Source organism: Tamandua tetradactyla, chromosome 8 (genome assembly GCF_023851605.1).
Source record: "Tamandua tetradactyla isolate mTamTet1 chromosome 8, mTamTet1.pri, whole genome shotgun sequence".
In the NCBI taxonomy this organism is placed as follows: Eukaryota; Metazoa; Chordata; class Mammalia; order Pilosa; family Myrmecophagidae; genus Tamandua; species Tamandua tetradactyla.
The window spans coordinates 85,507,636-86,084,351 of NC_135334.1; the positions used below are offsets into that span (position 1 = coordinate 85,507,636).

General features: G+C 39.0%; 3 protein-coding genes, 2 long non-coding RNA genes, 2 other non-coding genes and 1 pseudogene across 11 annotated transcripts; 4 read left to right on the forward strand and 4 right to left on the reverse strand.

The window, feature by feature from the left end:
* Positions 1-77,225: 77,225 nt before the first annotated feature.
* CTR9 (CTR9 component of Paf1/RNA polymerase II complex) lies at positions 77,226-121,138 on the forward strand. Its single transcript, XM_077113990.1, has 25 exons — positions 77,226-77,477; positions 78,711-78,809; positions 80,886-81,125; positions 82,739-82,856; positions 83,320-83,409; positions 85,159-85,307; positions 103,154-103,261; positions 106,437-106,544; positions 106,660-106,896; positions 107,119-107,208; positions 107,324-107,452; positions 107,566-107,749; positions 109,430-109,518; positions 110,829-111,014; positions 111,098-111,185; positions 111,486-111,634; positions 112,444-112,560; positions 112,741-112,886; positions 114,085-114,156; positions 114,639-114,774; positions 114,920-115,063; positions 115,583-115,740; positions 116,786-116,882; positions 117,101-117,213; positions 120,082-121,138. The coding sequence occupies exons 1-25, from the start codon at positions 77,433-77,435 to the stop codon at positions 120,506-120,508; spliced, it is 3,519 nt and encodes a 1,172-aa protein (XP_076970105.1). The 5' UTR covers positions 77,226-77,432; the 3' UTR covers positions 120,509-121,138.
* LOC143645328 (U1 spliceosomal RNA) lies at positions 94,155-94,300 on the forward strand (annotated as a pseudogene).
* Positions 121,139-144,499: 23,361 nt separating the features above from the next.
* Positions 144,500-156,214, reverse strand: EIF4G2 (eukaryotic translation initiation factor 4 gamma 2). Its single transcript, XM_077114781.1, has 23 exons — positions 155,953-156,214; positions 155,684-155,826; positions 154,131-154,195; positions 153,750-153,815; positions 152,915-153,055; positions 152,277-152,379; positions 151,463-151,594; positions 151,311-151,377; positions 151,068-151,219; positions 150,628-150,738; positions 150,351-150,434; positions 150,159-150,257; positions 149,755-149,896; positions 149,498-149,658; positions 149,009-149,122; positions 148,319-148,444; positions 148,092-148,196; positions 147,774-147,989; positions 147,427-147,685; positions 146,914-147,118; positions 146,589-146,800; positions 146,371-146,492; positions 144,500-145,327 (listed from the first exon to the last, which is right to left on the reverse strand). The coding sequence occupies exons 1-23, from the start codon at positions 156,212-156,214 to the stop codon at positions 145,262-145,264; spliced, it is 3,153 nt and encodes a 1,050-aa protein (XP_076970896.1). The 3' UTR covers positions 144,500-145,261.
* On the reverse strand, positions 148,814-148,956 carry LOC143645429 (small nucleolar RNA SNORD97). The gene has a single exon (XR_013157138.1). It is a non-coding gene; the product is annotated as a small nucleolar RNA SNORD97 (small nucleolar RNA).
* Positions 156,215-171,128: 14,914 nt separating the features above from the next.
* Positions 171,129-267,459, forward strand: LOC143644689 (uncharacterized). Its single transcript, XR_013156819.1, has 7 exons — positions 171,129-172,048; positions 174,748-174,904; positions 180,441-180,597; positions 182,363-182,515; positions 195,086-195,251; positions 251,299-251,336; positions 267,370-267,459. It is a non-coding gene; the product is annotated as an uncharacterized LOC143644689 (long non-coding RNA).
* LOC143645419 (small nucleolar RNA SNORA32) lies at positions 175,526-175,646 on the reverse strand. The gene has a single exon (XR_013157128.1). It is a non-coding gene; the product is annotated as a small nucleolar RNA SNORA32 (small nucleolar RNA).
* On the reverse strand, positions 183,135-188,373 carry ZBED5 (zinc finger BED-type containing 5). 4 transcript variants are annotated; one of them, XM_077113993.1, is made up of 3 exons: positions 188,152-188,373; positions 186,453-186,569; positions 183,135-185,421 (listed from the first exon to the last, which is right to left on the reverse strand). In XM_077113993.1, the coding sequence occupies exon 3, from the start codon at positions 185,283-185,285 to the stop codon at positions 183,201-183,203; it is 2,085 nt and encodes a 694-aa protein (XP_076970108.1). In that variant the 5' UTR covers positions 185,286-185,421; positions 186,453-186,569; positions 188,152-188,373; the 3' UTR covers positions 183,135-183,200. The 4 variants fall into 4 exon arrangements, with proteins under 4 accessions (XP_076970108.1, XP_076970106.1, XP_076970107.1 ...); XM_077113991.1 differs by having other exon boundaries at positions 183,135-185,426; XM_077113992.1 differs by having other exon boundaries at positions 183,135-185,458.
* A 17,625-nt stretch (positions 267,460-285,084) lies between the features above and the next one.
* LOC143643657 (uncharacterized) lies at positions 285,085-387,698 on the forward strand. Of its 2 annotated transcripts, none has more exons than XR_013156310.1 (4): positions 285,085-285,142; positions 311,921-312,045; positions 315,215-315,357; positions 387,464-387,698. It is a non-coding gene; the product is annotated as an uncharacterized LOC143643657 (long non-coding RNA). The 2 variants fall into 2 exon arrangements; XR_013156311.1 differs by lacking the exon at positions 387,464-387,698 and adding an exon at positions 320,371-320,519.
* The last annotated feature ends 189,018 nt before the right edge of the window (positions 387,699-576,716 follow it).

Below are 576,716 nucleotides of genomic sequence, written 5' to 3' on the forward strand. Positions count from 1 at the left end.
GGGAAACCCCAGATCCTATACCAAACATTAGGGACACCCAGGTCAACAGGCCAAGTCCTTGATCTTAAGGATTGTTTTTGTGAAGCTTATGTATGTAGTGGAGAAGTTTAGCCTACCTATAGGTATGCCTAAGAGTCAGCTCCAGAGGCCCTCTTTTGTTGCTCAAATGTGGCCTTTCTGTCTCTAAGCCCAACTCTGCAAGTGAAACCATTGTTCTCCTTCCTACGTGGGACATGACATCCAGGGATGAAATTCTCCTTGGTAGCATGGGAGATGACTCCCAGGGATGAACCTGGCCTGGCACTGTGGGAGCATCAATGCAATACTGACTAAAAGGGGAAAAGAGATGTAACAAATATGGTATTAGTAGCTGAGAGAGTTCAAATAGAGTTGAGAGGCTACACTGGAGGTCACTTATTGTATGCTTCAGTTAGACATTGCTACCTACCATAACTTGCCAAACCCCATCCAAAACCATTCTAGCCAATCCTAAAGAACACCTAGGGCAATATATAAGATTCTCTAAAGGTCCCATGCACTAGGGTGGAACTTTCCAGAAAACTTCAACCTCCACTTGGGTCCCTGGACCAGATAAGTCCTAAAACTAGAGGGTCCAAATTTTCCAGGACATTAGCTAGTCCGACCCCCCTATCCCATATTATTGATAGCACCTTCCATCATGAAAAAATTAGAATGGACATAGCCCAAATATCCCTAAAGAGTGGGAGAAAGATCAAAGTTGGTGGTGGAGTCATACAGAGAAGCTCAGATTTAACAAATGAGTATGAATGCTGAATCATTATATTGACATTTCTTTTAAGTCTCCAGGACCTTAGAGTAGCTAGAAATAAAAATATAAAATTGTGAAATCATAACCCATACCGAACTCTGATATCTGTTCTACAACTAATTGTTATGATGTACTTTGAGATTTATTGCTTTTATGCATCTATGTTATTTAAAGAGAAGGAGAAGTATAACAGAGAAGATGGGATTTAACAAATGAGTATGACTGCTGAATCATTATAGTGATAATTCTGTTGATCTCCAGTGTCTTCGAGCAGCTGGAAGAAAAAATGAAAAATTGGGGAACTGTAATCCATACCAAACTTTAAAATCTGCTCTTTAACTACTTGTTAAAATATACTTAGAAATTCATTGCTTTTTGTATATGTTATATTTCACAATTTAAAAAAAGTTTATATAATATATAATATAAATAATTATTAATAATGTATATATATTAATACCAATTAATGCCTTATTCTTGATTTACCTGGCCAATTAATTCCATTAAGTTAGTAAATTCACCCAACCTGGATTTGGCATGATGGAAGCAGGTTTTTCAAGTAGGTGTCTTGGGACCATGTGAATGGGGAATACCAACCACAACCATATTTCTTCTCCTTCCCTTCTGTGGTATTTGGGGCCCTATACTGTCGTTTATTTTTCATATCATTCTGGTTGTAGTGTTCCAAAGCTTCAGTGCTTCTTTCATTTCAACAATGACAAAAATTGTACAAACAGATATCTAAGCACATGCTCCAAACATGGAGAAGTGTCTGTGTTTCAGAATTAAAAAATGCCCCATCAAAATAATTTGTTTTTGTAACATTGAACTTTTGCACAAAATAAACCATGTAAAAGACAAAGAATTCACTTTGGAGCTGAGCCTTCCTTCTGATCTTCCTTCTTCTGGATTAAAAACAAAAGATATTTCTTAAAGTATCTAGGCTGTTTTGGATTCCTCAAAAACTAGTTTGGAGGGGTGCTATGGGCCCCCTTTATTTTCTTGGGTAGAAAGCATGCCTGTTACCTTTTTCTGAATGTTGAAAGCATCCTGGAATTGGAAAACTTTAAAACTTGATCCTGGCAATAAATCACCTGGGTGTTGTGTTCTCTGAGGGCAGCAAGGGTCTAAGCAAAGTGGGTAACCCCTTCAAAGGTGTATAGCCCTTGACAGCCACCTGGGCTTTTGTATGTGAGTTACCATCCCATGAAACAAAGGGAGACTGCTTGTGCTTTGAATGTGAATGTAGGAGGTTGGGGTGAGGATACAGGTGGGCTAAAAATGTGTTGTGAATCACACAGGCACTGAGAAAAGATAGTGCATGCTATTAAATAAGACACAGCTTAGACTACAAAAGGTGAAGAAGTGAAACTCAAAAAGGCAGAACCAAACTTAATACCAGCTGGTAACTGAGCTCGAAAAAACCAAAGAGCTCATAGTAAAACAGGATGACATTTCAGGGCCTACAGCCAAAGGACTTCCTCAGAAAAGATAGAGTAGGGACTATAGAGTCAGTGGAGGAGAAAAGGGAAGGATTTTACTCTTTCTGAAGTCCAAAGACCATCACAGTCCTTAGGGAAACTTACGCATACTATAGAGAATGACCTTTGTCCAGAGAAGGGACACAGACTACAGCTTAATATCCATGGCATAATGTTCATTTACTTATACATTTATTTGATAAACATGTATTTTTTATCCTAATTCACCTCCTTGACTCTATTCTTGCTTCTGTCCAATCCAATCCCCCCATAGCAGTCATAGAGATACGTCTAAAATGCTATCCTGTCACTTACATCCTCTAGCAGAGGGGGACCAAATACTAGTGACTGAAAGGACTCAGCTCCTTGCATTGAGAGCATCTCTACCTGAGCCCTGCTAAGTCCGTCCTGTGTCTCCTGCTTACAAGGTCAACTGTTGATCTTGTACCCATCTGTACCTTCTATGGTTGTATTAATAAAAATCCCATCACAAAATCCTGGGTGATGTATTGGAAAAAATATTTTAACTCTTGGAATTCCTTCATATATTTTGTGAGTTTTTAGAAGAGGAAAAACAGAGTAGGGTAGAGTAAACGATACTACCTCAACCCCATTTACTGCTTCACTCTACTCCTTAGGCCCCATCATTGAAGCCTTCATATAATATCTCACATGTAGCAGAGGGAATGCTCATGCAAACTTCAAAAACAAATCACACAAATAAATAAGTAAAGAAAACAAATTACGCAACTCTGCTACGGCTAGAGGTAGGAGTAACAAACCACTTGGGGTGATTGTATTTACTATGGGAAAAATCAACTGAGTGACCTCCTTTAGCAAAATACACATTCATGCACAGGAAAAGAAACTCCTGTAACTTAACAAAGGTACCTCTCCCAACCATCCTTGTCTTATAAAACTGTCTACTGGAGTAAATCCACACTGGAGGCAAAGGGATTGAGTCCATGACCTCCTCCTTTTGTAGGAAAATATATTATGAGTCCCAACTGAGGTCTACGGGCATGAAGGGTCATGAAGAACTCCAGAGAGGAACATACCATGAGGGTCTGGGCTGAGGATCTAGGCTACTTATAAAAGTCTAAGTGTTCATGGAACAAGGCTGCTTTGGATGGAGCTGAGGCAGGAGGTCCCTCTGAACCAAGCTGCCCTAGCATTGTGATATGCTTTGGGAATAATGCCTAAGTTGAATATATGAGCTAAAATAACTTTGAAACCTAAATGTGAGGCATTCCCATGACCAAAGAGGTTGTATAAGCCAGCTAGAGAAGATTATGCCACAGTAACAAACAACTCCAAAATATCAGTGACTTACAACAATAAATTCCTTCATATATTTTTTTGAAATACCTTCATATATTTTTTGAGTTTTTAGAAGAAGAAAAACAGAGTGGGGTAGAGTAAACGATACTACCTCAACCCCATTTACTGCTTCACCCTACTCCCTAGGCCCCATCATTGACGTCTTCATATAATATCTCACATGCAGCAGAGGGACTGCTCATGCAAACTCCAAAAACAAATCACACAAGTAAATAAGTAAAGAAAACAAATAACGCAACTCTGCTACGGCTAGAGGTAGGAGTAACAAAACACTTGTGACTTATTTCCTAGTCACATTACATACTGGCTATGGTTTGATAGTGGATCTGCTCCATGAATGCCTCATTCCAGAACTCAAACTGAAGGAGCAACTTGCACATGGAGTATTGCCATTTTTTGTGTCAGAGGGAAAAGACGGAGAGTGATGATCCTTAAACTTAAGATTGGAAGTAGCACATGTTACTATCACTTCCACTTGATTGGTCAAAGTAAGTCATAGCACCAAGCTGTATCAGTGGAGTGAGAAATACAATCCTTTCACAAGGAGAAATCAATAAGAAAATCTACCACAGAGGATTCTAGATCAATTGAGGATTATCATGGTAGTGATCCAAGGCTTCATGGAACCAATTTTCTACTATGGCACTATATATCAGCAGCAGAAATAACAGCAGCAACATATTCAGTGAACCAGTGAGTCTCTAGAGTTCTCTCTGCCTAGCATTTGGCTACAGGACCTTCCCTTTGGACTGAGTAAGGCTGAGGTAAACAGAAAAGTCAAGAGAGGAGATTCCTCCAGTGGGAGACACTGAACTTTCTGCTAAAAAAAAACAAACATGTGAGTGCTTGAGCCACTAGTTGGAAAATTTAAGGGAGATTATTGTCTGCACTGCAAATTGACAAAATATTTCATATCAATTACATATAAAATCAAGAGAGTCAGCTAGGGTTAGAACAGTAAGAGTCAATCAATGATAACTACGCACCAAGCCAGAACTTCTAAGTACTTCATATGAATTACCTTATTTAATCCTCACAAGAATTTATGAATAGGGAGAATTACTAACCCCATTTAACAAAAACCAAGATGTAAAAAGGTTAGGTGACTTTCCAAGGAAATACAGTATGATGGCTAGGTTCATGTGTCATCTTGGCCAGGTGATGGTTGCCCTCTTGTCTGGTCAAGCAAGCACTGGCCTATCTGTTGCTGTGAGGACATTTCATGGACTTAAATGAGCACATTGGTTGCAACCATGGCTGATTATATCTGCAGTTGCCTAAGGGGAGTGTCTTCTGCAATGAGTGACTAATCACATGAAGTCTTTTAAGGAGAATTCAGAAGAGAAAATCCCTCTTTCCACTTCAGCCAGCCAGCCTCTCCTGGGAATTTGTTGAGGAACTTCAATGGAGCTGCCAGCTCGTGGCTTGCCCTACAGATTTTGGACTTTTATGTCCCCATAGTTGTGTGAGACATTTTTATAAATTTCATATTTACAGATATTTCCTGTTGGTTTTATTTCTCTAGAGAACCCTGACTAATACACACAGCTAGTGGGTGGCAGAGTCCTGATTCAAACCCAAACCTACCTAGCTCCATAGTTCTTACAATAAAACACAAAATTTTCTTGCCTCCCTCTCATGCCCTTGCTCTTATTTCACATCGTTGATCTTTTTTCTTCTTCTAACTTGACTCCATTTCCTTTTTCATTTCTGTTCTAGTTTGCTAGCTGCCGGAATGTGACACACCAGAGATGGATTGGCTTTTAATAAAAGGGGATTTATTTCATTAGTTCTTCAGAGGAAAGGCAGCTAACTTTCAACTGAGGTTCTTTCTTATGTGGGAAGGCACAGGGTGATCTCTGCTGGCCTTCTCTTCAGGCCTCTGGGTTCCAACAGCTTTTCCCAGAGTGATTTCTTTTTGCATCTCCAAAGGCCTGGACTGAGCTGCGAGTGCTGAGATGAGGTATGCTGAGCTGCTTGGGCTGTGCTACGTTGAGCTCTCTCATTTAAGCACCAACCAAATAAATCAAACATCATTCATTGCAGCAGGCATGCCTCCTAGCCAACTGCAGATGTAGTGAGCAACAGATAAGGTTCATGTACCATTGGCTCATGTTCACAGCAACAGAAGTAGGCACTTTTACCTGGCCAAGTTGACATCTGAACCTAACTACCACAATTTCTTTGCCAGTTTTCTCTTCCACAAGCCCTCGGCACTGCTGCTTGTTGGGAGACTCCACCAAAGGGAAGAAGGATCTCCCACTCTCCATCTCTACACTCAGAAAGTCAAAGTTTAAAACTGCCCAGTTCTAGCTCCAAGGGTCAATGTTGCTCTGGGGTGGCCTTGATTCCATCCCTCTGCCACCACTGCCCCTGCACCTGCCAAGAATGGCCACTGCTCTGCCTCATGTCTGTCTGGCTGCAAGGTCCCCTCACCCATTCACAGCTTCTAGCTGTGCTGGAAAAGGGGCAAGAGGGGCAGAGCCCCAGAAGCAGACCCTACAGCACATGCACAGCACATCACCAACTTGTCCCAATTTATAAAGAGAAGGCCCCACTTCTGGAAGGAGCAAACCTATTCAGCTAAGAACAACTCAGGGATTTAGAAATACTCTCCAAGTGACAGAGCCTTTCCTTTCCTTTACTGGCTCAAACTGTTAACGTGTTTGTGCAGCCACAAGTTTGTCATTTGGAGAGGAAGGAATTACCGTTCTATCTGAATAAATGGCATCCTAAAAAGTTTAGCCTTAGAAAGTGACCATATGCTCTAAACCAAAAATTAGGACACACAGTTTGGTGAGAGAGATGTCTTTTCTAATGTGTGAATGTACTTAAAGGAAAAGTCTCCTGATGTTACATTTGGTTTTGCATTCGATAAATTCCTTTTATAAACAAAAATAGAAAAATATAATATTGGAGATATCCCCCCAAATTAATCTATCAAGGCAGGGATTAGATATGAATGCCTTCTTCTAAAGTAAGTAGTGTATCCAACATGCAATCATACACAAGAAATGCTTTAAATATAAGTTCCTGGGTTCTACTTCTGATGGGGTGGGGTAGAACATGGAATTTCCAAGTATTTCTTTTTTTACTTTTTTTTTTTTTTTTTTTTGCATGGGCAGGCACCAGGAACCTCTGAGTATTTCTTACACCCACTAAAATTTGAGAATCACCATCTTAACCAGTGAAAGGCAAAAATATATATATATATATATTCAGGTGCTCATGTGAAATGGAAATTTTGGAATCCTCCAAATGCCACTAATTTCTCTCAAAAGATAGACCCTGCAAGTACTCCCAAAAGACTGCTACTGTGCTCTAAACGAGGAAAAAAATGAGGACATTAACTCCTCAAAAAATAAGAATACTTTATTCCAGGACAAAGATGGTTTGTTCTTGGAGCAGAGGTGGGAGGAAAGCTGTTAAGGTGAGAGATGTTCAATTTTACCAGTACCCACTCTGGCTGGCCACTGTGGAATCAGACTGAGTTTGAAATTAGCAACTAGCAGAGCAGCAGGAGTGCTTAAGGGACAACACAGTTTTGCTTGGGAGTCCATCCTCCTCTACACATACTACATCAATAGGGGGAGGTTCCTTTTTAGTTTAACCCAGTCACAGCATCCCATTCCCCTTTCCAGTTATGAGTTTAGGCATGTGACCAAATCTGGCCAAAAAGATGGTGTGATGATTGGGTTCATGTGTCAACTTGGCCAGGTGATTATGCCCAGTTGTCTGGTCAGGCAAGCACTGGCTTAACCTTTACTGCAAGTATCTTTTGTGGCTGCTTGATAAATCTCCCATCAGTCTGGGAGAAAAAACTGATGGCTGTCCTTTTGCCCTGACCTGGCCAGTTGGCAGGGCACATCTGCTTGGATTCTGAATCTGGGATAGAACAAAAAGTTCTGCTAAAACTGTCGAAACCTGCCTGCCATTTCCCATTCCTGATCTCTCAAAGGAAAACCAATAGAACTATCAGGAGACACCCAAAAAACATGTGTAGGGATGACAAAGGACCTCAAAGGGTACAGGAAGGTCATTCTTACAAATGAACACTGGACCTTACAAGGCATAGGAGACCAGGGGAGGAAGCTGTGGCTGTAGAGATCAGGGTGGAGGATGGGGTTTATGATACTTGGACTGCAGCCCCTGAGTACGGGCAAACCTGCAAGACAAGCTAGCCTATGTACTTGCTAATCTAACCAAAAGAACTGAGAATAGACCAGAATGGATGAAGTGTCCAGTCAAAAGCATCCAACTAGGCAGAATCAGTAGCAGAAGTTCTGGCTGCAGGTTACCAGCCTGGAATATCAGCTGTTGTGAACTTGGGCTTCCCTGTCCTTGTGATCACCACCTGAGATACAATACCCATTTACTCTAGTCCCATGCTGTTGAGGGACCTTGGACAATTGTTGTTTTACCCCTCAGTCATGATATTCTCCCATCAGAATCTTCTGTGGGCACCTGCCATTGGGTCATATACTTTAGCACCTACTCATCTGGGGACTGACAGCTCATTCCTTGTTTCCAGCCCCTTCTGCTTATCCTGTTCTAAGAAACCATTCATCCACACTGGCTGCTGACCTATGAAACCTAGCCCTGGTGTCTTAAGTGACACGTTGTCTCTCTACTGGACTACTGCAAAAGCCTCCCATTTGGCTTTCTTGCCTCCAGCCTCTACCACATCAATCCAGTTCATAAGAGACCACCAGATCAGTCTTTTCAAGACACAATTCCAATCAAGTTGCTGACTTGGTCCAAACCTTTTCAATGTCATCCTCATTGCTTGCAGAATAATATTAAATCCCTCAATGAGACACCCAAGATCCTATACAATCCAGGCAAAACTTTCTTTTCTAATTTCATCTTCCAAACCATCCCCACATAAACACCTCCACTCCATGCTCAAGCCACACCTAAATACCTATTCTATGACAATATACATATTTCTACCTTTCTATCTTTTTTTTTAGCTTATTTCTTACCTTCTAAAGCTCTCCTCTCTCTCGGTACTCATTAAAGTCCTATCCATTCTTCATAATTCAAGACAAATACCACCTCCTCGATGAAGGCTTCCAGATCCTTAGTTGGAAGTAATCTCTTTTCTCTTTGCCTTTTAGTACCTTGACATCATCTAGCTCACCATCCTTGTCACTCTGCTTATACCTCAGTGAATTTTTCACTATACCTTTTTTATTCCCACTTGAATATAAATTCTTGAAGGCAGAATCAGTATTATTATATAGCTATAATTTCTAGCAAGGGATGGGTATTCAGTAAATGTTTGTTGAATGTGAGTTGAGCTAGTAATTTCAGGGTAGTTAATAAAGGCAGAATAGAGATCCTGGCCCTGTGTCTTCCACAAAACCAGCCTACCCTCAAGGATAAAAGTGAGAAGGAAGTCACAGCATTCCTTGGCTTGGCACTTCCCCAAGGGCTGACTATTAATACCCAGCTATCTCCAGCCACACAAAGCCGGCTATGATGTTCACAGACAGAGCCTTGACCTGATGAAAAGCAAATCTAACAACTGTCCAAGCTGCAGGCACCTCACTGCTGAGATGCTAAGGCTTTTCATGCCAGACGCAGATGCCCCAGACACTCATGTTACCCACTCCTGGAGAAGAATTTTCCCAACCATGGCTCATTTTGGAGGAGGGAGTTAGGATAATAAATCTTGACATTAAGAACCAAGACGGGTTAGGGTCTGTGTAGAAGTCATAGAGACAATAAATTTCTTCTGTCACACTCTTTACACAGTCCCACACTCATTCCACCCCCCTGTCCCACCCCCACCCACAACTTGCCTTTGGCTTTCTGCTTTCCCACTTCCTTGATGTGTCATATAGAAGGCCTAGTGACCAGCTGCTGGACACTACTTGTAATCCATTCTCCAAGGCAACCCAGAAGAAGGAGGGTAGTAGAAACCCCCTGGAACTGCCATTCTTTCCCCTTCTTGGAGAAAGAATCCCTAGTGATATTGGAAATTGCTGTGAGAGAGGACATTTCTTCATAATAACTTGGTCTGGAGGTGAAGCAGAAGTGAGTAGTCAGGATTTGGCTGTGAGTCCAGGCCCTAGGGATCCAACATGGACACCAGGGTCAGGTGTGGCCTGCTTCATCCCTGGAAGCCCATCACCCAGCACTGTCACCACTACCACTGCCATCACTGTTTGGCAGGGAGTAGCGGAGAGGGGAGGAGAGCCTTTTCAGGATCGACTCCTACAGATGACCTTGGAGGCTTGTGGAGCCACCCATAGGCCTGCCACCACAGTGTGTGACCAATGTATCATGTAACTCTAGTAGAATGCAGTTTACTATGTAAGATTGAACGATCATTTAATTCCACTAAAATCCCATCAAAAACCAGGGCTTTGTAAAAACTCCTGAAAAATAATGATAGCTTATCATTAAAAAAAATTTTCACTATAAATCATGATCATTTATATCAGTTTATTCTTATAACAACCCAATCAGTTAGACAGTTTTTTTTTTCATTCTCAGTTTCCCAACAATTTCCAAACTTTCTAAGGCTCTAAAAAGGTTAAGAAACTTGTCCAAGGTAGTAAGTCACAAAGTTTATATTTGAGTTTTGTCTACCTGACATTTAAACCCCGGCTTTTTTCCTCCACACAACCCATCACTGCCTCAGACAGAAGAAATATCCTTATGAATAATGCTTCCATCATTATCAAATACGCCTGGTAGTTTTAGTCCCAGTGTGGACGTGCTTGACTCACCATTGTTGTCAACACAAACGGGCCTCTTGTGCAGGACAGGCAAGATTTGGCAGCTCCCAGATGGCTGTGCAGGAGCTAGGGTGGCTGACAGGCCAGCAAAGGCTGAAGTTTCGGGCCCAGCAAGAAGGAAGAAGCAGAGGGTGAGCTGAGTCAATCATGGGGCCTAAGAGGCTCAGCTCCAGCTCCAGAGAGTGGGAAGCACTGGTAGCATGAGAAGCCCATGAATATCCAGGGCAGGTGAGAAACAGATAGGTAGTTATGTGGAATTGTGCCTGGGAAGGAATAAGGGCAAGCTAAAAGGGCAGACATGCAGGACTTGGGACCCACAGAGATCAGGGAGACTACAATTCAAGATCAAAGCAGCTCCAGGGCTGGCCAGAGGCAGATACAGAGATGCCACAGAAGCCCCTTAGGGAAGATGTCGCACCAAGGTCAGAAGTAACTGGTCTGTGAAACTGATCCCCTTGGGTTTGACTTTGCAAAGTAGAGAGGAGAAAAGCCTTCTTGGCTAACTGCCAGAGTAGATAAAGCAAGTGGGGAAAATTCCAAGTTAAGGTGGTTCACCCAACCACAGGCATTGAGTTGCACTGAACTGTCATTTGGGGGTTTTCTGCCCCCACTATATGGTTCAAGTCCAAGAGTAATGAAAGTCCTTTAACAATTTCTGGGCAGAATACAACCTCCTCGTTTCTCTTCTGATGCCAGGCCTGTTTTCCTGCACGATAGCATACCAATGAGCCCAGCATATGTGCCTTAGCCGCTTCCTGAGATGTCCCAGCCACTATCAGCCAGCCACCATTGCTTCCCCAAGTGTGTGGGATCTGAGATATGGGGTCACTCACTCAATAAATGAACCAAGACCAGGCTTCAGGAAATTGGTGGCAAGGGATTTTCTTCCCTTCTGAGCCCTGCTCACTTTTCATATTCTTCTAAATACTATTCTTTTCCATTCCTAGGGGGAGACTCTTCTCCCTGGTTCCATGGACAGAATAGGCTTTGGGGTTAGATATGAGTGCAAATATTGGCTCTACCATTTCCAAGCTGTGACATCTTGGGCAAGTGTTTCAATTTGTCTAGGCCTTATATCATAAGGTAATTGTGGGGAAGAAATTATTTGTATTTTTAATTCACTATTTTATTTACATACAGTAATATTCACTCTTTTCAGTGTATAGCTCTGTGAGTTTTGTCAAAGGCTTTGACAAACACAGTCAAGATTCAGAACAGCTCAATCACTGAAAAAAAATTCTCTCATGCTGACCCTTTGTTTTCAATCCCCTGCACCTCAGCTCCTGGCAACCACAGGTAAATTTTCTCTTCACAAAATTTTGACTTTTCCAGAAAATTTATTTTTCCTAATGTTCATAGAATACATAATTGCTGACATTGAAAATGCTTGTCCATCACTTCTGGTCGACCAAGATGGCAGCATAAGATGCCCCAGGGTACTGTTCTCCCAAAGAATTTTTGAACAACTAGCAGAAGCTGGAAGAGCCACCTTCCTCAAAACCCCGGAAAACAGTTAAAGTGTTGCAATAACTGTGTGAGTCCTGAATCAAGAAAGTACAGCTTTTAAAACAGCAGGGGAAGTTTATCATGCCCTTGCTGGCCCTCCCTCCACTCCCTTCCTGGCATGGTATGAAGCCACACTGTGCTGCTCCCTGTTTCAGAGGGAACAGAGTAACCTCTATGCGTATACTGGGGTGCCTGTGTGTCAGTGCCAATCTATCTGACTGAACCAGGAAACTCATCTCTGGTTTGCTCTGCAGACAAAAAAAAAAAAGCTTGTGAACAACTACAGCAGTGTAAGAAACAATAAATTCAAAGCAGTCTGGGACTACTTGCTTTTAGTAATATAACAGAGCATCCTGGGGAGAGAAAGTTTACCTCAGAGGGAATAGAGAATTTCTGAATTCTTGTAGATGGAAAGAAGGGAATTCCTAAGGTCATGAGTGATCACAAGCCCAGGACAAGATCTAGGCTCAGAAAAGATGGAGAGGACCTTGCATTTCACATTCACCTTGGACTGATCTTCTTGATATTTCTTGATAGGAGTGCTAAATTCTGAAAAAGAGCACCAGCCAATGCTGAGCCAATCTGCAAAGACTGAAAGGTGTTTTTTGTATTGATTTGTTTATTTTTGTTAGCTCATGACACTCAAGGAAATCTGTCATATCACTAGCTGGATGCATACTTTAAGGAACTGACAGCTCAGAGACTAAATCTCACTTTAAATATTAAAATGTATAGTGCAGAATAAAAGATTACAAGATAAACAAAGAAATAAGAAATGGCCCATACAAAGGAACAAGACAAAAATACAGAAACCACCAATGAAGAAGACCAGACTGTGGACATACTGGACAAAGATTTTTTTTAAATGATCCTCAATATGCTCAACAAGATAAAGGAAAGCACAAAGAAAGGACTAAAGGATATTAGGAAAACAAAAAATGAACAATATGAGAATCTTAATAAAGAGAGAGAACTTTTAAAAGAAACCAAAAATAAATAACTTGGGTTGAAGACCACAATAACTGAAATGAAAAATTCCCTAGAAAGTTTCAATAGCAGATTGAAGCTGGCAGAATAAAGAAACAATGAACTCAAAGACAAAACAATTCAGGCTGAGGAGCAAAAATAAGTTAAAATGAAAAAAAAAAGTTAACAGAGCCTAAGAGTCCATGTGACACCATCAAACATACCAATATATGTGATATGGGAGTCTCAGAAGGAAAAGAAAGAGAGAAAAGGGCAGAAGAAATATTCAAAGAAATAATGGCAGAAAATTTCCCAAATTTAATGCAAGACGTGAATATGCACATTCAAGAATCCCAACGAATCCCAAGCAGGATAAACTTGAAGAGAACTACTCCCAGATACCTGGTATTCAAACTACCAAATGCCAAGGACAAGGAGAGAGGTCTGAAATCTGCAAGAGAAAATAAATGCTTTATGTACAAGGGAGTCTCAATATGATTAAGTGCCTATTTCTCATCAGAAACTGTAAAGGCAGGAAGGCAGTAGTACAAAATATTTAAAGTGCTAAAAGAAAGCAACTGCCAACCAAGAATTTTATATCCAATGAAACTGTCTTTCAAAAATGAGAGAAAAATTAAGACATTCCCAGACAAACAAAAGATAAGGAAATTTGTCATTACTAGACCTGTCCTCCTGTCCTACAAGCAATGCTAAAAGAGAGTTCTTCAGTCTGAAAGGAAAGAACATTACACCACGGTTTAAAGTAGTATAAAAAATAAAGACATCCAATAAAGTTAACCATTTGGGTAATTATAAATGCCAGTAATATTGTATTGCATATTTTGGTATGTAATTCCACATCAAATTTCCTACAGTTTCTAAAATACAAATGCATAAAAAGTAATGATAAATCTATGGTTCTGGACATACAATGTATAAAAATATATGTAATGTGTTACAAGTACAACAGAAAAGATGAGGGAAGAGAGAGGGATATAGGAACAGTTTATGTGCATGCTATTGAAGTTAAGTTGGTACCAAATCAAACATGATTTTATAGATATAGTATGTTAAATTTAAGTTCCATTGTAACCACAAATAAAATGTATGAAAAATACATACTGAAAGAAATGAGAAGGGACTCAAAATGGTGCAATAAAAAATCATATAAACATGAAATTTAGACATTAGCAGAAGAATTGAGGGACAAAAAAAGTATATGACTTACAAAGATCAAATAACAAAATGGTAGAAGAAAGTCCTGCATTATCAGTAGCTACTTTAAATGCAAATGCTTAACCTCTCCAGTCAAAAGGCAGAGGTTGGCAAAAATGGATAAAAATTATGGTCTAGCACTTCTGCCAACACCTCAGCAGAGGAGCTCAGGTCAATATCAAATTTGAAATATTTAAAGTTGGATACAAAACTGTTTCAGCAATGCAGACAATTAATACATTACTGTGGGTCATGTCACACTGGTAAAACATGTCTCCTGATATCCTATGCAGCAAACAAATTTCCATCTATGTATCGACTGTTTTTGACAACTATGTAGTCACAATTATGATTGGTGAAGAGCCATATACTCTTGGACTTTTTGACACCGCAGGGAAAGAAGAGTATGACAGAGTACATCCGCTGGATTATCTATCCACAAACAGATATATTTCTGTTCTGTTTTTCAGTGGTCTCTCTGTTCTCATCTGAAAATGTGAAAGAAAAGTGGGAAATAACTCACCATTGTCCAATGACTCCTTTCTTGCTTGTTGGGTCCAAAATTGATCTCAGCGATGACCCCTCTGCAATTGAGAAACTTGCCAAGAACAAACAGAAGCCTGTTATTCTGGAGACGGCTGAAAAGCTGGCCCATTACCTGAAGGTTGTCGAATATGTGATGTGTTTTACACTCACACAGAAAATCCTAAAAATGTATTTGATGGAGCAATATTGGCTGCCCTGGAGCCTCCAGAACTGAAGAAGAAGCACAGGTGTGTGCTTCTATGAACATCCCTTCAGAGCCTTCATTGCACAGCTAGCGTCAGTATCATACTAAAAGCCACGCTTAAATCAAACTAAAGATTAAAAATTAAAGTTCATTTTTGCAATAATGACAAATACCCTGCACATACCCACATGCACTTGGGTAAAACAAGGTCCAGAGGTGTGGTCCTCCTGTCCCCTCCCAATACTAGTTAATTTTGAATAATTGTGTACTGTCAAAAAAGTGATCAGTACTAGTTTTTGTTCTGGTTTTTTTTTTTTTTTTTTTTTTTTGGTTAAAGGCAAGGCATTCTTGTGATGACTCTGTAACAGACTAATTTGAATTTTTTCAGTTACTCCCTGGTCCCACTCTGAAGCGTAATCTAAGACATCTTAACATTTTGTTTAGTTTTTTCCTTCTTTCCTTTTTTTTTTTTGGCATGGGGGGAGTTGTTTTTATTTAGTCTTGTTTTTAAATTCATTAACCAGCGGTGGGCAGCCCTTGAGGGAAGGAAAATGGACTGATTTCACATTCCACTTCCTAGATCTAGTTTAGAAAACATGTTCCTCACCTGGTGGTCCTAGGAAGGAGTATAGCAAATGCCTCATTTAATAACATATTCCTTTTTGAAAGTTGCCTTTTCTCTCTACCCTTGAATAGGTTCGGCTTTGATGAAACTCATGAAAGCAGGTGGAACATGTCATGCTTCTCCTCTTTTCTGGGGTGCAGTATATATGTGACAGTGACTTTTAAGGAAATTTGTTTGCCGTCTGCTGAATTTTTTTTTTTTTTGAAGTTAATTTCTAACTTTGGTAACTAATGAATGAAGAAAAGTATTGTACCTTTTGAAATACACCAACCGGATTGAGTTTATAATTGAAAAAAATTGTTTTTCCTTAACATAGATATGCAGCTTAATAGTATATGATATGGTGTTCCTAGAATACAACTGAAGACTGGTATATAGAGGAAATATGGGGAGTGGTGCTAAAAGACAGATATCTATGGAATCATCCACATCATCTTTCAAATGGTGGGAATGGAGGCCACTTCATTAAGAAAGGGGAGTGGAATGGGGAGAACATTTAACAACATGGGGACCAGTCAGGGGAATCCCCTTATTTCTGTTTGTGTATGAGGAATCCTAGAGCAGCTAGTTGAGACTCAAATATAATAAAACTCATGGAAAGAGTCTTATGAAGACTCTTCATAAATATTAGTAGGAATATTATCAGGTTTTTTAGTTGTACTCCCCCCCCCCTTTTTTTTAATCTCTAAGTAATCTTTTCTACCTTCCCCAAATCCTAATTCTTAAAGATTCATTAGTGTTGAGTCAATGCTTTCTCAGAAGGGAAGGCAAATGTATTCAATTTATCATCAAATTCTGACTGTTTGGTAGCGAGTGCCTGGAAGACTATGTTGAGAATGATTCTGAAATATCTGGGTTCAACAAGAAACAGTTCCATGATTAATTAGTGACATTTGCCAAGAGCATGGATGTGGAAAGTAGGGATATAGGTGGAACATATTCGCTATTGCTGCCCTATAAATTTTTCTAGTGTTGGCGTATGCATGCTTTGTTCAATCTCATCGCTTCCATGAGGTGGGAGCTGAGCTTGATACCTGAACCAACACAGCCTCCCTTGAAGCAGAATGTAGCCCAGGGATTGACTCAGAGCAGACAATTTATATGTCGATTTGTCAGACTTGGTGGAGGTCACCTTACACCCCATAAACGCCTCTCTACAACCGTCATATTCTAGAAATGCATACTCTAAACTGGGGTTCCTTTCAATCTCCCCATACAGTGGAACATCATAAGTAGCAGCATAATTCTCACAACCCTTTGGGAAAACAATTTGACAAAAAAAAACAATGTCAAAAGAGCCATAGAGAAATTCCTACCCTTTGACCCAGTGGTTAGCATCCCTGGGATGTTATGCTAAGGAAACACTCCAAAAGATGGGGAATATATTCAGTTATGAAGTTAATAAACTTGCTGAAGATGTGAGGAGCACAGGAAGGGGTCACTTGCAGAGTGCTCATATTCCATTCTGTCAGCAATCTCTAATTTCCCCCATTCTCTCTCTCTCTCTTCTTTTCACTTCACTTCAGGTGGCCTCAGAAGCTCCAAATTTCTACCCCTCTATTACAAAGTGTAATTCAGCTATCCATAACTAGTTCTCCATCACTAGCTCACCCAAACCTATCGAGACGCTCAGCTGAAAAAAAGAGCCTTCCATTTAACACCCTCACTCCCCGCTCCACGATGATTGTTCCCAGCCTAATTTTTTTTCTTCCTTTCACATATACTATGAACTGTCAGACAACTATTAGGGAAAAAATGTGTTGGATCTGTATGTACTGACATGTCCACAATTTATTGTCAAGCAGGAAAAAAGTTGCTGGCAATATATAAAATGTGATATCTGTATATCCATGAAGGTGGACAGGACACCTGCCAAACAGCAGCAGTTACCCATAGGGAGAAAGGGTGTCGGGGGAGTAAGCTGTAGAACAGAAACAAATAGAATTTGTTTTTTCACTCCATATAACTGTTTTGATTGAACTTTTTTTTTAACAATGAGAATGCTTTAATTGTTGAATTTCCTTTCAAAATTTCTATTCTTTAAAAAGATGTAGGATTCCAGCATGGGGAAAGCAGGCCAAGGATTGCCTGAGTTTTCCCCAGACCAGCCATCTTGGGGAAGCAGATTTTTACCCTCTGCCTGATGCCAGCTGCTCATTTATCTCCAGCAGCCTCAATAAACAGAGAAAGGGTGAAGCCTTCTGTTGAAGGCATTTCTTGGATAGCTGAGCTTAATGCTCCTGCACTGCTGGGTAAGGACTCCTCTCTCTGCTGCGTGGGGCAGACTCTTCAGACCACTCCCCTGACACAGTGCACAGGATGGTCCAGGGCCTGGAAGACCCCTCCCTGTCCTGCTCTCAATCCTTTGGCTGAAGCTGTGCCAGGAACCCTGAGTTTTCACCAGTTCCACAACCTTTTCTTCCATAAAGAGAAGTTTGGGGATTCTGCGCTGTGGACATCCTTCTTCACCATCCTCAGCGGGATCAGTTAGACTTAGCCAAACCACAATTAGGAAACCTGAACGAAAACAGGGAACTTCCAACCTCAGTTCTATCCTGTCCGCCTGTAGAAGCCAAGAGTTTAAAGCAAGACCTACAGAATTTGTTGTAAGCTGCTGGCCTCGGGATGGCAGCGGTAAACTGTGGCGATTGTTATGTAGAGCAGTCTGGGAGAAAGAGAATGTTTACCCAAAACAGTTATGTTAAGTATGAAGAACACTGTGAGATAAGAATCTTGCTCCCTCAGGAAATGCCTGCATATCTATTGACATCCTGTGGTATATAACTAAGATCTGGTTGAGAATAAAGTTGTCTGATGTCTGATATAGATTTAAGCTTCAGACCCCCTGAACCCATTTGTGTCTGTCTTTCTTTTCTTCCTTTCTCTCTCTCTCCTTCTCATCATTCCTTAATATCCTTTGAGCTCTGTTTCTACAGAAAGCAACATCCGCCCTCAGTTCCTTCTTTTGTCCACCACACCTCGACTCCCTCATAGGAAACAAAAGAGATGAGTCAACAGGCTGTGGTTTTTAACCACTTTAATGGACTAAGGGAGGCAAGAGACTTGAATGTCCTCCCAGAACAGAGGGGAGAGATTTTTGTCCTGAGGAAGAAAATGCATGACAGGTTAGTCCTGATTGTGAGTAAGAGGTCTCAGTTCCTGGCCACATGGACCTTTCCGTGTTGTTATGCCCCCACAACATGGCAACTGGCTTCCCCCAGAACCATGATCCAAAAGAGAGCAAGCCATGGCTTTTTATTACCTGGTCTCAGAAGTCACGTCACATTCTATTTGTTAGAAGCAAGTCACTAAGTTTGGCCCACACTTACAGGTAGGTAGATGTATTAGCTCCACCTTTTGAAGAGATAAGCAGCAAAGAATTTATGGGCATATTTTAAAACACCACAGTTATTACCTTTCAAAGTTTTATACTAGGTGCTAGAGACATAGAGGTGAGTCATATGAAATTCCTGTCCTCCAGGAACTCTCAGCTTAACAAAGAACTACTCTGGATTACAATAAACTATGGAAAAACAAAGGAATTTTTCTACTGGGGCAGAGGGGCAGTGGGAGAGAAGGCTCAGCGAGGAGCTAAGATTTGATGTAGGCCTTGGTATGTAGGTAGGATTGTGTTAGATAAGGTGAATTGACCCTCAGCACCCATTAGAATCTCCTTCTTATGAGCCTTCCTGAACTGCAGAGGCCGATAAAATAAAATCTACACTTCCCAGACTCCCTTGTAGGCAAGGCTTAGGATAGGATTTAGGATTTCTTCAGTAAAAGGCATTAAAGCAAGTCTTGGAGGGCAGAAGTCAGGCTTTGACCAAACTCCCATCCCTTCTGCTATTTTTGCTGGCAAGCTCCACCCTGGAGGCGTTGAGTTTTTCTGTAGCAGAGGTGGCAGAAGCAGGGTTCACACACTGGCTCTTGGGTGTTCAGAGAAAGGGAGGAACAACCTTCTGCCAGTGAGATTGTGGCCGGTGTTGTGTGTTTCTGGGGTGACAGTTGTACAAATTGGCAGGTGGCTTTCTAAGAGGAGAAAAGACTCAGGCCTTCCAGAGCGTTTCTTAAGTTGAGGTGGAGAGACTTACAGCACATAAGGAGCTTTCCTCAAGCTCCTCTTCCAATTTCTACTCCTCCTGACCACCTCAAATTCAACTTTTTTATCCTTAAATGGATATGCTTCACAAGCACCGTAAGTGATCTTACTTTGTGGAAAGCGTGAGGACCATGGAGCCTCAGCTGCAATGGGAGCAAAAGAGTTCCATTTTAACAATTACCAAAAAACCACATAAAATGCCAACAAAAATGTCTGCCTCACTGAACCCATTCACACACCCAAATGTTAAGCTGTCAGCTAAATAGAAACGCCACTGGATTAATGAAAGAGATCAATGTGAGGAGTTTAGGAAGGTTATGAATTTGGCAGTTATTAGAAACCCAGCTTTGCTTTCCTGATGTTTGCATATGGGTTTCTCGACCAAGATATGCAGGTTAAAACAGAGCTGCAGAGACACTGACTTGTGATACTATTTTTATTGCTCTTGTCATCAATCTTTAGTGCATCAACATCACATGCTAGCTTCTGTAGGGCTCTCACTTTCCCAGCACCATCCCTCACACACACACACACACACACACACACACACATGCATAAACACACATACACACACACAGCCCCAGGCACTCTTTAGAGATGACATCCCCCCACTGACTTAGTAAATATTTACAGCTTAAGAGATGACAGGCTGGAAGGCAATAGTCCTGGATCCCACTGACAGTGGAACTTGCCTGCTATCATCTTGGCTTGTAAACCACCCTGAGTGCAAGGCAAAGTATCCAGGGTGGAAAGGTGATAAGTACGTGCTACTTGGCTGAACCCTTAATTGGCAGAGCATAGAAACCAGAAACTGACTCTCAGTTTCTTGCATGGTCCAGGAGTCTTACACCTCCTTGGGTGCACATCCTTGCTGATAGAAGACAAGCATGAGGACAAGATGGACTCAGCTTTTGAAAGATGACTTTTTTTGCATATCAGTAAAGGAACAATGTTCCGATGCCTAAATAGAGCCCCCTCATGCAGCTTCTTAATTTTTTCTAGGTCCTGGGCCCCTTTGGGAATATAATTTAAAATCTGGGCTCGCTCCTCAAAAATAGGCACACAAACACATACGATACTGTGCATGTAGTAAAGTCAGAGATTGAAAGACGAATTAGACCCAAGTCTCTGACTTCCAGAAGCTGACAGTCTTGCAGAGAAGGTAAAAAAAAAATCATATTACAGATGACAAAATGGCAGTTGCTCTGAAAGACTGCAGAGCTAAAGTATTCTGAGAGATCACGGGGAGAGATCAAGTTGTAAGGTAAAAAACCAAGGAGAACATGAAAGAACCAGTCCTAAGTGCTGTCCATGTGTACACCAGCCCTGGGAGGCCTGCGGGCTGCCTCTGCTCCTCACTATTCAAGTGGTATGGCCCTGGACTTCCGAATCCCATGGGCTGAGGAGTTTCAACACCCGCCCCACTATTTCTGCTAGTTCCTGGTGGGAAACTGTGATCCCCTGATCCCCTTTGCCTCTCAAATGTCTGAATTCTTCACACACCTCTTCTGTCCCCATACTATGACTCTTACTCTTCAACATGAAATTCAGTAATGCTTTGGTTTCCACACACACAAAATTCAATCACACCAGGACTTCACATATTTTACTGAAAATGTTGGGGAAGAGGTCCTTGAAATTGGTCGTGTTATTCAGCATCTGGCCTTCTGCCATCCACTAGGTCCTTCTGCCTTCTCTCCACATGTTTGTCTCCTTTTTCCTCTTTTTCAGGAGCAACTAAAAAAATTTATGAAGCCTCAATGAGAGCTGACACCTAGGCTAGGTAGGGATGCAATGGGGTAGAAAGGGGAGGGCCTTTCCTCTCTCTCCAAGCTTTTATCGAGGCATCCTTGCAAATACAGACAATTCTTTCTCTAAAGAGGAATTCTGCAATTAAAAAAAACTCTCTATCCTATCTGTATTGGTTAGTTGAAGCAAACAAAATCTACTCCGGCTAAATTAAGCAAGAAAGGATTTATGACAGATATTAAATGTCTCATAGGACTACTGGAAGGGATTTAGAAAAGATTTAGGTTCAGTTTTCAGGAAGCCTTTGCAAAGGAGAACTGGGCCACCAAGAGAGCTGCTGGCTCATTTATGATCAAAAAGCTACTCATTCCAGAACCAACTATTCCTACTACAAGGCCACCAGCAAAATGGATGCCCCTCACTTCTCAGTGTCCATGAGGCTAGTAACAGGACACTAAGAAGTCTGCTCATACTACTGAAGAAAACTCAATCCCTCAACTGTGATTGTCAGCAGAAACAGCAGGAGCAGCAAAAGTATGGGCTCTGCCTGGCTTCCACCTAAACTTCTCACAAGTATATCTGGTTGGCAAAGCCTTAGTTACCTCTGGACCTCTGGAACCCTAACTGCACAGTCATCTGGGAAATGTAGTTTTTAGCTTTCTAGGCTCTTCAGGGAAAGACAGTCCACTCACTAGAAGGAAGATGGAATGAAGGTTGACTGACAATCTACTATACATAGTACACCATATTATTTTGAATAAAAGAGAGGGAAGAAAAAGGAACCTTCTTAGGCATCTAGCATATACTACATAATTTACCAGCAGTTAATTTTTTAATTCTTACAGCACATTATGGATAGGTATTATCATCACCTTATTAAAGGTATGGGAACCAAGGCTGACAGAGATTAAGTAACTTGCTGTAGCTCATATCAGGACAGATGCTTCACAAGACAAGAGGAGAATCCTCACCCCAGAGATCATACAAGCTAAAGAAAGGTAAATGGACAGGTTCGTGCATTAGAAATTCCATTCTCCACTTTGACGTTCTCTGTCACAAGTTCCTGTTCTGATCATCATTTGCTTCCACTGATGATCTCAGGAGCCCCCTCATAGGCTAGCTTCTCCTTGGAGCCTTTCACTATTTCTTCTGTCATCAACAATTCTGGAACTTCAGTTGTACCACTACTTTGTAAATCCAATTCCAACCTCAGCTTCTGAGGAGTTGTCCTCATGACCTCATCAATGTCCCCCATTCATTAGTCATCAGAGTATTCTCGTCATTCCCTTTTAAATGGGTGCCTTTGGATTCTGCAGTCTGCTTGTCTACTGGTTATCACCCAGGCTATAGACGGGACTAATAGCTGAGTATCAACCTCACCGACCCCACTTGTGCTTTCTCATAGCACTCAGACTTGTCTTTCTCAGATTTGTGCATATGTGGGCCTCCCAAATGGCCTTTAACTCTTCAGAGAACTTCCTTGATATTTTTTGATGCAAAGAGTAACTTAGGCCCATCGCCTCAAAAACCTGTTGTGAGGATTTCACAGAATAATTATGAGATGCCCCTGACACATGTTTGGATCTCAATAAATCCTAGTTGCTTTCCCCTACTTCCCTTCCTGTGGTAGAGAACTTTTGAAATTTCTAAAATTGTTCCTAATGAACCCTGTATCTGAGTATTTGCACCTTTGGGTAATCCCTTCTGCGCGTGTGTATGTGTGTAGTGTGTAGACTGGACCTGGTGAGCTGCTTCTAATGAATAGAATATGGCAAAAGTTACAGAATGCCACTTCCAAGAATAGACCATACGAGATGTGACTTCCATCTTGCTCACATTTTTTCTCTTGCCTTCTCGGCTTCCTTGCTTTGATGAAACAAGATGCCAAGTTGGAGAGGCCCACATGGCAAGGAATAAGGGCGGTCTACAAAGACCTTACATCAGTGTGTAGGGTGTGGGCATTGTATTGTGTGTGAGTATGTGTGTGATATGTCTGTACATGAGGTGCATGTATATGTGCAATACGAGTGTATGTGACGTGTCTGTGTATTTGTGTGAGATGTATGTATATATGTTTTGGGTGAGAGAGAGAGAGAGTGTGTGTGTGTGTGTATGTGCATATTAGTTTAGAAGATCATATGCCCAGACCATCACTTCTGTTAGGGGCCTTTCACTGTGACCCCAGTTGCTACCACCTGGCTGGCCCCTAGGAGGCATTGTGCTCCCCTTTGACAATAGCCTATGTGTGTGCAAAATCCCTTTACCCCTTGCTGTTCTTTGAAATTTATGGCTTTTTTTGTATATATCTTATTTTTCACAAAAAAAGAAAGAAAAAAGTCAATTTTTTGAGAAAGGGGGAAAATTCATCTTCCCCAAGTTGAGAATTCTTTATATTCTCACAAGTAGTAGAGGCAACCAAAGCAATAGGCTGAGCCCCCAATCTTGGGGTTTGTTCATATGAAACTTAACACTGCAAAAGATAGGCTAAACCTACTTCAAATTACGCCTAAAAGTCACCCCCAAGAGGACCTCTTTTGTTGCTCAGATGTGGCCTCTCTCTCTCTCAGCTAACACGACAAGCAAACTCACTGCCCATCCCTCTCTATGTAGGACATGACTCTCAGGGTGTGGACCTTCCTGGCAACATGGGACAGAAATCCTAGAATGAGCTGGGACTCAGCACCAAATGATTGAGAAAACCTTCTCAACTGAATGGGGTAAGAGAGAAATGAGACAAAATGTCAATGGCTGAAAGATTCCCAACAGAGTTAAGAAGTTATCCTGGAGCTTATTCTTATGCATTGAATAGATATCACTTTTTAGTTAAGGTGTAACAGAGAGGCTGGAGGAAACTGCCTGAAAATGTACAGCTATGTTCCAGTAGCCATGTTTCTTGAAGATGATTGTATAATGATACAGCTTTCACAATGTGACTGTGTGATTGTGAAAAACTTGTGTCTGACGCTTCTTTTATCTACCTTATGAACAGATGAGTATAACATATGGATTAAAAATAAATAAATAATGGGGGAACAAATGTTAAAAAAAAATTATTATTATTTATTTAAGAATTAATCATAGTATAGAATTTGAACCCAGGCCACTAGACAATAGATACTATGCTTTTAATTGCCAAACAAGATAAGATTTGACCCAATTATTTATAACATAGCAATAAATATCACCTTAATGATAAAGATATTGAATTTATTAAAAATCTCAGACAATTTTTAAAAAAGTGTTTAAGCTTTCTAGCCTCCTATATTCCAGAGCAACTAGAAGGAAAAATCTGAAAGGATCAGATGGTAACCCATGACAAACTCTGGGATCTGTCCTGTAACCACTTGTTGAAGAGTGCTTTGAAAACTATTGCTTTTTAATTTCTTTGCTTTGTATGTGTGTTATACTATACAATAAAAATGTTTTAAAAAATCCCTTTGCCCCTAAGCAATAGATGACAGACAGAGGAGTTTAAAAAATCTTTTTTCCAAATAAAAAAAGAACAGAAAGGAAATCAATTCAGAGAACATAAGAAATATACAAAGCTATTTCCTTGAATCAGTAATTCTTATAGTGCTATTTGCCTTTGAGCCTTTCTAGCTCCCTGACAGGCTCTAATTGACAGACACCATCTTATTTTCTGCTTTGCAGAACAGTCTCTGGGAGGCCTGTCCCCTTGCACTCAAGGCCAAAATTCCATTTGTACTCTCCATTCCACCTCAGGGCCCTCCTTCTCCACCCCCATCTCTGCTTCAAGAGACTCTTTAGATCTTTCCAATAAAAGGCCCACAGTAAAGCAGCTACATAATACTCTATTTAAGGGGTAAGTACCAGTACCTCTAAACACAAATAGAAAGCTTGCCTCAAGCTCTCCATGAGTCCACTCTAGACTCCCGCAAAAGACTGGACAGAAAGTTGTCTCCTCCTTCCCAAACTATAGTTTTAGTGTCTGTTCCAGCAATTTCCCTGCTTGTGCTTCCTCTTCCCGCCAAGGTTTCCCTTAGCTCAGGGCCCATTATGTTAAGTGGAATCACAGGCCTGTACAGCCCTCTGCTGCCCTCTGCTGAGGCCTTGCTTACTCAGCCCTGGAGCTCCCCAGCCACAGGGCTATTGTTATTGGTTCCCTTTTGGTCTGGCTACTGGAACACGGCTCACAAATGTTTAAACCTACTCATCCTTACTTGCTTATGCTGATTCTCATGAATGATCACCCAACCCTTCTGAGTCTCAGGTCCTCAATAGTTTAAAAAAAATTAAACTGGCCAAGATGGCGGCTTAGTAAGGTATGTGTGTCTTAGTTCCTCCTCCAAAGCAACTACTAGGTGAACTGAAACAGTGCAGAACAGCTCCCGGGACCACGACAGGGAATGGACACACAGCGTACCCCAGTCTGGACTGGCTAGTCTGACTGCGAGACTCAGCTGTGGTGAGATCCCTGAGTGGCGTGCGATTTCCCAAGCAGCAGCAGCTGTGGCGGCCAGAGCTCCTCCCTCCCTCCTTCCCGGGCCGGCTGAGAGTCTTGGAGAGGCAAGTTTCCCAAGCCGTGGCGGCCGACGCCCCACTTTGGTGGGCGGCTTCCTGGTCCAGCTACGAGTCACAGATCAGAGGGCTACCCAAGCCGCAGTGGCCCTCCCCCGTGGGTGGCTTCCTGGTCCGGTGGGGAATTCCGCAGGCCGCGGCGGCTGGTGACCAACGCCCCTCCCCTGCGGGCGACTTCCTGGTCTGGTGGCGAATTCCCCGGGCCTGCTGCGGCCGGTGACCAGCCACAGGGTCCCCTCAAGCCACGGCGGCTGACGCCCCCACCACGCGCGGCCCCCTGAACCAACGGAGAGAATTGGATCGGAAATCCCCAGGCCACGGAGATCGGTGACCGGGGGGATCCCTTCCAAACACGTGAGACAAACGTGTGCCACGAGCGCCACCTACTGGGCAGGATAAGAAGAACAGAACCCAGAGATTTCACAGAAAAATCTTACAACCTTGTTGGGTCTGACACCCAGGGAAATCTGACTAAATGCCCAGATGCCAGCAGCAGAAGATAACGGTCCACGCTCAGAAGATTGAGAATATGGCCCAGTCAAAGGAACAAACCAATAGTTCAAATGAGATACAAGAGCTGAGACAACTAATGCTGAATATATGAACAGAAATGGAAAACCTCTTCAAAAATGAAATCGATAACTTGAGGGAGGACATGAAGAAGACATGGGCTGAACAAAAAGAAGAAATAGAAAATCTGAAAAAACAAATCACAGAACTTATGGGAGTGAAGGACAAAGTAGAAAAGATGGAAAAAACAATGGATACCTACAATGGTAGATTTAAAGAGACAGAAGCTAGAATTAGTGAACTGGAGGATGGAACATCTGAATTCCAAAAAGAAACAGAAACTATCCGGAAAAGAATGGAAAAATTTGAACAGGGGATCAGGGGACTGAATGACAATATGAAGCACACAAATATACATGTTGTGGGTGTCCCAGAAGGAGAAGAGAAGGGAAAAGGAGGAGAAAAACTAATGGAAGAAATTATCACTGAAAATTTCCCAACTCTTATGAAAGACCTAAAATTACAGATCCAAGAAGTGCAGCGCACCCCAAAGAGATTAGACCCAAATAGGCGTTCTCCAAGACACTTACTAGTTAGAATGTCAGAGGTCAAAGAGAAAGAGAGGATCTTGAAAGCAGCAAGAGAAAAACAATCCATCACATACAAGGGAAACCCAATAAGACTATGTGTAGATTTCTCAGCAGAAACCATGGAAGCTAGAAGACAGTGGGATGATATATTTAAGTTACTAAAAGAGAAAAACTGCCAACCAAGACTCCTATATCCAGCAAAATTGTCCTTCAAAAATGAGGGAGAAATTAAAACATTCTCAGACAAAAAGTCACTGAGAGAATTTGTGACCAAGAGACCAGCTCTGCAAGAAATACTAAAGGGAGCACTAGAGTCAGAACCGAAAAGACAGAAGAGAGAGGTATGGAGAAGAGTGTAGAAAGAAGGAAAGTCAGATATGATATATATAATACAAAAGGCAAAATGGCAGAGGAAAATATTATCCAAACAGTAATAACACTAAATGTTAATGGACTGAATTCCCCAATCAAAAGACATAGATTGGCAGAATGGATTAAAAAACAGGATCCTTCTATATGCTGTCTACAGGAAACACATCTTAGACCCAAAGATAAACATAGGTTGAAAGTGAAAAGTTGGGAAAAGATATTTCATGCAAATAACAACCAGAAAAGAGCAGGAGTGGCTATACTAATATCCAACAAATTAGACTTCAAATGTAAAACAGTTAAAAGAGACAAAGAAGGACACTATATACTAATAAAAGGAACAATTAAACAAGAAGACATAACAATCATAAATATTTACGCACCGAACCAGAATGCCCCAAAATACGTGAGGAATACACTGCAAACACTGAAAAGGGAAATAGACACAAATACCATAATAGTTGGAGACTTCAATTCACCACTCTCATCAATGGACAGAACATCTAGACAGAGGATCAATAAAGAAATAGAGAATCTGAATATTACTATAAATGAGCTAGACTTAACAGACATTTATAGGACATTACATCCCACAACAGCAGGATACACCTTTTTCTCAAGTGCTCATGGATCATTCTCAAAGATAGACCATATGCTGGGTCACAAAGCAAGTCTTAACAAATTTAAAAAGATTGAAATCATACACAACACTTTCTCAGATCATAAAGGAATGAAGTTGGAAATCAATAATAGGCAGAGTGCCAGAAAATTCACAAATACGTGGAGGCTCAACAACACACTCTTAAACAATGAGTGGGTCAAAGAAGAAATTGCTAGAGAAATTAGCAAATACCTTGAGGCGAATGAAAATGAAAACACAACATATCAAAACTTATGGGACGCAGCAAAGGCAGTGCTAAGAGGGAAATGTATTGCCCTAAATGCCTATATCAGAAAAGAAGAAAAGGCAAAAATGCAGGAATTAACTGTCCACTTGGAAGAACTGGAGAAAGAACAGCAAGCTAACCCCAAAGCAAGCAAAAGGAAAGAAATAACAAAGATTAGAGCAGAAATAAATGAAATTGAAAACATGAAAACAATAGAGAAAATCAATAAGGCCAGAAGTTGGTTCTATGAGAAAATCAATAAGATTGATGGGCCCTTAGCAAGATTGGCAAAAAGAAGAAGAGAGAGGATGCAAATAAATAAGATCAGAAATGGAAGAGGAGACATAACTACTGAACTCACAGAAATACAGGAGGTAATAACAGGATACTATGAACAACTTTACGCTAATAAATACAACAATTTAGAGGAAATGGACGGGTTCCTGGAAAGACATGAACAACCAACTTTGACTCAAGAAAACATAGATGACCTCAACAAACCAATCACAAGTAAAGAAATTGAATCACTCATTCAAAAGCTTCCTAAAAAGAAAAGTCCAGGACCAGACGGCTTCACATCTGAATTCTATCAAACATTCCAGAAAGAATTAGTACCAACTCTCCTCAAACTCTTCAAAAAAATCGAAGTGGAGGGAAAACTGCCTAATTCATTCTATGAAGCCAACATCACCCTCATACCAAAACCAGGCAAAGATATTACAAAAAAAGAAAACTACAGACCAATCTCTCTAATGAATACAGATGCAAAAATCCTCAATAAAATTCTAGCAAATCATATCCAACAACACATTAAAAGAATTATACATCATGACCAAGTAGGATTCATCCCAGGTATGCAAGGATGGTTCAACATAAGAAAATCAATTAATGTAATACACCATATCAACAAATCAAAGCAGAAAAATCACATGATCATCTCAATTGATGCAGAGAAGGCATTTGACAAGATTCAACATCCTTTCCTGTTGAAAACACTTCAAAGGATAGGAATACAAGGGAACTTCCTTAAAATGATAGAGGGAATATATGAAAACCCACAGCTAATATCATCCTCAATGGGGAAAAATTGAAAACTTTCCCCCTAAGATCAGGAACAAGACAAGGATGTCCACTATCACCACTATTATTCAACATTGTGTTGGAGGTTCTAGCCAGAGCAATTAGACAAGAAAAAGAAATACAAGGCATCAAAATTGGAAAGAAAGAAGTAAAACTATCACTGTTTGCAGACGATATGATACTTACGTCGAAAACCCGGAAAAATCCACAACAAAACTACTAGAGCTAATAAATGAGTACAGCAAAGTAGCAGGTTACAAGATCAACATTCAAAAATCTGTAGCATTTCTATACACTAGCAATGAACAAGCGGAGGGGGAAATCAAGAAACGAATCCCATTTACAATTGCAACTAAAAGAATAAAATACCTAGGAATAAATTTAACTAAAGAGACAAAAAACCTATATAAAGAAAACTACAAAAAACTGCTAAAAGAAATCACAGAAGACCTAAATAGATGGAAGGGCATACCGTGTTCATGGACTGGAAGACTAAATATAGCTAAGATGTCAATCCTACCTAAATTGATTTACAGATTCAATGCAATACCAATCAAAATCCCAACAACTTATTTTTCAGAAATAGAAAAACCAATAAGCAAATTTATCTGGAAGGGCAGGGTGCCCCGAATTGCTAAAAACATCTTGAGGAAAAAAAACGAAGCTGGAGGTCTCGCACTGCCTGACTTTAAGACATATTATGAAGCCACAGTGGTCAAAACAGCATGGTATTGGCATAAAGATAGATATATCGACCAATGGAATCGAATAGAGTGCTCAGATATAGACCCTCTCATCTATGGACATTTGATCTTTGATAAGGCAGTCAAGCCAACTCACCTGGGACAGAACAGTCTCTTCAATAAATGGTGCCTAGAGAACTGGATATCCATATGCAAAAGAATGAAAGAAGACCCATATCTCACACCCTACACAAAAGTTAACTCAAAATGGATCAAAGATCTAAACATTAGGTCTAAGACCATAAAACAGAGGAAAATGTAGGGAGATATCTTATGAATCTTACAATTGGAGGCAGTTTTATGGACCTTAAACCTAAAGCAAGAGCACTGAAGAAGGAAATAAATAAATGGGAGCTCCTCAAAATTAAACACCTTTGTGCATCAAAGAACTTCATCAAGAAAGTAGAAAGACAGCCTACACAATGGGAAATAATATTTGGAAACGACATATCAGATAAAGGTCTAGTATCCAGAATTTATAAAGAGATTGTTCAACTCAACAACAAAAAGACAGCCAACCCAATTACAAAATGGGAAAAAGACTTGAATAGACACCTCTCAGAGGAGGAAATACAAATGGCCAAAAGGCACATGAAGAGATGCTCAATGTCCCTGGCCATTAGAGAAATGCAAATCAAAACCACAATGAGATATCATCTCACACCCACCAGAATGGCCATTATCAACAAAACAGAAAATGTCAAGTGCTGGAGAGGATGCGGTGAAAGAGGCACACTTATCCACTGTTGGTGGGAATGTCAGATGGTACAACCACTGTGGAAGGCAGTTTGGCGGTTCCTCAAAAAGCTGAATATAGAATTGCCATACGACCCAGCAATACCATTGCTGGGAATCTACTCAAAGGAATTAAGGGCAAAAACTCAAACGGATATTTGCACACCAATGTTTATAGCAGTGTTATTTACAATTGCAAAGAGATGGAAACAGCCAAAATGTCCATCAACAGAAGAGTGGCTAAACAAACTGTGGTATATACATACGATGGAATATTATGCAGCTTTAAGACAGGATAAACTTATGAAGCATGTAATAACATGGATGGACCTAGAGAACATTATGCTGAGTGAGTCTAGCCAAAAACTAAAAGACAAATACTGTATGGTCCCAATGATGTGAATTGACATTCGAGAATAAACTTGGAATATGTCATTGGTAACAGAGTTCAGCAGGTGTTAGAAACAGGGTTAGATAATGGGTAATTGGAGCTGATGGGATACAGACTGTGCAACAGGACTAGATACAAAAACTCAAAAATGGACAGCACAATAATACCTAATTGTAAAGTAATCACGTTAAAACACTGAATGAAGCTGCATCCGAGCTATAGGTTTTTGTTTTGTTTTGTTTTGTTCTTACTATTATTACTTTTATTTTTTTTCTCTATATTAACATTCTATATCTTTTCAGTTGTGTTGCTAGTTCTTCTAAACCGATGCAAATGTACTAAGAAACGATGATCATGCATCTATGTGATGATGTTAAGAATTACTGATTGCATATGTAGAATGGTATGATTTCTAAATGTTGGGTTAATTTCTTTTTTTCCGTTAATTAATAAAAAAAATGCAAAAAAAAAAAAATTAAACTCTCACCTTGCATGAGGAAGACCAGGGATCGATTCCCAGACCATGCACCCCTCCCCCGCCAAAACAATTGAACATTTTGACCCCAAGGACCATGGTGAAGATGAAAAGCTCATTCAATCATTCATGAATGTAATGTTTATTGCATGCCTTATGTTTGCTAAACAGTATGTTGGTGCTAAGGAAATACATGAGATACTGGGATAGAATATAACAAGGGGAACTTACTTGGATGATGAGGCGGCAGTATATGGGGATAATTGGAGTTTACCTGGGGTTGGGGAAGGTTTTCCAAGCATAGAGGCCATGAGACTGTTGTGAAGGCCCTAAAGATAGTAGCTGAGCCTGGGAGTAGTTAAAGCTAACGCAGCAAAAGTAGACATCCACCAGACTACACAGAGCCTTGCAGAGGGTAGTAAGGAATTTTCAGTAAAGTATTTAAAATCATGTCCTCTTGCTCTTCCTGCCATGCCTCTGTCTTCTCTCCAGTTTCGTGCTGTCTCTTTCTTTTCCACCCATCTCTAAATATGGGTGTTCTTCAGGAACTGGTACTGGGCTACAATTTCTTCTCTTTCCAAAATCTCTTCTTCCTCCATCATGTCACCCATTCCTACGATTCTAAATAACATTCATTTTCAGACTGGTGTCTCCACCTTAGACTTCTCCTTCTAGCTCCAGATTCATATATTGAAGTGCCTACTTGCTATGCACTTTCGGATTTCTTAGAATTCTCAGATTTAACATCTCAACCCTGCACTGTTGATAACTCCCTTCACGGCCAAATCTGTTTGTTTTCTAAGTCGTTCCCATTTCAACAAATGGTAACTTCCATCCACGTGCTGAGACTTTATCATGTAAATAAGTCCAGATTTAATATTTTTCAAAGTCCCTCAACCCTCCCCCAACCATTGACAATTTTTCACCTTAAAATGTATGCATAAATAAGGCAGGTCAATTTAAATGGTCCAGAAAGGAACAAAATCAAAAGGGGCTCCTGGGAATCTGCCATGATTCCTTCCTGCCACTCATCATACATATATATAATAAACAAATCCTATTGATTGTAGATCCAGTGTATGTCTCATATTTGTCCATTTCTTTCTATATCTGCCCACACCATAGATTGACCACCACCATCTCTATTTTAGAGCAATACATAGCCTCCTAACTGGCCTCCTCACTGCAATTTTTGCTCTCCTCAAAACCATTTTCAACATAACAGGTGAAGCAATAATTTTACGCCATAGATTGGAGCATGTTCCATTCCTACCTTGAATTCATTAGCTGCTTCCCTTTACACTTAGGACAAAACCAACCTTCTTACTGGTTGGTAAGAAGTCTATGAGACTTACCAGGTCTATGAGAGCTGCAAAATTTGGCCTATCTTTCCAACTCTATCTTATGTCCTTCTCTTTTGTTTGCTCTACTCATCTCATCGTTCATTTTTTATTTCCTTCAAATGTGCCAAGTTTTCTACATCCTGACTCTTGTGCATTCAGCTTCCTACACCTGGAACGCTTCCTGCCCCCATCTCTTTCAAGCTTATTAATTCTTATTCTTCATGTACCAGACTAAATGTCACCTACTCAGCAAGATTTCCTCTGTCCACCCCATCCAAAGTCTGCCCATTTCTAGGCCTAGAAAATATTAAAACATATTTTGAATCTTCAATCAATAAAGCAGTTTGACATGAGAAGAAATAGAGAAAATTAATGGAACAAAAGAAAAGTCAGAAATAGACTCAAATACACAAGGGAATATAGTGGATTTGGATATCCATATTCAAAAGATGAAGGTGAGATTTTAGATCACTGGAAAAAAAGAGATATTAGTAAATAAATGGTTATAGGCCAATTGGTCTGTAAGTATTGAGAAAACAATAAACCTAGATTACTATCTCACTCCTTGCACCCAAATAAATTCCAGATAAATCAAATATTTGAATGAAAAATACAAAATTATGAACTATCTAAAAATATGGGTTAGAATGCTTGCCTGCCATGCAGGAGATGTAGGTTCAATTCCTGGCCCATGTTCCCCCCAACCCAAAAGAATAATTAAAATATGGGCTAATTTATTACCAAAATAAGAGAGCCAAAGGTCTTTCTGAGACTATAAGACCCAGAAGCCATATAAGAAAAAATTAATAAGTTGGCCTAAATAGCAATGTAACCTTGGTATGAAAAAAAGAAGAAAATAAAACTAAATCAAAAGTCTAAGTTCAAAAAACAAGGAAAACATATTCGAAACATATTTATCAAAGTGCTCTTTTCCATAACTTAGATAGAACCAATAAAAATGAATATGAAAAAAGTGAACTTTGTTAGAAAACTGGGTAAAGGATATAAACAATTTTAGAGAAACAAATTCAGAAGACATAAATATATATAAAATGCTCTATTTTATGTATAATTAATGAAGTGCAAATCAAAATAGTGAGAAAACTTTTGTTTTTTCTTTACCAAACTGTCAAAAGGGTTCTCCATGCTAGCAGGAAAAGTGAGGGAACAACTACTCTCATATATTTTTGACAGGAGGGGAGTACAAACTAATGTACTCTTACAGCAGGTATATTTGACAAAATCCATCAAAATTAAAATGGCTCATATCCTGTTGCAGAGCAAAGAATTTAAATGTGTTTACTCCCACAAAAACTGACCCATTTATATGTACAGTATATTGTCTTGGCAGAATTCTTATAAAAGCAAAACCCAAAGTGCTCAAAAAAGAACTGGACAAGCCCACTTCCACTATTGCTATTCAACTAGAACTGGAAGTTCTAGCCATAGCAATTAGAGAAGGAAAAGAATTAAATGCATTCAAATTGCAAAGGAAAAAATAAAACTATCTTTAGACTCATAGATGATATGATCCCATTATCTAGAAAATCTTTTAAAAATCCACAAGAAATCTCCTAGAGCTAAGAAAAGAATTCAACAAATTTGTTAGGTTCAAGATCAATACTCAAAAATCAGATTGGAGACTACTGAGCCTCATCCTTCCACTGCAACCTACTCTGGTTATAAAACATTCAGTCATGGATAAAAATGAGCTGGTGCAGAAAGTCAAACTGGCTGAACAGGCTGAGCAATATGATGACGTGGCAGCCTGTGTGAAGTCTATAACTGAGCAAGTATCTGAATTATCCAATGAGGAGAGGAATCTTCTCTCAGTTGCTTATAAAAATGTTGTAGGAGCTTATAGATCACCATGGAGGGTCGTCTTAAGTATGGAACAAAAGATGGATGGTACTGAGAAAAAACAGCTGATGGCTCAAGAATACGGGGAGAACATTGAGACCAAGTGCAGAGATGTTTGCAACTGTCTCTTTTGTTCTTGATCCCCAGTGCCTCACAAGCAGAGAGTAAAGTCTTCTATTTGAAAATGAAAAGAGACTATCGTGACCTGGCTGAGGTTGCTGCTGGTGATAAGGGATTCTGGGTCAGTCACAACAGCATACCAACAAGTATTTTAAATCAGCAAAAATGAATTGCAACCAACGCATCCTATCAGTTTGGGTCTAGCTCTTAACTTTTCCGTGTTCTATTATGTGATTCTGAATTCCCTGGAGAAAACTGGTTGTCTTGTAAAGATAGCTTTTGATGAAGCTATTGCTACATTAAGTGAAGAGTCATACACAGACAGCATGCTACTTGTTTTCTTTGTATGCTGTATGGCAGGCGTCACATTTCATTCTTTTTCCATGTGAGTATTCCACTATTGTAACACCATTTGTTGAATTTTTGTTCATTTGTTTGTTTCTTTCTTCCTTTGCTTGTTTTTTGTTTTTCGGGAAATGCATTGGCCGGGAATCGAACCTGGATCTTCCGCATGGCAGGCAAGAACTCTACCACTGAACTGCCCTTGTACCCCCTGACAGCATGTCATTAATGTAATACTAAGAGATGACTTGACATTGTAGACATCAGATAACCAAGGAGATGAAACTGAAGCAGGAGGAGGGGAAAATTAAAAGGCCTTCCAACTTTTGTCTGTCTCGTTCTAAAATTTACACAGTAGACCATTTGTCATCCATGCTGTCTCACAGATATTGTTTATGATTTACAATTATATGTTGTAAAGCAATGTGTTTCATTTAAATTTTTGGTATTGAGGTAATTTACAAGTTTAACCTCTATATTATTGTATAACTTTGTGAATTTATCTGTATCACCTCAGTATTATTGTTGTACAACTTCATGAATTATATGTGTATCACTTTATGCATTCATGCATATTACTTGGTATATTTGTGTGCATCACTATAAATTGATGCATTCATAAAGGTATATAATTGCAAGCTTTTTCAAAGGAAGAAAAGCAGAATGTCTGCAGTGCTGTAAATCACGTCCTGTATATATACAACTATACGTTGTAAATATGTTACTTCCCTAATCCTAACCCTAACATATATAAATACGTATACTTCTATTTGAAATACTTCTATTTGAATTTCTATATTTCTCATGTGGTTTTTATGCTTAATATTAGGGGAATAGAACCAGTTAACATTTAGGGAGTTATCTGTTTTCATCTTGAGGTCACCAATATGGGGAGTTTTATGGTGGAGTTTTATACAAGTTTTAAATGTTTAGCATAACCTAATTAATTCAGGTCAATGAACCATTATAAAAGCACACAACCGACTAGCACTATCAATCATAACTATCTCACTGGCTATAAAATTAGGACTATCCCCATTTCACTTTTGACTCCCAGAGGTTTGCCAAGGAGTACCACTCATTCAGGGAATAATCCTACTCACATGACAAAAACTAGCACCAATTACAATTATATATCAAATCTCCCCATACATCAACACCATACTAGTCCTTACTATGGCTATCCTCTCAATCATAATTGGAGGGTGAGGTGGCCTTAATCAAACACAACTTCACAAGATCATAGCTTATTCATCAATTGCACACATAGGATGAATAACCGCAATCATCATATTCAACCCAACTGTCTATAAACCTAGGAATAGCCATCCCACTATGAGCTGGAGCAGTAATCATAGGATTCCGCCACAAAACTAAAGCATCACTAGCACATTTCCTGCCACAAGGAACTCCAATGTCACTGATCCCAATACTAATCATCATCGAAACAATCAGCCTATTTATTCAACCAATTGCCTTAGGAGGCCCAGTAAGTTTGTTGAGCCAATAAACATGATGAGTGAAGTCAATATTAGTGCTCAAGTTCGTCCTTTTGGGTTATGAATCATTATTATTTGTTTTAGTACTAGGTTAGTTAGTCATTGTTGTATGGAGACTATATGGTTGTTAATTAGGCGGTTTGGGGTTGGGAAGAGGATGGTTGGGAATATGATGATTAATATAACAATAGGGAGTCCTATTATTGTAGGAGAGATGAAGGAGGCAAATAAATTTTCGTTCATTTTGTTTCTCAAGGGGTTGATTGTTTAGTTGAACTTGGTGTATCGGGTATTGGTGTCGGGTGAAAATAGTGTTTTGTGAATTTTAGCTGTATTAGGATAAATAGTGTTAGGATTATGGATGTAATTGTGATTAGTCATGTTGATGTGTCTAGTTGTGGCATGTCATTAAGGGGAGGTTATGTCCCAGTCTTTAACTTAAAAGGTTAATGCTGATTTTAGCTTCTTTAATGATCTAGATTAGTGACATAGACCAGGCTTCAAAGTGTTTTAGTGGTACTAGTTTGAGTACAATGGGTATAAAGCTGTGATTAGATCCACAAATTTCTGAACATTGTCCGTAGTAGAGTGCAGGTCGTGTTGCTATTAGTGTGGCTTGGTTTAGGTGTCCTGGGATGGCGTCAGTTTTTAGGCCCAGAGATGGTACTGCTCATGAGTGTAGTACGTCTTCTGATGAGATTAATATGCGGATTGTGAGTTCTATTGGTAGGACAACTCGGTTATCAACTTCTAGTAGTCGTAGCTCACCTGGCTTTAGGTCTGTTGTTGGGATTATGTATGAGTCGAACCCAAGATCTTCGTAGTCGGTGTATTCATAGCTTCAGTACCATTGGTGTCCTATTGTTTTTACAGTTAATAGTGGGTGGTCGATTTCATCTATTATGTATAGGATTCGCAGTGAGGGTAGTGCGATTAGGATAAGAATAATGGCTGGTAAGATGGTTCACACTGTTTCCACTTCTTGAGCGTCTATAGTGCTTGTGTGAGTGAGTTTGGTTGTTAATATTAGTGTGATAATATATAATACTAGCGTACTGATTAGGAATACGATCATTAGTGTGTGGTCGTGGAAATGGAGAAGTTCTTCTATGATTGGGGATGTGGCGTCTTGGAATCCTAGTTGTAGAGGGTAGGCCATAGAGGAGTAAAGGATTTGAGCCTATAATTTAACTTTGACGAAGTTATATAATGTTTTTATTAACTCCTCGTATAAAGAAAGCCACATTGGATGTGAAGTTGGCTTGAAACTTACTTTAGGGGGTTCGATTCCTTCCTTTCTTGGTTAGTTTTTGACAAAGGCAGGTTCTTCGAATGTATGATATGGGGGAGGGCAGCCGTGTAGTCACTCAGCATTAGTTGTTATTAGTTCTACTGTTGAGACTTCACGTTTTGAGGCGAAGGCTTCTCAGATTATGAAGATTATAATGATTACAGCTGTTAGTGAGATGAATGATCCTATTGATGATACTGTATTTCATATAGTATATGCATCTGGGTAGTCAGAGTAACGTCATGGCATACCGGATAAACCTAGAAAATGTTGAGGGAAAAATGTCAGGTTGACTCCTACAAATATGATTACAAAGTGTACTTTTGCTCAGGTGTCATCTAATGTGTAGCCTGAGAATAATGGAAATCAGTGGACAAATCCTCCTATAATCGCGAATACTGCGCCTATTGATAGTACATAGTGAAAGTGGGCTACTACGTAGTATGTGTCGTGTAGTACAATGTCAAGTGAAGAGTTTGCTAGTACAATGCCGGTTAGCCCTCCTACTGTGAATAGGAAAATAAAACCTAGGGCCCACAGTATGGCTGGTGATCATTTAATGTTTCCTCCATGAAGGGTGGCTAGTCAGCTGAATACTTTTACTCCAGTTGGGATTGCGATAATTATTGTTGCTGATGTGAAGTATGCTCGTGTGTCTACATCTATGCCTACTGTAAATATGTGATGTGCTCAAACGATAAAGCCCAAGAATTCAATGGATATTATGGCCCATACTATGCCTATGTATCCAAATGGTTCTTTTTTTCCAGAGTAGTATGTAACGATGTGTGAGATTATTCCAAATCCAGGGAGAATTAGGATATAGACTTCTGGGTGGCCAAAGAATCAGAATAGGTGTTGGTACAAGATTGGGTCTCCACCTCCAGCAGGGTCGAAGAATGTTGTACTTAAGTTGCGGTTTGTTAGAAGTATGGTAATCCCAGCAGCTAGGACAGGGAGTGATAGTAAAAGAAGTACTGCTGTTACTAGCACTGATCATATGAATAGTGGGGTTTGATATTGATTTATTGCGGGGGGTTTTATGTTAATAATAGTGGTGATGAAGTTGATTGCACCCAGGATTGAAGAGACTCCTGCTAGGTGGAGTGAGAAGATGGTTAGATCTACGGATGCTCCTGCATGGGCTAGATTTCCTGCTAGTGGTGGATAGACAGTTCAACCTGTACCTGCTCCTGCCTCTACTATAGAGGATGCCAGTAGTAGGAGGAATGACGGTGGTAGGAGTCAAAAACTTATATTATTTATACGTGGAAAGGCCATATCTGGGGCACCAATTATTAGAGGGATGAGTCAGTTGCTGAATCCTCCAATTATAATAGGTATAACTATAAAGAAGATTATTACAAATGCGTGTGCGGTTACAATAACGTTGTAGATTTGGTCGTCTCCTAGTAGGGTGCCAGGTTGCCCAAGCTCTGCACGAATAAGGATGCTTAGGCCTGTACCAACTATCCCGGCTCAAGCACCAAATAGTAAGTACAGGGTGCCGATATCTTTATGATTTGTTGAGAATAGTCAACGTGAGATGAACATAGGTAAAATGGCTGAGTTAAGGCATTAGACTGTAAATCTAAACACAGAGGCATGACGTCTCTTTTTACCAAGAGCCCTGTGGTGAACAATTCATGCTGAATTGCAAATTCAGAGTAGTAGGTTGGGCCTACAGGGACTTTCTTTTCGTTTAGTGATAAGGTGTGATGGATAGATTGAAGCCAGTTGACTAGGGTATTTAGCTGTTAACTAAAGTTTCGTGGGATTGAAGCCCACCAGTCTAGGGAGGACTTAGCTTAATTAAAGTGCTTGAGTTGCATTCAGGTGATGTGAGATGAGATCTTGCAATCCTTAGTTCAGGGGCTAAGTAATTTAATACTTGCTTAGAACTTTGAAGGTTCTTGGTCTTGGCTAACCTAAGCCTCTAGCCCAGTGTCGTAAGTATTGGTGATATTGGGATAATGAGGATCGATAGAGTAATTAGGGTGGGTATTGTGGGTATAATTATTTGTGGCTTGAGTTGTCATTTTATTTTTGTGCCATTATTTGATGGGAATATTGTTAGGGATGATGAGTAGATTAAGCATATATAGAAGAATAAATTTAGCAGGGCTAGGATTGCTATGAGTGTGGGTATTATTAGAAGATTGTTTTTTGTTATTTCTTGAATAATTATTCATTTTGGTAGAAATCCGGATAGGGGAGGTAGTCCTCCTAATTAATGCTAAACCTAATTTGGTGCATTGTAGCTTCAAAAGGGCCAGTGTTAAAACTGCTTCCATGTCTAAGCAAAGAAAACTGCCTACGTATTGGTTTGCCCTGGTGGGAGATAAAATGGATAATTGGTTCCAGTCACAAGAGTAGTTATTGTGGGTACTTTAAGGTTTGGAGCACTTTCAAGGCTGTGGTAGAAATAGATTTCCCATGTATATTACATGTTGAACCATGTGTATCTTGGTTCAATGAGCTTGTGGAATACACGATCCTAACGTGCACACCTCTGATATAGCTGCAGAAGTGTTATTTTAAACAAAGCTGTAACCCAAATTACTCTGGAGAAGGGCAGAAACAGTTTTCATTCCACTGTTTGTAAAGTTACCTGCTGTTTGCTTTCATTGTTTGTGCTACATTCATTCGTATTTAAATGTTAGGCAACCTAAGAACAAATGTAAAGTAAAGGATGCAGTAAATATGAATTGCTTGATGTCCATTACCTCAAGCAGAGCAATAAAACAAAAAGACCCACGCATTTAACTTTTTGTAGGTTTTTTGCTTTTCTGCTATTTTTTGATAGTTGCTTAATATGCAGTGCTATAAAAATAGTTAATGTGGAAATAACTATTGATGATGGCTAGCTTTGTTTAATGTCTTATGAAATTTTCATGAACAATCCAAGCATAATTTTTAAGAACATGTATATTAAATTGATTTAAGTGAAATAAAAGTTTTATGAATGGATTTTTCAACTTTCTCTAAAGCTTTTCATGTAAATTAATCTTTTGGTTTTGAAACTACTCTAAAATAAATTGTACATTTGTTGTACATGTAAACATATTCCTTATTCCCTTTTGGCATCTGGTGGGCATTCAGCAAGTTTAAATACAAAGTTTTTCAAGATATACTACTCAAATAACTACTATTCTCAACCTTGTCCTTTCCCTTTCCCTCCTTCTCTCCAACCCTGAAAAATGTCCATTTCCATTGGGGGTGGCTGTCAGTTGGATAAAAGCAATGTGTTTCATTTAAATTTTTGGTATTGAGGTAATTTACAAGTTTAACCTCAATATTATTGTATAACTTTGTGAATTTATCTGTATCACCTCAGTATTACTGTTGTATAACTTCATGAATTATATGTGTATCACTTTATGCATTCATGCATATTACTCGGTATATTTGTGTGCATCACTATAAATTGATGCATTCATAAAGGTATATAATTGCAAGCTTTTTCGAAGGAAGAAAAGCAGAATGTCTGCAGTGCTGTAAATCACGTCCTGGCTTACTCAAGCACATCCAAAGATATCAGTGTGCAAACAGGGAGGCTGCCAGGCCTGTTTATTGTCATGTCCAGTAGCTGCCCTTATCTCGGACAAAAGAGTTCAGCTAAGGGCCAGATAGTAACTCCTACCCTGCAAGTTCTGTCTCTGTACTTTTCCAGTGTTTACCACCCATTCCCTTAGTAGCTCCACCTTGCTCACTAGCCTATATAATCTAGAAACAAAGAATCATTGGGGCTCAGACTTTGGATGGAGAGTTCTCTGGGTCTGCCAGCAATAAAGCTTTGGCCACTCCTCAGAGGCTCAGCTGCTTTCTTGGGTGAACGGAGTTTTTCCTACTTCCTTTCTAACTTAGGCATTTTCTGACTTCAGAAGCCACATTCCAAAATGTTCTGGGCCCATCATGATGCTAGTAAGTAACATTACCTATAAGTTTTGTGCTTCATTTTTGGTTTTTAAGAATTTCCTTATACTCTTATAGCCTGCCTTCAGTTTTGATCCTTTAGTCTTTCTATTTGTCAGGTGCCCAGGATTACCTTCTTATTTTTAGCCTTCTTCTGTCTTGTCACCATCCATTCCTACTTGGTTGCTATATACCTGGAAAAAGTCTACATTATCTTTCTCACTCCACTCAATGTCTAAGATACAACACTACACTTCCTTTGCTTGCATCCCACAAACTATTTCCCTCATTCTATTTACTGCAGCAAATCTCTCCCTAGTTGATGAGATTAGTTTATCTCCCCCTAAGCTCTATCTATCTTGAATGGTCTGTCACTGTATGCCTTTAAATTTTTCCTCTATTATCTAAATAATGATGGAGCTAAATTCTCACCCTACAAACTATTTCCTCAGTACCTTGCAGAAAACACCATATTTTTTTTTCTTTTGGAATGTAAGCTCCTCAAGAGCAGGGATAATGTTTTCTGTAGTGCCTAGTACACAGTAAATGCTCAATAAATATTGATGATGGGTCGGGGGGGTGGGAAATCCAATCATGTTGCTATTCACCTGAACAGAACAACATGAACAACTTTGGAGGAAAATCAAGAAAATAATTCCATTTACAATAGCAACTAAAAGATTGAGACATTTAGGAATAAAGTTAACCAAGGATGTAAAGGACTTCATACACAGAAAACTACTAAACGTTGTTGAAAGAAATTAAAGAAGACCCAAATAAATGGAAAGACATTCCATGTTCATGGATTGGAAGAATTGATATTGTTACGATGTCAATACTACATAAAACATTTACATACTCAATGCAATAATGATAAAAGTTCAAGCAACTGTTTTTTGTAGAATTATCAATTTTATCAAATTTATATAGAAATTATATATAAATATATAAAGTATCAAATTTATATAGAAAGGCAAGGAGACTCAAATAGCCAAGCAATCTTCAAAAAGAAGAACCAAGTTGGAGGATGCATACTTCCCTGTTTGAAAACATATTATGAAGCTACAGTATTCAAAACAATTTGGTATCGGCAGAAGGACAGACAGAACAATGGACTAGAATTGAGTGTTCAGAAATAAACCTACACATCTATGGTCAATCGATTTTTAATGCAGTTTTACTGTGATATATTCACATACCCTATAATCATCCAAAGTGTACAATCAGTGGTTCACAATATCATTATATTGTTGTGTTTTCATCACCACAACCACTTTCTGAACATTTTCAACTCTCCAAAAACAATCAAATAAGAATAAAAATAGAAATAAAAATGTAAAAAGAACACCCAAAACATCCCATTCTCCTTATTCCTCCCATGTTATTTATTTATGTTTTTGTCCTTATTCTGTTACTCATCTGTCCATAAGCTAGTTAAAGGGAGTGTCAATCACAACCACATGGTCATACTGTAAAAGTTACAATACAATAGTCTTCAAGAATCAAGGCTACTAGAATACAGTTCAACAGTTTCAGGTATTTCTCTCTAGCTATTCTAATCCACTAAAAACTAAAAAGGGATATCTATATAATGCATAAGAATAACCTCCATAATAACTGCTGTCTACTTGAAATCCCAGCCATTGAAACTTTTTGTTTCATTTGTCTTCCCCCTTTTGATCAACAAAACTTTCTCAGTCTCATGATGCTAAGTCCAGGCTCATACCCAGGAGACATGTCCCATGTTGCCAGGGAGATTTATACTCCTGGGAGTCATGTCCCACATAAGGAAGAAGGCAACGGGTTTACCTGCTGAGTTGGCTTAGAGACAGAGGCCACATCTGAGCAACAAAAGAGGTTCTCTTGGGGGTAACTCTTAGTTATTATTATAAGTAGGCTTAGCTTCTCCTCTGCAGGAGTAAGTTTCATAAGGGAAAAACCTTAGATCGAGAGCTTGGCCTATAAGATTAGTAGTCCCCAAGGTTTATGAGAAAATCAGGGATTCCCCAGCTGGGGAAATGTAATATTTCCACATTTTTCCCTAACGAGAGCTTTGCAAATATTTTTTTTTTATTCTCTGCCCAAAATGTATCGGGGCATTACACCAACCTGTACAAACCAACAAGATCTTGTTCCCCATTAAAGTGTCCATGTAATTATGGTGTTTGAATAAACTGACCATGCAAGTTAAATTAGAGAGTGTGCTATGGAAAATATAAATTTTTCACCAAATAAACATCTCTTCCTTTGGTCTCACATAGAAGTTGAAGTTTTAAAACAGTCATTATATCCTCCTTTACCCTTTAGTCTGATTTACCTTAGTCCTAACCAGATCTGCTTCATTTATATCTCTAGTTGAAGTCTGATCTATTTTTCAGTTGTTTTTTTTTTTTTTTTTTGACAGTTACTATATGGAGTAATGCTGACTTTCAGAGATGTAGAACTCTAGCTCTGAGTCTGTCACATGGATAGCCAAAGTTCCAGGGACTGACCAGATTATATACAAAGAGCTCAGCATCTCAGAATGTTAAAATAATTGTTATTACTCAGGAATAGATGTGACTGCTATAAGAGCTTATGATCTAGGAACCTTTACAATAAGCTTTCCCCTGATAACTTATGCCCTCAGGTTCAATTCTTACTTTACACATTATAGTTAGTCCATATTAGTGAGAATATTATAATGTTTATTTTTTCATATTTGGCTTATTTCACTCAACATACTGTCCTCTAGGTCTATTCACCTAGTTGCATGCCTCACAACTTCATTCCTTCTTGCAGCCATTCAATATTCCATCGTATGTATGAACACAGTTGGTCCTTTCATTCATCAGTAAATGTATCCTCAGGCCACCTCCATCCATTGCAAATTATGAATACTGCTGTATGGCCAATTTTTTTTGCATGCTATATGGCAGGATCACATTTCATTCTTTTTTCCATGTGAGTAATTCCATTACTGCAGCACCATTTTGTTGAATTTTTGCTTGTATTGGCTCTTTGTTTGTGTATTTGTTTGCTTGCTTGCTTGTTTTGGGGGGAAGTGCATGGGCCAAGAATTAAACCCAGGGGCGGGCCGCGGTGGCTCAGCGGGCAAGAGTGCTTGCCTGCCGTGCCGGAGGACCCCGGTTCGATTCCCGGCCCCAGCCCATGTAAAAAACAAACAAACAAACAAAATATAATAAAACAAGAAAATGTTTAAAAAATGTTTCCCTTTCTTCATCCTTCCTTCCTTCTCTGTCTTTCCTTCCTTTCCTCCCTCTCTCTTTAAAAAAAAAAAAAAAAAAAAAAAAGAATTAAACCCAGGTCTCCCACATGGCAGCTGAGAATCCTACCACTGAACTATCCTCACACCCCTCAAATGATTTTTGACAAGAATGCCAAGTCCACTCGATAGGGAAAGAAAATTCTCTTCAACAAATGATGCTGGGGAAACTGGATATACACATGCAAAAGACTGAACTTGGATCCCTACCTCATATCATACACAAAAATTAACTTAAAATGAATCAATGACCTACATATAAAAGCTGAAACCATAAAATTCTTAGAAGAAGTCACAGAATAAAAACTTCAGGACCTTGTATAGTCAATTCTTTTCATATCAAAGAAATAATGGATAAATTGGACTTCATCAAAATTATAAACTTCTGTGCATCAGAGGACATCATCAAGAAAGTAAAAACGCAACCTAAAGAAGTGGGAGAGAATATTTGGAAACCGTATATCTGATAAGGATTATATATCCAGAATATATAAATAACTCCTACAAGTCAGCAATACAAAGACAAACAACCCAATTAAAAACTCTGCAATGAAGTTGCATAGACATTTCACCAAAGAAGATATACAGATGGCCAATAAACACATTAACAGATACTTTACATCATTACTCATTACAGAAATGCAAATCAAAACTAGTGAGCTACCACTTCACACCCACTGGGATGGCTATTATTTTTTAAATAGAAAACATTTTGGTGAGGATGAGGAGAAATAGGAACCCTCATAAATTGTTGGTAGGAATGTAAAATGGTGCAGCCACTCTGGAAAACAGTTTGGTGGTTCCTCAGAAAATTAAGCATAGAATTACAATATGACCTGGCAATTCCACTTCCAGGTATATACCCAAAAGAATTGGAGACAGGGGCTAGAACAGATGTTTGTACTGAATGTTCACAGAAGCGTTGTTCACAATAGTCAAAAATGCAGAAGCAACCCATGGTATAAACATAGAATATTATTCAGCATAGCAAGGAATGCAGTTCTGATACTACAACATAGATGAACCTTGAAAATATCAAGCTGAGTAAAATAATCCAGACACAAAAAGCAAATATTATATGACTTCTCTTATATGAACTACCTAGATTAAGTAAATTCATAGAGACAGAAAGTAGATTACAGGTTACCAGGGGCTGTGGAGGAGGGAAATGGGGAGTTAATGCTTAATGGTCGCAGTGTTTCTGTTTGGGGGAGATGATAAAGTTTTGGTAATAGATATTGGTGATGGTGGCACAATTTTATGAATGTATCATTGAATTGTACACATAAAAGTGGTTAAAATGGGAAATTTTGTGAAGAATGTATGGTACCAAAATAAAAATTTAAAGAAAAAAGAGAGAGAACTGGGTGAATGAATGGCCCATCATCTATATGACACATCACTGACCAAAGATTTAAGAGCATGAGGTAGATCTGGATGTGCTGACGTGGAAAAATTTTTAACACATACTATTAAGAGAAAAAAAAAAGATGCATAGTATAGAGGAAAATGATCCCTTTTGTATAAATGATAACATTTACATATATGTAGGTAAACTTATCCTTTTTTCTGGAAGGTATCACTGAAAACTATAGTTTTACCTTTGGAGGAAGAAAATGGAATTGGATGGAATGGTGTTTCAATTTGCTAAAGCTGCTGGGAAGCAATATACCAGAAATGGATTGGCTTTTTTTTTAATTGGCTTTTATAAAATGACTTATTAAGTTGTAACTTTACAATTCTAAGGCCATGAAAATGTCCAAATTAGGGCAACAACAAGACAATACCTTCTGGAAGGAAAGACAGCTGACATCTGGGGCTTCTCTGTTACATGAGAAGGCACATGGCAATGTCTGCTGTCCTTCTCTCTGGGCTTCTGGTTTCAAATGGCTCTCTCTCTCTCTAAGTATCTGTGGGTCCTCATTTAGCTTCTCCAGGGCAACTGCTGGCTTTCATCTCTTAGATTAGCATCTCTAAAGTCTGTGTCCTGGTTTCATCTTTCTGCTGCACAGGTTCTGACTCTCCTCTTTTTCTTCTGTCTCTCTTTATGAGCTCTTTTAAGGACTCTAGAAAACTAATTAAGACTACCTTGAATGGATGGGGTCACATCTCCATGGAAATAATCTAATCAAAGGCTCCTACACAAACAACAGGTCTGCCCCCACAAGATTGTATTAGGATTAAAAGAACATGGCTTTTCTGGGGTACACAACAGTTTCAAACCGGCACAGACAGGAAGGAATGAGATTCTCCCTTTTCATTTTATGTCTTTCTAGAGTAATTTTGCAGGAGTTTAACTTTTCTAGTTTGGATTTATATTCAAGTTAGTCTTCAGTACTGAAGTCCTTTATTACTTGGAAAATATTTTTTTAACATTTTTTATTGTGAAATATAATATATATACAAAAAAAGCAATAAATTTCCAAGTACCTTGTAGCAAGTAGTTATAGAACAGATTTCAAAGTTTGGTATAGGTTACACTTCCTTCTAGCTTTTCCTTCTCACTGCTCGAAGACTATGGAGACTAGAAAGACATATCAATATAATGATTCAGCAGCCATACTCATTTGTCAGGTTTTTTTGGTTTTTTGTTTGTTTGTTTGTTTTGGTGCATGGTTCAGGAATTGAACCTGGGTCTCCCGTACGGAAGGCAAACATTCTACCACTGAACCACCTATCCTAATGTCTCTATTATTACTCCTTCTTCTCCTTTAATCCTTCTCCCAGTCTTTAGGGATATTTGGGTTATGTCCATTCTAACTTTTTTTCATGTTGGAAAGGGGTGTCAACAATATGGGGTAGGGGATGGAATTGTTTGATATTGTTGGAGAGACTGATACCTCTGGGTTTCAGGACTTATCTTGCCTAGAAACTATTTGAAGGTTTTAAGTTTTTGAAAAATAAACTTGGTGCAGGCAACTTTCGTAGGGTATCAGATAGAGCCCTGGGTGTTCTTTAGGGTTAACAGGACATCATTTTGTCTTACTGCTGCATAATACTCCATCGTATGTATATATACCACATTTTGTGGATCCACTCGTCTGTTGATGGGCATTTGGGTTGTTTCCATCTTTTGGCAATTGTGAATAATCCTGCTATGAACATAGGTGTGCAAATGTCTGTTTGTGTCATTGCTTTCAGCTCTTCTGGGTATATACCAAGTAGTGCTATTGCTGCATCATAGGGCAACTCAATATTTAGTTACCTAAGGAATTGCCAAACAGTCTTCCATAGTGGCTGCACCATTATGCATTCCCACCAGCAGTGTATAAGTGCCCCAGTTTCTCCACATCCTCTCCAACATTTATAGTTTCCTGTTTTTTTAATCTGATAGCTCATTTTTATAACTGTACTATTAATTAAGGTCCTTGGTTGTACACAGGGTTCACTGTGTAATGTAGTCCCATGAGTTAAAAAAAATCATTCTGTTGCCTCATACACAATCTAATATTTCCCTTTTTAATCTTATTCAGATATATATATATATATATATATATATATATATATATATATATCAATGCTATTAATTGTGTTCACAATGTTGTGCTCCCATCACCACCATCTATTACCAAAACATTTCCATCATTCCAAATAGGAAATATACTTAAGCCTTTTCTTCCCATTCCCTCTCCCCACCCTGTCAGCTGATAACCTATATTCTAGATTCTGACTCTATGAGTTTGCTTAGTCTTACTGTTCCAAAGCAATGAGATCATATAGTATTTGTTCTTTTGAGTCTGGCTTACTTCACTCAACATGATGTCTTCACGTTTCATCTATGTTATCAGACATATCAGGACTTCATTCCTTTTTTACTGATGAATAATATTCCATTATATATATATATGTGTGTGTGTCACATTTTGTTTATTTGTTCATCGACTGATGGACACTTAAATTGTTTTCATCTTTTAGCAATTGTGAATAGTGCTGCCATGAACACTGGTGTGCAAACATCTGTTGAGTTCCTGCTTTCAATTCTTTTGAAATACTCCTAGAGGTAGGATTGCCTGGTCATATGGTAGTTGAATACCAAGGAACAGCCAAAATGTCTTCCACAGGAGCTGCACATTTTATATGCCCACAAGCAATGAAAGAATAAGTGTTACTTTTTCTCCGCACCCTCTCCAACACTTGCTGTTAATATTATTATTTTTTTAAAAATTTTTTTATTAATCAAAAAAAGAAAAGAAATTAACACAACATTTAGAAATCATTCCATTCCACAAATGCACTCAGTAATTCTTAGTATCATCACATAGATGTATGATCATCATTTCTTAGTACATTTGCATCGATTTAGGAAAAGAACTAGCAAAATAGCAGAAAAAGATATAGAATGTTAATATAGAGAAGAGAATTAAAATAATAATACTAATAATATATATATATATATATATATAAAGGAAAAAGAAAAAAAACAAAAACAAAAGATACAAACACACAAACAAACAAACAAAAAACCATATTTCAGGTGCAGCTTCATTCAGTGTTCCAACCTAGTTACATTACACTTAGGTATTATTGTGCTGTCCATTTTTGAGTTTTTGTATCTAGTCCTGTTGCACAGTCTGTATCCCTTCAGCTCCAATTACCCATTATCTTACCCTGTTTCTAACTCCTGCTGGTCTCTGTTACCACTGATATATTCCAAGCTGATTCTCGAATGTCGGTTCACATCAGTGGGACCTTAGAGTATTTGTCCTTTAGTTTTGGGCTAGACTCACTCAGCATAATGTTCTCTAGGTCCATCCATGTTATTACATGCTTCATAAGTTTAGTCTGTCTTAAAGCTGCATAATATTCCATCGTAGGTATATGCCACAGTTTGTTTAGCCACTCGTCTGTTGATGAACATTTTGGCTGTTTCCATCTCTTTGCAATTGTAGATAATGCTGCTATAAACACTGGTGTGCAAATGTCTGTCTGTGTCTTTGCCCTTAAGTCCCTTGAGTAGATACCTAGCAGTGGTATTGCTGGGTCGTAATCCATTCTGCCATTCTATGTCTTTTGATTGGGAAATTCAGTCCATTAACTTTTAGTATTATTACTGTTTGGATAATATTTTCCTCTAACATTTTGGCTTTTGTATTATATATATCATATCTGACTTTCCTTCTTTCTACACTCTTCTCCATACCTCTCTCTTCTGTCTTTTTGTATCTGACTCTAGTGCTCCTTTTAGTATTTCTTGCAAAGCTGGTCTCTTGGTCACAAATTCTCTCAGTGACTTTTTGTCTGAGAATGTTTTAATTTCTCCCTCATTTTTGAAGGACAATTTTGCTGGATATAGGAGTCTTGGTTGGCAGTTTTTCTCTTTTAGTAACTTAAATATATCATCCCACTGTCTTCTAGCTTCCATGGTTTCTGCTGAGAAATCTACACATAGTCTTATTGGGTTTCCCTTGTATGTGATGGATTGTTTTTCTCTTGCTGCTTTCAAGATCCTCTCTTTCTCTTTGACCTCTGACATTCTAACTAGTAAGTGTCTTGGAGAACGCCTATTTGGGTCTAATCTCTTTGGGGTGCGCTGCACTTCTTGGATCTGTAATTTTAGGTCTTTCATAAGAGTTGGGAAATTTTCAGTGATAATTTCTTCCATTAGTTTTTCTCCTCCTTTTCCCTTCTCTTCTCCTTCTGGGACACCCACAACACGTATATTTGTGTGCTTCATATTGTCATTCAGTTCCCTGATCCCCTGCTCAAGTTTTTCCATTCTTTTCCCTATAGTTTCTGTTTCTTTTTGGAATTCAGATGTTCCATCCTCCAGTTCACTAATTGTAGCTTCTGTCTCTTTAGATCTACCATTGTAGGTATCCATTGTTTTTTCCATTTTTTCTTCTTTGTCCTTCACTCCCATAAGTTCTGTGATTTGTTTTTTCAGATTTTCTATTTCTTCTTTTTGTTCAGCCCATGTCTTCTTCATGTCCTCCCTCAATTTATTGATTTGGTTTTTGAAGAGTTTTTCCATTTCTGTTCGTATATTCAGCATTAGTTGTCTCAGCTCCTGTATCTCATTTGAACTATTGGTTTGTTCCTTTGACTGGGCCATATCTTCAATTTTCCGAGCGTCATCCATTATTTTCTGCTGGTGTCTGGGCATTTGATCAGATTTCCCTGGGTGTGGGACCCAGCTGGTTGAAAGCTTTTTCTGTGAAATCTCTGGGCTCTGTTTTTCTTTTCCTGCCCAGTAGGTGGCGCTCGTGGCGCTCATCTGTCTGCACGGCAGTCGGCCCGGGAAACCGCGCGTGGAGGCGGGGGTCGCTGGCCGCCGCGGCTTGGGAGAGTGCCAGTCCTAATTGCCCAGCTGGCCCGAAACGCCAAGCGTGACGGGAGGACCCGGCTATCCAACCTTCCCAGTCAGACCGGGGAGACACGTGCGTGGAGGGGACCCCAGTCGCCAGCCGCCCCGGCCGGGAAAACGCGCGCCCCTTGGGTATCTCACCGCAGCAGATTCTCCCTGCCTGTTCAGCTGTTCCAGAACGGGGTACGCTGTCTTTTTGGTCTCTGTCGTGACTCCGGGAGCTGTTTCGTATTGTTTCTGTTTCTTTAGTTGCTTTTCTGGAGGAGGAACTAAGACCCGTGCGTCTTACTAAGCCGCCATCTTCTCCGGAAGTCAATATTATTATTTTTAATAGCAGCATTCTAATGGGTGTAAAATGCTTTCTGTGGTTTTGATTTGCATTTCTCTAATTTAGAATCCCTGTCATTAATTTAGTGGGGAAGACAGACAATTCAACAAGTACTTCCATGGCCAGGGTCAAAATCCCAGTTCTCTAAGAATATTTTTCTATTCTTACTTGCTAAATAAAATATATGGTAAATGTTTTGTAGGAGTCATTCACAACTTCCTCTCAAGAAAAGCCCCTGGTCCATCTTCCAAGATGCTCCTTGATCTCGGAAGGGTATTTTCTCTCCCTGGACCTCAGTCACCTTATTTTAATATGATGTGGATTGAAGCTAGAAGATATCAGTACTCTTAGTTGCTCCAAATAGAACAGTGCTCTCAAAGCTTAGGGAGCACTTAGATCGTCATAAATCTAAGTCATAAATGGTTTCATTTTGTCTTCAGAACAGCGATCCATGGGCAGTAGCAAGGGTATTATCAGAGAAGTATTGTTTCTGGAAGGAAGGCAGGGAGGATGGGATCCACAGTGAATGAACAACTCTGGGAATGCCTTAGGTCTATGGAGCCTGGAGTATTTCCTGGGTGTCTTTGAGATCAGCCAACCAGGCGTGAGTAGCTGTAAGCCTCTATGCTCCTGGGCACTAACTGTCTCTTCCATTCTGGACCATATGCCCATCTTCACTGGAAGCTTAGAACACCACATCCACGTAGCTCTCCAGCCGGGCGTGTGCTCATCTCATTCATTCTGCTTCCCAGGGATGGCTGACAGGGCTGCCATCTCTGAGGGACAAGGCCAACATGCCACCTCTTTCTTCTTTTTTAAATATAGTCATTTAGGGTAATAAATTCCCTCTTAGCACTGCCTTTGGCACATCCCATAAGTTCTGACATGTTGTATTCTCATTTTCATTCATCTCCAGATATCTACCAATTTCTCTCGTGATTTCTTCTTTGACTTACTGATTGTTTAAGGGTGTGCTATTTAACCTCCATATATTTGTGAAAGTTCTGGTTCTTCAGTGGTTATTGATTCACAGCTTCATTCCACTGTGGAAAGAGAAAATACTTTGAATAATTTCAATATTTTTAAGTTTATTAAGATCTGTTTCGTGCCCCAGCATATGATCTATCCTGGAGACCATTCAATGAGCATTAGAGATGAATTCATATCCTGGTGTTCTGAGGTATAATGATCTATATATGTCTGGTAGGTCTAATTCATTTATCACTAATTCATTTATCATGTTTAGGTTCTCTATTTCTTTATTGATCTTCTGTCTCATGTTCTACCTACAGATGAGAGTGGTGTATTGAAGTCTCCCGGTATTAATGTAGAACCATCTATTGTTTCCTTCAGTTTTGCCAATGTCTGCCTCATGTATTTTGGAGCTCCTTGATTGGGGGCATAAAAATTTATGATTATTATTTCTTCTTGGAGAATTGTCCCTTTTATTAATATATTATGTCCTTCCTTGTCTCTTATGACATCTTTACATTTAAAGTCTACTTTGTCTGATATTAGTGTAGCTAGTCCTGCTTTCTGTTGGTTACAGCTTGCATGGAACATCTTTTTCCATCCTTTCACTTTCGATCTATCCTATTTCTTGGGTCTAAGATGAGTCTCTTGTAAGCAGCATATAGATAGACCATATTTTAAAATCTATTCTGCCATTTTGTAATAGTAGAATGTAATCCATTCTGTGTCATTTAATTGGCAAGTCTAGTCCATTAAAATTCAAAGTTATTAGTGGACAGACAGTTCTTGAATCTACCATCTTATCCTTTGGTTTTTATTTCTCAGATATAAATATTCTTTTCCCTCTATCTCTTTTTATCCTTTAAGTTACCCTTACTGATACTCTTCAGTTCTGTGTCCTCAACCTGACCTCTCGCTTCTGTCTTTTTTTTTTCAGCTGACAGAACTCCCTTTAGTACTTCTTGGTCTCTTGCTAACAAATTCTCTCAGTGTTTGTTTGTCTGTGAAGATTTTAATCTCTACCTCAATTTTTTCTTTTTTCTTTTGGCTTCTATAATGGGAATTTATTTAGTCAAAAGTTTACAGTTCCAAGGCTATAAAAATGTCCAAACAAAGGCATCCAGGAAAAGATACCTTAATTCAAGAAAGGCCAATTCATCTGGAATATCTCTGTCAGTTGGGAAGGCACATGGCTGGAGTCTACTGGGGTCTTTGGCTTCTTGTTTCAAACAGCTCCCCCAGGGGTGTTTTCTTTCTTCATCTCCAAAGGTCTCTGGCTGTGTGAGCTCTACTTTGCTTTTGAAGGACAACTTTGCTGTATAGAAAATTCTTGGTCAGATGTCTTTCTCTTCCAGCATCTTAAATGTTTCATACTACTGTCTCCTCACCTTCATGGTGCCTCCTGAGTAGTCCAAATTTAGTCTATGTAGCTTCCTTGTACGTGATGATTCATTTTTCTCTTGCTGCTTTCAGGACTTTCTGCTTCTCTTCAGCATTTGAAAGTCTGATTAATGTATGTCTTGGAGTGGGCCTATTTGGATTTATTCTGTTTGAGGTTCATTGGGATTCCTTTATTTGTATATTTATGTCTTTTATAAGGGTTGGGAAGCTCCCCCCCATTATCTCTTCAACTAATCTTCCCAACCCTTTACTCTTCTCTTCTCCTTCTGGGACACCAGTGTTTCTTATATTTGTGAGCTTTGTATTGTCCATCATTTCCCTGAAGTATAATTTCAATTTTTCCATCTTTTTTTGCTTTTTTTTTTTGTGCATTTGATTTTAGTTGTTCTGTCCTCTATTTCACTTATCCTTTCTTCTGCATCTTCAAATCTGCTGTTGTGTGTCTCTAGTATATTTTTAATTTGGTCTACATTATCTTTCATATCTGTGAGATCCACTATTTTTCTATTTATTCTTTCAAATTCTTCTTTATGCTCTTCTACTATCTTCTTGATATCCTTTATGTCATTAGCCAACCCACTGAATTTATTTAGGAGATTTGTATGACTGTCTTTGATTAGTTGTTCCAAATTCAGTGTCTCCTCCAGTGTTTGAATTTGGTCATTTGGGTGGGCCATATCTGCCTGCATTTTCATGTGCTTTGTTATTTTCTGTTGGCTTTGAGGCACTTTATTATCTTGATAAGTTTTTTCTGAAAGTTGTTTTCCCTCACTCATCGAAGGTTTTGTGTTTGTTTAAGTTTGCATTAAAGGTCTCCTTTTGCTCTTGGTTTGTCAAGTAATTCTCAGCCAAACCAAGGCCTGTACTCATGCAGGAGATACAACTCTACATGAAGATTTATTGAAGGCTAGGCAAATAGGCAGTTTGCCAGATTGCACTTCTGCATCTTGCCAGCAGGATGCACTCTTGGGCCACGTCTTCTCAGGCCCACTTCTCACCTACTGCAGCAGTCATCTGAGCAGGATGGAGACCCACTGCAATTCCAGCCAAGGCCACTGGTTTCGGTGCACACTGAAAGCCACCAATCCCATGCTGGGGGCGGGGGGCAGTGTCCACCTCAGTGGAAACTCTGCTTGTGGGCCCGGCAGGTCTGGTGGTCCACAGGCTCCTGCTTGGAATGACCTTGGGCAGTACTTCTACTGTCCCTGCCCTCAGCCAAACCAGAAAAGCTTGATGGGGTGGCACAGCTCAGTTCACTTCCTTGGCTTCACCTCTTCACCTGTGTGCCTTAGGGTTCCCAGGCACTGCGGGGAAAGGGAAGCAGTAGCAGAACCCAGTGAGTCTCTTTCACCAGCCAATTGTCAGATCTACTCCATTCTGCATCTCCTCCTCCTCGCAAAAGGAAGGTCCCAGTCTCTGCCAAAAACCGGGTAACCACAGTAGCAGCCTGTCTCAGGGGACAAGGGCAGGCACTGTACATTGGCTGGGAGGTCTCTGTACACACAGGCAAACCAAGTCTGCTGGCTTCCAGATTCCCCACAGGAGCTCCCAGCTGTGGGGCTGAGAGAGATCTCTCAAGTTAACTGTAGATGCTGGTGGGAGTGCAGGAGTACTCCACTCCTTCAAAACACCCTTCTTCCTACATGCCGCCACTTGCCCCAGGTGGAGTCACAACTGAGCACACTCACCCCATTCTTTCCATCCCACTTTATCCACTTTTTCATCCACAACCTCCTTATATAGCATAAAAAGTCCACACTGGTCACTCCCACCCTGGAACTGCTGTCCTGGTCATTTTTCTGTCACTTCTCTAGTTGTTCCACAGAGCAGGGGTGAACTCAGCCTATCCTATTCTGCCTATCTTCCTGGAAGTTCTTCAGATTTATATTATTTCTTAACATATTTTTATAAAACGTGGCACCCAATCTTAACCATTATCAATTTATCACCTCTCATCTCTGAATGCACTAGAATTCTTTTAAGCTTTTCTCCTTTAAAGTGAGCTTGATGCTCTGCTTTCTCAGTGGAGGAAGCTGGAGGGACATTGCAGGAGGGGTAGGCTTTCCCACTATTTCCAGCACAGGCTGTGGTGGGTGGATTAAGTATGTAACGGAGCTCTCCCTGGCCACTGGCTGCAAATTGTGCTCTACAGAGAGCACAATCTCTCTGTAACCTTCCATCCTTGGCCTACCAATAACTGTTCCACAGCCCTTCCCACACAAAATAAGAGCCCCCATGCAGCCCATGTGCTCTGAAGTCCTGCTGCCCATGCCAGCACACCAAATTTGTGCTGCACATACATACCACCAGTTACTGATCTCCTGTACCCCCTTCTGTGTTTATGAGGGCAGCCTATTGCTTGTCCAGCAACTCCAGACCAGCACCACCCTGCTCAAACCAAACAGCCTCTCTGCTATCCAGTGGCTGAACCCTGGTCAACCTGTAGGTATTGTAGTGGCTTGGAGAAAAATATGTTCTTAAACTTAATAGATTCCTGTGGATGTGAACTCTTGTAAATTGGGACCTTTTGATAAGGTTACTTCAGTTAAGATGTAGCCCAGCTAAATCAGAAGGAATCTTAATTCTATTACTGAAGCCTTGTAAGGAAGGTCACAGAGAGAGAGAGCAAAGAAAGCTGGAGGTAGAAACCAGAAGCTGAAAGCCAACAGAACACAGAAGAGAAAGAAATCAGGCCAGGAGAAGCCACCATCTGCATTGCCAGGTGATAGAAAAACAAGGACCAAGGAGTGCCAGCATCCAGCCCCAAATTACCAGTCCTCTGGGAAAAAGCATTGCTTTGATGATGATGACGGCTTGATTTTGGATTTCTCCTAGCTTCAAAACCATAAGCCAATAAATTCCTATTGTTCAAGCCAATCTATTGCAGATAGGAAACTGAAACAGGTATACCTTCGCTCCAGCCTAGGTGCCATAGATTTTCCTTAGTTACTTTTTTATTATTGGAGTTCTTTATGTTAAACTTCCCCTTATTGACCCACTGCATATTTTCCCTCTCTTGAGTGGACCCAAATTTCTATACCAATATTTCTTATATTTTATTTCCTTAGCATTTATCCTAATTTTGTAATCTTTTTTTATTTACTTATTGCTTATACATCTCCTGCTAGACTGTATTTCTGTGGTAACAAGGACCATTTTTGTCTTCTGCACCCTTTTTCATTCAGTACATCCTAGATGCTCAATAAATAAATACTTATTGAATGTGTGGAAAGCAGTAAGATGTAATAATGAAGGGTATGGTTTTTAGAGTCATGCCATCTGGATTAGAATACTGGCTCAGCTTAATAACTATGTAACCTTGGACAAGGAACTTCACTGTGACCCAGTTCCCTCAACTGTAAAATGGGAATAATATTAGTACCTACCCCAACGGATTCCTGTGAGGATTAAATGAATTGATATATGTTAAGTATCGAGAAGAGTTCCTGGCCCTTGCTAAGTACTTTGCAAACTACTGGAGTCATTTTCCTAGAGACTGGTGGAATGATCACTGTCTCCAAATATTTGAAGGATGTCATGTACAGAACTCCATCAGGTAAAAAACTATAACAGACGTGGAAAACTATAGGAAGAAAGGTTTGGACTCATTATGAAGACTCTGAAATGTTCTGAGCAATTGTAAACAGCCATCCTGGTTTATTAGGGACTGTCCCGGAAAGTTTTGTGACTGGGAAGCCATTGTTTCAGGCAAACTGGGATGGTTCACCCTGGATGTCCCCCAACAAGGCCTCCTTTCTGAAGTAGTGAGTGCTCGTCCCTGACAGTTTAAGCAGAAGCTGAAAAACCATCAGTTGAGGATGTTCGAGAAGCTACTCGCACCTCATGAAGGAACTTGGGCTAGAGATTAACCTTAATCCAGGAAAAGAATAATATTTTAATGGAAAAAGTATGGATCAGGGCACAGAAAAATCCAGGTTCATATTCTGGCTCTGTTACTTACTAACTGTGTGATCTTGGATAACTGATTTAATTGTCTTTACTTTAGTTCCTTAATCTATAAAATGAAAGAATCATTCCCAATTTGTAAAGTTGTTGTGAGGATTAGACACAATGTATATAAAGTAACTTGCACAGCAAGACACAATGTGAGTATTTTAACTTTTCTTTTCAAATCCCACTCCAAAATTCTTGAATCCCAGCTTCTGTTAAGTAGTGGTTCTCAAAATGTGGTCCTGGATTAGCAGCTGTGGTATCACCTGGGCACTTGTCAGAAATGCGAGTTCTCCATCCCACCCTAGACCTACTAAATTGAAAACAGGGGGTGTAGCCTAGAAATCCAAGTTTTCTCTGGCTCTTTGGGTGATTCTTATAAGAAAGAATTTTTAATTTCTCAAAGTAAAAATTTTATGCACTGCTCTCAGTCCTGTCTCTGAAAAACAAAAATGGAAAATATCTCCAAAACTTGAAAAGGTCTTCCCTTACGCCATCATAAAATAATTTCAAAATGCTAGTAATACCAGAAGAAATTTTTTTGTAAGCAAACCAAAAAGAATTAAAAATTTTAAAAGTGGTGCTACAAATTTGATCACAAGGTTTTTTTTTTTTTTTTTGACAGTTACCTTATAAACAGGCCTCACTTGCATAAGCAGTCTGCATGCTGAAGTACATCAATCAGTATGACCCAGCCTTGGCAGCTCCTCAGCTAAAATTGCATCAATAACTTGGCTAATTTAGGTAATCTGTGAAAACCACTAACTTGACTCATCATAAACTATACTATATAGAGAGAGGTAAGTGAGTAGGATAGTCTGAAAAGAATTTCTTTCTGTATGTTGTAATGTACTTCTTTCAGTATAAAATCACATCAGAGATAAGTAAAAGAATTCTCATTAGAATGCACATTAATTTCATCTCTGCCCTAACAAGACTCAGAACCCAAGGACATGTTTATGATATACATACATATAGACAAAGAATTAATCAGGTAAAAGTAGTTATAAATACTTCTAAATTCATTTTTTGAACAAAGATCTTTTAATATACAGGACCTAAAAGAATTCAATCTAAATAATCTATCTTTTCTTAAAATTGAAATATTTCTCACAATTTTTAGGAATGAATCATCTATTTGAAACAATTTTTATTTTTCAAAGTTCTGAAAATATCTTCAAACTATTTATTTAAATACTTAAGCAAAAAGCCTCATCTTCACAAAGCAATAACATGCAAATTCTATGTGTACTTTTGCTTTTGGAAGCAATATCCTTTTCTGTGCTTCCAATTTTAGTTTTTATAAAGCAATTCAAAATCTACTTATTGAGCACTTAGGTTCCTTACACTGGGAGAGGGGAATATTTGAAAGATATGTAAAAGTATCTCTTGAAGAAAGTCAGAACCTTAGAGGGGAGAAAAGACTACATACAAAAATAATATATATTAAATAGAAAAGGTTAAATATACTGTGATGTATACTATTCTTCCAAACTAAATTTAGTTCAATGCCAAGCTATTTTCAGAGACAATAAGAAAAATAAGTAGGTGAGAGATCCTTGTAGAGGGATGCTGTGGTGGATTGAATTAGGTACCCCAATTTAGATATGTTCTTGGTCTTAGTTGCACTCCTATGAGTATGAACCCACTGTAAATAGTAGGTCTTGAAGATACTATTTTAGTTGTGGTGTGGCCCAGCTGAATGATGTTAGACCTTAATCCAGATTACTGGGGTCCTTTATAAGCAGAAATTTAAGTATATATATAAAAAAAAGCCTCAGGAGGCACGGAACTGGGAAGAGAAAGGAGAGGACTTGGCTATGTGATAGGAAAGCCAAAGAATCAAAGGATTGCTGGTCAGCCAGAACATTACTAACCTCAGGAGGAAGCAAGCCTTCTAGTTTTTGAAATCATAAGCCAATTCATATCTTTTGTTTAAAGTCAAATCAGTTTGCAGTATTTGTGACACAGCTTAGTGAAACTAAGACAGATGCTAACAAGGCAGGCTTTCTGGAGGAGATGGGGCAGAGGATGGATGTTCTAGTTTGCTAGCTGCCAGAATGAAATAGACCAGAAATCAAATGGCCTTTAAAAAGGGGAATTTAATAAGTTGCTAGTTTACAGTTCTAAGGCCATGGAAATGCCCCAAAGCAAGTCTATAGAAATGTCTGATCTAAAGCATCCAGGGAAAGATACCTTGGTTCAAGAAGGCTGATGAATTTCAGGATTTCTCTCTCAATTGGAAAGGCACATGGCAAACAGTCAGGGTTTCTCTCTCACCTGGAAAGTCGCATGGCAAACATGTTGTCATCTGCTAGCTTCCTCTCCAGGCCTCTTGCTTCATGAAGCTCCCCCAGGGGCATTCTCCTTCATCTCCAAAGGTCATTGGCTGGTGGACTCTGCTTCATGGCTCTCATCATTCTGTCATCCTTCTCTGCTCCCTCAGAATTTCCAAAGTTTGCTGTCTGGTGGACTCTGTGGTTCTCTCGGCCTCATGGCTCTGCTTGGCTCTGCTGTGGCTTTCTCATTGTTCTCAAAAGGCATTATTTCCAAAAAAGGTCTCCTCTTTTACATAAGCACAGTAAACTAATCAAGACTCACATAGAATGGGAGGAGACACATCTCCCTGTAATCAAGTTTAATACCCATATTGATTGAGCCACATCTCTGTGGAGATAACCTAACCAAGTTTCCAACCTATACTACTGAATAGGGATTAGAAGAAGCCGTTGCTCCCACAAGATTGATTAGGATTAAAACATGGCTTTTCTAGGGTACATAAACCCTAGATGTCAACAAATAGTTAACCAAAAAAGTGAATTTTATATAATGTGGCAAAGATGTTAAAAAAAAAAAAAACTGTTCCATTTTAATGCTGTGGCATATTCCCTCTTCACTGGTTATTCTTGCCCTTAAGATTTAGTTCATGATATATCCTCTCTGCTTGAATCACTCTTCCCACAATTCTGCATATTCAAATCCTACCCATCTTTCAAGACTCACCTCAAGTTCCATCTTCTTTTGTTCCTTCATTCAACAGGAATTAATAAAAAATCCTTAAGACAAAAAAGAGAACTTGTACTTGTCTTTGGGGATAACAGGAAAAAGAAGAAAAGTTTAAGAGTCTGTGTCCCACTTGTAGTGAAAAAAAACCCAGGCAACACAGTAGATGGTAGCAGTTTACATAGTAGAAATGAAGATCATAAGCATTGACCTAAGACACTACATCTCCTCTTATTTTCACACCAATGCTCTAGATAGCTATGACATCTCCCCACTATACTGACAGATCATGGTATTCACATTGTTGGAGAAGGCATAAAATATCGCTTTTGTTGGAGAAGCCATAAAACATCGCTAACATGGCTGCTGTGGCTGATGCAAGGCAACACAAAATGGCTAACCTGAAATCTGCCCTCTATCCTAGCAACACCGGTGACCAATCCCGGTAATCTGCCCTCCAGCCTAGTAACAACAACCACCAATCCCAGCCCGACACATGTCCCTGCATGCTTCCCAGCCTATATAAGCCTGTGCACTTCCTGAATAAAGCAGATGCCTTCCATTTTCCCCTGAGGGTTGTCTCCTGAGCCGCATGCTGTGTGCTCTGTGTCTGTGTGACTGACTCAGTACGGCCGCTTACCCCCAGCCATCAGCTAACCAGCCATCAGCTACCCCACACACATAATAGTGTTATTCTGAAGATTAAATGAGTTTTGACATGTAAAGTATTCAGACTAGTCCTGACACACAGTCAACATTCATTGCCTGTCAGTTACTATCATTTGTGTCATTATAATTAGGAGAAGTAAGGATTGATCTGAAAGGTTAAGTAACTTCCCCAGGCTTCTTAGGGACACCACAGGCATAGGGATAATTTTATGCTAAGTTGGTACTGTCAACCCACAACCTCAATTGAGCTGCAAACTCGTGGATCTAAGTTCTGAGAGGACAGTCTGTCCAATCACCACCCTCAACTTACATAATCAGAGGCCAGACTGTCATCACCTTTTGGTAGTCAGGAGATTTTATTTTTTGGCCACCCTTTTACTTAGGATGTAGTCTTTTAAGGAATCCAGGTTTGGCCCATATTCTCTGCTTCTGAATTCAAGTGAGCATTAAAATGCAAATCCCTGGGCTTTGGAAAATGACATCCTACTCTTGTCCACCACCATATAGGTAGCCTTAGCATAAGCTAAATGCCATTATTTTGATAATTAGATTACTCAACTATTCATTTAAAAAGATATGCACTATATTTTTTATCCAGCATTTCTAGTTTTTATAGCAGAAGAGTTTTGTGGTTATTCTCATCTGCCAGAAATAAGCTTTCTATCATAGTTTTTCTACTGACAATCAAATTAGGCTTGGTAACCTTTACATTCACAGTTCTTACCTAAGGCAGCACATCATAAGTTTTAAATTTCTGAAAATAAGTTCATTTTTAGAGATTAATATTTGTTGAAACCCATAGGAAGCTATAGTATAGATTTTAAGACAAATGCCCAGACAAGTATAATGATAAACTATATTCTTAATTTTGTTCCTAATGATCATTTATCCTACTTGTATTAGCTAGGGTTCTCTAGAGAAACAGAATCAGCAGGAAATATCTGTAGATATAAAATTTATAAAAGTGTCTCACATAACTGTGGGAATGTAAAGTCCAAAATCCATAGGGCAGGTTGTGAAGCTGACAACTCCAATGAAGGGTCTGGGCAAACTCCACCGAAGAGAGCCTGTCTCTTCTGAATCCTCCTTAAAAGCCTTCCAGTGATTAAATTAAACATCACTCATTGTAGAAGACACTCCCCTTGGCTGATTACAAATGCAATCAGCTGTGGATGCAGCTGAGGAGATCATGATTTAATTCTATGAAATGTCCTCATAGCAACAGACAGGCCAGCACTTGCCCAGACAGACAAACGGGCACCACCACCTGGCCAAGCTGACATATGAACCTGACCATGACACTACTATTTCGGAAACAAGCCTTATTTTAATAATTAACCATTCTAATAATTTACAAGAAAAGGGCAAAGACTTATCCTATTGATAGACTTCCTAGTTTTCCTTAATTTATACAAACTATTAAAAAACACTTCCCTTTGTGTCCTATTTAAAAGATGTCTAATTGAAGATATCAAATATTCTTTACTAAGATAGATAGAATATTCTTTATTTTTTTTAATAATGAGCATATTTTATCAACATATAAAACACCTCACTCTTCTAGCTAGCTACATATGTGTATTCACCAATACAACAACCAGCCACAGTATCAAGAAAAGAAAAAACTAAAGAATCTTACAATATGTATTCAACAAAACCCACTTACCAAATACACGAACTACTTTATCTTTATGCGGTACACCCAGGCCCAACATGGAGTGTGGCATTTTGTGAACACTGCATAATCATGCCATTTGAAATGAAACCTCTGAACTCACTCCAAAACTGTGCCTATAGCTTTAAAACCTTCTAATTTAATCATTACAGTTAGGGAAAAGCAAAAACTGCCTGCAACTACCTATGTCAAGATTTTCAGTTTAACTCCTGATTGTTGCCAGGCCCATGGTAGGTGATTTTCTTACCTTCCAGTCCTCTCTCTGATTCATTTACAGACCCCTCTTCCTCTTCCTGTCCTCAGTATACTAAAATTCCTCAGGGCTTGGTCTTGGGCCCTTCTCTTACCACTCTACATTCTCTCTATATATTATGTCATTAAAATTTCCTCTGTATGCCAGTGGCTCTCACACCCATTTCTCCAGCCCAGAAACTCTTCTGAGCTCCAGATCTGTATATCTAACTGCCTGTCTGATATGTCCACTTGGCTGTCTCAGATAGTGCAAATGAAACATCTCACTAATGTTCTACCCTTTAGCCCAAATGTGCTCCTTTATTAATCTTTCCTGTCTTAGAAAATGACACTTCATTTGCCTAGTCGTTCAAGCCAGAAATCTGGAGTCCTTCTTCATACTTTTTTTTTTATCACCCCCTATATGTATATATATAATCCATTCACTTCTATCCACCTCCACCACCTTAAACTTATTCCTAGTCATTTATAATCTGTCACCAGGACAAGTTTCCTAAGTGATCTGCCCATATACTCTCAAGCACTTTTCAATCCATTCTCCACAATGCAGCCAGAAGGATCTTTTCAAACACAAATGTAATCCTCTCTCATACTCTCGATCACACACACACACATACACCCATACACTCACACATACACATCACTTAAAATTTTTCAATCATATTCCATCTAGAATAAAACCCAAAATCCTACATCAAAAGAAGTTTCAGAGACAAAATCATCCAGAAAAAAAATTTACTTGCAAAAACATAAAAGTTCACAGTGTGTTCAGACTTTAGAAGGACTGGTTCATCAAACACACACACACAATTACCAAGGTTATAAGGTTTACAGGTAGTTGGTTCATGATGGAAAAACAACAATTTTCTTACATGAGTTGCCATATCTCCCTCCCCCAGCCATTGCTTATTTTCAGATTTTACCATTACAAGAGTCAGGGATTAAATTGTTTTTCTTAGGGAGTCTGTAACATGGGGGGTGCTGATGGTTTCACTCACTTTGGAGATTATAACTAGATAGTGTTATAATAAGGTTATCAGATAGTTTTATCTTAGAGTGCCAAGTGTTCTGTTTTCCTAACTGAGAGATACGTACACTTACTCATATTGAAAACAGGATAAAGTGTCAGTTTGGGTTCATATGTTAAAAGCCCAACATAATGAAGACATAAATTAATTCTGATGTCTTCAGCTTCATGCTACCTTCCTCCACATGGTCTTATTCAACAGTCACAAAGCTCTTGCCTTGCCAGCAGGCGGTCCCCGTCTTGTATGCACTCACTCCTCTATGTCCTTTACCTAGCCAAATCTTACTCATCTTTCCAATTCCAACTTAAATGTCACTTCCTCCAAATCTCCATCTAAATTGAGTTCCTCTACTATTTTATCATACTATTCTGCATTAACAAATACAGTAGCCACTACCACATTAAGCACAGTATGTGGTTAATGCAATTGAGGAATTGAATTTTAAAGTTTATTTTTTTTATTAATTAAAGAAAAAAAAGAAATTAACACAACATTCAGAAATCATTCCATTCTACATATGCAACCAGCAATTCTTAACATCATCACATAGATGCATGATCACCACCTCTTAGTACATTTGCATCAATTCAGGAAAAGAATTATTTAAGAATAATTAAAGTTTATTTTAATTAATTTAAATTTAAAAACTGATAATTGGTTCAGTTACTGGAAAACTTTTAATCTTGTTTGGAAAAACTAAAGTGTGTGAGTCTATTTTTAAAACTGTACACTTTATAAAGTCTAAATATAGATCCAATATTTCCAGTGAAAATGTATAAATGTTAACACATATAATGGATGGCCAAAACTCAACATGAAAGAAATGTCAATTATTTCAATAATTTTTATATAGATTGTGTGTTAAAATATTTTGTATATATTGGATTAAATGAAATATATTATCAAAGATACTTTTGTTTTATTTTTTAAATCAACATGTCCACTAGAAAATTTTAAATTACATAGGTAGCTCACATTGCATTTGTATTAGATAGCACTGCTCCAAACACTGAACTAGCTACACAGCATAAATTTAACATATTAAAATTTCCTCTAAAAGCACTTCTTAGAAAAGGAAATACAAATGGCCAAAAGGCACATGAAAAGATGATCAACTTCCCTGGCCATTAGAGAAATGCAAATCAAAACCACAAATCATTTCACACCCACCAGAATGGCCATTATCAATAAAACAGAAAATGACAAGTGCTGGAGAGGATGTGGAGAAAGAGGCACACTTATCCACTGCTGGTGGGAATGTCAAATGGTGCAATCGCTGTGGAAGGCAGTTTGGAGGTTCCTCAAAAAGCTGAATTTAGAATTGCCATATAACCCAGCAATACCATTGCTAGGTATCTACTCAAAGGACATAAGGGCAAGGACACAAATGGACATTTGCACACCAATGTTTATAGCAGCATTATTGACAATTGCAAAGAGATGGAAACAGCCAAAATGTCCATTAACAGACAAGTGGCTAGACAAACTGTAGTATACACATATAATGGAATATTATGCAGTTGTAAAACAGAATAAAGTTATGAAGTATGTAACAACATGGATGGACGTTGAGGACATTATGCTGAGTGAGATTAGCCAACACAAATACTGTATGGTCTCACTGATATGAACTGACATTAGTGAATAAATTTGGAATATTTTGTAGGTAACAGAGACCATCAGGAGATAGAAATAGGGTAAGATTTTGGGTAATTGGAGCTGAAGGGATATAGATTGTGCAACAGGACTGAATAAAAAAACTCAGAAATGGACAGCACAATACTACCTAACTGTAATATAATTATGTTAAAACACTGAATGAAGCTGAATGTGAAAATGATGGAGGGAGGAGGGCTGGGGGCATAAATGAAATCAGAGAGAAAGATAGACGATAAAGATTGAGATCATATAATCTAGGAATGCCTAGAATGTATAATGACTGTGACTAAATGTACAAATTTTAAAAATGTTTTTGCATGATGAAGAACAAAGGAATGCCATTACTGCAGGGTGCTGAAAATAGATGGTAATTAATATTTTAAAATTTCGACTTACAGCCAAAAATGTTTATTTGGTACAAAATTTATATTTTGACTAGTGCATTTCCTAATATAATTTATGTAGGTAGCTTGGTTGAACACCATAAGTACAAGGAACCTTGGGTAGGACATGAGATTTTGTTGGTTTGTCCAGAGTGATGCCCCGATAAATCCCAGAGTGATTTGTACATTGAATAAAAATGTATTTGCAAATTCCCCTTTGGGGAATGGTGAGAACGGGGGAAAATTCAACCTCCCCAAGTTGAATTCTTGATATTCTCACAAGCAGTGTGGACGACCAAAGCTATGGGCTGAGGCCCCAGTCTTGGGGTTTGTTCATGTGAAACTTAACCCTACAAAGGATAGGTCAAGCTTACTTAAAATTAGGCCTAAGAGTCACCCCCAAGAGAACCTCTTTTGTTGCTCAGATGTGGCCTCTCTCTCCAGCCAATACAACAAGCAAACTCATCACCCTCCCCCTGTCTACATGGGAGATGACTCCTAGGGATGTGGACTTCCTGGCAACGTGGGACAGAAATCCGAGAATGTGCTGAGATTCTGCTTCAAGGGATTGAGGAAAACCCTAGAATGAACTGAGACTCAGCATCGAGGGATTGAGAAAACCTTCTCGACCAAAAGGGGGAAGAGTGAAATGAGACAAAGTGTCAATGGCTGAGAGATTCCAAACAGAGTCAAGAGGTTATCCTGGAGGTTATTCTTACGCATTAAGTAGATATCACCTTGACTTCCGGGTCAAGATGGCGGGACTTCCGGGTCAAGATGGCGGCTTAACAACGTGCGCGTTTTAGTTCGTCCTCCAGAACAACTGCTAAATAACCAGAAACAGTACAGAACAGCTCCTGGGGCCACATCAGTGACCAGACACACAGCGTACCCCAGTCTGGACCAGCTGGACCGGCTGCGAGCACCCCCCAAAACCGTGAGTTCCCAAAGCTGCGGCGGCCAGCGCCCCTCCCCCACAAGCCGCTTCCCAGAGGGGAAAGGAAAGGACTTTACCAGCAACAGGACTGGGCACAATCAAACGCCAATTGTGGAACTAATTAACAAATTCTGACTACTAAAAATAGGCCCCCAGCTTAGGTGAACCTGATCAAAGCAGAGGTTGCTCATTTTTGCCCCAGCGCCAAGGGGGCAGGACTGACAGAAAAAGGGGGAAAATAAAGAAGGAAACAGGTTTTTGTGGCTGTGTATCTACAAAGGCTTGACTGCCTCTAGATACAGCGGCAGGACTTTTCAGGCTGCAACTGCCCCAGGCATAGGCAGAAGTGAGCTCTTTTGGGGGCTTATCTGGAGCCTGTGCCTTTCCCAGGGGAGGGGTGAAGGCCCACCCAGGTGGAATCCCTCCATCAAGGAATTCAGACACCAGTGCTTGGTAATTTGAAGCCATTAAAATCAGCCTACAGCCTCTCCTCTGTCTCCAACAAACCCCCAGCCAAAGTTAAAGGTACCGCATCATCTTATGCTGGTGGGACCTGCAGTCAGACAAGCGCCACATACTGGGCAGGATAAGAAAAACAGAGTCCAGAGACTTCACAGGAAAGTCTTTCAACTTGCTGGGTCTCATGCTCAGGGAAAACCAACACAGGTGACTCTTTCCTCCTGATAGGAGGCCAGTTTGGTCTGGGAAAATCTGGCTTGGGTCTATAATATCTAAGCAGACCCTCCTAAGTGTGTGTGTGGGAAAGGTACCACACAAGTAGGGCAAGAAACAAGAAAACAAGAACTGAAAAATTCTCCTCTGTTAAACAAAACCTAAGCTAAAGGTTCAGATAAAGCTGAATAGAATGTCAAAGAACAGATAGACAACAAATTCATCCAGCAAGAAAATCCTAGATAAAAGAAGTGAAAGCAATCTCCAGAATAAACTAATTAAGGTAATTAAATGCCTAGACGCCAGCAAAAAATAACAAATCACACTAAGGAAATTGAAGATATGGCCCAGTCAAAGGAACATACCAACAATTCAAATGACATACAGGAGCTGAAACAACTAATTCAGAATATACGAACAGACATGGAAAACCTCACCAAAAACCAAATCAATGAATTGAGGGAGGATATAAAAAAGGCAAGGAAGGAACAAAAAGAAGAAACTGAAAGTCTGAAAAAACAAATCACAGAACTTATGGGAATGAAAGACACAGTAGAAGAGATGAAAAAAACAATGGAAACCTACAATGGTAGATTTCGAGAGGCAGAACATAGGATTAATGAACCGGAGGACAGAACATCTGAAATCCAACAAGAAACAGAAACCATAGGGAAAAAAATGGAAAAATATGAGCAGGGACTCAGGGAATTGAAAGACAATATGAAGCGCATGAATATACATGTTGTGGGTGTCCCAGAAGGAGAAGAGAATGGAAAAGGAGAAAAACTAATGGAGGAAATTATCACCGAAAATTTCCCAACTCTTATGAAAGACTTAAAATTACAGATCCAAGAAGTGCAGCGTACCCCAAAGAGAACAGATCCAAATAGACATACTCCAAGACATTTAATAATCAGAATGTCCAAGGTCAAAGAGAAAGAGAGGATCTTGAAAGCAGCAAGAGAAAAGCAATCCATCACATACAAGGGAAGCCCAATAAGACTATGTGCAGATCTCTCAGCAGAAACCATGGAGGCGAGAAGACAGTGGGATAATATATTTAAATTATTAAAAGAGAGAAACTGCCAACCAAGAATTCTATATCCAGCAAAATTGTGTGGAGAGCCGCCTCCCAGGTCAGGCCTAGTGGACGCGCTGCAGCCTGCTCTAGAGTTCCCCCCGCCCATCGAGTGAGTCAAGATGGCGCCCGCATCCTGTTTCCGCGTATGACGTACGCGCCCACCAACCCTATCTTCCAATCACCTCTGTATACGTGGCACTAACCTATTGGGTTTGGGCACAGTATATAAGAGGTTACCCGGACAGGGTGGGTGGAGACGACCCACAGGGAGCCGTACCTGACGGCCGCATAGAGGTTGTTCCCCCGCGGGGTATTCTGTCCCGCGTGGAACCTGTAACAGAGAATGCAAGCTTAACTCCAGTAAAGGTCTGTGCTCACAACCGCTGCGTGCCTCGAACCCGTGTTTATCACTCGAGTCGGTTTGCCTGCGTCTGTCTCTTTCTCCCCTCCTGTTCCCTTCGCCGGCCGGGGATCAGAAGCCGAACGAGACGGCTGCGGACAAGTGGTGGCCCGTACGGGGAACCTTCTCTCTCGACACCTCTTCTGCAAGGAGAGCCGTACTGTCTCTTCTTGAACTGAGAAGGACGTGCATCCTGAGCTCGCAGCGGACTTCCCGCGCCTGATCACCGCGAGAAGGTGAGTACTTCTTATTACGTGAGAGTTAAGGCCCGCGGGCTTTCAGGTAGCCCCGGGGACTCGGAAGAGCTCTCCGAGTGATTAAAGTACAGTGCCGACTGCAAGCATGGGGCAGTCAGGAAGTTCACCTTTGTTAGCTCCCTTAAAGACCCTTTTGAAGCAGTGGGGTATCTCGGTTAAGGAGAGTTCCCTCCTGCGGTTCCTTGACGATATTGCTGCTTTTGCCCCTTGGTTCGCCCATTCCGGTAGCCTCAGTTTGCCTTCTTGGCTGAAACTTGGTAATGACATAGAACGGGCGCGCCGGACGGGCCTTTGTATGGACCCGATCCTGGTCCCTATCTGGGAAACCGTCCGTGCTTGCCCTGAGGCAGAGTCTACTTCAGGCCTCAGTCCGTCTTCCGCCCTGCTGCAGGCACGGCACGCGCTCCAAGAAACTCAGTCAGTTTCGTCTGCGGACGGCTCCCGTAAAGGCAAGCCGCCAGAGTCAAGCGATAGTTCAGACACCTCTGACTCAGAGTCAGATGGTGATGAGACCGAGGGTGCAGACGCGCCTCCGCTGATCGATTGGGGGAGGCCCCCTGTCTCACCCACGCAGCCTTCCGCCCCGCCAGCGCCTGCTGCAGGGGCGCAGCGGCTTCCGGTGAATGGTTTTGGTGATCTCGCCAAAAACCCTCACCACGGGCTCCCTCTGGTGGCCGAATTAGGTAATTACAGTGGCCCTCCTTTGCTAGACCCGAAACCCCCAGCAGGCTGGTCAGGGGAGGGGCAGTTACGGCCGTGCCCCCCGCCCGAGTGGAGCAGGCGCTCAGCAGCGCTACTCTGAAAAGAATAAACCCCAGTGAGCCTTTTGAAGCCTGCGTGCTGCCGACAGAGTTACAGCCCACGGCAGTGCTATGGCAGCAAGAACCATTACTCTGGGTTCACCCTGGAGTTTCCCCAAAAAAGGTCCTAGAGCACTATCCTACAGCTGTTGCAGATCTGGCCTTAGAATCAATTAAAAGGGCCATACAACATTTCGGCCAGCAACCTGAAAACCTCAGAGTACCTTACTCTTCCCAGCAACTTGAGATACTCACTGGATGCATAGATCAATGGGCCATTCTCCGATGTACCTTTTTAGGAGGTATTGACAATCAATACCCAAAAGATCCCATCTTACAATTCGTTACCCGACACCCAGTAATCTTTCCTAAAATGACTTCACCTGAGCCACTAGCGAGCGCCCCCACCGTATACACGGACGGCTCCAGCTCCGGTTCGGGAGCATATTATATGGAAGGATGTCCTGTCAGGACAATGGCAAGGCCCTGACCCAGTGCTCAGCTGGGCCAGAGGCTCTGTTTGTGTTTTTCCCCAGGAGCCAGGACGTCAACCTGTGTGGGTTCCAGAAAGACTGGTGAGAACCGTGACGTCGCCCGAGGACGCCAAGGAACTGTTGCCCAGAAAATTGATAAGCCTCCAACCAGAGCCACCAGATCCGGTCTCCAACTCTGCTGATGATGGCGACGACCGAAAAGATGACAACAACAGTGCAAGTGACCCTCCGACCGAGTAGAAGAGAAACTAGCTTTAACCCCACTTTTCCCACTACGAGCTACTGTGGGACCAAGTCACCTCATGGTTCTCTTGGCCCAGGTTGACCACTTGGATTCTTTTAGCAGTGGGACTCTTAGTAACTCTGCTCATTGTTAAATGTTTGTTAGAACGCTTGTTCCAGACGCAGCAACAGCTACGCGTCACCACTATGTTGGCTATGTCACTTGCCCCTGATGCCCCTGGCGACACCCGCACCGTAGCCCTGTCCTCCCCCCCACTGCGTGGCCCGTCACGGCCACTCAAGGCGGGACGCTCGAAAGTAAGGTCTGCTGCAAAGCCCATGGCCGTGTCCCGGGTGTAAAAGGCGGCACCAGAAGTCATAATTTTTGTCTAAAGGATGATCTCTACGGCAGAGTCACGGTCCTGGCCAGACTAGACTCCGGCCATTGCACAGAGACATCTAGTGACACCCTCGACTCTGGTTGCCGCTCTCCTGAGCCCCGCTTAGCCCAGTTGCGAGGCGAAGCACTGCAGGGAGAGTCACGTGGTTTCCAGTTCACGGGCTCTCCGGTCTCTATATGAGGAGTGCACTCTGGTTGGTGCCTAGCAAGCCTAGTCCAGACTCCCCAAAGCACCAAAACAAGTAGTGGGCTAATCAAGCTCACGGGAGCTCACTCATCAATGGAGACACTGGGTCTAAGAAAGGGTCTACGGACCAAAAATAATAAAAAAGGGGGAGATGTGGAGAGCCGCCTCCCGGGTCAGGCCTAGTGGACGCGCTGCAGCCTGCTCTAGAGTTCCCCCCGCCCATCGAGTGAGTCAAGATGGCGCCCGCATCCTGTTTCCGCGTATGACGTATGCGCCCACCAACCCTATCTTCCAATCACCTCTGTATACGTGGCACTAACCTATTGGGTTTGGGCACAGTATATAAGAGGTTACCCGGACAGGGTGGGTGGAGACGACCCACAGGGAGCCGTACCTGACGGCCGCATAGAGGTTGTTCCCCCGCGGGGTATTCTGTCCCGCGTGGAACCTGTAACAGAGAATGCAAGCTTAACTCCAGTAAAGGTCTGTGCTCACAACCGCTGCGTGCCTCGAACCCGTGTTTATCACTCGAGTCGGTTTGCCTGCGTCTGTCTCTTTCTCCCCTCCTGTTCCCTTCGCCGGCCGGGGATCAGAAGCCGAACGAGACGGCTGCGGACAAAATTGTCCTTCAAAAATGAGGGAGAAATGAAAACATTTTCAGACAAAAAATCACTGAGAGAATTTGTGACCAAGAGACCAGCTCTGAAAGAAATACTAAAGGGAACACTAGAGACAGATACAAAGACAGAAGAGAGAGGTGTGGAGAAGAGTGTAGAAAGGAAGACTATGAGTAAAGGTAAAAGGAAGGAAAATTAGATATGACATATAAAATCCAGAAGGCAAAATAGTAGAAGAAAGTACTATCCATACAGTAATAACACTGAATGTTAATGGATTAAACTCTCCAATCAAAAGACGTAGTCTGGCAGAATGGTTTAAAAAACAGGACCCATGTATATGCTGTCTCTACTCAAAGGTCACGAGGGCAAGGACACAAATGGACATTTATATGTTTATAGTAGCATTATTAACAATTACCAAGTGATGGAAACAGCCAAAATGTCCATCAACAGACAGTTGACTAAACAAATTGTGACATTTGCATAAGATGGAATATTATGCAGCTGTAAGACAGAATAACGTTATGAAGTATGTAACAACATGAATGGACCTTAAGGACATTATGCTGAGCGTGATTAGCCAGAAACAAAAGGACGAATACTGTATGGTCTCACTGACATGAACTGACGTTAGTGAATAAACTTAGAATATTTCCTTGGTAACAGAGACCATCAGGAGATAGAAATAGGGTGAGATATTGGGTGATTGGAGCTGAAGGGATATAGATTGTGCAACAGGACTGAATATAAAATCTCAGATATGGACAGCACAATACTACCTAACAGTAATGTAATTATGTTAAAACACTGAATGAACCTGCATGTGAGAATGATAGAGGGAGGACTGGGGACATAAATGAAATCAGAAAGAAAGATAGATGGTAAAGATTGAGATGGTATAATCTAGGAATGCCTAGAGTGTATAATAGTAGTGAAATGTACAATGTACAAATTTAAGAAATGTTTTTGCCTGAGGAAGAACAAAGGAATGTCATTATTGCAGGGTGTTGAAAATAGATGATAATTAATACTTTAAAATGTCACGTTATGTGTGAGACTAAAACAAAAAATGCTTATTTGTTACAAAATTTATATTTTGACTAGAGCATTTACTAATATAACTCATGTAGATAGTTTGAGTGAATGCCATAAGTACTTGGAATCTCAGGTAGCATAGGAGATTTTGTTGGTTTGTCCAGAGTGATGCCCCGATGAATCCCAGAGTGATTTGATCAGTGACTGGAAAAGTATTTGCAAGCCCCCTTCAGGGAATGGTGAGAGTGGGGAGAAATTCAACTTCCCCAAGTTGAATTCTTGATATTCTCACAAGCACTGTGGACAACCAAAGGTATAGGCTGAGCCCCCAGTCTTGGGGTTTGTTCACATGAAACTTAACCCCACAAAGAATAGGTCAAGTCTACTTAAAATTTAGGCCTAAGAGTCACCCCCAAGAGACCCTCTTTTGTTGCTCAGATGTGGCCTCTCTCTCCAGCCAACACAACGAGCAGTCTCACCACCCTTCCCCTCTCTGCATGGGACATGACTCCCAGGGGTGTGGACCTTCCTGGCAACGTGGGACAGAGATCCTGGAATGAGCTGAGACTCAGCATCAAGGGACTGAGAAAAAACCCTAGAATGAGCTGAGAATTAACATCAAGGGATTGAGAGAACCTTCTCGACCAAAGGGGGAAGAGTGAAATGAGACTAAGTGTCAATGGCTGAGAGATTCCAAACAGAGTTGAGAGGTTATCCTGGAGGTTATTCTTATGCATTAAGTAGATATCACCTTGTTGTTCAAGATGTAGTGGAGAGGCTGGAGGGAACTGCCTGAAAATGTAGAGCTGTGTTCCAGTAGCCATGTTTCCTGATGATGATTGAACAATGATAAAGCTTTCACAATGAGACTCTGCGAATGTGAAAACCTTGTGTCTGACGCTCCTTTTAGCTACTATATCAGCAGAAGAGTAGAACATATGGAATAAAAATAAATAATAGGGGGAACAAATGTTAAAATAAATTTAGTTTGAAATGCTAGTGGTAAATGAAAGCGAGGGGTAAGGGGTATGGTATGTATAATCTTCTTTTTTCTCTGTTATCATTTTATTTCTTTTTCTGTTGTCTTTTTATTTCTTTTTCTAAATTGACGCAAATGTTCTAAGAAATGATGAATATGCAACTGTGTGATGATATTAAGAATTACCGATTGTATATGTAGAATGGAATGATCTCTTAATGTTTTGTTTGTTAATTTTTTAATTAATAAAAAAAGTTAAAAATAAATTTTAAAAAAGTGGTAAAAAAAAAGTAGATATCACCTTGTTATTCAAGATGTAATGGAGAGGCTGGAGAGAATAGCCTGAAAATGCATAGCTGTGTTCCAGTAGCCATGTTTCCTGAAGATGATTGTATAATGACATAGCTTTCATAATGTGACTGTGTAATTGTGAAAGCCTTGCATCTGATGCTCCTTTTATCTACCTTGTCAACACACGGGTAGAACATATGGAATAAAAATAAATAATAGGAGGAGCAAATGTTAAAATAAATTTAGTTTGAAATGCTAGTGACCAATGAAAGGGAGGTGTAAGGGGTATGGTATTTATGAATTTTTTTTCTGTTTTCGTTTTATTTCTTTTTCTGAATAGATGCAAATGTTCCAAGAAATGATCATGACGATGAATATGCAACTATGTGATGATCTTGTGAATTACTGATTATATATGTAGAACGGAATGATCAAAATAGGAATGTTTGTAAAAAAAAAAAATTTCCTCTAAAAGGTGTGGAGGAATGCGGAAAGACAAACATCAGTTAGTGTTCTAGTTTGCTAGCTGCCGGAATGCAATATACCAGAATCGGAAAGGCTTTTAAAAACGGGAATTTAATAAGTTGCTAGTTTACAGTTTTAAGGCCAAGAAAATGTCCCAATTAAAACAAGTCTATAGACATGTCCAATCTAAGGCATTCAAGGAAAGATACCTTGGTTCAGGAAGGCCGATGAAGTTCAGGGTTTCTCTCTCAAGTGGAAAGGCACATGGCAAACATGGTCAGGGCTTCTCTCTCATCTGGAAGGGCATACGGTGAACATGGCATCATCTGCTAGCTTCTTCTCCTGGCTTCCTGTTTCATGAAGCTCCCCAGGAGGCATTTTCCCTCTTCATCTCCAAATGTCACTTGCTGGTGGACTCTGCTTCTCATGGCTAGGTCATTCTCTGCTCTCTCAGAAATCTCTCTCTGAATCTCCCAAAACGTTTCCTCTTCTATAGGACTTCAGAAACTAATCAAGACCCACCCAAATGGGTGGAGACATATCTCCCCTAATCCAATTTAACAACCACTCTTGATTGGGTTACATCCCCAGGGAGATGATCTATTTACACACAGTACTGAATAGGGATTATTCTTTTACAAAATGGGATTTAGATAAAACATGCCTTTTCTAGGGGACCTACATCCTTTCAAACCAGCGTAGTTGGTATTGTTCAAAATGTGTAACATGGTTAAAGCCTTTTTGGAGTTTGGGGCAAGAGTGGATGAAGTGTTAGGTCAACCAGAGACTATCCTGGTTTCCTGGGGAGTGGTGATAGAGGTTTGGGCTTGAAAGAAGGTGGTAGAGATGAAAAGAAGGGGATATATCTGAGAAACATTTGAGAGGTAATCAGATTCTTCTCTAATTTAATTTAAAAAAAAACACTGATTGCAACGTAATCACATTCTATTATGTAATCAAAACGCAAAACAGTGTTTAATCAAATTCTAAAATCCAAAGTTAACCCTAATCAAATTCTTGTACAATTTCCTTAAGCCACAAATCTAACACATCCTTATATACTTCAAAGAGCTTTTTTAAATAAAAAATAAAATACATGAATTATCACAATGACTACAAGACTCATTGTTAACATTTACATTTAAACTAGATGTGAAGGCATCACGGGTAAGGCTCTCACGCACGTAATAGGTGCTAAGCGATAAGCCAACGATTGGGCTGAGGAATAAACGTTTGAACCATTCACAATCCTGAAAAGAAAGCAAGGTTCGCCAGGCCCATCCCACAGAGGCCAAATCCAGAGCTCAGAGGCGGGGTCTGGCGCTCAGAATTGCGCGAATGATCAGAGGGCCCAGGTCGGTCAGTGACCAGATCCCCAACTCGCGTCGCGTTCGTCGTCCTGCCCGCTGTAGCGTGCTTTTATGCCGATTTACGGCAATGACTGTAAACAATGCTCTTACACCATACCGCGAAGCAGCACATTGGAGCACATTCCCAAAGTAAGGGAAATATCCGAGCCAGAGGCGGAGCCAGCCAGTTGCACGCACCTTCCGGCGGAGAACCCTTCCGGGGCAGGGGGTGGGGACGCCGGAAGTGTCCGGACACTCTCGGCTTCTCCTTGTTTGAGCGGCTGACGGGAAGGAGAATACCGAGGGCTGGCGGCGCCTCGGGGCGGTGGTTATAATCTCTAAAAGAGCCAAAAGCAAGAGCTACCGGCTGCGGAGGGCCGGGCCAGGGCGCCTGCTCGCCCTTTAATCTCATCATGTCGCGGGGCTCTATCGAAATTCCCCTCCGGGACACTGACGAGGTAAGTGTCAGGTATGGGGGAGGGTGGAAGCCTTGAACTTGAAAGAACACCGCCTTCAGTCAACTTTGTTTCCGCAGCAGAAGGACTGTCCTGCCCCAGGAGCCCAGCCCAGTATTCCCTGCCAAAGCTCTGGTCACTTTTTTTCCCCAGCCCTGCACCCTCCAGACTGACAACACCCAAGTCCCCACAGGCTTGGGGCCACTCCGAAGAGTTCTTGAAAGTTCCCCTCAACCTGTTCGAATTTGACAGTACTCCGTATTTTTCCTAAACTAGGAACCCAGGGGGGTGAGAGTGCCAGATAAACAATGATGTAACAGGTTACAGGGATGGGTGCTAATGCCACCGTGGTCTGTATGCCCGTTAAGCTAGGTACCTTTTCATTGGAATATACAGGATTTCGCCCCTTCTATCCTAGAAAATCTAGTGTGTCGTTGTGCGCTATTTCCACCGTACAGGACACACAGCAAAATAATCTAATGACCTGTGATTTCCACAACGAGATAGGAACCCGAAGATATAGCTTAGACACCCGTGTCTAAGGAGAAGCTGCTACTATACACAGATAAAATTAGTCCTTCTTCCTTCCTAACCACTCATTCGTGGCTGGCCTATGGTTTGTCTAAGTAAAGCTCTGCATTAATGTTAGGTCTTAACTGGATATTAGCAATTCTATTTCTTTCATTCCTTAATTGAAACATAATTCACATATCATAAGATTCATTGGCGTTAGTATGTTCACAAAGCAGTGTAACCATCATCACTATCTAATTCCAGAACATTTTCCTATTATTATTTTTGTGCCCACATTCAAGAGTGTCTGACACCTCCATAAGTGCAGTCAACTTTTCATTGCCTCCCGGGTTGTGCTTTGCAAGCTGTAAAACTTAAGACATCAGAGTCTCTGGTGTACTTACCTTACTTATATATATATGTTAAGCAGGGTTTTTGTTTTGTTAATTTTGAGTATGTGAAGCTTTTGTGGCATTGAGTGGTTCTAGTGCTTTGGAGACAGCTAGCTGGGTCTGTTTGCTTCTCTGTGATTTTACTTTAATATTGTAGTATAATCTATTTATTGTGTGTTCCATTAAACATTTCTTTACATGTAGTAGTTCAGTCCTATTGAAGGTGAACACAAACCCTGTGTGTGCATATGGATGCATATTTAAGAAAAGCAGCAAATGAGAATTGTGAATTTAAAAAAGAAAGAGTTAAAACCTATATTTTGTGTTTTAGGTCATTGAACTTGACTTCGATCAGTTACCGGAGGGAGATGAAGTTATAAGTATTCTGAAACAGGAACACACACAGCTGCACATATGGATTGCTTTAGCGGTCAGTATTCACAAAATTCACAAAACAAATATATTTTTTTAATTTGTTGACTGGAAAAAAAATGTGTCCTTTTGTTTTCAGACATTGTAATAGCCAGCTTGGGTGCATGATAAATAACCATACCATGTCTACGGAAGGTAATTGTCTCACCATTTGTGGAACAGTAAGTCCGGTTTCACAAATGATGTGCTAATTCACATGGTAAATTTGTGTATGTGTTGGTAAAGGCACAATTCATTTAAACTAAAAGACTACTGTATATTGAGTTAGTGAGTATTTGATTATTTAGTTTTTATTTATTGATGACTGGTTTATGGTTTATAGATTAACTGAGAAAAAGCAAGGTACTACAGTGTAAACATTGCTAATAAACATTTGCTTCCGTAATAGTAAAACACTGCCCATAAAATACTCTAGAAAGAGCTTGTGATAAAAACCTTTTGGTGTGGGGTGGGCAATGGTGGCACAGTGGCATAGTTCTCACCTGGCATGCTGGAGACCTGGCTTCGATTCCCAGTGCCTGCCCATGTAAATAAATAAGTAAATAAACCTTTTGGTGTGAAGTTTATCTTGGGCTTAAGGTTTTTGTCTTTGGTCCTCTCCATAACATGAATGGGATGGACGTTCTGAGGAAAATCACTACAAAAGCCTACAATACACATACACTAGCTCCAGCTGTGTCATGTTTTTTCCTTTTTATGGAAATAGGTAAGATAAATACACTAATTATTATTCCTAAGCATGTATGCCACAGCATGAACTTTGATGAAAAGATAGGCTACCTTATATTTTCTTGGAGGACCAGATAAGTAGCCTTGGAGCTAGGCTTATATCCAGTGCTCAAACCTACTCTTAAGAGTTTCTTTCCTTTAGATATGCATTTACAGATGAATATTTTCATGACGAACTATGTCTTCCTGAATTGAAATACCAATTTTTCTTTTTCCATGGAGAATAAGCCATTAATCCTTGTCATACATTTTTTAAAATCAGTAAGGAACTTAGATTTTTTTTTTTGGGGGGTACATATGCTTCCTTTAATGGCACTTATACAAAAGTTGGAATATTGGAGAATTAGCATGGCATCTGTGATAGAATAAATTGATGAAACAATATTAGATATAAGGTGTTAAAGAGGGAAGAATGAAGGCTTTGAATTTAGAAAGACTTTGTTCAACTCCCAGCTTGGCTGTATGATCTTAGGCAAATGATTTAACTTTTTCTGATCCTGTTTCCTTATCTTCTAGAATATAGGGATGTTAGTACCTGCTTCATGAGTGGTTGTACAGCTTAGAGATAATGTATGCAAAGCTCCACATATGTGGCCATAGTATGTGGTCAGTGGATGATGAAATATTCCTTTCATTATTTGAAAATGAAACTGGCCCAGCAAGGTTATTTAGCATGCCCAAAGTGACAGATAATTTTTGATAGCTCCAGAAGGAGAACCCAAGTTTTTTGTCTAGGATTCTTTATACCTCATATTATTGCTACGTCTCATCCTTTTGGGCTCTCCTTGTTTACGATTTAGTTTAAAATCTATTATTGGTAAGGAAGAAGTAAGTTGAGTGCTTTTTTTTTTTTAAGCCGCTTTTGTAAGGTTTAATGGGCCTACAATAAACTGCACATATCTGAGTGTGTCTTTTGATAAACTTTGGCATTCAAAACCGTTGCCACTATCAGGATAATAAATATATGTCAGCACCCAAAATTTCCTCCTGCCTTTCTCCTTGATCCCACTGATCTTCTGGTTCCCACTGATTGCTTTTTGTCACCAAACTTTAATTTTCATGTTCTAGAATTTTATATAAATTGAATCAGCGTGTACTCTTTTGGTCTGAGTTCTTGTGCTTAGCATAATTATTTTGAGATTTAACCATGTTTTAGCATGTATCAATAGTTCTTTTTTATTGCTGAGTAATATCCATAGCATGGCTTCACTACATTTTTTAATCCATTCATCTGTTGATGTACATTTTAATTGTTTCCAGTTTTTGTATGTTGCAAATCAAACTGCTAAAAACATCTATATGGACACATGCATTAGTAATTCTAATTTGATCCTTTTCGTTATAGCTGGAATATTACAAGCAAGGAAAAACAGAAGAGTTTGTAAAGTTGTTGGAAGCAGCACGTATAGATGGCAATTTGGACTATAGAGATCATGAAAAAGATCAGATGACTTGCTTGGATACATTGGCAGCCTACTATGTGCAACAGGCTCGGAAGGAAAAGAATAAGGACAATAAGAAGGATCTTATTACACAGGCAACCCTGTTGTATACGATGGCTGATAAAATTATTATGTATGATCAGGTAACATAAGTCACATTTCTTTGAATTTATGAAAGGGACAAAAAAAAATACCACCTCAGAGCAAAACGTGATGATAGGCAACAAGATTTTTTTAAAATAATTTTCTTGAAATAACGTTGATAAAAATTGTCAAAAAGCAAAAAGACTCCATTAAATTTCCCAGATTACCTCAATAGCTTGAACTGTTGAGGTAATTAGGGAAAATTTAGCATATGAAAGTTTTTATCCTGGTATGTTGAGCAAGTAATAGAAATGTATTGCCAAAGTCCCTTGAGGGATGGGAGAGAAAATATGAAACTATTAAACTTTACCACTGGCGAAACTGCTGATATTGTCTCAAATGTGAGGGACTCCCAAGTCAGTGAGCCAAGGCTTGATCTTGAGGCTTGCTCTTGTGAAGCTTATTTATGTAGCAGCGAACATAAGCCTGTCTATAGTTATGCCTGAGTTACTTTCAGAAGACCTCTTTTGTTGCTCAGATGTGAACTTTCTCTCTAAGCCCAACTTTGTAGGTAAAATCATTACCCTCCCCCTACATGGGACATGACATCCAGGGGTGAAAGTCTCCTTGGTATTGTGGGTTTTGACTTCCAAGGATGAGCCTGGCCCTGGCACCATGGGATCAATAACACCTTCATGACCAAAAGAGGGAAAGGAATTGTAGCACAATAAGGTTTTAGTGGCTGAGAGAGTTCAGATTAGTCGAGAGGCTATTCTGGAGGCTGCTCTTATGCAAGCTTTAGCTAGATATTGCTGTTTACCATGGTGTGCCAACCCCCAACCAAAAGCATTCCTCTAAACCCTAAACCTAGGTCTCTGAGATTCTACAAAACTTGCATGTACTAAGATTATTTCTCAGAAACTTATACAACCTCCAGATGGGTTCCTAGGTCAAGTAAGTCCTGAAACTCAGAGGGGCCAACCTTTCCAGAACATCAACTAGTTCCATCCCCTATCCCGTGTTACTGACAGCCCTTTCCAACATGAAGAAGTTGAAATGGGCATGGCTCAAATACTTCTAAAGACTGGGAGAAAGATCAGAGGAGAAGGGGAGTTACAACAAAGAAGACAGGATTTAACAAATAATATGACTGCTGTATCATATTAATATTTTTTTAGTGTCCAATGTCTTAAAGCAGCTAGAAGGAAACACCTAAAATTGTGGGAGTGTAACTCATACCAAGCTCTGAAATCTGTTCTATAACTAATTGTTGTGGTGTACTTTGAAATTTATTGCTTTTTTGTATATATGCTGTCTTTCATAATAAAAAATTTTTTAAAAATTAAAAATTAATTAATACAGAGAACTTTTTGTCCACATATTGAACCAGCAATTCCAGCATCTCCAGGTGGATTTCAACCAAACTAAGGAATATAGACTTTTCTTGTTGTCATTGTTATTAGCACAGAAGACTTGCTTTTTAGGATAATTTCTCAATTTATCATTAAGAATTGCTAATCGGGAGTTTAAACACATTGCAGTTGATAAAGAAATGTGCATGATGCTCTGTCTCCTTAAACTCTGTGATTTTCATTTTAGTCTGGCACGTTCTTGTTAAATTGTGATTAGTTCTTGGTAAAAGAAAGTCTAAAAGGATCCAGTACTTTTTCAGAACCATTTGTTGGGAAGAGCCTGCTTCTGCCTACTTGAAGGTGACAAAATGGATCAAGCTGATGCACAATTTCATTTTGTACTCAACCAGTCTCCAAATAATATTCCAGCTCTTCTTGGTAAGCAATTTTTGCAACCCTGTTAGTAATCTGTTTTTTTCAAGATAGGCCAGCACTGTATCTCTTTATAATGGTTCATTGAGAACTGAATTTGACAACAAAGTAAAAGAGCTTTGTCATCTTAAAAATGAAATTATCTACAACAGATTTTTATTTCTGTTGAAATTGCAAAAATAAAACTACCAGTTAGGAATAATTTATTTCTAAAGATTGAGTAAACACTCTCTTAGACAATTCCAAGGTATTCCAGTTATTATTTTATAGATACATAAAGACAGAATTATTCTGTTTATTGGCATGAATTAATATATCTTTGTGGAAAACAAGTTTTACCCTGAAATCGTGTCACCATTTTCAAGTATTTCTTATTGAGAGATGTACTTCATTCAAGTAAGTTAGTATAAAGCATATTAGACTTGTGTACTTTAATCAAACAGTGCATGCTTATTTTAAAATATTACAGGTAAAGCTTGCATTTCGTTCAACAAGAAAGATTACAGAGGTGCTCTTGCTTACTATAAGAAAGCCTTGCGTACTAACCCTGGATGTCCAGGTAAGTGAACAACTCTATTTGAAGTCTAAGGTATGTATAAGCTAACATCATCTATCCAATACTGTGAATTTGGCAGTTGTTTATGAAGTTAGCTGTGAAAAGATGCTATAGGATTACTGAAATGGCAGAATTGAGATTTTTATTATGTTTGAATCAAAAGCTGGAGAGCAGGTTGTATTATAATCTTGTACTTCATTATATTTATTTCCTAAATCTTATTTATTTAGCAAATTTTTTCAAGCACCAACTATGAATAAAGGAGAAAAAGTCCCTGCCCTTAATTATTTTCTAATGGAGAAGACTGGCAATAGTCAAGATAAATAAGTAAGATATATATTATGTTAGACATTGGCAAGGGCTAAGAAAAAAAGTAAAACAGGAAGGGATATGAGAAATGCTGGAGGGATACTTAGAAAAGTTAACCAGGGAAAGCATCACCGAGCAGCATCAAAAGTAAATCCTTTGCATAAGTACTTGGAAAAGTGAAGTTACATTTGGAAAATAAGTGCAAGAAAAACTGGTGTTAGACATGAAAAGTTTGATATGCCATGTAGACATATAAGTGGAGGGGTCGGGAAGCTGGAGTTCAGGGAAGATGGCTGAAGTATTTATTTTGGAAATCATCAACATACAAATGGTATGTAAAGCCTTGAGGTTAGCAGGGGAGTGAGTATAGGTAGAAAAGAGGTTATCAGATGAAGCGTTAGGGCCATGACACTTATAGTGTAGGAAAATGAGAAATCAGCAAAGGAGCCTGAGGAGTTGCATCCAGGGAATATGAGGGAGACAAGGTAAGTGCTTTAACCTTGAAGCCAAATGTAAAGTGTTTCCAGAAGGAGAGAGTACCCAACAGTGTCAAATTCTGTTATTTGGCCGAGTAAAATCAAGGCTGAGAATTTGTAATTAGATTTATTTGAGAAAATACAGGGAAAGAAATTGAAAGTAGCAAGTGTAGACAAATCTCTAAGGAGCTGTGTCAAGGAAAACAACAGGAGTAGATTGGCAGCTGAAAAGAGAATTGGAATTAGGAGAGGTTTTTTTTATGTGTGTGTATGTGGAGAATGTTTGTATCTCTATGAGAATGATCCAGTAAAAAAATTTGGTGATTCAGGGAAAATAGGAAGAGTTACTAAAGTAGTGTCCTTGAATAGCTGAGAGGTGATAGGATCTAGTGACCAGTGGAAAGGTTGGCATAGCTAGGAACATGATTATGTTTTGATATGGTTTTGAAATCAGATGCCATCTATAAGCACAGCTCTGAGAGATACGACAGTATGAGCATTTCACAATAGTTAAAGCCTTTAATGGAACTTTTTAGTCTCTGTTTAAAAATTGCTCTTCAAAAATGAGAAGTTGATGGTACAGTTTAAGAAGGGTATTGGAAGACAAGAAAAATGCTAGTATTAGAGTTGTTTTGTCCTATGGTGAGAAAGGAGGGCAGGGTGTGGTATGATATAACCTCCAATAAACTAAGGGGTATAACAGAAGGGCTTTAAAAGTATAGTTTTTTGTTTGTTTTTTTTTTTACATGGGCAGGCACCGGGAATCGAACCCGGGTCCTCTGGCATGGCAGGCAAGCATTCTTGCCTGCTGAGCCACCGTTGCCCGCCCTAAAAGTATAGTTTTACTGTAGGTAGTTCAGGGCTTTTGTGAATCATAGAAAAGGGTTTTTTTTATTGAATTAGAACCCTAAAAGTACCCACGTTTGATAGGTTGAATGTTTTTTTTTTGTTGTTTTTTTTTTTGAAGCGGAAGTTCGTTTAGGAATGGGCCATTGCTTTGTGAAACTTAACAAATTGGAAAAAGCTCGTCTGGCATTCAGCAGAGCCCTAGAACTCAATTCCAAATGTGTGGGAGCATTAGTTGGACTAGCTGTTCTAGAACTCAACAATAAAGAGGTATGTAAATGAAAAGAGTATATAGTTCGTGACTGATTTGTCAGGTCCATAGTACTTTGTCTAAAAGTCTTGAGGCCAGATGTGTTTCAGAAGTCAATATTTTGGATTATAGAAAGGTAATATGAATGTGCTGCCTAAAATGTAACTCCCCAGTGGAATCTAGGGCACTATCCTGAAGTCAAACTAGTATTTCTGGTCAGAATGAATGACTTTTTACACTGATTGGGCTAGCTTTACAGTTCAGGTAGAATTTATTTCACCAAATGAGTTCTTTCTAAGATTACAAAAACAAATAAACCTTAATTTTTAAGGCTTTTTGGATTTCAGAATCTCAGATAAGTATTATAGCCCTATCTAATCTGTGTATGAAATTGAAAGTAACAAAAAACACACTACAGTGACTTAAACCATGAAGACTTTTATTTATTAAATCAGCCATTTAAGGTCTCTGATTTGGAACCTCAGTGTCATCAGGGGCCCAGACTTTTATGTCTGTCTGTCCTCCTTCTTTAGTATGAAGACTTTCTTCCTCGTATCTGTCACCTAACAGTTACAAGATGACTACTGCATCTCCAGGCGTCACATTATTATATGAGCCTTATAAGAAGGGAAGAAAGGAATGATTTGAAGGCTTTCTCTTAGAGAGGCTCTGTCTTATATTGAAAAGGAAGCTCCCCATCATGCTTTTGTATAATTGTCCAGAATCAGATTACCAGGGTTCTTAGCCTTAGCGCTATTGACTTGTTAAAAATTTTATTGTGGCAACATATATACAACATAAAATTTCCCTTTTTAACCACTTTTATATATGCAGTTCAGTGGTATTAAGTACATTCACAGTGTTGTGAAACCATCACCACTGTGTAATTCCAGAACATTTTCATCACCCCAAAAAGAAACCCCATATCTATTAGCATTCATTCCCTATTCCCTCCTTCCCTTAGCCTCTGGCAACCACTAATTTACTTTCTGTCTCTATGAATTTTCCTATTCTGGACACTTCATATAACTGTAATTATACAATATTTGTCCTTTTGTGTCTGGCTTATTTTGTTTTGCATGCTCTCTTCAGGTTCATGCTTGTTGTAGCAGGTATCAGAACTTCATTTATTTTTTCTTGTGGTTGGGTAATGTTTCGTTTTATAAATATGCCATGTTTTGTTTATTCATTCATCTATCAATGGACGCTTGGTTTCACTATTGTGAATAATACTGCTGTGAACATTTGGTGTACAAATATTTTTCCAAGTCCTTGCTTTTAGCTTTTTGAATATATACCTAGAGGTGGAATATGCCAAACTTTTCCACTACATCTGTACCATTTTATATTCCCACCAGCAATATATAGATGTTTATATTTTTCTGCATCCTTGCCAATGCTTGTTATTTTCTTTTATTTTTCTTAATAGTAGCTGTTCTAGTAGGTATGAAGTGATGCCGTTGACGTTCTGGGCTATATAATTTCTGTGTGTTGTAGGTTATAGAATGTTTAGGAGCATCCCTGGCCTCTACACATTAAATGCCGGTAGCATCTCCCCAAGTTGTAATAAATTAAAAAATGATATTGCCTTGTACCTCTCTGCCTTAGAACAATCTCCAGAAAATCGAATAAATTATCTTGACTGGTTTAAATCAATTATGATTCATCCTCTGGAGTTGAGAAGATGGGGTGGAGGGTCTTTCTTTACTAAAATCAAAAGATCTCCACACTCCACAATCTACAAAATCTGGATTTTGTTAACAGGGTAGGAGACTGTTAGATAGTTCAAATATCTGTCACACCAAGAAGATAGCTAGGACAATAAAACCAAAAGTATATTATCAGTTATATATATATTAGTTATTATTATATAAAGTAGTTATTAGTTATTATTAATGTAATACAGAATCTAATAAAGTAGTTCTCTAGTACGAAATGAACAAAATAAAAAGAGAAAAATGGTTACACACACATAACAATCTCAAGGATTAAAAAGGAGGATATAATTACAAATGCTGTATAGATTTTTAAAAATCTTAAGAGTCTTCCAGTTGCTGTCATGATGGTGAAATAGCACAAGCTGCTGTCTGTTTCACTCTACAACCTGGAGCAGAAATGAGAGGAAAGTATGTGAAATTCAAGAATTAAACTACAACCTGTAAGAAGCCCTAGGGAGATATGAGGAAAGGAAAATGTGGAGAAGAGTGCCAGGCATCGTGGTTGTGGGATCGATTTTGAGAGAGACCAATCATCTAGATGTGCATATAGCAACATGGATGTTATCTTTTTTTTTTTTTTTTTGAAAAAGCATTTGCAAAGTTCCTTTGGGGGACTGGAGAGAAAGGAGGAAATATTCAGCTTCCCCATCTGGAGAATTCCTGATATTCTCACAAGCAGTGGGACACCAATTCAATAGGCTGAGCCCTCAATCTTGGGGCTTGCCCTTGTGAAGCTTCTTCCTGAAAAAGAGAAGCTAAGCCTACTGATAATTATGCCTAGGAGTCACCCCCAGAGAACCTCTTTTGTTGTTCAGGTGTGGCCTCTCTCTATAAACCAACTCAGGAGGTGAACTCACTGCTCTCCCTTCTATGTGGGACATGACACCCAGGGGTGTAAATCTCCTTGGCAATGTGGGACCTGACTTCTGGGAATGAGCCAGGAGCTGGCATCATGGGAATGAGAAAGCCTTAACCAAAAGGGGGAAGAGAGAAATGAGACAAAGTCTCAGTGGCTCAGAGATTTCAAGCAGTGTTGAGAGGTTATCCTGGAGGTTATTCTTATGCATTATATAGCTCTCCATTTTTAGTTCATGGTATATTGGAGTGGCTAGAGGGAAGTATTTGAAGCTGTTGAACTGTGTTCCCGTAGCTTTTACAGTGTGACTGTGATTGGGAAAACCTTGTGTCTGATGCTCCTTTTATTCAGGGTGTGGACAAATCAGTAAAAAAAAAAATAAGTAAATAAAAGAATAAAAAATAAATAGAGGGCAGTGCAACGGTGGCTCAGCGGCAGAATTCTTGCCTGCCATGCCGGAGACCCAGGTTTGATTTCCAGTGCCTCCTCATGCAATAAATAAATAAATAATAGAAAGTGATAATGGGTAAAAAGTGGGCAGATTGAAATACTGTGGGTCATTGAGAGGGAGAGGTTGTATAAGTTGGGTTTTTTTCTTTTTATTTCTTTTTCTGGAGTGATGCAAATGTTTTAAAAATCATCATGGTAAAGAATACACAATTATGATGATATTGTGAGCCATTGATTATATAATATGCTTGGATTCTATGTGTGTGGATATTTTTCAGTAAAAATATTAAAAAAAAAAATTATGGGGCAGTGCAAAGGTGGCTCAACAGGCAGAAAACCCGGGTTCAATTCTCGGTGCCTGCCCGTGCCAAAAAAAAAAGTAGATATGTGTGTGTCCGTGACACATATGGCAAAATGTTATTGTATCTAAGTGATATGTACATGACTGTTCATTGTACTTTTTTCTATTTTCTGTGTCTGAAAAATACATAATAAAAATGTCTGTTCTAATGAGAAAGAAGTGTTGAACAGCAAAAGAATGAGATATATAGGACATATTATTTATGTCTGTTTCAAAATGCCTAAGCTACCTATCTCCTACCCTTGAGGAAAATAGCTGGAGGCCCAATCCTTGCCTGGAGGGTGCTGCAGACTTGGGCAGCTAGAGAACTCCTCTGCTGCAGTATACATTGAGCTACATTTTGGCTACTGAAGTGAAGGCACAGGATCCCCTGTTTCAGCCTTGCTAGGTCAAACATGGCTCCAGGAGGCAGACAGCTCTTGAGGACAATTAAGTCACCAAACAGCACCATCTGCAGGCTCACCGGGAAGTGCAGGAGACCCTATCCTAGGCCCCTTGGAGCTGGTTTACATCCCAGGCACAGATACCTAACCCTGTTTTGTCTGAAAAATAAGGATGACCAGCTGTCAAAGAAGTTCCCTACGTCTTGCTGGCCAGTGAAAGGCAGAACACTCCTGGGCTGGCTACTGGCTGGAGAAGTTGAACCTCTCAGTCCCACAGCCTGAGATCTTTCCATACGGGAGCCTGGGAAATACCAGACACATTGTACCCACAGGTGGGGTATCAGCCAAGATGCACAGTGCCCACCACCTAACCCCAGTGTCAGTAGCTTCCAGTACACAAGAAAATCTGCAGCCTTGACTGAATGGTTGCCTGGTTGGGTCCCAGCCAAATGGGCTACCACAGTTGGGGAGAGGCGGGCTTGGGAAGAGGTGTCCCAAGAGTACCATCTGTCAGAAGATAGGGAAAGTGGAATCTAGCAAACTGCTTTTCTGCCCAGCTCCAAACAGACTTCCAAGGAAGATTACATTTCTTGTGTGAGGCACTGGTCCTGGTTTGGCTGGAATTATTGACAAACCAAGTACCAAAGGAAACCTTCAGTGCAAACCTGAGCAACTGCAAAATCTTACGCAAGTGAAGGAAATCAACTTTCAGAATAACCTCGTCAAGATAATCAGATGCCCTGAAGCAAATAGCAAATCACAAAGCACATGAAGATGCAGGCAGATATGGCCTACCCAAATGACCAAATTAAAATACCGAAGGAGACAGAATTTGGAACAACTAATCAGAGATGTTCATATAAATCTAAATAAATTCATTGGGTTTGGTGTTGTCATGAAGGATATCAAGAAGACAGTAGAAGAGCATAAGGAAGAATTTGAAAGAAAAATAGTGATTTCACAGAGCTGGAAGATACTGTAGACCAAATTGGAAATATGGAAGAAAACTACAACAAAAAATTTGAAGACGCAGAAGAAGAAGAAGTGAACTGGAGGACAGCAACTGAATTTCAATACACAAAAGGAAAAATGGCAGAAAAGATGGGAAAATTTGAATTCGATCTCAGGGAATTGGTTGACAATGCAAAATACGCAAATACAAGAATCATTGGTGTCCCGGAAGAAAAGAGTAAAGGGCCAGAAAGATTATTTGAAGAGATATTTTGGAAAAACTGCCCAGCCCTTATCAAAGACATAAATATGCAAATTAAGCCAAATGAACTCTGAATAGGCTAAATCTAAATAGTCTCATTTCAAGACACATACTAATCAGACTATCAAATGCTGAAGAGATGAGAGTCCTGAAAGCAGCAAGAGGAAAGTGAATGCAAATGAATTCAGAAGGAAAGATAGACTATGAAGACTGAGATGATATACTCTAGGAATGCCTGGAGTATACAATGATAGTGACTAAATGTACAAATTTAAAAATGTTTTTGCATGATGAAGAACAAAGGAATGTCAGTATTGCAGGGTGTTGAAGATAGATGGTAATTCATATTTTAAAACAAACGTGTGAGACTAAAGCAAAAAAATGTTTATTTGGTACAAAATTTGTATTTGAATAGTGCATTTCCTAATATAACTTATATGGACCGTTTAACTGAACACCATAAGTACATGTAACCTTGAGTAGGGCATGAGATTTTGTAGGTTTGTCCAGAGTGATGGCCCAATAAATCCCAGAGCGATTTGAACAGTGAATAAAAAAGTATTTGCAGCGTCCCCTTGGGGGAATGGTGAGAATGGGCGAAAATTCAACTTCCCCAAGTGGAGAATTCTTGATATTCTCACAAGCAGTGGGGACAACCAAAGCAATGGTCTAAGCCTCCAATCTTGGGATTTGTTCACATGAAACTTAACCCTGCAAAGGATAGGCTGTGACTACTTAAAATTAGGCCTAAGAGTCACCCCCAAGAGAACCTCTTTTGTTTACTAAGATGTGGCCGCTCTCTCTCAGCCAAGAAGACAAGCAAACTCACTGCCCTCCCTGTCTCTATGTCGGACATGAGTCCCAGGGGTGTGGACCTTCCTGGCAATATGGGACGGAAATTCTAGAATGTGCTGAGACTCAGCATCAAGGGAAGAGACAAATGAGACAAAATAGTGTCAATGGCTGAGAGAGAGATTCCAGAGTCGAGGGGTTATCCTGGAGGTTATTCTTATACATTAAGTAGATATCAGCTGTTCAGTTAAGGTGTAATGGAGAGGCTAGAGGGAACTGCCTGAAAATGTAGAGCTGTGCTCCAACAGACATGTTTCTTGAAGATGATTGTATAATGATACAGTTTTCGAGTGTGACTGTGTGGTTGTGAAAAACTTGTGTATGATGTTCCTTTTATCTACCTTATCGACAGATGAGTAAAACATATGGATTAAAAATAAATAATAGGGGAAACAAATGTTAAATAAATTTAGTAGATTGAAATGCTAGTGATCAATGAAACGGAAGGGTAAGGGGAATGGCATGTATGAACTTTCTTCTGTTTTCTTTTTATTTCTTTTTCTGAATTGATATAAATATTCTAAGAAATTATCATGATGATGAATATACAGCTATCTGATGATATTGTGAATTACTGATTATATATGTAGAATGGAATGATCATATGATAAGAATGTTTGTGTTTGTTGTTATGTTTAAAAATTTTTTTTAATTAATTTAAAGCTAATAAACAAACACAGGCAAGCTGACTTCAGAGTCCTTGCTCTTAAATACTTCTCTGTCTACAGTTCTCTTATTACTATAGAGATTTAGCATCCTTTTATATTTTTATTGGTCTTTTGCATTTGTCTTCTGTGGTTTACTTATTTGTACTTTTGACCATTTTCTATTAGTATTTGTCCTTTTCTTTTTAATGTTCGCTATGTATTCTGAATATATGAAAAAAATACTTAAAAAAAAAACAATAGGCTGAACCCTCAAACTTGGGGTTTGTTCATATGAAACTTATCCCCACAAAGAATAGGCTAAGCCTACTTAAAATTAGGCCTAAGAGTCACCCCCAGAGAACCTCTTTTGTTGCTCAGATGTGGCCTGTCTCTCAGCCAACATGGCAAGCAAACTCACTGCCCTCCCTGTCTCTGTGTGGGACATGACTCCCAGGGTGTAAACCTCCCTGGCAACGTGGGGCAGAAATCCTAGAATGAGCTGGGACTCAGCATCAAGGGATTGAGAAAACCTTCTTGACCAAAAGGGGGAAGAGAGAAATGAAACAAAATAAAGTGAGAGTGGCTGAGAGATTTAAAGCAGAGTTGAAAGGTTATTCTGGAGGTTATTCTTATGCATTTTATAGATATCCCTTTTTTCGTTTAAGGTGTATTAGAAAGGCTAGAGGGAAGTGTCTGAAACTGTAGAGCTGTCTTCCAGTAGCCATGTTTCTTTACGATGATCGTATAATGATATAGCTTCCGCAAAATGACTGTATGATTGTGAAAACCTTGTTCTGATACTCCTTCTATCTACAGTATGGACAGATGAGTAAAAAATATGGATTAAAAATAAATAATAGGGAGAAAAAATGTTAAAATAAATTGAGTAGAGGGAAATATGATCAGTCAGTGAGAGGAAGGTGAAAGGGGTATGATATGTATGAGTTTTTTCTTTTTTGCTTTTTATTTCTTTTTTTGGAATGATATAAATGTTCTGAGAAATGATCATGGTGATGAAATACAACTATGTGATAATATTGTTAACCATTGATTACACGCCAACTATGGAATGTTCATATGTTAAGAATGTTCACTTTGTATGTTGATCAATTTTATTAATAAAAAAAAAGTGTATCACCACATATAAGGGAAACCATATAAGACTAACTGCTGACAGCTTAGCAGGAACCATGAAGGTGATGAGTCAGTGGTACGATGTATTTCAGATTCTGAAAGAATTACTTGCCAGCAGAGTTCTTCAAAAGTGAGGAAAATTTTCACAGATAAATAAATGCTGAGAGAATTTGTTAACAAGAGACCTGCCCTAGATATACTAAAGGGAGTTCTGTCGGCTGAATAAAAAGAGACTGGAGAGAGACGTCTGGAAGGCGCACAAAATTGAAGAATTATCAGTAAAGGTAACTTAACAGACAAAAAGAGAAAGAAAAATAGATCTCACAAATGAAAACCAAAGGCTAAGATGGTTGAATCAAGAACTCCCTTTATAGTAATAACTCTGAATGTTAATGGACTAAACTCATCAAATAAAAGACACAAATTGGCAGAATGGATTTAAAAATATAGTCTATCTATATGCTGCTTGCAAGAGACTCATCTTGGACCCAAGGATGCAAATAGTTTGAAAGGATGGGAAAAGATGTTCCATGCAAGTTGTAACTAAAAGAAAGCTGTACTAGAATAGACAACATAGAATTTAAATGCAAAGATGACATAAAAGACAAGGGAGAACACTATATGTTAATTAAAGGGACAGTTCACCAAGAAGAAATAGCAGTCATAATTGTTTATGCATCCAGTCAGGAAGCTCTAAACTACATGAGGTAAACATTGGCAAAATTGAAGGGAGCTATAGATATTTCTACAATAGTAGTGGGATACTTCAATACAGAACTCTCTTCTGTAGATAAAACATCCAGACAGAGAATCAGTAAGGAAATTGAAATATCATAGAAGACCTAAACAATATCATAAATGAATTAGACCTAACATATTTATAGAAAGTTGCATCCCCACCCAAACACCAAGATACACCTTCTCAAGTGCTCATGGAACATTCTCCAAGATAGATCACATGCTGGGGCACAAAGCAGGTCTTAATGAATTTTAAAAGATTGAAATTATTCAAAGCACTTTCTGTGACCATAATGGAATGAAGCTAGAAATCAATAATCCCCAAAGAACTGGAACTTACCTCAATATATTCTTAAACAATCAGTGGATTAAAGAAGAAATTGCAAGAAAAATTGGTAAATACCTGGAGACAAATGAAAATGAGAATAAAACATATCAAAACATATGGGATCCATGGAGGTGGTGCAGAGAGGGAAATGTATAGGTCTAATTACCTATATTAAAAAGGAAGAAAGATACTTACCTGGCAGGGGAGATACCATGATCACGAAGGTGGTTTTTCCAGGGTGAGGCTTATCAATTGCACTCCAGATTCCCCAAATGTGGGAAACTCGACTGCATTATTTGTGGTAGTGGGGGACTGTATTTGTGCTCTCCCCTGATTAAAAAAAAAAAAATGGAAGAAAGAACTAAAACCAACAACCTAATTGAACTGAAGAAACTAGAGAAAGAGCAGTAAACTAACCCTAAAGCAAGTAGAAGAAAAGAAATAACAGATTAAAGCAGAAATAAATGAGTTGGAGAACAAGAAAAAAATGATAAAATCTATAAAACCAAAAGGTAGTTCTTTGAGAAGACCAACAAGATGGATAAATCCTTAGGTAGACTGACAAATTCAAAGAAGAAGAGCGTTTGCAGGTGAAATCAGAAATGAGAGGGGAGTCATTGCCACTGAACCCGAAGAAATAAAAAGAGAAGATACTGTGAACAACTTTATACCAACAAACTAGACAACTTAGATGAAATGAACGATTTCCTAGAAACACATGAATAACCTATATTAACTGGAGAATAAATAGAAGACCTCAACAATCAATCATGAGTAAAGAGATTCAGTCAGTCATCAGAAATCTTCTGACAAAGAAAAGCCCAGGACCAGTTGACTTCACAGTGGAATTTTATGAAACATTCCCCAAAAACTAACATTGCTTCTCCTCAAACTATTCCGAAACATTGAAGAAAAAGGAACACTACTAACTCATTCTGTGATACAAGCATCACTCTAATACCAAAACCTGACAAAGATGCTACAAAAAAGGAAAACTTCAGGCCAGTCTTCTAATGAATATAGATGCAGAAATCCTCAAAAGAATACTTACAAATCAAATCCAGTGGCACATTAAAAGGATTGTATAGGGCAGTGTGACAGTGGCTCAGTGGCAGAATTCTTGTCTGTCATGCCGGAGACCCGGGTTCAATTCCCAGTGCCTGCCCATGTGGAAAAAAAATAGAATTGTACACTACGACTGAGTGGGGTTTATTCCAGACATGCAAGCGTTCAACACAAGAACATCAATGTAATAGAACACATTAACAAATCAAATGGGAAAAATCACATGATTATCTTGATTGACCGTGAAAAGGCATTTGACAAAATTCAGTGTCATTTTCTGATGAAAACACTTCAAAAGGTAGGAATGGAAGGAAATTTCCTCAGTATGAAGAACCCTCAGCCAGCATCGTATTCAATGGTGAGTGACTGAAAGCTTCCCCCTGAAGTATGGAAATGAGATAAAGATGCTACTGTCACTACTCTTATTCAGCATTATGCTAAGAAGTTCTAGTTAGAGCTATTAGGCAAGAAAAAATAAAAGGCATCCAAATAGGAAAGGAAGAAGTAAAACTCTCATTATTTGCAGATGATATCATCATATATTTGGAAAATCCTGAGGAATCTACAACAAAGTTACTTGAGCTAATAAATACAGCAGAGTGGCAGGATATAAGACTAATGTGCAAAAATCAGTAGTGTTTCTATACACTAGTAATGACCTAACTGAGGAGACAACTAAGAGAAAAATTCCAACCACAGTAGCAACGAAAAGAAAGTCTCTTGTTTGGATAACTCATTTGAATGAGCCAGACTCTTGAGGTCCAGAGTGAGAATGAGGACTTGTAGTTCTATCTAGCTTGGTGAAATGCAGGGACACATCTCAGGCTGTGGTGGGCTGATATTGGGAGGTGAGTCCTTGAGTGTCCAAAGTGGGGGGAAATATATGTAAAAAATGGAACTATTGAACTTTTCCATTTGGGAAGCCCCAGGTACCCTCTCAACCATTGGGAACCCTCAGGAAAATGGACAAGGCCCTTGATTTGGAGGCTTGCCTTTATGAAACTTGTTTCTTATGGGGGGGAAGCTAGGATTACCCATAATGAGGCCTCAAAGTTCTTTACAGATGGCCTCTTTGTTGCCCACATGTGGCCTCTTGATCTCTCAGGGCCCAATGTCATTGCCCTCCCCCACACTGTGTGGGACATGACACTCAGGGGTGAATGTTTTCCTGGAGGCATGGGGCATGGCTCCCTCTGATGTCTGGTCTTGGCACCATGGGATTGACACCTTCTGGACCAAGGGGAAGAAAAGAGACATTTAAAGATGCCTAATAAGGTGAGGCATTGGTGGCCAAGATAGATCAGGTGGAGTCAAGAGGCTGTTCTGGAGGCAACTCTAATGCAAACTTTGTTTAGATAGTGCTGATTGCCATGGTGTCATGGCCAGGTTCATGTGTCAACTTGGCCATGTGGTCAAGCCTTTTTGTCTGGTTGGGCGAGCACTGGCCTGTCTGTTGCTATGAGGATGTTTCATGGATTTTAATAATGACCATGTTGGCAGCATCCACAGCTGATTGCAATTACATTTGCAATCACTTAAGGGGGAGTGTCTTCTGCGTGAATGATGCTTAATCTAATCACCAGAAGGCTTTTAAGGAAGACTCAGAAGAGACGACTCTTCCTGCTTCAGCTAGCCAGCCTCTCCTGAGAGTTGTTGAGGACTTACATCAGAGCTGCCAGCTTGTGGTCTACCCTACAGATCTCGGACTGTACATCCCCACAGTTATGTGAGATACTTTTATAAATTTTATATTTACAGATATCTCCTGCTGATTCTGTTTCTCTAGAGAACCCTAGCTAATACACATGGTTTGTTAAACCCCAACCAGCAACACTCATGTTGACTCTTAAGAACACCTAGGATTTGAACTGAGACTCTATAAAGATTTCAGGCACTGTTTGCTTTCCTGGAAGTTATAATTCCCAGAGGGTTCCTAATTCTGATAAATCTTGAAATCCAGAGGGCCAACCTCTCTAAGTTAACAGTTAATTACATCTGCCTATCCTTTGGTGTCTATACCCTTTTCAACATGAAGAAATCAGATTGGGCATTGCCTAGGGATCCTTGTGGGTTAGGAGAAGTGTCAGGAGGAAGGAGGAGTTATAACAGAGAAAAGGATTTAATAGACAGGTATGATTGCTGAATCACTATATTAATATTCCATTTAGCCTCCAGTGTTTGGGAGCAACTGGAAGGAAAAATCTGAAATCGTGGACTAGTAGCCCATGACAAACTCTGGGATCTGTTCTATAACTGCTTGTTGAAGTGTGCTTTGAAAATTATTGCCTTTCTCTTTGTATATATGTTATATTTTACAATAAAAATATTTTTAAAAAAGAATCAGGTATCTAAACTTAAACAAAGATGTAAAGGACCTGTAAAAAGAAAAGTACAAAACTTTGCTAAAAGGAATCAAAGAAGACCTAAATAGGTGAAAATCCATTCCATGTTCATGGATTGGAAGGCTAAATGTCTTTAAGATGTCAGTTCTACCCAAATTAATTTACAGATTCAAAGCAATACCAATCAAAATTCAAACAACCCACTTTGCAGACTTGGAAAAGCTAGTTATCAAATTTATTTGGGAAGGAAAAGGAACTTGAATAGCCAAAAACATTCTTAAAAAAGAAGATTGAAGTGAAAGTCTTATACTTCCTGACTTTAAAGCTTATTATAAAGCCAAAGTAGTTAAAACAGCATGGTATTGACACAAGGGTAGACATAATGATCAGTGGAATTTAATTGAGAGTATAGAGATCAATCCTTAGATCACTGGTCAGGTGATTATTGACAAGGCCCCTAAATCCACAACAAGAGAACTCTCTTCAATAAATGGGACTGAGAGAACTGGATATCTGTAACCAAAGGAATGAAAGAGGACTCCTACCTCACACCCTAATCAAAAATTAACTCAGAGTGGGTCGAAGACCTAAATATATGAGTCATTAACCATAAAACGCCTGGAAGAAAATATTGGGAAACATCTTCAAGACCTAGTAAAGGAGGTAACGTCTTAGACCTTACAAACCCACAACACAGGCAATGAAAGAAAAAAGTTGTTACATGTGGACTTCTCAAGATTGAACACGTCTATGCTGCAAAGAACTTTGTCAAAAGGGTGAAGAGGCAGCCAACTCAATGGGAGAGAATACTTGGAAACCATACATCTGATAAGGGCTTGATATCCATTATATATAAAGAATCCTTAAAACACAACTGCAGAAGGACAACCAAATTATGAATGGGCAAAAAATAAGAATAAACATTTTTCCAGAGAGGAAATACAAATGGCAGAAAAGCACATGAAGAGACGTTCATCTTCATTAGCTATTAGGAGAATGCAAATCCAAACCACAGTGAGATATTTTCTCATACCTATGAGAATGGCGATTATTAAACAAACAGAAAAGTACAAATGCTGGAGAGGATATGGAGTAATTGGAACACTTACTCAAATCCAGATGGGAATATAAAATGGTACAGCTGCTGTGAAGACATTTTGGCAGTTCTTTAGAAAATTAAATATTGAGTTGGCCTATGACCTGGCAATTCCACAGTTCAATATATACCCAGAAGATCTGAAAGCAGTGACGTTAACAGACGTTTTCTTATCGATCTTCCTAGTAGCAATATTCACAGTTGTCAAAAGATGGAAACAATCCAAGTGCTTAAGAGATGAGTAGATGAACAAAATGTGGTGTTTACGTATGATGAAATATGCCATGATAAGAAGGAATGAGATTCTAAATCAGGTGACAATATGGATGATAAGGAATGAGATTCTGAATCGTGTGACAATATGGATGAATCTTGAGGACATAATGCTGAGTGAAATAAGCCAGACACAAAAGGACAGATAGTGTATGATTTCACTAATATGAACTACTAGAAATTGTGAACTCAGAGTCTTAAAATATAGAATATGGGGGACCTAGAGATAGAAAAGAGATGCAATTACCTAATATGTACAGACTTGTTAATGAGGTTGAACTTAAATGTTTGGGAATGGATAGGGGTGATGTTGGTTTGTTATTGGGACTATAAGTAATAGTGCCATATTATAGGTGAATTTAATTAAAGGGGGTTGTTTAAAGTCTTGCATGTCACCAAGTAATATAAATATGAATAAATTCTTGAATAAAGTACTGCAAATGTATGATGCTTGCACAAAGAATTAATAATAGAGTGGTATATGGGTAAAAATTACCTGTTGCATGTTATGGATCATATTTAACAGTAATACCTTAATATTATTTAATCAACAGTTATATGTACCATACCAGAGGTAAATAATGGGTATAAGGGATATGGCATGTATTGGGTTTTCTTTGTGTGAGTGTGTGTGGTTTTTCCCTTTGAAGATGTGAAAATTGTCTAAAATTGAGTGTGATAATTGCACAACTGAGTGAGTATACTATGAGACATTGAATACTTTGGATAGAATGTATGGTATGTGAATATATCTCAATAGAATCTGTAGATTCAAAAAAAAGTCGCATTAAAAAATAATAATAAGCAGAAAGATACAAGTGCCAGTGAAGATGTGAAGAGAGTGATATACATATTCACTGTTGGTAGGGTAGTAGAATGGTCCACCCTCCCTGGAGGGCAGCATTGTGGTTCCACAGGAGGTTAAATATAGGATTGCTATATGATCCTACAATCCAGTTACTGGGTGTCCACTCATAAGAACTGAAAGCAGAGATGTGAATAGATGTTCGCTTACTGGTGTTTATGGCAGTATTTTATTCATGATTGCCAATGGATGGAGGTGGCTCAAGGGTACATCGACTGATGAATGGAAGTACACACTGTGGTGTATACATGTGATGGAATATTGTGCAGCTACAGAAAGGAATGAAGTCGTGAGGCATGCAACTAGGTGAATGCACCTTGAGGACAATATGTTGAGCAAAATAAGCCAGAAACGAAAGGGCAAGTACTGTATGGTCCTGCTAATATGAACTAATAATAATAAGGAAACTCTGAGAATTAAATTTGAGAGCATTGGTTATCAGGAGATAAAAAATAGAGATTGGGCAGTTGACAATTAGGGAGTACAGAATGTTCTATAGGGTTCGTTGTGAAGCTTTAATGTTCTATAAGGCTAGACTGTAAGCTCTTATAGCAGTCACATTTATTCCTGGGTTTTGACTGTTATCTCTAAATTTGGAGATGCTGTGCTTTTTGTGTATAACCTGGTAGTTCCCTGGAACTTGGCGTATCTGTGTGACGCCTGAAGCTCTTAGAGTTCTGTACTCTGAAAACCAGTATTTCTCCATACAGCAGTGCTTAGAGAAGCTGAAAGAGAGATCAGACTTCAATTAGTGATATGAATGGAGCTTGTTCTGGTTTGCTAGCTGCCGGAATGCAATATACCAGAAACGGAATGGCTTTTAAAAAGGGAAATTTAATGAGTTGCTAGTTTACAGTTCTAAGGCCGAGAAAATGTCTCAATTAAAACAAGTCTAAAGAAATGTCCAATCAAAGGCATCCGGGGAAAGATACCTTGGTTCAAGAAGGCCGATGAAGTTCAGGGTTTCTCTCTCATCTGGAAAGGCACATGGCGAACGCAGTCAGGGCTTCTCTCTCAGCTGGAAGGGCACATGGCAGACACAACATCATCTGCTAGCTTACTCTCCTGGCTTCTGGTTTCATGAAGCTCCCCGGGAGGCATTTCCCTTCTTCATCTCCAAAGGTCGCTGGCTGGTGGACTCTCTGCTTCGTGGTACTGCAGCATTCTCTGCTCTCTCCGAATCTCTCATTCTCCAAAATGTTTCCTCTTTTATAGGACTTCAGAAACTAATCAAGACCCACTCAGATGGGTGGAGACATGTCATCCCCTAATCCAGTTTAACAACCGTTCTTAACCAAATCTCATCAACCAGGGAGATGATCCCATCACAGTCCCAAATACACAGCATTGAATAGAGACTATTCTACCTTTAAGAAATGGGATCCATATTAAAACATGGCTTTTCTTAGGGGGCATACTTCCCTTCAAACCAGCACAGAGCTGTATTCTAAAATAAATCAGAATACAGGTTGAAGTATTTTAAAACTTCAGCTTCTGGGTGAGACCCAAGGAAGAGATGTTTATTTTATCCAAAACTTAAATTTTCTTAGCACACTGCTTAATTTAACCAGTCTAGTCAGTTTGTTTAAACAACCTACTTACATGGAACCTAAAATAGAAAATGAAATTTTCTTATTCTATACAGGTTATTGTAATACCATTAAACATTCCAGAGTATCTTTGCCAAAAATTTTAAAAGTATTTGCAAAGTCCCTTGAGGAACTGGAGAAAAAATCTGGAACTATTAACCTTCCCCACCTGGGGAATTCCTAATATTCTCTCAAGCATTAGGTATTCCCAATTTAACCAGCCAAGCCCTCAGTCTTGCGCTTATGAAACTTATTTTTGTAATGATGAAGCTAAGCCCTCTTATAGTTATGCGTAACTATAAGACCTATAAGTGGACCTCCAGAGGACCACTTTTTTTGCTCAAATGTGGCCTCTCTAAGCCTAATTTTGCAGGTAAACTCGTTACCGCCATGCTCCCCCCCCCGCCCAACATGGGACATAACTCCCAGGAGTCTAAGACTCCCTGACAATGTGGGACATGACTCCTAGGGATGAGCCTGACCCTGGCATCATGAGATTGAGAATGACTTCTTGAGCAAAAGGGGGAAAGAATGAAATAAAATAGTTCCAGTGTCTAAGAGATTTCAGATAGAGTTGAGAGGTCATTGGAAAGGTTACTCTTATGCAGGCTTCAGCCGGATATTGCAAATAGCCACAGTATGCCAACTCCCAACCAACAGTATACCTGAAAACCCTGAAGAATACCCTGGTCTCCATCTAAGATAAAATTTTACCTAATAAATTTATTTTTTCAGAAACTTTGGGTCTCCAGATTGTTCCTATGCCAGATAAGCCATCTAACCCAGAAGTAACAGTCTCTCCAAGAACATCAGCCAGGTTCATTCCTCTCCCCCATTCAAGGTCAATACCCCTTTCCAGCATGAAGAAGTTGAAATAGTCATTGCCCAGATATCCCCGAATCGAGAGAAGGATCAAACGAGAGAGAGGAGGGGTAATTGAGCAACTAGGATTTAGCAAATGATTATGGCTATTGAATCGTTTGGATGTTTCTTTTTAGTTTCTAGTGTATTGGAATAGCCAGAAGGAAGGACTTGAAATTATTGAACTGTAATCCAATAGCCATGTTCTTTGATAATGATTGTAAATTATATAGCTTTTATAATGTGATCATGTAACTATAAAGACCTTGTAATGAACACTCCCTTAATCCAGTATATGGGTAGATGAGTAATAAAATAAAGACATGCATGGAAAAACAGTAATAATAAGTCAGGAATATGGGGGGAAATATCGCTATGTAAACTGTGGACAGTAATCATAGTATCACTTTAATAATCGTTCATCAGTTGTAACAAGTGTAACTACTATTAAAAAATAGAATTACAGACAAAAGTGTTTTCAATTGTTATAAATTTCCCGTACCAGTGCAAGTGATGGTGGGGTGGTGTATGGGAATCCTGTATCTTATGCATGGTGTATTTGTAAACCTACAACTTTACTAATTTAAAAAAAAATAAAATATGTAACGTTGCTTAGGTGTATTTTTTTTTTTTAAAGAGATAAATGGAAGATGACTGCTGGGGGAAACAGGTTTTCTTTGGGGATGAGGAAAGAGTTCTAAAATTAGATTGCACAAAATTCCGTGAATATACAAAAAAATTAAATTATGCATTTTATATAGATAAATAGCATGTGAATTAATTCTCTAAAGCTGTTAGAAAATGTAATCTGTACTTTCTGTTATTTGCCATAGGTCAACAATAAATTATTTAAGAACATGCTATCAAATCTATTTATGTACTCAGTTTCAGAGGACGGAGTTTTTTACATTTGATATGTTTTTAAATTAAGCTTTTAAATGAAACTAAATTCATACAATTTGTTAACTCACTATATGAAGTTTTCATCCTGGTGAAGGTTAACTAAAACAAGAGCTACATTTTGGTATTTGAAAACTGAACTGTGCTAATGAAGTAATGTTTTCATTCGGTAACCCCATCATTGTTTTCTTTTAGGCGGATTCCATCAAAAATGGTGTCCAGCTTCTTTCCAGAGCCTATACTATTGATCCTAGCAACCCTATGGTATTGAACCACTTGGCAAACCACTTTTTCTTCAAAAAGGTAAAAGTCATTCATCTTAAGTTATTTTTTAAAGAAGTTTATTTTTAGTACCTAATTTTTGTTTTTCTGTGTTGCAGTTGATGCTTTTTTTGGAAAAAAATCTGAAAATTTCAGGGTTGTTTTTCAAATTAGCATTCATATTAATTATCCTGGGTGGGTACTTTTGTTTATTCCTTCATTTAGTTAATATGTATTGACCCTTTATACTTAACTTACAAAAAACCATGAGAAGGATTTGGAAGTCAGTAAGACATGATTTCTGCATTCAAGGAATTCACTTTCATAAAAAACGTGTGAAACAATATGAATGTAAAAGAAAAGGCCTCTACCCAGGTGTGGTAGAGAAATAAAGAGGGATTGATTAAAGAAGATTTTCACAGAGAAGGGAAAACTTTTGAACTAGGTTTTTAGGAATGTTAGAGGTCGGTAGGTAGTAGAATAAGAAAGGCACAGATTTATGAAATAGTTTCAGTATGGTCTAGGAAGAGCATCATATGCTTATGGTAGGCAATTCATTGACTCCAGGTAATGGGTACTTGTGTCAGAAAAGAATTCTGGACGTAATTATGTAGGCAACAAGGAGTCATTGGAGTTTTGGTTTGGTTTGTTTATTTTTGGTCATGATGTATTTATAAACTTTCCACAAATTCTGTAGCTACAATGATATTTGAATTTCTTAGAATACTAAACCAAGATTTTGTTGGCAAAGTTTTTATACAACAAACATGAAAGGTTAATCTTCCATATGGAAACCAGGTACTAAATTGTACCAAGAATAGTTAAATTGCAATTTCATTAAAAGCTCACAAAATTGTATCAGTCTTTATTAATAATAGCCACTTTGTTGTTGTTTTTAACGTATCCTGAATGCTTACTAAATGTCAAGCACTGTTAAAAAGTTCATTGTAGGTATTTATTTATATAAGCTTCACAACATTGAGGTCAGGTAATATTATCCTCATTTTGTGGATGAGTAAACTGAGGCAGGGTTAATACCTAAGTTTACACAGATATTGACCTAGATGCTTTACTCCCTCCAGCTATACTAAAGCATACTCTATTTTCATAATGAATTATTGATTAAGCTTTAGTAACTACTAGAGTACTAAACAGCAACTATTTAGGAAGGAGATGGAAATGTATCTTATAGATAAATTAAATATTAATGTTTAAGGTGAAGGTTACACAGGCTAGCTTGATTTTCACTGGAAAAACAAAGGATTGATTCTAAGTATGTATGTGCATATCTAATAATCAATGTTTTCAGCTCCTTGACAGCTTCCTTGAACCAAATGAGAATTACTCCGTTCTCAGTTTCAAAGCTAGTCATATCTACACTGTTGAAGATAAAGACTTGACTTTAAGAACACAACCAATACATACAGAACCCCCATATACATAGCAGGAATCAGTTTGAGCGTTACAAAATACCTGCTTTGTAATTAGTACTGTGCCAGGTGATGTGAAGTTATCTTGCATTGAATATATGTCTCTAAAATTTAGAAAGCATTTGTACACGTTTTCTCAGTTTATCATCACAGCAGCCTTGGAAGTAGGCAGAATCTTTTTATTTCCCTTTTTCTGTAGATAAGAAAATTGAGAGTCAGCAATGTTAAATAACATAATTTGCCTACATTCACTCACCTACCACATAAAGCTCAGATGTGAACTGAAGTTCTCTGCCCACCACCACAATGCCTCCCCTTCAGACAAATAATTTAGCTGGGGAAAAAAAAGAGTATTTTTAACATCCCAGACACTTCAGTAATTGAGTAGTAAAATAGATTTAGAGATTGGGAGCTATGGTGACTAGTGGAGAATGTAGCACAGACCTCCAGAAAGAACTTAAAATCGAGATAGGCTGGATATTGGTTTGCTTACCTTTTCATAGGAAGAAAAGAGCTCAGAATGCATAGTAGATTAAAGACAAAAAACATGGGGGAAAGAAACTTAAAAGGAACTATTAACTGTGCTAAAGAACACGTGAATGAGGATTTTAAAATTGAATCAGTTTCTTTTTCTAATCTTCAATGAGTTAAATGTTAAATTTCAAATAGAATTATTTCATCTCCTAGAATATTTGTCAAGAGTCATGGAGTAATAAAAATAAGAAAATCAAAGTAGATGACAAAGTAAACATTTGATCCTTACTGTCATCCCAGTTAACAATATATAAATTTAACTAAAAGGTTGTATATTATTGTTAAAATGTGCAATTTGAATCATTTGGTTCAAATCAGGCATATTACCACTACATAATTATGTGTCTTTGGTCAAATAACTTCCCTAAACTTTAATTTCTTCCTTTGTGAGACAAATAATACCTTCTTTATGGGATTTGAAGAGTTTAGTTGGGATTAAATATAATATGCACATTAAATACTTAGCCCATGGGTGACACTCAGTTACTGCTAAACCACAGTCACCTACTTACTATTGACCAGCATACTACTACAAACTAGATTTCTAGTGAAATGTATAAAATACATTTCCTGTTAAAACCAGAAAGTTATTTTATAACTTTGATGTATAAACTCTGACTTTTTACTTTTAGGTGATAAACTAGGTGATCCAAATTACCTATATGGGAAGATCATGATCCATAGATCTGGATTAAAATACAAGCATTGGCACTTGCTAAATGGGATGGAACATTTCCTTTCAAGTTGGGGGAAAACTTCGAATTTTTCCACCTTAGACGATAACTTATTTTACTTCTCAGCTTCAGTCTTCCCATTAATAAAATGGTAAAAATGATACTCTATGCAGGATTTTTGGTTAAGATTACGGCTAATGTACATATCATACCAACTGCACTATACTTGGCTCATAATAGTTCTCGATTGCTACCATTACTGTTAACAAGGGACTTAACCTCTCTTAGTTCCACTTTTCTAATCACAAAAATAGGACTAGTTCCTCAAGGGATTGTTTAGGATTAAATGAAGTAATACATGTAATGGTCAGATGTTAAGTGCATTAAATATAGATTCCCATCTCCCCTGAATTTTATCAGCAAAGGGTAATGAGCAAAATGATTTGTAATTCTAAAGACAGTACTGTTATTACTTGTTCATTTAACAAATTTTGTAAATGGAATTGAGAAAGCCCTTATATAACATCTTTTAGAATTTTGTGAATTCATGCAATTGATTTCCTTATCTTCATTGTTCAGGATTATAGTAAAGTACAGCACTTGGCTCTCCATGCATTCCATAATACAGAAGTGGAGGCTATGCAGGCAGAAAGTTGCTATCAGCTAGCTAGATCATTCCATGTCCAGGTAAGATAATTTTATAACTTCCCTAAATGTTTAATAATACTTAAATATATAGTTTTTCAAGTCTTTTAAAAACTTTTGTTTATATTGTTGGTCTTGTTTTATCTTCATTTTTTAGGAAGATTATGACCAAGCTTTCCAGTACTACTATCAAGCCACACAGTTTGCCTCATCCTCTTTTGTGCTGCCATTTTTTGGCTTAGGACAAATGTATATTTATCGAGGTGACAAAGAAAATGCATCTCAGTGCTTTGAGAAAGTTTTAAAAGCTTATCCTAATAATTATGAAACTATGAAAATTCTTGGCTCTCTCTATGCCGCCTCAGAAGATCAAGAAAAACGAGATATTGCCAAGGTAAATTTTGTAAAATTTTTGCTATTTTTTTTTTTTTTTAGCTATCCCTAGGCTCTTTCCCCATTCCTAATGTCTTGTAACTGCTCATAGAGATATACGGAAGCAGTTTTGTTAGCTGATCTTGTTCCAGTTTAAGTAGCAAACAGGTTGAAATAGCCCCCTCTTTTTACTCTGACATCTTATAGTTGGAGTGCTTTACTGTAATGATTCCTTTTATCCCAGGGCCATTTGAAGAAGGTCACAGAACAGTACCCTGATGATGTTGAAGCTTGGATCGAACTGGCACAGATCTTAGAGCAGACTGATATACAGGTATTTTATAATTTAGTAAGGCCTTTCATCTCCCTGATGTTTGTAAGCATGGTGTACTGTTTCACTCTCATTTTCATTTCACGTATGCCTTTTTTTGTTCACCATGAAAATACAGGGTGCCCTTTCAGCCTATGGCACAGCAACACGAATCCTTCAGGAGAAAGTGCAGGCTGATGTCCCACCAGAAATTCTGAATAATGTGGGTGCCCTCCATTTTAGACTTGGAAATCTAGGGGAGGCAAAGGTGAGAAAACAGAAATATTCCTTTCTCTTATACTTGATCAAGTTGAATGCACATCTTTTTTGCACTTATCAACTAAATCTTGTAACAGTGTAATTTTCTTTTCTGCCTTATAGAAATATTTTTTGGCATCATTGGATCGTGCAAAGGCAGAAGCTGAGCATGATGAACATTATTATAATGCCATTTCTGTTACAACATCATACAATTTAGCGAGGCTATATGAGGCGATGTGTGAATTCCATGAAGCAGAAAAACTATATAAAAACATATTACGGGAACATCCGAATTATGTTGACTGTAAGAATTTTAAACTTTTTTTAATGTAATAAAATTCCCACAACAGCATTAAAACTTTAGCCTGAAAAAAAATCTTTCTTAGAATCAGGAGTAAAAAAAAAAAAGTTAACTGTTCTGATGTCTCCATTTCTTCAAGGCAATTCGTAGCTTAAAAAAAACAAAAAAAAGATACAGTGCCACTTACAATTATACTAGAAGCTGAAAGAAACAACCAAAAACCATTTATATGGTATTTCATATACTAGTCTATCTTCAGTGGTCAGGTACCTTTATTGGGCTTTTAAGAACACCTTCACATATTTGATGATGGATTTTATCTTTTATTATTATTTTATCTTTATCCTGTTTTTAAATTCATATTAACATTTTTGCAGTATTTGTAATAGACAGAAAGAACATTGTTTTTCCTTGAAACAGTTATTACGAAAAGTGTGCTAAGCTTGTGTTTTTGCATCCTAAACATTGTAACATATTAGAACATTTTTAATTTAAAAATAATTTACATATTGTACTTTCTTTTTTAAAGTTATGATAATGTTTTGACTCTAGTCAAAACAGGAGCTATTAATTTGGCCTCTCTCATGGTATTATAAATGCAAACTGGTGTTACATGCCAGACTGAATTTGAATTGATTTGATAGGCAGTAGTGAAATCTTGTTGGTCTCTTGAAGAGGACATTTTCTGAAGAAAACAATGTCTTACATTTGTATGGTGCTTTATTGTTATTTAAGTGGAAGAACCAAGGTTAGAGCCCAGGACTTCTGACTTATAAGTCCCTAGTAGTTCATACTTTTACTGTTTTGCCATCTGAGAAACAACTTCTTAAGAAAAAAGAACTTGATGATGGTATTTACATTGGAGAGAAATTGGAAATGGATACCAGTTCTAAGCTTTTTAAATAACTTAGTTTGAGGTAAGGACTTGGACTAGAGTGCTAGCATTGGGAATGAAATAGAAGAGATAAATCTTAGATATCTAGCCACAAAGTACGGTAGTGACATATTACTCTAAGTTAGGCTGTTGAATAGTTATATTGCTTTTTTTTCCATTATGTAAAGATTTTATTAAATGTTAACAACCAGATTAAAAAACATTATGAATATTCACTTCTAGAATAGAGAGCTTCAACTAAATAATGATATTAGGTACACTGTAGAGTCTTAATTATTACTGTCATTTGGTAGACTATCAAATACTTCCTATGGGTTCCTGGGTCAGGACCTGTATCAAGTGTTTGTAATTGCTTAAAAGAAACTTTTAAAAATAATCTTTTTTTAAGTTTTTTTTTTTACTGTGAAATATAGCATATATACAAAAAAGCAATACATTTCCATGTACATTTTAACAAGTGGTTATAGAATGGATTTTAAAATTTGGTGTGGTTTACAGTTCCATGATTTTTCAGTTTTTTTCCTCTAGCTGCTGCAAGACACTGGAGACCAAAAGAAGTAACAGCAGTCATACTCATTTGTTAAATCCTGTCTTCTCTGTTATACCTTCTCTTTTAGTTATATTGATATTTGATATTTTTCTTACCTGCAGGACTTTTCTATTCATTGTGTAGATGTTTTAACCAGAAAAATTATAATTGTTTCAAAAGTATAACATTAAAATTATAACTATTATTTTTAACATAAAACTTTTTTAAAACATAAAAGCTATACAATATGTATTTTCAGGCTATCTGCGCCTCGGAGCCATGGCCAGAGATAAAGGAAACTTTTATGAGGCTTCAGATTGGTTTAAAGAGGCCCTTCAGATTAATCAGGTAATATTAAGCAATGAGGTTTGAGAAATAATTAATTTCACTTTCTTCCCCCAGTAAATCAATTTTTCCTTTTAATAGTTATCATAGTAATCTTATCATCTTCCTGGTTTTGTTTTTTTGTTGTTTGTTTTTCATTTACTTGTTAAAGGTATAGTAGAGGTGTATGGTAGATGGCGGTATTAATCATATAAGAAATAGAAACCGTATGTATTTTTTTATTGTGGCAAACCACATAACACAAAGTTCACCATTTTAACCATTTTAAAGTCTACAATTCAGTGGTATTTAGTATGTTCACAATATTATGCAACCATCACTGCTGTCTTGCTCCAGAACATATTCATCAACCCAAAAGGAAAACCCTTCCCCATTAAATAGTCACTTCCCATATCCCCTTCCCCTTAGTCTCTGACAACCACTGGCTTGCTCTTTGTCTCTGTGGATTTTCCTGTTCTGGATATTACATATAAATGGAATCATACAATATGTGGCCTGACTTCTTTCACATTGCATAGTGCTTTCAAGGTTCATCCATGTTGTAGAATGTATCAGTACTTCATTACTTTTTTTTTTTTTTTGGCATAGTCAGGCACTGGGAATCGAACCCCAGTCTCTGGCATGGCAGGTGAGAACTCTGCCTGCTGAGCCACTATGGCCAACCTACTTCATTGCTTTTTATGGCTAAGTAATAATTCCATTTTACTGATATACCACATGTTGTTTATCCATTCATCAGTTGATGGTCATTTGGGTTGTTTCTGACTTTTCACTATTTTGAATACTAGGAACCATAGTTTTTATATAAATTTCTTCTATTCCCCCTTGTTCCTTCTCTTCTCCAATCATCCCTTTACCTGCACTTCAGCCAAAGCGATCTGACTCATGTTTTTTACCCTCTGTAGTAAAGACTTGGGATTTAGTTAATTCCATATGAGAGAAGTTTATAGAATCACTGTATTTTAGCATTTTGAATGGAACCATAGAAGTCATCTAAACTTTATGATTGCAGCCAACAGTAAGAAATAGATTTTCTGAACAACTGAAATGAAAGTTAGCAAAGCATTATACTCTTACCATGTATGTATTTTTTATGCTTTTCTCCCTTCTCCTCCATTTTTTATGCTCATAACTACACACTAAATTGATTTTACAACTCACTTATGGGTGTCAGCTCTCAGTTTGAAAAACACTTGTTATGTAGAGTGTAAACTTAAAGAGGTTTAAGTAGTCAACTGTCCTGGAAAAAGAATTGATCTCTCTCAATGTAAGGCACAGATTTTGCTTCTTTGTATCCTTAATGTGTGTTTCAGGATCACCCAGATGCTTGGTCTTTAATTGGTAATCTTCATTTGGCTAAACAAGAGTGGGGTCCAGGTCAGAAGAAATTTGAGAGGATATTAAAACAACCATCCACACAGAGTGACACTTATTCTATGCTGGCCCTTGGCAATGTGTGGCTCCAAACTTTGCATCAGCCCACCCGAGACCGAGAAAAGGTAATTGATTTTTGTCTTATTAGACAAAATGGATACTCTGTATTCTTGTTTGAATTTTTAATACTGTTTGTTTCTTTTCATAGGAAAAGCGTCATCAAGATCGTGCTTTGGCCATCTACAAACAGGTACTCAGAAATGATGCAAAGAATCTGTATGCTGCAAATGGCATAGGTAATTATAAGACTTGGATATCCTTAATGATTTGTAAAGTGACCACTTTGGGGGAAATGTTTATAGCTCAGAATTTCTCTGCAAATGTACTGTATGTAGTTGGGGTTTTGTTGTTGTTGTTGTTTTGGCATGGGCAGGCACCTGGAAATGAACACGGGTCTCTGGCATGGCAGGCGAGAACTCTGCTGAGCCACCATGGCCTACCCTATATGTAGTTGTTTTAAAACAGAACTTTTAGTTGTTTTTCTAACTGACTACAATTAGAAAATTCTTAAATATGAATCTTTTTATAACTTGTAGGAGCTGTTTTGGCCCACAAAGGTTATTTCCGTGAAGCTCGTGATGTATTTGCCCAAGTAAGGGAAGCAACAGCAGATATCAGTGATGTGTGGTTGAACTTAGCACACATCTATGTGGAACAAAAGCAGTATATCAGTGCTGTTCAGATGGTAATGTCTTGTCTTTCAAGATATTTTGACATCACATTCATTATTGAGTAAATGTTTTCTTGGCCATTGTGGCCTTGTTATGGGGGTTATGTTATCTCTTTTGATACTGTGTATTTTCAGAGGTTTACAATTATATAAAGTTAAGACCAGACTTTAGTGTCCAAAGATCTGAGTAGATTCTACTACCAGTTGCATTCCTTGAGCAAGGGACATTTTCTTAGACTTTTAAGAATTTTGTGAGGATCCAACATATAAAGTACTTGGCATTAACATCCTAGTATATTAAGAAGTACCCCTTAAATGGTAGGATTGAATATTGGTTTGCTTTCCTGTTTCTCACATGGGAGAACTGAGTTTAAGAACGATTAAATGACTTTTTTAAAAAAAGAAAAAGCTCCATAGTAAAGGGTTTCAAGTCTTACCATATTTTAAGGCTTAACGTATTTGTGAGATTTCTCATTCAAGAAGGATAGTGGTCAATAAACTGATTCTAGTTAGTTAGTACTGCTAAAGATATGAAAAAAGTTTTCCAGTCTATTTACACTTTCAGCATGGATTGTTATAAAATCACAGTGCTGACAGAAACCCAGATTTTAAATGGAAAAACTATTTTATCTCCTTTTTTTAATTATCAGATTTTTATTTTAGGAAAATGTTTCTTGGTGAATATCAAAAGTCATTTCTCAAATTATTTGAAATTAACTAGTCATTCAGGGGGTAAAAAATACCTTTTCACAGTACTTTAAAATTGCTTGAGAAATATCATTTAAACTCAGTTGATTTTAATTAACTTTTTTCTTTTTTTATAGTATGAAAACTGTCTCAGAAAATTCTATAAACACCAGAACACTGAAGTTGTGCTCTATTTGGCCCGGGCTCTGTTCAAGTGTGGCAAGTTACAGGAGTGCAAACAGACTTTGCTGAAGGTAAAAAAGGAGTAGAACTCAGTATTATTCTAATTCAATTCTTTGCTGCATTGTTTCATGAAAAGTATTTTTTATCCTTTTTCATGCATGTTCATATAGCCACTAAAACTGTATTTAACCCAGAATCCTTTTTATGTCATTAGATTATATAAAAATGCTTGTTTTGTTTTTTATTTGCAGGCTAGACATGTGGCACCCAGTGATACAGTTCTTATGTTTAACGTGGCCTTGGTGCTGCAAAGATTAGCTACCTCTGTCCTGAAAGACGAAAAGAGTAATCTGAAAGAAGTACTTAATGCTGTGAAAGAATTGGAACTTGCACATAGGTAAAGATTTTGTAGAAACAGCCTTTGAAATGCTTTGCTTTTTTTTGAACCCATATATCTCAAAAGATGCTGAAAATCACTTCACTCAAAAGATTAAGTGCAAGAATTATTCCGATATTTGAGCCAAAGCAGACAGCTAACACCAGGTGGCGCCACATAGTAGCCAGGAGCCTAACATACTTGGATGGTGTAGCCTAACCTTCCAAAGCAGCTGAATAGCTTTCCAAGTTGTGCCCTGGATTTTTCATTACTCTTACAATATAATATAGCATTTTATACATTGAACATTTTTAGACTCCACTTCAGTTATGCTGGGTTTACTTGTCACATCAGTGTGTCTTTTTATGGGATGTTAATTTTCTTAAATATTGATTACTAGGTTTCCAGCTGAGCTAACACTTTATTTAGCCTTATATTGTATATTTGGCAATTAAGTTAAATGGTAAAATTAAAACTGACATCTTTTCAGGTTTTGTCCAGCCTTATTTGAATTCTTGTTTGAACATTTCTTATTTTTCTTGGTATATTGTAAGTGCTTTAATGGCATAAACCTCCTAACCCCCATGCTGTTATATTTAGCAAATTTAATGTTTAGAAAATCGTCATTGCTTGAATTGAGTTCTAGTTATTAGTGGATTTACTTATAACAACATTAAATATAACTTTGCTTCTTTTGGTTAACTTGTCTTTTATTAAACATTTTTTTTAGTAAGTTTTATTGAGGAGAGTTTGGTTTTTTAAGTGAGTTGCAAGTGTAATTTTCCTGTTGAGATGATAGTTCTTTATACATCAGATATATTCATGTAATTCAGTCAGTATGTTAGCCCATCACAAAATGTTTTAATAGAATAGATTAAAACTTGTTTCCTTTTTTTTTCCCATAACAAAATTTCATAGGAATTTTATGGAGAAAGACTGTAGAGTACAAATTCATATAGAAAGAAACAAATAAGTCAAATCAAGTTTTACGAAAATTAAAGTAACATATATTCACATACATATACATATTATGATGGAAATTACACAAACATTTTAGATTTTGAAAAGAATCATACCACTGGCGTTGTATTACCAAAAAAGTATTCAAAGAAAAGTTTATTAATATATGTAACTTCTACTTTTGACTTACAAGATATAATCTGTTGATGTGTTTTGTTTCATTTTTAAGAAAAGTGTTTTATTTTCTCATTCCTTTTAGATACTTCAGTTACTTGAGTAAAGTGGGAGATAAAATGAGATTTGATTTAGCCCTTGCTGCTACAGAAGCCAGGTATTGTTACTGTTTATGAAAGGGCAACTTTGTTTGAGATGTGGGTAGTGATACTGGTGTGGGCTGGGAGAGTAACACAAAAGTGGATCAGGTATTCCTGGTCTTCCAGGAATCAGTCTTTCACACTCTTCTCCTCTAGGGGACTCCCCAGCCTACATGTAGGCTTTTTTCTGGGGGTCCTTTCAGGAAATGTGGCAAAATTGATTTAGTACAAGTACTTAAGTTGCATGGGAAAATATGAAGATAATGTTGGAAAACTTTTTAGTTGTACTTTGGGAGGAAATTTAAAATTTGGAAACTTAACATAGTTGACAATATTGGTTCATGATAAACTAAGTTAATTTTGCTAATTAAGACTTGACAGAGATACCAACTAATCCTGCTTCAAAATTTTTAATTTTTGTAAGGAAAACAAGTGCTCTAAATTTTTAAGCAAAGTATACGAGCTACATTCATATTTCTTTAAATCTGAAATGTTTTAGGCAATGCTCTGACTTACTGAGTCAGGCCCAGTACCATGTGGCCCGAGCACGCAAACAAGATGAAGAAGAACGTGAGTTGCGGGCCAAACAAGAACAAGAAAAAGAGCTATTAAGACAGAAACTTCTTAAAGAACAGGTATCTGTTATATTTTCCAGTTACATTAGAATTGAAGAATTGTGTTATACATAAACTTTGTTAAGAAAGAAGTCTTTCTGATTGGGATGGGAGCCATGATTTTTTATCATAACGCATTTTGATGTTGTTTTCTACTTTCTTATAGGAAGAGAAACGTCTCCGAGAAAAGGAAGAGCAGAAGAAACTTCTGGAACAGCGGGCCCAATATGTGGAGAAAACCAAAAATATCCTTATGTTTACTGGTGAGACTGAAGCAACAAAAGAGAAGAAAAGAGGTGGTGGTGGACGGGTAAGATATGTTTCCTGCTGACATTGATGACATTTGTGCCTATCCTTTGGCTTTCCAAGATGAAGAGAATTGATTACATTCACTTAATACTTAGCCCTTAATTTTTACTTCCTCCTTTGCTTAGAGGTAGTCTTACAACAATCATTGAATTTTATCAGTGGTATCTGGTATTCAGAAGTGCATTCCTCGTTAACTAAGTATATTTTATTTTGTAATAACTCTTAAGGAAATGATTTTTTCAAAGTTTTAACCATTCAAAACATAACCATGACTTCTTATTCATCCTAATAAGGAATCATTCAAATTTGGGCCTAGCCAAATTTGGGCCTAGCCAAGCACATCTGCCATTTGACTTTGTTTGAGATGTGGGTAGTGATACTTGTACTAGTGATACTTAGTAGAAGATCCTTAGTTTGTAAAGGGGCTGATAGGATGTGGCCTCTTCCTCTATCTTATCATTCAAGCCATATTTATTCCACCAGCAGGAAATAACTGACTGTAGTCTTGTTTGGATTTTAGCGTTCTAAGAAGGGAGGAGAGTTTGATGAATTTGTCAATGATGACACTGATGATGACCTCCCAATGTCCAAAAAGAAGAAGAGGAGGAAGGGCAGTGGTAGTGAACAAGAAGGTGAAGAAGAGGAGGGTGGTGAGAGAAAGAAGAAAAAGAGAAGAAGGTATTTTTATAATTAATGCATTTTAAGTAGCCTTATAAGAGGGGGTAAAAGACTTTTCACCTACTGAATCTTTTTTTTATTTAGAAATTTAGGGACTCCTGATAAACACTTGATCTTCCCAGACATTAAAGCCTTTTGTATCCCCACTTCCCACTGTAATCTTAAGATAGACTCTGTCATAAAATCCTGATTACTTAGAAGCTCCACTGCTTTCCTTCTAACAGCTTTGCATTAGTCATATTGTCTATCTTATATCTTTAAAATTTTAATATTTATTGTAAAATGTATGAGATTTAGAGTGAGGAAATTTGTGCTTGTGTCCACACTAAATGTGCATGTGCAGTCTTGGAAAACTTACTGAGTGTCAGTTTCCTTATTGGTAAAATGGAAATAATGATGCTCAGGTTTTGTCACCCAGTGCCATCTGTTGTTCAGATCAAGGGTGACTTGCCTGTCTCTCACCCGAGCTGTACCTAAGCTATCCTATTGCCTCTCATGTTGTTTCTCTGTCGTGGAGCGCCCATTCAGTTATCTTACCAAGATCTGCTCTTCCTAACCCTCAGTTGATTATATTTGGAAAGAAACTGATGAATTCATTATTCAAACACAAACCCGTGGAATAGAAACTGCGATGCGTAGCATTAACAGCAGGCCTGGAATGAGTAGTTGGGAAGAAAGGAAGAAGGGAAAGTTGTTGAAATCTGAGGCATGGGTCATTTCCAACAGCCTGTATCACTCCACCTGTGTGTAAGATTCAGACTTATCATAGGTTAATAAGAAGGCTAACCAGTGGCTAAACTGACAGACAAAGATTGCATAAATACATGGTTTCTGAAGACTCCTGAGCCATGTGCAGTAATATAAGTTGTGGCCTCTGCCATTAAGGAGTGTATAGTATGTTTGAGAACATACTCAAGGTATGTCCTCACAAAAACCATTCTTAGGCTTTTCACAATGAAAGAATAATATGTTAATAGTCAAGTGGTCTTAGATGTTGTAGACATGAGTGAATATTGAGAAACTCTCTTGGTGTTCACTATTTAAGACCTCCAAAAGGAGAAGAAGGATCTGATGATGATGAAACAGAAAATGGCCCAAAACCAAAAAAACGTCGTCCACCAAAAGCAGAGAAGAAAAAGACTGTAAGTTCATAGTACTGTCTTTCTTTTACCCCTGTAGTCATAAAAAATTGTACTGCATTAGAATACATTCTTTCCCTGCAGCTTCCTTGAGCACAAATGCTTATTTCCAAAGTTAATTGGTTGCTGCTTGATTGTATCATTGTATTGCAAACCCAGTTTAACACGATGTCCTAATGTAAGTCTTGAGTAATATATTCTGTTTGACATTCTTTCTTTAGCCCAAGCCAGAACGTCTGCCTCCTTCAATGAAGGGGAAAATAAAGTCAAAAGCCATAATATCGTCAAGTGATGATTCTTCAGATGAGGATAAACTTAAAATTGCTGATGAAGGGTAAGAATTTTTCCCTTGATAAATTACTTTCTTCTAATGATGTGAGTAAACAAAAAGTCATTAACCAGCCTGTCTGTGCCAGGAAAAACATAGGTTCTTTTTTTCTTAAGAGGGAAAACAGAATTTTAGAAATTGGGGAAGGAAATAGATAATTAGGAGTGATCACTGTTCCAGAATGTCCTCTTCCCAGCTTCTTGGAATCATATAACTGGAAGACACCTTATCAAACATTAGTCCTTCTTTTTCCATTTTGTCCTACTTTATGCTTATCCCGCAAAGAAGAAAACATATTTTGAAATCTCACTTCTTCACTTACATAAACAGAAATTTCTTAGATGACATCATATAAATGTATCATTTTGCTGTGCTACCTTTAAGTGACTAAAAGCATTATGAGTAGTCTCATCTTGCTCACCTGGAGAAAGGTAGTTTTTTTTTTTCTTTCTTTCTCTTTTTTCCTAGTATTTTTATTGATAAATCTTTAGTGTCCATACATGGTGTATAATCAGTGGCTCACAATATCATTACATAGTTGTGTATTCATCAGCATGATCATTTTTAGAACATTTGCATCACTCCAGAAAAAGAAATAAGAAAAAGCTCATATATCCAATATCCCTTATCTCCCCTATTATTTATTTATTCATTTTTTTTTTTTACTTAACTGTGAAAGGTGGTTTCTTGCTAGTTCCCACCTTCTTGGAAAGTAAAGAGTTGTATAGAGGTTGTATCCTACCTAGACTACTTGGGCAGTCTGTCCTTTAGCTCATTTGCACAGCTGGTGGAACAATACTTAATTTTACTTTTCTTAAAATTGCTTGTCAAACTTAAGTTGCCGCCTTTGTTCAGATTTCCTTGGATTAGGTAAACAAATCTAACCAGTGCCATTTTTTATAATATAGACTTTAATTTTATCCTCTCCTTACCTTAGTCTTCATGTACATTTTTTTTACCTGTCTTTATTATAATGCTTTGTGTTTTTCACTGAAGTGTGTGCATCTATTACCTCATTTAGATTCCTAGACCTGGACTTTTTGTATCATACTGTACCCTGTTATTCTGTTGACCATCATTTAACTCATGCATTCAGTAGACATTTGGACATCCATTGTTTGAGGTACAGTGCTAAGTGCTAGGGATAGAAGGAAAAAAACATAGCCTGCACCAATTGGATTTTGTGTCTTGGAGGCAATAGCAAATAAAAAATAGACCAAAAATCACACGGTGTAATAGGATTCATCACTTAAGTTATATATTTATATGTTGAGCTCCAGATCATGGGCAGAAGGCACCTGATCTGGAATGGGTTGGTTTAGGGAGTTGTAAGAGATGTTTTTATTAAAAGAAATGCGGTTTGAGTTGAATCTCAGGAAGAGTAGGTAATCCTGGTTGTTTCAGAGGTGAGAGATTACATGTTGAGAGGGCTAGGGCTAGATCTAAGTGTGTTGGTAGGACTGGCCTCGTAGGGTAAGAGATCCATAGGGAACCATCTATGATGATTCTGCACTTCCCTTTTTCTTTGAAGATACTAGTTGATACAAATTGAATTGCTTTTCCCTAAAGCACTGTTTTGCCCTTGCCAACAGTGCTGCCTCTGCACTGGTTAGAAGTGTGTATAGTCAGTATTACAAAATGTGTGACTGCTAAAATGTGTAGACAGAAAAATCCAATGTGAGAGGCTGAGCTGCTGCTAAACCTATACCTGAGGGCAAAGCCAGATTTATTTAGGCCACTTAACAACAGTTAAACTTTATCCTGACTGTCATGAAGTGTGTTTGCTTATTTGGCCAGATGAAATGAAATGAATTAGATCCTAGGCGACCTGATGGTCCCAGGCAGTTATATATTCCCTTTAATATATATATACAGAATGAATATACAAGTCTACTTCTTAGTCATTCTTCACTATGTTCTCTCAGAGTGTTCTGGGTTACATAATTCTTTCAGATGAAAGCATGAATAGCCTTTCTACAGTTTCTACAGTCTGCAGAAATGTTTTGGTCTCTGAAGAGAATAATTTATTTCACCTCCCTCATTTTTAATCCCTGTAGCGTTTAATATTCCTTTCTGGAATATCCATCATGGAAACCATTCCTGAGGAATTTGCCAGAGTAGAAGTATATGTCTTCTCTCCAAAGTGGGAGGGGGGGATTGGTGAATAGCTGTCACAGTGGTTAAGGGAATGTTCTTTCCTCCAGAGCCTCCAAGCATACGCACAAATTCCCTTTCCATTTAACATATCAACTAACAAGCAGACAAATACTGGAGAGCAAAAATAAACAAGTTGAAAACCCCTTTTAGCCCCAGATTCCTGTCTTTAATAGTCATGGTGCAGTAGCATATCCTAAGATAGATAATAATGACTTCACTCTTCTTAAGGTATCTGTTAACACAGATGGTAATAGAACAGGGATGAGTCCTACTCTTCTAGCTTTGGGAGGGGGTTCATTCTTCAAAGTCTCTATAGCCAAGGGAGATCCTGCATTTCAATTTTTATGCTCTTGATTTTCTTGTAAACATGAACAAATGTTTCTTTTTCTTTTCATAATTTTTTGTATGAGATTAGAAAGTGCTTCATTTTAATGAAAGGTGTCTGATAAAATCCAGTGAGTCATCCTTCACTGTATATATTCTGCCTTTATAGAAAAAGTGTCTTATTTCTTTTCCTTTTTTACATTGTGTAATAATATCATATTTACAGAAAAGTTTACAAAGCAAATATCACAAAGTGGACAACTGTAGACACTGTCCAGCCAGGCCAAGAAATAGAATATTAAATGCCTTTACTTTTTAAAAGCACATTCTTTGCTTATCAAGGCTCCATTCAGTTGTAAACCTCAGTGTGTAACTAATGCATGTCTTTGCCAGACATCCCAGAAACAGCAATAGCAACAGCGATTCAGATGAGGGTGAACCACAGAAGAAACATGCCTCCTCAGAGAGTGATTCCGACGAGAACCAGAATAGGTCTGGCAGTGAGGACAGCAGTCCCCGGAGGCCCCGACGACAACGGTCAGATGAGGATTCAGACAGTGACCAGCCATCCAGAAAGAGAAGGCCCTCAGGTTCTGAACAGTCTGACAATGAATCTGTGCAGTCAGGAAGAAGCCACTCAGGAGGTTCTGAGAATTACTCTCGCCCAGCTTCTCCGAGTGCCGATTCAGATCGGGATTCTGAGAGAGGATCAGATAATGAGGGTTCAGGCCAAGGCTCTGGAAATGAATCAGAACCAGAGGGATCCAATAATGAGGTCTCGGATCGGTGCTCAGAACATGGATCAGATGATAGCGACTAGTTTTGTTTTAAAAATATGTTTCATCCCTGGAGGAAACTTTTTTAATATATGAAAGCTGTGATAAAAAATGTCTCAGATGTTTAGTCAAACAAAAGTGAAATTTTTCCTAAGGCAGATTTCCCCCCAATCTGTTTGTTTATTATTAAGCCCCAAGAGACATTTCCTGTACTAGAGTCTAATATTTGAGCCTCTTATGCAAATGAGACTATTCTTCATTGTGGTACATCTACCTATCATATGTGAAAACTGCAGTAAAAATAAACCCTGATGCTAAATCATTCCTATAAAAATTTGAATGAAGCTGTGGCAGATGTCTCACTTTCTTAGTTAAGCAGCATACTGTATTGATTTTTATTGCAGTCTTGCCAAGTGGTGCAAGAAACTTGGTATTAATGTCTTGTCCCGTTTTGAGTATAGATTGAGACTTTTTATTTTCTGGAGGAAGAGGTATCTACTGTATAATTGTACCAAAGTACAAATGAAGGTTTTCTTTGATAGTGTAATACTTCGGCTATGTAGAGAAAATCACAAATATATAATTTGTTAGGTAGATAAGGTGTGGAAAAAAACTTTTCTGTTAATAGAATGCAAAGACCTACCTAAGCCACATAATAAAATTCTTTTACCAACTCCTGTGGGTTGACTCTGTGTTTTTTTTTCCTCAGAATACATTTGTAAATGAAAAGTTAGCATAAATAACCTCTGCAAATTTTTGGAAGAACCTGCATTAGGCCAAAGGTTGTTTATTCAAGACTTCTGTCATTCGTTGCAGATTTGGGGTGGGGGGAGGGTGTTTGTTTTATTTATTTATTTATTTTACATGGGTAGGCACTAGAAATTGACCCCAGGTCTGGCATGGCAGGAGGGAACTCTGCCACTGAGCCACTGTGGCCCACCCTCTGGGTGTTTTTTAATGGGGTAAAACAGCAAGGTTTTAAATTGTATTTTTACTTTCAATAATTAGGTGATTAGCATTTTAAAAGTAAATTTTTTATGACACTATCAGTTTACAAAGAACTTAATCAGTAAGTATTAAATGCACTGTATTAAGTGTTGAGAATGTGGAGATAAAATGTCTTTCTTGTCCTCAAAAAGCTTGCAATCTAGTGAAGATAAATTTATTGTCCCTATGGTGTTCAAAGTGCTGTGATAATGTTGACAGAGTGTTGTGGGAAGCAGTCATGGCAAGTTTTTTGACGAAATGGGAGATGTGAGATGGCTCTCAAAGGACCAGCGCATTAAAGGAATGGTGTTAGAGGCAGAGGGAGCCATATGTTCACCTCTAGGAACTATAACAACAGTGCAAGAGGCAAGGCAGATATTCCCCCTCTGAAAAGGCAAAAATATGTGATTCAGAAAAAAAGGTGAAGTTTAAACTAGAATCCAGGTTTTCTGTCTCCTCTTCACCTGATTTTTCCAATATGTCTGTCACATACTGCTTTGAGTGAATTGTTGATTCCCAAGGTGACAAAAATCCACTCTAAGTTAAAACATTTCCCAACCGATGACTTACTGACTTCAAGCAATAACTGAGTAAAGAATGTGGACAGTCCCTTGGAGAACTGTTTATGGAGGGATTTAGCTTAATCTATATAGTGATCTCCGTAATGTTTTGCTTCCCTCTGTATATTTTGGGTACAAAGATGCTTTTGAGTGCACTTCTTCATTTGCAGTTTTGGAGCTAGTTACATCTTTGTATGGGTATTTCTGCCGGGATTAGTAGAACAGCAGTATTCTTATCCATGTTGCCCACATCAAAAAACACTAAGGTTCTTCAGGCGCATCTTCCTTCTCTGGCTGCTCTTTGGACCCTGGGTATTACAGAAATGACCAAGGAGTGGGGCATGCCCCACTGTAGAAGGGGAAGGTCCTCCTGAGGAAGGAATCTTGGCTGGCTTGTTACTTCACTTTGTGACACTAATGAGCATGTGACCTTGAGCAATTCACTTTCCCCTCGTTAGGCCATTCTTCCTAAAATGAGGCTTTTTTTTTTTTACACTGTTAGTTTGAAAACCTCAACTGAATCTGTCACACAATTGGAGACTATGATTTCCATTTCCATTAACATTGAGATGTTAATTCAAAACCATACCAGGAACCACAACCATAGAATTAAGAGCTGTTGAACTTCAAAATAACTTTCTCTTCAAATGTAGTCAAGAAAAACCACTTTGTTATTCAGAACTGGAAACTCTTAACTCCCTTTGCCCACTGAAATTACTTTTCAGAAATAAGTGTTCCTAAGCAGCAACCATTCCATTATAAAAGCTAATTCACAAATTATTGTGAAAATTATGAGTTAAGGCCAGTTAAGTGATGAGTGAACACATGGCAGGTTCTCAAAAATATTATCCCTCTGATTGAATCAGTTCTGAATGCCTTGCACTATTCATCGAGCTCAGGAATCCTTGTTTGGACCAAGTGGGGACTTGGTCAATTACTCTTTCATGGTCATCTTTTAAAATTTTCATGCTTCTTCCTAGTTCCCCTCCAGATAAACATTTTTTGATCTCTAGGAAATTTTAATTAATTTTAATCTCCAAGAAAAAAGACTTTCCTGGAGCTTCTGTAAGTATCCCTTGTTTCTATTGAATGAGCACCAATGAGCAATATCTATCCCTGGAAAAATAATCAATAGATACTAGAAAGATCTTTTAAAGGAGAATAATTTCAGCTCCTCAAACTAAAATTTGGATCATGTGATCATTGCAGCTTTTCCCTAAAGGAAGTTTCTAATGCCCTGGTCTTCTGGGGTGTCAAATCAGCATATGTCAATGGTGCTGCTTCCCACACTGGTATTAGGAACACAGGAAAGGGTATATGCTACAGGCAAAATAAGTTCATCTAGATCAGTACATCCTTTGATTTGGGGAGGAGCAAGTCAAAGCCTGTGGTCAGAGATACTCATTTTGCCTTCTAATAAAAAGGCAATTGCGTGGCCTGACATTCATGCAATCTGACAAAATGCTTCACTTTTCAGCCTTCATTATAAATGAGGTGGGGCCGTTCTAAGTTTTAGAATTCCTTTGTCATTGCATAAAATTTTAGAATGTCTCCACTTCAAACACATTAGTAATTTGATGTCTTTCTGTGTCAAGTAATTGAAAACCTTTCCACTATTTCAGACCCAAGTTTTTCATAGTTACAGATAAATTATTTTTTGCTTATAAAATACTGCATGCATTTCGCTTGTTTTTGCTGTTTTCTGCTTACTACAACAAATGTTTTTGTAAATTTTTCCATTTTAAAAATAGAGTTTGGGAAGTTTTCTGAACTTTTTTTAGCCTTGACCTGGCTAATCAATTCTAAATTGCCACGATTATAACATTTTGGGGCCAATATGTATTTGTTCATGCAGCAGTCCATGACTTAATAGTGAAGAGAACACTTGTTAGGTGCAAGCCATGCAGACTGTATTTTCAGGTGTCCTATCCAGAAGTCATTAAATTTGTGAATTAACCTTGTCAATTCCATCTCCTAAACAGGTTTCTAATCCAACGTTGCTCAGAGTTTTTTCCACGAAACACTAGTTTCATAATCTACTCCTTTAAAAGGGATTCCTTAGTCATATAAGTTTGGAAAATGTTGTATTCTCTATCCCTATATAGATTAGGATGCTTATGGTGACAAATCACAGAAAATCCTGATTCAAATGATATAGCAATCAGGAAAGATTATTATGTCCTTAACAGGAAATCTGGGGGAAGTACAATTCAATCAGTGGGTTCAATATTATAAAAAAACCCAGCTTCATTCATTCATCCTTATAATCATGCATGTAAAAGTGCTGTATAAAATGTAAAAATAACCCACCATCCCATGCTGTACCAGAGGCTTCTTGAGTACCCCTCTCCATTCCTACATATGATCCTTCTAAGTGAAGTATTTAAACCTATTTGGGGATTTAACCCTCTTTTGATGATTCAGGTTATAATTATGGAAATAACATTGGTTATTATGTAGATTATAGAGATTGAAGTGTGCAAGGCACCTTGCCATGCGCTAAATGGTCCCAGACAATTGATAGAAATTATCTATTTATATGTCCCCACCATATAAACATGTGGTTTATATGTTTAAGGATTAGGTTACAAGATGGTGGCATAGTGAGGTGTAGTATTTAGTTCATCCTTCAGAGCAGCTACTAAATAGTAACAGCACAGAACAACTGCTGAGGTCACATCAGTGACAGGACACAGTGTATGCCAGACTGGACAAGCTGGACCAGCTGTGCTCCCACCCAGAACCGTGAATCCCCCAAGCCGTGGAGGCCGGCGCCCCTCCTGCACAGGCTCATTCCTGGAGGGGAAAGGAAAGGGACTTTACTAGCAGCAGGGGCTGAGCACAACCAAGCTCCAATTTTGGAAGTAATTAACAAATTCTGACTACTGAAAATAGGCCCCCAGCTCAGATAAACCTCAAATAAGGGCTAAAGTTACTAGTTTTTGCCCTGGTGCAGAGTAGGCAGGACTGATAGGAAAAACAAAACAAAACGAAAAAAATAGGTTTTTTGGAACGGACAGCACAAAATACTTGAAAGGGTCTGGACTGTAAAAAAAAGAGGGTACACATAGGACCTGAAGATACATAGAGCAACTTTCCAACTTAAGCTTTTGATTTACAACTGGGGACGGGGTGGGGGGTTGAAATAATGAATTCAGGATGTTTGAACAGAACAGACATGGAAAATCTCATAAAAAAATCAAATCAATGAATTGATTTGAGGAATTGAGGAAGGATATAAAGAAGGCAATAGGTGAACAAAAAGAAGAAATCGAAAGTCCAAAAAAACAAATCACAGAACTTATGGGAATGAAAGACAGTAGAAGAGATGAAAAAAAAACAATGGAAAACTACAATGTTAAATTTCAAGAGGAAGAAGATAGGATTAGTGAAGTGGAGGACCCGACATCTGAAATCTGACAAGCAAAAGAAAATATAGGGAAAAAAATGGAAAAATATAAGCAGGGACTCAGGGAATTGAATGACAGCATGAAGTACATGAATATGTATGTTGTGAGTGTCCCAGAAGGAGAAAAAGAAGGGAAAAGGAGGAGAAAGACTAATGGAGGAAATTATCACTGGAATTTTCCTAATTCTTATGAAAGACATAAAATTACAGATCCAAGAAGTGCAGCATACCCCAAACAGAATAGCTCCAAATAGACAAACTCCAAGACACTTGCTAATCAGAATGTCAGCTGTCAAAGAGAAAGAGAGAATTTTAAAAGCAGCAAGAGAAAAGCAATCTGTCAAGTATAAGGAAAGCCCAAATAAGATCGTCTAGATTTCTCAGCAGAAACCATGGAGGCAAGAACGCAGTGGTATGATATAGTTAATTCTAAAAGAGAAAAACTGCCAACCAAGAATTCTGTATCCAGCAAAATTGCCCTTCAAAAATGAAGGGGCGCTCCAGGTGTCAAACTTGACAAGATGGCAGCTCAGCGAGGTGTGGGATTTAGTTCATCCTCCAGAGCAGCTAGTAGATAGCCAGGCACAGTACAGAACAACTGCTGGGGCTATGTCAGTGACTAGACACATAGCTAGCCAGACTAACTGGACAGGCTGCAAATCCCCCCAGAATAGTGAGTTCCCCAAGCCATGGCAGCTGGCACCCCTCCCCCACAGGCTGCTTCCCAAAGTGGAAAGGAAAGGGGTTTTACTAGCAGCAGGGGCTGAGTGCAACAAAACTCCAATTGTGGAATTAATTAACAAATTCTGACTACTAAAAATAGACCCCCAGCTCAGCTGAACCTTGAGTAAAAGCGGAGGTCGCTGGTTTTTGCCCCAGCACAGAGGGGGCAGGGCTGACAGAAAAAGAAAAACAAAAACAAAACAGAAGGTCTTTTGGATCTGAGAAGGTCTGGGCCCTGTAGGAAAGGAGGGGGCACATAGGACCTGGAAATACACAGAGCAACATACCAACTTAAGCTCTTGACTTGCAAACCCGAGGAGTGGGGTCCTGCTCTGAAAAGGATTTTTCTTTTTCTATTTCGTGTCTATGTTTCTATGGATTGATTACTCTTTGGATACAGCTGCAGAGCTTCTCAGACTCCACTGCATCAGGCATAGGCAGAATTGGGCTTGTTTGAGAGTTTTTCTGGAAACTGTACCTTCCCCAGGAGAGGTGTGGGGCCCAGCTCAGGTGGAATCCCTCCCTAAAGGAATTCAGACCCCAGGGTATGGAAAAGGGAAGTGATTAAAGCCAGCCTACAGCCTCTCCTCTGTCTCCACCACACCCCAGCAGGGAGAGTCTGCTGGAGTTTAAGGTACCACATCGCCTATGCTGGTGGGACCTGCAGGCAGAAAAGTGCCTCATACTGGGTAGGGCTGGAAATATGGAGAGTCCAGAGGCTTCATAGGAGAGCCTTTCAATCTGCTGGGTCTCACCCTCAGGGAAAACTGATGCAGGTGACTCTTTCCTCCTGAGAGGAGACCAATTTGGTCTGGGAAAATTGACTGGGGTCTATAATACCTAAGTAGACCCTCCTAAGGGGTGGGGGAAAAGGCACCATACAGGCAGGGCAAGAAACAAAAAAAACAAGAACTGAAAAATTTTTATCTATTAAACAAACCCTAACCTTGAGGACTAGCATAAGCTGAACTGAATGTCAAAGAACAGACAGACAACAAAGACATCCAGCAAGAAAATCCTAGGGGGAAAAAAAGTGAAAACAATCTCCAGATAAACTAATTAAGATAATTAAATGCCTAGACACAAGCAAAAAAATGAATCAGAACAACAGAGGAGGGGCCAAGATGGTGGCTTAGCAATGTGCGCATTTTAGTTCGTCCTCCAGAACAACTACTAAATAACCAGAAACAGTTCAGAACAGCTCCTGGGGCCACATAAGTGATCGGACACACAGAATACCCCAGGCTGGACCAGCTGGACCGGCTGCGAGCCTCCCCAGAACCGTGAGTTCCCAAAGCTGTGGCAGCCAGTGCCTGTACCCCCCAGGCTGCTTCCCAGGGGGGAAAGGAAAGAGACTTTAACAGCAGCAGGGGCTGAGCCCAACCAAACATCAATTGTGGCATTAATTAACAAGTTCTGACTACTAAAAATAGGCCCCCAGCTCAGGTGAACCTGGTCAAAGCAGAGGTCACTCATTTGGCTGACAGAAAAAGAAAAAAGCAAAGAAACAGAGGTTTTTGTGGCTGTGTTTCTACAAAGACTTGACTGCATTTCGATACAGTGGCAGGGCTTCTCAGGCTGCAACTGCCCTAGGCGTAGGCAGAAACAAGCCCATTTGAGGGCTTGTCTGGAAGCTGTGGCTTCCCCAGAGAAGGGGTGAAGCCCAACTCAAGTGGAATCCCTCCCTCCCTAAAGGAATTCAGACACCAGGACTTGGTAATTTGAAGCCATTAAAACCAGCCTACAACCTCTCCTCTGTCTCCACCATGCCCCCAGCCAAAGTTAAAGGCACTGCATCATCTTATGCTGGTGGGACCTGCAGGCAGACAAGTGCCATATACAGGGCAGGATAAGAAAAACAGAGTCCAGAGACTTCATAGGAAAGTCTTTCAACCTGCTGGGTCTCACTCTCAGGGAAAACCATCGCAGGTGACTATTTCCCCCTGATAGGAGGCCAGTTTGGTCTGGGAAAATCTGGCTGGGGTCTATAATACCTACATAGACCCACCTAAGGGTTGGGGGTGGGGGGAAAGGCACCATACAAGCAGGGCAAGAAACAAGAACTGAAAAGTTCTCCTATGTTAAACAAAACCTAAGCTAGAGGTCCAGAAAAAGCTGAACTGAATGTCAAAGAACAGACAGACAACAAAGTCATTCAGCAAGAAAACCCTAGGTAAAAGAAGTGAAAGCAATCTCCAGAGTAAACTAATTAAGGTAATTAAATGTCTAGACGCCAGCAGAAAATAACAAATCACACTAGGAAAATTGAAGATATGGCCCAGTCAAAGGAACAAACCCAACAATTCAAATGAGATACAAGAGTTAAAACAATTAATTCAGAATATACGAACAGACATGGAAAACCTCATCAAAAACCAAATCAATGAATTGAGGGAGGATATAAAGAAGGCAAGGAATGAACAAAAAGAAGAAATGGAAAGCCTGAAAAAACAAATCACAGAACTTATGGGAATGAAAGGCACAGTAGAAGAGATGAAAAAACAATGGAAACTTACAATGGTAGATTTCAAGAGGCAGAAGATAGGATTAGTGAACTGGAGGATGGAACATCTGAAATCCAACAAGAAACAGAAACTAGAGGGGGAAAAAATGGAAAAATAAGAGCAGGGACTCAGGGAACTGAATGACAATATGAAGCGCACAGATATATGTGTTGTGGGTGTCCCAGAAGGAGAAGAGAAGGGAAAGGGAGGAGAAAACCTAATGGAGGAAATTATCACTGAAAATTTCCCAACTCTAACGAAAGACTTAATATTACAGATCCAAGAAGTGCAGCACACCCCAAAGAGAATAGATCCAAATAGACATAATCCAAGACACTTACTAATCAGAATGTCAGAGGTCAAAGAGAAAGAGAGAATATTGAAAGCAGCAAGAGAAAAGCAATCCATCACATACAAGGGAAACCCAAAAAGACTATGCATAGATTTCTCAGCAGAAACCATGGAAGTGAGAAGACAGTGGGATGATATATTTAAATTACTAAAAGAGAAAAACTGCCAACCAAGAATTCTATATCCAGCAAAATTGTCCTTCAAAAATGAGGGAGAAATTAAAACATTTTCAGACAAAAAATCACTGAGAGAATTTGTGACCAACAGACCAGCTCTGCAAGAAATACTAAAGGGAGCACTAGAGACAGATATGAAAAGACAGAAGAGAGAGGTGTGGAGAAGAGTGTAGAAAGGAAGACCATGAGTAAAGGTAAAAAGAAGGAAAATTAGATATGACATATAAATCCGAAAGGCAGAATGATAGAAGAAAGTACTACCTGTACAGTAATAACACTAAATGTTAATGGATTAAACTCCCCAATCAAAAGACATAGACTGACAGAATGGATTAAAAAACAGGACCCATCTATATGCTGTCTACAGGAAACACATTTTAGACCCAAAGATAAACATAGTTTGAAAGAGAAAGGTTGGGAAAAGATATTTCATGCAAATAACACTCAGGAAAGAGCTGGAGTAGCTATACTAGCATCCAACAAATTAGACTTCATATGTAAAACAGTTAAAAGAGACAAAGAAGGATACTATGTACTAATAAAAGGAACAATTTAGCACGAAGACATAACAATCATAAATATTTATGCACCGAACCAGAATGCTCCAAAATACATGTGGCAAACACTGAAACACTGAAAAGAGAAATAGACACATCTACCATAATAGTTGGAGACTTTAATTCCGCACTCTCATCATTGGATATGTCATCTAGACAGAGGATCAATAGAGAAACAGAGAATTTGAATAATACAATAAATGAGCTAGACTTAACAGACATTTATAGAACATTAAACCCCACAACAGTAGGATACACCTTTTTCTCAAGTGCTCATGGATCATTCTCGAGGATAGACCATATGCTGGGTCACAAAGCAAGTCTCAATAAATTTAAAAAGATTGAAATCATACAAAACACTTTCTCAGATCATAAAGGAATGAAGTTGGAAATCAATAATAGGCAGAGTGCCAGAAAATTCACAAATATGTGGAGGCTCAACAACACACTCTTAAACAACCAGTGGGTCAAGGAAGAAATTACAAGAGAAATCAGTAAATATCTCAAGGCAAATGAAAATGAAAACACAACATATCAAAACTTATGGGACACAGCAAAGGCAGTGCTAAGAGGGAAATTTATTGCCCTAAATGCCTATATCAAAAAAGAAGAAAGGGCAAAAATCGAGGAATTAACTGTCCACTTGGAAGAACTAGAGAAAGAACAGCAAACTAACTCCAAAGTAAGAAAAAGGAAAGAAATAATGCAGATTAGAGCAGAAATAAATGCAATTGAGAACATGAAAACAATTGAGAAAATCAACAAAACCAGAGCTGGTTTTATGAGAAAATTAATAAGATTGATGGACCCTTAGCAAGACTGACAAAAAGAAGAAGAGAGAGGATGCAAATAAATAAGATCAGAAATGGAAGAGGAGACATAACCACTGACCCCACAGAAATAAAGGAAGTAATGAGAGGATACTATGAACAACTTTATGCTAATAAATACAACAGTGTAGATGAAATGGACAACTTCCTAGAAAGGCATGAACAACCAACTTTGACTCGAGAAGAAACAGATGACCTCAACAAAACAATCACAAGTAAAGAAATTGAATCAGTCGTTAAGAAGCTCCCCAAAAAGAAAAGTCCAGGACCAGATGGCTTCACATGTGAATTCTACCAAACATTCCAGAAAGAATTAGTCCCAATCCTGCTCAAACTCTTCCGAAAAATTGAAGAGGAGGAAAAGTTACCTAATTCATTCTAGGAAGTCAACATCACTCTTATACCAAAGCCAGACAAAGATATTACAAAAAAGAAAGCTACAGACCAATCTCTCTAATGAATATAGATGCAAAAATCCTCAACAAAATTCTAGCAAACTGAATCCAGCAACACATTAAAAGAATTATAGATCATGACCAAGAAGAATTCATCCCAGGTATGCAAGGATGGTTCAACATAAGAAAATCAATTAATGTAATACACCCTATCAACAAATCAAAGTGGAAAAACCACATGATCATCTCGATTGATGCAGAAAAGGCATTTGACAAAATTCAACATCCTCTCCTGTTGAAAACACTTCAAAGGATAGGAATAGAAGGGAACTTCCTTAAAATGTTAAAGGGAATATGTGAAAAATCCACAGTTAATATCATCCTCAATGGGGAAAAACTGAAAACTTTCCCCCTAAGATCAGGAACAAGACAAGGATGTCCGCTATTACCACTGTTATTCAATATTGTATTGGAAGTTCTAGCCAGAGCAATTAGACAAGAAAAAGAAATAAAAGCACCAAAATTGGAAAGGAAGAAGTAAAACTCTCACTGTTTGCAGATGATATGATATTATATGTCAAAACCCCTGAAAAATCCACAGCAAAACTACTAGAGCTAATAAATGAGTACAGCAAAGTGGCAGGCTACAAGATCAACACTCAAAAATCTGTAGTGTTTCTATACACTAGTAATGAACAATCTGAGGGGGAAATCAAGAAATGAATTCCATTTACAATTGCAACCAAAAGAATAAAATATTTAGGAATAAACTTAACAAAAGAGACAGAAGACCTATACAAAGAAAACTACAAGAAATTGTTAAAAGAAATCACAGAAGACCTAAATAGATGGAAGGGCATACCATGTAATGGATTGGAAGACTAACTATAGTTAAGATGTCAATTCTACCTAAATTGATGTACAGATTCAATGCAATACCAATCAAAATCCCAACAACTTAGTTTTCAGAAATAGAAAAACCAATAAGCAAATTTATCTGGAAGGGCAGGGTGCCCCGAATAGCTAAAAGTATCCTGAGGGAAAAAAAAACGAAGTTGGAAGTCTCACACTGCCTGACTTTAAGGCATATAAAGAGATTGTTCGACTCAACAACAAAAAGACAGCCAATCCAATTACAAAATGGGAAAAAGACTTGAACAGACTCTTCTCAGAAGAGGAAATACAAATGGCCAAAAGGCACATGAAGAGATGCTCAACTTCCCTGGCCATTAGAGAAATGCAAATCAAAACCACAATGAGATATCATCTCACACCCACCAGAATGGCCATTATCAATAAAATAGAAAATGGCAAGTGCTGGAGAGGATGTGGAGAAAGAGGCACACTTATCCACTGTTGGTGGGAATGTCAAATGGTGCAACTGCTGTGGAAGGCAGTTTGGTGTTTCCTCAAAAACTGAATACAGAATTGCCATGTGACCTGGCAATACCATTGCTAGGTATCTACTCAAAGGACATAAGGGCAAAGACACAAACAGACATTTGCACTCCAATGTTTATAGCAGTATTACTGACAATTGCAAAGAGATGGAAACAGCCAAAATGTCCATTAACAGATGAGTGGCTAAACAAACTGTAGTATATACATATGATGGAATATTATGCAGCTGTAAGACAGAATAAAGTTATTAAGTATGTAACAACATGGATGGACCTTGAGGACATTATGCTGAGTGAGATTAGCCAAAAACAAAAGGGCAAATACTGTATGGTCTCACTGATATGAACTGACATTAGTGAATACGCTTGGAATATTTTGTTGGTAAGAGTCCACCAGGAGATAGAAATAGGGTAAGACATTGGGTAATTGGAGCTGAAGGAATACAGACTGTGCACCAGGACTGAATATATAAAAACTCAGAAATGGACAGCACAATACTACCTAACTGTAATACAATTATGTTAAAATACTGAATGAAGCTGCATGTGAGAATGATAGAGGGAGGAGGGCTGGGGGAATAAATGAAATCAGAAAGAAAGACAGATGTTAAAGATTGAGATGGTATAATCTAGGAATGCTTAGAGTGTAAAATAATAGTGACTAAATGTACAAATTTTAAAAATATTTGTGCATGAGGAAGAACAAAGGAATGTCATTACTGCAGGGTGCTGAAAATAGATGGTAATTAATATTTTAAAATTTCAACTTATGTGTGAGACGAAAGCAAAACACGTTTATTTGGTACAAAATTTATATTTTGACTAGTGCATTTCCTAATATAACTTATGTAGATAGCTTGATTGAACACCGTAAGTACTTGGAACCTCGGGTAGGACATGAGGTTTTGTTGGTTTGTCCAGAGTGATGCCCTGATAAATCCCAGAGTGATTCGATCAGTGAGTGGAAAAGTATTTACAAAGTCCCCTTCGGGAAATGGGGAGAAATTCAACTTCCCTATGTTAAATTCTTGATATTCTCACAAGCAGTGTGGACAACCAAAGCTATAGGCTGAGCCTCTAGTCTTGGGGTTTGTTCATATGAAACTTAACCCCACAAAGGGTAGGTCAAGTCTACTTAAAATTTAGGCCTAAGAGTCACCCCCAAGAGAGCCTCTTTTGTTGCTCAGATGTGACCTCTCTCTCCAGCCAACATAACAAGCAAACTCACCACCCTTCCCCTGTCTACGTGGGACATGACTCCCAGGGGTGTGGAACTTCCTGGTAAGGTGGGACAGAAATCCTAGAATCAGCTGGGACTCAGCATCAAGGGATTGAGAAAAACTTCTCAACCAAAAGGGGGAAGAGAGTAATGAGACAAAATAAAGTGTCAATGGCTGAGAGATTCCAAACAGAGTTGAGAGGTTATACTGGAGGTTATCTTATGCATTAAATAGATATCACCTGTTTAGTTGAGTTGTAATGGAGAGGCAGGATGGAACTGCCTGAAAATGTGGAGCTGTGCTCCAGTGGCTGTGTTTCTTGAAGATAATTGTATGATGATATATGGCTGTCTCAGTGTGACTGTGTGGTTGTGAGAGCCTTGTGTCTGATGCTCCTTTTGTCTACCTTATCGATGTACAAGTAAAACATATGGATTAAAAATAAATAATAGGGAGAACAAATATTAAAATAAATTTAGTACATTGAAATGTTGGTGTTCAGTGAAGGGGAGGGGTAAGGGATATGGCATGTATGAGTTTTTTCTTTTTTCTTTAACTTGCTGGAGAGATGCAAGTGTTCAAAAAATGATCATAGTGATGAATACAGAACTATGTGATTATATTGTGTCATTGATTGTAACCATGTCAAGAATGTTCATAATTAAAAAATGATTGTATGGGGCAGGCCATGGTGGCTCAGCAGGCAGAGCTCTCTCTTGCCATGCCAGAGACCCGGATTTGTTTCCAGGTGCCTGCCATGCAAAAAAAAAAACAAACAAAAACAAGTGTATGTCAAGCATGTTGGTATGTTCGTTTGTTGTTTATAATAAAAATGTAAAAGAGAAAAAGAAAGGCCACATCATAGATGGGGGGCGGTGCTCTGGAAAAAGAAAAAAAAGGAATAGGGATTTTATCTTTTTCATCTATTTTTTAAATCTATTTTCAAGGGTCAAACATAAGGCTTGCCAAGAAGTAGGTACTAATCTGTATTTTCTTTTAAAACAATTTCTTATTTGTGGGAGAGGATTGGACTCTATGCTCTGTGGTCTCTGGTAGCTCCATCCTTCTCTCTTATCATGTGTTTTAGCAAATTCATTTTGTTGGACCCATGTTTATACCTGGACTGTGAATGGCAGCCACATGGTTTGAGTCCAACTGCCCCTTCACAGACAGGTGGCCATCAGCAAGTAATCTACCAGACTCTCCTGTCATTGCTATTACTCAGAAAAAATTGTAATGGCTCACCAGATTTTGTTCTCATTTTAACAATTGGGAAGGCATTGAGTGTTAGTCAAATGACTGAAAGTTCATTACACTGTGCATGATCCTAATAAATGAATCTGTAAGTTTGATCTTCATTCCTAAACAGGCTGCGTTCATCTAAGTGGGGTGGAGTGTCTATGATAGCATCTCCAGAGAGGGAGCCAATGCCAAAACTTTTGTTGTCTCCTGGACTATTTTGTTCTCTAAAACAATATTGCTTTTATTTCTCCAATGGAAGCTGGTGTTCCAATTTCCTTAACTAGAAAGAAGTGGAGACTTAATTTCCTGCCTCAGTCTGCTGCATTGTCCTGACCTGCATGTGTGCACCCGTGTGCAAATGCCCCTTGCCTATCTCGCCTGTTGCTGTTTCAGCTTGGAGTGGCTGCTAAAGCAATGCAAAGGAGTACCTTGTGTCATGAAGGTAGGAGAACAGAGCACCACCCATATGTATTTACCATGAGTTATTATGTCAGGGACAAATGCTGGGTTGGTTTAATGGATGTTAAAACCTTGCATCAGCAGCTTGCTGCCATTCCCTTGTTGGTTCAAGCCAGAACTTACTAGCATTAGAAGTATGCACATCCTCCTTTTTCGTAGTTCTTAGAAATCAAAGAACTCAGGTTTCCACCATTCCTATCCTGCAAGATGACTCAGGGGCTCTTCCGTTTGGAATCTCACATTTCAAACAACTAATTTTGTTTAAAACTTTTTAAGGCAGCTTTGAAGCTCTCAATTTCCAGAGGAGCTGCCAGTGTGCTCCAGATGACAGCTGTGCTGTGGCCTGTGGGCCCTTTTCCACTGTGCTGAAGGACAGCAGATGCCTTGCATATATTTGTCCCCAAGGAATGGGGACAAACATTAGTAGAGAGTTATGCCTTTGAAAAAAGCTAGAACCCTTTACCATAGTAAAGGGAAGGAAGTCACACATGGGTGCAATTGTTGGGAAGTCAGTAGTTTAGTTGATAAGAAGATTTTGTATATAATTGCTTCTCAATGAAGTAGAAGTTGAGGTTCATGGCTGTTGTACTTAGGAAGTCAGTACAAGTCTGGTGGTCAGCAAGGGGGCCTAGGACAACTGGGTTGTATATCAGTGCTTGTCAACCTCTAATGTGCTAATGAATTGCCTAAGGATTCTGATCAAGTAAGTTCTGAGTGGGACCAGATAATCTACTTTTCTGACAAGCTCCTGGGTACTAATCCAAAGACTGCACATGGAATAGCAAGGTTGTATATCATTGCAAATCCACCCTTGCTGAAGGGACATCCACAGTTTGTTTTCACTGGCACTGAAAGGCCTGGCAAGGCAATTTCATCAGCCAGGTGAGGTACGGACAGACAGAGGTATCTTAAGGAGAATGGGGATGGAGGAGTCAGTGAAGGCTTATGGAGAGAGAAGGTGTGAAATAGTTATTTTGAAGAGTGACAAAGTGGGCGTACCAGGGGAGATAGTAAAGTCTGATGGCACAAACATGAAAGGAACTTGACCTTTTGAAGAAAAGAGGAGAAGTCATTAGAAATCATCCATGAGGAGCACTCCAAGGCCATTGGGCAGGAGAGAAAAGACCACGGGGAACTGGAGACATTAGGAGACAGCTAGATTTCCTTTTGAGCAAGAATGTGACAGTGATGTTCAGAGAGGAGATTGAGGGTGGGGAAACTTTCTGTGATGGGCTGTGGGACCCAGAGGGTCCAGAAGAAGGGTTTGGGAGGGCAGGGGGAGGAGAATTGGGTCAGATGAGCAGATATACATAGAAATGCAGGGGTGACGGTCCAAGGTGGATGACCTGAGAGTCTCAGGCTTTCTGATGGTGACTGAGGTAAGAATGAAGCATGTTGGGAAGCTGGTTTGGACTCATAGAGCGAGGCTGTTGGGGATGCTGTGTCCTGCTCTCCTTTTTTCCTGGGCACACGTGCTGGGAGGAGTTGGGGTGTGGGACTAGAGGCTGGGGTGCTCCTTCTCTAGGGCCCTGTGGCATTGTGGGCCTTGGAGTATGAGGCTGGTGGATGTGACCTTGTCTCTCCATGGCTTGTTGTTATTGATAGTGTCTTTTTTTGAAACAATGTGGTTATATAATGAGTTTGCCACATTACCCTGGTGACTGAATATTTACTGCTCAGCATTTCCAAAGATAAATAATTGTGTTTTGAGCTCTAAATATTGTATAGGCAGGAGTATATGGTAGCATGAATATAATATGACCAATTCCCATGTAAACTTCCTCTCTCCACCAAAAAGTTTTTGGTTAACCTAAATTTATAAAGTTTTGGAATGTGGTATCATTCAACATCTGATAATATTTATTAATATAATTACAATTACACCTTTAAAATCACGTATTACATTAAAAAAACACGGATTAAGATTTAGTGTTTTTTACTATTTGCATTTCACAAAATAATTTTATTCATATTCATTACAACATCTTGGATCAACATCTCAATCTTGAGTCACATTCTGAATCATCTAAACAAGGTTTTTAAGGGAATTCCCTTCTCCTACATTGCATCATTTGAGATCCAAGCTTTGAGAGTCTTTGTGTATGGTGCAGTGGAAATGTTATCCTGAGCTTTAAAAACTCATTTTCATCACATTGGGACAGTTGGCTTTTTCATCTTTTCAGTAGGGAGTGCTTTTTATCTCCATTTAATGGACCACTCTTTTTTTTTTTTTTTTTTTTTGTATGCTCTATGGCGGGGTCACATTTCACTCTTTTTTCCAAGGGGCTATCCCTTTATTGCTGCATGATTCGTTGAGGTGGCAGGGGGAGGCAGTGCATACCAGGAATCAAACCCGGGTCTCCGACATGGCAGGCAAAAATTCTACCACTGAACTACCCTTGCACCAGAAATGGACACTTTTTAAAGAGAACTTTAAAATGCTTCTTTATAACTTTTACTCATACCTGCCACAGTGTGCTCATGCCCCCAGAAATGACTAAATCTGGGCTAAATTTCTTTGTGCTTTTTCTTTTTTGAAACCATGACCATCAGGGAATCTGTCTAAACATTGAAAACTAGGATTGACTGGGAGCTTTTTTGGTTATTATATCATTTCCAAACAGTACATCCTTGTTCTAAAAGAGTGATTGAGAGGGAGGGCTTCTTGTAATTGGAAATAAATTGTTAGTGCTAAAATGGCAGCCCTCTCTCTCCTTTTGGGTAATTGGGGGATGTTAACTAAGTGGGTTTCTATGGTTACAGGTTGCTATGTTTTACAGTTTAATTTTCCCCTCCTCTGAAAATCTCCTCCAATTTTGACCATGTGTGGTAGAAAAAAATATGGGTTTCAGTGTTATTCATACTAAATTCTAGCTCTTCCACTAACAAACTGTATGAATTTGAACTGTGGCTTCATCTTCCTTCATTTCAATTTCCTACTATTTAAATTAGGACATCCCAGCACTGTTTGGAGATTCAAATGCAAGAAATAATGAGTGTTATGGGTCTAGTACCTAGTATGGCCTTAAAAGAAGTTAGCAGTTTTCCTATTGATTTTTAAGTTTTTGGTGCAGTAATAAGAAGCTCTTGGGTTATGGGGAGGAAAAAAGTGGAGAGAATTGGAAGCCAACCTCCACCACCTTGGGAGTGCTGGTGCCTGAGGTGTGGAAGGGAGGAGAGGAGGGAGGTGGGGAGGGTGTGGATTTGAAGGTTGATACCTCCTCACCTCAGGTCATAAGGCTTGGGATTCAGAGTCACCTATACTCCATTGTTCACCCAGCTTGATGACTTATCTCTAGGGATGAGGCATTCATTGCCTCCAGATAGGTCCTTTCCTCTCTTTCCTATTTTTCTGCTTCCCACCTTGCAGTTTGATACAGTGGTTATGAGTATCGGCTCTTGAGTAGCAGAGCCTGGGTTTGAATCCCAATCCTGTGACTTAATAGCTGTGTAACTTTGCACTTCAAAAGTACATGTAGAAGGTGTGCATAACTATTTGTTGAATAAATGAAATGACCTTATCCAAATTGCTTAGCTTCTCTGAGCTGCAGTTTCCTCATCAATAAAATGGAGATAGTAGGAGTGTTGGGAAGATTAAATGGAATAATAAATCTAAGATACCTAGTCTAATCTATCATATATTGAGTGCTCAATACACATAAGCTAGAATATTAGTAATAATATGTCATAGCATTGCACAAGACACAGCATAGGCACTATTAGTCTTAATGAGTGATCATCAACAAATTATAATAATCCTCCCCAAATAGCCCATTCCACTTAGAATAAAAGCAAGTCTTTACTATGTCTCACTAGTTGTGTGTCTTGGTTCTGATACCTCTCTGGCCTCAGACCCCCTTACTCCCTCCTCAGCCACACTCCTGTCAGATTTTCCATGTGTATTTCCATCTCGGGGCCTCTGAATTTGCTTCCCCTCTGCATGGAATGCTCATCTCCAAGATGTCTATACCGTTCTCTCCCTCACTTTGTTTAGATCTTTGCTCAGAGGTCACTTCCTCATAAAACCTTCCCTAAATACCTTTTTTTCAAAGAGAATCCACATCACTCCCTGTCTCTTAATGCTGGTTTATTTCTCTATGTATTGCACTTTTTACTACCAGACAGTATATATTTGCTTATTTATTATCTTTCAGTTACCCAGAATGTTTGCTCCATAAGAATACTTTGTCTCATTCAGTGATATATTCCTAGCACTGGAATAGTGCCTAGGACATAGTAGGCAATCAAAAAATATTTATTGAATGAATGAATTACTGACATCTTGGACAAACCCACACCTGTCCAGAGCTCTTTCTCATCACCTATCTGGCTCCTTCCAACAACCCCTAGGATGCAGGCAAACCAAGGATTACTTCACAGATAAAGCAAATGAGGCTCAGCAAAATAAAGCCATTGACCTAAATTCCCAGAACCAATCAGTGGGGAAGCTGGGATTCAGTTCTGGTCTGTGACTCTGCATGTTCCACAACTGACTGAGCAGTCCTACCAGTCACATTGTAGTTTCAGCCACAGTTGACTGGGGGATCAAGCCAAGGTCAAATTTTCACTCTTCCCTTTTTTTTTTGTATTTTTTATTGTGGTGTGAGAAAGAACAAAATTTGCCATTTTAGTCGGTTTTTAAATATACAGTTCATTGGTCACTTCCTCCTCTTGATGATCATGTCTGATAGGTCTTGGTCTTGCTTTCCGTGGGGATGCATGTAATAGGACACTTGCCAAGGGTGTGTGTGTGTGTTATTTCCTGGAAGGCCAGAAGAGGGCACTAGAGAGACACAGCATTCCTGACTGCCATTGCCATCCGCGGCATGGGGATTTCTCACTGCATCTTTATATTCCATCCTCCTAGACTGAACTTTAGGTAATTATGAGGGTTGGGAAGGGTAGGTAGGTCTCTTGGTCTAGAGAGACTATGTTACTTCATTATCTGCTCTGTGCTCAGGCTTCTCCTTGATTGAAAAAAGCCCTGGATTTTCCTTGGAGGGCTCTCTTGGAAAGCTACCTTGGATGGGTTCTCTAAAGCCAGTAAAACAAGTAGAAAAGCTTTGTATATATCCCTGCCCTCCTGGTCCCAATGGACAATTAATACCCAAAGCTGCTCTGCACTGCCACCTCCAAAAGTAAGTTGAAGGATGTCTCTTCATTCAGAGGTGTTGGATGAAATATACCCTTCTGGTATAAAATAGAGAGGTACTAGCAGAGCAGAAAGGAAAAGCTGGTCAGGGGGAAGAAAAATTCACTTTGTATTTTTCAAGCCTCTGCTGGAAAGCCATGCCCTTGCAGTTACCTGGAAAACTACTCTTTCTTGTAGTCTCAACTTCTCCAGGATGTTTCCTCCTCTCAAGCTCACATGGCACCCATGTTGCTGTAGTGATCTGTTCTATGTACCCCTCTGAACAGTGGGCTCCCCCTCTGGACAGTACATAGGAGGTGTTCAATTTTGAACGCACAAATTTAGTGGTTAGTTGAGAAGGAAGAGTCAGGGTGACTCTCGTTTTCAGCTTGGATGGGGGTGTCATTCAGAGTTAGCAGAGTTAAATGGTGGTGGTGGTGGTGGTGGTGGGGTAGTTTTGTGATGGAATGAATGCTGAGTTTGAAGTGCTTGTGGCACATTCAGATAAAATGTCCGGGAGCTGGTTATATGTGCAAGTTTGAAGTTCTGGAAAGAAGTTTGGACTCAATATATAGATGTCATCAGCATATAGTTTATTTCTTAGAGTTCTCCAGAGAAACAAGGACGGGATATATGCCGTGTATTGTGTGTGCGAATATTAAAGAGATTTATTATAGGAATTATCTCATGTGACCATGGGGAGTGACAAGCCTGAATTCTGTAGGGCAGGCTGCAAATTGATGAAAGTGAAGTTGAATTCCCAAGGGAAAAAAGCTGGATGGTTGAGGGAGAAGCAGAAATTTTTCTGACTACTGAAATCCTCAATTTGACCTTTAAGACCGCTAACTGATTGGATGAAGAGACTACTCTTATTGCTAAAGGCAGTCCTCTTTGTTGAATGCAGCTGTTATCAACAAAGAGGCAATCAACTGACTAATCAAATCCCTCTATGAAATATGCTCACAATAACAATCAGCTCAAGCTTACTTGGCCAAACAACAGGACCATAACCTAACCAAGTTGACTCATGAAATTAACCACCACAGATGGCTATTAGAGCCACAGGAATGAATAGTAGTGTTTAGGGAAGAAAACAGAGCAGCAACATTTACTGGCCAGGCTATAAAAGAGACTCTTAAAAGATTAAGGGAAACAACAAAGTAAGAAAGAGGGAATGAATAGTCAACTGCTTAATGCTTTGATAGGTCAAGTAAGAATGAAAAATACCAGATTTAGCTAGTATCTTGGAAGCTCAGAGGATAGTTTTTATTGGAAGTACTCATGGTATGGCTAGTAAGTCCTTGATACATATTTAAGGACTATGTGCAAGGCTCTTTGCTGATGACTTTAAACATCATCTTATTGAGCCCACATGGCAATGTTTAAGTTATTAACCCGTTTTAAAATAAAGCAAGACTCAGAGAAATGAAATTTTTCCTTAGATCCCACTGCTAAGTGGCAGGGATTAACCCTAGCTCTGTCTAGAGCTCTAGAGTTTTGTTCTTTATATAATTCTAGACCCAGACCCTGCTATGTAGGATAATTTTTTGGTTAATTCATGGTTTGATCCAACAAATATTTGAGTGCCTAGTATATGCTAAGGATACACCAGTGAACAAAAATTTTCTGTTCCTTAATTATGAAGTCAGATACAAATAATTTAATGTTTGATACGATTGACATGGAGATATATAAAGCAGTAAAGAGGGATAGGGAGTGTTTACTTGTTATATTTTAAAATAGGATAGACAGTGGGGGGCCTTACTACTAAAAGTGACCTATGAGCCCAGACCTAAGGTGAGCCAGTCATTCAGTTATCTCTGGGTGGATTAGTAGGAACAGTCTCCAAAGTAAGAGCACGTTTGGCATGTCCCTGGTAGGCCAATTTAACTGAAGCAGAATGAACAAGGACCTATAGTGGGAAATTAGGTCAGAGAAATAGGTGGAACAGGGACAAGCAAGAGGGGGGACTAGATTAGATTTAAGACCACATGGACCAAACCTAGTATTTTTGTCTTGAAATCTAACTGCATGGAAAGTTATTCAGCAAGTTCTAAGCAAAGTGGCTTTTTTTTTTTTTTAATATCCCACTTCCTCTGGCTGCTGTGTTAAGAGACTGGAGAGCAAGGATTAAGCCGAGTCCAATTAAGGCTATCATATGCTATGTGAGAAAGGAAGGTATCAACTGAAGAGGTGAAAGGTTACATTTTTGGGTGTTTTAAAAGCAGAACCAACGGTTTGATATGGATTGGATGTGGGGTTTGACAATAAGTGACTCAGTCTTTTTCCTAAGACCAGAAACAGCCAGTAAGGTGAGATGTCCTCAAAGCAGTCTTAAGGAATAGGCTGTCAAATGCCCACTATAGTAAAATCAAACCCTTCCTACATATAGCACTAAGGTTATTGGAAACCTCAAAAAAAGTTTTATTGTACAGGCGTAGTAGAGTGCAATCTTACTGAAATTGAAAAAAAGTCGTTGGCTAAGTTTTAATAGATAACTCTTTCAAGCAGTAATTCGGGACAGTAAAGGCATGTAATCTTATTTTTAAGACGTCACTGTGTATTTACATACCGATGTTAAGACATATTACAGGGCATTTATACAAGGCATATTGAGGACATACAAATATTGTTACTCCCTAGTATGGTTGGTTTTAAATTACACCGTCTAAAAGTGTTGCATATTCTGTAAGAGGCCCATCAGTTCAGTATCTGAATCATTCTGGAATACATAGGGATGAAAACATGGCCCTCCTGCAACTAAGGTCAAACCACTCGCTGCACAGTAAGTCTAGTGCTAAGGTTTCCTTTAGGCAGATTCCCTAGCCACAAACTGGAATTTCTGGACATGAGCTGAATTCAGTGGCCAAACCCCACTCCCACCACCCAACCATATTAGGCCAGTGGGCCAGGAATAAAGCAATTTTTGGCCTATTTCTTATAGCTTTGTAGTTTTCTGAAATATTTTATCTAAAATTCTACACAAGTCTCTGCATGGCCTTAATTCTTTTACACTTGAGAAACCCTCAGAAACTATATTGATCATTAGAACTCCAAGGAAGGTGACTATAACACAGGATGTAACTTCTCTAACTCAATCAGGAATATTGGTTTTTACCCACCATTCATTCCTCATATGGATGAAGTTACTTTTTCTGACACTGTAGGTTCTAATCAGGTTCAATATTATGGTTTACTACTGTCTACAGTTTCTCCCTCAAACTACCAAGTACAGGGCCTACTTAGGTGCTAAAACAGCAACTGGGACTCCAGTGGCACTTTCTCAAGAGCCCATACCCTAGCCAATGATAGCCGAATAAGCCTATTAACTGCTAGAATGTCCCAGGACTCTGAATCTTATAATGGATAACATGCAGTTCTTTCATGAACTAGAACAAATCTATGACACTATTACATGGAGTTAATAGAGTGATATGGGGGGGGGGGAATGTACCTATTACAAACTATAGACTATAGTTAACAGTAATACCATAACATTGTTTTATCAACAGTAACAAATGTACCACAGCAATACTGGAAAATTAATAATGGGGGAGGGGGATGATAATGGGTATGGGTTTTTTCTTTTCCTGCAGTAGTAAAAATGATCTACAATCAATCATGGTGATGAATGTACAACTATGTAATGATACTGTGAATCACTGACTGTATACTTCAAATGGATTGTATGGTGTGTGAATATATCTCAATAAATTGGATTTTAAAAGTAGCCCCTGTGGGAGATGTTAAATAGGGTAAATGCTTAAGTGCTTTCTCACCATGTGTTTCAGTATGACATGGAAAAATGTAAATTGCTTCTCGTGCACAGCAATGTCCTTCCATATTCATGAGACTTGTGCTATCACAGCACTGCCTGATTTAATGGAATTGTATACACGTTAGTTTCAGCAATCTGATCTAAAGAGAAATAATCTTGAATCTCTTATCTCGTCATCAAGAGAGAATTAGATTCTAAGAATTTAAGGTTCCCTAATCTTCAAACCAATAAAACAGGTCTTCTCCCTCAAAATAAAAGCTGACAATTCTCCACAAATTTGTGGATGCTATTAGATAATATCGTCACAACTACATCAAGTATCACAATGTTTATTGATAGATACAAGTATATAAAATCAGGGCATGAACATGACTTGATAAATTAAGTAGACTTAATTTCAATACTATAATAAGAGGGACCAATTCAAATTCTCACCATTTGTTTCACACCCACAAAAACCACTTCAAGGGCATTAACGATCTCTCAAAACTGATCAGTTTTGTGCAAGTAAACCATGTTTCTTTTAAAAAGACTTGTGCACTTGCCCAGGCTCAAAGATATTAAAATCTAGCACATAAAGCCCATTACTAGAGGTAGAAATACAGGCAATATACTATTACGGCAACAACCATCAATTACAATTAAGAATTTTTTCTGTAACAACCAAATGGATAATCAAATATTGCAACAACTCAAGTATTACTGAGCAAAGTGCATTTCTACAGTATTCAGTGTTGCTATTCAGTTTTCTAACTTAAAACAGCCTATGATAACTGGCAGCAAAGAAGGTCCTTGCAATAGACTGCCTCTGCTCGAGAACTTATGATGTAATTATTGCATGCTGCTAATATACTATCTAAACATTAAAGATACTCCTAAAATATTTGATGGTAGACTATGATTAAGACATTACACTACAAAAAAACCTTATGCAGAAGGAAATCCTATTGACGTGCTTCTGCTTTAAATATTGTGAAAACATTACAGCGGAATGAATTTTCGCAGTGGTTAGGTCAAATGCAGTTATATCATAGCAACAGTATGTTTTGCACAATTTAAGGCTTTGGCTGGTTCTTTAGTCAGCTTCTTCCTCCGATTCTTCTTCTTCAGCAGTTTCTAGCCAGGTTAACCACTGATTCACCTGTAAATTGCATTTGTGATTTAACAAAATAAGTAGTATGTACAGAAGAAGAAAAAAAGCTCAAAGAAGAAGTTTTGATTCAGGGTCTATCCAGCAATTCTCACTACCACCAAGGACATATTTTATAATTGGAAAGTCTTTTAGAAGACGATGCAAGAGTACTATTTCCAAATCAGCTTTAAGTAATGAAAGGGGGGTTTTATTATTTGGATTGGGATAACTTATACAATAGTTTAAATGGCTAAAGAATGATGACACTGCTTATGCTGCAGTTACATTTCAGGACCATTTTGTATAGGACAATGGCTTCTCCCATACCTAAATGTGATAGGAGTACTTTGGAGAGAAGGGGGCAGGTGATGGGGACGTTTTCCTGACTAAGCAGATTTCTAGAATTACTGGATCAGATTCTCTGAAGACAGGGCTCTATCTAGGACAAATGCTGCAAGGATGATTCTTAAGAAGCTAGTTTTTGAACCTTAAGCGTAAAGGCAAGCTACACAGCCCAGTGTTTCTCAAAATCAGACCCCCTGGAATATCAATGAGAATGAACTGGGATGCACACAATAGACCTAATCAATAAGAATCTGTGGGATCAGGCCTTGACCTGCATTCAATTACTCTTCAGGTGATTAATGCACTCTGTGATTCTAGAGTCCCTTAATGTATTAAGTTCTTCCCCTAGGAGTAAAAGTTCACTCAACAAGATTGAAAAAAAAAAAATTGAGGTATTATAATTCAGAAGCAATCTTTTCAGTAGTTACTGGAATTTCTAAAAAAAACCTTAAATACAAATTTCCATAACTCATCATTCTATAGAACAAACGTCACTTCTAAAAATTTTTGTTGATCACCTCAACTCAAACATTTTATGTACCACTAGAATTGAAACATGATTTCATTATATAGTTCAACCTCACTTTGCCACTGCCTACTTAATCAAGCCTTCTAATAGTGCAAAATGGTACATATGAGAAACAGAAGACAACCTACCAGAGCTATCTTAACTATTTCATTAAAACATCTTTTTTTTTTTTTTTTACCTGGAACAAAGCCTTGCCTTTCCCTGGAAACTCTTGGGTTATATCTTCTTTCCAAGCCAAGAAAGCTTCTTCTTCAATAATCTCCATGTCATAGAAGTGAACAAAAAAGCGTAGTAACATGCCTTGTTTAAAAATAAAAAAAGTATTCCCATATTTAGTGTGTGCATCGTTTAAGAACTGCCCCTTTCCCACCACTCTACTGATATTAGTCACCTCACCTTTTGGGAAGTTGCTATTGTAGCAGTGCACCTGAAGAGCATAGAGAGCACTGACTTGTAGATCAACATGATCATGAAGGAATTTCTGCATCACTGGCTTGAAAGAAAGAAGCAATTGTTTTTCCTGCTCTAACTGTTCTTTGGAAGGAGCAGAGGAAGAATCTGTTTCATCACTGGGTGGGTTTACTTCACTAGAAATATACTGTAAGAAGCTAAACAGAAACAAGATGCCCTGTTAGAACCAAAAAGTAAGTTTCCCAGCTAAGGAAACAAAGCTCAGTTCCCTGCCTTGCACTTATTTTTTCTAGTAAATAATCTTTCTTACCTGGTCATCAAGATGTTCACAAATCCTTTATCTACATGAAGTTTGGGAGAGATGTTATCTTTAATCCATTTATAAATGGTTTGAGGGGATGGATCCAACTTGATTTGTTTCAACAGTTCCTTCTCTAGTTTTAGGAGCGGAAATAAGAAACTCAGCCCCTTTCCTTCCAAAATTTCCAACATGCGGTCCTTATTCTGATCAATTTCTGAAGAGACAAAGTCAACTGCAATAGTAAGTTCATTTCACCTAGTTGGCCTTTCACAGCTTTACAAATTATTTCCTAATGTACAATATTCATATAACAGAATTAAAAATCCAGCCCAGCACTCAAACTATAAACATATTAAATAAAGTTCAATAATCTTTTGTTTTTATAAGGTGGCAAAGACTACCCATAGTAATGTTTTATTATCTGGTCAGAATTATCAGACTGTGACATATATCCACGCAAGATATTAGAAATCCCTACATTTAGTGTTAACAAAGTAAACAAATACCCACCAATCCTCTTACCTGGGAGCATTTTCTGCATATTGACCTTGCTTTGCTGAAAAAGTTCTGTTAACCATTCCCGATCTTGTAACTTAGCTAATTGCTGAAGGCAAAGTAAAAAGAGAGGAAAATGGGTGCCACTTTCCAGTGGTTGAGCTAGTTCTGAAATGCTCACCAGCTCTGAAATGATGGCACGAGCTGCAAACTGTGCTAAATATGATTTCACCAAGGGGATGTCAACCTCCAGTTTAGGGCACTGGTCCAATACATTCAAAAAAGCCTGAGAAGGAATACGTAACAGTCAGAATAGTTTTCAAATTTGAATGGGAAGTTATCACAAAACTAGAAAAGTATGAAAAGTGTCCTACCTGCATGAAGTTGTCACTAGTGGCTATACCTTCATGTTTGAGTAAACTGATTAAAGAACTTGCTTTTTCTTTATCTTCATCACTTCTATCTAGTGACAGGATGATCACTTTGCTCAACATCTCAGGAAGAAAGTGTTTAGGAGCCCTCATTTCTCTTACTCCATTCACTGCCTCATTTGCATTTCCACTATTCAGATACTCAGTTACAACAGTTTCCTGAAAAGAAAACAGTCCAAATATCTTTCTTTAGTGCTTTCCCCATCCAAAAGTATTAACTCTGTGAGTTAGAGAATAATTTTGGAAGTATTTGAAACTTACAGTTAATTTAAGCAGTTCTTCCTTTGACGGTGGTGGCTTTTTGCTGGTCTTGGCAGGCTTTTCTTGGATAAGTGGTGGATTAGTTTTGAGACCAAGCTGAGGTGTCTAAAAAAAAGGTAACATAACAGGCATTGAAAGAAATAAAAAAAGAGCTTGTGAAGTCAGACAGAAGAAAAGCTTAGCGCTCAAACAACAGAAAAATGCTGTCATACTACTAAAGTTCATACCTGTCCCAGAGGTGGTGTTTGAGTGCGTGGTGGCTGGGCACTAGGAGGAATCATAGTTATCTGGGGCTGAAGCTTTGGCACTTGGTTTTTATTCATTAGGAAAGACTGAGCAGGCCTCAGGCTAATCTGGAATAGAGAACAAATCAAAACAGACATCAAAGTTAACAACACGCTGTTGACATACTAAATGCTACATTATAACATCCTAATATTAACTCAATATATACAAATATTATAAAACCTAGGGCAGAAACACTTCTCTTAAGAATTGAAAATTAAAGCTCTGACCTACACTAATGAATGATACCATCATAAATTTCACATTTGCACAATTATCTCCTAGGATCAGCATGACTAAAATACTCAAATAAACAGCAAATTTAACTAGAGTTAGAAAATGTCTTGCTTTATTCTTAATTCACTCTGCTTAAAGGAAAACCACAAAGAAAAATCTTGACAACCATTTTCCTTACTCTAACTAAATACTTAAGAAATTTGCCCTCATATCTCATAATCTTCGCTCATAGGACGCTGGACATCCAAAGAAAGAAAAAAGAAAGTATAGAAAGAAAGAAAGGAAGTCAAGAACTCCAGCATAAGTCCTCTTAATAACGCGTCTTTTTATAATCACCGGGCAATAAATTTCTGAATTGACAAACTATGGTATATAAGTAACATAGGCAAATGTACCTCATCTGCATTAAGCTGTCCTTTCTTAGAAAACCGAGGTGGCATATCCTTCGACTGTCCTTGCAGCTGGGATAAGAGTCCCTGACTCTGGTTATGGTAGAGCTGGCTTAGCCCCTATTTCAGAAAGGGAGAAAGAAAGTCTAGATAAAAAGGGGTCCACAAATTATGGTAAGCAAGTACCAAAGGGATTAGCCAAGCCTTGTGGAAAGCGTAACTGAATTTGCCCAGAGACGGTAAAAGATGAAACAGGGAATAAAAGTCTAACCTAACTGTCAAAGTGATATGATTTTACTATTACTTTACTAAATTTAAGGATAAGCATTTCTCCCAGTTTGAAATACCTATCACAGATGAAAATTTAGTTTCAAAAATCACACACACACACACACCTAAAAATATTTGCAATTCTTAGCAAAACCAAAAAAAGTCACATACATTGCAAGTTTAACACTTCTTACCTAGACATTCTTAAAAGAAATGTAGCCTTACCTGACTTTTCATAAACTTGCCTCCCATCTCCCCAAACTGCGATTGTGTGGGAGGCATAATGTGTCCCCCATGGCCATTGAAGAGTTGATTTGAACGATGACGCCCCATGGTGGGTGAAAATCTATCCTGGATAACTCCTGGACCAGTACCAATTCCGCTTCCTTAAAATACATACACGAACAACTCTTAGAACTCTACTATTAAATTGTTAAGTTGATTTTTTAGTTTAACCAGACCACTGTCTTATATGAATTCACCTGGCATTTGTCCAAACATATCAGCTAGTCCTCCAAGTGGGTCCCTATCCATTTTCATCCTGGGTGGCATAAACGGTCCCTCCAGAAAGAAGTCACTTCTCATCCCTTGAGCCATAGGAGCAGGAATAAATACTCCTAAATCCTTTAGAAATAAAGTGAATAAGCAATTTTGCCTTTGGACACCATTTTACTTAAAACTTTAATTCCTAATTACAGGGAAATTATGAGTGAGTGGTTTTATGTTATTTCTGTAAATAACTTCTTCCCAAAGTGGCACACAGGAGAGTGAAACATTAAGCTCCGCCAGTATGATGGGGGACTCAATATTCATGTAAAACTGTTGGTAGTTTCCATGGTATTATGAAAACATTTTAAAATCCAACTGTTAAAAAAAAAATCCTTACTTTTACCGCATCTTGACGGATTTGATTGATCGTCTTTGGTCCATTGTCAAGAAAAGCCTTGCGAGGAACCCAATGGTGTTCTCGCAACTCTACGGTATCCTTCAATTTAAAAAACGGTGTAAGTTTTATTCTACTATTCTTATTTATACACAGAAAAATCAGCTTAATAACATTTAAAGAAACTAATTTTACCTGCAGCAGGAATCGAATCCTTGCTGGCAATTCCTTACTTAACATCAAGGAGCACATTCGGGCAAAGTACTGATCCATTAAGGACTGATAAAGGAAAAAAATATATATATATAACTAGAAGAAACTGCTAAAGCAAATGTGCACTAAGGGCTTTTTCGGCTTCTAGATTACAATCGAGGTAAATGATTAAACATGACAATTGTTCATACAAAAAAGGTAATTTGAATAAAAACCAAAACATATTAGTTATACTGCTTCAACCAAGCAATATACTCACCTTAGCTCGTTCATGGTCTAATCTAGGTCCCACTGTCCTCATTATCTGACAGAGGCACTCCAAATCCTCTCCCATATCTTTGAGTTGGACTCTCTTCTTCTTTTCCAAAAGCTACCAAAAGAAAAGCCACATACCGACAAAATTTTACAGCTTGATCCTGGTTTAGATACACTTTTCCCTTATTTTGAAGAAATCCTTCCAAATTAAGCAACTTTTATGTAGGTACTTAAAACAGTCCTAAGCCTACCATGCCAATCATGCAGCATACTTTCACATTTAAATAAATTTTGCTCTACATGACAGATTTGCTGGCCGTCAAAATATTTACTTATCCTACCACCCTTCTCAGATGGTCTCAAAGACAATGAACTCATTCCCCCCAAATAATAATGCACGTCATGCTTACATTAACCTAAACTTAAATTCCCAGACACACTTACTGTTTTGATGCACTTATGAAGGATAGATTCATGAATAAGATCAAGCTTGCCAAGTTCTCCAATGAATTTGATGTTCCCCAACATCTTGATCTTAGCAATGGCTCTCTGTTCCTCCTCCTCTGGGAGGAGGGGATTTTCACGCTTATCATAGACTGAAAAAGAGAAACACCAAAGGATGAAAGTCAACATTCAGAATTAAACTGAAAACATACAGTACTACAAGTATCAACTATAAATTCTTACCATCAACATTTCTGGTACGGTTTTCAAATTCATCTTGTAATTTGGAAATTAGGAGGCGTCTGAATGTCTATTGAAACAAAAATTATTTGACAGGTTTTTAAACTGAAAATTTTCACATCAATTTTAAGATCTGCAAACAAACTACTACTTACTGTGCTTTGCTTCTGTCCTGGTTGACCCTCTGCTGCTGGGCCATCAAAGTTTGGTGCATCTTCTGCCAATCGCAGACATAGCTGAGCATACAGTGAGCTATACTTTGGCTCTTCTAGGGCTTTGTCCACAATCTATAAATGTCATTTTGCTTTACTACACATGAAAATTTTTTGAGAACCCTGAATAATAATTACTTGCAGATTTAAGCATCCTAAATTTTGCAACAAATCTTATATCAGAATGGACAAATATACTTCTCTAGTCTCAGCTATAATGTGGGAATAACACCTATCTTAGGAAGTTTACTGTGCAAAACGAGATAATGCATGTAAAGTACTCAGAGCAATCTTTTACTGACTGTAATACAATTTATTTTCAAGACCAAACAAAGTTCTTGTTTGGGGAGGGGGGGAAATAGTTTGCTGATAGCCCAGTTTAATTCATCAATTGTAATGTGAATTCAAAATTCACCTCTTAATTTGAGGCCATTAAAAGTTGGATTTGTTATACTAGTGGTAAATGAAAGCGAGGGGTAAGGAGTATGGTATGTATAATATTTTTTTCTCTGTTATCGTTTTATTTCTTTTTCTGTTGTCTTTTTATCTCTTTTTCTAAATCGATGCAAATGTTCTAAGAAATGATGAATATGCAACTATGTGATGATATTAAGAATTACTGATTGTATATGTAGAATGGAATGTCTTAATGTTTTTGTTTGTTAAATTTTAATTAATAAAAAAGTTAAATAAAAAAAAAACTTGGATTTGTTAAACATTTTCCTCTCCCTTTAAGTTAAGTAAACACTTAACTTACCAGCAGTATGACCCCTTTAAGGATAAGTTTAGACTCTACACCCACATTGAGGAGCTCAAGGCATAGCTTGTCAAACTTTTCAGGAGTAAGCTTATTTAGTATGCTGGGGAAAAACAGAATCACATATTAAATGTCAGTCAACACACAAAAAATTCTGAGTTGAAAATTATGCTGTTTTTCTATCATCTCCTTTTAATATCAAGGCTTATCTTCTTACCCACCTAGTCAAAGGGATTTTGAAGTAAGCCTTCAGATTATAACATCCATACCATATTGGGGGTACCCCAGCTATTTGATGAAAATCCTTTCTCAAAGCCCAGGGCACAAGGGCCTGCTTATTATCAAAGCTGGAACCAGGAAGTCCATTATATTCTCTGCTTCACTGGGTTAACATACCAGTGCCATTTCAGTAAAGAAATGGCAGCACAAGAGCTTGTGGGTTTTAACCTAATAGCTGAAAGCAACTGTAGGTTCCAAAATACTGGTCTGCTGCTTTTTAGGTCATTATATAATAGAGAACCCAGGCAAGCTTTTAACAGCCTGTTTTCTAATTCCAATTGTATAGCACACACATGAGATATACAGCTAATCCATTCTTTTTTCCTATTAGTAAAGACAAAATAGTCATATGAACTTACCCTCTTACTTTCCTGAAGATTGCATCATGTCGTTCTTTTTCATTTGCGGAGTTGTTTGCTGCGGAGTTGTCATCTCGTCTAGTGCTTCGTGCAGGAATCCATTTCTGAGCGTTTTGCCCTGGGGTTTTCCCCAGGAACTCGCTGATCACGATAAAATTAAGTTTTATAATTAAGATTATGAAATCTTACAAACATTCCGTCTAGTCACGTGCCAAATGTCACAATGACCAGAAACTCTTCTAAATAAAAAGTTTAGGTCTTCCCCCAATTTTATTCATAACTGAGCAAACCGTGGAGAGACAGTGGTTCTCAAACCGTAGTGTATGTCAGAACCACTTGGAGGGCTCATTAAAACTGACTGCTGGGCCTAACGCCAGAGTTTCTGTAGTATTAAGTATGGGGTACAGCCTGAAACTTTGCATCTCTGTTAAGTCTGGGGTGATGCCAATGCTGCTGGGTCTAAGAGCCATATCCTGAAAAACTCCCTAGATATTTTATAACTATGATCATGTTGCATGCACACTGCTTTATCAATACCAATTAGTACGGGTAATAACTGATTTCAGAAATGATACCTATGAGACAGTTCACAAACAATTTAAGAATATAAATTTTAACAGTTTGAGGATCTCAACTTAACATTAGATGAACAGCTAAGGAATAATCAAAAGTTGAGCTATAAATTTAGTATACTGAGCAAAAACCCTGACCTATAACATTATCTATTTCAGAAGTCCGGGCGTCTGTTGCCATAAACTATATTGCTATACTTGAGAAAGACTTTCACTTAAAATGTTCTATTTTAAAAACTCGTTCACTTTTATGTTTATGATACCTGTTGCCAGCAGTCTTGGGATAGTGCTGAGGTGCACCCCGACTTCCTCCTCCGCCCGAAGAAGCACTATTTAAGAGAAAAAAATGCTTTAAAATCATATCTCAACTAATTATTGGACACAGGATTTATTATTATTTTAGAAATTACACCACAGATGAAGACTGAACTTAGGCCTAAAGGAAAGCCAAAGAATTGTTACAACAACATTCATTCTTCAGATGGCAATTATTAGAAGGTAGCCAGTGAAAATCTAAAGACTTCTTTTAATGTATGTGGCACATTAAAATTTCAGCACATTAAATCAGAATTATTTAGTCTGGCGACTCTTGGTTTTATGACTGGATTTTATAACAGAATTCTTGGAAATAAATTTGCATTTACCTGAAACGAGAAGCACCCCCTTCTGCAATCGCACTCTCCACTTTGGCGGCTTGACAACGAAGAATCTTCAAAAGAATAATATTAATGGATGGGGTGGGGAGGGGAGGGGAAAGGAGAAACGATAAACCTAGAATGAGAAAAAGCACCAAAATTAGATAACTGTTAGAACAGGGATTTAGAAAGCTTCATTCAATTATAATTTCAATTCCTGGCACTGCAGTTGATTGAACTTTCACTGCATTGCAGTTCTCACAAGACTGAAGACTAAAATCAATGTACTCAAAACACAGAAAGACGGTAAAGTTTTATTTTGTTCAACCACCTGGAAATTCTATGGTCCTCAAAGATGTCAAAAACAGCCTTCATAGAAATAAGTTTAATCTCCAAAACCAAGAACCAATATTTAAAAAAAAAACCTCCCCTGAAGCTGAGTAGTAATAGAAAATCTATCTCCATCAACATGGACACAATCTGTGGAAAATACATTTACTGCCTCAACGATGGGTTCAAAAGACTGGATAAAATCTAACTACAGACTGCTTAGCAGTTTTCTTCACTACCCATTCTTTTAAACCTTCCCCCCCCCCCCAAGCATATCTGGAAGAATGCAAGAGAATGGACATGGGTGAACAGTGATTGGCCCTAGGCAAGCAAAGACCAGGGCCACAACATGGCAGTAGTCGGAACCTCCACCCCATTTCCCCCTTCCTGGGAACAAAAGAGCAGTGGAATGCTCCCACCCAGCCTTGACTTCGGGAAGTGCTTCCGATATCCTCCTCGCTGAACTACTGGTCTCTTGACCATACCGGGCCCTCCCCTCGCCCATAGGGGCAAGCATCGGCTGGGAGGGGCGGAGGCCGCCCCCGCCGGCCCAGCGCCCGGCTCTTTGTTCTCCAGGCAGGAAGGCGGCCTTCTTCCCACCCACCGCCTTCAAGCCGGCCCCCTCCCACCCCATAAATCCCCATAGGGCTGACAGCCACCTCTCCACTATCTTCTCAGCTGACAAAAAGGACATAAACCATTATATTCTCTTCCTTTTCAACTCCGGGCGGGGCCCACCCGGGAGGCCCCTCGCTCCCTCCACGAAAAGCAACCCCGCCGCTTCCCCTCCGCCACACACACCTCCACCCCACCGGGAGGCCGGCTCTGTGACTCCTGCGGCTCGGCTGGTCCCGCGCCAACGGCCAGGCCCTCACCGCCGGGTCGCGGCCCTCGTCGCGGCGCGCGCAACCCGTGCCGACCTCATTCTCCGTCCCATCACACCCGTGATTCGGCGCGCGTCGGCCGAGGGAACGACAGGTGACAGCCACGACCAGACGGCGGCCGGGGCCTGTCTAGACTGCCCTTTTCTTTCTAATCCGCCAGCAACCGGGAGGGACAACAGATGCGAAGAATTTCCAGGAGGCCCCAAGCGCGGAGAAACCGCTTAAAAGGGTAGCCCCGCCCGGCCCCGCCTGCGGCCGCCATTTTGTACTACACGAGAAGTAGCCACAGCACGGCGGCCATTTTAGGCCGCTCTACTCAGCAGCAGCGTCGGCGGTGTCTTCACTCACCTTCACCGAGAACTCAGCAGCTGCCACTGCAGCTGCCTCCTCAGAGTTCGGTCGTCGGGGACGGGGAAGGGAGGGGAGAGGGGAACGGAAAACAAAAAGGGGGGAGGGAAGGGGGAGGAAGGAGTCGGGAACGGCTTGAAGCTCTCAGTTCAGAGGAATCGCTGCTGCAGCCACCACCCGGTACCCGACGCCACCTCCATAGAGCTCCAACTCGCTGCTGGCGCTGAGGCGTGTCTGAAGCCGAACTTATCACTCTGGGGCAGCCGAACCCATCAGAGTCGCCCCGAATGGCTCCTTCGCCACCCAATCAGCAGCCTGGTTGGTGTCCGCCACCAATCCAGTCAGGCCGGTGGGGAGGAGCCAAAAGGCCAAGCTCGGTTGAGGCGCAGCCCCGCCGCAGTGCGCAAAGCCATATTCGCGAAGGCTCTGAGGCCAAGACGGTGGCGTAAAGGAAACTGAGCAGTGATGAGATGCAAGTGACTTACGTAAAGTTCGAGAGCCCTCGGATCTGCTTTGGTGTGGCAGCGGCATCTTCCTCCAGTCTCTTTGTTCCCCGAGTCTATACCCCACGCTCGAGTTATACAACGTTCTTTCTTTCCGCCTCGTTTTCTCATCGGGAGCATGGGAAGAAAACTCGTCTTTCTCCTACCCCACACGATTCCTCTCGATGGCGCGTTAGAGCTTTGGTTTTCCTGGAGCCTCCAGCCCCAAGGAGCCGAGATTGCCCTTCGCGGACCTGACCTCCGTGGGAAGGGCTTGCCGGGTTGAGACCTGGCGCCCTCAGGGCGCGGACACGGGAATCCCTGTCCGTCTCCAGGCCCTCAGCTTCGTCAGCTTTAAGGGTAGGGACTTCTGGAAAACAGGTTCAGGAGACAAGAAGGTGCACCCAAATGAGTAAAAGGAGCTGCATTCAACCTTCTGCTAAGCTACGCTCTGAGTAAATGAGAAAAGGATGAAAGGAATGAATTTGTTTTTGTACCTCACATAAGAAGCAAGTTTCCCCAAAGGGATGTCCGGCTAGCGGTCACGGAGGAATAACCAGAATCTGCAACCATCTCTGGAAGGAGTGTTTGTGGAGCGCGGGCGTTCGAGGGATATTTAATTGCTGGCTCCTGTTTTTGTTTTTTGAGGCCGCGTTAAAGACTGTCAGCAGCGTATTTACATTTTGTGTAAGGGCCACTATATAAAATAGGATTAGGCTTTTCAAAACCGGCAGGTTGAACTACTTAGACTTCTCAGGTATTTTAAAGGATGAATACCGTAAAATGAAGTTACATCGTTTGCGACGTTTTAGCCATACAGTCGTGGAGTCATGGCTTTACAAAAATGGAGTCATGTTCCCATGTTTCAACAAATAGAAATTTCTCCATCTTCATTTTGAACATGTCTTGATACAATGTGTAATTTAAAGCAAGAAAGTATGTGTGCGTTTTAACATGCACGACTTTAAAAGAAAGTGTAAAGGGTAGGGTTTTCGAAGACCCAAACTTAATCTGACATGTTAAAACAGCTCTTATTGAAAGCGCCTAGCCCATAATTGAATACAATATTCAGGAGGGTTGCACAGAGTTTTTCCTAGGACATTTAAACCTGATAATAGAAGGGCGTCGCATGGCTCTGAAGGTTTCTAACCCAATTTCAGTACCTATTAGATTTAGATATAATAGGCCGATCATCACACTTTCCTATTATATTACTACAATATTTCTATTAAATCAGTTTCACCCTAACTTTAACAGCTGAAAAAGATATTCTCGCTCTGGGAGTTAGTTACTTTTTTTTTTTTAAAACTCCCGGGGAAAGGTGGAAATTTTGTTTCAAATACAAGAGGTTTCACTTTGTAGTTGTTGGACCCTTCTAGCTTCAAAATAACACCAGCATATAATTGCTGGAGTGCTTTACCATTTGTAAAAATGCTTTCATATATACTATATTTTATTTTTACATAACTGTTTTACGTTGTTAATGACTGATAACGAGTACATTAAATCTAGTGGGAAGAATGGTTTTTAAAAGCGCAGTTTAAGGTGGGTCATGGTGGCTCAGTGGTGGAGTACTTGCCTACCTGGAGACTCGGGTTCAATTCCCTGTGCCTACCCATGTGGAAAAGAAAAAAAAAGTACAGCCTAAACTCCAAATAAAATTAACTTAGTCATAAAACCTTTTTTTAAATAAAAAAATTAACAATAATTTTTATTTTAAAAATTAAGAAACTAATTAAAAATAATACTTAACTTAATGTTTTATTTAATCTTTGCTAATTGTGAACACCTCAGCTATGAGCTTTGCGGGGATTAGTATGTGTGAGAAACTGGACTGAGAGGGAGTACCCAAGGTAGAAACAGTAGAAAATATAGATAAAACAAAATCAGTCTTTTCAGTTACTTTTCAATCATTGGGGAGACAGAGTCACAATTTCTAAATGTTTCTATCACATCGATGTATAATTGTTATTGTCTGGAATTCGGCTTTAAGTTCATAGAAAATTGAATTTTAAACACACATTTCAATCTGCTAGTTTTAACATTTTATGTTTTCTATATGATTGAAAAACTCTTAAGAATCTTGACTGACTTGCTAATGCATATGTTTTCCCAATATTTTAATAATCACGTTAAATGGGGTTATCCTAACACGTGCTTCTCCTGGAGTGTCTGCTGTCCTCTGTGCTTAAGGATTTTCTAATCCTACACTTCCACTCACATCTCTCACTTGAACTCCAATTCTGAATTTCCAACAGCCGATTGACCAGTGGTGCAAACCTGCAGTTGTATTAGTTAGGTTCACACAGTAATTTTAAACATTTGAATTACTGGACATTGAAATGTTAGGCAATTTTGCATGCATATCCAGATTCCCATCTTTTCATTGAAAATCTGGCAGTACTGGGCCTGACATTCCTACATGGCAACATTCAAGGGTAGCTGAGTAGTAACTGCCTCCACTGGATATCTTTTTTCATTTCACCACAGTTAAATCTGACTTGATTTGTTTATGTTCCTACCTGGCCTTTATACCCATTTTGTGTTTTTGAATCATCTCTTCAACAGATTCAGCATGTAACGGATCATCTTTCTATTATAAGGAAAAGGAATCAGATGAGTTGAATCTTCTCTACCACTTACTGTGTAAATTTTGGCAAGTTATTTCATCATTCTCATTCTCAGCTTCTGAATCTGTACAATGGGAATGATAATATTTACAGAGTTGTAAAGATTAAATGAGATAATATATGTAAAGCACATAGCATAGAGCCTCCCCTAGTAATTACTTAATGTTATTTACTATAGTAATAATAATGATGATTAACCAGCTGTTTCCACAACTATTTTAATTTTGTTAAGGACCCCACTGTTCTTCTAAGCTAGAAACCCCTCTACATATTTTCTTTCCTTTTGATCAGGTTTAATATTCAAACAGTTATTGTGTTCAAGTGTTACTACTCTCAAAGTGTTTCTTGCAGTCATCATCTTCCCCATAATTTCACTGCATACATGCTATTCCAGGCCTCAATTCATTATTCTAGTAAGTTACTGAAAAATTCTAGTTGGTCTCCTACAGTCTTTGCTCTCTATTCTGAAGACTTATGTTAGTCTTTAAACACTTTTTTTCAACATAGCATTACCAGGCTTAAGAATCTTCACTATTCTTTCTTTTACATCAGTTGATCACAGCCTTACATATTAGCCTCACTTGGGGTTCTTTTAAAAATTTCAATGTCCAGGGTGCATCTACGATCAGATAAATGTGAATCTCTGGAAATGGGATCCAGGCAATATCTTAAAGCTCTTCAGGTGATTTCAAGTTGCAGTCAAGGTTGAAATGACTGTAGCAAGTTAGAGGATTTCAGAAAATTATAGCATTGACAGCTGAAGAAAATTCTTGAAAGAGGAAACACTATTCTAGAAAAGATGAGGGACTTTCCCCAAGTAGGGAAGCAAACATTAGAACCTAGGGATTCCAGTTCATTTGATTTTGCCTGGCTTTCTTACCCTTCATATACTAGCCCTACCCTACCTCTTAGGTTGGCCGAATTTTTCACCACTCCCAAACACCAATCTTTTCTCATGGAGCCAGTTTGGCTGCTGTTGCTGGGCCTAAAATTTCACTTCTAGTTCTCCATTGTTAGCAATTTTGAGACCACCTGCATTTATTCCTTCCATCAATTCATTCCTGAAGGCATGGATATGAGTCTGCCAGTGTACTGCTCAAAATCTTTGTAGCTCTCACCTGCTAGCAGAATAACATCTGAACTTAGGTTGGCATAAAAGGCCCTTTGTGATCTGGTTTCAGACTATGCCCGCATTCCTCCGTCTAGGCACATCCTTTCTCAATTGCTACAGTCATCCATAATCTAGTTCTGTAGTACTTAAACTTTGCTCCATTTTAATACCAGTGTTCTATTTTATATGACTAAAAATTTGGTGGTCTTTGTCCACTTGGCCAAAAAAAAAAAATAAAGCTAATGCATTAGTATACTAAAAGCTAGGCAAGTAGCTTAGGTTTAATCTCTGTTGTCAAGGAGCTCACAATCTAGACAAGGAAAAGATACATCAATTACATAGAAGGACAGGGAAGCACAGAATTTAATGCTAAACTGAACAGCCAAGAAAAAAATGATTAAATGTTTCATAAAAGGAACAGTAGGAGATAACGCTGTAGCCATTCTTGCTTGAGTGTCAGAATGATGACATAGTACTTGACTACATGGGCATAGATAATTTTGGGGCAAAGACAGTTCTTGAGCTGATTTTAACTGAGCAATGCTGCTTTAAAAAAACTAACCTTGTGGCTTGTGTAGATTAGATAGAAGGACAAACCTGGAGATGAGATCATAAGGCTACATCGTGCATTATTCCTGTGAGATCAGGAACACTTCTATTGTATTACTGTATTTCCAGTAGAATTTTTTGTACACAGGAGGAGCTGAGGAAATGTGCATGAACACTTCTATTGTATTACTGTATTTCCAGTAGAATTTTTTGTACACAGGAGGAGCTGAGGAAATGTGCATGCATGTTATCTTTTTTTTGTTTTTCATGGGCAGGCTCCGGGAATCGAACCCAGGACTTCGGCATGGCGGGCGAGAATTCTGCCGCTGAGCCACTGTTGCACTGCTCTTTTTTGACTTTTAAAAAGGGGAATTTAATAAGTTACAAGTTTACAGTTCTAAGGCCATGAAAATGTCCCAGTTAAAGCAAGTCTATAGAAATGTCTGATCTTAGGCTTCCAGGGAAAGATACGTTGATTCAAGAAGAATGATGAAGTTCAGGGTTTCTCTCTCAAGTGGAAATGTAATGGTGAACACAGTGTCATCTGCTGGCTTTCTTTCCAAGCCTCTTGTTGCATGAGGCTGGCCAGGAGGCATTTTCCTTCTTCATCTCCAAAGGTTGCTGGCTTGTGGACTCTGCTTCTCGTGGCTATGTCGTTCTGTCATCATTCTCTGCTCTCTTAGTGCATCGATCTTAACATTTTATTCATTCATTTTTCTCTTGATTACCATAACTTTACCCTTTCCAGAATTCCCTCTTACCTTATCAGCTGTTTCACGAATTCACATCAGTCTTCTTTATTAGCTTCTCTTCCTCTGTTTGATCTCTAAATATGGAAGTACCCTCAGCATTTATTCTGGGCCTCCCACCCCCCCAATACTTCCATAGATGATTCATCTGGCCTGTGACTTTAAGTCCCATTTTTATGATGATGGTTTTCAAATTCATATCTTCAACTCTGACCTACCTTTCCCACCACGCAAGCTATGAATGCATATCGAATTGCTTCCTGAAATTTCCCCTTTACCAAGTGGGCTTTTCAATCTTAACATGTTTAGAGCAGTTTTTCCTCTGCTGTTCTGCATCTCAATAAATGGCACTGACACCCACCAGTTGCTCAGGCCAAAAACCTATAAATCATTTAAAATTATTTTCTGTCTCTTATCTCCCATATCCAGTCCCCCAGAAATTCTATTGGCTGTATCTCCAAAATATATTTTAACTTGGTCCACTTCTCTTCATCTACATTTTCTATCACTTAATTCAAACACCATTATCTCTAGCTTGGATTATTGCAGTGGACTTTTTTTTTTTTTCAGTTAAAACAATGGGAATTTATTAGCTTATAGTTTTGAATCTAATAGAAAGTCCAAATCAAGGTGTCATCAAGGTGATGCTTTCTCTGGGGTTGGCTGCCAGCAATTCTTGGTCCTTAGTTTGTTACAAGGCAAGGAACAAGGTAGCATCTCCAGGTTCCACTGATGGTCAGCTTCTGCCTGCTCCATCTGTGGCTTTCTCTCTCTCTCTCCATATTTCATTCTCTTTTTATTTATTTATTAAACATAATGATATACAAACACCAACATTCTTACCATCTGATCATTCCATTCTTGATATATCATCAGTAACTCACAATATCATCACATAGTTGTATATTCATCATCATGATCATTTGGTTCTGGGTGGGTTCACAGCTGGTCCAGCTTGTCCAGACTAGGGTATGCATTGTGTCCTGTCACTGAAGTGGCCCCAGCAGTTGTTCTGTACTGTTCCTGGCTATTTACCAGCTGCTCTGGAGGATGAACTAAATCCCACACCTTGCTAAGCCACCATCTTGGCCCCCTCCTTCCGCAGTAGACTCTTAATTGGCCTCTCGACCTATCTCTTGCTCCCCAATACTATTTCAGTAAAGAACCCAATCATCTATTTAAAATGTAGATTAGATAATGACATGCCCATGTTTAAACCCTCTAATCATGTATATTTATTGCAGATATCTGCAATAAAATCCAAACTCTTTATTACGTCTTACATGGCTTTACATGATTAGCTCTTGAACATCACCCTGACCTCATCTGCTATTGTTTTCTTCCTTGACTTCTGTATTTTTCAGACCGCCCTTTACCTTCAGACATGTCAAGCTCATCCAAAGTTTTCCACTCCTCAAACATACAAAGGCTATTGGCTACCTCTTAGTTCTACTGCTCCAAAGCTCTTATTCCAGTTTTTTTACATGGCTGGCTCTTTTTCATAATTTAGGAATAAGCTTGAATGGTTAACTCCTTAGAAAAGTCTTCCTTGATCATGCTATGTAATGTAGTCCCCCTTTCCAGCCACTCTATCACATTGCTCCATTTATATTTTTTCATAGTCCATAACTTATTACTATCTGAAATGATTTTTTTGCATTATTTCTTATGTGTTGTCTGCTCACTGCTTAGTGAGAACAGGAAACTTGTCTCTTGTATTCACCATTATATTTCTTAAAAACAGTGCTTATAACAGTTCCTGGCATATATTAGGCATCAACAAATATTTAATACAGGAATAAACAAATTCTCAATTGAGAATTTGGGGTAGATAGGAAAATGTCATTTCTCCCATTTTAGAGACAGGGAAATTGAAAGTCAGGTGACTTTTCCAATGCTATTCAGTTAGTATGTGACAGAATCTCATACTTTTCGAACTGCAGCATTTGATTAATCATAATGGGGATGTTCCTTTTTACTTTTGCATGCAATGTGTAAAGGTGCTTTTATTTCTTCCCTATGGCTTCAAAAACAAATTACACAAAGAGGGTAGCTTAAAAGAACAGAAATATATTCTCTCACAGTTCTGGAGGCCAGAAGTCCAAAACCAAGGAGTTGGCTAGACCATACTCGCTATGGAGGCTCTAGGGGAAAATTCATTTCTTGCTGCTTATAGCTTCTGGTGGTTGTTGGTGTCCCTTGGCTTGTGGTTGTATCTCTTCTCCATCTTCACATTGCCTTCTCTGTGTGTGTCTCAAAATCCCTCTGCCTGTCTCATAAAAAGTCATCTGATTCCACTTAGTGGCCTCCCAGATAATCTAGGATAAACTCCTCTCAAAGTCCTTAACTTAATCACATCAATAGCCATGTAAGGTACTATTCATTCTTTTTTTTTTCACATGGGCAGGCACCAGGAATCGAACCCTGGTCCTCGGGCATGGCAGGCAAGCACCGTGGCCCGCCCACTATTCATTCTTTTGCCTTATAAGGTAGTATTCACAGATCCTGGAGATTTGGACATGGATATATCTTTGGGGACTACCATTCAGCCCACTACCTTGCTCGTGGCATTTTAGTACAGAACTAAATTCGTTTAACAAATATATTTAGTAAGCACCAAATACTTGCCATGTATAATACTAGAAGTTAGATATATATCAATAAACAATAGTGAGCATTTTATGTTTGGGGTGGAAAAGGGCACTATTAATAATTACATTGGGACAGCAGACATAAACCAGGATTATACCAGGCAAACAAAGACATATGATCACCTTTCTTATGATGAATGAGGCAAAGAGAGGTGAAATAGACAAAGACCTTGCCTGCTTGTATGTTTTGATATTATTAAACAATAAACTGTTATTGTTTTCTCTTCAAAATAATAGGTTTTAAACTCTAATCAGTAAAGAACACTTCTTTCTTGGAGAAATCTCATCAAAATAGTAACCCTTATAAGCATTGCAGCATATAAAATGCTTAAATCATATTTAAGGTGAACACAAAGTCCTCGAACTTCCTTAGGGAACTGTAGGTAGTGAGATTTTAATAGAGAGAGCTTGAGAGCACTGCTAGTTGCCTCCCAGACTTGCAGGTAGCTTTTGTTTTGTTATAAAACATTTAACTGCACTTAAAATATGTGTCATCTCTTTAGCATCATGCTGAAGGTAGGTCAAAAGCAAGTAGTCTATGTTTATTCCTAAACCACTTTTTTTCTGCCATTTCTTTTTTCCAAGTCAAAATAACATCTAGTTTTTTGTTTTTTTAAAAATTTATTTCATTTATTAAATATATCAACCTACAAACACATTCTTACCATATGATCATTCCATTCTACATATATACTCTAACTCATAATACCATCACATAGTTGTATATTCATCATCATGATCATTTCTTAGAACATTTGCATCAATTCAGAAAAAGAAATAAAAGGAAAACAGAAAAAAATTCATATATATCATACCCTTGCCTCTCCCTTCCATTGATCACTAATATTTCAATCTACTAAACTTATTTTAACATTTGTTCTCCCTATTATTTATTTTTAATCCATATGTTTTACTCGTCTTTCAATAAGGTAGATAAAAGGAGCATCAGACACAAGGTTTTCACAATCACACAGTCACATTGCGAAAGCTATATCATTATACAATCATCTTCAAGAAACATGGCTACTGGAACACAGCTCTACATTTTCAGGCAGTTTCCTCCAGCCTCTCCATTATACCTTAACTAAAAAGGTGCTATCTATATTATGCATAAGAATAACCTCCAGGATAACCTCTCAATTCTATTTGGAATCTCTCAGCCACTGACACTTTATTTTGTCTCATTTCGCTCTTCCCCCTTTTGGTCTTTTCTCAATCCCTTGATGCTGAGCCCCAGCTCATTCTAGGATTTCTGTCCCGCACTGCCCTCCACCTCTCTATGTGGAACATCTAGTTTTTAAAGTTCTTGAATGGATAAATAGTACAAGACTGAGAATTCACTATGCTATATCTCCTGGAGGGATGTAAAATTAGTTCATTAACTGTAGTCATGGCCATCATAATTTCGATAATTATGAGGTTTTCAAAACATATGAACACATTCACACCTATTAACCTGTTGAATCCTCATACCAATTCTATGAAGTAGCTAGGGTAGATATTAATGTAACATTTTCAAAAATGAGGGGAATAAATTCAGAGAAGCAACGTACAATTATATAGGGTCACACAGCTAGTAAACTGTAGGGATGGGACTCTGCCCACTATCTTTCTCTGGTGGGTAATACAAATTTAGAAAACATTCCTCCCTGGTTGGATTCCATCAGTACGGAGAGCACTTAAACCTATAGATGTTGGGCTTATAGATTAGACATGGGAGACCCATTTCAGAACAAAATTTTCTGGACTAGACAGGCCAGAGACACTCATTTGGGCCTTAAGTAGAGGAGGACAACTGATGCCTTTCAGTTCACAATATTTCTTAATTTATTTCAGTTAGAAAAACTAAAGTTAGAGAACAGGTGATCATCTGCAGAAAACACTCCTAAAAGGTGAGCAGGATTACTGGCAGCAACTTAGGGAGATAGGTTTAAGTTATATGTAATTTTTGGTATTTTTTCTTTGACACTAATAAAGCATATATGAATGCCTGTTACTGAGAATATTATTATAGGGAGAACATTACATCCACTCTATTTATTAAAAAAAAATAATCTGCAAACTTTGGTAATTTATAATTTATATTAGTGACATAATTATTTACAATATACCTTACACTCAAATGTTACTAATAGTGTGCTAACACAATGCTGTGGAAGAATCAGTGTTCTAGAAAATTCAGATAATTCAACTGAAATAGAGAAACAAATGCAATAAACCAAATATTTCATCATGTTTTGGAAGGTAGAAAGCACACATGTCCAAAGCATAGATTTTATACATTGATAATAATTTGTTAAGTGTTTCAGATTTACACTTCCAAGAATGCTTTCATAGTCAGGAGAAATATTCTTATTCTCATTTTACAGATGAGGAAATTGGAAAAACTAATTTGTGCTTTTTTTTTTCCTTTACTCTTAGTCCAGTGGTCTTTCCTCTACTTTATACTTCATGTCTTAGTAGAATACAGAATGTTCAGAATTAAGTTAATGTATAGTAGTAGCTTAATGCCACATAACCATTTGTCTGAGTCTAAATAATATAAAGTAGCCATTTGGAAAAATATTGCGATCAGATAGAGTTGTATTCTTAGGCTTAAATTAATTTCATTCTCTTATTTTCTTTGGAAGTTGATGGTTACTTTGAAAAGCTAGTAATTTTGAAAGAATGCTTGGTTGTAGGTAATTTTTAAAGTAGAAATACTGGTTTGCAAGACATTTAAACAGTCAGTTACTGGACGGGTGTTTATGGAGCTGGGGATGGATATTTGTGTTATTGCTGTTATAGCCAGTTGTAACAGCATAACACATAAATAATGCTGAACTAGACGATCCAGGGCCAAAATCCAACTTTAGTAGTAGAGTTGGATTTTGGCCCCGGATCATCTACTAATATGTTTGAAAATTTAAACGAGTTACTTATTTTACATTTTGAAATTACAGACATATGCTATATCAATACATACATATCTTTTTATAAATATCTGAATTTTTCTGATTAAAGAAGCATCAATAATGATAAACATTAAAAAGATGATGACATTATAATGATAATTGAAATAATCAGGTTTCAAATCTATGCGGTGCTATTTTTATGAGCAGTCCAAACACTTTCCCATGTCAGCTCTCAGGATCTTTGAGGGGCAACTAGTAGTTTCACAATTCTACAGATGATGAAACTGATGCACACTGAGATCTATATTTAGGTCTTGACCTTGAAGTTGCATAAGACCAGGTCTAAAAACCAGGATATCTAGTTCAGCATTATTTGATTATGTGATTGCTGGGGAAGTGAAAGACAGACAGAATGAAGTACTCTGTCTCTAGCCAGATAATTTCCCTTCTTTTAATTTGTTTACCTCATATGTTTCCTGGACTGGGGATTCAGGAGTCCCAATTCTCTTCCAGATTCAGGTAGTGAACTGGGGTTATATCTGCTATGTGTTTAGATAGTGTATATTTGTAATAGATTTGCCACAGATCACAATATTACCCTAAAGGACCACTTTAATGATTGGGTGAGAATTGAAAAGATTTATAAATATTGTTGAAAATTCCAGCACATCTGGACCTGGATATTCTGCTACTTGTCAGACTCCTAATTTTAGACTGAAAATATCTATGCAAATGGGAAAGATGATGTGAGAAAATGAGAAAAAGGGAAAGTTTTGTAATGCCAGGTGAAGTTTTGTAATGCCAGGCAATTTTCATAGCTTAAACAGCTGTGTTTTTTTAATCTTAAATTTTGGCATTGAAATTGAAATATAGAAGATTGTTTATTTTTCCTCCACTAAGTTGAAAATGCTCTGGTTCATATAAAAATTGACCGAAGTGTAGTCACCCTACCAAAATTTACTAAAATTTACTAAAAATAACATATCATTGGTTGAATAAAGATTTGCTTTTAAAGAAATAGTGAGGCAATTCTAAAAGGGAAAGAAATTTGAAGATAGCATGAGGAAAGAGCTATATATAAAATGAATTTTGGTTGTTATTGCACCAAATGCCTCCTTTTCTTTGACTATAAATACTCTATTCTCGACTGACAGTTACATTTTACTGTGGCTGTTTAGATAAGAGGGTGTGGTTGCCCTTTGTGAGCCACCAAGGGACTCAAAACAGAAAACAATCATAATATGGTGAACCAATGCTGACCCACAGTCACCCAAAACTGTCTCAAAGAGTTTGTGTCTCACAGCACTGTACATTTCCATTTTCACATCTCTACAGCAGAGCTCAGGGCCTATCTATGACTCCTCCCCTCCCTTAAAATAGAAAGTGTCTGCCAAAGTTTATAAACTGTGCTAGTTTGAAACTGTTACGTACCCCAGAAAAGGAATGTTCTTTCTCCTTATTCAATCTTGTGGAGGGCAGACCTATTGTTTAGGGTGGAAACTTTGATTGGATTGTTTCCATGGAGATGTGACATACCCAGTTGTGGGTGTAATCTTTTGATTGATTGTTTCTATAGTGATGTGACACATACAATTATGGGTAAGACATTTGATTAGATTGTCTCCATGGAGATGTAACCCATTCAGTTGTGGGTGTGGCGTTTTGACTAGATGGAGCTGTGACTCGACTCATTTAAGGTGTGCCTTTATTTTTTATTGGAATTCTTTAAAAAGGGAAACATTTTGTAGAAAGCTCAGAGGCAACAGAAATGCAGATATTTTGAGATGCTTGGAGTGCCAAAGGACATTTGGAGATAAGGAGCCTGGCAAATGTTGCCATGTGCCTTCCCATGAGGAGCTAAGCAAGCCAGAAGCCAGAAAGAGCCACAGGGGCTGAGGGAGCTGTTTGAAACCAGAAGCCAGGAGAGGATGCAGATGCCAGCCACATGGCTGCCTTCCCATATGACAGTCATTGGCCTTTCTTTGGAGTCAAGGTATCTTTTTCTGGATGCCTTAGTTTGGACATTTTTGTGGCCTTAGAACTGTAAACTTATAACTTACTAAATCCCCCATATAAAAGCTATTCCATTTCTGGTATAATGCATTCTGGCAGTAGTAGCAAACTAAAAGACAAACCAGCAAAAAAGTCTTGGTTTTGGGTGGAGAATGTAAACCAGAACAAGGGATTGTCCTTTACTTTTGGTGATTTTACTGTGTCCTTTTAAAAAAATTCTTCTTCCTGCTAAAGCATCATTTGTACTAGAACTTCACATTTTGCCTTAGGAAGGGTTTTCAATCTCTTCTGGAGAGAGTCTTTCAAGTTTGTCTCCTTTCTATATTCTGTCACTATGATGAGAAGCCAGAGATGAAACCCAGCTGAATCTGGGAAACAACTGGTGAGAAAGGGATTTAAATAAGCTTTGCCAGCCAAACCCATAAAGTGACTAACCTCTTTAATGGTAAATTCTCTGACGCCTTTCTGATTACAGCTCACATTTCCATATCTCACTATAGCCAAAGGGCAAACACATATATACTGACAAACCACCAAATCAAAGTATGTGTGTGGGTAGGGTGGGAGGTGGTGATGGTAGGGGAGAAGAGTCATTTCAAGGTCCAAAGTTATGATTTCTGAGAAATTGGAGAGCTGAAGATTTGGGAACAACAAAGTACCATTTATTTTTAATTACAAAAGATATTATTTTGAAAATTCCTGGAAAATTTGAAAGAAAGACATAGGGATAATGATCTATGGCTAGAAAATGTGCTTTTGACCTCTTAAGGAAAATAGCTTAACAGAATACAAGGTAATATTAGAAGTAAAAGCGTAATCATTCTTGCATTCAAGAGTCAACAGAAACAACAGCAAAGGGCTATCTATGTAAACACCTACTCCTTTGCCATTATTACTATGTATATACCAAATGCACCTCAATGAGGGTAGCACTGGTTTCTGCTTCATCTTTATGTTATTCCTAGCACAATGTCTGGCCTATTGTGGTCATTCAGTAAAAATCTGCTTAATTGTTGGTGTGGTAGAAGTAACATGGGTCTCTTCCCAAAGAGGTCCTGGATCAAGTCATAATAACTAACAAACACGAAGTATTTCCTAAGTTCCAGACTACATTTGAAGTGGTTTACATGTGTCTGACAACCTGAGGGGGTGGTTGATTCTATTATTATCATCTCTTTTACAGACAAGGAAGCTGGGGCACAGAGAAATAAGTGGCAGAACTGGGATTTGAGTATAGGCAGTATGGCTTCTAGTACCCAAATGCTATGCCACGACCTTGTCTTATACCGCCTCAACACAATCAGGAGAGTCTCAGAGTAATTCCATGATAAATTAAACTAGAGCCAGATACGCACTTGATTCAAGAACCTAGAAGAGGAGGGGTCTCTCTAGGCTGTACAGTAAGTCTTGGGAATGATGAAGAGCTTTTGTTAACTTACAGAATGTGGCAAACATACTACTCATATCCACAGCTTGGTTAACAGAGCACTGGATTTCAGATAGCCTTGCCTACTTGACTGAGTATCTTTATGCTGTGCAGAAATTGCAAAATGAGAGAGAGGGATAATGACCTATGGTTGCAAAATGTGCTTTTGACCTCTTAAAGAAAATAGTGTATCAGAATATAAGGTAATATTAGAAGTCAAAGCATAATCATTCTTTTTTGCATTCAAAAGTCAATAAAGGCAACAGCAATGGGCTATCTATGTAAATAGTTACTACTCTGCCATCATTGCTATGTATATATACAAATGCCCCTCAATGAAGGCAGCACTGGTTTCTGTTTCAGCTCTATTTTCTTCCTAGGAGAGATGGAGAGATGGAGAGATGGAGGGGGGGGGGAGAGAGAGAGAGGGAGGGAGAGAGATATCACAAGCCAAGGTAAATGGTTAGTTTGTAGGGCATATGAATGTATCTCAATAAAATTGAATTAAAGGAACAAAAAAAAAGCCAAGGTAAAAAAACCGTACACACTCAGGAATGGGGGCAGAGAAAAATAGAAGAATTTAGGAGGCCAAGACTCAAGTTGATGTAGTGGCACTATGCCTGAATTGGGGGAGTTTTAAAGTTTCCCCCAACCTACTCCTTAAATCCTGCTCTTAAAGGACCTTTTCCTTTTGATCAGAAGAAGAATATAAGTACTGAAAAAGTAAAAATGAGCATGGCTTTTTAATGAACGATCCCTCTCAAATCAATCCTACAATAGAAAGACTAAAAAGGGAAGTGGTAATATGAAATCTAGATTGGCTTGAATGGAGTTAAAATTTTTTTATTTGGCAAAACAATCTCTCTAAGAGAGACAATTAAGAAGAAATGGTTCTGAGTAGACAAGAGTAAATACAAGCTTTTTTTTTTTTTTTCTCCTCATTGATAGAGGAGGCCTACTATCTGCTGGAGCTTGTTTTGGACAGCATTTAAGAATGTATTTTACATTCCTTGGGGGTTGTAAAAAATAACGAAGAATACATGACAGATATCATATGTGATCCTAGATGCCAGAAATATTTACTATCTAACCCTTTATAGAAAAATTTTCTGACTCCTATTTTGTAGCATTATGTGTTTGCAAACCAGCAACCAATATATAATGCCATTTTCCCCATCGGTACTGTACATTGGTTGGGGAACCCAGGAGGGAGATAGACCCCTCTCAGTACCATACCATAATTAATTGAACTATTCTCCTATTGATGGACATTTTGGTTAATTCCAATTATTTTTGTCAAGGAATTATTGAAAATATAACATTAAGTAATAAGGTAATATATGAAATAAATATACTAAGGATTAAAAAGGCCCTTTACTTACAATTAACCTTAATTTTTAAGATTAGGAGTATTTTGGATCAGCCCCAGAACATCCTCTGAGTAAACATGATTCAAGGTAGACAAAACAAAACAAAAAACACAAGTACATCTGGGCCTAAGTTAGAAACACTGGGTATAGTAAAAATAGGATTAGGAAACATTTTGAGAAAAATATATTGGTCAAAAAAGTTCTTTAGGTCAAGAAAGATCTGTGCTTTCTTTCTAAGTTTTCTAAACAGTGATTCTACTTTTTAGTTTCCATTTTTGTTGAATATTTTTTCTTATATTTAATCCACAGATTACCATGACATGATACTTGATGATTTTCAGGAATGTTTAAAAACTAAATTCATTGGGGCTTCTGAAAGGTTTAGGGGGCAAGAGGGTGAAAAAGAAGAAAAGTAGACCAGGAAATTTAAAGTGAGCGAGTTTATTTCTGCGCTCCCGGGTAGAGCTCACCGCATCCAAGATGGAGAGAGGTGAGTCTGCACGTGGGCTTCAGCGCAGGCAGCTTTTAAGGATGGGGGGTCAGGTACCATCCGGAAGGGGCGGTTCATTAGTTCCGGAAGTCAGGTTGGGAAGGGTGACACAGCTTCTGCAGCTCCAGTTGCAGTGCCTTTCCCCGTTCCCCCGACCTAATAGCTTCCTTATATAATAGTGAAATATCAAAGGGAGGTGAAAAATAATGTAGGTGGTCCTGGATTAGAACCTGAACAGAAAAGGGATATTAGTGGAAAAACTGGTAAAAATCAGAATAAAGTCTGTAATTTGGTTAATGGTATTATACTAAATGTTAATTATTAATTTTGATAATTATACCATGTTTATAAAAGATGCAACATTAGGGGAAGCTAGGTAAAGGGTATTTGTACTATATTTGCAACTTCTTTGTAACTACATTTATTTCAAAATTAAAAACTAAAAAACCCACATAATTATCATGAAAATATACAGAACATATAATTTAGAAATACATAGTATAAAAACAGTAATGAAATCTTAGATGCAACCTGGCAATATAAAATAAGATCCAGTTATATAATGTTTGATCATTCTTATTTTTTGACACAAATTGAATGAAATATAGCTTACAAATTATACTAGTCAATTTCCAGAAATTTTTTATATCATTACATCTAAAATTCTCTCTTGTCTCTGTCTTTGGAATTATAAGATGGTTATTGGAATCTCTAGATATATTTTCCATGTCTCTTAAAACTCTTTTCTTAATATCTTTGTCCTTTTGTGTAGCAATATGTAGTAATTCTTCAGCATACTCTTTCAGCTTCACTAATTAACTCTTCCTCAAAGTCCATTCACTGTTTTGTCCATCTTTAAAAGTTTTAAAAATTTTAACTGGTTGTTTTTCAGAAAAGTTAGTTCTCATTTCTTAGATGCAAGATTCTTTCATATTCCTCTGGGGATATTCTGTATAAGGATTAAATAAAAAAAATACATGTAAGGTGCTTAGAACAATGCCAGACATCTAGTATGCAGTGAATAAATTTTAATAATTATTTCAAAGATACCCCTGTTTGCTCTATTAACATTATTTGTTTGGGTATTGTTGCTGATTGGCATTACCCTTTCATGGTATTGGTCTTCCTTGGGTGTCTGGTGGCTCTTGATTTTATTTTCATCTTGGTATTCCCAGCTCTCTATGCATAAGGCTGTTTCTGTTTATCACAGTTTGCTCTGGAGATCGTTTGGCAGGTTCAAAATATGATCTCGGTTATACCAATGGCTAATATTCTGGGTGTAAAGTGGTACTTCCTTTCCTGGGGCACTGCCTAGCTTATCTGCCCAAGACTCCAGAGTCATTGCACAGCCTAAGGGCACCATCCTAAAGACAAAGTCTGCGTACCCTTGGCATTAAGGAAGAGAATGAATGGGGGAAGTCACCAACCTAAACAGAAGTTTCAAATTACATTCCCCAAACAATTATCCTTTATGGTTGCTCTTGGACACTCACTTTCTCCTCTACCCCAATTCCCTGTATCATTTTCTCTGAGCTTGAAGTTTGACATTTGCTCTGCCAATCTGATCCCATCTGCCTTCTGACTTTCAGGGAGTCCTCAAAATTCCAAATCTGCTGTTAATTTTGGGCTCCAATAATCTCAGGCTTTTGGCCTATTATAATTCCTCATATATGCAAGGCTTTTTTTTTTAACAACTCTGTGCCTTGGTCACCTGGGATTCATGCTTCAAGTTTCAAAATATTGTTTCCTCTTTGAGTCCTTCTTTGACTCATATTTTACCTATAGAATTTGCCACTTTCTTCTCAAAGTTTACATAGCACCTTGTATACACCTTATAAATCTCTTAAATATCTTATGTTCTTCCCCATGTGATCTCAGGGACATGGAGCAGGTCTTATAAATCTCTTAATCTCCATAACCTTGACAGGGTCTTATACAAAGAAAGTGAAATGTTTTTCAGTAAGTTAACAAATTAAAGATATGCTCTCCAAAGCTCTATTAGTAACACTAGTATATTTATCAGAGATTATTTTCCTTAGGCAGTTTAACTCCCATTTGCGTGCTTTTTTAAAAATAAAAATTCTGTTATCATAAAAATTTGGAATTTATCTTATCACAGACCAAGAATGAAAAGAGGTTTACTTTGCCCTATCTATGAAGAAAATGATTAAGATGAACAAGATAGGATGAAGACAGCTTAATCTATCCTAGAGAGCAAACAGATTTTTTAATACTTTAGAATGATTCACTTCTAGACAAGTTTATGCTAACCATAAATCATCCCTATGTATTCATTGGGAGAAAAGTGATAGAAACACCATGGGCCTCTAGTCAGGCCCAGGTTAGATGAAATCTCAGGTTTGCAATTTAATAGCTTTGTGAAACAAAAGAAGCAATTTAACTACTCTTAGCCTGTGGTAGCCTGTCAAAATTGGCTTCCTATAATACCTACTTCCTAGTATTCATGCTCTGTATAATTCCCTCTCCTCGGATGTGGACTGGACCAAATGACTTGCTTCTAATGAACAGTATACAACATAAGTGATAGGATGTCACTTCCAAAATTAGGTTATAAAAGACTGACTTCTTTCTTATGGCACTTTCATACTTGCTCCCTTTGATAAAGCCAGCTGGCAATTTGTGAGCTGTTCTATGGAGAAGTTCATATGTCAAGACACTGAGGCTGGCCTTCATTTCAGTTCAACAGCTTGTGTGAAACTGAATCCTTCCTCAGTTGAGTCTTGAAGTAACTGCAGTCCTGCAGACAAAATTTGACTGCAGCCTTTGGAACACTCTGAAGCAGAGGACCCACCCAGCTAAGCCATGCTAAGATTACTGACCTACAGAAACTGAGAGGTAATAAACGCTATTGTTATAAGCCACTAAGTTTGGGGGTAATTTGTTACATAATGGATAGCTAATATAGAGCCTTAATTTCTTCATCTTTAAAATAGGGTTGTAACCTACCTCACAGGGTTGTTATAATTAAATGAAATAATGTATATAAAGCACCTGGCATCCAACATAGCATTAACTCAAATCCAGTAAGGGTCTTTACCAGGCAATGTTTTGTTATAACTTATTAGTATTAAAATAATACTTTAAAGTAATGCTATAGTATTGTATAGTGATTTTTACATAAATGACCTTATTTGATTCCTGGTCTAGGGCTGTGAAGAGACAAATTCCTCTTTTACAGAGAGAAAAACTGAGAGTCACAAAACTTTAGTGACCTCATCCTTTTCCCATATTACCATGTCGATAGTCAACAATTATTTAATGAACACCTATTAGTGTCAGGTATTATTCTTGGTCCTGGGACTACAGAGGTGCTTATATTCCCTCTTATACTCTATAAAAATTGGAAATAATAAGAATTTATTCATTAAGTAAATCTTTCCTACCTGGCAGTATTTAATTGGCTCAGTATCAAATATGTTCCATACATACACAAGACAATTCATTGATTGAATGACAGAATGTTCCCAGTAGGTTGAATGCTAGCAAGGAAATAGAAAACCTAGTGGGAAGTTTTTTTTTTAATGGCCATCTCCAAAGCAAATCAGAAACTGCATTCTAAAAGCCTTGGTAATGACCATTTTGGTAGCAGGGTTTTTGTCTTGAAATTCAGGACTTTGTTTCAGAAGCCCTGTTCATCTCTCATGTTCTAGCATAAAGTTAAGTTGATCAAAGTCTGTCTTTTTACATGAGCACTATATTAACCAAAAATCAAATAGGTACAGCTTAGTGTATTGCACAATTTAAGAAATGTTGGACTTATTTAATGCTTGCAAAAACTATGTGAGAACTTCCTAACTAGTAGTCAATTTATTGTGAAAATATCAGTAAAACTCAGAACTTAGTATGATTCTAGTCTACAATAGTCTACAATAGACTAGAGTTGTATACTGCATTTGACTGGCTACTGAACCCTTGAGAGTTCCAGGGTTTTCTGTAAGTACACAGTGTTTCCGAAAAGCCTTTCTGAAGGTTGTTGGCTTAGTTCCTGAATGCAACTATCTGGTCCAATTATGGTGCTTTGATAGACCTCATATAGTTAATATGCTGCTCCGGTGGATGTGTTCTAGAGCCATCTTCACTTGGTTGAGAAGAAACCTGTGAATGAATCTGGGAAAATCTTTTAAGGACTCAAAAAAATTAAAAAAAATTTTTTTTTTATTGCTTGGACAATACACTATGACCTTTTATTTCTTATAGTATAAGAGGTGATGTCTAACTATTTCATTTATATATCCTGAATGGTAAAAATTACATTTTTGCATTTCAAAAGCTTTTCTTTAAAAAGCCTAAAGTACTTCATAAATGTTAGGCAATTCTTCCACAGCTGTAAGTTGTATGACCTACTGAAGAATTAATTGCCTTATTAATTCTTTAATTAATTGCCTTTAAAGTGATCTGGAAGTGGACATGCTGAGTGGAGTTTTAAAATGTTTTAGTAGCAAAGAGAAAAAACATGGAATAATTTCATTTTCTTGCCATTTCCAAATCAACTCAGTGCTATATCATTCAGACTAGGGTTCACTGTAGGGCTACTTCTTTATATGCAGTCTTGAAATCATCTGGTGGAAGAATTAAAGAATAATTCCAACAGTGAAATGCCTAAGAGTGAGTCTCCTTTGTTCTACTCACTAAAAATCCTAGGAATCCTCTTCTTAACGGAGAAAGGGCGGGGAGGAGTTGTGGCAGTACAAGGGACATTGTGATGGCAGCCAACTTGAAGTACTACTAGATGAGGCTTGGATACTCAACATTCATCCTTCACTCAAAAATACTGAAAGCCAAAGCATGGGCTTTTGTGATTAATGCACTGCATTACCCTATTACAGAAGGTAACTACCATTAAATGCCTTATGTGAGTCTTAGGTAATGGTCTCTGAAATGATTGCCTTGTTCCATACTATGTAACTTCTCTTTTGCATGCTCCTAAATTTGGATAGTTGTCTAACTTAACAGTGCCAAAAGGAGCCTAGCATGGTACTCTATGGAATGAAGAGGTCCAAAGTATGGTCCCTGCTTTTAAGATGGAGAACCTTTCATTTAAAATATACATTTTTCAAAGTCGGGTCCCCAAAGTTCTGAATGTTCTCAGAAGTCTATGAAGGTCCTAATACCATCCAAACTTTGAACTCTTTAAAAGGGTCCTACATGGGCGAACATTTTAATAACAGGCCTTAAATATCAGTTTTAGTAGCTCCTCCCTCAATGACCTCATACATTTACAATGGAGGTTGCAACCTGACATCCACCCCATCCCCCATTTGAGAACAACAATTTCCTGTTGAATAAAATCTTACATTGGTCTATAAGATCCTAAGTATTCTGGTCCTTTCCTTGCTCTGACAATTTCTACCATGCCCATGGTATTCTCTTTATTCCAATCATATTAGTCTTTTATTCCTCAAATACACCCCTCTCTATCCTGCACTAACTTTCCTTCTACCTGGAGTATTCTTCCGTTAATCTTTGACTAGCTCCTTATACTCAACTGCCACTTTCCTGGAGACTGTCTCAGATTACTCTAATTTGGTTAACACCCTGCATTACTCTTTCTGACATTGTTTTTTTTATAGCACTGAAAACTGCTTACAATTAAATATCACTTATTAGTTTAGTTCCATCTCTTCCACAAAAATATATTATTTGAGAGCAAAGACGTCTTTACTCCCTTTGCTATTTTTTAGTGTTGCCATGGGATTTGTCTGTTTTACATTTCTTTTAACATGTCTATGGGATTTTAGAAGGCAGAGACAAATGAAGACATTTAGATAACTACCTTAAACATGAAGACCCTGCTTGTTTGGGGAAAACTTTAGTTTGCTCAGATTTATGAAGCCATGCTAACTGTATTGTCATATATTTCACCATATCAACACATAATCCTCTGACAAGAAGTTTAAAAAAAAATCCTTCAAAGAATTTATTTAAAACTTTGACAGAAGAACCACTCAAATTATTTCTGGCTGATAATTTCCCCATGCAAAGCATATAACTTATTAAGCTATTTTTAAAAAAATTCTATCATCTTTGTCAAGGTTTTCAAGTTTTAAAGGAAAAGTTCATTTGTTTTCAAGGTTAATTTTAAACTTGAATCATATATCTGAATAATGACTAGCTCAGTCTAAGCTATTAAATAAATAAAATCCATGTCATCAAGTTATCTCACTAAGAGAAATAAAATAGCATATGATGATATATTCAATAATGTCAATATACATGATAAATTAACTTCTGGTCTATATAAAATACCACCAATCTGAGATTTTGAATGGTAACACCACAGTAGATGGCTAAATAAACAAAAGATCAGACTATCTTGGTTTGGAATGGTAGTCTTCTCACCACAGTGGCTAAGTTTACCAATAAATTTTAAAGTTTTATAATTCTTCCTTTTTGGGTCTCTATATTAGTTAAGGTAATCCTGTCTGTGATATCAGAAAATGCCACATAAACTGGCTTAAGCAATAAAGGGCATTATTAGCCTAAGTAATAGAAATATTAAAAGTACAAGGGTACTTGTGATCAAGTGTTGGTTAGGCGTCACTAATTTCTTGGTTCCCACCGTTACATTGGCTTTAGCACCAAGCTGGTAGCTAGAGCTGCAGCAATTGCTGGCCTCACATATACACACAATAACACCTCTTCCTTAAGACTAAGGAAACCCTCTTTTCTGAAAGCCCCCATTATATTGCCCTTGGTTTTCACTGATCTGAATGAACTGGTTCACATGCTATTCTGAGACTATTTCTATGGCCGGATTAGTACCATGCCTCAATTGACTCAGATCCATGTTCCTGAACAATTTTTCTAAGGGTATGACATACTCACCTCTGGTTTTCAAACAGTGGGACATGAGGAAAAGAATGGATTATGAAAATAATACATGGATCTCAACCATCATTAAAAAATTAAACAGGAGATAAATCTTACAAAGAGTTATTTCTTTGTGAAACTGGTATTTACACACATATATACACACATATCTGGATAACAATGTAAAATCTGTTACTTATCGTGGGTTGGAAACAAAAAAGTTTGAAAGCTACTACCTTACAGACAAAACAGATTCACTCTCAAAACTGTAGTGGGGCACCTTTTGCTTATGTACATGGATTATGTTCAGTTAGAATGGACATCTGAAAGAAAATCAGGGTATGATTTGGGAGAATAACATAGATGCTGGGGAGGAGTCAACAATTTTCACTGCAGCCTGCCTGACACTTTAATCTATATTGGATTTCAAAACAATCATAACCAAACATACTTTAAGCTTTTCATCCAATGTTTTCTAAATTTCAAAGTACATTTCCCTTTTAAAAAGTACTTCATTTTTTCCATTTAATAAGTATTCATGATGGGGTAGTTTATACATTTTATCATTTGGTTTGTGAAAAGTATTATACTAAGATTCATTGAAAAAAATCTTGGTTTAAGAAAAAAGAAAAAAACCCCATATTCAAAATAATTGGATCACATCCTATCATTACCCTAATATTTATTTAAATATTATTTAAATATCACTAAGTCTTTAAGGTTTAAAATTTGATCTTATCTGATAAGGACTTTAGAACTCACTGTAGTTCAACCCCTTTTAATAGATGAAGAAACTAAAGCCTAGAGAGCAGGATGAATTTATCTAAGACAGCTAATTAATTGCAGAACAGAGGTCTCTTGATTCCCACTTCAGAAATATTTCCACTGTACTAATTAATAGTGAAGTTTTATACCTTCAAAAAATGAAAGTTAACAAATGCATAAATTTCAGAAGCACCTAGATTTATGTAGCTGATGGGTTCTTTCAAGAGTTGTGAGTTATATTTTGGGGAGTAAACTTGCTCTTTTAAGACAACAGGAGAGAAACTTCAAAAACTGCTGTTTTTGAAGTTTTTGAAAGGCAGAGTAATTACTGCTTTATATCTAAGTGAGGGCAAGGACTTTAAAGCTAATTTTCAAGCTATTATAGTATGAATTATATTTTATTACCTCATTTTTTTTAAAGTCAGGGAATTAAATTCACTGAGCACTTTTCATGATTATATCTCTGCTAAATTCTACGAATGATTTAATAGATGTCCTAGCTACAAAGGGCTTACAACTTACCTGTTTATGGTAAGTTGTAGAGCAAAAATGACATGAAATAATCCTCATTAAGAAATCAAGCCAATTACAATTACTTAAACATAGAAATTAAAAGTAGGAAAGTCTTTTTGGCTTGGGCGAATTTGGGGAATTTTCCTGTTTCATGCAAAGGTAGCAAGGGCAGCTGTCATTTGAGGGTGCCATAAAAACATCACTTAGTTCTCAACTATTTCTTCCATTTGTAAGTGGGACACTACAGTTTCTTTTTGACGTTGTTTTCATGTTGTGTTAAAAGGTTCCCTCAGAGGCTTTCCTCTAGCCTGAGGAGTCTCAGGGATGTTTCGGCAGAAGACAACCAGAGGACTTCGGAAGTATGCAAGAAAGAGATGCTGGCAGTGTTCAAGACTGTTTGCTTCATTTTATTTATGGAATATGGTTAGCCATTCTCAAGGGTAGGTAAAGTTTAAACATAAAAGAAAAATAATCTTCTGGGATTCAGTAATTATTCTGGTAACTATCGATTAGGCTAATCTAGAAATCAGTCTGGAATTAGACTTGTCCATCATCAAGCAGGTACAACATCCACCTTCAGGTGATAAAAGTCCATTATCACTAGCCATGTATGGTATCCACATGATAGATTATATAGAACAGGTGAGCAGTTGGCATCAAGAACCAAGAAAAATTTAGTTAGGGTCACCAACAAGTTCTAGCAGCAGATAACAGGCTCTCAATCAACAGGTTTGGAGTTAAACGCAGGAATCCAGACTCTCTGAGGTTGGGGAAGAGGACTGGAAAGCAGAGTCCTCATTATCTCAAGTGGCTGACATCCTGGTTGGATGACCTAGGATCAGGAATTATGTAAGGAGTCTAATTTTTAGGCTCAAGCTGTAAGTCAGAGAGACACTGTGGCATTGTATGTTTTTCAAACAAGGGTGCATTTTAACTCTGGGATTAACTGTCCAAAAACCTTATATATTTAGACTAAGTGTTGCATGTATGAGAAATTATCAAACACCTTCCTGGAAAATTTTAGCTGATAACAATCTACATTTTTATATTACAATAAGTAGTCATACTTTGAAGTAGACTGCAAATTTTGGATGCATTTATAAGAAAACACAGGATTTCAAAGAAATACCCAGACTTTATAGGGAATCTTTGTACTCCCAAATGCTGTTTTGGAAAGTAATTTTTCCAGACTAATTTTAAGCTAAATTCTGCTATTTATTGTGTGACCCTGGGCAAGACCAACAATTACCTAATCTTATAGGACTGTTGCGAAGACTACCGACAACATACAAAGCAGCTAGTAAGGTGTCTGACAAATAACAAATAGTGCTTAATAGGGCAACAAAGGGGAAAAAATGAGCTAGAATTACTTAATCCTGCTGGTTCATATTAGGACAGATGCTGTGGAGAGCTCATGAAACTCCATAAAGAATAAAAACTCAAATTAGAAGTGTGGAGTGAGGAATCATGTCTAACTTTGACATGGATATGGGAAGTCACTAATACGTGTTGCTTAAATGTTCTTGATCACCCACAGCTACTTTTTTTTTTTTTTTTTTTTTTGGCATGGGCAGGCTCCAGAAATTGAACCTGGGTCTCTGGCATGGCAGGCTAGAATTCTGCCACTGAGCCACTGTTGTACCACCCACTACAGCTATTTTTATAGACATTTTTATTTAATCTTCATAATAACCCTTCAAAAAAGGTATTAATTATAACTTCATAGATAACTGAGGCTTGGAAAAGTTCAAATTGCCCAAGCTTAAACAGCTAGTAAGTAGTAGAGCAGCTACCTGAACCTAGTCACTCTACCATAGTCTGCCTTAATGAAAGGTGTACTAACTCCCCTTAATGACAGGTTTGAATAAGTGAGATTAAATAAGTAATGGCTATCTACAGTAGTTCTTAATTACAGGAGTAACACAATTAAAATATGTAAGAACACTGAGTTGGTGACCTGTGTTGCATGATGTGACATGGGAAGAGGAGCCTAGGGAAAGGAAAGTCAGCAGTCTTTTTATAGTGTTTCAAGAATAAATTGATAAATTTCAATTACTGCAGTGTTAATTATCTTCAAGGGCAGCAAAACCTCAGTAACTGAGACTAAGAATATGGAATTTACAAAAATCTAGGTAGGAATTCTGAAAGGAACAAGAAAATCTCTAAAAATATTTTTCATATTTCCTTACTTTTCCCCCATTGTAGCCCAAATCAAAGCTGTAACATTCGAATTCTGCATAACTGCTACAATGAGTTCTAGCTAACCAAAATAACTGACACACAAACACAAAAGGGAGCATTCTGCAGAGCACACATGCAGAGTATGCAAGTACCAGCCACCATGCCAACCAGTGAATGGTAAGACGCTCCTACTCCAATTTCATTATTTTATCTTTGCCAACATGTATTCTTTATTGAACATTTATTTTAATAAGTCTTGTGCCAGATAATAGCAACAGAGCTGGATAAGACCCTCCAAGAGGGTCAATAACACGGGGATTTGTGATACCACCAAGGAATTTATAATTGAGACAGAAAAAAAAAATACTACTGCACAAAATAGGATTAAAAGAAGTAGAAAATGAAAGAGCCTAGGACTATATAAGTCAAAGGGTTGAAAAGTGAGTAAGAGTTTGTCAGGAAGCAAGATGGAATCGGTTTTTGAGACTGGAAAGTATGAAACAGTGTGCTATGTTTAGGGAATGATAGGAAGTTCCATGTGATTGTAGGGATGAAGTGTAGGCATGGCTAGAAAGATGAGTAGGGATTAGATTCTGAAGAGATATGCTAATGGTACAAACTGGGACTGTTTCCTGTGGATCAGCATTTTCCAGGTATAACCATGAAACTCTTTGAAATTACAATGTAAAGAATACTAACAAGAATATGTTTAAATTTTTGATTCTTTAGCTTTCTTAAAATCTAGTACTAAAAATTGAATCATTTTATTTAAAAAAAACCTCAAAACATCTCAGACTAAGTAAATCATCTTTTATTTTCATCTTACATCTGGTTATCAAGAAACATGCAGTACCCTCTAATTTTAATGGGAACAATGTTTTTGTGTCTTTTTATCACATATCCGCTTAATATTAGGTGTAATATTGCTGAGTCGGATCCGCATATGAGGTGTGGCATCAAGTCTTTTCCTGTATTTTGTTTTTGTTGCAGCATAGTATGAAAACCCTGTTTCACACAGGTGCATTGTAGCAAAAGGAAGAAGTACACGAACTGCACGTCTTGCAATGCCTGGATACTCCTGAATTAGACTACTCCAAAAATCATTTAGTGAAAGTTCACTGAAATTTTGTTTCACTTGAGAATCAGATGTTAAATCAATCAGGCTCTCATAGTCCCGTGCTACTAATGAGGCTGGTTTGACAGTCACTGTAAATGGATTTCTAACCCAAGCATTACTGTCATTTGTAACAGGAAAATATTTTAACAAAGTAGAGCGCAAGCCCCTTAGGTGCTGCACAATGGCACTGCAAATATCTTTATCAACTGTAGAATTAATTTCAGTCAAAAAGTCACTGAGTGTAGGAAAACAATCAAAGTTTTCTTCTTCTACAGATGAAGCCCAAAATTCCAATTTTCTTAACAATGATGACATTTTATCAAATACTGTAAAAACTGTCACATTCTTTCCTTGCATTGACAGATTAACCTCATTTAATTTAGTGAAGATATCTGCGAGATATGCCAGTCTTAGTAGCCAAGATGAATTTGTTAAACAATCAGATAGACGAAAAGCAGAATCCATGAAAACCAAGAGCTCACGACGAAGCTCAAAAAGTCTTACAAGAACTTTACCCCGGGAAAGCCACCTCACCTCTGTATTTAGAAGAAGTGCTGTGTGCTGAGCACCCATTTCTTCACATAAAATTTTTAACAGTCTGGATTGATGTGGTCGAGCTTTAATATAATTGATTATTTGTACTGCCTGATCTAGCACATTTTTCAGAGATGTAGGCATTATTTTAACTGCCAGTGCATGTCTATATAATAGGCAGTGACTACTGGTGCTTTCAGGCGCCACATATTTTATCAGGGTGACAGCATCGGCAATTTTCCCATCCATTACCCTAGAAGCATCACTACAAACATCAACACATTTTTCCCATCTGATTTCATGTTTCTGCATGAAACTGTTAATGCAGTTGAATATTTCTTCACCAGTAGCATTACTTTGCAAAGATTCACATAACAGTAAGTCCTCCTCAATAGATTTGTTAAACCTATAACGGACAAACACAAGTAGCACAGCAAGTCCTGAAACATCAGCAGATTCATCTAGCTGCAGTGAAAACCCATCACAAATCTTCAGTCTGCAAACAAGCTCTTCTTCAATGTCAGCAGCTAGATCCTTAATTCGACGTGCAACAGTACTGTTTGATAGCTGTACTGCATCTATTTTTTTACTATATTGTTCATCAAACATCCGCATCACTACATCTTTTGCACAAGGCTTAATAAGCAATTCTCCAATAGTATGAGCCTCTCCACTCAGTGCTATATGGTAACTTACATTGTATGATGCCTCTGTAGCACTTTCATTGTCTGTATTGACAATTTTAGGTGTTGGGGGTTTACTGTTTTCAGGTGAATCAAGATGTTGCTTGAAAAAGCTTATGTCTTTGTCTTTATATGCAGCATGTTTAGTTTCCAAATGTCTTCGAAGCTTACTAGGGGCTAAAGAGCTATTTGATAAAATTTTCTTACATAGCACACACTGAGCATGAGGAGCATCTCTATTTCCAAAGTAAGTAAATCCAAAAGACAAATAACTTTCATCATATTTTCTTCTTTTTGGTTTCTTACTAAAAGTTCTTATTTTGTTGGGACTGGACATAAATTTCACCCTAGAAAGCTCATCTTCTGTTTTTTTAGAAACTGAAGGCTGCAATTGTTCATCTTCACTTTGTATTATTCCAACCTTTTGATCATTTGATTCAGACACAATTTGATAACAAAAAGATTCCACTTCTTGTTTAAGACTTCCTTCTTTCAGCAATAGATCCATGGGCAATGAGTTTGTGGTACAAAACATGGTTAATTTAGAATAAACATTGAGTATCACAAATGTGTTCAAATTATAAGACAGGATACATAGGAGATGAGCAATCATCAAAGAGATGATATATAGCAACACATCAGTTAATTTGTAAATGTTGCCTATGCATCAATGCGCAGATGGAACATCATATGTTCGTGTATCAGATGATCTCTCATGCGACTTCCTGGTGTTCTCAGGTATGGCACACCTTTTCTTAAAGGTAGATTATCACATAAAAATAAAAGCTATATAAATGAGTTTAGTAGTCTTAAACTTATATTTTAAAATTAACTTTATAAAGAAAACCTATTGTTACCAAAAATCTTTTCTTTAGAACATGTATTTCACTTAGAATATGAATCTTCTATAAAATACAATTTAGGAACCACTGGGCTAAGAAATAATGGATAGTTAGAAGCATATTTCTAAGGAAGGGACCATGAGGAATAGGTCCCAAGCTGAAGGTTGGCAAACTTTTTCTGTAGAGCCAGATAGTAAATATTTTCAGTTTTATGGGTCATATAGTCTGTCCTATTCAACTTGTGTAGTTGTAGTGTGGTGGCAGCCATAGACAACACATAAAAGTATGGGCCTGGCTGTGTTCCAATAGCACTTTATTTACAAAAACAGACAGCATGATCATAGTTTCCTGACCCTGTCCTCCTACAGTTTGTAGTAGCTTTTTGATGCCTACTGCTACTGGACAGCTTAATTGTTGATCCTATTGTACAACTGAAGCCTTTCCTCAGGGTTACCAAAAATTCTGAGATAAGCTATATTTAAAATATACAAAGCTCATAATTTCGCAAGATAGGAATTCTATTATATCCTAAATACTGTATACTAATATTGGAAAATAAACTGTAGACCAAAAGTTAGCTACTATTTCCCTTGAGTTAAAATTACAAAAATGTTTATATTATCCAAATTAAGACTCATTCAAATTCATGTACATTTTTTACTGACTGCTCTGGACCTAAAGAAAACATAAATTCTCCCTTACTCAGTTTATTCTTCATATAATTTTTTTAAAAAGCATAATTAAGAGGAAGGTTACTGCAAATTTAAGGACCTTTGAAGAGTACTATAGCTTTAGAAGTCAAGGCACTCAAATTCACCACCTATCTAAATGTAGCTATTTTTTATTTGTTACGATCTGGCTACAGAGTAGGCTTTGCATTCTTATATTAGATCTTGAATCAAAATGGTTCTCCTATTTACAGGTAGAGGGTAAGATACCTGAAATGAGAAGCACTCCCTCTTGTAATCACACTCTCCACCTTGGCAGCTTGAAATGTAGAATCTTCAAAAGAATAAAATTAAAGGATGGGGTAGAATGGGGAGTAACCAAAAAGCCTAAAATGAGAAAAAGCATTAAAATTAGATACTGGGGTAACCAGCAGAACTACTATAAGCCTATAAGATATCTATCAATATAATTTATTTTAGATCCAGGGAGTAGAAATGACTTCACCGCAATGCAGATCTTGAACTGAAAAAGAAGATGCCTAGCATAGTAAAGATGCTAATACTTTCAACCAATATAATAGTCTGGCAATTTCACCCTTTTGAGATGCTCTTCTCCACCCCCTGACGTCTTAGAAATATATATATTTTAAAAACTAAACCTAATTTTAAAACGTACAACCACATCTTATTGAAAGTAATCTAAAATGGAATTAATCAAGATGGAACTAGTACATGAAATGTGCCTTTTTTCCCATAATCACTTTCCCCCTCAATAATCAATCTTTTACCATTACAATTATTTAGTGAACATTCTTTACCTTGTGCAGGTAACTGTGCTAAGTGCCTCATATTGATTACCTTATTTAATCCTCAAAAGAAACTTAAGTTAGGGACTATTAACCCCATTTAAAGATGAACAAATATATGCAGAGAGGTTAAGTCACTTGCTAACACAGCTTGTAAATGAAGACCCAAGAATAGAATCCAAAATATTCTAATGTAGAACCCATGTGCCTGGCCATTACTTGTGTGTTCTGAATGCTCTTAATTCCCCAAGCACTAAAAACATCTGTTACCAGGATTTGGGCAGTGCAGACAGATAGGATAAACAATAACAATGGTTTACAACTGTCAGAAAGTCAAGCGTATCAACTTGGCAGAAAGTCCTACTTCTCCATTACAGAACAAGGAACTTTTGGAGCTGCTGGTACAACTAAAACGTTAGGATCCCTCTTCCGTGCTGTCAGAGGACACAGCAGGGTAGGAAGCTTTGTTTTCAGGAAAGAGGGCCTCTTTTCCCACCACTTCAGAGGTACCTCCCCCAAATCTTTCGAGGACACGGTCTGAACTCCCTTGAGAGTTAAGTTTCCAGTCCACTCTCTGAAAATGTGCTGTTTTAAACAAACAAACAAAACCCCTCATCGTTGTCTCTCCTTTGGGTAAAACTGACAGCGCAATCTTCCCCCCCCCCCCCCCCCCCCCCCGCCCCTCCACTCTAAGGCAATTCCAGCTTTTGAACGGTACTCTTCGGAGCGCAGGGTAGAAGCGTAGTCCAGCCCTACAGGCTAGGCAGGACGTGGATACGGATACCCCTGTTAGCGAATCATCGCCCTTTTAAACGGACACCCCAATAAGCATCCCGGGCCAGATATCTCTCAACATTTGTCCCAGGTGCGCACTGTCCGCGGGAAGCCACCTCTGGGGGATCGCTTCCTGTCGGAGCCCACCCTCGCCTCAGAATTCTCCCGCGGGCGGACGCCTTATTTAACCCCATGAAAACCTCTCAGCACCCAAAGCTATCTTTTAATGTCATCTGCATCAGCGATGGAGAAAACGATCATCTCTGCGGCTGGGCTGCACAGCAGCGCCGCGGTCCCCAGCTGAGTCTGCGGCCGCCATTTTCAACAGCTCAAGGCAGCGGCCATTTCAGAGCGCACCACTTAGCCGCGGTGGCGGCTCTGCTCCTCACCTTCACCGAGGCCTGAACATGGTCAAGAGCCAGTCGTCGCGGACTGGAGAGTGGGGGGATAAGGAGGAGGAGGGGAATGGAAAACAAAACAGAGGAAAGAAGGATTCGGGTATAGGGTGATGCTCTCAGTTCACGGATAGCTCCTATACCACCTCCATAGAGATCCGATTCGCGGCTGGCGCGGTAGCTAGTCTGAAGATAAATTTAGCACTCTGAAACACCCGAACCCTATAGTTGCCACGAACGATTCCTTTGCTGCCCAATCAGCGCCAGAGTTGCTTCTCGCCACCAATCCGCGCTGAGCAGCGGGGCGGAACAAAAGGAAAGTACCAGGCTCGGTTGAGGCACTGTCCAGCGGTAGCATCCGTGCTCTATTTGCCGGGGCTGTAAGGCTAAGCTTTACCCTGTGTGAGGCGATTGTTCCCAAACTTCCGTAGACCCAAGTCAGCTGGGGCGTTTGTTTAAAGTGCAAGTTCCTGGGTGGTATTCGATATAGTTTGTGATCCTGCAGGTTTGGACAGGAGTCCAGAAAACTGCATTTTCATAACCCCTGGAGCCTTGCACAGGCGGTTGTGATTTGTGAGGAGTCGCAGTTCCCCCAAAGCGTACAGATCCCTTCTGCTTGTGTTTTTACTTCTTTGTTCCCCGAGTTCGCACCCTGGGGCCAGATTACGCAGCTACCACCTCTTTTCCGTGTTTTCCTCCTAGAATCCGGGAAGAAAACCCGCCCTCATTGCTAAACCACTTTCCTGACCAAGGCATACCAGGAGTCCTTGGCGTCCCAAGTGAGCCCGTGGCTGTGCCTGACGCTATCCTGGATGCTACTCCGTCACGGGCCCCATCGCTCCCTCCAGATATCTGCCCTGGGGTGACCCCCAAATGGGGTTGGGGAGCCGCCGTCCAGGAATCTGTGTGGAAGGGAGCGTTTCCGCGGAAAGGTGAAAGAGTCCGCGTTACTTGTCCTTGCACCCTCTCACAAATGACACCCTCACTGAAGGAGCCCGGTCACCTTCTCTGGAATACTCATTTTGCGAGCTGCAGGATCTGGGGTTTTAAAGTCATAGTTCTCCTAATCCCCTTTCCACTCGCTTTTGAAAGTACAGCAAAAGACTGCGGGCTTGAATTTCCATTTCGTATGAGATCCTTCGTAGAGACCGCGAGTCGTTTTTTTTTTTTTTTTCCAAACTGTCATCTGGAGATATTTATATTTATTGATGGGAATTCGTTAAAGTATGGGTAGCATTAAACAGTAGGTCTCATTTTTGCAGTATTTTTGCTGCTCGAGGCCGCATAGGAATAGCTAAACGAAAATTGGATTGTTTTCGCGAGCCACACTGACACAAAATTCCCAACTTGTGATCCAAAGCAAGGAGGGGCGGCTTTTTTTTTTTGTTCTTAAATATGCAAGACTTCAAGATGATGCTTGATGAAGGGCACTTTATCAGAGGCCCATGCTTCTTCCATAGGTAAGCAAATCTCTTAACGTGTTGAAAGAAGCCTGACCCTCAATTTAGCACAGTTTTCAAAACTTCGTAGACTGAAAATCGAAGCCAATGAAGGTTTAGACTCATTTTCGATGTCTCCATGTCTTTGCCCTATAATAAGTTGTCCATATGTCCTCATTATTTTAAAATTATTACTTTTAAATCAGTTTCATTTGAACTTTAACTACAAAGGTGGATATTATTATTTTTGGGATTTGAAGAGCAAAGAATTTCATTTTGTAAATGAATATTCTTAGGAAGCTTTGTTAAGCTTCTTAGGAGTAATATCTCATTTTCATAGTATTTTATATTTCAGAAAAAAATTTACATGTATGGTCCCGATATTATCTTCGTGCAGTGGTTTACATCTTCATGAACTGGGGAAACCCAAAAATGATAGGAAGAATAGTGTTTAAACGTTCAATAAATGTAAAGGGTAGGACTTAACTTAGGTACTAAAATCTGAACTTTTTCTGTAATGGTTTTGACGACAATGTAGAACTCAATCAGACCAATAATGATGATAGCTAGTATTTATTCAATATGTAGTATGGGCTAAGAGCTGTTCTATGCACTTTTTTTTTTTTTTGCATGGATAGGGACCAGGAATTAAACCTGGGTCTTCAGCATGGCAGGCGAGAACTCTGCCTGCTGAGCCACCATGGCCTGACCCTGTTCTATGAGCTTTTAATATTTTAACTCATTTAATACTCACAACAACCCTGTCAGATGATTTTCTCCATTTTATAGAGGAGGAAATAGCATAGAGAGGTTAATAACTTGCCCAAGCTAATTGTGGCAATTGCCCAAAGCTAATTGGTGACAGAGCCTGGATTAGGTTCAATGCTGGTTATGGGGAACTATAAGCCATGTGTGTATCTGTGGCATGTGTGTACAAATGTAGGGATAACCCTCTTATAAAATAAGATTACAGTAATGTAGTGGGTAAGCAGGTAGAGCCTCACCATTGGAAAGGTACCCAGTTTCACTCTGCAAGTGAAATCATTGCCCTCCCCCAATGTGGGACATGACATCCAGGGGTGAAAGCCTCCCTGGCAGATGGGAGATGACTTCCAGGGATGAGTCTGGCCCTGGCACCATGGGATCAACAATGTCATCCTAATCAAAAGGGGAAAAAGAAGAGGAACAAATAAGATATCAGTGGCTGAGAGAGTTCAAATAGAGTCAAGAGGCTATTCTGAAGATCACTTTTATATAAGCTTCAACTAAACATTGCTAACTTTCATAACTTGCTAACTCCAACCAATTTCTCCTAATCCTAAAGCACACTTAGGGTATTATATAAGATTCTACAAAGGTTGCATGCACGAGGCTAAGTTTCCAGAAATATGCAACCTCCCAGTGGGTTCCTGGACCACATGAGTCCAGATAAGTTCTGGTCCAGTCTCTCCAGAACATCAACTAGTTCCATCCCCCCACCCCATATTATCAACTTCCCCTTCCAACACGAGGAAGTTAGATTGGGTGTAGTCTAAATATCCCTAAAGAGTGGGAGAAAGATCAAAGGGGATGCAGAGAAGGTAGAGCTTAACAAACGAGTATGATTGCTGAATCATTATATTGAAATTTATTTCATTCTCCAGTATCTTAGAGCAGTTAGAAGTAAAAACATAAAATTGTAGAATTGTAACTCATAGCAAACTCTGAAATCTATACAACTAATTGTTGTGATGTGCTTTGAAATTTATTGCTAATTTTTCACAAAAAAAGAAAAAAAATTTCTTCTAGCTTGCAGTATTTTGAAGCAACTAGAAGGAAAAATCTGAACTAGTGGCATGGTAACCCATAGCAAACTCTGAAATCTGTTCTGTAACTACTTGTTGAAATATACTTTGAAAATCATTGCTTTCTCTTTCTTTTCTTTGTATATATGTTATATTTAACAATAAAAAACATTTTAAAAAGTGAAAAAAAAAAAAAAAGGTACTCAGTTCACTTGAGGTTCAAGTTAAATCATCCTGGAATTAGTGGCAAGAATTTCCACTGATAGCCCAAATTTGCAGCCTCAGTTGCTGTAGGAGAGCTGAGATGGCAATGCTATTCACCTTAGTTGGGTGAGTTAATTTTTGTTGCAGTTAGGTTTGTCAAAAGCAAATGATGTATTCTGTAGGCATCAGAGTGCCCCACCCTGGCCTTTATACCCTTCCTCACTCAATTAGCACATTGTGGACTGCCCCAGAAAGGGTATGACTGTAGTTGAGAAAGACCTTGAGTAAGCTAACAGCTAGAGTCTGCATGAAGCATCTCCATGTCTGCCACAATTTTTTTTTTTTGCATGGGCAGGCACACTGCCACAATTTTTAACCTTTAATAACAAGTGGAAATTAATAAAGTTTCATTATATTTGTAAAAGTTATAATACAGTTATAGGAAAAAATTTTCTAATCACTTTGTGGTAGTGTGTGCATTGTTAGCTTTTAGGATATATGAAGCATTTAAGAGAATTTTGTGACCACATGTTACATGTTCGAGGTTGATTTATTGGTATTGGATTTGCATGAGTTACATAAGTGCTTATAAAGATTTCACTGACTAGGTGTCAGATATATTGCATCTGTAATGGCAATTTAAAATGTTTAAGAACATTTGATTAAATTTGCAAATGGTGTTAAATATTTAAGGAGTATTTACACAGTGAAACTTGTGAATTAATTAAACAATAGTCAGAGAATAAGTGAAAGTAAGGTCCTTGGTTTTATAAAAAGACTACCAGATTTATCAATAGACTAACAAGATTTTTAATTGAACTTAAAGTCTTAAGAAATACAATATTGTTATTTTAACATATTTTGCTTATTATTAAACTAATCATGTCTAGAAATAGTTTTTATTTGTTAATTTGTATTCACTCTTTGGACTTTCACTATTCTTTCTGTGCTCATTGATTCTCAGAAATATAAACTCAAGCCCTGACTTCCCACTTGAAGTTCAGTTCGAAATGTTCAATAACCTATAGACTTTCTGTTCAAATACATACCAATAGCTCAGGTTCAGAATGTTTAAAACTTAACTATCTCTCCAATACTTTTTCTTTCCCAACGACCAAATTTTGCTGAAGATTTTATTTCTTTTAAGATCTGAAGCTAACAAATTTGGAGTCTGTAGTCACTCTTAACTCACCTTCAGATCCTTTATATACAGGCATCAAATTGTTACTTTCATCTAATGATTCTTATATTCATCCCCTTCCCTCTATTACTCTTGAATCTTCTCCACCCTAGGCCCAAGAAATGTTCCTTCTGAATTACTGTCACAGTCTTGCTAGCCTCCAGTCTTTTTCCATTTAATCAGTTTCCATTTAACCCTTCTACCATATTTTAGAACCTTCAGCAACTTTTCTTCTGTATGTTGGCACAGAATCAGAAAACTTTGAGCTGAAGAGAAAATCTTAGGAAATAATGCAATGTTATCCCCCTTTTCCTCAGCCTTATAGAAGTAAAGAAGGAGTTCCAGAGCTATCATATGACTTTCTTTGATATCACATTGACAATTAGTGACAAAGCTGAAATAGATACCAAAGTGTAGGGAGCATATCTTAGAATTCTTTTTTTCAATCTTCCATTGTTCTGAACATCGAACTGTTCATTTGGGAGGCATATTGCAAATATTTGTTAATATATAAATTAATCTATCTTTGACTTTTCATTAACAAAACCTCATTCTGTTGCAAGTAACAGAAACCCAAATTAAAGAAGTATAAACAATGAAGTGATTTTCTTGGTTCATATTACTAGAAAACCCACAGGTACAGGCATGGGTGGATTCAATGACTCAAATGATTTGTCAGGGCTCTGCCTTATTGTCTATATCTTGGTAAGTCCTCTCAGCTGTACAAGGCCTCTGGCATCCCAAAATTTGTGCAAGAGAGAACATATTCCCCAACAGCAATGGTAAAAATGTTTCCAGAAACGTATTCAGCTCAGTTGGAGTTTTGTCTGGGAGCTAAACACATTGTCCAGGGAAGATGTACTCTGAGAGGCCAGCTTGGGACATATATCTTCTTTACTTTTGATAATATGAGATTACCCTGATTGACCACCAGAATCTCATGGGATAGATGAGGGGCAGTGTCTAAAAGGAAAGGATTCTGAGCAGATAGAAAAGTGGGAGGTATCCACTAAATTTACTTTACTTACCTTTCATATCTTAGCCACCAAGAAATCCTTTGTTATGTATCAATTTATCCACTCATTTCTTTCCAATCCCACTGCCATCAATTTAGTCCCATTTCCTATTATTAATCTCCTAACCAATCTCCTTACTATCACCCAATCTCTATCAAATTTATCCTGCACACAATTAAGCACTCTATCTAAAATATTAAAATCATTCCTCTATGTAAAATACTAGTGGTCAATGAGAGGGAGGGGTAAGTGGTATGGTACGTATGAGAATTTTCTTTTGCCTTTTTACTTCTTCTGGAGTGATGCAGATGTTCTAAAAACTGACCAAGGTGATGAATATACAACTTTGTGATGATATTGTGAGCCAACATGTATGGAATATATGTGTGTGAAGATTTATCAATAAAAATATTTAAAAAATCATTCCCCTATGCAAAGTTATTCCCAGTGATCAATGGCTTGGCTTGGAATTCAAAGTTCTCATTAACTTGGTTTCACGTCTTAGTGGAGGTACTAGGTGGGAAGTGAGGCAGCTAAAAGCTCGATTGTCTGGAGCTCTTTCTCTTCAGTTATCAGTCATGTGATGTCTAGATTAATTGTTCTGGCTTGAAAGCTCAAATTTGGTGTATTCACTTTTTGGTTTTTAATTTTTATCCCAGCAGTACAGGTACAGAGCTTAAAAATTCAAAAAGCACTAGAAGGATTCTAAACAACAGAAAAGAAATTCCAGGGCCTCTTGTTCAGATGCAACCACGTAACTTTTTAGGCTATTTCTTCTGGTATTTACCTCTGTATTTCACACACACACACACACACACACACACACACACACACACACGCATATGACCCATCATCATTCTGCCCCCAAATTAGTTCACTGGCTCAATCTTTCATACCCCAATATCAGAACCCTGAGTGAGTAATCTGATTGCCCCAAGTTATATTTTCTCAGCAGGTCACGGGCCACTGGCCACCCTTCATGTGGGCTGATGTTAAGTCAAGTGCCCACTCTGAACCATTGTTAGAGCTGGAGCAAGATGGGTGGGTGCTCTAAATTGGCTAATATTGTTGTATCTGATTTTAACAAATAGACTTAATGCACTCAAGTCCATTCCAACTCCCTTCTAGCATGCCTTAATCCTTGAGGCTGGAAACACAGAGACTACATTTCCCAGAGGTCCTTACAGTTTGGATTCCACATGAAACCTAGTTTTTGCTAAACTGATGCACCTTAGGGAGATTTGGAAGATACAAGTGAACATTCTAAGACAAAGGTTATATTTCTGTTTTTTTTCCCTCTGGCAGCATGCTTACTGAGGTGTTGGTTTCCCTGAAGCAGCTCTTGGAGAGTTCCCAGCATTCATCCCTAATTTTCTGAGTGATGAGAGATCAGGGAGCAGGGCATCCATTTTGCTGATTCAGACCATGGCAGAGTAAACTGCTAGAGGTGGCTTCCTGATTCCACAATTCTGTAAGTGTTGGCAAAAGCATAGTGCCCATGTTGAACCAGTTCTGTGATGGTGTTCTGGAAATTGTTCCTGCAAGTGCAGCCTCAAATCCTGTTTCTCTGGTCTTTACAGTGATTTTATAAACCTCTAATATTTTTCTAGTAAAACCTTTTCTGTTTCAATTTAACTAGAATGAAATCTGTTATTTACAATTGAATACTGACACAGCTTTCAAAAGTATTTTTTAAATATTTGTTCAACACTTACTTGATTAGATCAGTTGGGGAACTAATTTTCCATCAATTAAAATTATAGTCAGGTAAAGAGTCATTTATGCTTGAATTATACTTACTGAAGCAATGTCAAATTTTTTTCAAATTTCCTAAATATTTATATTTCAATTTTTATGTATTTTATTGAGATATATTCACACATCATACAATCCATTCAAAGTATATAGTCAGTGGTTCATAGTAGCATCACATAGGTGTGCATTCATCACATGAACATTTGCATTCCTCTAGAAAACGAAATTAAAAGAAAAAAGAAAACCCCAAACAGCTCACACCCCTTACTCCTCTCTTTTATTGACCACTAGTATTGCTGTTAACTCAATTTTTAAATTATTATATAATATAACATATATACAAAGCAAAGAAAGAAAGAAGCAATCATTTTCAAAGCCCTCTTCAACAAGTAGTTGCAGGACAGATCCCGGAGTTTGCCATGGGCTACCACACCATTATCTCAGATTTTTAACCCAATTTTAAACTTACAATAGAGGTAGGTTAACTAAAACCATGCAGTATTGACTATATGTATTTATGATTCTATATAGCTATGGAACAAAGCAAAATATCCAGAAGTAGATCCATACAAACATGGGCAACCAACTTTTGTTTTCAGTACAGTTATACAATCATTGTCAAAAGTCAGGGCTATTGGATTGAAGCTCAACAACTTCAGATATTTTCTTCTGGCTATTCTAAAACAGTGGACTCCAAAAAAGAAATATCTGTATAATGAGTGAGTAGTCACAGTCATCGTTAAATCCTAATGTCTCAGTTATACTTCCTTGCTCCCATTTGATCTTTCTCTCAATCTTCAGGGATATTTGGGCAATGACGATTTTAACTTCTTCATGCTGGAAAGTGGTATTGACCTTCTGGGGTAGAGGAGTGAACCTATTTATTGTTCTTAGAGACAGAAGTGTCAATATTTTGAAACAATTTGAAAATATATTTCACAATTTTCTATGTTTTATACACTCTTTTCACTTTTCTATTGCAATTTTTCTGAACCAAACACCTTTGGAGATGTAGTAAAATTCTTAAAATTTATATTCTAAAATAGATAACTAGTTCCTGGACAAAGGCACTGTGCTATGAATTATTTGTTTCAGAATTAGTCTGCCTGCTGAGTTTCACAAATTCAAAAATGCAAGATACAAAAGCATAACCAACTTAGCTAGACTGAGGAGAGTGGTGAGAAATACTGAGTGCAGGCTCTGGAAGAAGACTAGCTTCAAATCATATCTCTACCATCTGCTCCTTGTGCAGTCTTGGGTACATCTCAATTTATTTGCCTGAAAAATAGGTTTAAAAATAATAGCCGTATACAATAGTTTCTAGGGATAAATGAAATAATACATGTAAAACACTTGGTATAGGGCCTGTAATCATAAGCATCCAATAAATGTTAGGTTATTACTCTTGTTCTTAGTTTCCACATCTCTGTGCTGTGTTTCAAGAAGAAGCAACTTTACATTCCTCCATTTATAAGAATTGACATCCAGCAATTTGAGTTAATTGGCTCTATAGTTACTAATTATTCCAGTGATATTTCATTTCAGTATCCCTCAAAGATTAATTAGTTGGATAACTGCCTAACAGCCTACCCCTTCATTCAGTTCTAGCTGTATTTAAGAAAGAGCAGGATCATGTGAGCCTGAAGTTGGGGGCAGTCCACTCAGAAAAGGATTGTGGCAGATACTGAAGTAGGTAACATCTCTAGTACAGTCCTCCTTAATTTATAAAAGGCTTAAATCACTGTCATTTTAAATCATGACATATCGCACAAATGTCACACACACTCCTTTTCTATACACTGCAGTTGAGAGCTATTGGTCCAGAGGAAACAAATTATTGTGCCCAAAATTGAGAGGCTTGAATATAGTAAACCAAATATTTTCTCACATGTTGCAGGCAAGGAGCATACTTGTATCGGGAACTAAGATTTCAGACAATAAAAATTTATCTGGAGTTTCATACTTTACAAAGCAACTTCACAATCTCCTTATTTGAAGCTTGAGACATTACATTTAGTTAAGTAGGGAGGTATTCTTGTTTCCATTTACAGATGAGGAATCTGAAGTTTAGAGAATTTGTTATACTTTTGCATGGTCACACATATAGTTACTGGCAGAAGCGGAACTTGGATCAATTTTCTTGATTTGAATTAGTACCTTTTATGCTTTCTTTCCTTAAGAAAGTTTTCAGAATTAGGATAATGTGGTTATAAAGTACTTCTTCTAAGTTACTGATTTTAAGCTAAATCATGTGATCAGAGCTGTCATTTGTAAAAACACGATGTTCTTCTGGGGTTGTCCTCTTATAGAAGGTGAAAACTAAATCTTTCTCTCTTACTTTCTTTGGAAGGTTGATGTTAAACTTTTAAAAGCCATCTCTTTAAAATGAACACCAGACATAGGCAATTTTTAAAGCCAAAGTGAAGGTTTGTAAGTCATTTAAACACTCAATTATTTGAGGAGAGACTGAAATGCCAGGAGATGGGGTTATTTATGGTGCCACTCTGAGAGCCAGTATATATATTTATTCGTATGAGAGTGGAATTCTGGCTCTGGATCATTTCCTGACTTGTTTGAGAATCTAGGCAAGCCATTAATTATGTCTGTATTTTGGAATTATACCCTTGCCGCAGAGGTGTGCTCTGTGAATAAATGAAATTCTATTTGTAAATCTTGTTTAAATTTCTCTGATGAAAGTCATATTAGTGTTGATAGTTGTGAAGGATAGAAATGCTTGAAATAAAGAGTATGTTATCAGTGCTTTGAATTTATGCAGTATCATACCCCTTAGAAGCTTTGAGCTCCTCCCATGTAACATCTCTTTAAAAAATTTGTCATTGCAAACATTCACAAGAAATAGTTATTTTTGAAATTTTTTGACTACAGAATTTTTAATTTGCTGAGTTGAACAAAAAATATAAGTTCTCATCTTTTCCCATCCTATTTCCCTCACTAAAGTTAATCACAGATAATAATTTTGTGTATATTGTTTCATACTTTAAAAAATTGTTTAGTGTTTTTTTCTTTCCATACTTTTTAATATATATGTGCACACATTCAAGTGCATAGAATTGTTTGATATAAATATTTTATAAAATATTCTGCAACCATTTTGCCCTTATAAAATATGCCTTGAAGAAATTTTCATGTCAGCACATGAAACTGTTTTGTTTCTAATAGTCTCATAGTCTCCCACTTAATCATTCCTTTATAGATAGATTCTTAGATTGTTTTTAATTTTTAAGTATTAGAAACAATACTATAATAAATGTCTTTGTATATACATTTATGTGCATACATGTGTGCACCTCTGTGGGTTAGATTCCTACAGTGGAATTGATGGCTTAAATTTTAAGCCTTATTGAGTAGGTGTTAAGTTGTAAAGAGTGTACTGATTTACACTTCCATAACAGAACATAAGAGGACCTATCTTCCCATACCTTTGCCAGTGTTGTTTTGTATATTATCAATCTTTTAAATTTTTGCAATTTGAGAGATTAAAAAATACTGTTTAATTATATGCATTTTCTTGATTACTATTGAGTTTGAGAATTTAAAAAATATGTTTATCAGCCATTCACATTTATTTTTCTGGAATTGTCTGCTCAGAGGCTTTCCCATTTTCCCTATTGGGTGGTTGTTCTGTTTCTTATTGATTTGTCAAATCTCTTAAAATATTGTGAATATGAGTGCTGTCTTAGTTGTATTTCTCCCAGTTTGCTGTTAATCTTTAAAAAAATTTGTTAATATTGTTTTTTTTTGCTGAGGGGAAGTTTTTAATATTTATGAAATCAATATTTTTCTCTATAGCTTTTGAATTTGAATCTTGCTTAGGAAGGAAAGTTTTCCCCATTCCTACCCTAAGATTATGAAACCAACTATCTTCTTTTATTCTATTCTTTGATAAAGCATCAAAGACTCTTTAATCCTTATGGAGTGTATTATTCTTTTTATCTGTGAATATTTACAACTCTCCCTCATTTTTGAAGGACAGTTTTTTTTTTTTTTGCCAGAAAAGGAATTATTGGCTGACAGTTTTTCCTCTTTCAGTATCTTAAATATATCATATCAATGCCTTCCTGCCTCCATGGTTTCTGATGAGAAATTGGCACTTAGTCTTATTGCATGCCTCTTGTATGTGATGAATCACTTTTCTCTTGCTGCTTTCAGAATTCCCTATCTTTGGCATTTTGATTAGTGTATGTCCTGGTGTAGGTCTATTAGATTTATTCTGTTAGGAGTATGTTGCACTTATTGGATGTGTATATTCGAAGTCTTTGATGAGAGTTGGGAAATTTTCAGTTATTATTTCCTCAAATATTCTTTCTGCCCCCTTTACCTTCTTTTCTCTTTCTGGGACACCCCTGGTGAGTATGTTTGTGTGCTTCATGCTGTAATTCAGTTCCCTGAGATCCTGCTCAATTTTCCCCATTATTTTCTCTCTCTCTGTTCTTCTGTTTATAAGATTTCATATGTTCTATCTTCTAATTGGCTGATCATTTCTTATGCTGTTGTAGGTCTCTAGCATAATCTTTCTTATTTTGCCTTTCATTCCTATAAGTTCTGTTATTTTTCTTTGCATGTTTTCAAATTCTTCTTTATAGTTCCCTAGCATCTTCTTAATATCCTATATCTCTTTAGCCATATTTTCTTTCATCTCCTTGAATTGACTTAGGAGATTTGTTTGAACATTTTTGATTAATTGTTCCAAATTCTGTGTCTCCCCTGACTTTAATTTGTTCCTTTGACTGAGACATATCTTTTTGTTTCTTGGTATGGCTTGTAATTTTTTACTGATCATCTAGTGACCTGATTATCTATTTTTTATGTGTCTCTCTCCATATATGTATTTCATTATCTATACATGCACACATAAAGAGGGAGATATGTGATATGCATATCATAGGGGAATTTGTTCACAATTTTTTTCTTTTTTGAGGGGTGTTGGTGGTGCATGGCCTAGGAATCAAACCTGGATCTCCTGCATGGCAGGTGAGAATTCTACCATTGAACTACCTTTCTATCTGATTATTGCGATGAGTTTACTCTGATGGTCTATTTCTTAGTTTTCAATTAAGTATTAACTCCCTAGTCCCAATCCCCACTTTGGTTCCTGGTAACCTGTATTCTAATTTATGACTCTATGAATTTGCTTATTCTAATTATTTCATACTAATGAGATAATAAAATATTGGTCCTTTTTGTCTCTTTTATTTCATTCAACATGAGGTCTTCAAGATTCATTCTTTTTTAAGGCTGAATAATATTCCATTGTATGTGTATTCCACATTTGTGTATCCATTCATCTGTTGATGGATACTTGGGTTGCTTCCATCTTTTGGCAATTGTGAATAATGCCACCATAAACATTGATGTGCAAATATCTGTTAGAATCCCTGCTTCTATTCCTTAGGGTATAATACCTAGAAGTGGGATTGTGGTGTCATATGGTAATACTAAGCTTGACTTTCTGAGGAACCACCAAAATGTTTTCCACAGTTGGCTGTACCATTTTACATTCTCATCAACAATGAATGAGTGTTCCTATTTCTCCACATCCTTTCCAATATATTACTTTCTGTGTTTTGAATAGTAGCTATTCTAGTGGGTATGAAATGGCATCTCATTGTGGTTTTGATTTACATTTCCCATTGGCAAATGATCTTGGGCATCTTTTCATGTGTTTTTGTCCGTCTGTGTATCTTCTTGGGAGAAATGCCTTTTCAAGTCTTTTGCCCATTAAAAATTTTGTTGTCGTTGTTGAGTTTCTTTAAGTATTCTGGAAATTAAATGCTTATTGGGTATGTGGTTTCCAGGTATTTTCTCTCATTCTGTAGTTTGTCTTTACTTTCATGATGAAATTCTTTGATGTGCAAAAGTTTTAAATTTTGATGAGGTTCCATTTATCTATTATTTATTTTGATGCTCATGCTTTGGGTGTACAGTCTAAAAAACTATTGCCTGAAACAAGGTCCTGAAGATGCTTCCCTATGTTTTAGCAGTTTTATAGTTTTTGTTCTTGTATTTAGGTCTTTGATCTATTTTGAGTTAATGTTTTATATGGTGTGAGGTAGGCATCTGCCTTCATTCTTTTGCATATGGATAACTATTTTTCCTAGCACCATTTGTTAAAGAGATTATTCTTTCTGTATCGACTGGACTTGTACCTGTCAAAAATCAGTTGACCAAAGATGTGAGGGTTTATTTCTGAACTGTTAATTTGATTCAGTTGATCTATATGTTTGTCCTTGTGCCAGTACCATGCTCTTTTGCTTATTGTAGCTTTGTAATAGGGTTTAAGATTGGGAAGTGTGAGTCTTTCAAATTTGTTCTTTTCAAGATAGTTTGGCTATTCAAGGACTCTTACCCTTCCATATAAATTTACTGATTGGCTTTTCTACTTTTGCAAAGAAAGTATTGGAATTTTGATTGAGTTACGTTAAATCTGTAAATTGCTTTGGGTAAAATTGACACCTTTGTGATGTTTAGGCTTCCAATCCATGAACACAGAATATCCTTCCATTTATTTAGGTCCTTTTTTATTTCTTTTAGCAATTAAAAAAAATAATTTTCCATGCACAAGTCCTTTATATCCTTAGTTAAATTTATTCCTAGAATTTTGATTCTTTTAGATGTAATTGTAAATGAAGTTCTTTTCTTACCTTTCTCTTAAGATTGTTCATTACCAATGTATAGAAACACTGCTGGTTGTGGCGTCTCGATCTTGTACCTTGCCACTTTGCTGAATTTTTTATTAGCTCTAGTAGCTTTGTGTGGATTTTCATAGGATTTTCTGCATATAGGATCATGTCATCTGTAAATAGGGAAAGTTTTACTTCTTCCTTTTCAGTTTAGATGACTTTTATTTCTTTTTCTTGCCTAATTTTGTCTGGCTAGAATTTCTGGTACAATGATGAATAACAGTGGGACAGTGGATGTCTTTGCCTTGTTTCTGATCTTTGAGGTAAAGTTTTCTTCTTTCACTATTGGGTATGATGTTAGCTGTGGGTTTTTCATTTATGCCGTTTGTTGTGTTGAGGAAGTTTCCTTTTACTCCCAGTTTTCTGAATGTTTTTTAAAAAATCAGGATCAGTAAAAATGCTTTTATCGTTAAATATAACATATATATAAAGGATAGAAAGAAAAAGCAATGATTTTCAAAGTACACTTCAACAGTAGTTACAGAACAAATTTCAGAGTTTGTTATGGGTTACCACGCCACTATTTTAGATTTTTACCTTGTAAATGCTCCAAAACACTGGAGGCTAGAATAATTTTTTTTTCTTTTTTGTGCAAAATAATGTAGATACAAAAAAGCAATAAATTTCAAAGCACATCGCAACAGTTAGTTGTAGACAGATTTCAGAGTTTGATATGAATTACAATTCCACCATTTCAGGTTTTTACTTCTAGCTACTCTAAGATACTGGAGACTAAAAGAAATATTAATATAATGATCCACCAATCATACTTGTTTGTTAAACTCTACCTTCTCTGTGTAATTCCACCATCACCTTTGATCTTTCTCCCACTCTTTAAGGGTATTTGGGCTATGCCTATTCTAAATTTTTCATGTTGGAAGGGGCTGTTGATAATACGGTGTGGGGGTGATGGAACCAGTTGATGTTCTAGAGAGGCTGTCCCTTCTGCATTTCAGGACTTATCCGGTCCACGGACCCATCTGGAGGTTGAAGGTGTCTGGAAAGTTACCCTATGCATGGAACCTTTGTAGAATCTTATATAATACCCTAAGTGTTCTTTAGGATTAGCAGGAATGGTTTTGGTTGGGGTTTGGCAAGTTATGATAGGTAGCAATGTCTAACTGAAGCTTGCATAAGAGTGGACCTCCAGAGTAGCCTCGCGACTCTATTTGAACTCTCAACCCCTGATTCCTCCTTTGTTACACTTCTTTTCTTCCTTTTGGTCAGGGTGGCCTTGTTGATACCACAGTGCCAGGACCAGACTCATCCCTGGGAGTCATCTTCCATACTGCCAGGGAGGCTTTCACCCTTGGATGTCATGTCCCACATTGGGGGAGGGCAATGATTTCACTTGCAGGGTTAGCATATATATATATATGGCGTCATGTATAATGTCCAAAGTCAACAGTCCATCAACACTCTCAATTTTGGATAATCTCACTGTTCCCAAGAAAAAGATAACCAATAAACACACTATCACACTAGATAGAAAATCTAAACCTCTCCTTAACTTTTGTTCCTCCCTCCATTACTTATATATATATATATATATATATATATATATACAGAGCGAGAGAGAGAGAGAGAAAGAGAGGCCACATCTGAGAAAGTCCTCTGGAAATAACTCTTAGGCATACCTATAGGTAGGCTAAGTTTCCCCACTACATACATAAGCTTCACAAGAGCATGCCAAGGGCTTGGCCTATGGATTTGGGTGTCCCTAATGTTAAGCAGAGTATCCAGGGTTTCTCTGGTGGTAAAATTAATAGTTTCATATTTTTTCTCCCATCACTCAAGGGACTTTGCCAATACTTTTTGATTATCTGCTTAATATACTCTGCAGTGTATCCAGACGTTACATTAAGGTATACAAGATTAATGGCCCTTATTCTTACTCTGGGTTCCCTGTGTTTGGATTGTTTAAATGATCTATCCAGACAGATTAAGTTGGATTATGTGCTACAGAAAAATTAGGTTCTGGACAAAATAAATCTTTCTTCCTTTGGTCTCAAACAGCAGATGAGGCTCTAAAATATAGGCAATATCTTCTTTACCCTTGTATTCTGTATTACCTTAATCATGACCTTCATTCTTACCTCTAAATACCAGGTTATATATATATATAAAACAGCCTCTCAAAATCCAGAAATAATAATTACCACTCCAGACTAAAAGTGACTGCTAAAAGAGCTTACAATCTAGGCCCCTATTTACTTATAAGTATTTTCTAAATGAGACCATACAATAACTGCTATTTTGTTTCTGGCTGATTTTGCCTCAACAAATATCCCACAGGTTCATTCACAATGTTGGATGCCTCACAACTTCATTTCTTTTTGTAGCAGCACAGTATTTGATCTTATGTGTACCCCACTTCTCAGTCAGTACATCCTTCAGCCACCCCATTCCTTAGGCGTCATGCATAATGTCCAAAGTCAACAGTCCATCAACACTCTCAATTTTGGATAATCTCACTGTTCCCAAGAAAAAGATAACCAATAAACACACTATCACACTAGATAGAAAATCTAAACCTCTCCTTAACTTTTGTTCCTCCCCCCATTACTTACCCTTGGTGTTGCTGTGGTACTGTTGATGTTTTCCTGTTGAACAGAGCCCATAGAGTGCAATAGCAGTTTCCTCCCATATCCCAAACTTATACACTCTTTGTATAAGATTCACACCTTTGAAAGTTCATGTAAGAACTTATTTGTATTTCTAGTGTTAATCAGTGGGACACATGGGTCTATAAAACCCTTTTCAATCATGTTCAATTCAATATGGCAATATTACTTATAGACTCACTAGTGAACTGCCTTTATTTCTATCTTTTTCCTTACATTTGAGTTGAGCTCATTAGCTGACCATTCACCCATCTCTAGCTTCTGTGTATCTCTAGCTTCTGTGTATCTCTAGGTCCCCTATATTCTGTATTATAAGCCTCTGATTTTACCTTTACCATGGTCATAAAAGTGGAATCACACAGTATCTAATCTTCTGTGTCTGGTTTATTTAACTCAGCATTATGTCCTCAAGGCTCATCCATCTTGTCATGTGCTTCAGGATGACATTTCGTCTTACTGATGCTGGGTGCTGGTTTTTGTCAAAACCTTTTCTGTATCAACTGAGATTATCATGTGTTGTTTTCTCTTCATTCTGTTATTTTGGTGTATTACATTAATTGATTTTCTTATGTTAAACCACCCTTGTATACCTAGGATAAATCCCACTTGATCATGGTACATAATCCTTTAATGTGCTGTTGGTTTCAGTTTGCTAGTATTTTCTTGAGGATTTTTTGCATCTATATTCATAAGTAATATTGATTTGTAACTTTTGTGTGTGTTACCTTTATCTGACTTTGGGATTAGGGTAATTTTGGCCTTATATATGAAGTTAGGAAGTGTTCCCTCCTCTTCAATTTTTTTAGTAAGAATTTGAGCAGGATTGGTGTTAATTCTTCTCAGAATCTTTGGTAAAATTCCCATATAAAGCTATCTGGTCTTGAGCTTTTTTGGTGAAGGTTTTTGGTGACTGATTCAATCTCTTTACTTGATATTGGTCTGTAAAGACCTTCTATTTCTTCTTTTTTTTTTTTTAAAAAAATTTTTATTAATTAAAAAAAATTACAAGAACGAAACACAAACATTCCCAACACGTATACTCAGCAATTCACAATATCATCACATAGTTGCATATTCATCATCATGATCATTTCGCAGAACATTTGCAGCAATTCAGAAAAAGAAAAAAGATAACAGAAAAATAAAACAAAAACAGAAAAAAAATTTTATATACCATACCCCTTACCCCTTGCTTTCATTGCTCACTAGCATTTCAAACTAAATTTATTTTAACATTTGTTCCCCTTATTATTTATTTTTATTCTGTATGTTCTACTTTTCTGTTGACAAGGTAGATAAAAGGAACATCAGACACAAGGTTTTCACAATCACACAGTCACATTGGAAAGCTATATCATTATACAATCATCATCAAGAAACATGGCTACTGGAACACAGCTCTACATTTTCAGGCAGTTCCCTCCAGCCTTTCCACTACATCTTGGATAACAAGGTGATATCTACTTAATGTGTAAGAATAGCCTCCAGGATAACCTCTTGACTCTGTTTGGAAACTCTCAGCCATTGACACTTTGCCTCATTTCACTCTTCCCCCTTTTGGTGGAGAAGGTTTTCTCAATCCCTTGATGCTGGGTCTCAGCTCATTCTAGAGTTTTTCTCAATCCCTTGATGCTGAATCTAAGCTCATTCTGGGATTTCTGTTCTATGTTGCCAGGAAGGTCCACACCCATGGGAGTCATGTCCCACGTAGACAGGGGGAGGGTGGTGAGTTTGCTTGCTGTGTTGGCTGGAGAGAGAGGCTACATCTGAGCAATAAAAGAGGTTCTCTTGGGGGTGACTCTTAGGCCTAATTTTAAGTAGGCTTGACCTATCCCCTGTGGGGTTAAGTTCCATATGAACAAACCCCAAGACTGGGGGCTCAGCCTATAGTTTTGGTTGTCCACACTTCTTGTGAGAATATCAAGAATTCAACTTGGTGAAGTTGAGTTTTCCCCTGTTCTCACCATTCCCTGAAGGGGATTTTGCAAATACTTTTCCACTCACTGATCAAATCACTCTGGGATTCATCAGGGCATCACCTGGACAAACCAACAAAATCTCATGTCCTATACAAAGTTCTATGTACTTAAAGTGTTCAACCAACTACCTACATAAGTTATATTAGGAGGTGCACTAGTCAAAGTATAAATTTGTACCAAATAAACATTTTTTGCATTAATCTCACACATAAATTGAAATTTAAAAATATTAATTACCATCTATTTTCAGCACCCTGCAGTAATGACATTCTTTTGTTCTTCTCATGCAAAAACATTTTTTAAATTTGTACATTTAGTCACTATCATTATACACTCTAGGCATTCCTAGATTATACCATCTCAATCTTTATCATCTATCTTTCTTCGTGATTTCATTTATGCCCCAGCCCTGCTCCCTCTATCATTCTCATATGCAGCTTCATTCAGTGTTTTAACATAATTGTATTACAGTTAGGTAGTATTGTGCTGTCCATTTCTGAGTTTTTATACTCAGTCCTGTTGCACAATCTGTATCCCTTCATCTCCAATTACCCAATTATCTTACCCTATTTCTATCTGCTGATGGTCTTGTTACCAATGAAATATTCCAATTTTATTCACTAATGTCAGTTCATATCAGTGAGACCATACAGTATTTGTCCTTTTGTTTCTGGGTAATCCCACTCAGCATAATGTCCTTAAGGTCCATTCATGTTGTTACATACTTCATAACTTTATTCTGTCTCATAGCTGCATAATATTCCGCCTTATGTAAATGCCACAGTTTGTTTAGCCAACCGTCTGTTGATGGACATTTTGGCTGCTTCCATCTCTTGGCAATTGTAAATAATGCTGCTATAAACATTGGTGTGTAAATGTCCATTTGTGTCCTTGGCCTTGTGTCCTTTGAGTAGAGACAGCATATAGATAGGTCATGTTTTTTAATCCATTCTGCCAGACTGTGTGTTTTGATTGGAGAGTTTAATCCATTAATATTCAGTGTTATTACTCCATGGGTAGTACTTTCTTCTACTATTTTGCCTTCTGGATTTTATATGTCATATCTAATTTTCCTTCTTTTTACCTTTACTCATAGTCTTCCATTCTACACTCTTCTCCACGCCTCTCTCTCCTGTCTTCATATCTGTCTCTAGTGCTCCCTTTAGTGTTTCTTGCAGAGCTGGTCTCTTGGTCACAAATTCTCTCAGTGATTTTTTGTCTGAAATTGTTTTAATTTCTCCCTCATTTTTGAAGGACAATTTTGCTGGATATAGAATTCTTGGTTGGTGGTTTTTCTGTTTTAATAATTTAAATATATCATCCCACTGTCTTCTTTCCTCCATGGTTTCTGCTGTGAGATCTGCGCATAGTCTTAATGGGCTTCACTTGTGTGTGATGGATTGCTTTTCTCTGGCTGCTTTCAAGATTCTCTCTTTCTCTTTGACTTCTGACATTCTGATTGGGAAATGTCTTGGAGTACATCTATTTGGATCTATTCTCTTTGAGGTACGCTGCACTTCTTGGATCTGTAATTTTAAGTCTTTCATAAGAGTTGGGAGATTTTCAGTGATAATTTCCTCCATTAGTTTTTCTCCTCCTTTTCCCTTATCTTTTCCTTCTGGGATACCCACAACATGTATATTCGTATGCTTCATATTGTCTTTCAATTCCCCGAGTCCCTGCACGTATTTTTCCATTTTTTTGCCTATAGTTTCTGTTTCTTGCCAGATTTCAAATGTTCTGTCCTCCAGTTCACTAATCCTATGTTCTGTCTCTCAAAATCTACCATTGTAGGTTTCCATTGTTTTTTTCATCTCTTCTACCTTGCCTTTCATTCCCATAAGTTCTGTGATTTGTTTTTTCAGACTTTCCATTTCTTCTTTTTGTTCATTCCTTGCCTTCTTTATATCCTCCCTCAATTCATTGATTTGGTTTTTGATGAGGTTTTCCATGTCTGTTCACATATTCTGAATTAATTGTTTCAGCTCCTGTATGTCATTTGAATTGTTGGTTTGTTCCTTTGATTGGACCATATCTTCAATTTTCATAGTGTGGTTGGTTATTTTTTGCTGGTGTCTAGGCATTTAATTACCTTAATTATTTCATTCTGGAGATTGCTTGCACTTCTTTTACCTAGGGTTTTCTTGCTAGATGAATTTGTTGTCTATCTGTTCTTTGACATTCAGTTCAGCTTTATCTGGACCTCTAGCTTAAGTTTTGTTTAACAGAGGGTAATTTTTCAGTTCTTGTTTTCTTGTTTCTTGCCCTGCTTGTATGGTGCTTTTCCCCCTCCACCCTTAGGAGGGTCTACTTAGATATTACAGACCCCAGCCAGATTTTCCCAGACCAAACTGGCCTCCTTTCAGGAGGAAAGAGTCACCTGCATCAGTTTTCCCTGAGGGTGAGACCCAGCAGGTTGAAAGACTTTCCTGTGAAGTCTCTGGACTCTGATTTTCTTATCCTGCCCAGGATGTGGTGCTTACCTGCCTGCAGGTCCCACCAGCATAACATGATGTAGTATATTTAACTTTGGCGGACTCTCCATGCTGGGGGCATGGTGGAGACAAAAGAGAAGTTATAGGCTGGTTTTTTTATTTTATTTTTTTATTTTTTATTTTTTTATTAACGGAAAGAAAAAAAAAGAAATTAACACAACATTTAGAAATCATACCGTTCTACATATGCACTCAGTAATTCTTAACATCATCACATAGATGCATGATCATCGTTTCTTAGTACATTTGCATCGGTTTAGAGGAACTAGCAACACAACAGAAAAAGATATAAAATGTTAATATAAAGAAAAGAAATAAAAGTAGTAATAATAGTAAAAAACAACAACAACAAACAAACCAACAAGCAAACAAAAACAAAAAAAACCCTATAGCTCAGATGCAGCTTCATTCAGTGTTTTAACATGATTACTTTACAATTAGGTATTATTGTGCTGTCCATTTTTGAGTTTTTGTATCTAGTCCTGTTGCACAGTCTGTATCCCTTCAGCTTCAATTACCCATTGTTTTACCCTGTTTCTAACAACTGCTGAACTCTGTTACCAATGACATATTTCAAGTTTATTCTTGAATGTCCGTTCACATCAGTGGGACCATACAGTATTTGTCCTTTAGTTTTTGGCTGGATTCACTCAGCATTATATTCTCTAGGTCCATCCATGTTATTACATGGTTCATAAGTTTATCCTGTCTTAAAGCTGCATAATATTCCATCGTATGTATATACCACAGTTTGTTTAGCCATTCTTCTGTTGATGGACATTTTGGCTGTTTCCATCTCTTTGCAATTGTAAATAACGCTGCTATAAACATTGGTGTGCAAATGTCCGTTTGTGTCTTTGCCCTTAAGTCCTTTGAGTAGATACCTAGCAATGGTATTGCTGGGTCGTATGGCAATTCTATATTCAGCTTTTTGAGGAACCGCCAAACTGCCTTCCACAGTGGTTGCACCATTTGACATTCCCACCAACAGTGGATAAGTGTGCCTCTTTCTCTGCATCCTCTCCAGCACTTGTCATTTTCTGTTTTGTTGATAATGGCCATTCTGGTGGGTGTGAGATGATATCTCATTGTGGTTTTGATTTGCATTTCTCTAATGGCCAGGGACATTGAGCATCTCTTCATGTGCCTCTTGGCCATCCGTATTTCCTCTTCCGGTAGGTGTCTGTTCAAGTCTTTTTCCCATTTTGTAATTGGGTTGGCTGTCTTTTTGTTGTTGAGTTGAACAATCTCTTTATATATTCTGGATACTAGACCTTTATCTGATATGTCATTTCCAAATATTATCTCCCATTGTGTAGGCTGTCTTTCTACTTTCTTGATGAAGTTCTTTGATGCACAAAAGTGTTTAATTTTGAGGAGTTCCCATTTATTTCTTTCTTTCTTCAGTGCTCTTGCTTTGGGTTTAAGGTCCATAAAACCACCTCCAGTTGTAAGATTCATAAGATATCTCCCTACATTTTCCTCTAACTGTTTTATGGTCTTAGACCTAATGTTTAGATCTTTGATCCATTTTGAGTTAATTTTTGTATAAGGTGTGAGATACGGGTCTTCTTTCATTCTTTTACTTATGGATATCCAGTTCTCTAGGCACCATTTATTGAAGAGACTGTTCTGTCCCAGGTGAGTTGGCTTGACTGCCTTATCAAAGATCAAATGTCCATAGATGAGAGGGTCTATATCTGAGCACTCTATTTGATTCCATTGGTTGATATGTCTATCTTTATGCCAATACCATGCTGTTTTGACCACTGTGGCTTCATAATATGCCTTAAAGTCAGGCATCGCGAAACCTCCAGCTTCGTTTTTTTTCCTCAAGATGTTTTTAGCAATTCGGGGCACCCTGCCCTTCCAGATAAATTTGCTTATTGGTTTTTCTATTTCTGAAAAATAAGTTGTTGGGATTTTGATTGGTATTGCATTGAATCTGTAAATCAATTTAGGTAGGATTGACATCTTAACTATATTTAGTCTTCCAATCCATGAACACGGTATGCCCTTCCATCTATTTAGGTCTTCTGTGATTTCTTTTACCAGTTTTTTGTAGTTTTCTTTATATAGGTTTTTTTTCTCTTTGGTTAAATTTATTCCTAGGTATTTTATTCTTTTAGTTGCAGTTGTAAATGGGATTCGTTTCTTGATTTCCACCTCAGCTTGTTCATTACTAGTGTATAGAAAAGCTACAGATTTTTGAATGTTGATCTTGTAGCCTGCTACTTTGCTGTACTCATTTATTAGCTCTAGTAATTTTGTTGTGGATTTTTCTGGGTTTTCTACGTATAGTATCATATCGTCTGCAAACAGTGATAGTTTTACTTCTTCCTTTCCAATTTTGATGCCTTGTATTTCTTTTTCTTGCCTAATTGCTCTGGCTAGAACTTCCAACACAATGTTGAATAATAGTGGTGATAGTGGACATCCTTGTCTTGTTCCTGATCTTAGGGGGAAAGTTTTCAATTTTCCCCATTGAGGATGATATTAGCTGTGGGTTTTTCATATATTCCCTCTATCATTTTAAGGAAGTTCCCTTGTATTCCTATCTTTTGAAGTGTTTTCAGCCGGAAAGGATGTTGAATCTTGTCAAATGCCTTCTCTGCATCAATTGAGATGATCATGTGATTTTTCTGCTTTGATTTGTTGATATGGTGTATTACATTAATTGATTTTCTTATGTTGAACCATCCTTGCATACCTGGGATGAATCCTACTTGGTCATGATGTATAGTTCTTTTAATGTGTTGTTGGATACGATTTGCTAGAATTTTATTGAGGATTTTTGCATCTATATTCATTAGAGAGATTGGTCTGTAGTTTTCTTTTTTTGTAATATCTTTGCCTGGTTTTGGTATGAGGGTGATGTTGGCTTCATAGAATGAATTAGGTAGTTTTCCCTCCACTTCGATTATGTTGAAGAGTTTGAGGAGAGTAGGTACTAATTCTTTCTGGAATGTTTGATAGAATTCACATGTGAAGCCGTCTGGTCCTGGACTTTTCTTTTTAGGGAGCTTTTGAATAACTAATTCAATCTCTTTACTTGTGATTGGTTTGTTGAGGTCGTCTATTTCTTCTTGAGTCAAAGTTGGTTGTTCATGTCTTTCCAGGAACCTGTCCATTTCATCTAAATTGTTGTATTTATTAGCGTAAAGTTGTTCATAGTATCCTGTTATTACCTCCTTTATTTCTGTGAGGTCAGTAGTTATGTCTCCTCTTCCATTTCTAATCTTATTTATTTGCATCTTCTCTCTTCTTCTTTTTGTCAGTCTTGCTAAGGGCCCATCAATCTTGTTGATTTTCTCATAGAACCAACTTCTGGTCTTATTGATTTTCTCTATTGTTTTCATGTTTTCAATTTCATTTATTTCTGCTCTAATCTTTGTTATTTCTTTCCTTTTGCTTGCTTTGGGGTTAGTTTGCTCTTCTTTCTCCAGTTCTTCCAAGTGGACAGTTAATTCCTGAATTTTTGCCTTGTCTTCTTTTCTGATAAAGGCATTTAGGGCAATAAATTTCCCTCTTAGCACTGCCTTTGCTGCGTCCCATAAGTTTTGATATGTTGTGTCTTCATTTTCATTTGCCTCTAGGTATTTACTAATTTCTCTTGCAATTTCTTCTTTGACCCACTTGTTGTTTAAGAGTGTGTTGTTGAGCCTCCACGTATTTATGAATTTTCTGGCACTCCGCCTATTATTGATTTCCAACTTCATTCCTTTATGATCCGAGAAAGTGTTGTGTATGATTTCAATCTTTTTAAATTTGTTAAGACTTGCTTTGTGACCCAGCATATGGTCTATCTTTGAGAATGATCCATGAGCACTTGAAAAAAAGGTTTATCCTGCTGTTGTGGGATGTAATGTCCCATAAATGTCTGTTAAGTCAAGCTCATTTATAGTTATATTCAGATTCTCTATTTCTTTATTGATCCTCTGTCTAGATGTTCTGTCCATTGATGAGAGTGGTGAATTGAAGTCTCTAACTATTATGGTATATGTGTCTATTTCCTTTTTCAGTGTTTGCAGTGTATTCCTCATGTATTTTGGGGCATTCTGGTTCGGTGCATAAATATTTATGATTGTTATGTCTTCTTGCTTAATTGTTCCTTTTAATAGTATATAGTGTCCTTCTTTGTCTCTTTTAACTGTTTTACATTTGAAGTCTAATTTGTTGGATATTAGTATAGCCACTCCTGCTCTTTTCTGGTTGTTATTTGCATGAAATATCTTTTCCCAACCTTTCACTTTAAACCTATATTTATCTTTGGGTCTAAGATGTGTTTCCTGTAGACAGCATATAGAAGGATCCTGTTTTTTAATCCATTCTGCCAGTCTATGTCTTTTGATTGGGGAATTCAGTCCATTAACATTTAGAGTTATTACTGTTTGGATAATATTTTCCTCTACCATTTTGCCTTTTGTATTATATATATCATATCTGACTTTCCTTCTTTCTACACTTTTCTCCATGCCTCTCTCTTCTGTCTTTTTGTATCTGACTCTAGTGCTTCCTTTAGTATTTCTTGCAGAGCTGGTCTCTTGGTCACAAATTCTCTCAGTGACTTTTTGTCTGAGAATGTTTTAATTTCTCCCTCATTTTTGAAGGACAATTTTGCTGGATATAGGAGTCTTGGTTGGCAGTTTTTCTCTTTTAGTAACTTAAATATATCATCCCACTGTCTTCTAGCTTCCATGGTTTCTGCTGAGAAATCTACACATAGTCTTATTGGGTTTCCCTTGTATGTGATGGATTGCTTCTCTCTCACTGCTTTCAAGATCCTCTCTTTCTCTTTGACCTCTGACATTCTAACTAGTAAGTGTCTTGGGGAACGCCTATTTGTGTCTAATCTCTTTGGGGTGTGCTGCACTTCTTGGATCTGCAATTTTAGGTCTTTCACAAGAGTTGGGAAATTTTCAGTGATGATTTCTTCCATTAGTTTTTCTCCTCCTTTTCCCTTCTCTTCTCCTTCTGGGACACCCACTACACGTATATTTGTACGGTTCACATTGTCTTTGAGTTCCCTGATACCTTGTTCAAATTTTTCCATTCTTTTCCGGATAGTTTCTGTTTCTTTTTGGAATTCAGATGTTTCATCCTCCAAATCACTAATTTTATCTTCTGTCTCTTTAAATCTGTCATTGTAGGTATCCATTTTTTTCCCATCTTTTCTACTTTATCTTTCACTTCCGTAAGTTCTGTGATTTGTTTTTTCAGTTTTTCTATTTCTTCTTTATGTTCAGCCCATGTCTTCTTCATGTCCTCCCTCAATTTATCGATTTCGTTTTTGAAGAGGTTTTCCATTTCTGTTCGTATATTCAGCATTAGTTGTTTCAGCTCCTGTATCTCATTTGAACTATTGGTTTGTTCCTTTGACTGGGCCATATGTTCAATTTTCTGAGCGTGATCCGTTATCTTCTGCTGGTGTCTGGGCATTTAGTCAGATTTCCCTGGGTGTTCGACCCCACAGGTTGAAAGATTTTTCTGTGCAATCTCTGGGCTCTGTTTTTCTTATCCTGCCCAGTAGGTGGCACTTGTGGCACACGTTTGTCTACGGGTTCCACCAGTGAAAGTTGCTGTGGGTCCTTTAACTCTGGAAAATTCTCGCCGTAGGGGAGGTTCAGCAGCCGAAGCGTCTTGGAAGAGTGCCAGCCGGCCTGGGGTTCCGAATGCGGGGAGGCTCGCCGGCCGCCGCAGCACGGGAGAGCGTCCGGCCGAATTAGCTAGTCGGCCCGGGGCGCCAAGCGTGGTGGGAGGGCGCCAGCTGTCGCAGCCCGGGAGAGTGCACTGTTCCCAGCCGGACGGGGAAGTCACGTGTTTGGAAGGGATCCCCCGGTCACTGTTCTCCGCAGTCTGCGATTTCCTACCCAACTCTCTCAGTTGGTCCGGGGGGCCTCGTGTGGTGGGGGCACCAGCTGCCGCGGCCTAAGGGGACCGCCTGTCCAATTCTATCAGCTGGCCTGGGAAGGTGGAAGGGAGGGACTCCGGTCGCTTGCCATCCCACCCAGGAAAGCCCGTTCCCCTTGGTGATCTCACCGGAGCTGGTTCTCCCAGATAGCAGCCGTTCCAGGATGGGGTACTCCATCCCTTTGATCTCCCTCATGGCTCCGGGAGCTGCTCTGTATTATCTCCACTCCCCCAGTAGCTGTTCTGGAGGAGGAAAGGTGAGGGTGGCAAGGCTGTCAAGGCTGGTGGCGGAGGAGCCGGTGAAGGTGGAAGAGGGGAGAGGAGGGCAGGCGGGTCCGCTGCTGCGGGGCATGGGCTCCTGTAGGCTGGTTTTAATGGCTTCAAATTACCAAGCCCTGGTGTCTGAATTCCTTGAGGGAGGCATTCCACCTGAGTTGGGCTTCACCTCTCCCCTGGGGAAGGCACAGACTCCAGACAAGCCCCCAAAAGAGCTCACTTCTGCCTATGCCTGGGGCAGTTGCAGCCTGAGAAGTCCTGCCACTAGATCCAAAGTTAGTCAAGCCTTTGTAGAAACACAGCCACAAAAACCTCTGTTTCCTTCTTTTTTTTCCCCCCTTTTTCCATCAGCCTTGCTCCCTTGGCACTGGGGCAAAAATGAGCACTCTCCACTTTGACCAGGTTCACCTAAGCTGGGGGCCTATTTTTAGTAGTTAGAATTTGTTAATTAATTCCACAATTGGCATTTGATTGTGCTCAGTCCCTGCTGCTGGTAAAGTCTGTTTACTTTCCCCTCTGGGAAGCAGCCTGTTGGGGAGGGATGCTTTCCACTGCAGCTTTGGAAACTCACGGTTCTGGGGGTGCTTGCAGGTCGTCCAGCTGGTCCAGACTGGGGTACGCTGCGTGTCTGGTCACTGATGTGGCCCAGGAACTGTTCTGTACTGTTTCTGGTTATTTAGTAGTTGTTCTGGAGGACAAACTAAAATGCACACATTGTTAAGATGCCATCTTGACCCAGAAGCTCCTTCTATTTCTTCTTGAGTCATTGTAGGTTGTTTGCATGTTTCTAGGAATTTTCCCATTTGCCTAAATTACCAGTTTGTTGGCATACAATTGTTCATTGTATCCTCTTATAATCTTTTTGATTTCTGTGAAGTCAGTTGTAATATCCCTTCTTTCATTTCTGTTTTTAGTTATTTGCACATTCTCTTTTTTCTTTTTCTGTCTAAAGGATTTCATTATTCTCTCCATTATGTTATCTCTATTTCACTTATGTCGCTCTTATTTTATTTCCTTCCTTTGCTCATTTTGGGTTTAGTTTGCTTTCCTTTCTTGAGATCCTCCAGTTGTGAGGTTAGGTTTCTGATTTGAGATCTTTCTTCGTTTCTAATGTAAACAGTTTGAGCTATAAATTTCCCTCTTAACCCTACCTTTGCTGCATTCCATAGTTTTGGTATATTGTGTTTTTGTTTTAATTCACCTCAAGATATTTCCTAATTTCCCTTGTGATTTATTCTTTGACCCGTTGGTTGTTTAAGAGCATGCTGTTTAATTTCCACAAATTTGTGAATTTCCCAGTTTTCCCTGTTATTGATTTCTAGCTTCATTCTGTTGTAGTTAGAGAAGAGACATTGTATGATTTCAGTAGTTCTAAATGTATTGTGATTTGTTTTGAGAACTAACTATGATCAGTACTGAAAATGACCCACGTTCACTCTGTTATTTTTGGGTGAAGTGTTCTATACATCGTCTCTTAGGTCTAGTTCACTAATAGTGCCATTCAAATATTCTATTTCCTGATTGATTGTCTGTCTAGATGTTCTATCCATTATTAAAGGGCTCTCTATTTGTCCCTTCAATTCTGTCAGTATTTGTTTCATGTATTTTTGGACCCTGCCATTAAGTGCATATATATTCTTGTTGAATTGATCCCTTTGGCAGCATATAATGACCTTTGTTTCTCATGACAGTTTTTAACTTCAAGTGTACTTTACCTGATATTAGTATACCTATCCCAGCTCTCTTTTGGTTACTGTTTGCATATTATTTGGTATATTTCCCCATCTTTTCATTTTCATTCTCCTTGTTTCTTTGAATTTATGGTGAGTCTCTTGTAAACAGCAAATAGTTGGGTTATGATTTTTTTTATCCATTTTGCCAATTTCTGCCTTTTGACTGGAAAGTTTAATATATTTACATTTAAAATAATGACTGCCATTTTGCCATTTGGTCTTTGTAAGTCTTATACCTCTTTTGTTCCTCAATTCTTTCGTTAATGCCTTCTTTTATATTTATTTATTTATTTTGGTAGTATACCATTTGAGCCCCTTCTCATTTCCTTCAGTATATACTTTTCATACACTTTCTTTGTGGTTACTGTGGGGCCAAAATTTAATATCCTAAATCTGCAACAATCACATTTGATTTGATTCTAAATTAACTTCAATAGAATACACATACACTATTCCTATAGTCCTCCACCCCCCACCTTTTTGTTGTACTTGTTACAAATCATATCTTTATATATAATGTTCTCTGACCATAGATTTCTCATTACTTTTTATGCTATTGCAATACAGAACCTGTAAGAAGTAAAAAGTGGAGTTACATACCAAAAAATACAATACAAAAATACTGGCATTTATAATACCCCTATTGTTACCGTTACTGGAAGTATTTATATCTTTATGCCATCACAGTCCACTGTCTAATGTTCTTTCCTTTCAATCTTAAGGACTTCCTTTACTATTACTTATAGAGCAGGTCTAGTGGTAATGAACTTCCTCAGCTTTTGTTTATCTGGGAATGTCTTAATTTCTCCCTTATTTTTGAAAGATATTCTCATTGGATATAAAATGCTGGGTTGTTAATTGTTTTCTTTCAGCACTTTAAATATTTCATCCCATTACCTTCTTGCCTCCATGGTTTCCAATAAGAAGGGGCACTTAGTCTTATTGGGATTCCTTTGCATATAACTCATTGTATTTCTCTTGCAGCTTCCGGAACTTCTGTAAACCGCTCCAGCTATTGTCACTAGTAGTCCCCTTTATTTCTGTCTCACTCTGCTTCCCTGGGTAAGGAATTACCTGGCAATGTAGGACCACTGGATTTTTAATCCTTCTCTGACACTGTGGAGAGTGTGCAGAAGTGTACCAGCTATATGGCCTTGCTCAGGATGTACTTAAACACCAATGTGAAATTGTTCAGAAAGGAAACAATGGACATAAAAACCGTCATTAACCTATTGTCTTTCAGCTTCAGATCCGCCTTCTGCACTCAACTCAGTAATGCTGTTGCTAATTCTTTGAAAATTCTGTTTTCTGGACTCCTTTTATGCTGGCTTCCTGTCAGTTCTGCCAATAGAAGGTACTAGAGGGAGACTAGGAGGCAGGAGGAGGGGAAAAGGGTCATTCTGTTTCTTGCTGTTCTTGTTCATGTTGCTTGCATTCTGATTGCCCTTGGTAGCACTTCACGTCAGCAGCCTTTTATTACTATTAGAACCAGCCTCATTACAGCGACTCAGAGATTACCAGTAGGAATCAGGTGGTTCCACTCTCCTCCCAGGTTTGAGTCCCAGCTTTTCTCTATTTTGGGATACTAGGTTTAGGTGGTAGCTTCTTCCTGAAGTTATTATTTCTAGTTGATTTCAGCATTTGTGTTTTGCATTTTCAGCACTCCAGTACATCTGTAACCAAATTCTCTATAATAAATTCCTTCTATTGAAATATCTTCTGTGGTTTTGTTTTCCTTATTGGACTCTGACATAATGAGGGCTAGCTGTACTGCCAGCTTGGTACTACTTAATTATGAAACATAGCCATTCATTCTCTTCCTCCAATTTAGGTTTATGGGATTGATTTGTAGACGTCTTTGGCTTTGAATGCAGTGCTTAGCTTCTTGATAATGGGAAATGGGATTCTGGGATTCTTTAGCATATAGTAGGATCATGATTAATTAAAATATCACATGTGGCTGCTTGAGATAAAGTACCTATTGAAGTAGTGGCCTTGGCAGACCAAGTGACTGTTGCATTTTTTAAAAAACATTTTTAAGTTATGAAATATAAGATATATACAAAAAAGCAATAAATTTCAAAGTACATTGTGACAAGTACTTATAGGACAGATTTCAGAGTTTGGTATGGATTATAGTTTCACAATTTTAGATTTTTTCCTTCTAGTTGCCCCAAGATATTGGAGACTAAAAGAAATAGTAATAAAATGATTCAGCAGTCTTACTCATTTGTTAAATCCCATCTTCTCTGTTATAGCTCCTTTTTCTCCTTTGATCCTTCTCCCAATCTTTAGGGGTATTTGGGCTCTGCCCATTCTAACTTTTTCATGTTGGAAAGGGCTGTCAATAATATGGGATGGGGGATGAAACTAGTTGATGTTCTAGAGAGGCTGGCCCCTCTGGGTTTCAGGACTTACCTGACCTTGGAACCCATCTGGAGGTTGTAGGTTTCTGGAAAGTAATCATAGTGCATGAAAGTTTTGTAGAATTTCAGATAGAGACTGTGCTGGTCTGAATCTGTGGTGGACCCCAGAAAAACCATGCCCTTTGATCCTCATTCAATATTGCTGGGTGGGAACATTTTGATTGTTTCCATGAAGATGTGACCCACCCAATTGTGGGTGGTAACTTTTGATTAGATGATTTCCATGGAGGTGTGTCTCCACCCTCTGAAGGTGGAGTTCTTGCTGGAATCCTTTAAAAGAGGAAACATTTTGGAGAGAGCCCTTTTTTGGTAGAGCCACATGAAAGCCAGCAGACGCCACCATGTTCACCATGTGCCCTTCCAGCTGAGAGAGAAACGTTGAACGTTGTTGGCCTGCTTGAACCAAGGTATCTTTCCCTGGATGCCTTAAATTGGACATGTCTATAGACTTGTTTTAATTGGGACATTTTCTCAGTCTTTGAACTGTAAACTAGCAACTCATTAAATTCCCCTTGTTAAAAGTCGTTCCATTTCTGGTATATTGCATTCTGGCAGCTAGCAAGCTAGAACAGAAACCTAGGTGTTCTTTAGGGTTGACAGGAATGTTTCAGTTTGGGGTTTGGGAAACCATGGTAAATAGCAATATCTAGCTGAAGAGTAGTCTCCCGAATAGCTTCTCGACTCTATTTGAACTCTCTCAGCCACTGGTATCTTATTTTGTTTTATTTCTTTCCCCCCACTTGGTCACGAAGTCATTATCGATATCATGGTGCCAGGGCCAGGCTCATCCCTGGGATTCATATCCAACATTGCCAGGGAGACTTTCATCCCTGGATGTCATGTCCTACATAGAGGGGAGGGTAATGATTTTACTTGCAGAGTTGGGCTTAGAGAGAGAGAGGCCACATCAACAAAAGAGGTCCTCTGAAAGTAACTGTTAGCATAACTATGGGTGGACTTAGCTCTCTGCTACAGAAATAAACTTCACAAGACCAAAACTCAAGATCAAGGGCTTGGCCTATTGACTTGGGATTCCCTAATGTTTGATACAGTATCAGGGGTTTCCCTGGTGGTAAATCTTAATAGTTCCATATTTTTCTCCCATCCCCTTGCCAATATTTTAAAATAATCTGCTCAATATACTCTGGGAGGTATCCAGGCATTACATTAAGCTATATAGAATTACAAGCCCTCATTTTTATTCTGACTCCATATATTTGGATTATTTAAACGATCTATCCAGACAGGTAGAGTTAGATTACATGCTACAGGAAACTTAGGTTTTGGACAAAATAAACCTCTCTTACTTTGGTCTCATACAGTAGGTGAAGTTCTAAAATACATCGTCCTCCTTACCCCTGTATTCAGATTTACCTTAGTCCCAACCTGACCAGCTTCATTCTTATCTCTAATTGAAGTCTGATCTCTTTTTCAATTTCTTTAACAGTTGTTCTATGTGGCAATGCTGACTTTCAGAACTGAATAATTCCTCTCTGAGTCTTAGGTGTCACACAGGTAGCCAAAATTCCAGGGAGATACCAGGTTATACATATTTTCCACAGCATCTCAAAATCTAGAAATAAGTTACAGTGCCAGTCTAAATGTGACTACTATAAGAGTTTACAATCTAACCCCAATTTTCTTATAAGTATTTTCTAAAAGAAACTATGCAATATTTGTTCTTTTGTTTCTGGCTTATTTTGCATCACATAAGTTCATTCACCCCCTTGCATACCTCACAACTTCATTCCTTTCTGTAGCCATACAATATTCCATCATATGTATACACCACAATTTGCTGTTCTACTTCCCAGTTAATGTATCCTTCAGCAACCTCCATCATTGGGCATCATGTATAATGTCCAAATCCAACAATTCACATCTCATAGTAGTATCCTCACTTAGTTGTACAATCATCAACGCTCTCATTTTAAGACAATATTTATTGCTCCCAAGAGAAAAATAACTGATAAACACACCCTCACCAAATAGAAAATCTAAACCTCCCCTTAAATCTTGTCCCCTGCCCTACCCCCCCCCCCCCAGTTATTTACCCCTGGTTTTGCTGTGGTACTGTTGATGTCTTCCTATTAAACATAGACCATAGCATGCAATAGTAGTTTTCCCGTATACCCAGATATTATTTACTCTTTATACAAGATTCATACCTTTGAAGTAGTTCATGCAAGAACTTATTTATATTTGTAGCATTAATTGGTGGGATACATGGCTCTGTACAATCCCTTTCAATCATGTTGACCTTCAATATGGCAGTATTACTTAAAGACCCACTAATAAACTGCCTTCACTTATATCCATTCCCTGACATTTAAGTTCAACCTCATTAGCTAACGGTTCACCCATCTCTAGCTTCTGTGTATCTCTCTAAGTACTGTATATTCTATATTATAAGCCTCTGATTTTACTTTTACCAAGGTCATAAAATTGAAATCATACAGTCTCTACCCTTTTGGGTCTGACTTACTTCACTTGGCCTTATGTCCTCAAACTTCATCCCTTTTGTCATATGCTTCAGGACTGCATTGCATTGTATTGTTCCATAATTTTCCATCATATGTATATACCACATTTTGTTTATCCACTCACCTGTTTATGGGCACTTGGATTGTGCCTATCTTTTGGCAATTGTGAATAATGCTTCTGTGAACACAGGTGTACAAATGTCTGTTTGTGTCACTACTTTCAGCTCTTCAGGGTACATACCAAGTAGTGGTATTGCCAGGACATAGGGCAATTCGATATTTAGTTTTCTAAGGAAGTGCTAAGCTGTCTTCCATAGTGGCTGTATCATTATGCATTCCCACTAGCAGTGCATAAGTGTTCCAATTTCTCCACATCTTCTCCAATATTTTTAGCTTCCTGTTTGTTTAATAGTAGCTATTCTTATAGGTATGTGTCATTGTCTTGAACTATATTTCCCTTATATCTCATGAAAATGAACATCTCTTCATGTACTATTTTTTTTTTGCTTTTTTCTTCATGTGCTTTTTAACCATTTGCATTTACTCTTCAGAAAAATGTCTATTCATATAGTTAGCCCACTTTATAATTGGGTTTTTTTTGTTGTTGTTGAGTTGTATGATTTCTTTATGTATATAGGATATCAAACCTTTATCTGCTATGTGTTTTCCAAATATTTTCTCCCATTGAGTTGGCTGTCTCTTCACCTTTTTGACAAAGTTTTTTGAGGCACAGAAGCATTTGATTTTGAGGAGTTCCCTCAAAATCAAAATTAGCTATCTAATTTTTCTTTTTTTGCTTGTGCTTTGGGTGTAAAGTTTAAGAAGCTACTTCCTTTTACTAGGTCTTGAAGGTGTTTCCTGATATGTTCATCTAGGAAATACAGGCTCTTATATTTAGGTCTTTGATCCACTTTGAGTTAATTTTTGTGTAATGTGTATACTGGTTTGAAAGAATTATGTACCCCAGAAAAGCCATGCTTTAATCCTGATCCAATCTTGTGGAAGCAGCTGTTTATTTAAATCCCTATTCAGCACTATAGGTTGGAAACTTGATTAGTTTATCTCCACAGAGATGTGACACACCCAGTTGTGGGTGTGACCTTTGAGTGGGTCTTGACTAGTTTACTGGAAATCTTTAAAAGAGGAAACATTTTGGAAAGAGGCAGAAACAACAAAGCCTAGAGAAATGACAGTAGCCTCAGAGCCGACAGAAACGTCACAGCAGAGCTGACACAGATGTGGACACGTGGAGAACAGAGATAGATGTTTGAAGATGCTTGGAGGCCAGCAGATGTCACCATGACATGCTAAGCAAGCCAGAACTGGAGAGCCAAGGGAAGCCAAGAGATGAAAGCCAGTCCCTGAGAAGCAAAGTGAGGAATGTCCACATGGAAAAAGACTGAAAGAAATGGAGCCCAGGAACAAGGGACCAGTATGCCTTCCCAGCTGACAGAGGTGTTCCTGATGCATTGGCCTTTCTTGAATTAAGGTATCTTTACCTGGATGCCTTAGTTTGGACATTTCCATAGTCTTATAACTGTAAACTTATAACTTATTAAATTCCCATTTTGTAAAAGCCATTCCAGTTCTGGTATATCACCTTCCAGCAGCTAGCAGACTAACATAGTGTGAAAGGTAAGGGTTGTCTTTCATTTTTTTGTCATTGATATCCAGTTCTACCATCTATTTATTTTAATTATTTTTATTGTGTAATATAACATACATACAAAGCAAAGAAAGAAAAATGCAACACTTTCCAAAGCACTATTTGACAAATACAGGACAGATCCATAGTTTGTCATGAGCTACCATACCATCATTTCAGATTATTCCTTCTAGCTGTTCCAGAATATCAGAAGCTAGAAGGAATAAATATATATTTTTTCATCACAGTGGACTTCTTTTTCCTTTCTGTGAAAAATAATATATATATATAACAATAAATTTCAAAGCACAGCACAACAGTTAGTTGTAGAACAGATCTTAGAGTTTGGTATGGGTTATAATTCCACAATTTTAAGTTTTTACTTTCAGCTGCTCTAAGATACTGGAGACTAAAAGAAATACCAATATAATGATTCAGCAATCATATTCATTTGTTAAACCCTACCTTCTACCATCACCTACCATCACCTTTGATCTTTCTCCCATTCTTTAGGAGTATTTGGGATATGGCCATTTTAACTTTTTCATGTTAGAAGGAGCTGTCAATAATGTGAGGTAGAGAGCTGGAACTAGAAGATGTTCTGGAGAACCTGTGCCCTCTAAGTTTCAGGACTTATCTGGTCCAGGGACCCATAAGGAGGTTGTAGGTTTCTGAAAAGTTACCCTAGTACATGGGACCTTTGTAGAATCTTATATATTGCCGTAGGCATTCTTTAGGACTGGCTGGAATGCTTTTGGTTGGGGTTTGGCAAGTTATGATAGGTAGCAATGTGTAACTGAAGCTTGCATAAGAGTTACCTCCAGAGTAGCCTCTCGACTCTATTTGAACTCTCTCAGCCACTGATACTTTATTAGTTACACTTCTCTTCCACCTTTTTGTCAGGATGAAATTGTTGATCCAATGGTGCCAGGGCTGGACTTATTCCTGGGAGTCATCTCCTACTCTGCCAGGGAGACTTTCACCCCTCGGTGTCATGCCCCACATAGTGGAGGAGCCATGCCCATTTATTGAAAAGACTATTCTGTCCCAGTTCAGTGGATTTGGGGATATTGTGAAATATCAGTTGACCATAGATTTGATGGTCTATTTCCACACCCTCAATTCCATTCCATTGTGCAACACTTTTATATTTGTGACAGTACCATGTTGTTTTGGCCACTGTGGCTTTATAATGAACTGTAAAATCAGGAAGTGTTAATTCTCCCACTTTGTTCTTCTTTTCAGGATATTTTAGCTATTCAATGTTTCCTTCCCTTCCAAATGAATTTGGTAACTAGCTTTTCTAAGTCTTCAAAGTAGGTTGTTGGAATTTTGATTGGTACTGCATTGAATCTATGGTTTAATTTAGGTAGAATCGACATCTTAACTACATTTAACCTTTCTCTCCATGAGCAGGGAATGTCTTTCCACATATTTAGAGCTTCTTTGCTTTCTTTTAGCAATGTTATGTTGTTTATGTCTACAGGTCCTGGTTAAATTTATTTCTGGATACTTATATTTTAGTTGCTATTTTGAATGGGATTTTTTCCTTAATTGTCTTCTCAGGTTATTGCTTGTATCTAGAAACACTACTGATTATTGCACATTAATCTTATATCCCTCCACTTTGCTGAATTTGTTTTTAGTTCAGGAAGCTCTGTCATAGATTTCTCAGGATTTTACAAGTACAATATCCTGCCATCTGCAAATAATGAAAGTTTTACTTCTTTCTTTCTGATTTGGATTCCTTTTATTTATTGTTTTTCTTGCCTGATTGCTCTAGCTAGAATTTCTAGTACACTGTTGAATAAAAGTGGTGACAGAGGGCATCCTTGTCTCATTCCTCATCTTACAGGGAAGGCTTTAAGTCTTTCATCATTGAGTATGTGCTGGCCATGGGTTTTTCATATATGCCCTTTATCATATTGAGGAAGTTTCCTTTGATTCCTACCTTTTGAAGTGTTTTTATCGGAAAAGGATGCTGAATTTTGTTGAATGCTTTTTCAGCATCAATCAAGACGATCATGTGCTTTTTCCCTTTCATTTTGTTAATATGCTTATTACATGATTGATTTTCTTGTGTTGAACCACCCTTGTATTCCTGGTATAAAGCCCACTTGTTCATGGTATATGATTCCTTTAATGTGTCGTTGATTTAATTTGCAAGTATTATGTTGAGAATTTTTGCATTATGCAAAATGACTGTGTTTGGTATTAGAGTGATGTTAGTTTCATGAAATGAGTTAGGAAGTATTCCTTTTCCCTCATTTTTTTGGGAAGAATTTGAGTAGGATTGATGTTAATTCTTTTTGGAATGTTTGATAAAATTCCCCTGTGAAGCCATTTGGTCCTGGACTTTTCTTTTTAGGAAGATTTTCTGATGACTGATTGAATCTTTTTACTTGTGATTGGTTTGTTGAGATCTTCTATTTCTTTTTGAGTCAGTGTAACTTCTTCTTGTGTTTCTAGGAATTTGTCCATTTCATCTAAGTCATCTAGTTTGTGGGCATATAGTTGTTCAGAGTGTCCTTTTATGATTTTTTTTGTTTCTCCAGGATTTGTGGTAACGACCCCCATCTCATTTCTCGTTTTATTTGCATCCTATCTCTTTATTTCTTTGACAGCCTACCTAGGGGTCCATCTTTTTATTGATTTTCTCAAAGAACCAACTTTTGTTTTTATTGATTCTTTGTATTGTTCTTTTGTTCTCCAATTCTGCTTTAATCTTTGTTACTTCATCTCTTCTATTTTCTTGCAGTTAGTTCTCTGCTCTTTCTGTAGTTTTTCCAGGTGAGTAGTTTGAAACCTTGATTTTTGCTCTTTCTTTGTTTTATTACAGGCATGTAGGTCAATAAATTTCCCTCTCAGCATTGCCTTTGCTGCATTCTATAAGTTCTGATATGTTATATTCTCATTTTCATTCATCTCCAGATTACTGATTTCTCTAGTAATTACTTCTTTGACCTACCAGTTGTTTAAGAGTGCGTTTTTAAATCTCCATATATTTGTGAAAGTTATGATTCTCTGGCATTCATTGATTTCCGTTGATTCACTTCATTCCATTGTGATCAGAGACATGTTTTGAATAATTTCAAACTTTTAAAATTTATAAATATCTGTTTTGTGCCCTGGCATATGATATGTCTTGGAGAATGTTCCATGAGCACTAGAGAAGAATCTGATGTTTTGAGGTGTAAGGATCTATATATGTCTGTTAGGTCTAATTCATTTATCAAATTGTTTAAGTTCTCTATTTTCTTGTTGATCTTCTGTCTGGCTGTTTATCTATACAGGAAAGTGGCTTACTGAAGTCTCTCACTATTATTGTTGAAATATCTATCACTCCTTTAGTAGTAAGGGTTCTCTAGTGAAACAAAACCAGCAGGAGATATCTGTAAATATGAGATTTATAAAGGTTTCTCATGCAGCCTTGGGAATCGAAGAGTCCAAAATTCACAGGGTAGGTTGTGAAGCTGGTAGCCCTGATGAAATTTCTGGATGAACTCCACAGGAGTGGCTCACTGATAGAAGAAGCAGTGAAAAAGCCTCTCTTCTTCCTCAAAAGCATTCAACTGATTGGATTATCTCAATGGGGGAGACATGCCTTAGTTGACCACAGATATAATCAGGCACAGATGCAATCAACTTACTGTTGATTTAATACACCAGACTTCCAGCTTATCAACCAGCCATGAAATATCCTTGCAGCAACAGTCAGGCCATTGTTTTCTTCACCAGATAACTGGGCATGATCATTTGGCCAAGTTGAAACCAGAACGTAACCATCACAGCTCCCTTCAATGTTTGCCACATGTACTTTGGAGCCAATGTTTGCCACATGTACTTTGGAGCTCCTTGACTGGGACATAAACATTTATAATTGCTATTTCTTCTTGGTGAATTGTTCCTCTTTTTAATATGTAGTGTCCTTCTTTGTCTCTTATGACTTCTTTACATTTAAAGTCTATTTTGTTTGGTATTAGTATACCTGCTTTCTTTTTGTTACACCTTGCATGGAGCATCTTTTCCATCCTCTCACTTTCAATCTATTTGTATCCTTGGGTCTAAGATGAGTCTTTTGTAAGCAGTGTATATATGGAACTTATTTCTTAATCCATTCTGCCAAACTGTATCCTTTAATTGGTGAGTTTAGTTGGTTAACATTCAAAGTTTTTATATAAAGGCATTTCTTGAATATAGTCTACAATCTCATATTTTGGTTTTTATTTGTCAAATCTATATTTTCTTTCTTTTTTAAAAAATATTTTTATTGAGAAATTGTCACACACATACATTCCATACATGGTGTACAATCATCAACTCACAATATCATCACATAATTGTGTATTCATTATCATGACCATTTTTTTCAAGCATTTGCATAAGTTCGGAAAAAGAAATAAAAAGAAAAAAGAAAAAACTCATGATACCATATCCCTTATCCCTCCCTCTTTTTTAACACTACTATTTCCATCTACCCAGTTTATTTTACCCATTGTCCCACCTATTATTATTTTTTTATTTTATTCTTCTTTTTTATTCATCTGTCCATACCCTGGATAAAAGAAGCATCAGACACAAGGTTTTCACAATCACACAGTCACATTGTGAAGGTTCTATCTTTTTACAATCATTCTGGTTTACTAGCTGCCAGAATGCAATATACCAGAAACAGAATGCCTTTATAAAGGGGAATTTATTAAGTTGCAAGTCCACGGTTCTAAGGCAGTGAAAATGTCCCAACTAAAGCAAGGCAATAGAAACATCCAATCTAAGGCATCCAAGGAAAGATACCTTGGTTCAAGAAGGTCAATGACGTTTAGGTTTCTCTCTGTTGGAAAAGCACGTGGTGAACAAGGCAACATCTGCTAGTTTTCTTGCCCAGCTTCTTGTTTCATGAAGCTCTCCTAGGGGCATTTTCCGTCTTCATCTCCAAAGGTGTTTGGCTGCATGGGCTCTGTAGCTCTTTCCAAAATGGTTCCCTTTTAAAGAGCTCCAGTAAGGAACCCCACCTTGAATGGGTGCAGACATGGCTCCATGGAAATCATCTAATCAAAAGTTATCACCCACAATTGGGTGGGTCACATCTCCATGGATAATTTAAAAACTCCCACCCAGCAATACTGAATGAGGATTAAAGGACATGGCTTTTCTGGGGTCCACCACAGATTCAAACTGCCACAACAATCGTCTTCAAGAATCAAGATTACTAAAACACAGCTCAACAGTTGTAGGCCCTTCCCTCTAGACATTCCAATACACCGTAAACTAAAAAAGGGATATCTATATAGTGTATAAAAATAACCTCCAGGATAATCTCTCAACTCTGTTTGAGATTTCTTAGTCACTGAAACTTTATTTTGTTTCATTTCTCTCTACCTCTTTTTGGTTAAGAAGGCTTTCTTAATCCCTTGAGGCCATGTCCTGGCTCATCCCAGGATTTCTGTATTAAGCCAAAGAATTTATACCTCTGGGAGTCATGTCTCATATAGGAGAGAGGGTAGTGAGTTCACCTGCTGAGTTGGCTTAGAGAGAGAGGCCACATCTGAGCAACAAAAGAGGTTCTCTGGTGGTGACTCTTAGGCCTAATTTTAAGTAGGCTTAGTCTATCCTTTGCAGGAATAAGTTTCATGGGGTGATCCCCAAGATAGAGGTCTCTGCCTGTTGATATGGTTGTCCCAATTGCTTGCAAGAATATCAGAAATTCTCCAAATGGGGAAGCTGAATATTTCCTCCTTTCTCCCCATGTCCCCAAGGGGACTTTGAAATACATCTTTATTCACTGCTCAATTTACTTTGGGATCTAACAGGGCATCACAATAACCTTGGCAAATCAACCAAATCTCACCCTAGTCAATAGTCCATGTACATACAATGTTCAACTAAACTGACCATACAAGTTTAATTAGGAAGTGCATTACCCAAAATATAAATTTTGCACCAAGTAAACATCTCTCCCTTTAGTCTCACACAGAAGTTGAAGTTTTAAAATATGGATGATATCATTTTTTACCCCATATTCTGATATATCTTAGTCCTATCCAAATCAGCTTCATTCATATCCCTACTCAAAGTTTGATCACTTTTTCAACTTTTTAAGCAGTCCTGAATGGGGTACTGCTGACTTTCATAGCTTCAAAGCTCTAACTCTGAGCCTCAGGTGTCAGATAAATATCTGAAGTTTCTGGGAATGACCAGGATATAATCAAACGGCTCAGTATCTCAGAACTTAGAAATAACAGTTACAACTCCTGAATATATGTAACTGCTGTAAGAGTTTACAATCTAGGAACTTTTACAATAGGCCCCAACCTGATAGCCCATGTTCTTGACTTTAGTTCACTGAGTTTTTATATTATAATTAGTCCAAATGATTGAGGCATGATAATGTCTGTCTTTTTCTTACTGATATTTCATTCAGTATACAATCCTTAAAGTTCATTCACTTAGGTGCATGCCTCATAACTTCATTCCTTCTTGTACGACCCAGTAATCCTTTTTTTGTATGTACCACAGTTGCTCTTTCCAATCCTCAGTCGTTGTACCCTTAGCCCAACTCCATCCATTGTGGATCATGAACACGCAATAAATACCAGTATGCAAATGCCCATTCGAGTCCCCACACTCAGTTCCTCCTGGGGTTTCAGGATCATATGGCAACCCCACCCCTAGCCTCCTATGGAGCCACCACATCTCCCTCCAAGGGGCTGCACCTCTCCTTTTCCCTACTGACAGTGAATAGGTACATCTCTTTCTCTGCATTTTCTCTAGCACTGGTTTTCCTCTGTTCATCTTTAAACAGTTGTATTTAGGCACCATCAATCCAACCTAACTGTGTAGACATGTTTTCACCACCTTAAACTCTATGAAGTCATTTCCTTTTATTCCACAAAGAATCCATACCCCTTCCCCATGCATCCCCCCCACTGCCTGTTGACATTTAGTTTTGATGTAATGCCTTTGTTACATTCAGTGAAACCATATTACAGTGTTACTGTTGATTATAGACACTAGCTTGCATTGATTGTACGTTTTCTTGTATACCATCTCTTTTCAAGACCCTGCAATATTGAAATTCATTTTTTCACCCTCATGCAAAAATGTTTTTTCATTTGTACACTTAATCACATCATTGTCCACTCTAGACATTCCTAAATTATAACATCTCAGTTTTTATCCTCTATATTTCCATTTGGTTTCATACATACCCCCAGCCCTTCTCCCACTGTCATATTTATATTGGGGTTTGTTCAGTGTACTTACATTATTGTGCTACAATCAGGTAGCATTATGCTATTGATTTCTGAATTTTTGCAATCAGTTCTGTGCACAATCTGTATCCCTTCAGCTCCAGTTACCCAATATCTTACCCTATTTCTATCTCCTGATAACCTGTGTTCATATCAGTGAGATCATACAGTATTTGTCCTTTTGTTTCTGGCTAATCTCACTCAGCATAATGTCCTCAAAGTCCATCCACATTGTTACATGCTTCATGACTTTATTCTGTCTTACAGTTAAATATTCCATAGCATGTATATACCCCAGTTTGTTTAGCCACTCATTTGTTGATGGACATTTAGGCTGTTTCCATCTCTTGGCAGTTGTAAATAATGCTGCTATAAACATTGATGTGAAAATGTCCATTTGTGTCCTTGCCCTCAGGTCCTCTGGACTTATACCTAGTAGTGATATTGCTGGATCATATGGCAATTCTATACTTTGCTTCCTGAAGAACAGCCAAACTACCTTCCAGAGCTGTTGAACCATTTTACATTCTTACCAACAGTGAATAAGTGTGCCTCTTTCTCCACATCCTTTCCAGTACCTGTTGTTATCTGTTTTTTTTTTTTTTGATAATGACCACTCTGGTGGGTATCAGATGATATCTCATTGTAGTTTTGATTTGCATTTCCCTAATAGCCAGTGAAGTTGAACATCTTTACATGTGCCTTTTAGCCATTTGTATTTCCTCTTCTGAGAAGTGTCTGTTCATGTCTTTTGCCTATTTTAAAATTGGGTTGTTTGTCTTTTTGTTGTTGACTTGAAGAATCTCTTTCCATATTACTAATGTAATAGTAAATACTATTTACTATTACTGTAATAAATACTACATTTAGTATCCATTTAGTAATGGATACTAAACTCTTATCTGATACATCATTTCCAAATGTTTTCTCCCATTGTGTAGGCTGCCTTTTTACTTTCTTGACAAAGCTCTCTGATACACAAAAGTGCTTAATTTGGGGGAAGTCCCATTTATCTTTTTTTTTCAACATTTGTTCTTTGGTTGTAAGGTCCAGGAAACCATCTACTATCAAAAGATTTATAAGATATTTCTCTACATTTTCTTCTAAAAGTTTTATGGTCTTAGCTCTAATGTTTAGGTCTTTGATCCATTTTGAGTTAATTTTTGTATAAAGTGTGAGATGTGGATCCTCTTTCATTCGTTTGTATATGGATATCCATTTCTCCAAACATCATTTATTGAAGAGGCTGCTCTGTCCCAGATGGGTTGGCTTGGCTGCCTTATCAAAGATCAATTGTCCATTGAGAAAGGGTCTATATCTCAACCCATCTATTCAATTTCATTGGTCACTATATCTATCTATATGCCAGTATCATGCTGTTTTGACCACTGTAGCTTCATAATATACTTTGAAGTATGGTAGTGTGAGACCTCCCACTTCATTGATTTTCTTATATTGAACCATCCTTGCATACCTGGAATACACTTGGTCATGGTGTATAATTCTTTTAATGTGATTCTGGATTTGATTTGCAAGTATTTTGTTGAGGATTTTGGCATCTATATTCATTGGAGGGCTTGGTCTGTAATTTTTTTTTCTCATTGTATCTTTGTCTGGCTTTGGAATGAGAGTGATGTTGGTTTCATAGAATGAGTTGGGTAGCTTTCCATCCTCTTCAATTTTCTTGAAGATTTGAGTGAGATTGGTACTAACTCTTTCTTGAATGCTTGGTAAATTCACATATCAAGCCATCTGGTCCTGGACTTTTCTTTTTGGGAAACTTCCTGATGACTGATTCAGTCTCTTTACTTGTGATTGTTCTGTTGATGTCATCTATTTTTTTCTCGAGTCAATGTTGGTTGTTTATGACTTTCTAGGAAGTTGTCCATATCATCTACATTGTCTAGTTTATTAGCATATAGTTGCCCATAGTGTCCTCTCATTATGTCCTTTATTTCTGCAGGACCATTTGTTATGTCTCATCTTCCATTTCTGATTTTATTTATTTGCATCATCTCTCTTTTTCTTTTTGTCAACTTAGTTAAGGGTCCATCGATTTTACTGATTTTCTCAAAGAACCAATTTCCGATTTTGTTGATTTTTTTCAATTTTTTAATGTTCTCAATTTCATTTATTTTTGCTCTAGTCTTTGTTATTTCTTTCTTTTTGTTTGCTTTGGGCTTAGTTTACAGTTCTTTCTCTAGTTCATCCAAGTGAACAGTTAATTCCTCATTTTTGCTCTTTTTTCTCTTAGGCATTTAAGGCAATAAATTTCCCTCTTAGCACTGCTTTTGCTCCATCTCACAAATTTTGCTATGTTTGTTTTCATTTTCATTTACCTTGAGGTATTTACTGATTCTTTTGTAATGTTTGTCTTGCCACACCAGTTGTTTAATAGTGTATTGTTGGGCTTCCATCTATTTGTGAATTTTCTGGGCCTCTGTCTGTTATTGATTTCCAATGTCATTACATTATGATCCAAGAAAGTGTTTTGTATGGTTTCAATCTTTTAAAATTTATTGAGACTTGCTTTGTCACCCAGTATGTGGTCTATCCTCGAGAATGATCCATGAGCACTTGAGAAAAATGTCTATTCTGCCGTTGTGGGTGTAATTTTCTGTAAATGTCTGTTTGGTCTAGTTCATTATCATACTTTTCAAATTCTGTGTTTCTTTATTGATCCTCTGTCTAGGTGTTCTATCCATTGATGAGAGTGGGGAATTGAAGTCTCCAACTATTATGGTAGAAGTGTCTATTTCTTCCTTCAAGTGTTGTCAGTGTTTGCCTCATGTACTTTGAAGCTCTCTGGTTCAGTGCATAAATATTTATGATTGTTATGTCTTCTTGTTGAATTGTTCCTTTTATTAATACATAGTGTCCTTCTTTGTCTCTTCTAATTGTTTTTCATTTGAAGTCTAATTTGTTGGATATTAGTATAGCAACTCCTGCTCTTTTTTGATTGTTGTTTTCATGAAATATCTTTTCCCAACTTTTCATTTTCAACCTATTTTTGTCCTTGGATCTAAAAGGAGTTTCTTGTAGACAGCTGGTAGATGGCTCCTATTTTTTAAATCCATTCTGCCTGTCTTTGTATTTTGATTGGTGACTTTAATCCATTAAGATTTAATGTTATTACTGTAAAAGCAATACTTTCTTTGACCATTTTGTCTATTGGATTTTATATGTTGTCCTGGTTTGAAAGGATTTATGTACCCTAGAAAAGCCATGTTTTAATCCTAGTCAGTCTTGTGAGAGCAATGGTTTCTTCTAATGCTATTCAGCACTATAGGTTGGAAACTTGACTAAGTTGTCGCCATGGAGATGTGACTCAATCAGTTGTGGATATTAAACTAAATAGATGGAGACATGTCTCCATCCATTCTATGTGGGTCTTGATTAGTTTACTGAAATCCTATAAAAGAGGAGACATTTCAGAGAGAGTTCCTTTTGAGAATGAGGAGAGAGACACAGAAGCATAACAGAAGGACAAGAGAAACACAGAGACACAAGCCAGTGACCTTTGGAGATGAAGAAGGAAAATGCCTCCTGAGGAGCTTCATGAAGCAAGAGGCCTGGAGAGAAAGCTAGCAGACACTTCCATGTTCACCGTATACCCTTCTATCTGAGAGAGAAACATTGAACATCTTTGGCCTTCTTGAACCAATGTATCTTTCCCTGAATGCCTTAGATCATACAATTCTGTAGATTTATTTTAATTTGGACAATTTCACAGACTTAGAACTGTAAACTAGCAATGTATTAAATTCCCTTTAGAAAGCTGTTCCATTTCTGGAATATTGCATTCTGGCATCTAGCTAACTAGAACGTGTGTCATATCTAATATTTTTTCTCTTTACCTTTACTGATAGTATTCATTTCTACCCTCTTCTCCAGACCTCTCTCTCTTGCCTTTTCATATCTTCCTGTAGTGCTCCCTTTAGTATTTCTTGCAGTGCCCATCTGCCTGTAGTGCTCCCTTTAATATTTCTTGCACAGCCCATCTTTTGGTCACACATTCTCTCAGTAATTGTTTGTCTGAAAATATTTTAATCTCCCCCTTATTTTTGGAGGACAGTTTTGCTGGATATAGAATTCTTGGTTGGCAGTTTTTCTCTTTTAAAATCTTAAATATATCATACTACTGCCTGCTTACTCTTGTGGTTTCTGCTGAGAAACCCACACATGGTCTTATTGAGCTTCCCTTGTTTGTGATGGCTTGCTCTTTTCTTGCTGCTTTCAAAATTGTCTCTTTCTCTTTGACATCTGACAATCTGATTAGTAAATGCCTGAGAATATGTCTATTTGGATCTATTCCTTTTGAGGTACACCACACTTCTTGGATCTGTAATTTTATGTCTTTCATAAGAGATGGGAAATTTTCAGTGATTATTTCCTCCATTGGTCTTTCTGCCCCTTTTCCCTTCTTTTCTCCTTGTGGGACACCCACAACATGTATATTCATACACTTCATGTTGTCATTCAATTTCCTGAGACCCTGCATATATTTTTCCATTACTTTCCCTATGTTTTCTTTTGTGTGTCAGAATTTCAGATATCCAGTCATCTAGTTCACTAATCCTTTCTTCCGCCTCTTCAAATCTATTGTAGGTTTCATTGTTTTTTTTTTCTCATCTCTTCTATTGTACCTTTCACTCCCATAAGTGCTGTGATTTGTATTTTCAAACTTTTGATTTCTTCTTTTTGTTTGCCCAATGTCTTCTTTATATCCTCCCTCAACTCATTAATTTGAGTTTTGATGAGATTTTTCATGTTAAGAAGGAATGTCAACACTAAAGGATAGGGGATGTAATCAATAAATTTGGAGAGGCTGGTCCCTCTGGCTTTCAGGATTTATCTGACCTAGGAAACCTCCAGGAATTATAGACTCCAAGAAAGCAAACTTAGTTCATGAAACCTTTATACAGTCTCAGTTCAAGCCCTAGGTGTTTGTAAAAGTCAACAGGAGTGATGTTGGTTGGGGTTTAGCAAACTATGGCAATTGGCATTATCTAAATGAAGCTTGCATAAGAGTGACCTCAAGAATAGTCTCTTGACTCTATTTAATTTCTCTTGGCCACTGATGCCTTATTTTATTACACTTCTTTTTCATCTTTGGGTCAAGAAGATGTCTGCCCCATAGTGCCAGTGCCAGGCTCATCCCTGAAAGTCACACCCCACGTTGTCAGGGAGATTTTTACATCTGAATATCATGTCCCACCTAGGGGAGAGGGTAATGATTTTCCTTGCAGAGTTGGGCTTAGAGAGAGAGCGAGATCACATCTGAGTAACATAAAAGGTTTCCTGAAAGCAACTCTTAGGTCTCATTATAGGTAGTCTTAACTTCTCCACTATAGAAATAAGTTTAATAAGGGCAAGACTCAAAATCAAGGGTAGGCCTATTTTCTTGGGAATCCCCAAAAGCTAAGAGTGTGCCCAGGGTTTCCAAGATGGGAAGATTTAATGGTGATATATATATATTTTCCCTCCCTCTTTGGGTCCTCAAGGGATTCTACTAATACTTTTTAATTATAAGCCCACCATAATCTGAGAAGTATCCTAGTATTAGATTAAGCCATACAGAATTACAAGGCCCCATTCCCGATCTGGACTCCCAGGAGTTCAAGTTGAACCACTCAATTTTAAAAGAAAATGGGTAAAGTAAGTAATAACACAATTCATTAAACATATATACTGTGCACTGAGACAATATAACAGTAACAATATTATAGCTCAAAGTTCTCTCTGCATTAGGTTGTGATAACTACCTACTCCAGTTTTCCTTCTGCCCCTCTTTCACTAATAGATTCCCAATGTTTAGGTGGGCACATTGCTAAAAACAGCATGTATCTACCCCCCAGCCTTCCTCATAGCAAGATATGGTCATATTTCATTCACCTGTTAAGCGTCTCTCTTTGCCTCTTTTTTTTTTTTTTTTTCAAAAACACACATTATCTTACTTTCCAGGAGCAAATGGAATTGCTAAAGGAAATGAGAGGTGTTTACATTTGAGGGCTCTATTATTTTTGCCACTGACTGCTGCATAACTTTGTGAGCCACTTTAGAGATGGGTGGGGATTTCAAAGATTGCTGAGGATAATAGCAGATCAGGGACCACATCTTCTCAAACCCTAATTTCTAGTTTCAGAAAATAAAAATGAGAATTTGGGGGCAATTATGTAAGACACTAAGGTAGTGTATTATCAGTTAGGTATGCTTACCATTTTTCCTGTTCTCTCTGGACTCCATCAATGATGTGCTTTTTAAAATTTCAAATTAAGTCATAAGGATTGAGATAGGGAAAGCAATTAATTTTATCTCTTTAGCAAAGAAATTGGAATCTTTTGGAAAGCTAAGCCATTTCACTGATAATTCAGGTATGATTTAATATGATTTTTGTGTTTTTTGAATTATTGAAACAATTATTAATTTACCAAAATGGCTTACCTTACACTGATTTAGGAATAATTTGTTTTCTAGACTGAAAAATAATAAGGCCTTTCTAAAAGGAAAGGCTGTCTGAAGTAGAGTGTATCTTGTAGCAGATTCCCATGTATCTAAAATTACTTTGTAAAAAAGTTCAATACCAACTTTTTCTTGGTCATAAATGCACCAAACCATGGTTAATGCACTTAGTTTTTGGCTAATTAAAATAGATGACCAAATGCTGACCAATAGTCATCTAGGACAGTCTGAATTCTGATCAATCCTGAGACTTTGCCTGTGCTTTAAAACTCTTCAAATCACCACTTTCATATTTCTACAGCTGGGCCAGGAGAAAGTGCCTTGCAGTTTATACAAACTCATAGCATGTTTGTCTAAGAATATGAAAGCATAAACCAAAATCAGATAATTTATTTTCTTTTCACTATTGTTTATTCATTTGATACCTCCACTTTTCTTAAATTTGCATGTGGCCAGACCAAGCAGCAACATGTCTGAGTGGAGAGTATGGAATTGCTGAAAGCCTTTCATTTGCTCCCCTAAAGTTGCTTTCAAACTGCCACTTTTCTAGCATTGCTGATGGATCTTAGGGAGTCCATGTTCCCTCAGGACTTCAGTGACATAAAAGGCAAGAAATGATTTGCCAAGTAGCAGATTAAGTTAGAGAGCTGTGATGTGTCATCCTTCCTCCCACTTTTGTTACAGTTGGGACACTATCAGTGATCACTCTTCCACCACTCCATCTCCTTCTTATGGAAGGTAGAACCCAAACTTGGCAAACTTGGGGGTGAATACAGCACAGATTCTCCAAATTTTTTTCACAAGACCCCGAAGAGGTCTTATGAAAGGATACCGAAGAGCATTTGGTGTGAAGATTATCTATTGATAATTTCTGTTAGAAATTAAAGTTAGAGACGTTAAACAAATAATTATTTTCAAATAATAATAAATACACTGCATATTAATGGAAATAGCATATTTTTAATGGAAATTACTATTTTTTCAAAACAAACAAAAAATGAGTGAGAAGAGTAGCATTGTTTTATATTTTTTACAAATCTCTTTAATGATTAACTTAATAGAAGATAGTTGAATTCTCAGATCTGCTTCTGCAATCATTCTGTTGCCATATATTGTTTTGGTTGAAGTATTTGAAGAAAATTCGACATCACACATATGTAATTGGAAAAGGGAGGAATATTTTAATAACCTTTTCAGAAAAAGGTTATTGACAAGTGAAAATTTCTTAAGGAATGGTTTCAATGTAGAATCTGAAACCATATCAATGAAGTTTTTGTATTCTACTACATTAAAATTAGTGTTTTTTTTATATTTTGAAATGTTTGGTTATATGTGATTTGTAATATCACGCTTTTGTCATTTAGAAAATACTGGTTCCTTGAATTATGCAGCTCTTCCAAATACTGAAACATTTCATTATTCAAAATTTAAAAATCACTTCCGTTATATTACCACTGATCTCATTTAAAAAGTCTAAGTATTGGGAAGATGTCAAGCTGATGGTGGCAGATACAATTTTTTCAAAATTCTAATTTCTACTTGTAAGCTAGAATTTTATCATTGGCAACTGTTTTCCTTGTACTAATGGCCTTACTTCATTCATTTGTGAGAAAATGTCTAATAGATACCTAAGTCTGAATCAACATACTTTATCTACTGTTCTTTTAAGAAAAAACAGTGTTTCATGTAAAAAGCAGTTACTTTAGCAGGTAACTCAAACAGTTGGATAAGTGCTTTTTCTCAAGAGAACCCTCATATTTTGGTATTTAGTAGAAGTGCTTTATATACACTTCGCATTTTGTCACACGGAATGCTACAGACTCCAAAATTGAGTTTTAATAATATTAACGATTTTTATTGCTTCATCAAGGACATTCTTATTTAAAACTGCTTTTGTTTTTCCCAATTTTTTCTCTTTTTCTGTCCAATGGTGAAGACTACAATAACTACATTACCAGTTTGGTGCCTAAGGCACCAGCAGTTCCATCCATAATTACTTTTGCATTCTAAGTGCAAATGTCAACACAGTGAAAGAGATAAATAAATTAGTATTGTTTTGAAAAAAAAATATATATATATACATATTTTTGGCATTGGCAGGCACTGGGAACCGAATCTGGGTCTCTGGCATGGCTGGCAAGAAATCTGCCTGCTGAGCTCCTGTGGCCCGCCTCATTTTGAAAATATTTTTGACCTCATAGATCCACAGATAACACATTGAGAGCTATAGATCCAACATATGAGACAGTGACACAATTATAAAATTTAAATCCTTTAATATAAGTCTCTTGAGTTTCTCCAAGTCTATCCTGCTTTATGTCACTGTTGTGCTGAGTTTGTTTTTTCCTAGGGCTAATTTGACAAAACCTGTCCATTTACTTCTCAGTTCCCCTCCTCTTTTGCCTTTGTTGTATTTCAACCTGGCACTAATTGCCTTTTCATCAATTTGATCAATAAGTCAAATATTTATATTTAGGCATAAAATTTAAAACTACCCCAAATTATATTGATCCTATTTGCTTCATATCTTCCAGAAATTCATCAACTTTCTTTTTTGTGGTTGTAGCATTCTTACTGATTTTCCTAAAAATGCTATTTGCTTTTTCATTCTTATACCTTTTCTGTTTCAATGGAATTTTTGGAAGGAGATGTGGAAAGATTTTGATTCAATTTGCCATTTTCTTAGATCCATAGGTATTCCTTGCATTTGGAAGTAGGACTTATGATTTTCCACCAATTAAGATGGATCTTTTCTCCAACTAGGTTGACTTGAAAAGTGAGTTTTGGAGTACTTTATGACTTGGAAATGCACTCTTTACCTCGTTGTCAACTTTGGCTATGCTGCCTCTCTTCTGAGTTCATTCCAAGGGCAAGGAGGTTATCTGAGCCAGAGAATGTCATAGAGTATCAGCTATTCCAATTGGCTGAATCCCAGGGCACTGCTCTGTTCTTATTCCAAACAATTTCCCATTAATTTTGGCAAGAAAGATTAGGTTTGGCTCTCAGTGTCCTGTTTTAAAATGTCTGTTCTTTTCACCAAGTTCTAAATCTAATAAATGGAAATTTGTTGTTGTGCGAAAGAGTTGTAGTATGAGAGAGGGCTATGTGTTATCATCTGACCAAGTAACACAGAATTTAGGATAATGTCATCATTTATAATCAGTTTTTATGGGTGTGAAAATATTAGCACCATATCAGATTTTCAAGGTCAGCAAATTTAGATTCTATATTGTATTTGATATTTTTTACTTTAGCAGATTTGAAGTTCATTGAGATTCCTTCCGAGGGTGGAAATTTTCTACAATAAGTCTAAAATGTACATGTCAGAAGGGATTCTTCTTTTAGGAAGGTTTTTAGAAAAGGTATTTAGTTCAATTTCTGCTTATCATGTCAGATCTACTTTTGGTGCTTTGATAGATCATACAGACATTTTAAAAGTTTCTGTTCAGTACTTGAAAAGAATTGCTATTGAAGCAAAAGTTCTTTCTGAGTTGATAATGCTGCTCAGCTACTTAGTGAGTGAATACTTGCTGACTGAATCTGGGTGAAAAACCTTTGAAGAAAGTCTTAATCACTAATTTCTAATGCAACCAACATGGTTAACAAGAAGTTATTGTTTAGCATTCATGAAAAATAGCACCTATTTTTCAGAGCTCTCTTCCAAGTAGGCTGTGGAAGAGTATTGTTTAGGAAATATTCATTCCTTCACCTCCATGCCTTATGAGAGGGCAAGTATTCTTCCTTTGCCCATGATGTTGGTCTTGGCTATGTGATTTGCTTTTGGCCAATGGGATATGGGCAGAAGAGATAATACGCAAGTTCTGAGCCTACGTCTTAAAAAGGACTGTGTGCATCACCTCAGTGCTATGGGAGCTTTTTTCTTCAGCCATGAGAAGAAAATCCCCAGGGAGCTATAATTGCTATGTATTTGTGATGAATTAGCCCTTAAATTGATATAAAATGTCTTTGTCTCTTGTAACTGTTTTTGACTTCAAGTCTACCTTGTCTGATATTAGTACAGCCATTCCAGTTCTCTTTTGGTTATTATTTGCAAGAAACGTTATTTTCCAACCTTTTACTTTCAACCTATTTGTGCATTTAGATCTGAAATGAATCTTTTGTAGATTATGGTTTTTTTTTTTAAATCTATTGTCAGTCTCTGCCTTTTAATTGGAGAGTTTAATTCATGTACGTTCAATTTAAAATTAATAAGGAAGGACTTCTGTCATTTTACTATTTCCGTTCTATATGTCACATCTTTTTATTCCTCATTCCTTCTATCACTGATTTCTTTTGTGTTTGAGTTTTTTCTCTAGTGTGTCATTTTGATTCTCCTTATTTCTTTTACTGTATGTTTTAAATGATTTCTTATTGTTACCTTGGGGATTACAATGAACATTTTAATTATAACAATATAGTCTGAATTAATACCAACTTAGTTTCAACACTTTGGAAGTTTCAAAACTTTGCTCCTAAAACAATTATATTTTTATACATGTGTGTCTGTTTTAGTTTCCTTGACTGCTAAAGCAAATACTATACGATAGGTTGACTTAAACAATGGGAATTTGTTTGCTCATGGTTTTGAGGTTAGGAAAAATGTTCAAATCAAGGTGTTAGTAAGACTGTGTTTTCTTTCTGAAGACTGTGGCATTCTGGGACTGGCAATTGGTGATCCATACCACATGGCGAGGGAGATGGTGGTGTCTCCTGGACTCTCTCTTTTTTATTTATGTTCAGCTTCTCACTGCTCCCTCTGACTTTCTCTCTCTCTCTCTGTCTGAATTTCGTTTTCTTATGAAAGACTCCAGTAGGAGTAAGACCTATCCTGATTGAGGTGGACAATACCTTAACTGAAGTAACCTCACTAAAAATTCCTACTTACAATGGGTTCACACCCACAGGAATGGATTAGGTTTAGGAACCTATTATTTTTCAGAAGTACATATAACTTCAAATCACAGTGTTTATTAACATAGATTTATAAATATTGTTTTATGTACCAGTCTTTTAAATCATACAGGAAAAAAGAGGAGTGACAAGCCAAAATACAATAAAACTGTCTTTTATATTTACCGAGGTTGTTACCTTTATAGATGTTCTTTCTGTTTTCATATGACTTCAAGTTACTGCTAGTGGCCTTTCATTTCAGCCTAAAGGTCTCCCTTGTTAGTATTTCTTGTAGGATAGGTATACTAGTGATGAATTCCCTCAGTTTTTGTTTTTCTTGGAATGTCTCAATTTCTCCTTCATTTTTGAAAGAGAGTTTGCTAGATATCGAATTCTTGGTTGACAATTTTTTCTTTCATCATCCCATTCTCTTCTGGTCTCCATGGTTTCTGAGGATCTCTTGTTAATCTTATTGAATCTCTTGTACATGATGAATTGCTTTTGTTTGACTGCTTTCAAGATTCTTTTTGTCTTTGTCTTTCGAGCATTTGACAATAAAATGTCTGGGTGTAGATCTTGGAGTTTATCCTTCTTGCAATTCATTAAGCTTCTAGGAAGTACTGATTCATGTTTTTTCATCAAATTTTGTAAGTTTTGAGCTGTTATTTATTTAAAATTTTTTTTCTGCCTGTTTCTCTTTCTCCTCTCTGCTTGTAACTCCCTTTATGTATATGTTAGCATCTTTAATGGTGCCCCACAACTCTTTTAAGTTCTTTTCATTTTTCTCCATTCTTACGTCTTTTTCTTCAGATTGTCAATCTCAGTTGACCTATCTTCAAGTTCACTGATTATTTCTTCTGCCTGCTTAAATATACTGTTAAACCACTTTTGTGATTTTTTAAAAATTAAAGCAGCCATTTATTATATGCAAATTTCTGTTGGTTAGAAATGCACTCAGGGTGCAGTGGGCATGGCTGTCTGCTCCACAATGTTAGGGCCTTGAGCTGGATGCCTTGAAGGTAGGGTCTAAAATCATCAGAAGGCTCACTCACTCACAGGACTGGTTGTTGATATCGACTATTGGCTGGGACCTTAGCCTGAGCTCTCAGACAGAATATCTACACATGGCCTGTCTATGTGGCCCTGGTTTTCTTACACCATGAAGACTGGGTTCTAAGGGAAAGTGACCTGAGAAAGGCAGATGAAAGCCATGTTGCTTGTTTGAACTAGCTTTGGAATTCATGCAGCATCAGTTCTGCCGCATTCATTGAAGAAATATCAAAGCCTTACACAGGTTCAAGGGTAGAGTAATAAACTCCATTTCTTGATGGCAGGGTGGCAAAGTTCTGGAAGAGCATGTCAGCCTGGAAATATTGCTGTAGCCACAATATACTGTGTCATTCCTGGGCATAACATATAAATAAACAAGGAAATTCTGTCCTTGAAGTTAAGGGTTAAGGCAAGGCCTCAGCAACTTTTTACAATTTTTTTTACATACTTTTTACATACTCATGACTTTTTTTCTACTCTCTGTACTCTCTGTAGTCTGGGGAATTTTCTTTGGTTAGAGAAGAATTTTTCATCAGACTGATAGAAATATGTAAATTTGCCCTCTCATTAGCTGAAACTTCTTGGTTTATTTCTGAAACTAATTTTATTTCCAAAATTTCAAGTAAGGGCATTATAGAAAAATCATAAACTCCTTTAAAGATATTCACTTGGGTCACAGTCATTATCCTCTCCTTAAGGATAAGAATTTGCCAGGTCAAAAAGTAGTGGTTTTTGCATGTAACTTGTGCTGTGGAGAAACAGTGCCAGGGAGAGTGCCAATAGGATCTTTTGTTATTAGACTTTTTGTTGTGAACTCTCTGAGTTTGTTTCCCTATGCCTTAGTGGCATTTTAATATTTAAAATATATATTTTAAATTGGGGTGTGTTTCTTTCATTGTTTTTCATTATGGTTTGTATTAATATTTCTGATAAATCTTTTCTTTATTATATTGTATAAGTATGGAAAATCCAGTAGGTATAGAGAAGAAATTAAGGATTCCCTATAGTATTGCCCCTAGAAATAATAATTATTGTTTTAGTTCTTTTATATTTGAATTTTCCCTCATCATTAAATTTCTTTTAATAAAATGATTTTATTACTAAATACTAATCAAAAGTAACAGTTTATTTCAACAGTTCCCTTTATTGGTGGACATTTATTTCCTATTTTCCATATTTTTATTGTACTTATTTCTGAATTGTTAAAATCCTTTTTTTATTTAACATATATATGATAAACATTTTTCCATGTTTATTACAAGGCTTAACAATATTATTTCAATTAAAAATGTAAATTATTTCCTTTTCATAGATTCCAAATAGTGGAATTTGGGGTCATAGAGTATAAACAATTTAAAGTTCTTGCTACATGGTCTGATGTTGACTTATAAAGTTTTCACTATCACTATCAATGTATACATAAATTTAAAAGGAAAATAAGCAGAGAAAATATAAAACCATATTTTAAATTGATTTAATTTAGCTTTGATTTCATACTTGTTTTAGCTTTAAGATGATGTGAAATCTCTTAGCCACTGATACCTTATTTTGTTACATTTCTTTTCCCCTTTCTGGTCAGGTAAGCATTGTTGATCTCATGGTGCCAGGGCCAGGCTCATCCCTGGAAGTCATATCCCACTTTGCCAGGGAGACTTTCACCCCTGGATGTCATATCCCACATAGTGGGAGGGTAATGATTTTTACTTGCAGAGTTGGAGTTAGAAAGAGAGGCCACATTTGAGCAAAAAAGAGGTTCTCTGGAAGTAACTCTTATAAATAATTATAGATAGGCTTAGCTTTTTCATTACAGAAATAAGTTTTATAAGAGCATGCCTTAAGATCAAGGACTTGGCCTATTAACTGGGGAGCCCCTAGTGTTTGACAGAGTATAAGGGATTTTGCAGGTGGGAAAGTTTAAATTTCTTGGTTCCATATTCTGATGCTTCATTTTTTCTCTCTTTATGTGTGTTCTTATTTAATAAAGTGCCTCTACCAACACTGTAGTTATCTCATTCAAGTATGACCTTGTGGTTTCACCAGTGACAATAATTTTTTTCCATATGTTTTCTTTCTTTGAGTCCCATTTATTTTATGCTTAACTGTGGTGTTACTCATTGCCCAGTGTCTCAACTTCCTTTAATTTGTTTATCCTGTATGTCTCCATCTTCTAATGATAATGTTATTACTTTTAGGATCAGTATATATGTATGGTCAATACTTTTAGGATCAATATGTATATATGATTCTTATGTATTTGCTGTCTTCTCACCATCACTGCTATGGTCAATTATGAACCAACCTTCATGTGCATTTCACATGCTTTCCTGTTTAGTTGTGTCTATATATCCTAGAAATTGTATGTTATTACGACTATATTTCTTTTTTTGTATGTACATCTGCTTTCAGTATATTTGACTTATCCAATAGTTTTAATAGTTATATTATATATTTATATATTATAGTTATAGGTCCCATTAACACTGTTTATTCTAATATAGTTGACCACTTAGGATATAAATTTTAAAGCATTCTGTAGTTATGTATAGAATGCTAAATTACATATATGGATTTTATTGTTATTCATGGGTATGATTATAATATTATATAATTCATGATCTTTAAGGACTTTGAAAAAGTAATAGACATGATTTTTATAGTTTTTGTTGTTTACAGATAAATGGAGCAGACAGTACAAAGAGTTCCTTCCAGTCCCTAATCAGTTTCCCTTATTATTAATATCTTGCATTGGTGTAGTACATTTATTAGAATTGATAAACCAATATTGATAACATTTTTAGCAGCTAAAGTACACAGTTTATATCAGGGCTCCCATTTTGTATTGTTTAATACTATAGACTTTGAAGAATGCATAATATCATATATCAGCACCATGTATCATACAGAATAGTTTCACTGCCCTAAAAATCCCATGCTGCCCATTCAGTCATCCTTCCTCTCCTCCTTTGCAATGAACACCTGGCCATACTCATCTTTTTCTGTCTCTATTGTTTTGTCTTTCTAAAATGTCATATAGTTGGAATCAACCTTGTATGTAACTTTGCCAGACTGATTTCTTTCACTTATCAATGTTCATTTAAGTTTACTCCATGACTTTTCATGGCCTGATAGCTCATTTTTAAAAAACTTTTAAAATTATATAATATAACATATATACAAAGCGAAGAAAGAAAAAAGCAATAGTTTTCAAAGCACACTTCAACAAGTAGTTACAGGACAGAGCCCAGAGTTTGTCACGGGATACCATACCATCATCTCAGATTTTTCCTTCTGGTTGCTCCAGAATATAGGGGTCTAGAAGGAATAAATATTTTTTATCATCACAATCAACTTTTTTTTCCTTTTTGGGAAAAATAATATATATACAAAAAAAGCAATAAATTTCAAAGTACAGCACAATAATTAGTCGGAGAACAGATGTCAGAGTTTGGTATGGGTTAGTTACAGTTCCACAATTTTAGGTTTTTACTTCTAGCTTCTCTACGATACTGGGGAATAAAAGAAATAGCAATTTAATGATTCAGCAATCACACTCATTTTTTTTAAAACTTTTTTTATTAATTAAAAAAATTAACAAACAAAACAAGATATCATTCCATTCTACATATACAATCAGTAATTCTTAATATCATCACATAGTTGCATATTCATCATTTCTTAGAACATTTGCATCGATTTAGAGAAAGAAATAAAAAAACAACAGAAAAAGAAATAAAACGATAATAGAGAAAAAAAAGATTATACATACCATACCCCCTACCCCTCGCTTTCATTTACCACTAGCATTTCAAACTAAATTTATTTTAACATTTGTTCCCCCTATTTTTATTTTTATTCCATATGTTCTTCTCTTCTGTTGATATAGTAGCTAAAAGGGCCATCAGACACAAGGTTTTCACATTCACAGAGTCTCATTGTGAAAGCTATATCATTGTTCAATCATCATCAAGAAACATGGGTACTGGAACACAGCTCCACATTTTCAGGCAGTTCCCTCCAGTCTCTCTACTACATCTTGAACAACAAGGTGATATCTACTTAATGCATAAGAATAACCTCCAGGATAACCTCTTGACTCTGTTTGGAATCTCTCAGCCATTGACACTTAGTCTCATTTCACTCTTCCCCCTTTGGTTGAGAAGGTTCTCTTAATCCCTTGATATTAATTCTCAGCTCATTCTAGGGTTTTTCTCAGTCCCTTGATGCTGAGTCTCAGCTCATTCCAGGATCTCTGTCCCATGTTGCCCGGAAGGTCCACACCCCTGGGAGTCAAGTCCCACGCAGAGAGGGGGAGGGTGGTGAGACTGCTCATCATGTTGGCTGGAGAGAGAGGCCACATCTGAGCAACAAAAGAGGCTCTCTTGGGGGTGACTCTTAGGCCTAAATTTTAAGTAGACTTGACCTATCCTTTGTGGGGTTAAGTTTCACATGAACAAACCCCAAGACTGGGGGCCCAGCCTATAACTTTGGTTGTCCACACTGCTTGTGAGAATATCAAAAATTCAACTTGGGGAAGTTAAATTTCTCCCCGTTCTCACTATTCCCCGAAGGGGGCTTGCAAATACTTTTCCAGTCACTGATAAAATCACTCTGGGATTCATCGGGGCATCACTCGGGACAAACCAACAAAATCTTATGTCCTACCTGAGATTCCAAGTACTTATGACATTCAATCAAACTATCTACATGAGTTATATTAGGAAATGCTCTAGTCAAAATATAAATTTTGTAACAAATAAACATTTTTTGCTTTAGTCTCACACATAAGGTGACATTTTAAAGTATTAGTTATCATCTATTTTCCGCACCCTGCAATAATGACATTCCTTTGTTCTTCCTCGTGCAAAAACATTTTTTAAATTTGTGCATTTAGTCACTATGATTATACGCTCTAGGCATTCCTAGATTATACCATCTCGATCTTTAACATCTATCTTTCTTTCTGATTTCATTTATGTCCCCAGCCCTCCTCCCTCTATCATTCTCACATGCAGCTTCATTCAGTGTTTTAACATAATTGTATTACAGTTAGGTAGTATTTTGCTGTCCATTTCTGAGTTTTTGTATCCAGTCCTGTTGCACAGTCTGTATCCCTTCAGCTCCAATTACCCAATATCTTACCCTATTTCTATCTCCTGATAGTCTCTGCTATGAACAAAATATTCCAAGTTTATTCACTAATGTCAATTCATATCAGTGAGACCATACAGTATTTGTCCTTTAGTTTTTGGCTAGTCTCACTCAGCATAATGTTCTCTTTCTCTTTGACCTCTGACATTCTGACTAGTAAGTGTCTTGGAGAACGTCTATTTGGATCTATTCTCTTTGGGGTGCGCTGCACTTCTTGGATCTGTAATTTTAGGTCTTTCCTAAGAGTTGGGAAATTTTCAGTGATAATTTCTTCCATTAGTTTTTCTCCTCCTTTTCCCTTCTCTTCTCCTTCCGGGACACCCACAATACGTATATTTGTGCGCTTCATATTATCATTCAATACCCTGAATCCCTGCTCATATTTTTCCATTCTTTTCCCTATAGTTTCTGTTTCTTTTTGGATTTCAGATGTTCCATCCTCCAGTTCACTAATCCTAACCTCTGTATCTTGAAATCTACCATTGTAGGTTTCCATTGTTTTTTCATCTCTTCTACTGTATCTTTCATTCCCATAAATTCTGTGATTTGTTTTTTCAGACTTCCCATTTCTTTTTTTTTGTTCATGCCTTGCCTTCTTCATATTCTCCCTCAATTCATTGATTTGGTTTTTGATGAGGTTTTCCATTTCTGTTCATATATTCTGAATTAATTGCTTCAGCTCCTGTATCTCATTTGAACTATTGGTTTGTTCCTTTGACTGGGCCATATCTTCAATTTTCCTGGTGTGATTTGTTATTTTTTGCTGGTGTCTGGACATTTAATTACCTTAATTAGTTTATTCTGGAGATTGCTTTCTTATCTGGGCGCCGGCCACTGCGGCTTGGGGAAATCACGGTTCTGGAGACTCGCAGCCGGTCCAGCTGGTCCAGACTGGGGTAAGCTGTGTGTCCAGTCACTATCGTGGCTCCAGGAGCTGTTCTGTACTGTTTCTGGTTGTTTAGTAGTTGTTCTGGAGGACGAACTAAAATGCGCACATTGCTAAGCCGCCATCTTGGCCCCCCATATTCATTTTTTAAAACCCTATCTTTTCTGTATAACCCCACCATCACCTTTGATCTTTCTATTCCATTCTTTATAGGTATTTGGGCCATGGCCATTCTAACTTTTTCATGTTGGAAGTGTCTGTCAATAATATGGGGTAGGGAGGTGGAACTACCTGATGCTCTGCAGAGGCTGGGTCTTTTAGGTCTAGGGACCCATCTGGAGGTTGTAGGTTTCTGGAAAATTACCCTAGTGCATGGAACTTTTGTAGAATCCTATATTGATAGCTCATTTCTTTTTATTACTGAATAATATTCTATTGTATGGATGTACCAAAATTTATTTATCCATTCACCTATTGAAAAACATTTTGGTTGCTTCTAATTTTTGGCAATTATGAATAAAACTGCTATAAATATTCATGTGCAGGTTTTTGTGTGGAAATAAGTTTTCAGCTCATTTGGATAAATAACAAGAGCTGGATTGCCTTTAGTGAATTCTTCATTTAAGTTATTGTGTTATTGTACTTTTCACCTCCAGAAGACTCCCTTTTGTAATATCTATCTCTTTATTGATACCTCTATTTGGTGAGACATTATTCTCCTGGCTATCTTTAGTTCTTTGTCCATGGTTTCCTTTAGTTCTTTGAACATTTTTAAAACAGTTGCTTTAAAGTCTTTTTTTAGTTAGTCCAATGTCTTGGGTTTTCTTCGGGACAGTTTCTACTAATTTCTTTTTTTCCTGTGAGTGGGCCATACTTTCTTGTTTGTTTTCATGCCTCCTAATTTTTTTATTGAAAGCTGGACATTTTGAATATTATGATGTTGCAATTATGGAAATTAGACCCTCCTCCCCAGAGTTTGCTGTTGCTTTTTGCATTTTTGTTTGTCTGTTTAGTGACTTTTCTGAACTAGTTTTGTAAAGTCACTGTTCTTCATTGTGGGTTACTACTGAAGCCTATGCTTTAGTAGCTTAGTTTTTAGGTAGTAATTTGACAGATATTTCCTTTAATGTATGGAGCCCAAACAAAAAACAACAAAAACAAAAACACGAACACCTCCTCTCAGTCTTTTCAGATTGGCACTGTGTTGGGGTGTGCCTTCAGTACTTCTGAGACAGTTTACATCTCTACTTTAGCTTTCTTTTCCTGTTTGTACAAAGACTTAGGTCAGCTAGATGTTGGAGCTTAGGTTATCTCAGGTATTTTTTTCTGAGCATGTATCTAGCCCTGGGTGTATACCTGGCCTTCTGGATTCTCCAAAATATGTGGGAACTATTCAAAGTGCTTATTCCTCCAAGTATCTTCTTCCTTACAACTTCCTTCCTAGGTTTTTAATCTATCTATTGCTCATCCCAACTGTTATTTCTTGCCTAGCATGGTAGTGACTAATATATTTACCTTTAAATGTTTTTGACAAATGCCACTCAGGAAGCCACTTCAGCCTTGGCAAAATTCTGAAGCATGTGAAATATAGGCAAGCCCTTGAGATGATCCTTCAGGGAGCCACTAGACCAGTCAAAACATACAACCACAATTCTTTGAGAATAAAATCTTCTGGTACTAGCAAACTGCCCTAAGAATGCAGCCTGCAAGGCTGCTACAGAGCTGGAGAGTTGGGGTTGGTAAAATTCAGTAGTTTTTTTCTCCCCTCATAAATGTCCTCCTAATTGCTAATTTTTTTTTATTAGATTCCAGATTCCAGAAGAAGTTGATTCTGACATCTTTTGTAAGTATATTTGTTGCTTTTGAGAAGAGCTAGAGATTTGGAGTTCTCTATGCCACCATTTTTGTTGATGTCACTCTGTCAGGCACCTTTACATCAGCAACATAATAAATCACCTTAGAACGGATTTCCTGTATCATGACATGTACCACTTGATTTTCTCCTTTTAACTATGCAAAATGTAGGTGATTTGGCATCCATTGTTCTAAAGGAAGGAAACAGAATTTTAATAACCTGCCAATTCCAGTGACAGAGTTGAATACTGGGGAGGGGATAGATAGATTTGATAATGACCAAGGAGTACCTTGGGAAGGAAGTGGAATGAGACCTTGTCCCTTTCTTTTTTGATAATTAATATTATTAGATCCTTGTAGGGCCTGAGATGGTCTAAACCAAAGTCTGGTGTCAGGAAATGTCATCAAAGACTCCAAAGACATGGAAAGCAGAAATTGTATTTTGACCCAAACATTACAGCAGTGTTTGATATTTGTTGGAGAAAAGGCTGGTTTTTGTGGTTCTGGAGGAGCATATGACTGAGGTTGAAAGCCTTGCTGTACCCAGACAACTTGACAGAATGTCATGATTTAGTGATATTGCAGGACCCCAAAGTGTTCAATACATGTTGTAGATCATTTCAGTACTTCTAAAACCTTAGCATGTATAAGAATCATCTGAAGAATTTGTTAAAACACAGATTCTTGGCCTTCACCCTTAGAAATTCTGATCTAGATGGTATATCATGGGGTTTGAGAATTTTTGTTTCTTGCAAACTTCGAAGTGGTGCTGATATAGCCAGTCCCTGGGGCACACTTTGAGTAGCCCTGATCTATAGAAATGTCCATTCCCTTTCTGCCTTCTGGGAAGCAGTTCCAAATCTGTTTGAAGTCATTATTGATTCTCTGATTCTCCCACTTTCCATATTCAATCTATCAGCATATTCAGCTCACTCTCATTTCAGAATATATATGACCAGTTCTCATCACTCTACTGCTTCCATCCTTGTCTAGGCAATTATTATATTTTGCTTACATTATAGAAATAATTTAACTGGTTTGCCTCCTCTGCCCTAACTCCCTCCTACCAAGCTATTCTCAATACATAACTGCAGTTATATTATTAAAATGTAAGTTAGACCTAAAACTCAGAGTGGGAGTTCTGCAGTTCTGAAGGTCAGCACTGTCACACACAACAACTGTTAAAGAAACTGAAAAAGAGATCAGGCTTCAATTAGAGATAAGAATGAAGCCAATCAGGTTGGGATTAAGGTAATTCAGAATACAGGGGTAAAGAAGACATTGTTTGTATTTTAGAACTTTACCTACACTATGAGACCAAAGGAAGAAAGGTTTATTTTGTCCAAAATGTAAGTTCTCTGTAGCGCATAATCTAACAACCTGTCTGGGTAGATCACTTGAACAACCCAAACACAGGGCATCCGGAATGGGCATGAGGGCCTGTAATCCTGTATAACTTAATGTAATACCTGTATACATCTCAGAGCATGATAAGCAGATAATAAAAAAGTATTGGCAAAGTCCCTTGAGGAATGGGAGGGAAAATATGGAACATTACCACCAGGGAAACCCTTGATACTGTGTCAAACATTAGGGGGCCCAAGTCTCCAGGGGTGAAAGTCACCCTGGCAATGTGGGATATGACTTCCAGGGATGAGCCTGTCCCTGGCACTGTGAAATCGACAAGCCTTCCTGACCAAATGGTGAAAAAAAATTGTAATAAATAAGGTATTAGTGGCTGAGTGTTCAAATAGAGTTGAGAGACTACTTTGGAGGCTACTCTTATACAAGCTTCAGCTAGACATTGCTACCTATCATGGTTTGCCAAATCCCAACCAAAACCTTTCCTGCCAACTCTAAACAACACGTAGGGCTTTATCTGAGATTGCATGAAGGTTGCACTGTGATTACTTTCCAAAAACCTACAACCTCCAGATGGGTTTCTAGGCCAGATAAGTCCTGAAACACAGAGGGGCCAGCCTTTCTAGAACATCAACTAGTTCCATCCCCTTATCCCATATTATTGACAGCATCTTCCGAAAGGAGAAAGTTAGAATGTGCAGAGGGCAAATAATACTAAAGATTGGGAGAAAGATCAAAGGAGATGGTGGAGTTATACAGAGAAGGTAAGGTTTAACAAGTGAGTATGACTGCTGAATCATTATATTGATATTTCTTTTAGTGTACACTGTCTTAGAGCAGCTGGAAGTAAAAACCTAAAATTGTGGAATTGTAACCCTACCAAACTTTGAAATCTGTTCTACAACTAATTGTTATGATGTGTTTTGAAATTTACGGCTTTCTTTGTATATATGTTGTTTTTCACAATAAAAAAAATGTAAGTCAGGGTGGTACAATGGTGGCTCAGTGGCAGAATTCTTGCCTGCCATGTTAGAGACCTGGGTTTGATTCCCAGTGCCTGCCCATGCAAAAAAAGTATGTCAAATTAATGCCACCATGTACATTTCCCAAAAACAAGTGTAGTTCAAGAAATTTAACATTGATACAGAGCTTATAGTCTTTATTACAGTTCTTTCGTATGCCCCCCAAAATGTCCCTTTTCTCCTTTTCTCCTTTCTTGTCATATCGCATCCAGGATCATATAGTGCACTTAATTGTCACTGTTTCTTTAGTTGCTCTTTTTTTTTTTTAATTGGGGGAACATATAAATACAACATAAACTTCCCCATCTCAACCATTTCCAATCATAACATTGAATGTAATTAATCACATACATAATACTGTGGTACCTTCACCATTTTTTAGTACTAAAAATTATCCACCTCCCCAAACAGAAACCCTATACCCATTGTGAATTAACTCTTCATTTCCCCTACCCCCTGCCACTGGCAACCTATACTTTAATTTCTGTCTCTACGAGCTTGCATATTCTCAAATATTCTCTTTGTCATTACCATGGGACTTAATTTTAACATGTTAAATCTGTAAGATATAACAGTCTTATTTGCTTTGATATCAACTTAACTTTGATAATGTACACAAACTATATTCCTATACTCCACCATCCCACCACATGTATGTAGTCCTTATCAAAAATTATTTTTATACTTTATGAGCCCTAAACCACTGATTCTCATTGCATTTATGCATTTGCTTTTTAGATTCTGTAGAATTAAGCAGTGGAGTCACAAACCAAAAATACAAAATCAGTGGTATTTAGATTTTCCTATGTTGTTACCCTTACTAGAAATCCTAATTTCTTCATGTGGCTTATTTAAAAATATATTTTTATTGATAAAACAACATAAAAACATAGAAACATTTTTAATATAAAAAGATTCCATGCATGGTGTACAATCAATGGCTAACAATATCATCACATAGTTGTGTATTCATTGTCATATCGCATCCAGGATCATATAGTGCACTTAATTGTCACTGTTTCTTTAATAATTTTTTTCAACATTTGCAACACCCCAGAAAAAATTAGAAAAAATAAAAAAGAAAAAACTCATATATACCATACCTCTCATGCCTCCCTCTCATTAACTACTAGTATTTCCATCTACCCAATTTATTTTAACCTTTGTTCCCCCTATTATTTGTTTATTTTTTATCCATATTTTTTACTTATCTGTCCATGCCTTAGCTAAAAGAAGAATCAGACACAAGGTTTATACAATCACATAGTCACATTGTAAAAACTATATCATTATACAATCATCTTCAAGAAACAAGGCTACTGGAACACAACTCTACAGTTTCAGGTACTTACCTCCAACCACTCCAATACACCATAAACTGAAAAGGGATATCTGTATAATGCATAAGAATAACCTCCAGGATAACTTCTTGACTCTGTTTGAAATCTCTCATCCACTGACACTTTTCTGTCTTCCCCTTTTTGGTCAAGAAGTTTTTCTCAATCCCTTGATGCTGGGTCCCGTCTCATCCTGGGATTTCTGTCCCATGTTGCCAGAGAGGTTTACACCCCGGGAGTCATGTTCACTTGCTGTGTTGGCTTAGAGAGAGAGGCCACATCTGAGCAACAAAGGCAGTCCTCCAGAAAAACTCTTAGGCATACCTATAGGTAGGCTAAGCTCCTCTACCACCTACATAAGAGTAAGCCTCAAGATCAAGGTTATGGCCTTTGATTTAGGTGTCCCTATAGTTTGACACAGTATCAGGGGATTTCCTGATGGTAAAGTTTAATAATTCCATATTTTTTCTCCCATCTTTTAAGGGACTTTGCCAATACTTCTTGATTATCTGCATAATATACTCGAGGATGTATCCTGGCATTATATTAAGCTATACAGGATTAAAGGACCTCTTTCTTATTCTGGGCTCCCAGTGTTTCAATTGTTCAAATGAGCTTTACAGATAGGTTGAGTTAGATTATGTGCTACAGAAAATTTCAATTCTGTACCAAATAAATTTTTCTTCCTTGGGTCTCAAAGACTATGTTTAGTTCTAAAATACAGACATTGTCTTCCTTACCTCTGTGTTCTGAATTACTTTAACCCCAACCTGATAGACTTTGTTCCTATCTCTGTATATATATATGTGTGTGTGTGTGTGTATATATATATATATATATATAAAACAGCTTCTCAAAACCCAGAATAATTGCCCCATCCAAACTAAATGTGTCTGCTATAGAAGCTTACAGTCTAGGCCCCTGTGTTCTTGTAAGCATTTTCTAAAGGAGACCATACCATTATTGTTCTTTTGTTTCTGGCTTATTTTGCCTCACCAAATGTCTCACACATTCATTCACATCATTGCTTGCCTCATGACTTCATTCCTTTTTGTAGCAGCACAACATTCATTCATAAGTATGCCACATCATTTGCCAATGTACTTCTCTGTTAGTGCATCCTTCAGCCACCTGCATTCATGAGGGATCATGCATAGTGCCCAAAGTCCACAGTCCATCAACACTCAAAATTTTAGATAATTTCATTGTTTCCAAGAGAAAGGAAACCAATAAACATACCCTTGCCAAATAGAAAATCTAAACCTTCTCTTAACTCTTGCTCCTCCCCCCATTATTTATCTCTGCTATTGCTGTGGTAGTGCTGATGTTTTCCTTTTAAACAGCCTATAGCATGCAAAAGCAGTTTTCCCCCTGTACCCTGGACTTAAGCACTCTTTTGAGTAGTTCTTGCAAAAACTAATTTATATTTCTAGTGTTAATCAGTGGGACATGTAGGTCTACACAACCCCTTTCAATCTTGTTCATCTTCAATATAGTAATGTTACTTATAGACCCACTAGAGAACCATCTTCACTTCTATCTATTCTCTTACATTGGAGTTCAACCTCATTAGCTAACTGTTCACCCATCTTTAGCTTCTATGTATCTCTAAGTCCCCTATATTCCATATCATAAGCCTCTGATTTTACCGTTACCATGGTCATAAAAATGGAATCATACAGTATCTATCCTTTTGTGTCTGGCTTATTTCACTCATTTTTATAGCCTCAAGCTTCTTCCATCTTGTCATGTGCTTCAGGACTTCATTTCATTCTCCTGCTGCATAATATTCCATTGTATGTATATACCACATTTTGTTGATCCATTCATCTGTTGATGGGCATTTTGTTTGTTTCCATCTTTTGGTGATTGTGAATAATGCTGCTATGAACATCAGTATGCAAATGTCTGTTTGTGTCATTGTATTCAGCTCTTCTAGTATATACCAAGTGCTATTGCTGGGTCATAGGGCAACTTGATATTTAGTTTCCTAAGAAACCACCGAACAGTCTTCCAAAGTGGCAGTACCATTATACACTCTCACCAGCAATGTATAAGTGTCCTAATTTCTCCACATCCTCTCCAACATTTATAATTTCCTGTTTGTTTGATAGCAGCAATTCTTATAGGTGTGAGGTGGTATCTCATTGTAGTCTTGATCTGCATTTCTCTTATAGCCAATGAAAAGGAACATCTCTTCATGTGCTTTTGAGCCATTGATATTTGCTCATCAGAAAAATGCCTATTCATATCTTTAGCCCACTTTATAATTGAGTTGTTTGTTTTTTTGTTGTTGTTGAGTTGTGTTATTTCTTTGTGTATAGAGATATCAAACCTTTGTCCAATTATGATTTCCAGATATTTTCTCCCATTGAATTGGCTGTCTGTTCGCCTTTTTGACAAAATCTTCTGAGGCGCAGAAGCATTTGATTTTGAGGAGTTCCCATTAATAGATATTTATTAAAAGATAAAAATTATCTATTTTTTCTTTTGTAGCTTGTGCTTGGGTGTAAAGTTTAGGAAGCTACCTCCCATCTCTAGGTCTTGAAGATGTTTCCCTACATTTTCTTCTAGAAGCTTTATGGTACTAGTTCTTATATTTAGGTGTTTGATCCATTTTGAGTTAATTTTTGTATAGGGTGTGAGATAAGGATCCGCTTTCATTCTTTTGGCTATTGATATCTAGTTCTCCCATGCCCATTTATTGAAAAGAGTATTTTGTACCAGTTCAGATAATTTGGGGGCCTCGTCAAAAATCAGTTGACCATAGATTTGGTGGCCTATTTCTGCACTCTTGATTTGATTCCATTGGTCAATGCTTCTATCTTTGTGCCAGTACCATGCTGTTTTGACTACTGTGGCTTTATAATTGGTTTTCAAGTCAGGGAGTGTTAATCTTCCCACTTTGTTCTTCTTTTTTTAGGATGCCTTTAGCTATTTGGGGTCTCTTTCCCTTCCAGATGAATTTGGTAACTAGCTTTTCCAAGTATTTAAAGTAGGTTGTTGGAATTTTGATTAATACTGTGTTGAATCGGTAGATCAATTTGAGTAGAATTGACATTTTAACTGTATTTAGCCTTCCTATCCATGAGCAGGGAATGTCTTTCCACCTATTTAGATCTTTGATTTCTTGTAGCAATGTTATGTAGTTTTCTGTGTACAAGTCTTTTACATCCCTAGTTAAGTTCATTCCTAAGTACTTGATTCTTTTAGTTGTTATTTTGAATGGAATTTTTTCCTTAACTGACTACTCAGTTAGGTCATAGCTTGTGTATAGAAATATTACTGATTTTTGCACATTAATTTTATATCTCACCACCTTGCTGAATTTGTTTATTAGCTCAAGTAACTTTGCTGTAGATTTCTCAGGATCTTCTAAGTATAGTATCATGTCAGGTGCAAATAATGAAAAGTTTTACTTCTTCCTTTACAATTTGGATTCCTTTTATTTCTTTGTGCTGCCTGATTGCTCTAGCTAGAACTTCTAGCACAATGTTGAATAAAACTGGTGACAGTGGGCATCCTTCTCTTGTTCCTGATTTTAGGGGGAAAACTTTCAGTCTCTCTCCATTAAGTACAATGCTGGCTATTGGTTTTTCATAAATTCCCTTTATCATATTGAGGTAGTTACCCTTGATTCCTATGTTTTGGAGTGTTTTTATCAGAAAAGGATGTTGAATTTTGTCAAATGCTTTTTCAGCATCAATCGAGATGAACATGTGATTTTTTCCTTTTGATTTGCTAATGTGCTGTATTACATTAATTAATTTTCTTGTTTTGAACCATCTTTGCATTCCTGGTATAAACCTCACTTGGTTTTGGTGTATAATTCTTTTAATGTGATGTTGGATTCGATTTGCTAATATTTTGTTGAGAATTTTGGCATCTATGTTCATTCGGGAGATTGGCCTGTAGTTTTCCTTTCTTGTAGCATCTTTACCCAGTTTTGGTATTGAAATGATATTAGTTTCATAAAATGAGTTAGGTAGAGTTCCTTTTTCCTCAATTTTTTTGAAGAGTTTGAGCAGGATTGGTGTTAGTTCTTTTTGGAATGTTTGATGAAATTCACCTACGAAGCCATCTGGTCCTGGGTTTTTCTTTGTAGGAAGATTTTTGATGATTGATTGAATCTCTTTACTTGTGATTGGTTTGTTGAGATCTTCTATTTCTTCCTGAGTCAGTGTAGTTTGTTTGTGTGTTTCCAGGAATTTGTCCATTTCATCTAAGTTGTCTAGTTTGTTGGCATATAGTTATTCATAGTATTCTCTTATGATTTCTTCAGGGTCTGAGGTAATAAACCCCTTCTAATTTCTGATTTTGTTTATTTGCATCCTCTTTCTGTTTTTTCATTGTCAGTCTTGCTAGTGGCCCATCAGTTTTATTGATTTTCTCAAGAACCAACTTTTGGTTTTATTGATTCTTTCTATTGTTCTTTTGTTCTCCCATTCATTTAACTGTTTTAGTCTTTGTAATTTCTCTTCTTCTATTTGCTTTGGGGTTAGTTTGCTGTTCTTTCTCAAGTTCCTCCAAGTGAGCAGATAAGTCCTTGATTTTTTCTGCTTCTTGTTTTTTTTTTTCTTTTTTTAAATTTATTTATTTATTAACTAAAAAAATTTAACAAGCTAAAACATTAACACGTGATTATTCTGCTCTACATATATAATCAGTAATTCACAATATCATCACTTAGTTGCATATTCATCATTTCTTAGAACATTTGCATCAATTCAGAAAAAGAAATAAAAAGACAACAGAAAAAGAAATAAAATGAAAGTAGAGAAAAAAATTATACATACCATACCACTTACCCCTCTCTTTCATTGATCACTAGCATTCAAACTAAATTTATTTTAACATTTGTTCTCCCTATTATTTATTTTTATTCCATATGTTCTATTTTTCTGTTGACAAGGTAGATAAAAAAGGAGCATCAGACACAAGGTTTTCACAATCACACAGTCACACTGTGAAAGCTATATCATTATTCAATCATCATCAAGAAACATGGCTACTGGAAAACACTCTACATTTTCAGGCAGTTCCCTCCAGCCTCTCCATTACACCTTGAATAACAAGGTGATATCTACTTAATGCATAAGAATAACTGCCAGGATAACCTCTCGACTCTGTTTGGAATCTCTCAGCCATTGACATTTAGTCTCATTTCACTCTTCCCCCTTTGGTCTAGAAGGTTTTTTCAATCCCTTGATGCTGAGTCTCAGCTCATTCTAGGATTTCTGTCCCACATTGCCAGGAAGGTCCACAACCCTGGGAGTTATGTCCCACATAGACAGGGGGAGGGTGGTGAGTTTGCTTGTTGTGTTGACTGGAGAGAGACGCTACATCTGAGCAACAAAAGAGACTCTCTTGGGGGTGACTCTTAGGCCTAAATTTTTTTTTAATCTTTTTTTTATTAAGTAAAATAACAACAAACAAACAAAACAATAAGATATCATTCCATTCTACATATATAATCAGTAATCCTTAATATCATCACATAGTTGCATATTCATCATTTCTTAGAACATTTGCATCGATTTAGAAAAAGAAATAAAAAGACAACAAAAAAAGAAATAAATGATAATAGAGAAAAAAAGTTATACATACCATACCCCTTATTGCTTGCTTTCATTTACCACTAGCATTTCAAACTAAATTTATTTTAACATTTGTTCCCCCTATTTTTATTTTTATTCCATATGTTCTACTCTTCTGTTGATATAGTAGCTAAAAGGACCATCAGACACAAGGTTTTCACATTCACAGAGTCTCATTGTGAAAGCTATATCATTGTTCAATCATCATCAAGAAACATGGGTACTGGAACACAGCTCTACATTTTCAGGCAGTTCCCTCCAGTCTCTCCACTACATCTTGAACAACAAGGTGATATCTACTTAATGTGTAAGAATAACCTCCAGGATAATTAGGCCTAAATTTTAAGTAGACTTGACTTATCCTTTGTGGGGTTAAGTTTCATATGAACAAACACCAAGACTGGGGGCTCACCCTATAGCTTTGATTGTCTACACTGCTTGTGAGAATATCAAGAATTCAACTTGGGAAAGTTGAATTTCTCCCTGTTCTCACCATTCTCCAAAGGGGAATTTGCAAATACTTTTCCACTCACTGATCAAATCACTCTGGGATTCATCGGGGCATCTCTCTGGACAAGCCAACAAAATCTCATGTCCTACCTGAGTTTCCAAGTATTTATGGTATTCAATCAAGCTATCTACATAAGTTATATTAGGAAATCCATTAGTCAAAATATAAATTTTGTACCAAATAAACATTTTTTGCTTTAGTCTCACACATAAGGTGACATTTTAAAATATTAATTACCATCTATTTTCAGCACCCTTCAGTAATGACATTCCTTTGTTCTTCCTCATGCAAAAACATTTTTTAAATTTGTATATTTAGTCACTATGAGTATATGCTCTAGGCATTCCTAGATTATACCATTTCAATCTTTAACATCTGTCTTTCTTTCTGATGTCATTTATGCCCCCAGCCCTCCTCCCTCTATCATTCTCACATGCAGCTTCATTCAGTGTTTTAACATAATTGTATTACAGTTATGTAGTATTGTGCTGTCCATTTCTGAGATTTTATATTCAGTCCTGTTGCACAATCTGTATCCCTTCAGCTCCAATTACCCAATATCTTACCCTATTTCCATCTCTTGGTGGTCTCTGTTACCAACAAAATATTCCAAGTTTATTCACTAATGTCGGTTCATATCAGTGAGACCATACAGTATTTGTCCTTTTGTTTTTGGCTAATCTCACTCAGCATATGTCTTCAAGGTCCATCCATGTTGTTACATATGTCATAACTTTATTCTGTCTTACAGCTGCATAATATTCCATCTTATGTAAATGCCACAGTTTGTTTAGCCAACCATCTGTTGATGGACATTTTGGCTGTTTCCATCTCTTTGCAATTGTAAACAATGCTGCTATAAACATTGGTGTGCAAATGTCCATTTGTGTCTTTGCCCTTATGTCCTTTGAGTAGATACCTAGCAATGGTATTGCTGGGTCATATGGCAATTCTGTATTCAGCTTTTTGAGGAACCGCCAAACTGCCTTCCACAGCGGTTGCACCATTTGACATTCCCACCAACAGCGAATGAGTGTGCCTCTTTCTCCACATCTTCTCCAGCACTTGTCATTTTCTGTTTTGTTGATAATGGTCATTCTGGTGGGTGTGAGATGATATCTCATTGTGGTTTTGATTTGTATTTCTCTAATGACCAGGGAAGTTGAGCATCTATTCATGTGCCTTTTGGCCATTTGTATTTCCTCTTCTGAGAAGTGTCTATTCAAGTCTTTTTCCCATTTCGTAATTGGATCGGCTCTCTTTTTGTTGTTGAGTTGAACAATCTCTATAAATTCTGGATACTAGACCTTTATCTGATATGTCATTTCCAAATATTGTCTCCCATTGTGTAGGCTGTCTTTTTACTTTCTTGATGAAGTTCTTTGATGTGCAAAAGTGTTTAATTTTGAGGAGTTCCCATTTCTTTCTTTCTTTCTTCAGTGCTCTTGCTTTGGGTGTAAGGTCTATAAAACTTCCTCCAAGTATAAGATTTATAAGATATTTCCCTTAATTTTCTTCTAACTGTTTTATGGTCTTAGACCTAATGTTTAGGTCTTTGATCCATTTTGAGTTAACTTTTGCGTAGGGTGTGAGTTATGGGTCCTCTTTCATTCTTTTGCATATGGATATCCAGTTCTCTAGGCACCATTTATTGAAGAGACTTTTCTGTCCCAGGTGAGTTGGCTTGACTGCCTTATCAAAGATCAATTGTCCATAGATGAGAAGGCTATATCTGAACACTCAATTCGATTCCATTGGTCAATATATCTATCTTTATGCCAGTACCATGCTGTTTTAACCACTGTAGCTTCATAATATGCTTTAAAGTCAGGCAGCGTGAGACCTCCAGCTTCGTTTTTTTCCCTTAAGATACTTTTAGTAATTGAGGGCACCCTGCCCTTCCAGATAAATTTGCTTATTGGTTTTTCTATTTCTGAAAAGTAAGTTGTTGGGATTTTGATTGGTATTACATTGAACCTGTAAATCAGCTTAAGTAGAATTGACATCTTAATTATATTTAGTCTTCCAATCCATGAACACAGTATGCCCTTCCATCTATTTAGGTCTTCTCTGATTTCTTTTGACAATTTCTTGTAGTTTTCTTTGTATAAGTCTTTTGTCTCTTTAGTTAAGTTTATTCCTAAATATTTTATTCTTTTGGTTGCAATTGTAAATGGAATTCATTTCTTGATTTCCCCCTCAGATTGTTCATTACTAGTGTATAGAAACACTACAGATTTTTGAGTGCTTGTAACATGCCACTTTGCTGTACTCATTTATTAGCTCTGCTAGTTTTCAGTGGATTTTTCAAGGTTTTTGACAGATAGTATCATATCATCTGCAAACAGTGATAGTTTTACTTCTTCCTTTCCAATTTTGATGCCTTGTATTTCTTTTTCTTGTCTAATTGCTCTGGCTAGAACGTCCCACACAATGTTGAATAACAGTGGTGATGTTGAACATCCTTGTCTTGTTCTTGATCTTAGGGGGAGTGTTTTCAGTTTTTCACCATTGAGGATGATGTTAGCTGTGGGTTTTTCATATATTCCCTTTATTATGTTGAGGAAGTTCCCTTCTATTCCTATCCTTTGAAGTGTTTTCAACAGGAAAGGATGTTGAATTTTGTCAAATGTCTTTTCTGCATCAATTGAGATGATCATGTGGTTTTTCTGCTTTGATTTATTGATATGGTGTATTACATTAATTGATTTTCTTGTGTTGAACCATCTTTGCATTCTTTGGATGAATCCTACTTGGTCATGGTGTATAATTTTTTAAATGTGCTGCTGGATTCTGTTTGCAAGAATTTTGTTGAGAATTTCTGCATCTATATTCATTAGAAAGATTGGCCTATAGTTTTCTTTTCTTGTAATATCTTTGTCTGGCTTTTGTATGAGGGTGATGTTGGCTTCGTAGTATGAGTTAGGTAGATTTCCCTCCTCTTCAATTTTTTGGAAGAGTTTGAACAGGATTGGTACTAATTCTTTCTTGAGTGTTTGGTAGAATTCACGTGTGAAGCCATCTGGTCCTGGACTTTTCTTTTTGGGGAGCTTCTTAATGAATGATACAATTTCTTTACTTGTGATTGGTTTGTTGAGGTCGTCTATTTCTTCTCGAGTCAAAGTTGGTTGTCCATGCCTTTCTAGGAAGTTGTCCAGTTCATCTACATTGTTGTATTTATTAGCATAAAGTTGTTCATAGTATCCTCTCATTACTTTCTTTATTTCTGTGGGGTCAGTGGTTATGTCTCCTCTTCCATTTCTCTTATTTATTTGCATCCTTTCTCTTCTTCTTTTTGTCCAACTTGCTAAGGATCCATCAATCTTATTGATTTTCTCATAGAACCAGCCTCTGGTTTTATTGATTTTCTCAATTGTTTTCATGTTTTCAATTTCATTTATTTCTGCTCTAATCATTGTTATTTCTTTCCTTTTGCTTGCTTTGGGGTTAATTTGCTGTTCTTTCTCTAGTTCTTCCAAGTGGACAGTTAATTCCTTGATTTTTGCCCTTTCTTCTTTTTTGATATAGGCATTTAGGGTAATAAATTTCCCTCTTAGCACTGCCTTTGCTGTTTTCCATAAGTTTTGATATGTTGTGTTTTCATTTTCATTTGCCTCGAGATATTTACTGATTTCTCTTGTAATTTCTTCCTTGACCCACTGGTTGTTTAAGAGTATGTTGTTGAGCCTCCACATATTTGTGAATTTTCTGGCACTCTGCCTATTATTGATTTCTAACTTCATTCCTTTATGATCTGAGAAAATGTTTTGTATGATTTCAATCTTTTTAAATTTATTGAGACTTGCTTTGTGACACAGCATATGGTGTATCTTTGAGAATGATCCATGAGCACTTGAGAAAAAGGTGTATCTTGCTGTTGTGGGGTGTAATATTCTATAAATGTCTGTTAAGTCTAGCTCATTTGTTGTATTATGCAAATTCTCTGTTTCTTTATTGATCCTCTGTCTAGATGTTCTGTCCATTGATAAGAGTGGGGAATTGAAGTCTCCAACTATTATGGTAGATGTGTCTATTTCTGAGTAATAAGTGTCTTGGAGTACATCATTTGGATCTATCCTGTTTGGGACATGTTGCACTTCTTGAATCTGTAATTTTAAGTCTTTTTAAGAGCTGGGAAATTGTCAGTGATAATTTCCTCCATTAGTTTTTCTCCTCCTTTTCCCTTCTGTTTGCCTTCTTGGACACCACAACATGTATATTCATGAGCTTCATGTTGTCATTCAGTTCCCTGAGTCTCTGCTCATATTTTCCCATCTTTTTCCTATATTTTCTTTTGCTTGTTGGATTTCAGATGTCCCATTCTTCAGTTCACTAATCCTATCTTCTGCCTCTTGAAATTTGACATCGTAGGCTTCCATTGTTTTTTTTTCATCTCTTCTACTGTGCCTTTCATTCCCATAAGTTCTGTGATTTGTTTTTTCAGACTTTCAATTTTTTCTTTTTGTTTATTATTTGCCTTCTTTATATCCTCCCTCAATTCATTGATTTGATTTTTGATGAGGTTTTCCACGTCTGTTCAAACATTCTGAATTAATTGTTTCAACTCCTGTATCTCATTTGAACTGTTGGGTTTGTTCCTTTCACTGGGCCATTTCTTCAATTTTCCTAGTATGATTTGTTATTTTTGGCTGGCATCTAGGCATTTAATTACCTTAATTAATTTACTCTCGAGATTGTTTTCACTTTTTTTCCCCTAGAATTTTCTTGCTGGATGACTTTGTTGTCTATCTGTTCTTTGGCATTTAGTTTGGCTTATTCTAATCCTCTAGCTTAGGTTTTGTTTAATAGATCAGAATTTTTCAGTTCTTGTTTTTTGTTTCTTGCCCTGCCTTTATGTTGCCTGTCCCCCACCTCTTAGGAGGATCTACTTAGGTATTATAGACCCCATTCAGATTTTCCCAGACCAAACTGGTCACCTCACAGGAGGAAAGAGTCATCTGCATCAGTTTTCCCTGAGGGTCAGACCCAGCAGATTAAAATGTATTCCTATGAAGTCTCTGTACTCTGCATTTTTGCTATCCTGTCCAATATGTGGTGCTTTTCTGCCTGCAGGTCCCACCAGCATAAGGTGATGCAGTACCTTTAACTCCAGCAGACTCTCCCTGCTGGGGTGTGGTGGAGACAGAGGAGAGGTTGTAGGCTGGCTTTAATCACTTCCCTTTTCCATACCCTGGGGTCTGAATTCCTTTAGGGAGGGATTCCACCTGACCTGGGCCCCACCCCTCTCTTGGGGAAGGCACAGGCTCCAGAGAAGTTCTCAAACAAGCCTGTTTCTGCCTATGCCTGAGACAGTGGAGCTCAAGAAGCCTTGCAGCTGTATCCAAAGAGTAATCAATCCATAGAAACACAGCCACAAAAGAGAAAAATAAAAATCCTTTTCAGAGCGGGACCCCATTCCTCAGGTTTGCCAATCAAAAGCTTAAGTTGTTACATTGTTCTGTGTATCTCCAGTTCCTTTGTGCCCCTTCCATTCTTGCAGGGCCCAGACCTTTTCAGATCCAAAGAAACCTGTTTTTTTTCTTTTTTCTTTTTCTGTTAGCCCTGTCCCCTCTGCACCAGGGCAAAACCCAGTGACTTCTGCTTTTACTTGAGGTTCAGCTGAGCTGAGGGCCTATTTTCAGTAGTCAGAATTTGTTAATTAATTCCACAATTGGCGTTTGGTTGTGCTTAGCCCCTACTGCTAGTAAAGTCTCTTTCCTTTCCCCTCTGGGAAGCAGCCTGTGGGGGAGGGGCGCTGGCCACCACGGCTTGGAAGACTCACAGTTTTGGGGGAGCTCGCAGCTGGTCCAGATGGTCCAGACCGGGGTGAGCTGTGTGTCCAGTCACTGACATGGCCCCAGCAGTTGTTCTGTAGTGTTCCTGGCTATTTAGTAGCTGTTCTGGGGGACTAACTAAATCCCACACCTTGCTAAGCTGCCATCTTGGCTCTCCCCTATTTCTAAATCCATTTGATAATCTAATAGGGTTATTTTGAAATTTGATTTCCTTTAGTCATGGAAGGTTTTGTATTTGCTTGCATTTGCATTGAAAGACTCCTTGTGCACTTGGTTCATCAATAATTCCCCACCAAACCAAGGCTCAGATCTCATTCAGGGGATGCAACTCTACTTGATGATCTGTTTCAAGCTAGACAGATAGGTATCATAGTACACTTTCTGTTTCTTCCCTGCAGATGATGCTCTTTGGCCTCCTCTCCCCCTCAAGCCTGCCTCTTCTCATCTGTGACAGCTGGTGAGCTGGATGGATACCTGGTACAATTCCATCCAGGTCTGCTGGTCTCAGTGTGGGCCAAAAGCCATAATCCCAGGGCTGGGGGCAGGCAATGTGATCCTCACTGGAGATTCCACTTGTGGGCCCAACGGGACTGGTGGGCCCCAGGCTCCTATTTGGAATAACCTTGGGTGTAGGGGTGGGCCACAGGGCAGGTCTCAGGGTGGGGGTGGGGGGCATGGGTCAAGATGTGGCACTGGGGCCTGGGTGGGTCATGGGGCACACGGATGCTGGGTGGGGCACAAGGTGTACAAAGTGACAGTTGCAGGGTGCTGGGCATGGGGCACAGGGGTGTTTTACCATGGGGCATGGAGCAGCTCGCTTCCTCATCCCCACCTCCCTGTCTGTTCACTCTTAGGGCTCCTGACCTCCATATGGAAAGGGGAATGATTGACTCTGTGCACTAATTGAATGGTTTCTGTGAGGAAGAAAAGCAAGTTTACTGATTTGGGGCTCCCCAAGGGAGCTACAGGCTGTGGAGCTGAGGGCTGTGGAGCTGAGAGTGTTGATATCCAAGGTAGCTGCAGGGGCAGGTACTTTACTAGGCTTGTCCTCTTTTCCACAGTGGAGTCCTGAATGAACCCTCTCACCCTGTTCTCTGTTTCTCAATTCTCAGCTTTTTCATCAAGACTTCCCTATATAATGTAAAAGATTCTCTCAGGTCGCTTGCATACAATAATTGCTGCCCCGATTGTTTCTCTGTCACTTCTTTAGTAGTTCCTTGGAGCAGGGTTGAACTCAGCCTATTCTATTCTGCCATCTTCCTGGAAGTTCTCCCTTTTATTTTTTTGCATGGGCAGGCACTGGGAATTGAACCCCAGTCTCTGGCGTGGCAGGTGAGAACTCTGCCTGCTGAGCCACCATGGCCTGCCCTCCCCCTCATTTTTGAAAGCTACTTTGCTGGACATAGAATTCTTGGATGTCTTGTTTTGTTTCTTTTTTTGCTTTCTTTTTAAGAATATCTCACTGCCTTATGGTTTCTGGTGAGAAACTGGTACTTAATTTTATTGAGGCTTCTTTGTTTGTGACAAGTTTCTTTTCTCTTGTGGCTTTCAGAATTCTCTTTATCTTTGACATTAGACAGTTGATTATAATATACGACAGGGTAGGTCTATTTGGGTTTATCCTATTTGGAGTTTGTTGAGTGCCTTGTATGTTTATATTCATGTTGTCTATTAACTTTGGGAAGCTTTCAGCCATTATTTCTCTGAATATTCTTTCTGCCCCATCTCTCTTTTTTTCTCCTTCTGGGATCCCTACCATGTATATATTGGTACACTTAATGGTGTCCTACATGCTTTTGCCAATTTTCTTCATTCTTTTCTTCTTTCTGCTCATCAGATTTAATGATTTAAATAGTCTTATTTTCAGCTTTTCTGATTGTTTTCTTCTGCCAGCTTCAATCTGCTGTTACAACCATCTAGAGAATTTTAAATTTATGTTAGTGTGGCCTTCAGCTCTGCTTGGTTCCTTTTCATCATTAGCAACTCTCTATCAATATTCTCTTTGTATTTATGTATGGTTTTCCTACTTTCCTTTAGTTATTTTTCATGTATCTTTTAGTTCTTCGAGGATATTTAGAATAATTAAAAAAATGTCTTTGTCTGGTGCTGTAGTTTGCTAGCCGCCAGAATGCAATATACCAGAAACAATTTTTAAAAAGGGGAATTTAGTAAGTTGCTAGTTTACAGTTCTAAGGCCAAGTTAATGTCCCAGTTAAAACAAGTCTATAGATATGTGCAATCTAAGGCATCCAGGTAAAGATATTTTGGTTCAAGAAGGCTGATGAAGTTAGGGGTTTCTCTCTCAAGTGAGAAGGCACATGGCAAACATGGTCAGGGCTTCTCTCTCAACTGGAAGGGCACATGGTAAACATGGCATCATTTGCTAGCTTCCTCTCCTGGCTTCCTGTTTCATGAAGTTCCTGGGGAGGCATTTTCCTTCTTTATCTCCAAAGGTCACTGACTGCTGGACTCTGCTTTTCATGGCTATGTCATTCTGCTCTGATCTCTCTGAATCACTCTCATTCTCCAAAATGTTTCCTCTTTTATAGGACTTCAGAAACTAATCAAGACCCACCCAAATGGGTGTAGACATGCCTTCAGCTAATCCAGTTTAACAACTACTCTTTATTAAATCACATCTCCAGGGAGATGATCTAATTACAGTTTCAAACATACAACACTGAATAGGGATTAGAAGAAACGGCTGCCTTTACAAAGTGGGATTAGGATTAAAACATGGCTTTTCTAGGGTACATACATTCTTTCAAACCAGCACATCTGGTATGTCCCAGGTCTGGTCCTCCTCACTGATAGCTTCTAACGCTTTAATATTCTTCTTTGCCTGGACCATTAGTTCCTGTTTCTTTGTATGTTTTGTAAACTTTTGTCAAAATCTGGATATTTTGATATTTTGATGTGTTATTGTTGGAATTCAGATTCTCCAGAAAAGCCATGTTTTAATCCTGATCCAATCTTGTGGGAGCAGCCATTTCTTTTAATCCTGATTCAGGACTGTAGTTTGGAAACTTGATAAGACTATCTCCACAGCGATATGGCACCCAAATGTGGCTGTGACTTTTGTTTAGATGGAGATGTGACACCACCCATTTCAGGTGGATATTGATTAGTTTACTGGAATCCTATAGAAGAGGAAACATTTTGGAGAGAGTCAGAAACAACAGTAGTGACAGAGCCGACAGAAACTTCAGAGCAGAGCTGACGTAAATGCTGACACTTGCTGAACAGAGATACAGATGTTTGGAGATGCTGGGAGCCCAGCAGATACCACCATGAGATGTTAAGCAAGCCAGAAACTGGAGAGAGCCACAGGAAGCCAAGATATGAAAGACAGCCCTGAAGAAGCAAAGAGAGGAACCCCCCACAGGAACAGAAGCTGAAAGCAATGGAGCCCAGGGCAAGGGACCAGCAGATACCAGCCACATGACTACCCTGCTGACTGAGGTGTTCTTGACCCATCGAGCTTTCTTGAATTAAAGTATCTTTCCCAGGATGCCTTACTTTGGACATTTCTATAGGCTTAGAACTGTAAACTTGTAACTTATTAAATTATCCCTCCCCCCATCCTCTTTTTCTGGCATGAGCAGCCTCCAAGAATCGAACCCGGGTCTCCAGCTCTGCAGGTGAGAATTCTTGCCACTGAGCCACCACATGGTTTTAAAAAAGCCATTCCAGTTCTGACATATTGATTCCAGCGGCTTGCAACCAACACAGGTGCACACGTATAGCCCTGGGGATTCCCCCATTTACACAGTTCTGAATGTTCTATCTTCCCTAGGAAACAGTTTTCTCACAGTTTCAGGCACTGTACTATATATCCTCTAGCCAGAAATCCCTTACCCAGGCAACACAACTTAACTGCTCTTCCACAGTGTTCTATAAGAGAGCTCAGTGAACTGACTTCTATACACAGAAAAAGTTCTGGGATGATAAGTCTCTTAGGCCACCTCCAGACAGATTGGGCCAGACATACATGATACCAGTATGTGCACAAGGGTTACTCTGCTCCCTCCAGGTTCGTGACCAGTGACCCACACTGGTAGTACAGACTGTCCCCATGCTGAGTCAGTGAGAGATGGGGGAGGGGTTAGCCAGGACTCCATGCAATCCTAACACTTTTTTTTTCCGCATCAGCAGGCACCAAGAATTGAACCCAGGTCTCCAGCATGGCAGAAGAGAACTATGGCTGTTGAACCACCATTGCCTGCCCAATCCTAGCACTTTTAAATGGTCTTTTTCTTGATATGGCACTCAACCTATTACTGCAGTCCTTTAATTGTTTTTTGAAGTTTTGAGAAAGATGTTTCTAACAGTTCTTTTTTTTCTTTTAACTTTTTTTATTGTATAGTATAACATATAAACAAAGCAAAGAACTAAAAAATAAATAGTTTTCAAAGCACTCTTCAACAAGTGGTTACAGGACAGATCCCAGAGTTTGTCATGGGCTATCATATGATCCTCTCGTATTTTTCCTTCTAGATGCTCCAGAATATAGGAGGCAAGCAGGCTTAAATACTTTTTTATCATCACAATCAACTTTTTTTCCTTTTTTTTTGTGAACAATAACATATATACAAAAAAGTTATAAATTTCAAAGCACAGCACCACAATTAGTTGTAAAACATATTTCAGACTTTGACATGGGTTGCAATTCCACAATTTTAGGTTTTTACTTATAGCCACTTTAAAACACTGGCGACTAAAAGAGATATCAATTTAATGATTCAGCATTCATATTCATTTGTTAAGTCCTATCTTCTATGTATAATTCCACCATTACCTTTGATCTTTCCATACCTCTCTTTGGGTTTGTTTGGGCTATGGCAATTCTAAATTTTTCATTTGGAAGGGTCTGTCACTAATATGGGGTAGGAAGATGGAACTATCTGATGTTCTGGAGAGGCTGGGCTAGGTTTCAGGACTTATCTGGACCAGGGGCCCATCTGAAGATGGTAGGTTTCTGGAAAGTTACTCTAGTGCCTGGAACCCTTGTGGAATCTTATATATTGCCCTAGGTGTTCTTTAGGATTGGCTGAAATGGTCCTCGTTGGGGGTTGGCAGGTTATGATAGGTAGCAAGGTCTACCTGAAACTTGCATAATACCAACCTCCAGAGTAGCCTCTCGACTCTACTTGAATTCTCTCTGCCACTGGTACTTTATTAATTACGCTTCTTTTTCCCCTTTTGGTCATCATGTAATTGTTGATCCCATGGTGCTAGGTCTGAATTCATCCCTGGGAGTCCTCTCCCTCGTTACCAGGGAGACTTTCATCCCTGGATGTCTTGTCCCATGTAGCTGGGAGGGCAATGATTTCACTTGCAGAGTTGGGCTTAGAGAGACTGAGGCCACATCTGAGCAACAACAGAGGTCCTCCAGAAGTAACTCTAAGGCATGCCTATGGGTAGTCTAATCTTCTCCGCTACCTACATAAGCTTCACAAGAGTAAGCCTCATGATTGAGAGCATGGCCTATTGATTTGGGTGTCCCTAAAGTTTGACACAGTATCAGGGGATTCCCTGATGGTAAGATTTAATAGTTCCATATTTTTCTCCCATCCCTCAGGGGACTGTGCCAATACTTTTTGATTATCTGCTTAATATACTCTAGGATGTTTCTAGGATCTACCAGTTCTTGCTGGTTGTTCAAAGCTTCTGTTGAGGGACAGAGTCCTGAAGCATCTTACTCTGTTGTTTTAATTGGGCATGGCCTGGACTATGTTATAATTTGAAAACATTAGTCAAAATGTCAAGAATAATGTACATTTATTTATTTAGTTTTGGAGTCTCTTAGAAATTGTGAAGGAATATGTGTTTTCTTTTTGACAGTTTTTTATTCATCCCACAGAAGTAGACTTTTTTCATGGCTAGTCAATTTATAAGTTCTGAAAGTTTGTTTAGAAGTGAGATGGGAAAATAGACTCATCAAATATTTTGATTCTAATCCTATTCCATATATTCCAAATGTTTGGGTGCATTTAATGTTCTTCCTAATCTACACGTGGCTGTGAGATTCTGCAAGTATTTCAGAAATCAAAGATCTTTAATGCTCACCTAGTTCAAAATTTTCATTTAGGAGTTGGTTCAGGTTGGGCTTTCTCTGTCCAACACTCCTCCTCCAGGGGAGTGCATGTGACCTCTGGCCAGTCAGAGTACTCCATTTTACCTGCAGGGTGATTGGTTCAGAGATGGTCACCTGATACAAGTTTGAATCATCTGAGTCCTCCATGGAGATTTTGGAAAAACTTGTTTACATTGCAGGGATTTGTTGGGGATTGAATCATGTCCCCCACAAAAGGTATGTTTAGGTCCCAAACTTGTCCTGTGGATGTGAATCCATTTGTAAATAGGAACTTCAAAGATATTATTAGTTAGGTTGTGCCCAAACAGAATCATGGTGGGCTTTAATCCAATATGGCTGAAATCCTTATAAGGAGAGGAAATTGGATCCAGACAGAGAGAGGGCATGGGGAACAGCCAGAAGCTAGAAAACAGTGGCACTCTGAAGAGAAAAGAGAAGACACTTACATATTGCTGTATGTTAGAAAAAACAAGAAACCCCAAAGATTACTGGTCAGGCAAAAGATACCGACCCTAGATGGAAGCAAGCCTTCTAGCTTCTGAAATTGCAAGCTAATAATTTCCTGTTGTTAAACCAACCCATTGTTTGGTATTTGTTTTAGCAGCTGGGAAACTGAAATAGGATTATTATCTCAATGCAACTGCAACCTGAATGTTATAATGCCTAGAATCTAGGCCATGCCACTCTGTAATACCACTCTGTAATTATACAATTAGATAATATTTTCCTTTTATACGCAATTCATTATAGCATAACTTCCACTCTTAATATTGTAGGGAAAATGGTTTCCTGCTGTCCTTGAATTTCCAAGATAATTCCTCATGCTTGTTTTGAAATAAGTCCAGCAGAGTCTTCTGCTCTGGCCTCCTTCATGCTCTAGTGTAAACTTTTCATTTACAGGTAAGCAAACTGAAATCCAGAGAGGAAATATGATTTGCCTAGGTCATAAAGCAAGCCGGGAACAGGACCCACTTTTCCTGGTCTGCATTTGATTAAACCTGTCTCTCAGAAACTCTTTTTGATCTAGAGTGGTGAATGAATAGTCAACCTACCTTACTGCTTTAAGCATATCTTTTTACTTTTTATCTTTTTCCTTTGTTAAAGGAAAAGTCCTTTAACATTTTCTGCTAAAAAAATATGTGAATGAGATTGGCATTTCAAGGGTGGAAATAAGACCAGTGTAGCTGAGCATAGTGGTATGAAGTAGAGTTAAAAAAGGTGGGAAGAAAAAAAAAGGGTGGTGCGATGGTGGCTCAGTGGCAGAGTTCTTGGAGACCTGGGTTCGATTCCCAGAGGGCTTTGTAACCCAGGGTAAGTAAGATGGACTTTCTTCTCAGTGAGATGAAAATTCATTGAGGATTTTAAGCATGCGAGTTACAGTTTTTAAAAGATCACTCTGGGGGACAATATGAAGAACAGGTTATAACCAGGCATAAGTGGAGGGCAGGGAGAGCAATGAGGCTTTTTGCTTGAATTCAGGTAAGAGATGATGATGGTGTGGACCAGAGGGCAATAATGTACGTAGAGAGAAGTATAGAATTTCAAGATATGTTTTGAATGTAGAATGTATAGTACTTCCTGGTGGATTTATAAAGGGAATGGGAGAGAGGACTCAGAAGTAAATCTTAGAATTTTTTTTTTTTCTTGAATACCTAAGAGCTTTTCCTGAGACAAGGGAAAGAGGAGTAGCAGATCTCTTGGTTGTAGTTTGGTTGGTTGCATGGGGAGAAACATAAATCAAGAGTTCTGTTTTGGTCTTGCTAGTTTGAGATGTCTATTTTGGATAACAATGTGAAGTAGCATTTAGAAATAAAGAGGGAACTGAGAGGAAATATGGGGCTGGAGATATAATTTGGGACTTAATCACCAGGTGAGTGTGGTACTCTTGGAGCCAAGAGAAGAAACTATTTAAAGAAAGGAGACATGATCAATTGGTTCAAATGCTGTGAGACATCAAATAAGATGAGGAATAAGAAGTGGCCACTAGATTGGCAATACAGAGATTATTTATGATTTTGAAGAGAGCAGTCTCAGGGGCAGTGGTAGGGAGAAACCTGATTGGAGTGGAGGGAGTAGAGACAGCATAGGTACAGACAACTCTCTCAAGAAGTTTTGCTATGAAGGGGTTGAGAAGCAGTTAGTAGTTGGAGGAGGTTGTGAGGTTTAAAGCAGTTTTTTTTTTCTTTTTACTCGCAAATTATGTATTTATTTATCCATGTTTTCCTTTATCATTGCCATGTATGTACTTATTTTAATGCTAATAAATAACAAGAATCATATTGTGATTCTCCATTTATCTGCCAAAATTTAGTTATTTTCTGATTGACCCCAGTCCCTGTAATTGTTTACAGCTACATAAAAATAGAAAGTGACGAACGTATCAACAGTGACAGAATATTAAAGAAAAAAATGGTTGATTCTTATTCAGCAGATTTATGGTTTTACAAGCCACATGCGTACATAACAGATTTTTGTAAATGACATATAAGGATTTACTGTTGATTCAATATAATCATCAAATATACAGTCAGATTTCATATTTATATAGGAGTTTTTTTTAATATGATAAAATACAATTAACATCTCTGGCCCCAACTAAGACCACAAAGGCTCCCGGTCACTGTGACAACCAAGATGTACCCTCATCTATTTCTGAATTCTTGGAAGGGGCAATCCTGCTCTGTCCCCATCCCCCAAGGACAGCATGTTTGCATAACAATATAAATGATCCAGTAAAAAGAGAGAATGCAGAAAAGAAAAGGAAAAATTGAGGGAATAAAGACCATGAAAATGCAAGAGGGAATGGGATCTGAATAGGTACAGGGATGTTTGTCCATTGTAACAGAAAGGAAGTGAGGAGAATGTCTACTGCTTGAGTAGGTTAGTATTTTGTTGGTGGGAGAATAAGGGAGAGCTGTCTACTTGCTTCCTTTTTAAAAAGTGGGTTATGAAGGGAGATTACCTACTGGGTGTTGAGGTAGAGATACTGGGGCAATGAATTTGAAGACAAGGAGATAGGAAATTGTTATTTTTGAGAATAGAAAGTGAACATTCTAGGGAAGTGTCAAATTAAAAGAGGATTGAGTATCCATTTGAGATTTGACTTTTTTTTTTCTACTATTCAACTTTAAACTCTGTAAATGCAGGCACCATGTCTCTTTTGTTGTGCCACTGTTGATCTGTAGCACCTACCATGGTACCCATTGCCCAATAGATACTCAATAAATATTTAGTCAATGGTTTAATATTGTTTGGCTTCCTGTTGAAAGATGCCAAATAAGATATCTGACCACCAATCTTACCAGTATTCCATATGCCTTGCTTCCTGGGCATCTCTAACTAACTCTTGTTTGTTTGTATATTAAGACTCTGTCTTTCTGCAGGTCCTGAGCTTATCTGGTCATCCAGGTAGCACATCCTGGACAGCACCCCACTTGCTTATCAGCTTGATATCAATGTTTTTCCAGGGGTTCCATTGTGGACCTACTTGTTTTGGTGCCATTGTCATCTTCTCCTTTATACCCATATACTCTCTGAAGAGCCCCTAGCTATTTGTATTATTCCTCATCCCCTACTTCTATCCATGTAGTTCTTCCCAGGTATCAGCTTTTTCCCTTCTCAGGAATCCATAATGTTTACAAGACACACTAGTGTTTGACAACTTTTCTTTTTTTTTTTTTTACAGATAAAATACATGTGTATTGCAGAAAAAATAAAATGTAAAAGATATGATACTATCTTAATACTGAAACTATCTTTCTCAGACACCATTTGACAGATTGTACTATTCTCAGCTATTCATTCCCACCTTTCCAGTATTGGTTTGGGGCATGGCTATATGACTTGCTTTGGCCAATGAAGTGTGAGCAAATACGACATATGCCATGTCTCAACAAAGTTAAATTGATTGCTTGATTTGACTTGGCTGTTTGTGTTTCCATTTTCTGCCATGAGCACAGAATGTCCCAGAAGAAGGCCGTTCCTTCAGTCTGGGGTCCTGGAATGAGAAGTCATGTGCATGTGGAGGAGAACTTACCAACCCTTAGCCTGACCCCCTGTGTGGTAAAAAATATATGTTTGCATTTATAAGCCACTGAAATTTGTGGGTATTTTTTTGTTGTTATTGCAGAAAAAAATGTATACACATTCCTTCCCACAAGAATTATGCTTTGCCTACTCCCATTTACTTCAAAATCATTACTTTAAGGATTTTTGATTACTTTTAGTCTATTTTTGATTGACATCATGTCTATAAAGACACTTTGTGTGGGCATGAATACACAGCTAATGAACTGTCTCAGTTTCCCCAAAGAGCTTATCTTTTGGAGGCCATGTATTGAGCCAAGAGCAAAAATAATAATTGCTTAATCTTTGCTGAGCACTGTCACTAAACATTTTACCTAAGACTAGAAAAAATACATGGGGTAGGTATAATTTCCATTTTGCAAATGAGAAAATTGAGCCCTATATTAAGTAACTTGGTCACGGTCATAGAACTACTGAGAGGGAGGCTTGGAATTTGAACTTCTCTCTAGTAGACTTCAAAGCTCAGTACTCTTAACACTACAATGAGGATGTCATATGTGGTACTAGACCCTCCTCTTGTACCCATTGTTAAGGGTACTCTTTCTCATTGAGTCCAGATATGACCTCACAATTCTTTTGAAACCAATGCTCTGGGGAGGCATTATCAATCAAGCAGAGATGGCTGGTGAGACAAAACCTGTTTGGCATACTTCTACTACATTATTTTGTCTTCTCACTTTATTCATTATTTCTGCTTAGAATAATCCTTCAAAGCAGGAATGCCCTTGGGAATGTCAGTCAGAGCTGCATGAACTCAGAGAACTCATTTTGATTTTTAATGCTACTCAGCAACACACAGCTTTTTAAACTAGAATCTGAACATGGTCTGTTTGACACAAGTGTCCATGTACTTTCCATATGCCCTCAGGGCCTAGGTTTGACTAATGGATTCCACTGACTAGAGTCCTTGGATTTCTTCTCTCTCTGGCCACCAAACTCTTTATTTCCCAGACGCTGGAGATGCTGAAGCTAATGGATCCTTTAGATGCATCCTTCTCCCAAAGAATTGTTATCCGAGTATCCTTATGGGTAAAGAGCTGTGATGGAATTCTATCAGAAAGGAGGTTAGTGGGACTAGGAGAAGACACACCTAGCCCAGAAGTCCATCCTTTTGGCAGATGTAGATTTCTGAATTCCAAACAAAGCAGCACCTTAGGCTTTCCTGAGAAAACTGATGAGGCCAACTATCCTCAGCATGTCACTGAATGCCAATCTGTCCATTAAAAAGGAATGATGGAGGCACCATCAAAATTTGGAAGTGGGGACAAGGTAACTAAGATCTATACTACTAGTTTTCTGAGTGATGGTGAAAAAGGGTTGAGATTCACTGGGGGTATGGTCCATGGTTTTAAATACAAGGTGACACGCCCATGGCATAGCTAGTCATATGATGGGAGTTAAAAACATATAAATAGAATTGCATCCTAAGATTTAGAGGTTTCAAGGGCTATCAGGACAAATGTTCTTCTAAGCATTTACAGCTCTGTGATGAGGTTGCTATTGTCCCTTTATCTGTTTATCCTTCAACTGATGTCATTTTTTGAAGTGGCTATGATTTTGGCCTTGTCATTCCTGCTACTAAGCAGTTTCGAAATTGTCCATTCATGGCAATGTTTAATGTCTTGTCCTCTGTTCTGCTGTCAGGGGCAGCTCATTAGAGCTGCCAAGAGGTCCTACTTTATTGCTCAGCCAGCCAAGGGCTAAGCTGGCTTATGACATTTCAGAGTGAATTGATGATAGAAATTTCAGTTTGTTTCAGAAGAGAGTTGTCATCAGGCCCAGAGCTCAGAAAATGAGTGACCAGCTTTTTGGAAGCATTGGTTTGAGCATACCCAGATGAAGGGCACCCAGAATGTAGTCTCAGCATGCATTCAATCATTAGAACTAAAACTGAGGCTAAGTTAATACCTATATGCTCTCTGAAACTCAAATCCTTGTTTATATCTAGATATTGCTTCTGAAAAATGCTTGGGTAGCCTAGCACTTACTGATGGTTAGGATTCCTTCTTTATCTACTTTATTAAATGTAATGATTGTGTGTTGGTTTTGTCCATTCTTTTGAGGAACTACCCCACTCCCACTCTCAGTTCTTGTGGTTGGATTTAGATCTTGGATTTTAGACCTTTATTCAAGGATTAGGCATGTGACACAGGCCTGTCCAACCAGAAACATGAGTTTGGTTTAGAGGTTGTCATGCTAGTGTGTCAGACAAGATCCTGGAAACAGATGACACTCTCAAATTGAGTTATCAAATAATTTTTCCTCAAAGGGGAGTTTAATAAAGCAACTATTTACAGGGGTATGGACAGGTTGTAGGAAAATAAAAAAGGATAGTGCATTTCCATGCTACTCATGGTGAGGCACTGATACCACTTCTAATTGTAAAGGCAAGCTGTTACTGGAACTCAAAGAGAGAAAGATGTGTGGAGAGAGCTTCAGGGTAGGAGCTATGACTATTGGACAAGAGAGCCATCCAACCCATGGAGACCCTTACAAAGAGAACTGGAAGAAATGAGTATCCTGACTCATTTTTCTTTCCTCTAATCTCTTGCTGGTTTTACCATTGACAGTACCCAAAGGAACAGGTAGGGAAAAAGAGCACATTGGTACATTCATAGAGACCAACCTCACAACTAGAGAGAAGGGAGAAGTGTGGAGAGTGGTTTTGGAGGCCAGATGCTCAGCACACGAGCCAATTCAGGCCAATTGAGAGTCTTTTCTTGGAATTTTGCTGGAATAATTGGGAAGTAGATGCTCTTTTCCCATCGGGATTTCTGTGGAAAATAAATTTGGAGCTTCTGTGGTCACCTTGTCAACACTCTGGAGAGAAGAAAGCAGAGCAAAGAGAAGGTAGATAGATTCCTGATGCCATCATTTAAGCACCTGGATCCACTTGCACTTGAAGGCTACCTCTAGAATTTTTAGCTAGGGCCAATAAATTCCCCTCTGCCTTAGCCAGTCAGGTTTCTGTCACTTGCATCTGAAAGAGACCTGACAAGCATGTAGTCTGTCACCTGCAGAACTCAGCTCTGCAACCACTGAGATGATCTCCTGCCATACCTAGCAATGGTTCCTAACTCATTCATTTCACTAAATCTGGTCTCCTTGGTCTGTGGAGGTGCCAGCCCCTGCCTTTCCATACCTTCTCCAGCTGTAGCCTCAGTTCTTCTCTGTTCCTTAGCATTCCTAAGATAACCTGTGGTCAGTCCAGATGAATTAGAGAGAAGCATCTGGAATTTTATAAATTTAACTTGTTTGGGAGGTATAATATTTCAAAACATGGAAGAAAAATAGTACAAGTTCCCTTTGTTAGGGTAAAATGGCTGAAACTAATATGGTCCAACTTTAATGATTTAGTTGAGACATTGAAACATGGCAAACTTGTAAACATATTGGGCTGGATCAAATAATTCTGTAGGAGATCAATTTTAGCATAATGACAGGCCCAGTCCATGTCTATCTGAACAGAAAGCTGTTCAGAGAGGTATTTAGCCTCAAAGCATATTTTACATGTCCTTAACCAGCATCTTTCTATTTTTTTTCTTCTTCTTCTTTTTTTTTTTTTGTATGGGCAGGCACTGGGAATTGAACCCAGGTCTGTGGCATGGCAGGTGAGAGCTCTGCCTGCTGAACCACCGTGGCCTGCCCATCAGCCAGCGTCTTTGATAGGTGGTGAACCCTTTCCTTGGAACTTGTGTGTGTGTATGTGTGCGCGCGCACACGTACGTGTAAAACAAAGCCACTTTTAATATTATGCTTTTAACCAGCAAGAAAGAGAACGGGAATTGTTTGTGGGCTGAGTGCTAGGAGTGTTCAGTTCTCTTCAGAATAGTTCTGAATTTTGAACTTCTCACTCCACACCCCAGCAATTCATTCATCCATGGGTGTTCCTATAGAGCCCAGGGTGAAAATTTCTATCTGTACATATAGAACTGGAGGATAGGAGAGGGACTGAAACACAATATGGCAGGGCAGAAAGAGCATAAGCTTAGGCTCAGACTAGGTATCCCATTCCTTAGCTGTGTAACCTTGGTTTAATCTCTGAATTCCTGTTTCCTCTTTGTAAAATAGGGTTAATATTAATATCTCCCTCAGAGTATGTGTGAAGGTTAAATGAGACAAGTAAACAAAACTTCTAAAGTACTACTGGGTGAATTTCTTGATAAATGGTCAACAATAACAAAAATGACAACTATGACAAATCTGGGCAGGTCTGATACATAACACATCAGTGATTCAATTTGAAGCCAGCACAGTGCTGGCACTTAAGAGTAAGTGCTAGTTCCTTTCTCCTTCCTGCTTTCTCCAGGAGAGTTCAGTCCCTCAAATGGAATCCTCCATAACTGAGCAGGGATGGGTGAGATGATGAAAGTAATTATATCTTTAAATAATCTTAGTTTACCTCTTTAACCCAGTAATCCCATTTTTGAGAGTTAGCCTAAGAAATCATCTAAAAGAAAGAAAAAGTCACTTGTGCTAAGATATTTTCTACAAAATTATTTATAATAGTAAAAAACTGCTAACTGAATGTTAATACTGTCAGTTCAATTATGATAATTCAACTTAATGAGTTCTAGAGTCCTCAGTATAATTTTAAATATTGTACAGCAACACAGAAACTATCAAATGTCGAGTAAAAAGATACGTACAGAATTGTGTCTACACTATTACATAGTATGACTTGGGCTCGTGTCCACCTGAGGGGCATTGTAGAGAATTTCTGGTATGCTTCATTTTTGTCATCACACTGGGTTTTTGTGTGTTCAGCTGGGGAAATTCTCTAACCTTTCACAATGTAATTTATTTTTTGACCAGGTGTGAATATTTAATGTACATAAATCTTCTCCAAGGCCAGTAGTAGAGAGGACTGAAAAATTTTTTAAAAATTGATTCTTTGAGGTATCTGGAATTGTGATGGTTAAAAACAAATATTGTGTAAAATATAGATAATCTAAAATTTGCATTTTAACCATTTTGAAATACTATTCAATGGCATTAATTACATTCACAATATTGTGTAGCCATCACCACTATCCATTTTCAAAAATTTTCATCACCCCAAACAGAAACTCTACAGCCATTTAACAGTAACTTTTCACTCCCTGCTCCTACAAGCTCTGGTAACCTCTAATCTATTTTCTGTTTCTATAAATTTGCTTATTCTAGATATTTTATGTAAGTGGAGTCATACAATATTTGTCCTTTTGAGTCTCCTTTATTTCACTTAGGATAATGAATAATATTCCGTTGATGTATATGTTTCAGCTTGTTAAACTGCTGGAATGCAATATACCAAAAATGGGCTGGCTTTTACAATGGGGATTCCTAAGGCCATGAAAATGTCCCAGTTGAGGCATCAACAGGACCATATCCTTTCTGGAGAAAGGCTGCTGGCATCTGGGGTTCCACTGTCAGATAGCATGGCACTTGGCTGGCATCTGCTGTTTCTTTGCTTCTGGGTTTTGTTGCTTTTAGGTCCTAGTTCCAGTGGCCTCCTCTCCTTTATAAACTTTTGTGGGTCTTCTCTTAGTATCTCTGGGGCTTTACTCTTCAAGCTTTCTGAGTGTTTCTCTCTGAGGTTTTCTGTCCTTTATTCTCTCATAAAGGATTCCAGTAAAAAGGATTAAGTTCCAGCTTGAATGGGGTGGGTCACATCTCAATTTAAATAACTCAACCAAAAGGAACCACCCTCATAGGTCTACACTCACAGGAGTGGATTAAAATAACATGGGTACAAAACAGCTTCAAACTAACACAGTATATATCCCATGTTGTTTATCCATTCATCTGTTGATGGATACTTGAGTTTCCACTTTTCTGAATAATGCTGCTATAAACATTGGTGTACAAGTGTCTATTTGAATCCCTGTGTTCAATTCTTTTAGTTATATGTCTAAGAGTAGAATTGCTGGGTCATACAGTAATTCTGCATTAACTTTTTGAGGAAAAACCGAACTGTTTTGCACTGTGACTCCACCATTTTACATTCCCACCAACAACATACAAGTGTTCTAATTTCTTCACGTCCTTGCTAACACTTGTTGCTTTCCATTTTTTAGTAATTTCCATTCTTGTGGGTTTGAAGTGATATCCCATTGTGGTTTTGATTTGCATTTCCCTAATGGCTAAGATGTTGTGCATCTTTTAATGTGCTTATTAATTTGTGCATCTTCTTTGGAGAAATGTTTATTCAATGCTGTTGCACATTTTTAATTGGGTTATCTGTCTTTTTTATTGTTACATGCTATCTTAATTGCTACATACTATCTTAATTATTGTAGCCTTGTAGTAGTTTTGAAATTGGGAGGTCCTCCAACTTTGTTCTTCTTTTTCTGGATGGCTTTTATCCATTTGAGCCTTGTAATTCCATATGAATTTGAAGATTGGCTTTTTCATTTCTATGAAAAAGGATGATGGAATTTTGATAGGGAGCAACGCATTTTGATAATGCATTTCAGCTTCTGTTGATGGGATTTATATGATAAACATTAACAATACTTTAAATTAGAATTATGGAATGATCCTTCTGTTCCTGTTTCATTTTGCTTAGGAACAAAATTATTATTGGATGTAAAGTATTTAGAATAAGGTCTGGCATAGAGTGAGTGCTCAGTAAATGAGAGCTTATAGCATCACCACTTATTTTATCATTTTTGCATGAATTCACTCATATAATCTTCACAACAGGGTAGTGAAGTAGGCACTGTTAGGATCTCAATTTTAGAGATGAAGAAACAGGCAGAGAAAAGTTAAACATGTATCTAAGGTTATATAACTAGTAAGTGACAGGGCTGGTATCTGGCAGGGGCCAGGGTCTTGTGCCTAACCATTTTACCATATTGTATGCTCTTTAAGCAAAGCTGCTATTTTCAGTGCTTATGGGAAAGAATAACAAGTAGAATAAGACAATCTTCAGATCCCTCGGCCCCCACAGAAGAGGATAGTGAGGGAAGTGGAAAAGGGAAGCTGGGGCTGGCTCTTACTCTTTTTCTGCCACCTTCTGGAGTGGAGGGAATGGAGACTCTGGGTATGGGAGATTCTAGGGTGACTCATGTGTTCATTGTTGGAGGGGCTGGAGGTGGGACATCCAGGACAGATATGCCACTAAAGTCAGACATAGTGTCTGACAGACAAGGAAGTGTCTGAACCAAATAGAGCCATAGAATTGCCTTGCTCCCAGCCACTGTCATCTTCTAGAATCTTAGAACCAGTATGTGTCTCAGATATCAGCTGAAATAACATACCGTCCTTCCACCCCACACATGCAATTTAAAGAGTACGAAATGAAGGACTGAGAGGGGAAGTGCTTTGCTCAAGGTAACTCAGCAGGTTAGTGGCAGAGCTTTCAGCTGCCCCACTAGCCTTCTCAGAAATAACTCCAAATTCTGAGACAGAAATGTTTCCAGACAGTTGTGAATATCTACCTAGCCTCTGTGCCCCTGAAAATTCTGCCTGAGGCTGTTTTGGCCTTCCCTCCCTGATACCCACTCCCCTCAGAGGCCCTAGAGCCTCCCCAACTCTGATCTCAATGAGTCAGGGGTGCTGGGCCTGGAGTAACTCAGGCAGGACCAGCATGAAATTGGAAGCTGAGCCCAGCCCAGAGCTGTCCCAGGTGAGGGAGGGATTCCAGAGATCAGGGCCTAATTTGGGGTCAGCAGCCAGGGTCACAGTCAGGGAAACCAGATGCTAGAGTTTGAGATCAAAGTAAGGTCAAGGGTGAGAAGCCAGACAAAGACCACAAAATCAGTCCTCTCTCCTTTGCCTCTCCTGGGTGCTATTCTAGCTGAGAGGGTCCCCAGGAGCTGCAGCTGAATCATGGAGTCCTCGCATGGGGCCAAAAGTGTGTTCCAGCATGCGGAAGCCAGTGAGTCAGAAACATGTGAGAAGCTGTGATCTAAAAAGGGAGGTCCAAAGGTTCACCAAAGTGAAGGGGACAGAAGTAGATATGGAAGTTGGGATTTGGAGCCAGGAATCTGAGGACCAAGGAGGTGAGAGCAAAAATAGCAGGTCTTGGATAAACAGGATTGGCCTAGAACAGGTGCTGCTTTGTGGCTCACTCTGGGGGGCCAGATGGGCGTGGTGGGAGTGTGGATTTTTTTAATTTAAAGGGCCAGTACAGACACTAGTGACCAGGAGACAGTGAACCTGTCTCAAAAGTCTCAGAATAGCTCTGGCTGTGGCTAGAAATGGTCTAGGCACAGTTTGCCCTGGTCTTGGAGCTGGTGAACTAGGCTGGATCTGTGGGGGAGGGAAAGACAGTGCTGGAGGACAAAACCTGATAGGTTCTGGGGCTGAGAGACAAGCCTGGCTGCTAGGCCTCAGCACTGTGGGTTCTGCATGCTCAGACCTGCATGAGCATGGAGGGCCCGGGTAGAGAATGGCTGAGTTATGTGTTCCAGGTTCTGAACAGATGCTCCGGGAAGCTTTGGCTTGCTTGTCAACAGATTTGACCACAGTCTGGACCAGCTGTTAGGCTTAGGCCACTGGCCTCATTCCTAACACAGAGAAAGCCTAAGAACTTTCTTCTCTGTAAGCTTTCCCTCTTCAAAATGTCTCATAGCCCCACAGAACCACATTTGGGTGAGCAAATATATTCTCAGAGCCAGGCATCACAAGTTGATTTTATGACGCATCTAGGCAGAAGGTGAAACGCCCCAGTCATTAACTCACTTCCCCTGTGGGCGTATTCTGCAATGAGCTGTTCATTTGAGCTGTGGAACGAGTTTCTCTAGCACACACAGACCTGCCTGTCAGTGTACATTTGGCTGCTCAGATAAATCCTTGGCACCTCAGAGGATGTCCCTGGTTCACCTCTGAGGCCATGTGTTTTCTCTTGCAGTCAACCTTGCTGGCTGCTTCCTGGAACAGGCCAAGACACACAGGGACGGTGTTCTGTGGATAAGGCTGGGCTGGGCCAGGAGAACCCCAGAGCACACATCTGGATGCTTAACCCCTAGCATACCATGGTAGCTAGATGTCTTAATCTGTCCTTTGTGTGTGTATGTTTGTGCGCATGTGCATGTGTATCTGTCCTTTTAAATTCCAGCTTACTCGCTACATGTTTTAGGCCACTTCTGTCCTCTTAAAATAGGGCTCTGACTGTGTCTCCAAAGGAGGGCCCCTGAAGCAAAGTCAGTGGGCTGGATTCCAAGACTGGCAGAATGAGACACAGTACTTGAAATAAATGCAGAGTGTTTGCTTACAGATTTTTCTCTACCACATCATGGGTGAGTCAGATGACTTCTCACCCCAGATTCTGTTTTTACCCATTTTCCTACTCAGAATCAGCAGTGGGAGGATTTTGTAAAGCTTAAAATATATCCCCGAATTACATATTTTTGTCTTTTAAATTTTAATGTACATTCTTTCATACTTTGATGTAGCTAAGTATTATATTTCACATTTTTTAGTTTAATTCATATGTGGCTGTGAAAGAGCACTAGGTAGGGAGTCTAGAGACTTAGGTTCAAGTCTCTGGTCTTCTTAGTTGGCAGTTGTGGGATTTGGAGCAGGTCAGTTTGCCTCTTTGAACTTCGATGTTCTCTTTGACAAAATAGGGTAGGAGTTCACCGAGGAAGCTGTGAGCTTCCCTTGGATAGGGGCAGTTTACCCATCTCTGTAGCCCTGGAATCTGGCCCATGTCTGACTCCCCTGTCCTTCACCTCTCAGGCTTATAATGATAGCAGATTAGACCAATCATGAAAGTGTTTGGAAAATTGAAATGCTACATTACTGTGAAGGATAATTGTTATTATACAATATATACACACAAAAAAATCTGCATCTCTTTTCTTCAGCCTTCTTCATACTCAACTTACTCTTATCTATGGGGGAGGGGGGAGCTCTTTGGTATCCTAGGAAAATCAGTTCTCTCTGGCTCTCAGAGTTGGTCACAGCATGAGAGGAGGGGCCCCACAGTGGGAGGAAGGGCCAGGTGTAAAAATTGCAAGAGCTGTTTGACTACATTTGGTAATTGCATTTAGTTGTTAAGGATTTTAGTCTCTTTTAACATCGTTCCCCCCACCCTGCCCCTTTTAAAAATGACATTTGTACCTAAGGAGACCAGGCTACTTTCAAGTACAGTGTTTTATATTCAGGATTTGTCTTGTCATTTTCTTTTGGTGTCTTTTCACTTTTTCTTTTTTTTGAACATTTTCAGTGAAATGGAAGTTAATTTTAAAGGCTTGGTTAGATTTGGTTAACAATTTGGGTAGGAAGCTCAAACTTTTTTTTTTTAAATATATGAACTTCATGCTGTGCTCCTTAACATCTGCCTTTTAAATCTTGTTTTAGTTTCCTATCTGCTAAAACAAATATCATTCATTCTATTGGCTTAATAATAGGAAGTTAATGGCTCATGATTTCAGAGGTTAGGGATCTGTGCCATCTCTGGCTGGCCAAAAATCAGGTATTCCTGGCTTTTCTGTCATGTGCCAGCGTCTTCTCCTTTTTCTTCAGGTTCTATTGATTTCCGGCTTCTGGCTGGTCCCTGTGGCTTATCTCTCTATCTGAATTTCATTCTGCTCATAAAGGACTTCAGTAATCTGGATTAAAGTTCAACCTGACTCAGATGGACCACACCATAACTGAATAACATCTTCAAGAGATCCTATTTACAAAGGGTCCATATTCACAGAGGTTGAGACCTAAACACACCTTTTGAGGGTATGTGATTCAGTCCCTCCAAATCTTAACACATTCTCTTTCTCCATTTTTCTCTCAAAAAGCTTGGCTTTTTAATTTTTGTGAATTGCAATTCACAAAAATTGCAATTTTTTTCACAGCTATTATTACTGAACTATTTCATGAACCCACTTTGGAAATAAAAAAATATGAGCATTGAGTCTTTCTCTCTATATTTCTACTGTAACAATCCTAATCTTCCTAAGGCTATGGATTCTCTCCTCTGACTGAGGAAAGAATTAGGTACGATGAAATGTAAAAAGGAAAAGCACCTAGATTAATGTTTTGATGATGACTGCACCACACCTCTAAAAACAAGATGAAATTTCTGAAGCAGACGAGAAGTAAGGGGGAATAAAGGTGTAAGAGGAGGCAGAAGCCATGCCCCAGGGGTCTTGCTCCACAGAGCTGGAGGGACACAGTGGGCAGAATCCCAGGGTGCATTCCTGGATCGGCTTCGCCTGAAAACATGGGATTTGAATCCTTTTCCAAAGTCACGTCCCAAGTATAAGGATGATTTTGCACCCTTACATTTATTAGCAGTGCCATCCTCCTTAACATTTTTAATGTTGACCCAGATCTCAGAGAATTGTAGAAAGGTAGGTTGTCTAACTATAAAATTCCTTTTAATTTTGAATAGGATCTTTGAACAGTCTCTATTCTGTTCACATTTCCAATAGTCTTGCAAAATCAGTAGGCAATGGAACAATTGCTCCTTTTCGTAGAAAAAAAGTATCTTAAGCTTTTACTGTTTTTTTTTTTCAGATAAAAAATATTTATTGTACTTATTATACACCAGGAACTGTGTTAGGCTCTGGGAGTACAAAATCAACTTGAGCTCATATGTTGCTTATATTGGGGAAGAAGTTACATAGACAGATACTTTCACTATTAAAAGGCAGAGGTATGTACTAGATATTAAGGGGTCAAAAAATAAAAGGTATAGTTCAAGGAGGAGCTGGAGGCTTAGAAATGAGGACTGAGCTAAAACTTGAAGAGCAAATAAAAGCCAGGTCTCAGTTGGTGAAAAGAGCATTCTTGGCTTGTTCACTGGAGTATTCCTAGAATCTAGCATAAGGCATTATGTATGGTAGATAGTCAAAACAGTAAGTTCATAAAGGAAATCCCAGCAGAGGAAAATGTATAAACAAAGGCATGGAAGCACAAAAAGGGCATGGAAAACTAGAAGTTGTTCAGAATTACCAGAAATTAAATCCTTATCTGTTATGGGGTCATAGAATCCTTTGAAAAACTAATGAAAGTCATGGGACTGTCTTTCTAGTAAAATAAACTTGTATATACACTTAAAATTTATAGATAATTTTTTGGGTATTCAGATATTCTTGAACCCTATCCACATTAAGAAATGACTGTTGTAGTGAATAGGGAACATTGAGGCTTAAAAATATTTTATTTTAAAGCAGGGAAGTGTCAAAATTCAATACTTCAGACGTATTGTGGAAGGTGGTTTAAGAGACTTAGTACTATGTCAGGCAGTTCACTTAAGAGGGGTCGGAAATAAACTATAATGATTTAGTCTTAATTAGGGGCGAGGTCTCAGAAACAGAGAAAAGAGGTGAGGTCAAGCATGCTTTAAGAGGTAAAACTGGGAGCTGTTGGTATTTGGATTTGAGAATAAGCAATATGAAGGAATTAAGGTTGACTTTAAGGTTTTGTGGATAACAGGGTGGATGGTAGTGTTACTAAGTGAGATTGGAAATGCAGGGAAACAGGGCTGAGTTAGGAAGGGGTAATGGAAAGTCTGGTGGTAGGAAAAATAAAGAGTTCAGGTTTGATCATGTTGAGGTTATTCAGAGTAGCCAAATGCCATACAAGAGTGAAATGGAGGGAAAAGTGGGAGTTGCTGTAAACCTTAAAGGAGCAAAAGATTTCATGGGATAATGGAGGTGAGCAGAGTTGGACAGTGAGGAGGACTGATGCCTATTCCCAAGTCTGAAAGGCACTGCCTTCAGGGAAGATCCAATTTTTAGCTCAAGGAGAAAACAGAGGAACATTTTTCAAAGACATGTGGGGGTTTTGTTTGCCACAGGCTGCAAAGGGGACAAGTGAAATGGTTAATGAGGGGACCCTGGTCAGAGAATTGAGAGAAAGGGTGAGCTGACATTCTGGATGGATATGAGAAGCATGGGTGAAGGGGTGGGCGGCTAGCATGAAAAATCGAATGAAGACCCTGTGGTGGGTTAAAACACTCTGCCTAGGGGAGCTTCCCAATGAAATATCTCTGATTGTTATCACTCATTGATGCTAGTTGGATGAAGAGTTGTTTGCTTTTAGCAGATGCTCAGAGGCTATTACTTATCCGCTATGATAGAGTTCTTCTAAAAGTTGCCAATGTTGCTACTGTATTCTTTTTATTTTTTAAATTTTTTTGGCTTTTTATTTCATTTTATTGATCTTTTCAAATAATCAACTTTCAGTTTCATTAATTTTCCTTTTTTTAACTTTTTTTATTGTATAGTATAACATATAAACAAAGCAAAGGAATAAAAAAGAAATAGTTTTCAAACCACTCTTCAACAAGTGGTTACAGAACAGATTCCAGAGTTTGTCATAGGCTACCATACGATCCTCTCACATTTTGCCTTTTAGCTGCTCCAGAATATAGGACGGTAGAGGGCTTAAATATTTTTTTATCATCACAATCAACTTCTTTTCCTTCTTTTTTTGTGAAAAATAACATATATGCAAAAAAAAGCTATAAATTTCAAAGCACAGCACGACAATTAGTTGTAGAACATATTTCAGACTTTGACATGGGTCACAATCTTAGGTTTTTACTTCTAATTCTTCTAAATACTGGAGACTAAAAGAGATATAAATTTAATGATTCAGCATTCATATTCATTTGTTAAATCCTATCTTCTATGTATAACTCCACCATCACCTTTGATCTTTCCATACCTCTCTTTAGGGGTGTTTGGGCTATGGCCATTCTAACTTTTTCATATTGGAAGGGTCTGTCACTAATATGGAATGGGGAGATGGAACTATCTGATGTTTTGAGAGGCTGGGCTAGGTTTCAGGACTTATTTGAACCAGGGATCCATCTGGAGATTGTGGGTTTCTGGAAAGTTACTCTAGTGCCTGGAACCCTTGTGGAATCTTATATATTGCCCTAGGTGTTCTTTAGGATTGGCTGAAATGGTCCTGGTTGGGGGTTGGCAGTTATGATAAGTAGCAAGGTCTACCTGAAGCTTGTGTAAGACCAACCTCCAGAGTAGCCTCTTGACTCTATTTGAACTCTCTCTGCCACTGATACTTAATTAATTACACTTCTTTCCCCTTTTGGTCATAATGTAATTGGTGATCCCATGGTGCCAGGTCTGGATTCATCCTTGGGAGTCATCTCCCTCATCCTGAGAGAGACTTTCACCCCTGGATGTCATGTCCCACATAACGGGGAGGGCAATGACTTCACTTGAAGAGTTGGGCTTAGAGAGACTGAGGCCACATCTGAGCAAGAACAGATGTCCTCCAGAAGTAACTCTTAGGCATGCCTATAGGTAGTCTAAGCTTCTCCGCTACTTATATAAGCTTCACAAGATTAAGCCTCATGAATGAGGCCATGGCCTCTTGATTTGGGTGTCTCAGGGGAGTTTCCCTGATAGTAAGCTTTAATAGTTCCATTATCTCTCTCCCCTCCCTCAGGAAACTTTGCCAGTACTTCTTGATTATGTGCTTTATATACTCCAGGATGTTTCCAGGCATTATAATAATCTATACAGGATTAAAGGACCTCTTTCTTATTCTCTGGGCTCCCTGTGTTTCAGTTGTTCAAATGAGCTATATAGATAGGTTGAATTAGATTAGGCACTACAGAAAATTTCAGTTCTAGATCAAATAAACCTTTCTTCCATTGGTCTCAAAGAATATGTGTGGTTCTAAAATATAGACACTGCCTTCCTCACCCCTATGTTCTGAATTATTTTAACGCCAGCCTGTTCGACTTCATTCTTATCTCTAAATATCAGGTTACTATATAAAACAGCCTCTCAAAATCCAGAAATAATAATCACCACTCCAGACTTAATGTGTCTGCTCTAAAAGCTTACAATCTAGGCTCTTGTTTTTATATAAGCATTTTCTAAAGATGACCATACCATTATTGTTCTTTTGTTTCTGGCTTATTTTGCCTCACCAAATATCCCACATATTCATTCACATCATTGCATGCCTCATGACATTCTTCCTTTTTGTAGCAACACAACCTTCATTCATAAGTATACACCATCGTTCGCCAGTCTACCTCTCTATCAGTGCATCCTTCAGCCATCTGCATTCATCGGGCATCTTGTAGAGGGCCCAAGATCCACAGTCCATCAACATTCTCATTTTAGATAATTTCATTCTTCCCAAGAGACAGAAAACCAATAAACACACCCTCACCAAATAGAAAATCTAAACCTCCTCTTAAGTCTTGTCCCTCACCTCATTATTTACCACTGCTGTTGCTGTGGTAGTGCTGATGTTTTCCTTTTGAACATAGCACATAGCATGCAATAGTTTTCCTCCTGTACCCTGGATTTAAATGTTCTTTATACAACAACCAGATCTTTGAAGTAATTCTTATGAGACTCATTCATATTTCTAGTGTGTATCAGTGGAACACAGGCCTATACAATCTTTCAATCTTGTTCATCTTCAGTATGGTACTATTACTTCTAGACCCACTAAAGAATCACCTTCACTCCTATCTATTCCCTTACATTGGAGTTCAACCTCATTAGCTAATGGTTCACCCATCTCTAGCTTCAATGTATCTCTAGGTCCCCTATATTCTATATTGTCAGCCTCTGATTATACTTTTATGCACGTCATAAAAATGGAATCATACAGTATCTATCCTTTTGTGTCTGGCTTATTTCGCTCAGCGTTATGTCCTCAAGGCTTGTCCATCTTGTCATGTGCTTCAGGATGTCATTTTGTCTTACTGCTGCATAATATTCCATTGTGTGTATATATATATATATATATATATATATATATATATATATATATATAACACATTTTGTTGATCCACTTGTCTGTTGATGGGCATTTGGTCTGTTTCCATCTTTTGGTGATTGTGAATAATGCTGTTATGAACCGATGTTCATAACACCGATGTGTGCAAATGTCTGTTTGTGTCATTGCTTTCAGCTCTTCTGTGTATATACCAAGTATGCTATTGCTGTGTCATAGGGCAACTTGATACTTAGTTTCCTAAGAAACCACCAGACTTCCATAGTGACTGCACTATTATACGTTCCCACTAACAGTGCATAAGTGTCCCAGTTTCTACACATCCTCTCCAACATTTATAGTTTCCTGTTTGTTCAATAGCCGCCATTCTTATAGGTGTGAGGTGGTATCTCTTTGTAGTCTTGATCTGCATTTCCCTTATAGCCAATGAAAATGAGCATCTCTTCATGTAGTTTTGAGCCATCTGTATTTGTTCTTCAGAAAAATGCCTATTCATATCTTTAGCCCATTTTATAATTGGACTGTTTGTTCTTTAGTTGTTGAGTTGTATGATTTCTTTGTATATACAGGAAATCAAACCTTTGTCTGATATGTGATTTCCAAACACTTTCTCACTGTTGTATTCTTTTAATTATTTTCTTCCACTGCTTTTAGCAGACAGGCAGTAGTTGCAGTCTGAGAGACATCCTTCATGTTTTCTTTGAAATTTTGAAGATTTCTTCTATTCCTAAAGAACTCAAAAGTTAAGTCAATGAGTAGATTCATCATGGTTTGGGGAGATCTTCTATCTACAAGGTCCCTTCTTAATGCCCTTAAGAATTCCAAAACAACAGGGTGCAAAATAAAATATGTTAAGTAAAAAGGCTATTAAAATATTTCAAAAACATTTGAATAGGGGTCCCATATTGTTTGCACTTATAGAAAATACTATTCTCTTTGTGCAAGCAACAGAGAAAACTAATACTCTGTATTTCACTTGCTGGGATTCTTTATTATGTAATTTCTTAATTATAGTTCCAGCTGCTTTTATATCACATGTAAGCCATTTTCATGAAGTATTATACAAATATTTTCTGATACATATAGTTTAAAAAAAAGAAACCTTTACATAGGTATATAAGTTTAAACACGGGGTACACAGCTGTACAAGCTTAAATACCTTACAGGTCTGCTCCCTCAGTTTTCTAAGTCCAGGGTAGTAAAGTCTAAATCCCTCACCTGTAATTCTGAAATCCTCAAGTCTCTCAAAAACTTAAGTACTTTCATAACTCCTTTGGAGATGAGACCAGGTTTGAACTCACCTGAGGCTATTTATAATCCTAATTTCCTATTTTGTGTGAGTATTTGTATTTCATTGTAATAATATTAATGGATTTTATTATAGGATGTTGCCTTAAACACCGCTGAAAGTATGATGTTAAATCAAAAATTCTGAATTCTAGAGCTCCTCTGGCTCTTAGAATTTGTGAACCTGTGGCAATTTTTGGATGTCTGCCCCATCTACAATCTTTCTTTTCTGGGAATTATTCTCAGTTTCTTAGAGCTGAACCTGACCCTGCCAGTCTGTTTCCCCCACCCCAGTCATAGGTAATTGGATCAGGCTGGACACTTGACCCAGATTTAAATGACCAAATTGTCTTTGTGGCAATTTAGAATTGGAATTCATAGATAATTGTCTCTCTTGGTTTGCTGGAACTGAGGACATGCAAACTGTGAGAGGCAACCTTCTTTGGCTGTATGCGTGAGAAGCAGAGAAAGCTGATATGGAGAGAAGGAGGGAGGGAGGGAGAGAGGGAGAGAGGAGAGAGGCAGGGAGGGAAAAAGAGAGGGAATTAAAGTGAATGATGCAGATGTAAAGAGAGAGACAGAAATGAGTGTCTATGCAGGCTTAGAGGGTGAGAAGGCAAGTAGGAGTGTGCAATGCAGACCAAGTGTGAAAACAGGCTTCAATCCTAATGGTTTCCTGGTTTCTGGTTCCATTCCCCAGCTGCCCTTTTCTGCCCTTGAGTTCTGTGACATGCAACTACTTTCTTATAATAAATTTTTACATCTCATTAATGCCAGATAAAGTGGGATTCATTTATTTACAATTGAAAAGGCCTCAACTAAGATGCTAAGATAACTTTTTTCTAGTACAATAAAGATTTTAAGGCTCAGGTGAATGGACATGCAAATAAATTTCCCAAGAGAATACTCATTTATTAATTTTAGTGCAGAGTAGCTACCAAAAGGACCAGAATACTAGTGGTCACAGGTCAGTCTGTTCTTTCCCAGTAGGAAAATTTACACAAAAGCAAGTTATAATGACTGCTTGATTAGTGCAGACAGAACCAGATAATTAGGGGATCTGAGCACAAGCTAGGATAGCTGGAGGCACTTTTCTTCACTTATAGGATATGTTGAATCTGCCAAGTGGTATACATATGTGGTTGTGTTATGGCATCCTTGGAAAATAGGCCAACTCATTAAAACCAGTTCACCCATAAGCCAAGTCACCTAATGAGCCATTTACCTAAAATTAGTATATGTCAAAATCTTTCATGTGTAATGGAATGGTTTCACAATCTTGTCATTATTTTTCCCTAAGGTGACTGTTTTGTATTGTAGAGTTCTTTCCTCTCTTTTCTCTTTCTTTCTTTCTTTTTTGGTGAAAAATACGAGCTTTAATTACATCATCTTCTCTAAACATCTCTTATCATACGTACTTAAAGTTTTTTTTTTTATTTTGAAATACTTTCAGACTAATAGGACAGTTATATAAATAATACAAACCCCATACAGAGAACTCCAGCATAGCCTCTACCCCACTCCAGATCCACCAATTTTAACACATAATTCTATCCATTTTTCTATCTGTCCATCTGTCTATCAATATATTTTCTGAACACCTAAGCATAGGCTGTATATACCATATTCCCTTATACCCAACAGTGTCATGCCTGTTTCCCAAGAATGAGGACACTCACTCATGCAATCATCTAAAGTGTAGTTATCAAGTTCAAGACATTTAATATTGATACAAAGTTTACAGTTAATATTACAATTTTTAAAAAATGTCCCAGTAACCTCCGTTTGAGTCTTTTCTCCTCCCTGGTTAGATCCTGTCCAAAATCATGTATTGCATTTATCATTGTCTCTTTAGTTGCTCTTTTTATTCTGGGAACATACATAGTGTCTTTTCCATCTCAACTACTCCCAAGTATATCATTTGGTGGGATTAATCACATTCATGATATTGTAGTACCCTTACCACCTTTCATTATTAAAAATTTCCCATCACCCCAAATAGAAACCCTAACCCCGTTATACATTAACTCCCCATTTCCCTTGCTCCTCACCCCTGGTAATCTGGAGTACTCTCTAATTTTTGTTTCCCTCTCTTTTTTCTTTACTTTTATTTCCATCCTTCCTTTTATCCTCATTTTTTTCTCCCTTTCACCCTCCCTACCTTCTTTCCTTCCTTTCTTCTTTCTATTTTACCCCCATTTCAAAGATGTTTTTGCCCACTGTTCTAAAGTTGTACACCTGTGTTTCCGTGTGCTAAACTGCCGGGATGCAATATACCAGAAATAGGTTGGCTTTTTCAAAGGGAATTTATTAGGTTACAAATATATAGTTCTAAAACCATGAAATGTCCAAACTAAGGCATCAACAAGAGGATACCTTCACTGAAGAAAAGTTGATGGTGTCTGGGTTTCCTCTGTCACATGGGGAAGCACATGGTGATGTCTGTTGGCCCTTCCTTCCTGGGTTGGTTTCAGAGTGGCTCTCTCAGCTCCTGTGGGTCCTTCTGGCTTCTTCTGGGGCATTTTCTTTGTCTTAATTTCTCTCAGCCTTCTTAAAGGACTCCAGTAAGCAGATTAAGACCCACCTTGAATGGGCAGGGTCACATCGCTATGAAAAACAACTTAATCAAAAGTTTCTGCCCAAAATAGGTCTTCCCTCATAAGCTTGGATTAAAAGAACATAGGCTTTTCTGGGTACATAACGATTCAAACCATATGATGGTTAGGTTCATGTGTCAAATTGACCAGGTGATGGTGCCAGGTGTCTGGTCAAGCAAGCACTGGTCTAGCCATTATTGTAAGGACATTTTGTGGTTGGTTAATAAACCACAAGCTGATTTATTAAATCATTAGACAGTTGATTGCATCTATGATCAACTAAGGGAATGTCTTCTGCAATGAGAGAATCCAATCAGTTAAAGACTTTTAAGGGAGAAGAGAGAACTTGTGCTTTTTTCTTTAGCCAGCCAACCTCTCCTGGAAAGTTCATTAACAACCTTCATCAGAGTTGCCAGCTAGCTAATGGCCTGCCCTATGAAATTTGGACTTGTGCATCCCTGCTGTTGCATGAGATACTTTAAAACAATCTCATATTTATAGATATCTCCTGTTGGTTCTTTTTCTCTAGAGAACCCTGACTAGTACAGCCTGCTTCTGGGAGTGGAGTGCTGCTGAGTTTGCAAATACCAAACATGTTGAAGCAGCATTTTAAATGGATAAGGGGAAATTTAATAGGAATTTACTAGAAAAGGAGTTTAATAGGAAAGGCCTAGAATGGTTTGAATAGACTGTTGGTAGAATTGTGGACTCTAAAGGTACTTCTGATGAGGCTGTAGATAGAAATGAGGACTGTGTCATTGCAAATTGAAGAAAGGTGACCCTTGTTTTAAAGTGGCAGAGAATTTGGCAAAATTGAATACTGATGTTGGATTGAAGGTAGACTTTGAAAATGATAAGCTTGGATATCTAGCTGAGGAGATTTCCAAAATAAGGGTGGAAAATACAGTCTGGCTTTTTCTTGCAGCTTATAGTAAAAGGCTGAGAAGTGAACTCTTAGGTAGAAAAAATCCAGAAACTGACAGTTTAGAAAATTCTGAGCCTTTGGAAAATGAAACCCCAATGGAATTTGACCCATGTGAGGATTTAACCAAACATGGAACCAGTCAACCATTTCAGAAAAAGCCAGGATTAGAGATGGAGTTATCCAGAAAGGATTTGTATAAAGTCCTATTGTCTGATGGTTTGACCCCTGCCTGTATGCTGTATGCCAGGTCAACATATTTTTTGCAAGATCTGTATGAATGGAACCACTGCCAGTTTAGACTAAAAGGGACAGAAAAGGGACAGATTGAAGGAAAAATGACTTCAAAGGTAGAAGCATGGAAGATAAGCTCTGGAACCAGGAAATCTGGGCCAGGAGAGTGGATCCACCCATGCATGTGGAGAGGGTGAGTTTGTCCTGGAAGCAGAGGTTGGGCTTTCTGTTTTGTTGCTCAGGAAGACTGTTGCCCCCTCAGGCCTCAGAGAATGTGAAACAAATTCCCTGGGGATTGGGGAGAGTCTGGCTGCCACCCCACAATTCTGAAGGGATTGAGTTGTGTCCTGGAGATGGCAGAGAATACAGGTGGCACACAGGTGCTTGGAGAGGGTGGGGTGAGGAACAAGGTGGTCTCCCCAGTGCTTGGATTTGTCAAAACTTTCACCCCAGTGTTTGAGGAGAGCAAGACCACTGCATTAACCCCTTGGAAAGGGAGGGACTTCTGCTCTCTCAAGCCCCAAGTATAAATGATTCTCAGACCTTAAAATTTAATGTTTTTTGGAACTGTTTGGGTCTGGTGATCCCTGTTTTCCTTCAATTTCTTCCTATGGATAGAAATGTTTATCCTATGACTGTTCCTTCTTTGTATGTTGGAAGCAGATAACTTGCTCTGAGTTTCATAGGCCCACAGCCAGAGAAGAATTTTATCTTAGGACAGACCTGTAACTGACTTTGATGACATTTTGTACTGTTTTTGACTTTGTATCGTTACTGAAATGGTTTAAGGCTTTTGTGATATTATGATGAAATGAATATATTTTGTATATGAAAAGAATATGTCTTTTTGAGTTCCAGAGAGTGGAATGTTCTGATTTGAAACTCCTCTGTATCTCAGAAAAGCCATGCTCTTTTAATCCTAATCCAATTTTATGCAGGCAGATCTATTGTTTGGGTGGGACCTTTTGATTAGGTTGTCTGCATAGAAATGTGACATCACCCACTAAGTCTTAATTAGTTTAGTGGAGTCCTTTAAGAAGAAAACATTTGGAAAAAACTCAGACACATTGACTTGGAGATGCTGAGAGAGCTGTTTGAAGCTACAAGCCCATAGAGAAGGAACACAGACATTGCCTTGTGCCTTCCTGTGTGACAGGGAAACCCTGAACTCTGTCGGCCTTTCTTGAGTGAATGTATCCTCTTCTTGGTGCCTTAATTTGGACATTTTCACGTCCTTAGAATTGCAACCTGTAACTTAATAAATATCCTTTATAAAAGCTAGTCCATTTCTGGAATAGTGCATCCTGGTAGCTTTAGAAAACAAACAAACCAGCACAACCCCATCCTCTTCAACCCCTAGAGGCTAAGACTGGTGGTTGGTACTTGAGAGATGAGAGAGGGGAGCAATAACATCAGAAATAGTGCCAGATGGAGAAAATGAGTGGAGCAAATCTAAATCAAAGTCGGAGATGGGTGGGGTGGGGAAGCCGAAGGCCAGGATGGTCAGCCTGAAATCAAGTCAGGAGTCCTGAATGGACAAGAAACTGGATCAGAGGGAAAACAAGGCTGGAAACAAGTGTGGAGATGGTTATTGTTGCTGTGTATTTTCATTGTACATTATCTATCTCATAGCTTTCAATTTCTCTAAAATTATAGTGTGTACCTTTGGAAATGTGCCAGTTTGAAAGTATTTATGTACCCTAGAAAAGCCGTGTTTTAACCTAATCAGTCTGGTGAGAGCAACAGTTCCCTCTAATCCCTATTCAGTACTATAGGTTCGAAATTCAATTAGGTTATCTTCACTGAAATGTGACTCAATCAATTATGGGTATTAAACTTGGTTAGATGGAGATGTGTCTCCACCCATTCTAAGTGAGTTTTTATTTGTTTACTGGGATTGTATAAAAGAGGAGACTTTTTTTGGAGAGAATGCCTTTTGAAAATGATGAGAAAGCCACAGCAGAGCCAAACAGAGCCCAAGGCCAAGAGATCTACAGAGTCTACCAGCCAGCGACCTTTGGAGATGAGGAGAATGCCCCTGGGGGAGCTTCGTGAAGCAAGAGGCCTGGAAAGGAAGCTAGCATAAGATACTTGTTCACCATGTGCCTTTCCATATGAGAGAGAAACTCTGACTGTATTTGCTATGTGCCTTTCCACTTGAGAGAGAAACCCAACTTCATCGGCCTTCTTGAATCAAGGTATCTTTCTATGGATGCCTTAGATTGGACAGTTCCAGAAACTTGCTTTAATTGGGACATTTTCACAGCCTTAGAATTATAAACTTGTAACTTATTAAATTTCTCTTTATAAAAGACCATTCCATTTCTGGTATATTCCAATCAGCAGCTAGCACACTAGAACAGGGACATATATGTACAATGTCAAATTTGCATAAATCTGGGGTTGCTCAACTCAGAGTGTGCGTTTTACTTATGATTCATCAACTTTATTCCTTTTATTTGGCTTCCTGCTTGTTTGTTTCTCACATTTTTGTGAACTAAATGTTGTTATTATGCAAATTACCCCAAATCCAATGTTTGTTGCACTGTGATGAGGCATGTCTTATTGGCAGTGAGAGTAAAAGGATGGGACACATTCATCAGAAACATATTGGGCTGACTTGAAATATTGTGTACCCCAGGAAAGCCATGTTCTTCTAATCCAGTCTCATGCATACAGATATTGTTGGGTGGGACCTTTTTTTTTTTTAACTTTTTTTTATTGTATAGTATAATGTATATACAAAGCAAAGAAATAAAAAAGCAATAGTTTTCAAAGCACTCTTGAACAAGTGGTTTCAGGACAGATCAAAGAGTTTGTTATGGGCTACCATATGATCCTCTCATATTTTTCCTTCTAGATGCTCCAGAATATAGGAGGCTAGAGGGCTTAAATGCTTTTGTATCATAGCAATCAACTTTTTTTTTCCTTCTTGTTTTGTGAACAATAACATATATACAAAAAAGCTATAATTTTCAAAACACAGCACCACAATTAGTTGTAAAATGTATTTCAGACTTTGACATGGGTTGCAATTCCACAATTTTAGGTTTTTACTTATAGCCACTTTAAAACACTGGAGACTAAAAGAGATATCAATTTAATGATTCAACATTCATATTCATTTGTTAAGTCCTATCTTCTATGTATAATTCCACCATCACCTTTGATCTTTCCATACCTCTCTTTAGGGGTGTTTGGCTATGGCCATTCTAACTTTTTCATATTGGAAGGGTCTGTCACTAATATGGAATGGGGAAGGCTGGGCTAGGTTTCAGGACTTATTTGGACCAGGGATCCATCTGGAGATTGTAGGTTTCTGGAAAGTTACTCTAGTGCCTGGAATCTTATATTCCTTGTGGAATCTTATATATTGCCCTAGGTGTTCTTTAGGATTGGCTGGAATGGTCCTGGTTGGGGGTTGGCAGGTTATGATAGGTAACAAGGTCTACCTGAAGCTTGCAAAGACCAACCTCTTGCAAGCGAGTAGACTCTTGACTCTATGTGAACTCTCTCTGCCACTGATACTTAATTAATTACACTTCTTTCCCCCTTTGGTCAGGATATACTTGGTGATCCCGTGGTGCTAGGTCTGGATTCATCCTTGGAAGTCATCTCCCTCATCCCGAGAGAGACTTTCACCCCTGGATGTCATGTCCAACATAAGGGGGAGGGCAATAATTTCACTTGCAGAGTTGGGCTTAGAGAGACTGAGGCCACATCTGAGCAAGAACAGAGGTCCTCCAGAAGTAACTCTTAGGCATGCCTATAGGTAGTCTAAGCTTCTCCACTACTTACATAAGCTTCACAAGAGTAAGCCTCATAAGCGAGGCCATGGCCTATTGATTTGGGTGTCCCTAAAGTTTGACACTGTATCAGGGATTCCCTGATGGTAAAGTTTAATAGTTCCATAATCTTTCACCCCTCCCTCAGGGGATTATGCTAATACTTCTTGATTATCTACTTAATATACTCCAGGATGTTTCCAGGCATTATAATAATCTATATGGGATTAAAGGACCTCTTTCTTATTTTCTGGGCTCCCTGTGTTTCACTTGTTCAAATGAGCTATACAGATAGGTTGAATTAGATTATGCACTGCAGAAAATTTCAGTTCTAGATCAAATAAACTTTTCTTCCATTGGTCTCAAAGAGTATGTATGGTTCTAAAATACAGACACTGTCTTCCTTACCCCTATGTTCTGAATTATTTTAATGCCTGCCTGTTCGACTTCATTCTTATCTCTAAATATCAGGTTACATATATATAAAAACAGCCTCTCAAAATCCAGAAATAATAATCACTGCTCCGGGCTTCATGTGACTGCTACTTCAATGTCCCACTGATTCACCCTAGAAATATGAATGAGTTCTAGTAAGAATGGCTACAAAGATCTGAATGTTGTATAAAGAGTGTTTAAGTCCAGGGTACAGGGGAAAAACGGCTATGTTCAAAAGGAAACCGTCAGCACTACCACAGCACTAAAAGCTCACAATCTAGGCTCCTGTTTTTTTATTGGCCTTTTCTAAAGGTGACCATACCATTGTTGTTCTTTTGTTTCTGGCTTATTTTATCTCACCAAATGTCCCACATGCTCATTCACATCATTGCATGCCTCATGACATTCTTCCTTTTTGTAGCAACACAACCTTTATTCATATGTATACAACATCGTTCGCCAATCTACTTCTCTATCAGTGCATCCTTCAGCCACCTGCATTTATCGGGCATTATGTATAGGGCCCAAGATCCACAGTCCATCAACATTCTCATTTTAGATAATTTCATTGTTCCCAAGAGACAGAAAACCAATAAACACACCCTCACCAAATAGGAAATCTAAAGCTCCTCATAAGTCTTGTCCCTCACCCCATTATTTACCACTGCTGTTGCTGTGGTAGTGCTGATGGTTTCCTTTTGAACATAGCAGTTTTTCCCCTGTACCCTGGACTTAAACACTCTTTATACAACATTCAGATCTTTGTAGTAATTCTTGCTAGAACTCATTCATATTTCTAGGGTGAATCAGTGGGACATGCAGGTCTATGCAACCCCTTTCAATCTTGTTCATCTTTGATGTGGTAATATTACTTCTAGACCCACTGCAGACTCACCTTCACTCCTATCTATTCCTTTACATTGGAGTTCAACCTCATTAGTTAACGGTTCACTCATCTCTAGTTTGTATATATCTCTAGGTCCTCTATATTCTGTATTACCAACCTCTGATTAAACCTTTATGCAGGTCATGAAAGTGGAATCATACAGTATCTATCCCTTTGTGTGTTGCTAATTTCACTCAGCATTATGTTCTCAAGCTCATCCATCTTGTCATGTGCTCCAGGATGTCATTTTGTCTTACCACTGCATAATATTCCATTGTATGTATATACCCCATTTTGTTGATCCACTTGTCTGTTGATGGGCATTTGGTCTGTTTCCATCTTTTGGTGATTGTGCCTAATGCTGCTATGAACATCAGTGTGAAAATGTCTGTTTGTGTCATTGCTTTCAGCTCTTCTGGGTATATACCACGTAGTGCTATTACTGGTCATAGGGAAACTCAATATTTAGTTTCCTAAGGAGCTGCCAAACTGTCTTCCATAACGGCTGCACTATTATACATTCCCACAAGCAGTGCATAAGTGTCCCAGTTTCTACACATCCTCTCCAATATTTATAGCTTCCTGCTTGTTCAATGGCAGCCATTCTTATAGGTGTGAAGTGGTATCTCATTGTAGTCTTGATCTGCATGTCCCTTATAGCCAATGAAAATGAGCATCTCTTCGTATGCTTTTGATTCATCTGTATTTGCTCTTCAGAAAAATGCCTATTCATATCTTTAGCCCATTTTATAATTGGATTGTTTGTTCTTTAGTTGTTGAGTTGTATGATTTCTTTGTATATACAGGAAATCAAACATTTGTCTGATATGTGATTTCCAAATATTTTCTCCCATTGAGTTGGCTGCCTCTTTATCTTTTTGATGAAGTCTTTTGAAATGCAGAAGCATTTGATTTTGAGGAGTTCTCATTTACCTATTTTTTGTTGTTGTTGTTGCATGTGCTTTGGGTGTAACTTTTAGGAAACTACCTCCTATTACTAGGTCTTGAAGATGTTTCCCTACACTTTCTTCTAGAAGCTTTATGGTGCTATTTCTTAAATCTAGGTGCTTGATCCACCTTAAGTTAATTTTTGTGTAGGGTGTAAGATAGGGGTCCTCTTTGATTCTCTTGGCTATTGATATTCAGTTCTTCCATGCCCAATTATTGAAAAGACTATTTTGTCCCAGTTCAGAGGATATGGGGGCCTTGTCAAAGATCAGCTGCCCATAGATTTGGTGGTCTATTTCTGCACTCTCGATTCGATTCCATTCATCAATGCTTCTATCTTTGTTCAGTACCATGCTGTTTTGAGTACTGTGGCTTTATAATAGGTTTTAAGTTCAGAGAGTATTAATCCTCCCACTTCGTTCTTTTTTAGAATGGTTTTAGCTATATGGGGTCTCTTTCCCTTCCAGATGAATTTGGAAATTAGCTTTTCTAAATCTTCAAAGTAGGTTGTTGGAATTTTTATTGGTATTGTGTTGAATCTGTAGATCAATTTGGGGAGAATTGACATCTTAACTATATTTAGCATTCCTATCCGTGAGCAGGGAATGTCTTCCCACCTATTTAGATCTCCTTTGATGTCTTTTAGCAATGTTATCTAGTTTTCTGTGTACAAGTCTTTTACGTCCCTAGTTAAATTCATTTCTAAGTTTTTTATCCTTTTAGCTGCTATTTTGAATGGAGTTTTTTCCTTAACTGACTCCTCAACTAGGCCATTGCGTGTGCATGGAAATGTTACTGATTTTTGCACATTAATTTTATATCCCACCACCTTGCTGAATTTGTTTATTACCTCAAGTAACTTTGCTGTAGATTTCTCAGGATCTTCCAAGCATAGTATCATATATCCACAAATAATGAGAGTTTTACTTCTTCGTTTCCAATTTGGATGCCTTTTATTTCTTTGTCCTGCCTGAATGCTCTAGCACAATGTTAAATAATAGTGCTGACAGTGGACACCCTTGTCTTGCACCTGATCCTAGGGGGGACATTTTTAGTCTCTTTCCATTGAGTACAATGCTGCCTATCAGTTTTTCATATATTCCCTCTATCATTGAGGGAGTTACCTTTGATTCCTATCTTTTGGAGTGTTTTTGTCTGAAAAGGATGCTGAATTTTTCGAATGCTTTTTCAGCATTAATCGAGATGATCATGTGATTTTTCCCTTTTGATTTGTTAATGTGCTGTATTACATAATTGATTTTCTTATGTTCAACCATCCCTGCATTTCTGGTATAATCCCCACTTGGTCATGGTGTATAATTCTTTTAATGTGCTGTTGAATTCGATTTGCTAATATTTTATTGAGAATTTTGGTGTCTATGTTCATTAGGGAGATTGGCCTGTAGTTTTCTTTTCTTGTAGCATCTTTACCCAGTTTTGGTGTTAAAATGGTATTAGTTTCATGAAATGAGTTTTGCAGAGTTCCTTTTCCCTCAATTTTTTGGAAAAATTTGAGCAGGATTGGTGTTAGTTCTTTCTAACACCAATGTTTGATAAAATTCCCCTGTGAAGCCATCTGGTCCTGGACTTTTCTTTGTAGGAAGATTTTTGATAACTGATTGTATTTCTTTACTTGTGATTAGTTTGTTGAGATCTTCCATTTCTTCCTGAGTCAGTGTAGTTTGTTTGTGCGTCTCCAGGAATTTGTCTGTTTTATCTAAGTTGTCTAGTTTATTTGCATATAGTTGTTCATAGTATCCTCTTATGATTTTTTTATTTCTTCAGGGTCTGTGGTAATGCACCCTTTCTCATTTCTGATTTTGTTTATTTGCATCCTTTCTCTTTTTTCCTTTGTCAGTCTTGCTAGTGGCCCATCAATTTTATTGATTTTTTCAAAGAACCAACTTTTGGTTTTATTGATTCTTTCTAGTGTTCTTTTGTTTTCCCATTCATTTAACTCTGCTTTAATCTTTGCTATTTCTCTTCTCGTATTTGCTTTGGGGTTAGTTTGCTGCTCTTTCTCAAGTTCCTCCAGGTTTGCTATTAAGTCTTTGATTTTTGTTCTTTCTTGTTTTTTAATATAGGCAGTTAGGGCAATAAATTTCCCTCTCAGCATAGCCTTTGCCATATCCCATAAGTTCTGATAGGTTGTATTCTCATTTTCATTCCTGTCCAGATAGCTACTGAGTTCTCTAGTAATATCTTCTTTGACCCACTGGTTGTTTAAGAGTGTGTTATTTAATCTCCATATTTTGTGAATGTTTTCATTCTTTGGTGGTTATTGATATCCAGCTTCAACCCATTGTGATCAGAGAAAGTGCTTTGAATAATTTCAATATTTTTAAATTTATAAAGACCTGTTTTGTGCCCCAGCATATGATCTATCCTGGAGAATGATCCATGAGCACTAGAGAAGAATGTATAACCTTGTCCTTTGGAGTGCAATGACCTATATGTGTCTGTTAGGTCTAATTCATTTATCAACTTATTTAACTTCTCTATTTCCTTGTTGATCTTCTGTCTGGTTGTTCTATCTATTGAGGAGAGTGGTGTATTGAAGTCTCCTACTATTATTGTTGAAACATCTATCACTTCTTTCTGTTTTGCCAATGTCTGTCTCGTGTACTTTGGAGCTCCTTGATTGGGAGCATAAACATTTATGATTGCTATATCTTCTTGGTGAATTGACCCTTTAATTAGTATATAGTGTCCTTCTTTGTCTCTTATGATGTCTTTACGTTTAAAGTTTATTTTGTCCAATATTAGTATAGCTAATCCTGGTTGATTACAACTTGCATGGAAGATCTTTTTCCAACCTTTCATTTTCAATCTATTTGTATCCTTGTGTCTAAGATGAGTCTCTTGTAAGCAGCATATAGCTGGATTATGTTTCCTAATCCATTCTGCCAATCTGTATCTTTTAATTGGAAGGTTTAGTCTGTTAAATTTCAAAGTTATTACTGAAAAGGCATTTCTCGATTTCACCATCTTATCTTTTTTACTTTGTTTGTCAGATCTATATATTCTTTTCATTCTTTCTCTTTGTATTCTTTAAATTACTCTTAGTGGTACTCTTCAATTCTGTGCCATCCTCCAGACCTCCCTCTCCTGTCCTTTTTTTTCAGCTGGCAGAACACCTTTTAGTATTTCTTGTAGGGCCGGTCTGTTGTTGACAAATTCTTTCAGGACTTCTTTGTCTGTGAAAACTTTAATCTCTCCCTCAATTTTTTTTTTAGGGGGTGCATGGTCCGGAAATTGAACCTGGATCTCCTGCATGGAAGGTGGGCATTCTAACCACTGAACTACCCATGTACCACTTTCCCTCAGTTTTGAAGGACAATTTGGTTGGGTACAGAATTCTTGGCTGGAAGTCTTTCTCTTTCAGGATCTTGAATATATCATATCACTGCCTTCTCACCTCCATAGTGCTAGTTGAGTAGTCTGAACTCAGTCTTATTTGATTTCCCTTATATGTCATAAGTTGTTTTTCTCTTGCCACTTTCAGGATTTTCTGCTTTGCTTCAACATTTGATAGACTGATTAGTATGTGCCTTGGGGAAGGCCTATTTGGATTTATTCTGTTTGGAGTTCATTGGGCTTCTTTGACTTGTATATTTATGTCCTTTATGAGAACTGGGAAGTTTCCCCCATTGTATCCTCAGCTACTCTTTCTAGCCTTTTACTCCTCTCTTCTCTTTCTGGGATGCCAATGATTCTTAAATTTGTGCATTTTGTTTTGCTTATCATTTCCCTGAGATCCAATTCAAGGTTTTCCATCTTTTTTGCCATTTTCTGTTTTGAATCTTCGAGGTCAGTTATCCTATCTTCTATATCACTTATTCTTTCTTCTGTCTCTTCAACTCTGGTTTTGTATACCTCTAGTGTGTTTTTTATTTGGTCAACAAAGTCTTTAATCCCTGTGATTTCCACTGTTTTTGTATTTATTCTTTCATATTCCTCTTTGTGCTCTTCTACATCTCCTTTATGTCATTTGCTATCCCACTTATTAAGTAGAGTTATATGAACACCTTTGATTAGTTGTTCTAACATCTGTGTCTCCACTGGTGTTTTAATTTGGTCATTAGGCAGGGCTATATCTGTCTGCATTGTGATATGCTTAGTGGTCTTCTGCTGTCTTTGCAGCATGTAAATACCTTGATTGATTTACTTTGGAAAATGATTTCTTTCGGTAGTCTAAAGCATTGTGTTTGAGGGATGGTTGTACAGCAAGTAGCAGGGCATGGGGTGGAGCACTCAACATGGTGATTTGTTTCAGGGGAAGTATGGGCATAGGTTGGGGATATTACACTGATGCTTGTGAATGTGGGTGCCCAGCAGCCAGGGAGGATGTAGCTCTGCTAGTACACTGGTCTGGGGGGTATAATCCTGGTGTGTGCTGGTCTAAGGCATGGGACCCTTTGTGCGCATGTGTAGAGCTGTAGCAGCAGATTGGCCTTACGCCTTCATGGATTATGGGCAGATGTGACCTGGCTGTGCAGGTTGGCCCTTTCTCAGATCTGGGAAGTGAGGTTGTATGCATGTGTGGTTCTAGGACTGTTGTAAGGTGTGGCTCCCAGAGGTGAATGATGTAATTGGGGGCCCATGGAGTACTGTAAATGGATTTGCTGAGTTCAGGGAGGGTGGGGTGAGGCTGTGTGATACTATGGGCAAGGGAGTGGGGGTAGCCTAGGTATGGAGGTTAGTACCCATAACCTTTAAGCACTGGCAATAGCCTGCAGGGAACAGGGTGGGGGAAGTAGTACTCAGGAGGGGTGCAGGAGAGGTGGGTTGGGCTGCACTTGGGGTGAGGGTGGGGGCAGGTACATGCACTGGGGGCTGGTGGGGCAGGGACACCTGGAGTGTGAGGAATGGGAGCAGGTGACAGGGTTCAGGTGCATGGGGTCTGGGGTGAGCTGCCAGTCAGGGGTTGTGCTGGTGAGGGTAGCATGCCCAAGGAATGTGGCCTGGCTTACTTCCTCATCCCATGCTCCTGTCCAGGCACTCCCACAGATTCCACAACTCTGAGCCTCTGTGCCAGGTTCCAGCTTTCTGCCTCTCAGTTCCTTGACCTCTGCAACCAGAGCTGCCACATGTGGTACAGAAGGTTCTCCTAGGTCAGCTGCATGCCTGCCTCAGTTGCCCTCCCATCCCTTCTCTTAACTTTTCCATGGAGCAGGGCTCATCTCTAGCTACTCTAGTTGGCCATCTTCCCAGAAGTCTGGGTGGGACTTTTTGATTAGTTTTGTTTCCATGGGGATGTGATCCAATTGTGGCTGGGAACTTTTGGTTAAATGGAGATGTGACCCCACCTTTTCAAGGTGGGTCTTAAATTGCTTACGGGAATTCTTTAAGAAAGGGACATTTTGGAGCCAACACAGAGAGCAGAGAGATGAAACCCACACACAGATATTTGAAGATGCCAAGCTAAGAGATGAAATCCAGAGTTTGTCCCATGGAAGCTAAGTGAAGACCAACAGATTCTTGGAGGGGAAACCATTGAAATCAGAAGCCGAGAGAGAAGGGCAGCAGACATCACCATGTGCCTTCCTGTGTAACAGAGAAACCCTGGACACAATTGGCTTTTCTTCGGAATCAAGGTATCTTTCTTTGGATGCCTTAATTTGGACATTTTCATGGCCCTAGGATTGCAAAACTATAATTTAGCAAATTCCCTTTGAAAAAGCCAATCCATTTCTGGTATATTGCATTTGGCAGTTTACCAAACTGAAACACTTATTAAGTTTTGCACTTTGTTTTTTTTATGACACCTAAATAGTGGAAGTAATACTGGTCTACAAATATTAATGCACACATCATTAAAAAAAACTATTTTGACAAAATGAAACCTGTTTTTGCCAGACAAAAAATATAACCATGGTATAAACCACCATAAAAAACTGTTTATACTTGTAATAATTTCCTGTTGCTGCTGTGACAAATTTTCACAAATAGTTTAAAATAACAAACATTATTTTACAGTTCTGGAGGTCAGAAGCCCTAAAATTAGGTGTTGGCAGGACTGTGCTCCTTCTAGAGGCTCTAGGGAAGAATCTGTTTCCTTGTCTTTTCTAGATTGTAGGAGTGCATGGCCCTTCCTCCATCTTCAAAGCCAATAGTGCAGCATCTTCCAATCTCTCTGTCTCTCTGATGACTACTCCCTTTCTTTTGTTGTCACATTGCCTTATGCTCTGGCCCTTCTGCCTCTCTCTTATAAAGAAGGATCTTTGTGATTATATGGGATCCACACAGATAATCCATGATAATTTCATCTCAATATCTTAATGTAATCACATCTGCCAAATCCTGTTTACTACGTGAGGTAATATATTCTCAGATTCTGAGGATTAAGACATGGACATCTTTGGAGGGCCATTATTCAACCTACTATAATTCTCATTAATAGAACATTAATTCAGCCTACTATAATACTGTTCAGGCAAAAAGGAGAAAAGGAGTAATGGTTTTATTACTGAAAGATAAACATATTGAACAGTTTCTTCCATCTTTTTTTCCATCTTTTTAAATGAATGGTTTTTACAGTTATAATCATACTGCATATATAATTTGGAATCCCAATTTTTCACTAAATAGCATATATATTATTTTTTCTGTGTTAGTATATAGTCTGAATAAGTATTTATTGACTACGTAATATTCCATTGAGTGGGTGTACCATATTTTAGGATTTCCTTATTTTTGGAAATTTAAGTTCTTTTATATTTTTAAATATAATAAATAACTTTGTGACATGTTTTTGATTACAAGGAATTTTGTGCATGTTCATCAGTTTTTTCCTGGGATAGATTCCAAGATATGAAATTACAGGATCCAATGCTTTTTAGATCAATGTTTATCAAAGGGTTTATACCAATTTTCAGAACTATAATAAATATTTTAGTGACCATTTTACTACATTCTTACTGGCATCAAATAAGACAACAATAAGTACAATAATAACTTTGCTAATCTGTTAGGTGGTGTTTCAGTTTGCTGAAGCTGCAAAAATGTTATATACCAGAAATGGGCTGGCTTTTACAATGGGGATTCATTAGTTTACAAATTTACAGTTCTAAGGCTATGAAAATACCTAAATTAAGGCATCAAGAGGAATATACCTTCTTTGAGGAAAGGCTGCTGGCATCTGGGACACCTCTGTCACCTGGGAAGGCACATGGCTGGCATCTGCTGATCCTTCACTCCTGAGTTCCATTGCATTCAGCTTCTGATTCTAGTGGCTTTCTCTCTGAGCATCTATGGGTCCTCTCTTAACATCTCTGGAGTGTTTCTCTCTAAGCTCTCTTGGTATTTCTGTCCTTTATCCTCTCATTAAAGACACCAGTAAAGGATAAAGACCCAACTTGAATGGGGTGAGTCACATCTCAATTGGAACAACCTAATCAAAATGTCCTGTCCCCAATAGGTCTGCACCCACAAGAAAGGATGAAAAGAACATGGCCTTTTCTGGGGTACATAACAGCTCCAAACTACTACGGAAGGAATATATATTTTACTTAAAAAATTTGCATTCATTTGTTTACAAGGGCGATCAAACATTTTCCACAGGTTTGTCACTAGCTATAGTCCTTCAATTACATTTTCAATTATATTATATTATCAAATTATCAATTTAGGTCTTTTACTTTTAGGGGTCAAGGTACTTTTTAAATCAATTTGTCTAATACCCATGTATTTTAAGGTTTATTTTATGTTTGTGATATTTGCTATAGTTATTTTCTGTAGTCTCTTGTTGCTATACTTTTTTTTGTTGTTGCTATACTTTTATGTCTAGAAGTTTCAAATTTGTATATATCTAATCTGTACATCCTTTCCTTGTTCTTTGTTGGGTCTTTAAAAAATTCTCTTTCCCCAGTGGTTTGATACATAGTATATTTAATGTTCTTCTGGTTTTTCTTATGATTTAAAAAAGATTTCTTTAATCCTTCTGGAAGTTATATTATTATAAAATCTGTGGTGAGGACCTGAGTACCTGTTTATATTTTACCTAGAAGAAGGACTCCATTTACATTTCTAAGTTCTCTGCATTGAGCTACCTGCCTTCTCCCTCTTCAATGACAAGAAATTAACAAGTGACAGAACAAAAAATGCTGTGATGTTTCCCTAGTCACAGAGAGTAAGTTTCCCTTTTTCTGACTCTGTCTGAAGTTCTCCAAATATTCTCACCTTGTGATTATTATTTTAGCTTAAAATTAAGACAGAAGTAGCCTTAGATAAATGGGCTTAAATGTACTGAAAATGCTCAAAAGTGGAAAAATAGAATACACAAGTTGGTTTAGTTTGCTAATGCTGCTAGGATGCAATATACCAGAAATGGGTTGGCTTTTATAAAGGAGATTTATTAAGTTACAACTTTACATTTCCAAGGCCATAAAAGGTCCAAACTAAGGCATCCAGAAAAAAATACTTTGACTCAAGAAATGCAGATGGTATCTGGAACACCTCGGTTAGCTAGGAAGGCACGTGACTGGCATCTGCTTTTTCTTTGGCTTCGGGTTTCAAACAGCTTCCCCAGGGTGTTTTTTTTTTTTTCCTGCATCTCAAAAGGTCTCTGTCTGTGTTGGCTCTGAGTTTTTCCTAAAATAGTTCCTCTTAAAGGACTCCAGTAAGTGGATTAAGACCCACCTTGAATGGGTGGAGAAACATCTCCATGGAAATACCTAATCAAAAGGTCACACCCACAATTGGGTGGGTCACATCTCCATGGAAACAACTTAATAAAAAAGATCCCACCCAAACAATAGGTCTGTCTCCACAAGACTGGATTAGGAAAAAGAACATCACTTATCTGGGGTACATAACCGTTTCAAGCCAGTACACAAGTCAAACTTTAAAAAAGTTGGAAAATATTCTATCAAATGTAAAGTATCAAAAATTTGATAAATAAATGTGAATTCTGAATGAATTCTTTAGGTAAATTAATCCAGAACTTCAATCTTTCCTCTGAACAATTACCTAGACCAGAGTTTTCCATTAGAAATAAAATGTGAGCCACATATGTAATTTTAAGTTTTCTTGTACCCACATTAATAAAGTTAAAAGGGACAGGTAAAGTTACTTTTAATAATGTATTTTATTTATCACATTGTATCCAAAATATTATTATTTCAGCACATAATCTATATTAAAAATTATTAATGAGAGATAGTTTATATTCTTTTTTTTCATATAAGTCTTTGAAATTCAGTGTTTATGTTACCATTATAGAACTTCTCAATTCAGATTAACCTCGTTTCAAGTGCTTAGTAGCCACTTGTAGCTAGTGGCTGCCTTATTGGACAGAAAAGCTTTAGACACATTGACATATTTTGGCTTCTTTACTCCATTTTTTCCTACATTCCATGCTGAGCCACCTTTTAAATTAATATCTTTCCTCAGGGCCTAATTTAGTTGATTAAATTTTGGGATTGTTTGGTTTTTAAGTATAACTTTTCTTGACAGAACTTGGGTGTTTCCTAATCCCTCCTGTCATGGTTTTCAGACCTATTGGGTCATTGGTATAGATGGTTAATCAATATCTCTATCACTATGTCTATCTGACGCTTTTTGCCTCTGCCTCTCTCCTTCCACTCTTTTCCCTCCATTTTCAGAATAAAAAAAACTTTATGATATTTTTCTGATTAAAAGAGTCATATGTTTATTTTGAAAAAAGAAAAAATATAATAAGGTCCCCAAAAGGAAAAAAGAAGAAAATAAAAATCAACAGTAGCTCATTACACAAAAATAACCAATGGTAGCATCTAGGTGGCTCTTCTGTCGGGTAGCTGATGGCTGGGTAGCTGATGGCTGGGGGTAAGTGGCCGTACTGAGTCAGTCACACAGACACACAGCACACGACTCAGGAGACAACCCTCAGGGGTGAGTGGAAGGTGTCCGATTTATTGAGGAAGTGCACAGGCTTATATGAGCAGGAAGCATGCAGGGACACGTGTCAGGCTGGGATTGGTGGCCATTGTTGCTAGGGTGGAGGGCACAGTTCTGGGATTGGTCACCATTGTTGCTAGGGCGGAGGGCAGATTTAAGGTCAGCCATTTTGTGTTGCCTTGCATCAGCCATGGCAGCCATGTTGGTGATATTTTATGGCTTCTCCAACGCTCTTCTTTCAGACTTGTAAACATACATTTATGAAAAGATAAACATGTAATATATGCTAGTTTTACTTTGTCTTTTACACATAATATATTATGGATATATTTACATTAAAAATTATGGGCTGACTTTATCATTCTGCATGACTGCATAGTATTCCATATATGTACTTATCATGTTTTATATAACCAGCCTCATACTGTTAGAAATTTAAATTATTTCCAATTTTTTGCTCTTATAAACAGTTCATCAATGAACGGCTTTATACACACTTCTTTGCATAAGCATCTCATAAATTTCTAAGAATAAATTCCTAAAATAGATAAAATTTTGATTGATAGAATTAGCTTTCCTTCAGAAAGTTTATCTAATTTACATTCTTTACAATTGTGTATGAAATTGTTTATCATATCTTCATTGACACTGATAGTTTCTTTTCTAATCAAGTTCATTTTATTTGGAATCTTCCTTATATCACTTTTAAAATTCTAGAAGTACCTTACCATTGATTGTAATAGGAAGAGAAGTTCAAAGTTTGGGGGATTAAATTATATACTATATATCTCTAAATGATTTCATGCATGAAAAAGGATCTAACCTGGTGTGTCAAACAGGATGGGCTTGGTTACAGTGAAGTAAGGTCCAATTCAAAATTTGTTTTTTGCTCATGGTTCATATCCATTAAAGTTCAATAGGGTAGCTTTGTTCATCATAAACACTGGGAACTCAAGCTGACAGAGGTTCAATCATGATCCTTGCTACTATAATCACCTCATCAGGAGGAAGAGGACTTTGCAAGTAATGCTCTTGTTCTCTAAGCTTCTACCTCAACAGACACAAGTCACTCTGCTCATATTTCATTTCCCAAAGCAAGCCAAATGAACATACCTAACTTCAAAGGAGATAAGGAAGTATGGATTTACCAGCCTGTGAGGAGAATAGGATTATATGTGAATATTCCGATGACTGTTATGCCCTGGTGGAAAGGAGTAACTATCAGATTCGTATTTTTATTCAAATATCACAGATAAGAAAACTTAGACTTAAAACAGAATTTAATAAATAGTTCAAGTTCACTTAGCCTTGTGTGACAAAGCTAGAATTATAATTTATAAATTATAATTATAAATTATAGAATTATAATTTAGGCCTGACTGACTTTAACTTCATTGTCTTCATACTACATTATCCTCTAGGATCATCTGCTATATCCAAAAGAAATCCAGATTTTCTCTTCTATTCCTGAGTAAATGTGGGTTCCTCAGATTCTCTGGAGCTGTTTCCATGCCCCTTGCTTTATCAGCCAGCACATCAAACACATCACTGTGTCTCATCCTTGGTAAGTGTGCCAGTTTGAAAGGATGTATGTATCTTGGAAAAGCCATGTTTTAAACATAACCCAATTTTGTAAAGGCAGCCATTTCTTCCAATCCATATTCAGTACTGTATGTTGTAAACTTTAATTAGATTATTTCCATGGAGATATGACTTACTCAAGAGTGGATATTAAACTGGATTAGGTGGAGATGTGTCTCTACCCATTCCAGGTGGGTCATGATTACTTTACTGAAATCCTATAAAAAAGGAAACATTTTGAAGAAAACTGGAGATTCAGAGAGAGCAGAGAAGGATGACAGAGCCATGAGAAAGCCACAATAGAAAATGCAGCAGAACCATGAAGCAGAGAGTGTACCAACCAGTAACTTTTGGAGATGAAGAAGGAAAACACCTCCTGGGTTGCTGGAGAGAAAGCTAGCAGATGATACCATGTTTGCCACATGCCCTTCCAGCTAAAAGAGAAACCCTGACCAAGTTTGTCATGTGCCTTTCACTTGAGAGAGAAACACTGAACCCATCAGCCTTTCTTGAGTGAAGATAACCTCTTCTGGGTTAATTTGGACATTTTTATAGCCTTGCTTTAATTGGGACATTTTCTTGGCCTTAGAACTATAAACTAGCAACTTATTAAATTCCCCTTTTCAAAAGCCATTCTGTTTCTGGTATATTGCATTCCAGCAGTTAGCAAATTAGAATAGTAGGCCTTTCTGTTTCCCATGTGACAAACTCTGCCTAAAGTCAATTCTCCTGCAAAAGTGCCCACTATCATGTCTGTCTCATAAGGCACACACTTTGGTTCATCCATTTGTAAGTATCATGGTATCATTGCTTCAGGGATATTTTCTTGCAAATATCCTATTATAAGAACATGTTTCAATTCAAAATATCTAAAGAATGTAATTTTGGACAAATGTGGCTATCTTGACAAGGTTCCTGTCTATGGGATTTTTGTTTTTGATAATGATATTCTAGAACAAGGAAACTAAAATTTGTTGAGTACCTACTGCTAGAAGAAATCAAAGAAAGCCTAAATAAATGTGTTTATGGATTAGAAGACTAAATATCGTTATGATGCCTATTCTACCCAAAGTGATTTAGAGTGTCAACACAATCAATCAAAATTCCAACAACCTTCTTTGCAGAAATGTAGAAGCCAATCATCACATTTATGTGGAAGGCTAAGCGTACCCAAATATCCAAATTAATCTTGAAAACGAAGAAAGAAGTTGGAGGACTCACACTTTCCAGTTTTAGAACTTACGGTAATAAAAAAAACAGTAATAAAAAAGCATGGAACTGGCATAGGGACAGACATATTTAGGGAACTGGATTGAGAATTCAGAAATCAAACCTCACATCTATGATTTTTGACACATGTGCTAAGTCCACTTAATGTGAAAAGAATAGTCTTTTCAACAAAGTGCTAGGAAAACTGAATATCCATATGCAAAAGAATGAAATTGGATCCACATTTTACACTATACACAAAAATTAACTCAAAATGGATCAAGACCTAAATATAGGAACTAGAACTATAAGACTTTTAGAAGAAAACATATAGAAATACCTTCAAGACCTTGTGATAGGCAATTGTTTCTTAGATTTTACACCAAAAGCATGAGCAACAAAAGAAAAAACAGATAAATGAAACTTCATCAAAACGAAAAACTTTGGTGCATCAAAGGACTTCATTATGAAAGTAGAGAGAAAACCTAGACAACATAATGGGAGAAAATTTTCATAAACCGCATATCTGATAGTTGATTAATATTCAAAATAGATAAACAAATCCTACAACTCAGCAACCAAAAGGTAAACAATTGAAAAATGGGCCAAAGACTTGAATAGACATTTCTCCACAGAATATGTACAAATAACTAAAATCACATGAAAATATGCACATCATTAGCCATTAGGGATATGCAAATCAAAACCACAATGTGATACCATTTCATACTGACTAGAGTGGCTATTAAAAAATGGAAAATTATAGGTGTTGAAGAGGATGTAGAGAAATAGGAACACTCATTAATTGCTGCTGGAAATGTAGCCACTGTGGAAGACAATTTGGCAGTTTCTCAGGAAGTTAAGTATAGTATTACCATATGACCCAGCAATTCCACTTCTAGGTATATAACCAGAAAAATTGAAAGCAGGGATTCTAACAGATATTTGCACACTGATGTTCATAACACCATGGTTCATAACTGCTAAAGATGGAAGCAACTGTAGTGTCCACTAACTGATGAATGAATAAACAAATGTGGTATATACACACTGTAGTAGTTTAAGGTGTCAATTTAGCCAGGTGATGGAGCCCAGTTTTCTGTTGCTGTGTGCTTAAATCATCAGTAAATGAAATTCATCCATGGCTGATTGCAGATATAATCTGCATTGACTAAGGGGAGTGCCTTCTAAGGGGAATGCCTTCTGCAATGAATGATGTTAATTTAATTAGCTGGAGGCTTAAAAGGAGAAGTCAGAAGAGAAAGAAGGAGCCCTACATAGCTTAGTACACCTCAGCTCACTGCTCAGAGCTCAGACCCAAGCATTTGGAGATGCAGAAGGGAAACACCCCAGGGAAAGCTGTTTGAACCCAGAAGCCAGGAGAGTGGACCAGTGGACATTGCCATGTGCCTTCCCATGTGACAGAAAGTCCCAGATGAAATCTAGCTGCCTTTCCTCCAAGGAACTGTAAATTGCCACCTAAATAAATCCCCTTTATAAAGTCCAATCCATCTCTGGTGTATTGCATTCCAGCAACCTCAGCAAACTAAAACACATGCAATGGAATATTATTCATCCCTAAACAGAAGTGAAGTTCTGATATATGTAACAACATGGATGAACCTTGAAGATAGCATGTTGAAGGAAATAAGTCAGACACAGAAGGTCAAATATTGCATGATCTCACTGATATGAAATAATTGATGTAAACAAATTCATAGAGTCAGAAACTGGAATATGGGTTACCAGGGGCTGGGGGCAGGGTAGGGGATGAAAGTTAATGCTTCAATTTTACAGAGTTTCTACTGGGATGATGGAAAACTTTTGGTATTGAATGTGGTGATGGTAGTGCAACATTGTGAATGTTAATAGTGGCATTAAATTATTTCTTTGACAGTGGTCAAAGGAGAGATTTTAGGTATATATGTTACTAGAATAAAAATTTTAAAAATACAGTAAAGGATAGTATGATACAATGTAAACCAATGATTATAATTAATAGTACAATTATAATATTCTTTCATCAATTGTTACAAGTATTTCACACTAATGCAAGTTGTTAAATATAGGGGTGGAGGGATGGTGGAATGTGCTTTACTTTGCTAATGCTGTCAGAATGCAATATATCAGAAATGGAATGGTTTTTATGAAGGGGATTTATTAAGTTACAAGCTTGAGGTTCTAAGTTCATAAAAATGTTCAAACCAAGACATCCAGAGAGAGATACCATGACTCTGAAGAGAGGCTGATGTCTATCACATAGGAAGGCACATGGCTGGAATCTATTGGTCCTTGTTCCTGGGTTCCATTGCTTCCAGCTTCTGATTCCAGAGGCTTCCTCTCTAAGCATCTGTGGGATTCTGACTTATCTGCTCTGGGGCAAAACTCTAGATTTTATCTCAGCTTAGCATTTTCTGGGGCCAGAGATATCTTCTTTTCAGGTTCTGGCTATTTCTATGAGTCCTATCCTAGCACCCGGGTTATGTCTAGCTCCAAATGTTTGCATCTCTATCGGCTGTGAAGCAAATGTGCTTTTACAAAATGTCTCCCTTTTTAAAGGACTCCAGTAAACTAATCAAGACTCACCTTAAATGAGTGAGGTCACACCTCCATCTAAGCAAAAGGTCCAACTCACAATTAGGTGTGTCACATCTCCGTGGAAACAATTCAAATAAAAGTCACACCCAAAACTGGATTTGTCACATCTCCTTGGAAACAATCCAATCAAAGTTTCCACCTTAAACAATAGGTCTGTCCCCACAAGTTTGGATCAGGAGAAAGAATATGGCTTTTCTGGAGTACACAACATTTCAAACTAGCTCAGGAGTATATGGGAATTATATGTTTTCTTTGTGATGCTTCTGTAAACCTACAAGTTCTCTAATATAAAAAGAAAAAGTGTGTTTAACTATGTTGTTAGGATTTGGAAATGGGTCTTTAACTTGAGATCATCTTATTTAGATGCAAATAATAGAAAATTCAGCCTATCCTGGCTTAAGCAAAAACAGGGTATTTATTGGTGTAGGCAACTGAAAAGCATAGATATAGACAGAGCTTCAAAAATGGTTTGATTCAGGGGCTCATAAAATGTCACTAGGCCCAAATTTCCCTCTATTTCTTGGCAACAGTTTTCCTTATGTTGGCTTCATCTTCAAGCTCTAAGTGGTGGCAAGAAGGCTCTGGTAGCATCAACCTTTTGTCTACCCAGATTTAAGTTAAAAGATGATATGTTTCTCGGCATTCCCACAGAAGTTTTGTTATATTTCATTGGCTGTGATTGGTCTTTGTCTATCCCATAACTAACTATGGGCTGGGTAATGTGATGCTGCAATTGACCAGGCCTGACTTATTGCCCACCTTTGCAATTAGTGATATGTTGTCCCCTCTCTGCACAAAGACTTCTTGAAAGTGAGTATGGGAATGGTTCTAGAGAAGAAAATTAGGGTGCAATTGCCAGAAGAAAGTTAAATATATGCTGTATAGTGAAAATAACTGATACCCAGTACAAACAGTACTTTCAAATCAACACCTTCTCCCTTTTTCACCCCTTACAATAGTTCACAGTAATTAAAATGTTTAAATGTTACAGAAGCTTAACTCAAAGTTTATATCAGGAATAAAGAAAAATGTTCTTTAGAAGATAAACATTTGCCCAATACTTACTATGAAACATGAAAAGTTTCCATTCTTCCTTAGACGTCAAAAGCTTAAAGCTATATTAATGTTCAATTACAGAGACTTCCTCTTCCCAAAATTTTACTATAGTTTTTTATTTCTACTTTTCTAGTTAACTTAAAAAAAAAAACCTGTACTTAAGACTACAAGAAAAAATACATATGCTTGCAGAAAAAAATGAAGAATACAGACAAACCCAGAGATAATCATCTTGGTATTATTTTTCCTTGTATGTATACAATAAACTTCTTTCATGTGCAAAATGAGGTTAGTATTGGGCACACTATTTGTAAGTCTTTTAATATATAGTGAATATTTTACCATATTTTTAGATATTATACATGATTTTTAATGAGTGCTTGGCATTTCTCCAATGAATATACCACAGTTTATTTACACATCCTTACAATTTTTTTGTTATATAAAATAATATAGCAATGGAAGTTTTTGTGCATTTGTCTTTGTATATAGGTGTAATTAATTTCTTAGGATAAATTTTAGAAGTGGATTTGCTCCCCATAAAGACTATAGCACCATAAACAATCTTTTTTTTTTTCAATTGGGGATAGAGAAATAACAGAAAAAGCAGTAGTGTATCATCACTTTGCACACAGGCACTAATTTGGGGCTTGTTTAAATTTAGTAGTTTCCTGAGAAAGGTCACCTGGTTGACAGTTGAGCTGTCCTTGAAAAGTCATTTGACTCTTCCTATTTTCCATTTACTTTCTCATCTACTGGGCAAAGAACAATGTTTTTTATTCAGATGGCTATTGGTAGCCTGTTTTTTTTGTGTGTGTTAAATTAGGCAATCAATGCCACATGCCAGAGGTTTAGAAGGAACACTCTACCTGGGAAAATACCCTGGATACAAGTCAGGCCACGCCTCCTCCAGGGTTTGGGTTAGGAACTATATCTGGGTAGCATAAAATATGCAGGGGATGAGCAAATTTTATATATTTTGAAGGGGCAAAAACCACTTTGGGTATCTTACCTTAAGCCATTGCAACATAAAATCACTAAAATAGGAAAGTTGAAACCTGTCATCCATCCCACAGCATTCATAATACCATTTCCCCATCAGTGACAATGAAGCTGTTTTTTTTAATTAAAAAAAAAATCTAAAATTTTTTATTGATAAAACAACATACAAACACAAACATTCTTTTTGAATTAATTTTAAAATTAAAAAAATACATAATAAACAAACACAAACGTTCTTAACTTATCATCATTCCATTCTACATATATAATCAGTAGTTCACAATATCATCACATAGTTGCATATTTATCATCATGATCATTTCTTAGAACATTTGCATCAATTCAGAAAAAGAAATCAAAAGAAAACAGAAAAAAATTCATATATATATACATACCCCTTACCCTTTCATTGATCACTAGCATTTCAATCTAAATTTATTTTAACATTTGTTCTCCCTATTATATTTTTATTCCATATGTTTTACTCATCTATTGATAAGGTAGATAAAAGGAGCATCAGACACAAGGTTTTCACAATCACACAGTCACATTGTGAAAGCTATATCATTATACAATCATTGTCAAGAAACATGGCTACTGGAACACAGCTCTACATTTTCAGGCAGTTCCCTCCAGCCTCTCCAATACATCTTGACTAATAAGGTGATATCTATTTAATACATAAAATAACCTCCAGGATAACCTCTCAATTCTGTTTGGAATCTCTCAGCTATTGACACTTTATTTTGTCTCATTTCACTCTTCCCCCTTTTGATTGAGAAGGTTTTCTCAATCCCTTGAGGCTGAGTCTCAACTCACTCTAGGATCTCTGTCCCATGTTACCAGGAAGGTCCACACCCCTGGGAGTCATGTCCCATGTAGACAGGCGGAGGGTGGTGAGTTTGCTTGTTGTGTTGGCTGGAGAGAGAGGCCACATCTGAGCAACAAAAGAGGTTCTCTTGGGGATGACTCTTAGGCCTAATTTTAAGTAGGCCTGACCTATCCTTTGTGGGGTTAAGTTTCATAGGAACAACCCCCAAGATTGGGGGCTCAGCCTATTGCTTTAGTTGTCCACACTGCTTGTGAGAATATGAAGAATTCAACTTGGGGAAGTTGAATTTTCCCCCTGTCTCACCATTCCCCAAAGGAGACTTTGCAAGTACTTTTTTATTCACTGTTCAGATCACTCTGGGATTTATCAGGGCATCACTCTGGACAAACCAACAAAATCTCATGCCCTACTCAAGACTCCATGTATTTATGGTGTTCAATTAAGCTTTCTACATAAGTTGTATTAGGAAATGCACTAGTCAAAATATAAATTTTGTACCAAATAAACATTTTTTGCTTTAGTCTCACACATAAGTTAAAATTAAAAAATATTAATTACCATCTATTGTCAACATGCTACAGTAATGACATTCTTTTGTTCTTCCTCATGCAAAAACATTTTTTAAATTTGCACATTTAATCACTATCATTATATATTCTAGGCATTCCTGGATTATACCATCTCAGTCTTTATCATCTATCTTTCTTTCTAATTTCATTTGTGCCCCCCACCCTCTTCCCTCTATCATTCTCACATTCAGCTTCATTCAGTGTTTTAACATAATTGTATTACAGTTAGGTAGTATTGTGCTATCCATTTCTGAGTTTTTACAGTCAGTCCAGACACAAACATTCTTAACATGCAAACATTCCATGCATGGTGTACAATCAATGGCTAACAATATCATCATATAATTGTGTATTCATCATCATGATCTCTTTAAAAAATTATTTGCTTATTTATTTTTTTTCTCATGGGCAGGTACCAGGAATCAAACCTGGGTCTCTGGCATGGCAGGCAAGAACTCTGCCTGCTGAGCCACCATGGCCCACCCCATCAGGATAATTTTTTAGAGCATTTACATCACTCCAGAAAAGAAATAAAAAGAAAAAAGAAAAAACTCTTATATTTCATACCCCAAACCACTCCCCTTCATTGACTACTAGTATTTCCATCTACCCAATTTATTTTAACCTTTGTTCCCCCTACTATTTATTTTTTATCCATAGTTTTTACTCATCTGTCCATAACCTAGATAAAAGGAGCATCAGACACAAGGACTTTACAATTACACAGTCACATTATGAAAGTTATATCATTATACAATCATCTTCAAGAAACATGGCTACTGGAACACAGCTCTACAGTTTCAGGTACTTCCCCTTAGCCACTCAATACACCATAAACTGAAAAGGGATATCTATATAAAGCATAAAAATAACCTCCAGGATAACCTCTTGACTGTTTGAAATCTATCAGCCACTAACACTTTGTTTTTTCTCATTTCTCTCTTTCCCCTTTTGGTCAAGAAGATTTTCTCAATGCTTTGATGCTGGGTCCCAACTCATCCCGGGATTTCTGTCCCACATTGCTAGGGAGATTTATACTCCTAAGAGTCATGTCCCACGTGGTGGGGGAGGTGAATGGGTTCACTTGCCGTATCAGCTTAGAGAGAGAAGCCACATCTGAGCAACAAAAGAGGTTCTCTGGCAGTGACTCTTAGGCCTAATTTTAAGGAGGTTTAGCCTTTCCTTTGCAAGAATAAGTTTCATAGGGGCAAACTCTGAGATTGAGGGCTTGGCTTACTGATTTGGTTGTCCCCACTGCTTGCAAGAGTATCAGAAGTTCTCCAAATACGGAAGTTGAATCTTCCCCCCTTTCTCCCAATTTCCCTAAGGGAAATTTGCAAATATTTCTTTAAAAAAAATTTTTTTTTATTAATTTTTAAATTTTTAAAAAAAAATTTCAAAAAAGAAACATAAACATTCTTAATATATGATCATTCTGTTCTACATGTGTATCAGTAATTCACAATATCATCACATAGTTGCATAGTCATCATCATGATCATTTCTTAGAACATTTGCATCAATTCAGACAAAGAAATCAAAAGAAAACAGAAAAATAAAATGAAAACAGAAAATAAAAATTATACATACAACACCCCTTACCCCTCCCTTTCATTAATCACTAGCATTTCAAACTAAATTTATTTTAACATTTGTTCCCCCTATTATTTATTTTTATTCCATATGTTCTACTCATCTGTTGACAAGGTAGATAAAAGGAGCATCAGACACAAGGTTTTCACAATCACACAGTCACATTGGGAAAGCTATATGATTATACAATCATCATCAAGAAATATGGCTATGGTAACACAGCTCAACATTTTCAGGCAGTTCCCTCCAGCTTCTCCATTACATCTTGGATAACAAAGTGATATCTACTTAATGTGTAAGAATAACCTCTTGACTCTGTTTGAAATCTCTCAGCCATTGACACTTTGTCTCATTTCATTCTTCCCCCTTTTGGTTGAGAAGGTTTTCTCAATCCCTTGATTTTGGGTCTCAGCTCATTCTAGGGTTTTTATGAATCCCTTGAGGCTCAGTCTCAGCTCACTCTAGTATCTCTGTCCCATGTTGCCAGGAAGGTCCACACCCCTGGGAGTCATGTCCCACGTAGACAGGGAGAGGGTGGTGAGTTTTCTTGTTGTGTTGGCTGGAAAGAGAGGTCACATCTGAGCAACAAAAGAGGTTCTCTTGGGGGTGACTCTTAGGCCTAATTTTAAGTAGGCTTGACCTAGCCTTTGTGGGATTAAGTTTCATATGAACAAACCCCAAGACTGAGGGCTCACCCTATAGCTTTGGTTGTCCACACTGCTTGTGAGAATATCAAGGATTCAACTTGGGGAGGTTGAATTTCTCCCCATTCTCCCCATTCCCTGAAGGGGATTTTGTAAATAGTTTTCCACTCACTGATCAATTCACTCTGGGATTCATCGGGGCATCACTGTGGACAAACCAACAAAATCTCATGTCCTACCCAAAGTTCCGTGTACTTATGTTGTTCAACCAACTATCTACATAAGTTATATTAGGAAATGCACTAGTAAAAATATAAATTTTGTACCAAATAAACATTTTTTGCTTTAGTCTCACACATAAGTTGAAATTTTAAAATATTCCTTGACATCTATTTTCAGCACCCTGCAGTAATGACATTCCTTTGTTCTTCCTCATGCAAAAACATTTTTTAAATTTGTACATTTAGTCACTATCATTATACACTCTACACATTCCTAGATTATACCATCTCAATCTTTATCATCTATCTTTCTTTGTGATTTCATTTATGCCCCCAGCCCTCCTCCCTCTATCATTCTCACATTCAGCTTCATTCAGTGTTTTAACATAATTGTATTACAGTTAGGTAGTATTGTGCTGTCCATTCCTGAGTTTTTATATTCAGTTCTGCTGCACAATCTGTATCCCTTCAGCTCCAATTACCCAATATCTTACCCTTTTTCTATCTCCTGATGGTCTCTGTTACCAACGAAATATTCCAAGTTTATTCACTAATGTCAGTTCATATCAGTGAGACCATACAGTGTTTGTCCTTTCGTTTTTAGCCAATCTCACTCAGCATAATGTCCTTAAGGTCCATCCATGTTGATATATACTTCATAACTTTATTCTATCTTACAGCTGCATAATATTCCATCGTATGTATATGTTTAGCCACCCATCTTTTGATGGACATTTTGGCCATTTCCATCTCCTGGTAATTGTAAATAATGCTTCTATAAGCATTGGCATGCAAATGTCTGTTTGTGTCATTGCCCGCTGTCTTTTGAGTAGAGACAGCATATAAATGGGTCCTGTTTTTTAATCCATTCTGCCAGTCTATGTCTTTTGATTGGGGAGTTTAATCCATTAATATTTAGTGTTATTACTGCACGGGCAGTACCTTCTTCTACCATTTTTCCTTTTGGATTTTATACGTCATGTCTAATTTTCCTTCTTTTTACCTTTACTCATAGCCTTCCTTTCTGCACTCTTCTCCACACCTCTCTCTTCTGTCTTTTCGTGTCTGTCTCTAGTGCTCCCTTTAGTATTTCTTGCAGAGCTGGTCTCTTGGTCACAAATTCTCTCAGTGATTTTTTTTGTCTGAAAATGTTTTAATTTCTCCCTCATTTTTGAAGGACAGTTTTGCTGGATATAGAAATCTTGGTTTGCAGTTTTTCTCTTTTAGTAATTCAAATATATCATCCCACTGTCTTCTCACCTCCATGGTTTCTGCTGAGAAATCTACACATAGTCTTATTGGGCTTCTCTTGTATGTGATGGATTGCTTTTCTCTTGCTGCTTTCAAGATGCCCCCTCTTTGACCTCTGACATTCTGATTGACATTGGAGTACATCTATTTGGATCTATTCTCTTTGAGGTATGCTGCACTTCTTGGATCTGTAATTTTAAGTCTTTCATAAGAGTTGGGAGATTTTCAGTGATAATTTCCTCCATTAGTTTTTCTCCTCCTTTTCCCTTCTCTTCTCCTTCTGGAACACCCACAACACATACATTCATGCACTTCATATTGTCATTCAGTTCCCTGAGTCCCTGCTCATATTTTTCCATTATTTTCCCTATATTCTTTTTCTTGTTGGATTTCAGATGTTTCACCCTCCAGTTCACTAATCCTATGTTCTGCCTCTTGAAATCTACCACTGTAGGTTTCTATTGTTTTTTCATCTCTTCTTCCGTGACTTTCATTCCCATAAGTTCTGTGATTTGTTTTTTCAGACTTTCAATTTTTTCTTTTTGTTCATTCCTTGTCTTCTTTATAACCTCCCTCAATTCATTGATTTGGTTTTTTTTTTTGACTTTTTTTTATTGATTAAAGAAAAAAAAGAAATTAACACAACATTTAGAAATCATTCCATTCTACATATGCAATCAGTAATTCTTAACATCATCACATAGATACATGATCATCATTTCTTAGTACATTTGCATCGATTTAGGAAAATGTCTGTTTGTGTCTTTGCCCTTAAGTCCTTTGAGTAGATACCTGTCAATGGTATTGCTGGGTCATATGGCAATTCTATATTCAGTTTTTTGAGGAACCGTCAAACAGCCTTCCACAGTGGTTGCACCATTTGACATTCCCACCAACAGTGGATAAGTGTGCCTCTTTCTCTGCATCCTCTCCAGCACTTGTCATTTTCTGTTTTGTTGATAATGGCCATTCTGGTGGGTGTGAGATGATATCTCATTGTGGTTTTGATTTGCATTTCTCTAATGGCCAGGGACATTGAGCATCTCTTCATGTGCCTTTTGGCCATTTGTATTTCCTCTTCTGAGGTGTCTGTTCAAGTCTTTTTCCCATTTTGTAATTGGATTGGCTGTCTTTTTGTTGTTGAGTTGAACAATCTCTTTATAAATTCTGGATACTAGACCTTTATCTGATATGTCATTTCCAAATATTGTCTCCCATTGTGTAGGCTGTCTTTCTACTTTCTTGATGAAGTTCTTTGATGCACAAAAGTGTTTAATTTTGAGGAGCTCCCATTTCTTTCTTTCTTTCTTCAGTGCTCTTGCTTTAGGTTTAAGGTCCATAAAACCACCTCCAATTGTAAGTTTCATAAGATATCTCCCTACATTTTCCTCTAACTGTTTTGTGGTCTTAGACTTAATGTTTAGATCTTTGATCCATTTTGAGTTAACTTTTGTATAGGGTGTGAGATATGGGTCCTCTTTCATTCTTTTGCATATGGATATCCAGTTCTCTAGGCACCATTTATTGAAGAGACTGCTCTGTCCCAGGTGAGTTGGCTTGACTGCCTTATCAAAGATCAAATGCCCATAGATGAGAGGGTCTATATCTGAGCACTCTATTCAATTCCATTGGTTGATATATCTATCTTTATGCCAATACCATGCTGTTTTGACCACTGTGTCTTCATAATATGCCTTAAATTCCAGCAGCATGAGACCTCCAGCTTCGTTTTTTTCCCCTCAAGATACTTTATTAATTCGGGGCACCCTGCCCTTCCAGATAAATTTGCTTATTGTTTTTTCTATTTCTGAAAAATAAGTTGTTGGGATTTTGATTGGTATTGCATTGAATCTGTAAATCAGTTTAGGTAGGATTGACATCTTAACTATATTTAGTCTTCCAATCCATGAACATGGTATGCCCTTCCATCTATTTAGGTCTTCTGTGATTTCTTTTAACAGTTTTTTGTAGTTTTCTTTGTATAGGTTTTTTGTCTCTTTAGTTAAATTTATTCCTAGGTATTTTATTCTTTTAGTTGCAATTGTAAGTGGAATTCATTTCTTGATTTCCCCCTCAGATTGTTCATTACTAGTGTATAGAAATGCTACAGATTTTTGAATGTTGATCTTGTAACCTGCTACTTTGCTGTACTCATTTATTAGCTCTAGTAGTTTTGTTGTGGATTTTTCCAGGTTTTCGACGTATAGTATCATATCGTCTGCAAACAGTGATAGTTTTACTTCTTCCTTTCCAATTTTGATGCCTTGTATTTCTTTTTCTTGTCTAATTGCTCTGGCTAGAACCTCCAACATGATGTTGAATAATAGTGGTGATAATGGACATCCTTGTCTTGTTCCTGATCTTAGGGGGAAAGTTTTCAATTTTTCCCCATTGAGGATGATATTAGCTGTGGGTTTTTCATATATTCCCTCTATCATTTTAAGGAAGTTCCCTTGTATTCCTATCCTTTGAAGTGTTTTCAACAGGAAAGGATGTTGAATCTTGTCAAATGCCTTCTCTGCATCAATTGAGATGATCATGTGATTTTTCTGCTTTGATTTGTTGATATGGTGTATTACATTAATTGATTTTCTTATGTTGAAACATCCTTGCATACCTGGGATGAATCCTACTTGGTCATGATGTATAATTCTTTTAATGTGTTGTTGGATTCGATTCACTAGAATTTTGTTGAGGATTTTTGCATCTATATTCATTAGAGAGATTGGTCTGTAGTTTTCTTTTTTTGTAATATCTTTGCCTGGTTTAGGTATGAGGGTGATGTTGGCTTCATAGAATGAATTAGGTAGTTTTCCCTCCACTTTGATTTTTTTGAAGAGTTTGAGAAGAGTTGGTACTAATTCTTTCTGGAATGTTTGGTAGAATTCACATGTGAAGCTGTCTGGTCCTGGAGTTTTCTTTTTAGAAAGCTTTTGAATGACTGATTCAATTTCTTTACTTGTGATTGGTTTGTTGAGGTCATCTATTTCTTCTTGAGTCAAAGTTGGTTGTTCATGTCTTTCCAGGAACCCGTCCATTTCATCTAAATTGTTGTATTTATTAGCGTAAAGTTGTTCATAGTATCCTGTTATTACCTCCTTTATTTCTGTGAGGTCAGTGGTTATGTCTCCTCTTCCATTTCTGATCTTATTTATTTGCATCCTCTCTCTTCTTCTTTTTGCCAATCTTGCTAAGGGCCCATCAATCTTATTGATTTTCTCATAGAACCAACTTCTGGTCTTATTGATTTTCTCAACTGTTTTCATATTTTCAATTTCATTTATTTCTGCTCTAATCTTTGTTATTTCTTTCCTTTTGCTTGCTTTGGGGTTAGTTTGCTCTTCTTTCTCCAGTTCTTCCAAGTGGACAGTTAATTCCTGAATTTTTGCCTTGTCTTCTTTTCTGATATAGGCATTTAGGGCAATAAATTTCCCTCTTAGCACTGCCTTTGCTGCGTCCCATAGGTTTTGATATGTTGTGTTTTTGTTTTCATTTGCCTTGAGATATTTACTAATTTCTCTTGTAATTTCTTCCTTGACCCACTTGTTGTTTAAGAGTGTGTTGTTAAGCCTCCACGTATTTGTGAATTTTCTGGCACTCCGCTTATTATTGATTTCCAACTTCATTCCTTTATGATCTGAGAAAGTGTTGTGTATGATTTCAATCTTTTTAAATTTGTTAAGACTTGCTTTGTGACCCAGCATATGGTCTATCTTTGAGAATTATCCATGAGCACTTGAGAAAAAGATGTATCCTGCTGTTGTGGGATGTAATGTCCTATAAATGTCTGTTAAGTGTAGCTCATTTATAGTAATATTCCAATTCTCTATTTCATTATTGATCCTCTGTCTAGATGTTCTGTCCATTGATGAGAGTGGTGAATTGAAGTCTCCAACTATTATGGTATATGTGTCTATTTCCCTTTTCAGTGTTTGCAGTGTATTCCTCACGTATTTTGGGGCATTCTGGTTCAGTGCATAAATATTTATGATTGTTATGTCTTCTTGTTTAATTGTTCCTTTTATTAGTAGATAGTGTCCTTCTTTGCCTCTTTTAACGGTTTTACATTTGAAGTCTAATTTGTTGGATATTAGTATAGCTACTCCTGCTCTTTTCTGGTTGTTATTTGCATGAAATATCCTTTCCCAACCTTTCACTTTCAACCTATGTTTATCTTTGGGTCTAAGATGTGTTTCCTGTAGACAGCATATAGAAGGATCCTGTTTTTTAATCCATTCTGCCAGTGTATGTCTTTTGATTGGGGAATTCAGTCCATTAACATTTAGTGTTATTACTGTTTGGATAATATTTTCCTCTAACATTTTGCCTTTTGTATTATATATATCATATCTGATTTTCCTTCTTTCTACACTCTTCTCCATACCTCTCTCTTCTGTCTTTTCGTATCTGACTCTAGTGCTCCCTTTAGTATTTCTTGCAGAGCTGGTCTCTTGGTCACAAATTCTCTCAGTGACTTTTTGTCTGAAAATGTTTTAATTTCTCCCTCATTTTTGAGGGACAATTTTGCTGGATATAGAAGTCTTGGTTGGCAGTTTTTCTCTTTTAGTAATTTAAATATATCATCCCACTGTCTTCTAGCTTCCATGGTTTCTGCTGAGAAATCTACACATAGTCTTATTGGGTTTCCCTTGTATGTGATGGATTGTTTTTCTCTTGCTGTTTTCAAGATCCTCTCTTTCTCTTTGACCTCTGACATTCTAACTAGTAAGTTTCTTGGAGAACGCCTATTTGGATCTATTCTCTTTGGGGTGCACTGCACTTCTTGGATCTGTAATTTTAGGTCTTTCCTAAGAGTTGGGAAATTTTCAGTGATAATTTCTTCCATTAGTTTTTCTCCTCCTTTTCCCTTCTCTTCTCCTTCTGGGACACCCACAACACGTATATTTGTGCGGTTCATATTGTCCTTGAGTTCCCTGATACCCTGTTCAAATTTCTCCATTCTTTTCCCTATAGTTTCTGTTTCTTTTTGGAATTCAGATGTTCCATCCTCCAGTTCACTAATTCTAGCTTCTGTCTCTTTAAATCTACCATTGTAGGTATCCATTGTTTTTTCCATCTTTTCTACTTTGTCCTTCACTACCATAAGTTCTGTGATTTGTTTTTTCAGATTTTCTATTTCTTCTTTTTGTTCAGCCCATATCTTCTTCATGTCCTCCCTCAATTTATTGATTTGGTTTTTGAAGAGGTTTTCCATTTCTGTTCGTATATTCAGCATTAGTTGTCTCAGCTCCTGTATCTCATTTGAACTATTGGTTTGTTCCTTTGACTGGGCCATATCTTCAATTTTCCGAGCGTGATCCATTATCTTCTGCTGGCATCTGGGCATTTAATCAGATTTCCCTGGTTGTGGGACCCAGCAGGTTGAAAGGTTTTTCTGTGAAATCTCTGGGCTCTGTTTTTCTTATCCTGCCCAGTAGGTTGCGCTCGTTGCGCTCGTCTGTCTGCGGGTCCCACCAGTAAAAGATGCTGTGGCTCCTTTAACTTTGGAAAACTCTCGCTGTGGGGGGGTGGTCGTCAGCCGAAGCGGCTTGGGGGAGTGCCGATCCAAATCTCCCAGCTGGCCCGGTAATCCACGCGTGGGGCAGGGGGGCCCCGGCAGCTGCGGCTTGGGGGAGTACTGATCCTAATCTCCCAGCTGGCCACGGAATCCGCGCGTGGGGAGGGTCGCCAGCCTCCGCGGCTTGGGGGAGTGCCGGTCCAAATCTCCCAGCCGGCCTGGGACGCCAAGCATGGCGGGGGGGCGCCTGCCGCCGCGGCTTGGGGGAGTGCCTATCCACCATTCCCAGCCGGACCGGGAAGCCATGTGTTTGGAAGGGACCCTGGTCGCCAGTCTCCGTGGTTTGGGGGATCTCTGATCCAATATCCCAGCTGGTCCGGGGGGCCGCGCATGGCCGGGGGGTGGGGCGCCAGCTGTCGCGGCTTGAGGGGATCGCCTGTCCAATTCTCCCAGCCGACCCGGGAAGGAGGGAGGGAGGGACTCTGGCTGCCTGCCGCCCTGGCCCGGGGAAGCGCATGCCCCTCGGCTATCTCACCGCAGTGGGTTCTCCCGGCCAGTCAGCCGTTCCAGAATGGGGTACGCTGTCTTCTTGGTCTCTGTCATGGCTCCAGGAGCTGTTCTGTATCGTTTCTACTTCCCTAGTAGCTGTTCTGGAGGAGGAACTAAGACCCACGCGTCTTACTAAGCCGCCATCTTCTCTGGAAGTCTGATTTGGTTTTTGATGAGGTTTTCCATGTCTGCTCGTATATTCTGAATTAATTGTTTCAGTTCCTGTATCTCATTTGAATTGTTGGTTTCTTCCTTTGACTGGGCCATATCTTCAATTTTCATAGTGTGATTTGTTATTTTTTGCTGGTGTCTAGACATTTAATTACCTTAATTAGTTTATTCTGGAGATTGCTTTCACTTCTACCTAGAGTTTTCTTGCTGGATGAATTTGTTGTCTGTCTGTGCTTTGATATTTAGTTCAGCTTTTTCTGGACCACTAGCTTAGGTTTTGTTTAACAGAGGAGAATTTTTCAGTTCTTGTTTTCTTGTTTCTTGCCCTGCTTTATGGTGCCTTTCCCACCCCCCACCCTTAGGAGGGTCTACTTAGGTATTATGGACCCCAGCCAGATTTTCCCAGACAAAACTGGCCTCCTGTCAGGAGGAAAGAGTCACCTGCATTGGTTTTCCCTGAGGGTGAGACCCAGCAGGTTGAAAGACTTTTCTGTGAAGTCTCTGGACTTTGTTTTTATTATCCTGCCCAGTATGTGGTACTTGTCTGCCTGCAGGTCCCACCAGCATAAGATGATGCAGTACCTTTAACTTTGGCAGACTCTCCCTGCTGGGGGTGTGTTGGAGACAGAGGAGGGGCTGTAGGCTAGTTTTAATGGCTTCAAATTACCAAGTCCTGGGGTCTGAATTCCTTGAGGGAGGGATTCCACCTGAATTGGGCTTCAACCCTCCCCTGGGGAAGGCACAGGCTCCAGACAAACCTTCAAATGAGATTGTTTCTGCCTATGCCTGGGGCAGTTGCAGCCTGAGAAGCCCTGCCACTATATCCAAAGGCAGTCAAGCCTTTGTAGAAACACAGCCACCAAAGCCTCTGTTTCTTTTTTTTTTTCTTTTTCCATCAGCCCTGCCCCCTTGGTGCTGGGGCAAAAATGAGCTACCTCCACTTTGACCAGTTCACCTGAGCTGGGGGCCTGTTTTTAGTTGTCAGAATTTGTTAATTAATGCCACAATTGGCGTTCGGTTGGGCTCAGCCCCTGCTGTGGGTAAAGTCTCTTTCCTTTCCCCTCTGGGAAGCAGCCTGTGGGGGAGGGGCACCGGCTGCCACAGCTTTGGAAACTCACGGTTCTGGGGAGGCTTGCAGCCGGTCCAACTGGTCCAGATTGGGGTACGCTGTGTGTCTGGTCACTGACGTGGCCCCAGGAGCTGTTCTGTACTGTTTCTGGTTATTTAGTAGTTGTTCTGGAGGACGAACTAAAACGCGCACATTGCTAAGCAGCATGCTCTCTTGGCCCACTGCTATGCATATTTCTTTATTCACTGTCCAAATCACTCTGGGATTTATTGGGGCATCACATTAACCTGGACAAACCAATAAAATCTCATGCCCTATTCAAGATTCTCTGTAGTTATGGTGTTCAACTAAACTGATTATACACCTTAAATTAAGAAATGCCCTACCCCAAGTATAAATTTTGTACCAAATAAACATCTCTCCCTTTAGTCTCACACAGAGGTTGAAGTTTGAAGATATGGGTGGTATCATCCTTTACCCAGTCTTCTGATATACCTTAGTCCTATCCAAATGAGCTTCATTCATAGCTCTACTCAATGTCTGATCACTTTTTCAACTTTCTAAACAGTTCCTGTATGGGGTACTGCTGACTTTCATAGCTCCAGGCCTCTGAATCTGAGTCTCAAGTGTCACATAAATACCCAAAGTTTCTGGGAAAGACCATGTTATATACAAACAGCTCAGTGTCTCAGAATTTAGAATTAACAGTTACACTTCCTGAACATATGTGACCGCTTTAAGAGTTTATAATCTAGGACCCTCTACAATAGGCCTCAACTTGATAACCCATGTTCTAGACTTCAGTTCACTAAGTTTTTATATTACAATTAGTCCATATGATTAAGACATGATAATATTTGTCTTTTTATTCCTGACATTTCATTCAAGATACAACTCTTAAGGTTCATTCATCTAGCTGCATGCCTCACAACTTCATTCCTTCTTGAGGCCATCCTGTAGTCCATTGTATGTATACACCATAGTTCCCCCTTCCATTCCTCAGCATTGTGCCCTTAGGCCACATCCATTCATTGCAGATGGAGAACACTGCTGCAAGAAACTCCAGTGTGCAAATGTCCATTTGTGTTCCCGAACTCAGTTCCTCCAGGAATATACTGAGCAACGGGGTTTCAGGATCATATGGCAAACCCACCCCTCACCTGTGGAACCACCACACTGCTCTCCAAGGGCTGGCACCTCTCACTTCCCTACCGACAGAGAATAGGTACATCTCTTTTTCCACATTTTCTTTAGCACTTGTTTCTCTCTGACCATTTTAAAATAGTTTTATTCACACATCATACAATCCAGCCTAAGTGCATAAACATGCCTTCATCACCATACTCTATCTGAAGATATTTCCTTTTCTTCCACGAAGAATCCATACCGCTTTCCCAATCCCACTGCCTGTTGACATTTAGTTTTGGCATAATGCCTTTGTTACATTCAGTGGAAGCATATTACAATGTTACTGTTCACTGTAGACTCTAGCTTACATTGATTGTACTTTTCCCATATATCATCTATTTTCAACACCCTGCCATACTGACATTCCTTTGTTCTTCCTCCTGCAAAAACATTTTTTTTGTTTATATATTTAATCACCATCATTGTACACTCTAGGCATTCCTAAATTATACCATCTCAGTCTTCATCTTCTATTTTACATTCTGATTTCATATGTGCCCCCAGACGTTCTCCCTCAACCATACTCACATTCAGCTTCATTTAGTGTACTTACATTATTGTGCTACAATCAGGTAGTACTGTGCTATCCATATCTGAATTTTTGGAATCAGTCCCGTTGCATAATTTGTATTCCTTCGGCACCAATTGCCCAATGTCTACCCTATTTCTATCTCTTGATAACCTGTGTTCTTAACTTCAATTCTCCAAGTTCACTCATTAATATTAGTTTATATCAGTGAGACATGCAGTATTTGTTGTTTTGTTTCTGGCTAATTTCACTTAGCATAATGTCCTCAAGGTCCATCCATGTTGTTACATGCTTCATGACTTTCTTCTGTCTTACAGCTGTGCAATATTCCATTGTATGTATATACTACAGCTTGCTTAGTCACTTATCTGTTGATGGATATTTGGGCTGTTTCCATCTCTTGGTGATTGTAAATAATGCTGCTATAAACATTGATGTGCAAATGTCCGTTTGTGTCTTTGATCTCAGTTCCTCTGAATAGCTACCTCTCCAGCACTTGCCATTTTCTGTCTTTTTTTTTTTTTTGATAATGACTATTCTAGTGGGTGTGAGAGGATATCTCATTGTGGTTTTTATTTACATTTTCTTAACAGCCAGTGAAGTTGAGCATCTTTTCACGTGCCCATAAGGCTGTTTTGACCAACAAGGACTTATCCTACTAAAATGCCACTGTTTAGAGCCGTGCCAATATCAGGGATTTACCTTCTCTGGGCTAGTCAAACTCAGATTCTTTTTAATAAAGGAATGAGATGGTTATTTTAAGATATCAGGATCTAGATACCAAAGGAATATCCTTCATTTACTTCTATTCTCTATGGAAAGTATTGCCAAGCAACATTCAGATATGACCTGCATTTTATTATGGCCTTTTACCAAAGGTGGGGTTGTTCTGGAAGTGTAAAGAGTTTAGGGCCCCTTAGCTGGAGAGGCTCATTTGGTTTTAATGAGTAAAGATTTGCCTGCTGCAAAAAAAGTTAAGGTCTTTGAGCACCATCGAGCTCCTTTGGTTACAACTTTTGGGGAAGAAATTGGAGTATTCCTCTGTTTGAAGAGGGCATGTCCAATGGGGATTTTCTCTATCCTTAACAAGAATATTTAAAGAACAAGTGAATATAATTTCTGGATGATATAATTTCTGGATGCAAGGGAATTATTACAGAAATCTTGCAACTACTTTATGTTCTATTTGTTGCAAGAGGTATAGTCTTCTTAAGGGTGTACACAAGCTTGGTGTGACGTAAGCACAAGGGTCGGTCATACTTGTCTAATCCCATTAGTTTCTCATGACAGGAAAAAAAAGCATTGTTAACTGTATGGGAAGTGTTAGGGGGCATTTCGGCATATTAAGAGAATTTGTTCCAGAGCCTTCCAGACCTTCTATATCAAATTAAGTTGAAGAAACACCAAATACTTTCATTTGAATTGTGATGGCTCCAGAAATATTGCTACAGATGAATAATTCAAAAATGTAGCCAAAAAGCAATTCTAGACAGATGGAGAAGAGAAGTTTTAGATTACTCCACTTTTGAAGTTTCCTTAGGATAAAATACCTAGCAGGGGATCCACAGCCTGCACTTGGCCCTGTGCTCTGGCTTTTGTGTGACCCAATCTCCAAGAGCCAACTTGTCCAACCCCAGGAACCCCTGCAAAGATGACCCCTGGTGGTAAAAGTAAATGCACTTGGGCTGCAGACTAAGCAGCTTTCAGAAGTCTTTCTTATCTTCAAAGTCCTCATGCTAACAGCTACAGCTCTGTACTATTTATTTCTGAGTCTTCAGCACTTGCTACAGCACCTCGCCCCCAGTAACTATCAGCATCTGCTGGATGAGTGAACAGATGGATGAATGAAGCTTGGCTAGGACCAGTTCCAGCCATCTCCAGTCTGCTTGCCTGGTTTTCATGGGTATGCCATGCTGTATCTCACCAATGAAATCCAATGTGGCAGAGGCTTGGGAGGACTTTGCCATAAAGCACAGAGACTATCAGTTGGGGATTTGGAATCAGACAGATTTGAGCACTAATCCTAGCTCTGCCACTTTTTAGGGTATGACTTTGGACCAGTTACTTTACATTGAACTTATGTTTCCTTACATATGAGATGGCCATAATAAAATCTACCTTATATGGTTTTCAGGAGAATAAAATAAGATAATGCCTATAAAATGCTTGGAAAAAACCTTGGGACATAGTAAGTGCTTAAAAAATTGGTCCATATGGAATTTGCTTGGGAGGAATTCAAACATCACTATTTCTATAGGAAATGGCATTGTGGATTCTGGACCCTGAAGTGTTAGCCAATATAGGGTATCAGCATGCAGCATTATTCTTCCAGGTGTGTTGGCATTTGGCTGTGAGCCATTAGCCATGACTGAAAGGCTCTGAGGTCCCATGTGTGGGGACGAGGTAAGGGTGAGGCTTGTGATAAAGTCACACTGAGCCAGAAGCAGACCTGCTAGGTTCTCAGGATGAGTTATGGCTGAATCAACAGTACATGAGGTACAGAGGGGGAACTTAAGAGTATATGACATACAGAAGGGTCTAATCCAGGCCTTAACTTTGATGGGGCTTCCTTATCAATTAAGGCATATTTCTACTCTGCAGCAATGACTGTCTTGGCCAAGTGCCTTTATGGGGGCCATCATGACTGTTAAACTTGATTCAGGAAAGAAACACTACTGGGCAAGTTTTATTGTGAGTTCTACATGCCAGAAACTCCTATAGTCTGTCATCTGAGAAAGCCCCAGAATGTTGCGACAGGAGCCAAGTTCTTCCCTATCAGCCGGGTAGATGATGACTCTGTTTGTGAAATTTTAATTGCTCAGAAATGACTGATGGTGCTGGGGGTGATTATAGAATTATACCTTTGGTAATGAGTCACTCACTCAATAGACATTTATTGAGTACCTTCTTTGCTTTCCTTTTAGATGAAACCACAGCAGTGAGAGACCATATATCTGAGCCCACGATGTGACAGAACCATGGCATGTTTCTGTGCAGGCTTTTTTTTTTTCCTTCCTCCATTCTATTTGCTTCTACATACAAAATGTTTCCACATATGAATCCTAGGAGGTTTGATGACTCTCTAGTATTTCCCAGAGCTACTTTTTAAAGCAGTAAGGTTACTTGAGTCCCATGATAGAGGCTGAATTCAAGTGTTGAGCATGAACATTTAAGATACACACTGCAGTTATTCAGTTTTCTTGACCATTAACTATTTTCACCATGAGAAAATGGGGTATTTAGATAGCAGCCATTGAAGGAGGCCAAAAGGTTTTAGCAACAGAAGTTTATTGCATGTAAAAGCTTTTGAGCAAGTCACATTCTTCTTCCTGTAGTATATAACTATAGCCACTCAGTTGAGCTCAGGGGAATAAACCCACTTTGAGATCAATTCCCATTACTCCTGGTATACAGGCACAAAGTATCCCAGAGCTGCTCTTTCTCTGTGGAGATATTGTGGTCTGGTGGAGCTGAGCTCTGAACTGGAGTTAGAAAAAGTTTGGGCATTGGGGCTCAAAATCTTGTCTCTGCACTTACCTGCCATGTAACTGTCAGGGCCACTGCTTCCTTGTTTTTAAAACAAGGGATGATCCGAGTTCTTACCAGGTCCAACATTCCAGAAGACTGAGTTAGCTTTGAGAGTCATTCTGAAATTTGGAAACAATGTAATGGCTTTTAAATTGATTTTTTCCTTGGTAACTTTGAGTGGCGACCACAGATATTTGGCTCTGGATAGTGAATTCTCAGCGCTAAGGGATTTCTTTAAGTGTAAGGTCTACAGTCTCCAGAACCACTCACCTGTCAGTAGTTTTTTTTTTCTTTTTACATGAGCAGGCACTGGTAGTTGAACCCGGGTCTCCAGCATGGCAGGTGAGAACTCTGCCACTGAGCCACTGTTGGCCACCCTGTCACTGGCTTTTTAAATTTTATTTATTTTTATTTATATGGGCAGGCACCAGGAACCAAACCCGGGTCTCTGGCATGGTAGGTGAGAACTCTGCCTGCTGAGCCACCATGGCTTGCCCTTCACTAGTTTTTAAGGTAAAAAACTTTGACATGTAATTTCATCATATTGGTGGATAATGATGCTCTTGGAAATCTAGTGGCAAGCTCTGGTCTCCTATTTTTGTTTTGTTTTAAAAATTATTATTAGTAATAATAGTAAAAAAAACAATAGTACCAACTATTTATTCAGTAATTATGATGAGCCAGATACTGTACTAAGCACTCATTAGATCTTCCCAATAATCTTACCCCATTCTACCCATTTTACAGATGAGAAAGTTGAGACTCAAAGAGGTTCAGAGACTTTCTAGGTTATACCATTATTAAATAGATGTACTAGGATTGGCTCTACCCGGTCTGATTTCTGAGTCCATGCTCTTCTCTTATGGCTAGAAGTTTAGTATTTTGTATCACTTATGACCAACATCATTATAATCAACACACATTTGTGAAGTATCTTTAATGTGCAGGGGGCAGGACAGGAGGAATCAGTCATAGTTCTTGCCTTTAAGATTTCTGATCTAGTTACAGGAACAAAGCATATCTGTAAATGACACAACAGCATTAAGCAATAAGTGATAAGCAATGATTGGAAGAACCCGAGGCGTTCAGAGGCAGGAAAAAGTCCTCAGGATTCTGAAAAAGCTTCATCAACAAACTGGGACTTCATGTGGATCCCTAAGAACAGGGGTTGAAAAATCTGAGAAAAGAGAGAGAAGAGGAAAGGCACTGGAGGCAGGGGGAAGAGTCAAGTCAAAGCCCTGGAGATGGGTACTTGGAGTGCTCCAAGAACACTGGGTCTCAGAGCTCGTGACACCAGATTAGGATTTGGGGAGCAAGAGACTATTTCGGAAGGAGGCTTGGAGCTTGTCTGTGAGGCATGGATGGGTGTCCTCTGTGAAGATGGTCTTCTTAGGGTTCATATGTCTTTTTTGGCAAGCAAGAAATAAATGACTTCTAAAGAGAAGTCATTCGATGTATCTTCTACACAGAAAATTAAGACTGAGATGTTTTACTGATGAAGAAACAGCCATTTAGAGTACATTTGTAAATCCCATTAAAAAAACACTAACATTTGCTTGATCATACTAATGGAACACACTTATGGAGCTCCCATATTGCTCATGTTAAGTGCTGATGTATTTACCTACAAGAATTGGGAAGAAACATACAGCAATTTAAAAAGCTATGGTATAATGGATGATTTTTTTTTCTCTTTAAAGCTGACTTTAATATTACCATTACAGACTAACTTGATATTTTTTTTATGAGTCCAATCAAGTTGAGATCCTTGGGGAATTTCTGAGTTGAATATTAACTAAGTTACTTAAAATGTTTAATGACTAGAAATTGATGAACTTTTAAAAAACTGCAATAAAGAAAAAAAATTACAACAAATCAAAGGAAAATGCACACATTATCCCCTTGGTCTGGACTACCTTTCTACTCTTTGGGTAGAACTACTATTCTACCATGAGGAACTACTATTCATCTTTTAAAAAGATCTTATGCTTCACCTTCACTTTAAAACCTTCCCATATTCTCTGTCTGCTGGTACTTTAACAGAATCAGCATTCCATAGTACCTTTATGAATAGGAAGCAGTAGAATCAGCTTTGGAGTCAACTAGGCAGCTCAAGAATCCTAGTTGCACTATTTATTAACTGTGTGTCGCTGAGCCATTAGGCTATTAAAATTACTGAGCCTCAGTCTCCTCAACTATAAAACAGGGATAGTACCTTTAGAGCAAATAACTGAAATGAAATAATATATGTAAAACGCCTCCAGCGGCTATGGCATATAATACGTGCTAAATAAATAAATGGTTCCTTTCGTAATTCCAAATTTCTACGATTGCATTTATCACACTGTATTGTATTTGTTGCTTGTTTTACTCTCCCACCTTCTCCCAGGGAGTAGGGATCACAATTAATTTATCTCCGTACCCAAGGCCTGGCACACATCCGGTTCTCAGTTACGTATTTAGTGAAGGCGGCTCTACCTGAAGGTTTGGCGGATGGGTTCTATCTATTTCGGACCTGTGCAAGTTCTTTGAGTTCGCCCTCTAAGGTCCCTCTGAGCCCAGACATCACCTCCAGGCCTGAGAACTTCTGTCCCGGGAACAATGGCTTCCGCAGGCAGCTCCACTGCTTGCAGAAGCCAAGGAGGTCTGAAACAGTAATTAATTCCCTGCAGAACTCTGCATTTTCGTGTAGACGCCGAATTCGAAGTGGACAGGCCGCAGCGACAGAGCCCGATTTGGGGTCGGGTATCCTAGCACTCATGTGAGGCCATTCCCCGCCCGGCTGGCTGGGAAGGGATCAGGAACCCATTCGGGAGCCTCCGAGAACCAGTTAGACCCCAGAATTCCAAAGTTAGGATGGGCGATGCTGGCAGTTAACCTGGGGCCTAACACTGCTGGTGAAATATGCTCGGGTTGAAAAATTCATCTGGAACTGTGTTTTGGCCACTGTAACGCTGCCAGGGCTGATGCGCGCGGATGGGGAGGCCCCTTCGCCTTTGGGTCGCTTCCAAATTTGACTGGGGCCTTTTCTGCTCAGGCTGGAGGATTTCTGCAAGTTTGTCTGAGGGCAGCAGTGTGGGGGTGGGGGTGTCTGGGCCTGGATTGGAAAAGCCAATTGAGGGTTCCGCTCAAGCAATACTGCAGTTTTTTTTTTTTTTTTTCTTTTTTTCTTTTTCCCCTGACTGCAGGGAGCTAGGAAGGCAGAGCTGAGGGGACAACTTGGGGAAAACAGTCCCCAGCAGAGCCGGGCGAGGTAGCCCTGGGGAGGTGGTGGGGCAGGGTAGTTTGAGGTTAGGAGGCAGTAATGAGGACTCTGAGGAGAGAGGGGCCTGGAGATGCAAGACTTGGAGGAAGGAAAGGGCTCAGAGGCCCCACAGGCCTGGAGGCTCTGACGCAGAGAGGAGGGAGCCAGGGCAGCTAACTGACCTCCTTTGGGGAGTGTGGCAGAGGCCAGGGATTAAATAGTGCTGAATATGGGGAAAGGAGAGGGGCAGGGAGGTGAAGGGGAGGGAGAAGTAAGACAGGCAGATGTTGGGGAGGGAAGGTGTGGGGGAAGAGGGAGAAGCAGAGAGAAGCCAGCAGACAGACAGAGGGGGTAGGATGGGGAGGAGAAAGGAGAGAGAAGTTTGGAATGAGAAAGACTAAAGAGGAGAGAAGGAAGGAGGAAAACCTGGAGAGAAAGTGAGAGGAAGCTAAAGGGGAAAGGAAAGGAGGTAGAAAGAATACCTTGAGGGAAGCAAAAAAGGAGGGATAAAGCCATTGAGCCAGAGAGAAAGAGGGAGGGAGAGCAGCTGTGGGGGAGACTTGGCTTAGCAGGAAGCCCCAAGAAAGAGGAGACTTTGAGAAGGGGATTCTGACAGCTGGGATTCCAACTCCTTCTCTATATTATGGAATTAAAAGTCTCAATAAACATGGAAAGCAAATTCCTGGTGTTTCTGCCACTTAGTTAAGTCGAGAGAGCACACTCAGGTCAGAAGTACAGGGGAGGGCTGTGCTCAACATCTGCTAAATTTTGCTTTGAGGTGACAGGACCTGGAGAAAAGGGGTCCCAGACTTACTGAGGGAGAGAAAGAGGAGGCAGAGGGAGAGGGCAGATTTATTGCCTGAACACTGCTAAGGGTCACAGATGCAAAGAGGCACCATTTGTTTATTCTTTTACTTATTTGACAGATATTTATTAAGCAACGGCAATGTGCTAGGCACTGTTCTGCTCTCAGGGTCACAGGCCCAAACCCAACCCCAGCCCTCAAGTTACTGCATTTTGTTTGGGCAGACAGAAAACAGACTGTTGCCGTCCCAGGTGGTCAGCAATGCACAAGGAAACCACAGAGCTGGGTGGACCCCACGCCATTAAATCTGGTGGGAGGAAAAAGTGGGAGCCCCAGGGGGAGTCTTTTTCCTTTTCAGGAAAAATAAAGGTCATAATTAAGAATTTGAGCTATTGAGTCCAGCTGCCGGTATTCAAATGCAGACTCCACCACATCTCAGCAGTATGACTATTGCTAGTTACTTAGCTGCTCTGTGCCTCAGTTTCCTCCTCTATAAAATGAAGTTCATTATGAAACCTACTCTATTGAGTTGTTGGAAGGATTAAATGAAATCACCTATATAAAGTAAGAGTTGGGTGCTGGGCACAAAACCACCACGCTGAAAGTGTTTACCTATTAGTGCTTGAGCTGCAGGGTCTTGAGGGACAAGGCATTTGCTAACTCTGAGCAGAACGGGAGAAGTCCTCCAGGTAGACGTGGTAAGGAGGGATGATTGCAGGGTTCTGAAGAGTGGTGGATATGTGGATGACCTACAATAACATGGGGGTATAACTGAGAAATTAGGATTTAAGGGATGATTACAGATGCCGAATCATTATGTAGATACTCCTTTTTGCTTTGTGATATATTGGAGTAGACAAAGGGAATACCTGAAATCTTTGAACTGTATTCCAACTCCCTTGTTCTCTGATAATGAGATCTCGTGCCCTTGTGATTGTAAAAGCCTTGTGACTGACACTCATGTGTACCCATTTTATCCAGTTTTTTGACTTTGGAATTTTGTGGCCACTGAAGACAACCCCTAATGTTTATTAATGAAGTGTCATAGGTCAGCCCATTACTAACCCACCGCATGTCCAAAGTTATCTTAATAACAGAAGCTGGAACTAATCAAGATGGGCCCGCCTGACTGTGCAGTAGTTTAGACTTTAACCTATAAATCACCTACCTATACCTTATTATAATACTAAAAGTCACTCCCATCATCAATTTAAGGCCACCATTTTCTTATATACATTCTGTGACTAAGCATGCAATCAATCTTCCTGTGATCAATAATTAAATTACCTCCAATTACATTATCTGGTGACAGTGTGCTCATTATCCTAAAACTTGCCCATCTTTAAATACTATAAAACTATCACAGTTACTGTAGTTCAGGGAGACAGATTTTGGGCTGATAGGCCATCTGATCCCCTGCTTCTTGCCTCACAATAAACTTTTTCTCTTTTTGAAACCTTGGTGTCTCAGGAAATGGTTATCGGGCAGAAGATAACTGCCTGTTACTGTCTTTGTCTGTAACGGGGTGAGGGTGGAGGATTGCCTGCTAAATATTTAGATCCCTGGGTCCCTCCTCAGACCTACTTGGTCTGGGTCTCTGTGGGCAAGGCCTGGAAATCTGTATTTTAACTGCCTCCCCCAGGCAGTTTTGATACAACCTTTCCCTACACTCTATCCCCGGCTCTGTCCTACTCAGGCCTTATTGTATTCAGTTGTGGTACAGTAAACACTTTCTAATGGATTCAGCCCTGCTTTAGGCTCACCCTTGTAATTGGATCTTCCTTCAGTAACTCACCCAAAAGACACCTATTCTGTGAAACCTTTCTTGACTGTCCACGGCAGAGTTAATGATTCACTAAGTCTTAAACATCTTTGTGTTCTGGCACTGAAACTGTCATAGTTGTTGGTTTATGTGTCTGTGATTGTTTCTATTCTCCTCCCACCTACAAAAAGATGATCTTTGAGGGCAGAGGTCGAGTCTGATATTTCATTTATTCTCTGGCCTGACACAGTTTGTTCACTAGAACACTGACTGTCTAGAAGACCCCAGTGAGAGAGAGTCCTCTTAAATACTCTCTGGGGGTTCTGGGCCCTTCTCTTTCTCTTGTTTTCTTTTGTTCTTCAGGACTTACTTGGCAGTCATTTGGCTGCTGTTAGAATAAAATAATTTCCTGCAGAGAGAATTTTCTGGGCAGAGTACATAGCAGTTCTCAGGCAGATATAAGTCAAGTTGCCCTTGAATTGATTTTGAGGACCTAGTGGAGTAATGTGTCCTGGAGAGAGTCCTCAGCTTGTTCCTGCATTTCTAATTCATCTAAACATTGTGTTTTAGATGAAGGTAGTGATAGGTGTTCTCTCCTTCTCTGCATACGAGGAAGCAGGTGCCTGCAGCAGCTGGGAGCCTGGACTAGAGGCATATAGCTTGGCAGTGACTGTGAGGGCAGGGGATTCTATGGCCTGGAAGTCTATTCCTGTTCTGAGATCCCAGTCTTTAAAGATCCACCTGTTAATTCTGCCTTATTTTATGTTTTTTAGCCCTTAGTTAGCTCATAGGTTTTCACATTTTCAGAGATCCTTTTAAAGGGTGGCCTATAGCCTGTGCACTTGTGATGGTTCTAGTTGGGATGCATTTGAAAATGACAGTAACAATTTAATTAGTATTAGGGCTATGTCCAGGCCCTGTGTTATGTGCTTCTACACACCTAGTTTAATTTTCACAACTACCTTATAAAATAAGTAGTATACCCTCCACCTCTCTCACACATTTACAGACAAGGAAACCTACAGAAAGGTTAAGAAACATGTCCAGGATCACATAGCTAGTAAGTAGCAGAGCAAGGTTTTGAATCCCTGCCTGTGTCATTCCAGAAATAGAGCTTATCCTCCATGCCTCCCAAATAATTTCCAAGTAATTTAATGCTCTTTAATTTTATTTCACATTTATTGGGAGTCTGCTATGTGCTATCATTTTAAGGATATTTTCAACAATCTTCAATAAACATGTAAAATGTTGATTGAAAGAAAGGGATGTTCAATAGAGATGCAACTATGGTTGAAATAAAAATAGTCCTGTTAGCATGATTAGGGGTCAGCTTTAGTTTTTTTTTTTTTTTTTTTTTTTTTGTGGGGAGGTGCATGGTCTGGGACTTGAACCCAATTTGGTTATTTTTTTATCCTCAAAAATATCATTATCATTGCCTCATAGTTTTTACAATAACTACCACAAACAGAAAGCCTGGCACGATACTGGGTATGGCCACAAGATGTCCCCCCAGCTTAGTCTAAACCTTCAAGACTTCAAACTTCCAGCAGTTTTCACTTGACGGAGGCACAGGGGCTGAGGGCAGTTTCTAGCCGCTGCGGCCTGAGCACAGGGAACAGATGGACATTTCTCAGGCCAGAAGATAGCGGTTTGTTTGCTTCCAAGGATTTCAGTGGACTGGCCTGCACTTGAAGGTTCATTCTTGAGGACCTTAGGGTTGCCTGAAGGAAGGGAATGAAACATTTTAGATTTGCAGGGTCGGAGGGCAGCTTCCCAATGGTTAGATAATGAGGCAGGGTAAGGGGGATTCTGTAGTGGGGACTGAACAACAGTGGAGGGTCCAGCAGTTTTGTAGAAGGGGGTGAAGGGGCAGTAGTGTGGTTGGAAGAAGGGGTTGTGGACTTGTTTTGAATCTATGTTTACACAGCGAGCACTTAAGTAACACATCAAGAAGTTTTCTGAGAAAATTTACCCCTTTACCTTAACTTCATTTTCTTGTCAATCTAGCCCCCAATTTCTGGTTTGTAATCTTTATACAAATTACTATTTTTTGGATGGCTAGCAAACATTCCACCTTTTTGGTAGCATTTAGATTTTTCTGTAGAACATTGTTTCTCAAACATTGTTACCAAAAAGGCTTGTTAAAACACAGATTGCTGAATCCCATCCCCAGGGTTTCCTATTCAGTAGGTCCTGGATGGAGGTCTGAGAATTTGCAGCAGTTCTCAGATGCTGATCCTACACAAAGACCATATTTTGAGAACTACCAGTGTAGAGAATGACTTCTCAGATTGTCTGCCATTGTATCCTCCATTTTAAAAGCCAAAGCACTCAAATCTTTACACTGGATGCCTAGGTATAGCTAGGCGGTGTACCTTAGCTCCTGTGGGGCTGCTTCTCTCAGGGAGTCTGGAGCAAATGTTGCAAGGCTGAGTTCTATTGGTGGGAGGTCATTAGGGGCAATAGCAGCCTCAAGGCTGATCAGGGTATCAGTGTGTTGCCAGGCTACCTGTTAGGCTATCTTGGTTCTGTCCGGGTCTCAAGCCTAGGGTTCCAACGTTCCTTGATTCTCTGAGCTCTCAATAGCCTTCCAGTAGATTCCATTCTGATTAATCTAGCCAGAGTTGTTTCTGTTGCTTGCTACCACAATCTCCGAATAAACTCCTCTGTATTGCTTCCCACTATAGCAGTGTGGAGTGAAGACAGGCCAGAGTTAGTGGCAGAAATAAGAACTAGAGTCCTGAGTTCCTGTCTCCCAGGCCTGTGTAACCTTCACGTACACAATTCCCACCTCTGGACCTATCACACAGCCTTGCTCAGAAAGGCTTTAGCAGTATTAGTTACTTTAAATCTTTCTGAAATGACAGAGCATCTAAATATATAAATGAAATCAAACTGTATTTGGCAAATTTTTTGGTCCTAAAATGCTATATTTGTATGACAAATGTTTCTTTAAAAGATTTGGCCCTTTTAACAATTACAGGCCACTTAAAAAATATTAGAACTCACACTCAGTTTTTAGATACTTATAGTCAGCTTTTCACCTAATTTACAATTTTGGTTCTTGTTGCTGTGGATGGTGATTTGCTATAAGAATATTGGTGACTGGGGAGCAAAGGTCTCCCAAAAGGAAATGTTCTTATACTCAAGTTGGTCTCTCTGCTCTTCCCTTTAATATAACCCCAAAATCCATAGGAAGAAGGCTTTAGAGGAAAAGAAGGCGCAGCTTCTTAGTAACTACTGATATATTAGCAGTCCACAGCCCTAGAGGGTTGCATACACATAAAGTAGAGTTGTCCATTCTTCCCAGCTTCCCTCAAGTGTCCTCTCCCTTATGCAACAATTCCTGGCCTCTGGGCACCTCTGGTGTGCTAGAGTGGGAGGGGAATTAGACCTAAGTCAGGTAGCATTGAGCTCTGGTTTCAGTTCCTCCATGTACTGTGTAACTTTGGGCATTTTATTCATTTCCTATTGCTGCTCTAACAAATTACCACAAACTTAGTGACTTAAAAGAGCCCAAATTGCTTTCTGCTTAGAGGAGGCTAAGGTGCAACTTTCTTCAACTGTCCCGTGTCTGAGTTCATCTGACACTAGCTACCCAAGTCCACACTGCCCAAGTTCAATCCCAAGGAGAGCAAAGTGATATACCTGAGGTGCACCAGTGGGGAAGTGGGAAGCACATCTGTCCTGACTCCTAAAATCAGCCCCCTTTTTTGTCTCCAAAAGAAGTTGGTAATGATATCTCCAAGACAACTGGTGACATGAAGGGTCTAAGGATAATGGTAAAACTGACCATTCAGAATAGACCGGCCCAGATTGAAGTGGTACCTTCTGCCTCCATTATGATCAATGAAGCCATTAAGGAACCATCCAGAAGTAGAAAGAAACACAAAAACATTAATGCAGTGGAAATATTACTTTTGATGAGATGGCAACGTTGCCTGACAGATGCAGCACTGATATTTAATCAGATAACTCTGACACCATTAAAGAGGTTCTGGGGACCACCCAGTCTGTGGTCTGCAGTGTTGGTAACTGCCATCCTCATGACCACACCAGCATTGCTGCCGTAGAATGCCCAACGAGTTAAGAACTACAAAGGAAAATATTTCTGTAAAGGATCATTTCACAACAACAAGAAACACCACAAATTTATTATATTACAGTTCTGGAGGTTAGAAGTCCAAAATGGGTCTTATAGAGCTACAATCAAAGGCTCCATGCCTTCTGGAAGCTCCAGGGGACAAGATGTTCTTTGCCTTTCCTAGCTTTTAGAGGCTGCTGGTGGTGTTTGGCTCCTAGCTACATCACTCTCATCTCTACTACTGTGGTCACATTTCCTTCCAGGATCCTTCTGCCTCCATCTTATATGTCACCTTGTGATTATACTGGGCCCACCTGGATAATCCAGGATACTCTTCCCGTCTCAAGACCCTTAACCTAATCACGTCTGCAAAGTCTCTTTTGCCATATAAAGTAATATATTCAGAGGTTCTGGATTAAGATATGGATATGGTGTTATTCTGCCTACAACAGCCTTCAAATTCCTCATCTGGGAATATTAAGCACGACTTTCTAGGCAGCTGAGAAAATCAAAGACACTCATATCTGTGAAGAAGGTTTGGTAAACAAAATCTGAACAGTTGATAGTTACTGCTCTTACGACCTGAGCTCACCTGGGTGAGTGGGTAGGGAAAAGGTGCTCATACTCATCACTCAGTCATACTGCTCCTATGCTCCCTGTAACTTGTGCGTGTGAAGTGTGTGTGTGTACATAGTAGGTAAGGTGGGGACAGTTTTCTAAGTAGCAGCTCCCTTCCTTCAGAAAGGCCAACTAAACCCAGGGACAAATACCTAGGACAGTGGTTCTTAACCCTCACGGTGCATCAGCCTCACCTGGTGAACTTTTAAAAACACAGATTCCCTAATCCATCCCCCAGAGGTTCTGATGCAGTTAGTCTGGGATGGAGCCCAGACACCTTGTGTTGCCAAAATTCCCCAGGTGATTCTAATGCAGTCAAGGCTGAAAACCACTGATCTAGGCTAATATATGGGAAACCTGGGGAAAAGATCCCAGCCTCTGAGGAAAGTTGGGATGGATTAATGGCAAAGGCAAATGATAAAGGCAGCTTTGTTTGAGAGGCACTGGAGATTGTTACCTCTGCAATGTGCAGCTTTCTGGCCCCAGTACCAACCCAGAAAAATTGCTTGTAGGAACTGGTTGACGGGCACTGGCTTTAACAAGACAATCATGGGCATTGCTTTGTGCCAACAGATGCTTATCCTCAGCCCACATGAGGCCAAGTTGGATTTCTGAGCAGCACATTCTTGGAGACTTTGGAATTCTGCAATGCACATCTTTCACCATCTCCTCTGTCTTCATTTGTCGGGGAGGGGGTGCAAGCAAGAATCCTCCCTGGCTGCTGTGCCCAGCCCTCACCTCCCAGGAAGTAGGAGGGGAATAATTGGCCTCCTGGGGCAGCAGCCAAGAAGCTCTAATTAGTTGGGGACAATTGAGTGAGACAGTGAGAGGTCATCTTTTCTCCAATGTAGTGTTTTTCCAGGACTGTTTTTAGAATGGACAGCCTCCCTTGACCTGGAGGAGAGGTCTCTTATTTTCTGAATTTTTGGTTATAGACATGGAAGCAGTGCCTTTGGGAGCTCCAGGGCTGCATGGATTGTCAGCTGCCAAATTGGGAGGCTTTAAGACTGACACTGGGTTCTGTTCTACAAACAATACTTATTTCATCCAGAAGCCCTACTTACTTTTCTATAAGAATAATCTATTTATTATATTTATGTTATATCTATAAGGCAGTATACTTATACTTTTCCTATTTACATGCATTATCTTATTTATTCCTCACAACAACCTTGAGAGGCAGGTACTATTATTTTTCTCATTTACAGCATCTTAGTTTGGTTAAACAACTTGCCCAGTGGAACAAAACTGGTGCATGGCAGGGTCAGGATGTGGGCTTCTTTGGTCACTACCCTAGGGGCCTGGAGGAACATGTTTATTTGCACCTGCTCTCCAGCCCTGCCCAGACTCTTACAGGAGCAAGGAAACCACTGGAGACCTTGGCCTACCAGTAGAAGGGTCTAATATTTCACGTGCCTGAGTGTGCTCTGAGTCTCCAGAACCCACTAAGAGAATCTTCTGCCTCTGCCATGTGCCTTGTCCTTTATCATGGGGATTCTTTCGCCTCCCCTTCTCTTTCTCCTTCTCCTTCTTTTCCTCCTTCTTTTTCTTCTCTTCCTCCTCCTTCTTCCCCTCACCCCTCTCCCCTCTTTCCTCCATCTCCTGCTCCTTCTCCTTCTCTCTCTCTCTCTCTCTCTCTCTCTCTTTCATTCAAATAGCATTCAAACACAGGAGGACATTTGCTGGGTGTGGAGGTACCTGGCTGCTCTGATATGTCAGCCTGCGTAGTTGGTTCCTGATATTCTGCCTAGTCTTTGTAGGTTTCCTTCCTTAGCAAGTTTGAACCTATTCTCTCCAGCCCCCCTTGGCAGGACATTATGGAATAGGCTCATTGTTGGTTGCTGGATTCTGTCATGCTGCCCAAAAGGATTCCATGACTTTTGGATATTGTCTTTGGATGGTCCTGCTGACCGTCCCAGTCCTCTGAAATGGTGTGTTTTTCCCTTCGCTGTCCCACTGGGCCACAGATCGTTTTCTTTCCTTCTGTAGGGGAAGCTGTTAGCTTTTGTGCAGTTGCCAAACTGATACCAAGAAAACACTGGCTGCGGACTGATTCTTCAGAGTGAACTAACCCAATTCTCCTGTAATTCAGACATTTTCTCTTGCCCTATCACCCTCATGATTTCTTATTTGTATGAAAAAGGCTTTCTGTTTGAAGACAGAGGGCTGGCTCCTGGGAAGAGAAGAACTGTAGTTTCTTTATTATCTCAAGTCAGAATCTGCATATTAAAATACACACTGTCCTTGGGGGGATTCTTAAATAGTTCTAATGAACCTTCCTGCTGATCTCAAGGGATACCGGCTAAATGGCCATTGATTAATCAAGAATCCAGATTTGGAGTTGATTTTGGCCAGATTTCCTCACATTATAGTCACTGTTAGATATTAAAGTCTCTTTAGACTTTATGGATGAGTAAACTAAGGCCATGATAAGTTTACATTGGCATGACCTAACAGTAGCTTTTGTACATCTCCCCAGTTCAGGAAGCCATTAGGCAGGTTGAGAGTTCTGTCCACAGACTGACTTAACAGGGAAACTATGGGTGAGACAGTGTGTTAAATTAAATAGGGTGTGTAGGGTCTGAGGAAAGAGTGCTTGTGAAAGTGAGGGGCTTGTGCGGGTGAATGTCCCCCTCTCCCACTTTCCCCTTTTCCTTTCCTTTACCCTGTCCCTTTTTCAGTCAAAACTTTAACCTTTTCAGCTTGAGCTCTTGGAATCTTGATTGATTTAAGTGATAAAACCCAAAGTGACTGTTATAGTCACCCTTATGGACTATTACCTCCCCAGTGAGAAGCTAATTGACTCAGTTGTATCTCTACTTGGTAGTCTGTTTGGGTCTCCAATGGAGCAGGAGGGGATGTTTAATGAGAGTGGTGACTTTCAGTGTACTCTGCAATTTCAAGAAGTTGTGCTCTGGTTAATAATACTAGCTCTCTTGGAACTAGGTCTTTGAATGCCAGCCCCCAGTTTGCATTGTCCTTCTGTGGTGAACATTGTGTTTTCTCTTAACATCTAAAACCCACCTTACCCCTTGTGTAAACTCTTTGTGATTTGGGAGGGAATGACCAGTCCCAAATTCCAAATTCCAGGTCTAAACCAATCAGGTATCCCAACTCTTTGCTCAGTTTAGACTAGGTCTAAACCAATCAGCCCATGATTCATCCCTGACCACAGGGGACTTTTTTGTGACTGAAGTCTTCTTTCTTTGGCTGGATATGGACAAAGATGCATATAGTCCTCAATGCTGCTGACAGCCACTCTGTGATCAAGAGGGGAGTGCTAGCCTTAGGATGATACTTTGGTTAGCAGTGTAAAGAGTCAGAAAGATTCCGGGTTCTTGATCATTTTGTTGAGGCGCAGGATCAATCAACATCCTGAAATCTGTTCTATCTCTGGATTTGAATTAAGTGCGCCAGTAAATGCCCTTAATTTTCAAGCTAATTTGAGTTTGTATTTTTCTGTTACATATTGTGTTGTTTTAAAGTTATACCTCCAAATTTTAAAATATTCTAAAATATTCTTCCTTTTAAGTGATGGAACCTAATTCCTTCATCTTTAAGTGTGGACTTTCTTTAGCGATTTGTTTCCAATGCATGGACTGTGGCAGAAGTGACAATGTATGACTTTTGATATTAGTACATAAAAGGTATTGGGGCTTCATCCTTGCTTTCTTTATTGGATCATTCACTTTGGGGGAATCCAGCAGCCATATTGTGACACTCAAGAAACCTGATGGCAGGGTCCATATGGCAAGGAACTGGGGCCTCCTGCCACCAGCCAAGTGAATAAGTCATCTTGAAAGTGGATCCTCTAGGTCCAGTCAAGCCTTCAGATGACTGCAGATGCACTGGACATCTTGACTGCTTCTTTGTGAAAGTCTTTGATCTAGAACTGCAAAGATAAGCCACTCAAAAATTCCTGACATAGTGAAAATGTGCAATAATGTTTGTTGTTTTAAGCCATTAAGTTTTGGAGTAATTTGCTATGTAGCAATAGATGATACATTTTATTTAAAGCATCTTCACTGATGCACCTTCCTACCTATAATCACTGCGGCCAAGTACCAAATCTAACATGATTCATTGTATTGGTGCCATTACATTCATTTCATTCTGGAAACCCAGAGAAGTGGCCAGACCACACAGAAGAAATGACTGGGTTATGTGACTTGGAATCAGGCTTAAGAAAGCCTTACAAAGTCATGGGTGTCGCAGGGTCTTATGCAGTTCCAGAGTTTCCCAGGGCTCAGTATGGTGTGGGAAGAGAAGTATTAATTCCCAGTCACTTAAGAGTGATATGGAAGTGGTTGGGCAAGTCAAACATGAATGGGGCTTTTAAAAGGAAGTAAGAGGTGACAAAAGATCATCTAAGCTTTTATCATTGTGGGTAGATAATAACAGAGGACTAGAATGCCAACCCCATTTCAATGTGATGACCCTCTGTAAAACTCGGGGAAAAGGAGAAGGGAATGTCAGTGTAATGGGCCTCAAAATAAATTGAGTTATAGAAAATTGCATTTGACTTCTTGTGTACTTGAATTGTGACCTTAGATTCATACTCACCATACTAGTATTAAAATGATTTTTATCTTAGCATATCTCCCCACCCCCCACCTCACAACACATGCCCTGTGAAATAACTGAGTGCCCAGATCTCTTCCCCAAGTACCTCCCTTCCTTTGTAGGGTCTTGGAGACTCGTATGAACTACTTTGCAGCATATGGCCTCCTGCTTTCAATACAGTTAGACATCCCCACTAACGAGCCTTCACTGCAGCTATTCTCTGTATTTCATCAGATGTGACCTAACCCTATTTGACCAGTAAAAATTTCCTCTCCATATTGATGGCACCCTTCCAGTCCTCACTGATGGTAAACTATAAACTAGTTCTATCTGTATGGATTCTGATACTGCTGCCTTTCATCCCAACCCCCTGCCATCTTGTTTCTTTGCTCAAATAATTGTTAAGCTGAGGTGGCAGAGTTTCTTTCCTTCATTATTATTTATTATTTTTCTACTATGCTCTACTATGAACTCATTCTCATTAAAAAAAATATAATATAACAATGTAACCAAGTAGGATTTATCCCAGGAATGCAAGGTTGGTTTTAACATTCCCAAATCAATTAATGTAATGCATTAGATCAATAGGGTTAAAAACAAAATCCATGATAATCTGAAAGATGCAGAAAAAGCATTTAATGAAATCCAAAGTAGGAATAGAAGTGAGCTTCCTCAATTTGATAAAAGGCATCTATGAAAAATTGTGGATTGTGGTTGCTGAGTTAGATTTTCCTCAGGTGTTTTAACTGGGAAAGTACACCTTAGGACATGATCCAGTCCAGTTTTGCTGCACATTTGAATTACCTGGAGTGCTTTAAAACTTCTCCATGCCTGTACTACATCCTAGACGGATTAAATCAGAAACCCTGGTGGTGGGACCCAGGCATCAGTATTTTTAAAAGCTTCCCAGCTGATTTCAATGTGCAGCCAAGGTTGAAAGCCACCAGTCTGGTCATGTATACTTTTTTCATCAATCCTTAGTTAGAAGAATCCCAATGTTAGATAATAAAATGATAACAATTCAGAATTAACCCTTAAATAAACATAACTATCTAGGCACAATGTAGAAATTATCTTGTGTTAGATCTCCATTGCCATTAATCAGTACTCTCTGGAATTCTGGTTTTATTTATTCTGCTTTAAGGAAAAACCCTGAACTTTCTCTCACTTTTACTCTTAGTTCTAAAAAGTCATGGGCCAGTTTCTGAGAAGACAGCAAGTGCTGAGGGCTTAGAGGAAAATTCCACCTTTGGAACAGAGGTCAAATTTGAGAAATACTCCTAAAATTTAAAGGAAATATTTTGAGTTGAAAAAGATAGAAAAAGTGATAGAAGATATGAAAACACATCATATATTCCAATATATGAATTACTTCCTGTTTCAAGACTAGGAAGAGGAACAGAAACTGCTAGGAGAAGTATACGAAAGCATTTTACTAATTAAAAAAAATCCTAAAATTAGAAATGATCCATCTTTGGATCATTTAATTCTTTGATTCTCTGAATTGAAGCAAAACTGGTTATCTTTAACACTACCAAAGGGCCGTCATTCAAATTAGATAGACTGGCCTGGGGATTTAGACCTGTTTTGAATGACAGGAACCTACCTCACTCATTTGAACCAAAGGACATCCTGAATTTCCACTGCCTGTTACTTTTTTTAAATTTAATTTTCATTTTATAAATGTGCTATAATATATGGTTTCAAAAGACTCTTATAAAGATTATGATGAAAAGCATCAGTTCTGTACCTCCTACCCCATCCCTATGACTGATTTCTGCCCCCCTAGAGATATATTTATGTCTTTGGCTATTTCCACTGGTATTATCTCCATATTGCTAAATAACATGCTGATATTAATATTTCTCAAACTTTCAATTTTAGCCATTCTTTATTAATTTCCCATTATGGAAGATGGCTTTTAGTTATTTTCCCCTTTACTTCTCTTCCCCTCAAACTTCCTTCCCTCATCATTCACCATAATTTTTAGTTAGATTAACATTCAATATTTACATTTTGACCATTTAATTATATCATATCTGAGCCAAGAAATAACCTATGATTACATTTCCCTTCTTTTATGGCAGTTTGCTTTTCTTGGAGCTAATGAGTGTCTTATTTTCTTAGTTACTAGGGATTTTTATGAACTCATCCCTAATTTTTCCGCAAACTCTTCCACAGAGCTGCAAAGTTTCCTCTCAGTAAAGTCAGGCAAGCACACCAGAGAATTTAGAGTTATATTTTTTTCCCTGGATACATCCCTGCCAAAGACCTTTGTCCTCCTGCTCTGGTTTAGACAGGTTGTCCTTCAGGTTCATAACCTATTGATCTATTGGTTTTAGCCTTTTGAACCCTCTTTTCCTTTCCTCTGTGTTGGATTTCTACTTCCACAATTCAATTTCTTTCTCTCTCTTGTTTTGGTGGATCATGCCCTCCCATTTCTTCTTCAGAAAGGGTACTTGGTAGCTAATTTTTTTGAGAACTTAACATGTCTGAAAATATCTTTCAGTCTGTATCCAATTGAGGGTTTTTCTTCTTGGTATAGAATTCTAGGTGACAGACAATTTTGAATGATAATTTTGCTTCACTGACATTTAGTTTTCAGTATTGCCTTTGAGGTTTGATGCCATTCTGACCCCAGATTCTTTTTATATACAGCATATTTTCTCTCTGGGAACTTTTAGGATTGCGTCTTTATCTTCGATAGTCTAAAATTTGATTCATTTTGTCTTGAAAACTCTGGGAGTCCTTTCAATTTCTATGCACATGTCTTTCAGTTCTGTTCTGGGAATATTTCCTGTAGTATTCTATGACAATGTTTTCTCTCCATTTTCTTAGCGTTCCCTTTTTGGAACACCTTAGAATCAGATGTTGAATTTCCTAGACTACTACTCTAATTTTCTTATTATTTCTGTTCTATTTCCTATCTCTTGTGTTTTTTGTTCTATTTCCTGTGATAGTTATCTTACAACTGTTCTGTGATGTATTTTATTTCTATAATCACTTTTTAATTTCCAAGAGTTTATTCATGTTCCATGAATATTGTTTACAAAATAATATTCTGTTCTTATTTCATATGTTAAATACCTTATTTCTTTTTCTGAGGATATTCATTAGAAGTTTAAAAAACATTCTCTTCTAGGCCCTGGAAGCTGATTTTCTCTCTTCCCTTTAAAAAATTCTCTTGGTTTCTTTTAGTTTCTTTCTCTCCTGCAGGAAGCTTTCCTCAATATTTGGCTATCCCTGGCTGTTTGCTCATATTATGAATGAGGTCTGAGGAACAGAAAGGAAAGGGTATATAGGTTTCTAAGGGTTGTCAACTGATATGGGATCATTAAAAGGTGAGTAGGTGAAGGCTCAGCTCTACTCTTTCACTAGGAAACCCTTCCTGCCTGATTCTGAAGGTTTATGGGGAATTGATATGAAAAACAGAAGCATTTCATTTTGGTGGGAAATAGGCTAGCCAGATAAATTTTTTGACCCAGTGTAAATGAAACTGTGGGGTCCCTTGTTCAAAAAGCAGGAAAAAATGCTGTTGAAGGTACTAAAGATAAAACTTTTCCTCCTTTCTTAATGCTGCTTTCTCTTTATTTGTAGTGTTTTTTTATTTGCTATTTAAGGTTGTCGTAAGAAAGAAAAATTAAAAATTTAAATTGTCATTATGAATTTTACCATTTATGTCTTTATTGTGCAATGCCAGTTTTAAATGCAAATATAAGAGCATTTAGCTCATATACAGAATTATTGAAATTGCACAATTTGTATTTCCTAGTTTTCCCTGGAGGGTGCCTTTATCTAGCTAGAAGAGACAGATAGAAGCCAAATGCAGAAAGATTGGAAAGGGGAAAACAGAGTCCCCCAGGCATGGAGCCAGTGCAGAGGAGTACTGCCTGAAGCATGGGGATACTGGTGGGGTGTTGCAGATGCTCACAGGTGCCCAGGGCCCCACCCTGCAACTCAGGCCTGATGGCTGCCAGGATTCTCCTCCTGCCAGTACTGGATCTAGGGCTGAGGCTTGCTGGGAGTGGGCTCTGGGAAAGTCAAGACCTTCTCACTGGCCCACCACCCCAGTGCAAGGCAGACAGGTGACCTTGAGGATCTTTAAGCCTCTGTGCTGGGGTGGGTGGGGTACCTGGGTGGGTGTGGGTAAGATGCTCTGCCCTGCCTGGGACGAACATGCCCAAATGTGACTCAGCCCCATGCCTATACCCAGGAGAGGAGGAGGAGGCTGTGCAGGACCAGGAGCCAGGGAGAGAGGGGTTTGTGGGGAGGAGGGTGGCCAAGAACTCTGCAGAGGAGGCAGACAGGCAATGGGAGGTGGGCACATAAGCCCAGGCTCCAAGCCTCAGGTTCACGTTCCATGGTCTCATTGGAATTCACTTATAAAACATAAGTTGAAAGATGAAATTATCAAGAATTTCAAGATGGCGATAGCAGCACATTACACTAAGCATGGGACCTGTATTAGTTAGTTAAGCTGCTGGAATACAATATACCAGAAACGGAATGGCTTTTAAAAGGGAAATTTAACGTTACAAGTTTACAGTTCTAATGCCATGAAAGTGTCCAAATTGAGGCACCATTCAAGAGGTTACCTCCACTCAGGAAAGGCTAATGCCATCTGGAACACCTCTGTCAACTGGGAAGGCATGTGGATGGCATCTGTTGGTCCCTTGCTCCTGGGCTCTGTTGCTTTCAGCCTCTGTTCCTGTGGGAATTCCTCACTTTGCTTCCCCAGGGCTGGCGTTCATCTCATGGGAATGCACACAACAATGTCTGCTGGGCTCCAAGCTTCTTCAAACATTTGTGTCTCTGTTCTCTAAAGTAACTTGTTCTCTAAGCATCTGTGGCTGCTCTCTCTGTCAGCTCTGTCAGCTCTATTGTGTCTGAGGTTTCTCCAAAATGCTTTAAAGTAAACTAGTGAAGACCCACCTTGAATGGGTGCAGTCACATCTTCTAATCAAAAGGTCACACCCATGATTGGGCGTGGCACATATCCATGGAGATAGTCTAATAAAAAATTTCTACAGTACAATATTGAATCAGGATTAAAAGAAATAGCTGCCCTCACAAGTTTGACTCTGGATTAAAACATGGCTTCTCTGGGGTACATAATACTTTCAAACTGGTGCAGGGCCCTACTAAGTGTGGGCTGCTGTGTGACTGAAGATGTCACACACCTAAGAAGTCAGCCTAGTGGGAAAAAGAGTAGTTTATACATTAAATCATGTTCCCCAACTGGCCCTATACATCCTGAAGAAAATGAAGAGAACTTTAACTTGTTCCATGTACTAAAATAAATTCCAGATAGGTTAAGGATTTAAATGTGAAAAATAGGCAAAACAGTAACAAAAGAAGAAAATTTAGGGCATACATATAACTTGGTGATGTGGAGATCTTTTAAAATCAAAACAGTGAATGGATACTATAAAGGAAAAGAAAGTCATATATACTAACATAAAAATTAAACAATTTTATAATATTTCATAAACAAAGACAAATATACACTGGGAAAAATTTGCAGCATGTAAAACAGATAAAGAGATAATATTAAAAATTTTTAAAGGCCTCTACAAACTGATAGAGTTAATATTAAAAATATTTTAAGATCTCTACAAACTGATAAAGGAAAAGACCTCCCAGTGGGAAAAGAGGCAAAGGATCTGAAAAGGCAATTCATCCAAGAGGAAATTCAAATACCATGTGAGATGTTTGGAAAATGCAAATCAAAGAAATAATGGGAGAATATTTTTCAAGTATCATACTGGGAAAAATTAAATAAAGGTTACACTTAGTAGAAGATTTTGCTGAGGAAAAGGCACTCTCCTATATTACTGATGGAAACTGAAATTGTTACAGCATTTTGGAAAGAAAGATAAAGAAACACATGCCTATGATATCCCATTTCTGTGGATATTTCTTATAGGAATATCTTATAGGAATTTCTTATAGAAATACCCCATTTCTGTGGATATTTCTTATAGGAATGAAAGAATCAGGAAATAAGGATATGCATGCAAATGTGTTTATTACAGCCTTTTTATTGTGGCATCAGACAAAAAACAGCAATAAAACATAGTTATAAATATGAGTAGCTGAAAGTAACCTAAATATCCATCAACAAAGGGATTGCTGAAAAAAATTATAATGTATTCATAATTTGAATCATTATACAGCCATTCGAAATATTAGATCAATACCAACTGACCTAAAGGGATTTCCAGGTATTTTTAGGTGAGAAAAGCATGTTGTAAAGAAGCCTATACAGTAAAATCATATTTTATTTTGGCAAAATAATGCTAAGCTCCCCAAATTATATGCACATATATGTATATGTTAGTATATATGTTCATATATGTGTGATAATGATAGAGTAAAATGACACACACCATTTTTTTAAATTAGAGAAGTTGTAGGTTATAGAAAAATTATGCATAAAAATACAGAGTTCCCATATATCACCCTATTATTAACATTTTACATTAAACATGGTACATTTGTTAAAAATCCCTGAAAGAACATGTTACACACCAGTTTTTGTACCTTGGTAGACTGGAACTTTGGGGAGGCTAAAGGAAGGCTAGGATGGAGGTTGTCCTGGTGAGAGGAGGTGGGTCTGGACTTCAAATGTGATGCTTAGAGAGGTTTGGTTGCTAAACATTTTTTTGAAAATTTATTCTCATTAGCTGGTCTTTGGCTGTTGCCCTGACTATTGACATTTGGGTTCAGAATCAGTAACATTTGTAGTAAAATTAATTTCAAGGAAGCTAAGTGTCTTACCAGCAAATAACTGAAAAACTAAGGTTACTGTTAAAGGAATTAAAATCTGACTATTAGAGTTCTTCTCTGAACACTAAATTCCAGAAGATAACAGTAAAATGTCTGTAGAAATTTAAGAGGAAAAGGAAGATAGTAGGGAAAATTTCATTCAGCCATGTTTTCATTGATTTAGGACAACAACACTGGCATTCTCTGATTTCCAAACGCTAAGAAAAAGGTACCACCCAAGTAATCTTTTTATAAAATGAGTAAAAAAATTTCTCAAAATTACATGAAAATAGATCAAAATGAGAATTTAGAGATAGGGAATTAGGATTGGAAGGAAGGAGCAATTAGCACTAGAACCAGTAAAAAGATATAAAAAGCTAATAAAAATTTCTAAACACTAATGAGGGTTTGATATATAGAAATGTAAATAACTGCTACCATAGCAACAAATGGAATACAAAAAATATAAAACTTTAAAATTTTACTTTCCTTTTTATTTGTAATAGCCTTTCAGGTTGTAAAAGAACACATGCTTGTTGTAATTAATTTTAAAATGCAGAAAAAATGAGGCAATATTGCTAATGTTTTCATGGAGTTTTCTTTCTCTGCTTCTGTATTTTAAAAGATGGGATTATACTGCAGATATAATATATCTGTTATGGTGTGCTGGTTTGAAAGGAAGTATGCCCCCTAAGAAAAGCCATGTTTTAATATAAATCCCATTTCTTAAAGGTAGAATAATCCCTATTCAATACTGTATATTTGAAACTGTAATGAGATCATCTCTCTGGTTGATGTGATTTAGTCAAGAATGGTTGTTAAACTGGATTAGGGGATGACATGTCTCCACCCATTTGAGTGGGTCTTAATTAGTTTCTGAAGTCCTATAAAAGAGGAAACATTTTGGAGAATGAGAGACTCAGAGATAGAGCAGAGAATGCTGCAGCACCACGAAGCAGAGAGTCCACCAGCCAGCGACCTTTGGAGATGAAGAAGGAAGACGCCTCCTGGGGAGCTTCATGAAACCGGAAGCCAGGAGAGAAAGCTAGCAGATGACACTGTATTCGCCATGTGCCCTTCTAGCCAAGAGAGAAACCCTGACTGTGTTCACCATGTGCCTTTCCAGATGAGAGAGAAACCATGAACTTCATCAGCCTTCTTGAACCAAGGTATCTTTCCCTGGATGCCTTTGATTGGACATTTGTATAGACTTGTTTTAATTGGGACATTTTCTCGGCCTTAGAACTGTAAACCAGCAACTCATTAAATTCCCCATTTTAAAAGCCATTCTGTTTCTGGTATATTGCATTCTGGCAGCTAGCAAACTAGAACATATGGTTTAATATCCTATTTATTTTACTTCACATTATTACATGAGTATTTGCTCAGGTCATAAATATTCTTTGAAAAGTCGGCTTTCAGGAGCTTCATGATATTGTAAGGGACACCATAATTTATTTACTACAATAGTATACAAAAACTATGTTCCCATACCTCTCCATTCCTCTCTTTATGTAGTTCTTGTCACAAATTACATGTTTATACATTATGAATTCAAAATCATTGATTTATCATTAAATTTTATGCATTTGCCTTTTAGATACTGTAGGAAGTAGAAAGTGAAGTTACAAACCAAAAATATAATATTACTAGCATTTATATTTATCCGTATCACTGGAAGTCTTTATTTCTTCATGCAACTTTGATTTGCTGTCCTTTCCTTTCAACCTGCAGACCTCTCTTTAGCATCTCTTGTGGGGCTGGTCTAATGATGATGAATTCCCTCAGCTTTTGTTTATCTGGGAATGTTTTAATCTCTTCCTAATTTTTGAAACAGTTTTGCTGGATATAGAATGCTCAGTTGGTAATTTTTTGCTTTTAGCACTTTATATATGTCATCCCACTGCTTTCTTACCTACATGGTTTCTGACAGGAAATCAACATTCACTCTTTTTTTCGTTAATTTCCTGTTTTTCCTAAAAAAAATTATTCATATACCATACAATCCATCCAAAGTGTACAATCAATGGCTCTTGGTACAATCACAGAGTTTTTGACACAATCTTATTGAGTCTCCCTTGCATGTGACATGTTGCTTCTCTCTTGCCGCTTTCAGAATTCTCTCTTTATGTTTGGCCTTTGACAGTTTGGTTGCAACATGGCTTGGATTTATACTGTTTGGAGATCATTGAGCATCTTGAATGAGTATATTCATGTCTTTTGTTAAATTTGGGAAGTTTTCAGCCATTATTTCTTTGAATATTTTCTCTACCTCTTTCTCTCTTTCTTCTCCTACTGCATATATTGGTACACTTGGTGGTGTCCCACAAGTTCCTCAGGCTCTTGCTGCTTTTCTTCTTTCTGCTTCTCAGACTGAATGATTTCAGTTGTCTTATCTTCAAGTTCTCTGATTCTTTCTTCTGCCAGTTCCAATCTTCTGTTAAATCCCCTAGGGAATTTTTAATTTCTGTTACTCTAGCCTTCAGCTCTATTTGATTCTTTTTCATAATTTCTATCTCACTACTGATATTCTCTTTGTTATGTGTAGTTTCCCTGATTTCCTTTAGTTCTTTGTTCATGTTTTCCTTTAGCTGTTTAAGCTTATTTCAGACCAGTTTTAAAAAGTCTTTGTCTGGTATGCCCCTCGTCTGGTTCCCCTCGTCTGGTTCCCCTCGTTGCTGGTTTCTGATGCTTTACTCTTTTTCTTTGCTTGGGGTGCCACTTCCTGTTTCTTTGTATGTTTTGTAATCTGTTCTTGAAGCCTATGCATTTTGCTATTTTAATGTATCATTGGAATTTAGACTCTGAGGCATCTGTCTCTTAAGCTAGTGTTATAATAGAGCTTTTCTTGAATGCCAAGAGTTAACAAAAAGAAAATGAAGAAGAAAGAAAAAAAGAAAACACACCTTTCCCACTCTTTGCAAATTGGCCTATGCAAGTGCTTTTCTTCAGAGCTTATCCATACAACAAGTTTAGAGAATAGTTTCATGCCAAAACATAAGAGCCTCCCTCATTCTTTTTGCACTTGCGTCTTATCTTAGGCATATGTATTTGGCACTAGGAATTCCCCCATTTACACAGTTCTGAATGTCTGATCTTCCCGAGGAAACAGTTTCTTCATGGTCCTGGGCATTGTACTACATCAATTCCTTGGCCCAGGCAGCACAGCGTGACTGCTCTCCCACAGTATTCTGTAGGAGAGCTCAGTGAGCCCCTTTCTACAGCCAGAACAGATTCTAGGATGGCAAGTCTCTCAGGCCACCACCACATGGATTGGGCCAGACATATAAGTTCCCAATATGTGCATGAGGGTTTCTCTGCTCCCTCTGATACTGGGACCATGGATCTGCACTGAGATCATGGGCCAGCTCTGCTTTGAGCTGGTGAGGGTAGGAAGGGCCTGCCTGGGTGCCATGAAATCCTACAGCTTTTAGATAGCCTTTTTCTTGATATAGTGCTTGCCCTGTTACTACAATCCTTTAACTGTTTTCTGGAGCTCTGAGAAGATGTGTCTGCCAATTCCTGTTGGTTATCCAAGCTTCTGTTGGGGGTCAAAGCTCTGGAACATCTTACTCTGCCATCTTGATTGGGCCAGGACTACCACCATAATGTATTTAACTATTTTTTTTCTATTTTTGGACATTTAGATGGTTCCTAAGTTTTAGGTGTGCTTAAGAACAAATTCTGCTGTATACTACCTTATTCACTATTTTAAAATTGCATCTGATACTTTTTTTTGCATATATCCTGAGAAGTGGAGTTACTGGTTCAAAGGTATAAACATTTTTAAGCCTCTTGCTGCCTGTTGCCAAGTCATTTTCTAGACTATTATTTCCAATTTATTTTCACACTAGCAGTGCATGAGATTGCCCACCTATTATACTATTTAATATTTTACTAAGAAATGAAAACTTTGCCAACTTGATAGGTAAGAGGTACCATTTCTTTTTTAAAATTAAGTAAATTTAGGTTTTCCCCTTTTAAATTCAATATTGTAAAACATTTGGAAAATACAGAAAAGTTCAAGTAAGAAGAAAAAAATCACATGCATTTTACTTTTGAAGATAGCACTTACAAATTGTTCTCACTGAATTCTACAAACGACTGCATGAAGTATAGCTGTTAGTGTCATCACCAGTTAATAGAAAACAGAGATTGGAATGATTAAGTTAATTACCCACATCCACAGTTAGTGAGAGGTGATGCTAGGCATTGAACTCAGGTCCTTTAATATCTAATCACAATTGTTCCTTACTATACTAGGGCTGGGGATATAAGGATGAGTACATCAATATATTGTTGGCTACTTAGAATAAGGTATTTGTTGTTTGGTTCTGAGAGACATACTGGGAAATCTGGAAGCAATGGGAAGAAAACCTGAAACTGGGAGTTAGACCCTGGGCTCCAGTTCCAGATTGCTCACAGATTTAATGTGCGATCTTTGAGAAGTCACATTCCCTCTCTGAATTTGTGTCACAATTTTGTAAATGAGGGTTTTCTTTGGATGGTCTTACAGGATGTGACTCTAGGACACAGAAATGCCAGATTTCTGTTGACTGAGTCTTTGAAATTCAGCTCAACCTGAGCCACCTTCACTATGAAACTCCAGTGGCAGGTTCTTCATTTTGCATTCAGCAGAGAGATGCTGCTTCCTGGACCACATTCAAGGAACCCAAGCACTGAGAACAATAGAACAAAATTCTCTTACATGGAGTAACTCTTAGGTTTGGGAGAGTCACCCACAGGTGGTGCAAGTACACTGGCAGCTTTGTTGATGTGCCATCTGGGATCCTCCCAACTTTGCTTCCAAAATCAAAGTTTGGAAGGACATGGACTATATCACAGTAGAAGCCTGGGTATGAGCATAAGCTTCCTCTATTTTTTATGCTCTTCTGATTTATAACAAAAGTCCCAAGTTTGGAGGTGGAAGCTGGGCCTTCCAAAGACGACTGATATGGGAAGATCTTTGTAATCTGTAGAAAGTGGCCTCGTGCACGTTCCAGATCATGTTGAAGATAGGCCTTGCCTCTTGGCAATTCATCCAGTATTACTTCCACTGGAGGATTTTTCTTCTGTTTGCGCCAAACACACAGCTTTGATTTTCTGGCCTCCTTTAAAATTCTGGGTTCTTGACTCCAGGAGTTGTTAGTCTTTGGCTCTAGTCCTGGATTTTATACTCTTGATAAGAAATGCATCCTCTGCAAATCCTGGACAAGTACTCTTCTGTTGGTTAGGACATCCCTTCTTCCTCTCCTGTTGGAGCCCCCCAATTAGGATAGATTCCCTGGTTTGAGAAAGAAACAGAGACTGGTAGGCCTGAGAATGCCACCTTCTTCTACCTTTGCCAGTTCACATGAGGTCTTGGGGATTTGGATTTTATTTTAGTTTTCCTCTTGTGGTCATGCCTTTAATTTTCAAGAAAGAAGTTCATGATATAAATCCACATAGGACAGTCTCAGCAATGAAATGACCATTTCGGATGGTCTTAGATAAGTACATTTGGGGTTTAGGTTAGACTTGGTATTACATAAAGACAAAGGCATGGAAGCTGTTGGGGTTGGTGTGTTATTATGGTATATTAGGCAGAGATCCAGGAATTCACATATCCTAAGACTTGAAATTCCTAAGGGAACCTGTATGCACAAGACAATACTCTGCAAACATTCATTTGTCAAACATCTATTTATTGAACACCTGTTATGTACCAAATACTTTTCTAGGTGTTGAGATACAAAACAACTTACATTGTAGTGGGAACAGAAATAGGGCATATGGTATGTGGAGTAGCTTATGGCATCAGGAAGTAGCGCAAGGGGTGCAGTTTTGCATTTCACAATTGCAGGAATGACCAGACTGTCTGGTCCTGCTCAGTATCATTTGGAAAGATGGCTGGTGTATTCTCTTCTGAGATTATTCATAATTGTAGCAGCCAGCATTTTAATGAATATATACTATGTGTCAGGCACTTTGCATTGTCTGGGTTCATTTTCATACCAACCTTATATTATTATCCCCATTTTACAGATGAAGAAACTGAAGCACAGTAAGATTAAATAATATGCCCAAAGTCACGCAGGTAGCATGTCTATCTAACTCTAAAGATGTGCTCTGAAACACTACCCTATACTGACTCTACCTATCTTGGAATGGGAGTTGTCAACCCAGGAGGATTGCCACTAGGCCTCCACAGGAAAATGTAGAGCAAAATCAAGCAAAGGAGACCACAGGAGACCAGTTTACAAATCATCCAGTCTAATTTAGCTTACTCTATTCTGCACCAAGGCTACCAAATAGACTGTTTATAAAACAGAAGAATTCTTTTACAGAAGCAGCTGGTGTCAGTGGCAGGTTGCTAGGTGTTGCTAGGGCAACTTAGCTGGGAGTCTGGTAGTAAAATAATTAAGCAGAGTATATAAATTACCTCAGCTGGTTTTCCCAAGAATAGGCAGTTGCCTGCATGAAAGGAGCCAACTAGATGCCTTCTTTCCTCCCAAAGACAAAAACACAGATAGGAAACTTTCTGAACATGGATAGAAAAACATGTCACAGCAGAGGTGGTGGGGTCCTCTCATATTCCACAGACCAGCTGAGTCTAACCATGGTGAGGCAAGGGGTGTTCAGTAGCATGTGTGGCCAGATAGCTGCAAGGGCAGAGCATAGCTGAGGTTTGGGCTGGGAGTGAGGGCAGGAGCCAGAAGTTAGTACCAGAGCTGAAAGAAACCAGGGAAGGATGGACATAATGGCAGAAAAAACCCAGAAGCAAGCCACAGAAAACCAAGCAGCACCAGATGTGAAGAACACCTGAATTTATAATGAGATGGAATGAAGAAACTGTACAGGGATAGGAAGGGATTCTGTTAAGCTCTATGATATGAAGTTTTCTGTTTCTGTTATTAACAGAACAGCAATTTATTAAGGTATCAGGTCCCATATTAAGTGGTTACCTATATTTAATGCAACTCCATTTAAAGTTGTAGTATTATGCTGCCGTTTTATAGAGGAGGAACCCAAGGATGAAAGGTTATTTAACTCATCCAGGGTCAATGAGCTAGTCAACAGTTGGTCTAAAAATCAAACTTTTTATTACGCTCCCAAACCTTTTTCATTCTGCTAATTTGCACTTCTTCTGCTTGTGGGGAAGTTTCCCTCTCCAACTTGCTCTGAAAGCATTGAGGGACCTCTGACACTGCATGTCTTGGTCAGGTTTGGCTCCAGATCTTGGTGTGGGAGTGGACCTGCAGGTGGGAGCACCCGTGGGGTCAGCCACAGGTTTCTGGGGCAGTTAGGGCAGGGCCAACCACACACACAACTGATGATGGTTAAGGGAGAGCTACAGGCTACGCTGAGTTCTGTGAGAGGTGAGACAGTGATTAAAGGTCCCACAGAGGAACGAGGGAGTGAGGCATGCCCTTGCCATTTTTCTTCCATTTCTCTCCAGCACAATGTGCAATTCTCAAAGATTTGGCTAGTTTGTTAAAGGCCTGACCAAGCTCCTACTCCCCTCATGGTCACTTCACAGTAGCATTGGTGCCTTACTGTGGAAGCTATAGTCATCTTGGCCTTTGAATATTTAGGAGAAAAAATTTTTTTTCCATAGATATGGCAATGAGAGTCAAGAGAAGTCACAGTAGGTATTAGGTATCTATTGCTACATGGTAAATTACTCCAACATTTAGCACCTTAAGCCCACAAATATTTATTATATCACACAGTTTCTGTGGATCAGGAATTCAGGATAGCTTAGCTGGGTGGCTCTGACTCAGGGTTGCTCACGAAGAAGCAGCAAGTATTGATTTCAGGCTGCAGTCATCTGCAGGTTCATTGGGGGCTGGGGAATCCACTTTCAAGATGACTTAGTCACACGGCTGTTGGCAGGAGGCTTCAGTTCCTCACTGTGAGGACCTGTCCATAGGACTGCTAAGTGTCCTCAAGAAATGACAACTGTTTTTTCCTGGAGTAAGTGATCCAAGAGAGGAAGCAGGGAGGAAGCTGCAATACCTTTTCTGACCTAATCTCATAAATCACACACTGGCATTTCAACCAAATTATATTTCTTAGAATCAAATCAATAAGTATAAGAGAGAAGAATTAATCCATATCTCTTGAATGGAGGAGTATGAAAAAGTGGGGACCTATTTTAATCCTCCCACTTTCCCCCAATATAAACAATCTGGGTGAAAAAATTATTACACGAGCAAGTACTGGTACAGGGATTGGGCATAAGTTCTCCTGAGATGGTGTTGTGGTCACAGGGGAGAGTGTGCTTGTGCTGATCTCCAATGACTGCTACCATGCAGATGACAATGATTCATTAATTTTTCTCTTTGTCTGGAGAAAAATCTCATTCTATGTAAGCCAAGATGTTTATGGATTTTTCTATTTGCTCACCCATTCACATGGGACCCAGGGCATGATAACAGATATTCAAACTGTGGGATGTTAATTAGATGGAAAAATGTACACATCAGCTATCTCCATTTCAACTGAGAAATCTTGCCGAGGTACATAATTTTCTTTAATGTCATCTGTGTCAGGATTTTGAAAGGGTGGCAATATATCACTGTTAGACAAAAGGCATGGAATAAAAAGAGAAGGAACTATTCATGGCAATATGGGTTTCAGGATATTAATAAGTGCAAATATTTGCTTCTCTATGGAAGCATTAAAGCTCTCTTCTTTTTCCTTGGATCTCATGCCTGAAGTTATTTATTTTTTACCACTGACATTGAAGTGGAATATTAGCTCATCTTTTGGCTCTGAAATGTAGTTTGTACAAGTACAACAATCTTAGTGCTGACTAGGCCCCCACCCCTCAGTCTTGGTTGTGATTCAGGGAGTCACAGTGTAGAGGTGTGGTTGATAGCCAAGACAGATATTAAATAGACTGAGGAGGGAGAGCTTCTAATTGTCTCCACTTTGAACCTACTTCTTTCCTCCTTTCTTCCCTCCATTCTCCCTTCCTCTCTTGCTTCCATGGGAGAGTAGCTGACCCTGCTGAGTAGTCAGTTGCTTTGTGAGCCTTTCTTCTTAGCATAGTTAATCACTGACTTTGCCTTCTTGTACCTGGATCTTAGGGCAGTCTCTATTTTGACCTTAGAATATAGCTCAGACACCTCTGATGTGAAAGAAGACATCACCAAGGAAGTCATAACTGCTTCCCAAATAGAGGAGGTGATGCAAGCTCCCTGCAGAGGGGACAGGAGAGCTGCCCCAAATTTCTGGTGACTTCCAATAAACTGGACGTGCTGAGGGAGTATATATTTCACACGACTAGATTCTGTTTACTGTGTAGATTACTCCCCAGTCATGGGTGGGGTGGGGTGGGCAGAAGCCTCAACTACATTACTTTTTCTAGGTTACAAATATTCTACAAGGAGAATAGTCACATATTTCCCTATTCCTCCCCATTAAGAGGGAAAATACGAACTTAGCATGTGAGAGGAGAATTAGTTTGGGAGAAAATTAATCCTTGGGTGGTTGGATTTTAGGAATTCCAGAGGAGCATCCAGTACAACTGATAGGGGAAGACCTGCCTCTGCTACCCATCATCCCAGAACCAGAACTCATCCTCTCCCTTCTAGAGGAGTTGGTGGCCCCTGTGCAAAACTGATAAGAAAGGGAGTCACAAGCCCAAATTACTTCTCTTTAATTTCCAAAAGCCTTCTTTTAGTGGAATTGCCTTCTTATAGTGGGCTCTTGACCAATACTTATTGAATAAATGAATAAATAAACTCCAAGGTGGTGCAAAGGTATAGCAGTATGATTATAACTATTTCATTGCCATAATCCTCACGTTAAAGCATGAGAGGTCTTGGGTTCTTTCAAAGAACACCATCCTGTCCTTGGTTTCAGTTCCCACTCCAAACCCAGGGAAAACTTAAAAAAATCTTTTAAAATTTTTGTCAGAATATTTGCAGACTCAGCTATTTCTGTGAAGTTTGTTAAGAAAAGCACTCGCCAGTCTCTATATACCCTATTTCCCTTCCACAGAGGCAACCAATTTCACCTTCTCTGGATGCATTTTGGTACTTACTGCCTTATCTCCAACAACATGTTTGAATTGCTACTTCTTGATTTTTGCTTGTTTGCTTGTTTTAGGCATCATCTATTGACTTCCCACTGTGTGAAATGAAGATTTAGCTCCCTTTCTTTTTGTTTCACCAAACACATCATTCTTCCCATCCTTCCATCCTTTCAATATAATTATAATTTTGGTTAGATCAATATTCAGTATTTATAGTGTTTTGACTATGTAAGCTATTCAAGTCTGAGCCATATGGTAAAAATTTTGATTACTTCTTTCTTGAATAACTCTTTTGTTTTCCCTAGAGTTAATAATTGCCTTTTTCTTGTGTGCATGTTGGATTTTCCATGTGCTTATCACTAATTCAACCACAAACTCTCCACTGGTTATCTACATTTCCTGTCATTATGTTCATACACATGATACATTCTATCAGTTTCATCTTCTTCAAGCAGTATTTTCACAGCCTTCCGACCTCACTGTGGACAATTACCTTGTATGTTCGATACAGGGATGTTATCCTGAGATCTCCCTTCATGATCAACTTAGGTATTCCTTTTACTCTTTGCTGTGTTCAGTATCCTGTTTCCTGTATGCCATTTTCTCTTGTTGGCTTATCCATTAATTTGAGTGGAGCACATCCTCAGTAGCTTCCTGAGAAAGGAGGTATGAGATACAAGTCTTTTGAGACTTTGCTCATCTGAAAATGTCTTTTTTGACTCTCCCTCTTGCTCGATAATTTTGACTTTTAGATTGGGAATAATTTTTCCTCAGAATTTTGAAGGCATTATTCTACTGCCTCCAGGCTTCCAAAATTATTTTTGAGAAACTTGAAACCATAGGTCCATGTATGTGACCTATGCTTTTTCTCTCTGTAAACTTATAGTTTCTTCTCTTCACCCCCTGTATTTTCTTTTTTTTTTAAAAACATAGGCAGGCACCAGAAATTGAACCCAGGTCTCTGGCATGGCAGGCGAGAATTCTGCCACTGAGCCACCATCGCACTGCCCTATCCCCTGTATTTTGAAAGTTCACATCAATGTGCCTTGGTTTTGGGTATTTTTTTTTTTTATCAATTTTGTTGTGGTCCTTTCATTCTGGAAATTTATAAACTAGAGATCTGAGGATCTTGAATTGGTGTCAGAGGGTTTTGCATTTTCTGTTTCTGGAATTCCTCTTACTAAGATATTGGATCTAATGGACTCATACTTTAATTCTCCTATTTTTTCTCTTTTTCTATCTTTCTAGGAGCTTTCCACGGCCCTTCAATTCTTTTTTTTTGAGTTTCTTATTTATGCTTTCTTGTTTTAATTTCTAGAAGTCCTTCTTTGATCTCTGAATATCCTGTTCCTCTTTATAGCACCCTATTCTCGTGTCATGGATATAATATCTTTTTTTAATCTAAGAATTTTAAAATAATTTTTAAAATATTGGCTTCCTTGTATAGTTTGCTTTTTTTCAGATTGCTATGCCTTCCTCTCCCCCACCTTTGTTTCTTTTGCTCTCTGTCCTTTGTGTTGGGGACTTCCCTTGGGTTTCTTTCTTTGGATATCTGCTTAAGTTTAGGAGTGGGGGCTTAAAAGCCTGTGCAGCACTTGTGAAATAAGAACTTCTCTATAGTGTGATCCAGCTAGGCCATTTGTTGTGGGCGAAACCCCAATGTCAATTTCTTTAAGTCTTTTCTCTTGGACCTATCAGATCTCTCTTATGGACTCTTCTACTTTCCTCCCTGTAAAGACCTGATTGCTAATATTCTGGGATCCCAGTGCAGGACAAGATAGGATTCTCAATTTTTGCTTGTGTGTTCATTTAATTCAATATAATATCCTGGCTTTCAACTGAGCCTGTTTTCCCTTAGTCCAGGCACCCTCTATTTTGGCCTGCCAAGAGAATAAACTTCTAGGATTTTCTGAAAATAGGGCAGGGAAAGTCACCTGGTGGCATGGAGTTGGTGAGGGGATTTAGGGATCTGTGTCTTAAATAGTTCTTGATCAATCTTCCTTGTTTTAGTCTCCTCCATCCCAAATTCCAGAGGCACCAGTACTGCCAATTTCTGCGCCTATTATTATTATATTAACTTTCAATTTTTTCTACTGTCAATTTTAGGTTTTGATTTCCTCAGATCTGCAAAGCCAGTTACTACTCACTTAATTGCTTTACATTTCCCCAAATTTTGTTATTGTGGTCTTTTCTCTATTTTCCATGTCTGTGTGAGTTTATATCTTATAATGTATTTATTATAGTGATAGTTCAGTTTTGGAAGGAAGTGCAATTAGATGCATGCATTTGCTATATCATGTTTACCCAGAATTTCTGGAAAGACAACTTCAGGCCTGTTTATCTGCCCAAGTGTGAAGCTCATTGGCCATGATGTTTTTGTAGTTACCTTTTCTAAGTAAAACTTAATCCCCTTCCTCTTCAGATCAAGTTTTCCCTTTTATTTCTTCACAACTTGGCTTTCATATCATCTCAGAGAGGTCTGCCCTGTTTACTTTATCCAAAATAGGTCTGCTGGGGAGTCAAGGACACAACAGTGGCCATCTTCTAGCCCCCACCTAGCCCTGCTCTTTTTCCCCCTTCCTTGTCTGTGTACAGGTGTTTGTTATGTTTCCAGTCTTGCTTGTCTGCATGCAGGTGTTTGGGATGTTTCCATTTGTGTTTGTTTGGTATGTTTCTTTTTAGCAAGAGACAACAGACAGCTGGGGGAAGTGTTAAATCTTAACCAGTCACAGCTTCTTGCCAAGGTGCAAAGGATGCTTATTGGCAGAGCATTCTCCCTCTAGAGTGTATAAAAGCTCAGCACTAAGTCAGAACAGCTGTCCCTCATTTCTGGCATGAAGCAGGCATGTGGAGCCACTGATACTCACTAGAGTGGTTGTTCTTCCTGGGAGACTGGCCAAGGTGGGCTCTTTTCCCCTTCTTTTTAGACCCCTAGTACTGTACAAGCAATAAAGTGGTCATTTGCTAGGAACCTCTGTTGCACCTGAGCCTGTGTTCCCATGGCACAGCATATAGCAATTCATTCCATAAGCTCTCCTTCCTCCATATTTTTTCCAAATGCTTATACAATCTGTAATTATTTTATTTACTTGATTTAAAAAAATTATTTTGGCTCTCCCACTAGACTGTGATATCCTTGACAATATGGTCCATGTCACTCTTGCTCATTGTATAACCTCAGTGCCTAGCACTATTTCTGGTATATAGAATATACTAAAAAAATATTGGTTGACTGACTGAATAGGCAGTAAATATTCTACAGTGGACAACAGAGATCTAAATCTCTGTTCCAGTCTACCTGTATCCTTTGAGGGGTGCAATACAGAGTCGTCTATCTTTAAGGCTGCTCTGGTGTTCCCCTATTAGCAAAGTCTTATCTCAGTCTGAAGGGTGACAAACTGTCCTGATTTTCTTGGGACTGATAGGTTTCCTGGGATATAAGGCTTTCAGTGCTAAAATTGAGACAAGTCTAGGAAAATGGTTGGTGTAACCTAGAATTACCTTAGCCCATTAAAGAAATAGACTTGGTGCTAAATTGTATAGGCTTAACTGTGGGTGATTCTGTAGTTTGGAGAAGAATATGGTCATTAAGTTGAGAGTAGATAGAGAAGAGATAGGATTTCAGTTAGGCCTTAAAGAGGGGAATTTTAATCAATATAAAAGAGGGGAGGAGAATAATATAGACAAAGATTTGACAGTGGATACAAGTTTGAACTGTGATGTGTGTATCTGTGTTTGTGTAGTAGAGGAGGTGGTGATGGTGAAGGACATGAGAAAATGTTCTGCCAGAGAATATCAATCCATTCAAATATTTTTTAAGTACCTACCATCACTCACAAAACCTCCCCAGTATATAACTCATACTCTCTCCCACTGCAGTGCAGACAATAAGCCTGACCTTGAAATCACATGTTAAAGCTTTCAGAGCTGCTGCCAAATGACGGTGAGGAGCCAAGCCCTGCCCACCCTAGACCTGGAGAAATGATGAGATATTTGCTGGAATCTGTTACAGCAGTAGGCTTACCCTAATGACTTTATACCTCAACTTCACAGAGTTTTCCTATTTCCTCTCCAAGCCAATTTCTTGTGCTGCCTTGCAGAATAACCACATTCCCATGCACACTCATTTATCCATGCTTTCATGCCCTCTGCCATGTTGCAGGCCCCATGTCCAGTCTGGAGAATCTAGAGATAAATAAGTCAACCATATTTGTGCTTGAATTGCTCACCATCTAGTGGAGGGAGGCCCAAGTCCACTGTCCAGTGGAATGCCCACCAGCGTGGCCTTCAAGATGTGATCCTCCCTTCCCACAAGCACGTACGCCATTACTGAAGAGCATCTATTTTGACTTGGAACACTTTTATTTTGAGCACTCTGCTGATGCATTTCTGGGACCAGTCATCGATGGGAAAACTGTGTCACAGAGGGTGATGTGACCTGCCTAAAGTCATACCTGTCTGTGTTTTCTCACTTCTTGGATATCAGAACTTTTGTTTTTTGGCTTTCATCCTCTGAGCAGACTTAGATTCCAGTCTAGTTTCTGGAAATAATAGCACCTGTGCCACAGGATTGTTGTGAAGAGTAAATGATCTTAAACAAAATAAAAATAGCCAACACTTAACTGCTTATTATGTGCAAACTGGTTGTAAGCACTTTATAATTCATGTAACCATCATAATAACTGTGAAGTATGTCCTTTCATTATCCCCATTTCCTAGATGAGGGTTTAAATAACTTGACTCTGGCCATATAATTAGAAGGTGGTGGAACAGGATTCAAACCTAGGTGGTCTGGTTGGGATCTGTGTTCTTGGCTGCTTTGCTACACCTCCTCCCATTTATAAAAAAAGTGCATGTAGTTACCCAGTGCCTGGCACATGGTAGGTGCCCAATAATTAGTGGTTATTAGTATTATCAAAAGGCCTTCAGAAAAGCAGCTTGATCTTTTTGACCTGGCTCTACCTGGTCTGCCCAGCTCAGCTTCCGCTACTGATAAATGAGAAAATTCAGCCACTGGTCTGGCTTCCAGCTACCAGGGAGCTCTCAGCTGGGCCTGATCCAAGCCTTTGACTGACCTCTGCCCTTTCCTGAAGAGTGAAGCAGTCACAAGTTACTCTCTGCTTTACCAGCACCCAGTAACTTAGCACAGTGAATCTGTGGAATTTCCTGGAAGGCATGATAGAGAGGCTGCAAATGCTCAGCATTTAGGTGGACTGGACCAGGACATGTGACATGGATTAGACATCTCTGAGTTGAATTTGAATTTATTTTGTAAGGAAGCCCAGCAACTCAGAGGAGCTCCCCCATGTCACCTCTGCTAACCTGGGTATTCCTTGGTGAGTGCTCTGTAGTCAAGGGTCTGTTCTTCACCCTTGCAGGTTCAGAATCTCATCTCACCTGTACTTACAGCCAGTTGACTGGGATCTGATCACCCCCACCAACTACATCTTAAGAGGGTGATGTTGTAGGTCAGATACCAGTCTTGTGCCTGATCTGCCATGTCTACTTCTTAAGGCAGGTTGTATAGGAAGTTCTGTGAACTTGTTCCTGAGGTTTGGGAAACAGTCAGAGCTGAGAAGTGAGATGTAAACTGTGAAGGCACAGAGGATCCTCACTGAGAGTCTGATTCCTCCATGTCCACAAAGGGCTGGGCTGTCTTTGGACCAGGGCTGACCTGGAAGCCTCTCTCTCTGTACTGAACTGGGCACTGCCAACATTTGTCTTCACAGCTACTCCAAACCCCTCTGGGTATACATAATCTCTCTCTTGATGAACTCTCTCTGGTGAAAGTCCCATCTTATAACCCTGGAACTGGGTCTGTCCCTTAAGATGACTTTACATATTTGTTCAGTCTGATCCTTTCTGTGCTGAATTAGAGCCAGACTTTCAGAGGACAAGCTTGTTTTGTTCTTAGTAACTTCATGTCCCCTCTCTTTCTCCTCAGTCTTGTTAAGCCTCCCCAATGCCAGAATTTTTGCTCAGTTTATCCTCAGATCGGCCAGATAAGCATGGCTTTTGCAAATGCTGTAAGTACCTATCTCTGATGGGCCTCTTACTGAATGACCAGACTTAGGTGTCATGGACTTGGTCTGAGTCATATAGGAAATGGCCATAGGACTTAGAGGGTACAAGAGAAACCTTGATTTTTCAGAATATTCACATTTAGCAGCTAATTTGCTACTCTGGATGCAGTAGGATGAATGTGAAATTTGGAGTCAGACAGACCTAGATTCAAATTCCACCTTAGGTACCTTCTAGCTGTGTGACCTTGGGCAAATCACTTAACATTTTGAAGCCTCAGTTTCCTTACCTATAAAATGGGTATAATAATAATGATTACCTTCAAGGATTTTCATGGTGATTAAATAAGATAAAATGTCTTAAATGCCCTAAATCAGTAGAGATGAAAAAGGAGGAGGTGGAAGAGGAGAATTCCTTTTGATCAGAAAATGTTAGGCTGGCTGCTACTTGATGTTACCTGATAGGTCAGCCCACCAGAACACCTTGGAATGGTTTCTTAGGACCAGTGAAATAAAAAAGTCATTGAGCCATGTAGCAGCTGCCCTAGTGCTCAGCCCCTTCCTTAGTACTAGTACAGTGATGGTCCTGTCGCTCTCTGCCCTGACCATCATCAGCACCTGCTCCTCAGGCCTCTGCCTGTCTGGGCCTTGGGTACCCTCACCACTCTGGTTGGCAGGCCCTGTGGATTTCTTGGCTTGTGGACTGTGGCTCTGCCACTGGCTTTCAGTGCTTGTGATTCTTGTTTCATATGAGGGCTTGGACACTGGGCTGCAGACCCTCTACTCTGCCATGACTGCTTTTCCTGCTTCCTGCTTACCAGTATCCCAAGAGTGAGGTGTGGAGCTGGTCAGAGCACATTTAACATCTCTGCACAGGAAATTTCAATCGGAACAGTACTGTCCTTAGATGACAGTACAAAAACCAGCTCAGAGATTTAATAGAGGAAGAAGAGATGCTTTCTATCAGGAGATTAAGGGAGGCTATCTTGGAGGAGGTGGCATTTGAGTCAGGAGGTGGCAAGTGAGTAGATCATACAATTGAATTCCAGTTCACATGTTCTATATGTGAGCAGACGTTGGATTAGAGTAGGAAGTTGCCATAGTGTAGAGGTTTAGATAGAGTTGCAGAAAATGGCTGGATTTGAATCCTGGATCCTCCAATTTTACTGACTGTAATTTGCTTAGCTTCTATAAACCCACATTAATAAATGAAGATAATAAGAGCACCTTTCTTAAGCACCTTAATAGGTGGACTAATTAAGAGTAAAAATGCATATAGTTAAGAGACTATAGCATAACAGTAGTATAGATAGAGGCTCAGTACACAGATTCTGAGTCAGATGATCTGGGTTTGAGTCCTGGCTTTGCTACTTAGTAGCTGTGTGAATTTGGGTATATTACTTAACCTCTTGTGCCTCAGTTTACTCACCTGTACAGTAGGCATAATGTATTGTGGGTATTAAGTGATATAATATGATAAAGAACTTAAAACAGTATCTGGCACATAGAAGTCCACAAAAATACTTCTTGAAAGGAATATAGCATGTTAGGAGCATAATCCCTTACCCAGATGGCTGATGTAGGTCCTAAATCTGCAGTTCACAGCCACGTGTCCTTGGTTAAGTTTCTTAGCCTTTCTTTGCCTCAGCTCCTTATGTATTAAATAGAGATAATGCCACCAACTTTTCAAGGTTTAGGGAGGATTAAAGGAGTTAATACATGTAAAGTGTTGATTTTACTATTGTACTAGATTCATCTGATTTTCCTTAGATTGCTTCTTTCCTGGTGCATTCTGCCCATGGAAGATTCTTTCCCCAGAACCTCAGAGTCACGTAAGTAGGATGTCCTGGGGGCATGAATTGAAACCAGGCTAGTACAAAGAGAGAGCACTTTTACCTAGCCCAGGCCACCCTATCCTCTTATGAGAAAACTAAGGAGGAAGAGGAACTTCTGCCAGGGTATTGAGGGAAGCCATCTTGGTGAGGTGGCATTACAGCCAGGTGTTGAATTGCTCATAATCTGTTCTTCTTGTACTTGCATCAAAAGAAGGGGCTAGGAGGAACCCCTGAAGGCACCTGCTCCTGCAGAGACAGGGGATGCTGGATCCTTCTGGAGGTGATGGGTGAGGGAAGCCAGGCTCTTCTGTGGCTGTTGGCTGGAAGGCCTCAGCCCTGAACGTATGTTGCTTCGACCCCAGAATGGTGGCAGTGAGGACAGGAGGCTGCAGAAATACTCAGTGGCCTGATAATGACCATATATTTCTATAATGACAAATCACAGCTGTTTCTCTTGTCATTTTCGAAGGACTGATTTCCCAGGAGGGGCCATGGTTTTTATCCAGGTAAGATTATGGAAATACTCAGTGTGGGGAATGTGAACCTGGCTGGGTGGAACTGTGTTTCTGCACCACTAGCCTCTGGGCATTATGTGGAGAGAAGATCAGCCTCCTGTCACAATATTATCACTGTTAATTCTGTACAAGTATCATGTTGAGATATGTTTAGAGTCTTGCAATTTGTTATTTGACTTCCACCTCTACTATTCTTTAATTTAGACAAAGGACATTGTAAGGTACACACATCAATAGAAATTTTGATATTTCTTAGCTTGAAAAATGCTTAGAGCTCAAAGTGAGGAGGAATATTGGAAGCTTGATTTCAGGCCATTTGCAACTCTGAATCCTGACATTTAGACTGGGATTAAGAAAGCTCCAGAATGTCTGCTTTGGCCTTCAGGAAGTCAAATGTCTGTTCTCCCTTAAAACGTAATTCTCACTGAGAGAGATGCTGGAAGATAACCTGAAACTATCCTTGTCTTAGGACTTCTAGGAGCGCCAGGGTAGGAAGATAAGCCTCTGAATGAGACGGTATCATGTGTCACTTCATCTTTTTGAACATTAGCTTCCTCATCTGTAAAATGGGTTGTTGTGATGATTTATGAATTACTACACAAGGATATTGTGAGGTTTAATGAATTAACACATAAGTAACACTTAGAGTAGTGTTTGATGCATTTATGGATATGGGTAAGTGTTAGCTTTATGATTATGTTTTTCTTTGCTTCTAGAGTTTTAGGCCTTTCTTGCCTGAGAAATACCATGGAGATGAAGATGTAAGCCTCTTAGCGGGGTTGAATCATTTTCAGTGCCTTTTATTTTTTTCTGGAAAGATCTCCCTTCATGCTCCTTCCTGGAAGCTCCTTCCTTCCCAAGCTTAACACAGATGCCTACAGAGAGATCTTTGGCCTGTAGAGTCAGACCTACTCAGTCCCTGAGCTGGTCCTGTCCATGGTCATCCATTCATCCAACAACATTATTAAGCCTCAGTACAGTACCAGGTGCTGTAGACCTAGAGATGAAAGAAATGAGGCCCTTGCCATCAAGGGGCTTATACTCTGGAGGGGAGTTGAACAGGGAAATAGATCCTAGCCATGCAATGTGAAAACTCTGATGTAGATGTGTGGAGTGGGTGACAGGGGAGAATGAAGAAGGGGCCTTGTAGCTGCAGTGGCCAGCTATCCATCAAATGGCAGGCTCCTTCTTCAACTCTCTGGAGCCAGAAAGCAAAAGGACTACATTTCCCAGTTCTCCTTGCATCCAACAATGACCTTCTGACTAGTTCTTACCAATGAAATGTGAGTGGTGGTAGGTGTACCACTTCTGAGCAGAGTTTTTAAGAAGGGGTCTGCTTCTGTCACTCTCCTTATCCCTTCCCCCAGCTGACTGCAGAAGACACAGAGGCCCAAGGGACTTATGGAGACACAAGATAGAAGGAGTCTGCATCCCAAATTTCTACAATAGGAAAAGCTGCTTGGTGACTGGGATCATCTACACCTACACTGGGTGATCGTGGAATGACAAACAATGGCTGAAATGTGGAACTTTCTTATCTTGGGTTGTCTTCACAGATACAAATATCTAATCCAGCTGGTAGCATAAAGGAAAGATCTCAGGAGGAAGTAACATCTGGGTCTTAAAAAATATGTAGGAGCTAGCCAAGCAACTTTCTGGTGGTGGTGGTGTGATGAAGGGTGGGTGGAGTGAGGTGGGAGGATATTTCAGACAGAGCAAGCAAAGCAAAGTGTAGAAGGTGAGTGTGTATGTGTGAGTAGGTGTGTATGGCATGAGCGATAATGGCAGTTTAGTATTGCTGGAGTATAAAGAGTAGGGCAAAGGATGGTAAATGAGGTTGCAGAAATTTGTAGGGAACCATGTAGGGTCTTGTGTGCCAAAGAGTTGTATTTACTCTTGTGGAGAATGGCAGAAGCCCAATGGAATGGTTTAAAATGGACAATATGATCAGATTTGTGATTTATAAAGATCAATTTGCTGCAAATATTTTGAAAGTTTTGGAGGTAGGGAGACCAGAGAGCAGTTAGAGGCCAGATATTGCAATAGTTCAGGGGAAGAATGGTGGTGGCTTGGCTGGGTCAGAGGTAGAGAGGAAGAAAGACTTAGAGATTGATTGGTTTGGGGGTTGGGGTGAGGGACAGACTGAGGATGATGCCTAGGATTCTAAAAACATCAGCAGATTTTACTCATATTATGAGTAGGTAGGAGGGAAATTGCAGTTAATTTTCCATGATAGGCAAGCATGCATTTTAAAAAAATGCTTACTTTTTGAACTCTCATTTTTTAAAGCTAAGCATTATTTAGTATTTAATAGGTGCGAGTCACTTTTCTAAGCCCTTTAAATAGTAACTAATTAATTTTAACAACTTCATGAGGGACATTATTAGCCCCATTTTATAGACAAGGAAACTGAAGCATAAAAGTATAAGTGAGTTGTCTTCATTTACACAGCTATTAAGTGGCAGAGGCAGGATTTGGACTTAGGGAGTCTAGCTCCAAGTCCATAGTCTTAACCACTATTATTTTCTGTTTCTTATTTATAGTAGTGTTTCAGTTAGTGTCTTTTTCCAAACCCAAGGGTCCACGAAGAACTTCTTGACCATTGATGCCAGCCTGAACTGAGCCTGAAGTTTCAGTGATTCTAGTCTGAACACTCAGATTTGGATTCCTGATATCCCCATTCAAGGATCTATTCTGTGATCAGGCTTTGCCTCAATGCCAGGCTTGTACTTTCTCAGTTTCCATTACCCACCCCTCCTTAGTCCCTTCTCATTTCTGAGCCTCAACATGACTTGCAGCTGGGCCCTCATCAATTATAACATTCTTAGGAACCCCCTGAAACTTCAGGACCCTTTCCTAAGGCCATACGAGCAGTAAGTGGTCAGGTTTGAGTTCAAATTCAGGTCTGGCTCCAAAATCACATCCTTTTATTATTCTCCCTGGCCTTCCCACTTTAGTTCCAGAAGTCTACTCTCAGTCCTCAGGACTCCGAGCAGTTCTTCCATTCTCCTGAGCAATACAAAGTAAGACCAGGAACCCCAAATCTGAGCTTCAGTCCAGGCTCCGTCCTTAGGGATGCCTCCATTCTCCTGGCAAGATAGAAGGGAAGCAAAGGTGGGCTGACTATCCAGGTAGGTCCAGTAGGTTGAGCTGCAGCTCATGGGCTCTGATGAATTTGTTATTAATTCCTTAGGACCATAGAACAACCCTAACAAGATGCAAATATCAATGGCTGAGGGAAAGACAAAGAAACTCACTAAACAGAATGAGGGGAAGGGAAGGGAATTAGCTTTTAAAAGGCCTTGACAATTTGGTGTGCAGCCTCTAAAGTGAAGAATAAGTGATTTTATTGCATTGATTCATATTTTCCCAAGTTGGAAAGAGGAGAGAAATAATGGATGGGGGTGAGGGACCTTGTTGGCTTTGCAATGCTAAGATAATTATTGTTCAGTTACAAGGTCTAAGTGACTTTTACTTTTCAGAGGCACAGAGAGAAATTTAGGACTGAAATGGGTTTCCAAGTGAGGGAGTAAGCAGTGAAGGTCAATTAAATGTAATGACATTGGCTGGAAGAAAAAACATCAATTACCCAGAGAACAGCCAGTGCCTTCCTCTCTCCTCTGTGCCTAGTATCGAGCAGAAAGGCTGTGCTAGAGGGAGAGTATAAGGACTGCTGAGGTTTGGGAATGGGCAGGAGAGACTATGAATGTGTGGCCTGTTTGTGTGAGGGCTGAATTGCAAGCTTGAATCTGAGCTGTCAAATTCAGTGCCAAGCCTCATAACAACTATTCCTGAGGTAGTGCCACAGCTACTATCTGGAAGAACAAGCTGGGCTGGTACCACCCTGAAGTTCCCCCCAGGGGCCCTGGGAAGTCAAAGGGTTGCCAGTGACTGGGAGCTTTGGCCTTGGAGCAACATCAAGGAACCTAGAGGCCCTTTGTGATCTGCCTGGCCACGAAGTCCCCTCACCACCCCACCCCTACCCTTATTTGCTATTGCTATTCCCCTATCTCACTCTGCCCCAGACCTGCTGGCCTCTTTGCTGTTTCTCTAACATGGATGGTATCATCTGCTTAGAGCCTTTACTCTACTATTTTCTTTTCCCTATTTGCTCCTTCCCCAGATATTTCTATGGTTTGGTACCTTACGTCCTTCAAGTCTTTGCTCAATATACCTTCTTGATGCAGCCTACTCTGATCATCCTGTTTAAAATGAATACTTAACTCCTGCTCTACTTTTTCTATTTTTCCCATAGCACTTCTAAAGAACTATATTATTTACTTATGTATTTAGTATGTTTATTGTCTGCCTTCCTTCCACTAGAATGTAAGCTCCATTAGGCAAGGGTCATTATCATTCAGTGATGTATTCTTGCCTTCCAGGAAAGTGCTTGGCACATCAAAGACACTTGATAATCATTGGCAGAATGAAGTGGGACCACTTCTCAGAGGTCATACGTTCCAACCTGCTCCTTCACAGTAGAGAGCCAGAGTGGAGGTGTGACTTGCCCAAGGTCAGTCAGCAAATGAGTGGCAGAGCAGAGACTGGACCTGATGTCTTTGAATCCCAATGCAATACTCAATGTTCTCTCTATAGCTTAATGGAGGATAGAGACAGCATTCATGGATGTCTGTTGTTCACCAAGCACATACTGTACCTAGGCCTTCTCATTCCTTATTTACTTGTGAAGTAGCCCAAGGACCTGCCAGATTCCCCTCCTCCTGCTTCTCTTTCCTCTTTCACTATCCTCTGGCTAATTCCTCTTTGCCTTCAGGTCTTAACTTTATGATCACTGCCTGTGAAACATTCTCCCTGATGCTCCAGTCCAGACTAGGTCCCCCTTGCTACTCCCAAAGCACTCAGTATGTCCCCCTCCTCACACTCAGGAAGCATCCTGAAATTACCTGGCTCATTCCCTCTCTTCTCTGTTCTGATGGGGGCTGCTTGAGGACACAATGGTTCACTGCTGTTCATGAGGGGCCTAGAATTGTGAAAGAGACTTAATAAATGTTTGGTGAATGAGTGCCAATGTTATTTTACTTCCCTGCCCCTTAGTTTCATCATCAATAAATGAATTGAGAGGACTATACCTGGCATGTAATAGGTTTTCAATTATCAGCCTTGCAACAATCCTGTGAGTAGATATTATTGTTCCTATTTTATAGTGGGAACTTTGAATCCCCAAAAGCATAAGTGACATGTGCAAGGCCACAGTTGGTGAGTTCCAGGACTTGAACTCAGGTTCACATCATGCCATAAATTGAGCTTCTCCTGTGATGCGTGACTGCCTCCCACTGGCAATCAGGTGGAGCTTATTGGCTCCTGTGGCTTTAACATTAGGCATTGTCAATTTTCTTGTTAGTTTGAGGTCCAAACCTGTCACTGAGAAACTTAGGCCATAATTTAAATATGTAGTCAGCTCTACTGCTCCTTCCTTGTCCATCCTATTAGCTGCTTGGCCTCTCCGACCTGTGAGCCTGGTCAAAGACTTGGCTGTGATTTCTCCCCAAGCTTGTCCTTTACTAGGAACCTCGTATTTATTCCCACATGTGCTCAAGCCCTACCCTTGGAAGCAGAGTTAGCCTCTGGTGTTTGTCCTCCTCCAAACCTCCAACTCAGTGACAATAAGAGGGAGTCAACCAGTGTCTCTCCTGGGTCGTCTTGTAGGAGAAGGCTCATGCCCTCCCACTAGCTCTGAGATTGGCTGTAGAAGCTGCATTCCCAGATTGCTGTGTCCTCATGCCCCAGTGCAGGGTTGGGACTGGAGAGAACCCCCTGCTGTCTGTCTTCCCTCTACCTGGGGCAGCTGGGCTTGATTGGGGTCTTCGGGCAGGAAGTGGAAGGGGCTACAAGGGGCCCTTGTAGTTCAGCCAAATTGTAGTTCACAGGGGAGAGGTGGGTTTCTGATGCCAGAGAGTCCTTGCACAAGGGCAAAGTCCACAGGGCCTGGGGTGATTACCTCACACAATATCCATGATGACCTGGTAGGGTACTGGATGGGTAGTGTGTGGATGAGTTGTGCTGCATTTCTGGGAGAAGTAAAGATTATCTTCTGCTATCCTGCAGCTGGGTCAATCCCAGGGCTTTGCACTTTAGTAGTACCTGTCTATGTTTCCTGGAACCTGGGCCAATCAGAGCCACCAAAATAACCAAGTAGCTCTGTCTTCACACCTTTGCACCACCACATCCACACCAGGGTGCTGAGGCTCAACTGTGTGTGTGTGTGTGTGTGTGTGTGTGTGTGTGAGATGCCCTGGAATGGGAGGCATTAGGATAGATGTAGATTCCAGTCAGTAGATGGGTTATTAATGTTTGATGTTCCACTTTTACTTGATAGAGACCTGTTTATTTCTGAGCCCTCGGCTCTAAAGTCTGTTTTTTCATGGCAAGGCAGAGAGAACACTAAATTGGAAGTGACATGTGAGATCTCATCTTGGGTCTGCCTCTCACTAAATGAGAAGAGTATTTGAAAGGCTAAGGAGAGGCTCTCTCCTTGAGCAGGAAGAAGATTTTTCTCTTTGATCTGGTGACGGATGGGAGGGAAAGGGACTCTGCTTTCTGAGTCTGTCCATGAGTATCATGGTGGCTACTGTATACATTGACTATGTCCTTGTAATTTAGTCTTCTTTAAAGGTATCAAAAAGTACCTTTTATCTAGTAAATTATAAGTTAATTTATTTACTTATCTAGTAATTTATGAAGACAACAAAACATTTAGCAGAACACTGACTCCCCTCCATTTCCTTTGCTCAAAATTTACCCTAATCATAACTGTACTTACACTAGCAGCACACAATAGGAGGCCCCATTTCCACGTGGGCTATGTGCTCACTGCCATGTCCAGCTCCCCAGGGTAACGTTGAACTCCTTGGGTAGAAATGACAACAGGAAACCCGTTGCCTGCCTCACCCTGATTCTGCATGCTCTGCTATACCATTTCTGCTTCCTTTGCCAGTCAGTGACCTCTGCTAACTCCTCACTGTTCATTTCCTTATTCCAGGACTGATAGACCACTTAAGTTCTCAGACATTTCATTTTACGATTAAAATTTAGTTGCCAAATTTTGAGTTTTCATTACTGTGTTTCTGGGTTTCCCACTATTTCTGGGCCTATGTGCTACTGCAGAGATTGATATAATAGGTAAAGATAGGGGTTCATGATAATGGCTGCCACAATGTCAGCTCCACACCGACTTGGGCCCCTAGAGCCCAGTCCACTCCCGACAGACTAGGCACCAGCATTGACAGTGGTTGATTCCAGACATTATTTCATCTTAATGTTTTCCCAGCTGACCCCCACTGCCCAAGAGCTGGGAAGGGATACATCAACTGGGCAGTTGACTTCCTTCCTAAAGTTGACTTTAGATGTACAGACCAAGAGTGGGAGGTCCTTTGGCATTAATCTAGCTTGTTCACTTTATTATTTTATTTTATATTGTTTTATGTGTATAATTTCATTCCATAATTGTTACTGGACAAGGAGGTGGATTCTTTTGTTTCAAATGACCAGTTCCTGAGATACTGGCATTTCAAAGAAAGAAAATGTTTATTGCTAGGCTTGAAGCAGGAGATCAGATGGCCTATCAACCCAAAACCTGTCTCCCTGAACAACTCAAAATCTGTCTCCCTGAGCTGTAGTAATTCTGATAGTTTAATAGCGTTAAAAGATGGGCAGGTTTTAGGATAATGAACACAATGGCCCAGATGATGTAATTAGAAGTGATTTAATTATTGAGATTGCTTACTGCTTAGTTACAGTGTTTGCAAGAAAATGGCAGCCTTCATATGATGATAGTCATGATTTTTAGTATTATAATGGGGTATAGGTGACTTATAGGTTAAAGTTGAAGCTACTGAGCATGGCAGGTGGGCCCATTTTGGTTAGATCAGTTTTGGTTGTCAAGATAACTTTGGACTTGGGGTGGGTTATTTCTGGGCTGACCCAAGACCCTTCATTAGTAAACATTAGGGGCTGTTTTAGTGATTATAAGACTCTAAAGTAAAAAACTGGATAAATTGGTACAAGTGAAGGTTAGTCACAAGGTTTTTATAATCACAGGGGCACAAGATAAAGGCTATACAATCATTATCAGAAACCAAGGCAGCTGGGTTACAGTTTAAAGATTTCAGGTTATTTCCTTTTGTCTATACCAATATACCAGAAAGTAAAAAGGAATATCTATATAATAATTCAGTAATCATAATTATCCCTTAAATCCTAACTTCTCAGTTACATTTTGCTTATGAACTTGTTTATTTTTGCAACTGATCTCCTGCCTCTGAAGTTATTTATTTATTTATTTATTTATTTATTTGCATGGGCAGGCACCAGGAATCGAACCATGGGTCTCCAGCATGACAGATGAGAACTCGACCTGCTGAGCCACTGTGGCCTGCCCTGAAGTTATTCTTGATCACAGCTGTAGTCCCAGAAGGTCTCTTCTCCAGGGGTGTCTGGCAGAAAGGGAAGCCTTTGTCAGGGGGTTAAGGAAACTGGCAGAGACCTTCTCTGTCTAGTTAATGTTTTATCAGAGTACATGTAGCAATGTATATAAAGCAAGTCCCATGGGGGAGAATTCAGAATAAATTATTGCCTCCAATTTCCTGTTTGGCATTGATCTTTTAGATTGGAGACTTGAGATGGGAATGGCCTGGTATTATTATGCCAACGTCAGTGTCAAAAGTCCCTACAAATTCCTCATGAATCCTGCATGACAGAATCATATGACGCCTTAAAGATTTAGTCTAACCTCACATAAGGCTCAGAATCCCAGAATGGGCCAAGGTTATGTGAAAAGAAGGAATGTAATCTTGGTGATGATATTAGCTCAGTTTAAGCATCCTGAGGCACAGATTTAAATAGATGTGAAAGACTGAGGTGGCCAAAGCCTGTTATTTCTTATTGAGAGTCCCCATTAGGGCAACTGCCTTGCATTTACCCTTTATGTTGTTAGGTTATGTGTGTCCATGGCCCAGTCTTGAGGCTTTTTCTGTTCTTAGATTCCTTTGGCAGCTGAAAGGAGTTTTCAACTGCTGAGAGTGGTTATGGGGGCCAGAAAGTGCCCAGAACCTGGAAAAGTCAATTAGTTGGATCTTCAGTTATTTATTTAAATTGAGGTGAAATTCACATAACATAAAATTAACCTTTGTTTTTTTGGTATTTGTATCTTAGATGGTGGGGTCACATTTCATTATTTTTCCATGTGAGTATCCTATTATTGCCACACCATTTTGTTGAATTTTTTGTTTGTTTGCTTGCTTGTTTGTTTTTCGGAAAGTGCATGGACTGGGAATTGAACCTGGGTCTCCTGCATGGCAGGTGAGAATTATACCACTGAACTCCCCTTGCACCCCTAAAATTAACCATTTTAAAGTGAACGATCTGTGGCATTTAGTACCTTCACGGTGTTGTTCAACTACTGCACGCAGTGGTTTGGTGGACCTTTGGTTTTATCCTCTGTTGCATGGGCATGGTAATCCCTGGCCTGCCTCTGCCACATGGGGAAAGAGTCATGTAAAAAAGAGTTTTTTAAATCGAAAGGCCTCTTTGCAACAACAAAGCCAGTAAATGATGAAGCTTAGTGCTAAAAGGATAATCTCCTGAACAAGATGGCCAGCTCACCTCTTGAAACCTACAGCTAAAGAAAGTCTGATCATGCCCCAACCAGGCCCTTTATATTCAGATTCCCAGTGCCACCACTCCCCCGGGAGAGAGAGGTTGCCTTTTAACACGCTGGCCAGATGAATCTCATGGTGCTCAGACCTGTGCATTCCCCTATGCCTACACATTTTCTTTTCATTCTACTGCAAGCTTTCTGGGGCCAGTGATTATGTCCAGTTCTTCTTTTATACCCTTTACACTATATTAGTTATCTATTGCTGTGTAACAACTCACTCAGTTATGTAGCTTAAAACTAACAAAGAAAAAATCATTTTTTTCTCTGTCCCAGTTTCTTTGGGGCAGAAATTCTGGAGTAGCCCGGTTGGGTGGTTTTGGCTCAGGAGCTCTCAAGAGGTTACAGTCAGATGGTATCTGGGGTCACCTAAAGACTTCTTGACTTACGCGTCTAGTGCCTGGGCTAAGATCACTTGGACAGTTAGGGGCTGGAGCAGCTAGAGCTCCTCAGACATCTCTCTCTCCTTATAGTCTCTCAATATGATTTCACCAGCATGGTACCTTCAGAGCAGTCAGACTTCTAACATGTTGGTTAGAAGGGCTCCCCAGACAGGAGCTGTATCCATTTAATCGTCTAATCTCAGATATCATATAGCATCACTTCTGCTACACTCTGTTGGTGAGAAGAGTCACATGTCTAGCCGAGATTCAAGTGTAGGGAACAAAGACACCACCTTTCAGTGACAGAAGGGAAGGTCACATTGTAGGAAGAGCATGTGAGAGGGATATATATATTTACTGGTCATTTTTGGAATATACAATCTGACAAATCTGCTACAGACATGCAACACACTGGGTCCTTGGTGAATGCTTGTCATTCATTTGTTTGGTTTATTGACCTTTAGTGTGATACTAATAATAGTAAAAATAGTAATCACAATAATTACAACTATTTATTAAGGACTTATTACTCTGTGAAGGACTTTTATAATTTCCTTTTTGATTAAGGTGTAACATATGCAGTAAAGTTCACATATATGAAGTATACAGCCTGGTAAATTTTATACAGGTCTGCAGACATGTAGGCAAACTTAGAGCCAGATACAGAATATTTCCAACATGAAATAAGACTTCCTTGTACCCCTTCACAGTCAATCCCTCCTTCTACTCCCAAGTAAACACTATTCTGATTTGTCTTACCATAGACTAGTTTTGCCTTTTCGTGAACTTCATATAAATGGAAAGTAGTGTGTGTATTTGTCTGGCTTCTCTCCTATATGATATGTTTTATATGTGTTATCTCACTTAATTCTCCCAACAATCTTATGAGATAGTAAGTCACATTCTGGCAATATGCTGGTCAAGTGACTTTTGTTTAACTTATGCAGTGTTTTAAAACATTTTGAGTTTAACTACTTTAAGGCTCAGAAGTTGAGTTTAATCCCTACTATGCATTGTTATTTTATACCCAGATGAAGTCGCTTTTTAACTTCAGTTGCCTGGCACCTGTAGGCATTTAGTTTGCATACTCTAAGGCTAGCAGCTGAGCAAACAAAAGTTCATAAAGTGGCTAAATAACTTGCATAAAATTTTATATCAAAGAGATGGCAGTAGTGGAATTTGAATTCAGATCTGTCTTCCTCCAGCACTGTGTTAGAATCGGAAATGACAAATTTGTCCCCAAATTCTACTGTTTCTAATTCTGAAATGCCCCTCGTCTGCAAGCCTTTCTTTGTGGACTCATTGCCTCTGCTTGTTCATGGCCAGTGCTGGGACCATTACAACTAGCTTCATCCTGACCCCATCCTAGCCCCTAATGCTCACCAAAATGCTCTCTAAATTCCCACCTGATCCTGTCAGCTCCAAACACATTTTGAGTTTCTTACTTCTGTCTCCTTGGTCACACTGGTTCTTCCTGACTGGAATGCCCCACCCTGACCTATCTTGCAGTCATCTACCATTGCTTACTTAAAAATGCCATTTTCTGCTCCTCGCTTCCACCTCCCTGGCTTCTCTTTCTTCTTAACACATTAAGACTCTCTTGTTAGAATTGTCAATGCAATTATCAAATGATGTATTAGATTGATCCAGAGTAACTTTAAGAGATGGACCAAAATATCAGTTCCAGAGAAGGTTAAAAAAGGTACCTAACTTCATTTACTTAATCTCTACTAAATGCATTGCTAACTTCTTGATTCTTAAGAAAAAGAGATGAGAGGATATATGTTACTACCCCTGCTGGGTGCCAAATGAATAGTCAGGTGTTTATTACTCCCAGGTATCCCACTTGCTTCCTGGATACCCCACTGGGTTTCTGAATAGCTCTGGGCTTGACTGCACAGCTTGGGAGGAAAAAGGAGAGGTTGCAGCCCTGGGCTGGGGTGAGATAGAAGTTTGATTGGGGGAGCAAGACTCAGCGACAATGGAAGGGCAGAAGAGCAGCTGGTTTGAGGATCATGTGGGGATCTTGTTAGAGTTCAGAGTTCTTGATCCCAGCTCTTTCTTTTCTCTTTGTAGTATCTTGGGCTGGTAATTAACTTCTTTGGAGTTTAAATTACTTATCTGAAAAAATGTACACTCCAGGCAACTTATACATTTTTGGACCTCGGAACAAATATCATTGCCCTCAACTGTATTTTGCTTTTGAACCATTCTTTGAAAATTGGCTCAAAACTACAAAATTGTATTTTCTTATAAGTAGTATCCAGATGGTGAAAGTGATAGAGTATGTCTTTTATTGAACATTTACTATGTACCAGCCCTTTGATAGTTACACCCATTACAGGTATTATCTCATTTCATTCTCCCTACAACTGCTGTCATCTCCATTTGATGGATGAGAATAAAGCCCACAGAGGTAAAGTAACTTCCTTAAAGTCATACAGTTGTGGATTTCTGGAATTTGAACAAATATAGGAATTTGTTACATCTATTTTCTTTTTTTCGTTGGTATCTCTCTCTCTCATCCCCTCATCTTTTGATAACAATCTTGCCTATTTGGCCAAAGTCAAAGTCATCCTTAGTACCTCATGCTGCTGGCCTCAGGATTGGTCCAAGTGGGTGCATAAGGTGTAAACTGGATGAATTAGTCCTTCCCAGGGATTTTCCAAATTTGAATCTAAAGGAGAGCACTCTTCTTTCTTAAATCACGGCGTTGGAAGAATAAGGAGCTGTCAGTAATCATGTTCTAGTCTCACAACTTGGGTGAAAAATAGAGGTGGTAAGAAGGTAAAGAGATAGAGGTAGATAGAAATAGAAGTAGATAGAAGTGGCAGTAGTGGTAAAGGTAGAGGAAGATAGAGACAAAGACAGAGGAGAGACAGAGAGAGAGAGAGAGAGAGAGAGAATGAGAAGATTGATTGAGAAGCCTAATAGTTCTTGGTTCAGCTCCTGCATTGGGCCCTGCTACCCACATCTCTCTCCAGCAATGAAGGACTATTTACCTCAAGCTGCCGGGAGCTGCTATCAGAAAACCCTGCACTGTGTGCCCCCTATAGGGATACCTCAGTGGAAGAGACCTGCCTTGCCTTCTGGGATGGGGTATAAAGGCCTGGCACTTGCTTTCACCCAGGGCAACTGATCAACATGAGATAGAAAGGCTTAGCATCAATGCCCCAACTCTGGAGGATCATCCAGCTTCAGAACTCCCCATGGGGTGGGCTGGGGCCTCTGTCAAGTATCTGAGGTTGGCAGCTCAACTTCTCCCCTGTCCAATTCTTCTTTCCCTTCCATAGGTGCTCCTTAATAAACTTCTTGCCTACTAATCACCATCTAAGAGTCTGCTTCCTGGGGAACCCAGTCTGCAACAGCTACTTTCATTCCTGAATTTCCCCATGCTTCTGTGCTCTTTCTTTAGTTCTATGAGCCACCTCAGTAGCGTGTCAATAAATCCTTATTTTTTGCTTAAGTTCTTTTGAATTTGATTTTTTGGTCACTTCTGAGCAAAAGATTCCTTATTACTCTGATGAGGAAATGGCCTCCTCTCTCATTCGAGAAGAGTGAGTGCTGCAGAGGACAAGTGGAACTGGAGAGAAGGATCAGGAAAACCCTAGTGCTATGAGTGGATTCCATGGCAGCAGTATCAGCAGTAACTGTGGGTGTTGAGCTGCCCCAGAGGCATGGGGTCCTGGGTGACAGCTTCCAGGAATAACACCATTACCTGAACCTCTGTTCCAGCCCGGAGTCCAAATTGCCTCATGTTCTAGTCATCCATTTTCATGCTAATCTCACCCTCCCTTGGCTTTTGGGACACTGCATTCTCTTTGCTCTCTTTCCACTTCTCCAGCTCTTCCCTCTCAGCCTTCTGTTCCTCTGCCCCTTACTCACATGTCAGCGTGCCCTAGGATTTTGACAGCATTTATTTATGTATATATTTATGTATTATTTATTTATTCTCCCTGATGGAACCTTCCAGTGACTTTCAATAGCCCACTTTTTGCTGATGTTCCTAACTCTGTATCTCTAGGCTAAATCTTCCTGAATTCAAGAGCTATACATCCTACTGACTGGAATTGGGCAGTATAATCAAATATACAAACCTTATGGCATTACAGGAAAGTAAAGGGTTATCATTAATTTATTGTGAACATGTTTAATATAATAGTAGAAAAATAATTATAAATGTTTACATATGTGCAGATGTATAATATTTGTGTTGTAATATATTTTAGGAAAAAAATTCCGGACACTAAAAGTTTTTGCTTCGATTTTCTGAATTATTCAAAAACTCTTATTTTAAGTGATTGAATATGTTTATGTGTATCTGTCAATGAACAGTGGTTGTGTGATGAATTTGCATGTGCAATTTTATGCTTTCTCGGTGTTTGCATGCATTTGAACCTGTGAGGAAGGAAGCCTGTGTATGTATGTGTTTTGCATGTTGGAAGTCTCTCTGCATTTATCTGTATTTGTAAATCTTTGTTCATTTCTGTGTAGGTCTACTCCAAAATTTTAGTGAGGACATAAGAATTGGCCTTTCTCAGCACAATGGATGAACATGACAATTTAGTGTATTTTCTCTCATTCCTCCTGGCCACACTACCTGCTTTCTTGCCTTAGGAGTGGCTCTTCCGCACCAGAGGGCAAATCGTTATGAGTCATTACAGGGAGAAACTGAAGAAGCTGGGACTGTGATCGAGCTTTCCAAAGGGAAGTGCTTTTTTACAGCACTACTATGTTGATAAAGGCTTTCCTTTTTATCCATGAGTGCCCACGGAGGCAGAGCCTTCCCTCTGGAACTTAGCACTCTGTGTATGTGTGTAAGTATATAAACCTGAGCTTTGATTGGAGAGTGTGCTAGTAAAGTCTACTCCATCAGGAAGTCTGTCCTAGTTTAGTCCTCAAACTCAGATTAACCTTCCTTTGACTCCCCCTTGATTCCTCTTGCTCTTTTTCTCGCTCATCCAGTTCTATATTCCAAGTGTCTCTTATGTTTGTCTAGGATGATCTCATCATCTCCACTGCCTCTGTCTTAGTGCAGGCTTCATCTTCTCTCCTCTCGATGATTGTAACAGCCTCTTCAGTATCACCTTCCCTTCTGCCTTCAAACTTATTTTACTCTGAGAAAGTGCATGTTTCCTGCATATAAATAGAGCCCCTATTTTATTAACCCCTATTTCACTAACATTCTTTACTGGCTGGGTGTAGAAATTAACCTAGAGGGCAAATGGCTTTCACAAGTGGCATTATTTTAGTGAGCAGAAACTTGCAATTCGTATAATTACATAAGCTACCAATTGAGGAGGGGCAAGGCAACATGATTTGAATCTTGACATGGTGATTAAAGCCTTAATTAATAAGGAGAGGCATCAAGTCTCTTAATCTGGTCTTGTCCCCATTTACTCTCCTGGATGCTGGGGAAGACATTGAAAATTCTGAACTGTAGGATGGCTCTTCTGTGACCAGGGATGGGTCATTTGTGAGATCAGGATTCCCCAACAGAGACTTTTTTTCAGATTGGAACTGGTCTTGGCTTTTCTGGCTTCAAAAGTGAATCTGGAGAGGAGCTTACAGGAAGTTCATCCTCCCAGACTTGAAGGAAGTCACACTGATTTTAATGCTGATTCTAAGTCATTAGAAAGGCTGTTGCCTCCTACCACTTCTGCAAGAGCTTTGCTTCCTCCTTTCCTCTCCTCTATTCCTACCATTTACTTAATTGTGAATTAGCTCCACGAGATTTATCTGTCTGACATAATCTTCACTCTATCTCTGGTGCTAAAAGCTTGGCACAGAATTGACAATATATTTCTTTTAGTCATTGCATGACTATGCCAGGTACTGCGATGATACTGGGAAACAAAGATGAATCAGAATTGGATCCTACCCTTGGGGAGGACAGGAGATAAGAGAGCAACAATTAAAATGTAGCAAGGTAAGGGTAATGTGAAAGGTGAACACAATATAAGGGAGCCTAGAGATGGGAAATCTAACTCTGGCAACAGTCAGAAATTATTTCTTGGAAAAGAGGCAACCAATCTGAGTCTTAAAGATTGTAGGAGTTTTGTAGGTGGAAAGATGGGGAAAGACATTCCTGGCAGGGAGAATAGATTGGACAAGGCATAGAAGTATGAAGTACATTGACGTGTTCAGGGAATTACAAAGTGTTTGGAGTGGCTGTTGCCTAGGAGGTGAGGAGGCAAGTGGTAGACTATAAGGTTGGAGAGCTGGTCACTGAGGCAGGGCTGCCATATATGGCTGTTTAGGCTGTTCATTTTACTAGGATGCCCAGCCAAATGAGTTAGAGGGAAATGAAATATAGCTCTTGCTCCACTTGGTAAGCATGTGCTTATGGCAAACTCCTCCCAGTGAAGGTTTTATTTATAATTCACACACAAGCTGCTGGGGTAAGTCAGGAGGGACTTACAGATCACATTTATGTAGGGTAGTGGTTCTCAAACATTGTGAATGAGAGTCATCGGAGGGCTTGCTAAAATGTATATTGCCGATCTGGGATAGGGACCTTGTTCTAGTTTCCTTGCTGTCAGAATGCAACACACTAGAGATGGATTGTCTTTTAATAAAAGGGGATTTATTTCATTAGTTCTTCAAAGGAAAGGCAGCTAAATTTCAACTGAGGTTATTTCTTACACGGGAAGGCACAGGGTGATCTCTGCTGGCCTTCTCTCCAGGCCTCTGGGTTCCAACAACTTTCCCCAGGCTGATTTCTTTCTGCATCTCCAAAGGCCTGGGCTGAGCTGTGAGTGCTGAGATGAGGTATGCTGAACTGCTTTGGCTGTGCTATGTTGAGCTCTCTCATTTAAGCACCAGCCAATTAAATCAAACATCATTCATTGCAGCAGGCACACTTCCTAGCCGACTACAGATGTAATCAGCAACAGATGAGGTTCACATGCCATTGACTCATGTCTACAGCCATAGAACTGGGCACCTTCACCTAGCCAAGTTGACACCTGAATCTAACTACCACAGACCTGATAATTTTCATTCCTTAAACTTCCCAGATGATGCTCCCATTGCTGGTTTTGGGACCACATTCTGAGAACCACTGGCCTGGGTAACAGTAATCTACTGGAAAGGGTTTGGCAGAAACAGCAGAATTTAGGTACCCAGGTAAAGGGAATCTGTTTTGGGGGGTTGGGATTCCCCGTATCCCTTGTGAGCAAGTTGGGGCAGCTAAATATATTAAGGAGAATGGAAAAATAACACTCTCCATGTTTTTCTGCCAGGTGAAGCTTAATAGCCCTATTTATTCAAGTAGGAATTCTATCCAAGTATCCCCCTGTTTCATCCACAGACAAATTAAGGAGTGACCATATCCTTAAAAGAAGATCATCCCTAGAGCTTTTAAATAGTTAGCTCCCAAATGCTTTAATGTTTGTTAAAACTTTATTAATTACTCCCCAGAGAAGCTTGGGACCAGAGAAACCTAATGTCACCAACTAAATGATGAGTCATACATGGTGATAAAGCGTCTTTAAAAACTTTTAGTTCAATAGATACTTAACTTCAAAATTACCGTGTGTGTATGTATTATTGAGGAGAAGGGGGATGAAGGACATGGAGCCACAGATTGTTAGGCCTTCACACATATTAAATATTTGCTGAATAAAAGTTTGACAAGTAGATAGAACATGGTAATAAAGAATCTGGAGACAATCCGAATGATTGTCAGATATGTCAGGATCTGGGCTTGGGATGGGAAGCTAGATCTTCTAGGAGTTAATCCTTGTGAATAGGAGAGAAGATGACAGTACTCTTTCTCCCTTTGGGATTCAGGGCCAGTCTGCCCTGAGGTTAGGGGCTGGACCTGAGAGGATATGGGAGTGAACGCCCTCCATCTTGATTATCTTGTTTGTTAGAATATAGTCTCCCGAATAAACTAGCTTTGGGATAGGAGTGGGGAGAGTGGGGGCTGGAAAGGATAGCCAACCTGATTATCTTTTGCCTATTTCCAACTTTGGCTCCAGCCTTTTTTGAGAGCTAGGGCAGGACAGGTGCAGTGAGAGCTGTATTACACGCTGATATAGGCTGCCCCTTCAGGAGCCTCGTGCTGGCTAAAGGGCTGCCATCGTCAACTAGCTCAACCATTTTCAATCCAAGCCTGTCAGAAGTATTACTGGGAGAAGGAAAGTCTTGTCAAAGGCAGCAGGATTCTGCCTCTAGGTGTCAAGAAAAAAAAGAGAGGATAGAACAGGGGAGGGGAGACCACTCAGAAGCTACAATCAGGATTAAGGCGTTCTTAATTAAGAAAGCGCCCAGCAGCACATTTCCATAATTCCCCATTAAAGAGGTCTTGATGTCTGAGTCATAGTGGGAGCTATGATTTCCCAAGTCGGCCCTGTTCTGTGTCTGAGGCTCCTCAAATAAAAAGGCCAATTCATTTCAATCACCCAGGCCTTCTCAGCACCTGAGATACATCTGGCCCTGTGGCAGGTGCTATGCCCCAGCCAGAGAGGGATACAGTGATGGATATGGCTTAATTCACTATCCAGGGCAGAAGCCTTAGATAGACCCTGATCTTAGGGGAAGAATGTTGATTCAGGATAACTTGGGTGTGGGGCTATTCCAGGTGGACTCTGGTCCTTCCTATGATGAACAGGAGGCAGTGTGGGACAGAGAAGAAAACTGGGTTTGGAGACAGGAGATAGGATTTTCTCTCATTTAGTAAACTTTGGATTCAGAGATGAATTCAAGACAGAGGCCTCAAAAAACTGGGGCAGGGATAGACATTAAACAAAAAATTGAATTCAGTATGATAGATGCTATTATCTGGTAAGCACAAAGCATTCTGGAAGTACTGAGGAGGGAAAGACTAATTCTGCTCAGTGGAGGTGAGATGGTAGGGTAGTTAGGAAGGTTTATTTCTGGCTTCTTCATTTATAGGGCTATGACCTTGTGCATCATGTAATCTTCAGTGAGCCTCAGTTTCCTTATATATAAAATGGGAGTAATACAACCCATTTCCCAGAGCTGTTATGAAGATTTGTGAGAAGTTTTATGTAAATGTCTTGGTGGTATTTGTTTTGTGCTTGTTCTTACATTTCCATGGTGTCTCTCCTCACTTTTATCTTTAAGTGTGGCATCTTGAGGATAGCGACTAACTGTTAGGTAGCCCCAGCATGTAGCACAGAAGTCTGGGTTTTCTGATAAAAAGCCCCCAGACTGTTCTGGTCCTGGCAGATGTCCCTCTCTCTTTTTTTTTTTTTCGCCCCAGCGTGATCCTTGAGGCTGTCATTGAGACAAGGGAAAATTGTTTTCATTCTTGGTTCTTTTGAGGAAGTAGCCAGGATGGCTTTTATGGTTAAAAAGCATTCTTAAATAAAAACAGAGTCATTACATAATGATAAAACAATAAAGTAAGAAGATAAAACAATTTGTCGGCAGCCTTAAAATATATAAAGCAATTTTGACAGAATTATAGGGCAAAATTGATGTTTGTAATCATAGTGGGAGACTGTATTAGTTAGGGTTCTCTAGAGAAACAGAACCAACAGGGAACACTTGCAAATATAAAATTTATGAAAGTGTCTCACGTGACCGTAGGAACGCAGAGTCCAAAATCCACAGGGCAGGCTGCGAAGCCGATGACTCCAATGGATGGCCTGGACGAACTCCACAGGAGAGGCTCACCAGCCAAAGCAGGAATGGAACCTGTCTCCTCTGAGTCCTCCTTAAAAGGCTTCCCATGATTGGATTTAGCATCACTAATTGCAGAAGACACTCCCCTTTGGCTGATTACAAATGGAATCAGCTGTGGATGTAGCTGACGTGATCATGACCTAATCCTATGAAATGTCCTCATTGCAACAGACAGGCCAGTGCTTGCCCAATCAGATGAACAGGTACCACAACTTGGCCAAGTTGACACCTGTCCCTAACCATGACAGAGACCAACACATCTTTCTCAGTAATTGATAGATCAAATAGGCAAATTTTAATACGGATACAGAGGATCTGAGGAACAAAATTAATGAGTTTAATTCAATGGAAATATAAAGCATCCTACACATAATCATTAGGGAATGCAGTCTTTTTAAGAATGCTTGGAACAGTTTTAAATTTGAACACTCACTGAATCCCAAAAGGAAGATGACTCAATATCAAACAGCTACATTTTCTGTTCCCAATTTAATAAAATTAGACACGATTAATGAAATGATAACCAGCTAATCCTCTGTTCATTTAAGTAAAAATTCTGAATAATTTATTATTTAAAGAAAAACTAATTGTTGAAATGAGAAAATTTTTCTAAGTGAATAACAGCAAAACCCTACATATCTAAATTTATGAACTAAAATAGTATTTAGAGGGAAATTTATAATCTTAGAAGCAAATATTAGAAAAAGAAAGATTGAAAAATAATGAACTAAGTGTGAACTGTAAGAAATTAGAAAAAGAGAAGAATAAATCTGAAGAATGTAGAAAGAAGGTAATGAAAATAAAACTTGAAGATAATAAATTATAAGCAAGCAAGCAAGCAAACCAATACATAATAGGCAATCTATAAAATAAAGTTGAACCTTTGAATAAGGCTAATCAAATAGACAAATCTCTAACAAACTCAATAAAACATGAGATGTCTCAAATATATATTAGAATGGAAATGGAATTTTAATTTAAAAAGTTATGAAGAATACTATTAACAACTTCCTGCTAGTGTGTCAAGTGGTCAAGCAGTTTCTAAGCAGCATTGACTACTAGAGTAGTGAGGTAGGCTTGCCACTCTGTCATAGAAACAATAAGTAAGGACAGAATAAACCCACATAGATGCCTATATAGTCTATGAAAGCAAATCAGCATGTCAGCTTCCCACATCCCCTGTCCTACAGAATGACGCTAAAACAAAAGAGACCAGAAGACAGAGGACTTCAGTGGTGGGTCATTCTGTCATGGGGGAACCAATTCTAGACTATAACTAAGCAGCTTTATAGCTTGAGCTGTACCTTAAGAAGGAGGGTTGAGGGGAGAAATTCTCATGCTTCTCTAGAACCACAGAGGTAGATTAGAAACTATCTCACAGCAACCTCTTGCAAGACAGGAAGCCACCCTCAAGACAGAGAGGTGGATGGGAAATGGCCTTGTGATAGCTCCACATCAAGTTGCCTATCTTGCCTGGTTTTCAGGAGGATCACAGGGTATTCTGCCAAGAGTTAGGTCAGACTCTGGTTGAGCCTATGAGGCTGATGTGAGTATGTGAAAAGTTGTAGCACCATTATTATGGCACCATGGTGGTGCCATTCCCCTGCATAATGCATTTGAAAATTTTGATGAAAGAGACAATTATTTAGAAAAATGCCATACTAAAAATGACTAATAGTCATCAGAATCTTTGACTAAATTGATAACTACTAAATGAAGTAGAATAATAGTTAAAAATCTATTTAATTAAAAAACTATTGGGTCTAGGTGATTTTTATAGGAGGCTTGCAAGAAACCTTCAAAAATCAGATAACACTTTTTAGACTAATTTAGATAATAAGAGGCGAGAACATGATCACTTATGAAAAATTTAGCCAAAATTAGACAAGGATAGCATGAGAAATAGATTGTAGAACAATCTCTCTTATGAACATAGATGTAAGAGTTCTGGGTAAACTAGCTGTTTATTAAGAAAAATAATATAGCCAAGTAGGGCTTACCTCAGGAATTCAAAGATATTTCTATATTAGAGAATCTGTTAGTATAACACATCTCATTAACAAATTAAAAGGAGAAAAGTCAGATGATTTTCTTAATGCAGAAAAATATTCTAAAAATCTATACTCATTTATTTATTATTAAAACATTTAGAAAATTAGTGATAGAAAAAATATTTTAGTGTGATAGAGAGTATCAGAAAAAAACAAAAACAAAACAGAAAATGCATATGGGAGAGTATACCTAAAATAATTTTGAAGAAGAAGCAGGTTTGGAGGGAAGTGGTAGGATACTTACCCTGCCAGATATCCAGACTTTTTATAAAGATAGTGCATTGCTGGGATCAGGATAGACAAGTAGACCAATGGAACAAAATAGTAGAGTCTGTGTGCATATGGAGTCTTGAAATATGGCAGATGTGATATTATAAGATAGGAAGGACTATTCAATCCATATGGAAATATAAAATTATATACCCACCTCCCCACAAATACAAGAATATATTTTAGACAGACTAAAGATCTACATGGGAAAAGCAAAATGATATGTTTTGGAAAAGAATATAAGAGGATATCTTTATGACAATTGGTTAGAAAAGAATGTCCTAAGGAAGTTAATAAAAGCCAAACCAAGAAAAGATTGAAAAATTTGACCACCTTAAAATTGAAAGCCACAACTATAAATCAAATACAATGACATGCCTCAGTCAGGGAGAGGATGATTTTTTTTTCAGTCCAAGGAGAATTAGTATTCAGTATATCTAAAGGACTCCTTTAGATCAGGAAGAAGAGGAACAAGTCTGAAAATTGGGAAAGGAGTATGTGCAGACAATTTACAGAAGAAGAAACCCAAATATCCAATGAATGTGTAAAAAGGTGCTCAGGCTCAGCCTCACTGGTAACAATTATAAAACTAATCAAAGTAAGTGTTGGCGAGAATGTGGGGAGATAGGAACTCATGTACAAAGTTGATGGGAGTGCCAATTAACACAACTACTTTGGAAAGCAATTTACAAAGACTTTGTAAAGCTGAAGATAAAGATTATATCAGCCAGGGTTCTGGTAGGAAACAGGTGGCACACTCAAATGGGATAATCTGAGGAGAGCTTCATAATGGAACTATTTAGAAAGATGTGGACAGAGTTCAGGAAAATCACAAGGGATAGAGCAATGTCCAGGAACTAGTGTTAGTGTTCGTGGGACCTTACCACGCCCAGGCCTGAAGCAGAAAGGTGAGGGAGCAGTTAATGGAACCTGGAGACAGAGAGCTGTGAGGAGAAGGCTGCTGGTGCCCTGAGCCAGCCTGCCCCAATCCTGCAAGGGAACTTGAGAAATAAATGCCCCAATCTCACTTTCTTCCCTCTTCATCTTCCTGTTGGTCTTCTTCATTAGTGAAACACAACTGGAAGCAGAAGGTCAGGGGGCCTTCTGGTTAAAGCATACAGTTCAGCCTCAGTGAGCCCAGAGCAGGATGCAAAAGAGTGGAAAGTAGGATCTAGAAGGGCAAATGGAAGGTAATGAATCACACTTAGGCTCTTTGACCAACAATTCCATTCCTAGGAACAAACCCTAGAGAAACTCATACACTGATGCACAAGTAGATGTGTATAAAGAACTTATTACAGCATATTAATAATAGAAAAAGTAGAAACAACTAAATTGTCCCCATTAGGTTGATAATAAACGATGATTTATTCAGAGTGAATGAACTAGAGCTACATGTATCAATACAGATGGATCTGAAAAACATAATGCTGATAGATACAATGTTACCAAAGGATAGATATAACATGTTAGTACTTATATAATTGTACAATGTATAAATTGTACAAGTGTGTAATAAATTGTGTAAGTATGTAGTAAAAGTACAAAAATGTGAATAGGAAGGAAACACTCCAACCTCAAGATAATGATAACCTCTGTAGATGGAGGGAAGGGAAAGAGATGGAATTAGTTTAGCTGTATTCTTTTTTTTTTTTTTTTAAGTAGAACTGGAACAAATATGGCAAAATGTTAATATCTGTTTAATCTCAGTAGTGGGTCCATGAATGAATTATTTACTATGTAGTCTTATTTTCTGTATGTTTGAGATATCTCATAATTAAAAATTTAAAAACAATAACGAAGAAAAGGTGTTGAATTAGTTGAGAGATATTTATAATATAGGAAAATAACTGCATTTCACTTACCTAGAGCAGGGTTGATAAACTTTTTCTGTAAAAGAAAGGCAAGATAGTAAATATCTTTGGCTTTCTAGGCTATCCATTCTCTGTCGCAACTACTCAACTCTACTATTGTAGCTGGAAAGTAGCCATAGACAATACATATTCAAATGTATGTGACTGTGTTCCAATAAAGTTTTATTTACAGAAACAAGTGACAGGTTCGATTTTGCTTATGAGCCATAGATTGATCTGTTGTGCATACACATCGAAAGAGCTGAAAGTGCTCTTTCTTATTTCTAACTTGAGCTCAGAACAATGAACAAAATAACAAAGCATCAGCAGACATTTATTGCAATATGCAGACCTTATTTGCAGGCCATTGTGACTTTGAAATCTAACAGATGGCCAGGGTTATCTAGTTCATTTATATGCTGGTTTCATTTTATGAGCTTAAATAGAGAAGCAGCTTGTATGGTGGTTAGGGATCTGGACTCTGGGCCTCATAAGAGTATCTATTGCATAAAGAACTTTGCAAAATCTGTTCTAGTTACTCTATCACAGCATAGCAACAGATAAGCAAAACAGTGGCTTATAAAAAAACAACAACACTCATTCATTTTATTCTTGAATTAGGATTTAGCGAGGCAACCTTTGGGATCTCTCATGATGGTCGTAAGGGCTGGGGTAATGATAAAGGCTATCTCAGTCTGTTACCTGGGCTGGGAACATTCAAACAACTGGGGGCTGGAACAATTACATCATCTCTCTCTCTCTCTCTCACTTTCTCTCTCCCTCCATCTCCATATGGTCTCTCTAAAAGGAAGCCTGAGGGTAGTTGTTCTAGTTTTCAAGATGCCAGAATGTGATATACCAGAAGCAGAACAGATTTTAAAAAGGGAAATTTATTAAGTTGAAAGTTTACAGTTCTAAGCCTGTGAAAATGTCCAAATAAAGCAAGGTTATAGACATGTCCAATCTTAGGCATCCAGGGAAAGACATCCTGGCTCAATAAGGCTGATGATGTTCAGGGTTTCTCTCTCAACTGGAAAGGCACATGGTGAGCATGGCGATGCCTGCTAGCTTTCTGTCCAGTCTTCTTGTTTCATGAAGCTCCTCCAAGGACATTTTCCTTCTTCTCTTCAAAGGTCTTTGGCTACATGGGCTTTGTATCTCTCATAGTTCTAAAGCTTTTTCCAAAAGTGTTTCCTCTTTTACAGGATTCTATTAACTAATCAAGACCTACCAGGAATCAAAAACTAATATACACAATTGGGTGTGTCATATCTTTGTGAAGATAATCTAATCAAATTTCCAGCCTACAGGGATTCAAAGAAATGGCTTACTCCACAAGATGGATCAGGATTAAAACATGCTGTTTCTAGGGTACATAATCCCTTCAAACTGGCACATTCTACCCACTGGACTCTATAAAAGACGTATTTTTCCCATACACGAAATACATTTACTCCATCACAATATCAGAAAGCCTTAAACCATTTCAGTAACAATACTGAATACAATACAAGGTTAAAACCAATACAAAGTCTTCCCTAAGTTTGTTATGGGCATGGTCTATTCTAAGGCAAAATTCTCCTTTGGTTCTGGACCTGTAAAACTCAGAACAAGTTATTTGCTACTAACATACAAAGGAGGGACAGTCATAGGATAAACACCCCCATTCCCATAGGGAGAAATTGGAAGGAACACAGGGGTCACCAGACCCAAACAGTTTTTAAAATCTGCAGGGCAGACTCCATTAGATTTCAAAGTCTGAGAGTCATTTATCTTCAGGGCTTTAGAAAGTGGCAGTCCCACCCTTTCCAAGGGCCTATTCAGTGGCCTGCCTCTCTCTGAATGCAACCTTAGGAGTTATTGGGGAAAACACTTTTTTCTCAGCTCCATCCTCTCCAAGCATCAGGGCTGCACCCAGGCTCTCTGCCATCTCCAGGGCACACACTCAAACCCTGCATGTGGTGGCAGCCAGACTATCCCCAATCCCCAAGGAATGTGCTCCACTCTCTCTAAGGCCTGAGGTGGCACAACTCTTCTACTTCAACAAGGTGGAAGGCCCAACCTCTGCCTTCCCAGCAAACTCACCCTCCCCAAGTGCTTGAGTGGGTCTGCTTTCCCTGTCCGTGGTTTCTTGACTTCAGACCTTAGATTCTATAGTTCTGCCTCTGAAGTTATTTTTCCTCCAGTGTGTCCCTTTTCTGTCCTTCTCAGTCCAGACTGGCAGTGGTTCTGTTTATTCAGATCCTGCAACACTTTTGTTGACTTTCTATGCAGTGGGCCCAGATCATGCTCATCAGATAGATAGTTTCCAGAAAGCCTTCCTGGATAACTCCATCTCTAATTCTGGCTCTCTCTGAAATGGCTGACTGGTTCCACATTTGGTTAAATCCTCACATGAAGCCCTATTCTCTGTACTGGAAGCCCAGAAATTTCCAGAACATCAATTTCTGGCTTCTTTATATCCAAGAGTTCAGTTCTCAGCTTATCTCTTTCCTGTTGCAGCTTGCTATAAGCTGTGAGGAGAAACCAGGCTTCGCATTCCACATTTAATTTGGAAATCTCTTCTGCTAAATATCCAAATTCATGGCTTTTAAAATCTGCCTTCAAGTCAAAGCCACTAGTCAATTTTACCAGATTATTTGCCATTTTAAAACAAGGCTCACCTTCCTTCCAGTTTACAATAACACATATCTCATTTCTGTCTAAAGCTTTGTCAGAGGTATCTTTAGAGTTCACATTTCTACCAACAGTCTCTTCAAAGCATTTAAGGCCTTCTCTATCAAGCTCATCACAACTCTTCCAGAATCTTCCTCTTATCCACTTAAAAAGCTGTTCCAATAGGTTTGGTATTTGCAAACCTCAGCAGGACCCCACTTCTGGTACCAAAATTTGTTCTAGTTTGCAAGCTTCCAGATACGATATATCAGAAACAGAGCAGATTTTTAAAAGGGAAATTTAGAAAGTTGCAAATTTACAGTTCTAAGGCTATGAAAATGTCCAAATGAAAGCAAGACTATAGAAATGTCCAACCTAAGGCATATAGAAAAAGATACCTTGGTTCAAGAAGGGCAATGAGGTTCAGGGTTTCTCTCTCAACTGGAAAGGTACATGACGAACACGGTGGCATCTGCTAGCTTTCTCTCCAGGCTTCTTGTTTCATGAAAGGATTGAAAGGATTATGTACCCTAGAAAAACCATGTTTTAATCCTGATCCATCTTGTGGAGGCAGCCACTTCTTTAAATCCCTATCTACACTATAGGTTGGAAATTTGATTAGATTATCTCCACAGAGATCTGACATACCCAATTATAGGTATTAACCTTTGATTCCTGGTGGGTCTTGATTAGTTTACTGGAATCCTTTAAAAGAGGAAACATTTTGGAAAAAGCTTTAGAGCCATGAGAGACACAAAGCCCACTTAACCAGAGATGTTTGAAGGTGAAGAAAGAAAACGCCCCTGGAGGAGCTTCATGAAACAGGAATCCTGGACAGAAAGCTAGTAGGCATCACCATGCTTGCCACATGCCTTTCCAGTTGAGAGAGAAGCTCTGAACATCATCAGCCTTCTTGAGCCAAGATATTTTTTCCTGGATGCCTTAGATTGGACATTTCTATAGCCTTGAAATAGAAGGCTTAGAACTATATACTATTCACACACACACACACATATATATATATATATATATTTTTTTTTTCCCATAGGCTTAGAACTATAAACTTCCAACTTAATATATTCCCTTTTTAAAATCTGTTCCATTTCTGGTATACCACATTCTGGCAGCTTGCAAACTAGGACAGCCACTGAATATTTAGACCATGAACCTCTGCAAGATCATTCTCCCAGACATTCAGCAATCACTGAAGGCACACCTACTATGAGAAGGTCACTGTTAAAGGTTCTAGAGATATAGAGTGAAGATATAATCTGTGTCTTCCTCTAGCATCTATGAAGCTATGGTAAGCCAGCTTGTTAGCTTGCAAGCAGAGAAAATCTCAGACTCTTCATTGTTTTTGACACCATGTGGTGGGCGATATATTATTCCATAAGGATGTACAAGATATGTGATGCTGGTGGAGAGGGAGTAGAAGACTTAGAGAAAGGAGAACCGTATGGTATGAAGATGTGTGTGATGTTTGATGAGGCAGCAATCAAAGGAGGAAACTTAGGAGGGGGTGACATTTGAGTTGGGTCCTGAAAAGTGAGGAGGTAATTTCTAGGAAAACTCAGTATGGAAAAGTATTTCCTACAGAGGAATAGAATAGAATATGCAAAGGAATGTTTGGGAAAAGTAGGCAGTTTATTAAGAGTAAAAAGAATAAAGAGATGCAATTTAATTTCCAAGCTGTTAAATATCATATGATGGGTTGGCTTAACAGCAGGAATTTATTGGCTCACAGTTTCAGATCCTAGAAGACTTGCTTCCTCCTTAGGTAAGTATCTAATAGTTGGCGGCAATCTTTGGGGTTCTTTGGCTATTCTGTCACACGGTGATGCACATGATGGCACCTTCTTCATTCTCTTCCAGGTTCCATTAACTTCCAACTCTCTATGCTCCCTGTGGCATCTTCTATGTTTGAATTTCATTCTGCTTATAAAGGACTCCAGTAATCTGGATTAAAGCCCCAACTGATTTAGTTGGTCATAATTTAACTAAAAATAATATTTATAAAGGTCCTATTTATAGTAGGTTCACATCCACAGGAATGGATTAAGATTACGAACATGTTTTTTTTGGGGGGGCGGGGTTACATGGTCCAAGACACCAGAGACAGCTGCAGGAATCCTTCCCAGAACTCCTAAATTAGATGGTCTTTGGTAATCTCATATGCTGCTATGGAAAGGACTGGAGTTTTTAAGTCAGATGGAGCTGAGTTTGAATCTGTTCAGGCACTTGGGTCCTCTATGGCTTAATCTAAAGCGTTCTGTCTTTCTGAACCCCAATTTTCTCATCTGTAAAATGGGCTATCCCACAGAAGTGGATAGGGATGAAATGAAATAATATATAAGAAAGCCCTTGGCCATGTTCCTGGCATGCCACAGGTACTTGAAAGTGGAAGTTATTACTGTCCTTACGGAGTTTCTCTGAAGTGTGCATGTATGTGCATATACATATATGCCTGACACACAGGCCATAAAAGGAACTTATAAATGGAAATTTCCTTTCCCCTTAGTGTCTAATATTTTCTCCCTGTCACTCATATGGCTTAAATCATAGGGAATTGGAAGACAGATTAATGTAGAAGAAAGACAATCCTGGGCCCCAATTGTAGCTTTGCTACTTACCATCTCTATGACTCTGGCAAATAACATCCCCTCTTTGAACTTCAATTTTATTATGTGTAAAATGGGAGGTGTTAATAACTACTTCACAGGGTTGGTATGAGGGTTAAATGGGGTGATAAATCTAAAGAGCCTGGCATAGCTCTTTGGGGCTCAAAAACCATTATTGTGATATGAAAGTGCATTGTATGGCATAAAACACTGAACAAATGTAAAAGGTTATTATTTTATTAAGGTGAAATTCGTGGTGTAAAGGTTAATGTCTATTTCACAGCAAGGTTTCACTTTTCTGCTGATTCTTCATTATTGGGGATGGAGAGAGGGAAGAAGAAACACCTTCAATTCCTGCTCAATCTGGGGACTATTTTTCCCCATATTCTACAGCAGTTGGTCAGGTCACAAAGCATCCCCTTCCCCACCCAATGTGCCAACAAAATGCTGCAAGGTCATGCCTTGATGTTCTGGGGAAAGGAATATGTTTATAAATATGGGAAATGGGATGAGATATGAAATACAGACAATATGGGAAACAAGATACTTTTAAGTGTGAAACATACATAATGACTCTAAGAGGATTTAAAATTTGAAAAAAATTTTTGGAAACTATCAATTAAGAAAATTATGAGGGGATGCCATGACCAAAAGGATATGGAACCTGCCTAGAAGGAGCCTACAGACAAGTGAGGATGATGGTAGATATGGGCAAACCAACAAGGCCAGGGAACCTTGTTGGGTGGCACTTAATCTAGTTTTTGTTGCTGTTGTTGAGGTGGAGAAGACAGGCAGGGAAGGTTTCGTGATGGAAGTGGTGCCTAATCTGAGATCTGAAGGAGAGTAAGAATATGCTAGAGGATGCCTCTTGTGTCCATTGTATTCTTGGGTCTATCTAGGGGAGAGGAGAGCCCTAGAACCCTGATTGGAACTACTTTTTCTGTACATTGTTGACCCTTCAGCACCATAGTAGTGATGACAAATTGGAGGGTGTCTAGCAGGTACTGATCAGGACAGTGAGAGGACATTTAAAAAAACTGGGGATGAGCTGTGAAATGAAGTGATTGCTACGTGGACAGATTCTGTTATATAAGATTAATGCTACCTATTAATATTAGAAAGTATTAATAGCTGCCTTTATGTTGGGCTTTTAATTTAATAGAATTCATTATCCCCACATCAGTGGAGCATATTAGTATGGGCTGTTGGCCAGGATACAGGAATGGCCTCATTATGTGTGGTCAGCCTCATAATGGTATTCTGCACCAGGATTCTACTGCTATTACAAATTACAGATTGTCATTTGATAAATGCATTACAGCTTATAGGCGGAAAAATGGCTAGAAGCAAACATGTTAAACTCGCCAGTGGTTGGCCCAAATCTGAAGAAGGATGGCTCTTTAGTTATCACTTTCCTTCTCTGTTCCCTTTGGCGGACACTTGGAATGAATGCTAAGCAGAACTGACATTTGTCTTAGCAAAGTAGCTTCAGCAGGCCTGAGCCCAACCTGCCCCTTTCAGAATAGGCAAGTGCTGTCCAACTCAGCACAGTCCTGACCATCTCTGGACTCTGAAGCTGCATATCCTTCACCTTTTACATCACACATACACTTGCATTGTGGCTCCCCTTATGCGAATAATACCTATGTCTTTAGTAACATTGAAAACAAATGAAAGATAGACCAAAAGGGGTTGTGTGTTTCAAGAAAAATGGTAGAAAGCATATTTCCTTGTGGAATTAAAACATATGCCCATGTGTTTAATATACAAACTGAGTGTGTCCATGTCTTAGACCTTGTCCACCTTCTTCATTCATATTCTTTTATTGGGCTTTGTGGGTTTTTGCTTCAGGGTCAGCAGGAGCAGCCCAGGACAGTGTCCAGAGAAGATAATGTTGACTTTGACTGTCACCTGTCTCCTGGGTGGCTTCCCTTTGCCTTGATCCCAGCACTGTCCATAAGCAGTCTGGCCACATTTAATGAGTCATGGATGGGGCTTAAGAGCAAAGCCTTTACATTTCAACAGTTTCTTCTAATGGTATCCTTGCTTTCCTTTATTCATTTAATTCAAGCTGAAATAATGTGATGTTTTATTGGGGTGGCCTTGGTGTATCATTGTCTAAATCAATTATGTCTAAAATAATTTGTTTTCTCTGTGTCCAGTAATCAATCTGTATATTAGCTAGTCTGACTCCAGCTGCCTAGCCCTCATTACTTCACAGCTGGGTCCAACGGATTTTCAGTTACAGGCTCTGTCCTCCCCAGCCTACTTCCCCTAGCCTTTGGAGCCAGCACTGTCTTTAGTGGTGGGTATGGGAGGAGATGAATATACTCCAGGGATGGCATTCCCCGGCCCAGATGTCCTCCTGCCTGGGCTGATCTAATTTATACCCAGATTTCATCCTGCACTTCTACTTTGTTCCTTTCACCAAATGCTAGCCCTTGAGGCCCTATTTTGAAGGCCTTCCAGAACTTTCTATTCTGTTCTGGTTTAGAAGAGTTAATGTGATCAGATGGACAAGCTACCGATGCTTTTGGCATTCTTCAGGGGAATGGATTGTGAACAAGGAGGCCATAAAAAGTCAGGAAGTTAGTCTGACTCTTTTTATAGTCTGACTTATTTATAGAATAAAATATACTAGCCATACCCACTGGCCAGTAGGGGGCAATTCTACTGTAATAGAGAAGTTGGTGATGTATTAAAAAAATAATAGTGCTTCAATCTTGAATTAATGCTGCTGACCTTTATTAAAGGAAACAATGATGAATTATTTGGTCATAACTATACAGAGATATTAAATTAGATATAACCTCCTTAAAACAAAACAACTATATAAATTAAGTATAAACAACAATGTGTAAACATTAAAATTCATATAAACCTTTACAAATTAATGAATTCTATACAAATAACCCCGTAAAGCCAATAAAATTCAGACAAATCTTTCCTTAATGTGATGGATATGATCCTGGCAGCTAAAGCACAAGTTCCCTTGAGTTGGCCATGACTCTGTTGACTATGCTGCATACTGTGTGACAACTCAGCACTTCTGACATGTTCCCTCATTCCAATTATCATGACACTTTTTTTCTATAGGATGTTGTGAGGTCATTTGGCTTTCATTTGACAAGAACATATAATTTATGTTGAATCCATCCCTTTTAATTTTTCATTAGTCTGAGATAGTTAAGGCAGTTCTATTTGGCCCTGATGTAGTCATCAACAAAAGCCTAAATGTGGACGTAGAAATTTTATGGTTATGAGCATGTCATCCAGATAGTTATATTTGTTATTTTTAGATTTTGATCAAAATGAAAACACAAAATTAAAAAGAAATGCCACAGACTCATGAACCCAGGGAAATTGTCATGCTCTATTTTGGGAAATGCTGGCATGAAAAACCCCAAGGCATGGCTGTCTCCTCAGTTTGGGGCAAGAGAGGGAGGGAAGGGCTAGAGGCTTAAATTGCCAGAAGGTGTTCAAACCAGTTTATACGTCCTTCAATGTATTATCTTCTAGTTGGTCTGTTCTCAGATTTGCTGGGATAACTGAGCTGTCCAATTACTCATTTGAGTTCTGATCCTTAACTATTGTTCTGGGGCTGGCTTTGTGCTGCCAGAATTCTCAGGGTGTTCACCTGCCATCCTGCCTGGTGCTAGACATTGGAATTGGGGGTTCATAGAGGGAATTTGGTTACTTATGGTGCAGATGACTGAAAATTCTAGTCTGAAAAGTTTGCATACTGTCTGCATGCTTGAATGTGTATGTTCACCATAAGGAGAACTTCAGATAATAGCTGTTGGGAGGGCCCAAGAGAACTATGTAAATTTCTGGTTCTCAAGGATCTTTTAGGGTAAGGAAGGAATATCAGACAAGGAAATGTTCAAATAATCACTGGGAACTTAAGTGTTTCAGTTTGCTAAAGCTAGTAGAATGCAATGTACCAGAAATGTTTTGACTTTTACAGTGGGAATTTATTAGCTTACAAATTTATAGTTCTAAGGTCATAAAATATCCAAACTAAGGTATCAACAGGATTATACCTTCTCTGAAAAAAAGCGGCTGGCATCTGGAACATCATTGTCTCATGGGAAGGCGCATAGCCAGCGTCTGCTGGTGCTTTGCTCCAGGGTTTCATTGCTTTCAGCTTCTGGCTTCAGTGGCTTCCTCTCAGAGCTTTGGCAGGTCCTTTCTGCACTTCTCTGGGGCTTTTCTCCATGAGCTTCTGGGCCTTTTCTGCCTTTTAACATCTCATAAAGGACTCCAGTAAAAAGATTAAGACCCACTTTGAGTGGGGTGGGTCACATCTCAACTGAAATACCCTAACCAAAAGGTCCTACCTGCAACAAGTCTGCACCCACAGGAAAGGATTAAAAGAACATGACCTTTTCTGGGTATATAACAGCTTCCAACTAACACATTGTGAGTTTGGCTGCCCTTTATAAAATGGATACATAATGTTTTCTAAAAATAATTTGAACTGTTTTGTGACTGCCAGTAGTAACTCCAAACTCAATGAAACATTCTGAGTTGTTCAAACATTTTGTTTTTACCCTTTCAATTGCTGATCACCTTGGGGGGAATCTAAGGCAGCACAACACCTGGTTCATGGGGTCTTTCCCCGAAGCTCTATTGACAAGCTTGGTTCAGATGTAGCTCACCATCTATGGTCTTTGGCTAGCCTATCATCACAACCTAGGTTGGTCTTTCTCCCACCTTTTGGAGCTGCTTGCCCAAACCTCAAGACCTGCTTCAAATTGTTCCCCAAGTAATGATACCAACCTCATCTGAACTAATGATGCACTTAACAATTTGACTTTTTCACCTTTATTTTCCCTGGAACTCAATACTTTCACTGCTTATCTTTTTTTAATAGCTATATTTCTGTAACATAATTAAATATATTTTATAATGGAGTAGAATATGAATGAATGAATTATTGTGCACTCACATATAGTGAGAGTATGTGTAGTAGTTAGAGAACCACTTCTGGCATCAGATAGACCTGGGTTTTAACTTTGTTTTGCCATTTAGAAGCTGCATGATCCTAGAAAAATTGCTCTATAGGACTTAAGTTTTCAAATATGTAAAATAAAGACTATAATATCTGTTACATATGTTGTCAAGGGGACTGAATTAGATAATAGAGTGTCTGTAACATGATAAGTGGTAAATGGTAATCATTATTATTTTTATTCATTGAGCACTTAAATATACAGGCCATTGGGCTAGGGACAAGAGATATAAACGTCTCTATCCTCAAAGAGCTCACAGCAGATCTTAGGTCTTCTCAGGACACAAAGTAGGACCAAGAGTCAGGCTGATCTGATGCCAGATCAACTGAATTTAGGGCCAGAGCAAACAAAATTCATCCCTTTATCCAATCTCAATTAGAAAGGGATTAATTCTAGAGGCTGTGTTCTAGTAATTAAACTGTTTTGAGGATGAGTGTCCAGGTGGAGAAACGGGATGATGGCAAGCCCAGTTTCCATAATTTCAGAGCTCAGACTTCATCTAACTAAGAAAGTCTTGGAAGGGTAGCAGATGAGGCACCTCAGCCCTTGTTGAGAGACAACACTGAAGATGCAGTGAAGCAACTGTGTGCCACCAGTGGGCACTGCACAATGATGCTGGAAGGAACCCCAGGCCATCTTCTCTTCTTAATGACTAGAAACACATGTTTCCAGTAAGACTCATAAAGATATCACTTTATTCTCTGTCTCCTTGTACAGTCAGTATGTAATACTTGATTTCTTGAGCTTCAGGGAAGCCCAGATTGTCACGTTAGCCAGCAAGTAATATCATGTTATGGGATGGCTGTCCATAATGCATTCGAATCCGGATAAAAAATGCCAGAATTTATTGAAAAATCTATCAGTTGGGCTATTTTCTTAATGACAAACAGATGGTTCCTTTGGGTTATTCAGAGGGAGAACATTTTTTCCCTTTTGTTCATCTCAGTTTTTATGGTTTAAAAGAATTAGTGTTTAATCCCAATTCCAAAATTGTTAATTAGTTTGCATTTGCTTCATTAAAGCTGTTGAACAGATTTTTATCATTTCGGCCATATCTCCCTGGCAGCATCTGGTGTCAAGTTTGCAGAAATAATGTTGGTTTTATAGCCAAAAATCAGAGGTTAACCTCCAGGACTACAGATGTGACACCATTAAAAGAAAATTCATCACCCAGAAGCTTTCATTCCCATATATTTTAGAATCACTGCAAACAAAAACCAGTGTTCTTTTTCCCCTTTTGTTCTGAAAGAGTTTTGTGGCTTGGTTCCTTTTTGATTTATGGGTACGGTGGTTGTTGATAAGAAATCCAGGGAAGACCTTAGTCTGCCCTAACCATAACCTTGGAAAAAAGCAGAGGATGTTCATCTTCTTTTTTCATTACAGCAATTGTAGGTTTCCAGAAAAATCATACAGAAGGTGCAAAGTTTCCATATACCCTACTCTCACACACACAGTTTTCCCTATTATTAATCTTTTGCATCAGTGTGGTATTTTTGTTACAATTGATGAAAAATATTACTATAATTATACTATTAACTTTAGCCTACTGTTTACATTAGGGTTCACTCTTTGTGTTGTACATTTCTATGATTTTTTTCATGTGTGTGTTTGTGGTAACTTATATACAACCCCAAATTTCCTTTTATATCACTTTTTAAAGATATAACTCACTGGTGTTAATTACATTCACAAAGTTGTGCCTCCATCATCATCTATTACCAAAAAATTTTCCATCACCCCAGACAGAAATAATGTACAAATTAAACATCAACTCTCCTTTCCCTTAACCTACCAAGGCCCTGGTAGGTTTATGACTTTATGAATTTCCATATTTTGCTTATTTCATACAAGTGAGATCAATAGTATTTGTCTTTTACTGGCTGGCTTATTTCACTCAACATGCTGTCTTCAAGGTTCATCCCAAAGTTTTTACATGCATCAGAACTCCTTTCCTTTTTACAGCTGAATAATATATTCCATTGTATATATGTACCACATTTTATTTATCCATTCATATGTTGATGGACACTTGGGTTGTAGAGATGTTTGGGAAATCATGAGTGATGTTGCTATGAAAAACGGTACAAATAACTGTTCAAGTCCCTGCTTTTGAGTATATACCAAAAAGTGAGATTGTGGGGTCATATGGTAATTTTATGATTCACTTTCTGAGGAACTATTAACCTATTTTGCACAGTGGCTGTACCATTTTACATTCCCACCAATAATGTCAACAACAGGTTCCTATTACTCCATATCTTCTTCAACACTTATTTTCCATTTATTAATAACAGCCATTATAGTGCCTGTGAGATGGCATCTCATTGCAGTTTTGATTTGCATTTCCCTGATGTCTAATAACATTGAATATCTCTACTTGTGTATATTGACTATTTGTATATCTTCTTTGGAGAAATGTGCATTCAAGTGTTTTGCCCCTTTTTAAATTGGGTTGTTTGTCTTATATTACTGAATTGTAGGACTTGCCTTTTGGATATTAAACCTTTATCAGATATATGGTTTACAAATATTTTCTGCTATTCTGTAGGTTGCCTTTTTACTTTTGTGATAAAGTCCTTTGTATAAAAGTTTTAAATTTTGATGAAGTCTTATATATTTTTTCTTTTGTTGTTTGTGCTTTTGGTATAAAAATCTAAGAAAGCCATTGCCTAACACAAAGTCCAGAAGGTGCTTCCCAGCATTTTCTTCTAAGAGTTTTATAGTTTTAGGCCCTTTATCCATTTTGAGTTAATTTTTTAGATGGCATGCGATTGGGGTCTACCTTCATTCTTTTGCATATGTATAGCCCTTTCACTTAGCACCATTAGTTGAAGAGACTATTCTTTCCCCACTGAGTGGACCTGGCACTCTTGTCAAATATTAGTTGGTCAAAGGTGTAAGGTTTATTTCTGAACTCTCAATTAGAATTCATTGGTCTGTATGTGCCAGTACCATGATACTTTGATAGTTGTAGTATGTAATAAGTTTTCAAATCAGGAAGCTTAGTCCTCCAGCTTTGTTCTTTTTCTAGATGGTTGTGGCTATTGGGGGTCCCTTATTCATCCATATGGATTTGATGATTGGCTCTTCGTTTTTGTGAAGAAGTATGTTGGAATTTTGATTGAAATTGTGTTGAATGTGTTTTTATTTGGGGGGGGTGATAGAATCAACATCTTGGTAACATTTAGTCTTCCAATCAGTAAGCATGGAATGTCCTTTGATTTATTCATGTCTTCTTTCATTTCTTTCAGCAACATTTGCAGTTTTCTGTGTACAAGTCCTTTATATCCTTGGTTAAATTTATTCCTTAACACTTAATTCTTTTAGTTGCTATTGTAAAGATATTTTTTCTTGATTTCCTCTTCAGATTGTTTGTTACAAGTGTATATTAAATTTTGCTGATTTTTGAATCTTGATTTTGTACTCTACCGCTTTTTTTTTTTTTTATGTGTTTGTCAGCTCTGGTAGCTTTGTTGTGGATTCTTCAGGACCCTCTATGTATAGGGTCATTTTATCTCCAAATAGGGAGAGTTTACTAGTTGTTTCCTATTTGGATGCCTTTAATTTCTTTTTCTTACCTAATGTCTTGTATCTTTTTTGTCCCTCTTTTCCTTTACTGCAGACTTCTTTTGTGTATTGTTGATCTTTTGTGATGAAACTGATTGATTCCTTTCTCATTTCCATTTCTGATATATTTACATTCTCTCTTTGTGGTTACCCTGGGTATTGCATTAAACAACCTATATCTATAGCCTATTAGTTTAAAAAGATACCAATTTAACCTCAATAGCATACAATATCTCTGCTCCTATACCCATCTGTTTCCCTTTATGTTGTTTTTGTCACATATTACCTCTTTATATCTTGTGTGTCCATAACATGGAAATATGTTTATTATTCAATTGTATTCTAAATCTTCTTAGAAATATAAAGTAGAGTAATAAGGATGCCGTACTATTGAGTTTTGCATTTACCCATAAAATTTTCTGGAAAGCTTCACTTTTTCATACTTGTCCAAGCTACTATCTCTTATCTTTTCCTTTCAACTGGTAGAACTTGCTCTAGCACTCTTATAGGACAGGTCTCTTCTTGGTAACAAACTCTCAAATTTTTTGCTCATCCATGAATGTCTTAAACTTCCCTTTAATTATGAGGGGTAATTTTGCCAGAAAAGGAATTTTGTTTGGCAATTTTTCTATTTCAGTGCTTTAAATATGTCATACAACTACTTTCTTGCCTCCCTGATTTCTGATGAGAAATCAGCACTTAGTTTTGTTTAGGATCCCTTGTTTGTGACAAATTGCTTTTCTCTTGTTGCTTTCAGAATTCTTAGCTTATCTTTTGTGTCTCTTTTAGATTTGATTAAAATATGTCTTGGAGTAGGTCTGTAGAGTTTATGTTGTTCAGAGTTTGTGTTAGTCAGGGTTCTCTAGAGAAACAGAACCAACAGGAGAGATATGTATATATGCGATATATAAAGGTGTCTCATGCAGTTGTGGGAATAGAAGAGTCTAAAATCTGTTGGACAGGCTGTGAACCTGGCGGCTCCTATGAAGGGTCTGGATAAACTCCACAGGAGAAGCTCGCTGGCTAAAGAAGCAGTGAAAGAGTCTCTCTTCCTTAAAAGCTTTCAACTGATTGGATTATCTTGTGGTGGGAGACAATACACCAGCCTTCTGATTTATCCACCAGTCACAAGATATAATTGCAGTAACTATCAGGCCAGTGCTTGCCTGACTAGACAATTGGGTATAATCATTTGGCCAAGTTAACACTAGAACAAAACCATCACAGTCCACCCCTTGGCAGCCATACACATAAACTTGAAACACAATTTCCAAATAGAACGCAGTAACAGACATGTTTTGCCTAACAATATTCAACTGTCCTGCACACAACTGGAAATGCACTACATCTCTCCAGAATAGGGTGCAAATCCTTAGGTAACATTCACTCTTAAACTTCATATACTATGACTTAAATACTATAACATGAACAATACAACTTATGTCATATGATAAAAAGAAAACAAGGTATTTGCTTATGTGTACAAATGTAAACATAAGAAAATAGGGAGGAAATATTCATACAATCACAGTCTTCATTTCATAACTGATCATGTGGTTGTTGTTCATATTTATCACTACCTTCTACTACCCATTCCATGCTCCCTTTACCCTCAGCAAGCACTTCAGCTGGCCATGGTTCTTTGCCAGGTGGGGTGACCCAGATCTTCATTCCTGAAGTTGCTGGGCCATTGGTAGTCTTGCCTGGATTGGGTTGTTGCAGTTTTCCATTGACTTTAATCACAGGGCATGGTAGTACTAAGAGATACCCCGGGGTGGGGAGGTGGGGGGGAATGAAAACAGAGGAAAAAAAAAATAATGAGATGCCCTAAGGGATCATCTATATTCCAGGAAAACTATTCTTTATCTCCATTCTGTTGCATAGTTCCCCTTGATAGTCAGGATCAATCACCCCATACAGAACAGTAATCCCCTTCTGTGCCTGTTGATTCAGTAGCAGGAGAAGCCCAAAGTGGTCAGGTGGCAGTCTTAATTTCCCGTTCAGTGGGATCATTGTGTCTACTGGAAGGAGCACTCTTCCTTTTGGAACTAAGGCCTATAGACCAGCAGAGACTAAGGTTTCTGGGGCCAGAAACAAATTTTTTTCTAGTGGATTCCTAGGGGTGATAGTGAATGGTACCACTCTGATTTCCACCCCTTGATTCATGGACCCCTGAATCCTGGCTATGGAAGAAACAGCACCATACAGTGGATGCTGATTCAGAGCATACATAGTCTCCTGAAGAATACTGCCCCAGCCCTGCAAAGTATTGTCATCTAGTTGGCACCATATTTGGGTCTTCAGAAGGCCATTCCACCATTGTATCAACCCAGCTGCCTCTAGATGATGGGAACATAGTAAGAACAGAGAATTCCATGAGCCATGTACGCATACCTGCACTTTATTTGCTGTGAAGTGGGTTCCTTGATCAGAAGTAATGTGTGGCATACCATGATGGTGGATAAGGCAATCTAAGTCCACATATGGTAGTTTTTGCAGAAGCATTGAGTGTAGGGAATGCAAACCCATATCTGGAGTATGTGTCTATTCCAATGAGAACAAATCACTGCCCTTTCCATGATGGAAGTGGTCCCATATGATAAACCTGCCACCAGGTAGCAGGCTGATCATCTCGGGGAATGGTGCCATATCAGGGACTGAGTGTGGGTCTCTGTTGCTGGCAGATTGGGCATTCAGCAGTGGCCACAGCCAGGTCAGCCTTGGTGAGGGGAAGTTCATATTGCTGAATTCATGTATAACCTCCATCCCTCCCACCATGCCCACTTTGTTCATAAGCCTATTGGGCAATGGCAGGGGTGGCTGAAGAAAGAAGATGACTTGTATCCTCAGGATGGGTTACCTTATCTACTTAACTATTGAAATCTTTCTCTGGTGAACATTCACATGGTACAAAAATATCTTTAAGTTCTTTGCCCATTCAGAAGGGTCTATCCACATACTTCTTCCTCAGATCTCTTTTTCACCAATTGTTCAATCTTGCTCCTTCCCAGTCCCTGATCATCTAGCCAACCCATTAGCAACAGCCCATGAACCAGTATACAAACACAACCTCTGGCCAGTTCTCCTTCCAAGCAAATGAACTACCAGGTACACTACTTGAACTTCCGCCTACTGGGAGAATTTCCTCTCATTGCTGTCCTTTCAGGACACCCCAGAATGGGGTTGTAGTGCTGCAGCTGTCCACTTCCAGGTGGTCCCTGCATATCATGCAGAACCATCTGTAAACCAGGTCTAAATTTTCTCTATCTCAGTCAACTGACTGTTAAGGAACTTTCCAAGAAGCCATAGCTCTGGTCTGGGAAAGAGAAGGTAATGTGACAAGAGTAAGGGCTATGGGCATTTGGGCCACTTCCTCATGTAACTTACTTGTGCCTTCAGGACTTGCTCAAGCCCTATCTTGTATATACCATTTCCATTTTATGATGGAGTGCTGCTGTGCACACCTAACTATATTGCTTGGTAGTTTAGACAATACCCAGCTCAAGATAGGCAACTCAGGTCTCACAGTAACTTGATGGTCCATAGTGGGCAGTCTCTACTAAGGCCCAATAGCAAGCTAAAAGCTGTTTCTCAAAAGGAAAGTAGTTATCTATAGCAGATGGTAAGGCTTTGCTCCAAAATTCTAAGTGTCTGCATTATGATTCTCCTATAGGGGCCTGCCAAAGTCGCTAGACAGCATCTCTATTTGCCACTGACATATCTAGCACTATTGGATCTGCTGGATCATATGGCCCAAGTGGCAGAGCAGCTTGCACAGCAGCCTGGACCTGCACAGAGCCTCCTCTTTTTCTGGTCCCCACTCTAAACTAGCAGCTTTTCTGGTAACTTGCTAAATGGATCCGAGTAGCACATCCAAATGAGGAATATGCTGTCTCCAAAATCCAAAGAGGCCAACAATGTTTTGTACATTTTTTTTGGTCATAGGAGGGGCCAGATGTAACAGCTTATCCTTCACCTTAGAAGGAATATCTTGACATGCCCCACACCACTGGACACCTAGAAATCTTTCTAAGATGGAAGACCCTTGTATTTTTGATGGATTTATCTTCCATTCCCAGACCCACAAATACCTTACCAATAAGTCTAGAATAGTTGCTGTTTCTTGCTCACTAGATACATTCAGCATGATATCATCAATATAATGGACCAGTGTGAGGGCCTGTGGGATGGAGAAATGATCAAGGTCCCTGTTGACAAGGTTTATGACATAGAGCTGGAGAATTGATATACCCTTGAGGCAGGACATTGAAGGTATAGTGCTGGCTTTGCCAGCTGAATGCAAACTGTCTCTGGTGGTCCTTACTGACAGCTGTTGAGAAAAAAACATATGCCCGATCAATAGCTGCATACCAGGTACCAGGCAATGTGTTATTTGCTCCAGCAATGATACCACATCTGGATAGCAGCTGCAATTGGAGTCACCACCTGGTTAAGTTTATGACAATCCACTGTCATCCTCCAAGACCCATCTATTTTCTGCATAGGGCAAATAGGAGAGTTGAATGGGTGTTCTAGTTTGCTAGCTGCCGGAATGCAATATACCAGAAATGGAATGGTTTTTAAAAAGGGGAATTTAATAAGTTGCTAGTTTATAGTTCTAAGGCCAAGAAAATGTCCCATCAAAGGCATCCAGGGGAAGATATCTTGGTTTGCTTCAAGAAGGCTGATGAAGTTCAGGGTCTCTCTCTCTCTCTCAAGTGAGAAGGCACATGGTGAACACAGTCAGGGTTTCTCTCTTGGCTGGAAAGGCACATGGCAAACATGGCCTCATCTGCTAGCTTTCTCTTCTGGCTTCTTGTTTCATGAAGCTCCCTGGGAGGCATTTTCCTTCTTCATCTCCAAAGGTCGCTGGCTGGTAGACTCTGCTGCATGGTGCTACAGCATTCTCTGCTCTCTCCGAATCTCTCACATTCTCCAAAATGTTCCCTCTTTTATAAGACTCCAGAAACTAATCAAGACCCATGCAAATGAGTGGAGATACACCTCCACCTAATCGAGCTTAACAACCACTATTGATTTAATCACACCTCGAGGGAGATGATCTAATTACAGATTCAACCATACAGTATTGAATTAGGATTATTCTGCCTTTATGAAATGGGATTTAGATTAAAAAATGGCTTTTAATCTAAACCCCATTATTTGTATGTTTAATCTAAACATATAAACCAGCACAATGGGGATGTGGTGGGAATCATCACCCCTGCATCCTTCAAGTCCTTAAGAGTGGCACTCATCTATGGACTCCCTCCAGGAATATGATATTCTGACTCACTATTTTGGTAGGTAGGGGCAGTTCTAGTGACATCCACTTGGGCTTTCCTACCATAATAGACCTCACTCCACGAATCAGAGATTCTGCCAGTTGCTGAGTAAGTTGATTCCAATTTTCCATTCTGGAACTGGGGAAATTACGACAGAATGAGTCTGGGAACTCACTGGACCCACTGTGAAATGGACCTGAGCTAAAACTCCATCAACCACCTGATCTCCTTGAGCTCCTACTCTGAATGGTGGACCAGAGTGATGTTTTGGGACTCCTGGAATTGGCGTCACTTCTGAGCCAGTGTCTAATAATCCCCAAAATATCTGATCATTTTCTTTTCCCCAGTATATAGTCACTCTGTTAGAAGGCCATAGATTTTCTTAGGGGAGGCTGGGATGAAGGTTAACAGTGTAAATTTTGGGCAGTGTAAAAGGGTCCTTCCCCAAAGATACCTGGCCGTCCTCTCATTCGAGTCTGTAAACTGTCTCAAGTTTGGGAATTGATTAAGGGCCTGTGATTCTCTGTTTTTGTAATTCAAGTTAGACTTCTCATCACATGACCTAGAACTCCAAATCATCTCCATTGTGTTTAAGAATTCCAGCTCAGTGACAGCAGTGTCCACAGTCATATCTGACCCACAGAGAAGGGTGACTACAGAGCTCTTCAGGAATGATGGAGCTAGTCTCACAAATTGATTTCTTAAGATTCTTGTGGAATATGTGTCCTCTGGACATTCCTGGGGTGTGTGAGCAGGTCTTCCATGATAAATCCACTCTAACATTCCCATTAAGCCTCTGGATCCCCTCATCTACATTATACCAGGGCAGTTCTGGCATTTCAACCTCAGGTAATGTTGGCCACCTTTTGATCCATGTCTCAGCCAATTATCCAAACAATCTGTTAATGCCCTTTCTAATTCCTCAAGCCACATCATTGAATGCAGAATCTCTTCTCTGTGGACCCATATCAACATATTCAGCTTGATCTAACTTTATATTCCTTCCACCATTATCCCACACCCTTAATATCCATTCCCACACATGTTCCCCTGATTTCTGTCTACATAGATTGGAAAACTCATGCAGTTCTTTTGGAGTATAACGTACCTCCTCATGGGTCACACTTTGTACCTCATCTTTCAGAGCCTATTGGGACTTTAGTCTAGTTATAGGTCTTGAAGAAAAGAGGGGTGGGTCATGAAAAGAAATAGAGTGTCTTTCAAGCTAATTACTTTAGAGCATTCCATTGCAGTTTCACCTGGTGAAACAGGATTAGTTACTTCAGACAGTGGAATGGGAGCTGCTCCCCCAGGGTAGGTAGTTACAGAGCTGGCAGTGAAGGGTTAATCTCATTCAGTGGAGGTTGGATGGCAGACACCTCTGAGGAGACCGTAGGCTGGGAAGCTGTTTCCTCAAGGCAGGCTAGAGGTCAGGAAGTGCTTTTCCTAGGGCAGTCCATTACAGATCTATCTAGCAAAGGCTCAGCAGATTTCAGGGATCCCATCTCCCCATCACCATCATCAAGTCAGATATCACTATCCCATGTTTCAGGATCCCATTCTTTTCCAATCAAAGCCCTTGCTTTAAAAGCAGACACCCTGCAAGGTTGGGATTTTAGTTTATGTTGTAAATCTGCTACTTGCGCAACTAGGCTTGTGTCTGGTTTTTAGAGATCTCAAGTCTGCAACCACAGGGACTAAGATTTTCTTTCAGACCGTGCAAGAAAACTTTTTCATCATTCAAAATGTGATGTAGTTTCAAATTTGAGACCTTCAGCTCATCTCTCTCCCTTGTCACTGTATCCAATATATCTAACAACAACCAGCCAACATCATTACACCTCTTAATTCCACAAAACTCCATAAAAATGTCAAAAACATTATCACCCAGAGCCTTGCCTTGCATAAGCATACAATTTGCAGAATCTAATGGTGGTATTTTGAGTATCTCTTTTGCCAACTCCCCCCATGGACTGTCAGTGCCATCTTGTTTATTGTAAACAGAGTTATTAGTGCCTCTGAGTCTACTCAGTAGAAAACCAATTGTAAAAACCCATTTTTAAGATTCTTTTTCTCAAGAACTGCTCCTGGTAACAAGCTGTGTTAGTCAGGGTTCTCTAGAGAAACAGAACGAACAGGAGAGATTAGTAAATATGAGATTTATAAAGGTGTCTTATGCAACTATGGTAATGGAGGTAGTCCAAATCTGTAGAGCAGGCTGTGAAACTGGTGGCTCCAATGAAGGTCTGGATGAACTCCACAGGAGAGGGTCACTTGCTAAAGAAACAGCAAAAGAATTTCTCTTCTTCCTTAAAAACAAAAACAACCCCAACTGATTGGATTATCTCATTGTTGATCACAGATGTAACCAGCCACAGATACAATCAACTGACTGATGATTTAATTACACAGCCTTCTGGTTTATTCACCAGCCATGAGATATCCTGGTGGCAATGGTCAGGCCAGTGGTTGCCATAATCATGAATGATTATGCCCAAGTTGACACCAGAACCTAACCATCACAAGGTTTATTGTACTTCTTGGACATGCGTGTTTATGATTTTGTAAGATTTGGTAAATTTGTGGCCATTATTCCCTCGAATATTCTTTCTTCCCCCTTTACCTTCTTGGACTCCAATAATGTATATGTTGGCATGCTTTACGTTATTCCACAGGTCCCTTAGGCTCTGCTCCTTTTTTCTCATCCTTTTTCCTATCTTTTCTTCTGTCTGTGATTTTGAATATCCTATCTTTTAGTTTGCTTATTCTTTCTTCTGTCTGTTCAAATGTGCTGCTGAATGACTCAAGTATATATATATATATATATATATATATTTTTAATATTTCAGGTGCAGCTTCATTCAGTGTTCCAACATAGTTACATTACACTTAGGTATTATTGTGCTGTCCATTTTTGAGTTTTTGTATCTAGTCCTGTTGCACAGTCTGTATCCCTTCAGCTCCAATTACCCATTATCTTACCCTGTTTCTAAATCCTGCTGGTCTCTGTTACCAATGATATATTCCAAGCTGATTCTCGAATGTTGGTTCACATCAGTGGGACCATACAGTATTTGTCCTTTAGTTTTTGGCTAGACTCACTCAGCATAATGTTCTCTAGGTCCATCCATGTTATTACATGCTTCATAAGTTTAGTCTGTCTTAAAGCTGCATAATATTCCATCGTAGGTATACGCCACAGTTTGTTTAGCCACTCGTCTGTTGATGGACATTTTGGCTGTTTCCATCTCTTTGCAATTGTAGATAATGCTGCTATAAACACTGGTGTGCAAATGTCCGTCTGTGTCTTTGCCCTTAAGTCCTTTGAGTAGATACCTAGCAGTGGTATTGCTGGGTCGTAATCCATTCTGCCAGTCTATGTCTTTTGATTGGAAAATTCAGTCCATTAACTTTTAGTGTTATTACTGTTTGGATAATATTTTCCTCTACCATTTTGGCTTTTGTATTATATATATCATTTCTGATTTTCCTTCTTTCTACACTTTAGCCCATACCTCTCTCTTCTGTCTTTTCGTATCTGACTCTAGTGCTCCCTTTAGTATTTCTTGCAGAGCTGGTCTCTTGGTCACAAATTCTCTCAGTGACTTTTTGTCTATAAATGTTTTAATTTCTCCTTCATTTTTGAAGGACAATTTTGCTGGATATAGAAGTCTTGGTTGGCAGTTTTTCTCTTTTAGTAATTTAAATATATCATCCCACTGTCTTCTAGCTTCCATGGTTTCTGCTGAGAAATCTACACATAGTCTTATTGGGTTTCCCTTGTATGTGACAGATTGTTTTTCTCTTGCTGCTTTCAAGATCCTCTCTTTCTCTTTGACCTCTGACATTCTAACTAGTAAGTGTCTTGGAGAATGCCTATTTGGGTCTATTCTCTTTGGGGTGCACTGCACTTCTTGGATCTGCAAATTTAGGTCTTTCATAAGAGTTGGGAAATTTTCAGTGATAATTTCTTCCATTAGTTTTTCTCCTCCTTTTCCCTTCTCTTCTCCTTCTGGGACACCCACAACACGTATATTTGTGCGCTTCATATTGTCATTCAGTTCCCTGATCCCCTGCTCAAGTTTTTCCATTCTTTTCCCTATAGTTTCTGTTTCTTTTTGGAATTCAGATGTTCCATCCTCCAGTTCACTAATTGTAGCTTCTGTCTCTTTAGATCTACCATTGTAGGTATCCATTGTTTTTTCCATTTTTTCTTCTTTGTCCTTCACTCCCATAAGTTCTGTGATTTGTTTTTTCAGATTTTCTATTTCTTCTTTTTGTTCGGCCTGTATCTTCTTCATGTCCTCCCTCAATTTATTGATTTTGTTTTTGAAGAGTTTTTCCATTTCTGTTCGTATATTCAGCATTAGTTGTCTCAGCTCCTGTATCTCATTTGAAGTATTGGTTTGTTCCTTTGACTGGGCCATATCTTCAATTTTCCGAGCGTCATCCATTATTTTCTGCTGGTGTCTGGGCATTTGATCAGATTTCCCTGGGTGTGGGACCCGGCTTGTTGAAAGGTTTTTCTGTGAAATCTCTGGGCTCTGTTTTTCTTATCCTGCCCAGTAGGTGGCGCTTGTGGCGCTCGTCTGTCTGCGGGGCCCACCAGTAAAAGATGCTGTGGCTCCTTTAACTGCCAATCTGACTCTCGCAGTCGGCCCGGGAAACCGCGCGTGGAGGGGGGGGTTGCCGGCGGCCGCGGCTTGTGGGAGTGCCGTTCCAAATTGCCCAGCTGGCCCGAGACGCCAAGCGTGGCGGGAGGGCCTCACTATCCAACGTTCCCAGTCAGACCGGGGAGCCACGTGCGTGGAGGGGACCCCAGTCGCCAGCCGCCTCGGCCGGGAAAACACGCGCCCCTCGGGTATCTCACCACAGCGGATTCTCCCTGCCGGTTCAGCCATTCCAGAATGGGGTACGCTGTCTTTTTGGTCTCTGTTGTGGCTCTGGGAGCTGTTTCATATTGTTTCTGTTTCTTTAGTTGCTTTTCTGGAGGAGGAACTGAGACCCGCGCGTCTTACTAAGCCGCCATCTTCTCCGGAAGTCTCTCAAGTATATTTTTAATCTTTGTTATTGTATTTTTCATCCCTGTAAGTTTTATGTTCCTATTTATACTAATTCCTTTAGTCCACACACTGTCTTCCTTATATCCTTTAGTTCTATATCCAAATTTAGTTTATTTCTACCCATATTTTCCTTTAGCTCCTTGAATTGATTTAGGAGATTTGATTGAATATCTTCATTTTACTGTCTGTGTTTCTTATGAAGTTTTAATTTTTCCCTTGACTGAACCGCCTCTTTCTATTTCTTTGTATGGCTTGTGATCTTTTGTTGATATTTGAGTGTTTGATTATTTTTATATGCTAACTCTAGAAGTCAGTTACTCACTCTTGCCTAGGATTTTAGTGTAGATTTGTTGTGCATAAAGGCTCTTCTTTAATGCTTGGTCCAGTTTACCCTGAACCTTTAGAGAAGCCTTTGTTTAACAGTTAGGATTTTCTCAGACTTTCTGTACCTGCCTCTTGCCCTGGGCATACATAGTAACTGTTAGATTGCCCCATTGTGTGTGTCTGTTTCCCCTCCAGCAGAGGATGTTCTTTCCTCTGTTCCTCTACCAAGACTCTTGGACTATTCCTTTTGCTATCTCCAAAATTTCCTCCCCAGCAGCTGAGATTTCCTCAAGTCTTCTCCTGCATCCTGGAAATCTTTTCGCTCTAGCTTCCAGCCCACCCTGCCTCATAGCAGTTCAGTTTCCCCCTTTTCTTGTGGCTCTGCTGCCTCTGATAAATTCCACATTAGTGGATCCTAACCTTTGGAGCCAGAATGAGTCAATGTTCAAAAAACTCCATTTTTTTTTTTTTTTCATTTAGATGTGCCAGCCATTAGGGGCCAGGCTGGGGAGTGTGTACAGTTTGCCAGTAGCTCCACCTCAGGTCTCTCTGATTTCCAGAGGATTGCTTCATATGTGCACACATGCTGACCGCTAGAACCCCACCTCGGTACTATGTGTCTTTGGGTGCCCTTTTCTGAAAGTGCATGGGACTTTAAGTTACTGCTGTGGGTGGCTCTGTGGTCAGAGAGCATGGCAGAAAGTGTCCGGGCTGGAGTGCCTCTGTGTCTCTTAAACCACTTTTTCTCCATCTCCCTGCCCCCTTCTCTCTCTTTCTAGTATTTTTTCCCCTCTTTGATTCAGCATTTGTATAGATTTTCCCTAGTCTCTGTTGTCTTCCAGAGTTCCAAGTGAGTTGAATCTTTCCTTTTGCTTTAGCTGTTTCTAAGGGGAAAGATTTCTGGGGATGATATCACTCAGTCCAGAGGATCTTTTTGCTCAATCCCTTTTCCTTTGCTTTCAGGGGCTTCTGTACCAGGAAGTCCATAAATTTAAATGGTAAATGGGTTGTGTAGATAAGAGCTGTATGGATATAAGTTCTGTAACTTCACATACATGTAGGAGGCATAACAGAACAGAGCAGCAAAATTAAATAAGGCAGAGGCTGTTGAAAATGGAGAGTTGTGAACCCAAATCATTGCACTTAGGGAAAGCAATTTAGTGAAAGACAGTAAATAATCATGAAGGCTTGGGCATTTGAATAATAGGGGAAAGCTATTGGACATTAATCAATCTAGGCATCTGTGATAGGCTGAATATGGCTTCCAAAGATACCCATGTCCTAATCCCTAGAGCCTGTGAATGTTCCCTTATGAGGCAAAAGGGATTTTGCTGGTATGATTAGATTAAGGATCTTAAAATGGGAAGATTATCCTGGATTATCAGGTGAGTTCTAAGTTTAATCATGAACATTTTTAAAAGCGGGAGGCAGAGGGAGATTAGACAGAAAAGAAGAGGATGATGTGATGAGGGAAGCAGATATTAGAGGCCACTAGCCAAGGAGTACAGGTAGCAATTAGAAGCTGAAAAAGGCAAGGAAACATTCTCCCTTCAAACCCTCCAGAAGGAACCAGCTTTGCCAACACCTTAACTTTAGCCTGGTGAAACTGATTTTGGACTTCTGATCTCCAAACCTGTAAGAGAACATAGTTATGTTGTTTTAAGCCACCAAGTTTGTGGTAATTTGTTATAGCAGCCATAGGAAATAAATAAAGTATCTCTTCCTTTCATAAGGCCAAGAAGGACTGCAAACATGTTCCATTCCAATTGTCAGAGGAACTTAACAGGGGCAAGGAAAGCTCAAGGGACTCAGCATGGTATATTTGCTTCCTCAAGAGCTCTCCTTTTTGAAGTTCCTCAGCATGGGTATGGGTAGCTACAGCCTAAAGCAGAAATAGAAGTAGCATCTGTGAAGACTCTGGGATTGGGGAAAAACATTTCTGAGCATTAAAGACCAGGGTAGCAGCAGACAGAGAAAGAATTCTCTGCAACTGGCATATTTTCATAAATACGAGAAAGAGGCCATTTATGCATGGAGAGCACAGATTGGAGGAAGGTGGTGAGCATGAATGATCAGGGAAGAGAATCCAGATGGATGAGACAGATAGGCAGTGCTGTGGTAGGGAGGGACTGGCAGTTACCAGCCAAGACTCTGTGGCCTTGCCCTTCAGGTATTAATGCAGAGGCTGGAAGGGGATCTGAGTACATGGAGCTCAGGGTCTATCATCCCTGCTTCACTCACGATAGCTTTGCATTTATTTGCTATACACATTGGGCTTCCGGGTGGGATTTTATATAAGTAAATATTCTACTGGTAGAAAAATTTTTTGATAACTTTTAACTTTGATATAATTTTTAATGTACAGAAAATTGCAATAGTAGAAAGAACTCCCATATACCCATTACCACAATTTGCCAAGAGTTAGACTTTGGTCCCATTTGCATTATCTCTCTCTCCAAATTCAAACATAATTTTTCTGGATCACTTGATAGTAAGTAGGCATCATATCCTTTAATTTTTTTGCATGGGCAGGCACCAGGAATTGAACCCAGGTCTCCGGCGTGGCAGTCAAGAACTCTGCCTGCTGAGCCACTGTGGCCCACCCAGGCATTATATTTTTTTAACTCTATGTTTGTCAGTGTGTATTTTATAAGAACAAGGACATTTTGTTGCATAACTACTGTACTATGATCAAAATTGGGAAATTTGACATTGGCAATTTGCTATTATGTAATCCACAGTCCAAACTCACATTTTACCAATTGTCTATTAACTATTATTTTTTTCTGATCTGGGATCCAATCTGCTATCATGAATTGCATTTAATTGTCTCTTCAGTCTTCTTTAATTTGGAAATTTCCTCAGCTTTTGTCTTACATTATCTTGACGTTTTTAAAGCATATATGTCAGTTATTTTGTAGATTGTCCCTCAATTTGGGTTTGCCTAATGTTTCCATATGATGCGATTTAGATTATGCATTTTTAGCTTGCATGCTACAAAAGTGATGTTATGACCTTCTAAAAACATTGTATTAGAAGGCACATAATGTTGGTTTGTCCAATTATTGATGATTTAACATTGATTACTTGGTTGAATTAGTGTCCTCTAGGTTTCTCCACTGTAAGGTTACTATTTTCCCCTTGTTAGTAAGTAATTTGTGGAACAATACTTTAAAACTATGTAAATATTCTGTTCCTTAGCAAGTGAGTACCTCTAGTTTTCTCAAAGCAATTTTATTACAATAATTCACATACTATACAATCAATCCAAAGTGTACAATCAATGGCTTTAATATAATCACAGAGTTGTACATTCATTACCACAATCAATTTTAGAACACATTCATTACTCCCACAGCCTTGAGCAATTATCTCTCAATCCTTCTATCCTTCCCCAGCCCTATATAACCACTAATCTTTCTGTCTTTATAAATTTATTTATACTTACATTTTATATAAATGGAACCATAGTAATATGTAATATTTTGTTGCTGGTTTCATTCACTTAGCGAAATTTTTTTTAATCATTGTAGCTTTTTTGAATTAGAGAAGTTGAAGAGTTCTAGAAAAGTCACGTAAAAATACATTTCCATATACCCCCTATTGTTGACACTAGTATAATACCTTTGTTACAATTGGTGAAAGGATATTAAAATATTACTGTCAACAATAGTCCATAGTTTACATTAGGTGGTAGTTTTTCCATATATCACCCTATTATTAACAACTTGTAATAGTGTTGTACATGTGTTTTAATTCATGAAAGAAAATTCTTTTATTTGTCCTATTAACCACAGCTCATTTTCCACAACATGGTTGTTCTAGTTTGTTAGCTGCCGCAGTGCAATATACCAGAAACAGAATGGCATTTAAAAAGAAGAATTTAATGAGTTGCTAGGTTACAGTTCTAAGGCCAAGAAAATGTCCCAATTAAAACGAGTCTATAGGAACATCCAATCAAAGGCATCCAGGGAAAGATACATTGGTTCAAGAAAGCCAATGAAGTTCAGGGTTTCTCTCTCACCCAAGAAGGCACATGGTTAACACAGTCACGGTTTCTCCCTCAGCTGGAAGGGCACATGGCAAACACAGCATCATCTGCTAGCTTTCTCTCCTGGTTTCCATTTTGTGAAGCTCCCTAGGAGGCGTTTTCCTTCTTCATCTCCAAAGGTTGCTGGCTGGTGGACTCTACTTCTCGTGGCTATGTCATTCTGTTCTGCTCTCTCTGAATCGCTTTCATTCTCCAAAATGTTCTTCTTTTATAGGACTCCAGAAACTTATCAAGACCCACCCAAATGGGTGGAGACATGTCATCACCTAATCCAGCTTAACAACCACTCTTGATTAAATCACATCTCCAGGAAGATGTTCTGATTACAGTTTCAAACATACAGTATTGAATAGGGATTATTCTGCCTTTATGAAATGGGATTTAGATTAAACCATGACTTTTCTAGGGGACATGCATCCTTTCAAACCAGCACAATGGTTTACTGTGTTGTACAGTCCTATGCTTTGTCTTCAAACTTTCCTTCTAGTAACATACATGACCCAAAACTTCCCCTTTCAATCACATTCACAAACATACTTCAGCAGTGTTAGTTACACTAGCAATAATGAGCTACCATCACCACTATCCATTTCCAAACATTTACAATCAACCTAAATAGAAATTCTGCACAAATGAAGCATCAGCTCCCCATTCTATTCCCTAAAACCTATATTCTAGATTCTGACTCCATGAGATAGCTTATTATAAATAGTTCATATCAGTGAGATCATACAGTATTTGTTCTTTTGTGTATGGCTTATTTCACCCAACATAATGTCCTCAAGGTTTATTCACGTTGTCATACACACCAGGACTTCATTCTTTCTTGCAGGGAATAACATTCCATTATATACACTGCATTTTGTTTATCCATTCATTGGTTGAAGGGAACCTGGGTTGCTTCCATCTTCTGACAATTGTTGGTAATGCTGCTATGAACATCAGTGTGAAGATATCTGTTTGAGTCCTGCTTTCAGTCTTTTGGGCATGTACTTTTTTATTTTTCTATGCTGTATGGTGGAGTCACATTTCGTTCTTTTTTCATGTGGGTATCCTATTATTGCAGCACTATTTTGTTCAATTTTTGTTGTTCGTTTGCTTTCTCCTTCTTTGTGTTGCTTATTTGTTTGTTTTTGGGAAGTGCATGGGTCGGGAATCGAACCCGGGTCTCCTGCATGGCAGGAGAGAATTCTACCACTGAACTACCCTTGCATCCCCTGGGTATGCATTTAGTAGCAGGATTCCTGGATCATATGAATTTCAATACTTAACTTCCTGAGGAACTGCCAAACTGTCTTCCGGAGTGATTGCACCATTTTGCATTCCACCAGCAGTGAATGAGTATTCTTATTTCTCTTTATCCTCTCCAACACTTGTAGTTTTTTCTTTTTTCTTTAATAGTGGCCATTCTAGTAGGTGCAAAATGATATCTCATTGTGGTTTTGATTTGCATTTCCCTAATACCTAGTGATGTTAAACAAGGCAAGGATATGGAAGAACTTGATCACTCATACATAGCTGGTGAGAACATAAAATGGTACAGTCACTGTGGAAAGCATTTTGGCTGTTTCTTAAAAAAACAAAAGAAAATATGCATCTACCACACAGCCTAGCAATCACATTCTTCGGCATGTATCCTAGAGAAGTGAAAACTTATGTTCACACAAAACGTTGTAAAGTGAATATTTATAGAAGCTTTATTTGTAAAAGTCAAAATCTGGAATCTCCCCAAATGTCTTTCAACAAAGTGAGTGGTTAAACAAACTGTAGTGCATCCATATCTTGGAATACTACTTAGCAATAAAAAGAACAAACTATTGATACATACAACAACTTGCATGACTCTACAGGGATTTATGCTGAGTGAAAAAAGCCAATCCCCAAAGTTATATAATGTAAAGTTCCATTTATGTAACATTTTTGAATCATGAAAATTTTAGAAATGGAGGACAGGTTAGTGGTTGCCAGGGTTTAAGTCTGGGTGCTCAGGGAACAGTGGGAGAGAAAGGAGGAGGCAGCAGAGGGAGGTGAATGTGGTGGTTACAGGGAGGGTGGGCCACGGTGGCTCAGCAGGCAGATTTCTCACCTGCCATGCCAGAGACCTGGGTTTGAGTCCTGGTGTCTGCCCATGCAAAAAAAAAAATAAATAAAATAAAAATAATGGCAAGGGAGGGATACTTGTGATGATGGAACTGTACAGTATCTTGACTGTGGTGATAGATACATGGTCATATACAGGAAATAAAGTTGCATGGAACTTAATACACACACACACACACACACACAGAGAGAGAAGTACATGTAAAACTGGGGAGATTTGAATAAAATGAGTGGGTTGTTTCACTGTCAGTATCCTAGTTAAGATATTTACTATAGTTTTGCAAATGCTGCCATTGGGGGAAACTGGGCGAAGTATACAAGGGATCTCTCTGTATTTATTTCTTACTACTGCATGTAAATTTACAATTATATCAACAAAAACTTCATTAAAAAATTAAGCTGAAAGCCATAATCCACAGGTTTTTAGCAAAAAACTTGAGAGAAACTTTAAAGAGCCATTTGAAGAATGTAGAAGCCTGTGTAAACAATTAGCCTTTGTTTAGAACAGTAATTCTCTAATCAGTGCGACATCATTTCCAACAGTGAAAATTGGTTCTGTGTGTGTGGAGGGGGGAGGGGCGGGCAGGGTTGAAAAATTCTTAGAAAAATCCCTCTCCAAAGGGATGCAGTGCTCTCTTGCACTCTCTCACCCTTTCTCTCCCTCCCCCCCTTCCCCATCTCTCTCCTCTCTAACTCCAAATAATAATAGTATCTAAAAATAAATAGCTATCTCTATGTCATTATCAGCAGCATCAACTCTCTCTATCTATACATAGCATATCTGTGGTATTAAAATTTCATAGGATGGAGCTATCAGGCAAAAAGATGTCTAAAAAGCCTCCTTAGGGGGAGTGATAATGAAAAAAAGGTTGAGAAACAGGGGTTTAGAAAAATGATTCTCAAATGGGGTCAGTACCACCCCTCTGGAGAGTGTTTGAAAATATGTGAGAGTGGTTTTAGTTGTCACATTGACTGGGAGAATGCCCTTAATATTTAGTGAATGGGGTGAATAACTTTCAACATCCTGCAATGCCCAGGGCAGCCTCACACAATGAGGCACTGAGAAACCCTGGGTTAGTTGGCTAATCTCTTAGCAGCTATATAGGGTATATATATATATATAGTATATAGGGTATATACGCTGTACCCTAAAATTTAAATTAAATCTATTACTTACTCTATGCCTTGTCATCATAAAGTTGTTTCTGTTTGCTATGATGGGCAAAGAGCTTTCTATAATATTGAAAATTTTTAAGTTTCAAGAATTTTTGTGCTTGAAACTTTGAAAGTTTGTTATAGAAAGCTCTATTTATTAGAATGCATTTTTGTCTTTTTTAGCATGGGCAGGCTCCAGGAATTGAATTGGGGTCTCCAGCATGGCAGGCAAGAATTCTGGCACTGAGCCACTGTTGCAGCCCTGTCTCTTTTTTTTTTTTTCCTTGAAGATGTAAACTGTATTTGCCACAGAAGGCTGACCATACTCGCCTTACCTAATCTTAACCCTTGTGATGGTAAATTTTTAGTAGTTTGAATTATGTGCCCCCTCAAAGGACATGTTTTTAATATTCATCTGTGTCCCTGTGGGTGTGAATTTATTTGTAAATAAGACCTTTCAAAGATGCTATTTTTGGTTAAGTTGTGGCAAACCAAATCAGGGTGCGTCTTCATCAATATTACTGTAGGCCTTATAAAGAGAGAAAACTAGAACCCAGATGTCAGGAAAAAGCCACACGGAGAAACAAGAAGCCGGAAGTCAGGAGAAACCAGAAGAGTAGAAATAAGGTGAAAGCGATATCACCATGTAATCAGAGACAGAGATGCAAGCCAAGGAATCCCACGGATTGCAGCAAACCAGCACCAGAATACCATAGACTTTGAGGAGAAAGTTTTGGCCTCTGAAACCATGAGCCAATATATTCTTATTGTTTAAGCCAACCTACTCTGAGCTATTTGTCATAGCAGCCTGACAAACTAAGGTACTTCTTAAATATGATTTCACTAATATAGTGCTAATTAACTCAATTAGTATAAAAGGACAGTATAGATTCTTTAAAAAGAAGAAATACAGCTATAGATATGCCTCATTTAAAAATTTATTTTATAGGAAATATAGTAAATCTGATTACCTTGAAAATATAGTAATCTTTTTCATGCTATTTCTCACTAAGTTTTTAGCTCTTCTCTTTTAATCATTTTCTTGCTTTTATAAAATGAGTCATTTTAAGGAGGGGAAGATCCAGATGGCTTTTGCAGTCACCATCCTGATGTCTAGATCAAGCAGAAAGGTGTTCCTTTAAAAATGGATCTCAACAAAACCACTCCTTTTGTTCATCCATCTAGATGTATTGGGTGCAGAAACCCATTGTAACAGCATGGGTCTGTTGCTTAGATGTGGGCTGCACAGGATTGAATTATGTGGAGGGAAGCTGTACAGAATTTGGGTTGTATAGAAACACTGGAGAGACAAAGGCTAAACAAACATGGACTGCACAGAAATTGAATTATAGAGACATGGACTTTACAGAGACGAGTTATGAAAGCATTCCATGCAGTCTAGATTGTTTAGATACAGATTGTGCAGACACTGGCTCTGAAGGCATAGGTTGTGTAGATACAGTCTATGTCTATCCTGGCTTTAAGGCATATTGGGCAGCATCAGCCCAGTGATGGCTGTCCAACCATGTGCCAGGAGCGAGACTCTGATGTCTGTGCAGAGGATAAAGGCAGGAGGGTGGCCCTGAGCTTGAACTATTCTGCTACTCTTTGCTTTAAGCACTGGCTTTGGAGAATTCCCATCAATTCCACTTCCACCCTATGGGGACTCAGTAACTAACTTCTGTCTTTTCTTTGATGCCAAGAACAGAGAAAACTGTCCTAGGCACTGCTGCCAACAGGATCCACCAGTTAACTCATTCGTCAAGCATTTACTGATGCCTAAAAAATTTATATCTGTAAGGCATCCAGATATATCCCAGGCTCTAAAGACCTCAGAGTCCGGTAGGGGATACAGGTATGTAGATACTTTTTCTGAAACAAGGTGGGAACAACAGAGAGATATGCTAAAAGCTCAGTTGGGAGCCCATAGAAGGAAACAATTCATTTTCAACTGTGTGGGCAGGGCAGGGAGATTTTTGGAAGGAGAGGTATTTGAGCTTGGTCTTGAAGCATAAATAGAATTGCAAGATTTGAGTTAGGGAAAGGCATTCTAGGAAGAAAGAGCAGCAGAAGCAAAGAACCAGTTCTTGGGCCTGCTTGAGCAGGGAGGTGGATAGGATGAGAAGATTAGCATCAACAAGAATAAGGAGTATGAGGCCTGGGATGGAAATGAAGCTGAAACTTAGGACAGACAGCTTCCTTTTATATATATATATTTCAACATCTTCTTATATTTAACATAGTTAATTGCTATTTTCTTCTAAAATAACATAAATATATTTAACATACATCAAAAGAAAAGAGGAAGTTATTACATCTTCCTTTCCTTTGGACATTCAACTTTTAAAAAACAGAAACAACATTTTGAAAAACATAATTTATAAATTATACAAAATGAGATGCATATGGAAGACTGACACACACTTATTCAGAGGATACTGTCTTTAGCTGTTTTTACATTTACATAAGGCAATGGAAGCAGTCTCTAATACAGATAACCTTCTTTTGAACCTGACTAAAGGACTCGAAGACATTGTGAAACAAGTTCTTGGTGCTAGATTAGTAACTTTGCATGTTTGGGGAGGTCTATTTTACACAAATTTTGGTATCTGGTGTCTTCCTATTTGATCACTCACATACTGGTGCCTGAGTTGATACTAAGGCAGGAGTGTCTTATCTAATATCCTCTTACATCTACATTTTTAATGGATAGGGAATCTCATGGGGAGAAAGGGCAATGCAGAAAGACACATATATTTGGAGATACACATACAGGGGTGGCATGGAAAAAGAGAGAGGAAGACCAAACAAGGCAGACAGTCAGAGAGTCAGAGTGATGGAGAGAGAGAGAGCGAGAGAGTGAGAGCGAGCTAGAATCAGAGAGGGAAGATTACAAGGATGCATATGGCCGTGGATATGGGAAAGGGTGGGCTTCAGCTGGTAGTAGAGGCCACCAGGGATCAGTCTTGGGTCCTACAAGATGAAGCCAAGAAGAATTCTAAGCACTGCTTCTCACCTGAGGACTGTTCAGAGGGATTTATTCTATGTTAATATACTATGGAGTTAGCATAAAATTAGGTAAAATTCTTTACAACAAAGGGCCCCTGAAAGTCAATGAAGCAAAGATTTTAGGAATGACCCATACATCAGGCCTCAGGGCCACAATAAAAAGCAAGTTTAATCACATGGTGATTCTGGGCTTGTGGGGTCCAGATGAATTAATTCACCCCTCAGATGAGGCATCTGCCTGAGCTTGGGAGGGCGACAGTTTGTTGCTGGGCCTGTTTGAGAAGCCTCAGGCCTGAACTAGGTCCAGGGCTGATCTGGATTGGGGTTGCGCAAGGGTGGGTTTCAACTTTGATTCTCAAGTTATTGGCTTTGCTGTGGTGGAGCAGGCTTTGGGACTTGAAGGATGGGTGTTCGAGCCTCTGTCTTGGCCATCCTCATCACTCTAGACCACAGGGTTCACAAGGCCCTATCTCTCTTGTTTGAGTTACATATTCTAGTCCAGTGGAGTCTTGATCAGCAGGTCAGAGGCAGCTCCTTGTGTGGAGTATCCTTTGGAATGTCATCTTCATTTGCTGTGGAGGTCTAGCTCCTGGGATGCTTGCCAAAGGCTATAGGTAACATGAAATAGCACCTGAAACTGCAGATAAGCTCTGACTTGGGCAGGGTCACAGCCTGGGTCAGCTAATGGCACCCTTACTTCCATCACCATTTCTAGATCAGGGAAACATATCTGGGATAAGTGACAGAATGCAGCATTATTTCCTGTGTGTAAAAAAATAAAAATATATACACACACACACACACACACACAAGGTTTCTTCCTTCAGGCAAACAGCCTCCTCTCAGATCACAAATGGTGACAGATTTTTCATGGGAGGCACAAGCTCTGATGGGAACAGAGAGCTCTGGTGTAAACAACCCTCAGAGAAGGAGTAAATCATCTCTTGAAATGTTCTTGGCAGCTGTTCACTCACTAACAAAAAAATACCCTGTTTGACACAGCTGTGATCACTCAAAAACCACTCCAGAAGCTGGTGACTTTCAAGGTACGGCCCTACTCTTGAGGAAGGCCCCAGTAGCTGACAGGAGATGAGGGCATAGTGTACCAGGTCTCCCTGAGGGGTGACATGGGGTGCCCAGAGGAGCTTGGAGCTGAGCTTACGGCTGGAAAATAACAGTCTGAAGATCAACAGTGCCTTGTTCAATTCAACTCCCCAGCAACCAGCTCTGTGGGTCCCTGGCTCAGTGGGTGTTTGTTAAATGGAATTGAATTGATAATGGGGAAGTCCTGGACTGAGGTTCAAAACAACAAATCACCCAAGTGTAGAAAGAGAAAAGCAGGCCTCTCAGAGGCCAACATACAAAGCTCCAGGGAGCTTTAGCTGAGTGAACTCTCATTATGAGCCAGGCATGTGCTATGGCTGTCAGCAAAATGAATGAATCCATCCTAAACTGTGCTACTGTCAGCTTCGATTCCAGATCGAAGCCAGAGATAATCCCTGCAGGCTTTGCTTTGGTCAGTCCATCAGTCCAGATCTGAAAATCTGTGTCTACTCTGGACCTCACATATTTAAGAGGATTTGGGCAGATTGGAACATATTCAGATATGAAAGATGCAAAGATTTGGAACCATGTTGTGTGGACTAATGAAGGGACTGAGACTATTTGGGCTGCAGAACATCAGCCTGGGAGCTAGAGGTTGTTTTTGATCATACAAAGGGCTCTCCATGGTAAGAGAGAATTAGGCATTGTGATTTAAACTGGAGGTGGCAAAGAGTTGAATAGAAGCCATCGGCTTTGGAGCCAGACAAACATGAGTTCACATTCTGATTCTTGTACATTTTATCTGGATGGCAATGGGCCAGGTGACCTCAAGCTTCATATTTAATTGGTAAAATGGAGACAGAAATACCTATGTTTGAGGATGTACTCTGCAAAACAGCTTCCATATAATGGTTACCCAATGAATAGCTTTTCCTTTCCTATACAGAAAAGAGAAGCTTTGCCAAGTAGTATAATTTTAGGAAGTATTGTGTGGGCCCAGGGCAAGATCAACTTTTCTGACAATCACAGATGGCTTCAAAAGCTGTCTTGCTTTTCATGTTCTGTTTTTCTTCTAGAATAATGCTTTCTTTTTTATTCTCTTTCCTTTTGGCTTGCCTTAGCATGTTCCTAAATAAATTATTTAGCTACATTTCATCTATTACTCTTTTAAAAGTTGGAAATAGAACACATAAGTACAAGGTATTTAGTCTTAATGATTGTTTTTCAACTAGGAGCTGCTTGTCTCTGATTAACTCTAAAGAGGCCCATTTAATTCTTAAAATGGACCTTCCATCCTGGATGACCCATCTGGTGCTGGATGACCCAACTGAGCTCAATGGCTACTAAGTGGGATTGCCATCCTATTTCCAAAGCCTCTGTTCTGAGTCCTACAAAAGGTTAGGGGTCAGAAACTCTGCTCTGACCCTCAACAAGACCAGAGTCTCTGTCTTGAAAGGTAACTCAGGGGAGGTGTTAGAACTTGATCTAGCCCCCTCTGACCCTGATTTCAGATGACGGAATTTGTAAATGGAAACCTATTGTCCCTAAATTCCTGACATCTGACAGGCCTCAGTTGATCTTCCCTGTAGACAGAGTATGAGCCTTTCTCTGTTGGACTTTTTGGAAGAAAGCTTTCTTGGAGGCCTATGACTAATATCCCTCAGCAAAAGCAGGACAGTTTTCAGTCTGACTTTCTGCAGTTACCTTAAAGATGGCAGGGCATAGAGAGAGTGGGAGCAGTCAGAAGAGCATGTGGAAGCCTGGATTTTGCTGATGAGACCAGCCAGCTGAGTAGTGAGCTATGGGGTTTGGAGACTAGGGAGCCAGTGCCATTTATAAAAGATAGTCCGAGGCAGCACAGTTGAGGGGGGAACCTGGATGGGGTTGGGGAGCTCAGGGTTTGATGGGAGGGCAGTTTTGAACATCACCTCTGGAGGGATGGATGAAGCCAGAAATAGAACAATGAACAACGATGTTTGTAAGCAGGGGTGGGGGGCAGTAAAGCACAGGATGCAATAATAATAAAAGATCAGGATATGATTCCAGGAGAAGTGGTAAAGGGCAGGAAGGTGTGGTGAGGGGAAGAGATGGTAGATTAAAGGCTCAGGTAAGGAGAATAGTGGCCAAGGCATCTATTTCAGGACTTCCATCCACAAAAACCCTCACTGATCTCCTGGGTCAGGAAAATCCTAGTCTTGGTTGTATACCATAGAGCATAGTCACAGTAAAGTTCTGTCTTTGATTTTCATACCAAGTTAAATCAGGATCCAAATAAAGTTCATACATAGCAATTACTTGATATGTCCCTTAAGTCTCGTAATTCACAGGGTCTCCTACTTATTTTTCCTCAATTGAAGAAACTGAGCCTTTTTATACCGTAGTTTCCCATAGTATGAATTTTGCTGCTTGCCCTCCTATTGTGTCATCATGTTTCCTTGTCATCTGTGCTTATTGTAGATTGGAGGGAGATATAGAAGTTCTGTCAGATTCAGGCTTGATTTTTGGCAAGACTACTCATGGGTGTTCATCAGGAGGATATTAAGTTATCTCTTATTTTGTAATGTTACCACGTGATAATCATTGGCTAGATTCATTAATTAACCAAGGGTGGCAAAATGTTGATATTCGGGCGGGCCGCGGTGGCTCAGCGGGCAAAGTGCTTGCCTGCCATGCCGGAGGACCTCGGTTCGATTCCCGGCCCCAGCCCATGTAAAAAACAAACAAACAAACAAAATACAATAAAACAAGAAAATGTTTAAAGATGTTTCCCTTTCTTCCTCCCTTCCTTCCTTCCATCCTTCCTTCCTTCTCTCTCTGTCTTTCCTTCCCTTCCTCCCTCTCTCTTTAAAAAAAAAAAAAAAAAAAAAAAAAATGTTGATATTCTACCTCTATCATTATTTTTTAGTTGGAAAACTTCTATGAAGAGCAATTTCCCCTCATGAACTGTATACTTATCCTGAAGTACAGTCAGTTCATATAGAAAAGACAAGCAAATGCTCAATTCCTTTATTTACTACTTTGAAATTTGTTAACATATTTAATGTATTTCAGTCCATTGTAGTGGTGATCCTTACTGATACTTGTATCCTCCCATTATTGGTTGATTAGGAGGATTTATTCAAGGGGCCCCTTGAGACCCTTTGACGCAAATCTAGTATAATTTCTTTACTTTCTCATCTGACTAGATGTTTCAGTCTCAACTTGTACATTTTCTGCCCTAACTTGGAATCAACATTGCTTCCTTTTAGTGGGAAATGACTTCCTTTTAGTTTTAAATAACTACAATTTGGGTGCTAAGGCTTTTCAATGAACACTGGATTAATGGTTTTTAGACTTCATGAATGGATGGAACTGGGAAATAAGGATTTATTTTTAAAGATTTTAAAGATCTTTAAAGAGTAAATAGATCATGAGGGTTTTTTTAACTTATAATTCAAGTGCAAAACTATAGGGTTTTTAAATTTCAACAATCATATTTTGGTATCTCCCTTCATCCATATAAAAAATACAGGCTCTCAATGACATCAGTGTAATTCTTATTGCTTTATTTCATATTATACATGGAGCAGCCTCAGAATAGCAATAGCAACCCTAACTAAGACTATTGAAAACAGTTTAAAAAATTTTTTTCTGTTCTTTTTGTTTGTAGGGTTTATTGCCCTACGAATATACAATTTATGTGCTTTAAAGTCACTTGGACTAGTTCTTCTGTGTGTGATTATGCCTCTAACTATATATAGGCTTAGGTTTATTTGCATCATTTTATTTTCAATTTTAGGGATTACTTTTCGAAATTTAATTTTGTTTTATATTTATGTAAAATATTTATATGTATCAAGTCAAATCTAAAATGTAAGATATATTGATAAAACCTACTCCTATTCGTGGTCTTTTCACCTTATTCTTTCCTGTCCCAGTTGATAAGCATTTGAACGTTTTTTTATAGTTTTTTGCCTTACTTTTTTTTACTTCGGGGAACTATTGTTTCCTCCTCTAGCCCAGTGGTTTTAAAACTGCAACATGTAGCATAATGATCTGTAGGGCTTGTTAAAATACTCATTGCTGGGTGGTGCTTGGAAGTGTTCAATTTGTATTTCACTCTGCCACTTTGACAGCAATAACATGATAACAACAACAATAAGCATATATAGTGCTTATTTCATACCAGAAGGTATTATAAGGACTTCAATTATATTAACTAATTTAATCCTTTTATGTATATATTCTTCTTATCCAATTTTTGAGATGAGATAACTGGGGCACAGAAGAAAAGTAACTAGCCTGAGCTAAGAAGTAAAGGTGAGACTTTGAAATCTAACTGGCCTAGAGTCTGGCCTTTGACCCCTTCCTGCTTCTTGCACCAATGACAAAATCACAACAAAGGAAAATTCAGATGAACATTAAAACAGAACAAAACAAAACCTTACTGTCTGTGATTGGGCTGTTTCCAGGTCTTATGGATCAACTGTCCACATCAGTATTAAAGACGGGGATAAATCTGTCAGAAAGCAAAGGGGCAGAATTACAAGCAGGGTGTTGGGAATTTCTTCAGGTAGAAGAGGTTCTGGAATCCCAGCTCTGGGAGTCTGGGGCCCACAGGAGGAATTAGGGAAGGGGAATGGAAGAGGCTGCCCAGTCCCCCAGTGTTTTTTGACTCAACTGCCAGATACCCTCCAACAGGTTTCCCACGGGTCAGCTTTTGACCTGGTAGGATTCAGAGGCAAGGAACCCAATAAATCCCCAAATGATCCTTCCATCTGGCTTATTTTGCCTGAAATCCTGTAACAGACTCTGTCTCTTCCCTCCTCAGAGAGAATACTTTTTTAAAAAATTTTTTAATAAAACCAATCAAATACAATATGAACATTCTTTCTTCATCACATATTGTATATTCATCATCATGATAATTTCTTAGAACATCTGCATCAATTCAGAGAAAGAAATAGAAAGAAAACAGAAACAAAAGTTCGTACATACCATACCCCTTACCCCTCCCATTCATTGATCACTAGCATTTCAATCTACTAAATTTATTTTAACATTTGTCTCCCCTATTATTTATTTATTTTTAATCCATATGTTTTACTCATTTTTCGATAAGGTAGATGAATGAAGCATCAGACACAAGGTTTTCACAATCACACAGTCACATTTCGAAAGCTATATCATTATACAATCATCTTCAAGAAACATGGCTACTGGAACATAGCTCTACATTTTTAAGCAGTTCCCTCCAGCCTTTCTGTTATGCCTTAACTAAAAAGGTGATATCTATTTAATGCGTAAGACTAGCCTCCAGGATAACCTCTTGACTCTGTTTGGAATCTCTCAGCCAATGATGCTTTATTTTGTCTCATTTCTTTCTTTCCCCTTTCAGTCGAGAAGGTTTTCTCAATCCCTTGGTGCTGAGTACCAGCTCATTCTAGGATTTCAGTCCCGCTTTGCCAGGAAGGTCCACACCCCTGGAAGTTATGTCCCATGTAGAGAGGGAGAGGGCAGTGAGTTTGCTTGTCATGTTGGCTGAGAGAGGCCACATCTGAGCAGCAAAAGAGGATCCCTTGGGAGTGACTCTTATGCCTAATTTTAAGCAGGCTTACCCTATCCTTTGTGGGGTTAAGTTTCATAGGAACAACCCCCAAGATTGGGGGCTCAGCCCATTGCTTTGGTTGTCCCCACTGCTTGTGAGAATATTAAGAATTCTCCACTTGGGGAAGTTGAATTTTCCCTCTTTCTCACCATTCCCCCAAGGGGACTTTGCAAATACTTTTTTATTCACTGTTCAAATCCTTCTGGGATTTATCAAGGCATCACTCTGGATAAACCTACAAAATCTCATGTCCTACTCAAGATTCCATGTACCTATGGTGTTCAATTAAGCTGTCCACATAAGTTATACTAGGAAATGCACTAGTCAAAATATAAATTTTGTACCAAATAAACATTTTTTGCTTTAGTCTCTGTGCTGGTTTGAAATGATGTATGTCCCCTAGAAAAGCCGTGTTTTAATCAAAATCCCATTTCATAAAGGTAGAATAATCCCTATTCAATACTGTATGTTTGAAACTGTAATCAGATCATCTCCCTGGATGATGTGATTTAGTCAAGAGTGGTTGTTAAACTGGATTAGGTGATGACATGTCTCTACCCATTTGGGTGGGTCTTGAGAAGTTTCTGGGGTCCTATAAAAGAGGAAACACTTTGGAAAATAGGAGATTCAGAGAAAGCAGAGAGTCCACCAGCCAGTGCTTTGGAGATAAAGGAGGAAAATGCCTTTCAGGGAGCTTCATGAAACAGGAAGCCAGGTGACAAAAATAGCAGATGACGCTGTGCTCGCCATGTGCCCTTCCAGCTGAGGGAGAAACCATGACTGTGTTCACCATGTGCCTTCTCACATGAGAAAGAAACCCTCAACTTCATCAGCCTTCTTGAACCAAGGTATCTTTCCCTGGATGCCGTTGATTGGACATTTCTATAGACTCATTTTAACTGGGACATTTTCTCAGCCTTAGTATTGTAAACTAGCAACTTATTAAATTCCCCTTTTTAAAAGCCATTCTGTTTCTGGTGTATTGCATTCCAGCAGCTAGCAAACTAGAACAGTCTCACACATAAGTTAGAGTTTTAAAATATTAATTACCATCTATTTTCAATACCCTACAGTATTGACATTCCTTTGTTCTTCCTCATGCAAAACATTTTAAAATTTGTACATTTAGTCACTATCATTATATACTTTAGGCATTCCTAGATTATACGATCTCAGTCTTTATCATATATCTTTCCTTCTGATTTCATTTGTGCCCCCAGGCCTCCTCCCTCTATCATTCTCACATTCAGCTTCATTCAGTGTGCTAACATTATTGTTCTGCAATCAGGTAGTGTTGTACTATCTGTTTCTGAATTTTTACAATCAGTCCCATTGCACAATCTGTAGCCCTTTTGTTCCAATTACCCAATATTTACCCTATTTTTATCTCCTGAAGACCTCTGTTCTTAACTGAAATTCTTCAAGTTCATTCATTAATGTTAGTTCATATTGGTGAGACCATACAGTATTTGTCCTTTTGTTTCTGTCTAATCTCACGCAGCATAATGTCCTTAAGGTCCATCCATGTTGTTACATACTTCTTAACTTTATTCAGAGAGAATACTTTTAATGAATATTCCTCTGGGAAGGAAACATATCATTGTGGTTGATTTTCAGTCTCATTACATCCAATGGATCAGATCTACTGCCATGAAAGGGAGGGAGTCAGAGAGCAAGAGGGCCTAGGCTGGACGGACAAGGGGCCCAGAAGAGGGGAAAGACAATAAATACCTTTTGGCAGCACTTTATGATTAACAAAGCACTTTTAAAACTGTTCGATCCTCACAGAAACCTGGTGAGATGAGTATCATCATCCCTATTTGACAGGAAGAATGGAAAGAGATGAACAGAGGGTGGGGCCAGTACATAATACTCCATGCATCTCACACCAAGGCCTATGTTCTTCCTAGCTACTATGGTATGAGGGAGAAAGGGGGCAGGAAAGAGAGGATTGGACCACAATGACGTTTGTTCTGTGGAGTTCCAACCTATTTTCCTTCTGCACATGGACTCATGGTGGCAGCAGGCAAAGGAACCCAATGTTCACAAGGCATCTATGTGCCTCTCTTGGGGAAAGGCACAGCCTGAGGCCTCTCCAGACTTGGGGCTGCTGTGAAGAGGGATGATTAATGGGTGTTTGAGCACATCACCCTAGTTTATTTCTGCAACCAAGATGAGCCCCCATTTCTTGTCTTTCATTTAAAATCTCAACGATATCTGGGCTTTTGCCTCATAGGTTAAGTTCTGACTTCTCTGGCTAGTGGGCTGATGGGGAAGTGATTTGTTCTTAGCTCAGAAGCTGATCTAACCTCTCTGAGGCCTAGAAGCTGGAGAGCAAGCTCTGTCTCTCTGGGAAACAATAAAAAACAAAAGCAATTAAAATAGGCTTTTTATTTGTACAGCAATTTGCAAAAATCTTTCAGATGAGTGGTATTATTTTTGTCTCCTCAACAACCCTGTGAGGGAGAAATAGGCTTTATATTTGTACAGCAGTTTGCAAAAACCTTTCAGCTGAATGGTATTATTTTTGTCTTCTCAACAACCCTGTGAGGGAGGTATTTTTTTTTTGGCATGGGCAGGCTGTGGGAATTGAACCCAGGTCTCCAGCACAGCAGGCATGAATCCTACCACTGAGACACCAGTGCACCACCTGAGGGAGGTATTTGTAACCTGCTTTACCAATGGGGAACCTGAGGTTCAGAGAGGTCAAGTAACTTGCAGTTAGAGAGTGGCAGAGCTGGGCCTCTCATTCGACCTCAAAGCCCTGGCTTTTCCCACTGCATCAGAGAAAATTTGAGTATAAGGGATGCTTCACCATCAAGGCTGCCAAGTGTAAACTTTGAAAGATGGATAATGAGGAAGTCATTTTTTAGGGGATCAATGTAGATGAGAGATTAATTGATGAAACCCTGCCAAAAGGAGGATGCCGCAGAGTCTGGATTATGTTCCAGGAAACTCAGAGCACTGGGGGGAGAGAAAAGATTTTTCTGGAGGAGAAAGATCATGGGAAAAAAAGGAAAGTGGTAATTTTGAACTGAGCACTCAAGGAGCCCTGCCACCTGGCCTCAAGCACTGCTGTTGGATCGCAATGCCCACTGGATATCACCTGGTCTTTTCTGCCCAAGTTATTTTGAGGACCTGGATTTTTTCTGTCTCCCACCTCTCACTTCATCCCTAAGACAGTGGCCTCTGTTGGGAGGCCTGCCTTGTACCTCCCTACTTGGATCCATTTGTTCATGACACTCCTGCTGGCCCAGTCTACTGGGATTGGGCTCTACTCCTGTTCTCTCTGCTTTCTCCTCGGACATGTTTCCTAGGGAGGTTCTGTTACTGTGGAAAGGGTGCAGACCTCAGAGGCAAGCAGAGCAGCACTGAGTGCAGACCCTTTCACTTCTGACACCTTAGACTGGTCACATAACCTCTTTGGAAGACTTTCCTCAACTGTAAAATAAGGATAATAAGCCTGCCAAGAAACCTTGTAGTGAGAATAGAAGTCAGGTCTGGAAAGCTCATAGCCCTGTTCTCCTATTTCCCTTCCAGGTGGCATGAAACTGTTCAACAAGTGGAGGCCATTCAAATTTTGGGGCCTACCTTGGCTCTTCAGAACCCACAGCCCCTTCCCTTTCTTGTGCCCCTCTCCAGGTTGGCCTTTGGGCATTGCTTGATCCTCCCTTTTCCAGGAGAATTGTTACTTTGAACCTAACTTTCCTGTGCTGAGAAGAGGGTAGGCTGGGGGAGAGAGGAAGGGCAGCTTCCTATACAAGCTCTTCCTGGGCCTTCTAACTTCCTGCCCATGCTCCTTTCCTGAGATACATTCTCTCTATAATCCCAGCCAAAGGGAAGTAATACAGCTCCATGTCTATAACCAAGCCCTGGAAGGATCTCCAGTGTTAGAGCCCCAGACTATTCAGGCTGGTGGCCCTGGGCTCCTGTCAGTGGTTTCTGCTATACCACTATAGACCAAGACTGCTACCTCCCCTCAGACCCTAAGGAGAGCCCCACATGCGTCTCTCCTAAGAGTCTATTGGCTTGACCAGTAGAGGCTCCAGGCCCTGGAACCAGGTAGGATGGACTGGTGGGGTGAGCTGGGGTGCTGTCTCAGCTCAAAGATCTACTTCTCCTCCCAGAGGAGCTGGTTCCAATACCAAAACACTTAAGGAGGAAGGAATCTCCTTCCCTGCCTCTCCTTCTTCAGCACAGCATTAGGCCAGCAGGAGTGCTGGCTTGGTAAGAGGACTTTAGAGGCATAGCAGGATCAGGCAAGTGGGCAGGAGAGGTGCCAAGACTGATCAGGGTTGGAGCTTGGAAGCCTTAGGATTGGGCCCTGTGGTGGCTGCCAGATATCCAAATGAAATATTCATGGGGTGTAGAGCACCTCATGTTGCAGGCAGGCAGCACCACCCAAGGTCCTATGAGGAGGACCAGCAGCATCTGATGGAAGCCAGGAAGGATCAGTGAACCTTGCCCAACATCCAGTGCCAGGTGGGTGGCAACAGCAGGTAGTATAGAGAGCACGATCCCCGATACAGAGAAAATCTTGGCAAGGGGCAGGCTAGGAGTCATGCTATAATCTTAGAGATTGGAACTTAGGTCCAAGCCCATCCCAGCAGAGAGACTTGACAGAGAATTGACAAGGGTTGGAATGGAGACAGAAGCCCAGGATTATGACCCAGGATTATGACCTGGGTCAACATGATAGGAGATTGGGGGAGGCTATCAGTCTGTGGGAACATGGGGTACCAGAGCTCTCTCACTGTCCACCTGCAAATGAGACCAAGATTCCCAACTTTCTTTCCATCCTGGTTCAAGAAAAGATCAAGGGCTGAGAGTACAGCTGGTATGCTTGAGTGGCCATAGCCAGAAAGGGTTGGCAAAGGCAGGCTTTCCCACTGGCTGCAATTCACCTTTTCTCTTTCCTATTGGAGGCATTGTGCTTCCTTTGGGTGGGTTCTTCTTGGACTTTTCTTCTTATATTACCAAACTCTTGGCATCTGCAGGCTCTTCCAATTAACACCCACCAGAGAATCTTTCTATGGTGATGATACTCTCAGGGTCAAAAAAAGTTTGCATTTTTTCCAGGTATAAAATGCTTCAAGCTCCTTGATTATCTCTGCCACAGAAATGCTCACCTCCACAGAGGAGTTGAGGTGGCAGAGAGGTAGGGTCTCCTGAAGAAAATGAGAAGAAGTATGCAATCTCCACCCTCCAAGGGGGGCATTGAGTGTGAAGTGAGGCGTGGGGAAATGACTGCACAAAGCTCCAGGGTAATATGCAGGGAGATGAGGAGATGTGTGTGTAGAGCATATCATCTCCCTGAAAAAAGCCATGATTCATTTGTCCACCTGATTAGTGTCTCAGCCATTGTTGAGCACCTACACTGAGCCCAGGGCTGAGTGCTAGGGATATATAAATTAGAGAGGCAGACTCACAAGTGGACAATTTTAGAACAATGGAGAAATTGGGGAATATTATGGGAATGGAGAAGAAGGGACTGTGGCTCAGCCTGGGGTGCACAGTAATGGAAGGCAGGGCAGAGCAGGCTGAGGAGATCAGGGGCTGATTAGTAACAGCTGATCAATAGCTTCCCTGGTTAAGAGGAGAGGAAAGGGTAGTCCAGACAGAGGGGTTCTGCAGGACTAAAAGCTTGGGGCGGGGGGCGGGAATTCAAACAAACACAAGGCATTCAGTATCTTTGAGAATAGAGCAAGAGTAGGAAAGGCAGGGAAGGCATCAGGAGGTTGGTGAAACCAGGGATGGTTTCTCTAACTTTGTTCAGCTCCAACTAAGCCAAAAGTTCTAGAGGAGGCAGGAAGGGTTGGCCAGGCATGGATGAAAGGCTCCTTTTTGGAGGTAACTCAGAATCAGGCAGAATCTAGCCTGTTGGACTAAGATAGTCATGAGTTTAGGTCAGGGGTCAGCAAACTATGACCTGAGGGCCAAATCTGGCTCATGGTCTGTTTTTGTTTACTCATTAACATACTATGTGTGGCTGCGTTCACACTACAACAGCAGCGTTGAGTAGCTGCAATAGGCTGTATGGCCTATGAAGTCTAAAATATTTATTATCAGGCCTGTTCTAGTTTGCTAGCTGCTGGAATGCGATATACCAGAAGCGAATGGCTTTTAAAAGGGAAATTTAATAAGTTGGTAGTGTACAGTTCTAAGGCTGAGAAAATGTCCCAATTAAACAAGTCTATAGAAATGTCCAATCACAGGCATCCAGGGAAAGATACCTTGGTTCAAGAAGGCTGGTGAAGTTCAGGATTTCCTCTCAAGTGGAAGGGCACATGGTGAACACAGTCAGAGTTTCTGTCTCACCTGGAAAGGCACATGGTGAACACAGTGTCATCTGCTAGCTTCTTCTCCTGGCTTCCTGTTTCATGAAGCTCCCCAGGAGGAATTTTCCTTCTTCATCTCCAAAGGTTCCTGGCTGGTGGACTTTGCTTCTCGTGGCTATGTCGTTCTCTGTTTTCTCAGAAATCTCTTTCATTCTCCAAAATGTTTCCTTTTTTATAGGACTTCAGAAACTAATCAAGACCTACCCAAATGGTAGAAACACACCTCCAGCTAATCCAGCTAAACAACCACTCTTAATAAATCATATCTCCAGGGAGATGATGTGATTACAGTTTCAAACAAACAATACTGAATAAGGATTAGAAGAAATAGCTGCCTTTACTAAATGGGATTAGGATTAAGACATGGCTTTTCTAGGGTACATACATTATTTCAAACCAGCACATTCCACCCTCTGGACCCTAAAAAAGACATGTTTTCCCCATATAAAAAATATATTAATTTCATAACACTATCAGAAAACCTTAAAGCATTTCAGTAACAATCAAATGCAATACAGGTTAAAACTAGTACAAAGTCTCATCAAAGTTACGTATAAGCATGTTCTGTGCTCAGGCAAATTCTCCTCTGTCTCTGGACCTTTGAAAACTCATAACAAGTTATTTGCTGCCAACATACAAAGGAGGAGCAGTCATGGGATACATATATGCATTTCCATAGGGAGGAAGGAACACAGGGGTCAGCGGACCCATACAGTTTCGAAAACCTGCAGGGCGAAGTCCATTAGATTTCAAAGTCTGAGAGTCATTTATCTGTGGGGCTTCTAGAAGCGGCATTCCCACCCTTCCCAAGGGCCTATGAAGAGGCCTGCCTCTCTCCAAATGCAACTTTGGGGGACATTGGGGAGACCACCTTTTTCCTGGCTCCATCCTAGCTCTCTGCTATCTCTGGGGCACACGCTCAACCCCTCCATGTGGCGGAAGCCAGGCTCTCCCCAAATCCCAAGGCTGTGCTTCACCCTCTCCAAGGCCTGAGGTGGCATGACTCTTCCACTGCCACGAGGTGAAAGGCCCATCCTCTGCCCTTGGGCCAAACTCACCCTCTCCACGGGTTTGGGTGTGTCCACTCTCCTGGCCCGAGGCTTCTTGACTTCAGACCTCAGTGTCCATGACTTTGCCTCTGAAGTTATTTTACCTTCACAGTGTCCGTTCTCTGAATGCCCCAGTACAGACTGGCAGCCACTCTGTTTATACAGGTCCCACAGCAGTCTCGTTGGTTTTCTATGCAGTAGCCTTGGATTGTGCCTATGATACATAAGGAGTTTCCATACATCTTTCCTGGATAACTCCATGTCCGATCCTGGCTTTCTCTGAAATGGCTGACTGGTTCCACATTTGGCCAAATCTTCACGTGGGGCACTATTCTCTGGGGTTTCCCTTTGTGGGAGCCCAGAATTTTCCAGAGCATCAATTTCTGGTTTCTTTGTACCCAAGAGTTCATTTCTCAGCTTATCTCTTTCCTGTGGCATTTCACTATAAGCTGTGAGGAAAAACCAGGCTGCACTTTCCACATTTAATTTGGAGATCTTTTCTGCTAAATATCCAGGTTCATGGCTTTTAAAATCTGCCTTCCAGCCAAAGCCACTAGTCAATTTTGCCAGATTATCTGCCATTTTAAAACAAAGCTCATCTTCCTTCCAGTCTGTAATAACACATACCTCATTTCTGTCTAAGGCTTTATCAGAAGTGTCTTTAGAGTTCACATTTCTACCAACAGTCTCTTCAAAGCATTCTAGGCCTTCTCTATCAAGCTTCTCACAACTCCTCCAGATTCTTCCTCTTGTCCATTTAAAAAGCCGTTCCCACATGTTTGGTATTTGCAAACTGCAGCAGCACCCCACTCCTGGTGCCAAAATCTGTTCTAGTTTGCTAGCTGCTGGAAAGTAATATACCAGAAATGAATGGCTTTTAAAAAGGGGAATTTAATAAGTTGCTAGTGTATAGTTCAAAGGCCTAGAGAATGTCCCAATTAAATAAGTTTACAGAAATGTCCATCACAGGCATCCAGGGAAACATGGCTTTTCTAGGGTACATACATAATTTCAAACCAGCACAAGGCCCTTCACAGAAAAAGTTTGCTGACTTCTGCTTTAAAGCAAAAACCAGCTTGAAAGGAAGGGTTAGAAGGCAGACATGCAGGTCAGGACATATGTCTTGCACTTGCGTTTATAAGATAGTCTGTGCTCAGTCCAGTGTGATTCAGGCTGGGCTTGGAGTCAGTTAAGCCAAATACTGGTTGAAATGCTGTGTAGCATTCCAGGTTGCTTTTCCCTAAGGGATAGAGACTTTTTAGTCCAGACAATTCAGAGCTACCCAGGTGCCTGTGTCCTTGTGACATAGCACATTTGCCTCTCATTAGAAGATGTTTTCTCCTCTTTAAAGAGTTTTCAGCATAGTGTCTAGATCTAGAGAAAGCAAAGATCTGACCTGAAGAGTTCTCTGGGTTTGGACCCTCAGAGTTGTTATGGCTTTTGGGGGAAGCCCCCCACTAATAGCATGAATCCTGACTTCCTAACAGGCCTAATCCATGGTATGTTTTTCTGAATCACAAAATCTGTACTGGAATAATCTATAGAGCTATCTATTCTTGTTTAGCTACTCTTCCAAAAGCCTTTAAATTTCCCTAGGTTCTGGCCCCATATTATTCCTCCCAAAGGACCATCCAGCCTGACATTTTTCTTGACTTCAGGAACTCACTTTCCCTATAGGCATCCCATTCCACCATTGTGAAGTTCCAGAAACAAAAGTGTGTTTCTCAGTACCTTCTTTTAGATGTCCCAGGTGACATGCAGGAAGTCACATAAAACACATCTCCTTTTCTTCCTGACAACCCTCAGATGTTTGAAAAGAGCAATCTTGGCTCTACTTTTCTCTCCAGTTTAGGCATCTTTAGTTCCTTCAGCTTTCTCTGGTTTCCAGGACTTTCTGGACACATAGCAGCCTGCCAATCTTCTGTTAAATGTTTAACACTCTGAGCTAAAATAATATACGGTGTTCTCACTTGAGTCCATAGGACCAACAGACTTTCTCTGGGGAGCACGTTTTGGTATCTATGACCTGTCTATTTTAGAGAGGATGACTCCTCTCTAAAATCTGACTCAAGGAATTAAGGCCTCACTTTATAATTTGCTATTGGGAAAAAGTCTGCTGCAATTGGAGTCACCACATGATTAAGTTTATAATAATCCACTGTCATCCTCCAAGACCATCTTTTTTTTGCCTAGACCAAAAAGGAGAGTCAAATGGGGACGCAGTAGGAATCACTACACCTATATCCTTCAAGTCCTTGATGGTGGCACTAATCTTTGTAGACCCTCCAGGAATGTAGTATTGTTTTTTTTAAATACAATTTTATTAAGAAATATTCACATACCATGTAATTGTCCAAAGTATACAATCAATGGCTCACAGTATCATCATATAGTTATGCATTCATGACCACAATCCACTGTAGAACATTTTAATTCCTCCCTAAAACATTAAAGTTAAAATTAAAAATAAAATTTTTAACACTCAAACATCCCATACTCCTTATGCCCCTCATTATTTATTTATTTGTCTTTATTTTCTTACTCATCTGCCCATACACTGGATGAAGGGAATGCCAATCACAAGGTTTTCAGATCACATAGTCAGACCATACAAGCTGTATAGTTATACAATCATCATCTAGAATCAAGGCTTGCAATATTGCTTTTGATTTACTATTTTGCTAGGTAGAGGTAGTTCTGGTGGCTTCCATTTGGCCTTTCCTACCATAATAGCCCTCTCTTCACAAGGCAGGGAACCAACATGAGGATTCTGTCACTTGCTAAGTATGTATATTCCAATTATGCATTCTGGAACTTGGAAAATAACCATAAAATGGGTCTGGTGATCCAGTGGACCACTGTGAGATGGACCTGAGCTTAAACTCCACTGATTACCTGACGCCCAAAAGCCCCTTCTGATGGACCAAAGTGACATTTTGGGTCTCCTGGAATTAGTTTCACTTCAAAGCCTGAGTCTAATAATCCTCTAATTCCCAATGCACAGTTACCTTGGTAAAAGACTGAAGGTCTCTTTGGGGAAGACTGGAAGGAAGATTACCAGTATAAATTTTTGACACTGTAGCAGGGTCCTTCCCCAGGGGAACTGGCCTTCTGTTCATTCAAGGGGCTCTTGGTCTATAAACTGTCTCAAGTATGCAGCTGCATAAAATAAGATTTTCTTTCAGGATGCACATAGAAAGTTTGATGCCCTTCATGTGGTCTTATATTGAGAATTTGAAGTCTTGAGTTCAGCTGTTTCTTTTACAACTGTATCTAGCATATTTAGGAACAACCAGACAACAACATTATATCCTGTAACTCCACAAAACTCTGTTAAGCTGTCAAAAATACTCTTAACCCAGATCCTTGCCTCTTATAATCATTTGAGTAGCCATATCCAGTGGTGATAGTTTATGTATCTCTATTGCCAACTCATGCCATGACTATTAGTGCCATCTTGATTGCTGGAAATAGAGTTACTAGTGCCTTTGAATCTAATTAGATTAGATAACCAATTCCACAAACCTCCAAAACAATTCAGATATCTCATCCTTAAGATTCTGTTTCTCATGAACCACTCCTGGTACCAAAGCTGTATGATTAGAATTCTCTAAGGAAACAGAACTGGCAGGAGATATACATAAAAATTATGAGGCTTTTATAAGAATTGTCTCAGGTGACTGTGGGGATGGGCAAGTCCAAATTCCATAAGGTAGGTCACCAACTGGGAATTCCAATGAAGGTTTTCAATGGATTCCCCAGGAGAAGCTGACTGGCTGAAGTAGAGATGAAATTCTTTTCTGATTGCTGAAATCTACTTTTAAAGCCTTTAACTGATTGGATGAGACTTCTCTCATTGTTGAAGGTAATCTTCTCCATTGAATGTAGATGTAATCAGCCACAAATTCAATCAATTTACTGATCACTTAAGTCCATGAAATATCCTCACAGTAGCAATCAGGCCAATGCTCCCGTGACTGAACAACTAGACACCATAGCCTAGTGAAACTGACATATGAACTTAACTGTCACAATGGTGTTGAATTTTGTCTAATACTTTTTCTGTATTGATTGATATGATCATGCAATTTTTCTTTTGTATCTGTTAATATGGTGGATTATATTGGTTGATTTTCTCTTAGAGAAGTTGTATATTTACAGAAAAATCATACATAAAATACAGAGTTCCCATATACACCCTGTTCTACTTTGCTAACTGCTGGAATGTGATATACCAGAAACAGCACTGTGATTTTTATATTTAAAAATATATTAAAAAATATTTTTATTGTAAACCTTAACAAGCAAACATACAAACATTCTTGACATGCAAACATTCTATACATGGGGTACAATGGATGGCTTATAATATCATTGCATAATTGTGTATTCATCACCATGATCTTTTTTTTTTGAACATTTGTATCTCTCCAGCAAAATAAATAAAAAAGAAAAAAAACTCATACATACCATACCCTTTACCCCTTCCTTTCATTGACCATTAGTATTTCAATCTACTCAATTTGTTTTAACTTTGTTCCCCCTATTATTTATTTTTTATCCATATTTTTTACTCATCTGTCCACACCATAGATAAAAGAAGCATCAGACACAAGGTTTTCACAACTACACAGTCACATTGTAAAACTTATATCATTGTACAATCATCTTCAAGAAATATGGCTACAGGAACACAGCTCTACAGTTTCAGGTACTTCCCTCTAGCCACTCTAATACACCATAAGCTAAAAAGAGGATATCTATATAATGCATAGCAATAATCTCCAGGATAAACTTTCAACTGTTTAAAATCTCTCAGCCACTGATACTTTATTTTGTCTCAATTTTCTCTTCCCCCTTTTGATTGAGAAGGTTTTCTCAATCCCTTCATGCTGAGTCCCAGCTCATTCCGGGACTTCTGTCCCACATTGCCAGGGAAGTTCATACCCCTGGGAGTCATGTCCCATATAAAGAGGGGAGGGCAGTGCGTTCACTTGCCTTGTCAATTGAGAGAAAGAGAGGTCACATCTGAGCAACAAAAGAGGTTCTCTGGGGGTAACTCTTAGGCCTAATTTTAAGTAGGCTTAGCCTATCCTTTGCAGGGATAAGTTTCATAGGGGCAAACCCCGAGATCGAGGGCTCAGCCTATTGATTTTATTGTCCCCACTGCTTGCGAGAATATCAGGAATTCTCCAAATGGGGAAGTTGAATATTTCCTCCTTTCTCCCCATTCCCCCAAGGGGACTTTGTAAATACTTCTTTATTCACTGTTCAAATCACTCTGGGATTTATCAGGGCATCACAGTAACCTGGACAAACCAACAAGATCTCATGCCCTATTCAAGGTTCCATGTACTTAGAGTGTTCAATTAAACTGATCGTACATGTTAAATTAGGAAATGCACTAGTCAAAATATAAATTTTGCACCAAATAAACATTTCTCCCATTATTCTCACACAGAAATTGAAGATTTAAAATATGAATGACCATCTATTTTCAACACCCTGCAATACTGACATTCCTTTGTTCTTCCTCATGTAAAAGCATTTTTAAATTTGTACATTTAATCACCATCATTGTACACTCTAGGCACACCTAAGTTATATCATCTCAGACTTTATCATCTACCTTTCCTTCTAGTTTCCCTCTAGACCTGCCCCCAGCCCTTCTCCCTCTATCATTCTCACATTCAGCTTCATTCAGTGTACTTAAATTATTGTGTTGCAATTAGGTGGTATTGTGCTATCCATTTCTGAATTTTTACAATCAGTCCTGCAGAATGGCTTTTTAAAAGGGGAATTTAATAAGTTGCAAGTTTACAGTTCTAAGCCTGTGAAAATGTCCAAATTAAAGCAAAGCTATAGAAATGTCCCACCTAAGACATCAGGGAAAGATACCTTGGTTCAAGAAGGCTAATGACATTCAGGGTTTCTCTCACAACTGGGAAGGCACATGGCAAACATGGTGACATCTGCTAGCTTTGTCTCCAGGCTTCCCGTTTCATGAAGCTCTCCCAGGGGTGTATTCCTTCTTCATCTCCAAAGGTCTCTGGCTACAAGGGCTCTATGGTTCTCGTGGTTCTGTCTCTCGTGGCTCTCTTGTCTTTCTCCCTAACATTTCCTCTTTTAAAGGATTCCAGTAAACTACTCAAGGCCCATATTGAACGGGTGAAGTCACATCTCCATCTAATCAAAAGTTAATACCTACAATTGGGTGTGTCACATCTCCAGGGAGATAATCTAATTAATGCTTCCAACTTGCATTATTGAATCAGGATTAAAGAAACAGCTACTTCCACAAGATTGGATCAGTCTTTAAAACATGGTTTTTCTAAGGTACATAATGCTTTCAAACTAGCATATACCCTATCATTAAATAGATACATTTAACGTGCATTAAATAGGTATATTTACTATCTTGCCTTAAACATGGTACGTTGTTACAATTCATGAAAGAACGTGATACACATCAGTTTTTAGAACTTGGATTAGCTGGAGTTGTGGTGATGTAAGTGGAAGGATAGGATGGAGGGTGTCATGATGAGAGGAGGTAGCAGTAGACGTAGAATGGAAAGTGATGACTGTGATGCAGAAAAGTTTGACTGTGATGTGTCTTGGTATAGATTTATGCTATTTTGGATTTGCTTAGCTTTTTATATATGTACACTTTTTTACAAATTTGGGAAGTTTTCAGCCATTATTTCTTTGAGTACTTTTTCATACCTGCCCTCTATTTCCTCTCCTTCTGGGATTCCAATGACGTGAATGTTAGCTCTTTTGTTATAGCTTCACAGGTTTCTGAGAATTTGTTTGTTTTTTTCCCTTCTTTTTTCTCTCTGTAGTTTTTGTTTTGTAATTTCTATTGCTTTATATTCAAGTTCACTGATTTTTTCCCATCTGTCTATTCATTTCTGCTATGAGCCCATATGCTGAGTTTTTATTTCATTATTATTATTATTATTATTATTATTATTATTAGTTCTAAAACTTCCATCTGGTTCTTTGCTGTATCATCTATATCTTTGCTGAGGTTTTCTACCTTTCTTCATTTGTTTCAAGTATACTTGTAATTTCTCATTGAAACATTTTTATCATGGCTACTTTGAAGTCTTTGTAAGGTAATCCTAATATTTTTGTCATTTGATAATGACATCTTTTGATTGAATTTTTCTTGGATGTTGGTATAACAGAGATTTTCAATTAAAACCTGGCCTTTTGTATTATGTTATGGGACTCTATTCCAAACCTCTGTTTTAGATGGCTTTCTTTGATACAGCTCTTGCTGCCTCCTTACTTCCAGGTGGAGTAGAAGTGCAGGTTCGCATTCATCATCTAGTATCACCAAAGGGGATGACCTTTTTCTGTTGGGTGGTAGTAAAAAGTCCTCATTCTACTAGGCCTTCTTTGACTTATGCCAGAGTGAAGGTCCAGGATCTCCATATAGTCTCCCCTGACACTGCAGATATGAGAGTTGGCTTCGTTACTTTATGTTAAGGATAACAGTCCTTTCTTTTACACATGCAGATGGAGTATAGGAGAGACTGCTATAGCCTTGCAAAAGTGGAAGGTTAGGCTCTCCACTCAGCCTAACTTAATCTAGCTTAAGCTATACAGCGTACAAGCCCTCATTCACATTCTGGGCTCCCTATGTTTGGGTTGTTTAAATGAGCTATCCAGATAGGTTAAGTTAGATTATGTGCTATAGAAATTTAGATTTTGGACAAAATAAAGCTCACTTCCTTTGGTCTCAAAATGCATCCCAGAGTGTGTTGGGCAGTTAATTAAAAAGTATTGGCAAAAAAAAAAAAAAAAAAAAGTATTGGCAAAATCCCTTGAGAGATGTGAGAAAAATATGGAACTATTAAGCTTTACCACCAGGGAAACCCCTGATACTGTTTCAAATATTAGGGACTCCCAAGTTAATAGGCCAAGCCCTTGATATTGAGGCTTGCTTTTGAGAAACTTTTTTTTGTAGTGGAGAACCTAAGCCTACCTACAGTTATGCCTAGGAGTTAAGTTCCAGAAAACCTCTTTTGTTGCTCAGATTTGGTTCTCTCTCTCTACGCCCAGCTCTGCAAGTAAAATCATTACCCTCCCCTCTATGTGGGAGACAACATTCAGGGGTGAAAGTCTCCCTGGCAATGTGGGGCATAACTACTAGAGATGAGCCTGGCCCTGGAAGTGTGGGAGCTACATCTTCCTGACCAAAAGAAATATAACAAAATAAGGTATCAGTGGCTAAGAGATTTCAAATAGAGTCCAGAGGCTATTCTGGAGGCTCCTCTTATGAAGCTTTATCTAGATACTGCTAATTACCATGGTTTGCCAACTCCCAACCAAAACCATTCCTTTTAACCCTAAAGAACACCTAGGCCTCTATCTGAGATTCTACAAAAATTTCACGTATTAAGACTACTTTCCAGAAACCTACAACCTCCAGATGAGTTCCTAGGCTAGATAAGTCCTGTAACCCAGAAGGGCCAACATCTCCCAGAACATTAACTGGTTCTATCCCCCTATCCGATATCATAGATACCTGTTTCCAACATGAAAAAGTTAGAAAGAGCCCAAATACCCTTAAAGATTGAGAGAAGGATCAAAGAAGAAGGAGGAGTTATGACAGAGATGATAGGATTTAACAAATGAATATGATTGCTGAATCATTATATTGATTTTCTTTTAATTTCCAATGTCTTGGAGCAGCTAGAAGGAAAAACCTAAAATTGTGGAACACTAACCCATACCAAACTCTGAAATCTGTTCTATAACTACTTGTTGCAATGTGCTTTGAAATTTGTTGCTTTTTTTGTATATATGTTATGTTTCATAATAAAAAATGTTTTAAAAAATAAAATAAAACACGGATAACTTATTACCATGCCATTCTTTGATTCCAAGGTCCCTTCTTTTCTTCATCTTTCAAATTCTTCTTATGTTTATCTTATATATAAAATCCAGGGTTTTTAGTTGTACTTAGCTGGAGAAATAGGAAAAAGAATGTCTACCATCTTCTCAGAAGCAGTGGTACCCCTCTTTTGGAAAAGACTTTTTTTTGTATGCTGTATGGTGGGGTTCAAATTCTGTTTCCATATGACTATTCTATTATTGCAGTACTATGTGTTGAATTTTTTTATTTTGGGGGAAGTGCATGGGCCGGGAATCAAACCCAGGTCTCCCACATGGCAGGCAAGAATTCTACCACTGAATTACCTTTGCACATGAAGAGACATTTTGATTCAGAAGACATTAATGAAGGGTCCAAATGCAGTGAATAGGTAAGTGGTCACTTCTGAAATGAAACACTCTGATTTCTCTCTTCCGATGTGCAGTCTTGGGACACTTCAATAACCTCACATTTCTGTAGCACAGATAGTGGTCCCTCTTCTTGCCTTTAAGTACAGTATGCTTTTTTATGCGTGGAGGGAAATTTTCAGCTGCAAGCACAGAACTTTTTAGTAGTACTCAGCTATTTTCCCACAGTAAATCCTTCTCTGGAGAATGTGAGTACCCTAACCCTGGAAATATTCTGGCAGAGGCTGGAAGTCCTGAACTGGGAAGGAGATGGAATGAGATAACTTCCAAGGTCTTTCTAATTATAAGATTGAAAAACTGTGAGTTTATTCACTCATTTTTGAATGAGCTACCATGTGTCATTTCCCATTTGCCTGGGAGAGGTCCTCCTACCGGGTTTTGTACAAGGGTGCTGAGTTTATGTCATTAACAAAGTAGAGACTGAGTGACTGAATAAATTAACATTTGAGATAATACAGTGTCTAGCAGGTGTCCACTTAGCAGACTCAAATACTTGGTGGGTAGGTGAGCAGAATTGACTGATGTCCAGATTATTGTGTTTATTCAGGAATGAGTTCAACTCCCTTACTCCCACCCCAACATCAGCAAACGATATAATGTTATGACCCAGTCAGTGCCAGCAAAGAAGGGCTGACTTAAAATTAGCAGTACATCAAATATCCTTACAGAATGTGAAAGCATTTTATCTTGCTTTGGCACTTCATCCTTGGCTCAGGACGGTTGGTCTATTCTAGATCTGCTGACAGTCATAAGGGCCAGACACCCAGAGCTCAGATTTAAATATTTAGAAGTCCATTAGGTAGGGAAAAGAACCAAGTATTTGAAAGAACATGGCTCAATACTTTTCCTCTTCTGAGCTATGCACAGACATCATTAATGAAAGAAACCCAACAGGAAAGGAATTCCTTTCAAGATTATGGAGATCATCTAGGGGAAAAGTTTTATGACTAGGCAAGGACTTCAGGGATCTCTGGGGGAAAATGTCTATTCAAAATGGTATTTTCAAAATAAATAAAGAAGCTGCTAAGTTTCTAGCATTTTTATATATATTATCTCAGTTAAGTCTCATGGCAACAGTGTAAAATAGTCATTATTATCTCAGTTTACAGATGAGGAAACAGGCTTCAAGAGGTTAAGAAACTTCTTTGAAGTCACAGAGATTGAAAGTAGCAGAACTGTGATTTATACCTCAATTTATACTTTCATGCCACCATTCCACCTCTGCCAGGTGGGAAGAAACAAAAGGAAATTTCTTGAATTTGCTTTAGGGCAAGTGAAAGAAGGAAATTAATGTATATTTGTTTAGATTTTTCCACATTTATCACTTTCTTTGGTCATCATTCCTTCTTGCATTTCAGACCTTCCATCTATGATCACGTTTTTACTGTGAAGATTTCCTTTAGAAGCTTTATGGTCTAATCAGGAGAGATAAACCACATAGTAATTTGAGTAGGAAAGCTTAATATAAAGAATTATTGACTATAAAGGGGATTGGAATAATAAAAGATTGTCTAGTAAATAGTAAAGAGAATTCTAAAGAACATAAGGATAGCAGATAAAAGGAATAACTGCCACACCTATGGCTGAGACAAAGCATCCAAGGAAGGAGCTTCTTGCTGAACTACACACTTAGAGGGGGTCTGACAATGCTCACTGAATGGCAGAAAAGTTGCTGTGGTGATGCACTGGTGGAACTTCCTGGAATTCTGTCCTCTAGGTTGCCAGAGAAGACTCTTCATAAGATGTCTCATGGGAAGTACTCTACGATGAAGCTACCCGAGGGAGTTGCTGGGGGAAGCTGCTAGATGGTTCTGACTGTCATGTACGGGAAGATATAGGTGCTGGAGAAACTACATGTGCTTGTAGGACCCTGCTGAAAGGAACAAGCTGGAACCAGGAAGGAAAACCCTATGTCCTGCAATAGTTCACCATTCCCTTCTACTGACGAAGTTAACATCATGCCAGCTGGCAAAGGAAAAAATATTGAAAAAGCCATCTCCATTTCCACAGGCCAGTCAATGAAAGGTAAATTTGTAGAAGAGTGGTCATATTGATAATGGGTACAATGGAGATCTCCTGACAGCTGTCTTCAGCTGTTATTTGTCTGAAGATGTCACCCTCCTTCTTGATAAATGTTTTTTTCTGGGTGTACAATTTAGTTTTTTTTCTCAGCGTATGAAGATATCACCCCACTCTTTTTTGGCTTCCACTTACAAGTCATCTGATAGCTTGATGGTTGCTCATTTGCCTTTTCTTCTCATTATTTTAAAGATTCTTTCTTTGCCTTAGGTGTTTTGCAGAATTCATCATGATGTGTTTAGGAGTAGGTTTTATTTTAATTATTCTGCATGGAATTTGCTGAATCTGAAGATTAATATGTTTTATCAGTCTTGGCAAGGTCCCAGCCATTACTTCTTCAAATATTGCTTCTCCCTGACATCTCTCGTTTCTTCTTTGGAAACTTTGGTAAGATGTTAAGTTAGACCTTCTCATTTTAGCCTCCATGTCTCCTAATGTCTTTCAAATTTTTAAAAATCTTTTTTGTTTTACTTCTATGCTGCGTTTTGAGTAATCTTTTCAGATTTACCTTAAAGTTGATAAAATATCTCTTTATATCTAATAATATATTGAATGCATTTGTTGGCTTTTGATATCAAAATTTATGCTTTTCATTTGAAGATGGTGCATGTAGTTCTTTTCCAAATCTTCATGGTCATGTTTATCATTCTCCCTATTCTCATTTTCAGCCTTCTTTTTATTTCCAAACATGTAAAATATATTTTATATGTCTGATAATTCTAGTATTTGAAGTATTCTTGGGTATGATGAGGCTGATGCTGTTTCTGTTGGCTTTTGCTCATAGTGTCTTATTTCCTTGTGTTTTATGCTTTTTTTTTGAATGCAACAACATATTTCTTGGAACTTTATCTGGAGGAATTATTTGAGGTGTGGGTTGAAATGAGTTTCCCTAGAGAGAATCTGTGTTTGTTTCTCACAGGCTGCTGAAGGCACTATTAACCTGGGACCTCTTTACACTACATTCTTAGCTTAAGGTTTTGTGGCCAATCCAGGTTAAATAAGATTGAGCTTCAAATCCTGATTATGATCTGGGTTTGCAGTTGCAATCCTTGGAAATTTTTGTCCTCTTCACCTAGCTGTCAAGCTTTGAGAGAGTCAATTTTCTTCACTGTCCCCACTGGTGGAGGGATGAGCTGTTATTTCTACTTTACTCTTTGTGTCGGTTTGAATCTGTTTTGTACCCCCAGAAAAATCGTATTCTTTAATTCTCATTCAATATTGCTAGGTGGGATCATCTACTTGGTATGGGTCATAGTCTTTGTTTCTTGTTTCCTGGAAATTGCTGGATCGTGAATACTGAAGCTCAGGGTCACTTGGGTTTGGCAGATGCCCTCAGGAGAAAGTTGGTTTCAGTGTTCTAAGTTTCCCCATTTGTTTAGGTTTTGGCCTCAGAGGTTTTTACCTTTTTCCTAACTTAATACTTTGTTTTTCACAGTGGGGGAGAATTTGTCAGAATATCTATTCCACACCACTGTCAGAAACAGTTTGTGCAGGCTAGATAAAATGTCACATGTAGTTCTCATAATAACCTTCAAATTATTAACTCAACTTTATTTTTCAGCCCAGGAAACTGAGGCTCAAGGAGGTTGCATAGATAGCTAGTGGCAGAACAAGGCTGGGCTTTAGATATACATCTTCTAGTTCTACTTCATCCTTAGTTCCCTCCATCGTGCTATTCTTGTTCCCTGGGTTCTCTCTCCTTCTTTAGTGCAAATTTCAGACCCCTATGGGATTTGGGCTGTTCCTTAAACCTGTAAATACATGAAGACTTCTAGTGAAGTCTTACTTTGATTCTCCTGTCACTTTACCTAACACAGTCTCAGATTTTCCTGAGGGTGCCCATGCTTATGATGGAAGACCCACTTAGTCCTGTGCAACTGACAAAATGAGGCATTATGTTTGAAGTCCACATATCCCTTGAGATCTGTGAGGGATGAGGGAGGGGAATCTCATTTGCAGAGTTTATAGAGTGTACTAAATGATTCTAAAGGGTCTTTGGGTTTAGTATGCTCTGCAGCAAGCAGTCCCTTTGTCTAACAAGGCCCATCTTTCTCTCCTTCCCTCTTTGTCATCATCTTCTACCCAGTCCTCCCTGTTGCGCTCTTACCACGGAGTTCAGAACAAACTCCAGTGATTGCTCAATCCCTTGTGGCAAACAGAATTCAACATTGGAAACATCAGAAACACACATTTTCTACTTCTTCCAGATTTAGAAAGAACTGGGGCCAATTAAAAGTGAACTTTTAAGAGAAATGAACATCTTGCATGCCAGGTTTCAGCTGAATGTCACTGCAATTGCCTAAATTATAACTATCAGAAAAAATGTATTCTAATTATGGAAATGCCATTAGTAGGAGTTTCATTTGGCTGGAATCAGTTTAAAGAACTACTACCGCCCACCCCTACCTCTACCCCATCGCTCAACAGAAATTCTAGATTTCAGAGGGGGAAAAGGGCAATGTGCTATGTGTGAAAAGAGCATTTGTGCCATTCAGAATCTGGAGGTGGATCCCAACTCCATCATTTATTGTTTATGTGACTTTGGGAAAAGCAATTAATCCCTCTGATCCTGATTTCACATATCTATAAAATGAGGACAGTAATACCTACTTCATGAGATTATTGTAATGATTAAATAAGATGGTGTGTATGAATGTATGTAGCATATAGCCTAGCACATAATGGACTGATGAGTAGGAGGGAGGGTGGGTAGATGACAGGGAGAGCATAAGTGAAGGGAGGAAAGAGCTTTGATGTAAAATGTAACTGATACAGTTACTAATTTAAATAGTCATTTCAACACTCTCTGTATTAATTTAAATGTAGGGAGTCACACATTCATTTGCTATTACTCTTTGGTGCCTGCATGTGTGGGTGACAAAGTTTGCATGGGAGGAGATGAAGAACTCTGTAGCCCTTACTACTAAGAACTGTATGTCCTCATGGAATATTGGTTTTTCTGCTTCTAACTCTGGAAGGATTCTCCTTCCCTGATCTTGCTGATATTTGGTTTGGCCTCATGAGGGTGCCAGTGTTTCTCTGCCTTGCAGAGAATGGACTAAGTTACCAAATAATCTGAATTAGTCTTTTCCAATAGGTGGATTCTGGACCCTAATCATTGGGGGAAAGTGTAAATTTATTACAAGTATTTCCACAGATCCATCCATTCAGAAAACATTGCCTGGGGACACATATATCTTGAAATTAAGTATTCAGTTATATTTCAAATGTGTATAGATGCTCTTGTGAAAAAGAAAATGCTTAAAAGCAATAATAAATTCAGAGATGCCTCTTGGAACTGGGTGCTTTAATTGTCAACAATTACTAAAAGTGCAACTGCTTTTATGTATGTGTGGGCAAGGGGAAGGAGATTTGAGAAATTTTTGTATTTCATTTGAAAAGATCAGAGATGACCAGGAATCTCATGAAAAGCTCACATCTTGGTGGGATGACCTCCATCTTTGCATGCTTCCATTTTCCTTAACCTAATGGGCAGGTGTCTAGGAAGGTGTAGGTCCCATCTCCAGCTGCCAGGGAGACACGCTTCTCAAGGACACTTATGGTCCAGCTTTGCCTCCAGCTGCTTCTCTGTGTACCCTGGAGGGCTCAGCTAGATGTTGACTGTTTAGGCCTGTGCACCCTCAGCCTTAGCCCCTGTCTTCTGCTTTTGTATTTGTCGTGTGCTATGAGGCTAGTCAAAGTGGATGTGGAAACTCAGCACGCACTATATCGATACCAGGCAATGGGCAGAGGAAAAAAAAAGTCTAGAGCACAGAGAAGCAAGATGAGGAAGGATGAAGGTTAGACCAGGAGCAAAAATGTGCTATAGAGGGATGGTGATCAAGAGTTCTTATTTAGTAGCTCCTGAGAAAAGAATGTGTAAGAAATTAATAATACTCACTTTATGTTCTCTCCTACTCTATTGAGGTGTGTTCTTCGAAGACTTATTCAGTCAGCTTGACATTGTATTCCTCCTCCTCTCATATCTTCAGGATCCTCACTCTTGAATATCACCAGCCTCTTCCGTATCCTCATTCTCACTTGGTTTTCCCCCCTAAGCATATAACCATCGTGCTCAAGGCTCTCCTTTTCTCAGAAGCTCTGATTGAAAGTCATGCCTTCACCCTATCTTTCTCCTTTCCTTCAAAGCCAAATATCTGGAAACAGTGTTTACTTATTCCCTGTACACTCACCTCCCATATACCCCTCAATTTAGGGAAATGTGTCTTCTAGCCTCAGCCTCTCATTCATCCTATTCCCGGTAAAGCTGCCAATATTCTCCTCACTGTTAGATCCAGTGGAATATTTTTAGTCCTTATCTACTTAGACCTCTCTGGAACATTAAACTATTGACAACCTCGATTTCCTTGTAGTCTCCTAGTCCTCTGACTTTACTGTCTGACCCTTAAGCCTTGGTGGTCTTTAGGGGTCTGAGTTTGCCTTTCCTTTGTTCTTACCCTATTCCATTCTCAGATGATCTGATCCACATTAGTGGTTTTAACTACTGTCTATTACTATTATCTCCAGCTCTGACTTGGAGCTTGAGTTTTGGACCTGCATGTTACCATCATTGTCTGTTGGACCTCTCCTTTCAGGTGTCCCACAGGTACAGCAAACTTAGCCTGCTCCCCTTCCTAGGCTTTGTGTCTATTTGGTGATATTCCCATCCATTCAGTTACCCAAACTATAAGCACTTAAATCATTCCAGAGTCCTCTTTTTTCTCTCTCCCCACAGTTACAAAATTCAGTCAATCCCAATGTCTAAATATTACTTGTTTAAAGTTTTTATTTTTATCAAAGATATATATGACCATAGTTTAAACAGACAATTTTTCAAGTCTGTTTAAAAAATGCAGTCTGCCCCTCCAACCCTGTCAGTTCCCATCTCTTTAGTGGTTATTTCAGTAGTTACCTCTAGCTCTGAATTATAGCCTTATATTGCAAATTCTTTATAGCTCACTTTTAGCCATCATCTGTTGATATCATCTATGATCACTGAGATTTCTCTCTCTTTCACCTCAACCTTCCATGTACATACTTTCCCCAACTCCCCCATTGTCCCTTTAAATTAATATGACAATTTTGGTTTGATCAATATTCAGAACTTTTATGATTGTGACTGTGTACATTTTATTTGCAGCTCAGTCATTACTTGTCCTTTCTTGTACAACATTTTGTTCTCCCTGCAGTTTATAATTATCTTTCATTTAAACTCTTTTTATCCCCCATGCTTTCCTTTGTACTCATCATCATTTCATTTCCCAGAACTTCCCAGAGAAGTCTAAATCTCCTCTCAATATGTCCCAAAAGACCAGGCATTTTATCAATGTTCTCTTGAAACAGTTGCTAGAGAAAGCTTCTGACCAACTTCAATCTGGCCTCATCAACCTCTGGGCTTGCTGCATGGATACTACATTGGGACACTCTCATGAGTATGGTGGGTCCTCTGCCTCTCACTTGTGTCAGATCTCCTGTTTCCTGGGTCTCATGCCATTTTCTTTCTGCATTTACTCTCTAATGTTTAAAACTTTGCAAGTCTCAACCTGCTTTTATCATACTTTAACATCAGTCATATCAATATATTTTGGATGATATATTTCAATATATTTTGAATGAGTGTAGAATTCTGGGTTGACACTTATTTTCCGTCAGGATTTTGAAAGTACTCCATTTTCTTCTAGATTTCAGAGCTGCTTTTCAGAAGTTCCACGACAATCATATTTTGATCCATTATCTGTAATCTTTTCTCCTTCTTTATGCAAGCTTTTGGGATGTTTTCTTTGACCCTAATGTTCTGAAATTTCCCTCCCATGCCTTAGAATGACTTCTGATTTCATGCATTTTGCTGGGAACTCAGTGGGCCTTTCTTTCTTTCCTTTTTTTTTTTTTTTTAAATTTTCTGTCTTTCTTTTTTAAATTTTATTAATAGAACCCATCAACATACAACACGAACATTCTTAACGTATGAACATTCCATACTTGGTGTGCAATCAGTGGCTCACAGTATCATCACATAGCTGTATATTTATCACCATGGTCATTTCTCAGAACATTTATATCATTTCAGGAAAAGAAATAAAGAAAAGAAAAAACTCATACAAATCATACCCTTTACTTCTCCCTCTCACTGACTACAAATATTTTCCTATACCCAATTTATTTTAACATCAGTTCCCCCTATTATTTATTATTTTTAATCCATATTTTTTACTCATCTGTCCATACCATAGATAAAAGGAGCATCAGAACAAGATTTTCACAATCACACAGTCACTTTGCGAAAACTATATCATTATATAATCATCTTAAAGAAACTTGGCTACTGGAACATAGATCTACAGTTTCAGGCACTTCCCTCTAGCCTCTCTAATACACTATAAACTGCAAAGGGGTTATCTATAGAATACGTAAAATATTAAGTATAACCAGGATAACCTCTTGACTCTATTTGAAATCTCTCAGCCACTGATACTTTATTTTGTCTCATTTCTCTCTTTACCCTTTCAGTTGAGGTTTTCTCGATTCCTTGATGCTGAGTCCTAGCTCATTCTAGGATTTCTGTCCCATGTTACCATGGAGGTTTACACCCCTAGGAATTATGTCCCACGTAGAGAGGGGGAGGGCAGTGAGTTTGCTCGTCATGGTGGCTGAGAGAAAGGTCACATCTGAGCCACAAAGAGGTTCTCTGGGGGTGACTCTTAGGCCTAAATTTTTTTTTTTAATTGGATCCTATTCTAGTTTACTGGATTCAAAATCTTCACATGCCTCTCTGGGTTGTAATCAATGATTTTCTGGATGTTTTCTTTTCCCTATATAGTCTGTTTTCCCCAAGTTGTTTTTTTCCCATTTGCTTTAGTCTTTCTCCAGGCTAGGGCATCCCTCACATGTCTGGGCATCCTTGTCTGTCTGCTCTTGTCTGTGTATTCATGGTTGGAACTCATAAACAGTTGACCTCATCATTGGGTAATTGCTGAACTGTTTATTTGGGTTCTTTGATGCCATAACTTTGGGTCCTTTCTCTTGGACTGTTTGGGTTCCCCAGAGAATGATCTTCCAGTCTCCTTCCTGGAAGGTATAAACCTGGTTTAATTGAAATTACTGGAATCCATTTAGAGAAGAGGGCTGGGAGTCTCAATGTTCAGTATATAGATTCCTCACTTGGCTTACCTTAATCCAGAGATCCTAGATGTGCACTGTTCAATACAATAGCCACTAGCCATATGTTTCTATTGAACACTTGACATGTGGCTAGTATGACTAAGGAACTAAATTTCTTACTTTGCTTAATTTTAAGCAATTTAAATTTAAAAACTTGTATTTTTTTCAGTATTGGTAAACTTTCATGTATTTTTAAATAACTTGTCCATGTGGATCTTCTTTTTAAAAAGTAAATTTTATAAAATCTAAATTTAGATCAGGAATTTATGATGAAAACTTAGCATCTACATTGACTTGTAGTGTAAGTATCAAACACTCTCGGTTTTGAAAATAAGAATATAAAACATCTTGTTGATTTTTTAAAGTATAGATTACATATTGAAATGATAATATTTTGCATATATTGGATTAAATAAACTATCTTATTAACATGAACTTCACCTTTTTTCTTTTGATTTTTAAAAATATAGATGCTAGAAAATGTAAAATGATGTATGTGGCTCACCCTATATTTCTATTGGGCAGAGCTGTCCTAGGGGCTAGAGATGATCCCTTAGTGGGGAGCAGTTATCATCTAGCTTAGAGCCAAGTCTCTAACTTCTTCAATAAATCTCACTCATTTTTCCCATTTTAGCCCCTGCTTCACAGTCACATGCAGGGTCCTTGGTGCTGCAATGCCTAGACCCCAGGGTGGTTCTGTGGTGCAAATGAGGTAGTTCATTGGCTTTGCTCACTGCCTGGTTGGGATCCAGTACCTTAGGTTTTTAGTCCATTATGAAGCCACTGTCTACTTTCAGGTATCCAAAGTTTGCTGCTATTGACTCTAAATCTATTCTTTTTGTCCTTGGGGTTTATACCTTTTTAAAAAATCCTTTACTGTTGTTTTAGTGTAGTTTCAGGAGGAAACAGGGGTAAAAATGCCTGTATTCAATTCACTGTCTTTGACTAGAAGTTTTGAGCCCATCCTTTCCTACTTTGCGTCATCATTTCTTAGGAGGAATATTGCATCATCTCTCTCTTAGATGACCCTAGTTCTAGCCTCTCCAGCTCTTTTCTAGTTGTAAATCTGATTATTTTGCTCTTTTATTTAAAACTCTTCACCAGCTTCCAATACTACCAAAACCACTCAAGCTCCTTAGCATGACAAAGATTCCCTGTGAGCTGATGCCTTCGTACCCCTCTGTCTTATCTACCACTCCTCCCCATTCCTAATCCCATTTTCCATCATCCAAAGTTATAGTTCCTCACGTACACAGTGCCACTGGAGGCCTCTGCTTTGCTCCTGTTATTCTCTTATTACCCTCTCCTCCACTTAGCTGATTTCCTCATCCTTTATGATGCAGCTCTCCAAGCCTTCCTCAAACCTTGCCTTTGGTGCTGGTGGGTGAGGGGATGGGGACTGGATAGGGTATTCAGCCTGTAATAATAACAATAATAAGGCTAATACATATAGTATGTAACAGGTGCTCTTTAGGGTCCTTCATATACTTTAAGTCATTACTTTTATCCACATTTTCTAGAAAAGGGAGGCACAGAGAGGGGCAGTGATTTTCTCAAGTGTTGTAATGATTAACAGAATTGAATATTGAACTCTAAGGTTGCTGCCTGTGTGTGTCAAAGACCACCTGTGCTTCCATCATGCTGTAGTTGCAAACTCACCTTCCACTAAACTGTGAAATACCTGAGGTCTTTTTAAGTTCTATATTGCAAATGCCTAATGCAGGGCCTGGGATACACCAGGTACTCAAAATATATTTGTTGAACAGAACTTGCATCACTTAATCATCTTATTATGGTCCCTGACCATTCCTCTCCTCTGTACACTACAGTCCTTGTACAGTTTTTCTGGTCAATTCCCTTTTTATGCTAGTTATTCAGAAAACATGATTGTTAATTCCTATCAGAGTTGAAAGAGGAGAAGGGCCTCTTTCAAAAGACATCTTGAGCAAGTTCTTGGGCATTTGATAAATACATTTTGTGTGCTTTTAGAATGGTACTCATATTACATACCTATACATATACATATATATTTATAAATCCACTGGTTTAAATCATCAGGGAAGCTTAAATGACATGGAAAAGTCTAACGATGCTCCTTTGATGAAAACACTTTTTTTTTTTCAAACTTAACAAAATCTTCCTTTGAATTATGCCAGGGAATCTTAAACCCTTAGCTTTATTTTTTTCTCATTGCAATTATCCTCTTTTTGAATGCTGTGCCAATGAGCTATGGCAAGGAAGGAAGGGAGCTTTTTGTGTGCATAATTGGGGTGGCTCTGCAAGAAGCAAGCTGGATGTAGAGAGCCCCCAGAGCTTGTGAGCTGGTGGGTCTGGAAGAGAATTAGCTAGCAGACACATGGCACAGGCTGGTGAAAGCTGCCCTGGCTGCAGAGAGTGGTCCTAGGGTGGACAGATGTTGGTTTATTGAACATTGGTACTAGGAGGCCAGCTGGTAGGGAGGTTCATGGGGGAGTTGTCCTAACCCAGGATAATGGTGGAGAAATTAGGCCAAGGAAATTCCAGAATTTTCATGTTGAAGCCTTTAGGGGGTGATATGTGGCTGAAACAGGATCGAAGCTTCTCTTGCATAGCAGTTTATATAATACTAAGAAGAGCTTAGTTGCCTCTATTATTTTATGGAGATTGCTGATAGAACTGTACTCTGATCATCCTAACTAAATAGTGTATGCTGTCATTCCTATCCTCTTAACTACTTTTATCTTTCTTCTTAGCCCTTCTGAATGAATTATAGAAGAAATAAAACCTCCTACTACTTCCTCCCCCAGGGGCCACACCTCAGCAATGCTACCAGCCAGGTGGGGTTGCTTCAGGGGTGGTAAGAGAGAGTCATACTTTGAAACATGGGCTCTTGGTGTCAGACAGATCTGAACTCAGGTCCAGGGCCTACCAAGTAATACCTGTGTGACACAGGATTCTACTCCTGGCTTCTCAATCCCTCATCCATGAAAGGTAGATAATACCATTTACCCCTTAGAGTTATTGGAAGGATTAAATGAGATTTTAATGCATTTAGCCTGGCACATGGTAAATCCTCGATACGTGGTAGATGCTCTTATTATTATTCATGTTTTGCTATCATTAATCTATAGGTCTTTCCATTTTCAGAGGGATCCCAGGCAGTACCAGATACCTAGGGAAGGCCCAGGGAGTCTAATAGCCCATAATAGCCTGTGGGGATGTGGCTGTAGCAGTTTGGAGAGTGTTGTGGTTCAGGGAAGGATTGAGGATGGGAGAGAGGTTGGGATACTACAGGGTGAAGGTTGAAAGAAGAGCTTGGAGAGGCCTGCAGGGCTCATCTGATGCTTTCTCAGGTCCTTAATTCCAGACCAAGGATTGAGGAGTTAAAATTACTAGACCTGCCCTGGAGGGACTGCTGTAGGAAACCCAGGTGGGGGACCTTGCTTTTGGGACCCACTCAGGAGTGTACGTAGCAGCAGGAAGTAAGCTGAGACCTTGGAGCACTCTGCCTCTATGCTCCAGATTCTGGTTGTTTTAAGTCCTCCACCTGCTCTTCCACATGAGGGTGGCCACTGTATGTGTATGGGAGGTGGGGTGGCACATGGAGCTGGAAGTAAGGGGGTGGGACAGTGGTGGTGCCAGGACTCCAGGAATCAGGACATAAGGGAAATGGACTGTTCTCTTAGAGTAATTGTAAATTAAACCAGACAGGATCAGAGTTTTGCACAGTCAACTTAGAGAGGCAGCCATCCTGGAGCTTGTAAGCTTCAGGAAGGAGTGGGAACTGTCAGGTCAAAGGGGGACTGGTCAGCCTCAAAAGACAAAGGAACCTCAGGGGCAAAGGTAGCAGGGCTGTACAGGAGAGGGTGCTGGGCCAGGCCTGTGGCTGAGACTGGTCCTCTAACAGATGAGGCATCAGCCCACACCAGCCTGAAACTGTCCAGTCCTTCCCATGTGGCCCTTTCCTGGCTCCGTGCTCACCATGCTGTCTGCTGACAGTTTACCTTTGCAAGAGGCCTGTCTCCAGGGGAACAGGGAGGCGCATATGTCCAGGCTGCTTGGCAAAGTAATATGCTGCAAATTAATATGCTGATGACTAGTTTAGACTTCAGTCCTTGTGAGAGTTGGTATGAGTCAGCTTTCCAGAATCCTCATTTTCTGGAGAACTGAAAATCCTATTTTTGGGCTTGTGAGGCTGAGGGTTGGTCCCTGGACTGGGGAAATTTGCTAAAGAGGTGAAGTCTGTCTTGGGAGGCTTCTGGCAAGCAGTGAGCAGCCTTGCTCCAGTGATGCCCATCTTCATCCTGTGCCTTTCCTCAGATGGAACTGGAATGTGCCTATGGTTATATGTACATGTGAATACACACATGCATGTGCCCTCAGGAAGTATGTGAGGTCCATGTTGGATGGGACACTGGAGCCTGTGCTACTCCCTTGCCCCCACATACATCTCCCCATTCCTCAGGGAATGAGTGTTTCTTAAAAATCACATATTTCGGTTTAGCTGGGATTTAATAGCCTGATGTTAAGGAGTCCTGTAATTCCCACCTTTTTAATAGTATACAGGGAAATAACATGGGCAATGAAGTAAAATAGACCTCGGTTCATAAACTAGATGCGCCATTTGCTGCTTGTATGCTTTTTGAATGAGCTTCTCAAACACTCTAAGCCTCAGTGTCCAAATGGGAATAATAATGTGGTGCTCACACAATTGAAGAGAGGATTAAATGAGATGATGTATGTGGAGCCTTCTAGTACAAAACCACAATCAGGCACAAAGAAAGAGCAGGGTAAAAGGTAGCTTGGATTGCTTGCTAAATTCTTGTCAGGCTCAATAACCAGGGTATAGAAGAAGCAAGCATAGCTGGATGCTTGGTTTAGCAAAACTCACTTTTATTCTCCCAGCAGAAGTCCAGGCTGGTAATCATGAAAGGCTGCATGGAGGAGGACATAGACCTGATTCTATGATGCTGTCATCTGTAAGATGCACCGTGCATTTAATGATAGCACTGTGTGTGTGCGTGTGTGTGTGTGTGCAGTAGGAGGGAGAAAAACAATACATTCAGTATGAACATCTATTACAAGACATGTTCTGATTTTGAAAACATTAAACTGTAGAAAATTGTGCATCTTAGAATTAAGCAATTGCAATACTACTATTAATAGCTTACAGTGATTGGGTGCTTCCTATGTGCCAGGCACTGTGCTAAATTCTTTGCATAAATCTCATTGAATTCTCACAGTATCTCTATGAGACTGGCAGTATATTAGGATCCTCACTTTGCTAATGAGAAAAATGAGGCTCAATAAGGTTAAGTAACTTTTCCAAGGCCATATATCTAGTAAGTGCTAGAATCCAAACCTAAACCCACTTGCTGATGTCAGAATAATTGCTTTTAATCACTATGTGTTTTTGCCCTTCTGACTTAGGATATGAAGTTCAGTTCTGAAATGAACACCCATAGTTATCCTTTCTAGGTCCATTTCTCTTCCTAGGGGCACATATGGCTCCATTAACATATCCATAAGTTTTCCTCTGGTTGTAATACAATATGCTTTCTGGGAAAATCCTATCAATTGTTCACATTTGAGTGTGAATTTTTGTCCCAGACTCATATATGCTTAACGTGGCAGGGGACTTTAAATTTCATCTAGTTTTAATGCCCACCAAACACAGAGATTCTCTGAACAGTGTGATATGACCACCCAGACGGTGCTTTAATATCTCCCCTGGCAGGGAACTCACTGTCTACCATTCCTCTATATCCAGAGTGTTCTAATTGCTAGATTATGTTGAACTAAAATCTGCCTCTCTGCAGCTTTTCACGAGCAGTCCTCTCTCTGCTCTCTGCTCTCTGCAGCAATTACAAAATAAATCTAAATCCTTTTTCCCATGACAACCTTTCAGATTGTGAGACCTCATATCTCTCCTGAGTCTTCTCTTCTAGGCAGAATGCCCCATTTTCTTAATATATTCCTTATAGGACTGGTTTCAGGTCCTCTCACTGTTTTGACTCCCTGGGCTTCAGAACATGTTCCAATTTTAGAAATGCTGCATTGAGCACATCCCATTTGGTGGGGTATGACTACCGATACATTCCTTTTTCTGGAATTGAAACTCAAGCCTGACCTCTCACTGTGGGAGCAGAGGTCTTTGTTCCCTGGGAAAGAAATTTTGGCCACCAACTTACATCTGGGAGAGAAGTTGTGAACAATGTGCCATTTATATATAACCACCTCTGCGTACCCCCATGGCACATTTTTATATGTTTTTCATCTGAGGGGGACCATCTGTGCCCTTGGGCCTTCCCTTTTAGCCTGTAAATTTTTCAAGGGAAGATCTTGAGTCTAACTGTTCCTAGGTACCTTCAAAGCACCTGCTGCAATGGTCTGCTTCCCTTTCGTTGTCGGTAAATGTGGTTTATTGATGGACTCACTGGGGTCTAAGAAGTCATTTTCCGCTCTGTTGCATCTCGGTATCCAGCTGTGTCCAGCTGGAGCCAGCCCTCCTATGCACTCCATTTTCTCTGTGATCATGGACCCAGATCCCATGGCTTGCCCATGCATCACGATAGGATGAATTTCATTTTGGAGCTCTCCTGTCTTCTTCCCCCAATGGAGGGAGAAACCAGAACCCTAAGTGGAATGGCAAATCCCAATCTTCAAAGAGCCCTGAACCCGCCTTCTTATATTTACTTGCCACAGCTCTGGTGATGAAAATCTCCCAGGTATAGGCATATTCCCAGCCTGCGATTTGTTGTGAGGGGTCAATATATTAAGCAGAGCTTTCCAATTGTATCTTTATTGAGGCTTTTGCCTTCGCTGCATCTCTTGTGGGCTCCTCCCTCTTCCTCCGTGATGTTGCCCATAAATCAAGCATCTCTTCTTAAAATTGTAATCACCAAAATAAGGCGGTGATTTATAAGGAATTCAGAAATACCACATAATCAGGAGAACACTTCAATTTAATGGCAGCAATAAGTCAAGTGCTTCCATATTCATCTCAGGAGGAAGAAACACATCAGTCTTGGTTTGAAATGACAAATACTCTTTTGTGAGTTGTAACAAATCAATTATCTATATGTTGAAAACTGAGCAACTCCTTTTCGAGATATACTTTTATGAATATGTTAAAAAAATGTCCTAGAGAAGAAGGGGGCCAGAACTCTTTAGTTGTTTTTCTGGCAAAAGGAAACTGGGGATATAATAGCTCTGAGGCGGAAGCTGTCTGAAATGACATCAATCAGTGATATGGGCTCTTGGTACCCAAGGAAGGTGCACTCGGAATACTTGGGGTCTGTTTCTCATCCAGTCTGAGCAGGTAACAAGGAATCTGCCTGCACCTGCCATGGCATTTTCAACAGAAACTGCCAGCTCCCCAAGGGGCCTTGTGGAGGCGTTCAATCCGTAGGCTCTCCCGGGGTATGTTTGTCTGCCTAGTCTGTCTCATTTCGAGGAGAATTTCTTCTTTTTCTGCTGAGAAAGAAGTCATGCCTCAGCATCTGGCCCTGAGATTGGAACCTGTGTTATCTCGTTATATATGGTCCCATCTGTTTGGACCACCCAGAAAGGCTCACGTACCCATTCCCAGGTGCTATTTTCCTCTCTTCCCTCGTTGCATACATTTGCCACACAATAAAATACAAGAGCATCTGCTGTAACCTTTCCTGTCAAGCAGTCAGGCCCAAAAGCCATCCCAGGCCTTCTCCTAGCTGACTGGCTTGTCAGTTTCAAAGATCTTAGAGAAGGTCAGGGATATCATGATTCTAAGTGTTTTGGTTGTTTTACTGCATCCAGCTTTGATAACATCTGGTGCACTGGGTGGAGTTCTGGGCCACATACTTTAAAGTGGATACTGACAAACTTGAACCCATTGTGGTGATGGATGACCAGATGGTAGGTGATTTGGCTACAGTGTCCCATGAGGAATGATTAAGGAACTATAGATCCTGCGAGTAGAAAAGACTCACTGTGTGGACACTGATGCAGGGAATGAGCCCCCGTTCATTGCTAAAAGTGCTCAGGCAGAAGAGGATCATTGGTAGATAACAGGTGACCCAAGTGGAGCCCTCAGGCCTTGCCTCTTAGGCCAGGCACACACCTTGCAGTGCAGCTGTTGTTCAGCTATTACTCTGTCTCTGTTGTCCACTTTCCTGCTTGGCCTATTCTTTGCCACTTTCCCCCCTACCCTAGTCCCTCTGCTTGGCTTTCCCTAGCAGTCTTTTTTTCCTCCTCCTTTCCTTCTCTCTTAAATCCTTACTTTTCTCAATAACTTTCTTTCCTGAGTTTTCCACCACTATCTCTTATTAAGTAGTCACATTCTCTGGTGAGTAGTCACAGAGTTCTCTGTGGCTTACTGTCTTAAGGTCTACTCATTGGTTCATTCATTCAATTATTGGAAGTGCTTTCTATGTGTTAAATAAATACACAAACAGTTATACTTTGTGATGTCCACTATTGAGGTAAAAGCAAATTTTATGAAAGAAAATAACAAAGACTACACACTTCAGATTGGATAGTTAGGGGATCATTCTCACTTGAGAACTGAAAATTGAGGAGTAATTCAGGTGAAGAGCAAGGCCAAGCATGGTCCAGGTAAAGGAACAGCATTTGCAAAGCTCCTGAGATAGTAAAGAGCTTGGTATGTTCCCGAAACTGGAAGATGATACATATAGGCCTTACTCTTTTCCTGTCTCACAGGATGAGTTCATGCAGGACCCATTTCACTTCAGAACCTTTACCCTTGCTGTTTCTTCCACCTAGGAAGCTCTTACTTAGATGAGCACTTGATTAATTCCTTCTCATTGTTCATATCTCTGCTTAGTTGTCACAGAGTAGGGGAAGGGTGTATATATATATATTTTGTGGTACCTATCACTAAATAAAATTATATTCCTTATTTGGTTACTTTGTACATATGATCTTCCCCCATTAGAATGGAAATGTCACAAAGGCAAATCCTTTATTGAATAATCCACTATATTCCCCGTACCTGGAAAACAACAAGCACTTAATAAATATTTCATGAATTAATGGATGGTGACTGATAGGCTTTAAGAACAGAATGTTCATAAGGAAATATAGTTTCATTATAACTAAACACCCACAGGAAAAATGCTAAAAGGGAAGAGGGAGGATGTGTTAGAGATCCACGCTAGGACATTATTAAAGAGGTAGGAAAAATGTGTAATGAGCTTATTTATTATGTGAATGTAAAGGCTGGTGCTTTAGCTCCTTGCTCCTAAGTGGGCTAACATTTCTTCTGTTTGCATTATGAATTTGCTTAGCAACTCCTGTTGCCTTTATGATAAATACAGACACATTTTCTGTAAAAAGTATTCTCAGTAATTAAGCTGCTGCCAAGCTGCCAATGTAGTGCTTGTCACTGCATACAACAAATGCTCCACCATGAACGACTCTGACATACAAATGTGGACACTCTTTCCATGCCACTCTCTTCTAAAGGAACATATATGGTTGTTTAAGGTTTGTACAGGTAGGAGGAGATGGAAAGGAAAGCTGACCTACAATTAGGTTATTTGTAGCTCTTTGTTGAGCCTTTAAGTAACAATCACTCACGAATTCCCTTTTACTTTTTCTGCTATGACATTCCGGTTGCTGTTCATAAAATAAACATAGTTAAATCCTCAAATCCCATCATAAAACAGAGCAAAACAAAAGATCCAGGTACTTGGAGAAAAATACCAGTTGGAATGCAGAAAGGCTTAATAGGTAGATCTGTTATTATTTATCTATCTATCTATCTACTTACCTACCTATCTATCCACCCACTTATCATCTAATTACCTATACACATAGATACATGTGGTGATTTGAAGCTGTGTGTACCCCAGGAAAACATGTTCTTAAATCTAATCCATTCCTATGGCTGTAAACTCATTGTAAATAGGATCTTCTGATGAGGTTACATCAGATGAGGGATCACCCACCTCATTCAGGATAGGTCTTAATTCTGTTGCTGGAGTCTTTTATTAATGGGATGAATACACAGAGAGAGAAAGCCACAGAAACAAGAGGTTGAAAGCAACAAAACTTGGAAGAGAAGGGAGAGACCAGCAGATGCCACCAGGTGCCTTGCCATGTGGCAGAAGAGCCAAGAATTGCTGGCAGCCGGTCTTCAGAAAGAAAGCATCACCTAGATGATGCCCTGATTTGGACATTTTCTCAGCCTCAGCTGTAAGCTAATAAATTCCCATTGTTTAAGCCAAACCATTTCATGGTATCTGCTTTAAGCAGCCTTAGAAACTAAAACAACAAGGAAATAGATTATATGGATTCAAACTTATGCATTCTGGGAGTTGAGTAAGAAGTTTATGTGTGGCTGATACTTTTGTGTCTGCAGAGCAGGCAGTCAGGAAAGTAAGATGGAGATGAAATGGGGAAGGAGGACAAACTGGAATCTGCAAAGTTGAGTCAGGAGCCGTGAGGATGGACTAGGACCTGCTTTTGTTTCTCATGGCCTCCAAGCTCTCATCTGTAGGAGAAGCTGGTTTTCTCCATCACAAAACTAACATACAACCCTGGCTCAGGAGTCAGAGAAGCTCAAGGGAGAGATCCAGCAGGAGCTGGAGGAGATGCCCGCTTGGCTGTTGCCTAGTACCAGTGAAGTGAGCCTCAGATAAGTGGCAATAGCACCTGCTGCCCTGCAGCAACTTTCTGAGAGTAAAACAAAATGGTTTCTGCTTCACTTCCACCTTCCAAATCTCACATAAAATGTCTCTTGCAGTGCATGCTAACCCAGGACTATGCAGGGAAATGAATTATGGGAAGTGTGGTTCTGGCCCAGGTAAGTTGGAAAAGGACAGATCCTCTGTAATGAGACATGAAGTCCCATGCAGTGGAGGTAAAGCCATAACTGTGGATGAGATGTAACCCATGAAGACTTGAAGGGATTAAACGTGAACTTTTTTACTTGAGTGATCTGATGTGGTGTCCACCCAGATTAAATGCCTCAGAAAATTTCCAAGGTGCCATTTTGATTGGTGGTTTGTGGATTCAGACTTGGGTACACTGCTCGAATGTATTGTATGTTCAGAAGTAATCCAGAGGTCACTCATTTTGGCCTCATCCTCTCAGTTGCAGTGTGGGGAGTATTGACCTGTGCTTTCTGATGAGTCAAAATTTATCCTGAAGCCTTTCCACTTCTCAGAGAGAAACATTTTGAAGAGGTGCTAACCTATTATTACCTTAAATTATCTAGACGTTTGTGTTAATAATTCTATCAGATCGACCAAGGGACACACCAGGATCATCAAATTCCTAAATTGTTTATTGCTATTTGGCTTGGCATTAACTGAGGCTGAGGTGAACAAGTTCAATTCCCATGTGAGCCAGGCAGCCTCACTCCCTTGCAAAGATGCTGTAACTTGATCTATCATTAGTGTGTGCCTTGATCTGAAGGGAGGTAGAGGAGAGGTCCTGGGTGGCTCATTGGCCCTCTCACCCCAGCCACTAGGGAGACGCACTAAGCACACATTTTATTAAGAGTGGCTCAGTCAGTCCCATTTAGATGTATGGGCCATGGCATTGTACTGCTAGGTCCTCAGTGTGCAAGATCTTTCATTGACTAATTTCCTCAACGTGAAAAAGAAAATGAGCAAATGGTGGCATATATTGTCCCTTATGTGGTTAGATAAGTAATTGCACATTTCAAAAGGGTTATTCATCTCTCCAAAGACCTGAATTTGCAATATGAATCCCTCACCAACTGATGGTGGTGTCTTTTTAATCTTGTGGAGTGAAATACCAGGTTCTCTATCTAGGACTGAGAAGGAAATTCCAGACAGGGACCATGACACAAGCATTGTGGAAGGTAGAGGGAGTGGATTAGTTTGGGAAGGAGTTGCCAACCATGGGTGGGGTTAACTGAGAGGGGTGAAGTAAAAGCAAAACTCTTGCTTTTATTTTAAAAATTTCGAAGGGAAGATTGTCAGCCCTGTTTCAAACTCCTAAAACCATGCTGGGGTTTTATTTTGTTGGTCAACAATGGGATTTAGTTATACACAAGGAAAAGAAGAGGGAAAACGAACTCAGTGCATTTTACATTTGTATATCTGACGTTACCAATAGTAATTACAAATATTATGCAAGTGTACAAGTATTATACTGCCTCCTACACCAGTTATGTTTTATGGCTTCTTGTGATTATCTGAAACACGTTTCATAATTCTAATGTTCATAGGCATACATTAAAGGTTTACATTTCAGAGGGATAGAACAGACCTGTCAAAACAATTTGAGATAAAGACAGACCTTATCACGTCTCTGAGAAATTTGTCACTTAAGTGGAGCGTATTCTAGTTTAGTTTTACTGGAGACCTTGTCTCAATCTGATTTGCAAGCAAATAGATTCTTTAACTACCTGGCTTATAAATAATCTTTATCCTCCAGTTTCTCTTGTCAGCGAAGAAAAGCAATTTACAAAATAATGCCTGAATAAACAGAAGTACTCTTAGATCCAAGTGATTTGCTTCGCAGTTTCCCTTCAATTAAAGCCAACTTTCTCCTTAAAAGTGACACATTTCTCATCTCATCTTGAAGAGGGGACTTAATGATTCTGTTTTGTGGAGGTTAGTGTGATTCCCCAAGATCCATATGTAAAATGGCTTTTCACAGCTCATAGGGTAAGGCTTTGATACTTAACGTGGCCTATCAAGCCCTGTTTGGGTAAATTTGTGTATATGTGGTTTCCTCTGCCTGGAACATTCTTCTGTGCTACCTTCCTTCACCAACTAACTCCAACAGCTGTTGTCTCAGAAAAATGTCACTTCCTGGGGAATTTGCTCTGACCTCCGCCCCCACCCTAATATACTCCAGTATCCCCTTGTGCTCCTCTGTTGCAGCGCTTTGCAGGCCCATAACCATTTAATGACTGGTACTAATTTATTTAACATCTGTCTTTCTGCTAGACTGTAAATTCCTTGGGACAGTGACTGTATCTGTTTCTTCACCACTGCACCTCCAGCATGGTGCTTGGAGGCAGCTGATTCAATGTGTTGCTGATTGGGAAAAATATAACTCTTTATAAAAGCAACTAAATGCATTAAAGTGAAAGAACACTATACGCACATTTAAATATTAGCACTAAATACTTTAAATGTATTTAGAAAGAAAGATTTGACTCAATATGCTGTAGACACATTTCAGTATCCCTTTCATTGGTCCTTAACTGTCACACATCATGTTTCTTTCTGATTCATCCTGGAATCTTTATCCTAAAGTCGGAACAATCCTGAGGATGGCATTTTCTTTGTGACTTCAGCTCAGTGATTTCAAGAGACATTGACAACAGATGTCCTTTCGTCTTAGAGCCTTTGGAGGCTTCTGTCTTGGTCATAAGAGGTTTATCATCTGCTTACGGATTTATTTATTTATTTCCTTTTTCTGTTGTTGAATACTGAGATTTTTGCTTTTACCATTTAAAACGTGCAATAAATGATTTCATTACTAAGTCATGGATGTCCACAGATTTAAATTAGACATGGAGATGACCTTAGTTATCTTCCTACCTCCAGCTGGAAAGAAACCCCAAATGGAAATGAATGATGCTTGCAAATAATTTTCCTCAAAACACAAGGAAGAAATTTTTCTTGTAGTGTCTCATTTTGAAGTAGAATGAAATGATTTCTTCCTTATCTTTGCCTTAGCTGGGTGATCCTTGCATGCCCCAATAACCCATGACTTTTATTAAATGGTATCAAGTTCCTTCCCTCAAAGAACTTATCTTTGGTTAGGGATGAAAAGTTAAAAAAGCAATTCAATATGCTTATGAATGTGCTTATGAATGTTTACTTGCCAACAGGCAGTAAGTCCTAGAGTTTAGGATAGGGGCCATTTAAATAGAGCTTATTTTGAACCTTGAAGGAGGAGAGAACTTTGCAGCTCTTCACTTCAATTTTTATATGTCTCGTTATCATTGCACGCAAGTCTTTCAGCTCGGAGATAACTGATTTTGGACTTCTGGACTCCAGAATTTGTGATAATTTGTTACAGCAGACACAGGAAACTAATACAATAAACAAATGTCGCACACCCCGCCCCCCCCCACCCCAACTGCTCCATTTGTATCCTAATGACTGATAACCATTGATAATTTTACTGAGGTTCTAAGGTACAGCAATCAAGTCAATAAATGCAAAGTGAGCAAAATTATAGACCTCAGGGCTCTGGATGCCCCAGGATCCTGAACAGAGATTTCTATATATCCAGCTCTGGTCCACCTCACTTGGAAGACCTTCAAGAACCGACAGGACTGTCTATCCTTGCAGAGCCTTCAGCCTTCTTGACTGCAGGCAGCCCTATGACTCTAGACTGAGCTGAACTTGTGTGTCCTGTTCAGATTGGATACTCCAGCTGGAGACAGGAATTTCCCTATTGGCCCCCCAAAAGCCATTCATTGTCTTGTAAGGTTTGTCCTGGACTGCCACCCTTCATCGTACATAGTCTTCCCATCTTCTAAGCACTTTGTACCTCTTCCTTCATCCTCCATTTCTCCATCTGGATCACAAAGGTGCTAGAACACACACACATCTAATGACCCCATCTTATATGGAGTTCAAAGCATACATAATTCAATGAGATGAATGCCTAATATATGGCAGGTGCTTAACAAAAGTCAGTTCTCCTCCCTGTACACCTTTGTATCTTTTCCATGTTCTACCTGGGTGCAAAACTGGGGAAAAATGGGAGGGAACTAGAGAGGGGATACATTGCTACTAAATCCCCAAATCTGATCTGTTTGTTGGGCTGACTGCTGGATTTCCACACCTGCATACAAACAGGGCTGTGTCTGGAGCAAGATAGTCTGTGCCTATAAACTGTGACCTTAATTATCCATGCAGGCAGGCAGCTGCCATCGTCCCTGTAGAAATCTTTCCCATACCAATTGAGGGGACAGTAGAGACAACAAAACTGTGCCATTTGTCTCTGCAGCAATAACAAATGCTTTCAATAGTGCTGTGCAAAGTACACTCTTCCATATTCTTTCTGGCTGGGATGGGCTTTTTTTTTTCCAATTAAAAATTAAAATAGCCGCTGAATTTATGTTCATTTCTTGGGCTTTTGCAATTCACGCTCCATTTCTCAGAAGCAGGCTGTATTATTGTGGAGCTCATCTGCTTATATCGCCTCTTGGAAACAGTCACTTAAATTTCTGCTTGGTTAAAAATGGTTCCCTCATGCTTGAATATAAGAGAGTGGTGCTACATAGAATCATGTGGCTTGAGAGTGAAGTAAGGCCACACAGCCTGCCTCCTTACAAGGAAAGAATCCCCCTTAACACCACCCAGGCAGGTAGGCTTTGCCTCTCTTTGTGTAACTTCAGGACTGGGAATCTCAGGGGTGGCAGTTTTAACTCTTAAAAAGTTCTATGTAAGTAGCTAAAATTTGTGTCCTATAACTTCCATCCCATTACTAGTTCTACCCCTGGGCCACACAGAACAAATCTTCTACAAGACCTTCCTCAAATATGTGAAGACACCTCTCTTGCACTCTGTACATCCCAGTTCCTTCAATTGATTCTCACATGATATGTTTCCTTGATTTACCTCCTTTGAGCACATTTCAAGTACCAAGCCTCATTTCTGGATTCTGTAACTCAGCACAGTTACTTTTTCAGAGCTTCTTACTTCAAATTATTACTGAGTTTATGGTTAACTAAGACCCATAAGTCTTTTCCACGAGCACTGGTGCTCAATCACATTTCTCAGCTGGTATGACAGTCCTGTTACTTAAAAAAAAAATCATGATGTCAATTATTCCTTTGGTCTATTCAGTTATTTTGAAGCTTGAGTTGATTTACCAATGCATTCAATATTCTTCCCAGCTCTGCTGTTGTTTTATCAATTTGATCTGAAGTCCTTTTATGTTTCAATTCAATTATTGATCATGGTGGGCTGAGGACAGAAGAGTCTGGCATATAATCAGAAACTTCTCTCTAGACTTGCTGTGAATCCATGTATTTGTTTACTCAATAAGTGTTTACTGAGTTCCTAGTATGTGCCAGACATTATTCTAGGCACTGAGGATTTGGTGATGAATCAGATAAATCCCAGCCTTCACGGAGCTTACTTGGGATATACCTGATCCTAAATGCAATATTTAGGATTCCCTGCTTCCTGCACAGCCCTTATCTTTTCACAAATGCCAGTTCTAAACCTCCTGAACCAGGTTATCTGGTGAAACAGTATTCCTGAATGGAGGATTGAATGTAAGATTGTGCTTTCCTTCTTTGCGATCAGGTGTAACTCCTTAGAGGTTTCTGTCTCAATTTGCCACTTTTCTTTCCTTTTGAACTGCTGATGGTCAGGGCAGCTTAGGACTTGATCACGGAAGGAGCTGCGCTCTAAGCTGTGAAGTGGAGTCAGAAATTAGGAATGAGGTAAATGCCCTAGCTTTGGATCCTCAGGGTATAAAGCAAAGTCAGCCAGGATCCGGACCAATGGAGAAAATTGGGGCAGTGAGACAAGGCAAAAGCCTTCAGTGAGAAAGAGTTGGAAAAACGGGGGTATTTAGCTTGGAGAAGAGAAGACCTGGGAGAAATAAGACCTGTATTCAGATGTTACACAGATGTGTTTCTTCCTCTATCATCTAATCATTTACTAAGCAGGATAATAGGATTTTATTGGCTGGAAGGAACCTAGATGAAATTAGTTGTGTTTATGTACCAGATACCAATGACTTTTAGACTTCAACAGCAAATTTGCTGTAGGATGCCTGACTCTCTCATGGTGTCATAGTTGTTGTCGCATCTAACACTGACCTCTTTTCCACAGGATCTCTGCTTCTCTTAGCACATCATTCTCCTTTCTCTTCCTATTCTCAACTGGCTATTACCTTTGCATTTTCCTATTCAAATTCCAGACAGAAAGTGTCTGACTAGCATAGTGAGTTACCATCAATCCTATTTGACAGAGCTTTTCACACCAGGCTACTTCATTGGTCACTGCCCAGCCAGTAGATGGGTTGTTCTTAGCTCAGGAGCCTGTGCTGGTCCAGTCAGTTGTGCCAATCCTTGCTCAGGGATCACAATAGAGTATCTTCTCTCAGCACATCCCTGAAAATGGCACAATTTCTCTTCCAAAGGAACATTGGGTATGATGGCCAGCACCATTGCCCTGTTGTTTGTCAGATCAGACTGATTCTACTTCCTAAACATTTTCCTTCTCCAGTCCCTCTGCTTCCAGGTTTCACCTTTATTTTAGCATTATTTGCACTGGACTGTCAAAGATATCTTCCAGCCTTGGTTTTCGTTTGTGCCATGATCTTTCAAAAAATGCGCATATGGTAATATCACTCCCCTGCTTAAAATCTTTCAAAAGTTCTCCCTTTTTTTGTTTTCAGGAAAAACTCCCAAATCTCTTTTGCTTACCAGTTTTGTCTCCCGTTACTACCTCTTCAAGTTCATCTCCCTGCCTCTCATGTGCTCTTTAAAGTCCTTCAAGGCCTAGCATACTATTTTATTTTTATAATGTTATCTCTCTCCTTGAGTGCCAGGAAAACTCTTATTTATGTTCAGAACACATTATGGGCATCGCCTTCTCTGGGAAGCCTACTTTGGCAACCACCTCTGCTTCTGCCTCAGAGCTAATCACTTTCTCCTCTGTGCATTGTACATAATTCTATTGTTGTACTTATCATGCTGTGTTAGATTTTCTTTTTAAGCATTTCTTTCTCTCCTACTAATTTGCATGCACCCTAAGAATAGGAGCTATTTCATATACATATTTGCATCTCCAGCATTGCCACCAATGCCTTAATAAAAGTTGTAGAATAATTGAATGAATGGGGAAAAGATTGAGAAGATAAATAACTTACTATAGGCCAGACACTATGTTAAGTGCTTTAGATGCACTATCTAATTTAATTGTCAAAACTCAATGATAAGAAAAGAGGGTGGGGTACTTGGAGAGATCAAGTGCCTTTCCCAGGGTCAGGAAGCTGATAACTGTTGAAACTAGGATTTTGAGCCCAGGTTGGTCTGGTTCCAAGGCCTTTGATGCTTTCACTATATTAGCAGAGGAAGAAAGCTCTGTAGAGACAGATTCTAGCTAAATTAAAGGATTTTGTTTTTCTTAAGATTGGAGGTGTCCAAAATAGAAATGCACTACTTCTCGAGTTTCCAAATCAGCAGAGTATGAAAAGTGGCCTCACAGGATATAGGTCCCAGGAGCCAATAAAATATAATTTTCAAATGGTTATAAACCATCACTCTCCCAAGTGAATAGATTTCCCAATATTTTAACACAAAACTCATTGTTCACTTAGAGAAGATAAAAATTCTTCTATTGCCATTAGATTTAATATTTTCTCTCTTTATAGACATTGAGTATCCTTTATTTTCAGTTGTTTCAAATGCTTGAAACATCTTTCATATTGTTACACAAGTCATAGAATAATGGTTAGTGTGCCAGTTGTTTAAAAAATTGTATTAGTTGGTGTAAAATATTCACAAGTAAACTTACAACACTGTTAAAAAATGATTTTTCTTAATTTTGTCATTTCTTCCACATTTATTAATTGTCATTCTCCTTTTTATGGGTGTGTAAGGGATAGTATTGCTAGGACTCAAATTGTTTTCTGTTCAATGTGTTATAATCCACAAAAAAATCACACTCATACCAATGTAAAATGAACATACATCAAAGATTTTATTCTATTCATTAATTAATGAGGAAACCAGTAAGATGTTAGAAACGGTTTGTGCCAGTTTAAAGCTATTATGTACCCCCAGAAAAGACATGTTTTTAAATCCTCATTCAATATTGCTGGGTGGGATTTTTTTGTTTGGTTCTGTGGTGATGTCACCCACCCAATTGTGGGTGGTAATTTTTTATTAGATGATTTCCATGGAGATGTGTCTCTACCCATTCAAGGTGGGGTTGCTTACTGGAGCCCTTTAAGAGGGAACCATTTTGGAAAAAGCTTTAGAGCCAACAGAGTCCACACAGAGTCCACATACCTTTGGAGATGCATAAAGAAAATACCCTCGGGGAAGCCATTGAAGAAGCCTCAAGAGAATATATGCCTTTCCAGCTGAGAGAGAAACCCCAAATTTCATTGGTCTTCTTGAACCAAGGTATCTTTTTCTGGATGCCCTAGTTTGGACATTTTTATAGCCTTGCCTTAATTTGGACACTTTCATGGCCTTAGAATTGTGAACTTGCAATTTAATAAATTCCCTCTTTAAAAAGCTGTTCCATTTCTGGTATATCACATTCTGGCAATTTATAAACTAAAACATGGCTTTAAGAGCATTTAATGTGGTATATATTTATAGGAAATGCTAGAATAAGTTTATGGTTAATGTCCAACAGGGCCATAAAATGTAACCTTTGGGGTTATCTTTTTCACTAGGTAGAAATTATTTGCATCTCTAGTGGACAATAATCAAGTTAATATGCAACTTTACTAAATCTGGTAATTTAAATTAATAGTAAATAGTGAGTTGAACTAAATGTAGTCTTCTAGATAATCCATGAGTTGCCTTCACCCCTTTATGACATTGTATGGGTGTGCCACTGACTTTTTTGCCTTATTTCCAAGTTTTGGATGATTTTTCTGTAAGAGCTGTACTGCTCACCTCAGCCCCAGGAGCTCACTAAGGATAGAATTCTTTAAGTCCTGGCTTAGGGGTGGGGAGTGGGTGTGGAAGTGGGGTCGCTGTGCCAAGTGAATCCCTGGTCTTGTCTCATCTTAAGGTGGGAATATCTCCTTTCATTCCCATGGGGAGCCAAAAGGAAGGAGAGCAGGCCTTGGCTACAAAGGCTTAATGTTTGGCAGGCCAAGGTTGCAGCAACTAATGCTAGTTAGAACACCTCAGCAATTTTGTTTTTTTCTAAAGCTTTTATTAGAAAAATATTTTAAAGCATAGAAGAATATTTTAAAGCATACCCCAGACATCTTGTCTTCTCACCCCTAAATACTTTAGTTTGTACCACTCCCTCATAAAAAGAAAACAAAAGAGAGACATTTTCTTATGTAACCACAATGCCATTATCACACAAAGCGCCATTAACAAGAATTTCTTAATATTGCCTAACTCATAGTCAATATTCAAATTTCCTGGGTTGTCTGAAACATGTGTTTTCTGTAGCTCTGATCATAACATTAATTGCCTGTCTACTCTGAGCCTGGCTTTGTGCTCGGTGCTGGGACCATGACGAAGAGCACTACTGACAAGATCCCCTCCCTGTTGGAGCTTACATTTTCATGGCCCAGAAGGTGAAAAGTCTGCTCCTGCCACAGGCAGAGGGAAAAGGCCATCTTTCAGCTTGGCTTGGCTGAAATGAATCTCTCTGGGTCTAGGGTGACTCCCATGATGGATGAGTGATCCAAGGGCTATGGAAGAATTGGGCTTGGTTCACTGGATCAGTTTGGGTGGAGGCTGTTTCAGGCTGGGGCTTAAGCCTGCAGGAGGTAGTATCGGTAGTTGTAGAGGCCACAGAATGAGGACAACAGCATCACTTGAGGAAGAGGAAAGGCTCTGGGGGCCCTGGGACAGCCCCCTCTCTCTTCAGAAAGACCAGGGAAGAGAAGGACCTGGACGCAGAACCATGGGCATATTCAGCTTGTAGGGGAAAAGAGAGCTGGATAGTCTGGCATGAATGAATCCACTATGGTCTAGCTTTTTTTGACCCATGGTATGTGCCCTTATATATTTTTTTAATAAGTCTCATCTTGACATGTTGGGCTCAGTGGCCCAGCCTACCTAAATCACCTCCTATCAGACCCCCTCCAAGTTTCCTGACTTCTGTCTATGTGATGATGCCTTTGTGTTCTCATTCCAGCCTGGGAGGAAAATGCTAATCAAATGTTATTTACAGGGCAGAGGAGATAGAGCCTTGTGGCATTCCTGGAGAAATTCCTGTAGGTTGACATTAAACTTTTAATCCAGATATTACAAACTGGCATCCTTGGGATGTATATGGCCCATGACATGTTTGTTTTACTGGTCACACACAGTTCTTTTTTTTAATTGGAATGCGCTTACAACATTTTTAAATGACAAATCAAGAGTTTCATCTTTGAAAAACCAGGGGTTCTGGCATTCACTTGCCTGAGTCTCCTCCTGGTCACAGTAGGCAGGAATTGGGTAATGATGGCGGCTTCCTGAAGGCTGATCACACTTCTTTCAGTTTACAGGAGTCCTCACCACTCCCTACCTTCATATACAAGCATTTGTGTGCCCCCTTGCATAACCTTCTTTGCTCCATTAAATGAAGCTTTTTGGTTATGGTTGCTCTACCAACTGTGAACCTGCCTGCTCAAGCATCCTTCAGCCTTCTTTCTCCAGATGCTTGGCCTGTGAGACACCCTGTCAGGATCTTCTGGAAACTCAGATGCATGTTCTGTACTTGATTCCCTGGTTTGCTGATCCAGTAATCCTATGAGAAAAGGAATGGATGTGAGTCTGCTGTGACCTTTTCTTGCACTGGCTCCTGGCAGTCACTATTTCTTTTTTAAGTACTCAGGAACTGACCCTGGGTAAGAAGGGAGGGTGAGCTGCAGCTTGGGGTTGGGGCTGCAGCAAACTAGCTTCGCTAAATGTGGATGTGAGATTGCTTCAGGCACCGATGAGTTGAGCGTTTTTAGTTAAGTTTTTACTCTCTTTAGGCTTCAGTCTGAACTAAAACCTGGGACTGATATGTGAAGTGAGGGTTAAAGCCATGAAGTGAAGAAATCGTTTCTCAACTGAAAAGGGATAGGGGCTGGAGAAGGACAGAGACACTGGAGATTAAACTAGATTGATGGGAAGTTCTGAACTGCATCATACAGTTTGCAGACTTTCCTGGTCAGCTGTATTAGATGATGACAGGCCTCCATAGAATTGTAGAATAGAAGGGACTCAGACCTCATATCCAAATCTCTCAATCTACAGATCGCAAAATTGAGGCCCAGGGAGGGGAAGTGACATCTGAAAGATCAAAGTATGATCTGTGGCAAAATGAAGATTTTAACTAAGGCTGCCTGGCCTCCAGTTCAATATTCTATCCCTTATACCAGTGCATTTCAAACTTTTCTGATGCTGACTCAGACTAAGAAATACATTTATTATCATTATTTAGAACATAGCCATGCATATATATGTTGTGTTTAGGTTTAAAAGTATCTGTAGCAAACTGTTCATAAAACTATTTCTCCAGGTAATAAATTCTACATGCTCCATTCCGTTCCATTAAAAAAATAAGTTCTGATTGCCACCTGAATTTGATTTAACTTTTACTGGTGTAAGGTAGGCCAAATCTAATCTGCCACCTATTTTACTATATGAAGTTTTATTGGAACACAGCCATGCTCATCATTTACGTATTTGTCCATGGCTACTTTTGCAGTACAACAGCACAGTACAGTAGTTGTGATAGAGATGATACGGCTTGCAAAGCTGAAAACATTTACTGTCAGGCCCTTTATAGAAATAATTTGACAACCCTCTGTATAAATGGTCCTCTGCATTTATATAACTTTGTACCAGGCTGAATCTTTACTCTTCTTATAAGTAAAGTGTTATGATGGATGGAAAGGAGGGGAAAATGTAGAGGGAAAGGCTTCAGCCTGACTCTGAGCCTGCCAGTGTCTTCAGAGATTTGGACCAGAGGGGATGAAAGTAGAGCCAGGAAGCCTGGGATTCTGGACATCCCTTGTCAAACTGTCACCACCTTGAAGGCTTTGCGAGTGCCTGTGGCTCCCACAGCGCCAGATTTGGATCACTGCTTCCCTGGAGAAGGGCCACAGAATTCAGCTTGGGAATTAGTGCTGTGGGGCAGGTAGAAGGAGGAAGGAACAGAACTGAACCCATTTTCAGGCCCAAATCTTGCAGTTGGGACCCCTGAAGAAGTCTAGTAGTAGAGTGACTGATGGGCAGTCTTGCTTTGGACTATCCAGCCACTACAGTTCTGAGTGGAAACACTATGGTTTTGGCTCCATTGGTCCACACTTTGACAGGTGTTGGGTTGTTACCAGGTTCTTAGAGCAGTCAGTCCCCTTGGCCTGCTGCCTCGTAAGTGCATGATGAATGGGAGCTGCCATTTTATATGCAATGCGGAGATCTAGAGTTCATCCTTGGCTCCATGGAAGCATGATGATGCCATTCTCAAATGAAGCATGACAAAGCAATGCCTCAGGAATTAAGTTAGGCCTGGTTCTTAGAATAAGTGAGACAGATTTTTTTTTTACTGTTAATTAAGAACAAGTGTCCACGTGTCCCTCGTTCTGCTCATAGAGACAATGTTATTAAAACCATTGTGCAAGGGTGGTGTGAGTGTGTCTCAGTGGCAGAATTCTCACCTGCCATGCCAGAGACCCGGGTTCGATTCCCAGTGCCTGCCCATGCAAAAAATAAAAAAAGCCCTTGTGCAAGGTACAGCTGTCGGTTTCATATATGAGGATTGTGTATCTCTGTGTTGGGCCGCTTATGGAAATACATTCAGCTCAGTTTCTTCCCTGCACTTATTGCAAAAACAAACTGTAAAGCTCAATGGCATGTATAGTAAGTGTATGTATATATATGTGTGCATGTGTTTACCTTTACAAAGTGTAAACTTTGGATACTAAGATCATTAAGGATGACAGCAAGAAAAATGCATTTAGTGAATGAATGAAGTATAGTTCTGTTTAGGCATCTATAGCCAAGGCTTACTACGTGCTTATTTTTAGTAATGATGATAATAATGTTACTAGCAACCATTTACTGAGTGCCTACTATGTGCCAGGCACTATAATAGGTGTTGTCCATACATTTTCTCATTTAATACCCCCAGCAACTCAGAGTAGTTACTAGGATTGCCCAAGGTTCTGAAGTCCCCTCTTGCTGCTCTGGTGGAAGATAAGTGGAAATCCTGACTGCTCTATGCCATGAGTTTCTCCTGTGCATTGAAGCATGACAAAGCAATGCCTCAGGAATTGAAGTTAGGCCTGGTTCTTAGAATAAGTGAGACAGATTTTTTTTTTACTGTTAATTAAGAACAAGTGTCCACGTGTCCCTCGTTCTGCTCATAGAGACAATGTTATTAAAACCATTGTGCAAGGGTGGTGTGAGTGTGTCTCAGTGGCAGAATTCTCACCTGCCATGCCAGAGACCCAGGTGGGGACTCAGTTAGGATTTGCTGTTCAGCAGTGTTCTAGTTTGCTAGCTGCTGGAATGCAATATACCAGAAATGGAATGGCTTTTAAAAAGGAGAATTTAATAAGTTGCAGGTTCACAGTTTTTAGGCCATGGAAATGTCCCAATTAAGGCAAGACTATAGAAATGTCCGATCTAAGGCAAACACAGAAAGATACCTTGATTCAAGAGGGCCGGTGAGGTTCAGGGTTTCTCTCTCAGCTGGAAGCGCACATGGCGAACTTTAAGCTCAACAAATTAACATTCAGTATGTGGGAAATCTACTTTCTATTTCAAGTAGCCTCTGAAGCTCACAAATCCTTTGGAGTCTGACAAAGATTGTCAACTTATTTTCCCCAGGTTGCTGCCAAGAGCCTCCCTGGCCTGCTTGTAGCCCCTGAGCTGTTCTGACTCATAGAGTAGCTGGGGATAAAACCCAGCTTTCCTGTACAGGCCTGCCATATCCATCAAAAGTCATTAACAGTTGGCTCATACAAACCTGTGTTCTGGGATGTTTACTCCATCAACAAGGGCTTAGTTTGCTTATTTCCTCTGAGAAGGAAGAGTACAGCTGGTGTCTTGCAGGCACGTCCCCTCCCATGCTGCAATAACTACCCTAAATGGTGGGCCCTAGAACTGCTGTGTGCTTGGAGGTGAAAGGGCAGCACACTCTCCTGGGAGAGCCCTATGCTGTGATGTCTCTGGACCCTTTGAAGGCTTTCCCAAGTCACACCAGAGACTCCACAGACTCCCACTGCAGAGCCTTTGGCTCTGTTGCATCTTGCTTTCCAGATATTTTTCTGATCCTATGTTTTTAAGGGCAGGCTTGGATGGAAGAAAGGCTGGTAGAGGCATCCCCAGTGCTTATATCTCTCTTCTTTTCTGGAAGATTTTGCTCAAAGTCCACTTTTGAACTGGGGGAGACGATGGGGGAGGGTAGCCTAACGGACACCTTTGGCACAGGCTTCAAATGTCTGATGGTTGCCTTGGAAAAGAGGCAGAAAACCTATACTGGGTCAAGGCACACCCAAGATCAAGATGTAGGAGATGAAGGAAGGCAGATTTTATTTTCATAGTAGAAAGTGCCACTCAGTACCTGAGCTGTCAAATATGTACAAGCTGCCAGGCAGTGAGTGGAAATTAGAAAAGCAGAACATCTGAGGAGACCTCAAAGACCCTCTGGGCCAGTGGCCCCCAGATTCCAGGCCCCAGGCTAGGGCTGATCTATGACTAATTTCTACTGTTCTCTTGTAATATAGGAGTGGTTTGGGAAAGTTTCATAGAACTCATTTTTCACATTCTGAGATTATTTCCCTACTTTTTTGGCATTACAATACAATTCCTTGCAGGTGGTAACTGATCATTGTTATCTTTTTATTGCCTCTTCCTTAGTTCCCAACATTATAAAGTCTCCCAAAGAATATTTAGAAAATTGTAATGGGCCATGAAATCCAAATGCCTGGAAATGATTGATCTCATGTAACTGTCCTATTCTTCCCAGAAAATCTAAACCAACAAAATGACCTCCACACCATTCAGTCAGCACTATACCCAAGGGAGACCCCTATGCTTCCCACCACTTTTACCTTGGTCTTGAGCCTTGAAACTTAACTGGTGCCTCTTGTTGACCTGTGCTGTGATGAGGATTGTCTTAATTTCCAGGCTGCTATGACAAATACAATAGGTTGAGTTAAACAGCAGGAATTTATTGGCTCATGGTTTTGAGGCTTGAAAACTTATTTCCTCCCAGGGTCGATAGCATTCTGGCTGGATGGCAATCCTTGGGTTCTCTGGCTTTCCCATTGCATTGTGATGTCTTCTCCTTTCTTTTCCAGGTTCTGTTGACTTCCAGTTTCTGATTCCTCCCTATGGCTTTTTGTAACATGTCCAATTCCTTTTGCTTGTAAGGACTTCAGCCATAATGGATTAAGACTTACTCTCATTCAATTTTGGCATACCTTAACTAATAATAACATCTTCAAAGGGGTTCATTACAAATGAGTTCATGCCCACAGGACCAGGGATTGCGAACTGAACCTGTCTTTTGTAGGGGACATGCTCACACCCCAACAGGGATATTGAAAAATGCCAAGCTCTTGTTTACATTTTAGGGAGGACTTGGCAGTTGAGCATGCTAGGACCTCAGCAACAATGGCAGTTGGGAATTGACAGGTAGCTAACAATAAATGAGCTTGGGGACAGGCACATGGCCTGGCTATAAGAGTGGTACCAGTGGGAGTAGTGGATTGGTCCAGAGGTTTGCAAGGATTGCCATACTTGAGGATACTCAATAGAGATCCATGCCAGGGGCCAGCTGACGGGTGAGGTGGGGGAGCCCAAGCAGAAGTTGATATGTAAAGCCATGTGGAAGAAGTGCAGTGGAATTTCGAGTGAACATTCCTGCCACAGGAGGCTCCCAGGAAAAAGCATGGCATCTGGAAGCAGAACATAGTCCTTGGGGATGGGAGGGCATGACAAGAGAGAGGAAAGGGTCAGAATCCCACAATTTGAGTGGGGTTTAGGACAGGGTTCAGGTCCAAAATAAAATTCAAATGCTGAGCAGGAAAACTTGGTGGAGCCAACCCATGGCAAGGGAGAGGGTTGGGAGCAAGAGAAGTTTATATTCAGTAGGCACTTGAGATTCAGAGTGCTCACATGACTTACTGGACAGTGCTTCTTTTTCTGCATGACTTTTCTGAGGCTTCCTTTCCCAGTCAGGTTGGTTGCAGAGCTGGGCTGGACAGAATCTGCAGGTAGGGGCCTCAACAACTCCAGCTGTGAGGTGAAAGGAAGATCAGGGCTCATGCTAGAGAAAGCAGTTCCCACAATGGGTTATATGCAATACTAGTGGACAAAAGAATTTGGTAAATTTTGCATACCTTCATCTGGGAGACTGATAGTATACATGAATATATTCAAGGCTCTGAGCAATCCTGTGGGAAACAGCTAATTTTGCTTAATCCAGCATTCATTCCCAAAATGGTTATAATACCGGACTCTGTGTTGTCCCCAAGCCTATTAACCTTGCTGAGTACTAATATTTGGCAGAAACTCTTCTGGGAAACATTGCCCCAGTTGTCTCAGGTCAGGTGTTGAGGCCAATGAAATCTTTTGCATGTTGGGGTGTGTGTGAGAAAGAGAGATAAATTAATCTTTAAATTAATTTTGTACATTGCATAATAACACTACCTGCCACCTCAACTGGTCACCTTAATGGCCTGTGACAAGAATACTGAGCCTTTGTTTTTCATTTGGGCTCCTTAATTTCATTCCAAGGGAGGGTCTGGTTGACTCACTTTGACAGCATAGATATGAAAAATTCAGCACAAAACATTTCCCAAGACAATGTCTTGATTCCTCCTATTCCCTCCCAGTGCCAGGGCAGTTATATTTCAATTTGCTTTTTTTTCTGGTATTTATTACCAGCAGGTATTCTCTGATTTGTCAAAGGCAGCCTGGCAAGTGCTCAGCTCAACCTGGTGACAGAACCCATCTGTGAGCAGAGGGTGAGCCATGCATGGGAGAGCCTTTCTTGTTAGAACAAAACCCTGAAGTCATTCTTGGCTCTCAAGAGGGAATATTTAACTTTCAAGGGATGCCGGACTACCAAATGTGACCTGTTTCCCCCGGCTCTCACCTTCTTGGAAGAGGCAGCAGAGCATATTGGCCCAGACTCTGTATGGGCTAAAGCTTGACTACCTGCGGTTGAATTTTGGCTCCACCACTTACCAGCTGTTTGAACATAGACAAATTATTTAAGCACTCTGTGCCTTAGTTCCCTAATCTTAAATAGCACCTCTCAATAGAGTTGTAATGAAGATTAAATATATGTAAAGCTCTAAAAAAAGCACAGAAAAATGTGCATTAAATACTATTATCTCTGTTATTGAGGAATCTCCTCACTCTAATTCTTATTTACACCCTTCTTGGTTTCAGGTTCAGTGGTGAGGGTGTGGATAGTAGATGTAAACCCCATCTTTGGTTTCAAAGAAACTTTTATAAACCCTAAGGAAAGACAACAGGGAAATACACTCTGAGAATATGAGAAGCATCATCAGAAAATCCAAGAATATCATTAGAGCACACAAGTATTTACCCTCTTCCTTGAGGTTTAATGTGAAGATTAAATAAGTTAGTGTATGCATTGTGCCTAACAGTGCATTGCATAATGGGAGCTCATTAAATGTTAGTTATTAATATGCTCTCAGTGCCACCAGTGGTGTTAGAGTCAGGGAGGAATTTGCAGGGTGTTACATGTGTTTTCTAATTAAATTTCCCTGAATAGGACACTTTGATGGAGGGTCAGGGGCTCAGGGTACAATCAACACCCATGTTGTCATTGGGCCTGTTTGTCTCCATTAATAAGTAAGGGGACTTTTGTTTTACAATTGAGGAGGAAAGAGAAGTTTGGCTGTGATCAGGGGCTACAAGAAAAAATGTAGTTTCTTAGTTTCCTCATTGTAAAATTGGGATAATTATAATAATAATAACAATAATAATTCTTTATAAGGTTGTTGTAAGGATTAAATGAGGTAAAGCAGATTAGGTAATTAGCATAGATACATGGGAAGTAATCAATAAAGGACAGTTACTTAAAATATCACCACTAGCACATGGAAAAAACATTTAAGTCACATTGCTGGAAGGATGGTGAAAAATCTCTTCTTGGAAGAGATGAAACTCAAAGTGAGCTTTATAGAATGTATAGCAGATAATCAGAAGAAAAGTATAAAAGAAGACATTCTCTGGAGAAGGAGTAGAAGGTGCAATTATTGGGGAAAGGGAATAGCATGCTATACTTCAGGGACTTCCAATAGATTTGTAGGACCTGATCCACTCTGAAGAGTGCAGTGGCTGTGATGGGAGGACATGGAGAGTGGGAGGAGGTGAGGGGGTAAGAAAGGTAATCTGGGGCTATGGAGATACTTTGAACTTTATTCTGAAGACTTTGGGGAGTTTTAGAAGGATTTTAAATAGGAAGGCTTGGAGTCATCAGTAGTCTTCATATTTGAAAACTCACTCAGGTTGCAATGTGATTGATGGATTGAGGAGGGGTTGATAGGAGGTAGGGAGACATGTTGATATCCTAGTGATCAAAGGAGATGTGACCAGGATCTGAATTAAGACAATAGCCATGAGTACTGAGAGAAGTTGATATATCCAAGAAATTGGGAGATTAGATATGGAGGGCAAAGGATGGGGGCAAGTAGGGAAAGAGAAAGATAGAAAAAGTGGACAGAGTGAGTCAACTTCCAGATTTCCATCGTAGCTGCTGGGTGGATGGCATTTCCATGCTCTGAAATGGGAAAGGCACGGGAGTGGGATTGGGAGAGGTGCATGTAGGACACACATTTTTGGTGTCTTTGGGTCATCCATATGGAGATATCCTCCAGTAAGAACTTAAAGATAGAATTCTGCAGAGACCTATGAGCTGGAAACATAGATTTGGGTTTGTTTATCTTCATATGGACATTGAAGCCAAGGTTTGAACAAGATCATTTAGTGGAGAAGTATGTAAAACAGAAGGCTTAGGAAAGAATGTGGTAAATATAGACATTTCAGGGAAAGTGGAGCAATTGGGGCCCTGAAAATGATGATAGAGTGGTTCAGGAGGAGATCATGGTGTCTGATGGAAGAGGAAGATTTAGGAAGGAAAATATGGCCATCAATGCAAATGCCACAGAGAGGCCAAACAAGGTAAGGCACATTGGATCTGACAATCAGCTACTGTGGCCTTAGGGGAATGCTGTTTTTGTCTAGAGAAGTGGAGGAGAAACTGGATGGCTCAAAGGTAAAGAGTGAATGGGAGTTGGGGAACCTTGACTATTAATTGAGGGCTAAAGAAAGGTTACCTAGCGAGGATATGGGGCCATAACAGGACTCATTTCAAAGAAGTAGTAACCTCTGTATGTTTATATTCTGTAAGAAAGAAATCAATAGAAAGGGAATGGTTGAAAATTTTAACAGATTGAATTGTGTGCCTCCCAAATTCAGGTCCACTCAAAACCTGTGAATATGACTTTACATGGAAATAGGATCTTCGCTGATACAATCAAGTTTTAGGATGAGATTATACTGAATTAGGGTGGGCCCTATATCCAGGAACTGGTGTCCTTATATGAAGAGGGAGATTTGGAGATGCAGAGACAGAAACTCAGTAAAGAGGCCAGTTTACAGCAGAGGTAGAGATTGGAATGATGCGAGCCAATGGATGCCGAGGATTGCTTGGCAACCACTAGAAGCTGGGAGAGGCAATGAAGGAATCTTCCCTAGAGCCTTTACAGGGAGTGTAGCCCCAAATCAACAACTTGATTTAGGTCTTCTAGTCTCCTGAACTGTGAAAGAATAAATTTCTGTTCTTTTAAGTCTCCCAGTTTATGGTAATCTGCTATGGCAGCCCTAGAAAAGTAATACAGAGGTACACAGAAGAAAAGGTGTGCTGATGGAACTAAGTCCCTGAAGGGAAATTCCTTGTCTGAGAAGGGTCTGTAGAGCCTAGGATGAAAGTTGAGCTTTAGATGGGAAGGAAGGATACCTCTCCATAAGGAAGGATGAAAAAAGAAAGGGATAAGTACAAATGTGGGTAAGTGTGAAGGTAAAAGAAAGGGAGTTGTCTACGTGCTTGGATTTTCTCTATGGATTGAGAGGAGAGACCACCTGATGAGGCGAGGTGACATGTCGAGGTAGGGGCTTGAAAAGAGGGGTGACAGTTTGGACTAGTAGCTGACAGGAAGAGAATAGGAAGCTGTAAGGAACATGTAGAAGATTTCCCAGAACTAAGGGCTTAGCATTATAATGGGATCTACATAGAACAAATGAGTTGATCATAACTGAGAAAAAGTGATTAAAGTGGTACCCATCACGGCAAAAGGAAGGAAGCTAAAAGCAGATGGACTAATTGGGAGATTATGATGTAGCCAATGGACTGGAGGTCCCCATTAGATATGCATTGGGATTTGAGGATGTTTTTCATGCAGGATGGTAAGATTACAGAGGCAGGGGAAAGGCAAAATTCTTGATGTGTTCATAGGTATCTACAGTGGCTACAGTAAATGAGCAGGAAACTACTGGATTAAGGAAGGCTAGGAATCATGAGAGGCAGAGTCTTTTTAAAGTTTAATCTGCATGGGGGTCACCTGGGGATGCAGATTCTGATTCACTAAGGGGTTGTGCTTGAGATTTGCATTTCAGTACGCATCTTCAGTGATGCTGACTCTGCTGTTCCCCAGCCTATACTTTCAGCAGTAATGTCTAAAAGAACATCAAAGTGGCCTAGGATGAAAGCAGTCTCAAGGGTGGAGAAGAATTCTATGCCTGTGGTCTCCTGACTAAGAAGACTCCTCACTGTTGTCATGGAATGGAGATGGAATAGGATAGAGGAGAGATGTGGGGAAGAGAGCCAAACCTGCCTCGAATGTCCCACAGCAACATCCCCATATTAAAGGAGAAGGCTGCTAATTGGCTAGCAACACTCAATATTAATTAACTCAATAGAATTGGTCCCCTGAAACCTGTTTTGCATAAGTAATGAATACTCAGCTATAAGCTGCTGAAAACACTGAAGCCAAAGTATTACAACTTTCTGATCAGCTAAGCAGAAACATGGAAATCCATACTGTTTGTGGACACAGCAAAAATCTTAACTCTTGTTAATTACTGAGAGTGGCTTTAGAGACCTTGGATTTGCCATTCCCTAATGGAAGGCAGCAGGGTTGAACTGAGATGTGTGCATTCTGGGAAGGCTGATAATCTGAAGCCTCTTCAATAAAATATTTGCTCAACTTTTAATTATAGAAGACATTGAGTTACCTTGAGGAGGGTCAGAATTCTGTGCCAGGCTCAGTTTTTCTTCTGTTGTCTCAAGCCCAGACTTTCATAAAATTCTACTCTGGCCCAGACTTTCATAAAATATGCAGTAAAACAAGACCTGGAATTAATAGGCTTACTCACCTTAGAAGACAGGTATGCTGTCACCTCTAAATAGTACTGGGGGATGCCCCTGGAAGGTCCTGCCTTCTATCCCAAGAACTTCACAGAAGGAGTCTTCCTGAGAGCCCTTTCAACAAGTAGACTTTTTGCACCTTGTTACAGCTCTAGAGAGGTCTGAATTTGAATTGGCACCATGGACAACTTCTCAGATGGCAGTGTCTTTATCTGGCTTTGGGAGATGGGGCTGTGATCAGTCTCCTAAGCATTTAACAATGCTAAGGACAGAAGTTGGTGGAACAAGCTGGCTCTTTAGTGCCTATTTAAGACATTGGTTGTATAATATGAAGAGACGTCCTTACATAATAAGTATCCAGTAAATGTTAACTATTATAATTATTCTATAGCTGTATTGGTTTTCTGTTCTACTAGCAAATTACCACAAAGACAGTGGCTTAAAACAGCACACACTTTAGTGCAAGATGGTGGCACAGTGAGATGTGGAATTTAGTTCTTCAGAGCAGCTAGTAAATACCCAGGAACAAATAGTGCAGAACAAATGCTGGGGGAATATCAGTGACTGGACACATAGTTTACAGCAGTGTGGACCAGGTGGAACAGCTGAGATTCCACACAGAACTGTAAGTTTCCCAAGCCATGGAAGCTGCGGAAGTTGTGGAGGCAGTCGCCCCTCTCCCATGGGCACAGCAGGCTGGTTCCCTGAGGGGAAAGGAAACTGACCTTACTAGCAGCAAGGGATTAGCTCAACCAAGCTCCAATTGCAGAATTAATTAACAAATTCTAACTACTGAAAACAGGCCCCCAGCACAGATAAACCTAGATTAAGCACTAAAGGAACTAGGAGATTTTGTCCAGGCAAACAGGATGTGGGGCTGACAGAAAAAAAAAAGAAAAAGAAAAAAAGAGGCATTTTGAGTTGGACAGCCCAAAACACTGGAAAAGGGCTGGATCCCAAGAAAAGGTGGCACATAGAGCCTGAAGATACCTGAAGTTGGTCCATGTACCAACTCAAGCTCTTGATTGACAAACCTGAGGAACAGAGGTCTGGCTCTGAAAAGGGTTTTCTTTTCTTTTTCCACTTCTTAAACAGCTTATTAGATAGAACTAGAAGCACCCTCAGGCTCCAGTATTGTCCCAGGCAAGGGAGGAATTAAGCTTGTCTGAGAGACAAAATAACTATTTAGGTAAAAGGGTTTAATTCCCTAAAGGGTATATCTTCCCTAAGAAAAGAGGGTCATGCTCAGCTTAAGTGGAATCCCTCATTGAAGGAATTTAGGCCCCAGGGGCTGGAAAACAAGCAATGAAAGTCATCCTACTACTCACTTCTGTCTCAACCACACCCCTGACTGGGAGAGTCTGCTGAAAATAAATTGGTGGGAACCCCAGTCAGACAAGAAGGAAAAGGAAGGAAACTTAAAGACTGTATGTTGAATGAAATATCAGGAACATATCATCCTCACTCATATGGACTAACTACAATTAAAAAACTCAGTAAACTGAAGTTGAGAGTATGGGTTATCAGGTTGAGGCCTATAGTAAAGGGTCATAGATTGTATGCTCTTACAGCAGTCACATATATTTAGGAGTTGTAACTGTTATTTCTAAATTCTGAGCTACTGAGCTATTTGGATATAACCTGGTCGTTCCAAAAAACTTTGGGTATTTATGTGACAACTGAGACTCAGAGTCAGCTTATGTTTTCATTTCTTTGGGGTGTGTAATTAGGAGTGGAATTGTTGGGCCACATAATAATTTTATTTTTAAGCTTTTGAAGAACTACCAGACTGTTATCCGAAGTGGCTTCTCCGTTTTATATTCCTACCGGCACTATATGAGGGCTCCATTTTCTCTGTATCCTTGCCAACACTTATTATTGTGTATCTTTTTTATTATAGCCATCCTAGTTGTGAAAATTATGAAAACATTGTCAGTCCTCAAATTTATCACATGAATGTTTATAACAGCATTATTCATAATAGCCAGCAAATAGAAGCAACCCAAGAGTTCATCAACTGATAAATGAATAAACAAAAATGGTATATCATACAATAGAATATTATTCAGTCATAGGAAGGAATGGAGTTCTGATGTCTGCTATAAAATGGATGAACCTCGAAATGTTATGCACAGTAAAAGAAGCCAGATACAAAAAAGCCACGCATTGTATGATTTATATGAAATGTTCAAATGTTCAGAATAGACAAATTCATAGAGACAGAAAGTAGATTAATGGATGGCAGGGAATATAGGGAAGGAGGAATGTGGAGTGACTGTTAATGGGTATGGAGTTTCTTTCCAATGATATAAAAATGTTCTAAAATTGATTATGGTGGTGGATGCACAACTCTGTGAATATACTAAAAACCATTGAATTGTACACTTTAAGTGGGTGACTTATATGGTATGTGAATTATATCTCAAAAAATCAGATTATAACTCTCCTCAACTTATTAGCTCACAGTTTCTGTGGGCCATGGGTCCAGATATAGCTTAACTGGGTCCTCTGCTCATGGTCTCATGAGACTGCAATTAAGATGTTGGCCAAGAATGGATGTTTTATCAGAATGCCAACTGGGGAAGGATCTACTTCCCACCTCCCTCAGGTTGTTGGCAGAATTCATTTCACTGTGGCTGTTGGATTCATGGCAGCTTGCTTTTTCAGAGCCAGCAATGGTGAGACAGAATCAAGTAAAACAGAAGTTACATTACTATGCAATCATGTAAACATAATCATGCACATTTCATCATCTTTGTCGCATTCTGTTAGTTAGAAGGACACAGTCCTGCCTACACTAAAGGGGAGGAAATTGCTCAAAAGTGTGATCATGAGTGAGGGGATCATGAAAGTGATGCTGTCTGCCACATTGTCAAGGACAACTTTATTAATTAGACAAACTAAATTATGTTCTGGTGCCATTTCTGATTCTCATTTGTAGGAGAATTCTCAACTACTATTCTGGGGCTACTTAAAAATTTTTACACATACAATTTTTAATATTAATTGGAATCAGTTTTGAGTGTTTACTTAGGTGCTGGTGATACAGCTAAACCACAAATAGTCCATTAACCCTCTTTGTGACCTTAGATAAGCTGAGCTATTTTGCTTAATATATTTCTGGCTATGCTATTAAATGTGTATGTGTATGCATAAATATATTTCTTATAGCTTCTTTTTTGATAGACACATCTATCATTATGAAATCGCTATCTCTAGTAATGCTTCTTACCTTAATGTCTAGTCAGGTATAGCTACACCAGCTTTCCTTTGATTAGTGTTTCTGTGATATATCTTTTTCCACCCTTGTTCTTCAGTCAATTCAGTAGACGTCTATTTAGCTTTATGTTTTTTAAGTAGGGTAAATGTATTTTAAAAATCCAATCAGAAAATGTTTTCTTTTAATAGGAATGCTTAATCCAATTACAATTAATGTAATTAGTGATACATTTGGGTTTAAAACTATCATATATGTATTTGCCTCACCTGTTCTATGTTCCTTTTTCTCTCATTTCTTGCCTTCTGTTCAATAACCAAGTATAATTTATTATTCCTTATTTTATCTTTTATTAGTTTACTCATTATACATTCTTTTATTCTTCTTTTAGTGGTTATCTAGAGTTACAAAATGCCTCCTTTTCTTTTTTGCCACTTCCTGCATGATGTAACATTTTAAGTCTATTTATTCCCATCCTGTCTTATGTATTATTTTATAATTCTCTCCATATTTCAAGCCCCATATAATTTTTTATTGTTTTGTACATTGAATTATGATTTAGATTTACCCCCAATTTTTACCTTTTCCATTGCTCTTAGTATTTTCTTGCAACTCCAAACTGTCATCTGGGAAATTTTCCTTCTGGTTAAAAGATATTCTTTAGGATTCTAAAAATGTGAATCTCCTAGTAATTAATTCAGTCTCTATTTGTATAAAAATAAAATTATTTTATCTTAATTTTAGAAGGATAATTTATCTGGATATAGAATCCTGAGTGGGAAATTATTTTCATTTAGCACATTGAGGATATGATTTCATTGTCTTCAGATTTCCATTGCTTTGTTGAGAAGTCAACTTTCAGTATTTTGTTTGTTCTTTTGAAAGTAATGCATACTTTTGTTTAGCTGTTTTAAAGATTTTCTCTATATTTGGTCTTTAACATCTTTACTATGATATGCCTATGAGTGATTTTCTTTGTACTTACTGTACTTGGTATTAAAATCACTTTTTGAATCTGTGGCTTTATGGCTTTTTAAGTTTAAAAAATTCTCAGATATTATCTCTTCAAGAATTTATTCTGTACTTTTCCCTTTCTCCTTTCCTTTTGGGAGTCCCATTATGTGTATAGTAGAGCTTTCATCATGCCTTATATGTCTCTTACATTCCTTTCGGTATTTTCTATTATTTTATTTTTTTCACACTTAATTCTGAGTATTTTTTCCTACTCCACTAGTTCTCTTTCAGGTTTGGCTATTCTGCTGCTAAACATATCTATTGAATTCTTTATTTCAGTTATTGGAGTTTTCAGTTCTAAAATTTCCATTAAATTTTTTCCCAACAGTTTCTAGTTCTCTGCCAAATTTTTCCCATCTTAACAGTTAATCCTTACAATTATTAATATAATTATTTAAACATTATTGTGGGATAGCATTAATGTATGGATTGCCAATGAATATGTTTCTTTTGTCTATTTTTTCTCTTATATTTTTGCTTAAATCTTGTATTCTTTTGTGCCAGGTTTTTTTTTTGAATTGTATGTTGGACATTGTGTACAACAAATTATAGAGATAATTTGTAATTCAGAGTTGAGTTTCAGACCTTGTGAGTGTTCATCTATTTCTTTCTCCAAATTTTCAACCTTTCGGTGTGCCAACTGAAAGCCCGTGGGGTTTATCAGATCCCTACCTATTAGCCAACCATAAACTCTATTTTTCATCACTCAGTGATTTCTGAGCTCTTTGTTCAGTCTCTTGCTCTCATCATTACTTTCACTTTTGGAATTGGCATTTGCCTCTAGGGAAAACTCAAATGCTCAGCTCACCATCCTTGATTTCTCTATTTTATTCTTACCTTGCCCCAACTTTTTCCCCTATCTTATGCCTTCTATCTATCCTATGCCTTCAAACAGATTTTTAAAAGATTTTATTTAGTTTTTCCATTTGTTTGGAGAGAGCGCACCAGAGACAAAAACTCACAACACAGTTTTTCAAGATGCTCTTCTGGGCTTGTTTATTGTGCAAAAATAAGATGGAAGCTTCAGAATTTAAAATACAGCTTCGTTGTTTGCTACAGAAGAAAGGAAGAGAGTAGCTTACCAATCAGAAGCTGGTGACCACCACATCCTAATTCTTTTTTTTTTTTTTTTTTTTTTAAGGAAAGACAGAGAGAAGGAAGGAAGGATAGAAGGAAGGAAGGAAGGAAGAAAGGGAAACATCTTTAAACATTTTCTTGTTTTATTGTATTTTGTTTTTCCGTTTTTTGTTACATGGGCTGGGGCCGGGAATCGAACCGAGGTCCTCCGGCATAGCAGGCAAGCACTTTGCCCGCTGAGCCACCGCGGCCCGCCCCACATCCTAATTCTTGACCCCTGAAAATCACAGGCTATTTATTCCAAGAGCACCTCTGAGAATTCCCTTATGATATTGTGATACTTAGGTGGGGGAAGATCTCCTAATACTCAGGGGAAGTGAGGAAAAACCAAATAGTCCTAGGTTAGGGAATTCGAGGAAGTATTTATAAAAGATACTGATTACATGCATTTGGGAGTTGTCTATCATTTTTGTTGAGATTTTAGCTTTCTTTGACTAACAATTTCCATGTTGTATGCTTCTATTGCAGAGAGCAGGTCTGTTTTCTTTATCACTTGGCTTTGGATAATACCACTTCTAGTGATGAGAGAGAAGAGTCTTCTTTTCAATATTTGATAAAAAAGAAGGCATTTACCACTTTTCTCTATTCTTTTAAAAAAGGACTGGAGAGGTTCAGGAAAAGAGCTGATCTTATTTTCCAAACAATGACTTTGGCTGAAACTTATGCCTTGGCTGGGATCTACTCTAATTCCCTAAATTTTATGCTAGTGCATGCAGAACTTCCAAAGTGGCCGTCACCCCGAGTGGCATAATTATAGACTGTACACAAAGCCTTGATAAGAAAATGGAGAAGAAAACATCATCAAGATGTACAATGCATCTTAAGATAATGAAAGTGATAACAAATAGTGAATAAAACAGAACTGCTTTGGTTTCCATGGGTGAGAAAAAGAGGCAGAGAGGGAAAAATTCCATGCCAAACCCAAGGTAATTCCTTTTCTTCGTTGTTCCCCTAACAGGAGAGTAATGATTGGTATGAAAGGGGCCACATGGAAAAGCCTGACCTTTAAAGGCAAAAAGAATGAAGCTCAGGTTCCAGTTCTGCTACTTAATCTGAGAATATTATTGTGATCTGAGAATATTATTCACCTCCTTGAGGCTTCTCTGATAGATAGGGATGGTAATCTTGCTTCACTGGTCTGTTGTGAGGAAAAAATGAGGAAATCGTTGTGAGAGTATAACATTTAGTTAGATAGTAATAAAGAAAAGCCAAGTTTGGTTAGTTTAGTGCTGTGGTTAAACCAATGGGCTTTGGAGTCAGACAGACCTGGGTTTGAATCATACTTTCTAGTTAGTCATCTGTAAGGAAATGAAGTAATGTGTGTAAAGTGCTCACGTAGTTTTTGCCATACGGCAAATGCTTAGTAAGTATTATATGTGATGATGGTGATGTTGATGATGATGTAAGGGATCTGCTTTTTTTTTCTTTTTTTTTTTGTCCATCCTTGGGATTAGAATATTGTTTGTTATAGTTATATTGAGTCTCCCAAGTCCAAACATATGTCTTTAACTGGATGGCGTTTTAGTGTAAGATCTAAAGTGATTGACAAAAGAATTACTGAACTCATGCTCTAGAATGAGAATTATATATAAATTAAAGTTTATATAAAGTTTATATTGATCTAAGCATAAACATATTCAGTCAATTATAAATGATATAGAAAGTGTTCTGACAAAAACATCCACTGGTTTCTCGTAATGGAACTAATGAGCACCCTATGGGGAGGGGGTTGGAGGATACATTTATTCTGGCCTGGTTTGGATTCTTCTTAGTGTATTCTAAAAAGTCCTTTATCTTTTGATGCTTTTGTCCTACAATAGTTGGGCTAGGATCTTACTTTCTTGTATATCTGGAACTTTAACATCATAGTCAGCCCTAATTATCTGGTGCTAGATAAACTAGTTGGATGAGCAAGATACAGTAGGGACCTAATAAGTGCTTACCTTTCCAGAACGGCTTGAAAATGATGTGGATTGCCATTTACCCTCTCTATCTTGGGAGTGGAAGAAGGGACACAAAATCTGAAGCTGAGCTCAAGGGATGATATCAGGAAATGCTATAGTTTCAAGGAGGTTGTAGGCCCAGATGTAATACCATATTGGTAGTAGAAATAACACTAAATTTATTTATTAACATTGAATTAATTTTATTTCTTATTTTCTCCTGCCCTTCTTGGCATTATGTTGCCTTTCTTTTTCTAAACTCTTGATCTGACTGCTTATTCTATTTGAGGCAGGGAGCTGTGTTGAAACTGAAAAATTAAAGGAAATGACTTTTCCTCTGAATCACATTTTGACTGCATCCAATAGGTTTTAATACATAATAAATTTCATTTCATTGTTTTCCCAATATTTTATGTATCCATTAGGATTCTTTCAGCAGCAAATAATCAAAAATCTGTCTAGACTGCCTTAAAGAGTTATTTCATGAACAAGAAATTTGAAGGCAGGAGGTCTTCAAGGCTGGTTTATTTAGCAGTTTAATGATACCATCAAGGACCCAAGTTCTTTTCACAGTTCTGCCATCATCAGTATATTGGACTCATGCTTAGGCTAGTTCCCTTCATGGTGGTTAAATGGAGACCTAACTATCACATTCCAGTGACAGTTTCTGTATGCAAAAAAGGACCTGCCAGAAGCTACTCATCAGACTCTCTTTCAGAGTTCATTTGCCAGAATTCTATCATTTGTTTATCTCTAAAATAATCACTGGCAATGGGAGTAAGACTTCCATGCTCATATACTCATGCTTTTCCTGAATATTATCTTTTATGTTTTTGAAAATTATTTATCTTTCAAATTTAAACCCTTAATACGTTTGATATTCATTTTTTATATGGTATAATGTGGAAACCTGACTTCATTTTGGCTCAGTGCATAGTGTTTCGTAGTTAAACAGTTTATTGAATAGTCATGGTTTCCCCACTTATTTGAAAAACTAAATCTACCATCAGTTAAATGTTCATATATACTTGGATTTCCGTTTGGCTTCCTATTCTGTTTCACTGATTTGTTGATTTCTGTCATTGATTCTCCCAGCCACTTCTCCTACAAAAAACCCCCCATTGACTGAGCTTGGGGTGTGAAAACCTGCACTAATAATCACTCTTGAACCAATGTTTCTTTTTCCCTGTCCCTTGAAAACATGGTGCATGCTATCCTTCCCTGTCTGGCCTCATCAGTGACCCTTCCTCAGAGAGACTTCTGAATCTTCAGAGGCTTCTGGTGAACCAGTCTCCCACCAGCCCCTCATCCAGTGTAGATTTCCAGGACCTGAGAAGTCTGTTTCCATCTACAACCCTGGACTTAGAAGATGAAAAAGATATAAAGCTATCTCCACCCACTCCTTTCTCAGAGCTCCTACATAGCAACAGGAAAGTCCCATACCCTCAGGGCTGTCTCATCTCCTAGCCAGCAAGATCTTTTTCTCAGGCAACCACTTAAGCCTCAAGTGGAGACACGAGATCACTTTTTTCAACTATTTCAGATGTAGGAGTGGGTCTGCCTTCCTCAGTTCTGTACATACATGGACAACTCCACAAGATTCCCAGGCGGGCAAGAACTGAAGACAGTGTGATATGTGTCACTTTTCAGAGCTGCACAAGAACTCTCCATCTCTGTTCAACTTCTAAAGAATTCTGAGCCTACTAGAGGGAAGGTATTGGCAGGAAAATCATTTTCCTTTGTATTGTTTTACAAAGGCAATTTTAGGGAAAATTGAAATTTATTATATTGTTGCTTTTTTAGCACTCTATAAATCTGAAACCATCTTCATAGCTGTAGATCATAAAAATGTATTTTGGATAACTTGGTTTGCTCATAAAATGACATGTTTGGCATTTTAAATGTCAAGGTATGGTTTATGACACAACAATTATATATTTACTAATTGAATTGACATTCAAATGCATCCTAATTTTTAACATAGTGACAACACTGTAGTCTTTAAGGTGCAGAACACCTCCTAGTAATAACAAAACCAATGCATTTCTTTTAGCTCCTTTGTAGATTTCATGGTTACTAAATCAAGTGGAATCTGGTCAAAGGTTTCAACTTCAAGAAGGTCAGGTCCCTTTCTCCTTCTCTGTATCCTGAGTGGCAGGGTTGTATAGTGATCAAGATTGTGGGCTTTATAGCCAGACTGCTAGGGTCTGAATCCCAGTTCTGCTACTTATTAGCTGAGTGACCTTGGTCAATTTTCTTAATCTCTGTGTTTCATTTTCTTCATCTATAAAATTAGGATTATAAGGACCTTCCTCATAATATTATAATGAGAATGAAGTTAATATTTGTAAAGTCCCTAGGGGAATTCTCAGCATATAATAAGGAATGTATAAACATCAGATATTGTTACTAACAAGGCTTTCCAATAATTATTCTATAACCTAGTAGGTTCTATTCCCTACTAGAAGTAAATGGATGCAACCTCCAGAAATTTTCTTTTTCTAGACTTTGAGATCTATAGTAGAGAGCAATAAAATGTAGGGACCAAAAGTCTGTGGCACTGCGAAACCAAATTCAGTGCACAGATGTGTTTTGTTTGATTTGAAAGTTTTTACAAATTTTGAATTTGAAGGCCTTAGGATAGGACATGCATCGCAGTTAGCAAAAGTCCTCACTAATCCCTATTACCTTATACTTGGCTCAATTTATTCATTTGTGTTACCTGCCTGACCACTGCACGCATTTGAGTTTATGCCAACAAGAGGATATCTATATGCAAAGGAAACACTGTCTCTTCCATTCTTGTCTATTGGCAGCAGAAATGCATTACAGAAACAATTAATAAAAATAGTCCCAAAGGAGATCTAGATATTGGAGTCATTATATAAACATTTAAAATAACTATGGTTATGATGTTCAAGAGAATAACAGAAAAAAATGGGTATGTTAGAAGATATCTGGAAACTTTTAAAGGAGAACCAAATGAGAATTCTAGGGGTAAAGATAAAATAACTAAAACCAAGATCTTAGTGGTTGGCTTTAATAGCTTGATAGACACAGCTGAAGAGAGAACTTGTGAACTTAGGTATAGCTTAGAGGAAACTATCCAGAATGAAGCAGGAATACAAAAGGAAGGAAAATACATAAGAGAGGTAGATCAGTAAAGTTTCTCAGAGAAACAGATCCAACAGTATATATATATATATATATATATATAAAATATATAAATATTGTATATTGCATACATATATTTACATTTATATTATATAAACAGATTTATATATTGCCATTTATTTTAAGGAATTAACTCACATGTTTGTGGGGGGCAAATTCAAAATCTGTAGATAGACAGGAAATCCAGGCAGGAATAAATATTGTAGTCTTGAGATTGAAGTTTGTAGGGCAGGCTGGCAGGTCAGATTTCTTCTTCTCCAGGAAACCTAAGTTGTTGCTCTGAAGGTCTTCAACTCATTATTTGATGCTCATCCACATAATCTAAAGTAATCTCCTCTACTTAAATTCAAGTGATTATAGAGTTTATCACATCTACAAAATATCTTTACAGTAACACATAGATTAGTGTTTGACTACTGAATTCTTGAGCCTCACTAAGTTGACAAATAAGACTAACGATAACAAGAGGCTAAGAGGGCACCATGAAACAGTCTAAACATGTAACTGGAGACTCAGAAGGAGAAAAGAGAAAAAAATGGGTCAGAAGTAAAAAGACATAATAAATGAAAACTTTACCAAACTGATAAAAGAGCTCAAGCTTCAAGAATCCCTAGAAATTTTTCAAAATAAACAAATCTTAAAAGTGGTCAGAAGTAACCATGCATATTACTTTCAAGGGAGCAACAACTAGATTAGCCATGGATTTCTCAAGAGAAACCATGGAAAATAAAGGCAATGGGATAATATATTTAAAATGCTCAAAGAGCTACTGCTCTCTTTGAATTCTAAAGAATTCCATCTTTAGTAAAAATATCCCTCAAAAGTGAAGATATTATAAAGACATTTCAGACAAACAAAAACCAAGACAACTAGCTACCAGCAGAACCGCACTGAAGAGAATTCTAAGAGGTGTTTTTTAGACAGAAGGAAAATGATCCCAGATAGAAGACTGAAGATGCAGGGAGGATAAAGAGCATCAGAAAGGATAATACATAGTTAAGTCTAAATTAATATTAATTATATAAAATAAAAAAATAAGGTGTAACTGTGATTAGAAGATGTATTTGTTAAAATGAACAACAAAGTAGAACTTGAATTACAGTGCTCTAAGTTCCTTGAATTGACTAAGAAAAGAGTAAAAAATATCAATTAAAGTAAATTTAGGTGATTCAAGGATGCATGCTATGACAAGAGCCTGTCATGAAAAAAGAACCTGACTAAAAGTCTGAAAATAATGGTGGGTGACAGAATCTAAATCTCTCTAGACATCCTCCAGAAAGGCACCCCTTGTTCTTGGTTAGGTGTCTTAACATCATCACAGTGTCAGTCTTCCCTGTTTTAATTTATAAGTTTATTGGGATCTAAATAAAAATACCAAGAAACTTTTTTTTCCCCCTGGAGCTAGATAATTAAGCTCATGGAAAAATGAATGCACAAGAATGACTAGGAAAAATACTGAAAAAGAACAGCTCTGAGATGGAACTAGCCTTACCAGTTATTAAAGAATGTAATAGGATGGGCCACGGTGGCTCAGCAGGCTGAGTTCTCGCCTGCCATGCTGGAAACCTGGGTTTGATTCCTGGTGCCTACCCATACAGAAACAAAACAGAACAAAAAGCACTATAAAGCATATAACAAATCTTCTATAATTAAAATATTGTGGCACTGGTGCATGAATAGACAAACTATTGGAATGGAACAGAAAGTTAAGAAACAGTTCCAACTGTATATGGAAAATACATATATAATGGAGATGGTATCTGAAATCATTGGGGCAAATATTGATTTTTAGTAAATGGTATGAGACAACCAGCTAGCCATTTAAAAGAAGATAAAATTATATCATTTCCTTACACCACACAAATTAATAAATTCTGAATGGATCAGGTATCTAAATGTACAAAATTAGACTATACATTTACTAGAAGAAAACATACATGAATTCCTCTATAACTTGAGGGTAGAAAGGCTGTCAAACTATGACTAAAAATCCAGATACATTAATAGAAAAGATTGATCATTTGACTATACAAAATAATAATAAAAAAACACTTTTGAATGGCAAAAAATACCATAAGAAAATGGATGGACAAATGACAAATTTGGAGAAAATATTTGCAACATATATCATAGATGAGGGTTAATAACCATGAAATATAAAGAATTAAAAGTTGAAAGAAAAAATAAAACTCTGTCAGAAAAATGGCAAGAAACATCAACAGACAATTTATAAACATATATATATATATATATATATATACACACACACACACATATATATATATAAATGGCCTTGAAAATATGAAAATATCTTCAGTTTCATTCATAATAATAGAAATGCAAATTTAAACTAAACTAAGATAACATGTCTCACTCATCAGATATCAGATTGGGAGTATAAATTCATACTACTTCTTTGGAAAAGAAGCGTTGTCTAGATTTGAACATATGCATATACAATGACCCAAAATTCCATTTCTAGATTTATATCCAACAGAAATGCATGCACATGTATGCTAAGAGATTTGTAGAAGAACATTCATTGCAGTATTCAGGCTGCAAGCTGGGAACCACCTAGATGTGCATCAACTGGAAAGTCATGTTAAGTGAAATCAAACGGCTGCCTGCATTGGGCATTGTCAGGAATGACCCCTTTCCAAGAAATGACAGGGACTTTACAAAAACAATCAATAAAGGGGTTTTCGGAGAAAATGGAATGCATCCTACAGAGTTGCAGTTAAGGAACAGTTGGCGATTAGCCAGTTTTGGTCCAGTAGAGATGGCGTATCAGAGTGGACAAGCACACCATACTAATCTATGTATCTATTCCCTGCTCTGCAAGGCCCACTCTAGGTAAGAAGAGACTTTAATATCATGTATGCTTTATAACCCTCTGTGACCAAATGACTATTGAGACTATCACTCCATTTTCGATTTGAGGTCTCCTTGCTTGTGAACAGTTTCTCTCTCTCAATAAACCATTATGAAGCTTTAATTTGTATGTAGCAAATTGTTTCTTTTGACAGTGGAATGCTCTAGATTTGCCAGTAATGTTTCTTGAAAAAGCCTGACTCAAAGGGGGCAAAAACTGTATGATTCCATTCATATTCAGTATAAAAACTAGGCAAAACTTCAGTGTTTAGGGATGTATGCTCAGATAGTAATACTATGGAAAAAAGTGTGGGAATAATTATAAAAATTAGGATAATGATTGCCCTTGTGGAGGAGGAGAAATGAGGTGCTTCTGGGGAGTGGTCAGGGGTCAGCCAACTACAGTCTAAATAAAAACTATTCTTGTAAACAAGATTTTACTGGAACACAATCATCCATTTACTATTGCCTGTGACTGCCTTCAAAATACATCAGCAGAGTTAAGAAGTTGTTAAGGAGACTATATGATCCATAAAGTAAAATCTTTAATATTCTAGTCCTTAATAGAAAAAGTTTGCTGACCTCTGATCTAAATCTTCACCTGAATGTTAATTTCATAGGTGCTTCTTAGTGATAAATCATTGCACACTGCATTTTTTTCACTGTACATTTATCTGTATTTTATTTCACAATAAAATATATTTAAAAATCTGCATTTGAGTTAGAGCAGAGAACGTCAAAGGTGTGTGGAGAGGTCGGTACTAGATTGCTGGTGGTTACTTGAAGGCGACCTTGGGGTTCTTTGGGTCCTTGCCTCTAAATGACACATCACACAGGGCTGGTTGCAAAGGAAAGTGATTTAATAGTCAATGGAGGCAGGGACCTTTTGGTGTAAGAGCTGCCTCCTAGGAGGACTGCATTGACCAGGTTTCTAGGCATCATTTGGATCAAAGAGAATTGGGAGGGACAAAAGAAAATCAGGGCTATGACATTTGTGGATTCTTCAGGAATTGAGAAAAGTCAGGGAGTATAATCAGAAGTTTTAGGGGGTGCAATCTGGTTTCCTATATAAGTTTGCTAAAATGTAACTAAGATGCATGGGGTAAGCATTTGTTTAGGGATCAAGGCCTGAAACCTGTTTACTCTTCAAGTTAACTAGTCTTTGCTTTGTCAGAAAGGTCAATGTAGCTGGAAGAGGTTAAAGATAGCAGTTTAGTGTTATTACCTCCAGTGGGGACCAAGGAGCTTATTACAGGGGGCTTTCACAAATAGTAACACAGTTTCCTATTATAAATGCTGGAAACCAAGAGAACCAGTTGTAGGTTCTTTCAGATTCACTTTCTTAGAACAACCTTACATGCCATTTGTATCTACATCTCTGCAAATGTACACTTCAGGGGTCCGTAGAGACTAGTGAAAGCGTGAATGTTTCCATTTTACAGATGAAGAAACTAAGGCTCAGAGATGTTTGTGCCATCATCTCAGGTGGGTAGAGAGATGGGTACACACCCATTCAGTCTAACAGGTGACATCCATCATTCCCTTATATGACAGGGGTTCCCTCCTGGTCATGGTTAGAAACAAGGCAAATGAGGAAAAACTAAGTCTGGGTTCCAAGCATTTAATTTAGCCACGGTATTCTTCCCTGGAACGCAGAAAAGAATACTTAACTGGGTTATGTATTTAGTGTCTTCAATAAATTGCTTCACCAAAAAACTTGTGGGGGAGGGGAGGGAAGGAAAGCGGGCTCTGGAAACTTAAGAGGAACAGTTAAATGCTCAGAGAGTTCTAGTAACTTACCTATGGTTACACAAGGGAAACTAGCTTCAAACCCATTTGATTCCAAAGCTTGTGGAGGCCTCAGGTTGCTGTCTATAGGTGATTGATGTCTTCAATCACCACCACCCCTCTAAACCCTGCTAGCTATTAAAATGAAAACACAGGACCTACCAACTGCTCCTTCACTGTGGGAGCTTTAGATTATAAATAGAAGAATGCTTACAGTGTTATAATGAGTAACAATTAGGGCAGAGATGCCTTCTCAGGGCCTGATTTCCTTTGGCAGGGCCATTAATGCTTCCTGCTCAACAGTTTACCAAGTGTAAATAATGGGCAGATTAACCTGCCTATTATTACAATTGTTCACTCGACTCTTAACACTGAGAGCCTTACATAGAAATTAGACCTCAGGGAATACTATTTACAACTACTGCCCAAGCCCCCAGTAGAATGCCCTTAATTTCATTTATATATTCCACTGCCTCCCCCTCCTCCCCACCCCTGGAAATTCTTAATGAATTTCAGTTACTCTTTCAGGTTTCTTTAGCCTCCAGTGATCTTAAATTGTCCAGGTCATCATAGCACCTTCTTTGGTATTTTCTCTTCCTTCATCCTTGAGCGGGTCATATCTGTAACAGGCAGAATCATGCTCAATACTCTTGTTTGTCCTCAAACTGTCAGGGGCATTGGGGACCAATGTCCCTGACTTTGGCACCAGACAGACCTAGAGTCAAATCTCAGTTCTTCCTCTCAGCAAGTAATGTCCTTGGACAATTAATTAAGCCTCTCAGAACTTCGGATTGCTCTTAGGTAAAAGGCACAGTGGTTCAGATTCAGTGAGATAAATGATGCAAAATAGTGAACATGGTATCCGGTCCATCAATATTAGCCGTCATGATAGCTATTTGATTACTGGTATCTATTATTGTTGTTTAATAAAACCCTGGCTTTTTTTTTTTAATAGACTGGGCAGACTAGAAGGGGCCAGGAGCAATAGGAAGGGCTTATGGAGCCTGAAGGAAATGGAAGGTGTCAAGAGGGTATGAGGACATTTAGTCAGTAAATGGCTTAGGGTTGGGAAATCTGCATCCTTCATGCCCCACCAACCACCTACATTCCTTCTCCCAGGTCTCTGCTGCTGAGTTGCCAGAACTCACCTAGCCCCACACCCATGTCTGGGAAATAACTTAATTACCCGTAAGTCCCTGGCGGCAGTTGTATGCTTTTCCTAGCGGTGGCTTCATAGCAGCAGAACTTTTACAGACCCCTGACTTTGTTTGGTTTGGGTTTTTAATTAGAATATAGTCAGTCATCATTTCCTTACCGATCCAGACCCCTGGGCATTTACTGAGTCACAGTACTCCCCTTCCCCCCGCAGTGGCAGAGCTCCGGATTCCATCCCATCATTTTGGCTCCTGGCTCACGGTGGGTCTACGCTCTCCTTAGAGATGGTCAGTTATGCGTGGGATTGACCCTGTAGGACAGGGGATGGTTAAGAGAATAGGTTCTAGGGTTTGACTGCCACTATTTGTTAGGTGTCCGTGAGCAATTTCCTTAACTGCTTGGTTTAATTTTCCTTACCTATAAAATGGGAGATACAATAATACAACCTTATGGGTTTTGTCTTAGTTTGCCAGGGTTGCTCAAACAAAGTGCCATAAACTAATTGGCTTAAACAACAGAAAATTTTAGTCTCACTGTTCTAGAGGCTTGGAGTGGGAATCAAGGTGTTGGCAGGGCCATATTCCCTCTGAAATCTGCAGAGTTCTGGAGGTGGCTGGCAATCCATGATGTTCTTTGGCTTGTGGCAGAACTCAGTCTCTGCCTCCATCACATGGCCATCTCTCTCATTCTCCTCCTCCTCCTTCTCTCTCTTTCTCTCTGTTTTTCTCTCTCTGTTACTGATTGTGTTCAAATTTCATCTGCTTAGAAGGACACTGGACATATTGGATTAGGACCCACCCTAATCAGAGTTGGCCTTATCTTCACTATTATCCTCAGAAATTCTATTTCCAAATAAATTCACATTCACAGGACCAGGGATTAGAACTTGAATATGTCTTTTGGGGGGACACATTCAATCCAAATCAGAGCTTAACGAACTAGTACATGTAAAAAACTTAAATAGCTACTAGTTCACAGTGAGTAGCAGAGCTACACAAAAATGTAGCTTACCATTATTATATTCCTTTCTGCTTTCAAGAGTCCTTTTTCAAGATCTCCTGCCCTGCTCACACTGGTGTTCTGGGGTGATTACACACCTAGCATCTGGCATATAATTGGTTCTCAATAATGTTGTGCATGAATACATGAATGGGTCTTACTCTCTCCCTGGCTCTGGCCCCAGAGGATCAATTGGGGGACAAACTCTCTGTTCTGGTTGGCTAGCTGCCAGAATGCAGTATACCAGAAATGGCTTTTAAAAAGGGGAATTTAATAAGTTGCTAGTTTACGGTTATAAGGCTGAGAAAATGTCCCAATTAAAGTAAGTCTATAAAAATGTCCAAATTAAGGCACCCAGGGAAAGATACCTTGGTTTAAGAAGGCCGACAATGTTCAGGGTATCTGTCTCGACAGGAAGGGCACGTGGTGAAGTCTGTCAGCTTTCTCTTCTGGCTTAGTGTTTCATAAAGATCCCGGGAGGTGCTTTCCTTCTTCATCTCCAATGGTCGCTGGCTGGTAGATTCTCTGCTTTAGAGTTCTGCAGTGTTCTATCATCCTTCTCTGCTCTCTCCAAAGCTCATGACTTTCTCTCTTGTTGTTCTCTAGGTTTTTCTAAAGTGCTTCTTCTTTTAAAGGATTCCAGTAAAACCAATTAAAACCCACCTGGAATGGGTGGAGACACATCTCCATGCAGATAATTTAGTCACATTTTCAACATGCAGTGCTAAATAGGGCTTAAGATAAATGGTTACTCCCATGAGTAACCTAGAACATGACTTTTCTAAGATACATAAGTCCTTTCAAACTAGCACACTCTCTAAGATGTGATGGGGAAAAATGGGGCCTTTTTGAGGACCACAGTTACTTTAACTCCAACAGTTTTTAATATGTTATCCTTATTGAGTTGAATGGTAGCTCCCAAAAGATATGTCCACCCAGAACTTGTGAATGTGACCTTGTTCGGAAAAATGTTTTTGCATATGTAAATAAGTTAAGGATCTCAAGCTGGGATCGTTCTGGATTATCTGGATGGGCTCTAATTCCAATGACAGGTATCCTTATAGAAGACAGAAGAGAAGGTGCAGACTCACAGAGAAGTCGATGTGGAGACAGTTAGAGACTGGAGGGATGCAGCCATCATCCAAGGGAGTCACTAGAAGCTGAAAGAGGAAATGTAAGATTGTCCACTAGAGACTTTGGAGAGAGCATCATCCTGTTGATGCCTTGATTTCAAACATCTGGCTTCCACCACTATGAGAGAATAAATCCTGTTGTTTTAAGCCACTCAACTTGTGGCAGCCACAGATATTATAGCATCTAAATCCTAATGGGAACAATTTCACAATTTCATGTCAGGGTGAAATAGGAAGCAGCTTTGGTCTACAATTTAGAGTTGACAGGCTTAGTATGGGTTTAAGACCCTGCTGTGCTACTTGGTGCGAGTACAACCTCAAACTAATCTCCCTGATGGGCCTCAGTTTTTTCATCTACCATAATCCCCACTTTCCAGGGCTGCCATGATTGCTGCACAGGATCACGATGGGAAGGTGCTTAGTACACCACAGACTTCTGCACCCAAGGATGTCAATCCCTTCTTTGAAGAGCAGCCTGGCCTCAGGGATGGCAGCTGCTGGGGGAGTAGCACCTTGTTTGCAGTTTGGATTCAATTTCCTTCTGATTCTTCTTTATGTTACAAACATAATAAAAGTGAAAAAGACAGATGGCAAGACTTGATTCACTTTTACCAAATGTTTTTATGGTGTAATATAAAATTGAAGATGGATTGTGACAATCTGGGGATCTGGGAAGGTGGTGAGTGATCAGAGAGGCCGGGTCTGCAGGAGAAAGCAAAGTCAGGTTCTGGAGGCCACAGCATGGCCAGCTGTGCCTCTATCACCCCAGGGAACATTGCTCTTGGGGAGGAGGTGGGAGAGCTAAGGGGCCTCCTTTTCTTGAAGGGACAGGATAAGTCAGGACACAGGTCACATAGTGACTGTGGATCAGTCCAAATGATGCTGCCTTTCCCAGAACAAGGAATACAATATTCTCTAGCCCATGCCAGGCACCACAGAGCCTGCTCTGAGCCAGCTTCCTCTGAAACATTAGGTTAGGCCAGGGTTTCTCAACCTTCTTGGCACTATTGACATCTTGGACTAGATAATTCTTTGCTGTGTGTGGTGGTGGTGTCCGATGCATTGTAGGATACTTAACATCATCCTTAGCCTCTACCCACTGACTAAGAAAAATGTCTGCAGACACAACCCTCTGGTCTAAAATTGCCCCCTGTTGAGGACCACTGGATTAGGCCCATCAGTTGGACCTGCCCAAGTTGCCTACACAAGGTTAGATAAGTAAGAGTGTAATAGGCCAAGAGTTATCTCTACCACCCTCCTTCCCTTGCCCTCTGAATTCAGGTTGGCCAATGAGGACATGGAGATTTGAGGGAGGGAGGGCTCAGGGTATTTGTTCCCTGCTGTCTTCCTGCAGGTCTGTTGGGCCTTGGCTTCCCCCCATGCTAAAGGCCACAGGGCCTGTCAGGTTCTCTCTCTACAGGGCCAGCTCCAGGTTTTGGTTAGGGCTCCCTCCCTCAGCCCCGTCTTACCCTGGGTTAATGACAGCTCTTTTTCCCTTTCTCTGTCATCAGCCCCAGGGCACTGTGGTTCTTCCTTCAATTCCCTACATTGCCTTACTAAATTCACCCAATTATCTGCTGCTGAAACTTGACTGATCCAAATATATTATGTGACCTTTAAGAACCATTTTTGTGAACAAATACTTATTTTTTCTTGTGTGGTTCATTCAACCATTCATTTATTCAATACATTGCCTATATCTGCCTATTCTGTGCCAGGCATGAAGCCAGGTGCTAGGGACACAGAAGTGAATCAAACTTGATACATGCCCAAAGGGAGCTTATTGTCTTATAGGAGAATCACACACAGGGAAGGTTATGGTTTGGGGCTGTGCTGAGGTGCTATAAGAGGGGTCTGACAAACACTGGGAGGGCACCCTAGGGAGGATGGCCCAGGCAGCCCAGCTTCCTAGGGGAGAAGGTGCTGGATCTCGAGGGCTCTACTATGATGTCCCTAGACCACAGGAGGACCCCTTGGGAAAAACCATGGAGCCTGCAGGTTCCTCTCTCCAGGCCTCTCTCTGCCCTGCATCTCTCAGCCCTGCACCTTATGCTCAGGGCCTCCAGCACGTTCTCCCTGATGTTCTCCACCCTGCCGCTGTCTGAAAGCCCTGATGCAGGCCATGAAGTTGGAGAACATTTCAGAGCAGAGAAGCCCTTCAGTGTAGCTCACGGAGCCTCGCTGCCAGCCCGCCAGTCGTATTTCAAAGGTCACAGTTTCCTCCCAGCAACTTTCTGCAGAGCTGAAGTCTCCAGGAACCTGAAATAAATTAAAATATTGATTGATTCTTAATATTCTCTCAAATCTCTCAGAAATCTCTGGGTCTTATATAAATCGATATGCCAGTTATAGGGATTTATTCAATAATCTGCAAAGTATCCTAGTAATTACTTTCGCGTTTACCCCTTGGCAGAAGCAGGCTGGTATTCCATCATTTTTAGGGCCCTGGGTACAATAACCTATCAGGGGAATCTCATTTCTTATTTTAATTACTGAGCCTCCTCAATACAAGGTTTTGTTATAGCACCAGGCAGCCCAAATGTTGGAATGAATCTATCTATGGGTCAGGAATTTGAGAATTCTACCACTTCTTTGTTGTCTTGTCTGTCCCCCAAGCCCTCCCCCATCCCCTGCCTTCAACTCAGGTGTCCTTTGCTTCCTGGCAATGACAGTTCAGAAATTAATTTAATAGTGTACATTTCTTTTCCAGATTAAATAAAGAGTTATTAGGGAAAAGCTGTCTGAAAGCCTCAAGTCCACTAACACTTCTGATGTGGTCCATGACAACCACCTATATTTAAGGAGTGAGCGTCAGGTGGAGAGGAGGAGGTAGGAAAAGGCCCTAGTCTTCCCCTAACACTACCTCCTTACTCTGCAATAAGTAACAAAGTAACTTCAGCTCATTAGGGACAAACATACTTCTCAAAGAACTAGTGCATTCCTAATGAAACTAAAGATGCTGTTTTGTGCAAGGTCCTCCCCCATTTGGCCCCAGTTACTTCTGGAGAATCATATTCTGTTACAACATCCTGCCATCCTGAACTTCAGCCAGATTGATAGCTGGCCATTCCTGGAACACAATTTGCTCTTTCGCCATTCTTCACCTTTGAATGTGCTCTTTTCTCCACTTGGGATGTCTTGCTCCTCTTTTCTCCACTTGACAAATTTCTGGTCATCCTTCAAAACCTAGTTCAAATGTGAACATTTGGGAAGCTCTGTGTTCTCATCACACCCTATATTGATCTCTGTAGCTGGGGATCCAGATAAGCCTGAAAGTTTATCAGATGTGTGCCAGTATCTGTGTTCCCATCACATTTAGAATAAAATCCTCAGAGAGGCCCAGAAGGCCTGTCTGCCTTCTCCTACCTTTCTGAGCTCATCTCTTACATTTCCTTTTGTTCTTTGGACTCCAGCCACATTTGCTGCCTGCTGCTCTTCTAAACACCGGGCATGCTCCCTACTCAGGGTCCTTGCATTTGCAGTTCCCCCTGCCCAGGATGCCGTTTCCCACCACAACTGCATGCCTCACTCCTTACAAGACTCTGCTAAAATGTCATCTGTCTAGAGAGTCTTTCCCTGACCACTGTTTCTAAGAGAGCCCCCTCTTATCACCCTATCCCTTCAACTATTTTATTTTTCTTCATGGAACATAATATACTATCTGGTATTACACAATGAATCTATTTTATCTATCTTTTAAACTAAACTGTGTACGGTCTATGAGGGCAAGGATCTTTGTCTATTTTCTTCACTGTTGTATCCCCCAAATCTAAACAGTCCCTGGCACATAGTAGGATACCCAAAATATACACATACACACACATATATATAAAATGAATGAATGGGGAAGCTCTATTTGTGTAGCTGATTTGCTATCTAGCCCATCCCCAACTTCCTGAACAGATATCTGAACCTCTTGGAGAGAAGGACTGCAGGTATAGGCTGAAGGAGCTGTTATCATGGAGGATTTGGTAAGACATGGTGTCACACATTTTAGGTTTCCAGGTGATCCCGGGAAACTGTGTCAGGGAGTGAGGACTTCGGTCCACCACTGTCTTGGGCGAAGCAGTGCTTTGGCACAGGGTGAGCTTAGAGGCATCAGTGGGGACACCCTGTGGACCAGAAGAAAAGCAGACCTAGAGACCATGAGATCTGGTGGGAAGTGGAGGAGGCCACCTAGAGCTCAAAGTATTGGCTATTGTGTGAACACACCTAAGGCACCACCTGGGAATCCCAAGAAACCTCAAAAGGCACCTTGGTGTTGGTTGAAGTCTTGTGTGAGTAGAAGAAGTTATGAAATCTGAGTTATTACTGTGACTGAGATCCTATTCATATCCACAGGCTGGTTGCAGCAGAGCTGCTTGTTGTGCTGGTAGGGGTTCCTCTGGCTTACAAACTGAAATTTCATACTGAATGTCTTAGTTTGCCTGGCTGCCATGATAAAGACCACACAATGAATTGGCTTATCAACAGGGATTTATTAGCTCATGGTTTGGAAGGCTAGAAGTCCAAAATCAAGGCACTGGCAAGACCATGCTTTCTCCCTAAACTCTGTGGCTTTCTGGTGATGACTTGACACAGTCTTCTGAGTTCCTTTGCTTGCATCTTTGCCTCCTGCCACATGGCGATCTCTCTTTGTTTGTGTCTGCTCTTCTGCTTTTTGCTGATATCTGGCTTCTTTCTGTGGCCTTTTCTAATGCGCTGCATCCAAATTTCGCCTGTTTACAAAAGACATCAGTAATATGGATTAAAGCCCACCCTAATTCAGTTGGGCCATGCCTAAATAGGATCTTAGAAGATCCTAATCACAAATGAGTCCACACTTTAACTTATAATACATCTTTAAAGAATCCTATTTACAAATGGTTCATACCCACAGGAATGAGGATTAAGATTAAGAACATGTCTTTTCTTGGGATACATAATTCAATCCACTACATTGAAATATATGTGTTCAAAGTGGTTGAAAGGTTTAGGTCAGCATCATGGAGAAAGCTCTCCAGCCAATTTCTACATGAGTTCCAGGAATTAGGACTGATGTTCAAGCTCCTAAAATGCTTATACAGGGTATAAGAGAACTCTTTGGTATGTCTTTGCACAAGCCCAAGGAGATGGGGGCTATTGAATCTTTACCATAGGTTGGCCAAGAACCTGTGTAAATTCAAGGAAGAAGCTTCTGAGTTGTAGGTGGCAAGTAATCTGCCATTCTACTTCCCAGATAGGTGGGGGATGCAAAAGATCCTAAAGAACACTTATTTAAAATTTTTTTTTTCTTATTCAATGTCTTTTTCGTTTTGAACCACCCTCCCCTCATTCAATGTGACTCAACTGGAGATTCTAGTGATAGTATTTTTCCCCATGCACTACCACAACTTGAAAAACCTCCTCTCCTTGGTCAGGTCTACATGATCCTGTAGGGCCAATCATCATCTTCCCTGAGAGTGTCTCTTCCTTTGGGATAGTTAGCTCTGAGGATAATAACTTGAATATGCCAGCAGTCATATTTTCTAACACATGGAGAATGTCAGCCTGAAGAATAAAGTCAGCACCTAGAGGGAAGCCAGGCTGGAAGATGGAGGGAGAGGCAGAACTTAATGACTTAAGTCATTTTCACCCCTAGCTTCCTAGTTAATATCCAATAAATCCCCGGCTTTGTTTTGATGATTTATCACTGGATTTTTTGCAACTAAAATGTCCTAACAAACGCAGGTCCATGCGCTCTCTCCTTCAAACCATAGGGCCTGAGAACCTGGTACAGGTAGAGCTATAGAAAGAAGCTGAGAGGATTGGTGGGATCCTGTGACCCATGTGCCCCACATCTTTCCCTCTGCCCCCAACTAGGCACTGGCTGGTAGGAGGAGCAGCAGTGATGATGATGCTTTAGCCAATGGGGCCTTTCAGATTTAACACCAGCTGCCTTGTCCTTTCTTCTGCCAACATTATGCTTTCTCTTTCTTGTCCCACAGCTCCAAATTCTCAATAAATGGGATGTGGAAAGAGTCATAACCTCATCCCTCACCACCAGGTGGGAATTTAGGGTTCAAAGTAAAGGGTTTAAAATTATTTTAAATTGAGAGGATCTGGGGGCCAGTTTAGCATATAAGTCTCTAGCTTTAGCTGGAGTGGAGAGTTTCTCATTAGGACAGTTGGATATTAGAATAAGATGGAGCTTAAAGCTGAGTAGGAAGTCAAGGTCGAAGAATAAGGAGTTACAGATTCACTCTTGGATCTGAAGGATGGTCATTTCCTTCACTCTTCCGCATTTTCATTTAGCTAATATCTCTTCTAGGCCTGTTCACTTCTATCCTCGTCTTGCTATTGATTGGTCCTTGCAATTTTAAACTTCTCACTAAGTCTATTTCTTCCCGACTAGCAGCCTTTCACACCAAACCAATGTTGATACGAAGATTTTCAGATGTTCTAACTGTCCTTTGGATTCCTCCCTTGTCAGCTTAAACCATATAGCCAGAAAGTTCTACACTCTGCCAGGCAGGGCCTACACCCTCTGACAAGTAGGAAACAGATACAGAAAACAGACCCTTGGCCCTCAGCAACCCTTAAGATTAAGGGATGAGAACTCTCTGAGGGGAATTTGAGGCAAGCTAGAAAGGGTGAGAGGGGAAAGAAAAACACTGTGAAGGAGCCCTTGAGCAAGGATGGTCAGGAGACTCCATGTCCTAGACAGACAAACTGCCTGGAGCTACCCACCTACAGGAACCACCCAGTAGCAGCTGAACCACTTAGAGCCAAATGACCTCCACCTGAGCGAGCCATTTACAGCAATGGGTAGAGCCAACTGGCCCACCAAATACCCAAATGCAATATCTGCCACCAGGCACCTCCCTGAAAAGAAGGGAGGGTAGGAGAAAAAGCCCCAAACCAGGATGGGGGAAGGGAAGTGAATAAAGCTAATATATAAAAGCAAAAGGCCCCACATTGTCATGGCTTCTCACGTTTCATCTTTCTTTTCTTGCAAGTGCCCATGTGTCTTCTCACATGTGTATTCAATAAATTTTCAATCTGCTTTAAAATAAAAAGTAGCAGGTTAGGTAAAAGGCCAGAAGGAATATCAAAACCAGGGAGAGAAGAACAGACATGGAAAGCACAGAGGAAGTGAGGGGGCTATGAGACAGTCACCTGGAACAGATACAGTGTTTACTGCTGCTTTTGTGTGTCTACAAAAGTGTGCCCATGGATAGGCACCCTGGGTGTCAAGGGACTGTGGTGAAACAGATAGTTAACTTGGATGATTGACTTCAATGGTATCAACTGTTTCTTCTTTCCTAGTCTTGCCATTTGATAATCATGTTAGGACAATCTTTGTTCTTGTTTTCTCTAAGCTAATGAGAAATAATAATCATTATAAATTTTGTTTTCTAAAGAGAAGTCAGCTCTGAATTTATCCATCTGTAGATTGCATTATATACCCAAGAAAAAACATATTCTTAATTGTAAATTAAAACTTTGAAGATATTATTTGTTAAGGTCTACCCAAAATGAATAAATATGAGCTTCAATTCAGTATGTCTGAAGTCCTTATAAGCAAAGGAAATTGGACACAGAAGTAGAAGCTACAGGAGATGTAAGAAGCTGGAAGTAAACAGAACCTGGAGGAGAAAGGAGAGGATATCATCATGTGACAGAAAAGCCAAGGAGCCCCAAGAACAGCTGGCAGTCAGCCCTAGAACTCCACAGTCTTCAAGGACGAAATATTGCCTGCCGGATGCCTCAATTTTGGACTTCTTCTAGCCTCAGCCACCATGAGCCCATAAATTCCCATTGTTTATGCCAACCCTGTGTATGGCATTTGCTTTAGCAGCCAGGGAACAAGAACCATCTTTCTTTATTTCCCCCTTGATTCCTCCATTTCAACCACGTCTCTTGTTCTATACCTCTTTTAAAGAGACATTTTCAAGAGCCTTCCTTTCACTCCCTCCAGGGGATGCTGCAGCCCTGAACAGGGACTTGATACTGGGGAGCTCTAGTCCTTGCTCTATCATTGATCAGCTGTGTGACCCTGACCATATCACTTGCCTTTTCTGGAAGAGAGTTTCCATGTTGGTGAAGGAAGGGAAGTTTAAGTCATCTTTAAGGACCTTCCAGCTCTGCTATTCTGGGATTCTATAAGCCTGTTTTCTTTACTGATCAATCTCTGGACCACAAGGACCTCATCCAAAAATGTCATTCCAAATTCCCACTGGCCAGCAGGTGTCTGCCCACAGGCCCTGCTACCCAGATGCTGCAGGCAATTTGGGAGCTATATTTTTAAAACCACCACAGATGGGAAGACTAAATTGAAATGAGACTTGTTTGAAAATGCTGCTTTTAGCATTTGCGTACCATCCCTTCATTCCTCATTGCACTCAGCTTTTCAGATGACTGCCCCAAATAACCCATGATCTTCCAGATTGCTCAACAAAGTCTCCTCCAATCACTCCTGGCTCCACAGGCCCTCCTTCCTGCCATCCTACAATTCTTGTTTGGGCCATTTCAGAACTATTGAAATCCCATATGTTCAATGTTACAGCCTCTTTAGCAGCCTCCATTATTTGCATAAACATGGACAGATTTGCTTTTACATCAGACCCTAGAGGTTCATAACAGCTTCTGTTATCTTCCCTACCATAACTGACTATAACCTGAATCCTAGTTCGTGCTTCTGTGGTTCTTTTGCATGTCATCTTTCATCCACACAGTAATGCTCTTCCTGCCTCATATTGCTACTTTCCTTTCCTGAAAACAGTCTCTCTTCAGATAACACCCCCAGAATGGGGACCATTTTTGACCCTAACAAGCCTCATGCTCTCGACACATCTGGGTGTGGGGTTGATCTTGACCCTGGGATCATGTGGTAGTGGGTAAAGCCTAGTGTGGCTGAATGGTGTGCTGGGAGCCAGGCCAGGATGCAGGCATGAGCAGCTCAGGAGCCAGGGAAGATGGCGTGTAGACAGGAGTGGCCAGGTGGGAACTGGGAAGTGGCCATTTGGGAACTGGGAGCCAGGAATTGAATGAGGAAAGTCAGAGTTGAGGGACTTGGTAGCTTGGTTGAGTCCAGAACGTGGGGATCTGGAATCAAGGCCATTTAAGCCCAAAGATGCATTGGCAGCCCAAGCAATGTTTTTTTTTTTTGCAGGAATAACAGGCCAGGGTTCTGCTGTGGGGCTTTGCATAAAATTCTGGAGCCAGACTGTCAGTGTTTGAATCCTGGCTCTTCCTCTTACAGGCTGAGTGGCCTAGGGAAACATTTAAGTTTTGTGTGCCTTATTTAGTTTTCCTACATATAAATTCAAAGACCATCTTCATAGGGCTGTTTAAATGAATTAAAATATGTAAAGTCCTTACTTAGAATTGATGCTTGGAGCACAGTGACATCAGATTCAGCTATTTTCTTTAAAAAAGTATGCCCACCCCCACACCCACCCCAGATCACTTTGAACATGGAAGACTACTTCAAGGATACATTGCAGCCTCTGAGTAGTTTCTGATCCTGCTGTGCTGGGAGGTGTTTCCCACCAGGAACAGTTTTGCCTTGACAGGCACAGTGCTCCAGCCCCAGTTCTTGTGTTTAGGGGAGGAAGGATCAAACAACTCCCCATTTTTATTTCTAACTTCTAAAAGAAAAGTAGAAAATAAACCCAGCATATTACTGCAATGACAAGAGCATGGATTTTGGGGTCAGTCAGGGTTTGGCTCAAATCCCCACGGCTCCTTTCACTTATCATGTGACATTGGCAAGCTTGAACCTTTTTGAGTCTCGGCTTTCTCATCTGCACAATGGGGATATCAACATCCACCGCATAGAATGAATTTGAGGTTCTTGTCCCCTCGTGTTTGAATCAAAGTTCTTATGAGGATGGGGGTTGACAGCTACTGTGACCCCTTTTTCTTTCACATGTCAAAGATTTTATTTAACTCATTAATTAATGAGGAAACCAGTAAGATATTAAACCCAGTTCAGATGAGAATTTGATTTTCAGAAATTTATATTCTCAGCCAGACAAGGTTAATTTGCATTGCCATGAACAAGAATCATTTGCATTGCTGAGGACAGAAAACTTATGCATTGCTATCTATTTTCTATTACTTAAGACCTATCCCTAGGGTTGTAAAATATTCTAGTCAAGAATGGAGATGCACATTTCTACAGATAATCCCCAGAAGATCCCATGGCCCTTTGCTGCTCATTCCCACAGAACCATTGTAGCGGACAAGTACATTTAAAGTATTTTAAAGGTTCTAATTTAATGGTAGGGAGTGGGAAATCTGAATGAGGACTCAGGTTAAGAAAGTCAATGGAACTGATTTTAGAGAAAAGCCATAGAAAGTAAATGAGAAGATAAATAATGAATTAAAAAAATCCTTCCTAAATGCCACAGAAATGCACCAATTTATTTCAAGATCATTTGGTCTATGATGCCCAACTGTTTATAAAACAGGTAGCATATTATAAGAGAAAAACATAAATGACTAAAAAATAAATACATTTTTAATAACCATATAGGAAAATAGTTTATCCAAACAGAATCTTCAAGGAGTTTTCAGCCTGAGTTTATAATGCATTTTTTTTCAGTGATTTTAAATGCAGTCAGACTTCAGTGGACCTAGAGACCTGATTGGAGGAATATATCAACACCTATCAAACCATGAATTCTGTGCCTTTATGCCTCTAATTGTTTGGGTTTCTTCCAGTCCAAAGGCAGCAATTCAAATGTCTCTGACTTCTTAAGCCACGCCTATTTCCAGAAGATCCAGAACTACATCTATTTTCAGGCCTAGAACTTGAAATTGACTTTAACAGAGCCTTTATTCTTTCCTTTAAATTCCTAAAAGTACCTCTCCTGGGCGAGCAAAGAACCTATGTCTTCCTTCAAACCAATCTGCAGGGAGCAAGACTTTAGAGGTAGGAGGAATGACAGCCTCTGACTTATGAAGGAGGACCAAGGTTAGCTCTGGGAATAGGAGACACAGTGGAGCTGAGGTCAAACAACCCAAAAGAAAGGACCCCATGTCTTGGCTATAAAGTTTCTGACAATGCAAGCTCATCACCTCTGCAGCATCAAAGTTGGTATAAAGTGGCCAGTAAAAGTCTTTCTTCTCTAAAATCCTCAAGATGGTTCCTTAAACTTTTCCATGTTAAACACTACTGGCTGTAGGAAAATCCTTATGTGACTCTCACACCCATAAATAGCCCAAATCCTTTCTTTCTTGAATAACCTTTTGTGTGTGTCTGTGCATGTGTGTGCATTTGTGCTGACTGACAGCAACCTTGCTGTCCCGGCAGCTGACTGGACCAGGGCAATTTTTTCATGTTGGATAAGAGTGAAGCCAACCCCACTAAGGTCTATTGGCCTGAAACCCATCAGGTGCTCCATCACTATGCCCTTATATTTGATAGGAAAACTCGATATTGGACAGTGATGAATTAACTCAATCAAATCCTCACTTTTGGAGAGAGTACTTTCCACCAACAGAGTATGGTTTGCTTGAATTCAGGTTCCCTCCTGAATGGTAATGAGCTAAGCTACATTATCTGGTTAGCTATAAGAAGTCCTGGAACCCAGAATGTATGTGGACTTGGAACAATGACATCCCGTATTTTCTAGCTGTATTAGGTTCCTGTTGCTGCTGTAACAAAGTTTGATGAACTTAGTGGCTTAAAACAACACAGATTTGTTCTCTTATAGTTCTGGAGGTCAGAAATCTAAAATTAATGTGTTGGCAGGGTTGCATTCCTTCTCAAAGCTTCAGGAAAGAATTTGCTTCTCTGCCTTCTTCAGTTTCTAGAGGCCACCTGCATACTTTGGCTCATGGCCCCTTCCTCGCATGATTCTGACCTCTTGCTTCCATCCCTGTGCTGAGCTCTGGTGAGCTGGCCTGGAACATGCCAAGCCCTTGTAGCTGCCCCTCACTCTCAACCACTCCTGCCCAATCCTCTCTCACAATTGGCTGCTACTTGTTCTCCTACTAAACACTGGTCGGAGCCCTGCAGAACCATCATTCAACACCATATCTCTGAAGCAGTTTCAACTGTCAGGACTCCTACTACCACAGCCCATCCACCAGGAACTGGAACATACGCCAGCCTTGCCTGAGTTTGCACATCTTCTGGACAATGTGGTCTGTACCTCCCAACCTCCCCCCAGGCTCCATGTATTCTTGTCCTTGTTCTGCCAGATTGGGGTTCCTCTTGTTCTCCACCAGTAGGTGTGAGTGAGAACCCTACTGTCTCACTCTCCTCCCCCTCCCTACCTGCCCAAAGTAGGACAGTTTTGAATGTATCTGTGATTCCAGAGCTCTGGACTAACAGATTGACTTTTGCTCAGCAGTATGTGTTTTGCTAAACAAAGTATTAATGGGGTCTCTGCTGCCTCTAGTGCCTTAGCTGCCAGGGAAAAAATTGAAGACGACCTGAAACTGCTGAGGAGCTCATTGGTGATTTAATTTCCCCTAATTTTTCTACCTCTGGGGAAATGGCCAAATTAAATGGAAGCCAGACCTCTCAGCTCTGCTGCAGCATGTGTGTGGTTGCCCCAGGAATGCAGGCCCATGGGTTCAGCCTGGAGTTCCCAGCCATGGTGTGCTGCAGCAGCTCAGGGCTGTCTGGATACCCTGGGACATTTGTCCCCATGCCCCATGCTGCTGGACCACGGGACCTGGGCAAATTTCAGGGAAATCCTGCTTTTTCATTCCTGAGGCAAGCAAGTCAGACCTCAAGTCATGCAGCCAGCCATTATTTCCCTCCCATTTCATCTATGGAGTTGTTATTGTTGTTGTTTTTCCTTAACTCTTACTGGTGCCAGATAAGACCTGGATGTGTACACCAGATCCCCAAGCTAGAAAGTTTGGCTTTCTAAGCCCTGAACATAGTGCTAGGGGTCCTGTAGTTGGAGCTATTCCAACCTGACAGGTCTTGGCCCCAGCTCCAGCCATGTTGGTAAGTTAACCCTGGACAAGTCACTTATTCTCTCTGGACCTCAGCCTGTGAGCTCTCAGGTTGCTTGCAGCTCTACGGTTCTATGAATCTGTTTGTTTGTTTTTTAGAGCATCATGTGGCCTTCAGTATTTAAGAGAGTTGTAACTTCTTTGAATTTTGCCACCAGACTTTCTGGTGATTAAAATGCTTTAGAAAGAAGCTACATCTTTTTCTTCTGTTTTGAAGGATTTATTTTAATTTTTTTTAGGAATTTAAAAAATGTGATTTTATTGAGATATATTCACCTAACATTTAATCATCCAAAGTATACAATCAGTGGCTCACAGTATCATCATATAGTTGTGCATTCATAACCACAATCAATGTTAGAACATTTTCATTACTCAAAAAAAGACTAAAAATAAAAATAAAAAAGAGCACCCAAAACATCCCATGCCCCTTATTCCCCCTGTTATTTATTTATTTGTCTTTATTTTCTTACTCATCTGCCTATACACTGGGTAAAGGGAGTATTGGTCACAAAGTTCTCATAATCATACGGTCACACTGTAAAAGCTATGTATTTATACAGTCATCTTCAAGAATCAAGGCTACTGGATCACAGTTGAACAATTTTGGGCACTCCCTTCTAACAATTCTAATGCACTAGAAACAAAAAAGGAGTATCTATACAATGCATAAGGATAACCTCCAGAATGTCCTCTCACCTTTGTTTGAAGTCTCTTAGCCACTGAAACTTTATTTTGTTTCATTTCTTTTTCCCCCTTTTGGTCAGATAGGTTTTCTGTTTTGAGGGATGGTCAAGCAATTCTTAAATGTAATTACAAAGAGGTTTCCTCAGTCTTCTTCAGTGTCCTTCCTTCTCAGATTGACAGAGAGCTTTATCCTTCCTTTGTCTTGCTCCCTGTCTCATAGTATTCCCCATGTCTCCCACTTGGCAGGAGCACCAAGAATATCAGAGCGTGGTGTTTCATATATATTAGTTTGGCCTTGCTAACTACTTGTGATATTGTAAGACATTCATCAAGAAATTTTCACTAAATTCCTGGCCTCCCGTCACTGGTCCAGGAGGGCGCATCAGGAGGCCTATAAGCTTAAAACTTCTCCCATTAGGGAACTGAATTATGGTACCCTCCCTGGGAAATACCCTACCTCAAAACATTATTTTAGTGCTTTCCAAATTGGAATTAAGAAAAAAACTTCTGGTCTGGGGGATATTAACAGATAATGTCAAAACATAAAATCTTCTTCCACGAAAATATATGTTTTTTTTGTTTAGCCATGACACAGAATTAAGCAGATTTCCTTGCTCCAGAATTCCTTGACCTTTGAAAATAATAGTGTGTTCTGTGAATTTCTGAAACTGGGGTTTGGTCTGCCGCTTTAACCAAATTTATTTAGTCTTGGAACACTTTGGTTTTAGAGTGCTGATTAATGTCTCCACTACATAGTGGAGCACATATAGTAAAATGTTATTCTATTATAAGATTTATCACACTGTACTGTAATGATTTATTTGCATATCTGCCTTCTCTACTAGGTTGTGATTTCCTAAAGGGCAAGGAATGTATCTTATTCATTTTGTCATCTCTAGCACCTAGCACAGTGCTTGTAGAGTTGGTCCCCTAAATAGCTCTTGTCAAGGTCACCAATAACCTCCATCTCTGTTCTCTTCTTATTCAAACTCCCAGCAACATTTTACTCATTTTGGCATTCCTTCCCTCTTCGAACACCTTTTCTCTTGGCACTCTCTTGTTTTCTCTCCTAACACCAGCAACCCCTTTGCAGTCTCCCTACTGAATCCTTCTTTCTTAAGTGTTTTATAAATATTGAAGTGTCCAGGGCTCCATCTCTGGACAACTCTCTGGTCTAGCTACATTCTTTCCCCAGCTAATCTCAAGTGAGTTTTATGATGCAAGGCATAAAATTTGCTGAATCAGCTGATGATTATCATGCCTTTATCTCTATCTCATGACCTTTCTTTTGAGCCCCATTTCCTTTTAGATGTCAAGGAAATGTCTCATTTTACAAAGTCCAAAACAGAATTCTGATTTTACCCAGAAGACTGGTTCATTTCCCTGTCTCTCCCACTCAGTAGATAGCATCATCCAATGCCTCATGCCCAAACTTTAAAAGTCATCATATTGCTTCCTCCCATTCCTTTACCTTCCCTTTCAATCATCAATATATCTTAATAGCACTACTTCTGTGATTCTTTGGAATATTGTTCAGCAACTCTCCAACCCCCTCCTCCTTCCCCTGTAGGCAGAGTATACTTCCTCTGCCTTATTGAGTTTGCACTCGATCATGTGGCTTGCTTTGGCCATCTAATGTTATCAATTGTGTCCAGAGATGAGACTTAAATGTGTTTGGAAAGTGTGGTTTGGCACTCACATCCTGTATCAGTTATCAGTATATTGCCCCTCAGCCCCAAATTCACCCTTTGTTGCCTGATCTATGGAAATAGAAATGGGCCCTTTGAATGTTTCCTTTGCCAGCTGGCATGATGCTAAGTTTTGTCAGTAGGGAGCCAGTGTCCTGGAAAGCATGCTTTATTTCCTCCACCTCTCAGCAGTATAGTTTTCTCCAGTGCTAGGTGCCTACCGGGTGCAGCTGACTCCACCATTTAGCCATTGGCTGTTCACCCCATCTGTTCATTCTTTTCATCCCAGCAGCAGCATAGCTGGGACCCCCAGACAAAGTAGGCCTTCACCTGAGCCCATGTTGCTGCTTGTGACATACTCCCCTCAGCCTATGCTTATGTATGTGTTGGAATCTATAGGGCTGGCCATCTAACAAGCCACCACAGCCCAAGTCTTACACAGAACTGTGTTAGGTTCCTTCAGAGGAAGGCTTCTCTAGTTCCTGAAGGCAGCAGGAGAAACCAGCCTGTAGCAATGCCCTGCTCCTTCTGTAGACCCACCCACCAGCCTTGGATGGCCTGCTCCCAGAGAGTGTTCTTGCATGTCTGATGACTTTGGACCAACTCTGGTTCAGGAACGCAACAAACTTCTCTGCCATTATATTTATCTTAGAAAACTCCAATAACCTCTAAACTTATCTTCTTTCTTTCATTTTCTGCTATCCAATAATATATCTGTTCCTAACTAATGAGTGATGCTTCAATGATCATATATGAAGTTTCAAAATATGGCAGGTCCTATTTCAGGCTTACTTAAACCACCCCAGCATATTTATCAGTTTCTATGGCTTTGGTCCCTAAAAACAGTATTTTAATATAGCGTATTTTAAAAATATCTTCGTATCTGTTAGCACAGGTGCTCCTCCTGCTACAATTTTTTCAGCTATTCTTCCTTTTACTATTTCATATGAATTTTAGAATCATTTAGTCATGTTCCAAAAACTTTCAATACTATAAATTCAACTGGAAAAATTAATGTCTTAATAGTATTGAATTTTAAAAGCTTTATTTTTAGTTGCGGTAAAATACACAGAACAAAAAAAATCATTTTAACCACTTTAAGTGGACAATTCTTTGACATTCAGTACATTGACAATATTGTGTAACTTTCACCATTATCTATTTCCAAATTATTTTCATCATCCTAAACTAAAACTCATATTCATTTAACAATTACCCCTTCCTCCCCCAATCCCCCCATCCACCACCCCTGGTAACCACAATTCTGCTTTCTATCCTTATGAATTTGCTTATTCTAAGCATCTCATGTAAGAGCAATCATATAATATTTGTCCTTTTGCATCTGGCTTATTTCACTCAAAATTATGTCTTCAAGGTTCATCCATATTATAGCACATACCAACATTTCATTTCTTTTTATGGCTGAATAATATCTTGTTGCAAGGATATACCACATTTTGCTTATCCATGCATCTGTTGATGGATAGTTGGGTTGCATCTACCTTTTGGCAATTGTGACTAAAGCTGCAATGAGCACTGGTGAGCAAATATCTGAGTCTCTTCTTTCAGTTTTTTGGGGTGTATACCTAGGAAAGGAATACTCAGTTCATGTGGCAATTTTGTGTTTCATTTACTGAGGAATACCAAACTGTTTTGACAGTGACTGTGCAATAAGGTTTTCCAGCTAAAAGACTGACATGTCTATATTTAGATATCTCTGTCATATCCTCAATAAAGCTTTCTGATTTCCATGGTATAATCCCTGCACTTTATTTTTTAAGATTATTTGAAGACATGTATCTTTTGCTGATATTGTGCACGGGATTCTTTATCGCAATTGTATCTTTTAAATGATTACTGTTGCATATAGAAAAGTTTTTCGTTTTTGCATTTTTATCCTGTAACTGATCCATTTATTGAATTCTCCTAATTATTTCTATTGGTTTTCAATGGATTATCTTTTTTTTTTGTATATGAAATCATATTGACTATAAATAATGATGTTTTACTCCTCATTTTCCATAATTACACCTGTTACTTCTGTTTTGTATCTCATCATGCCAATTCGAACATTCAGAACAATGTGAAATAATAAGATTCTGGAGAATTTTTACATTCATAGCAAAAGGTGAAACTTGAACCTCACCTTATCCCATATACGAAAATTAACTCAGAATCAGTCATAATCTCACATTCATTATTTTCTTCACATTTCCTCTGCCATTATTTTGTCTAAGTTGTTATCCTTCTCCCCATAAAAATTCTATAATTTGAATGTTGTGCTCAAAAAAAATCAATCATAGAATTGAATATAAGGGCTAAAACTAAAAATATCTAAAAGAAAATATAGGACAAAAAATCTCTGTGTCCTTGGATTAGGCAATGGAAAACATGAACCATGAAAGAAAAAAATTGATAAATTGGACTTTGTCAAAATTAAAACATCTGTTTTCTGTAAAACACTATTAAGAAGATGAAAAGACTAGGTGAAAATATTTGCAAATCACAAATCTGATAAAGAACTTGTATACATAATATACAAAAAATCCTTACTGCTCAATAATTAAATGGGAACCCAGTTAAATAGGAAAAGGATTTGAACAGACACTTCACCAAAGAAGATATATGAATGGCAAACAGACCTGAAAAGATGCTCAATATCATGAGTTATTAGAGAAATAAAAATTAAAACCATACTACTGAGATGGCAAAAATTTTAAAAGACAGACAATACCAAATTTTGGTGAGGAATGCAGAATAACTGCAATTCTCATCCATTGTTAGTGAGAATTTAAGAGTATACCTACTTTGGAAAACAATTTGGCAGTCTATTATAAAATTAAACATTTACTGAATGTGATCCATCCTAGGTTCTTACCCAAGAAAAATGAGAGTATATGTCCCCCACCTCCAAACTGTACATAAATGATTACAGCAGCCTTATTTAATAGTCCCAAATTGGAAACAACTCAAATAGCCATCAAACATGGAATAGATAAACAAATTTTGATACAACCATATAATGGAATACTATTCATGCTACAACATGGAAGAGTCTTAAAAGCATTATGTTAAGTGAAAGAAACATGATACAAAAAACTAGTGTATAACTTTATTTATATGATCTTTCTTGAGGAGGCAAAATTATAGGGACAGAGATATGTCAGTGGTTGCCAGGACTGGCATTGAGGGTGTTCTAGTTTCTAGCTGCCAGAATACAACACACCAGAGACGGATTGGCTTTTAATAAAAGGGGATTTATTTTGTTAGTTCTTCGGAGGAAAGACAGCTAACTTTCAACTGAGGTTGTTTCTTATGTGGGAAGGCATGGGATGATCTCTGCTGGCCTTCTCTCCAGGCCTCTGGGTTCCAACAACTTTCCCTGGGGTGATTTCTTTCTGCATCCCCAAAGGCCTGGGCTGAAACTGTGAGTGCTGAGATGAGGTATGCTGAGCTGCAAGCACCAGCCAATTAACTCAGACATCATTCATTGCAGCAGGCATGCCTCCTAGCCGACTGCAGATGTAATCAGCAACAGATGAGGGTCATGTACCATTGGCTCATGTCCACAGCAACAGAACTAGGTGCCTTCACCTGGCCAAGTTGACAACTGAATCTAACTACCACAGAGGGTAACTGCAGAAGGGGCTAAGAGAACTCTCTGGAGTGATAGAAATGTTTTTAAACAACTTGTGTACATTTGCCAAAACTCATCCAATTTTATATCTTAAAGTGGTAGATTTTAGTGTATGCAAATTGTACCTTAATAAAAATGGCTTTAAAGAAAAAGAGATGCATGGGCAAATATATATATAGTGGTACTAATGTTAATTCTTGTTTTGCTCTTTATTTTAATAGGAACATTATTATTTATGTATGATATATATCAAGTGATATATTCTTTATTATGCTAAGGACATAGCCTTCTGTATTGCCAAGAATTTTTAGATGCCAGCAACAGAAATTGATTCAGGTTGATTTAAGCAGAAAAGGATTTATTGAAAGGATTCTGGATAGCTCACAGAAACTCCCAGAAAACAGTCAGAAACAAAGGGAGGCTATGCAGCTGAAAGTACAGTTCACATTAGGAGACAGAACAGAGAGGAACAACGGCACTTGGAATGCTGAAGCTTGAAAAAGCAAAACTGTGGCCACTGGACCCTGGATGCAGCTACTTGTGCCTCCTTCACTACTGTCCATGGAAACTGATGACTGAGCTAATACTAGACCACCATAGAAATTCTTTGCTGCCTGGTTTCTTTGCTTCACGTTCCAAGCTTAGGTTAAGTGCTTCTCTGTTGTTACAAGGGTGGGTTCAGGGCTGGGACAATGAGCAGCTGGCATTTTCAGCTTCAGTAGTAGGAAGTAGCTCTGCCTTCACCTAAACCTCAGACAGTGGGGAATTTCCCAAACATAGAGAGGGGGATCAGATGTAGAATGTCTTCTTCCCACCACACCCCCCCAAAAAATCCCACAAATGTCTATTTGAATCATCTATTCCTAGAGAATGTCCCTTTTAAAAATCAATGCTGCCTCTTATTGAGATAATCACATGGTTTCTCTTCTTAGACCCATTGATATGCTCTATAAACAGATTTGCTAATACTAAAACAGCTTTGCATTCTTTGGGTAAATCCTGTGAGGTTATGGTAAATTATTCTTTTAATACACTGTTGAATTCAATTTGCTGGTATTTTGTCTAGAATTTTCACATGTTTATTCATGAGCGAGATTGGTCTAGCCTTCTTTGTTTTATGCTCTATGTCAGCTTCAATGATATTCTGGACTCTTCCTCCCAGGGATTTCATACCCTCTGGTTGAGAGTTGAGCACTGAAATCATTTCCATAAGCCACAGGCTTTACTGAAGCCCACATGGCTCATCAAATGTTAGCAAATTATGGGGATGGACTCAGATATGATTTGAAATTCCAGATGCCCAAGGCATACCTTAAATTACTCTGGGACATTTACTGAGGGCCTACCATGTGCAAGCTGCTGAATTATTTAAATTGAAGCTTAAATAAGCTTCTCTTCTGTGGGTAGAAATCAGATGAACTATGATAATCATATAGAAATGGAGAATGTGAGAGGAAGAGCGAAAGGCCATCTCATCTTCTCATATTTTGTGGTAGGGAAATATAACCCAGGTCTCCTGACTCTTTGTCTCTTGCTTTTTCAAAGACTCTCAAAAACAGGTTCAGACTCCCTTGAAAAAACACTTTTTCAGGTCCCTCAGCAAGGGTAGACAGGTTAAAACACTTCCACAGTACGCACTGATATGCTTCATAGTTAGTCCCAAGGCCCCAGGCCCCCTCTAGACTCCCAGGTCCCAGTAAAGTATACAGGGGAATTTCCAGATACTGATTGTAGGAATCACAACTGGGCTTCACTGAAGCTGAAAAGTCACCAGATGACTCCTCTCTCCATCTCTGTCTGAGACCACATGCCTCTCTCTCCTCCATTCTCTTCTCTCATAGTCCAGCTCCTTCTCTAAGGCCATGGTTATATCTCAAAAATTCAGTCGTTATGTGGCTGTGCCTGGTATTAGCACCTGTCTAGTCCCATCTCCCCTAGTCTATGGTTATGGGACCTGATACCTTCCAGCTAATTCTGTCTCTGTGGCCTATGGTCCAACTCCCAGAAGAGAAAGTGTGACTGGCTCAGCCCAGGCTAGGTGTGTGTGAGTTGAATATGACTCCATGTGCCTAGACTTGATATCAGTGTGATTGGAAAGCCAGATTCTCTAAGAGGCAGAGATAGCCCAGTGCATAGGTTGCTGGAGCTGAGAAGTCATACATCTCAATGTTTTCTTTTTCAATGAGGAAAATGAATCAGGTGTCTACCTAACTGGTGGAAGATCACACAGTGAATTAATGGCAAGCTAGAACTTGGATTCAGGCCTCCCAACCCATAGTACAAGATTTCTTCCATGTCATCACTCTGGCCTTTCTCTGGATCAAACACAGAGGAATTTTTATGCTTGGTGGACATGCGCTGTAATGGAAAAATGGAAGTTAGAACAATACAACTAGCTCACGCTAGAATGCTGGGTGTCCTAACAAGGCTAGACTGCTAATGCATCCTGGAGGGCTGGCTTCCGCTGGCAGAGGTGCTGAAGAAATGCAGTGGGCCCTGCTCTGAAGTCCTCAGGCCCAGTAGGAAGGTACCAGACAGAGCTGTGCAGTTTTCTAGTACACTTCCTGGGAGCCGATTTAGTGCTACTCCTCCGAGCTTTCTAGAACTGGGCAGATCATTTATATAGTACTTGTCAGACACCTGAAGTCCTCCCCATGACACTCTCAGATGTCTTCACTGGCTTCCCAACTCCCCAATTCCATGTATGGTGATAGAAAGTATGTACTGTCCCATACCTGCACCCTCCTCTGGCACTGGAAAGGGAGTATTTGTTTTGAGAGTTTTCTAGGGCCAAGAAAATGTCCTAGGCACTGGAAATATAAAGAGCAAACAGTCAGTGTTTCTGTTTTGATGTGAGCAGGAGGAAGGCAAATCACTTGGCACCACCTGCCATTAGAGGAAAGCACAGGAAGCTAGGAGAGCCCCTAGTAGGGGTGAAGACTTGGCCCGGGGGAGGGCTCCACCAGGGCGGACCTCCCTGTAGAAGTGATGCTTGGGCTGAGATCTGAAGGACGAGTTATGGCTGACATGTTTGAGCACATGAATGCTCCTGGCACCAAGCCCCTGCATTGTCTCCTTCACTCCTACAGCTCCAGGTGTTGTCATTGCCTCCATTTTATAGATGAGGAGACTAAGATATGGAGAACATTAGTAAATTGCTTAAGACCAAGCAGTTTAGAAAAGTGCTAGAGCTGGAGATTTGAGACCTGTCTATACGATGGCACAGCCGGTGCATGTAACCACTAAATTTAACAGAAATGAAGCAGGCAAAGGTGGGAAATAACAGTAGGAGCAAAGCCAGGAGAAGGTACTGAGAGAGGCCAGCATGGCTGCAGCATAGCGAGTGACACACAGCCAGGCGCAGGATGAGGTCTGAAGCCTCTTAGGGCCTCGTAGGCCACATCAAGAATTTTGGTCTTTATCTTCAATTTAAATTTAATTGAAACAATTTAAAGACACTGAAGGAATTCGAGGACAGGAATGCATGATCAGAATTGTATTCTTTAAAGATCATTCTGTTTGTGGAGTGGAGAACAGATTGTACGGGGGCAGGAGTAAATAGATGTGAGGAGACAAATTTAGAGGCCACTACAGGGCCCAGAGGAAGGATGGTGGTAGCTTGGAAGGAGGGTTAGGGACAGCAGTGAAGAAGGAGAGAAGTGGGTGGGAGGATGGAGAGCTCCTCAAGAGGCAAGATTGACTGTTTTGGGTGATATGGGGGCTACAGCAGAGCAGCATCCCTGGAACCTCAGAGTCTGGCTTGTGCACGTAGATAGAGAGCAGTGCTACTCACTACGATAGAAGACGCTGGAAGGACATTTATGTCCTGCATTTGTTCCTAGGACAACTTTACTTTGAGGATGTTTAAGAATAGCTAGGTGTAAGAAGGTGGCTTGATGCCTCTGGGAAGTGACAAAATGACATCCTTGTCTTTTCTGCCACTTATGGACTCAGCATTGTCACCAGAAAAATGACCTAGAGGGTGGAGCCAGAGCCCACCCCCAGCAGAGTGATGGGAATGAGGTCAGAGCCAGCTTTTCTGCAGGCGAGGTGTTAGTCCTGGCTGTTCAAGCTCACTCGGCAGATAATTCATACTACTCACACAACTCCACATTCCTCAGAACCCAGGTTCTCTCAGGAAGCCTGAGTGTAAGAGGATAGGAAGGACTTAAACTGAAAATTCCCAGCTCCAGCCCTGGTAGCTGGGAGGGGATTTGCAAGTGGAGGATTTCGGAAGCAGAGACTGAACAAATGGTCCTCACGTAATGGAGAGAGTTATCCAACTCCCAGCAGGTACACACAGTTTTGTCATCCCACCTAGAAATGTCTCCTCCGGCAGATGTTTGATGCACTCATCACAGGCACGCGGCATTTTGTGAAACACATGTGCTGGACACTGTGGTGCCGGCCCAGATCCCTCACCTTGGGACCAGGCTCTAATCCTTCTGTCTGCCAGATGCGTTGGCTTTGATTTCAGATGGCTCTGAAAGGGAGCTCCAGGCAAAATCTGCTTGTGTTGTGACTGCACCTCAATTAAGCTTTTCCTTCTGCCTCATCCTGCTTCATGGCACCTAAGAACACTCTCCAATAAACCTCCTGTGAGGATATCTCCATCTCAGAGTTTCCAGGGGAGTCTGACTTAAGGCAGTGTCTTGGCTTGTCAGCACACAAGAATTCCCTTTGTGGTAGGTGTCCATTTAGGGCAGGTCACAAGGAAGAATCTCTTGAGATTTTGAAGGGCGAAAGGGAGGAGTTGACCATTTTGTAGCTTACACACTTTTTTGGTAATCTGCTAACTAACCTTCTTGGCATGAAAGAGCAGCTGGACCAGGTGTGTGCGCTTGTCTCTGCGGTGAGAGACCCCAGCTTCTGCAGGATTTCCTCATCACCAAGGTCACAAGAATGGACCCAGATTTCATTCTGTCCCTGCGGTGTACCAGCTTGAGCCAGGGCTTCCCACTTGCCCATGATCTTTCCTTCCTGACTGCCTGTCCTGTCGACTTCAAGCTCTAGCACCAGCTGCAGAGACAGCCTTGCAGGGACTGCTTAGCCAGCTCCCACAAAGCATAAGCCAATTCCCTATAATAAACCCCTTCTATATCTCTCTCTATCCTTCCCATCTATTTAATCATCTATCTGTTATCTCCTATTGGAGATGCTCTGCTCCAACTCTGAAAGAGACATTGTAATTAAAGGAAAGTCGAGGCTCCTACACAAAGTAGTATGGTAGCACATAGGGTCTGGGAAAGCTTGAACAACAGAAGCACAGCTGACAAAGTCTGCTCTTTAAAGGAAGCAATGTAAGCTGTTAGTGTGTCCATCTTGGTGCCAAGGTATAGGAGACCAGGTTATCCTGCCCAGAAAGGGATGTGAAGCATGTGGGCAGGCCCAGAGTAATGAACACTGATAATGTGAAGTGAGACTCTGCTCTGGCCATGCCAGGTTTAAGTGTACAGCAGTGTCTGGTATTGAGGGACCTCTCATGATGCCACAGTCACACCAACACTGGTTCTGGATGTGCGTGCATATATACAACTACAAAATTCATTCCATAGCAGGCTCACTAGATGCCAGTGGTAGCCCTGCGTCATGATGATAAAAAATGTCTCTAGGTATTGTCAGATGTTACCTGGGGGGTATTTGAACATCAGTTCTTTGGAGCTCCTCCTTTTGTGGTCTATACAAGGCCCTGAGTTTTAAAGCCCCCACCCACAGGTGCAAGACTAAGAGGTGAGTCCTGTTGGGCATACGTTTGCATCTGCCTGCAGACTAATCTTGTGGGGTTTGGCCTTCTCCATGGGCATCTGTTTCAAGCCATTCTCTTCCCCTCTTCTTTCAGGAAACGGCTATTGTACTTTCTGCCCCTTGAGTGTGACATAATGGTGCTCCCCCGGGTTTCCCTGTTTGGGAGTGATTTACCCAACATGCAGGAATGAGGAAGAATGTGACATGTGGAGGGTGTGTGTGTGTGTGTAGCAGAACCAGAAAGTGCCTGAGTAATAAAAGAAACAAAGAAGGTAATAGCAATGAAGGCGAATGGGTGTATTCTCCTGTTCTTCTGTCTGTTGGCCGGTGTTGGAAAAGATGATGGTCTCAGAGCAGAATTTTTAACAGCTTCAATGGTTTTCACAAACGTTCACCTGCAGAGCTGGAAAAAGGATGTGAGAAGGGAATGCACAGACTCTCCAGAGCACAGCTGAACTTTCCTTCTGCTACCCCTAGAAGACCCAGCCTTGGGCTCAGCATCCCTGTGGGCTTTAACCAGGGACTCCCTGCCTCCCTTCTCCCAAAACTTCCCTTCCTCTAAGTAGCAGCCTCAGTACTGGGGCTAGTTCTCTGGGGAAGGCTACTCTATATAGAGGCTGCTCAGAAACACTCCTGACAGGGCCAAGGAAGACTTTCTTTTTTCCCTTTAATCCCCTTCTTAGCATATTTTCTAGACTATAGTGGGTTGAGAAATGGCTCCCAAAATGTATCAACACCCTATTCTCTGGAACCTGTGAATGATATCTTAGATAGCAAAAATAGTAATAATAGTAATAATAATAATTAAGAAAGAAAGAGAGAAGAAAAGAAAAAATATTTGAAGATGTGTTTAAGTTAAGGATCTTACTTAGATGGGGAGATTATTGGGGATTATCCATTTGGGCCCTAAATGCAATCACATGTATCCTTAGAAGAAGAGGAAAGCAGAGGGAGATTTGATCCATCCACGGAGGAGACGGCCTTGGGAAGAAGGAGCACAGAGTGATACGAAGATGCTGGCCCTGAAGATTGGAATGACGCAGCCACAAGCCAAGACACGCCAGCACCACCCGAAGCTGGAAGAAGCAGGGAACAGATTCTTCCCTAAGGCCTCCAGAGGGCATGTGGCCCTGCCAACACCTTGACTTCAATCCAGTGATCCTGATTTCAGACTTCGGGCCTCTAAAACTGTGAGAGAATAAATTTCTGTTCTTTTAGGGCATCAAGTTTGTGGTAACTTGTTACAGCAGTCACAGAAACTAAAACCTAATCCTTTGTGTGCTTGTGATAAAATGCCTCCTTTGTAAACACTGGAAGGGTGGGGTCTCCTGAGAACTGGGGTGGGAAGGGTTGATAAAGCTTGGGCACTCAAGTATGCAGGGATCTTGGCTCTTGGGACAGGTGGGCTAGTGGGAGGCAACTAGGTTCAGACAAGGAAAGAAGACCACTGAGTACCATGAAGAAGTGTGATGCAGTGAATTCACACAAACTTGTGTGTATATCCGGGTTATACTTTTGATCTGTTTGATTTTAGGCACATTATTTCATCTTTTTGAGTTTTCTTCTCTGTAAAATGGGTAATAATACACAGTTCACTGGATATTGGAGGAATTTAATGAGCTGAGGCAATTTAAAAATAGTGTTAAGCATCTAGCAAATTTAAATAATAAATAAGTGATAGCTAAAAGAAAACATTTGGAAAAGGTATGGCAGCTCAGGTCTGGTTCTAGCAATTTTGCTCCCAGGAGGGCAAATATCTCTAGTCAGGTAGGTAGTAGGTGCTGCTTCATTGCACCTCAATTCACATACTAGCCAGGATCAGGGTGTTCTAGTTTGCTAGCTGCCAGAACGCAATATACTAGAAACCGAATGGCTTTTAAAAGGGGAATTTAATGAGTTGCTAGTTTACAGTTCTAAGGCCAAGAAAATGTCCCAATTAAAGCAAGTCTATAGAAATGTCCAATCAAAGGCATCCAGGGAAAGATACCTTGGTTCAAGAAGGCCAATGAAGTTCAGGGTCTCGCTATCAAGTGAGAAGGCACATGGCAAAGAGGGTCAGGGTTTCTCTCTAATCTGGAAAGGCATGTGGCCAGCACGGTGTCATCTGCTAGCTTTCTCTCCTGGCTTCCCTTCATGAAGCTCCCTGGGATGCATTTTCCCTCTTCATTTCCAAAGGTCGCTAACTGGTGGACTCTGCTTCTCATGGCTATGTCATTCTGCTCTCTGTGAATCTCCCTTTCTCCAAAAAAGGTTTCCTGTTTTATAGGATTCCGGTAGACTAATCAAGACTCACCCAAATGGATGGAGACATGCCTCCACTTAATTCAGTTTAACAGCCACTCTTGACTAAAATCACATCTCCAGGGAGATGATGTAATTACAGTTTCAAACATACAGTACTGAATAGGGAGTAGAAGAAACGCTGCTTTTACAAAATGGGATTAGGATTAAAACATGGTTTTTCTAGGGTCCAAACATCCTTTCAAACCAGCACACAGGGTCAGGATTGTGTCTGTGGGGCAGAATCTGGGCTCAGGGCATGCAGAGTAGAATCTGGCTTGGAGAAGGAAGGTAGCAGGAGTCAGGTAGATTCGAGACCTGGGCCTTTGAGGGGATCTGTATACGAGGTAGCAGGATTGGCTATATAACTGGCAGAGCCCAGTACAAACTGAAATGTGGGGCCCTTGTTTAAAAATTTATATTATGATTTCGAGACAGCAAGAGTAGAGTATTAAACAAGCATGGGGCCATTTTGAGCATGGGGCCCGGTGTAGCTGTACAGGTTGCATGTCCTTGAAGCCATCTCCCCCAGATTTTGGCAGTGGGAAATTAAGGATGAAGTCCAGCCCTACTGTCTGGGGCAGGCTGGGCTGAGAAAGGCAGAGTCCTGCTGAGTTGTTTGCTAAGGCTCAACTAAGAGCATTGGAATTATCTAGGAGCTTGTTCAAATGCAGATTCTGATTTAAGAAGTCTGGAGTGGGGCTAGTGAGAGCCGGCATCTCTCATTAGCTCCCAGGTTGTGCCCAATGTTGCAAGGTCCTAAAAGTCCTAAAGGGGCACTAGGATCTGGGGATCGTTTTTGATTTTCATCCCAGTCTCTCAGACTATCGATCTTATCTTAAGGAACCTGGTACTTCTGTTCTGAAACAATAGAACATCTGAATGTTTTCCGTTCCCCTTGTTTGAGGTGTCAGACTGAATTTACGTCAAAGAGAGAAAATCTAGATCTGCTAAAGGTGAGTTCTATCAATACCATGATTGGTAGCAATAATAGCAATAGTAGTAACAGTAGCTTAGTATATGGTATTTAATGAGCACAAACTATGTGCCAGAAACAGCACTATGAACTTTGCATGCCTTGTGTTTTTTTCTGGGCTTAAAACTATATTTATGGAAAAAGTTTTACTAATGATAGCTCACCTTCATGTGCCAAGCACTATTATCAGTGACTGTATTATATACTAACTCATCTTAAGGCATACAAACTTTTTACTATTCATTTTCATGCATTAGTTTCTATATATCTTCTGACATCTCTCAGGTAGGTTTTGTTCCCATTTTACAGATTGAGAAAGGTTCAGTGACTTGTGTCTGTCTGGCTCCCAAGTCCATGCTTTCGAGTGCTCTCAGGAAGCTGGCCCAAGTTGTGAAGAAACTGAAATGGCTTGAGCGTTGACTAGCAATAAACAATTTACAACAGCTTCCACACACCATCATGCATTTGATCCTCTTAGCCCACCCTGTGCAGCTTTGCTGGTGTCCCTTATGGAGGCCTGGAAATGTTAAGCGACTTGTTCAAATTACAGCTGGCATGTAGGATGTCAGGTCCAGGGAGCAAGGGCTCTGTGACCATACCATGCGGTCTTCTCTCTCCTGGAGGGGAATGGAACAGGGAATAGACGAGGATGTTAGCATCCATCTCTAAGTTCATGTCGTGACTCCAGGAAAAGGAGAAGGCCAGGAGCAGAGCCACATGTGTGGGTGATGCTCCCAGAAATGGCCTTTGTAACAGCTGTGCGGGGCTTCTGCTGCCATCCGAGGGCATCGGGGGTCGCCTCCTCCGTAGGTGGCTGTCTAGCTAGCACTCTGACCTAGAGAGCTTTCATCTGTTTTCTGTAAGCGTGCCCTCTGTCTGGTCAGACAGGCAGCATAGCAAAAGGCTAAGAGGGAAGGCTCCAAATCTCAGGCTAGAAGCCTAACTTACACCTCTCACTGGCAAATTTTCCTCAATCTCAGTCAGATGGAATTAATAACAGGGCCTCCCTCATTGACTTGCTATGATGATTAAATGAGTTCATCCATGTGTATCTCTGAGAAGAGCTGTTGGATAAGAGAAACACTCAATAAGTGTAGCTGTTATCATTAGGTGTTCTCTTCCTGCCAAGAGCTCTAGCCTGAGGATGTGGCTGGGTCAATAGCAGCTTCTGCTGAACTAAGAGGTGGGGCTTCTTTGTTGAGCCCCTGTCAGCCTTCTGGTCAGCCTTTACTGCGTTGGCTGGGCCCAGCACCTCAGAACCCCATCCTTCTTCTTACCTCGGTTCTGCTAACATTCTGGGAAACAGCTCATTATTGAGATGACCCATATATGCACACTCATCTCCCAGGTATGTTGGCTCTGATATTCTACAATTATCCTCATTCTGCCTCCTACCAATAGAGTTGTGTTAAACAGTGAGCATATATATCTTTTGCTAATCCTTGCTCTTTTTTTTCCATTTAAACCCATTCTGGCTTTAAAAAAAAATTCACTAGAACAATCCAAGTCCTGAGCCAGTGACTTAGCGTGGCATCGGTCCTCAACAAGGTCCTCTTACTGGTTGGAGTCCAAGTTTGTGGAAATGGCTTTCAAAGTTCAGCTTCAGGATATGATATGTGACCCTGAGTTTCTTTGGGTTAGTAAAGACAGAGACATCCGAGGCCACCTCTTACATTCTCCTAGTTCACCGGTACCACTTTCCAGGCGGCCCTCTGGCTAATACCCTGCGTCAGCGGGCCTGGAGGCTTGTGTCTCAGTAATTCAATAACTACAGCAGCTGGTTCTTTTCCCTTAAGATTTGATACTTGTCATTTATCTGTGTCAAAACTGCAAAGGAGCAAGTTTCCAAAGACAGATTTATTATGTGTGCTGAGTGTCTCAGGTGCAGCATTGCATATAGATGGGCTGAATTCCATATTTTCCCTGGGTTTTTGTTCTATAAAAATAGCCACTTTTACTTTGCATGCAGACAAGTGAGAAATATACAGTCTTGAGATGTGAGTCACCACAGGGCACTCATGGAAAGTAACATTATTTTGGGACTGGGCTCCAGCCATCGGCTTCAAGATCAGCTACCAGATTTGCACAAACGTTGGCTGATTCAGGGAGCAAGTTGTAACCAGAGCTGGCTACATAATTCATGAGGCTTAGTGCAAAATGAAAATGTGGAGCCCCTAGGTTAAAAAGCAGGATAAAAGTGCTGTTAAAGATATAGATAAAACTTTTTCTTTTCTTCTGCGGTCTCTCTCTGGTTTTATCATAGTGTTTTTGATTTGTTATTTAATGTCATTCTAAGTAAAGAAAGATTAATGTTTTAAATTATTAGCTCAAATTTTACTGTTCATCTTTACATTATCTGAAGCAAATATAAGAGCATGTAACCTCTATGTAGAAACCCAAAATGATATATAAATATGAAATTGGTATTTTGTAGCTCCTCCCTAGAGGGCTCATTGAGTTGGTCAGAAAAGGCAAATGAAAGTCAGATTCTAGAAGGTTGGAAGAAGAGTGGATGTCCTCAGGCATGGAGATGGCTGAGGGAGCACTGCCAAGCATAAGGACAGCTGCAGGGTGAGTGGCTCCTCACCAGGTGATTTGGGGGCCATCCCACAATCAAGATCAAGGCACAGGTGTGCTTTTCCAGCTGATGTTGTCAGGCTTCCCCTCCTGCTGGCCTTAGGAGTGATGCATCACACTGTGGCTGGGGTGGTTCTATGGGTTCATCACCCCAACCATGGCACATTAGACCCTCAAGGATTGCTAAACTTTTGTCTTTGGATTTGCTAAGTACCTGGATTGGGGTAGGTGAGAGGCTCCATCCCAAAGAGACTTGGCCTGGGGCTGGCCACTCACCAGGCGCACCATGGTGTTATCACCCTGAAGTGGGAGCAGTTGCTACCAGGCCCCACTCCAAGACACTATGGGACATGCGCCCAACCCCAACCTGCCTTTTGCCTGTGCCCAGGCTCCTTCTGGGGATGGAAAGCCACAGCAATTGCGGGATAGGGGCTGGAGGGACAAAGAGGCTCAGCAGAGCTTGGGTACTAGAGGGTCAGAGAGCAGGCCTTCAATAACCATCTGGGAAGGTGGCAGGAGGCAAGACCATGAGGGAGCTGAGGTACTAAGTCCCTGGCACATGTTCCATTGTCCCATCAGACTTTATTTACAAAATACAAATTCAAATATAAAATTATTAAGAATTAAAAAAAATTTTTTTAGAAGACAGTACATTGTATCTGTAATCCTTTTTTCAATTATGATTTTAAAAAGACATCCAGGTTGTCTCCTGATGCGCTCACAAAAATAATTTTCATCATCTTGTATCAGTGCTAATAGACTCCAGCTGCCCCACCAGGAGCCTGCTCTTGTCTTTTTTGCACCACTGCTGTAAGCCTGAGATTTCTGTCAAAAGCAAGGGTCAGGTCACCTCCAACCCAGAGCATAAGAGGGGGGCCACAGCAGGTTGCAGCGGACAGGTGCAACCCCTGGGTGTCAGCAAAGCAAGGACCCAGTCCCAGATCTGCTAGTGGGCTTCACCCTGTCCTGGACAAGTCCCTGTCCCCTCTGCAGGCCTCGTTTCCCCACCATACAATGGAAGTCCCTGCCCCCAAGTTCTGCAGCCCAGGACCCTTGGCTTCTGCTGGGATGCTCGTTCAGGTGGCATGGTGGGGTGGGGAGGTCCTGCCCATCACGACGTTGATCTCTGAGCAAGGCGATCCTTTGTGGGTATGCAAACCACGGGACAGATTGAACACTTGAAAGCCTGCTTCAGTGAGCTTGTTTGAGAATATCTGGTTTGGTGGAGTTGGACCTACATAGGGCATGGAGAGAATAAACCCTAAAGCATTATAAACCTATCACAGTGGCAGAGTACCCCAGACCAGTGGAGCCAGGGAAGAAGCAGGGAGCACAGTCAATAGATTTAATTGCAGCAGAGATGACGAGATGAGGGTTTTGTTGAAACCGCAAACCTTCAAGGTCAGGCAACCCCTGCCCTTCCAGGAAGCTTTCCCTCATCCCATCCCATCACTCCCATCCCATCCCAGTGCTCTCCTGGCATCATTCGCGCCATCACCAAGCTGTTCACTCCTTCTGGTCAAGGACTCTGTCTTGCCATCTTTGAGTTCCCTTAGCATATTTTAGGTGCTTAGGTGATGACATAATATTTTACTTTTTTACAAACCACATATTTTCTTATGAAAAAATAACAAATACCCATGCGAGAATATTTGGAAGATATAGAGAGCTACAGGAAAATAAACCATAATTACCCCACCCGGAAATCACAGATTACATGCCGGAGTATTATATTACCTCTCTATCTGTTTTCTATGTGCTTTTTTAATATACAAAATCGATCTTAATAGATGCATAACCTATAGGCATATCATTGTAAACATTTCTCACATCACTAAATATTCTTCTAAATATGATCTTTAGTAGCTACATAATTTTTAAATCTTGTACCTAACCATTCTCCATTTGCTAGATATTCAGCTCCAGTATTTTAGTTATTATAAATAACTTTGCAATAAGCATCTTTGCTCCCAAATCTTTGTCCAAGGATCTTGTCAATTCCTTAGAATAAGTTCTTTTCTTATGAAGCAGTTTTATTGAGATATATTCATATATCATGTACTCCATCCAAAATGTACAATCAATGGCTTTTAGTATAATCACAGGGCCATGCGTTCATCATCACAATCAATTTTAGAACATTTTCATTACTCCAAATAGAAAAACCCTACACCCCTTAGCAGTTACCTCTCAATCCCTCTACCCTTCCTCAGCCCTACATAACCACTAATCTAATTCTGTCTCTACAGATTTATTTACATTTATGTTTTATACAAATGGAATCATATAACATGCAGTACTTTATGTCTGTTTTTTTTCACTTAGCATACTGTTGTTTTATGAATTAGAGAAATCGTAGGTTTACATAGTAGTCATGCAGAAACACATTGTTCCCATATATCACCTCCCCTGCCATTATTGACACTTTGTATTGTGTCATCAGCTACAACTGATGAAAGAATATTAAATATTGCTGTTAACTACAGTCCATAGTTCGCCTTAGGTGTATTTTTTCCATATACCATCCTATTATTAACACCTTGTGATAGTGACATATATTTGTTATAATTCTTGAAAGAACATTCTTTTATTTGTATTGCTAATCACAGTCCATCGTCCACCACAGGGTTCATCTGTGTTATACAGCCCCATCTTTTAGTGTCTAACTTTCCTTCTAGTAAAACACATGATCCAGAACTTCCCTTTCAACCACATTATAATACACAATTCAGTGCTGCGAAAAACACTCACAATAATATGCTACCATCCCATTATCCATTTCCAAACATTTACAATCAACTTGATTACAAATTCTGTACAAATTAAGCATCTGCTCCCCATTCTCTACACCATTCTATCCCTGGTAACCTATATTCTAAATTCTCTCTCTATGAGATTGCTTATTATAATTAGCTCATATCAGTGAGGGCATACAATGTCTGTCCTTTTGTGTCTGCCTTATTTCACTCAACATAATGTCTTCAAGGCTCATCCATGTTGTGTGCATCAGGACTTCTATTCTTACTGCTGAGTAGTATTTTGTTAATCCATTCATTGGTTGATGGACTCTTGGGTTGCTTCTAGCTTTTTAGAAATTGTGAATAATACCACCAAGAACGTTGGTATGCAGGTGTCTGTGCAGATCTCTCTGCTTTTAGTTCTTCTGAGTAGCGGGATCAGCTGATCATATGACAATTCTACACTTAGCTTCCTGAGGAACTGCCAAACTGTCTCCAGTGGCTGCACTAATTTATATTCCCACCATCAGTGAGTGTTCCTATTTCTCCATGTCTTCTCCAAAACTTGACAATTTTATGTTGTTTATTTTTTAAGTGTGGCCATTCTAGTAAGTGTGAAATGGTATTTTGTGGTTTTGATTTGCATTTCCCTAAAAGCTAACGATGTTAAACATCTTTTTCTTGTGCTTTTTAGCTATTTGTATTTCCTCTTTGACAAAATGTCTATTCAAGTCCCTTGCTTATTTTAAAATTGGGTTGTTTTTCTTTTTATTGTTGAGTTGTAGAATTTCTTTATTCTGGATATTAAACCCTTATCAGATATGTGGTTTCCAAATATTTTCTCCTATTGAGTAGATTGCCTTTTCACTTTCTTGATAAAGTCCTTTGCAGCAGAGAAATTTTTGATTTTGAGGAGGACCCGTTTATTTTTTTCTTTTGTTGCTTGTGCTTTTGGTATAAAATCTAAGAAGCCATTGCCTATGACAAAATCTTAAGAATGCTTCCCTACATTTTTCTTCTAGGACTTTTTGGTTCTCATTCTTATATTTAGGTATTTAATCCATTTTGAGATGATTTTTGTACAAGGTGTGAGATATGGTTCCCCTTTTATTCTTTGAGGTATGAATATCCAGTTCTTCCAGTACCATTTTTTGAAGACACTATCCTGTACCAGTTGAGTGGACTTGGAAGCATAGTCAGACTCTCATAGATATCTCATAGATATATTTCTGAACTCTCAATTCAATTCCATTGATCAATATGTCTATTTTTATGCCAGTACCATGCTGTTTTGACCACTATAGCTTTGTAATATTCTTTAGTCAGGAAGCGTGAGCCTTCCAACCTCATTCTTCTTTTTCAAGGTGTTTTTGGTTAATTGGGGTCCCATATCCTTTCCAATAAAGTAGATAATTGGCTTTTCATTTCTGCAAAATAGGTTGTTAGAACTTTGATTGGGACTGCTTTGAATCTGTAAATCAATTTTAGTAGAACTCACATATTAATATTTAGCCTTCTAATCCATGAACATGGAATGCCATTCTGTTTACTTAGGCCTTTGATTTCTATAAGCAATGTTTTATAGTTTTCTTAATACAAGTCCTATACATCCTTGGTTAAATGTTGTGCCAGTTTGAAAGTATTATATACCCCAGAAAAACCATATTTTAATCTTGATCCAATCTTGTGGAGGCAGCCATTTCTTTTAATCCCCATCCAGCACTGTAGGTTGGAAACTTGATTAGATTATCGCCACGAAGATGTGGCCCACCCAATTGTGGGTGTTAACTTGTGGACAGACGGAGATGTGACTCCACCCATTCTAGGTAGGTCTTGATTAGTTTACTGTAATCCTTTAAAAGAGGAAACATTTTGGAGAGAGAGCCAGAAGTGACAGATCCTACAGAAATGAAAGAAGCCTCAGAGCTGACAGAAACTTCACAGCAGAGCTGACATAGAAGTGGAGAACAGTGATATGGCTGTTTGGAGATGCCATATCTCCAAATGACTCTCCAGTCAGAACCTGGAGAGATCCAAAGGAAGCCAAGAGCTGAAAGCCAGTCCCAGAGAAGCAAAGTGAGGAACCCCCACATAGGCAGAGACTGAAAGTGATGGAGCCCAGAAGCAAGGGACCAGCAAGGGACAAGCAAGGGACCAATGTGCCTTGCAGGCTGACAGAGGTGTTCCAGATGCACTAGCCTTTCTTCAGTTAAGTTATCTTTCCCTGGGTGCCTTAGTTTGGACATTTCCATAGGTTTAGAACTGTAAATTTGTAACTTATTAAATTCCCTTTATAAAAGCCATTCCATTTCTGGTACACTGCATTCTGGCAGCTGGCAAACTAACACAAATGTATTCCTAGATATTTGATTCTTTCTGTTGCTGTTATAAATGGAAATCTGTTCTTGATTTCTTCCTCAGATCACTCTCTACTAGTGCATAGAAAGACTACTGATTCTTGTGTGTTGATCTTGTATACCACCACATTGCTGAACTTGTTTACTAGTCTAGTAGCATTTTTGTAGACTTTTTGGACTTTCTATCAAAAGATAATGTCATCTGAAAATAGTGAAAGTTTTACTTCTTTCTTTCCAATTTTGATGTCTTTTATTTCCTTTTCTTGCTTAACTGCTTTAGCTAGAACTTCTAGCACAATTTTGAATAACAGTGGTGACAGTGGGCATCCTTGACTTGTTCCAGATCTTAGAAGGAACACTTTCAGTCTGTCACCATGGAGTATGATGTTAGCTGTGGTTTTCATATATGCCATTTTCATATTGAGGAAGTTTCCCTCTACTTCTATCTTTTGAAATGTTTTTATCAAGAAAAGATGCTGGATTTTGTCAAATGCCATTTCTGCATCAATTGAGGTGATAATGTGTTTTTTCCCCTTCAATTTTTTAATGTGGTTTATACATTAATTTATTTTGTGCTGAACTATCCTTGCACACCTATAATAAAACCCATGTGATCATGGTGCATAATTCTTTTAATTTGCTGTTTAGCTCAATTTGCAAGTATTTTGTTAGGAGTTTTATACCTATAGTCATAAGAGAAATTGGTCTGTAATTTTCATTTTTGTAGTATCTTTATCAGGCTTTGGTATTAGAGTGATTTTCACTTCATAGAATGAGTTAGGTAGTATTCCCTCCTCTTCAACTTTTTTTGTGAGAGTTTGAATAGGATTGGTATTAATTCTTTTTTGGAATGGCTAACAGAATCCACCTGTGAAACTATCTGGTTCTGGGATTTTATTTATTGGGAGGTTTTTGATAACTGTTTCAATTTCTTCTGATCAGTTTGTTGAGGTCTTCTATTTCTTCTGAGGTCAGGGTACGCTATATGTGTATTTCTAGAAAATTGTCCATTTCATCTAGGTTGTATAGTTTGTTGTTTATAGTCCTCTTATGATCTTTTTGTTTCCATGGGGACAGTAGTTATATCCGCCCTCTCATTTCTGATTTTATTTATTTGCATTTTCTCTATTTTTTATCTATCAGTCTAGCTAAGGCTCCACCAATTTTGTTGATCTTGTCAAATAACCAACTTTTGTTGATTCTCTATTGTTTTTTTTTTAACCTCAATTTCATTTATTTCTGCTCTAATCTTAGTGATTTCTTTCCTCCTGCTTGCTTTGGGATTAGTTTGCTATTCTTTATCTATTTCCTCAAGTTATACCATTAGGTCTTTGATTGTTAGCTCTTTCTTCTTTTTAACATAGATATTTAGGGCTCTAAATCTACCCCCCACCCCCCAGCACTACTTCTCTATTTCCATAAGTTTTGTATTCTCATTTTCATTCATCTTGAGATGTTTATTGATTTCTCTTGCAAGTTCTTCTTTGACCCATTGTTGTTTAAAAGTCTGTTGTCTCATGTCCATAAATTGATGAATTTTCCTTATCTTTCCTTGTTATTGATTACCCACTTCATTCACTGTGGTCAGAGAAAGAGCTTTGTATAATTTCAATCTCTTAAAATTTATTGAGACTTGTTTTGAGATCCAACATGTGATTTATCCTGGAGAATGACCTATGGACACTTGAGAAAAATGTAAGTCCTGCTCCTTTGGGGTTCAAAGTTCTGTATATGTCTTTTAAGTCTGGTCCATTTATGTTATTATTAAAATTCTCTGTTTCCTTATTGACCCTCTGTCTGGATGCTCTATCCATCTATGAACATGGTGGTTTTTATTATTATTATTATTTTTTTATTAATTAAAGAAAAAAAAAGAAATTAACACAACATTTAGAAATCATTCCATTCTACATATGCAACCAGCAACTCTTAACATCATCACATAGATGCATGATCACCACCTCTTAGTACATTTGCATCAATTCAGGAAAAGAACTAGCAAAACAACAGAAAAAGATATAGAACGTTAATATAGAGAAAAAAATAAAAATATTAATAATAGTAAAAAAAAAGAAAAGGAAAAAGAAAAAAAAGACACAAACAAACAAACAAACAGACAAACAAAAAAAAGACCTATAGCTCAGATGCAGCTTCATTCAGTGTTTTAACATGATTACTTTACAATTAGGTATTATTGTGCTGTCCATTTTTGAGTTTTTGTATCTAGTCCTGTTGCACAGCCTGTATCCCTTCAGCTCCAATTACCCATTATCTTACCCTGTTTCTAACTCCTGCTGGTCTCTGTTACCAATGACATATTCCAAGTTTATTCTCAAATGTCGGTTCACATCAGTGGGACCGTACAGTATTTGTCCTTTAGTTTTTGGTTAGACTCACTCAGCATAATGTTCTCTAGGTCCATCCATGTTATTACATGCTTCATAAGTTTATTCTGTCTTAAAGCTGCATAATATTCCATCGTATGTATATACCACAGTTTGTTTAGCCACTCGTCTGTTGATGGACATTTTGGGTGCTTTGCAATTGTAAATAATGCTGCTATAAACATTGGTGTGCAAATGTCCGTTTGTGTCTTTGCCCTTAAGTCCTTTGAGTAGATACCTAGCAATGGTATTGCTGGGTCATAGAACATGGTGTTTTGAAGTCTCCAACTTTTTTGGTAGAGACGTCTTTTCTCCCTTCAGTTTGTCTCATGTATTTTAGGGTATCCTGTTTAGCTGCATAAATATTTATGATTTTATTTCTTCTTGGTGGATTGACCATTTTATTAATATATAGTGTCCTTCTTTGTATCTTATAACAGTTTTTCATTTAAAGTCTATTTTGTCTTATATTATTAGTATTGCTACTCCAGCTTTTTTCTGGTTACTGTTTTGCATGGGATATCTTTTCCCAAGCTTTCACTTTCAACCTATTTTTGTCCTTCTGTCTAAGGTGAGTCTCCTGAAGATAGCATATGAATGGATCATAATTTTTTTTTAACGTTCTTAATACATAATCATTCTGTTCTACATATATAATCAGTAATTCACAAGGATCATAATTTTTTAAATACATTCTGCCAATCTGTGTCTTTTGATGTGGCGTTTAATCCATTAACAATCAATGTTATTACTGTAAATGCAGTACTTAGTTCAACAATTTAATCCTTTGTTTTTATGTCATATTTTAATTTTTTATCCTTTTAGTTACCTTTACTGATAATCTTTATTTCTATATTCTCCTTCAAGCCTCTCTGTCTCCTGTATTTTCCTCTCAGTGAGCAGAACTCCCTTTATTATTTCTTGTATGGTAGGTCTCTTGTTGACAAATGCTCAGTTTTTGTTTATTGGGTAAATATTTTAAACTCTCCCTTATAATTTTGAAGAACAGTTTTGACAGATAAAATATTCTTGGCTTGCAGTTTTTCTCTTTTAGTATCTAAATATATCTTGCCTCTTCCATCTTGCCTGCATGGTTTCTGATGAGAAATAGGCCACAACAATCTTATTGTGGTTTTCTTGTATCTGATGAATTGCTTTTCTCTTACTGCTTTCAATATTCTCTCTTTGTATTTGGCATTTACATTCTGATTAGTATGTGTCTTGGAGTAGGTCTGTGAGGATGTATTATGTTTGGAGGTCGTTGGGCATTTTTGGACATATGTATTTATGTGTTTCACAAGAGTTAGGAAATTTTCAGCTATTTATTCCTCAAATATTCTTTCTGCCCCTTTTCCTTACTTTTCTTCTAGGCACCCATGATGCATATGTTTGTGTACTTCTTTTTTCAAGTTCCTGAGACCGTGCTCAATTTTTTTCCATTCTTTCTCTATCTGTCCTTTTGTCTGTAAGACTTTGATTGTACTGTCTTTTAGTTTGCTGGTTCTTTCTTCTGCCTGTTCACATCTGCTGTTGCATGCCTCCAGTGTTTTTTAAATCTCTTCTATTTTGCCTTTCATTTCCATAAATTCTGTTAAGTTTCCTTTCATACTTTCAAATTCTTCTTTATGCTTAACTAATGTCTTCTTAATATTCTTTATCTCTTTAGCTATATTTTCCTTCATATCCTTGATTTGATTTTGGAGATTTGTTTGAATATTTTTGATTAGTTGTTCCAAATTCTGTATCTCCTTTGCAATTTTAATGTGTTCCTTTGCCTAGGCCATATCTTTCTGTTTCTCATATGGCCTGTAACTTTTTGCTGATGTCCTGGCATCTGGTTATCTTGATAACTTTATTCTGAAGGGTTTTATTATTGATTGGCTTAGTATTAAAGCTCTTTTTTAACAGTTGATTCAACTCATTCTAGACCTTTAGAATTGTTCATGTTTAACTGATAAGATCTTTTCAGCTCTTCTTCTGATTCTTGCCATGGGTTTGTGGTACATTTTTAAGGTTGCATTATTTGTACAATTGGTTCATCCCAGGAGAAAGCTTTCTTTCCTCTGTTCCTTCACTGGAAAACTTGATATGTTCTCTCTGATTTTATTTTGCCCCTATAGCTTTTTATTTTTAAACTATCCTTCTATTGCCTCTAACTGTTTTTGCCTGGAGTTCAAATTCTAGCTGGGTGATCATGCCAGAGAGGACTTTCCTAAGTCAATATTTCCCAAAGCAGGGCCAGGAACCCAGAAAGGAGGCACAGACCAGTTCCAATGGTCCCTGGGGAGAGGGTCAGGAGAGATACCCAACACCTTTTTGATGGCCCCCTGATGCTGCGCTTTCCTGGACTTCCCAGCTGATGGTGCTCTTCAACACACTGTTCCTCACAGACATAAAGAGGCCCAGCGCTTTTAAATCTCCACTGCCTTGGCCCCTGTCAGGGGCAGGGTTAAAACAGTAGCTACAGTGATCCCTGTTCAGGGTGGGCTAAAATAGCAGTCCAGAGCCAGGATCCAGTGATCTAATTTCACTGATCAAAAGCTGTTATCAGTACTCAGCCCTGCCCTGCCCCATTCTTGGGGAGGAGGACTTCTGTGTCCTTCTCTGTTTGCAGCAGACAACCAAGGACCAGACCCAAGGTGGCTCACCTTGAGAGTGGGGGATGGCAGCTGGCAGCTGCTGTGGAGCACATTACTGTTCTTTATCGCAGTTTCTCAGTCCGTTTGTCCCACTCTTCCCTGGATGCTGTACAGTGCTTCCCTGGCTTCTGGTGCTGCGGAACAGTCCTTTGTTAGAGATGGTTTCTTCCTGTCCACTAGCTATTTTTGGAGGAGAAGTAAGTCCTGGAGCTCCCTACCCTGCTATCTTCCCTGGAAGTTCTCTTAAAACAATTTTAAGAGCATTAAACTCTAAGTCAAAGCTCTTCTCAGCAACAAACCCTGTATGTGTATATCAATGTGTATATGACATGGGCCATATGACCATGAGACCAACCCTGGTTGGAACCTCACATCTACTTCATGGCTTGGGAGTAACACTACCCTTCCTAGAAATCTATGGGGCTTTAGCCCCTCCAGAACCATTGCTTAAGAGGTCATTGGCATCTAGTCTTTCTACTGACCCTTTTGTCTGTGTGACCATAGCAGAATCATTTCAATTCTCTGTATACAGGTTTCCTACCTATAGGGTGAGTTTGATGATGTTTATCTTTCTCCTTTGTCTCCCCAGAATATTGTATTTCTCATTCTGAATCTAACTCACATAAGTGTCTTCAGTCCTTAGGAAGTAAATGTCATAGTGTTGCAGGGATGAAGAAAAACTAAAAGCCAAATGGGTCAATTCTATACTCCAAGCTTCAATGCCTTCCTTAACATTTCCATAAGGAGGCCTACCTACCTCTGTTTGAACAGGTCTTGTAAAAGAGAGCTTACTACTTTCCAAGACATCTCAATGGGGCTGGGTAACTTCCACTGGCTCGTAGTGAGTAGTCAATGAATATTGGTTGGATGGTCAAAAAGTTATTTATGTTGAGCCAAAGTCTCCCTTCCTTTAGTTTTCATCTAAAGTCTTTGTTTTCTCTTCTGGTGCGGAATAGGCAAAGCTAATCCATCTTCCATGAGAGTGAGGAAACTAAAGAGAGTGCTCCTACCTGGGTTCCACATACCCTGATGTCTTGCTTCTATTTAAGCATTTATTCTTCATGTAAGATGGTTCTGAATCCACTCACCATCAAACCATGGTGCCCAAATATTGGATACAATATATCTGATGTGATATGGCTAATATCTCAATTCTCTCCTAAATAGAACCCAATGGGCACCACTGAGTATTGGTGACCATTCCCTATCTGTTTGAAGAGCTGCTCTATAAGAGGCTTTAGAGAAGGGTTGTCTTCTCGGTACCACTTCACGCCTCTAATTGCCTGACCTCTTCCCTTGCCTGCTGCTTTAGTTTGCCAGGGCTACTATGACAAATACACCACGATGAGTTGTCTTAAGCAACAGAAAATCACCGTCTCACAGATTGGAAGCTAGAAGTAGAAAATAAAGATGTTGGCAAGGCCAAATTTTCTTCAGAGTCAGTGATATGCTAGTGCTAGCAGTCCTCCAACACATCTCTCTCTCCCTCTCTCTCTTTTTAGGAGCTTGGTGGCTTAGGCCTACTTAACTGCCTTGTCTTCTTGGACACAGATTTGTGCTGAATAACCAAAGGCTTGTATTAGACCAGCAGGCACCAAGTAGGGAGACAACACTGACACCTTCTGATTGGTGAGTAGTCAAGCTCAGAAGCCAATACTCTTAAGTCAGACCCACCTCTGGTTTACTTTTTAGATCTTACTCTCATAGTCAAATAGACTGGGGCATATTTTTAGTGTACTATCCTTTGTCATTCTTCTGCTAAGAGAGTAACTCTAAGCCTCAGTGTTTCCACATGTTGATCTTTTGCCTGGAATGTTCTCTTCTTCTTTGCCCCATCCTTCAAGATTTAGCTCATGTTACCTCCTCTATAAACTTCTTCTCCATCCCTACACATTTAGTTACTTATCTCTGCCAATTGCTTTCACACACACTTTCACATCTTCATCATTCCACTTATTACCCCCCATGTGGTGATTATATTTTTCAGTGTTTGTTAGGGGCAAGTTCATGTCTTGTCTTTTTGTTTTTGCATTTTTCTATTCATACATTTTTGATGAATGATGAAATGAATTTAACAAGAACATAAAAATAGCAGCTAAACTTTATTTATTGAGCATTCACTGGGTTTGAAACCCAAGCATTTTTCTATTTATATCTTCCAACAATCCTGTGTTATAGTTGTTATCTGTTTCACAGATGAGGAAACTGAGGCTTATAGAAATTATCTAACATGTTTGAGTTATGTAGCCAGTGAGTAGTGGCTTTGGGATTCAAATCCAAGTCTTCTTGACACAAAGCCTTCTTTTTGACCATGCAATATGAATGCTTATCCCACAGTTTAAGCACTTTTGAATATGATCAGATCTTGTGCCTGAAAAACAGGTACTCGAAGGAAGAAAAGCAATTGCTTGGAAGGCCTTTCACAAGAAACCTCTAATATTCCTTTTTGCCAATAATAGGACTTGGACCAATATGAGGCAATGCAAAATAGTGGGTAAGAATGCAGTCTTTTGTTGTCTGCCAGACGTGAATGGAAATCCTAGCTTCACTTCTAGAATCTTGTGAAAATTACCTTCATTCTCCCAAATCAGTTTGCTCATTTGTAGAAAGGGGATAATCAAAAAATAAGCTATGTCAGAGATATAAGCTATCAGTATTCATAGATGTCATGATTGTATACTTAGAACATCTAAAAGAATATTCAGACAAACTGTAGTAGGCTGAAAAATCCTAATTCCTGGAACCTGTAAATATTATTTTATTTGGAAAACAGGTTTTTGTTGATGTCATTGACAAGGGTTTGGGGTTGAGGACATTATCCTACATCATACGCAGACCCTAAATGCAATATGAATGTGTCCTTATACGAGAGAGGCAGAGGGAAATTTCACACACATTCAAGCAAAAAGGGAGAGGGTGTTATGCAGACACAGACAGAGATAGAAATGATATAGTAATAAACAAAGGAAATCCATCAGCCACCAGAAGCTGGAAGAGATAAGAAATGAATTTTGCCCTATGGCCTTTGGAAGGACCTCGGCCCTTGCAAACACCTTGATTTCAGCCGGTGAAACTGATTTTGGACTTCTGACCTTCAGAACTGTGAGAGAATAAATTCCTGTTGTTTTAAGCCACCACATTTGTAATAATTTTTTACAGCAGCCTTAGGAAATTAATATAAAACTATTAGAATTAATAAATGGAATTAATGGTTACTGGGTATACAATCAATACGAAAAATCAATGGTTTTGCTCTCAGCAACTAACAAGTAAAAATTAAAATAAAATATTTTATTTATAATAACATTAATAAGCATTAAGTTCCTAGGACTTAATTTAACGAAAAGTGTGCAACTCCAAAATATTATTGAAAGAAATTAAGGAGGACCTAGATAAATGAAGGGATGTGCCATGTTAATTGATTGGAAAAATCAATATTGCAAGATATTAATTCTCAAAAACTAATGTATAGATTTAATATAATTCCCATAAAACCCCAGCTAAACTGATTCCAAAATTCACAGGGAAATGCAAAGGGTCAAGAATAGCCTATGAAATATTGAAGAAGAATAACATTGGTGGCATGTTGTCAGATAATATGATTCATTATAAATTTATAGTCATTGAAACAGTAAAGAAATGTTACAAGAATAGAGAAATTTACAAGTGGTACAAAAATAAAGTTCGGAGACAGTCTCACATATGAGACTCACCTGATTTGTAATTAAGGTAGTACATGAGGAAAGAAGGAAGTTTTGTTCAGTTAATGTTATTCAATCAATCATATACTCATATGGAAAAAAAATGGTGTCTTTACTCCTCCAACTTCACACCAAATACAAAAATCAATTACAGATGGATTGCAGCTCTAAAAGAAAAGATAAAACAATACAGTTGTAGAAGAAAACATGGAATAACATATTCATGACCCTAGGATAGACAAATATTTCTTTAGAAGGACACAAAAACTGGACAGATAAAAAAATAGGTTAATTAGACTGCATTAAAATTAAGAAGTGGGAAAAGATATTCAGTATACATATCAATGTTGGACATATATATATATATATATATACATTGTAACCATGTCCATTGTATCCAGAATGTATAAGGAACTCCTACTGATCAACTAGAAAAATACAACCCAATAGAAAAATGGGCAAAAGGCTTGAATAGACACTTCTCAAATAGAATATCGAAATGGTGAAAGAAAGAAAAGAAAAGAAAGGAAAGGAAAGGAAAGGAACTCAATTTCATTAATTACCAGGGAAATGCAAATTAAAACCACAATGTGGTGTCACTACACAACCACCGGAATGGCCAAGGAGAAAAAAGATGGAAAGTTCTACACCAAAGTTGGCGAGAATAAGGAACAAAGTGAACTCTCCTACACTGCTGGTAGAAGTATAAATCAATGCAATCAAAATGAACATTTTGAATATGGTATGTCGACCATACCATGTGTGTTAATTTGAAGTTGTATGTACTCCAGAAGGTCATGTTCTTTTCATTGATTCCTGTGGCTGTAGACCTGTTGTAGGCAGGACCTTTTGATTAGGTTATTTCAATTGATAGGTGACCCACCTCATTCAAGGGAGGTCTTAATTCTTTTACTGGAGTCTTTTATAAGAGGATAAAACATACAAAAAATGCTGAGAGATGGCTGTTTTAGTTTGCAAGCTGCCGGAATACAATATACCAGAAGTGGAACAGCTTTTAAAAAGGAAATTTATTAACTTGTATGTTTATAGTTCTAGGGCCATGAAAATGTCCAAATTAAGACACAAACAAGAGGTTACCTTCACTCAAGAAAGGCTGCTACTGTCTTGAACCCCTCAGTAAGCTGGGACATCACCTGGCTGGCATCTGCTAGGGTCTTTGGCTTCTGGACATCTCTGTCAGCTAGGAGGGCATATGACGATGTCTGCTAGCTTTCTCTCCTCATTTCATAAGTCTTGCTTGGGACATTTTCCTTCTGCATCTCCACATGATCTCTGGCTGTGTGGGCTCTGTTGGTTCTAAAGCTTTTTCCAAAATGGTTCCCTTTTAAAGGGCTCCAGTAAGCAACCCCATATCTCCATGGAAACATATCTCCATGGAAACCATCTAATCAAAAGTTATCACCCACAAAAATTGGGTGGGTCACATCTCCATGGAACCAATGAAAAAGAGCACACCCAGTAATACTGAATAAAGATTAAAGGGCATGTTTTTTTGGGTGTACACAACAGTTTCAAACCAGCACAATGACATTAAAAAAAGATCACAAAAACAGCTCCACAAAAGCTAAGGGAGGAAGACTGTGAAATCAGAAGCTGGAAGTAATGAATCCTGGAAGACAAGGACCAGAAGACATTGGCCATGTGCCTTGCTATTTGACAGAGGAGACCAAGCTTTCCTGTAGCTAGTCTTTGGGGAGAATATAATATCCTACTGATACCTTAATTTGAACATTTTCACAGCCTTAGAACTGTAAACTTGTAAACTAATAAATCCCCATTGTTAAAAGTCCATCTCTGGTATATTGTATTCCAGCAGTTTTAAAACAAAGCACCATGTTACCCAACTACTCCACCTTTGGTTAAAAACACAACAGAAATGTATTCATGCATTCACTGCAAGTATGTACAGGAATTATCTTAGGAGCTCTTCTTGTAATAGTTAAAAAATGGATATTATTCAAATGTCCATTCACAGTAGACGGAATCAATCAATCAATCATGTAATGGAATGCTGTATAGAAATGAGAATCAGTAGTCTATATCTATGCAACAATAAGGATGAATCTCAGTAATATTTAGAGAAAAAAGCCAGACCCAAAAGAATACTTACTTATTATTCCTTTTGTATAATGCAGAAAACAGATAAAACTAATTAAACTGTTAGACATTAGGACAGAGGCCCTTCGGTAGTCATGGTAACTGGAAGGGACCACAAGAGGGACTTCGGTATGCTGATCATGTCCCATTTCTTGATCTGGGTGCTGGTTACATGTTAGTATTTAGTTGGTGAAAATTCATTGAGTTCTCCATTTATAATACATGCACTACAAAAGCGTATCCAATAAAAAGTTAATAAAAATTTATCTACTTTATGCTCTATGGCATTAAAGAGGATTAAGGAAAGTTACTTCTTTGCACAGATCCTAGCACATAGTAAGTATTCAATAACTGACAGCTAGTTTTATTATTACTACATAAGATAAATTATTTTCTGAGGATTATCTTCTACAGCTACTACTACCAGCTTCATTTTAAGTCATTTGACATTAGCTTGACAAATGAGGCCGTTTCCAATCTTGACTCTCCTGCAGTGACTTTTAAATTTGTCAAATTTGTGCAGCAATGTTGAGCATTATGAGATTTGTGAACTAAACCCTCTTGAACAGGAGTATCTATTAATATAGAGTTACTGTTCTCTACTTCTGACATTTGTTTAAAGTCCGCTCTGGCAAGTGAGGCCAAGAGCTATGAAAGGGTGATGACTAAGGTTTTCAGAATCATGTCTGACATAGATTTCACATACAAGTTCATCATCTAGGTGAGAGTTAGTACTGGTTCCAGATGGAACTTTTTCAGAGGCCAGAATTTAAGGAGCATTGGAGATGCTGAAATGTTCATTGTTAACTATCTCCTTAGCACATGCTGATCCTGTTTTCCTTCTGTGTGAAGTTTTTTGTCTCCCTATGTTATAAGGATCATAAGGTCAAATTCTTGGAGAGATTCAGATACAATTAATGTTGAACATCCCTGAGTACTTGCTTACTTATACCCTCCCAACTCCAGAAAATCTTTAATGATTTAAATACACTATTGGAGCCCATGACTTCCCTTCTCTTTGAACTGCCTTTCTCAGTTATAACAGTGGGTCTGGAAGCCCTGTTGCATACTTCTTGAACAATTCTCCAGGGTTCTAGGTAAATAAGGTGGAAACAATGGATGTAAATTGGGCCAGTTGCAATCTTCCTACTAAGAATTTGAAATTAGTACTTGGTGACAACAATCATTGTCTAATGACTGGCTGAACTGGGACCTATTAACTTACCTGTTTCACAGAGAAGAAAAGAAAGCCTGACTACAGAAGCAGACAGAATAAAGTAGATGCAAAGAAGAAAGGAGAAGTGAGATATTTGGGGAAGAAAAAGGAGAGACTGGCAAAGGAGATGCCTTGGTTTGTGATATTTTTCTCAGTTCCGGTTCTTGTCCCTCTTGTAGCCTAAGCCGCACTTCCTCTCTTGTGTCTAGGAGATATCCTTATACTACAATGATCTCTCCTATTAATTTTAGCATAAGCTGTCTTAAGTGAGTTTTTAGTCTCCAACTAAAATAAAACATGTTGTAACAAGACAAAGGCATATTTAAAATGTTGTTGGAAATGGAAAATGAGACCTGAAGGATAGGATGGTGTACTGGTTTGAGACTGTTGTGCTCCCCATAAAAGCCATGTTTCTTCAATTCTAATCCTTACTTGCAGGAGAAGACCTACTGTTTAGGATGGAATCTTTTTTATTAAGTTGTTTCCATGGAGATGTGACCCACCCAATTGTGGCTGGGATCTTTTGATGGTGGGTTCCATGGAGATATATCTCTGCCCACTCAAGGCAAGCCTTAATCTGCTTAACTGGAGTCTTTTAAGAGGGAACAATTCTGGAAAAAGCTCAGGGTTGATAAAGAGAGAGACCTCTGAAGACGCAGAAAGAAAACACCCCTGGAGAAGCTGTTTGAAACCAGAAACCAAAGGATGAGCAGATGCTAATCATGTGCCTTCCCAGATTAGCCTTTCATGAGTCAAGGTATCTTCCTGGATGCCTTAGTTGAACATTTTTTTGGCCTTAAAACTGTAAACTTGTAACTTAATAAATTATCTTTATAAAAGCCAAGACATCTCTGGTATATTGCATTTTTGGCAGCATTAACAAACTAAAACAGATGGTATCAGGAAAGAGGAGAGAATACCAATGCAAGCCACAAGACCCTGTGAATTTTCTTCCAGCAGCTGTCATATTTCACTTTTGGTTTTCTGATAGCCAATGCCAAAGAAGAGGAATTGTCACTTACTAAGTGGTTTTCAAAACATTTTAAGGGGCAGTGCACTGGTGACTCAGTGGCAGAATTCTTGCCTACTGTGCCGGAGAGCTGGGTTTGATTCCCAGAGCCTGCCCATGTCAAAAAAAAGAGAAAGAGAAAAACCACTTTAGGGACATTGGCGAGTTTCTGAAAAAGTACTTTTAGGCCTCATCCCCAGAGATTGTTATTTAATTTGTTTGGGCTAGAACCTGTATCTTATGAAAGCTCCTGCATGATATTCAAGTGCCTCTAGTATAGAGAACTGAGTTACATTAGTCACACTATGTAGAAATTTAAAAATACAAAAACAACTAAAGCAGTTCTTTAAGGGAAATATGGGAGTATTACTGAGTCCACACAGAGAAATTCCTCCCGTGGGTCTTCACTGGAGGGCATGCATAATGCAATAAACAATGTTCTCAGTGATATCTTTATGGTAAATACTGAAATGTCCCTGAATGTGAGCTGAAGGCTAATCCCAAAGCACTGTCCAAGAAAAACACTTCTGTGGGGTGGGGCAAAGTGTATTTGTTGTCTGACTTCAACCTAATCATAAGGGGGGTTATCAACAGAAAATTAGACTTCCCAGTAAATTCCTTTATGGTCTCCTGGGATGCAATGTCATTTGTCATGCTGCTGACTTGAGTATGTGGCAAATCTGTCATAATGGTTGGCTAACTGGGGTGGGAAAGCTGAGCAGTCTGGCAAAGATACATTCACAAACAGAAGGCAAGGAGATAAGTCATAGGAGTCCTTGGTGGGCCAAGACATTTCAGGTACACTCCAGTGCATATATAAAAGGGTCTTGAGCCCCCCAAACTCTCCATCACAGCAAAAACAGCAAAAATCTATGCTTGGAAAAAAATAAAAACAGGTGAATCAAATACCCATCGTGTTCATAAAACATCTGGGTAAATATCCACGAAACATTTAACCTTGAGAAATATAGTTTCATGGTGCCCTCTCTAAGCTAAATTGTTTGCAAAATATATGACTATGCAACTAAATCAATTAACTTGTTCCACAGAGTTATTGACCATAAGTCAGTTTAATGTTGGAGGCTGTCTACTGAAAATAATGTTTGATTTTAGAAGCATTTGATCTGTAGTCCTTCTTTATGACAGTAATTAGACAGTAGGTAAATTATCTATTAAGGTCAGTCTTGGCTCATGACACTAAACTATGGTATCTATAAATAAGCAAATACTCCTTTATCTATTTTTAATAATGAGGGAGTGATATCCTGATATCCTAATCATCTGAGAGTAGTGGCAAGACTTTGAGGTGCTAATTAAACAGAAGTCAGGTCAGAAAAAATACATGTTTCATCTCCTTGGAAGAGGCTATCTGATTCATTAAAAAGAACAAAACATATTTTTTGTCAGTATATACAGAGCCATCCTATGCTATCTAGCAGCTCCAGTGTAGCCCATGAAATGGGTGTCACTAAGTTCTCTTTGCCAATCCTTTTCAATGGACCTTGAGGTTGTTTTCAGTTTTTGTTTTTGCAAACAAAGCTGCAATGTACATCCTTCCACATATATAATTTTGGAATATTTTGCTAGCATTTCTATAACATAGGTTTGTAGTAATGGGTTGCTGAGGAAAAGGGTATATGCAATTAAAATTTTAGTGCATTCTATGAAATTGCACTCTGAAAATATTGGCTCAATTTGTGTTTCACTAACAGCATGTGAAAGTACTCGTGTACTCTTTTTTTCTTATTTATTATTAAAGAAGTTGTGGGTTTGCAGAAAAATAACGTATAAAATACATGGTTTCAACATACTACCCTATTATTCACACCTTACATTGGTGTGGAGCATTTGTTACAATTGATGAGAACACATTTTTGCAATCGTACTATTAACTATAGTTCATGATTTAACTTAGAGTTCACTGCTTATGTTGTATGATTCCAAGGATTTTTAAAATTTTATTCTAGAAGCATATTTAACCTAAAAATTGTAAATGTAACTAACAGCACTGAATTATATATTTCAATGGGGTCAAAGAGGGAAGTTTTAGGCTATAGAACACATTTTTACTGACTCGTAGTATCATTGGCCAGACATCAGATCAAGGGTTAGCTAATCACAGTCCACAGACCAAATTTGGACCTTCAGCTTATTTTTGTATGACCCATAAACTAAGAATGTTCTTGCATTTTTAATTGTTTTGGAAAAATCAAAAAGATAATATTTTATGATGTAAAAATTAAATGAAATTCAAATTTCAATGTCCATAAATAGTTTTCCTGGAACACAGCTATACTTATTTGTGTACAAAATGGTGTACATGGCTGCTTTCATGCTATAAAGGGAGACTTGGGCAGTTGCGACATAGGCCATATGACCCATAAAGCCTAAAATACTTACTGTGTAGCCCTTTTCAGAAGAAGTTTGCTAACCCTTTGTTTTGGTTTGCTAAAGCTACTAGAATGAGATATACCAGAAATGGGTTGGTTTTTTCAAAGGGGATTTATTAGGTGCAAATGTAGTTATAAGGCCATAAAAATGTCCAAACTAAGGCATCAAGAGGACACCTTCACTGAAAAAAAAAAAGCCAATGGCATCTGGGTTTTCTCTGTCAAATGGGAAGGCACGTGGTAATGTTTGCTGGCCCTTCCTCTCCTAGGTTCCTGTGGGTCCTTCTGGCTTTTGTTGGGAAATTTTCTTTCTGACCTCCCTCTCTCTGTGAACCCTTTTAAAAAACTCCAGTAAAGGATTAAGACTCACCTTGAATGGGTGAGGTCACATCTCCATGGAAACAATCTAATCAAAAGTTCCCACTCAACAATACTTCTGCCCCCACAAGATTGGATTTAAAGAACATAGGCTTTTCTGGGGGTACATAACAGATTTAAACCAGCACATTCCACTCTCTGGACCCACAAAAGATATGTTTTTTTTTTTTCATATACAAAATACATTAATTGCATCACAATATCACAAAAGCTTTAAAACTTTTCAGTAGCAATACAAATACAGTATCAAGTCCAAAACAGTACAAAATGTCATCAAAATCCGTTACAGGCTTGACCTGTTCTAAGGAAAATTCCCCTTTGGCAGAGCAAGTTATCTGCTTCCAATATATAAAGGAAGGACAGTGATAGGGTAAACATTCCTATTTCCATAGGGAGAAATTGGAAAGAAAACAGGAATCAAAGGTCCCAGACAGTTCCCAAATCCTGCAGGTTAAGTTCCATTAGATTTCAAAGCCTGAGAATCATTTACAGAATGATATTTTATCCTCAGGGCTTGAGAGAACAGCAGTCTCACCTCTCCAAGAGTGTATGTAGCAGCCCTGCTCTCTCTAAATATTGGGGTGAGGATTTAATATCCAGGCATTGGGAAGAATAGCTTGTTCTCAGCTCCACCCTCTCCAAGCATTGGGGTAGCACTTGGAACCTCAGTCATCACTGAGGCACACGCTGAACCCCTGCAGAACAATGGGGTGGTGGGCAGGCGCTCCATAATCCCTGGGGAATGTGCTGGGGAAGAATAGCTTGTTCTCAGCTCCACCCTCTCCAAGCATTGGGGTAGCACTTGGAATCTCAGTCATCACTGAGGCACACGCTGAACCCCTGCAGAACAATGGGGTGGTGGTCAGGCGCTCCATAATCCCTGGGGAATTTGCTCCATCCTTTCTGAGGCCTGGGGCACAAAAATTATTCCTGAATATCCAGGCAGAAGGCCTGCCCTCTGCCTTAGGGCAGATTTACCCTCTCCACATGCACAGGTGATAAGGCTATGCTCTCCTGGCCTGAGATTTCTTGCTCCAGACCTTAGCTTCCATGGTTCTGTCTTCAAAGTAATTTTTCCTTCAATTTGTCCCTCTTCTGTCTTGTTTTGTCCAGACTGGCAGTGGTTCTGTTCATACAGATCTCACAAAAAATTTGTTGGCTTGGCATGCAGCATACAGAGATCACAACCTTCAAACAAGAGGACTTTTCACAAATCCTTCCTGGATAACTCAGTCTCTAATCCTGGCTTGTCCTATAATGGCTGACTGGTTCCATGTTTGGTTAGATCCTCACCTGGGGCACTATTCTCTGGGGTCTCACGTTCTGAAAGCCCAGAATTTTCCAGACCATCAACTTCTGGTTTCTTTGTACCCAAGGGTTCAGTTCTCATCTTATCCCTTTCCTCTCACATTTTATTATAAGCTGCAAGGAGAAGCCAGACTGCATTTTTTCGATTTAGTTTGGAAATTTCCTCAGCTAGATATCCAAGCTCATTGCTTTCAAATTCTCCCATCCAACAACAGCACTCAATTTTGCCAAATTCTCTGCCACTTTAGAACATGGATCACCTTTCCTGCAGTTTGCAATAACACATTCATCATTTCTGTCTAAGTCCTCATTCGAAGTACCTTTAGTGTCCATATTTCTATCAGCAATCTCCTCAAAAAAACAAAACAAACAAACAAAAAAAACCCAGGCCCTTTCTATCAAATGCCTCACAATTCTTCCAGAATCTTCCCCTTATCCATTTACAAAGCCATTCCAGAATTTTTGGTATTTGCAATCACAGCACCCTACTTCTCTGGTATCAAAGCCTGTTTCAGTTTGCTAAATCTGCTGGAATGTGATTGTGCTGGTTTGAAAATACTATGTACCCCAGAGTGGGCCACAATGGCTCAACAGGAAGAGTTCTCATCTGCCATGCCAGAGACCCAGGTTCGATTCCTGGTGCCTGCCCATATAAAGAAAAAAATATATATATATATAGATAGATAGATATGTATGTACGTATCTATCTATATACAGTATGTACCCCAGAAAAGCTATGTTTTAATTCTGATTCCAATCTTGTGGAGGCAGACATTTCTTTTAATCCTAATTCAACACTTTTTTTATTTAATGGGAGGGAGAGAATGAAATAAAATAAAACTAGGCCAATTACTTCTGCTTTCTGGAGGGATCTTATCTCAAGAGTAGATGGCTATTTGATGTAGGAAATTCTTGGGCATTTTGTTATGAAAGAGAAGGCTCTTGGCTTGTCTGTGAGAGGTTGAGACAAAAAGGAAAATCAGTTATTTAGTACAAGAAAGTAATAGGAATTCTAGAGTAGGTCCTTGGGAGCCCAAGAGGAAAGAGTTTGATTAGATTATCTTCATGGAGCTGTGACTCCACCCATCCCTGGTGGGTCTTGATTATTTACTGAAATCCTGTAAAAGAGGAAACATTTTGAAGAGCACCTACAGAAATGACAGAGCCAACAGAGAGAGAGCTGACACAGATGCTTGAAGCCCATCTGATGTCTCCATGAGAGGTTAAGCAAGCCAGAACCTGGAGAGAGCCTAGGCAAGCCAAGAGATGAAGTTAAATTCCCTTTTTAAAAGCTTTTCCATTTTTGGTATATCACATTCTGGTAGCTTGCAAACTAAAACAGTGAGCTTGTGACAAGTGTCCTGTTTCATTCCCTCAAGGCACCATCAGACAAATTGGGCCAGACATATATGTTCTGATATGTTCACAAGGGTTACTCTGCTCCCTCTGGAACTGGAACAAGTGGCCCACACTGGGAACATGGGCCAACTCCATGCTGAGCCAGTGGGGGTGGGAGATGGGATCCTACCACTTTTAAGTTGCCTTTTTCTTGATTCAGAATTTCTCCTGTTACTGCAAGTTAACTGTTTTCTGAAGCTTTGAGAATGATGTTTCTGCCAGTTCTTGCTGGTTATTCAAAGCTTCTGTGAGGGGATGGAATCTTGAACTTTCTCACTCTGCCCTCTTGATCAGGGCAGGTCTCAGTGTTCCTTTTTTATGCAATTTTATTGTGATATAGTCACACACCATATAGTCCATCTGAAGTATAGAATTAATGGCTCCCAGTATCATTGCATAGTTGTGCATTTATCACCATGACCAATTTAGAACATTTTCATTACTCTAGAAAAAAATTAAAATTGAAAAACCCAAAACATCCCATATTCTCTTCTCCGCCTATTATTGACCCCTAGTATTATTGTGGTACATTTTATTGTTGATGAAAGAATATGAAGATATTACTGTTAACTATAGTCCATAGTTTGCAATAGGTACATTTTTCCTGCTTTCCTTCTGGTGACATACATGACTCTGAAGCCCCCTTTCCACCACATTCATCCACAATTCAGCACCATTAATTATACTCACAATAATGTGGCACCATCACCTCTATCCATTTCCAAATGTTTAAGATTGACCTAGTTAGAAATGCTGCACATAATAAGCAACCACTCCCTATTCTCTAGTCTCTTTCTATATCCTGGAAACCTATAAGCTAGATTTTGTCTTTGTTTACATTATTATAACTAGTACATATTAGTTATATCATACCATATTTGTCCTTTTATATCTGGCTTATTTCACTAACATAATGTCCTTAAGGTTCATCCACATTGCATGCTTCAAAACTTCATTTCTTCTTACTGCTGGATGATATTCCATATTATGTATGTATCACATTTTGTTTATCTGTTAATGGACATTTGGGTCATTTCTATCTTTTGGCAATTGTGAATAATGCCACCATAAACATCAGTGTGTAATGTCTGTTCATGTCCCTGCTTTCAGATCTTCAGGGCATATACCAAGTAGTTGTATTGCTGGATTGTAAGGCAACTCTAAACTTAGCTTTCAAAGGAACTGCCAAACCATCCTCCACAGTGGCTGCACCATTTTACATCCCCACCAGCAGTGAATAAGTGTTCCAGTACCTCCATATCCTCTCCAACACTTGTAGCCTTCTGTTTGTTTAGTAACAGCCATTCTAGTAGGCGAAAGATGATATCACATTGTGGTTTTGATTTGCATTTCTCTAACAGCTAGTGAAGCTGAGTATCTTTTCATGTGCTTTTTTTTTAGCCATTTATATTTCATCTTCAGAAAAATGTCTATTCATATATTTTGTCCATTTTTAAATTGGGTTATCTTTTTATTGTTGAGCTGTAGGATTTCTTTATTCATTCTGGATATTAAATCCTTATCAGATATGTGGTCTCTAAAATCTCCCATTGAGTCAGGTGCCTTTTAACCCCACTGACAAAGTCCTTTGAAAGACTGAAGTTATTTGATTTTTAGGAGTCCCCATTTATTTTTTCTTTTGT

Excerpts from the sequence above, each read along its gene's own strand:
- EIF4G2 (XM_077114781.1), bottom strand. The coding sequence starts at position 156,214 with ATGCCGCTGCCACACCAAAGCAGATCCGAGGGCTCTCGAACTTTACGT. Across the intron at positions 151,378-151,462 it reads CAGGACAGAAGCAAAGCACA|ACATTCAGACGCCTCCTAAT; the intron begins GTAAGTAGTAGT and ends TTGTTTCAATAG. Across the intron at positions 149,659-149,754 it reads TATGTTTGGACAAATGCCAG|GAAGCGGAATTGGTACTGGT; the intron begins GTGAATTCATAT and ends ATGTATTTTAAG.
- CTR9 (XM_077113990.1), top strand. The coding sequence starts at position 77,433 with ATGTCGCGGGGCTCTATCGAAATTCCCCTCCGGGACACTGACGAG. Across the intron at positions 107,209-107,323 it reads TAGAGCAGACTGATATACAG|GGTGCCCTTTCAGCCTATGG; the intron begins GTATTTTATAAT and ends ATGAAAATACAG. Across the intron at positions 116,883-117,100 it reads AAGCAGAGAAGAAAAAGACT|CCCAAGCCAGAACGTCTGCC; the intron begins GTAAGTTCATAG and ends TTCTTTCTTTAG.
- ZBED5 (XM_077113993.1), bottom strand. The coding sequence starts at position 185,285 with ATGATTGCTCATCTCCTATGTATCCTGTCTTATAATTTGAACACATTT.